Source organism: Lissotriton vulgaris, chromosome 4_2 (genome assembly GCF_964263255.1).
Source record: "Lissotriton vulgaris chromosome 4_2, aLisVul1.2, whole genome shotgun sequence".
NCBI classification, from domain to species: Eukaryota; Metazoa; Chordata; class Amphibia; order Caudata; family Salamandridae; genus Lissotriton; species Lissotriton vulgaris.
The window spans coordinates 9,208,825-9,785,540 of NC_141692.1; the positions used below are offsets into that span (position 1 = coordinate 9,208,825).

The 576,716-nt window shown below is 47.2% G+C and overlaps 1 protein-coding gene across 1 annotated transcript; it reads left to right on the forward strand.

The window, feature by feature from the left end:
- Nucleotides 1–74,604: 74,604 nt before the first annotated feature.
- Nucleotides 74,605–410,146, forward strand: LOC147718117 (E3 ubiquitin-protein ligase TRIM11-like). The gene is made up of 8 exons (XM_086919194.1): nucleotides 74,605–74,756; nucleotides 107,728–108,146; nucleotides 125,075–125,170; nucleotides 169,502–169,732; nucleotides 239,613–239,635; nucleotides 260,447–260,496; nucleotides 264,834–264,956; nucleotides 408,816–410,146. The coding sequence occupies exons 2-8, from the start codon at nucleotides 107,733–107,735 to the stop codon at nucleotides 409,427–409,429; spliced, it is 1,551 nt and encodes a 516-aa protein (XP_086775320.1). The 5' UTR covers nucleotides 74,605–74,756; nucleotides 107,728–107,732; the 3' UTR covers nucleotides 409,430–410,146.
- The last annotated feature ends 166,570 nt before the right edge of the window (nucleotides 410,147–576,716 follow it).

A 576,716-nucleotide genomic window follows, 5' to 3' on the forward strand; every position in this document is an offset into this window, starting at 1 on the left:
GCAGAGGAGGCGGACATCTGGGCAAGTACCCGGGTGTCCTCAAAGGGGACTGGAGGGGATTCCCAAAAGGCTGGACAGGGCGCCCCCCAGAAGAAGGAGGGGGGAGATAAAAAGCGGGAGTTCTCTAAAGGTCCCCAAAACAATTTTCAGGGAAAGGGAACAGGTTTCACCCCTAAGGCTAACCCGCCCAGAAACCCTAATCCTGGCCAAAGCCAGCAGCCAAGGGTTCTCCACTGCTTCGAGTGTGGGGGTGTTGGACATTATAAGGGAGATGTCAGATGCCCAAAGAGACCACCCCCTCCCACCGGAGGAAAACCCCCGGGAGTAGCTAGTGTAGCGCTCGGGAGGAGTTGCCCTTAGATAATGGGGGTGAGTGGGCGAGTGTCACCTTAGTGTCCCTGGGAGAACGGGAGATGGTTCCTAAGATCCAGGTGCCCCCAAATACTGCTAAGTATGGGCAATGGATCACCATCAATGGCCAGAGAGGGGAGGCTCTGAGAGATACAGGAGCCAGTATGACTATGGTGAGAAGTCAACTGGTGTCTCCAGAGCAGGTGGTTCCCAAAGTACTCCACCCCGCCGCGATGGCTGACGGCAGAATGGGCCACTATCCCGTGGCTGAGGTTCCCTTTGAGTGGGAAGGGGTTGCAGGTTCACTTCGAGTTGCCGTAAGCCCTGCCGTGCCAGTTGATTGTCTGCTGGGGAATGATATGGAGCACAACGCTTGGAGAGAGGTGGAATACCGGACGCACTCTGCGATGCTGGGTACACCTGACTGGGCCTGTGTGAGCACAAGGTCTGCGACTGCCCAGAGAGGGAGTTCGCCTGGGTTGGAGCCTGGAACAATGGCCCAACCCGCTGCCAAAAAGGGACGGACCCGAAGACAGGAAGAGCCTGCTTCGGCTTCCACACCCCATGTGACAGATCGGCCACCTGCGGTGGTGGACCAGGAGTCTGTGGAGGGGGAAGTAGTCTCTCTAGAGGACCTACCCATCCCTGCTGAGTGGCATGTGGAGGGAGGGCCTACCAGAGAGGAGTTCTGTAAGGGCCAGAAGGAGTGCCCTACCCTTGAGGGACTGAGGCAACAGGCTGAAGCCCAGGCAGCAGGGGACGTTGCGGACACTACCATATTTACTTGGAGGATGGACTCCTCTACAGTGAACCCAAGGTACCCTTACCTGGTTCATCAAGGGCCATGGTAGTCCCGCAACGATACCAAGCCTTTCTGCTGGAATTGGCTCATGCAATACCCTTCGCAGGACACTTAGGTCAGGACAAGACCTTTGCTCGGCTTGTCCCCCACTTTTACTGGCCTCAGAGGAAAGTGGCGTCCAACACTTACTGTCGGACATGTGTATCCTGCCAGGCCAGTGGGAAAACAGGGGTGAAGCTGAAAGCTCCCCTGGAACCACTTCCAGTCGTTAGCACCCCCTTTGAAAGGGTGGGCATCGACATTGTAGGGCCCTTGGATCCACCAACAACAGCTGGTCACCGGTTCATCCTGGTTCTGGTGGATCATGCCACACGGTACCCAGAGGCAATTCCTCTGAGGACTGTCACTGCACCTGTGGTGGCTAAGGCCCTAATGGGGATCTTTACCCGAGTGGGTTTCCCCAAGGAAGTTGTGTCTGACAGGGGGACCAACTTTATGTCAGCGTACATGCGGGCAATGTGGAAGGAGTGTGGAGTGACCTACCGGTTCACCACACCCTATCACCCCCAGTCGAATGGACTGGACGAGAGGTTCAACAAGACCTTGAAGGGCATGATCAGAAGTCTGCCTGAAAGCCTGCGGAGGAAATGGGACGTCCTCCTACCCTGTTTGCTATTCTCCTACAGGGAAGTGCCACAGAAGGGAGTGGGCTTCAGCCCCTTCGAGCTTCTGTATGGGCACCCTGTACGCGGTCCTCTCAGCCTGGTAAAGGATGGATGGGAAAAGTCTCCCAGGAAACCCCCCCCGGATGTGGTGAGCTACATGCTGGCCTTCAGGAGCCAAATAGCGAAGTTTTGGAAGCAAGCTTCTGACAACTTGGAGGCCAGCCAGGCAGTGATGAAAGAGTGGTATGACCGGATGTACCATGTTACAACGCATACCATTACAACTACCTACCATTACAACGCTACCATTACAACGCATATCATTACAACGCATAGCGCTTAGAGGTGCTGGATAGTGGTAAGTATAATTTACTATTCCAACTCCAGTCCCCGTGGACACTAAGGAAGGTGTTGGATAGTAAATTAAACTTATTCCCTATCCTAGAGCGCCCCCCAGCGCAATGCGTTGTAATGTATGCGTTGTAAAAGTTGCGTTGTAATAGTAGGTAGTTGTAAAAGTTGCGTTGTAACAGGTGTATACCGGTATGACCACAATGCTCACCAGGTGGAATTGGAGCCTGGCCAGAAAGTGTGGGTGATGGAGCCTGGAGAGCTTAGTGCCCTCCAGGATCGCTGGACAGGCCCCTTTGAGGTGTTGGAGAAGAAGGGTAAGGCCACATACCTGGTGGACCTTAAGACCCCACGGCAGCCCCTGCGGGTGCTTCATGCCAACCGACTCAAACCCCACCATGAGAGGCCCGAGGTCATCTTAATGATGGTGACTGATGGGGGAGAGGAAGCGGAAAGCGAACCTCTCCCAGATTTGTTCTCGTCTCAAGAAAAGGATGGGTCAGTGGAGGGAGTGATTCTCTCTCCCACCCTAACTCCTGAACAGCGGGAAGACTGTCGCCAGATACTGGAGCAGTACTCTACGTTGTTCTCCCTTGTCCCGGGAAGGACTCACCTGTGTACCCATGATGTGGACACAGGGGACAGCCCACCAGTGAAGTCAAAGACCTACCGGCTGTCAGACAAGGTGAAGACCAGCATCCATGGTGAGGTTGCCAAGATGCTGGAGCTAGGAGTTATAGAACCTTCCAGCAGCCCCTAGTCTAGTCCGGTGGTTCTAGTGCCAAAAGCCGCTCCACCGGGCACCACTCCAGAACTGAGGTTCTGTGTGGATTACCGGGGACTGAACTCATTTACAAAAACTGATGCCCATCCGATCCCTAGGGCGGATGAGTTAATTGACCGGCTAGGAGCTGCCCAATACCTAAGTACCTTTGACCTCACTTCAGGGTACTGGCAGATCTCCTTGACAGATGGAGCAAAGGAAAGGTCAGCCTTCTCCACGCCTGAGGGACACTTCCAATTTTGCATGATGCCCTTTGGGCTCAAGAATGCCCCTGCCACTTTTCAGCGGCTGGTGAATCAGGTCCTCTCCGGAATGGAGGGTTTCTCCGCTGCTTATCTGGATGACATTGCTGTCTTCAGTAGCAGTTGGGAGGACCATTTGCAAGCAGTTCTCCAGGCCCTGAAACAAGCTGGATTGACAATCAAGGCCAGCAAATGTCAGATTGGGCAGGGGTCGGTTGTGTACCTTGGACACTTGGTGGGTAGGGGGACAATGCAGCCCCTGCAGGCGAAGATTGAGGCAATCATGGCCTGGGAACCCCCCAAGACACAGACTGAGGTCCGAGCTTTTCTGGGCCTCACAGGCTACTACCGTTGCTTTGTGAAGGGGTATGGCACTATTGTAGCGCCTCTCACAGAGCTCACCTCAAAGAAACAACCTCGACGGGTAGTTTGGACGGAAGCTTGTCAGCAAGCTTTTGAAAAACTGAAGCAGGCAATGTGTGCAGCACCGGTCCTGAGGGCCCCAGACTTCTCCAAGGAGTTCATTGTCCAGACAGATGCATCAGAACATGGCATTGGGGCAGTGTTATCGCAACTGAATGAAGAGGGCCTGGATCAGCCTGTGTTTTTTTTATCCAGGAGACTGCTTCCCCGGAAACAGAGGTGGAGTGCAATTGAGAGGGAAGCTTTCGCGGTGGTGTGGGCTCTGAAGAAGCTGTGGCCATACCTGTTTGGCTCGCACTTCCTGGTTCAGACTGACCACAGACCCCTTCGTTGGCTAATGCAGATGAAGGGGGAGAATCCCAAGTTGCTGAGATGGTCCATCTCCCTACAGGGAATGGACTTCCGGGTGGAACATCGGCCTGGAGTAGACCACGCCAATGCAGACGGTCTCTCTAGGTATTTCCGCCTTAGTGATGAGGACTCCCAAGGGGTTGGGTAGTTCTCCCCACTTTCAGCTGGGGGGGACGCGTGTTAGACCTGTCTGGCCCTTTGCGTAGTCCCTCCAATTTATTATTCATTTTGTCCCCTTTTTGCCCCTCATGCCTTTGTTTTATTTTGTGTCCACTAAATTTTTATGGTGTTGGTCTGGGGGATAAGTGCTCTTTCGCCCTCATAGTTTTCCACCTCAGGCCTAGATGCCTTTCCTGACAGGAATTAATATAGATCCACAAAATGGAGGCTTCTAACTGTCACACCTGAGACCTGTCCCATAGGATAGCATAAGGCATTCCAGAACCTTCTGGTCCCTTCTGGACCTCTGAGGGTCAGCCTATATAAGGCGGAATGCTGGTCAGCCATTTTGTCTTGTCAGTGAGGAGCAGCTGGAATATAGGTTAAGGGTCTGGAAAGGGGTAGGATCTTTACAGGGTAGCTTACCTCGCAAGGGTTGCCCCTTTTAGGGATCACCACCCCTCCGCCTCTGTAGATCTGACCCAGTTAGTTCCATCCTCTGGACCCTGGACAGGGGAGCTCCAGCTCAGAAGGGTGTGAGGTGTTAAGCCAAGTCTTCACCCATCCTTGTCCAGTTTGAAGGGATAGAACGATTTGCAGGAGAGAGAGGTTTGGAGCCCTGGAGTGTGGAACTTTACCCCTGATCTTCCCCTCCAAGGTATCAGTGGGTCCGTGGACTGACTGTGTAAAATTGCTCGTAGGAGAAAGCACAGCCAAAGTTATCTTTTCTCTCCTGTGGAACCCAAGGTGGGAGAACAGGCGCTGCCGCAAAGGTAGTGTGGAGCGGAGCGAAGTGCTGACTGAATACTGGCAGCGCGCTTCTGCACAGACTCTCGGCGGTGATCACTGTCCAAACAGGAGGGGCCTAGGACCGAGCAGGCCCAGAGGTGAGCCACTTCCCGTGCTGGCGAGGGGAGCAGCCGCCGTTCTGAGCCGCTACTCTCCCACGTGTGCGCAGGAGCGCGGCCGGGGAGTGAAGTGTCTGAGGCGGCCGAGGCGGGGAGCGGGTCCTACACTGAGCACGAACTCCTCACAGGGCTGACGCAGGTTCAAGCGGGGAACCAGCCCTGAGGTACGCGCCGGTAGGGATCAGAGGAGGCCCCTGAAGTCAGAACTGAGACCGGAGAGGGAGGCTCACTTGTACCGACTCAAGTAAGGAGTGTGGGGATATTGGGGTGTGCCTAGACTTTCCCCACCCTTGTTCATCCAGCCAGTGACTAAAGACACCGGAACTCGGTGTAAGCGATCGGTTCTGGTATCCCAAAGGAGTCCCCTCACAGTAGAGAAAGAGAAGGCTTCAGAACTGACTAAGGTTAACTGAGGAACACTACTATCCTTACTGGGGAGCAGCCTGGGTAGAATGCCTGTGGTTCCTTAGAGTGTTGTCAAATCGAACCTGTTAAGTCTAAGGCTCAATCAATAGATATTGTGTCTTTCTGCTAATGATCTGAAATGAAAAGTGAAGGGTAATCCAAAGAGCAGAATGGGGAATAAGTAAAGTTATTCCTGTGAATTGTGAATTCAACTGTATAGCTCTGTTAAGTAAATGTAAAGGAAGCCATATTGAACCACAATGAAACTGACCAAGGAAATGTGAAATGAAATTGTAAATGTAACTTGTCAAACAAAGTGAGAAGGAATAATTTTCCTGCTGGGGGTGGGAATTTTGCTGAAGGGAATCTTTGAGTGTTACTGAGTATGTAGAAAAAGTTAATAAGTATTGCTCAGTGTATCTGCTTGTAAACTATTGAGAAAAAGAAATCAACAGACATTCTATTTTTATAAACAAGCTCGTATTTTTCCAAAATATTGGTGTAGTGTCATTTTTGAGTGATATTGCATTGAATTGCTGCTGGGTGGCTTGCAACCTTTACACATGTGCCTCTGTTAATTTTGTCTTACCCTAGGCCAGGCTACCCTAGGTGACCTGACAACATTAGGTTCCAACAGAAAGCATAATAAAACTCTTACGGTTCAACAAAACAGGAGAGATCTTTCTCAGTTAGAAATTGGCAAGGTAAGGTAAAGTGGTAATGGGTATCTATACAGCTTATTGTTCATTTATGCCACGGCTGAAGATTTATTAAGTTCCTTTTTTGTCCTATCTAGATTGTAAAGTGCATATAGTGCAAGCTTCAGTCCATTCTTGTCACTAGGCTCAATTCTGGTAGGATCCTTAAAAAGGTGACCTTTATCCACACTGCATAAACTCTTGTAGACTCCTGAGAGCCAGGGGATCTCCATACCTTTATTGAGGCAATTACTTATAATTTCCTGCGTCAGAGGGGCTGATTTATTCCTCCAAATGGAGAGCCAAAATGACACTGGTCTTGTCCTAATAAAATCACATATAAAATGCAAATTTAATTCCCTGTGGCAGAAATACTCAGAGGCAGAAATTGGTGCAACTAAGATTTTTCTACAAAAACGATTTTCTTCTAATTGGATACAGTGATTTTTTGCCAAGCCCCATATCTCCGCTCCGTATGTAACTACCGGAGCACATTACAATTTAAAAACAATTTACATTCGCTATAGTGGCGCTTATTTTCCTCAGGCGAGGTAGGCTGAGGATTGAATTTATTGCCTTTGAGAACTTGCTCGTGGAGTGTGCCAAATGCCCAGTCCACGAGCCGTTCGCAGCAAAGACCATCCCGAAATATGGGAATGAGCTCGTGGAGTATAACCTATCAGCCCCCACTGAAATAGAGTTAAGCTGGCGTTTTCCTGGCCAGCATGACATAATAAAAGATTTTTTTTAATTCACGCGTAATCCAGGTCATTCATATGTTGTGCAAAGGTTTTGACCAAAATTCGCAGGAAGTTAGGAGTGCGGCCCATGAGGACCGCATCTTCTGCTTAAAGAAGTGCTGGGAGTAATTTCCCTTTGATTATTGGGACATCTGAAGTTGACTGCCTTAAAGAATTGCTCAACCCATTAATATACATATTAAAAAGCAGGGGTGCTAAAACGCACCCCTGTCTAACCCCTCTTCCCACCCTAATGGCACCAGAGATCTCCCCACCCATCCCAATTCCGACATGTGCTTTGGAGGTCGGTATGTAGGAATGCCAGAAAGTGTACCAGGGGTTCGTCTAGGCCGTAGTCCAGGAGGATGGACCAGAGTTTAGCCCGAATGACTAGGTCGAATGCGGACGATAAGTCCATAAAAGCTAGGTAAATCGGCGATGATCTAGCAATGTTATATTTGCCAATTACTAATTTGAGATTCAAACATTGCTCAACCGTGCCAACCTTACTTCTAAAACCCATCTGACATGGGTCCAGTATTCCACTTTCCTCCGTCCATTCCAAAATCCTGTTATAAAGTACCCGCCCCAGAATCTTCAGTTTGTTGTCCAGTAGCGAGATTGGCCTATAGTTGATCCGGTCAGATCTATCGCCCTTTTTATATATCGGCACAATATTGCTAGTTGTCCAAGTGTCTGGCATGGGAGCTAAGGGCAAGCTGTTAAAAACATTTAATAAAATTGGGGCCCAGAAATCCGGTCTCCACTTGATAATATCTATTGGAAGGCCATCAGGGCCAGGAGCCTTATTACCAAGGCTCTGTCTGATGACCACTTCCACCTCATGTACCGTGATTTCTAAACAGCATAATTGACCTGATACATAACAAACTTTGCCCTTTATTGGGGCAGCATATATTTTGGAGAAATGATTCTCCCATGAGTCACTCAAGATAGTGCAGCTAACTGTTGTCAGTTGTTGACCCATGTTACGCATGTTCCTAACTGCTGGCCAAAAGGAATTTCCATTTTTCCCAACTTCAGAATCAACTAATGCCTCCCAGTGCTCCGTCAATAAGGCAGCCTTCCGTTCTCCGTCCTAATTTTGTACGTCCTCCTTGGTGCCCTTATCTCCATAGGGCACCTAGGTTTAGAAGTCAGGGCCTTGCGTAGAGCCCTATTCGCTTCTGAACAGCTGCATTCGAACCATCTCGGTTCTTTATCTAACTTATGTATTGGCAATGACAGGAGAGATTTTATCACAGAGCATAGTTTAATAAAGTTGTGAGAAGTTGGCCTGATATGTAGTGCTCACTATTCTAGTGATCACTGTGTATCATTCCAAACGACCCTTATTGATGATTGGTTGTAAGTCAACCTTATAGACCAGCTATCCTAGTAGCATGGACAAGAGCAGGCTTTAGGCTAAACTCTAGAGGGCGTGTTAAGCCAGCTGTTATACCATCACATATACCCCTTGAACACCAAGTGAAAGGACACCACACAAGTTGTTATGAAAATAAAAGGATATTTATTTATAAAAAGTCTACCATGAACTCTTTATGAGTCAGGGAGCTAAGCACACAACAAAACTCTTAAGAAAATACTTCAAGTTGCACAATTTACACAAATGCCCGAGGGGCACGAAAAACCATATACTACAAAAGTGGAATGCGAAATACTAGCAGGTAAGTAACAAGATTCAGAGGCTTTAGGATCGCTAGGACTACACTACTGAACCTTCAGGTTAGGAGCAGGAGGCCTAGGGGGATCGGGTGCAGAAAGTGCACTCTCACGCGGGATGCGGGACAAAGTCTATGGATGCTAGTTTTCGTAAAGTTAGTGTTATCGGACGAATCCGACTAGATAGGCTGAAAACTAAAAAGGATCTGGGCACTTAGATAGTGAACCTACGTTGGAGCACCGAAATGCTCAAGTTACCTAGCCCAGGGGCTGCGGCTGCATAGGGTTCAAAAGACGTCGGGAATCCTCGTTACAGTCTATGGAGCCTGAAAGAAGAAGTTGCTGGCAGGCGACCAGTGATGATGTCCGGAGTGATCCAAGCCTGAATCGAAGATGGAGACGACCTGAAAGCAGAGGGGACTCAGTTCTTAATCACTAGCCAGTGATTAGGTGGGCACCAGGATGGCACCGGATGAAGTCACCTCGACCAGGTGAGTGGGCGACGCTGGGCTCTGCAGTCTCTCGGACCAGGAGGCATTGTCGGCGACCAGGATGGAGGTGCGAGCTGTCCCACGAAGGTGTCTGCTGTCGGCGATGCTGGACCCAGGATTGGGGCAACAAACCTTGGCAAAGGCAAGCCCACGCGGTGGACTCAAAATGGCGTCTGGAGTGGACCAGGAGGGTCTGGGGTGCTCCTCTCTTGGAAGGGAGCAAGGGCCAGTCTGGAGCAACCAGACCAGCGGTGCAATCATCGTGGTTCGTCGTCAGGAGGGCCACTAGCCAGCAGGCAAGTGACCGGACAACGCGGTGAGCAGCAAAGAGCAGAAGGGCCCCACGCAGATCTCGTGGATGCTGGGAGGCTGGACTTCGGTGCTGGAGCTGCTCAGGCTTAGGGCTTCTCAGACCCCAAAGCACTCACTCAAGGATCCCTCGGCGGTCGTGCTGGATAAGCGTCGTGCAGTTTTGAAGATGGCCGGTCCCTTCAGGTCTCGTCGCACCCACGAATCTCAGCTGGGCTGATGATGTAGGTAGAGGTCAGAGATGCCAGGGAATCCGGGTCTCGTCGAGCTGGGCAGGCTTGATCCGGAGGATGGACGTGCAGCAAACCGCAAGCGCTTAGATGGTGCCCGCTGATGCAGGGTGGCTACTCCTTAGCCACAAGGGAGAGTCTTCAGAAATGTTCAAGAGTTCTTTCGTGGAAAGTAGTCAAGATTCAGAATTATCTAATTTGGGAAGGGGGCCCGCTCCTATCTTTATTCTAAAAAACGGGGCTGGCAGGCGACTAGGTCCTGCCCATGGGTGGGACCAGGAGGGGGGTGGTTACACCCCTCTCCTTTGTCCGGTCTCTCCCCAGCTCAGGGGCTGGTGTGCCCCTGGAACTGGTTCAAGCCGGCAGATGCATAGTGAGCACCGGGGTGCCACTTGCAGTCACCTTCCATTCAGCCCTGCCTACCTGTGATACACAAAACCCTGTCTGGGATGGTGCTAGCACCGCCCCTGACAGGAAACCCTTTGTCCAAGCTCTCCTCGCTGGAAAGACTCCCAGCAGCAGGAGGTAAGACTTGTGTCTGTGGTGGCAGCATCCATTTTGTGATGCTGAGGCTCGAGTTAACTTTAACCGGGGTTCACAGTTACATACATGTCGTGTCCCTCTAGAAGGGTGGAATGCTAACCCCGTCACCAGAATTGGCGAGGGGTTAGTATTCCAATTCGTATGACACCTTACTCGACATGTTTTGATAAAGCGATACCAAAGATAGCAAATAACCGCAAGGATTATAATGCACTTAAGAGTATATGGTACGCGTTATCATGGAACAGCTATTAGGACTTGGTTCCGCAAGCTGCAAACGGGCTCAGCTCATGCCAGAGCACCATCTCACATAATTCCAAGCACTCTGCCTTCAGGATTGATAAGGCCTGCCATAGGAGTGACTGATAGGAATACATGTGTCCATTTTAGGGTTAGATATAGGTATACTATATCTAAAGCAAAGGGTGATTACACCACTTTGCCCCAGCTGTCGTGCAGCCAGTTGTGTCAGATTTAGATGGCCAGCCAGGGGTGGCATATTACATGCTGCAGCCCCTGGTAGGCCCTGGGTACACCTATGCCCTGGATACAGAGACTGATAAGGTGGCCCAGTACCAATTGGTAAATGCACCTAAGGTACATGTGAGTCAATTTAGAGAGAGAACAGCTAGGCTGTGGGTCTGATTAGCAGGCCCACAGCCAGGGAAAGTCGTAAACCAGTGAAGCAAAAAGCAAAAATCTGGGGTGATCATAGGATTGCAGACCCTACTCTCCTACAAAAGTCTTCAATTTTCCTTGTATGATTTCCATCTATCGATGTACAGGAATTAATTAAATGCCGATGCTCCTCTATCACGGTTTCTAATATACTACCGCTGTCTACTCCCCTCCATTTTAACCTTAAATTGTTTGTTGAGGGGGTAATATCTCTCTCCCTATGGGAAGTAGCATACACGGGATTCGGTCCTAAACGTAAAACCGCTATCAGTGGGTTATGGTCTGCGAAAGTTGTTACAAGGACATTTGCCTTTTGAGGCGGTCTGCTAAACATGGGGACATGAAAATATAATCAATAGTCGATGAACAGTCTCCACCTCTGAAGGTTGGTGCAGGTTGTTTCCTAGAGATATTGCCCAAATCCATTACATTAGTGAGGATATGTTCACTAATAAAACTGTGTAGCTCTAAACCCCTTTGTACTGCCGGGTCGGCTTGGGATTTATTCATATTTTGATGTGCCTTTAGAAGTTTTGCATTAAATTCCCCCCCTAGGAGGATCCCTATGTCATCATCTGTGCCTTGGTGTTGAACTAAATCTGATATGACTTTAAAAAGCTCGATAAAATTCTTATTAGGAACTAAATTAAAATCGTTATTATAAAAATTAATTAGATAAAACGGGACTTGTCTTCTATATTCGATTATCTGAATATTTAGGCTGGTGGTTGGTATTACCTTAATACTTCCTCCGGTGGCTATCCTGACACCAATTAATAAGCCGCCAGATGCGCGACGAAAGTCAGGCTTAGGTGCTGTCACGCTAAAGCAATGATATCCCTCTATGTGTAGCTCATCTGCAGCCCACGTTTCCTGGAGAATTATAATATCTTTGCCACGCAGTATGTGCATAGAATCTGTGTCCGCCAGTCTTGATTCAAGACCGGCAACATTCCAGTTTAAAATATTGAAATCAAGATTATCGAATGTTTTCTTTAAATTACGGGAAATCGCTGATTTACGGTTATTAAAAGCTGGTGCTAAACATGGATCAATCAACAAAGTGAGAGAAAGGGTTATAGGGCACTCTTAGTCCCCAGTCAGTTAGCAAATAAACAAAGGAAGAGTGTCCGTCAGACTGGTTATAGCACGTGAGATATGAGGCCAGTTGTAAGTGGTCAGATGAAAAGACCAATTTCAAGAAAAAATACAAGATTTTTTCAGGAAACCCTCACTCACCCTAGTGGTGACATGCTTCATCATCGGGTCCACCGGGAGAGATCGAATACCTTCCCGGTGTGCTGCAACGCCAGGAGACTGCGGAGCAGGTTCTTGTGAGGGTAAAGAGTGAAAAAAAGTTAATTTTCAAGAGGTTAGCTTCTCTAAAGTAATCAATACGTCTAGAGCAGTTTCTGCATAAACGCAGAAACTGCCCGAACGGGAGGTCATCCCTGAGGGCTTGAGGGTGACAGCTGTTATACTTTAACAAAGTATTTTTGGCAGTCGGTTTTGTGAACAGGGTGGTAAACAGGGTTTTATTTTCATTAACCTTGATAGAGATGTCTAAAAAGTCCATGCTGCAACTATTAGAGGCCATGGTAAACTGTAGATTTTTATTCCTTGAATTGATCCAATTATAAAACTCATTCAATTCTTCATTGTTACCGTGCCAAATAAAGAATATGTCGTCTATATAACCGGTCCTTGGATGCTTGATTCCGGTCCAGGAAAGACATGGCTTGGCAGTTCGGGCTGGACTGTTCCCATGAGGCACAGGGTCAAGGCTGATGTGCATATAGCCTTGTCTGACCTGGGGTGGTGTGGAGTGCAAAAAAACGATGGATTTAGGCCCAGATCTCTGTACTGGGGTGAATGTATGACATTGTTCTGCATTCTGTCCATCAATTGTTGTTTTTGCTTTTGGCACACATAGCCAGTAATGGCGGGTAAATTTTTGTAGATATTCTCGACCTTACTAATAAAGTAGTTTGCCAGATCATCGCACTGAGTGTTCGAAGTGATGGTATGTTCTGCTACCGTGATGGGTTTCTTCAGATCATTATGAAGAGAGAAGACACTTTTCACAGGGTTACTGCTACTATTAATTTTAAGTGCAAAGTAGTCGGCCCAGGACTTCTGGATTAGTTTGTGGTAGGCTTTAATAGCAGAACAATATTGGGTTTTTAGGGCTGGTTCGTAAGAGCTTCTCCAGGCACATCCAGTACCTTGCAATTTTTCTTTGTGTGGTTTAATGTCTCATTAAACCAAGGACTGGTCTGTGTTCTTTTACTGTAGGTAAGTTTGGCGGGGATGAAGCTATCAAAAGCAGCGCGAGCCAAGACTGAAAAAAGACTGTTTGCTATCTCTATATTAAGAGACAGTTGGGGCATCTGTGTTAGAAGAAGGTCAGGGGAGACCACTTAAATTGTGACTACAGTCCTGCCATTGCAGCCTGTGTAAACTGTTTCCTGCACCCCTCACAACAGATATAAGTTTCCTTATATCTGTGTTCACTGCACTTAAAACCTATAAGTCATCCCTCTAGCAGGCCTTTCAGTCCCAAAGGCAGAGTACTTGGTTATAAGTGTGAGGGTGCCCCTGCATGAGCAGGGCACCCTGTACAAACCCCGGAGTCCAATCTCCAAGCTTTATAAGTGAATAAGCCATTATGATACACAGAGTGGTCATGCGTCATAACGCGATTGCTCACTGTAAACTGGCTGAAATGAAACTGGGCATGTTTGATATCAAACATCTTGGAATCATACACCAATACCATAAACAGTGTTATTATTTATTTATTTTATTTATTTATTGAATTTATAGAGTGCACTGTCACCTGAACAGGCATCCTGGCGCTATGGATAAGAAGTGAGAAGTCACACAGTTATAGCAAAAATGCTACTGATCCTTCCGCTATAGTTTGGGAAATAGCCAAGTTTTCAATCTCCTTCTAAAGGGTAGGAGTTCACTGATCTGCCTAAGTTCCAGTGGAAGGGTATGCCATAGTTTAGCCGCTGCAATCTCAAAGGATCTACCACCTGATCTAACTTTTTTAATCTGGGTATCTTTACCAATTTTGCTCCTACCGAGCGCAGATGTCTAGTGGGAGCATACCAGTTAAATTTATTCTGAAGTGAGGCGGGACCCGCTCCATGTAGAGCTTTGACCAACAGGCAGAGCGACTAAACTGGATACGCTGTTTCATTGGTAACCAATGGAGCTCTGCCAGAGCCTGAGAGGATGACGACCTCCTCGGCCAACCAACCAAGTTTTTCAGCAGATGATTGAACTCTTTGCAGCCTATCCAAAAGAGATCTAGGAGACTCAAGCAACAGAGCGTTACAATAGTCGAGTCTGCTGAGGATGGTACTGTGTGTAACTAATGAATTATAGTGTAGACGTTACACATATCATAACTAAATAAATGAACTAAAACGTGTTAATGTTGGAGGTATGATTCCATCCATGGTAGGGCTCCTTTGGGGAGCCCTCCATGCTCCCTGGACCAATCTTCCAGAGACTGACAGCAACCTAGGGCTGCTGCCAGCCACAGACACAAGTCTGCCCTCCTGCTGCTGGACCAAGCCTGAGCAGGGGAAGGCATGGCAATTGGTTGCCTGTCACAGGGGGGTGTGACCACCTCCCAGCCAGGATTTAGTATATTGGGCTGGGGGCACTTGCCAGCACCACCAGACAGCTTTCAAGGGCACATTTGGTGCCCTCCTTGCATACTCCAGTTTGGGCCAGTTCAGGGAGCCATTGACTCCCGCTCTGCGCAAAACTGGACAAAGGACATGGGAGTAGATTTCCCTCTGTCCAGCCCCTGCTGTGGGAAGGAACACCTAAATCGTCCCGACCCTCTCCCCAGGGTCTTAAGGGCTTACCTGAGGGTGACTCACTAGATTCATTGCGGGACAAGATTCAGATCCAAAACTACTTCACTTCAACTGTCTGGGCACTCTGAACTTCACTGGACCTCGCTTAGGAACTGAGACTGCACCGGGAAGGCTCCTGCTGCTTCTGGTCTCCCTGATCTGTCAGTCGTCTGCAACATCCGTGCCTGTGCTCCAATCAGGATCCTCTCCCGGCTTGTGGGCATCAAGTGCATCCAATGGAATCTCCCATGGAGTGAAGGAGTCACTCCCCTGCATCCGCAAGCAGCTCAACCTCGCTGACTGGTCTGCTGCTCCTGGCATCCTATGGACTCAGAAAGGTTCAGGAACACAGGTAGTGGTTCTGCAACCCCCTTGTGGCCTGAGCTGTGTTCCCAGCAAGTCTGAAGTTAGTATCCCACATCGGAACCACTGGAACTGTACCCCTGTGCATCACATTAACTCCTAGTTACCAAGGCTTGGTGAGTCTCTAGAGATCTTCAGGATCCAAATAGCTCCAGCCTCAAGCAGCTCCTGCTCCCAAGATCACTGTTTTCACCACATCCTCCTCACCGTGGGTCTGCATCCTTGGTGAGTTGCTCGAGGTCCTCTGTGACTCCTGTGCCTCCGGGTCCATATGAGGGTCTTTTTTGCCTCACAGTGGGCTCTCCTGCTTGCTCAGGCATATTGAATTGAATTGAATTGAGTTGGTTTTTGTATAGCGCGATAGCTACCCTGAGGCGTCCTAGCGCTGTGGACTGGCAGATGTGATTGAAGGAGGAACTGAGTTTATTTATTGAATAAGAACGTTTTTAGCTTTTTACGGAAATATAGCAGGTTGGGCTCTGAGGGAAGGGGGAGGGGGAGGGAGTTCCAGAGTCCTGCTGCGTTGAAGGAAAAAGCTCGGCCCCCACACCTAGCTTTCCCAATCCTAGGAGTTGTGACTCGGAAGGCATGTGCAGATCTAAACTGTCTGCTCGGGTGATAGGGGGAGATCAGAGAGTGATTAATGGTTGCTCCCTTCCTCCAGAAGGCACAGTGAGAAATGCACATGCTCTTAAATTCGATTCTTTTCCTGATGGGTAGCCAATGGAGGTCTCTTAGTTCAGATTTTACGGGGAGATGGCGAGGGATCTGGAGGAGTGTACGGGCGGCGCAATTCTGGATAACCTGGAGCTTGTTTAGTGTCGATTGAGAGGCTCCCAGGTAAAGGGCGTTCCCAAAGTCTAGCCGGGAGAGAATCAGGCCCTGAATTATAATCTGTCTTGCCTTAAACGGAAGGAGGGGGAGGATTTTACGGAGAAGCCTGATTATACCAAAGCAAGTGGCTGAGAATTTGACTGTTTGGAAATTGAAGGTGAGTGCCTTGTCCAGCCAGATTCCTAGGCTCTTGACTGTGTCTTTAGCTATGGGGGCAGGTCCAAGAGAGGTTGGCCATATGGAGTCGATAGATTTTTGGGGGGAGTTGCCTAACACCATCAGCTCTGTCTTGTCTCCATTGAGCTTGAGACAAGACGAGGTCATCCAGGAGAAGACTGCTTCTAAGAAGCCCCTCAGGTCGCTCGGCTGGGTCAGGGGATGGTTCAAGGTCACCACCAGCTGAGTATCGTACAGCATATGAGATGATTTGCACTCTGAAGGGGCAGACGACCTCAGCTTGGGGGCACAAGTATATATTGAAAAGCGTGGGGCTCAGGGAGGAGCCCTGTGGTACCCCACAGCTGAGTGGCTTCCTGGGGGATGTGACATTGCCCTCGAAGACTTGAAAAGAGCGGTCCGATAGGAAGGATTCGAGCCAGGTAATTGCTTTTTTTGTTATTCCTAGATGGGAGAGCCTATGTAGAAGGATGTTATGGTTTACGGTATCAAAGGCGGCACTGAGGTCCAGGAGAATTACGGCCGCAGTGCCACCTTGATCTGTAATCATCCTAGCTCCCTCTGTCACAGCGAGGAGAGCGGTCTCCGTCCCGTGCATGGGGCGAAACCCTGTTTGAGAGAGATCCAGCAGGTGGTTTGTTTCCAGGAACTCTGTAAGAGTGTTATTAACATGTTTTTCCGTGATTTTGCTTAGCCAGGGTAGCAGGGAGATGGGTCGATAGTTCCCTGGGATTTTCTGATCTAGGTTTGCTTTTTTAAGAAGGGCTTTGACCATAGCCTGTTTCCAGCTGGGTGGTATGATGCCTGTGTCCAGAGAGGTGTCGATCAGGTCAAGAATAGTGGGGAGAATATGTGAGAAGACTGTCCTTAGGGACTGAGCTGGTGCTGGGTCCATGGGGGGAACAGATTTGACCTGGGACATGATGGTTTGAAGGATAGTGGAGTCCAATTTGGGGAGAGATTATAGGACGACTGCGGGTGGGGGTCCCACGTCCTTGTGTCCAGTTGGGAGGGGGAGAGGTAGGGCGTGAGGAGAGGAAGAGTAGATGTTGTGGATTTTATTATGAAAGTACTCGGCTAGATCATTGTAGCGTGTTTTGGTATTATAAGGATATAAAGGTTTTTCTGGGAGTTTTAGCAAGGTTTTGGCGATTTGATAGATTTGTTTGGGCGTTGATGCAGCAGCGTTTATTTTGGTATCGAAGAAGATAGATTGAGCACTTCTAATTTTATTTTTATAGAGTTTTATGAGGGATCGATATGCAGTTTTGCTTAAGGGAGAGTAATCCAGACGCCATTTCCTATCCAGTTTTTTACATTGACGCTTCATGTGGCGTAGATCTAAGGAATACCAGGGCGCATTCCTTGGGCTGTGTTTTGGTTCGATGTCAGTCAATGGAAGTATTGAGTCCAGGGACTGAGTAATCCATCTGTTGTAGTTCTCGTTACTTAAGATGGTATTGGGGTTGCATGGAGGAATTGAAGATTCCAGGATGGCTGCCCACTGTGTGTGGCTATGTTTTGACCACATGCGATTCTCTCCGGAATGCAGTGGGTGGGGAGGAGTGGAGGGTTGGGGTTGTCAAGACGAAGGGAATCAAGGAGTGGTCTGACCACAGCAGGGGGGAGGGTATGCCAACTGAAAGGTCCGTGCAGTTGCTCCAAATAGGGTCTAGGAGATGGCCCCTAGTGTGGGTTGGTTTCAATACTCGTTGTGACAATTGTAGTGCCTCGAGACTGTTTGTTAATTCTGTGGCTGCATGGTCTGGGGGTCATCAAGATGGATATTGAGATCCCCTAGAAGGGTGTAGTTGGGTAGGCTACAGGCTCTATTGGCTATAGAGTGGGGCAAACAGTCGAGAAATTCACCCAAAGTGCCAAGAGGGCGGTAAATGAGGATCCCTGAAAAAGTACAGGTGGGAGAGAATTCTAGGGAATTCTAGGGAAAAGGAGCGGCTTTTCCAACTGGGTATTGGGTTGGGGAGCTATGGCAGTCATAACATTCTTTATATATGATTGCTAGGCCCCCACCTCTTCCAGTTGAACAATCTTCTAGAAGGATTTGATATCCTCTGGGTAGGGCTTGAATGATATCTGGATCAGAATCTGCATGTAGCCAAGTTTCTGTGAGGAACAGCGCATCTGGTTCCAACTCGTCTAGAATTAACAAGATCTCTAAAGAGTGTTTGGGAAGTGACCTACAATTTACAAGGAACATGTGGCGCTGAGTGGCAGGGTGTTGGGGGTCAGGGTTGGGCTGATACGCACAGTGTGGGCAGGTAAACCTTAGCACGGCCGGGTTCCATACAGAGAGGCAGGGTGCGGGAGTTTTTCCTCTGAGTTCGAGGAGGGAACTGGGGCTGTAGGTTATTGGTTGGGGGCAACCAGGGGTCGTGGCCCCTGGTCCCAGCCGGGTGCGGACGGTCGCAGACGGGTTTGCCTTGTGTGCGCGTCCGCTGCGCATGGTAAATGGCATGCCCTTTTATGCTTGCCTGTTACCTAGGCTCTGCGCTCATCCCCTCTATCCCGGAAGTGATGTCTTTGCCGCGCCTCCCTCCACAACAATCGGGAATAATTTCCATGGTGGACCGGGGAGTATGCGGGGAAACCAGGAGTCCGAGGGTGTAGAAAGTGCAGGGTAAGTCCTAGGTACACAGTGTGAGTGAGTTAAAGAAGTGGCAGTTAAAATACAATTACGGCGATTTTTTAAAAAGGTTTCAAGTACCAGTGAGGATCGGCAAGCCGAGGTCTGCTAAGCTCAATTGCAGTGTTTCAAACACAGCGCGCGTCCGCTGCGCATGGTAAATGGCATGCCCTTTTATGCTTGCCTGTTACTAAGGCTCTGCGCTCCTCACCTCTATCCCGGAAGTGATGTCTTTGCCGCGCCTCTCTCCACAACAGTCGGGAATAATTCCCGTTGTGGACTGGGGAGAATGCGGGGAAACCAGGAGTCCGAAGGTGTAGAAGGTGCAGGGTAAGTCCTGGGTACACAGTGTGAGTGAGTTAAAGAAGTGGCAGTTAAAATACAATTACGACGATTTTTTAAAAAGGTTTCAAGTACCAGTGAGGATCGGCAAGCCGAGGTCTGCTAAGCTCAATTGCAGCATTTCAAGCACAGCGGTCGTATATTCTGACTATACCTGCTCGTTGTGAGTCCTTTTGACCTTGCTGGTCCAGAAACTGTACCTTTAGTCTTCTACCACGTCGTTGCCACTGCCAAGGCATGTTGGTGCTCCCGCCAGACCCCATCCCCCTGGTTCTTGACATCCAACATGAGACAGCTTGTAAACAGCTCCTGGTCATCCACAGCATTGCCTGGTCCTCGCAGCTGCAACGTCAGTGTCAACTTCCATGCTACAGTTGTCGTCTTCTGTGCCTCCTGGTCACTACTGAGTGGCATAGACTCTATCCCCTCTGCTTGCAGGTACCACTCTTCTTGAATCCACCCTTGGATTCCACCGAACTCTTCCAGCCTCTTTGTCAGCAGCAATTCGTACCTATGCACCTGGCTTACCTGGTGCAGGTACCCTAGTTACTGGGGTGTCCATGGGTGGGGTGACTCTCAAACCTTCCGCCCTCCTCTGGGTGTCTACCAAATCATCTGAGAAGGGTCCATTTTCCTAAAAACTGCAACACAGGCTTCCCAGTTGACTTATCTTGAGCACATGATCGTGTATTCACTCTGCACAAGGCCTCTGTGAGGTTCCTAGTTACTTACCTCAGGTAGTTCCTTGGGTCCCCAGCACTTCTGAGTCTTCTGGGTCCGGTGTCGACTTTGGTTGTGGTTTACATTCCATTTTTTTAGTATAAGGTTAGGTCTCCCCCTAGAGACCACTGTGTTTTCATGCTACTTACCTGTAAAATTGATTCAATTCCAGTCAAGCTACAGTGCTGCCTTTCACCGCACAAGGGGCGAGAAAACAAAAGACACACAATTGATGGATCGAATGCAGAACAAATCAAAACATTCACCCCCAGTCAAGAGATCTGGGTTAAAGCCATCATTCTTTTGCTCACTATGCCATCCCAGTTTAGACCAAGCTGTCCTGGCTGAAGAGGGGTGAAAGCCCGAAACCGGTCCCAGGATGCTTGTTTCCAGTCCAGGGTGGACCTGGCCTGGCAGTTCGGGCTGGACTGTTCCCATGGGGCACAGGGTCAAGACTGATTTTGATATGGCTGGGTCCAAACTGGAATGGCATGGTGAGCAAAAAAAACGATGGATTTAGGCCCATGGACTAGCCATTATTTACAGAGAACACTTCCTACTGAGAGCAGACCAAATCCCGACCACGACAAGCGAAGCCTTCTCCTTCACTATATCCTTCACAAACTCGTATGCCTTCAAAGGCATTCTTTTATACCGCCCACCGGGACCCCGAGCTGAGTTTCTATCCACCATAGAGCTTCTCCTTGAACCTTCGGCGGGAGAAAACAACTTCACTATATTAGGGGATTTTAACTTCCATATGGAGACCCACAACAACCACGACACTTCAATCCTCCTAGCAGAATTACAAGCGACAGGACTCACTCAACTAGTAACCAAACCTACCCACTCAGCAGGCCACACCTTAGACGGGCTATTCACCAACAATCAAAAAAATCACCCTTGGAAACACCCTTCCTTTCCCTTGGACAGATCACTCAGTGATCTTCTTCAACATTCAAATAGAAAATAATAACCTCAATAAAATTACACCCACAGTCGCCAAACACTTCAAAGCATGGAAAAGCATCTCCCCTTCCGCCCTCTAAGCCCACCTCTTGTCCTCCCAACTCGAACCGGATCTAGCTTCCACACAATATACTCAATGGCTCCGCTCAGCCTTCAACACCTTAGTGCCACTAAAAACCACTTCTACAAATAGGAAGACTCCATCTACCCCCTGGTTCTCGGAAGCACTTAGGTTAGAAAAACAATCCAGTAGAAACATAGAAAGACAATGGCGCCGTAATTATGACCAAACCTATAAAACCCAATACAAACTAGCACTAACCAAATACAAACAGCTCATGGTTGCAGAAAAAAGCAAATACTTTGTCAAACAAATTGAAATGTCACAAAACTCCAGCAAACAGCTTTTCCAGGTCATACCAAGACTATCAGGCCCCAAACCCAACCCTTCCTCAACCCCCACTCAAACTCTCTGCAACTCCTTAGCCACATTCTTTCAAGACAAAGTCAGCCACATCTACACCAACTTTGGCAGCAACCTTACCTCGGCCACTAGTGATAACATCAATTCATCTTCTTCCACCCTTCCCGACACAAGAAAGCACACCACTTCGCCCACCCTTCTGGAGTTCACCCAAGTCACGCCAGACCAAATCCTACACCACATTTCCACTACCAAATCTGGATCCCCCAATGACCCCTGTCCCTCCGCCGTTTTAAAACTAATACCCGAGATTATAGCCCCAGAACTAGCTAACATCTGTAACTCAATGTTCACCTCGGGAACATACCCTTCCATCTGGAAAAGAACTGTGATCAAACTGTGGAAAATTAATTTGTACTGATAAACATTGTCTGCGCCATCTTGCCTTTTTCCCAATGCCACACTTCCGTCATCCACGGCAGCCATTTTAGATGCCTTGGTCAGACCCACTCTCTGCGCGCCGCCGATCCCCAGCGCGGCTCTCCACCCTCGCAAGCTTCTCCCCCACGCACTGGCCACCCCAGCTCTCTCTCTCTCTCTCTCTCTCTCTCTCTCTCATGCATGGGCCATAAACCCCCTCCATCTGCGCTGCTCTTCCCTGGGAATCACACCCCTTGCCTCCCCAACACCTCCCTCTCTTCCTATTCACTATCGCACCCTCTGACACCCCTCTTCCTCCGTATCCGATTGTCCAGGCCGGTCCCAGGCCATCACCTAGCCCTGCGGATGCAGTTTATGGCCCCAACTGTAAAGAATCGCCCCTCTTCAAAGGAGTTACAGTAGATCAAGGCTCCCACCCCATGAGATCCGTCACACCACATGCATTCCGGGAATCGGCGGAATGCCCTGTTGTTCCTGTCGTCTGATGACGATCCTGTATTGTGAATGGGGAGGGGATTCTCACTGTAAGGGTGCGTGGGAGCGGGTCTGAAGCGGAAGATCCCGGGGATGTCTTTCATACTTCAAAGTACCCTTTTTTGTGATAAAGAATGTCTTCCTGCCATAAATGCGTGTATAAGAGGCCAGGCCTCAGAGATGCAGTTAGAGCACCTCGAGAAGATTCCCTGTTGGTCTGATCTGATGTGTTCTCCTCCGGAGAGAATAAACCTTTGTTTCCTGCCTTCCAGTCTCCAGCGCCTGCCTCTTCATTAATTCATACTTTGGGGGAATAGAGGCGACATCGCCGGGCAATACTTAAGGTTATTCCGTTCGTTGATTGCCTTCCCGCTTTACAATTGGCGTCCCAAGCGTGGGGCCCATCAGCGACACGTGGATCCAGTGGGAGAGGTCCTGACGACAGAGTGAACGACTGCAACGATCGGGAGAGCTCCTGTCCGATAGACCCTCGTCTGACAGCCGATCATCCGAACTTCACTGGTTCCGAAACGACCTCTCTCGAGTGATCTATGGTCCTGACTGGGAACCATCAGGAGTGCCGCGGCAATATCGGAGATTGGAGGACGATCGGGCGCTGGACGCGGAAGACGAGAAACAGCCCATGCGGTCCGGGTAAGGTCGTGCAAAAACAACAAATTGCGAAACGATGACTGTTCTTTGAGACATTTGCTGCTTACAAACGAGGAAGAGTTTGTACTCTTCCTCGTTTGTAAGTACTCTATCTTCCTTTGTGGACAGTGAAGGGTGGGTAACGCGGACTTTTGTCTCCCTTTGTAATCTGTCGTGCCTATCTTTTCTCCCCACTGTTTGTTTGATTGATTGATTGTCAGGGTAGCTCCCTTTTTCTTTGATTGTCACAGTAGCTCCTTTTTGAGGCATTCCCTGTCTGCAAACGGTGAGGGATAGAAATATTCTCTCTCCCTTTACAAATATTGAAGGATAGGTAACGCGGACTTTTGTCCCCCTTTGTAATCTGTCGTGCCTGTCTTCTCCCCACTGAGTGGTAGCTGGTTCAGCCCGGACCGCTTGTTAGAGGTGGATCATCCAGTCCCACTGGAAGGCACCCCTAACAAAGACATGTTCACAAAGCATGGACTAGTCGCTATAGCATATAGCAAATTATGGCACAGGTATACGAAGAAGGAACCCCAAAGTCAGTGGCCACTGATAGGATCCTTTGAAGAAAGCAAACTAGACGCGTTAGATAAAGTTCTAAAAACTCGTAGAACGACACCGACCATGCTAGACAGCGTTGGCCTGTGGCGCAAAGAAGCTGTACAGCGAAAAAAGAAAGAGGAAGCTAGGATAGACAAGGAGCTACGTAAAGCAGCTCACCTAGCCGCAAAGAAACTAGAGGAAGAGATAAAGGAGAGAGAGGAAGCTAAGCGGAAACGAGAAACCGAAACATCGAGTCAGTGTCCCGTTAGAACACCCTCTGCGCTCTACCCTGAATTACCCTCGAAACAACGAACCAACGATGATCCCTTATTAGGTCCTCCGATCATCTACATGCCCCCTCCATATGCCCCTTCCCAACCTTCAGCGCAACACTCGCTGCCCCCAAGCACAGGCGAGAGTAGCCCCAGGGCCTCGGCCCCCATGGCCTCCGCGCCGGCCGAACCCCTTGCACCAGATATAAAACAAGCAGCAATATTAGATGACCACGAGGCCCGAAAGACAGATCTCACGAGAACGAACAGGTTGAACAAAGATGAGCGAGCAGGGATTGACAAAGTAGTCAGGACACTAGTGTAACGAAAGGAGAGTGAGGAGCACATCATGGATATGTTCAACTCATACGCGGGAAGCCACAGACGACACTTTGTCGTACGACGGTGTTATTACGTCCTTAATGCTTATGAGGACCGATACCGAGACAAAGGTCCCGAGAGCCTAACGGCTCTATATAGAAAAGTTGATATCGGGGATGAGGGCGAGTGTGACGTGACGGACCTCCTTGCGCGTACGCTTGAGGTTTTCCGCCACCTCACTGAATCAGAGTTGGAAGCTAAACCTACGGCACCAGTAGCGACCGAACCACGAATAGAGCAACCTAGCACCATGATGCCGATAAGAGAGGCTGCCCCCTACTGGGTTCCCCCACGAGGTCAGGGAACAAACAATGATGTTAACCATCAGGATGCAAGAGGGAGGGTAGTGTACAACTGGGTCTACCAACCATGGGATCGGCAGGATATTCTGACGTTCCGAAAATCTCTGCCTGATTTGCGGAAAAACCCCACTGCCTTCTACACTGAACTAGGTACAGCCTTAGGTTCCACTATCATGACCCTAGCGGACATCGATTTGTTCTTCGGGTTATGTCTGCCAGCTGATGTGTGGAAGCAGATCCGCAAGGTCGACCACCTTGAGCTGTTCGGACAACCTGGAGACAACTCGATGAGATCGACAAGCAACGAGGAGCCGGACAGAAACCCGTAACGGCCATTCTTGAACTCCCGGACAAGATCGTCCAGAAACTCAAGACCCTGATTCCCGAGAAGAAAATAGACTGGTCAATAGTGACGGCCTGTAGACAGAAACCACAAGAAGACGCTTCGGAATACTTCTCTAGGTTCGAAACGGTGTTCTCCGACTACAGCGGCCAAGATATGACCACTCAAACCGGACACCACTTGTTCGTCCAGAACTTTGTGAAAGGCCTGGTGCAAGAAGTTTCTCAAAAACTGCAGGCGAGCGAAAGCAGCTGGGCAGCCTCTAAACCCGCGGCTATCCTCCAGATGGCCCAATACTATGAGCATCAGAAGAATGAGAACGACAGGGCATCCGAACGTAAAAAGAAGGAGTTGAAAGAGAGGGTCATGATAGGTCAACTGCAGGGGGTGACGATAGGTAGGGAACCCTCCAAGGGAAACTACCAGTCGACAGCCCCTAAGAATACACCCTCCAGAGAACGAACGTCCGTACCCTATGCAGGCCGAAGGGACTTAGATGAAAACCAATGCGCGTTTTGTAAAGGATACGGTCACTGGAAGTCGCAGTGCCCGGTCCTTCATGAAGCGAACAAGAACCGAGAGGCTAGGATGGGACAAACGGACAAAAGAACAGGGACCAGGGATGGGGACACACCCATGATGCTAATTATGACAGACCAAGCCGACCTAACACATTTGAGCACCCACGACAGAATCAGTATCAACAGTCTGATTGCGAGAACGCCCACGATTTTGCATAGGACAGCCAGGGACAAGGGAGGGATCCAGTCGAGCTTTGTGTTGACCAGCAAGGTCCTTATGTCACTGCTAAGGTCCTGGGTACGAAGTCCCCATTTTTGGTGGACACTGGGGCAACACGTAGTGCATTTTCCAAACGACTGATTCCAAGGGCACCCTTGTCTGGCTCACACGTGACATCAATTGGCTTAGATGGAACGCCCTCTACTAATCCCTTATCTGCACCGATTCCCTTTGACTTAGAGAACAACATCACGGACACGACCTTCCTGCTATCTTCCAACACCCCCGACGCCATCATGGGTCTTGACCTCCTGAAGTACTTTCGAGCCACCATTCGATGTTCCCCAGACGGAGTACGAGTCATACTGTACGATAACCAGAATCTGTTCAGGCCTTGTCCCACCCGACGCATGTTTTGCATCACTGACGCTGACTTTTCCTTACTAGACACCTTACCCTCGTACCTTTGGGCCAAGACCGACTCAGACGTAGGAAGCATGATGATAGACCCTGTGCACATCACTGTACGGTCAGACGCTATGCTCCCAAAGCTCCCACAGTATCGGATATCGCCCGAGGGCGAGAAGGCATTGGTAGAAATCATTCAGTCCTTAGTCGATGCAGGAGTGGTAGAGGAAGTAGTCAGTAACGTCTGTAACAGCCCTATCCTACCCATTGTTAATAAGCAGGGCGAGGGAGATGAGAAGGCTTATCGCTTCATCATTGACCTCCGAGAGGTGAACAAAGTAGTTGTACCCCAGTACCCAGTAGTGTCCGACATCACCACTATCTTGACCCTGATCCCCTCCACTGCCACTGTCTTCACCGTCATAGATCTCAAAAATGCTTTCTTTTCCATCCCCATCCATCCAGACAGCCGATACCTCTTCGGCTTCACCCTAAAGGCCCGTTCATATAGATTCTGTAGAGCACCCCAGGGCTACACTGAGAGCCCCAGCATCTACAGCCAGGCTCTCAAGAGACAGCTGGACGCAGTCCAGCTCCCGGATGGAGTGGTGTTAATCCAGTATGTCGATGACATTCTCCTGGCTGCCGACACTACACCACTTGCCATCACAGCCACCATCCAACTCCTGCACTTCCTCGCGGAGAACGGTCACAAGGTCTCCAAGGAGAAGCTGCAATTCTGCCAACCCCAGGTGACATACTTAGGCCACCTCCTGTCCAAAGACGGGAGAAAGCTCACACCCGATCGGATCCGGACCATCCTAGAGACCCCTGTTCCCAAGACTCAGAAACAAGTTCGCTCCTTAGTAGGCCTCACGTCCTTCTGTCGGCAGTGGTTGCCAAACTTTAGTCTCATAATCAAACCTCTACTCTCTCTGTTAGCAAAGGATGTTCCCTTCCCACTCCCTTGGACCCCTGAATGCCAATCCTCCTTTCAAGAACTACGAGATGCCCTTTGCTCAGCCCCTGTCCTAGGAACCCCTGACTACACCAAACCCTTCTCCCTCTTCACCCACGAAAGGGAGGGGTGCGCTTTGTCTGTCCTAACACAACCCATAGGTCCCAAACAACGCCCTTGTGCCTACTTCTCTGCCACTCTTGACCCCGTAGCCAGAGCTCTGCCCGCCTGCCTTCGAGCGGTAGCTGCCACTGCCGTCTCTATCCGACAAAGTGAGGGGATCGTACTTTCGAATTCCCTCACTGTGCTGGTCCCCCATGCTGTCGACACACTCCTGAACCAGACCAAGACTCAGCACCTGACTAGCGCACGACTGACTGGTTACGAATTGAATCTGCTTGCACCCCACATCACATTGAAACGATGTACCACTTTGAACCCTGCCACTCTGTTGCCCCTCCCTGATGACGACCCCAATGTGTCCCCTATGCATGACTCTGTGACCCTCACGGACGAGCAAACTAGAAGTAGAGCTGACCTCCGTGACACTGCCATCCCAGACCCTGATGGAGAGCTATGGGTAGACGGCTCGTGCATTAAGCTCCCCGACGGCACGACCTCGGCTGCCTATGCAGTCACCACAGCCCGGACGGTAGTTGAGACGGCCCGCATCACCCAACGGTCCGCACAAGCAGCAGAACTAATTGCCCTCACACGAGCATGCGTCCTAGCAACAGGCAAAGTCGCAAACATCTACACTGACAGCCAGTATGCCTTCGGGGTGGTTCATCATTTTGGACTCTTATGGAAGGAAAGGGGATTCCTGACTTCGCATGGCACACCCATCCTTAACGGAGACCTAGTCTCTGCCCTGACCGAAGCAGTCCTCCTCCCCAAGCGGTTAGCGGTGATCAAATGCCAGGCGCACAAGAAAGTAACAGAACTCATTGGACAAGGGAACGCACTAGCTGACATCACAGCCCGAACCACAGCCGAGAATAGGACGACCACACGCATGTACGTGACTAGGTCACAGACGGAGAAATGGAAGGACGCTAGAGAACACATTAGGGACATACAAATGGCCTGCTCCTCCCAAGAGCTGACTGAATGGGCACGGGTGGGACTGAAAGATGATGAAGGCTGCTGACTGACAAAAGACACGAACAAATGGCTGCTACCCAATTCCTACTTGATCCCCATACTGACTATGGCACACTCCCCAGCACACATAGGGTCTGCCCCCATGATTGAACTCATCACCCGAGTCTGGCACAACAACAAGATTCCCGACTCTGCTAGACGCCTAGTTCAACAATGCTTAATCTGCTTGCAACACAACCCAGGGAAAGGAACTGTTGTCCCTCGGGGTGGGTTCGGGGTCCCCGACCATCCCTTTGAAGTCCTACAGATGGACTACATTCAGCTTGAACGTTGCCTGGGTTTGAAGTACGTCCTTGTTGTCGTGTGCGCCTTCAGCAAATGGGTGGAGGCCTATCCCACACGTGACAACACTGCCATGACCACTGCCAAAGTCCTGTTAAAAGAGTTTTCCCCCCGATATGGCCTTTGTCGGATTTTATGGAGTGACAACGGCCCCCACTTCATAGCTGAAGTTATCCAACTTATCCTAAAAGGGTTGGGTGTAAAACAGAAATTTCACGCAGTCTTCCACCCCCAATCTGCAGGCCTGGTCGAGCGACACAACGCCACACTCAAGCTAAAAATCTCTAAGATTGTTGCCTCCACCGGACTGAAGTGGCCTGATGCCCTCCCATTGGCATTGCTATCAATGCGTTCCACCCCCACTAAGCACCACTTGACCCCCTACGAAGTAGTATTCGGGCGACCAATGAACATTTGGGCTGCGCCTAGGCCAACTTCGATCCATGACGTCCCAGACGTCCTAATGTCTGACTATCTGTGCACCCTCACTAAAACCTTAACTGTCATTCATCAGCAGGTGCTGCAAGCCATCCCAGACGCTTCCAGGGGCCCAGGACACGACATTCGCCCAGGGGATCACGTCTTGATCCGCAACTTCCAACGTGCCAGGAGCTTGGAACCTCGGTGGACGGGCCCCTGGCAAGTCCTGATCACTACACGGACGGCCCTACGAGTGGAAGGCAAGCGTCACTGGGTGCATGCGCACCATTGTAAACGCGTCCCCTCAACTCTGACGACGGAAGAGGACATCGCGACTCAAGAAGAGCTCCTGACAAAAGACAAACCATCGTTGAGCTGTTACACCGACACAGAAACACTCGAACTGGCAGAGTTTCCCGATCCCACCGTACCGTCCAGAGAAGGGTACAACCTACGTAAAAAGGGAGGAGCTTCGGCAAAGCAGACCACTGACTAGGTAAAATCTCAGAGCGGTAGCCTAACACACTCAAGGTTGCCCTAAGAGAAGTCAGAGGAAGTCGGTGGTTCTGCCCGCTACCGAGCACTCTGAAGATGATGGAAGTGCCCGATTCCCCAATGATGGAAGCAACTGGATATCCGAAGATGACCTACCGAAACCCAAAGACTGACAAGCTGCACAACTCAAAGACTATAGCCGTTTTCATTACCCTTCTCTTTTGCCTCCTCCTCATGACAACCTTCTGGATCGTCGAAGAAAGCACACCCGCTCTCAAAACATTGCTCCCCACTGAACTGCCGATAACTACCAAGGAACACTTCCTGATTGCCCTTTCACCACAGCTCCGAGAAAGGCGCAGGGAGTTCTGCAATAACTTCTTTGTGCAACTGCTGCACCAGCACAACCTTGCCGCTAATGCCACTAATTGCTGGATCTGCGGGCTGCTGCCCCATGCAACCGGACACTCCATCCCATTCATTCCTTCGCCTTTCTCCATCCATGGCTCCTGTCTTGCCTGGCTGATCCTTCTGCAAGAAAGCTTTAAAGACAATGCCACTTCAGAAAGAACTGTTTTGCATTTCTACTACGGGGTATGGCTGAATAAGACTGGGCGAACCGCTACTCCTTTTTGCCCTCTGACCTCTGGTACCTCTATTCACATGGACATCCCTGCCAAAGAACGAGTGGAAATGCAGGTGTTCCATAACCCAGCCAGACCCACTTTCTCCTACCTCCGGAAACGAACAGCCGCCACTCTGACTGTGGCCCTGTCTGTCGTCAACGTCTCGGGCCTTATGTGCATCGAAGGCCTGGGAACGCAACTGGTGGGCCGCAGCGCCTGCGCCATCACCAGAACACTGGATTCATCCGACCCTCCCTCCTTTGTTACTTCTCCAAATATGTACTTTGTTTGCGGCACCAAAGCATACACCTGGCTCCCCAAAGGTTGGGGGGGCACATGCTACATTGCCTTCATCCTTCCACCTACGTATGTGGCCCCAGCAAGCCACCACCGGCAAAAGCGTGCAAGGGACATCGACCAGGCCGACTCTACAGGAGCACAGTTCTTGGATGCCGTGAAGGGACTTGTGCCATTCTGGGGTCCGATGACGAACAGCCGTGCCATCCGACACTTGACCCAGGCAGTTGAAACCACCATGAACATCACAGCCGGCATCTTGACCAATAACACCGCAGAGCTTCAGGCAGTCCGCCTGGTGGCTCTTCAGAACCGCCTTGTTTTAGACGTGGTTCTGGCAGACCGAGGGGGAGCATGCCGCATCATTGGGTCTAGCTGTTGCACCTACGTGCCAGACAATTCACCTTCTGTTTACAAGGCCATCGAACACTTCCATAGACTGTCCTCTGAAGTACACCAAGAACAAGAAGGATGGTCGCTTGGGAGCTGGTTCTGGGACTCACTGAAAGCCTGGAGGTGGAGTTTGTTCACATTCATTCTAATTCCGATTGTGGTGCTATGCGGGTGTTGCTTAGGTATCCAATGTCTGCCTCCTCTGTGTTCATTATTTTCAAATTGCATTTGCCCAAAGACTTTGGACTTACGGACTGAACACATGAAAGCTTTGTATGATGCAGAAATACGTGGCATTATGGGGATCGACCCGAATTAACAAGTTGGTGAGAAATGTTAAAAGGGAGGACTGTGGAAAATTAATGTGTACTGATAAACATTGTCTGCGCCATCTTGCCTTTTTCCCAATGCCACACTTCCGTCATCCACGGCAGCCATTTTAGATGCCTTGGTCAGACCCACTCTCTGCGCGCCGCCGATCCCCAGCGCGGCTCTCCACCCTCGCAAGCTTCTCCCCCACGCACTGGCCACCCCCGCTCTCTCTCTCTCTCATGCATGGGCCATAAACCCCCTCCATCTGCGCTGCTCTTCCCTGGGAATCACACCCCGTGCCTGCCCGACACCTCCCTCTCTTCCTATTCACTATCGCATCCCCTGACACCCCTCTTCCTCCATATCTGATTGTCCAGGCCGGTCCCAGGCCATCACCGAGCCCTGCGGATGCAGTTTATGGCCCCAACTGTAAAGAATCGCCCCTCTTCAAAGGAGTTGCAGTAGATCAAGGCTCCCACCCCATGAGATCCGTCACACCACATGCATTCCGGGAATCGGCGGAATGCCCTGTTGTTCCTGTCGTCTGATGACGATCCTGTATTGTGAATAGGGAGGGGATTTTCACTGTAAGGGTGCGTGGGAGCGGGTCTGAAGCGGAAGATCCCGGGGATGTCTTTCATACTTCAAAGTACCCTTTTTTGTAATAAAGAATGTCTTCCTGCCATAAATGCGTGTATAAGAGGCCAGGCCTCAGAGATGCAGTTAGAACACCTCGAGAAGATTCCCTGTTGGTCTGATCTGATGTGTTCTCCTCCGGAGAGAATAAACCTTTGTTTCCTGCCTTCCAGTCTCCAGCGCCTGCCTCTTCATTGATTCATATTTTGGGGGAATAGAGGCGACATCGCCGGGCAATACTTAAGGTTATTCCGTTTGTTGATTGCCTTCCCGCTTTACAAAACCTCATCTAAAAAAACACAACCTCGACCCCACAGAAACAAAAAACTACAGACCTATAGCCTGTCTCCCCTTCCCAGCCAAGGTTTTAGAAAAAGTTATAAACAACCAGCTATCACACTTTATCGATGAAAACAACCTACTAGACGACACACAATTCGGCTTCAGGAAGGGCCAAGGCACAAAGAAAGCTCTCATCAAGGCCTCTGACGAGATCAGAATGATACTCGACCAGGGCGGAGCCGCCGCACTTGTCCTGCTGGACCTCTCAGCAGCATTCGACATGGTCGATCATAACACTCTTATCGACTGTGTCTCAGCACTAGGTATCAAAAACAATGCCAAAACCCTTCTCACCTCCCTACTTTCCAACCGATCCCAATCAGTTGCCCTGGGCGACTTTATCTACCCATCCTTCACCCTTCCCTGCGGCATTCCGCAATGAACCTCGCTAAGCCCGACCTTGTTTAACATATAAGTGTCGGACTTGGCGAGGGTCATTAAGTCTCTTGGAATGTTACTTGCCACATATGCCGATGGCACCCAGCTAATAATAGATACCCACAATGACAGCCAAAAAATTGCAGCAAACTTCCAAACTGTAATGCTCGCAATGAATACATGGATGGCAAATAACTGTCTCAAACTTAACTCCGATAAAACGGAAGTTATGATTTTTGGCAACCTCTCCCCTAGTTGATCCACATTATGGTTGCCTGCAGACATAGGTCCACCCCCTGACCCCGTCACAAAAGTCAGAAATCTGGGCATCATTTTTGATGACAAACTTTCATTTCTACAACATGCAAATAACGTGGTCTCCTCTGCCTTTCACAGCATCAAAATCAAAACAAACTTCTGCCTTATTTACCCCCTAATGCCGGAAAAACTCTCATGAGCACTCTTGTTTTGTCCTAGGTGGACTATTGTAACGGCCTACTTCTTAACACACAGGAAAAAGTTCTAAATAAACTACAAATGGTACAAAATGCGGCAGCAAGGATCGTGACTAACACCTCCAAGTTCAAACCCACATCCAACCTAATACGTAAACTCCACTGGCTACCTATCAGAAGCCGTATCAGGTTTAAAGCCCTATGTATTGCCTATAAAGCAATAAATAAATCAGGACCAGAATTCCTAAAAAATACTTTAAGCCTCTATACACCAACCAGACCCCTGCGCTCTTCTGCAGCCAACCTCTTAAACGTCCCCAGAACAAAAAAAGCTTCCTGGGGCGACAGAAGATTCACAGTCACCACAGCCCGACTCTGGAACACTCTCCCCCTCCAAATTAAAACGGCCCCTACTCTCCTCGCATTCCGCCGACAACTCAAAACTTGGTTATTTAACCATTAACACTCTAGCTCCTCCCTGTTCTTTAGTAATCGTCCGCAGCGCCAAGACACCTACGGGTATTTGTACGCTTAACAAATTGCATAAAATAAATAAATAAATAAGATCTCCGTACTGGGTGAACGTATGACATTCTTCTGCATTCTGTCCATCAACTGTTGTTTTTGCATTTTTCACCGCACAAGGTCACAACATTTATTTACAAGTTTTGCCCATGAGTCTCTCTCTGAAAATATAGTGTAGACTTTACACATATCATAACTGAATAAATGAACTAAACCGTGTTCATTGTTTAGATCCAGGAAGTCATCTGTCCTGAATAATTGCCAACAGGCCTGTATAAGCTACTTGAGGTGCAGTGATTGCAAAGTCATCTCAACATTCTCCACCTGCAGCCGTGCTGGAGTTTTTTAAAAATTATTGTACTGGCTTGAGGAAAATAATTGAGGTTATTTTGTGACTGCATGTTATCTCAGTGGCTAGTGCTGAGTACCTAGACATTTCCCTTTTATCTCAGCTACATTTTTCCCACATGCTTCGCTGCCATTTCGTGTGTTGATATCGCGCCTGTGTAAGGCGGTTGATTAGTGCCCTTTTCTGCAACTTTTAAACAATTTAGTTTCTGCCTTCCTGGTGGTGTGTAAAGGGCCAGAGACATCAGCAGCATATTTCTGCACAATCCTTTCTCTGCAATTCTGCAAAATATGTACATGTCATAGGCAGTAAGCATTTCTGTATTCTCAATGTCTCCTTCTTTTCTTGCAATGTTACTGATCTCCATCTTTGGGAGGCAATGTGTGTGACTGATCATGAATCTTTTTGTGACTCTGTTTAGGACACAGGTTTTCTGGCAAACAAGCAATAAGTGAGCAGTTGGAGCTTTCGGGCCAAGGTTAGGATCTCTGTCTTATCATGTTAGACCTGTCAGCATTAAGTTGGTCTTCCCCCAATATTTCGCTTTTACCCTCCTATTTTGATGAATTTATTTTTCTTGGCTACAGGACTACGTGCTACCCAGTGCTGAAGTTCTTGTCTCCCTCCCGAAAACATATGAAATTGACCTACACCTGATTGGCACATTTAAACACTTAAATGTCCTTTAACCCCTTCCACGCTCATGACGAGCTGAGCTCGTCATGTAACGCGGTAATTGCGAATCTTTAGCGCACAGCGGTAAAACGCTTAGCGCGGATGGGGTTAAAGAGTGGCACATTGTATACCCAAGGCCTGTAAATTAGATGCTACTAGTGGGCCTGTAACACCTATTGGGTTAGGTAGCCCTGTAAAAGATGTCCACGGTCTGCCACTGCAGCCTGAATGCAGTTTGAAACTGCCAATTCAAGTTGGTTTTATAACTCCATGCCAAGTCATAAGGCTTCCCTTTATTGCATGCAATTCACCCCTAAGGAAGACCCTAGGTAGCCCATAGGGCAAGGTTTTCTGTAGTTAAAAGGTTGGACATTACATGCTGTGGAAGTAAAGCAGCAAACGCCCTCCTAAGAGAGTGTTGAAACCCACCGACAATTCAATAACACTAAGGGCGTCCATCTGACATTTATAAAGGGTGAGTGTGATGTACTCCACAGCTGATTCCGTGCTATAAAGCACCTAAAGCCAGATTGTGAAAGATTGAAGAGACCCGCTAGTTCCAAGAAGTCAAATGATAAACATTAGCCAGTTGTTTCAAGTATTTTGGGAAGAGATAGAACCAGGGAGTTAGAATTATCATTTTATAAATATTTCAGAGTTGGCAAGGGGTATTTTAAGGAGTTAAGTTACCTTTTACTTGTTTCCAAATAGCTGGAATAGAAGCCAATTCTAATGAAATGTTAAGTAAGTTATTTTCCACACAATTAGTTACATCTGAGTGAGCAGTTTCTGGAAGCGTGTGCCCATCGGTGGAGGCACCAGCAGACTGGCAAGGTTGCACCAGTCGTCAGGGATTCTGGTGCAAGAAAGACATTCCCTCCTCAACTGGCCCCTTGAGTCAGGAAGCTTGCAGTAGTTGATGGAGTTTCCAGGTGCTGTGAACCCCTCTGATTCTGGACCCACTGAGTCAGGAAGCTTCCAAGTGTTCGCGCAGTTTCCAGGGGCAACCAAGCCCTTCCATAGACAGGTCACTTGAGTCTGAAAAGACTGCATATTTCAGTGGTGATTCTGGTACTGGCAAGCCCCTCCTCAGTGGAGTCCCTTGAGTATGGGAAGCTTGGACCCATAGGCAGAGTTTCTGGGTGCAGGTGAGCAGCCGCTCCCCCTGATTAAGAGAAGATTGCACTCGTCATCAATGTTTCTGGTGCGGGCAAGACCCTCCACGTTAGGGTCCCTTGAGTCCAAGATGTTTTCACCCGTTGAACAAGTTACTTACCTTCGGTAACAATATATCTGTAAGGGACATCTATTAGTTATAGACACCTTGCCTTAAAATTACCCCCAGGCATCAGACTGGATCCGGAGAATTTTTTCTCAGAGGTCCCCCTGCGCATCGGTAGGTGGCGTCCGGCGACTGTGTTCGTCATCGGTGTCGTGATCACCGGGATGATGTTGCGGTATCTAGTTAGACGCTGCCCCTGTGCACTGATGTCGGTTCTTTCTTTTTCCATGCCAGCCTGAGCAAATCCGGAGAGTAATTTTTTGACTAATACTTTTTCGACTTTTTGTCAACATCTTTTTTGACTCTTGGTGTACGTAGGGCTCCTTCAGTCCAGGAAGCTTGCCGGGTTTGCGGGGTGGAAGTACGCTCTGCACTTGGGCCTATTTGGAAGCAAAGTTTGCACCTTTTGGTGGAGATTTACAGAGTGGTCATCCACAGACCCTCCAGAGCTGGGCCCCTTGAGTGGGGGAAGCTTGCACCTGTGAGCAGAGTTTCCATTGTGGAGCCAAACCCCTTTAGTCTGGGAAGCTTCCACCCATTTGTGGAGTTTTTTGGCAATGGGGCCAGGAGCAGTGAACACATAAACGCTGGCACATGAGTCCATTTTGCTGGTGAGGACTTTCAGGAGCATTCTCCGAGGTGAGATTGTTTAACATAGGATGATGCACCTGCTGTAAAGATGTATCATCTTATATCATATATCATCTGTAAAGATGTTTCATGCCCTGTCTCCTGTGAGCGTCGGTGTGGTTTCTCAAGTAGGGGCCAGTTTCATGACTCATCTGACATGTATTTTATTCAAAAGGCTTTGGAAGATGACTAGCTGACTCCATAGGGATTGTGTTTTTCGTTGCATCAACCTCTACCTGCTTGACAATTCATGCCGCCTTCCTTTCACAGACACCTTCCCCTGGTATCATTGTCAGGGCAACAGGATGGCGGCGAGGCGGCCTGAGTATAAGGTTTACTTATCATTTTAGCAAAACACAGAAGCCGAATGTGACTGAGGGCAGCCCTCCTCAAAACCAGGGGCATATTATCAAGGCAGGCGATATTAAATTATCACTTCTTTTGCGGCCGTTTTCTGCTGCAAAGCGGCCTATTAGCAAGCTGTCGCTAACATCAGTTAGCAACAGCTATTAGGTGATAGCGAGCCGTTTGGGGCCCGCTTTGCATGTCAGCGATATTTATCGCTAATTACATGCAAAGTGGGCGTACCCAATCAGTTAGCGACTGAAAGCAGTCGCTAACGTCACTATAGCCTACAAGCAAAGGCAGGTGTAGAGATAAAAAAATTGCGCTAAGCGCGAATATCGCTGAAAACTAACGCCGGCTGAGTTCAGTTCTTAACCTGAATATCCAATGGGAGGTGGATATTCAGGTTAAGACCCTATTGGCGATGATGCGCGAATATCGCTGGATTCCCAGCTATATTCACGCATTTCGCCGCTATCGCCTGATATTTTATCGCATTGGAAATAAACGTTGCTAATAGCGTTTAATCTCTGCGATAATATCATGTGATACTTAGAGATAAAAAAAATCGCTAAGCTTCTTTAGCGATAAACATCGCTAGTTGTTGATAATATGCCCCCCAGTCTTTACAATAACTCAACTCAATTAAGCCCGTGCCCCAAATGCTTGTGGGTTTTTTAATCTGTCTGAACAGTTGGGACTGAACGTTGAGCAGGTTTACATGTGGCTGTGTGGAGAAGCAGAGGGGTGGGGTAGATGGTTTTCAAGAACATGTTTGTGTCGTTTCTGCATTTTGCAAGATGACCTTACAGTTCTTATCACAAAACGCCCAGTTTTCGGAGGTTGCAGAATGGATTGCAATTATGCAGGGCACTATGTGCAGCTGTCTGTGATTGGCTACAAAATCAGGAATCACAAATCACCTGAGTTTGCATTCCCAAATGTGAAACTTTTTAAAGCAGTGGTTATTCCCTTAACCCTTTCGATGCTGATGACGAGCTCAGCTCGTCATCACCCACGGGTGTCGTGTGCTGATGACGAGCTGAGCTCGTCATGACACCAGTAAAATGGCAATTTCCAGCACTGGGGAAAAATCACTGCAGCAGCCATGTGGTTAAAGGGCCTAGTGCTGCTTTAAAAATATGCTCCCTCTGGAAAGAGTGTGGGGTGGGGGGAAAGCGTCCCCACTAATGTGATTCAGGGTGAGTCTCTAAACCTCTTGCAGTTCAAAGAGCCTCTAGCAGGGCCGAGGCTCGCAGCCCAAAGCACCTGTGCTCAAACTGCAAGAACTCTGAAAACAGCCCGTTCTCAAGGTGAGGGCAATAGTTCAGTTTGATTTACGAGCAGTTAAAGAGGCGCCGGTGACTCGTACAGCGAGCTCCATGCCTTACTTGGTAACCTGCTATCAACAATGTATGTATCGCCCTGTGGCTGGTAAACACCGGCCACCTTTATGACCCCGGAATCCTGGGGCGGAGAGGCAATCATTGGCTCTGTCTATTGCGGTTCAGAGGGCAACTTTTATTCCTCAATATTTAAAACTGTGCAATGGATCCATGCAATCTCCATTCACTCAAAATGAGATCAAAATGCAACTGTGTAAGGAGGCGTATTTCGTAAAGGAATGAAGATATATTTGTAATATGTTGTTGTCATGGTTGTAAATGCTCCCTCCCTGTGCTCGTCGCCCTGCTGCCCGCAGCACTCGGCTGTCTCCCAGTCCCAGGCTGTAAAGCCAGAAATCCAGGTCTTATCACAGATACAGACTCACCTTTGACCCTCGGGTCAATGCGACGACTTCCTCCACTTTTTATGTTCTTAGGATGATAAAAAAGATTCTCCCTCGCATAGCAGGCTTGGCTCCAATTTCTTTTTACCACTGCACTTATTCTTTCCAAGATAGATTACTGCAATGCCAACAGGTCAAACTTTCAGTAATGCCAGACCTACTGCTGGGTTTTAAGTAGAATGAAAAACAGAGGTGTCTCTCAAAGGAGCGTGGCCTCTGTAATTAAAGATGTGGCTTAAAAATGCCCAAGCTAAAAATGTGTGCCGCCTGACGGCTATTTTGCTGCTTCTGTCATTGCGACCCTTGACCCTGTCTTCAAGTTAGGCCGCTCCCCACGCCGCACAGCACCACCTGTGTGTTCGTGCCTTCAGCCCGCTGCTGCTGTAAGTTCACCGCTGCTGTTAGCTCGATGCCCCCTTCTCCAGCCTAATTGTATCTTTTGCCTCTCCTGTAATTTGTTACTTCTACTTGTTAGCTGTTGTTAGCTGTTTTCGCCTAAATTCTGTTCTGCACTATTCTTCTGCTGTCCCCCTTTGCCTTATGTATCACCCACTTGTTTTCCCGCCTCTGCCTCCCCTGCGGCCCTGCACCCCTGCTCGACCATTCAACACCCAACTCCCACCTCCCAGCTGCTCCTCCCTCAAACCTCCCCTTATATGGCGGCCGCTGCCGAAGGCGCGCCTTAGGCAAGCCTGTCTGCGCCCAACCACTCCTGGACCACGCCCAGCGCCAGAACCCCTGGCCCCCGCGAACGCCACAGCGCCCGTCTCCACTACGATGCCAGCACCCTCTACACACTCAACACCGGACGATCACACACCTGCTTCCTGGCCACCCCAAAGCGCACCCAAGGAGCCTTCTCCTGCCGGAGATGCAGCTTCACAAACATCCGATCCGCCAATCCACCCACCGAGAAAGAACGCAACCACCTCAGATGCATCTTACTCAACACCCGCTCCGCCCACCAACAGCCATCGAACTCTGGGACCTACTCGACTCCACCTCCCCAGACGTCGCCTTCCTGACGGAGACCTGGATGAACCCCTCCTCAGCACCCAACATCACCATAGCCATCCCTGACCGCTACAAGATCACCTGCAGGGACTGCACCAACGAAACAGGAGGAGGAATCGCCATCACCCACAGGAACATGCTCAGAGTCTCGACCAGCACCGACAACACCCTCAGCACCGCCGAACACCTGCACTTTCAGATCCACACAAACCCCAACACCACCCTCCGAGGAACCCTCATCTACAGACTCCCCCGACCCCGGCCACAGTTCAGCGACGCCATCGCCGACTTCATCAGCACGCACGGCCTCGCCTCCACATACTACATCCTCCTCGGGGACCTGAACTTCCACCTCGAGAACAACAACGACACCAACTGCACCACCTTGATTGACAACCTCGCCAACCTCGGACTAAGACAGCTCGTCACAACGCCCACTCACTCTGCCGGCCACACGCTTGACCCCATCTTTTCCGCCTGCTCCCATGTCTCATTCAGCCACACCACCGAACTCTACTGGACCGACCATCGCTGCATCCACTTCACCTTCCGAAAACCCACCACGCACCACTGCACTGAACATATCCCTCGCCGATGCTGGAACAAAGTCACCGAAGACCAGCTAAACACCACCCTCGCCTGAAGCTCACCTGTCGACCCCACCGACCCCCGACACCACCGCCCGCAACCTCAGACAGTGGATCGATGACTGCGCCAACACTCTCGCCCCGATCAAGAAACCCTCCAACAGACACACCAACAATAAAACCAGCTGGTTCACCGCGAACCTCCAAGCAATCCTGCCAAAAACTAGAGAAGAAATGGCAGCGTGAACAGACACCGGACCGCAACACAGCCCACAAGAACGCCATCCAAAGACACCATCAAAGGACCTCCTTCAAAGACCTCCTAGACAACAACGCACACAACAGCAAAGAGCTCTTCAACATCGTGAAGGAGCTCTCCAACCCCAGCTCCAACACCAACGACATCCCACCTTTGCAAGACCTGTGCAACGCCCTCGCCACCTTCTTCCATCGCAAGATCGCAGACCTCCATGACAGCTTCAACACCCTGACTGCCCCAACAACCACAGAGACCTCCAACCTCACGGCCACGATCCTCACTGACCACCTGCTCTCCTGGACCAACATAAACGACGAAGACACCATCAAAATCATGAATGCCATCCACTCCGGCTCTCCGCCAGACCCATGCCCACACAACATCTTAAACAAAGCCAGCGCCACCTTTGCACCCCCTCTCCGCAAGGTCATCAACATCTCCTTCAAGACCACGACCTTCCCTGAAAGCTGGAAGCACGCTGAGATCAATGCCTTACTCAGAAAATCCAAGGCTGATCCAAAGGACCTCAAGAACTTCCAACCCATCTAATTTCTCCCGTTCCCGGCGAAGATCATCGAGAAGGCAGTCAACAGTCAACTGACCCGCTACCTCGAGGAGAACAACATCCTGAACCGGTCCCAGTTTGGGTTCTACAGCAACCACAGCACTGAAACCGCCCTCATCTCTGCCACCGATGACATCAGGATCCTACTGAGCACTTGCGAAACCGCGGCCCTCATCCTCCTGGACCTGTCAGCCGCCTTCGACACTGTCTGCCACCGCACCCTACGCACACGCCTCCACAGCGCAGGGATCCGAGACAAAGGACTGGACTGGGCCAACTCATTCCACTCCAGGAGAACCCAGAGCGTCCGCCCTTTACAATCTGATGCTACCGAGATCATATGAGGCGTACCCAAGGATCATCCCTCAGCCCGACATTGTTCAACATCTACATGGCACCACTTACCCACGTCGCCCGACTACACGACCTCAACATCATCTCCTACGTCGAAAATACCCAGCTGATCCTCTCCCTCACCAAGGACCCCCTCACCGCCAAAACCAGCCTTCACTAAGGAATGAAAGCCGTCACCGAGTGGATGAAGAACAGCTGTCTGAAGCTGAACTCAGACAAGACGGAAGTCCTTATCCTCAGCTCAACCCCCCTCGGTGTGGGACGACTCCTGGTTGCCGACCGCACTGGGAGCAGCACCAACACCACCGACCACGCACGCAACCTAGGGTTCATCCTCAACTCAATACTCTCCATGACCAAGCAAGTCAATGCCATCTCGTCCTCCTGCTTTAACACTCTCTGCATGCTCTGCAAGATCTAAAGGTAGATCCCCACCGAAACAAGAACAGTCACCCAGGCCCTCATCAGGAGCAGATTAGACTACGTTAACGCCCTCTACGCAGGGGCCTCGGCCAAACTCCTGAAACGACTACAACGCATACAGAATGCCTCAGCGCGCTTAATCCTCGACATCCCTTGCCGCAGACACATCACACCCCACCTGAAAGACCTACACTGGTTTCCCGTCAACAGGAGGATCACCTTCAAGCTCCTCACCCACGCACACAAGGCACTCCACAACACCGGACCGGCATACCTCAACAGACGACTCACCTTCAACACCACGAACCGCCAGCAGCGCTCCGTCGGGTTTCTGATCAGTGGCCCCTTACTTTTACACCATTCTGAAAATTTACAAGGGGGTAAGACCTCCCCCGGTTAGGCCCATAGTGTCAGGGATAGAGTCCATACTGGAACCAATATCCCAGTTTTGCGACCACTTCTTGCAACCACTGGTAACAAAAACACCATAAATCCTAAGGGATACACTAGCGTTCCTCAACCTCCTAGAGGGACTGGGTGAGGACCCCCCCAGTTGAGCTATTGATTACCTTAGTCGTGGAGGCCCTCTACACCAACATTCCCCAGGTACGTCACTTTGCAGGTGATAGAAACTGCACTAAGAAATTAGGAATGGAGCGAACCCACACCCATTAGTTTCATAATGGAGTGTGCAACTCTTGCCCTTAAAGAGAATTATTTCAAATTCGAGGACCACGTTTACCACCAGACACAGGACACCTCAATGTGCAGTACCTTCGCCCCAAGTCTGGCATGCTTGTACATGGCAGATTTTGAGAGGAGATACATGAAGAACAACACCAACCCCTACAGAGAGAACATACTACTGTGGCGGAGGTATATTGCTGATATACTCATCCTGTGGCAAGGCACCATCGACTCTTGTACTCAATTCTACAATTGGGTGAACACATTTGACCAGTTCCTCAATGTTATCAAAACCACTTACCTCACAGAGATCCCCTTCCTGGACCTAGTGGTAGTGGAGAAGTGTGGCTCACTGGTTAGAGCAGGCAGACCCTGAAGCAGAGGTCAGACCCGGGACCAGGGTTCAATTCCCGACGCGGCAGGGTCTTGAGCTCAAATGTCCATGGACTCGATAATTCTCGCTTCGGTGCCTGACCTAATCTTGGGTTCACACTCTGCAACTCTGGGCATTAAGCTTGCTTAATCTCCACAACGGCCCCCGCGGCGGGATGCCTGGCTTTCACCTTGGGGATGCCCTGTAGGGGCTATCTCACAGGGAAAAGCCAGGACGGGTTCCCAAGGCAAGCGCGGAGATACCCCTTCGGGGGTCAATTCCGGCGCTATATAAGAAACATAATAATAATAATAATAATAATAATACTGCACGAAGGCAAGATGACTACAAAAACATACAAAAAAAACACCAATACTAACAGACTCCTTTGGTATGAGAGCCATCACCCAAAACAACTAAGGGACAACCTCCCTTTTGGTTAGTTTTTGCACCTAAGACGTAATTGTAGTGACTTGAGGGACTACAAACGACAAGCGGAATCCCTGAGCTATGTCCTTGTTACCCGGAGATACCCTGAAAATGTGGTGAAAAAAGCCAACAAAAGAGCCAGAAATAACCATAGAGAGGCCCTACTGGAATCAAGGGAACGTACACCCAGTGATATTATCACCTGCGTCACCTCCTTCACCCTACAGTCCAATACAATCCAAAAGATTATAAAACAACATTGGCCCATCCTGTGTACTGGAGAATTGTCACCGGCCACCTCCTCTTTGCCTTTAAATGGACTGATAACATCAAGGACATGGTTGTACACACAAGACCAATTCCCACACCCATCAGGCATCAGCAGCAACTTTGGGGGCTCCTTCATGTGTCTGTTGATCACCCATTTGGGTCATGCAGCATGTGTCCCTTCAAACTCCAAACCACACAGCTAGACATAGAAACAAGTGATGCATGGGTTCAGAGAACCCACACAAACTGTAATACACGTAATTGTGTATACATGCTCACATGCCCTTACCAGAAACGTTACATTGGCACGACCACAAGGGCTGTTAAAATGCGCATCACTGAACAAAGCAACATAAGGTGCAAGAAAAGCATGACAAAACTACTTACACACTACATGGAACAACAACACACACCTGATGACATCCAGTGGACAGTCCTGGAATCAAACGCCATCTTGACCACTCATGCCCTTTTAGTCAGGAAACAAAGATGGGTTTTTCGTTTAAGAACACACCAGACAGGCCTGAATGATGACATACCGTGGGGAGAGGTGACGCACTGACACTCTAACCCTTTGTCTGGCAACAAAAGACATGACTGTGACCCTGAATAACACAAAGCAAAAGACTGTTACCTTGCCTCACCATGGGTTCACCATCCCGAAAACATGCCCCCCATGTGAACATCCATGCAGTCTCTGCACTCTGCAGCAGAGCCCTGCACTCACAATTCTGTCCCTCTAGGGTGCCCCACTTGCCATCCTCCATGATGGATTATATATTTCTTGTATCCATACCTGCTGAACCGTAGGCACTCCATTCAAAGATGGCCCCTGTATTTTCACATTATGTGTGACCCTGTTTCACAATGGCTGCCCCTCCTCTGTTGTCCACACTCCACTCCAATATGTAAAATCCATGCAGTTTCTTCACTTGCAGTAGAGCCCTGTAACCCCAGTTCTGGCCCTCCAGAACTGGGGCCCCCGTCTGCCACCCTCCATGATGGATTATAATTTCTTTGTACCCATCACTGCCGAACCGTGAGCACTCTATTCAAAGATGGCCCCTGTGATTTCACAGTATGTGTAACCCTTTTCAGAAATGGCCGCCTGTCCTTCATTGATCCACACACGTCTCCAATATGGCCCCTGCAACAAAAAAGTCTTACCAATCATGGCCACTATCTATTTCCTCTTTAAAAAGCATTTGTTGCCTTTGTCAGGCTACCCAGGAACAGCTGACCAAGGGTAGGTCCTGCATTGGGCACCTTGCGGATCCAAGTAAGTGGCTTGCTCGTTGTGTGTACGAATTTTCCATAAGACAGGCTGAGTCTTCTATTACCTCGCACACCGTGGCGGTTTCCAGCTTTTAATAAGTAGTTATTTGACCCACATCAGGAACCAAATCCACACCAACTCAACCAATGCCAAAGAACAGTTCAATGTCATACAGCATTTCACCAAACCCCCCAGCGAAGCCACAGACGTCACACCTTCCCAGGAGCTCCTACTTCCATCTGAAGATCAAGACCCTGTACGACAACTTCAGTGAACAACCGCCGGACCACACCCCCGCTTACCGTCGCTGACACATTATTGAAGCAACAGACTGTTACCTTGCCCCACCATGGGTTCACAATCCCGAAAAATGCCCCCCATGTGTAACATCCATGCAGTCTCTGCACTCTGCAAGCCAACAGTCATGACCTGGAACCCAGCCTCCGTCGAACACATCACAGCGACCATGAAGATAGTCCACTCAGGAGCCCCCAAGGACCCCTCCCGACCGCACATCTACTACTGGGCTGCTGCCATTGCACCCGAATTTGGATGGACCATCAATGCCTCCCTCAAATCTGGCACCTTCCCAGATGACTGGAAGCAGGCAGAGGTGAAACCCCTCCTCAAGAAACCCACCCCGACCTAAAAAACTACCGACCCATCTCTCTCCTCCTCTTCGCGGCCAAAGTCACTGAAAGACTTGTGAACGCCCAGCTGACCGCCTTCATCGAAGAGAACTCCATCCTAGATGCTTCCCAGTCTGGATTCTGCAGCAAGCACAGCACCGAGACCGCCCTCCTTGCCGCCACGGATGACACCTGCATGCTACTCGACCAGGGACACACTGACGCCCTCATTCTACTAGATCTTTCTGCAACCTTCGACACCGTCTCATATTGCACTCTTGCAGCCAGACTTCACGACGCTGGTGTGGTTCCGTGAATTCTGAACCTGCTCAATAAAGGTCGTCGAAAAGAGACGATTTTGGTGTCAGCGGACCGCAAATGACGAATGCGGCATGTACGAGTGTTTTCACCACGTTCAGGCAATGAAGGCGCTATGTATTCAGGGATTTCGTTTGAACCCTTGAGTTCCATTTTATGTACGGCAGCCATTCTGTGTGGTTGCCCTCACATAGGCCGATGACTATGGCTAAGCAAGTCTTTGGGACACGTATACTTTAGCTGACTCCTGAATGACCCGGCCGAACTGACTCCCTTGCCCGAGGCTGACCTCGCAGAACCAGTTCCTTGCTAGGCAGCTGGCCAGATAAGGGATCAAAGAGCAGGACATGCCGAAGTTTATAGTACACTGCACCCACCCTTCTATCTGGTTTCCAATCTGTTTCTGCTCTTTGCTTTACGACATAATCATTGATTTGGGTTAAGGTTTTATGATGGGTTCGTCCGGCCTGATCAAACAAGATGTTGGAATGTGCTTGGTCATTTCTGGTGGGCTGGACAACTGAAATGTGGGATTGTCGTCACTCGATATGTTTGAAATGTCATCTGCTCATTGGTCAGTTTGTATGTAATGGATGCTAGCTAGGAATGTTGCCTGAAGCCTAATTTTTCGCATAAAAGACGATGCTCCGTTCAATGAATTTGGGCAGTCTCTAGCGAACCACCCGTGTTGTGCTTCGTAGACCTCTGTTCCTGGTTGCAGCCAATAAATTTGATCCTTGACGTCACATAGAAGTGTCCCGTGTCTTTGTGCTCTAAGACAGGTGAACTCGAAGACATCGGGCGTTTCCCCTGACGCCGCTGGGTTCTAAAATACCCGGTACTTCAGTTGGCCCCCACGTGGGGCGACTTCTGCGGTACCGGTCCAAGCCCGAAGATCGTGAGGAGCTTCGTGTGAAAATTCTGGAGGAAGGCCGGCCACTCCATCGACCCCTGTATGTCGTCGTGGTCCGAAAGTCTTTGCTGCGAGGTTCCCCGCTTTCCGACGGCTACGAAGGACTGCTGCCCTGACTGTCGCCCTGTCTTGGAGCCATTAGACGATTTGTAAAGCGAGACGTTAGACGGGTCTTCTGGTGACGCCATCGATATTTCAGTTAAGTATGAGTGGAGCGTCTCCCAGTCCTTAGTTTGTTTTGGTATCCCTTTGTTGATCGCTTTGATTTGGTACCTGCAGGCCCCAAAGCCAAGGGACTCGTGTATTCACGAGGCTATTGTGTTCAATATTCCCTTGAAGTTTGAAGCTCGATTAGTGAGCAAAGATGCCTAGTCGTAGCAAATTTGGTACTTGGTTTTGTTTTGGTTGTTCTAAGGATTCCCGATTGGAGGACTCGTGTCCGGTTCCTCCAATTGGAACTCCGACATATGAACTTTATGTCAAACATGGTGTGGGCCCTATTAGTTATAATGACATCTGGGTAAAATATACTAAGAAAGACGGTGTCCTACAGTGGCCCCGTTATGATAGCTTCGAAACAGAAATTCTAGACAATCTTGAAGTGAAACGTTCAAAAAGAAAGCCCGGCCGGCGATAATTGACTCTTTCCGCATATGGCGCAAAGAAGCCAAACAGAAAGAAATTAAATTAGCGAAAAAGAATAAACGAGAACGAGGTTTGTCAATGGTGCAAGCTGCTATAGCGTTTAGGGATAATGAGGAAGAACAAGAGAGCGAACAGATGCTTAGGGTTAGGAAGTTAGCGGTAGATAAATGCTACCCAGTTTTGCCGCCTAAAGAGCAGGAAGAGCAGAAGGAACTTATGAAAGATCCTTTAATGTCGCATCTATTGAGTTCGCCACCCCCTTATGCACAGAACGCTACGGCACCATTGCCACCGCCTGTAGTTGTGCAACACCCAGTTGCTTTGCCACTTGTGATCCCTCCACAGCCAGCTCCTCTTCCGTTGGCTACTCTTCCTTTGGCGCAGCCTCCTCAGGGGCCGCCAACTTTGCCCCTTTCTTTGTCTACTACTCCTACGCTTATTGATAATATTCCTTCTGTTCCGACTTTGGACTCTTCTGCTACAGCTTCGTCTTCTCTTATTCTTTCACCTTCTCCTTCTACTAGACAGAGAATGAGTGCTGTAGTTTCTGGTTTCTTTTCTCCTTTGTTGGAACAATTGGGTATGTCTCCTGTTACGGAGCGCAGGCAAGCACGTAGTCAGTTGCCTGATGCAGAAGAACGTACAATTTTGGAGCATTTGGCTCGTAAATGGATTATGTACGCTTCTCAGTATGATTTAGAGGGTGTTATGGATGTTTTCCTTCAATGGGAAGCACCAAAGCAACGGTATGTCTTTGAGATGATGTGTGTGCTCCTCCATGAACAATGGGTTGAAGAAGTACGTAAAGCTCCTACTGAGTTGTATCGTATACGTTCGGAATTTGCGAAAGGGACCGTTGTGGGTCCTCATGACTTTATTGTCATTTCGTAGTGACACTCCTTCTCAGCGACTGTTTGAGCCTGATTCGCCAGTTAGTAGAGCAGCACTTCAATATCCGATGCGTGAGGTTCTCCCGGTGTGGAAAGAAGCAGTGGCTGCCGGTGCGGGTAATAATCCACCAGGTGTGCCGGCTCATTTTCAGCGTGTTTGGGTACATGTTCCTTGGAAACGTGCTGAAGTTTTAGCTATTAAGCAGTCTTTGCCTGATCCGCGCAAAAATCCAGCAGGGTATTATAAGGAGCTAACTCAGACTGTGGGTTCGTGTATCATGAATCTGGCAGACATTGACATGTTGTTTGGGAATGTTGTTCCGCAGCCTATTTGGAGTAAGATTCGTCACACGGATCATGCACAGGAATTAGGTGATACATGGGTTAATCTTAGAGATGCCGATAATAGGCAAGTAGGCGGTGCTAAGCCTGAGGATTTGATTGCTGACCTTCCTGGTAAGATTATTACTTATATGAAGACTCTAATGCCAGAATTGCGTGTCAATTGGGACAAGTTGTCTGCGTGCAAGCAGAAAAAGGATGAAACTGTGTCTGACTTTTTCGCGCGGTTTGAAGAAACTTTTGTAGATCATAGTGGTCAGGAGTCAGGACATGGCTACTGAGGGTGGCCAGAGATTGTTCGTTGACAAATTCGTACATAATTTGCTTCCCGAGTTGTGTAATAAGCTGAAGGATTCTGAGAGTGCTTGGGCTGTTTCCACGTCAGCACAGATTTTAGCTACACCCCAGTACTATGAAAATAGGCACAAAGATGAGATAGAGAAAGCGGATAAGAAGACAAAGGAATTGAAGACTAAAGTTCTTCTACAACAAGCTTAAATGTAAATGTAAATGTACAGGAATTTATATAGCGCAAATCACCGAGCGGTTTCTAAGCGCTTGCTTAGGGAACCCGTCCTGGTATTCCCCTGTGAGATAACCCCGGCAGGGTATCCGCAAGGTGAATGCCAGGCATCCCGCCGCGAGGGGCCGTTGTGTAGATTAAGCAAGCTATTGCCCAGAGTCGCAGAGTGTGAACCCGTGAATCGAGTAGGCACCGAAGCGAGAATTGTCGAGTCCATGGACATATTAGGACTCAAGACCCCGCCGAGCCGGGAATTGAACCCTGGTCCCGGGCTGACCTCTGCTTCCAGGTCTGCCTCCTCTAACCAGTGACTGGAGGCAAAAACACAGTGCTTGCCCTACTACTACTTTCTACAAGCTCCCGAATTTGAGCGACAAATCGAGCTTATTCAAGATTTGTGCAGTATAATTTATTCATACCTTTTACTTATTTTCTATTTTGTTATTTCATTGAACAAATCAAATTGCAATGAAAAAGATACACATCAACATTTACAATTAAGACATTGACATATAACATTAACACAACGATTCATTATATACACATATATACATATTATTGCACCATTGCTGTGCAGCCAATTCAGAATCTTCGTATTTGTGATTCAGCAAATCTACAATATTTATAGAGGATAAAGTCACTTTTGACAAGGAGGCAGTGGCAAAATTAATAACAAAACAAATCAGTGAGAGGAATAAATCTCAAACTATATGAGTTAATCCAAATTATAGTGAGTCCAATCATTTGGGTTGTTTCTTCCTATTGGGAATCAATTGCCTCCTTTATTGCTGACGCGTTTCGAACTCGCCCGTTTGTTAGGCTAGTTCTCATCAGGGCTTTATCTCTTGGAGTCTGCAAGTTAGGTACAAAAGAGATAAAAAGTTTATGTCTAAATGATTTTCAGAAACCCTTTTTCCTTTTCCCTTTCTCGTTGGAAAAATGCATACCTTTATCCTGCTCTGTAGCAAGTTTCCCTGGTTCACTTGTCTTTGTTTTCAGTTGTGCATTCTAAAGAATTAGAGATTCACAAATTCTGGTTTGAGTAATATGCTTTTAGCTATATTTCATGTGGTTAGACGCATTAGCACTCTCAGAATCTACCTTTATCATGGAGGTATCCCGCCCTCGATGATATGTGGCGCTTTCTGTTCTTGAGTCCCAAGCCCAAGTTCTGGAAACGGCAGGAAGTGTTATCTGCCTGGGGGGAAATTCAATGTATCTATTTAGTATCTATTCTCTGTTCTACACAGCCCGTCATACCTGAATGGATGTGCCTGCGTGCATAGTGACATAGATCTACCTTGTATCGTGTGCTCGATATCGCCTCCTCTTTGTACTGCTACTCGCTCCGCACTGTTCGGTCCTGGTTGTTGATTGTTTTCAATCCTACCGAAGTCCGGGGGGCGGGGGCGGGAAAGGGGTACAATTAGCATCCTCCAGCTTTACACGCATTCATGACCGCCCGTCCCTCCCAGTGATCGGCTTACCCGGTGTAGACGGCTCCTTGCTACGACTTGCTCTCTGTTTGCTCTCGTCTGTGTGCAAGCACCGCGGCTTTCCAGCAGATATTACGTCGCATTCGATGTTTGTTTGCCTCATGTGACCCTCATGGGATAACCATCCTCTAACCAGTGAGCCACACTTATCCACCCCGTACTAATTATCAACGCGATTATCTGCAGAATCAGCAATATTCGAGAAACTCGCAAAGGAATGAGTCTTCTCAACCACGTTTTCCATATGGGCCTAATCAGTGTGCGTATTACAAAGCAGAGGGTCATTTCAAAAGTAGTTGTCCGGTTTTGTTACAACGCACGAACGGTGCTTTTGGTGTGAGAGGTCGAGGTACTCAGCAAGCGCCTAGAGGTAGAGGTCGCGGACAAAATGTGCGTTCTTTGCCTCCACAGAACTCAATGAATAGTTTTGATCAGCAACATGGTTCGTCTGGTAGGACAGCACAGTACTATACGGACGATTACTATGTCGAAGGTGAGGAAGTGGATGGTAACGATTGTTAGGACAGCCATGGACAAAGAGAGGGAGTTGTTTCAGTTCCAGTAGATCAGAGTGGACCATATGTTGAAGTGATTGCATCATGTGTGTCAGAGCCTTTTCTGTTGGATACTGGTGCTGCGAAGAGTTCTATTATGCACTCTAAACTCCCTGGCGCACCTTTGTCTGGCTAAAAAATGTTTCGGTAGGTTTTTCTGGCGCCCCGGTTACAAACCCGATTTCTTCTCCGTTGTTCCTTTCTGTTGGCCCTTGTGAATTCGAAGCACCCCTCATTTTGACGACAGGTTGTGGTGAGAACTTGTTGGGATTGGATTTGTTGAAGAGATTGTATGTCACGCTATATTTTTCCCCGTCAGGGGTACACCTTACATTGGGTAAGAGAGTGATCTCTCCGATGTACTTGTCTAAGGATAGACTTCCACCTGAGTTGTCCTCTCTCCCTGATTCTTTGTGGGCTACTGGTCCTAACGATGTTGGTCTCCTAGAAATTCCACCATACGTTGTGACGTTGAAAGCGAATGCTAGGTTACTGCACATTCCGCAATACCGTATTTCCAGTGATGGGGAGAGGGCACTTTTGGCGATTATCTATGACCTGATTGAGAAAGGTGTGTTTGAAGAAATGAGAGGTAATGTGTGCAATAGTCCGGTTTTGCCTGTTCTGAAGAGAACAGATTCTTCACAGCCTCCTGTATATAGATTTGTGATCGATCTCCGCGAGGTGAACAAGATTGTTGTTCCTCAATTTCCTGTTGTGCCTGATATCACTGCTTTGTTGACTTTAATCCCGGCTACAGCCACATGGTTTTCGGTGATTGACTTGAAGAATGCTTTCTTCAGCATCCCGATTGCCGTGGAGAATAGAGATATCTTTGGATTCTCTTTAGGAGGAGGAAGTTTCCGCTTTAAGCGCGCTCCCCAAGGCTACTGCGAGAGTCCATCGATCTATAGTCAGGTTTTGAAGACACAACTTGATTTGCTTGTTTTACCTGATGGTGCTGTTCTTGTCCAGTATGTAGACGATTTGCTAGTTGCTGCTGACAATGAAGAGATTTGTAGAGAGGCCACTTTGTCGTTGTTGAACCACTTGTTTGATTTTCATCACAAAGTTTCTCTCTCAAAGTTGCAATATTGTCGACAAGAAGTAACCTATTTAGGCCACCTCTTATCGAAGGAGGGAAGGAAATTGACCCCAGAAAGAATTCAAGTTATTCTTAAAATAAGTGTTCCTACAACACAAAGAGAAGTACGTGCGTTTTTGGGTATTACGTCGTACTGTAGACCGTGGATCCCTAATTTCTCGTTGTTAGCGAAGCCTTTGGTAGCTCTTACTGTTAAGGATACTCCAAATCCTATTCCTTGGTCTGACGAATGTCAGAAGAGCTTTTCAGAATTACGTAATGTGTTGTGTTCGGCTCCGGTGTTGGGTACCCCCGACTACCGTAAGCCTTTCACATTGTATGTCCACGAGAGAGAGGGATGTGCTTTGTCGGTTTTGACTCAACTATTTGGCGGTAAGCAACGTCCATGTGCTTATTTTTTGTCGACTTTGGATCCGGTAGCAAGAGCGTTGCCGAGTTGTTTGAGAGCTACAGCGGCAGCGGCTGTTTGGATTCGACAATCTGCTGGTTTGGTCATGGACAATACATTAGTCGTAATGGTTCCACATGCAGTGGATACCTTATTGAATCGTACCAAGACACAGCACTTAACTAGTGCTCGATTGTCGGGTTACGAATTGACCTTGTTAGCAAGTCATGTACATGTAAAGAGATGCAACACGTTGAATCCAGCCACGTTGTTGCCAATTTCAGTTGAGACAGAGAATGTCGAACAGCATGATTGTTTCCTTAGAACTGAGGAAGAAACGAAAGGGAGGATAGATTTGAGAGATACTCCTCTTTCAGAGTGTGATGGTACTTTGTGGGTTGATGGCTCGTGTTTCAAGCTTCCGAATGGTGATACGACTGCGGCATATGCTGTTACGACTTTGCATACGATTGTTGAAGCTGCACGTATCCCACATAATTCGACGCAAGCAGCAGAGTTGATTGCATTAACGAGAGCGTGTGTGTTGGCGAAAGGTAAACGAGTGACTGTGTACACTGACAGTCAGTATGCGTTTGGTGTGGCTCATAGTTTTGGACGTTTGTGGCGTGAACGTGGGTTTTTGACTTCACATGGCATTAAGATCCAGCATGGTCAGTTTGGTGAATGAGCTTCTTGAATCACTTACTTTGCCATTGCAAATAGCGATCGTGAAATGTAGTGCCCATAAGAAAGTGACGGATGATGTTGGCTGTGGTAATGCGTTTGCAGATGAAGTTGCGAAAGAAACGGCGAGAAATGTGATGAGCCGAATGTATTTTGCAGGTCCGGCGAGATGGGTTCCAGAGAATAGTATGTGTGAAGATACAATTGAGAGTGTGAAATCCATCCAAGCTGAAGCTACAGAGAAAGAGTTGAGTAAATGGAGAGAAAGTAAGGGTAGATTGGATTCGAATGGTTGTTGGACTGATTTGTCAGAGCATCAGAGATGGTTGTTGCCTGATGCGTATGTGCTACCAGTTGTTACGATGGCTCATGGAATGGCACGTATTAGCGTGAAAGGGATTTGCAAGTTATTGGCTCCGGTTTGGCAGAATGCAGGAATTCCCAAATGTGCAGAGAATCTGGTTAAGAACTGTATGGTGTGTTTGATGTACAATCCTGGGAAGGGAACTCAACTCCAGCTGGTCATTTTGCTCCTCCTACGTGTCCGTTCGAGGCTTTGCAGCTAGATTTCATCCACATGGAAAGATGCAACAACCTGAAGTATGTGTTAGTGGTTGTTTGTTCTTTTTCTAGATGGATAGAAGCTTATCCTTTGAAGGACTATACTGCCTTGTCCACAGCGAAAGCCCTAATCAAAGAGTTTTTCCCTAGGTTTGGTTTGCCGAGAATTATCTGGAGTGACAATGGGAGTGAATTTGTGGGTCAAGTGATGAAGAGAGTATGCGAGGGATTAGGTATCCGGCAGAAGTTTCACGCTGCAAATCATCAGCTGGCTTAGTTGAGTGCTATAACGGCACGTTGAAATTGAAATTGGCCAAAATCCAAGCGAGCTCTGGTTTGCAATGGCCAGATGCTTTGCCTTTAGCGCTCTTGTCCACAAGAATGACTGTGCATTCGCGAATGGGTTTGAGTCCGTATGAGGTTGTGTTTGGTCACCCGGCGAACATTTGGGGTTTGCCAAGACCAACAAAGTTCAGTGATCTTGAATACCCTGTGTTGCTTGATTACTTGCACAAACTGACGGCTAAACTGCGTGTCTTACATCAACAGGTACACGATAGTCTACCGCAAGTTTCCGAAGATCCAGGCCACGCCATTAAACCCGGTGACTGGATTTTCATAAAAAATTTCCAGCGAAGCAAGAACGATCAGCCCCGCTGGACAGGACCATATATGGTCCTCTTGTCTACACGTTCTGCAGTTCGAGTGCAATGCAAAAAGAACTGGATCCACGGTGTACACTGTAAACGGGCCCCACTGCCCTTACCGTACGACCGGTGGGTCCAGAAAGGACTCCCAGACTCTGAAACCGAAACTGTGCCACGATTTTTGCCATTCAGCGATGCCCGTTTGATTGGACCAGACTCTGAGAAAGAAAGTGACGATCTCTTGCAAGAAGCTGTACCTCCTTTGACTCGATTGAACACTACTGAACCTGAACTCCTCTTCAAGGAACAGACATTGCTTGGGAGAAATCGCTATAATTTGCGACCAAGAGTCGTGGGACTAATAAATAAATAAAGTTTTTGTGATTTTTCTGTTTACAGGTTAACTCTCCTCCGAGGATCTACTCATTTTTGTTTTTCGAACCGCCATCCGGGTTCAGCTGTAGGGTCGCGGTTGCCGAAGTCTTTGGAGTGCAAGCCTGAGACACTAGGTCGAAGGTTCTGGTTGGCGTAAGGGAGTTGCCCTGGGTTGACAGAGGCATTCCTTAGCATAGAACACCCTACCACCGCGAGCAGCATATTTAGTGAGGATGGATTTCTTCGAGTTGGAGAGACCTGTAGAGACAATGAGTTTTAAAGACAAGACACACAAACTGATCATTCGGAAAAGATTTTTAATATTGTGCTTATTTATGTTATTGAGTTTAACAATATTCTTAACTGGTTATGTAACATTCTCTTTTAAAGTGACGTTTATTTCCACTGTGCAACCTACACATCCACCTACTATTTCTTCTCATTCTTTTCACCCTCTGCCCGAACATGAAATAGTCAGAAGAATGGAATTTACTAATAATTCCTTCATTCAACTTTTGCACCAACACCAACTAGTTACAAACACAACGAATTGTTGGATTTGTGGTCTAATGCCCCACATGACTGATAAAGGTATTCCATACTTGGTTTTGCCTTTCAGCATGAATGGTTCCATTTGGGCGTACACAACGATGTTCATTTATGCCCACAGTGTCTATCCCCTAGGTTCACCGAAAGACAGTCTGAAGAATAGTGCTTTAGCTAGAGGCATAGTCGATATGGTCAAAGGGACTAATGCAGTTGAGACTATTCCGAAGGATGAGAAAGAACCATATAGTGGTTGGGATGTTACCGGATATGGAGTTAGTCTGAGTGTCAACCAGCGAGCGAAAAGTTCTCCACCGATTTGGATAGTGCCCCATCAGGGTCGCTATTGTCTGCAAGGTACTGGCAAGAACCCGAAAGCTCAATTAGGGAAGAGTGTCTGCACTGAGACTTATGTATTTACGTCTCAGACTTCCCCAGCATTTTTAGCCGCTAAGGGTACCTATTTTGTTTGCTACCACAAAGCGTATACATGGTTGCCCCCTGATTTTTCAGGCACATGTTTTGTTTCCTTCCTGTTGCCTCCCACCTTTACAGCTGCGGCAGATTACCATAAGTCAAGAGTTGCTAGAGGTGTCTTCAGTCAGGAAGACACCGCAGGGCAAGAGTTGGGTGATTTCTTTAAGGGTTTTCTGCCGTTTTGGGGACCGATGGCTAACAGCAGGAATATTCGCCAGTTGACGAGGGTGGTTGAGTCCACCATAGTCGAAACTGCCGGTGCCCTTAGTAACTTGACTGCTGAGCTCCAGTCGGATAGACTTATGACACTTCAGAATAGGGTTGCTCTTGATGTCATACTTGCAGACCGAGGTGGAATATGTAAACTGATCCAATCGAGCTGCTGCGTTTTCATTCCAGACAACGCTCCGTCAGTCTTCCAGGCCATTTCCAAACTACATAAGATCTCCGATTCTATTCATATAGACAAAGGAGATTGGTCGCTGATGGGATGGTTTTGGGGACTGATATCCACTTTGGGATGGAAGATTTTGATGGTCATTGGGATGATCTTAGCTATCCTTTTCCTGTTCTGTCTCTGTGTACAGTGTGCTCCCGTTATATGTGGCCTCTGTGCTACTTCGTGTGCAAGAAGACCTGTCCAGAGGGAGATACTAAGTACTAGGATGATGCTACAGCAACATCTTGATGATCTGATGAATATAAACCTGGATTCAGATTGACATGGGTTTAGGTTTATTGCCTATGTAAGGGCAAAAGGAGGGTCTGTGGTTCAGTGAATTCTGAACCTGCTCAATAAAGGTCGTCGGAAAGAGAGGATTTTGGTGTCAGCGGACCGCAAATGACGAATGCGGCATGTACGAGTATTTTCACCACGATCAGGCAATGAAGGCACTATGTATTCAGGGATTTCGTTTGAACCCTTGGGTTCCATTTTGTGTACGGCAGCCATTCTGTGTGGTTGCCCTCACATAGGCCGATGACTACGGCTAAGCAAGTCTTTGGGACACGTATACTTTAGCTGACTCCTGAATGACCCGGCCGAACTGACTCCCTTGCCCGAGGCTGACCTTGCTGAACCAGTACCTTGCTAGGCAGCTGGCCAGATAAGGGATCAAAGAGCAGGACATGCCGAAGTTTATAGTACACTGCACCCACCCTTCTATCTGGTTTCCAATCTGTTTCTGCTCTTTGCTTTACGACATAATCTTTGATTTGGGTTTAGGTTTTATGATGGGTTCGTCCGGCCTGATCGAATAAGATGTTGGAATGTGCTTGGTCATTTCTGGTGGGCTGGACAACTGAAATGTGGGATTGTCGTCACTCGATATGTTTTGAATGTCATCTGCTGATTGGTCAGTTTGTATGTAATCGATGCTAGCTAGGAATATTGCCTGAAGCCTAATTTTTCGCATAAAAGACGATGCTCCGTTCAATGAATTTGGGCAGTCTCTAGCGAACCACCCGTGTTGTGCTTCGTAGACCTCTGTTCCTGGTTGCAGCCAATAAATTTGATCCTTGGCGTCACATAGAAGTGTCCCGTGTCTCTGTGCTCTAAGACAGGTGAACTCGAAGACATCGGGCGTTTCCCCTGACGCCGCTGGGTTCTAAAATACCCGGTTCTTCACTGGGATACAAGGAACCGCCCTCAACTGGATCTCTCTAGCAGAACCCAGAGGATCAGACTGCCCCCTACCTCTCCAAACCCACTGGGATCAATTGCAGAGTACCCCAAGGATCATCGCTCAGCCCCACGCTTTTCAACATCTACATGGCCCCCCTCGCCACCATCGTCAGATAGCATGGGCTCAGCCGACGACACCCAGCACATCCTCTCCCTTACGAAGAACCCCGCAGACACCAGACTCTGCTTCCAGGAAGGAATGAAGGACGTCGCAGCCTGGATGAAGGATAGCTGCCTGAAGCTCAACTCGGAGAATACAGAAGTCCACATCCTTGGACCCTCCACCTCCGCCTGGGACAGCACCTGGGGCGCTCTGCCCTCGGTAGCCCACCCACCCCTACCGACCACGCACGGAACCTTGGCCTCATCCTCGACTCATCTCTCACCAGGACCCACCAGATAAACTCTGTCACCTCCACCAGTTTCAACTGCCTTTGCACCCTTCGCAAGATAGGAGGGTGCAAATTGATTCTCGAGGAATGCAGGAGGACTGTCACCCACGTGCTCATTACCAGCAGGCTGGACGACGGCAGCACCCTCTACGCCAGAATCAACAGAACTCTTCTACACAAGCTGCAAACCATCCAGAACACAGCAGCCAGGCTCGTCCTCAGGATACCAAGACACAAACACATGACCCAACACCTACGAGACCTCCACTGGCTCCCCGTAGAGAAGAGAGTCACCTTCAAACTGCTTACCCACACCTACAAATCCCTCCACAACATCGGTCCCAAATACCTCAACAAGAGAGTCTCCTTCCACGTGCCCAAGAGGAACGTCCGCTCCGCCGACCTCGCCCTGGCATAGATCCCCTGCATCAGCAGAAGCTGAGCAGGTGGAAGAGCCTTCTCCAACAGTGCAGCCAAGACCTGGAACCAGCTACCAGCTACCAGTGAACGTCAGATGCTCCCTTACCTGCACATGTTCAGGAGGAACCTCAAGAACTGGTTCTCTGACTGAACCCGGAGCTGCACCCCCCAGCACATTGGGACCTTCATGGGTGAGTAGTGCACTCTAAAAAAAACCTGTTTGATTGACTTACCACCCCATGACGCCGGCCTCTGTTCGCTCTATTTAACGCTTCCCTTGCTCTCCCCTTACCCGCCAACATATGCCCTGCCTAGTTTGTTACACCCTGCATAGCGGCTCATCCAGTGTGTGTGCCGCACACCGCTCCCGAGTTATGCTGGCATGTACTGCCACCAGCAACCGGGATCGAGTGTTTAAAAGACTTACAAGTGGTCTTTTGTTTACCCTGGGAAAATGCTTTCTTAACGCTTTCTTTGCGCTTCCCCGAATCATGAAGCATGCGTAGCGCTAAGTTTGCAGTGCATTCAACACGGGTGCCACTCACTGCTCCCGAGCCACACCGACATTGCTAGAGCGAACTGGTTAGAATGCTTATATTCAAACAAACCCGGAGATTGCGGCGATGAGTGCAGCTCATGGCTCTGGATCATGCAGACATAACTCTTCACAGTATGGCAAAGATCATGTGTCATGCTCTGCACAGTTGCAGCACGATTCAAGTTACATTCAACACTCCGTAGGCATACATGCATGTTGCAATGGCCTGACGTGTAGCATGTCTCTTACTAACAATAGCATGGGGTCAAAGGAACAATAAACTACTTCAATGTCTATGTCAGGGGACCAAATGGTATGCCTACAGTCATGCCTAGGGTTTTCAAAGTAGTGTCAGAAAAATACCCATCAGTCAACGACCGAGACCGCCCTTCATCATTTGGGCTCCTTCTCACCTACAGGTTGAAAACCCTAGGCATGACTGTAGGCAAACCATTTGGTCCCCTGACATAGGCATTGAAGTAGTTTATTGTTCCTTTGACCCCATGCTATTGTTAGTTGGTATATGCGTAGTTCGGGGGGTGTAGCATGGTAGGGTCGTTAAGCTTCCCCTAGGACCCTCCTCACTTAGTGTTGTATATGGCATGTCTCTTACTAACATCATGGCAACAGGCCCCCCACCCCTCATATCATGCATCCCGCAAATAACACAAAAGACACTAGTGTTAACTTGGGAAAAGCTGCTGCAGATTTATTTACATACAACGTTATGTAATCATTGTGGGTTAGCTTACGGGCGATCCAAGGGCAGGCCGCATTCTCGCCACCTGCCCGCCTGATGAGCCAGGCCGCACCGTGGCAAACCACCTGTGTGCTGCCCCTCTGTCCTTTGTACTCACGCCACTTTCGGGGCGGAGCGTAGTTAGGCAAGCCCCCGGTTGCACAGGCCCACAACCGCCCAAAGGACTAATGGGGCACCGACACAGGTTCCAGGAACCTCCCATGAGGCCCCTGGTGTTGGGGTCTGCCACCCCTGTGTGCCGCACTGAGGTACGCTTCTGTACCTATCTGCTTCCAGATCGCCCTGTAACTCCGCCACAGCCCAGGCGGCAGCCACCGACGCCGCCCGGGCCCCCCACTACCCTAGCTCTAGTCTCTTACCTGCAACCCTACAACTGCAAGGCTTCCTTTAAATCTAACAGGAATAGGTCCATCCCTACGGGAGATAGGTGAACTCCATCCACCTCATAGTAGCCTCTGACCCTTTCCTGAATCATTTTGTGCTTAATGAAACCCAGTCCCCTCTGCTCCGTGAATTTGAGCATGGAGCTGTTAACGCATCTCCTTGGCCGCTCAATCGCCTCGCAGGATTTAGCTCCCTGCCACACCCTACGCTGCACGATCTCTGACCACAAGACCTCGCATTGCCCGCGCGCTTGCAGACCTCCCCGAGATCCGACTTCATTTTATGTAGTAAAAGTTTTCAGCCTGAAGACGTGAGGTCATTGACACCCAGGTGTATAACCAGATGATTGAGTGGGGCTCCCCGGGAAGCTAGTGAGTGTTCGAGTCTGTTCATGAGGCTGTTCCAGCGCATGCCTGGGAACCCCAACCACACAAACTTAGTGTGTGAGAATCCACGCGTCCAGTTCCTGATCGCTGCCCAACGTTCTAACCTGGAGATGGCTGAGTGCCCCAAGACCCACACTCTGGACCCTGATAAGACAAAGGACACGTTTCAAATTTGGTGTTTTTTATTAAATCTGCATTATGCACTTCAAACAACACTGCAAACACACTGCAAAAACGCCACATGGTATGTTATCAGACACTGCAAGCTACATCATTATATGTACATTTCTAAGGGCGGATATAACGCCTGTAACATTGGGACTCCCAGCGTCCCACTTTCTTAACCCCCGCTGGCTCCATACCTGACTTGAAAGTAGCGGCACCAATTCGAAAGGAGTGGCTGGAATACCTCTTCCCTGAGTGGAGTAGGCCAGCCCTAGATAAGCATGCCCCCATTATCCGGTCCATCTGGTACCTAGTTAACCCCCTTGTTCTGCGTGGATCAACAGGTAGCCGGGGGTCACTGGTCGCAGCGCTATGTATTCCCTGACTCTCGAGACTGGGCAGTAAATAGGGTCACCCAGTGGACTCAGCACAATCTCTACGCCCTTGCCCTCCTGATCTGTCTTGGATTTTCTGAGGTGGAGGATCAAACAGCGCTCTATTCTGATGTCTGTTATCCCCAAAGCATCCCCTGAGCTGTCTGTTTTGGAGCGCGCCACTAGCTCGCTTGAGCTGAAGGTGCCGAAGAAGGCCAGGCTGAACGCCGCCACAAACAGGGTAGCCTCAATGTGCGAGTGGGTTACCAAACCTAGTACATCTAGCATGGCCTGTAATATGGGAAAATCAATGGGAGATCTGCTGTCTGGTACCTTGGGCTCCTCCCTGGCCCAGCCTTTCAAAGCTGCCCAGATAACAAAAGACTTGGCTGGGTCCTGGCACCCTCTTAGCTTAGCATTGTGGCTGACTGCAGCCAGGTGTCCAAAGACCCACAAGTGGGATTTGCTCTGTCTCTTTGCCCATACCACAAATGCCTGCACTCTGTCCTCCAAAGTTAACTCAGGTAAGCCCAGGGCCTCTAATACTTTGTTGAAGGACGCCAGGTGGCTCCCATAACATTTCCTCGTACCAGGGGCCAAGGATCGCTCCCCCATGGCTCAACTCCTGCTCCACTCCAAGATCCTCCAGAGGGTTGGCGGGAAGGGGGTCATCTCTGCTCTCGCCTGTGGCCAGGCCTCCTGGAAACGGTCCCACTGGAAACGAGAGAGAGCGTCAGCTGCCTCATTTTTGACCCCCTCAATATGTCTAGCCCTGAACTCAATGTTGCAGCGCAGGCTTCCTCTAGCAAGCTCCCTCAGCAAGCACAGCACCAACGGGCACTTGGCTGTTTGCCCATTGATTGCCTGGACCACCGCCATGTTGTAAGACCAGAATAGGACCTTTCTGTCTGACAGGGTCTATGGCCAGAGATGTAGAGCGATGACGATGGGGAAAAGCTCGAGAACCGTGATGTTTGACGTAATTCTGCGCTTGCGCCAGGCGTTGGGCCACTCCTGTGCACACCACTGCTCACCCAGGATTGCCCCAAAGCCCTCTCTCCCTGAGGCATCCGTGAACATGCTCCGCTCTGGGCTGTCCACCCAGGGAGCCCTCCAGATAACGGTACCGTTGAATTCAGACAGGCATTCTGCCCACATGGCCAAATCCCTCTTCAGACTTAGGGACAATTTGACAAAGTGATGCTTCTTGACCACTTTGGCGGTAGCTCTGGCCAACCTCCTGGCAAACACTCTCCCTACTGGAATGACTCTGGCCGTGAAGTTTAGTTTGCCTAGCAAGCTCTGGATGACCCCTAGTGGCGCCTTGTCTTTCCCCAGCAGTGACTGGATGTCCTGTTGCAGGGCCTGCACCTTCTCCGCAGGGAGTCTTGACACACCCATGACCGTGATTAACTCAATGCCTAGAAATGTGAGAACCTGCGCAGGGTCTTCCGTCTTGCCGGGTGCTAACGGTACCCCCAGGCGTCTTGCCAAATCCTTAAAGCAGTGTAGGCCGTCGCTGCATTCTTGCATACCAATACCCCCTATGAAGAGGAAATCATCCAGGTAGTGAGTCACCGCCTTGACGTTATACTTCACCAAGAGTACCCACTGCAGGAAAGAGCTGAAGGCCTCAAAGAAGGCATGAGATACCGCGCAGCCCATGGGCATGCACCTGTCGAAAAAGAATTCCCCCCGCCACTTGAAACCCAGGAGGTTTTGGCTCTCCGGGTGGACAGGCAAGAGTCTGAAAGCTGACTCAATATCGGCTTTAGCCAACCATGCTCCCTTCCCTGCCCTCCTAACCATGTTGACAGCCATGTAAGGGAACAGTATGAGACAGAACAGGAGCCCTCCTCCAACCATGAATTCACTGACTCACCCTCCGGGTAGGATAGATGCTGGATCAACCTGAAAGCCCCAGGTTCCTTCTTGGGTACTACGCTCAAGGGAGAGACAACAAAGTCAGGGAGAGGAGGGAGCAGAAACGGGCCCGCCACCCTCCCCAGGGCCACCTCTTTTGCCACCTTAGCTCCTACTACTTCTGGGTGATCTCTGGTTGACCTGAGGTTCTCCGAGTCCCTGCTAACCGGGGGACCCTGATATGGAATTCTGAATCCTTCCAGGAACCCCTCATCTAGCACCGCCCTGTCCTTTGCATTGGGATATAATCGCAGTAGCGGCAGCAATCTCGGGATGTTGATGGGGGACGGACCTTTGGACGGGAGCGATCCGGAGGGGGCCGGGTGGGGCGGGATTGCCAGCATGACAACAGGGGTGCCAAAGTCACTAGTGGAGCGGGAACCGAAGGCACCGCCTGGGACGCTGCACTGGGGGGGTGGGGTCGCTGCGGGAGTAGCGGGAGGCGGGGGCGCGGCTATGGCCTTCGGGGGAACTTGTAAATAAGTCTTGTACATAAGGCGAAGTCCATAACCCCAACAGATCGCCATGAGAAAAGGTGTTCCTGTGGCAATAGGGGCTGTAAATATACTTCTAAATTGCTAAAAACATTTTGTGCTGGTTAGCATCACTTTTGTGAATCCAACTGGAAAGAAGAAAGATACCAGGTAGAGTTGCCTCCTCTTTCTTTTTTTTGTAAAATTTTTATTTTGATTTGCAAAAGAGAATAAACAAAGGACTGCGGAGGAACCGCACATTACTCAAGATTAGGGCAAAATCATTGTTCACACACCAGCAGTGTTCCAAACCATATTACAAGCATATCCAGTCCAGGCGCGAGACAACATAGCAATTAGGACCACTGTACAAAGTGTTCTACAAGCTTATCATTAGGCCAGGCCAGCCAGGATAACCAGTGCTGCAATATGCTGGACTCCAATCCTCCATGTTCCACACAGGCGGTGCAGATAATCAGTTCGTGGAACCTCCACAGCCCAAAAGACCAAAACAACCAACAGCCCTATACCACCCCCTCCCTCCCCCCGGTGGTGACGCCATTCACTCAAAACTCAGTCCACATCACATTACACTTGAAAGAGGTGCATCGACCTCAAAGAAGCCGGACATACCGCCGAGGGTAACCCTTTAGAAAGAAAGTTAACCAGGGGACCCCACTGATATCGGAAATTCTTATACTGGCCTAGGAAGATGTCCGCCACTCTCTCCAAACTGAGCAACCTCCATAGTCGCGCATGCCACAGTGAAACCGCCGGGGCATCCTTCTTTTTCCAGGCCGCAGCCAGCGTGAGCTTCGCAGCGCCGAGGCATAGCCACAAAATCTTTTTATCTGCCCTGGTCTGATAAACGAGGCCAGGGTCACGCAGCCCTAGCAGGACACAGGCCATAGAATCATCAATGGGATAAGTCAATATGTCCTTTATATGGGAGAGGATTTCCTCCCAGTACGGACGGATCACCGGGCAGTCCCACCAGATATGGCGGAAGTCTCCCAGAAGTCCGCAACCCCTCCAGCACTTATCTGAGGTCTCCGGGAAAATGCGGTGAAGCCTAGTCGGGCACATATACCATTGCATGACCGTCTTGAGGTGGGCTTCCCTCAAGTGCAAGGAATGGTTAAAGGTCGTCAGGTCACGCCATAGCGCCGACCATTCCATATCCGAGATATCTCGCCCCAGCATTTCTTCCCATTGCCCCATATAACGAGGTCGAGGAGCTATCGCCGATTGAAGCAACAACTGGTATATGAAGGAAATGGCCCCCTTCATGGCAGACGTCCGTAATATAAAGGCTTCAAACGGCGTCGGCGGTCTCGTAGCCGCTTCCACCACTCCAGGTGACGTAGCCCAGTGAAGCAGCTGAACATGCCGGAATTGTTCAGTCTGGGGGACCCCATAATCTCTCATACAGTTAGCGAAAGTGAGGGTGTCTAGGCCGTGGAACAAATGGGTCAACGCCCAACACCCCCCCTCCCTCCACACCGCAAACGGCCCTTCATGAAGCGCCGGTGGGAAAGCTGGGTTGTAATGCAAGGGCGTAAACGGCGAGGGGAACGTGGTCCAACGGTCGTCCGCCGCTAGTGAGTCCCATACCTTCAGCACCGTGCTTGTAGGAGTGCTGATATATGCGTTGAGAGGGCGGTCCTTCTTTGGTTTCCAGGCTAAGTCCCAGATCGACCTGCCGGCCACGCATCGATCCATATGGAGCCAATGTTTCTCGGAGGTTCGTTGCGACCACTCTACCAATACTCTCAGTTGCGCCGCTTTGTAATATAACTGCAGGTCAGGGAGCCCAACCCCACCCTCTGATCTCGGTCGACGGAGAACCGCATAGGAGACCCGTGCCTGACCCCCTTGCCACACGAAACGCAATAAATAAGTCTTGAGCCGCCGAAAGAAATCGCTGTCTATGGGGATAGGCAATGCTTGGAACAAATATAAGAATTTAGGGAGGAGAACCATCTTCACGGCATGGATTCTGCCCAACCATGACAGAAATTTTGGTTTCCACCTGTCCAATTCCGCCCGGGATTTCGCCAACTAAGATGGGAAATTGGCCTGGAACAGCCCGCTCACTGTCGGAGTCAGATGGACCCCCAGGTAGACAATCGAACCTGTGGCCCAGGCCAACGGAGTCAGCGGCCGTACCCGATCTCTCTCGACCTGCGAAAGGGTAAGATTCAGGATGTATGACTTGCTATAGTTGACCTTAAAGCCTGCCGCGCCCTCAAATTCCAACAAGACCTCCCTAATGCACTGCAGCGAGCTTTCCGGATCAGTAATAGAGAACAAGACATCGTCCGCGAAGAGCGAAATCTTATGCTGTTCCCCCGCGAACAGCAAACCTCGGATCCCGTCATGCTCCCGCACCGCCACCGCCAGCGGCTCGATGCTCAGCGCGAACAGTAGGGGGGACAGAGGACAACCCTGTCTAGTGCCTCGAGTGTGAGCAAAGAACGCTGACATATGACCATTCACCGCAACCCGGGACCGGGGGCAGCAGAAATTAGCCTTCACCATAGTGATGAAAGTCTCCGAAAAACCAAAGGCAGTCATGGTATTGAACAGGAAACCCCAGTCCACCCTATCGAAGGCCTTCTCGGCCTCCAGGCCCACTAGGACCGCCGGTATACGAAATCTTTCCGCCTTTTCTATTAGATGCACCACCCGGCGTGTGTTATCATGCGTCTGGCGCCCCTTGATGAAGCCAGACTGGTCCGGATGGATTAGCGCCGGCATAAGGTCTTGTAGCCTACGCGCCAGGATCGCCGAGTATAGTTTGGCGTCCAAATTAAGAAGCGCTATCGGGCGAAAGGAGGCGCATTGTGCTGGATCCTTCCCCGGCTTTCGCAAGACCGTAATCATCGCCTCCGCCAAGGAGCCAGTAGAGGAACCGGAGGTGGCCATGTCATTAAAAAGGGTGACCAAGAAATCGCAGAGCTCGGAAGCGTAAGATTTATAGAATACAGCGGTGTAACCGTCCGGGCCAGGCGCCTTGTGAAGCTTCAAGTTCGTAATAGCATCTAGCACCTCCTCCCTGGTAATCGGGGCCCCTAAGAGCTCATTCCATTCCTTGGACACCTGCGGAAGGGGCAGACGTCTCAGGTACTCTTTCTGGGCAGCTGTTTCCAGCCGGTCCCCCTTGTATAGATCCGAGTAAAGCGTCCGAAGATGGCCGCCTTTGTTTCGTCCCGATGCTGCAACTGTCCAACCGAGTCGCGGATCCCCCCAATGTACTCACGTTCCCGCCTGTCACGAAGCTGTCGGGCCAAGTGCCTCCCCACCTTGTTACCACAAGAGTAGGACTGTCGGCCCAACCTCAGTAGGGTGAACTCCGCCCTGTTACTGTAATGAGCCCTCAGTTTCCCTCGTACCGCCGTGAGAGGCCGGAGGGTCACTCTCGAGGGGTTGAGTTTATGCGCCTGTTCGAGAGAAGCCAGTTCAGCCTCCAGGGCCTCCCTCTCCTTGCGTCGCAACCTATTGAGTTGTGCATTAAGGCCCAAGCAAGTGCCCCTGATGGACGCCTTAAAGGCATCCCACGTGTTGGGTACTGAGGTATCGGACGTCGGATTGAGGGCAAAGAACTCCCTAATGGCCACCCGCAGCGCCTTGTTAGAAGCCTCGTCCCGAAGTACCGAAGCTGGGAAATACCATTTCCGTTGCCCGGTGTCTGCCGACGACCAGCGCAGAGTAAGCACCAGCATGCTGTGGTCCGAAACCGAGAGGGGCAGTATGGTGGAGTCAAGGACATCTCCTCTAAGAGCCTGGCTAAGGAATATATGGTCCAATCGTGAATATGAGTGGTGTACATGAGAAAAAAACGTGTAATCCCTGGACGTTGGATGTAGAAACCGCCACCCATCAACCAACCCCATTTCCGCAACTTTTTGCCGTGACATCTCAGAGAACACACCAGTATCCGCCCTGCGAGCGCCAGAACAGTCCAGCGCCCCATCCCACACCAAATTACAGTCCCCCATGAGGAACAACTGCCCTTCAACAAAATCACCCACTTTATGCAGCAAGCCTTGCAAAAACTTATTCTGGCCAGTATTAGGAATATACATCACAACAAAAGTACAGAGCCTCCCCTGAACCAGCCCCTTCACCATCAACCAGCGGCCCTCCCTGTCCGTGCGTATCGCCACAGGCTGAAAATGCAGCGAAGCATGGAAGAGGAGGGCCACCCCCTTATGCTTTGTGGATGCAGAGGATCTGTATATTAGGGGATATGCCTTATGCTTAAGTCGCAGCTCATCTTTGCGTGCAAGGTGAGTTTCCTGGAGTCCCACTATATCCAATTGGTGGTCTGTTATATATTTCCACACCCTCTGCCTTTTCTGCGGAGAGTTCAGTCCCTTAACATTCCAGGTCCCTATGCTAACAGGCATCGTGAGACAAAAAACAAGAACCCTCTATAACTCTGGGACATGCCCTCCACCCCTGCCAGAAGGTACCCTGGTCACAACACGTATTAAGATCAAGCTCCCGCCAACCCTCCTCCCCGCAATCCCAACCTTGAGTCCCATGCCAAATCGCCCCGCATCTCCCATACCAACAGCACCTCCCAACTTCCCGCACACCACCACATAATACAATCCACAACACGTCCGCGTCACCACCAACACCTCCCCTCACCCCCAACCCCAACACCCCAAACAGCCCCCCCAAGACCCTCCCCCCCCCGGAAATCCCCAAACAAACCATCAGAAGTCCAAAAAAGTCCTCCAAGGGATGGCGAGGAGACATCAGCCGATGTCCCCTATAGACCTCATACCTGGGTGTCTTCTCATAAAGTACATACGAACCCACGGTACCTGCAGTGGTGCGTCCCTCCGACGCCAGTCCAAACATTCTTCAGAGATCACGCCGCCCCGGAACCCAGCTGAGAGGCAGATAGCGTGGCGTTGGCAACCGAAGCCACCGCGTTGTCTCGTTCTTGCATGCTGGTCGTCCTATCAGGCATCCCCCTCCCCCCCTCTCCACCCACTCTGTGCCAGGAGGGGGACCGTCGCCGGCCCCTCGCAGGAGGACTCCTATCGCCGGGTGAAGTTTCCTGCTCGCCAATTCCCAGGAGATCCTGTGCCACATGAAGGGACCTGATCTGTTCAAGCCTATTGTTCCACCGGAATATGATGCGGAACGGGTGGCCCCAAGAATACGCGATGTTGCGCTCCCTCAAAAAGGCAGTAACAGGCCGGAACTCGCGCCGTTTCCGTAGAGTGGAAGCCGCCAAATCTTGGTACAATTGCGGATGATGTCCACGAAACAGGAGGGACGGAGCCTCCCGCGCCTTCTTCAGGATGCGCTCCTTCAACTGAAAGTCGTGGACGCAGACTAGGATGTCAGGCGGAGGGCCCCCCCGCGCCTAGGTAGACCAACCCTATGAGCCCTGTCCATCTTGACGTCGGTAATTTCTTCGTCTCCCAAGACCTGTTGGAATAGCGCCAGGACATAGCCTCTCAGATCACCAGACTCCCCGTCCCATGGTACCGACTTAATACGGATGTTGTTCCGCCTGGAGCGGTTCTCCAGGTCCTCCGCATGGGACTGCAGGTCCAGATTCTGTTCCCTGAGACGTAGCACATCCTGTTGCAGCTGATGGACATCATTTGCCAGGTTGAGATCATGGTCCTCCAGGGTGGCCACCCTCTCGCCTACCCCATCCAGGTCTCTCCTCACCTCCCTAAGGTCCGATGCGAGTTGGGACCGTAGCTCGGAGATATCGTCTTTGATGGACGCAAACAGCTAGGTCATGAAGGCTTTGGTGACCGGCGCATCATCTTCCTTCGATGTGGACGAGGAACTCGCCCCAGGGGACGGCGGGAGTTGGGAGCCCCTGGGCAGGCCATCCTTGCCATTCTTCCCCCTCCTCGGGACGCCCGCCATCTCAAGACCAGTCGCACGCTATTCCCCCAGCCAATCGCAATCCGCTGAAGAGCACAGCCCACTGTACCAGTCGTCGTCCGCGGAGCGAAGCAACCGAAATGGGCCTCCACACCCCTGCTCCACACCGTCAGCCTCACCGAGCCCTTCTCAAGGCGCTGTGCCCGTTGCAATAGGCCTGCTCCCCATCACAGCCAGTACATCCGAGCCATCAGCAGCCCCAACCAGGTCACCGCTCCTCAGGGCGGGGGTCCCCAGGAGCAAGAGGACGCTTCACGAATCCGGGCCACTGCGGACGGGCCTCCACGCGATCTCCCATCGCCGCTCAGTCCCTCTGTGCCAGTCCTCAAAGCGCTGGAGCCGCAGCCACAGGCCCGCACCACTCTTCCGTCTCCACACCCGGGCCTTCAATAGCCCCCTCCAGGACACCGCATTGTAGCGAGACAAGGCGGGACCACGCGAATCCGATCCTCTACCGGACCTCACGCCCGATGGCGCCAAGCGTGTAGCACCACACAGTGCCACCGGCCCGATCCACACTCTGGGCTAGGCCGCAATGACGTCTCCAAAGCTCTGTGCCCCCTCCGTGTCTCCAGGGCATCTGTTTCAGCGCCTTTATTACAGTAAGGCACTCCGGCCCAAGCGCTCCTCGCTCTGGGTTCACCCGCGGCCGCAGTCCGCCACGAGCCCGCCCTGAGGGCCGCCCCGCTGGACGAGGCACTCTGCCACCCCCAGCACTGTCCTACCGTACGGCCAGTGCGAGCGAGACGCCTCCCCAGCGGGACTCCGCCGCGGTCCGACGGCTCTCTCCGCCCGTCAATGCAATAATCCGTGTCCTCCCTGGGTCCCTCCAGGCGCTCACCTCCGTCTTTCCAGCGGCTTCACCGCGCCGCCGAGGCTCGCCCAACTACGCCGATCCGTGCTCTGTCCCGGCAGGTCACGACACTCAGGGCCCCTCAGCGCTCAGACCCACTCATGAGGGTGGGCAAGGGGAGGGGGAACCGCCCCCGACAGCTCCGCCGTGGAACCCAGGCTCCGCGCCAGTCAGCCGACCGGCCTGCACCTCGCCTTGCCTGCCGCTTGCCCGCACTTGCGGTGCGGGGTCCTCGCCTACGCCAGTCCGGCGTCCGCCAGGCCTCCACTCGTCGCAGACTCAGCAGCGAACTTCGCTATACAGGACGTTCCGGGAAGCGAGCTCGCCCGCTCGGAGTCTCCGGGACCCTCCAGCTACAAAACCGCCAGTCCAGGTACGGTTCCGGGGGTGCTATTCGGTGCTTTTCCTAGATCGGCGCCGGAGGGACCGCAAGGTGCGTCTCACTCCTTCGCCATCTTGGCCACGCCCCCTGCCTCCTCTTTCTTACGTCCGAAGACATCCAGCTCCCGGCAGTACCTGCCGTTCCCCACGTTCTCAAGGTTCAACGCAGGGAACACCCACGAGCAGATAACCCAACACTCTAGATCCCAACACACTCCCTTCCTTCGCAAGGCAACCAAAAGATAAACAGTAATAATAAAAGAAACCTATTAAAATAAAATGGGAAAAACAAAAGGTCTGCAACCTCCACAAAGAGGAAGAAAAAACACAGATCAGAATCTAATGCATGTCCTGGGGGCATATGTATCATCCATTTTTTTAGTCGCAAACGCTGAGATTCGCAAAAAAAGTAGCGTTTGTGACTAAAAATTCGGAAAATGCGATGTATAATTGAAATCGTATCGCAAAATTAAGGAATAGCAAAATTTGCTATTCCTTAATTTTGCGTCAGCAATTAAGGAATCGCAAATTGCGATTCCTCAAATGCTATGTATGAAGCACCCAAGTTGAACGATTTCTAATTAAGAAATCGCAAATTATCACCAACTTGAAGTTGATGGTAATTTGCGATTTCTTTCACAAATGCACTTTTTGCCATTTGTGAAGGTGCCATGTGGCGCACATACATGCCCTTAGGGCATGTATGTGCACCATATGCGCACACATGTAAATCTCAGTGGTGCATCAGGGTGTCCTTATGACACCCTTGAAATTATTCTCAATTTGCAATTCTCAAATTGCGAATCGCAAATTGAGAATAACTTCCCATTCATTCCTGAGGGCCTCCTGGCCCATGGAAATGAATGAGAAAGTATTCCTTAATTGCGATTTTGTAATTTGCGAATCGCAATTAAGGAAAACTAAGAAATCGCTTAAAAATTGCGATTTTTTACACACATACCATTTTGCAATTCTCAAATAGCGATTCTCAAAAAAAATCGCTATTTGAGAATCGCAAACACGGATGTTGATACATCTGCCCCATAATCCTGGAACCTGGCTGGAGCGACTCTCACTCTGGAGTGTGATCGGGATGCACATACATCTTTTTGTTTACTTTGGAATCAGATACAACAGAGATAGCACACTTATTCCATGTGTTCCCATTCTCCAACACCACCACGTGACCTTTCACCTCCTTCACTCTTACTGGTGCTATATTTACGGAAAAAGCCCAGGGGCATATTTACAAGCCCCTTGCGCCTTTTTTGCGTCACTTTTACCATGGGAAAAGTGACTCAAAAGTGTCGCAAGGGGCTTGTAAATCTGCCCCCCAGTTTCTTGGTCCTCACCCAATCACCGACACAGATAGGGGACATTCTGATACTGTCTGTTCCATACTTCGATTGCACTGCTGCTCTAACATCCACCACCAACCCAGCGTACAATGTTTGAAAATGGACCCTTGATCAATTAATTTGCATTTTCACCCGTTATGGCACTTTCAGTTTTCAAAGGATGATTTAAATCATGGCGAGCACGGTGTTATTTTAAAATGCCCATGCTCCACTTTGGAAATAAATGAAAGTGCTCTTTGTAAGTGTCATGTTTAAAGTGCTCTTTGTAAGGTGTCATGTTTAAAGTGATTCTGTAAGGTGTCATGTTTAAAGTGCTTCTGTAGGGTGTCATGTTTAAAGTGCTCCTTGTAAGGTGTCATGTTTAAAGTGCTTCTGTAAGGTGTCATGTTTAAAGTGCTCTTTGTAAGGTGTCATGTTTAAAGTGATTCTGTAAGGTGTCATGTTTAAAGTGCTTCTGTAAGGTGTCATGTTTAAAGTGCTCTTTGTAAGGTGTCATGTTTAAACTGCTTCTATAAGGTGTCATGTTTAAAGTGCTCTTTGTAAGGTGTCATGTTTAAAGTGCTTCTGTAAGGTGTCAGGTTTAAAGTGCTCTTTGTAAGCTGTCATGTTTAAAGTGATTCTGTAAGGTGTCAAGTTTAAAGTGCTCTTTGTAAGGTGTCATGTTGAAAGTGCTCTTTGTAAGGTGTCATGTTTAAAGTGATTCTGTAAGGTGTCATGTTTAAAGTGCTCTTTGTAAGGTGTCATGTTTAAAGTGCTTCTGTAAGGTGTCATGTTGAAAGTGCTCTTTGTAAGGTGTTGAAAGTGGTGCTCTTTGTAAGGTGTCATGTTTAAAGTGATTCTGTAAGGTGTCATGTTTAAAGTGCTCTTTGTAAGGTGTCATGTTTAAAGTGCTCTTTGTAAGGTGTCATGTTGAAAGTGATTCTGTAAGGTGTCATGTTTAAAGTGCTCTTTGTAAGGTGTCATGTTGAAAGTGTTCTTTGTAAGGTGTCATGTTTAAAGTGCTCTTTGTAAGGTGTTTAAAGTGATTCTGTAAGGTGTCATGTTTAAAGTGCTCTTTGTAAGGTGTCATGTTTAAAGTGCTCTTTATAAGGTGTTTAAATTGATTCTGTAGGGTGTCATGTTTAAAGTGCTCTTTGTAAGGTGTCATGTTTAAAGTGATTCTGTAAGATGTCATGTTTAAAGTGCTTCTGTAGGGTGTCATTTTTAAAATGCTCTTTGTAAGGTGTTATGTTTAAAGTGATTCTGTAAGGTGTCATGTTTAAAGTGCTTCTGTAAGGTGTCATGTTTAAAGTGCTCTTTGTAAGGTGTCATGTTTAAAGTGATTCTGTAAGGTGTCATGTTTAAAGTGCTTCTGTAAGGTGTCATGTTTAAAGTGCTCTTTGTAAGGTGTCATGTTTAAAGGGCTTCTGTAAGGTGTCATTTTTAAAGTGCTCTTTGTAAGGTGTCATGTTTAAAGTGCTTCTGTAAGGTGTCAGGTTTAAATTGCTGTTTGTAAGCTGTCATGTTTAAAGTGATTCTGTAAGGTGTCAAGTTTAAAGTGCTCTTTGTAAGGTGTCATGTTTAAAGTGCTCTTTGTAAGGTTTCAGTTTCAGTTTATAGTTTATTGCGCAGTTAATTAAAACCAATGCAATACAGTACACAATAAGAAAGTTAAAATGCTCATGAAAAAAAACTTGCGTTTAAGATCAATTCTATACTATAGTGCGATATGCATAAGCTATTCAACTTAAAAAAAAAAAATAATAATAATAATATTTTGCCTGCCGCCCACAATAGGCCGTTCTGTACTTCTCATCCACTTTGTAGGCCTGTTAGTCTATTCGTATTTCCCGTAAAATTCATTAAAGTTTACAAAATAGATGATTCATCAATGTAAATTAAATCATATGTCCTGTTTGTAGATTGGTCATGGGTTAGTTTTTGGTAGTTTTTTTCCCACTGCTTTTAAAAATGTCACGAAGCTGCAGCTCAGCTGAGGGTCCTGTGCTGAGAAGCAGGTTAGCACTGCACTCCTTCGTGTGCGTACCCCCTGTAGAATAAAATGGCGTTTCATCAGGAGCTTCCTTTCTTCTTGCAGTTCTTTACACGAGCATAGCAGATGCATCATGTCTTCAGCCCCAATGCCACATAGCCTGCATAGTATTCCTGCTTTCGATCTCAGCCAGTGAGGGAGGTGTAGGATGCATGGTAGCAGGCCCAGTCTGTATCTTAAAAAGGACAGTTTGGGTTTTTTCGTATAGCCTAGACCGAGATAAGGCTGGGGGGCTTGTGTCAGGTATGTGTTTAATACCATCCATGCATGAGATCTTTTTGATAAGGTGGCTTTATCCTCGACCCATGACTGAAGCTTGATCGATTTCTTCACCAATTTATTTAGTGATTTGTGATCTGCAGGGGACGCCCAGAGTTCTGCCAGCCCGGTGTTCACTATGCTCTTTTCCAGATATTTTGCTGCTGGTGAGTTTTGGGTCTGCTCTAGCTCTTTCCATAAATATTCGTTCAACGTTCCTTCAGTCGTTTTCCTTACTTTGTCCCATGAGCAGATATATGCCCCCTCTCGTGCCAAAAACTGTGACCGAATACCAAACTCCAATCTGATCTGTGCTGGGGAGGTTCGCTTTGGTAGGCTGAAGATGATTCTATATGCCGACACGATTGTACTGTCAAGTGTTACGGCATCTCTGCCTCGGTGGGCCTCACTCCCATAAGTCAGCGTTGGTAGCAGTTTGGCACGTATCACATTCAGTAAAGGGGTCAAAGAAGGGCCCCTTTGTAAGGTGTCATGTTTAAAGTGCTTCTATAAGGTGTCATGTTGAAAGTGCTCTTTGTAAGGTGTTGAAAGTGCTCTTTGTAAGGTGTCATGTTTAAAGTGATTCTGTAAGGTGTCGTTTAAAGTACTCTTTGTAAGGTGTCATGTTTAAAGTGCTCTTTGTAAGGTGTCATGTTGAAAGTGCTCTTTGTAAGGTGTTTAAAGTGATTTTGTAAGGTGTCATGTTTAAAGTGCTCTTTGTAAGTGTAATGTTTAAAGTCCTTCTCTGTCCCTCTCCAGCTTCGAGGAGCAGTTCGCTGAGACGGGTGATGATGTCTCCGTGCTTGGGCCTTTGCTGCCCTCGTGAGGGCGGATGGTGAACTCCGCTCTCCGGCGCCGGAAGGATGAAGGTAATCAGAGGCGCTGCAGTGGCGCTGGGCGAGGCGGCTGGAGCAGCGGCTGCAGGTGAGTCCCGCCTGAGGACACTTCACTTCGAAGGACACCGACGGAGAGGCATTGCAGGCTGACCCGTCCCCGTCGGCAGACGTACTGAAGGTCTCTTTGTTCCTACAGACAGGAGTAAGTCTCTCTTTTTTAATCTCTAAAACAGACTCGAGTGTCCTCTTAACCGCATTTAGAAAGCATTTATGGGGGTCAAAGGTTCCAATGTGTAAATACTTCCTTTCCAATGCGCTGAACTGACTTTACGAATTAGGAACTTTTTTCCCAACACCTGCATTTTCGATTGCAAATCCGTAAGGAATAAGAGGCAGATTTACAAGCGCCTTGCGCCACTTGTAACATCGGGAAAGTGACGCAAAAGTGGCGCAAGGGGCTTGTAAATCTGCCTCTTACTGTTCGGACAGAGCGGGTAATAGAGGAATAGCCATTCTTGTCTGCTGCATCCATGGAGCTGACAAGCCTTTCACCAAAGGGAAGGGGTCTGAACAGCGCTTCTCCTGTGTGACAAAAAAACAAGCACTGGCACACCAATAGGGAACCTTATACGTGTTTAGCCAGGCAGCACATTCCCAGTGTGCTGTTCCACCAGGGATTGAAGAGATGTACAATTGCTGCACGCTGTGTACCCTTTATGAGGAGTAGCTATATGGAAAGGGTCTGATTGACTTACAACTTTATTTGGACACCGTGTGTGAGGGCCGGGTTTAGGGAGGTGCGACCGGTGCAGCTACACCAGGCGCTGACCTGTGTTTAGAAATAACACAGGTTAAAAAAACACCTGCTGCCCAGTTCCTTGTGTGTCCAGCAATTTTCAGGCAACAATAAAAATGCCAAGATATCTCTAATGATTAATGCTACTGTTGGGGAGAGATTAGAGTACAGTTTATTAGCAGTTTCCATCCAAAACAAAGTAGCGCCGAGAATCAACATGTCTGCTGATGGATCGTGTACATGAAAATTACCGAACTGGATTATATGTGGATTGCTCAGAAGTTACTGTTTTTGTAACAGAGATCTTTTTGTTACTTTCAGTTGATAAGTTACAACCGAAAAACAGCACAGTGAGCTATGAGATGGTATCAGACAGCTGTGAGCAAACTGCATGTTACAGTTAGAAAGTCATGTTTTTCCCCCCAGTATTTTATTATCTCAATGTTGCTAAAAGGGTTCACTTGGGTAGAAATACATTCTCATTAGCAGAGCTAAACACCATGATATGTTTTAAATCCCGAAGTTTTAATTCTCCAGACATAAACACTTTTAAAATGTACACAATTCCATTCAGCTTTATTTTGGCTCAAATGGCCATAAAAACACACAAAATACATTATTCAATATACAACATAAATAATTTACACACATATGAATTATTGACTCTGTATGATGTGTGTGTGATGTAAAGTGATACGACAGCCTTCACTGGTATGCCAAGTGCTAATAAACAAATAAAATGCACATGAGAGAGGTCAATGGGAGAAAATTGGAAAATGCATATAAAATCATACAATTGCATCTGGAGATTTACCATCTGGATTTAGGTAAGTAGCAAGGCAAGGTACAAAATTCCACCAATGTATTCTCTCGAGCAGCCGGGAGCAGGGTGCTGAGGTCGTTGGTAGAAGGCGCTATGAAGAAGGGGGCCACCTGATAAAACACTGCACACGGGGACTTAAAGGTACGTCCGAGGTGTCCCACTTAAGAGAGCAGGTTGCAAGGGTCTCAGGACCGTGGGAGCCATGCTGGTCCATTGGTAACCAGGACAGGCAGGTTGCAAGGGTCTCAGGACCGTGGGAGCACAGCTGGTCCATTGGTAGCCAGGACACGCAGGTTGCAAGGGTCTCAGGACCGTGGGATCACAGCTGGCTATTGGTAGCCAGAACAGGCAGGTTGCAAGGGTCTCAGGACCGTGGGAGCACAGCTGGTCCATTGGTGGCCAGGACAGGCCGGTTGCACGGGTCTCAGGACCGTGGGAGCACAGCTGGTCCACTGGTAGCCAGGGCAGGCAGGTTGCAAGGGTCTCAGGACCATGGGAGCACAGCTGGTTATTGGTGCCAGGACAGGCAGGTTGCAAGGGACTGAGGACCGTGGGAGCACAGCTGGTCCATTGGTAGCCAGTGCAGACAGGTTGCAAGGGTCTCAGGACCGTGGGAGCACAGCTGGTTATTGGTATCCAGGACAGGCAGGTTGCAAGGGTCTCAGGACCGCGGGAGCACAGCTGGTCCATTGGTAGCCAGGACAGGCCGGTTGCACGGGTCTCAGGACCGTGGGTGCCCAGCTGGTCCATTGGTAGCCAGGACAGGCAGGTTGCAAGGGTCTCAGGACCGTGGGAGCACAGCTGGTCCATTGGTAGCCAGGACAGGCAGGTTGCAAGGGTCTTAGGACAGTGGGAGCACAGCTGGTCCACTGGTAGCCAGGACAGGCAGGTTGCAAGGGCCTCATGACCGTGGGAGCACAGCTGGTCCATTGGTAGCCAGGACAGGCAGGTTGCAAGGGCCTCATGACCGTGGGAGCACAGCTGGTCCATTGGTAGCCAGGACAGGCAGGTTGCAAGGGCCTCAGGACCCTGGGAGCACAGCTGGTCCATTGGTAGCCAGGACAGGCAGGTTGCAAGGGTCTCAGGACCGTGGGAGCACAGCTGGTCCATTGGTAGGCAGGGCAGGCTGGTTGCAAGGGTCTCGGGACCGTGGGAGCACAGCTGGTCCATTGGTAGCCAGGAGGGGCAGGTTGCAAGGGTCTCAGGACCGTGGGAGCACAGCTGGTCCATTGGTAGCCAGGACAGGCAGGTTGCAAGGGTCTCAGGACCGTGGGAGCACAGCTGGTCCATTGGTAGCCAGGACAGGCCGGTTGCACGGGTCTCAGGACCGTGGGAGCACAGCTGGTCCAATGGTAGCCAGGACAGGCAGGTTGCAAGGGTCTCAGGACCCTGGGAGCACAGCTGGTCCATTGGTAGCCAGGACAGGCAGGTTGCAAGGGTCTCAGGACCGTGGGAGCACAGCTGGTCCATTGGTAGCCAGGACAGGCAGGTTGCAAGGGTCTCAGGACAGTGGGAGCACAGCTGGTCCACTGGTAGCCAGGACAGGCGGGTGACTGCAGATCGAGAGGTCAGCCGGGCGGTCTGCGCCAAGTTGTCTGCTGTTTCGGAGTGGTCAGTTTGCAGGGTCGATTCTGGGACAGGGCCACTCCTGAAGGGGGTCTCGGGGTGTAGACGCCCCTTGATGGGGCTTGCGTCCAGGGCAGTTGGAGTCCGGACTGAACTCTTCGACTTGGTGTAGGTTGTAGGGTGCCCTGGGTGTTGTTATGGCATGGCTCTGGTGGGGTCTAGTGTTTTCACACTAGCTGCAGAGAGAAATCTGTCCTTCCAGAGCAAAGGCTCCTCTTCTTGCTTGGATGCCGCATTAGAGTTGCTAGGGAGCAGCGCGTTGGTAAATCGGGCTCTGGTCGGTGCCTGTGGTTCCTCTACCCTAAGCACATTTTCTTGCAGCTGGTGAAGGGATGGGAGTGCTCTAGGGTTCCTGGAGTCCTCACGGCAGCAGGACGGGACAGCGCACCATGATTGTTGAGTCCTGGGAGCAGCAGCCATAGTTTTGTGGCCAATTCTGCAGCAGGGCTTCTGTTCTTTGCCCATGTCTCCTTTGTATCCTTTAAATCTAAAGTTTAGGATCCAGGGAGGCCACCTAAACACTAGTTTTAGGGATGTTGAAGGGAGTGGCAATTAGTAGCCAATGGGCTGCTTACCTTTAGGGTGACTGCACCCTCTAAATGACCAATTCCTGTGAGAAGGGGGACTCCACCAGCCGTGATAGGTTAATTCCGTTCATCTCAAGATGGAAGAATTTGAAAAGCAGCGTCCACATGACCTCCCACCTCCAAATCTAACTTATTTTCCCACCTGTAATCCCAACAAATGTGGAGCAGCAGAGGGGGCTCGGCATCGTCCTCTATCTGGAGATGCCTGGGTTGCGTTTCAAAGGTGGATTACAATGAACTCACCCCGCCTTTTTCGGATTCCAGTTTTTACCTTGGTACCCTCCCTTGGACTGTGAAGTGTCTCTTGGCCCACCTCCCTGAACAGGTCGTTGGGGTCTTTGTTTTTATCTTTTGAATGTCTACACTCAATCAATCAATCAATCAATCATTCAAAGGGGATTGTAGGGTGGGAATTTTCTCCACAGAGGCGTCTCCAGGCGCTGGGTGGAAGTACAGTACTCGTTGGGAGCAGAGGTGGTCAAAGAGCCAAATGTTGAGCTGTTTTCTGAAGTCCTTCAGGGATGGGTAGGTGCAAAGGTGGAGGGGTAGGTCCTTCCAGGACTTTGCATTATGGTAGGAGAAGGAGAAAACACTGCAGCGGCTGCAACGGATCTGGGGTTTGTGGGACAAGGGAAGGGTGGAGGAGCTGAGCTCTCTGCTCCGGCGGTGCAAAGTCAGGTGATATAGGAAGGTCTGGTTCTGTGGAGGGATTTGTAGGCTTGCATGAGGAGCTTAAAGAGACATCTCTTCTGGATTGGAAGCAAGTGGGGGGCTCACGGAGAAACAGTTGCCCTCATCCTACTCGACCTTTCTGCCGCCTTCGACACAGTCTGTCATAGTACCCTCATACAACGCCTCAGCAACATCGGCATACAAGGAAAAGCCTTGGACTGGATCATATTGTTCCTCGCCGGAAGAACCCAAAGAGTCCGACTCCCCCCATTCATATCAGAGGCCACCGAAGTCATCTGCGGAGTACCACAAGGATCATCACTCAGTCCCACCCTCTTCAACGTTTACATGAGCCCCCTCGCATCCATCGCGCGACAACACAACCTTAACATCATCTCTTACGCTGACGACACCCAGCTGATCCTCTCCCTTACCAAAGACCCTAACACCGCCAAAACCAATCTTCATGAAGGCATGAAAGAAGTAGCCGAATGGATGAAAAACAGCCGCCTAAAACTCAACTCCGACAAAACGGAAGTCCTCATCCTAGGATCATCCCCCTCTGCCTGGGACGACTCATGGTGGCCATCAGCCCTGGGCACGGCACCCATACCCACAGACCACGCACGTAACCTAGGCTTCATCCTAGACTCCTCCCTCTCGATGACCAGACAAGTCAACGCCGTCTCATCCTCTTGCTTCAACATACTTCGTATGCTCAAAAAAATCTTTCGCTGGATCCCCACCAAAACAAGAAAGACGGTCACCCACGCACTGGTCACCAGCCGACTGGACTATGGAAACACCATATCCCAATGCATTTCGGGTTTAAACATAACCCTACGTCAGGGGAGTGTGGGTAAAGAAATAAAATGAAATATGTCAATTTCAGAAGTCGAATCTCAATGTTGTAGAATATTCAGGACTTTAACATTGTATGAAATAGAACGTGTCTCGGTGCGCTACCCCGAGCGCAAAATGAATAGTCTGATAAGAAACTGTTCTTAAGGCTCCGAAACTACGTGGCTTTAATTTAGTAATTTAATCTTCTCTCTTCAACGAAGGCTGGAAGTATGAACGCTGCCGAAATGAAACCGGAATCCGGTCCGTGTCCGCCCATTGCATTGGGATTTTTGAGAAAATATTTTGATTTTTTGTTGACAACCTTAATGAAACATGCAATGTAAATTTTGATTGTGACTTCTTGAATTGCTTCCGTTCATATTAGAATGTATGATTAAGAAACCGCACAATATATATTTTGAACTTAACAATGCTTCTTTTCCTTTGAAGAATATTTTATGGTACTAAAATAAATACAGAATACTTGTTCAAACAATTGAAAAATATGTGCTTATATTTGTAAAAGGCCGTTTGCCTTACAGCAGTGCCTCCAGTAGCTCAGGGTTTTCTTTGGGCTCATATTTATACTGTTGACATGTTTTAGGGAGCAGGGCACGTCCCCTCACAACTGGAGAGCACGCAAAAGTTGTGTATATAGTGATAAAGATTGATTAATTTGGGAAAAAAAGGTGTGCAGGTCCACCGCCCAAAACAGATAAGAATCGACTTAGGCATCACAGGGGCCTATCTGCTCATGCAGAAATGTCCATACATGGAATATAGTGCACCCTGCCCTAGGGATGTAAGGTCTGCCGCAGGAGTGGCTTACATATATTCCATGCAGTGTCTGCAGGTATGGCACACCGGATGTGTGTCATGTGATGTTTTCACTTTTGTCTGCACCATGTCACACAGCCAGCAATGGCAGTTTGCATGAGTGCGGTGTGGTGTCCCTAGGGTTGCACAATATATACTGCAGCCCTTAGGAACTCTCTTTAGTACCCATGCCCTAGGTACAAGAGGTACCATATACTAGGAACTTAAAGGGTTGCTAAAGTTATTTCAAATTGGAGAACAGTTGCACAGTTTTAGGGAAAGATATTGGCACTGGAGACCTGGTTAGCAGGGACCCCAGTGCACCTTTGTCAAAATTGCATCAAATATCAGGAAAAGAGTGGGAATGCCATGTCAAAAAGGAGTATTTTCCTACACATTCCACTTGTGACATAAGAAGATTAAAAATGCCTGCAATTTCTGTTGATATGTAGTTGTGGGAAGATGTGCGACAGTATTAACAATTTATATGGTTTAGGTCACATTTGGGATTGGGCATAAATTTAAGTCCATGATCACTTTGAGATTTCCTACCTCCTTCGATGTAGCTACTGCTGTCCTTAGGCCTTTGGGCTCGGGTGTTCTAGGTTGTTCTCGGTAGTTCTAGGTTGTTTTAGGTTGTTCTAGGCTGGTAGATTCCTCATTGTCTACAGGCGATGGAAACAACCATGTTTGGCACTGTATTCCCTCATATCTTTGCACCATTTTGCCCAGTTTTGTAGGCCATGTTTCTCTGTGCACTCTACTCCGGCTAACCAGCAGTAAAGTTATTGTGATATGTCTTTTTAACATAATAACATAGGCATACATCTGATCGGTACTGTCATGCACGCACCTTTGTCTCGGAAGTGTCCTGGATTCACGCTGCTAGGCACCCTGATTCCCCCCGTCACCCTCCGGGATCCAGGAGTACACACTGAACCCCAAATTGTAACAAGGGGGAACACAGGGGAACAAAACAAGGGTAGGAAGGGAAAGAAACAACACTCCACAATCTTCTTTGTTTCTGAGCAGATTCTATCGTCTGAGACAGGGTCTGTAGAGGAAGATAACAAAAGAAGAGTGAAAACTAACCCCCCCCCCCTTATCGTGTAATTCCCAAGGTATGTGATGAAAAGCAAAGCAAGGGTAACTTCCAGATAGTGGAGGGAAATGGAACAAAAAGAAGGTAAATAACTCTGGAACTTCAATAGCAGTCTGTTTATGTGTTGTCCAACACAAGAACAATCTAAATACAAGAGAGTAATATAAGTAACTTTCAACCACCACTGTAACGAAGGAATCTTTCTATCCCTGACACTCACCACAGGTTCTGAAGTTGAACGCTGTATAACAATATTCCAACCGTACCAAGATCGGTAAAGCTCAAATCAAATAAATACCACTCCGCATGCGATATACGAAAACGTGGCATATAAATCAAGCAAGTCTCAAACATGCGCCTTTTCAAAACCGCGATATAAGTACAACGCGGGATAAACAAAAACAGAACAAAGAATGAAAAGCAGAGTAACAGCCTGGAAACAAGCCGCTTCACGGGACTTACTATATGAAACACAGAAAACACGGACTCAGGAAAAGACGAACGCCTACCCCAACGGCCCGCTAGCTCCTCGGACGCCTTCACCGTGACCCGGAATGGGTACTGGACACAGCTAGCTAACGCGAAGCACTTCCTGGTTCTTCGGGGAGGTTTAAGTCTTGTGTATCTTACTTCTGCGCATGCGTGAACACTGTGCATGCGCTACAAACGCTATACATGCAATTGCCAATCATTGCCAACCACGTTTCCCTAACGATAGACTGATTACCACTCTAAGTAATAGTAAACGTTTTATGATGTATCACGGTCCTCTGTGCACACGACAGGCATGACAGAACACCCCTCCCACAGTGCCCCCCACAGGTTTTGGTTTATGGGGGAATCGCCTGTGAAAAGCCCGCAATAAGCGAGGAGCATGCACTTGACCTGCTGGTTCTCAAGATATTTCCTCAATGCCATAGCCCTTCCAGTGAATCAGGTATTGGAGGCGACCTCGCACTCTCCTAGAATCAATAATAGCGCCCACCTCGTATTCCTCATCCTCATCTACAATTGTAGGAAGAGGGATTGTTGGAAGGCGGGTATCTGGTGCAACTGGTTTTAACAAAGAAAAGTGAAATACAGAGTGTATCTTCATAGATGGTGGCAGTGTCAGTTTCATGGCCACAGGATTTATGACTTTGAGAATAGGAAAAGGACCAATGTATTTAGGCTGAAACTTACAGGCCCCTTTTAGAGCAAGATATTTGGTAGACAGCCAGACTTTATCATCCTTTTGGTAAGGGGGTCCTGTATGTCTTTGTGTATCCGCTGCTTTCTTATAATCAGATTTGGCTTTATCTAAGTTGTCATGGATGGTGGAATGCACAGTTTGCAGATGTGCAACTAAATCTTGTACAGTGGGGATAGCACAAGGCCTCAAAGGAGAAAAGGGTAGGACCTTAGGATGAAACCCATATGTGGCATAAAAGGGAGTGAATAGGGTTGAAAAATGATGACTATTATTGTATGACAATTCAGCCAACCAAATCAATTCATCCCATTCTTTCTGTTCCTGCAGCAACTGACATCGCAAGAACTGTTCAAGGCTTTGGTTCACCCGCTCAGTTTGTCCGTCTGTCTGGGGGTGATGACTTGATGAGAGGTGGACGTCAATTTTCAGAGACTTACATAACTGTTTCCAAAAGTTGGATATGAATTGAGAGCCTCTATCCGTGACTAGGATAGCGGGAAGACCATGAAGTCTAACTATGTTTTGTAGGAAGACCCCGGCTAGAACGGATGAAGTAGGTAAGCCTTGTAATGGGATGAAATGAGCTGCTTTGGTAAACCTGTCCACTACAACTAAGAGAGTGTTATTCCCCCTATGTGTACGTGGTAGTTCAACAATGAAATCCATTGATACAGACTGCCAGGGGGCCAAAGGAGTGGGAAGGGGAAGTAAGAGGCCCACATATCTTTCATGTGACGACTTCCCCTGGGCACATACATGACAAGTCTGAACATACTGTCGTACATCTTTCGCTACATGAGGCCACCAACAATATCTTCTGATTAGCTCTAATGTACGCTTCTACCCTGGGTGACCTGCGACACCATGGGAATGACACCATTCCATCACCTGATTCTGAAGGGGTATTGTGGGGATATACAATCCTCCCTGAACATAATGTAGGTCTGACCGAACCAGGGACTGTTGTTGGTGTAACACAGTTTGAGAAGTATGTTCTTGTTGGGCTCTCTTAACGTGTAGAAGAAAGTCTTCTTCAGTAGTAAGGACTCCTATTATTCTTTGAGGAGCAATGATACAGGGAGGCTTATCGTCCGATGGTATTGGTTCAAACCCCAAACGAGATGAAGCATCTGCTTTACCGTTTTGTCTGCCCGCCCTGAAATGTATACTGAAATCATATTCATTAAAAAACTGCGTCCATCTCAGTTGTCGCATTGACAATGCTCTAGCAGATTTTAGATATTGCAGATTGCGATGGTCTGTCAATACTGTAACCGTATGATTTGTGCCTAGAAGATACTGTCTCCATTCCTCCAGCACTTTCTTGATAGCCAGGAGCTCCCTTTCCCCAACCGTATAATTCACTTCGGCAGGAGTCAATTTATGTGAATAGTAGGCTACCGGATGGAGTTCTCCCGTTCTGGAATCAGCTTGAGAAAGGACACCCCCTACCGCTACTTGTGAGGCGTCTACTTCCACCACATACGGACTAGAAGGATCAGGGTGTTTCAGAATAGGAGCCCTCGTAAATGCGTCTTTCAAAATGGCAAATGCCCTGTCAGCTTCCACAGACCAACAAAAGGGGACTCCTTTTCTCAATAAGCGTGTAATAGGAGCTACAAGATCTGAGAACTGGTGTATGAAACGCCTATAGAAATTCGAGAATCCAATGAATTGTTGGATTTCCTTTATGTTCTTAGGAGGAGGCCATTCTAAAACAGCACAAACGTTCTGGGGATCCATGCTCAGACCCTTTGCTGACACAATAAACCCCAAAAAAGCGACCCGGTGACGATGAAAGAAGCATTTATCTAATTTACAAAACAGAGAATTGTTTTGTAAGCTGTGTAGAGCCTCTTTTACATGGCCTATATGTTCTTCGAGGATTTTAGAATAAATTAGCAAGTCATCAATGTATGCAATGACACTTTTGTCAAGATACTCCTTCAACACTTCATTGATGAAATATTGGAATGCTGAAGGAGCATTACCATGTATTCATATAGACCGAACTTAGTGCAGAACGCCGTCTTCCACCATCTCCGTCTTTGACACGGACAAGATGGTAGGCTCCACGCAGATCTAATTTTGTGAACCATTTTGCATCCTTTATTTGATCTAATAGAGAGGAGATGAGTGGTAAGGGGTACTTGTTTTTAATTGTAATGGCATTCAGGGATCTATAATCAATGCAGCAGCGTAGGCCACCTTCCCGTTTAGGGATGAAAAAGAGTGCTGATGAGGCTGGGGATCTAGAGGGCCTAATGTAACCAAGATCTAGCATGGTATCAAGGTATTCCCTTAAATACAAATTTTCTTTTTCCGTAAGTGAGTACACCCTACTAGTAGGTATACGTGCGCCCGGCTGCAAATCAATACGGCAGTCGTATACCCTGTGAGGAGGTAGGCAGGTTGCTTGTTCCTTATCAAATACAGACTTGAATTCCTGGTACACAGGGGGTAAAAAGCTGTCAGGCTGTTCCACAGAATAGGATTCATCGGGAATAACCGAAGCAACCGCAGTTGTTAAGTGTATGGGTATTGCACTACTCTGGGCAGATGAATCCAAAGGGTCCATACTCCCAGAGCATATGTTTTGTTCACACCCAATCCCAAAAGTGAGCCTGGAGGTTTGCCAGTCTATTCGGGGATTATGGAGACGTAACCAAGGAAGCCCCAACACCACCAGAAACTGAGGCGAATCAATTAAGTAAAAAACACGAGTTTCCCAATGTATGGACTCCAAAGACATCTCCAAGGGGATACTAGAATGCGTGATTGGCCCAGATTTCAAAGGACTCCCGTCTATGTTATACACTTCTTCTGTGACTCCTTTTTGTATTTTTGGGATGTCATGGGTCTTTGCCCATTGATAATCCATAAAGTTGCCCGAAGCCCCTGAGTCGATCATGATGGGTTGTGTAAGGGCTTTGGAATACCATGACAATTTAGAAGGGATAAAGAAATGTCCTGTATTTGTCATTATGGATGAGACCATATGAACCAACGGACCCGACTGTAAGGTCTCTGTTACCTTCGGGTCTGTTAGTTTTCCGCTTTGCGAAACTGCTTGGGTTTGATTGGGCATTCTCTCAAGAAATGTCCAGCTTTGCCACAATAGAGACACAACCTGTTCTCTCTGCGTCTTTGTTTTTCAGTCTCACTCAAAGGCCCTCTAATACTGCCTATTTGCATGGGTTCTGGATCTTCTGATTTTATTTCAGCCTCCACTTTCCGTTCTCTAGTGTTTACTCTAGGGTACTCATAACGCTCTTTGTCTTTACGCCTTTCGCCTAACCTGTGATCTAATTTCACCACCAGATCGATTAATTCGGGACATGTATCAGGAGGATCCACCACGTGAGCTAATGCATCCTTAAGTTCATCCCGTAGGCCTTTATAAAAAAGGGCACTACGTTTCTCAGCGGGCCAGTCGGCTTCTACAACTAGTCTGTTGAAAGTAGAGATATAGGTAATTAGATCTTTCGACCCTTGTTTTAAGTTTAACAACTCCGTATCCGCAGCATGTGTGAAAGAATGTTTGTCAAACATTTTCCGTAATTCCCTACGAAAAGCCTTGTAATCCAATAACAAGGGATCATCTTTATCTATCAAAGGGATCGTCCAGTTTGCTGCTGAACCACCCAAATATGATAGCACAAAGGCCACCTTGGCCTGGTCGTTTGGGAAACATGGGGCCTTACACAGGAAGGGTAACTGACACTGTGTTAGGAATGCTGCACATTTTGAGGGATCTCCATAAAATCTCTCAGGGGGTGCCAGAGGAATAGTGTGAGGTGTAACTACTTGTACTACCGGGTTTTGATTACTAGCCCCTGCTCCCTCTCCTCTATGTACACTCAATGCTTCAAGTCTATCAGCAATGGCTTGGGTTTCTCGCTGGAGATTCCCAACCATACTGGCTACGTCCTTTTAATGTGAGATCCATGACACTTGGGAGACAATTTGATAATGGCTTCGCGTTCTGTCATGCACGCACCTTTGTCTCGGAAGTGTCCTGGATTCACGCTGCTAGGCACCCTGATTCCCCCCGTCACCCTCCGGGATCCAGGAATACACACTGAACCCCAAATTGTAACAAGGGGGAACACAGGGGAACAAAACAAGGGTAGGAAGGGAAAGAAACAACACTCCATAATCTTCTTTGTTTCTGAGCAGATTCTATCGTCTGAGACAGGGTCTGTAGAGGAAGATAACAAAAGAAGAGTGAAAACTAACCCCCCCCTTATCGTGTAATTCCCAAGGTATGTGATGAAAAGCAAAGCAAGGGTACCTTCCAGATAGTGGAGGGAAATGGAACAAAAAGAAGGTAAATAACTCTGGAACTTCAATAGCAGTCTGTTTATGTGTTGTCCAACACAAGAACAATCTAAATACAAGAGAGTAATATAAGTAACTTTCAACCACCACTGTAACGAAGGAATCTTTCTATCCCTGACACTCACCACAGGTTCTGAAGTTGAACGCTGTATAACAATATTCCAACCGTACCAACATCGGTAAAGCTCAAATCAAATAAATACCACTCCGCATGCGATATACGAAAACGTGGCATATAAATCAAGCAAGTCTCAAACATGCGCCTTTTCAAAACCGCGATATAAGTACAACGCGGGATAAACAAAAACAGAACAAAGAATGAAAAGCAGAGTAACAGCCCGGAAACAAGCCGCTTCACGGGACTTACTATATGAAACACAGAAAACACGGACTCAGGAAAAGACGAACGCCTACCCCAACGGCCCGCTAGCTCCTCGGACGCCTTCACCGTGACCCGGAACGAGTACTGGACACAGCTAGCTAACGCGAAGCACTTCCTGGTTCTTCGGGGAGGTTTAAGTCTCGTGTATCTTACTTCTGCGCATGCGTGAACACTGCGCATGTGCTACAAACGCTATACATGCAATTGCCAATCATTGCCAACCACGTTTCCCTAACGATAGACTGATTACCACTCTAAGTAATAGTAAACGTTTTATGATGTATCACGGTCCTCCGTGCACACAACAGGCATGACAGGTACATTTAATTTACTTATAGGTCCCTAGTATATTATGCTACCTGTACCCATGACTTGTTAATGAAATGCTACTAGTAGCTGTACTACTCATTGTTCCACCTACTAAAATAGCACTGTAAAATGGCTGCTGCCTACCGTTGCGGCTTGGGTAGGCAATTTAAAACTGCCATTTTGACCTGGCAATATAGACCTTTTGACAGGCCTAAACCTACCTTAATAATACTTACAAGTCACCCTTAAGGTAAGCGCTAAATGCCCGTAGGGCAGTGTACATGGTATTCAAAATGTAGTACATGTATATTTACATTTTACATGTAGTGGGAATGGAAAACCTCTCAGAAAGTCATTTTCTACTGTCAAAAGGCTGCCTCTCCCACAGGAAACGGGGTTACCTAATAATACAATGTAACGCTGAGATTCACTGTGGGAGCTGCTAGAAAAATGATTAAAAGATTCAGTTTAATGGTAATTTAAAATCAAACATAAAGGTCAAGTTGGATGTTGTGATACTGTTTTAGAAATGACAGTTTTAGAAAGTTGTAATTTTCCTGCTTAAGTCAAATGTGCCATTCTGCCATTGTTCAATGTCACCTGATTTTGATGCCCCCCTGAGCTAGGATGTGTTGGCAAAGGGCATATGTGTAGGGAGATGTTTTTCTCCCTGAGCAGCATGCCCTGAGGGGCTGTGTCTAGCTTCTTCCAGAGCTTCAAAGGATGTCTACCCTGTCACTGGCAGATATAGCTCACACTAGGCCTGCCTTTTGTCTTCATAGCCAGCTTGTCTCCAAAGTCAGGGGGGGGGGGTGGCAGAACTACCCATGACTGATTTGGAGTGTCCACAAGAGAGGGTTACCCATTATCATAGCTACACCTCTTGGTGGGCAATGTGGGCTTTGACCAGGTGAAAAAAACGTCTGTAATGTAGCATTTAGGTAGAGAGGGGTACAGTGGGATAGCTTATAATAGAACACACAGCAAGTGTTGCAAAGTAAGGTAGGGTCACCTCTGGATCTTTTACCTCATTGGTTAGGGAGTGGTCAGTAGTTTACTTCACCCAAAGGCTGGCACTGGGCATACATGTAGCCCTTGTACATCCCTCAGAACACTTATGGACATGTGAAGATCAAAAGCAGGTCTTCTCTGCTGTCAGGAGATCTTGAATGAAAACTATTCAAGCTTTCCCTGAACCCCGAACCACAGTAGAGAATCCAAGGGCCCGTTAGCTGATCTCCTATTTAACTGCAAGGAAACAAGCGTCTAGAGGCCTCTCCTGGAACTCACTGCTGGCCTCTGTTTGAGTTGAGTCGTGACCTCCAGTTGGTGCCCTCCAGGTCCTGGGCCCTTGACTTGTTAGTAGAGTGTGCTCCTCATGCTTAGTTTGACAAGCTGGGACTTAGAAACTTTCTATACATTTTTGCTTTGAGAACCAGTGTAGGTCCAGGGATGCATCACGAGTGCCATTTACTTTGCCGCAGCTCCTGCTACATTCTTGTCCACAGAAACAAATGTGTTTCAGACCTCCAGGCATCCTTATCTGGCCTCCTTCAGCCCTTATCAGCTTCAGTTTTCAATCTTTTCATGTTGAGGAAATCTGAACTCCAGAAATAGTACTAAGACCAAAGGTAGAATTCTTGACTGGGCCCGACATTGAGCACCGCCCCATTGACAATGAGGACCTCCTCAGCAGGAAATCTTGACTTTTCAGCTCAGAGACTTTTCTAACTTCATCAATATCTTCATTGAGAGTTGGTCCAGGGATTTTCCTTTGTCTACCATTTCCATCTTTGCCTTGTTCCTCAGAATTGTTTGCAAGTCCAAAGGTAACTCTTGGACCATGACCAACCTGGTTTTTCAATCCGACCTGAGCTCCATCATTGTCAGCCTCAACTTTTGACTTTGACCCAGTCTTGCACAACCAGGTAACTGCAGTTGGTGCTTTGTTCTTTTAGGAATTATTTTTTAATTCAGTGCTTTCACTTTATTACTGTTTGAGTACTGCATACATACTTTACTCATCACCTCTATGTTAAGCCTGATTGTGTTTGTGCTAAGCTACTGTAGGAATAAGTACAGGTTTATTTATTGACTTTTGTGGTTCATCCTGACAAGGATTGTGATTATTAGAGGAAGTAAGTATACAGTTATGATTCCGTTATGATGTATTGTCAATGTCCAGTATTGATGAGTTTATGGATAATGTATGTGTAGAGGTTAAAAAAGAGTGAAGAAAGGCTTGCACCTTCTGGCATAATGCAGTCTTCGGAGGGGATTGGCCTATTTCTGAGAGATTGTAGGAGATCCAATTTAGAATACTTCCTAGTATGTTGAAAATATCTATTCTCAGTGATTGTTTCTGAAGATTGATGGTGTAAAATCCCACCATTGGTCTGGTCCAAGATTACTATTGCTACAACTACATTATTGTACATTGGCATTTCCTAATAATTCCAAATTAGATATTAAGGTGAGTCGGTGTATCTACTTGGCCTGTTTTGAGTCCAGTTTGTTGACATGAGAGCATATTGCTCTTTTAAATCATTCAATCTAAGAGAAGGCATCTCTTTTAATCGGTAATGCTAGGAATGGGCCAAAGTAATGGAGATCTCTGTGTGAGACGTTGTGAGACTTTGTTGACCTTGAAGCCACACCTTTGTCATTTTCGCCTTCTCTTGCCTGATTGCTGTCTCCCCTTCCAAGGCAAGGAATTCATCTGAGACAAAATTCCTGCAGCAAGTAGACACGCCCTGCCTGCTATGAAAATTGATGCTTGACAGCACTGCACAGAAGTGTCCCTGTTAGCCTAAAGAGCCACATGAGACTGACATCACGGTTCCCAGAGGATAGTGTTTTGAACCTCAGTCCTTAATCCATCGTTCCACCTGATCCTCCAGGCCTGATTCACAAAAGACTCTTTTGAGTAAGTTTACACTTTTTAGTAAGTTTACTACTTTTAGGTATTCACAAACTCAAAGTGTATGTTATTACTAAAAACAAAACCGTAGTGACTACAGTGCTACTCATGGCCAACCACTGGTACTGCATCACACTCCCATAAAAAAATATGTAGGTTGCAGCACCAGTGGTTGGCTATGTGTGGTGCTGGACTTTATACAACAGTGCAGTTTGTGAATAATAAAAAGTAGTAAACTTACGCAAAAGTGTAGGGGCCCAAGTTTGCCCTTACAGTGTTGGAGACATTGGTAACTCCAGAAAGAGTGTAAGGTTAGGCTGTATTGCCTCGTGCCTCTGCAAAGGACTACCAAGGCTGGTCTGTGAGTAGGTCCCATAGAGAGCAGAGGACTTTAGAGCTGAAGGTTTTTCACAGGGTTTTTTTTTATCATCTGTAAACCTAGATTCATTGCACCATAGTGGTGCTTGAGAGTGACGTGTGGGGTGGACTTTCAGGAGTGTATGAGCATAGATCAAATTAGCCAGGACTGGGTGAAAAGAGAGGAGGCGGTCCGGAATGCCAGTGTATAGCATCCTGGGGCCACTAGGACCGAAACTGTTTTTATGGGGACCCACTTTGGAGTGTGCAGAGAGGTATGAAGGACCTGCCTCAGGAGCATCAGTTGCCAGGCAGCCAGGAGTCAGTGAGGTTGGGGAGACCCATCCAGCTAGGAGCGAAAGAAGTGTGCAGTTGAACAAGTTTTTGTCAGGGTTTCAGCCTTACCCAGAGAAAGGTCTTAATGGTGTGGTCAATGGCCTGAATTAAGTATTATGGGGATCTGAAAGGAACTGGTAGTCAAGTCAGGGTAAAATATTCATTTTGATTTACTAGTCCTTACCCCATAGGGAGAGGTTAAGCTGGGAGCATTGCTGAAAGTCTGCTTTGATTTGAGAATTGGGGGGGGGGGGGGCGATTGTTTTCAACCATGTTAGTCAGTCTTAGGGAGGTCACAATATCCAGATATTTCAATGAATCAGAGACCCACAAGAATGGAAGCGTGTGCCGTCAGAGGCAAGGCCTCGCACTTGTCCTAGTTCACCTTGTATCTAGAGAGGCCAGAGAACAGTGAGATCAGTGCGGTCAAGGCGTCAAGGGAGGATGTTGTGAGAGAGGGAGTAAACAGGATGGCATCCGCATACAATGATATTTTATATATTCCATCTCTGGTGGGGATGCCATGGATATCATTGGAATTATGGACAGCAATCACCAGGGGTTCCAAAGCTATGATAAACAGCAGTGGAAAGAGGGGGCAGCACTGTTGCTTGCCCCTATAAATAGGGGAGGGTGGGGATAAGTGTCCATTGCATGTCACCCATGCTGTACCAAGGAGGGGACAACCCTTTGTAAGCAGCTGCCTTGTAATTTAGCCAGTATGTTAATGCCAGTGTTAAGGAGAGAGATGGGTCTATAGCTTGTGCAGTGCAGAAAGTCTTTGCCCAGTTTAGGAAGGAGTGTGATTGTCGCACAGGCAGCTTACGCAAGCAGGGTGTTCGAAGGCTGCAAATCTGAGAAGACATGGTACAGTAAAGTGGCCAAAAGGTCCTTGTGCATTCTATACCATTTGGAGGGAAATCCGTTGGGCCTGTGATTTGTTGTACGGTAGTCCCTCTATACCCCTCCCTGATCTCACACTCTGTTATGGGGAGATGGAGGTGTGACTTCTACACCGAGAAGTGGCCAATGTCACTAACAGCAGTAACAGTATCTGATGAGTTAAGGGAAGCATAGGAGGAGTGGGCTTGTCAAGCTGAAAGATGTCCAGCCTTTCCCCCGCTCCACCTTTCATAGTGACATTCTATAAGGTGAAAAAAGGCTTGTTCTGCTCTGGTGATGTAGAAAGAATTAAAGTTGTGTTTAGCCTGCAGGAGTTCATGCTTTCATTGTTGTTGAGGTGGGTGTGGAGCATTGGGCCATGAGTACATAGACCTCTTGTTCCACATTATGTTGCTGCAATCTTTGCCTTCCCAGCTGCCCAGAAAACCCAGGACACCTTCTCTCAGTTGTGTTCTGGGTATGTCTGTAGGTGATCATGGAGGCACCGTTGATCAGCTGGCAATTATAATAAGAGAGATTCAGCCTGTACCTCACTAGGAGGAGCCGTATCCACCCCAGGTGGAGCCACATCTGTAATGAATCATGATCAGACACCCCAGAGGGGGCTTTCGCTGCTGCATCAGTCAAGTGAGCCTTTGAAGTAGAGGTCGGTAGGATGTGATTCACCCTTATCCGGGGAGGTCTTATTAGCATGGTATTCACTGTCCACCCACTCCTGAGGAAACTTCTGACTTTCCGCACCTTTGTATTGTAGGCATAAGTTGACACGCCAGTGTCATTCAGTGAAACAACTGGGAGGAAGGAAGTTCTCTTCATAGCACACATTGTACCGCGGGCCTAGTTGGGGGGGATGCAGTGTGTTGGGGGACTGTATATGGGGTATGGGCCTATGGAAGGGAGCCTATGAAATAAGCTGTGGTCTGTTGGAGGATGACCCAAGGGGGCAAGGCATGCTCACGCAAGTCACTAAAGTGAAGGCATTAAATACGCAAGTCATAGTGGCTTCAGAAGGAACATGTACATTTTGTACAGTGAGGTTGGGAAACTGCCAGTCCCTAGGGCATTGCGGACGGGAATTTGTTTTTATCACTCCTTTGACCACATCATCTAATAGTTGTTCCTCTAGCTCCTAAACCCACTTTATTTTGTTCAGTAGCTTCGAGGTTTAGGTGTTTGAAAATGCTTGGTAAAGAGGTACAGTTTCCCATATTGTAAAATATTGATGGCCCACTTTTGCTGTGGTTATTGAACAGAAGTAGCTTTGAGAGTGTACACTCTTAGGGAAAACGATAACGGGGAGGCGCATTTTCTATCTCGCTCACCACCTGATGTTGATGATTATGCAACTGTAGTGGATAATAATGAAATGATACTGAAACTTACCTGCCTCAACAAAGAAGAATGGAACAAGTGCTTACACTTGGACGAGGAAATTAAGGCACTCAAAGACCTCATAGTCAATGGTTGGCCTAATGATAAGAAAGGAGTTACCACATCGCTGAGCGGCTACTGGGAGGTGAAATTGGAACTGAGCATTCAAGAGGGAACGGTCTGTAGTGGTGAAAAAATTGTTCCACCTGTACAATTGGGACAGGAAATTGTAGACGTTGCCCACATGGGTAACCTAGTGTGCAGCCTCACCAAAAATAAGATCAGATTGGACTATTGGTGGCCAGGAATGAACCCCGTACAGGACTGTCTTGAGTGTAGTCGCTCTGAAAAAATTCATCAAACAGGGAGACCTCCACTGTCCCCGGTTGTTGTGCCAGACAGGCCATGGTCCAAACTAGCCCTAGGCATCATTGGTCCCCTCAATCTCAAAATGTTAAATGAACTGTTCATACTGGTCATGGTAGACTACCACACCCATTGGATAGTGTACAAGTGTGTTCACCAGATAGACACCAAGGTACCAATTACTTTCCTTAAGGATATGTTTTTCGATGAGGGCATCCCCGACATCATAGTAACGGAAAACGGGGTACAATTTACTTCTGAAAACATGGGAGAATTCCTTTTTGAAATGGGCATTACCCATCATAAAACAGCACTATACTGTCCCCGAGCCAATGGATTGGTGGAACGTACTAACTGATTGGTAAAAGAATGTCTACAACTAGCAGAGATTTTAGGAATTTCTGAAAAAGAAACATTACAAGATAGACTTTGGGCTTATCCACCAACACCTAATTCAGCTACCTGGGTTTCCTCCTTTAGCTCCCTGAAGGGGAGGGTCCCCAAAACCAGACTTTCACCTCCTTCGAAAAGATCATACACCTGTAGAGTAGACAGGGATGAAGTGGACAAAAGAAAAAGTTTTCACCAATCCAAATACAAAAACAGGTATGATAAAATGAAACATGTGAAAGCACGTGCTTTCAGAGTGGGTGATTGAGTTTGTGTAGACCTACCTAAACCACTTAGAAGGGAGGCCACAAGGTTCTCAGAACCCATGAAAATAACTCACATAGGTGGAAATGTAATTTACTTGCAAATGGCCAAACATGGGCATGGACAGAATTGTCCCTCACCAGCAGGGTGCTGTTCCCCAGGTTGTGGATCCTGATGGTCCTAGAAGAGCACTAAGGTCCTGATCCGCGCCCAGGTGGACTAAAGACTACAGTATTATGTAAAATTAAATTTGTCAAAATTGTATTTTCTGGTATGTTATATTATCTCTTATCTAGGTCTACCCTCCTGCCTTGGTTTCCTTACTCCTCTATCCTTCTGATCCCTTTTCCTTTCCCTATGTAAGGAGATGTGTTGTAATCTGCACTTGGTACGCCCGCCACCCACGCCCGCCACCCCTCTTCTCTTTTGGTCCCTGCCTAACCCTGCTGTACTGAGCATTCCACAGCTGACTTCAGCTGACTGGAACCTGTGATGGTGAAAGGCACGAATAAAGAAGACTCTTCACGTGTCCTGAGTCATTGACTTCTTCATAACAGATACCTTTGCACAACTGATGTTGCTTTTCCCTCACACTGTCTTTGTATACTATAATATATGCCAAAGACAGAAATGGAAGTGGTCAAATCAATTCTGTCCATAGATTAACAAATCTAGGTAGCAGTTAATAAATCTGTTTCTGCTTACCTCAGAGACCATATCATGGTCTCATGGGGGGAGAATGTGGCCTAACGGCTAGGGCTGTTGACCTCAGAGCTGGGGAACGGGTTCGAGCCTCCTCAGGGACACTCAACATTCTGTGATTCTTGCCAAATCACTTAATCTCCCCGTGCCTTCCAAAAATGAATGTGTCCGTCTGTAACGCAACTGGTAAAGCGCTCTAATACCTCCGGGTCTAGTTAGTGCTATATAAAACTCCACAAAAAAACATGTGCTCAATCCATAACAACAATCTGTATTTTGACATGCATAACATCTATAGAAGTGATGGAGTTCACTTCACAGATGAAGGAAACAGAGTGTTTTTCAACAACGTTGAGATGTGTATCCGCACTTTCATGTAGCTCAAAGAAAGTCATAATGAACACAACAGCTCTTCTTAGAGCCACCCTATAACCCAACAGTGAAAGCTATATATTTTTTAACATTAATACTCTTTATAAATATTTTATGGATTTTCAAATCAGTCACATATCTGCAAAACAAAAGCACAAATTCAATGTACTACAACACATTTCACTTTTCAACTTTAACTTTTTATTTATATTTTTAATATTATTTCTAACACTGTCAATTTTAATGTGATTATGATCTTTAATCTCACTAACTCTATAAAAAAATTCACAACTGCAATGCTACCTTCTGAATTGTACAGTATTTCATTATTTATTTAAAGTGGATCCGTGAAACTACAGAGACTTTATACTGGGGTCTGCGTTCAGAGCTGCGATAGGGTCGCGACTACTACTACGAAAGCAAAAAAAGTTATTTAATGCCCCCCACTTCCCTAGGCCGATTTTGGCCCAAGGACCCCATCCCCCGGGGCCCGGCCTTCCCTTTATTTTATTTTTTTAATTGGGATTAATTGTGTTTAATTAATTAATTGCGTTGGTCGAAGTTGTGGATAATATTAGGCTGGCCTCAGACAAACACCAACCTACTATTCTTGTCCTGCTTGACTTGTCGGCGGCATTCGACACCATCTCCCATCACATTCTAATCCAACGGCTGTGGGAGATTGGTGTTAGAGGAACTGCCCTAAAATGGTTCACAAACTATTTATCTGACCGTACAACAGCTGTCCAAATTGGCAAAAATATAGCGAGTGAAAGGCCTGTTAGGATGGGTGTTCCGTAGGGCTCTATTTTAAGTCCTAAGCTTTTTAATGTCTGTATGACACCTCTTGCTAGAGTGATTAGAGCCTTCGGCTTTGAAGTTCTTTCCTACACCGATGACACCCAGATCCTGATTACCTTAGGCCCCGATCCAAACGAGACATGACAACGTTTTAGAAATTGCATTATTGAAGTTGAGAAATGGATGAGCACTAACCATCTGCAGCTCAATGGCAGTAAATCTGAAGTCATGCTCTTTGGTCAAGCTGCAGAACATTGGAGTCAGGATTGGTAGCTGTCCAATTCCTAAGGAATCAGTGCGGAATTTGGGATTTCACATTGATAATAAATTATCCATAACGAACCAGATAAATCATATCGTTGGCACTGGCTTCGGACTTATGCACAGCCTTAGGAAAGTTTTCAAGTGGATTCGTGCTGAGGCTCGGAAACCCCTAGTCCAGGGTCTAATCATAAACAGAATGGACTATGGGGATGCGCTCTTACTAGCCATAAATGAACACCACCTGAATAGATTACAGGTCCTTCAGAACACCGCAGCCCGGCTGGTTCTAAACTTACCACAAAGGTCTCCATCGGCCCCATCTCTGAAGAGCCTCCATTGGCTCCCAGTAAAAAAACGAATACATTTTAAAACGCCATGCCTAGTCCACAAACACATGTACGGAAAGGGTCCAAAATATTGGTCTCGAAAACTAACATGGTACATGCCTCGAAGAGAACTCAGATCTAGTGCTGAGTCTCTTATTACTCCTCTCAGAATACAAACCTCCAGAAATGGTGGTCGCTCCTTTTCTCACCTTGCCCCTGCCCTGTGGAACAAAATGCCCATTAATCTCCGTGCCATCTCCGAACACAGCTGCTTCCGTAAGAAGCTGAAGACCTGGCTTTTTTCCAACTAGGCCTCCCCCTTTCTCGTCAGAGCCGTCTGCAAGCGCCATGAGACTCTTTGGATGTGATATGTGCGCGATACAAATGCCTTTGACTTGACTTTTCTTGAGGGTGCACAAATATTTTTAGAACAATATATGTTGAACAAATGATGCTTAGGCTATGATATTCTAGTACTATATTTCACTACCCTGTGCTCCGGACTATGCCAAATCATGTTATTATTGGGGGCCTTGCCCCCCAAAACAAATAATCCTGGCTACGGCCCTGGACAAAATGGGGGTCTAATGGAGAGGAAGGTGGTAACTTATAGTCACATAAGTTCATGATCAGACAGGGATTTCACATATATAGTGGAATCAAGGTTCCTAGGTAGCAAGTCACTCAGAATTAAGGAAAACTGGGTTCTAGTATATGATTTGTGGACATTAGTAGACTGTATACTCACTATCCCTAGTGTGTTGGTGTTGCCATACATCTAACAGATTTAAATCTTGAATGCAAATCGGGAGGGATGGCTGGGTAGTTTGGTGCTTTGTCAAGCTTGAAAGTGGTCAATGTGAATGTGGAGAAGAATATTATTTTTTTGTGTTGTACTTTTGTATTGTTGGTCTCAAGAATGGCTTACATTGAAGTTTCAAATAACAATGGAAATGTCCAATTGAGTTGTGCTACACCAGTGAATAATACAGTGTAGAAGACTACTGACTCTTTGTCAGTGAAATTGCTCTCCCTCCCTCAGAGATCCACCATTGAGTGAGACCTCCCTAGCCCCTGCACTCTCTAGTGTGAATGTTCGAGGCCCTTCTCCACCCGCAGGTTCACCTGCGCCTCATCCCTGGTGGTCCAGTAGACATCTGTCTCCTGCTTTCCGCTCTGTTTTCTCACTCATTTTAACTCGTTTTCACCCTCTTTCCTATATTTATTTTTCTAAACTTTTCTACCTTCTGCTTGTTTTCTCTTTCTCTTCATTCCTACTTTTCCTCCTTCCTGCCCGTTTTTCCCACGCCGCTGCTGCCCCCACGGCCCGTTTCCCCCAGCATGACCAGCGCGACCAATCAAGCTCCTCTCCATGCTCCTGCTTCCCAGCTGTCCAGCCCTTCCTGACCCCTACTTAATGGCGGCCCATCCACGACCCGACCGCGACCAGCGACAGGAACCCTGGACCTCCACCCCACCAACGCCATGACCCAGCAGCACTCCACACACTCAACCGAGGCCGCAACAACTGCAAGCTATCATCACCAGCTGACACCCACGGACCCTTCAGCTGTCACCGCTTCCGGCACACCTGCAGCACCACCAAGAACACAGATTCAGCACAACCCGCCCACAAGAACACAACCCGAAGACCCTGCAATGCATCCTCCTCAACGTCCGACCCTCCCACAAACATGCCACCCGATTCTGGGACGTCCTCGACAGCCCCACCCCGGATGTGGCATTCTTCACCGAAACCTGGACCAACACAACTTCAGGACCGGACATCGCCATTGCCATCCCCCAAGGATACAAGATCTCCCAGAAGAGCTACCCCACCTGCCCGGGAGGAGAAATCACCATCGCCCACAAATCCACCCTCCACCTGAGCACTCCCCGATGAGCCCACAGACCTGATGGAACACTATCAATTCAAGATACTGGCCAACCCCACCGCCACCTTCAAAGGAACCCTCATCTACCGACCCCCTGGACCCCGTGGACCCTTCGCAAACTCGATCACAGACATCATCACCCCCCGCAGGCCATCACATCCCCCAACTACTCCCTGCTGGGAGACCTCAACTTTCACCTCGACAACCAACTGGACCCCAACATCTCATCCCTCCTGGACAACTTTCACAACATTGGACTCTGCCAGATCGTGACTGAACCCACGCACTCAGCAGGACACACCCTCAACCCCCTCTTCACAACAGGAAACTCCATCACCTTCAGCCACACCACCAAACTCCCATGGACTGACCATCAATGCGTCCACTTCACCTTCTGAACACCCACCATCCGCAGACACCACACAATTCTTAGCTACATACCTACACACAGTCTAGTTACACTTAGATTAGGGCCTGCATAGTAGGAGTGTGCCTGATTAATATTGTGTATTATGTTTTTAATCAAAGTCAAAGTCAAAGTCAAAAAGGCTTTATTTCGATAAAAAGTTACCATAAAAGCTGCACATAAATCACAAATACATCAAATCTTAAGAAAAACATGAACATAAACTTACATCAGAAATTTGATCCAGTAATGAAAGTTAATTAAAAATTTACAGTTTTTATAAAAAAATTCATTTAACAGTCAGTTTAAGAAGGAATTAAACAGTTAATTTTAGCCTTTTAGTTCTTATGGACCAAGCCCATGATAAAAATTTAGCTAGGGCACAAGCATAAGTGGCACGACTGTCAGACATTAGTATCCGAATTGCGTCCAGATGACGCCTAGTGCCCAGCTGACGACATAAGTTTTTAACCCAGACCCTCCTAGGGAGGGTATACTCTCCACATTCAAACATGAAGTGTGCCACTGTCTCTGGTTTGTCTCGGCAAATTGGGCAAAGCTCTGGAGTCTGTGCGGGGGATTTCCATCGTGAGGTGAAAGAATACAAGGGAAGAGTTCCTGCTCTAAACTTAAAATACAAAGCCCTATCAAAGGGTTTTTCGATAGTGTCAAGGTACACTTCCCGTTTTGGTTGGTCCTTAAACCTCAAGAAGTCCTCCGTGAGTCTGCCTATAGTAGTACTAGTGTTCCTTTGTAGCAAAATCCAGTCCCAATAAAGTTTCTTGAGAGTTGACTTCGAGGGTGAGGATCTATTTGCACAGGAGTCATTTAAGCCCAAATTTAATAGTAGTGTTTTCATATCTCTCAACCATTTGATGTTATGCCACCCTGGTAATGACATAATTTCTGCTAGACCTTGCGCATATTTACCAAGTTCAGCCACTCGCCATAGTCGAGCCCATAGCAAGAGTGGACGAAATCTTGCAAGATCGTCAATTGGCGACAACCTAGGTCCAACATTAGCGGGACAGTGGGAGTGCCCTGGGAAAGTGACATAATCGCTCTACAGAATTTCCTCTCTGATTTTGGTAAGTCATTTGTAACAGATGAACCCCAAAGTTCAGCCCAGTAAAGAGCAGAGCTGACCCCTTTAGCAGAATAGATTTCGAGGACAACATCTATTGGTCTTGCTATACAGGAGCGTTGTTCTTTCAGAAGAGCTCCTGTTATCCTCTTGTGGGTTAAAAGCATTTTGTCCAAGTGTGGGGTCCATTCCATTTTATGAGATAAGCGGATACCAAGATAGTCAAAGACTTCGACCCTCTCCAAAGATTCAGCATTCAGGATAGGTGGGCGGACTGGTTTTTTGGGGGGATTCAACACAAGATATTTTGTCTTGCTTGTGTTGATTACCAGGCCTCATTTAGAGCAAAAGGATTGGAAGTTGTTTAAAAGCTTCTGGAGGCCAATTGGGGTTTTTGATATTAAAAGCGTGTCATCCGCGAAGAGGAGGGTAGGTATGCGTTCGCCAGCCAGGGATGGTTCATCTGAAGGATGTTCCCGAAGATGCTCAACCACCCCATTGATGTAAAGGGAAAAAAGGGTGGGAGCTAAAACACATCCCTGGCGGACCTCTCTCTCGACCGGAATACTACTTGTTTTTTCCCCTCTGGGCCCCACCTAATCTGGGCAAAGCTGTTTTCATGCAACCTGACAAGAAGTGATAATAAGTAATGAGGCAACCCCATGTCAGCCAATACATTCCATAGGGTCTCCCTAGATACAAGGTCAAAGGCAGTCTTTAAATCGATAAACGCGAGATAAAGACTGCCCTTGCCTATAACCACGACTTTCCAATATACCATCAATAGTCTAAAAGCTTGTTCGATTGTCCCGGTGCCCACTCTAAAGCCCGCCTGGTAGTCAGAGAGGATGTTATTTTCTTCTACCCAGTCTAGTATTCTGACCAGCAAGACCTTTCCAACTACCTTTTGGCTAATATCTAACAGGCTAATTGGCCTATAATTTGATGGATCATCTCTGGGGCCTTTTTTGTAGATAGGGACCACCTCCGCCCCCTTCCACGAAGAGGGGATAGGGGCGCCCCTACAGATGGCAACAAGTAGGGAGTGGATCAGTTTTCCCCACTTCGGGATATCAGATCTCAGTAGGTCACCAGGAATGTTATCCAGGCCAGCAGCTTTCTGAGGGATAATAGTGCCTATTGCATATTCCACTTCTTGGAGTGTAAAATCAAAATCTTCAGGGTGGGTGACCAAGGTTTGGGGGAACAATAATGGGACCACAATCCCCTCTTCACGATCACTAGAAGCAATGGGAGTAAAATGATCGTCTTGGCTGGAGTAAAGCTTCGAAAAGTGTTTAACCCAGGCCTGACTTGGTATATTGCAAGTTATCAAGTCACTATCAGGCCTATTTCTAGCTCTTATGGTGTCCCAAAAGCATTTGGAATCTTTCTTGGAGCTAGCTTCTTTAAGGGTATACCAAAAGGCCTCTTCCCACTCACTTTTTGCTTGTGCCAGTACTCTCTTGTGCTCTTTCCTTGCTAACTGTATCAGGGGTTGTGATTTGCCTTTAACGGCCTTGATTAAACAGGTCTTGGCTTTCCTGCATGCTGCGGTATACCAGTCATGCTTTCCCTTTGGTTTATGCTGGGACATGTTCCTCCCTTCGGAGCCCTTTACCCAGAAAGCTTCGCCTATATTCTTTACAGCTGCTTCAAAAATGGGTGTTGCCTTTTCAGCTGGCATGGTTAAGTTAATGTGATCAAGCTCTGCTTGTGAGGCCATAAGGACCACATCTATGTTGGAAAGTTTAGCTACATCACAGGCAACTTTATTCCACTTTAATCGTCTTCCACAAGAAGAGACAGTAACCTTGTGTGTGCATTTGGATGGTACCTACAATGCACCATTAGACCAAGGATTCGTGATAGATAGGGAAAGCGAATTATGGTCGCTCTCCACAGTCGGTATAACTACCATGTCCTCAACCAAACTCCAAAGTTTTAGGCCCAACAGAATATAGTCAATCCTCGAGGTATGACCAACTCTGTTGAACGTAGGAGCTCCCATCCGATCCGAAGATGTACGACCATTAGTGGCTCTTAGCCCAAACTCTAGAGTCAGAGCATTTAGCTGCACCGCACTACGAGTCCAACGTTTTATTGGAGGGATGGTAAGTGTGGGGACTCCCCATCTACTATCTTCTTCACCCAGGTCAGGGATACCGTCCAAGGGAAGTGGCTCATATGTGCAATTAAAATCGCCTGCTACTAAGGTATAATCAACATCCTTTTGGGCTCTAAGCTGCACCTCGAGATCAGATATTACAGATGAGGTGCACCCATTTTTTGAGCCTCTGGCATAGACGTTATATAAAACTAGAGACAAGCCTCTACAAGGGTTAGACAACAGAATACCTAGGATATCTGGATTATTTATCTGCTCAGAAGTTATTCGGCAATTAAGGGAAATGCTTACCCAGATGATGAGGCCCCCCGAAGGACGCCCCCTCCCCTGCCTGGGTTTCTCAGCCAGGACAAAATAGGTTACGAACCCTACCCGGTGGAGTGGTTCAGTACTCCTGGTCTCCTGGAACATGCAGATCTTATGTGCTTCAACCAAATCACTCCACTCAGGCAGGCCCAATTTCCTATGAATGCCCGCGAGATTCCAGCTTAGGATTTTTATTTTCTCCTTCATAGTTTCTCCCCTGGTGCCAGTAATGTCACTTTGACTTTGGGGTTCTAAGCATTCCCTCTCTAGAACAATAGATGTTAACTGAATCTGGCTGCCGGCCATCATAATTGGTGGTTTAGGGCATGACGAGTGTAACATAAATTGGGAGCCTTCTTCTTCACCCCTATTATAGTCAAGATGTGAGCAGGAAATTTCATCAGGAATGAGTCCGTCTACCTCATCGAGTGCACAGAATATATTCCAATGGGCAAACTGTGACATAAAGGGGTCAAGTGGAGGTGGTGGACCTTGCCAAGATTGCTGCCACTGCTGGATAGCATGTTGCGGAGCATGAGTATATCCTCTATTAATTGGATAACTAAATCTAGGGGGGTATTGTCTAGATGGCATGGGTAAAAAATAGGACAGGGGGAGAGGATGGATTTGGGTAGCTGGTCCACTATTAGGTGCATTACATATATAGTTCACTGCCCCTGTGTCCCTGAAGTTGACAGTTATAACATCTCATGCTATAGTCTTAGTGTTCCTGCCCACCCATTCTCCTCTTCTTACTGCAAGTATTTCACCACTCATATGAATGGGTGGTGGTTTATGCAGCTGAAGCCACTGGGCACACTTGTTTCTCAGTTCAACAAAAGTTTCTCTTCTTCCTTCCTTCAGTGGTGGTACGCCCGTCAGCACAACCACAAAGGGAGAAACTTCCGGCGGCAAATTAATTGTCTTAAAGCGAGCCGGCCTTGTTTTTGGTTCTTGAGTCTTATTTGGAGAGGAAGTTGATGTTTGATTAGTTTCCATACTTTTAGAACCCTTTGCTGGCTGGTTAGGCACTTTTTTTGGACCAGAGGTTGTTTGCGTCCCCGGGATAGGGCCATTAACACTTGGAATTGGGGAAAATACAGCGGATTTTCCCCCCATTTGAGTCAGATGTTGTGTGGCTGTTCCTGAATTGTCTGGTAGAGTTTTGGCCTTAATAGGAGGATCTTTCAAAGGTTTACTACTAGTGGTATTATCCAGGGGCACTTCTTTTGTTTTCCCGTGCATCTGTAAAGGCACATTCCCACTTGCCTTATTCGTCCATTTTGAATTTATCAATGATGTTAGTCTGTCAATTTTGGACATTAGAGGCTTAATTTGAGCCGTTATCGTGGCTTCAAGGTCCGATTTTAGATCTACTACCATATTTTCAACCCAACAAGGTATGCCTGATGCTGAATTTGGGGCTGCCGACACAAGGTTATGATTCCTGGTATTAGATTTAGATTTTTTCTTAATCTTGAGTGCGTTCTTAACAGGACCTGTATTCCCTGGTTCTGGCAATAGAGGGATAGCTCCTTCCCTTAGTCCTGGGGGATGTTTCTCTATGGTTGACACTGACCTTTCGAGTGTTTGGCAGGCTTCTAGGTCTGGAGTGGCCTCTACATCAACAAATGATGGATCAGACTCTAATTGAGAAACTGATAAGTCAACTGAGCTTGGAACTGTGAGTGTACCTGCACCAGTCTGAGGTAAAGGAAGGGAGCGATTAGTTGGAGGTAGCTGAGCGGGTGAGCTTACAATTGCTAGAGGGCCCAAAGACGAACGTTTGGCGTTCATAAGGTCCAAAGATACTCTTCGTTCCAGTAGAGAGATACTTTGGTCAATTGTCTCGTTAACCCGGGAAATAAATTGATCTATAGGCCCAGTGATTTGGGCTACGGCCAAAGCTGTTTTAGTTTTACTTCTGGTTCTACCAGGCATGATGGACATATATGGAGTCCTATACACTAAGTAATAAGGGTATTGACAGAAAAAAGCCAAGAGAGATGGCCCGGTCCGGTCACTACCGGGCACTAACGGGCAACAACGGGCCCGCCCTTGGCCCGGGCTTCGCCCCGGGCTGCGACCCGCGCGCGTCCCGCGATGCGCGTTAATGAACTTACTTATGTTCCTGTTGGGTCAGAGGGGGCGTGGCACTGGGAGGGGGCGCGGCTCACACGGGAAGAGGAGACAGCTGATGATGTTGAATGCTGCTCCTCGCAGTCCCGGAACCGCGCCTCTCGCCTCCTCTGCGGCCTCGCAGATGGTCAACTCCTCACGCTGAAGGCAAGAAGGGCAGGAACACTGGAAAGCTACTCCTGTAGCGACGAGCAAGGTACACACGCTGAAAACCTCAGAGCGAACGGCACCCGCGAAGCGGGGGCCGCGAGAGGTTAAGAGCGCTTTGGATGTGGGCGTGGCACTGGGAGGGGGCGCGGCTCACACGGGAAGAGGAGACAGCTGATGATTTTGAATGCTGCTCCTCGCAGTCCCGGAACCGCGCCTCTCGCCTCCTCTGCGGCCTCGCAGATGGTCAACTCCTCACGCTGAAGGCAAGAAGGGCAGGAACACTGGAAAGCTACTCCTGTAGCGACGAGGAAGGTACACACGCAGAAAACCTCAGAGCATGTTTTTAATCACCTTTTTCTGCTTCTCTTCTACTGATCATCGCATTACACGTATTCTATGCAAGAATAACGAGTGACTGAGCGAAAAGGTTCTAGATTTGTTGCCACAATACTGAGCCATCAGAGTTATCATGTTCAGTGTTTGCCAGAAACCATTCGCTCCCTGGTCAGGTTAGTGGGGCGTCTGGTGGCACTGTCAGCTAGCTGGTCTCTAGGCTAACATATCCTGTGGGGGTGCTCTGACTCCGTCTAGGCACCAAACACATAGTTTATGTTGTCCACAAATGCACAGATCCTGCTGATATAGTGGGAACTACTCAACATTACCTACTACTGCTATGCATGCCTCTGATGTAGCACTGAAAACTCCAGAGATCTGTCGCTATTTGTTACCCACGACCTATCTGTATGTCCTTGATGTAGCACTCTGACTTCCAAAGACCAGGAGCTATTGCTTACCAACTACTGCTTTGTATGCCACTGATGTAGCACTCCAGCCTCCAAAGATCTGTAGCTATTTGGTACCCACTGACTTCAGGGCGGACCTCTGCCCCATGGATTCAGCAGAAGTTTCAATCAATTGCGGCGTCTGCTCACCTATATGAAGATATGAATCCTTAAAAGGACCTTTTCCTTCAGCTGCAGTCGGGCTTAAAAAACAAATCTCTCCTATCTGGCTCACCAAAATGTTGCCCAAATATGAATATACCTTTGAAAGATTTAAACACAAGAGGCGTTTGGCAAAACAGGAACAGTTGTTTAATTAAATGCAGCCGCCGGGAGATCAGGAAGCTTCATAAACCGATTTTGGCATTCCTACAGTGACAGAAAATTTTGGCCTAGTCCCTGGGCCATATATCGAGGTGTGTGATAAGCACAGGTGGGCCTTTACCCTGTATGGGTACAATGCAGGGCCAGTGCGTATGTGCCCAGATGTCTGGCATGAGGAGCGTGTGATCACTTTGTGTAATGTGCATGCTGTGTTCTGATTGCCCATGTCTTCCTTACTTAATGTGCCATCTGACTTTATGGTGTCTAGGGAACACGCATCCATCTGGCCAAACATCTTTTATTGGGACCAATCTCCTGAGACCATTGTGGTGTCTCTGCCTATCTGTGCGATTGATCTAGGTTTTCCGATTCACGCTCTTGTCTTAGGGTCAGATGTGCCTGCAACTGCGATCTGTCAATCAGTTGCTTCAGGCCAAGGATGCAGGGCCTGCCTGCCCACATATTTCTGATCTCGGGTTGAGGGGGAGGTCACATCGGGTAAATTCAACAACGATTTTCGTTTTTATATTAATATATGTCATTGTGTACATCAATATCCTATTTTCCAATATTAACAGATTGTAACATAGAAAGAGGAGAACGCCTCTTAGGAGATTGTTTCTGTACAAGAAGAGGCCTCTGCACCATGGTGCAAGGGCCTAGCACCTTCCTACGTTGGTGCTAGGCAGCAAATTGTGACCAGACCAGAGGGAAAGGACAGGAATGTACCCTATTACCAAATAGGGTATATTCCTGCCTTTTAACATTGGCGTAGGGCAGTGCTGCAAGAAGACTTGCTGTGCTGCCCTTTGCCAATTCCCTATAAATCAAGCCCTACATTCGGCTACTTTAGGCAACTTTCCAGCACAAAACAAACGTTTGCACTTGAAATTAAATGATAAACCAATACTTCCTACCAGGTTTCTTTGCATTGGCACAACACGTTGGTAAATCTGTCCCAAAGACAGTTGTCTCAGTTTGTAATGTGACTGATGGAATACAGCTGAACCATGTCTAGTGACTAGAGCTCTACCCATCCCTTCTGTTAGACATTCAGGAATAGTGAAAGCTCTCTTCATTCTTGTGCTTCTGCAGGTGAAATGGCGGCCGCAAACCCTGTGCTGAGTCTGCAGGAGGAAATGACCTGCTCCATCTGCCTGGATTTTTATAACGATCCGATGACCACGGAGTGTGGACACAACTTCTGTCGCTCCTGTTTCTCTGGGTGCGGGAAGGAAGCAGGGCCCGGTGTCCCCTGCCCACAGTGCAGAGCAATCTGTGTCCAGGGTAACTTCAGACCCAACAGGCAGCTGAAGAACATGGTAGAGCTGGTGAGACAGCTCGATGAGCGACCAGAGAGACCCAGGGAGCAGAAACTGTGCGAGGACCACCAGGAGCCCCTGAAAGTCTTCTGCAAGGAGGACCTGAAGCCCATCTGCGTGGTGTGCAGCCTCTCAGCAGCACACAAGTCTCACACACTCATGCTCTCACAGGAGGCGGCCGTGGAGTACAAGGTAAGAGGTCACCAGAGGGCCCAGTGCCATCCGCGACAACAGATCCTGGTCCAGATAATCTATCGCAAACTCCAAATATAATCCAATTAATTCACTTAAATGGAACCAGGACTACAAGTCCTAGCATGCATCATGGTCTTGAATGAGTCAAGGATGGTAATATTTTGTTATAAAATGGAAATATCCTGTATTATTATGTATGAAATGGTAAATGTAGAATTTTCAATCAATCACACATTGACCAAATTTATAAATGAAAGAAGAGTTTAGAACCTTCAAGTGCAAACGTGGAGGTATGCATCATAATGAAAGTTGTTGTGTTTCCGGCATTCCATTTATTTCTTTGCAGTGCTGCGGATGTGTTACACTTCGGGAGGAAAAGATTGTTTTGGTGTCGGAAAAGCAGTAGCGACCAAATGAAATCCATTGAGAGTCACGCCTCAGAAGTGATCACAGACCGGGGCAGAGATCCTGCTAAATTGAAAGTTGACTCTTAAGGAAGGGATCCTGCGAAGTACAAATGAATTGTATTAACTTTCAGTGGTGCACAATCCCACCTACCACTATATAATCCCTTTTAAACTATTCAAGCAACTCACTAGTATTGAAAGATTTTGAATCTGGCAGCAGGCTCCTGCTTTTCATTGGCAGCCTTGGTTGTGAACCTTTTGTTTTGTTCTGGGAGAAATTCTAATTTTGTAGGTGGAATTTAGGCGATTTTGAGAATATTTTGTTATTCTTGTTACATGAAGTTCCCTAAAATGATGCCAGCATCCCAGAGAGTAGTTATGCTTCTGTTTGTGGTAAAATGATGGTACAGGGTTGTGCAAACAGCACAAGCCAGCAGAACTGGTGTATTCACACAAGTTCAATTTCCTGTTCAGTTTTTATTGAACAGTTAATTAGTAACTAAGCAAAACAGCAATTAAAACCGAGATACCCCTTATAAGATCATGCAGTACAAGATAAAATGCAGACTGAAAGCAGCTGTTTTGATTATTAGCATGGGTTTGTGACAGGCATTGTGTCGGAGTCAATGAAAGAGTATCCCAGGGTTGTTTCGGGTGTCATCTTGCAGAATCCGCTGAGTGCATCCACTGTCCACAGGACGCCCGCCTCACAGCTTACATTTGCTGCTGCTCTCCCGCTGTATAAGCTCCCTGTGGATGCTTGCTGCTCTACCGGGGTCAGTGTGAACATGGTAAACATCGTCAGAATGCCAGGGGGGTTTGGTGAACTCTGCCCTCCATGTTGTGGATGCCTTCTTGTTGCCTCTTAAGGTCCATACCCCAAAAGGACCCTCCTTATATTCATGGTAACTAAAGCAGGCCATCACTGTTCCTTCTCCACAAGATAACGAAAATGGTAGCCATCTTCGAACGGCTATTGAAGTGACCTTGTACAGGGCATTCCAACTCCGGCAGAACTCTGGATCACCTTGAAAGGGAAACTGCATCACCTTACTGTTTGACTAAGATGGGCCTCTGTATTCTTTGGTCTCTTCTCAACAATTAAGACTTTTTGAGATGAAATAGGTTCCCACAGGGTTTCTTGAATGTGTTTTATTGCAGGGAGTGGCTACCGCTAAGATCCCCATCCCAGCAATTGGGGTCTAGCTAAGCTTTTTACGTGTCCCATTGAGTATATGAGGCTGCAGGTGTACTTCCACCCTCTTCTCCACGCCCACGTCTCTAACCAATGGTTCTCATCCAGGGGATACTCATCAATAGTCATAATCTATGAATAATCCCCGCCCATGTGCGGGATCCCGGAGCATATAGAAAATACATATAAATATATATGTATATATATGTGAAACATATATTTGCAGCCTAAAAACCATTTTCCAACTGGCAAAGGTGCCGCAAAATTACATAAATTAGTATACATACAGTAGTACTCTTCCAAACCCTAAGGAAGAAAGAGCGCAGAAAACATTTGTATCCAACAATGCTTTATTGCCATAGGAAAACCTGTAATTGCAGGCATTTGCCAGTAGGCTGCAGTAGAGTATAAAGCAAACAAAGAAAAACTGACACCTTGCCTTTAAGGCATTAGAGTAGGGGTACCGTGCCTTTAAGACCTGAAGGCAACCCCCTGCTCCCATGGTGCACCACAGGTGACAGTTGGGTCAGTTCTTTTTTCCGGCTCCTTCTGTGAGGATCCTGGAGCTTGAGCTCTTCAGTTTTCAACTGAAATTGGTTTTTTGAGAGAGTTTTCTCAAAGATTTCGACATTTTTTGAATAAATAAGGCTTCTGATTTATTTTTCTGTGGTAACCCACAAGAATTTCCTGTCAGAATGCCTGCTCTGTTTCGGAAATGTCCTTCTTGTGACAAAAAGATGGCTCTGACTGACCCACATTCTGTGTGTATTGTGTGCCTTCCATCTTCACACATTCCTGATCAGTGCCATCACTGTAAAAAATTTAAAAGTCGGACTCTTCGCGACAGGGAGAGGATTCGACTTCATGCCATGCAGGAGATGGACAAGAGTCACCAGGTGGGTGCTTCCACAGCCCCTAGATCGTCTCCTACAAGCAAGCACGGCCAAAAACGGCATCATTCCACCTCTCCTGTCTCCAGAAAGAGGAATGAAGGTCGAAGAACTCCGTCGACGTCGAGGCCGCTGTCGAAAAGGCCCAGATCATCTTCACGACGTCGAAGATCTCCGCCGCAGTCAAGTAAGTCGGCGTCGAGGCGCCATGCTTCGGGCTCGAAGTCCATGGCTGCTGCTACATCTAAGTCTCCGTTGACGTTGAGGCTTCCGTCGACGTCGAGACACTCTCCGCCGCACCGGAAGGGATCGGCGTCGAAAGCTAAGACGGCATCTAGGTCGCCGCTGGCTAGCGGGCCGCCGTCGAGAGGGACTGTCAGATCCCATCCTTCGACGTCAAGGAGGTCGACGCCGAGGCGACGCCAGGAAAGGTCGCCGTCGCCGCGACGTTGAGGAAGATCATCGTCGAGACGACGTCGAGAATCGTCGTCGAGTCGACGTCATGATATACCTCCACCTGATCGACGTCGAGGGAGATCGACGTTGAGGTTCTCAGTCGAGCCTTTCATGACGTGATCGATCACCGTCGAGAGCATCAAGACACCGCTCGACGCCACTAGTCACCCAGACTTCTTCGACGTCGAGGATTTCGCAGTCGAGGGATAAAGTGACGGCAGAGGTGGAGTCACCTGGTTCTAAGACTTCAGGAGGAAAATCATCATCTCCTGGCTTGAACATCGTGCAGGTCTCCCCAGAATCTTCGCCCAGATCTGCGGGCAGCTTGATTTCCCATCATCCTCAAGGGGCTGTATCTGGACAGAGTAGTCCGGGCTCGGATTACTCCCGTACATATTCCCCTTCTAAGGCAAAGACTCCAGCCAGACCAGCTAGATCTCCTCGGAGTCCCAGGATTTCACCCAGGCCGAGATCTCGAGTCAGATCACGTTCCCCAGTGCGGCCAAGGACACCTGTCAGACCAAAATCTCCAATCCGGCCAAGACCAAGGTCTCCATCAAGACATCGTTCTAGGTCTAGGGACATTCACAGCAGGAATCGTGACAGGTCCCATAAGAGGCGGCGTACAAGATCTTCCACAAGGTCATCCTCGACTAGGTCATTTTACCGAGATTATTCTCCGACCTATTCATCTACGCCTCCTTCCCGAGTCTCTCCAATTGATGACCTCGCGACTTTCTCCGATGTACTGGTCAGGGGAGCAAAAAAGCTGAATATCACGCTGCACACTCCAGTGGTTCCCACTTCTGTGATTTTTGATACACTCCGTCATCGTACAGCGCCCAGGCCTCTACTGCCTCTGGTTCCCGGCCTCCTAGAACCAGCTATGGCTACTTTCCTCACACCAGCAGTGGTGGGATCTGTTCCATCACGGATAGCCAAAAAGTACAAGGCCCCTGCAGAGGATCCCTTGTTCCTCAGATCGGATCCTCCTGCGGATTCCATCATTGTGGCGGCTGCCATGAAGTCTCATGCAGGTTCTACTTCTTCCTCAGTACCACCTGAAAAAGATAGTGGACTTATGGACTCTTTTGGTAGGAAGGTATGCAACACCTCTTCTTCCTTTATGAAGGTGGCTAGTGCCTCTGCCTTGCTTGGAAGGTACGACAGGTCCCTTTGGGACTCCCTGACTCGTTTTACAGACAAGCTCCCCAAGGAAGATCACCAAGATTTTCTGGAGACTTTACAGGAGGGAGGCCTGGTAGCCAATCAAGTTATTAGCGCTGCAGTGGATGCCTCTGACCTTGCAGCTCATGGCTACTCAACTGGTATTTGTTCCCGTCGTTCGGCCTGGCTCCGCCTGACAGGGCTCAAACCAGACGCCCAGAAGAAGATTTTGAATTTGCCCTTCAATGGAAAATCTCTGTTTGGTCCACACACGGACGACGAAATGTCCAAAATGAAGGCAGAAATGGACACCGTCAAAGCTGTGGGATTAGAAAAGCGCAAGGAGTTCAAGAAACGCTTTCGTCAAGGAGACAGGAAGTCCTTCCAACAGAGGGTTCAAACCCCTCAGTGGCAATCCCAGTCTCAGCAGAAGACACAGTTCCAGCAGCGTCGTCCTGGCAGAGGAAGAGGTGGCAATAACAGACAGCAGCCCTCCTCAAAGCAACCTCCTAAGCCCTGAGCCATTGCTTCCTCCACGTCTGTTCACCACTCCGGTGGGAGGGAGTGTTTCTCATCATATGACAGAGTGGGAATCCATTACAAAAGACAGATGGGTGCTGAATATTGTGCAGCATGGTTACTTGCTGAGGTTCAAATCTCCTCCTCCGCAGGTGTTCCCCCAATTGCAACATCTTCCACGTTACAAGACTCAATTGCTACAAGACGAAGTCTCCGTCCTTCTAGAGAAAATGGCCGTAGAGGAGGTTCCCTCAACTCACAAAAATCAAGGAGTGTACTCCCGATATTTCCTGGTTCAAAAACGAGGAACTGTCAAAGAAAACAGGCCCATTCTAGACCTTCAAAGGCTAAACAAGTACATACGAAAAGAAAAGTTCCGTATGCTCGCCCTGCACCAGATCTTTCCACATCTTCATCAGGGAGACTGGATGTGTGCCATCGACTTGCAGGACGCCTACTTCCACATACCAGTGTCAGTCAAGCATCAGAAGTTTCTAAGGTTTCAGATCGGACGATGTCACTACCAATATCGAGTGCTGCCGTTTGGCCTGAAATCTGCACCTCGGACATTCTCAAAGTGCATGGCGGTGGTTGCTGCTTTTCTCCACAAAAGAAAGATCTTTGTCTATCCATATCTAGATGATTGGTTGTTAAAGAGCTCCACCCCGTCGCTGCTTCAGAACAATCTGTCGTTCTGCCTCAAACTGATGGAGTCGTTGGGTCTTCAAGTCAATCTGAAGAAATCAGTTCTCAACCCTTCCCAGCGAATCTACTACCTGGGTGCTTCTCTGGACTCACTTCAGGCAAGCGTGTGTCCTTCGGAAGAGAGGTTGTCATCTATGCTCCTGAAGGGTCGCCTTCTTCTGGACAATCAGGCCCCCACAGCCAGACAAGTGTCCTCTCTGCTGGGATCGATGGCTTCATGCATTTACATTGTGCCCAATGCTCGCCTTCACATGAGACCTCTACAACAAGCCCTCGAAGATCAGTGGTCCCAGAGATCGGATCAGTGGGAAGACCGGGTCTTGCTTCCTCAAGAAGCCAGGGACTCGATCAGATGGTGGCTGAAATGATCCAATCTTCTCCGAGGAGTGCCATTCCATCGTCCTCCTCCATCTCAGTCAATTGTCACAGATGCCTCCCTTCAAGGCTGGGGTGCTCACATGGACCAACTCCAAGTTCAAGGCCTTTGGTCCGAGGTAGAGCAAGGCTACCATATCAACTTCCTGGAGCTGCGAGCAGTTCATCTTGCTCTCAAGTCTCTTTATCCTGCTCTGCGCACCAACCACCTCCAGGTTCAGACGGTCAACACAACAACTATGTTCTATCTGAACAAGCAGGGAGGCACGAGGTCAAGAGTCTTGTCTCTGGAAGCACAAGCTATCTGGCATTGGCTCCTAGCAAGAGGCCTATCCATCGTGGCAGTCCATCTACGAGGAATTCAAAACGTCCAAGCAGACTGCCTCAGCAGAATCTTCGTAGAAGCGCACGATTGGGTGCTCAACGAAGAAGTGGCTCAAGAAGTCTTTCGGTTTTGGGGCGTACCGGACGTAGACCTGTTCGCAGACGCGGCCAATACAAAATGCCCCGTCTTCGCATCCAGGTTCCCCCAACAGGGATCACTGGGGAATGGCCTTTTGATCAGCTGGTCTCAAACTTTACTCTACGCCTTTCCTCCCCTGCCTCTGATCCCGGCGGTGATCCAGAAGTTCTACAGGACCAACACCAGAATGATCCTGATAGCACCAGAGTGGCCACGCCAGTGGTGGTACCCCGATCTTCTTCAGATGTCGGAGGTTCCTCACCGGCGCCTACCATGCCGTCCAGACTTGTTGACCAAAGACCAAGGGAAGGTGTTGCACCCCAACCTTCCTTCCCTTCGCTTGACGGCATGGCTCCTGAGGTCATCCAGTATGGACATTTAGACCTCCCAGCAGACTGCATGACTATTCTTAAAGAATCGAAGCGACCCTCCACTAGGAAGTCCTACGCTTTCAAGTGGAAGAGTTTCTTCTTATGGTGTCGTGAGCACTCTCTTGACCCGGTACATGGCCAAGAGCAGGTGATTCTTCCATATCTATTGCATTTAGCGAGATCAGGCTTGAAATACCCCTCCATCAGGGTTCATTTAGCTGCCATCACAGCATATAGGAAGTCTCCTAATCAGACATCTTTCTTCCTTATGCCTGTAGTTAAAGATTTCCTAGAAGGTCTGAAAAAAGTCTTCCCATCGGTGAGGTCCCCCACCCCTCCCCGGGAGCTCAATATTGTACTGACTAAGCTGATGAGTGCTCCTTTCGAGCCTATCCATAAGGCCTCTTTGCAGAACTTGACCTGGAAAGCTGCCTTTTTAGTGGCTATTACCTCTGCCCGTAGGGTCAGTGAAATCCAGGCCTTATGTTGCAAGGAACCTTACACAGTTTTTCATGCCAATAGGGTGGTTTTAAGAACGCACCCAAGTTTCCTGCCTAAGGTAGTTTCAGACTTTCATATCAACCAGTCTATTACCTTACCTACATTTTTTCCAAATCCTTCCACTCCCCTGGAGAGGTCATTACACTCCCTTGATCTCCGAAGGGTCCTGAAGTTCTACTTGTCAAAAACCCTGCCTCTGAGAAAGTCTGACCGGCTTTTTGTTAACTATGGCAGTACTAATACTGGCCTGTCAGCTTCCAAAAGGTCAATTTCTCGCTGGATTGTCTCCTGTATAGCTTTTGCTTATCAACTAGCTAACAAGACTTTGCAGGGTAAACCACATGCACATTCTACTAGAGGGAAAGCTTCCACTACAGCTCTCCTTCGTAATGTTCCTATTTCTGAAATTTGTAAAGCGGCAACTTGGCGGTCTGTTCATACATTGACCCGCCATTATTGCCTGGACTCAGATACTCAGGCCGATGCCAGAGTAGGGCAGGCCTCTTTAAGGAACTTATTTGCATAAGATGTATTTGCAATATATGTCTTAATCGTTCTGTGAAGTTTTTATACTTCTTGCTCGTCCGCGAGACTTTGGGTATGAGCTTGCTAATCTCTTCATAGATTATGACTATTGATGAGTATCCCCTGGATGAGAAGGATTAGTTTCTTACCTGTAATCCTAGTTCTCATCCAGGGGTATACTCATCAAAGTCATAAGCTCCCGCCCACCTCCCCGGACGAGCAGAGTTACACAGTTATGAGATGTTTTATTGTGGATCTCCTCAGGTGTTATGCACCTCCAAAAATAACTGACCCAACTGTCACCTGTGGTGCACCATGGGAGCAGGGGGTTGCCTTCAGGTCCACACTACGCCCAGTCAAACCTTTTAGACTCTCTCTAATCGGATGGTGGAGGGCTCCTGTTATCAGCCACTCTGCTCAACATTAAATGTGACTGTCCTCATGCTAAGAACATTACCGCATCCTAACATTAGGCTCATTGACCATCTTACCACCACACTACACCTGATGCAACCTTTTTAGGCTCTCTCCTACCGCTTCCCTCTTGCAGTTAAACTGTAGCAAGTCACTGAACTTCTATAGCAATGTACCTCCACAAGCCCCTCGACTCGAGATATGGCACAAACTTATGAAGCATCACGCATCTGAAAAATATCTCCAAGAACGCAATAAAAAATCTACAAACTAAGCTACTGAAACAGCACCCTGAAACACTAACTGCTGATACCTACGTTAGCTTGCTCAATTGCACCAAGAAAACTGATTTTATCCTCTACTCCAAACACCCGGCTACATGGAAAAACATCTTCCTTCTCCTCTTACAAGTCACCAAAACAATCAAAATACCATATTGATTAAAACTGATGACGTTCCCTTTGTCTTTTTTTAGAGGGGAAGTTGACATATCCATTTTCAGAAAAGGGCATATCCTCATACAAGCCACTGACCCTCCCCTCACGATCTTTGAAAGACACTCGCTCATTTTTCACTGCACTCACACAACAGGGCCAAGTACCCTTAACGCCTCTCTCCCCATTACCACAATCCTCCAATCCTGAACAGCCCCTCCCTCTTTCCCCCTTGGACTCACTACCTTGTGGTGTGACACCTCCTCACACTACCATCAACACTGCCACACCCTCAAACACACACTGCAGACTAATACCCTAAATAATGACTTCTCTCGTGCCCACCCTATCCAGTAATCACAAGATAACTAACCCAGATGGCTCTCGCACCAAACCTAGGGCAGTGGGCCCCATCCTTAGCCTGTCACCCACGGATCGTTCTACAGTGCCCCCTTCCTTTTAATGTGAACCTTACCCTGACTACACAGATGTTTTTGACAATTCCAGGCCCATTGACACTGTCCACCCGTGTAGGTTAGAGATCTCTGCTGCCCTATACACATGACTGACCATGTATCCTCCCACTACAAATATATCCAATGCCGGGACACCCCCTGATTCAACCAGCGGCTCATCATCGACTAATTTCTCTACTGACGTACCCCCTGACCAAAGTTGATCCCATTCATCCCTCCCAGACTGTCTCTAATCCTTGCCTCAATGGCACAGCTCTCCCTTATAGAGTAGCAACCTCTGCTCCGGCATACACAGGACTTGCTGCCTTTTCCCCCACCATCTATGAGGGATACATCAATAAAACTCTCACTAAGATTCTGAACCGTATGGAGCGTAAACTAACTTAGCGCATCTTAGACAGGACTTAGCAATTCAGGCCATCCTTACCCGCTCTTACACTTACGAGAGTCTGAAATTGCATCCTCACACAGGTTCACTGACGGCCTTACAAGGCTTCCCTTGGCCTATAAACCCCTATGCCTGCGAGGCGACACAGGCCAGTAATTCTCACTGCCCCTTATCCATACTGGAAGTGGATGCTCTCAGCAAATCTTACCATCCCAAGACACAGACTACCTCCTGCCCAACTCACCTCCTGCCCAACTCACCACCATTCAGCACTTACAATCTGGGATATACAATCCCTGCCTGCTATCTTGCATGCTTGCCAACAGCAGATCGGCAGCCAAGACCCAGACCAGGGCCTACAATCCTCCCTCCACAATCCCAGTAATAGTGGGCATAAATAGAACCCACATAACTACAGACTCGTCCAGACCCCCTGCCCAATTCACCACCATTCAGACTCTACAACCTGCTAAAGACAATCCCTCCTGTTTATCTTGCATGCTCGTCAACTGTAGATCGACAGCTCAACACGCTACAGATATCTCTGAAACCTTACTCAGTGAGGGAATTGATATAGCTTTCCTCATGGAATCTTTGCTCAAGGACCACTCCAACGCCATACTTGATCTGCTTACTTCCCTGGTTACTCCATCATTAGACATGACAGACTTGAAAAAAACAGGTGGAGGTCTAGCCATAATCCACAAAGTTGAAATTCATCTTTTTATATTAAATAACACAGAATACGCGACTTTTGAATTCCTCAGCGTTGAACTTAAAGGTAAAGGCTCCCCGCCTATCAAACTTAACACCATCAACCACACTCCTGGTGCTCACGCCCTCTTTGCAGAAGAGTTATCTGACCTACTAACTTGGTTCTCCTTAACTGACACAAAGGAGGTGTTTCTGGAAGACTTTAACTTACACTGGAACAACGCAGAAGACTCCACAGTCAGGCACCTCTTGAACCTTCTGGAAATGAATGACCTAAATCAACTCTGCAATAAACCTACACACCTCAAAGGCTCTGTACTTGACACGATTATCACCAACAGCAAACTGGTCTCCCATAGTGCCATCTTACCTGTAGTCTGGTCAGACCACCATCCCATACTGTTCAACATCAACACCTTAGTCAAACCACACTTAAACTCATCGAATAAACCTAAGCAGTGAACCAAAAACCTCAAACAAGTCCCAATTACGGATCTTGAAGCCAAGAGCTTAGGACAACTACAACATTACCCTCCCTCGCTAACATAAATGACCTCACCGCCCACTTCAACACCACCATAGGAGAAGCGCTCAACCAAGTTGCACCGCTCAAATAAAAAAAAAACATAAGATCAATCAAATCAAAATCTTGGTTTAACTCGGACCACAAAAATGAAAGAAGATATCTTAGACAGGCTGAAAGGACTTGGAGATAAAACCCATCGGCATTCTATCTAACTCTACTCATAACTGCAAGGGTGACATCCAAGAAGCACATCTTCTTAGAAAAAGCCACCTTCTTCTGCATCTAACTTGACCGTGCAAATAAACAGGCCCAGAGAATTCTTTAACATTGTCAAACAACAAAACACTTCTTCTTCCCCACATGAAATCATAGCCTCTAAAGAATGTGAAGAAATATCCTGCTTCTTCACAGAAAAAGTAACTACATTTGAGCAATCTTTCCTTCAAGTCACATACACACCCCCATACAATCAATCCATTCTAACACTCCCTACACTACCACAGTCACACCTCCTGATCTCGCCAACAACAAAATGGCCACAAATTGACCTAACAGCAACCTTTTCAACATCCAATTGGAAAACAATGCCAATTGGTCGGTTTTCAAACCCATGACAGAACTTGAAGTTTTCAATTTTGTTGCAAAATTAAAGCCCACTTTTCACACCAAAGAACCTGTCCCTGCAAAAGTAGTACATAACCTTCACCACATTATAGCCCTGTGTTGGACAAAAATCATCAATTCTTCTTTTGCCTTGAGTTGTGTACTGGATTCCCTCCAACTAGGTCAAATCCCGCCCATTTTCAAAAATCCCAGGGCTGACCCGTATGATCTCAACAACCTCAGACCTATCTCCAACCTCCCGTTCCTTGCCAAAACTATGGAAAAATGTGCCTTACAACCACTTATCCGGCAAATAGAGGATTCCAACCTACTTGATTCCTTGTAATCAGGGTTCAGGCAAGGCTGTAGCACATAAACTGCCATTCTCAATATCGCAGATGACATCCATAGATCCTTAGATGAAAGTGATACATGCATACTTATCCTACTTGACTTCTCAGCGTCCTTTGACGCTGGGAACCACCCAGCCTTACTGGAATCCTCTCCGGTATCAATGGCACTTTTTTAAATGTGTTAACTTCTTACCTTCAACACCGATCACAACAAATCAGAATCAAGTCTTGCCTCTTGAAACCCACACCTGTCTCTCTTGGCGTCTCCCAGGGCTCAATCCTCTCTCCTTCACTGTTCAATCTTTTCATGGAACCCCTTACTATCATCCTGAAGCAAGCAGGGATCAAAGTTCACCTTTATGCAGATGACACTCAGCTCTATTACAAAATTAAATCACCCGTGACATCCTAGATCTCAAGTTCACACTGAGTAATATACAATCTTGGTTCAACTCTAACCATCTAAAATGTAACCCCACCAAAACAGAAATAATCCTGTTCTCCCCAAAAGTAACCACCTTCCAATCAAAGACTGGATCAGTGACCTGAAGGCTCTTAATTGTTTTCTCACTCTTTCCAATTTAGCTAATCCCTAGGTTTCACCCTGGATAAAGACCTATCAATAAAGGATCACATCACAAACTCTGTCAAAGGAGCGATTTACCTTAAAGAATCAAACCCTTCATTCCCTCGGATGATTCAAATGGGTGTTTCAATCTCTGGTCCTCTCCAAACTGGACTACAGGAATGCTACTCATACAGGGATGCCAAAATCGCAAACCGCTCCCCTCAGCCAAGTACTAAACATGACAGCCAGGCTCAAACAGATATTAAACAGTATGATCACATCACACCTGCACTCAAAACCCTCAACTGGCTTCCCATCGAAGGAAGATGCAATTACAAGACTGCCTGTATAACCCACATAGCCATTAACTCACACACCCCTGACTAGTTAGATAACAACCTCACAAAACCAGGAAGAACCAGATCACCGAGAAGCTCCACCACACTTCTTATCGTTCCTCCCAAACTAAAAAAAGAAATCTACCCAGGCTCGCTCTTTATCTGGGAACACTTTTAGCCTATAGAACTCTATCCTGAGGGATCTACGATGCAACCCCTCCCTCACAAGCTTAAAAAGTGACCTGAAAAACCATCTCCTAAACAATTACCGGAACACATAAGCAATTCTTGAACCTGGTTCTGTTAGTCTCACTTTGACCCAGTTGAACAGTTGACTGTCTACTTCTGTTTGCCTCTTCTGCCTAGAAGGTCTTTCTCTTGCTGGACTCAAAATTTGTGACTTGACCACAATCAGTAACCGCCCTCAAGGCCAAACTTCTGTTCTGTGTACACATGGTATTCCACCCACATTGCCTAATATTTGTATGTGTATTTATTTTTGTTTGGTACTTCAACCTAAGATTGTTAGACATCATATATTTAGTGACTGGATTATTGCCTTGCTCTTGATTCTGGAAAGCCCTCTGATACCCTCGGGTCTAGCCAGCGCTATAAAAAACTCATAAAGAAATAATAATAATAAATAAATAAATATTAAATCAAAGGGGTTTAGTTTGCTTCAATATCTATAGCATAGTGCTCCGACAAAGTACATCTTTACTGGCTGCAAGCAAACTTATAGAGTCCTGAAGAAAGCAATTAATATCAGGCGCTGTATTAGGTAGTAGGGCGCACTTTCCCTGTTTGCGCTTGTGGCACCTTAAAACCGGTGCTCCGGGCACAAACAGGGAAAGTGCACCCTATTACATAGGATGCGCTGCCCCCAGGCAGCTGCGAACTCGTGCTGCCCCCAGGACAGCACATTCACGTGAAATACAGAGCTCTGTGTTTCATTGGCATGGCCACATATCTGTACTTTTAAAGGGGAAGTGATATCCCGATGCAGGTGGGTGCAGGCAGTGATTGCACCCGGCTGCAAGGGGATGTAACAGTGGTCCATGAGACCACCTTTGCCCCCTGCAGAGGGCCGCTCTCATAAGGTGCACCAACAGTGACACCTTTGAGGTGGAAACTGTCAGTACTCTCCCTGAGAGCTTCTTTGCCTCTGTGCCCGTGACTATAATACAGCTGGAGCACAGAGGCAAAAGGATTCCCTCATTTGCAAGGGGCACACTTCCATGCAAAAATGAATTTCCCAAGGTTGCCGCAGACCTAGTCCCTTTACAGGGCTGGACTGGGAACACAAACTAGCCCTAGCAGTTCTGCTGACCCGGCCTCAGGGGATGTGGGGGAGTGGATAGGGGCTGGAGGTAGCGAAAAGCAGGACTGCTCCTGCTTTAGCTCTGCTGCCGGTTTTGTTACAGGGGGACGATATTGCAGCACTGCTGCAAAACCAGCCCCCTGTAACAAACTGCCCCCACCCTGCCTGCCCATGGGGTAAACGCCTGGTGCCCGCTACGGCCCAGTCTGGCCCTGTCCCTGAGCATTCTGCAAAGTGCGATGTGCCGAACCAGTGAATGTTTGGAGATCAGGTGTTTGTGGTAAAAATAGGATTACCACAGCCCTGTTGTGCTGTGGCCATCAGGAGGAAGTCTAGACAAACAAAATCACTACAGAGGAGAATTTGTCTTCGCAACAGCACGGAAGGGCCAATGCATAAAATGTGAGCAACAGTTTCCTTCCCAATCCACGGAGTCAACACTTTACATCGTCACTTCTGGACAGCACCATGCAGGGAGGAGGGCGCGCAGGCTCCACCCCCAGTCTGAGTGGGACTAACCTGGCCTTTATCCAATTGCACGTAGTTAATTCTGTGGCGTGCTGGGGATGTAAGAGTTAATTACTGACCCGGCATAAGAATGTTTACTCAGTGTTGCCATGTCCTCTAGCCTTGAAAGTTTTTAGCTGTTGCTAATGTGAGCCTTTTATATGCCTGTTGTGAATAGGGCTGGCCCCATGTTATGTTATGTTATGTTATGTTATGTTATGTTATGTTATTAACACTTATAGAGCGCACGATTACCCTTGGGTGTCCTGGCGCTAAGCATTGGCCTCCTTGAAACTAACTGAGATATCATTGTGAAAAAAGCCACGTCTTCAAACTCTTCCGAAACGATTTGGAGCATTTTTTAGAGCCAGCGGAATCTCGTTCCAGGCTCTTGAAGCACAGTGGGTAAAGCTCCTGCCTCCCCAGTTGAGTTTATTTATCCTGGGGATATGTGTTAGTTTGGCACTGGTAGATCTCAGTGTCCTCATGGGCACATACCATTGGAACTTATGTCTGAGGAATTCCGGACCAATACCTTTGATAGCCTTAAAAACTATACAGAGCGCTTTAAAGCGAGATCTTTGTTTTATAGGAAGCCAATGTAGCTTCCTAAGATCGCCTTTGACAGAGGCAAACTTGGGGACGCCAGACAGCAGCCTGGCTGCTGCGTTCTGGACTAACTGAAGTCTGTACATCTGACATTTTTGTAAATTCAGATACAGGCTATTACAGTAGTCCAGCCGCGATTTTATAAGAGCTATGACCACCGTCTTCAAACTGTTCTCTGTCAAAAATAACTTTATTTTCCTAATGATTCTAAGAATCATAAAGCAAGCTGAGGTCACCTGGCTAATCTGGTTGCCCATGATAAGCCTATCATCCACCACTACCCCCAGGTTTTTAGCCTTCTTGGTTGGGGTGGGGCAGGGCCCTAGTTCTTCTGGCCACCATTCTGGTGTCCACACCAGAGGACTGTTCACATATTTTAACACCTTGGTCTTATTAGAGTTAAGTTTCAAACAGTAGGAGGACATCCAAAGGGAAATGGCACTCATACACTCGTGGCAGTGTTCCCCTGTTTCTTTCTCACCTCTCTTGCTTATAGACAGCACAATTTGTGAGTCGTCAGCATAGGAGGTGAGACTGAAGCCAAAGGACCTGATAACTCCGGCTAGAGGAGCCACATATATATTAAAAAGCGTAGGGCTCAAAGAAGAGCTCTGTGGCACCCCACACAGGAGTCTGAAAGGCTTGGATGAATTGCCATCCAGATCCACTGTTTGGGACCTGTCGGCTAAAAAGGACTGTATGAGTTTCCAGGCAAGTCCTGCCACACCAATCCCAGACAACCGGTCCATCAAAATTGTGTGATGGACCGTGTCAAAAGCCGCCGACAGGTCTAACAAGATCAAAACAGTACTGCCTCCTCCATCTACGGCTTCTCTAATTTCCTCCGTAGACTTCAACAGAGCCAGCTCAGTGCTATGATCAGCCCTGCCTCAGTGAGGTCTGAGCCTAAGAGAGGCATTTTAAAACTAGCTACTTTGGGCGCAGTTCTTTTTACAAAGTTGAACTCCACCCTATTTTGCGCCGGGGTGCTCTCTCTGGCAAACGAAGGACAGCTTTGTAAATGCGAGTAGTGCAATGGTCCATTGTGACGGCCCCCTTACCCAGAGTGATTTCACTCCCTTAAATTAGTGTGGGGCTGACCTTTGCTTTTATCACCTGGAAGAGAGGGTCTAGATGGGGTCCTCGCAGTTTCTGAGCAAGAGAAGCAAGAGCAAACATGAGGCTGGTGCCTTTGGGTTTCAGAGAGCGTAGACATGATTTGAACAAGCCTTTGCTCTCATTGGGCCCGATTCACAGAACTAACTTAAGACAAAATCCTAAACTCACTACCATTTTGTTATTCACAGAAGGCACTTACTCATTTTGGTATTCACAGAAGTTAGGGCTTCTGTGAATACCCGAAATGAGTGAGTACTTTCTGTAAGTAGTAAAGTCAGGACTCCTAACTTTAGGACTCCTAAATGCCTTCTGTGAATACTGAAAGTCTTAAAGTTAGGATTTTTCTCAGTTTAGGAGTCATAAAGTTAGGAGTCCTAACTTTACTACTCCTAAACTGACAAAAATCCTAACTTTAAGACTTTCGGTATTCACAGAAGGCATTTAGACGTCCTAAAGTTAGGAGTCCTAACTTCTGCGAATACCGAAATGAGTAAGTGCCTTCTGTGAATACCCGAAATGAGTAAGTACCTTCTGTGAATACCAAAATGGCAGTAAGTTTAGGATTTTGTCTTAAGTTAGTTCTGTGAATCGGGCCCCAAGTGGATGTCCAGATAATTATACTCAGGACTGTTTAGGAGCCCTTCACCATTGAGATGCCACCCGCTGCGTCCGCTGTTTTCTCCCCGAATATTTACACCAGTTGTCTTTTACACTATTTTTTGCCACAAATGTGTCCTCATGTCAAAAATCGATACATTAACGCATTTTGTGCTAAAATATATTGCAAATGATGATTTGCAGTTTGCATAGGTTTTATTCACTTCTATGACTTGATAATACAAGTCTTATAAATTTATTTTGACATTCTAACAATTTGTATACACATAATAAGCATTGATATGTGAAAAATGAGTGTGAGTTGGTCCCCATCGAATGGTGCATCTCTTGAGAGACATAATTCATGAACAATTTTCTCTGCAGGGTGAACTCCAGAACTGGTTGCAACCTCTGAAACAAGAAATGACTGGTGTCCTAAACATCAAGCTAAAAGAAGAGGAGGAATATAGGGCTCTGAAGGTGAGTGTGGGCACAAACTAAGTTGTAAGTGCTAATGTCAAGGTCAGAAATGTTGACCTCTGCATATATCAACTCCACAATATCAACATTTCAACATAGTGTTAATACAGGGTAGTCAGGGGAGTATAGCTGTACTACTTACTTTGAGGATGCAGGGAAAGTCTATATTGTTAAGGATTGCAGCATGGTTTAAAACCTTTGATATTGTCTTAGAACACCCGTTCTTTTTGAACTTATAACTGAGGTCAGCCCCTGTTAGCTTTGGAACAGAATAGGCAGGCTTAGATTAGGAAAGTTTATAAAGCATTTAGAAGTACCAAAGCAGTACAAAAATACATTTGAAAACTGGGTTGTTGACTGGGGTGTGAGCCCTTGTCAAGTAGCAACCACAATTCTTGTCAGGGCAAGGCACAAGCAAACCCCAAATTAACCTGTGCTCACCCTCCGGTAGCTTGGCATAGAGCAGTCAGACTTAACTTGAAGACAACGTGCAAAGTATTTGCGCAACAGTTCAAGTAGTAAAATAGGGAAAGCACCACACAAAAAAGATCACACACCAGATAAGGGAAATACAATTGGTAGAACTTAGAATTAACTGTGGAATAGTCACTGGGGACTCCTCGGCTATGGCCGAAAAGGAAAAATAAAATAATAATAACTTGTCATGATTGTCATTTTATTTTTCCTATTGCAGCCAGTCAGTGGCTCTTAGGGCCAGAGCAGGGAAGGAGTGATTTTCACTCCCTAAGTGCTCATGACTGTTGGCCAAACACTCCTGTGCACTGTGCATCTTCCCCATCAGGCTGCATTACGCAGTCTGGTGAGGAGCATGCAAAGCATCCTTGTCCCTTTCGAAGCGCCAAGCCACAGCACTGAGACCAAGCATAGTGCTGCTTTCCAGCATTGTGATTGGCTCAGATGAGCCTGGGAGCTTCCTGTTGCGGGGACTGAACTGGACTGGAGATGGAAGAAGGAAGATGGACAGAGAAGAGGCGGCAGCAGGCCATCACAGGTAAGTGTTCTTTCCCTCCCCTTACCCCACCACCCACGTCCGATAGCAGCCGGTGCTGAGAATAGTGATTGGAAGCAATAAGCACCAACTTGGGTATTCTGGTCGCACTGGACTGGTACAAAGTCAAAGGTCAGACCGACTGCGATAGAGTGCAGGACGGCTACAGGGACTCACTTAGTACCCCTGAACAAAGTATCCTAAATCCTGATTGAGGAGCGTTGTGTTTATCCAAGGCAAAGATGCGTAGTGCAGCTGATGCAATGCCTTGGTTCCAAGATGCGGCAAAGCTGTGGTTCAACATCCTGTTTCATCATTGTAATAGAACCCGTCAACAGGAATAGTTATGCGAATGCTGTTGTTGGGGATGCATTGTGAAGCACGGTGATGCATCAGTTCTGATGATCAGTGAAACTGTGGTGTGGAGCTTTGGAGTCATTGTTGAAGCAGCCATCGATGAGGAAAAGCGAGGGCCTGCTCCAGTGAAGCGTCTTGCAGAATCCGTTCCAAAGGCGATGCGTCAAACTCAAGATATTGGCTGCAGCAACAATGCAAGTCTTCTGTGCTGGGTCCAATCAATGCAGCAGTGGTGATGCATCAGTTCTGCTCAAGGATGCACCCTCAGTAGAGAGGATGCCTCAGCTGGGCTGGGAAGCACCTTAGACCCACTTCCAAGGGTCCAGGACTGGGGTAGCACCACTTGGCAGGGTAGGCTCACAGTGGGCAGAGTCCAGGTGCTAAAACAGGGTGGCTGGAATTATTTTATGTCCCTGAGATTTATGATCAGGAGGCCAGCCAAGTAGCCATTGGAGTCACTCTGGGTTGGAGAGATTTAGGTCTAGTCCTTCTCATTCCCAAGTTAGAAAGCAGCAGGCAACAGGACATTACAGCAAAGCAGGAGCCTAGTAGAGTGCAGTCCAACAGAATGGTAGTCCTTAAGCAGCACAGCAGCCGTTCTTCCTGGCAGAGTATCCACAGATCCAAAAGTAAAGTTAAGTGGAGGTGTCTGAGGTCCAGTTATTATACCTTGTGATGCATGAGATGTGGGGGAGTGTACAGATTTCCTGGACCAACACCACCTCGGGACCGGATATCGCCATCGCCATTCCCCAAGGATACAAGATCTACAGGAAGGACTGCCCCACCCACGCTGGAGGAGGAACCGCCATCGTCCACAAATCCACCCTCCACCTGAGCACACTCCCCGACGAGTCCACAGACCTGATGGAACACCTTCACTTCAAGATACTTGCCAGCCCGTCTTCCATCCTCCGTGGAACCCTCGGCTAACAACCCCCTGGACTCCGGGGACTTTTTGCCAACTCCATCATGGACATCATCCCCCCGCATTCCATCGCATCCACCAACTACACCCTACTGGAAGACCTCAACTTCCACCTCAACAACCAACTGGACCCCAGCACCACATCCCTCCTGGACAACCACCACAACATTTGACTCCGCCAGATCGTGACCAAACCCACACACTCAGCAGGACACACACTCTACCCCCTCTTCACAACAGACAACTCCATCACCTTCAGCCACACCACGAACTCCCATGGACTGACCATCAATGTGTCCACTTCACCTTCAGAACACCCACCATCCACAGACACCAGCACTTGCTCCCACTAAATAACAGGACCAGAATCACCGACGACCAGCTAGCCTCATCAATCAGCACCTCCCCCCCAACCATCGCGGAAAACGATGACGCCAACACCGCAATCCAAACTCTGCACAGATGGATCTCCGACAGCACCAACACTATAGCCCCCCTCAAGAAAAACAACAACACCCAGGCCAAGAAAGCTAGATGGTTCACCACCAAACTTTGAGAGTCCAGAAGCACTTGCCGCCACCTCAAACAGGCATGGAGGAACACAAAATCCACAGAAGCCCACAACAACTTCAGAGCCGCCACCAACGCCCACCAACAACTCATCAGAAAACAAGGAAAAAAGTAATTGAAGACAGAATCTCCACTCATGCACACAACAGCAAAGAACTCTTTAACATCATCAAGGAGATCGCCCAACCCACCAGCGAGTCCACCGACATCCCTCCCTCACAAGACGTCTGCGACAAACTCAGCACCCTTTTCCATCACACAATCAAAAGCATCTACGACAACTTTAACGAAGACAACCAACACACTGACCCCTCACCAACCACCCCAGACACCCTGCAGCCAGCGATCGACAACTGGACAGCCCTCACCATTGAAGATACACTGAAGACGATGAAGTCAATCCACTCCGGGGCCCCCACGGACCCCTGCCCCCACCACATTTTCAACAGAGCCACTAACACCATCGCACCCATGCTGTGCCACACCATCAACCGCTCCCTGGCAACTGCCTTGTTCACTGACGACTGGAAACACAATGAGATCATACCCCTCCTGAAAAAACCCTTGGTGAACCCCAATGACCTCAAAAACTACAGACCCATCTCCCTGATCCCGTACCCAGCTAAAGTAATCGGGAAAGCCATCAACAGGCAACTCGCCACATTCATCGAAGAGCACAACATCCTTGACTCCTCCCAGTCCAGCTTCAGAAAAAAACACAGTACGGAAACCGCCCTCCTTCCTGCAACAGACGACATCCGTACCTTAATGGACAAATGAGAAACAGCAGCCCTAATCCTCCTCGACCTCTCAGCGGCGTTTGACACAGTCTCTCATCGCACCTTAATACGCAGACTCCACAACGCATGGATCCAAGACAAGGCCCTCGATTGTATCCACTTCTTCCTCTCCGTCAGAACTCAGCGGGTCAGACTCCCTCCTTTCCTCTCAGACCCTACACCTTCCACCTGCGGAGTCCCCCAGGGGTCCTTCCTCAGCCCTACTCGCTTCAATGCCTACATGGCTCTGCTTACCCCATCATCAGAACCTCCCCGACTCAACATTATGTCATACGCAGACGACACCCAACTCATCCTCCCCCTATCCAACAAACCCAACACCGCCAGACAAAACTTCCGAGAAGGCATGGAAGCCGCCGCCAAATGGATGAAAAACAGCTGCCTACAACTAAACACCAACAAAACAGAAGTATTCATCATGGGCCCAAACCCAGATGCCTGGAATGACACCTGGTGGCCCCCCTGCCCTCGGAAGCCCACCCACCCCCACAGACCACACACGCAACATGGGAATCATCATCCTGGACTCAGAGCTCAAAATGAACCGCCAGATCAACTCTGTCTAGTCCTCCTGCTTCCACACCCTCCGTCTCCTACATAAGACCTTCAAATGGATCCCCTTCGAACACAGAAAGACCGTCACTCACCCGCAAGCTACAGAACATCCAAAATGCCACCGTAAGACTGGTCCTCAATCTGCCAAGCCACTGCCACATGTCCCAGCACCTGCACACACTCCCTAGGCTACCCATCAAAGCTAGAGTCACCTTCAAGATGCTAACCCACGCTCACAAGGCCCTCCACGACACCGGACCAGCATACCTGAACAGCCGACTCAAATTCCATGCATCCCAGACGACCCTACGATCTGCTCATCTCTCCTATGCTTTGGTCCCCCGCACGAAAAAGACCAGATCGGGAGGCCGCTCTTTCTCCTTCCACGCAGCCAAAGCCTGGAACGACCTTCCGCTTCACCTCAGACAGAAAACATTGCTTCCCCATCTTTGCAAGAAATCTCAAAACCTGGCTCTTTGACAGACCCACTTCTTGATGGACCGGAACCTGCAAAACCCCCCAAAACCTGCAGCGCCTTGAGACCCCTACGGGTGAGTAGTCGTGCTCAACAAACACAAGATATGATTTCATTTAATTTCTGTCCTGGCTCCAGACTTACTACAGGTGGCATGCAGCCCTTTGTGTGGGAATAGAACGCAGCCTATTCAGGTGTAAGTGAGAAGCTGTGTCCAGCTCCGCCCTCCCAGCCTGCCCTGGAGGGCCCATATAATCACAACTAAGCTCCCAGTGTGTGTGGCTGTCTAGCAGGAATACACAAAGCCCAATTGGCAACGGCATCCAGTCATGTGACCAGAGACATGCTGCAGGCACCAAATGGCTACAAAAAGAAAATGCCAACATTCTAAAAGTTCAAGAAAAGGGAAAAGATCTAGCTGTATACTTTCAGTGATAAGTAACTTGAAAACAGGGTCCAGCATCTTCATTTTCTTGGCCCTTATTTTAATCACTTTATTTTACAAAAATCTATTTAATTTGTACTATAACATATAACATTGCAAAAACAACAAGTGATGGACCGAATGTGGATCAATGTCACACATTCCCCCAGTCAAAAGATCTGGGCCCAAATCCATCGTTTTTTTGCACTCCACACCACCCTGGGTTAGACAATGGCGATATGCAAATCAGCTCTGACCCTGTTGCCCCATGGGAACAGTCCAGTCCGAACTACAAAAGCCATGTCCTTCCCAGAACGGAATCAAGCATCCGAGGACCGGACCGGTTTCGAGGTAACACCTCTCATCAGCCCGGCTAGCTTGACTCCAAGTGGTGTGGAGTGCCTGGGACCCACGTCTGGGCATCCCCAGCGCACTTAGGGCGGCAATTGCAAAAACAACAAGTGATGGACCGAATGTGGATCAATGTCACACATTCCCCCAGTCAAAAGATCTGGGCCTAAATCCATCGTTTTTTTGCACTCCACACCACCCTGGGTTAGACAATGGCGATATGCAAATCAGCTCTGACCCTGTTGCCCCATGGGAACAGTCCAGTCCGAACTACAAAAGCCATGTCCTTCCCAGAACGGAATCAAGCATCCGAGGACCGGACCGGTTTCGAGGTAACACCTCTCATCAGCCCGGCTAGCTTGACTCCAAGTGGTGTGGAGTGCCTGGGACCCACGTCTGGGCATCCCCAGCGCACTTAGGGCGGCAATTGCAAAAACAACAAGTGATGGACCGAATGTGGATCAATGTCACACATTCCCCCAGTCAAAAGATCTGGGCCCAAATCCATCGTTTTTTTGGACTCCACACCACCCTGGGTTAGAATATGGCGATATGCAAATCAGCTCTGACCCTGTTGCCCCATGGGAACAGTCCAGTCCGAACTACAAAAGCCATGTCCTTCCCAGAACGGAATCAAGCATCCGAGGACCGGACCGGTTTCGAGGTAACACCTCTCATCAGCCCGGCTAGCTTGACTCCAAGTGGTGTGGAGTGCCTGGGACCCACGTCTGGGCATCCCCAGCGCACTTAGGGCGGCAATTGCAAAAACAACAAGTGATGGACCGAATGTGGATCAATGTCACACATTCCCCCAGTCAAAAGATCTGGGCCCAAATCCATCGTTTTTTTGCACTCCACACCACCCTGGGTTAGACAATGGCGATATGCAAATCAGCTCTGACCCTGTTGCCCCATGGGAACAGTTGAGTCCGAACTACAAAAGCCATGTCCTTCCCAGAACGGAATCAAGCATCCGAGGACCGGACCGGTTTCGAGGTAACACCTCTCATCAGCCCGGCTAGCTTGACTCCAAGTGGTGTGGAGTGCCTGGGACCCACGTCTGGGCATCCCCAGCGCACTTAGGGCGGCAATTGCAAAAACAACAAGTGATGGACCGAATGTGGATCAATGTCACACATTCCCCCAGTCAAAAGATCTGGGCCCAAATCCATCGTTTTTTTGCACTCCACACCACCCTGGGTTAGACAATGGCGATATGCAAATCAGCTCTGACCCTGTTGCCCCATGGGAACAGTCCAGTCCGAACTACAAAAGCCATGTCCTTCCCAGAACGGAATCAAGCATCCGAGGACCGGACCGGTTTCGAGGTAACACCTCTCATCAGCCCGGCTAGCTTGACTCCAAGTGGTGTGGAGTGCCTGGGACCCACGTCTGGGCATCCCCAGCGCACTTAGGGCGGCAATTGCAAAAACAACAAGTGATGGACCGAATGTGGATCAATGTCACACATTCCCCCAGTCAAAAGATCTGGGCCCAAATCCATCTTTTTTTTGCACTCCACACCACCCTGGGTTAGACAATGGCGATATGCAAATCAGCTCTGACCCTGTTGCCCCATGGGAACAGTCCAGTCCGAACTACAAAAGCCATGTCCTTCCCAGAACGGAATCAAGCATCCGAGGACCGGACCGGTTTCGAGGTAACACCTCTCATCAGCCCGGCTAGCTTGACTCCAAGTGGTGTGGAGTGCCTGGGACCCACGTCTGGGCATCCCCAGCGCACTTAGGGCGGCAATTGCAAAAACAACAAGTGATGGACCGAATGTGGATCAATGTCACACATTCCCCCAGTCAAAAGATCTGGGCCCAAATCCATCGTTTTTTTGCACTCCACACCACCCTGGGTTAGACAATGGCGATATGCAAATCAGCTCTGACCCTGTTGCCCCATGGGAACAGTCCAGTCCGAACTACAAAAGCCATGTCCTTCCCAGAACGGAATCAAGCATCCGAGGACCGGACCGGTTTCGAGGTAACACCTCTCATCAGCCCGGCTAGCTTGACTCCAAGTGGTGTGGAGTGCCTGGGACCCACGTCTGGGCATCCCCAGCGCACTTAGGGCGGCAATTGCAAAAACAACAAGTGATGGACCGAATGTGGATCAATGTCACACATTCCCCCAGTCAAAAGATCTGGGCCCAAATCCATCGTTTTTTTGCACTCCACACCACCCTGGGTTAGACAATGGCGATATGCAAATCAGCTCTGACCCTGTTGCCCCATGGGAACAGTCCAGTCCGAACTACAAAAGCCATGTCCTTCCCAGAACGGAATCAAGCATCCGAGGACCGGACCGGTTTCGAGGTAACACCTCTCATCAGCCCGGCTAGCTTGACTCCAAGTGGTGTGGAGTGCCTGGGACCCACGTCTGGGCATCCCCAGCGCACTTAGGGCGGCAATTGCAAAAACAACAAGTGATGGACCGAATGTGGATCAATGTCACACATTCCCCCAGTCAAAAGATCTGGGCCCAAATCCATCGTTTTTTTGCACTCCACGCCACCCTGGGTTAGACAATGGCGATATGCAAATCAGCTCTGACCCTGTTGCCCCATGGGAACAGTCCAGTCCGAACTACAAAAGCCATGTCCTTCCCAGAACGGAATCAAGCATCCGAGGACCGGACCGGTTTCGAGGTAACACCTCTCATCAGCCCGGCTAGCTTGACTCCAAGCGGTGTGGGGTTCCATGGGACCCACGTCTGGGCATCCCCAGCGCACTTAGGGCGGCAATTGCAAATACAACAAGTGATGGACCGAATGTGGATCAATGTCACACATTCCCCCAGTCAAAAGATCTGGGCCCAAATCCATCGTTTTTTTGCACTCCACACCACCCTGGGTTAGACAATGGCGATATGCAAATCAGCTCTGACCCTGTTGCCCCATGGGAACAGTCCAGTCCGAACTACAAAAGCCATGTCCTTCCCAGAACGGAATCAAGCATCCGAGGACCGGACCGGTTTCGAGGTAACACCTCTCATCAGCCCGGCTAGCTTGACTCCAAGTGGTGTGGAGTGCCTGGGACCCACGTCTGGGCATCCCCAGCGCACTTAGGGCGGCAATTGCAAAAACAACAAGTGATGGACCAAATGTGGATCAATGTCACACATTCCCCCAGTCAAAAGATCTGGGCCCAAATCCATCGTTTTTTTGCACTCCACACCACCCTGGGTTAGACAATGGCGATATGCAAATCAGCTCTGACCCTGTTGCCCCATGGGAACAGTCCAGTCCGAACTACAAAAGCCATGTCCTTCCCAGAACGGAATCAAGCATCCGAGGACCGGACCGGTTTCGAGGTAACACCTCTCATCAGCCCGGCTAGCTTGACTCCAAGTTGTGTGGAGTGCCTGGGACCCACGTCTGGGCATCCCCAGCGCACTTAGGGCGGCAATTGCAAAAACAACAAGTGATGGACCGAATGTGGATCAATGTCACACATTCCCCCAGTCAAAAGATCTGGGCCCAAATCCATCGTTTTTTTGCACTCCACACCACCCTGGGTTAGACAATGGCGATATGCAAATCAGCTCTGACCCTGTTGCCCCATGGGAACAGTCCAGTCCGAACTACAAAAGCCATGTCCTTCCCAGAACGGAATCAAGCATCCGAGGACCGGACCGGTTTCGAGGTAACACCTCTCATCAGCCCGGCTAGCTTGACTCCAAGTGGTGTGGAGTGCCTGGGACCCACGTCTGGGCATCCCCAGCGCGCTTAGGGCGGCAATTGCAAAAACAACAAGTGATGGACCGAATGTGGATCAATGTCACACATTCCCCCAGTCAAAAGATCTGGGCCCAAATCCATCGTTTTTTTGCACTCCACACCACCCTGGGTTAGACAATGGCGATATGCAAATCAGCTCTGACCCTGTTGCCCCATGGGAACAGTCCAGTCCGAACTACAAAAGCCATGTCCTTCCCAGAACGGAATCAAGCATCCGAGGACCGGACCGGTTTCGAGGTAACACCTCTCATCAGCCCGGCTAGCTTGACTTCAAGTGGTGTGGAGTGCCTGGGACCCACGTCTGGGCATCCCCAGCGCACTTAGGGCGGCAATTGCAAAAACAACAAGTGATGGACCGAATGTGGATCAATGTCACACATTCCCCCAGTCAAAAGATCTGGGCCCAAATCCATCGTTTTTTTGCACTCCACACCACCCTGGGTTAGACAATGGCGATATGCAAATCAGCTCTGACCCTGTTGCCCCATGGGAACAGTTGAGTCCGAACTACAAAAGCCATGTCCTTCCCAGAACGGAATCAAGCATCCGAGGACCGGACCGGTTTCGAGGTAACACCTCTCATCAGCCCGGCTAGCTTGACTCCAAGTGGTGTGGAGTGCCTGGGACCCACGTCTGGGCATCCCCAGCGCACTTAGGGCGGCAATTGCAAAAACAACAAGTGATGGACCGAATGTGGATCAATGTCCCACATTCCCCCAGTCAAAAGATCTGGGCCCAAATCCATTGTTTTTTTGCACTCCACACCACCCTGGGTTAGACAATGGCGATATGCAAATCAGCTCTGACCCTGTTGCCCCATGGGAACAGTCCAGTCCGAACTACAAAAGCCATGTCCTTCCCAGAACGGAGTCAAGCATCCCAGGACCGGACCGGTTTCGAGGTAACACCTCTCATCAGCCCGGCTAGCTTGACTCCAAGTGGTGTGGAGTGCCTGGGACCCACGTCTGGGCATCCCCAGCGCACTTAGGGCGGCAATTGCAAAAACAACAAGTGATGGACCGAATGTGGATCAATGTCACACATTCCCCCAGTCAAAAGATCTGGGCCCAAATCCATCGTTTTTTTGCACTCCACACCACCCTGGGTTAGACAATGGCGATATGCAAATCAGCTCTGACCCTGTTGCCCCATGGGAACAGTCCAGTCCGAACTACAAAAGCCATGCCCTTCCCAGAACGGAATCAAGCATCCGAGGACCGGACCGGTTTCGAGGTAACACCTCTCATCAGCCCGGCTAGCTTGACTCCAAGTGGTGTGGAGTGCCTGGGACCCACGTCTGGGCATCCCCAGCGAACTTAGGGCGGCAATTGCAAAAACAACAAGTGATGGACCGAATGTGGATCAATGTCACACATTCCCCCAGTCAAAAGATCTGGGCCCAAATCCATCGTTTTTTTGCACTCCACACCACCCTGGGTTAGACAATGGCGATATGCAAATCAGCTCTGACCCTGTTGCCCCATGGGAACAGTCCAGTCCGAACTACAAAAGCCATGTCCTTCCCAGAACGGAATCAAGCATCCGAGGACCGGACCGGTTTCGAGGTAACACCTCTCATCAGCCCGGCTAGCTTGACTCCAAGTGGTGTGGAGTGCCTGGGACCCACGTCTGGGCATCCCCAGCGCACTTAGGGCGGCAATTGCAAAAACAACAAGTGATGGACCGAATGTGGATCAATGTCACACATTCCCCCAGTCAAAAGATCTGGGCCCAAATCCATCGTTTTTTTGCACTCCACACCACCCTGGGTTAGACAATGGCGATATGCAAATCAGCTCTGACCCTGTTGCCCCATGGGAACAGTCCAGTCCGAACTACAAAAGCCATGTCCTTCCCAGAACGGAATCAAGCATCCGAGGACCGGACCGGTTTCGAGGTAACACCTCTCATCAGCCCGGCTAGCTTGACTCCAGGTGGTGTGGAGTGCCTGGGACCCACGTCTGGGCATCCCCAGCGCACTTAGGGCGGCAATTGCAAAAACAACAAGTGATGGACCGAATGTGGATCAATGTCACACATTCCCCCAGTCAAAAGATCTGGGCCCAAATCCATCGTTTTTTTGTACTCCACACCACCCTGGGTTAGACAATGGCGATATGCAAGTCAGCTCTGACCCTGTTGCCCCATGGGAACAGTCCAGTCCGAACTACAAAAGCCATGTCCTTCCCAGAACGGAATCAAGCATCCGAGGACCGGACCGGTTTCGAGGTAACACCTCTCATAAGCCCGGCTAGCTTGACTCCAAGTGGTGTGGAGTGCCTGGGACCCACGTCTGGGCATCCCCAGCGCACTTAGGGCGGCAATTGCAAAAACAACAAGTGATGGACCGAATGTGGATCAATGTCACACATTCCCCCAGTCAAAAGATCTGGGCCCAAATCCATCGTTTTTTTGCACTCCACACCACCCTGGGTTAGACAATGGCGATATGCAAATCAGCTCTGACCCTGTTGCCCCATGGGAACATTCCAGTCCGAACTACAAAAGCCATGTCCTTCCCAGAACGGAATCAAGCATCCGAGGACCGGACCGGTTTCGAGGTAACACCTCTCATCAGCCCGGCTAGCTTGACTCCAAGTGGTGTGGAGTGCCTGGGACCCACGTCTGGGCATCCCCAGCGCACTTAGGGCGGCAATTGCAAAAACAACAAGTGATGGACCGAATGTGGATCAATGTCACACATTCCCCCAGTCAAAAGATCTGGGCCCAAATCCATCGTTTTTTTGCACTCCACACCACCCTGGGTTAGACAATGGCGATATGCAAATCAGCTCTGACCCTGTTGCCCCATGGGAACAGTCCAGTCCGAACTACAAAAGCCATGTCCTTCCCAGAACGGAATCAAGCATCCGAGGACCGGACCGGTTTCGAGGTAACACCTCTCATCAGCCCGGCTAGCTTGACTCCAAGTGGTGTGGAGTGCCTGGGACCCACGTCTGGGCATCCCCAGCGCACTTAGGGCGGCAATTGCAAAAACAACAAGTGATGGACCGAATGTGGATCAATGTCACTCATTCCCCCAGTCAAAAGATCTGGGCCCAAATCCATCGTTTTTTTGCACTCCACACCACCCTGGGTTAGACAATGGCGATATGCAAATCAGCTCTGACCCTGTTGCCCCATGGGAACAGTCCAGTCCGAACTACAAAAGCCATGTCCTTCCCAGAACGGAATCAAGCATCCGAGGACCGGACCGGTTTCGAGGTAACACCTCTCATCAGCCCGGCTAGCTTGACTCCAAGTGGTGTGGAGTGCCTGGGACCCACGTCTGGGCATCCCCAGCGCACTTAGGGCGGCAATTGCAAAAACAACAAGTGATGGACCGAATGTGGATCAATGTCACACATTCCCCCAGTCAAAAGATCTGGGCCCAAATACATCGTTTTTTTGCACTCCACACCACCCTGGGTTAGACAATGGCGATATGCAAATCAGCTCTGACCCTGTTGCCCCATGGGAACAGTCCAGTCCGAACTACAAAAGCCATGTCCTTCCCAGAACGGAATCAAGCATCCGAGGACCGGACCGGTTTCGAGGTAACACCTCTCATCAGCCCGGCTAGCTTGACTCCAAGTGGTGTGGAGTGCCTGGGACCCACGTCTGGGCATCCCCAGCGCACTTAGGGTGGCAATTGCAAAAACAACAAGTGATGGACCGAATGTGGATCAATGTCACACATTCCCACAGTCAAAAGATCTGGGCCCAAATCCATCGTTTTTTTGCACTCCACACCACCCTGGGTTAGACAATGGCGATATGCAAATCAGCTCTGACCCTGTTGCCCCATGGGAACAGTCCAGTCCGAACTACAAAAGCCATGTCCTTCCCAGAACGGAATCAAGCATCCGAGGACCGGACCGGTTTCGAGGTAACACCTCTCATCAGCCCGGCTAGCTTGACTCCAAGTGGTGTGGAGTGCCTGGGACCCACGTCTGGGCATCCCCAGCGCACTTAGGGCGGCAATTGCAAAAACAACAAGTGATGGACCGAATGTGGATCAATGTCACACATTCCCCCAGTCAAAAGATCTGGGCCCAAATCCGTCGTTTTTTTGCACTCCACACCACCCTGGGTTAGACAATGGCGATATGCAAATCAGCTCTGACCCTGTTGCCCCATGGGAACAGTCCAGTCCGAACTACAAAAGCCATGTCCTTCCCAGAACGGAATCAAGCATCCGAGGACCGGACCGGTTTCGAGGTAACACCTCTCATCAGCCCGGCTAGCTTGACTCCAAGTGGTGTGGAGTGCCTGGGACCCACGTCTGGGCATCCCCAGCGCACTTAGGGCGGCAATTGCAGTTCGGACTGGACTGTTCCCATGGGGCAACAGGGTCAGAGCTGATTTGCATATCGCCATTGTCTAACCCAGGGTGGTGTGGAGTGCAAAAAAACGATGGATTTGGGCCCAGATCTTTTGACTGGGGGAGTGTGTGACATTGATCCACATTCAGTCCATCACTTGTTGTTTTTGCAATTGCCGCCCTAAGTGCGCTGGGGATGCCCAGACGTGGGTCCCAGGCACTCCACACCACTTGGAGTCAAGCTAGCCGGGCTGATGAGAGGTGTTACCTCGAAACCGGTCCGGTCCTCGGATGCTTGATTCCGTTCTGGGAAGGACATGGCTTTTGTAGTTCGGACTGGACTGTTCCCATGGGGCAACAGGGTCAAAGCTGATTTGCATATCGCCATTGTCTAACCCAGGGTGGTGTGGAGTGCAAAAAAACGATGGATTTGGGCCCAGATCTTTTGACTGGGGGAGTGTGTGACATTGATCCACATTCAGTCCATCACTTGTTGTTTTTGCAATTGCCGCCCTAAGTGCGCTGGGGATGCCCAGACGTGGGTCCCAGGCACTCCACACCACTTGGAGTCAAGCTAGCCGGGCTGATGAGAGGTGTTACCTCGAAACCGGTCCGGTCCTCGGATGCTTGATTCCGTTCTGGGAAGGACATGGTTTTTGTAGTTCGGACTGGACTGTTCCCATGGGGCAACAGGGTCAGAGCTGATTTGCATATCGCCATTGTCTAACCCAGGGTGGTGTGGAGTGCAAAAAAACGATGGATTTGGGCCCAGATCTTTTGACTGGGGGAGTGTGTGACATTGATCCACATTCAGTCCATCACTTGTTGTTTTTGCAATTGCCGCCCTAAGTGCGCTGGGGATGCCCAGACGTGGGTCCCAGGCACTCCACACCACTTGGAGTCAAGCTAGCCGGGCTGATGAGAGGTGTTACCTCGAAACCGGTCCGGTCCTCGGATGCTTGATTCCGTTCTGGGAAGGACATGGCTTTTGTAGTTCGGACTGGACTGTTCCCATGGGGCAACAGGGTCAGAGCTGATTTGCATATCGCCATTGTCTAACCCAGGGTGGTGTGGAGTGCAAAAAAACGATGGATTTGGGCCCAGATCTTTTGACTGGGGGAGTGTGTGACATTAATCCACATTCAGTCCATCACTTGTTGTTTTTGCAATTGCCGCCCTAAGTGCGCTGGGGATGCCCAGACGTGGGTCCCAGGCACTCCACACCACTTGGAGTCAAGCTAGCCGGGCTGATGAGAGGTGTTACCTCGAAACCGGTCCGGTCCTCGGATGCTTGATTCCGTTCTGGGAAGGACATGGCTTTTGTAGTTCGGACTGGACTGTTCCCATGGGGCAACAGGGTCAGAGCTGATTTGCATATCTCCATTGTCTAACCAAGGGTGGTGTGGAGTGCAAAAAAATGATGGATTTGGGCCCAGATCTTTTGACTGGGGGAGTGTGTGACATTGATCCACATTCAGTCCATCACTTGTTGTTTTTGCAATTGCCGCCCTAAGTGCGCTGGGGATGCCCAGACGTGGGTCCCAGGCACTCCACACCACTTGGAGTCAAGCTAGCCGGGCTGATGAGAGGTGTTACCTCGAAACCGGTCCGGTCTTTGGATGCTTGATTCCGTTCTGGGAAGGACATGGCTTTTGTAGTTCGGACTGGACTGTTCCCATGGGGCAACAGGGTCAGAGCTGATTTGCATATCGCCATTGTCTAACCCAGGGTGGTGTGGAGTGCAAAAAAACGATGGATTTGGGCCCAGATCTTTTGACTGGGGGAGTGTGTGACATTGATCCACATTCAGTCCATCACTTGTTGTTTTTGCAATTGCCGCCCTAAGTGCGCTGGGGATGCCCAGACGTGGGTCCCAGGCACTCCACACCACTTGGAGTCAAGCTAGCCGGGCTGATGAGAGGTGTTACCTCGAAACCGGTCCGGTCCTCGGATGCTTGATTCCGTTCTGGGAAGGACATGGCTTTTGTAGTTCGGACTGGACTGTTCCCATGGGGCAACAGGGTCAGAGCTGATTTGCATATCGCCATTGTCTAACCCAGGGTGGTGTGGAGTGCAAAAAAACGATGGATTTGGGCCCAGATCTTTTGACTGGGGGAGTGTGTGACATTGATCCACATTCAGTCCATCACTTGTTGTTTTTGCAATAACATATAACATGTCATGAAAGTGCTACTTTGTCATTTTTTGTATGCATGAACATATAAAACAGAACTGTACTAAATCATTAGACATAAATGACATAACGTTTAGGACTCAATCAATATTGCTGAAAAGAATTAGAAAGAAACTATGAAAGTGAGAATGGTTTGTATATAAACTCAGGCACAAAGCCTGCAAAATACTCTTAGTACTAGTCAATTGTTCTTCAACTAAAAAACAGAGCAAACTGGTCACTGCTGCTCTGGGATTAGTGAACCTCTTGTTATGTTAACTCCTGAGGTCTGCAAAAATTGGACTAGTTTTAAGGTGGGGTGATCAGTATGTACAAGTCTGCTCACTAAACTGTCATGTTCTTGCATGTTGTTTCCCAAGAGATTTAGTGGACACATTTCAATCCTCCTGTGATTTATGGGGTTCTCCTCAGAACTTTATTTCTGTTCTGTGGAACAAATACAAGTGAAGTGTAATTAATTTCTATTCATCATGTTCGCCTTTCTCTATATTCTTGGATATAACTTTGTACTTTAAATAACGTATCTGTCCCGTTTCTCGATACCTGGGCTTGTAATAGGATAGTCTTGTTCCGGAAAATTGTTTTGTCAATTTCATTTCTGTGATGGTGAATGGTAAACTTGTGTTATATTACTTCTACAGCTTCTATGCGCAGTGGAATGACAGTTTGTTATGGTATGGTAAATCAAGTTGTGCAAGCAATGACCGTCTAATTATCAGTTGAGTTGGATTGAGCAGGGGGTGTATTTTGGTAAGGGGGCAGCACGTTAGAAAAGAGTGCTTCAGCCTCTAGATACTAAGTAACATTCTACTTTTGGATTAGGGCAATAAAAATAGTGTAGGTAGGTGTGGTCTCAATTAACAAAGTTACAATGTAACAGAAGGGTTGTTTATTTGTTGCTCTTACTGACACCGTGTTTGCTCGCGAGCTGAGGATCCGCTCCTACCAAACAAGCCCTTCATAAGCATAAACCTGGGTTTCTTAAAAATCCCAAAACTTACTTTGATTTTGATTTTTTGTTCTACCCACTGCTGCATGATCTGCTCACTCCTATGGTGGGAAACACTTGAGGTTGCTGAGGATTCAGAACTGATAAATGGACTGTCGCTTTTGCTCCTGGTGCATGCTGGTGAAGTGTAGATTTTTGTCCTGGAGTGGTGTGACATTCTGAAAGCTGCAGGTTGTTTAACTCTGTTGTGTTATTGTATTGCATGGGCTATGAATCAATGAGCGATGTTTCTTATATTCGGAGGCTTGTCTTGAGCATTTTTGATTAAACTGTGTGCAGACCTGGTGTACAGATGTTGACACTAGGGGGTCGATTCCGATCCGGTAAAAACCGGTCCGCATAGCCGTTCGGAGCGTTTTTCCAGTACGATTCGTAACCTGCAACGTCCCCCGTACGTACGACGAAGTACGATTCGTACCAGCAGCTGGACTCCATACGAATCGTACAGAGACCGTACGACTCTAATCTCCGTACGATTCTCACTCGGAACCCGCTGTACGCGACATATGTACGGTTCGCGGCTGGTTTATACGACCCAGCAAGTACGATACGTGTCAGGTACGCACCGTACGACCCTTTTTCTACGGGAGCTGAAAACAGCCGTAATAGCAGAGTTCATGCCGAAACAGGTACGGAACGCGCCCCCCCCCCGGGTACGGCGCGTAACCCCCATGATCGCAGGGGTACGCAACATACACCTAGCGTACAATGGGCACGCACCGTACACCCAGCGTATATGGGGTCCGCACCGTACCCCATGTACGCAGGGTGTACGGTGCGTACCCCATGTACGCTGGGTGTACGGCGCGTACCCCCCATGAGCGCAGGGGTACGGCGCATACCCCTGCAATCAAGGGGTGTACGTGCCGTACTGTGTGTATGTGATTGTGCTTTTTTCCGTACGAATTGCCCTTACCTGACGTGGACCGTACAAATCGCGTCCTCATACCCCAGTCCGGATCGTACTCGCCGGGTCGTACGGCATGTGTACGAGTCGTACGGTTCACTGTTTCAGCCTTGAAATACGTACGGATCGCGACGATTCGGACGGATTGACGGAATACGGATCGTACTACGCGAATCGGACAGACGGGTACGAATCGTACGCGATGGCTCCGGATGAAAATCGTACGGACTTTTTTTTCCCCGAATCGGAATCGACCACTAGATGGGAACCGAAATGGTGGTATGTGAATGATGATTTTTTTAAATCCATTGGTGAAGACTGCTGAAAACCGTGTCAGTGTACAAATGGCAGTAAATCAAACATGCACATTTTATAGTCTGCTGACCTCAGACATTTCATTGAGGCCTTGCATAATCACATTGAATCTCAAAATCAGGTAGGCTTCTCTTTTCATGAGGTTGACTTCTAAGTCGCCTCCTATTGTATTTGGTGTTATCAAGCCGAGGACTTTCCACCTCATGTCTATTTCCCTATGCCCTTTATTGATTAAATGATTTATCAGTGGGCCTGATATTCTTGGTTTTTATTAGAGACTTGTGTTGGACAACTCTTTGCTTTATCTATTGATTTGTTTTGCAGTTGTATATTTTGTGACAGGGACACATGATGGCATATATAGCCTTCTTGGTTTTGCAATTAGAAAATAAATTCATTATGCTTCCATTGTATGTGACCATCTGTGAAGGTGGAACCTTCTCTTGTTTGACTACATATTGTACAATTTCCACAATTGTGGTGGCCCAATACTGGTTTAAAGTACCATTGTGAACGTAGATCTTCCTGTTTTGTTTGTTGAAAAGATCTTGCTCTTAAAATTTGTAGTCCGATACTCGGGTTTTTCTTCATGGCAAATAGGGGCAACTCATTTATGTCTAATGAGTTAGTAAAGTTCTGTTTTATATGTTTATGTGTACAAAAAACTGTACAAAGTGGCTCTTTCATGACATGTTATATGTTGTAGTAGATATGAAATAGATATATGAAAAATAAAGTGAATAAAAGCAAGGGCCTAGAAAATTAAGTTACTGGACCCTGGTTTCAAGTTTCTTACCACTGAAAGTATACAGCTAGATCTTTTTCCCTTTTTTGCACTAATAATAGTGGCCATCTCCTGATTGGAAGGACCTCAAGAAGCACAATACCGGGCTGACGGTATACAGTCAAAATATCGAGTTAAAAATATAGAATTGCATTAATATCGAATTAAAAATATAGAATGGACAAAATATCGAATGGACAGAATATAGACAACAAAAATATAGAATGTAATGGACAAAATATTGAATGGACAGAATATAGACAACAAAAATATAGAATGTAATGGGCAAAATATCGAATGGACAGAATATAGACAACAAAAATATCGAATTTGAGGTAAGTAAGTTAATATTGATTTACATAAATTTAGGAAGTCAAAATATTGAAGTAAATAATATAGATGTTAAATATATCGATTTTTTTATTATCGATTTGTTTAGTGTTTTTTATGTTAGTATGTGGGTTAAAAGTGTATATTTATTTTATAATTTATTTTAAGTAATGAATTTTATGGTATTTAATTTTTGCGTAATTTAATTCTGTTGCAGGTTGTGGGTTTTTAGGGGAATAGAGTGGGAAGTAATTTAATTATAATTGATTAAATGTTTTAATTTATTTGTTGGTATTTATCTTGAATTAAGTAATTAAATTTTAATTGGTAATTAACTAAATTATAAATGTTAATACATTTTTATTAATTGATTAATTGATAATTATGGTAATTTTATTAATTTATTGTCTGTAGCGGGTTGTGGGTTTATAGGGGAATAGGGTGGCAAGTCATTTAATTATAATTGATTAAATGTTTAATTTATTTATTGGTATTTATCTTGAATTCATTGTTAATGAATTTTTTATTGGTAATTATTTAAATTATAATTGGTAATTACTTTGTATTGAATGATTAATTGATAATTATGTTAATTTTATTAATTTATTTTCTGTAGCGGGTTGTGGGTTTATAGGGGAATAGGGTCGAAAGTAATCTATACTACTATTATAAAGAGAGAACTGGGAACCTTTGAGGCGGGTAAACTCGGGAACCACAGCGCCAATCCAAACACCCAATACATCATTGTAATTGTCAGGGTCTGCAGATGGACATAGGCTATATAAAATAAAAAAATCTATGTTCTTTGAAAAATTTACCATAAAAAAAAGTAGTCCCTTGGAAGTAGCGCAGGCCCACTCCAGTGAGTGCAAAAGCAGGGAAAGTGTTGGATACCGTAGGGGGTAGAAATTACTATTCCCACTCCAGAGAGTGCAACAGTAGAGAAAGTGTTGGATAGCGTAGGGGTAGAAATTACTATTCCCACTCCAGAGAGTGCAACAGTAGAGAAAGTGTTGGATAGTGTAGGGGTAAAAATTACTATTCCCACTCCAGTGAGTGCAACAGTGAGGAAAGAGTTGGATAGCGTAAGGGTAATAATTACTATTCCCACTCCAGAGACTGCAACAGTAGGGAAAGCGTTGGATAGCGAAGGGGTAAAAATTACTATTCCCACTCCAGAGAGTGCAACAGTAGGGAAAGCGTTGGATAGTGTAGAGGTAAAAATTACTATTCCCACACCAGAGAGTGCCACAGTAGGGAAAGCGTTGGATAGCGTAGGGGTAAAAATTACTATTCCCAATCTAGAGAGTGCAAAAGTAGGGAAAGCGTTGGATAGCGTAGGGGTAAAAATTACTATTCTCACCCCAGTGAGTGCAACAGTAGGGAAAGTAAATACTTCATATATTAATTAAAATATATATATATACATATATATATATATATATATTAATACCAATTACAAATTAATTAAAAATAATTACCAATTTAATATAATATAATAATTAATCAATTAAAAATACACATACAAATTATTTATTACAAATCATTACCTATTAATACAAATTAATTACCAAATTACAATTAATTAATTAGCAATTGAAAAATAATAAACAAATAATTAAAAATATATACCAATAAATAAAATAAATTTTTTAATTAATTACAATTTAATTACTTCCCACCCTATTCCCCTATAAACCCACAACCCGCTACAGTAAATCTATACTACTATTATAAAGAGAGAACTGGGAACCTTTGAGGCGGGTAAACTCGGGAACCACAGCGCCAATCCAAACACCCAATACATCATTGTAATTGTCAGGGTCTGCAGATGGACATAGGCTATATAAAATAAAAAAATCTATGTTCTTTGAAAAATTTACGATAAAAAAAAAGTAGTCCCTTGGAAGTAGCGCAGGCCGCGACGTGCGTGCTGACATCAGGAGCGCGGGGAGGAGCGGTGTACAGGAGCGCGAGGAGGAGCGTCGGACATGAGCGCTGGGAGGAGCGGCGGACAGGCGGGGAGGAGCAGTGAAGAGCGGAGGACAGGTGGGGAGGAGCGGTGAGGAGCGGCGGACAGGCGGGGAGGAGCGGTGAATACATATATTAGCGAGTATTGTTTAAATATTTAAATGTTTGTATCAGTGTTTCTCTTTGTGTATAAGTGGCTGCAGGGGTTGGTGACTGACTCACTGTTTGTATGTGTTTTGAAGACAGCATATGTGCAGGACTGTATGGGTGGATGAGTGTGTTTATGTGTGTGTTAGTGAGTGAATGACTGTCTCACTAGTGTCTTCATTAGTAACGACATATGTTTTAATCTAGTATATGTGAGTATTGATGTATATAAGTGAGTATAGTATATATAGTGAGAGATTGTAGGAGTTCCTGTTTAAATAAGTATGTGTTTCTATAAGTGATTGTTTAAGAGAGTAAGTATGTGTAAGTTTCCTTAGAAGTAAGGTGGTAGTGTGTGTATAAATGTATATGCAAATAAATGGATGTTCAATAGTTTATTTGCATGTGTGAGTATGTGTGTGAGTAACTTTTGGATGACTGCTGATGTGTAACAGGATGTATAGGTGTATCACTACATATGACGAGTGAGTATATATATGAGTGACTATATAGAACTGTTGGTGAATGAGTGGATGAGTATATAGATGGTGGAATTACTGAATTGGTTGTTGTTACTGGTTTGGGTATCTCCATTTTTTTGAAAATGTTTGTTTCTATTTTTGAATATGTGTTTCAAGTGTTACATTACACTGAAATTAGGTCTGTCACTCTGTCACAAGGATGGTGTCATCAGTGATGTCATGAGTGATGTCACTGACCATGTCATGAGTGATGTAATATGTGACGTCATCAGCAGTGCATTGCAGGCGCGCAAGTTATAGTGAGTCCAACTAACTATAACGTGGGAATTTCAATGGTTTTATGTCAGTAAAATTTCCAGCTAACTATAACTGGTGTGAAACCTATGGTTTTGTCAGTGAATTTAATAGGTTTTTTAAATGCTAATTCCTAACTATAACTGGTGTGAAACCTATGGTTTTTTCAGTGAATTTCAAAGGTTTTTTAAATGCTAATTCCTAACTATAACTGGTGTGAAACCTATGGTTTTTTCAGTGAATTTCAAAGGTTTTTTTAATGCTAATTCCTAACTATATAAGACCTGAAAGCCCACCAGGAATCTCCAGTATGCGCCAGCGGACTGCATTGCAGAGAGGTGTAATGAAGCCACAACCCTTTTTACACCTCTCTGCAACGCAGCCCCGTGCATGTTTGAAGAGGGGGAACTAATTCCCCTTTCATACTGGGGGCCCATGGGGGCCAATTAGCCCACCTGGAACCTCCAGTATGCGCCAGGGGCTGCATTGCAGAGGTGTAATGAGACTATGCCACTTGTTACACCTCTCTGCAACGCAGCCCACTGCCGCGTTTGCAGAGGGGGAACTAATTCCCCTTGCATACTGGGGGTCCCTGGATCATATCTGCCCAAATACCGATATTCCGAACGATTGTAAATGACTTTTCTTGAGAAACATTTGGATTTGGATTATCATGCCCTATACTTTTGAATTTTTGAAAGACAGACTTTGAGGATGCTATAAATTACTCGTCTGCCCGAATTGTGTGGGTAAAATTGATACCTAGTCACTTTGAATAAGAATATACTTATGTCTCGTCTAACATTTGGAAGAAATATCTAGTTATATGACAACTGGATACCGACATAACTTGAAGGAAATAAGAACGCCCTGAAGAAGTTCTGTTGTACAGAACGAAACGTTTCGGCTGGCTGTGGTACATAAACTTAAGGAAAATAAAAGCATTTGAATATACCCCAAGATTCAGCGCTTCAATAAGGACTCTAAGTGATATGATTTGATTGGACTCATTGTGAAAGTGGTGCTGTGCCAAACTTTGGAATATTCTCCACTACTCTCTACTACTTACTCTCTCCTACTCCACTACTCTCAAATACTCACTGTCTACTACTCATTCTCTACTACTCTACTACTCTCTACTACTCTCTCTCTACTACTCACTCCCTACTACTCGCTACTCACTACTCCCTACTACTCACTATCTACTACTCTCTACTACTCACTCTACTACTCTCTCTCTACTACTCACTCTTTACTACTCACTACTACTCTCTCCTACTCACTCTCTACCTCTCACTCTCTACTACTCTCTACTACTCACTCTCTACTACTCTCTCTCTACTAGTCTCTACTACTCACTCTACTACTCACTCTCTACTACTCACTACTATTCTCTCTGCTACTCATTCTCTACTACTCTCTACTACTCACTCTCTACTACTCACTCTCTACTACTCACTCTTTACTACTCTCTACTACTCACTTTCTACTGCTCTCTACTACTCACTCTACTACTTACTCTCTACTACTCTCTACTACTCACTCTCTACTACTCACTCTCTACTACTCTCTACTACTCACTCTACTACTCTCTCTCTACTACTCACTCTTTACTACTCACTACTACTCTCTACTACTCACTCTCTACTTCTCACTCTCTACTACTCTCTACTACTCACTCTCTACTACTCTCTCTCTACTAGTCTCTACTACTCACTCTACTACTCACTCTCTACTACTCACTACTATTCTCTCTGCTACTCATTCTCTACTACTCTCTACTACTCACTCTCTACTACTCACTCTCTACTACTCACTCTTTACTACTCTCTACTACTCACTTTCTACTGCTCTCTACTACTCACTCTACTACTTACTCTCTACTACTCTCTACTACTCACTCTCTACTACTCACTCTCTACTACTCTCTACTACTCACTCTACTATTCACTGTACTACTCTCTACTACTCACTCTCTGCTACTCTCTCTACTGCTCTCTACTACTCACTCTCTACTCTCTATTACTCACTCTCTACCTCTCTACCTCTCTCTTCTTCTCTCTCTACTAATCTCTACCTCTCTACCGCTACCTCTCTACCTCTACACCTCTACCTCTCTACCTCTCTCTACACGCACACATATACACATATATGCATATATATATGCATATGCATTTATATATATGTATGTGTATGTATAAAAAAACAACAAAACATTTTTTTTTAAACAGCTACTTTTAAAACTGTCATTCTTTTTCCCCATGGTACACTCCCCGGTACGCTTACCGGTGCGCGTACCGGTGCGCGTACCGGGCGCTCACCCCGCGAAAATCAAAAAAATATATATATATATTTTTTGCCCCGCGGGGCACTTTTATGGCCCCCACATCAAACCTAGGGGGTCAAGGGGGGTCTACTCTGCCCCCTTATGGTCATTTCCCTCTTTGTTTTGGCCACCTCTCGTGTCTCGATCCTACCGAGACACAAGATGGCGGCCGCTCCGGACTGTTTAGAATGTTTACAGACACCCCAGAACCAATCAGCTTTCTGCGCGCAAGTCGCGGTAAGCGCCCGGTGCGCGTACCGGTGCGCGTACCGGAGCGCGGCTATAGATATATATATTTTTTTGAACCTTAATTACTCAAAATCCACTGGAGGACATATCTTGAGACATAGCAAAGGCACATCGGGCTACCAGTCCCTACAATTTTGCCAAGTTTGGTGGAAATCCATTCAGCCGTTCGGGCTAAAAGTGAAATCGACCGCCCTATGGAAATTAACATGGGGAAAACGCGTTTTGGGACCCCCCTTTTATCTCAGCCCCCGCTTGACGAATCCCCCCAAACTTTCAGGGAAGGACCGGAACGCCGCGAGGCCATTTTCAGGAAATTTTGAGGCAGATTCGTCAACCGGCGCCAAAGTTATTCCAAATAGAATTTTGAGATTTAACATTGAAAAAAATCCTAACTATAACTACCTACTGGCGACCGCCAGTAGGTAATATATATATATATATATATATATATATATATATATATATATATATATATATATATATATATATATATATATATATATATATATATATATATATATATATATATATATATATATATATGTATTAACAAATCAATTTGTATGTTTTTTTAACTTACATTAATTGTTTATTAATTTTAGGGGTATTTAAGTATGTTTAAGTTAATTATCTTTATTATTTCATTAATTTTTAATTACTTTAAAGCATTTAAAAAATGATATTTTGACTAACTACATTGTTTACAACAACATTTTTGATTCAATATTTTTGTACTTACCTGTTTGGAGATAGGAATTCGATATTTTTGCATTCTATATTTTTTACTCGATATTTTGCTAGTTCTATATTTGTGTCATCGATATTGTTTCAGTTATCCCTGGCTGTCCTGTTTGCTCTGCACCCTGCTCCACTGGCCCCTGCAACAACCGACTAGCTGTGCTCCCATGTTCCCCAAGCCCTTGCAACTTCCTCCCTTAAAGGAACCCCATTGGACTTACCTGTAAGTCCTCCTGTACAGTGTGTTTTCCAGAGGTCACCTTCGTTTATGTGAACCACCTCCCAAGACACTCAGCACTCTGCCCTTTGCCGACCTGAGACTCTCCTAACCGTCTTCTGTTGGAAATTTGGACTTGGCCTTGACATCGACCTAAAACTAGAAGGTGAACTTTGTGAAAGCATTGCCTGATTTTATATGCATTTTAAGCTTTTTCCCAATTTGTTTCAATAGTGAATAATTGTACACAAAATGTGATACATTTTCCGAAATTTGAAAAATCATAACTCTGAAAGTATTTACCTTATAATTGTGTTGTTAGTCTTAACAATTACACAAAAATCAATTGTAATTTTATAAATTGGTCTCAGATTTATTCTTGAGTGTGTGTCTCATTTATTAGGTTTGTGACTACAACAAATCCTTAGCACTACCCTATATTAACCTAAACTGTTTGCCCACATTACCACAAAAAGAGCATTCAAATATTCTTCTTTTGCCTCTGTATATGATGTGGGGATTCTCTGGACTCTCTGTACAGTGTGCTTTATTTTAGTACACTATATGGAGAACTAGCTTCCTACATTTGGTGGTTCAGTGGTGGTATGGATGACTGCATTAGCTGGAACTACTTTGTCAATAAGTTACCACATGAGAAAAAACCCAACCTTGTCTTTAATTAGTCAATTTTTTTGATTAGAATATTTTTCCTTAATTCTAAAATCAACTGCTTGGGCCTTGGCTAAGTCCGTGAAACTAACTGATTAGAAATTTTAAAATCTGTACTTTAGTTTGGACAAAGTATTGAGTGTGTTGTTTTTTATCTCCATAATAAGGTCCCAACTTTAGTAAAATAATGCCTGATGAAGATAGCTAAGCTCAGGAGCCTGACCTGACCCCTCACATGGACCGGAGCTACGCTCTGTGTAGGACCCTCTATAAGGGTTAAGGTATAAGTATAAGGGTCAAACCAGCTAAAAGTCCCAAGAACGAATACCTAAGAAAACTGATAGCTCGGTTTGAGAGAGATAAGCCAGAACCAGTAGATCAGTCTGAGGATGATGAGCCTACTAATTAAGATGATGCTGAGAATGGACATAAGTCAGTCCACTCAGAAACAGTTGAATTTCCCTCAGGTGAGGACCTAATGCCAACAATATTGACCAGGAGACTGAACTTAGAAGCGAATCACATGCAAATACAAGGGCAAAGAAAAGAGATGGGCCTAGTATCTCACTAGTGACACCAAACAAATAAATGGGAGAGTGTATGTTCTTATGAATCAAAACTCCCCAAAGGGATTGTCTCTAAATAGTCAGATGGTGATGACATCACCAAATGGTTCACTGCATTTGAGATAGCCGGTGTGGCCAGAAAAGTAGCTAAAAAAAGCTGGTCTTCTCTCTTGTGGGAACTATTCTCAGGAAAATGCAGGGATGGACTCCTGGCATTGCCTGAAAAAGATACTGAGTCTTATGACCTCAGAAAGTGTACCCTGATTGAGGGCTTTGGACTCACCACTGAAGAATACAGAATAAGATTCAGGGATACTCAGAAAAAAACATAGTTAGTCCTGGGTTGATTTTGTGGACTTTTCAGTGAAAACTCTAGGACAATGGTTGAGTGGTAATAATGTGTATGATTATAATGGGCTTTATAATTTAATAATGAAAGAACATCTTTTGAGTACAGGAAAGGTTGAATCAGTAGCTAGTGCACCTGTGGCCAGTCTGTCCCCTGTATCAATAAATGGGAAGCTAACTGAACTGTTCAAAATTTCACAGGGTACTCGACAAGGGTGTCATTGCTCTTTGACCTACATATAGATCCTCTGATTAAAAAAATAGAAAACAACCAAGCAATCCGGGCAGTGAGTAGATTTGGCTGGGACTTTAAAATCATGGCTTACACCAATGATTTGGCCGTAGTGACTCTAGGTCCAGAGAGCACTATTTTAGCATTGGAACAGGAGGCTCAGGGGTTCGGGAAAAGTTCGGGATATGCCCTTAATAAAAACAAAACTCAGAATATTTTAAATAAAGAAATCAATTGGGTGGATAGTCTGGTCATCCTGAAAGCAAAATACTTGGTGGGGACTGTTATTGCAAACACCGATGTGATCGTGGCAGAAAACCTAATCCCATTGACAGCAGAAACTAAAAGAGCGCTTAACTGGATCAACACCATGCACTTGATCAGAGTGGGGCGATGTAATGTCATCAAGATGACCTATTTCCCTAAGCTACTTTATTTTTTCAGGGCTATCCCTTTAGAGTTCAATAAAACAATGCTTCAGAGATTCGAATAACTTTTTTCATAATTTATCTGGGCATACCACGGAGAGGGGTGCATGGGCACTCCCTAACATAAGACTATAGTATGAAATTGCTACACAAACATTCCCATACCCCAACCACTAGGCTCCCACCTCCCTTTCAACTATTTCTTGGGGAGGAGGCCCGTGGATGCCTGTGGCGGCAAGTGACCTTTGGGTATCACAAACAGGTCAGATTTAAGACACTGTTGAGTGTATTTAAAGTATTTTCTAACGTACACAGGATTTATGAGCTAGGGAGACTGAATTATTACTCACCCATCAATATGAACTACAATTTGCCAGCTATTTGTGGTAGAGCTTATCTCCAAGATTGGTATAAAGCAGGCATATTAAAATTGGGAGATTTAATCACTACTGAAGGAATCAAGCCATTTACTGACCTTAAAATTCAGTACAGCCTGTGGGACCAAGACGCTTTCAAGTATTATTGCCATAAGAGATTTCTTGGCCCGAAAGGCTGGCGGTTACCCTGGGCTCGTGAAGATAGACCTTATTGACAAACTAAAGACCCCTGTTCTACCTCGGATTGGATTGATCTATTCCGCACTGAATAGTCAAATGCCCAATGTCCTGCCCAAAATAGCGAGCAAATGGCATTCAAAGTTGGAGGTCCCTCATAATATCTTTTTTAGTGCCTTGAGATCTGCCCAGAACAATCTCCTCTCGGCTAAAGTGCAGGCGTAATTGTTTAAAACCGCTTTTTTCTGTATATCAAACTTAGCTGACATGCTAAATGGGGAACAGGCAAAGGGACGATGTGTCCTAGGTCTTCAAAGTTCAGTGTAGACTCCGTACACATGTTCGCTACCTGTCCAAAACTCACTCCATTCCTTGTCAAAATACAGTATTTTTTAAGGAAAGTCCTTTTTCAGGACATTGAGTTAACCCCTATTCTGTTTCGGACTCAAGACAAGGTTAACAGAAAGAGCGGTGGTGCGTTTATTTTAGTAGCCATGATAGTTTTGCGCATCTGTATAGCCTCTGCATGGATAGATTTAAATCCTCCATTGTTCTCTCAATGGCTGGCCCGATTAGTTACGACATGTCATCTTAAGAAGGCTATCTATCCTAAAAAAAGGCATCCAGGGAAAAAGGAAGGACTTAATTAAATGGACCCCTTTAACCCCATGGCTCAAACAGACACAGCAATAGGGCCCTTGAAAGCCAAGTTCCCTTCCCTCTTTCCCACTTTTCTTTTTTTTTCTCTTAATCATTAATTGTCTATTAATGTTACTTGTGTTGGGGGTATAAGTTGTATTTACAGGTTTTGTTTCACTGATTGTTTTGAGCTCATTATGGTTGCTAAGACATTCTTCATTCCTACTTGATTTATGTATTTTGTACATTTCTTTAATCATGCAAGAAAACTAGAGAACTGATGCAATTGGTTCTCTCCATCTAGTGGTTAACTTTCTGCTATATGTAAGGGATGGTGGGTTGGGGTGGGGGTTCGGGATGGTTTGACATTATTTCATCTCGGTATCTTTATTTTTTTGTCCTTACATGGTTGATCAGTATAGAAATGGAGAAAGAAGAGATAGCCAAGTTATTAATTTCTTAGTGTCCCAACCAGAGTGATACCCGCTCTCTCCACATGGGAGGAGATGGTGACCATCACGGGATCCTTCGCTTCAAAATGGGCTTACTCTTTTCTCCCATTTGTACAGGTACTGGTTTAATTCTCAAGCTGGTGTCACCAATCCATCTTGGTTGCTCTCTTAGCTTGATGAGAATATCCTGTAACTTACTGATTCTTAATCATTGGATTGATGGTACATTCTTTACCAACCAAAAGAAATAAAATAAAAAACAAATGCAACAAATTATTCTTCATACCATGCCTAACGAGCTACCCTAGTTACACTAAAAAAAAACTAAGAAAGTTACGTGGTAAGAGTTACATATGGTGATAAATTACTTCCCATTAGTGGTGAATTAAAAATGAAGCTTCAGGTGCTGAGAAAAAGTCTAAGAGATTAAAGTAGAGAAGAATTTTCAGCCCAATTATCCCAAATACTCCAGCGTTTCGTTCTCCTATTAGAATTTATTGCTTTGTCCATTTTGGCATTTCTGTGGATTGAGGTTAACCATTCAGATTCTAACTGTGGAATGGGTAAAATCCACTTAATACAAAGTTCTCTATGAGCTAATAAGACTAAAATGAATATAAGAGCCTTTAGAGATTTTAGGATATTAACCCCAAATATTACCAGTGCAAGACTCACCTTAACCTCATGTTGCACCAGCTTACAGAATTTGACCCACTTTCTGCCAGAATAATTGGATGGAGGGACATCACCAGAACATATTTGTTTCATCTACATTCGGTTCACTGCACTTTTGGCAATACCTCACTGATTGCAGCCCCATCTTTGGCAATCTTCGTGGGGTCCAGTAAGCCTTGTGGATAGTAAAGAGATGATTTTTCTTTAAAGGCGCCAATTTCACGCAATACCATAATACCGATGTAGATACTTGCCATAGTACTTCAATGTCAATCTCCGGAGGCTCCCTCCCCCATATCTCCATGTGCCATGTAGCAGAGTCTTTTAACGAATGTATCAATGCCCAATACCATACCACAACCTCTTTCTGTAGACCTGGACGTAGAGTTATTTTAACCTCGTAAAGTAAGTTTAGATTTCCCTCCTGTCTCAGAGTTTTGGTCAAGCCTATAAGCTGACCATATTTAAAATGGAAGGCTGCTCCTTCTGTGATTTCTTGAAGGTCCTGCCAAGCTATTAATTGAGTGCCTTTCAATAACTGGCCCCATCTACAAATTCCCTTTTCCCCGATCCGGGTTGCTAGAGCGTCTTGCAAACATTCAGGGGTGCCAGGAGATCTCCATATTGGGGCATAGTGGCTGTAGTATGGGATCTGTAGGATTTTCCTGATGTGGATCCACAGTAGACAAGCGCATTTAAGAGACTTTAACCTGATTTTTTTAAAGAATTTAGGGTCTCCAAACTTGTAGAGAAAGTGATTGGATATGTCTGGTGGTCCATATGTCAGGGCACGGAACAAGGGGGTGATATTGTTTGAGTCCTTTAATAGCTGTCTAAAGATTTTCAAATGAAAGGCTCTCTGGTAGTATAGGAGATATCGGCTTGCTATGCCCCCACTTTCCTTTTTCTTCCTGCATTTCCTCCATGCAATTCTCTGCCTTTTATTTCCCCAAATGAAAATATTAAAGAGACCTTGAAGTTTTTTAATCCACTCAATCTTAAATTCTAACGGAATTGTATTAAAAATGAAAGTATATTTGGGTAAAATAGACATCTTCAGCAAATTTGATTTTCCTAGAAAGGATACTGGTAAAGAGCCCCACTGCTGCAGTTGATTTCAGACTTTGGATGTTACTGAATCAAAATTCACTTTTGCTAAATTATGCAAACTTTGGACCATCTCAATCCCTAGATATCTTATCTTTATCTTAATGAGTTCACTCTTGAATCTAGTATTCCACTGCAAGTTCTCTGTTTTGGAGGGATTTACCGCATATCCCGATAATTTACCAAATTCACCTAAGTTTTCCCAAATAGCTGATATTACTGGGTCATGGTGGGTAGTAAAAATCATTTTAATCGTCAGCATATAGACCTATCTTTTTTTCCCAGTTGTTACATGTGAATGGGCATATATTTTTACATGCTCTCGGCTTAATGGCGAGTGGCTCAATATATAAATTGAAGAGGATAGGGGAGAGTGGACAGCCTCTGCTTATTTGTACTGTCTCAAAGAGAGAGCCATTTACCAAAACCCGGGCCATAGGATTTCTGTACAAGATTTTAATAGCTGACCCAAATACTTCCCCCATATTAAAGCGATGGATTACCTGGTATAAAAAGCGGCTAACCCTATCAAAAGCTTTCGCCACATCGCACGTTATTATAGACAACGGTTTTTCATACTCTATGGCTAGATCTACAGCTCCGATTAGTTCATGTATCAGATCCTCTAATTGCATCCCCTTCATGAATACCTTCTGGTCTTTATGGATATTTGAGCCAACCATTCGCTCCTGCCTTTTGTTGAGAATCTGTGTATATATTTTGTAGTCGCTGTTAAGCAGCGATATTGGTCTGTATGATTCACATCTCTTGGGTTATTATTGGGTTAAAGAAGAATGATAATGGTTGCCAAATCCCAAGAAGGTGGGGTGTCTTGTTTTAAAATGTAAGCGGAATTAAAGAGATCCAGCAGAATTGGGGCTAAAACCTCCCTCAGCAGAATGTAAATGTCATTGGGGATGGCCTCAGGGCCGGCCGCCATACCCTTTTTTAAATTCCTGATTGAGCTATAAACTTCTTCCTGAGTTATAGGAGCCAGTAAATCTCCTTTGTTTTTATCGCTTAATAAGGGCATGTCAAAATCACTAAAGAACGCGTCCATCTGATCTTTGTTTGGGACTATGTCCTCTGTATAAAGATCCTGAAAAAACGGACAAATTCCCTCTCTATGGCTCTGTCTTCAGTGATAACATCACCCGTGGCTTGGTTTATCAAATCCGTGATATTATTCCTAGTTCTGTCTGTTTTGGCCTTCCAGGCCTATAGTTTGCCACCACCTTCCCCATATTCGTAATTTGCAAATCTGCTTGCTTCCCTTCTCTTTTTTACTCTAAATTCTTGATAGTCAGCTAGTCTTGCCTTAGCCTCAACAAGATCAGCTTCTATTATGGATTTTAAATTAACCTCTGAGGTTTGGGACAACTTCCCTTGAGATTCTTTTATCTGCCCTTCTAGAAAAGAAAGTTCCTTTTTTTCTTTTTTTCCACTGCATTATAGCTGGTTAGCATGCCTCTAAGGAATGCCTTTTACGTGTCCCAAATGATATTTATGGGGGCCGTGTCGAGGTTAAAAAGAAAAAATTATTTTGTTTGATTTATCATGTTCTTCACAACTGATGAATCAAACAGAAGAGATCAGTTTAGAGTCCAGCGCCTCTCCGGGGGCTTGCCACAAAGCTCTAATTGTAATAGAACTGCTGAGTGGTCTGATAGGTGTTCCGGTAAATGGGCAATATTCTTTGCTAAATTATTTATGATGGTAAAAGTCAAGAAAAAATCGATCCTGGGTCGATGCCCGTACTTTTTGTTATGAAATGTAAAGTCCCCTGTAGAGTTGCTCATCACCGCCCTCCCTCTTGTGTTTTTTAACCTTCAAATATCTGCTAGGCCAAGATCCTGAATCATTTCAGGGCTGATCTCATTTTAGAAGTTGCCACGTTGCGTAATTTGGAGGTGGTAGCCTTGTTTAAATCAAGAATAACATTAAAATCGCCATCCATTATAATAGTGTCGTTAAATTCAAGAAGTTGAAGCATCAGTGTGTGAAGAGGGAGAGGGTCATCTATTTTAGGGCCATAATATGAAACAAAAAGTAACCACGTACCCTGGCATCTTGCTCACCCATCTACCTAGAGGGTCAGCGACCACTTCAGCTATAAAATTTAAGTGAATTTTTTTAAATAAAATCGTGACCCCTTTGACTGTAACTGTTTGAGAAGTGCAGATACAGTGCTCAATCCATGTTTGAGATTTAATGATGTCTAGCCATTCCTCTTTTAACAAATGGGATTCTTGAATAAGAATTACATACGCCTCCCTCAACTTCAGGTTTTCTAATATTTTATTCCTCCGTACTTGGGACTACTCTCAAGCCATTCACATTCCATGTTAAAACTCTTCTTGGTTGGTAGTCACTTTTAACGAGATATCTTTTTGTACCGTTTCCATTGCTCCCCCTCTGTCCACTAAACTGTTGATATTCTCCTTCATGGCCTCACAGTACCCTTGTATTTTCTGTTGGTTGAGCTCTGATGTTGCAAACCCCTCTCTTAGTTCTACTTGTAATGTTGTCATTGTGTTTTCAAGCTCTGCCGAATTTGACTCCTTATTAACTGGTGATGAAGTAACGAAGGCTTTTAACTGGTTTGATCCACTTGAAGGGTATTGAATATCAGTTGAGTCTCTGTATCTTTTTTTGTTGATGGTGTGCAAATGTAATACTTGAGAGAAAAAAAGAAGTGTATCCTGACTGAGGGCTTTAGACTCACCACTGAAGAATACAGAATAAGATTCAGGGATACTCAGGTTGATTTTGTGGACTTTTCAGTGAAAACACTAGGAGGTTGGTTAATAATGAAAGAACATCTTTTGAGTAATTGTGTGCAGGAAAAGTTGAATCAATACCTAGTGAACCTGGGGCCAGTCTCTCCCCTTGAGTTGGGGAAGAAGGTTGATCATTGGGTAAGACAAGAGTATCCAAGACTAGAAGGAGTTTAAAATGACCCCCCAGAAATGACAGTGGATCACTCTGAAAAATATAAAAATAAGGAGTCCCCATGGAGGCCCCCAAAAACCTGTCCAGGAGAGCGGGCCCAGAGACACCTCACAAAATGAAAGTTGGTACCAGGGTTAGAATTGGGGCACCAAGAAGACATGATGCCTTATCTGCACAAGACAGGGCAGCTAGCCACGAACCCCTGTTTTCCTAAAAACAAAGCCCCTACTACACCTCCAGGGGTTGCTAGGATAGCTTTTTAAGGTAACTACTCAGATGCGTAGGTTACCCTAGCCTTAAACTGGGAAGTGCGCCCAAAAGGTGCGCTGAAGATTCCAGGGGGGAGTAAATACTTCCACCACCTACTGGTGAATGGAATCCTAGCCACTGCCCTGAGAGAAACCTCTGCCAGTCCCACTGTGCTGCATGACAGGCAGTATACCACAGGGGAGACGAGCAGAATAAGGGTCATTCCTGTGGAGGCCACTGATAGGCCTGTGGATGTAGTGCCACTAGAGATAGCTGGGTCCCTTAGCTTGAGAAAGGTGATAGCAAGTAAGGACCTACCACCTTGACTCTCTCTTTGGAAATGACCATCCAGAAGTTGGTCTGAACCAGAGTGAGATACTGCTTCAGTCCCAGTCCTCATCCAAGGATTCTTTGGGGAGGGGGGTTGAACTTGCAGCTAGTGCAAGTTGGTCCCAAAAGTAAAGAAGAGAAAAAAAGTGTAGGAAAGGTGGGCAACTGTTAGCCGCAGTTCCAGTGAGCCAAGGAGATTCTAAACCAGTAGAGGAGAAGTCCACGGTTGGCTCTGGTGAAATAGTACCTGGCCCACAGAGTCCAGATTAGTCAGGCAGATGTTCAGCTTGAGTTGGTGGCTCCTCAGCTAACATGAAAGAGGGTTGAAAAGGGGTGTTTGCTACAGGATGTACTGTCACCCCACTCCAAAGCAGCAGACAGGTACCCTGAACCCCAAGAAACCTGTAAGTTGGCTCCTTTACCTGTCTTTGACGAACTAAAGGAGCGGTTCTGGGCACTGACAGCTGTCAGTGGCCACTGCTGGGTGCTAGGCTTTATGGCAGCACTGTGCTCGGCATGGTGGTTTAACCCCTCCTATCAAGTAGTTATTTACGTCCCCTGACCCTGTTGGTCATGGTGGGGTTGCTCAAAAAGAATCAGTAAAGGCACTACAAGATAGACAAAGGGCATTTTAAATTGGGTCTTGAAATTGTTCGGTAGGTCCGCTCCCCAGAGAGACTGACCTTGACAGAAGGATGTAAGGCAAAGTTGGCCCTGTAACACTCCAACCAGTTACCCTACTCTTGCTCGCCTGACAGACTAGGAAGTACGCTTCCAGGTTTGGCTGAAACTCCTGGCCTGTGGGCTGGGGGGCATGTGTGAAAACAGGGTGTCTTTTGCAGTACCCCTTCCACTTTTTGCCTGGTGTTTGGTGCAACTTTGACTGAGGTGTACTGGATCCCTGCCAACCAGGCTTAACGCACCAGTGTTATTTCCCTAAAACTGTACCAGGTTTGGCACATCTTCAGTTATCCCTGTAAATCCCTAGAAAGTAGTACCCCTGTGTAATGAAATGGTTTTTGCTACAAATTGGGGCTCCTCTCACTCACCAAGTCATTACTTACCACAGCCCTTCCGAGGACTCATGAAAACACCACACATAGACACCCAAAATACCAACCTGAGAAAGGAATAAAATGAATAACCACACATACAGCTGGAAATACTAAAGATCTGGAGCCATAGTCTTCGGGAATATGTACAATAATGCAAACAACTCACCACTGTATGGCAAGAAATAGCAAATAACATCAACACCTTCCAGTGAACAATTTGCCTCTGCACGGCAAGAAACAGCAAACAAAATCAACAGCTTCCGGTGAACAACTCGCCTCTGTACGGCAAGAAACAGCAAACAAAATCAACACCTTCCGGTGAACAGCAACGCAATTCTGCGAGAGAGCAACACCTAGAATTTGGACATTCCTGTTGGGAGCCGGTTTCCCTCCCATAAAGAAAGGGTCCCGGCCTTCCCTCACAAAAAGTATAATATACCAATTGCACCTGCAGTCATCCCTAATTAGAAACAGCGCACCTTCCTGTCATCAGTTACCTGTAAGAAGGGAATTTCACCATCCTGGCTAAGAAGAACCCACACTCCCTCTCAGAGACAACAGACAAATGAAACTAATGCACATTGGGGTATCTTTATTACACAATGATAGAATGACAAGGAAAGAAATAACTAATGCTCTTTATTACACAATGATAGAATGACAATGAAAGAAATAACTAATGAGCAATCACCAACACATACATACATATAGGAGCTGAAGAGTAAAGATGGTTAGACATAAAGAGATAATAAAAACATTCTGAGAACACCTCACCATGTTTCTATACAACTGGCTTTCAAAGGGGCCTATCTCTTTGCTTTGATCAGGACTCTCTGTTATTACCAGCATCTGATGTTACCCATGGCCTCTCCATCTGAACAAACTGGCTCCCACTGGCAAAATGGCACCCTGCCCTCTAACTCTCTTGCTAATATAGAATGCAGCTTTTCCAGAGAAGCTTCTCGCAAGCGCCCAGCCCTCTATCAGACTCCTGTACCACTCCCTGTGCCAAAGACCCACTCCCAGCCGGCCGGTCTGTTGTTGGGTCTACAGCACAGGGCAAGGACATTCCTCCGATAAGAACCGGTCCTCTCTGGTTCACTGCTAGCGAACAACACGTGAAAACTAAAACATTGCCTTTCACCTGAAGAGGCTCAGCAAAATGGTGTCAGAAAAGAACATGGCATCTCTCAAGCATAGGCCTCTAGGCCCGAAAAAGAGCAAAGACCCTAGAAAGAAGGCATAAGATCATGCCAAAGTCAATAGGCACTAAGCAAGATAAAGTCAGAAACATTAAGAGAACTTCAGGCCTACACATCCCTATGTTGTGTGATGATGTGAACTGCAAAGCATGTCAAAGGCAATAGTCAGTGCTATCGATAGGTCACTAAACTGAGCTACAATGTGCTGAGATGGTGGTGGGCAACGGTCATAAGCGGATCCAATCACCATCTACCAAAATATCGGTCACTACACCCTGGTACCTAGGGCATGGGTACTCAGCATGAGCAGATATGCCCCTACAATGTCCAATCTATTCTGAGATAATGTAAGTGCACAGAGAAGCCATAAGGGGTACATTGGCTGGATCGTTGTCAAAACAATTTTCATAGCTCCATGATGACTGATTTCTAAGATGTTTGGTACCAAACAGCTTGCCTTAATATATCGTCCCAGATGCCAGGGGAAGATTTATTAATACATTCACACTGGAGACCCTTTTAGAGAGTCCCCTGAAAACCTACCAAGCACTGTTGTGGTCTCTGACTTGTTTCTACCAGCATGTCACCACCACACACGTTTCTGACCTTATTCCGGTGACAGCCAGTGCGCTCAAAGGACGGAGAAAAAACCTGCTCTGGGTAGGGATGGTTCACACTTCCGTCAGGACAGGATGGCCTTCCTGGGTGGGAAGCTTCAAGGGCGATGGCGCTCTTGAAATCCAACCCAGGAACCTCCAGATGGAGGGGGAGTCCAAGCTCTACTTTTGGCAGGAGGAAAGGTGGGACAATTAGTTAGAATAGGAGGAGGGTGCTCAATCACAACTGTAAGGCGGGTGAACTGAACCCCTCTCCTGAAATTACCATCTTGGAATGGTGAGAAAACACCCAATCAGGGCTAGGATAGTGCTGCTTTCCACATAAAGTGGCCACTAGGGGGTGTAGACACCCTAAAAGTACCTAGCCCATTGGCTACTACCTGTCTCCCCTTGTAACACCCCTAAATTTAGTGTTTAGGTGGCACCCCAAGACCTGAACATCAGTTGTGATGGACAAGGAGAAGATCAGGACAAGGAAGACCTGCTGCACGAGAACTGAAGCCCTGCTGCAGAAGAAAATTGCCTGCTGCTCTGGGACTAGACAATCATTGTGTGCTGTGTCATCCTGAACCTGTGAAGACTTCAAGAACTCCGAGGCTCCTCCAGACTTCATGAAATTGCCAAGAAGTTCCCTTGAAGTGAAGGTATTACTTCCCTGTACACCGCAGCCACTGATCCTGTGAAGTCCGGTTTGTCGACTTGCTGCTCCCCGACGACCTCAAGGCAGCACTGTAGCAAGAAAAGGTACAACAGCTCTTGGGGGTCAGAGCTGTCTCCTCCCCAGGTTGGGAACACCAGGACCTACCAGAACCGCAGCATACCAATACCTGGGGTCCCCATCCCTCAAATGGAAAAACCAAGATGAAGAGTCTACACCAGACTCCAAAGACACCAGAAACAAGCACTCATTGAGGGCTATCAAGACACTTGAGACCCACTTCATGAGTGGCCTAGCTGTCCCAAGACCGCCTCTCCAACTTTCCTGCTCTGAAGCCACACAACGCCCGGCTAACCTGTTTGCTCTGCACCTAGCACCACCAGCCTCGACAATAACCAACAAGCTGGGCTCCCATGGACCCCGAGCCCTGTGACCTCCTCCCTCAAAAGAGCCCCACTGGACTTACCTGTAAGTCTTCTGGTGCAATGTGTTTTCAAGTGGTCCTCTTTGTCTTTGTGCACCAACTTCCAAGAACCTCAGCACTTTGCTTCCAGCTGATTAGGCATGCTCCTGATCTTCTCCTGCTTGAACTCTGGACCTAGTCCCAACATCGACCTAAAATGAGAAGGTGAACTTTGTTAAAGCATTGCCTGGTTTCCAGACTTTCCTCAGCCTCTTCTTCATCTGTGCCACCTCCCTCTCCCTCATGCTATGGATTCCACCCCCTGTCCTAAGGAGCCTATCATTCTGCTGAGCCCCTAATCTCACCTGCCAACCACTGCCTTGTAAATTCACTATCATCACTGCTGACTGCATCATAGGCCCCTGGGTCTCCTGTTGAAATCCCCTACCAATGTATTTTCCTCTCAATCATAGTCCATGTGATCTGTCTCTTGTAATGCCAAACTTCTAGATTCATGGGGCACACCACTCACTTTTGCCCTCTTTGTCCTTTTCCAACCAGCCACCTTCTGCCAGCCACCTTGCTCTGGTGTGCTAGGGGCTGTCACGCAAGAACCTTTGCCCCTTCATAATTATCAGTGGCTTCATCATGATATTGCCTCTTTCTCCACTGTTATGCCCAACATCAGCACCTCCCTACACTGCTCTTCAGTCTCCATACAGCTGAGCTGCATGAGAGCCCTGACCGTACCCTATCATTTCCCTCCTCAGCATCAGTTTTTCTAGGGGCCCTTGTGCATACTCTTGAATATACTGTTGTGAGCGGGCGAATACCTGTAGACTCTGTGTGTGCTTCCCTTTGCTACTCTGGAGGTCCACATTTTCACCTGGTCTATTAGAATATGCCCCATCTACATCATCGGGCCCTCCAAGCTGGTACCCACACTGGGCCATACCTGTCCCCTAGTAGATGCCCTGGTCTTTTTGGGCCTCTTGGGAGTCTTCCTATGCTGTTAGGGGTGGAGATGCTGTGTCTTGCTGTGCTGCCACCAAGTGGCTAACTGATTGGTCTTGCTCTCATCTTGCCTTGATCAGGGACCCTACTCTTTCTTGTTTGAGTGCCTACCTCTTCTCATGTGTGATGTGCTCCTAGTAGGAACAATGGCTTCAGTGGCAATTACCCCATGTTCGTTACTCTCACTGGGAAAATTGGCTGGCCAGGGCTGCAATTTCCCATTGTTGCAGATGCTGCCGTTCTAGGCCTATGGTGGGGCTGTCACAGTTCCTGGTCGGCTGCTGCATCATCTGTCTACTCCCTTATCACCTCCTAGGGTTCCTGAGACAGAGAGTGCATTCCCTCCTGCGTACATAAGGCGCAACTTGTGGTCACATGACCAATTGAATGTGGAATGCAATTCCAGATGGTAGACCATACATTTAGTGTAGCGATTACGGTGTCCAGGGGACGAGGTATGGTCCTGCTATCTAGATCCCGTAGGTGGTATGCGTGTGGGGATGTGTGTAGGAAAGGACGGTTGAACTACATTGACCAGCATTCCAAGGGGCAAGTCGGAGGAGTCATGGGACCTAAGGCATATTAGCACCTCCCATCCCCACGGACGGTGCTTGTCAATTTGATTCCGGAGACTGTCGGAGTGGCGGAAGGTGTTCCCCGCCGGATTCCAGCGAGAAGCCAGAAGTTATCGAGGAGCGAGAAGCCGTCCTCATCCAGAGTCTTGCATCCCCGCAGATGTTCCGATAAGTACCGGAATTACGGAAGCGGGCTCGCTTTCGTTGTTTACCCTATCGTTTGTGCGTCCCTTAGTTAGATAGGGAGAATTGTTACGGGATGCTTTGCCTGTTTAAGTACTTCTTCAAGGAGGACTCTGTAGCAAGAGCGTTCTGCATTTAAGACGCGCTTTTGCTGTTTTGCCTTGTACGTTCTCCCGAGAGGGTTTCTGGGAGACGTAGTTCTGGATTTGTTTTTGTCACTACGGGAATTCCCTGCTTAAAGAGACAGAGACTCTGTTCCAGTCATTTTCCTTGTTTGTTCATTGACTCTTTTTCATGGATAAAAGTTGAGAACGGGTTGTGCTTTGAACAACCGTTAACATTGATATACTTTTTGCATACTGCCTACCGCAGTCCTGATCTCCTGAAAGAAAGGATCATTGGTCTTGCAGGAGTGCTGTGGTGTTCTTTCTCCCTGCCTGGGTTCTGTATGATTCTGGTGAGTGATGTGCCTAAGAGCTGGAATAGTATAAGTCCGAGACACGTAGAGTGTAGTGTTAATGGTGTTCCTTACTCTTCCCTAATCAGGTGGACCATCTCCAGCTATTCTGCGCCTCTTGGTGACCAGACTCCAGGGGATCCCAAGGAATCATCGCTACCCATTTATTATTTTATCCACTTACCCTTTCCCGACTAGGTGCGTGTGCTCACAGTGAGTTTCCTTTCCACTGTGTGTTCCGTAGCTGGCAGGGGGAGGAGAATTTAGCATCTGAAGTCGTTTCTGCCGGACACCCTGAGCACAGGTTAGTGGCGATTGTGTGCTTGCGCTACTGCCAGTCCATGACATTTAGGGTCTGATTTAGATGTTGACCGAACCACAACAGAGTGATCTTTTTGAGTGGTCTTCCCACCTGCAAACCTGGAAGTCCATCCTCCCTGTTTAGATGGTGGCAGGCAATAGCAGAAAAGACCTTTGCGGTCCCACTGATTTCAACAGGACTTCGCCCTTCACTGCAGGATGGGCGGCAGCGGGACTCTAGCCAGGATTCCCGTCATCAGTATTTGGATGTGGCTTGCTTCTGTGGGAATTTCTTCAGGAATCCCTCCTACTTTGAGTTGGTGGAATGGGCTGTAAAGGGGGGGATCAGCACCCCTTTATGATGTACTCAAACGCTAAGTCCCACGTTATTTAACATCTACGTAGCGGACTTAGCGAGGGTAATAAAGGCCTATGGGGTGCGATTAACTTCCTACGCAGACGATACCCAACTGGTGCTGGCGATCCATAAGAACGGCACAGCAGTAGCAGCTAATTCTCAGGAAGCAATGCTTGCTGTCAGTACGTGGATGTCCTCCAACTTCCTAAGGCTTAACTCGGATAAAACCGAGGTTATGACCTTTGGCAACCTCGCCCCAGAATGGTCTTCCATCTGGTGGCCCAAACAACTGGGCTCTCCACCCGTCCCAGTGGTAAAAGCGAGGAATTTGGGAGTCATCTTCGATAGCAAACTAACTTTCAACCTTCATGTCAACAAGGTTGTCTCCTCTGCTTTCTTCATGCTAAAGAAAATAAAGAAATTGCTGCCTTATCTCCCCTCCTCTGCCGGGAAGACTTTAGTTACCACTCTGGTATTCTCCAAAATGGATTATGGAAATGCCCTCTTCCTCAACACCCAGAAATCTGTGCTGTCAAAGTTACAGTCTGTACAGAACGCGGCTGCCAGAATTCTTTTAAACATCCCTCGCCGCCAGCCTACTACCCTTGCCATCCGCCAGGTTCACTGGCTCAGAGTAGAGAGCCGTATTAAGTTCAAGGCCCTCTGCATTGCCTACAAGGCCGTGCATGGCACAGGACCCAAATTCCTGACTGAGGCACTCCAGCTGTACACCCCCAAAAGATTGCTGAGATCGGCTAACACTTGCCTTCTACCTGTACCTCGCACCAGAACGGCAACCTGGGGAGACCGTCGCTTTTTAGTGGCTGCACCAAAACTCTGGAACCTTCTTCCACTAAATATCAAAAATGCCCCCAACCTGATGAGCTTCCGGAGGCTCGTAAAGACATGGCTGTTTGATCAGTGAACTCTACTATTATGGTCCTGCTAGCTCACACATGCGCCGAGACACCTCAGGGTAATTGTTTGTGCAATAAAAATCTCAAAAATAAATAAAAATAAATAAATAAAATAAATAAACTAGATTTTCATGGTGTCTTAGTGTCTACATTGCATGGTGTGTGTATGTTGGTGGCGTTCACTGCAGAATATACACAATATGTACACTAAACCTTACCTAATACACATCCATAACATATATGCGTTTAACATATATAATAAAGTTACTTATCTGTCTCCCACCACCATGGTCTACCCCCGTCAGTTCTCTGCTGACAGGACACAGCCAGCCCAACAGGAAGATTCAAATATACTCGGCGTGGCCCGCCATCGAGATGGCGATGGTTGGTGATTTGCCAGCCTATAAGACCACCGCCGATGCAGACTTCTGCGTATCGTATATACATCTAAATACAGCAAACAGAAGACTTCTGGATCAGTGGAGTACTCAATCCCATCGCAGCCACAGCCCGGTGTTAAGATCTAAATCAGGTCCTTTGTCTGTTTCCGTATGTTAACATGCGTGTTTGAAACTTTTATTGTTTTAACGACTCGTCAATACGAATTGATGCAATAACGAAGTACTTATATTAATGTAGATCTCAAGGGTGATCAATAATCTAGATGGGAAATGATATCCTTAATTTAGGTTCCTTAATGAATACAGGGGTCAATCTATCTAGATGAATCTTTATTTATATGTATTTGTTCATATCAAAATATTTTTTTTATATTTCACTGTATTCTAGGAACATCATAAAAAACGTCATACACAAACCTAACAAAGCATTCCACTCTTATATAGTCCACTTAAAACATTTTATATGGGAGAATGTGTTCCTTTTGTTGCGATATCATTTTCACATTTAAGATATATCTGCACTCTTTTCTCTTATTACATGTTCTATTCATTTACTTTATCAACTATGAATTCATAGTTTCGGCTTTCAACCTTTGAGCCTTCCTCAGGATATTGGACGATTTGGCTATATTCATGTTACACCTTCATGCACGGATGTCAATTTTTCTTTCCATGAATAACATACATTCATTCAAACATGTAGGTATTTAACACGAGAGCCATCAGAACTTTGAACAAAACATTACATGCATCTGTTTTATTGATACATTTGCATGCAATGAATAAATTCCTTCACTTATCACGGATAAATATCATTAAAAATTACTTGTAATGATTAAAGGCGTATATTCAATTTATTGCAAATATATAACATATATCAAATTTTCAATAATCAATTTCCCTCTATAATTAACTTCCTCTTGACATTTATTCACAGAGAAGCTTTTCTTGTCACATTTCCCAGTATAAACTCTGGTATTCTAACTTTATTCCAATTCAAACACCATTTCATTACCTCATCATCATATCGCGCTTGCTTGTCTTCCATACCCATTCTATATTCATTGGTATGTTTTTCCAGATTTACTGACATCTAATTCAAGAATTACTGTCCAGTTACAATGATATTTCAAATCTGATCAGGTGAAAAACATTTCCAACCAAGCTTGTTCTCCTAGTAATATTCATCTGCGTGTTCTGGGGAAAAATCACTCAAATGCCATTGGACATTTTGTAAGACGGCACCCAAATAATTCATTAAGAGGGTGAGGAAATAAAAATAAAAATATTCAATGAATATCCTTGAATTAAAGTTATATTGATATGTTGATAGGAGTTTGGAAATTAAATGGAAGGGCATAAAAGCAACAGAATAATTTAGAAACAAGAAGAAACCAATCTCCAGTGCAGACAGATGGATATAGATTTAATGACTCATCAATGCCAGCAAATATCTGTAGCAAATTACTTTCCTTTTCATCCACAGAATAAGTTGGAAAAAGAGAGGCTGACAATTGCGACTGAGTTTCAAGGATTCCACCAACTCCTGAAGGAACAAGAGGATGCTCTGCTGAAGAGACTGGAGGAGCTGCAAGAGAAAATAATCATGGCTGAAAGTAGAACAATAACAAAATTATCTAATCAAGTGTCCTTACTCAAAAACCTGATAACAGAGCTGGAAATGAAGTGCAAGCAGCCGGCAGAAGAGCTCCTGGAGGTGAGTGTCTCATTCACAAATAAATAAATGAATTAGCCAACAAAATATCATTCTTCAGTATGTTTTTGAATTCTGGCTTTTCTGTCTGCACATCAACGGAAAGGAGGAAAAACGGTGGCAGTCCTTGGGACCAAAACCGTGAACTCACTGCCATCACAGTTAAGGCTATTCAACGCAGAATCCCAATTTAGGAAGGCCCTGAAGACGTGGGTCTTTACTGCCCCAGATGAGTTATCCCTCTCACTCATTTATTAATCTGTTGGTTATTCTCACTCCCCCCTCGGACAGCGCCAGGATACTCCTAGCGGAGTGACAGTCGCGCTCTATAAGTAATTAATTACATTACATCATCCCTTCCTGAATGTTTTATTAGATATTGTACAGTGGCACTCTGGCAAACAGCAATAGTGGATCAATTAAAAACTAGTATAAGTACAGCAATAGGTTGGTTGGATTTCTATTGCTGTGGTATGAAATAGTTAATTAAATTGAATGTTACTCAATTTGTCTTAATTGGTTTTGGATTTGTCTTGTGTGTTTTTTCACTTTATTACTGTTTGTGTGCAGCAGAATTACTTTACACATTGCCTCTAAGTTAAGCCTGACTGCTTTTTGTGCCAAGCTACGTGACTTTTTGTGATTTACCCGGCCAGGGATTGTAGCTGTTGCTTTATCACGGCTCACAACCTAGTCAACTAACAACCCAATTTCTTACAAAGACGAAAAACGCAAATTGAAAAAATTGAACTACTGCAAGAAACAAGATAAAGCAAAGCATCTAGCATGAATCTTATTCAAGAACCAGATATAAATGACAATGTTAAAAAAAATGTTGTTTCCAGACATTAGTTGGGCTAATGATGGGTTGTGAAGTTTCCAAAAATAAGGATTACCGCCGCTTTTACTGAAAATATTTAAGCCCTCAAGTAAGTGTATCTGCAATGCTAAGATATTGAGCTCTCTACTAAATTATCCTTGAGCAACCTTAATGGGGTACAAAAATAATTGTTTAATGCAAATATGTTATGTTCAGAAAGACAAAAATATTACACAACTTTATTTCTTTTATTAATCAGAAGAAAATATGTACAAAATTCAGTATTTCTATTGATATAATTTGTATAGTGCAAAATGACCCAAAGACATTCCATTGTTGGATCAGATGAACCACCAGCAAAGCAGAAAGAGCTGTATTCTATATATCACATATAAGGGGCTGATTACGATATCGATCAGAAAGGCTCTGAACGGGAGTCGGATTCCCCTAAACCGAGCTGGAACCCATGTTTTGGACCCGGTCGGGAACATTTCCGACCAACCGATTATGTTGTCCTTATTCGAAAAGCAAACTGTTCGGTCAGTCTGAATAGGTTCTGACCGGTATTCGGAAACTCTGAGGGGCAAGGGGGGCGATAGGCAATTATCGCCGGTTTAGCGGCCTTTTTCGGCCGCTAAGCGGCGATAATTCTATCGCTCTATTAGCAAGCTGTCGCTGACTGATGTTAGTGACAGTTTATAGGCGATAGCGAGCGGTTTGGGGCCCGCTTTGCATGTCAGCGATATTTATTGCTAATGACATGCAAAGTGGGCATACCCAACCTGTTAGCGACTGAAAGCAGTCACTAACGTCCCTATCGCCTATTAGCAAGGCAGGCGTAGCGATGGAAATATTCCTGCTATCGCCAAAAACTAACCCCTGCTCAGACCCGTTCTTAGCCATGATATCCAATGGCTGTTTCTTTTAGGATGGAAAAAACAAAATATCAGTATTGGTAGCAAAACACTTTTAGGAGACTGCCAGGATATTAGCCCAAAACCATTCCACACTGGCCATCAAGTGGTAAAGAAGAAACAAACTCCAGAACTAAGTAGATTCTTCTGGTCTGGTGCCTATGCTCAGATGGAGACACACTACAAGTGATGAGAAGTTTGCTAAAAGTTAAACAAAGGTTATATTTCCCACTTCCTGCTGCTAATCAATAACAATAATTATATTTTGGGTATCGATCTCACAGGAGCCATGGAGCCCTCCAGTGAAGGGCATTGTTAACCTCTGGACAGTTAGGGCTCCCTCCCCATGGAGATAAGCCCTTTTTCGGGTGTTATGAGTAGCTTACATTTAACCTACGTAATGTTTATACCAAAAATTATCCATATCAAATGTGTGTTCCATTTTTCCAACAAAATCTGAATTCTAAATGGTACCTAGGATTCATAGATTCCACTGGATTGAACAAATAATATTACCAAAATATAGATACATTTTGATTTTGGGGAGAAAACTGGGAATAAAGTGCCATACAAGAAAGCATATTTTATCTTCTAAAAATGCCATGGATGAAAGGTTCACTGCATATTCCAAGCTTATAGAACCAAACACAGTTTTAGTCAGAAAAGCAATTCTTTTTACCATGGTTTTTCTTATTTTCTTCATGAGGTAGTCAATTTGTCCTATTGTTAGGCCTGGCATACTTGGCTTGGTTTCCCCTCAACATTTTGCCTTCAGTCTTTGTGATTTTGTGATTTCATTTTAGCTTGCCTTAGGACTCCGCATACGTTACGTCTGCTAAAGTTGTTGTACTCTTTCTCTCAAAGCATGGTAACATTGGCTTATACCCAATTGGCATATATTAAATTACTTATATGTCCCTGGAAACATACACCACATGTGCCTAGGGCCCGTAAATTAAACACAACTAGTAGGCCTGCAGCACTGGTAGGGCCACCCGCATAAGTAGCCTTTTAAACATGATTCAGGCCTGCCATTGCAGATCCAAAGTGTGCATTTCGCCCTGACAAAGTAAACATTTTGCCAGGCCCCTGACCTTCTTCTTAACACCTTGGCTGCTAGGTGTTTTCCCCTCCTGTGCTGCAGGAGCCCATTTTCCCATTGTTTCATGACGAGCTCAGCTCGTCATCAGCACAGCTCAACCGTGCATCATGACGAGCTGAGCTCGTCATCAGCATCGAAAGGGTTAATACATGTAAGTCACCCCTACGGTAGGCCTGCACATCTTAGAGGGCAGGGTGCAAAGTCTTTTTAAAGCTGTTCATATGATTTCAAGTTATACGAGTCCTTGTGGTGAAAAAACTCTTACATTCCTATTTCACTACTGCAAACCCTTGCTCTCCCACAGGATCATGTTGGAGTTAGTTTATTACATTTTATGACTGTAATTTCCAAATGGGAAGAGATAACCAGTTCATTTGTGGTGTCTCTGGAATCACAATTTAAAATACCAACTTATGGAGAAGTCGTATTTTAAATTACAATTATGAAAATAACACTTTTAGAAAGTTTCTATCCCAAACAAAAGCTCTAGCTGCTTAGTTACAATGATTATTAATTCAAACAAGGGTCCAATAACCTACTTTTCTAGGCCCTTGTGTTTTATTCACATACCCTTTAGTTAGTTCAACATGTATTGCAGTTTATAGTATGTTATAAAAGGACCACTTTTTTCATTTTTTATATACACACAGAACTGTTATAAACATGTTAGAAATGGGGATCTCTAGTTGGCAAGGGACCCTTCTTCCTAGTCAGGACAAGGGAGTTACTCTACTAAAATAACCCCTGCCCCTTGGTAGCTTGGCACGAGCAGTCAGGCTTATCTTAGAGGCAGTGTGTAAAGCATTTGCACATAAACAACAGTAATACTGTGTAAGCACTACAAAAGAGACACCACACCTGTGGTACTGAAGCCCAACACTCGTGTCAGAAAATATCATCATATCATGACGATTTTGGTATCGGCAGACCAGTAATGATCAAGGCGTTATACCTATGCATGTGCGTCGTGATTGAGTGATGCAATCACCTTAAAATCGCACTTTCTTCTTGTACCCTCGGGTTCCATTTTGTGAGCGGCATCCATATTGTGGTTGCCCTTACATAGCCAATTGACCAAGGCCGAATTCGAGCTGAAAGGACACGTAGACCTCTTTGATGACTCCTCTGTGACCCGGGCGTGCTGACTCCACTGCCTCCAGCCAAACCTGTTCGGGCAGTCCCCATCCCAATGGCCGAGCGAGATTAGCATCAAGGCACAACATGTCATAAACCATTTTCCGCATACAAACCACGCTTTATCATACACACACCTGTCCCTGTTTCTTCTTTATGTCTAGTTTTACAAGGAGGAGGTGCCCGATTTTATTGGGGGTTCATCGATATCTGATGGAAGTTCTGGGCCCGGCTGGGTAATCTATCACGAACTGGACAAACGAAAATATAGGCTTGCCATCGTGACTTTGCTTTTTCATTGTTGTGAAAATATGTATATGGTTGTACCATAAAACAAAGAATTCTTGCCTGAAGCTGATATTTTTGTATAAAAGGAGAAGGCTGGTTCTGTAAAAACGAACAGTCTCCTGAGAATATACACCCCGTGTTGTTGTACTTCTAGGACGCTTGTTACTTGGTTGCAGCCAATAAAACTCGATCCTTGACATCACCTAGAAGACTCTGTGTTTCTGTGGTCCAGAACAGGAAGAACTCAAGAGGTCTCTGGGTGTTTCCCCCTGGCACCGCCGGGTTCCTAAAAACCCGGTACCTCAGTTGGCGCCCAACTCGGGGCGGTATCAAGCGGTATCGGTCCAAGCCAGATGTTCGTGAGAAGCTTCGTGTGAAAATTCCAGAGGACGGCCAGCCACTTCAGCGACCCCTGTATGTCGACGTGGTTCCGAAGGTCTTTGCTGCGAGGTTCCCCGCGTCCCGACGGCTACGAAGGACTGCTGCCCTGACTATCGCCCTGTTTTGGACCCAGTGATGCTTGGTAGAGCGAAACGATAGACGAGTCTTCTAGTGACGTCATCGATCTTCAATACTTCAGTTAAGTATAAGTGGAGCGTCTCCCAGTCCTTAGTTTGATTCTTAGTTTTTGGTATCCTTGAGATACGCTTTGTTTGGAACTTGCAAGCGCCAAAACCAAGGGACTCGTGTATTCACGAGAATATCGCAATCGATAATCCTTTGAAGTTTGAAGCTAGACTAGAGAGCGAAGATGCCTGGTCTTAGCAGACTTGGAAAGTTGTTTTGTCTTGGTTGAAGTAGGGACTCCCGATTAGAGGATTCGTGTCCGGTTCCTCCGATTGGAACTCCAACATATGAGCTCTATGTGAAGCATGGCGTAGGCCCTATCACATATATTGAAGTATGGATCCGATACACCAGAAATGATGGTGTTTTAAAATGGCCTCAATACGGTAGCTTTGACACAGAAATCCTAGATAATCTAGAGGTCAAACTTTTCAAGTAGAAAGCCCGGCCGGCGATGTTTGACTCCTTTCGCCTATGGCGCAAAGAAGCCAAACAGAAAGAAATGAAATTAGCAAAGAAAAATAAAAGAGGTATGTCAATGGTACAAGCTGCCGTTGCATTTAGGGATAATGAGGAAGAGCAAGAGAGTGAACAAATGCTTAGAAGTAAGAAATTAGCGGTAGATAAGTGCTACCCAGTCTTGCCACATAAAGGACAAGAGTCGAAAGAAAAAGTCGATCAAGACCCTTTAATGTCTCATCTATTGAGTTCGCCACCCCCCTATGCACCTAATGCTACTGCACCACCACAACGCTTTGTTATTCCACGCCCTACAGCACGAACGCCAGCTCCTCTTCAGCTGGTTTCTACTCCTCCGGCGCAGCCGTCTCAAGGGCCGCCGCCTTTGCTACCTACTCCTTTTGCTTTTTCGACAACTTCGCCTACTGCGCCGACTGTTTATCATCCTACACCTTCTGTGTCTGTCTCCACTTCTGCACCACCTTACCCTATCCCTTCTCCTGTTCTTCCGTCAGCCACTCCTTCTGTTCGACAGAGAGTGACCGACACTGTTACTGGTCTTTGCTCACCTTTCTTTGGGTCGCCTAACACGACCCCTAGTACAGAACGAAGACAGTTGCGAAGTCAACTGCCCGACCATCGAGAGAGAGAATTGCTAGATCGCTTAGCGCGTAAATGGGTTCTCGACAGTGCAAAATATGATGTACAGTCTGTCATGGAGGTTTTCCGACAGTGGGAAGCACCGAAGCAGAGATACGTTTTTGAGCAAATGTGTATTTTCCTCTGGGAGGACTTGGAGGGAAACGATCTAGAATGCCATCCACCTGAGTTGTGTCGTGTGCGGTTCGATTTTTCAGAAGGTATGATTGTGGGTCCCGACGTTGAAACAGCAATTGAAATATTGTTGTTGTATCGGAGTAGAGGAGCGACTTCTCAATATGAGGCACCTGGTAGCAAAAAGGCACGACAGTACCCTATGAGAGAGGTTCCTCCAGTTTGGAGGGAAGGTGACGCAAACGCTAATCCAGCCATTCCGCCACATTTCCAGCGTGTATGGGTACATGTTCCCTGGAAAAGATCTGAGGTTCTAGCGCTAAAACAGTCATTGCCTGATCCCCGCAAAAATCCTGCAGGGTATTATGAGGAGTTGTCACAGACCACGAGCTCCTGTATCATGAATCTAGCTGATGTAGACATGTTGTTTGGGAATGTTGTTCCACAGCCGTTATGGGGAAAGATTCGTCATTCAGATCATGATCAAGAGTTAGGTGACACCTGGGTTAATATTGCTGCTGCTGATTCTAGACAAGTTGGTGGTTCTAAACCTGAGCCTTTAATAGCAGAACTTCCTGGTAGGATTATAACATACATGAAGACTTTAATGCCCGAATTGCGTGTGAATTGGGACAAGTTATCTGCATGCAAGCAGAAGAAAGATGAGAATGCGTCTGACTTCTTCACGAGGATTGAAGACACTTTCGCTGATCATAGTGGTCAGGATATGGCTACTGAGGGTGGCCAAAGATTGTTTGTTGCCAAGTTTGTACATAATTTGCTTCCTGAACTGTGTAATAATTTGAAAGATTCAGAAAGTGCATGGGCTGTTTCCACGTCAGCACAGATTTAAGCCACAGCCCAGTACTATGAGAATAGACGTAAAGATGAGCTAGAGAAGGCAGACAAGAATACTAAAGACTTGAAAACTAAAGTCCTTCTCCAGCAAGCTTATCCGCCTCGTACTGCTAGTCAGCACGATTATCAGCAACCTCAACAGTATTCGGGAAACTCGCAAAGAAACGAGTCTTCCCAACAGCGTTTACGGTATGGTCCGAATCAGTGTGCGTATTGAAAGGAAGAGGGTCATTTCAAGAATAGTTGTCCAGCATTACTGCGACGTTTGAATGGTGTTTCTGGTGCAAGAGGTAGAGGTGTTCAACAGGCTCCTAGAGGTAGGGGCCGTAGACATTTCCCCCAAAATGCTCCTTCTTTCCCGCCTCAGAAATATATGAACAGCTTTGACCAGCAGAATAATGCGTCTTCTAGGACAGCTCAGTACTATGCTGATGATTATTATGCAGAAGATGAGTATATGGAAGGTAACGATTGCTAGGACAGCCATAGACAAAGAGAGGGAGTTGTTTCAGTTCCAGTAGATCAGAGTGGACCATACGTTGAGATGATTACATCAGGTGTGTCAGAGCCTTTTCTGCTGGATACTGGTGCTACAAAGAGTTCTATTATGCACTCTAAACTCCCTGGCGCACCTTTGTCTGGCGAAATGAATGTTTCAGTAGGTTTTTCTGGCGCCCCGGTTAGGAACCCGATTTCATGTCCTATGTCCCTGTCTGTTGGTCCTTGTGAATTCGAAGCACCCCTTATTCTAACAACAGGTTGTGGTGAAAACTTGTTGGGATTGGACCTGTTAAAAAGATTATATGCAACTTTGTACTGTTCTCCCTCGGGAGTACAACTTACCCTAGGTAAGAAAGTGGTTTCCGCAATATATTTGTCAAGAGAGAAAATTCCAACAGAATTGTCTCTTCTTCCAGATATACTTTGGGCTACTGGTTCTAATGATGTGGGTCTTTTGGAAATAGCGCCATATGTCATAACATTGAAAGCCAATGTTAGGTTGCCACGTATTCCCCAATACAAGATCTCTAGCGAAGGCGAAAAGGCTTTGTTAGCAATCATTTACGATCTGATTGAGAAAGATGTCATCGAAGAGACAACAGGCAACGTTTGCAATAGCCCTGTTCTGCCTGTTTTGAAACAAACTGATCCCTCTCAGCCGCCTGTCTATAGATTTGTGATTGATCTTAGAGAAGTGAATAAGATTGTTGTGCCACAGTTTCCAGTTGTTCCTGATATCACTGCCCTATTGACTATGGTTCCAGCTTCAGCCACTCGGTTCTCAGTGATTGACTTGAAGAATGCTTTCTTCAGCATCCCTATTGCTGAGGAGAGCAGAGATATTTTTGGCTTCAATTTAGGAGGCCGAAGCTTCCGCTTCAAACGCGCTCCTCAGGGCTACTGTGAAAGTCCATCTATATTCAGTCAGGCTCTGAAATCACAACTTGACACGATTGTTCTACCTGATGGTGCGACTCTTATTCAGTACGTAGACGATTTACTGGTCGCTGCAGATACTGAGGAGATTTGCAAGAAAGCCACTTTGTCACTGTTGCGTCATTTAGGTGATATGAAGCACAAAGTCTCTCTTTCGAAATTACAATATTGTCGACAAGAAGTGACCTACTTAGGTCACATCTTATCGAAGGAGGGAAGGAAGCTGACCCTAGAAAGAATACAGGCAATTGCAAGATTGAGTGTCCCAAGGACACAGAGAGAAGTGCGTGCTTTCTTGGGCATTACATCATATTGCAGACAATGGATACCAAATTTCTCCTTGTTGGCCAAACCTTTGGTGGCATTAACTTGCAAGGATACACCGAAACCCATTCCGTGGTCTTAAGATTGTCAGAAAAGCTTCTACGAATTGCGTGGTGCATTGTGTTCGGCTCCTGTGTTGGGTAACCCCGACTACAGTAAGCCTTTTACATTATATGTCCATGAGAAGGAAGGTTGCGCATTATCAGTCCTGACACAGTCCTTTGGGGACAAACAGCGTCCATGCGCATACTTTTCAGCAACTCTAGATCCTGTAGCTAAGGCATTGCCAAGTTGCTTGAGGGCCACTGCGGCAGCTGCTGTCTGTATCCGACAGTCTGCTGGGTTAGTAATGAATAACACACTGATCGTTATGGTCCCGCATGAAGTAGACATTTTGCTAAACAGAACAAGGACACAGCATTTTACTAGTGCTCGACTATCAAGTTATGAGCTGACACTGTTGGCAAGTCACATACACATAAAGAGGTGTGATACATTGAACCCAGCCACGTTATTGCCCATTCCATTAGAGACAGATGAGGTCGAACAACATGACTGCTGTTTTAGGACAGAAGAAGAGACAAAAGGGAGAGTAGACCTACAGGATACTCCTCTTCCTGAATGTAACGATGCTTTATGGGTTGATGGTTCGTGTTTTAAGTTGCCGAATGGTGATACGACTGCAGCATATGCTGTGACAACGTTGCATACGATTGTTGAAACTGCACGTATCCCACACAATTCTGCGCAGGCAGCAGAGCTGATTGCACTTACCAGAGCATGTGTGTTGGCAAAAGGAAAACGAGTGAATGTGTACACGGACAGCCAATACGCCTTTGGCCGATTGTGGCGTGAACGTGGGTTCCTGACGTCGCACGGTGCAAAGATTCAACATGGTCAGTTGGTAAATGAACTTCTTGAATCACTGACTTTGCCCCTACAAGTTGCGATCGTGAAATGTAGTGCTCACAAGAAGGTGACTGATGATGTTGGTCGTGGTAATGCGTTTGCGGATGAAGTCGCGAAAGAAACAGCAGGGAATGTAATGAGTCGAATGTATGTTGCAGGTCCAGCGAGATGGGTTCCAGATGTAGGTATGTGTGAAGACACGATTGAGAGCGTGAAGTCTATCCAAGCTGAAGCCACAGAGAAAGAGTTGAGCATATGGAGAGAGAGCACGGGTAGATTGGACTTGAATGGTTGTTGGACTGAATTGTCAGAGCATCAGCGATGGTTGCTACCCGATGCGTATGTGCCTGCAGTGGTTACAATGGCGCATGGAATGGCACACATCAGTGCGAAAGGGATTTGCAAGTCGTTGGCTCCAGTATGGCAGAATAGTGGCATCCCTAAATGTGCAGAAAATGTAGTTAAGAACTGTATGGTGTGTCTGAAGTACAATCCTGGTAGGGGAACCCCAACTCCAGCTGGTCATTTTGCGCCTCCAACGTACCCGTTCTGCAGCTAGATTTCATCCACATGGAGAGGCGCAACAATCTGAAATACGTCCTCGTTGTTGTTTGTGCCTTTTCCAGGTGGGTGGAGGCGTATCCCCTTAAGGACAATACTGCCTTGTCCACAGCAAAAGCCCTTGTCAAAGAATTCTTCCCTAGGTTTGGAATGCCGAGAATGATCTGGAGCGATAATGGGAGTGAATTCGTGGGACGAGTAATGAAGAGAGTGTGTGAGGGTCTAGGCATACACCAAAAGTTCCACGCTGCAAATCATCCCCAATCAGCTGGATTAGTAGAGTGCTATAATGGCACTCTAAAATTGAAACTGGCCAAGATTCAAGCCAGCACAGGTCTTAAATGGCCTGACGCCCTGCCTTTGGCACTCCTATCGACAAGAATGACTGTTCATTCTAGACTGGGACTTAGTCTGCACGAAATTGTGTTCGGCCGCCTGGCCAACATATGGGGAGTGCCAAGGCCCACAAAGTTCAGTGAGATAGAGCATCCTGTACTGCTTGACTATTTGCACGAATTGACGACTAAATTGTGTGTTTTACACCAACAGGTCCACAGTTCCTCCCCGCCAGCGTCTGATGATCCAGGCCACGCAATTGAACCTGGCACCTGGGTCCTGGTGCGTAACTTCCAGCGAACCAAGAACGAGCAACCCCGCTGGTCCGGACCCTTCCAAGTTTTGCTGGCTACCCGCTCTGCAGTACGTGTCCACGGCAAGAGGAACTGGGTGCATGGCGCCCATTGTAAACGGGTCCCTTTGCCCCTTCCATATGACCGGTGGGTCCAGGAGGGAATTGCCGATTCTGAGACTAAGACGGTGCCTCGCTTCTTACTCTTCAGTAATGCACGTTTGAAAGGAACTACCTCAGAAAAGGAGAGCGATAACATTCTGCAAGGATCTGTGCCACCGGCAATGCAGTTGGACACTACTGAACCTGAACCCCTGTCTCTGAACCACACAGCTCCTGGTCAAGATCGCTATAACTTGAGGCCAAGACCTGTGGCTAAGGACAAATATAAACATTTTTTCCTTTTGATTGTGCAGCTCTCTCATCCAGGAAACTTGCTCATTTTTGATTTTCGAAACGCCATCCGGTTCTGCTGCTAGGGTCGCGGTTGCCACAGTCTTTGGAGTGCAGCTGGAGACGGTTAGGTCGACAGTTCTGGTCGGTCTAAGGGAGTTGCCCTAAACTGACAGAAGCACTCCTTAGCAGAATCAATCTCCCACCGCGGGCAGCAACTTAGAGGATGGAGTTTCCCAAGATAGGGAGACCTGCCAAATCAGCGAACTCTGAAAAGAGAATATGCACTGTAATGGCAAGAAAACGATTTTTAATAATATGCATTTTCATGTTGTGCAGTATAATGATGTTTTTGGTGGGCTATGCTTTATTCACCTTTCGAGTTTCATTTGTACACAGCACACAGCCCACACCTCCTCCGACTGTTTCCCCGCATTCCTTTCACCCCCTACCTGAACACGAGTCTGCCAGAAGATTAGAATTCGTAAATAACTCATTCGTCCAGCTCCTACACCAGCACCAGTCTGTAATGAACACAACGAATTGTTGGGTATGTGGACTTATGCCGCACACGACAGATAAGGGTATCCCGTATTTTGTCCTGCCATTTAGCTACCATGGTTCTCTGTGGGCTTTCCAAACCATGTTCCTGTTTGCCATAGAACCATATCCCCAGCGTCCCACAGGAAGAAATTCGAGCAACAAGGCACTAGTGGCAGGAATCAGAAATATGAGCAGGGATATCGAGACGTATCAAACTATTCCCAAAGATGAGTTTACAGCATACAGTAGATGGAATATAACTAAGTATGGAATTTCCTTGAGTGAGAGCCAGCGAGCAAAGAAATCCTCCCCAATCTGGATAGTACCCCATCAAGGTCACCTATGTCTGCAGGGGAATGGCAAAAACACCAGAGCTCGGTTAGGGAAGAGTGTCTGTACTGAAACTTATGTTTTCCCGTCTCAGACCTCCCCTTCATTCTTAGCAGCTAAGGATACCTACTTCATCTGCCACGACAGGGCATATACATGGTTGCCCCCTGACTTTTCGGGCACATGTTTTATCTCGTTCCTGCTACCACCCACATACACGGCCGAGGCAGATTACCATCGGACAAGGACAGTTAAGGGTGTCGTGAGTAAAGACGACACTGCGGAACAGGAGTTTGGAGATTTCGCAAAAGGTTTTCTGCCGTTTTGGGGGCCTATGGTGAACAGCAGGAACATTCGCCAATTGACGAGGGTGGTTGAATCTGCCATGATTGAAACGGCTGGTGCCCTTAGTAACCTGACTGCGGAGCTCCAGTCGGACCGCCTTGTGACTCTTCAGAACAGGGTTGCCCTAGATGTCATACTTGCAGACCGTGGTGGGGTATGTAAAGTGATCCAATCCAGTAGCTGCATTTTCATCCCTGACAATGCTCCGACAGTGTACCAGGCCATCTCCAAACTACATAAGATCTCTGATTCCATTCACATGGAAAAAGGGGACTGGTCCTTGCTGGGGTGGTTCTGGGAACTGATATCTGCCTGGGGATGTAAAACTCTGATATTCATTGGAATGGTCTTAGCCATCCTGTTCCTGTTCTGCCTGTGTGTACAGTGCGCTCCTGCAATATGTTGCCTCTGTGCCACATCATGTGTAAGGAAGCCTGTGTCAAGGGACGAACTAAGTAACAGGATATTGCTACAGCAACATCTCCATGACTTCGTGAATACAGATTTGGACTCAGATTAGCGTGAGTTATTGCCTATATAAGGGCAATAATAAAACTCGATCCTTGACATCACCTAGAAGACTCTGTGGTCCAGAACAGGAAGAACTGAAGAGGTCTCTGGGTGTTTCACCCTGGCACCGCCGGGTTCCTAAAAACCCGGTACCTCACACCAGTCTGGAAAAATATCAAATATTTTTATATATTTAAGACAAGACCAAAAATGATTTATAAAATCCACAGTACAGTACTTAAAAATCTACAGTTATAAAAATACGCTTGAAAAACAGTTCCTTGATGTATATAACTCTGTCGTAAGCAAACAAATCCGAACAGTTCTTGCTCAACCTCCGCCTCGCGGGCCAGCTATAGTGTCGGGAAGACCCACACACAGTACCTTTTGGAAATGCAGGGCTTCGTGACCTCTTGTTGAGCTTCTGAAAACACGGCGTCCGCAGGCGTCCGTTCCAGAGGCCGGTGCAGGAATCGTCGGAGCCCCCGAAGTCACACGCGTTGTAGATCCATCTCCTCCTCTTTGGTGAAGTCAGGAGTGCTGGCGTCGGCAGGTGTCGTATGCTGCAGTGTGAAGTGCAGTGCTGCAGCTTGCGGTGCCCTCAGGTCGCAGTGCGAGCAACGGCTCTGTGGGGTTGTCAGATGGCGGAGTCGGTGAGACCAGGGTCACATTGCGAGATGAAGGTGGTGCTCGTCGCGTTGCTGGCAGGTCACGGTGCAAGCAGTGGCGTCATTGTTGCTGAAGCGCTGTCAACAGCTGACGAACTGGATTCGATGGCACCGGCATTGGTAGGCCAAGGCTGTGGTGTGGGATGAGGGCGGTTTTTCTTGTAACTTTACGAGCAGTACCCTCGAATCCCGGTGCAAGCAGCGGCGTTGATTTCGGCATGGAGTGAGGTCGTCGGCGTTACCAAGGCCTCATTGTGAAGCGAGGCGGTGCGGAGTGCGGTGCCACCAGGTCACAGTGCAAGCAGGGGATCGTTGGTGGCATCAGCAGGTATGGTTGTTGAGACTAGGGTTGCTTTGCAGCGGTGCCCTCTGTGGTACCTTCAGGACACAGAGTAGGCAGCGGCGCCGTAGACGTCGTCGGGTTGCTTTTCCTCTGTTACAGCACAAAACACAGTCTCCAGTTCTGAGGGCAGAAGTGCTTGAAATCTTTGCCGTTCCTGAGACTTCTTGGACAGGGGGCAAGCTCTACCTCAAGCCCTTGGAGCAACTCCGGAAAGATGATTGCAGAAAGATCAGTCCAGTCCTTCACTGCCCAAGAAAGAAGCAGCCACTGCAGGCCAACACAGCAAAGTGGTAGTTCCTCCCTACAGCTTCTCCAGCTCTTCTTATTGGCATTCTTCTTGATCCAAAAGAGTTCTGAAGTTCAGGGGGCTGGGCCCCAATATTTATGTCTCAAAATCCTTTGGTCTCTTAGGCAGAGAGTGTCTGTGCGCAGCCAGAACCAGTTCTACCTTCTCTGTTCGGACTTCCTGGCAAGAGGTGGAGACGGCATTGTCAGAGGCTGACTAGGCCCTTTGAGGTTCAAGGAAATGGCCTCCCCCTTCCCCCATCGCAGCCCAGGTCTATTCAGTCCTTTTCTGACCCACCTAGACTATCTGGAGCCACTCCTGCCCCTCGGCCTTCTGTCATCCAAAACCCAGACATGCAATCCACATTCCAGCAGAGGCACACTGGATGACTGAGCAAGAAAATACCTACTTTCTAAAAGTGGTATTTTCAAACACAGAATGTAAAAATCACCTTCACTAAAAGATGCATCTTTAGATTCTGAGTTCAGGTATACTAAACGTTATTCCCCGGGGCAGTTGTGTCTATAACATGTTAGAACCAAACTCCCCATTCCGTCCTATGGGTAACAGGTAACCTTGCTGTAGTGAAAAACAAAATTAGCTGTAATTCCCTACCAGGACATGCCACAAACACCAGGTCATGTTCTGCCTTTATATACACTGCACCCTGCCCACAGGGGTACATTTGGCCTACCTTAGGGGTGCCTGACATGTAAGAAAAAAGAAGGTTAGGGACTGGCAAGTGTGGGCACTGGCCAAGTCAACATAGCAGTTACAAACTGCTCGCAGACTCTGCATTGGCAGGTCTGAGTTACCTTTTCAGGGCTACGCATGTGCTGCAGGGCCACAAGAAGCATTTGATTCACAGGCCCTGGCTCACTCAGTGCACTTTACTAAGGACTGACAAGTAAATGAAATATCCAATCATGGAAACACCAATCCATAACACAGTTTACCACAGGAGCACTTGAACTTTACCACTGATCATCAGTGCAAAATGTGCGCAGAAATGCTTCGGCAGCAAAAACAGAGTAAAAACCGGGAGGGCAGAAAGCAAAAGCTCAGGCGAAACATGCCAAAAGCTGGCAAGTTCAACAAGTACCATGCCGAACTCAGTAAAAAAATACACAAATAAGCACTGGAAAATTTTAGAAACCAGCAACAGAAAATGGAAGAACCTTTATTCTCATTTAAAAGGGCAAGAAGCGGGCTCAGATATATAAGGATGACATGCAGAAAAATAAAAAAATGCATCTGCGAGCACCGCAGTAACATCAGGGGCAAGAAACACACAATAAAGATGTCAGAACAATTCTTGCAGAAAGGTCACACAACTAATGATCTGAGATGGACTGTTATAGAGCAGATTGTAACCCCAGGTGATATGCAAAAGTCCCACTTTGCGAAAAAACAACAATGATCTTTAGCCTTTCAACCCACAAACAGGGTTAGAACAGTAACATTCCCTGGAATTCTTTAAATTAACAATACAGCACAAATATAAAATCTGCACATGATAGTTTTTAAGTTCCATTAACTGCTGATCCTACAAAACATAATGGTTACCATTTACCTTTAAAATACTTCAATGATGGAGCGATTAAAACTTTTCAAGCGGGCATTTTTTCTACACACGAAGCTTGAAGGCTGGGCATGAGTGAGTTTGGAGCTTAAAAATACCACCATGTCAAAAACAATAGGTACAATCCACCTTTTACATACTGCAATGATGGGGTGATGTTTGCTTTTTACTAGCTTTACTCTGTCTAATAAAGTTTTCCAGTTGACACTACTTTCTATTTACGAGGTTTGAAGGCAGGACAAGAAGGAGTTATCTCCTCCGTCGGAACTTCCATGACACTTCACGCAAGGACGCGCACGTTACCTAGCAACTAAGCTTACGTGCTATCGTCCTCACATGCCATTCAGTGACGCAGGGAGGACCCAACCAATGCACCAACTGGTAAGGTTCTTAAATTCACCTAGCCCGGGAAACCAAGTATCCTCGGGATTCTGGACAAGGACTGAAATAGGTGCTTCAGGCGGGCGTTGATCCTTGACGAACTAAGTAAGGACCACGATATCTGCAATATTCTAGTGTATACCGATGACTGGACCTTTAACTCCCATTCCATCTCTCCCGCATGCTTTGACCATAGGCAACGCCTCCCAGTAGGATCCATGAGTTGTCGCACTCTTGTGATTTGAGTAAGCCTGTTTCATTTTCTCAGCCACAATTTTACCTTGACACAGCTTGCACTGTGTCTTTTTTTTGACTGATCACTGTCTCTGGTTCGAAGAAAACACATGGAACCATAATACTTGGACTTCCCCAGCACTCAAAGTGAAATACATTTTTTCGAGTTCAAATTGACACGTTTGTTGAAACATACCACACTCGAGATAAGCACGTGTTTTGGATTGTAGAGAAGCTGAATATATGAGAATTTCTCGCTAAAACATAAACCACGCAACAGTATCACACTTATGTGGGTGCATGCATGCGCATTTTGTATGCCTGAAACATGCATTGAGCGTTACAGGTGAGGGAAGTATATCGGTGGAGATCCAGGTTTGTGGATCAATATCAGTCACTTTGTTACGCTGTTGTGTGAGATTACTATTTAAATATACATGAGAGTCCTGAAATTTACTGAATCTCATGTAATGTGTTTTTTCCTACAGAAACTCAATGAGTACGAGTTAAACTGTAAGTTGACGGGCAGGCTAGTATGAACGTGGGTGCACTTTAGCGAGTGCACACCTATTCACGTTCTCTGGTCCTGAAGAAAGTCTTGGGATTTTGCGCATGAAGGCTGAAACATGTAGACCTTGTCACTTAATTATCCCGGATGTCTAAGGTTAATCTAACTTTACCATCGTTTTTTGTCTTGTCCTATGACCCCACCATTAAATTCCTTGGGTGCATGGAGATAATTTTAAATCACCACTCACTATTCACGTTGCACAAACAAAACTGCTCCACGATATTCAGGTGTTGTAGCACACCCGAGAGGCACGCGAGAGGCACGCGAGAGGCACGCGACCCTTCGGGTGGGAACCCTATGATGAGGCATGTCACCAACTAGGTTGGTGATCGAGTGTTTTTTTAAAAGGAATTTTCTTTCCTTTTTTCAGTAATGTCACAACAGTAATACTTTCTGAATCTCCTCCTTTTGTGTTGCACAAATTCTTTACACATTGCCTCTAAGTTAAGCCTGACTGCTCTGTGCTGAGCTACCAGGGGGTTGAGCACAGGTTAATTTGGGGTTTGCTTGTGCCTTACTCTGACTAGGCTTGTGGTTACTGCTTGACAGGGGTTCACACTTATTTTATGTTTTTTCAGTTTATTAAGAGTTTATGGTGGAAACGGATGTGAAATTTATGAGTTATCTAAAAAAAGCATTGCTATACGGAAAAGTAGATACAATTCTGAATTCAGGAAGGGCTCCTTTGTGTAGATTCCCTACATCTGTGCCAAAGTAACATCCTGAGAGAAATCTAATTTGTAACAGCAAAGGTTCTACTATTCTGTATTTCTACACTCCTTACAATAGAAATAGTATCCCAATAGTGTGGCTGGGTCTAGCATCTGCGTTACAGATATAGGGTTGACCCAATGGTACTGGGACCTGGGTATATAGTGTTACATAGACAGGGGTCCCAGACTGCGTATTTCTTAGCTTATGTCAAAATTATCTAACATTTATGTACATATAACTAATACCACAATTTCATTAGAGAGATGTTGTTTATTCACATCCTCAGTTTCATACATTGTATGTATGTATATATAAAAAAAACACATTAGTGCCTATAATGGAAAAAGGGGTAGGAAAAGGGGAAAGGAAAGGGTGTTTTTGTGAGTGTCAAAGTAGTGGTTAGACAGGTATAGTGGTTGAATGTGGTCACACAAAAATACATATTGTTGACATCACATGGGCGCAATCGTTTCAGCCCCATACATTGTATTAACATTCATGTAGTCCTATCCCATGTAGTTCTTCACAGTAATAATACTTTGTTGAGAGTGGGCAGGCACTGTAGAAGATAGTCGACGTTTCGACCCCCATGCGGTGTAGGTTCAGTTGTGCCTTACAGTGGGGTCTTCTTCAGGACTGGGATGTGATGTGGGGGAGCGGGGATGGGGGCACCTAAATTAAAGAAAAAGCGGGGATTTAGGCCGGACTGAGTGAATCAACTCTTCCAATCCAAAACAATTGGGCATATATTTACCGAAAAACTGCCAGATACTTGGGGCAGTGTGGATCATGAGAGGTGGTGGGCCCATAGGCTCCAGGGAAAACGAGAGCGTGTTGTCCCTAAAAATAGGAATTAAACGTGAGCGGGTGTTATATCATATCCATTCCCACTTATATCAGCCTTGAACATAAGTTACAAAATGGCAGTTAACAAACAACAACTATTTTTCAGTACCCAGCTGGGTTAAAAACATCATCAAAGTATTAAAAACATATATCAAAACGAGGGTCTAGCATCTACGACACAAAATAAAACCTGGAAACATCACATTTCACCCACCAAAATCGGCACTTTTCAAAATAATATTGGTAGTTGTGGATTGTGAGTCCTAGTTTAGCCACCACCAGGCATAATTATTATATCCAGATATTTTGGAAAACTAGACACCCAGAGGAGACCAGGGCAGTGTCACGTTTGTCGTTTTTACTAGGTTTCGTTATCCAGAAGCCCTTACAACCCTCAAACCTGTGCCAAGATACACACAATCTCCTCAGATTACTTAGAGGCAACTTTTTCCTACCACACAGGTTTACTGCATGTCTCCCGAAATAAATAGTACCTCAGTTGTGTGGATGTTCCTAGCGCCAGAGACAGGAGAGCACCTAAAACATAACATCAACAAAACAATTGTTTCTTCTCAACATGAATCAATTTGGGTAGCTGTGGAGTTTCGGCCTTGGCCTGGCCACCACCCAGGGAAACCTACCAAACCCAGAAACTTAAGAAAGCTTGACACTTGGGTGAGTCCAGGGTAATGTGACTTATGTGGATCTCACAAGATATTTTTACCCACAAAGCCTTGCAAACTCTAGATAAAACACACATTTTGTTCACATTTCTGTGTGGGAATTTTCCAGAATCTACGGGGATCCACAAATTTTCTACCACACATCCTTCCCCCATCTCCCATGCCAATGGTGTCTGAAGTATCGGTAGGCCTAATGCATGAGATAGGAAATGGCCCAAAAATCAACATGTAACGATCACATTTTTCAGTAAAAAATTATCCTTACTTTGGCTATTAACAGGAGAGGCATTTTACTGACATTTTTGTTAGGTAAATGTCCGGAATCTGTGGGGAGCCACACATTTCTACCATCCAGTATTTGCACATGTCCCCAGATGAAAGCAATACTTGACTTGTGTGATTGGGCTTATCTCCCGCAATATTGGACAGATTACATTTTATGACTCAAAACCATTTTTATTTTACTTTCTGGTTAGCTGTGGATTTCGTGCCCTAGCGTGGGCATCACTAAGGAACACTTGCCAGACTCAAACATTTCTCAAAACTAGATACCTAGGTAAGTCTACTGTTTTATGACTTGTGTGGTTCTCATTGAGTTTGTTACCTTAAAGCTCTTGCACTCTTTAAACTTTGGATAAAAACACACTTTTTCCTCAGATTTCTGTGAGGAAATATTTCAGAATGTACAGGGAACCACACATTTCCTGCCTACCACCAAGCCTCGGGAAACATCCTTTACGACGCAACTTTTACAACGCAAACCATTACAACGCATTGCGCTGGGGGCGCTCTAGGATAGGGAATACGTTTAATTTACTATCCAACACCTTCCCTAGTGTCCATGGGGACTGGAGTTGGAATAGTAAATTAAACTATTCACTATCCAGCACCCCAAAGCACTATGCGTTGTAAAGGTTTTCGTTGTAAATACCGCGTTGTAAAGGCATGCGTGGTAAAAGTATGCGTTGTAACGTCATACATCCCCAAGCCTCGGCATGCGTAGGTGGGCATAGCGCACACAATAGGAAGGCACAAAAATGCAACATGGACAGTTATTTTTTTTTATTCATAACTGACCATTTGTTTTGCAATTTTGATAGCTGTTGATGTTGGGTACTATCTCATCCGTCACCTAGGGAAGCCTACCGAACCAAGGCCTTTTTGAAACATAGAATACAATGGGAGTCCAGGGTGTTCTGACATACATGAATCTCACAATATTTTTTTTCACTGAGAAGCACTTGCAAACCTCACAATTCAGATAAAAACATAGATTTTCTTTAATTTCTGTGAGGTATCCTGTTGCTATTTTCATTTTACACTATCACCCACAAGGGTATCCTGATGCTGAGCTGGCATGCCTATCTAACCCTGCCTATGGTAGGTTGGTTAATGGAAAAGCCAGATTTCAGCTACCTTGTGGAATTCAAGAAGAGACAAGGGTGCACTGATGTGGACTGGCAGGGTGTTGTATGATTTAAGAGCATTGTAAATGAATGCCTGTCCTTGTGCTCCGGTTCTTTGCATAAGTGCGAGTAAGAGTCCTGTGATGCGGCTTGGTCTGGTTGATTAGTGGAAGGAGATTTAACTGTTTAGGTAGGTGGTAGTCACATTGCGTAGTGCCTTTAATGTGTGTGAGCAGTTTGAAATAGGTGCTTCTCTGTATCATGAGCCTGCAGTACTCACTAAGCAGTGTTGGAAAATAAAAATATATACCCATACATAATTTCTTTACATTAGGGATAACTCATATAATGAGAGGCAGAGTCTGTGGTGTCCGATTCAGAAGGGCTTTATTACAGTCACTGCAGTGAAGGGAAAATCGGGTTCCATCACCTCTAAGGTTCAGGAAAGGTCGTCATCTACTCATTTATTCACAGAGTACATCATTTATACTTAGAATATACATTGATTTGTATAGAAAGGGTGGAGCAAGTGCGAAAGAGAAAGATAAGAACACATAGGCGTGTAAGAAGGCGTACATGTGGGTGTTCCCATGATGAGTCACAGGTGTGTCATAGGTGGGCGTATACATGGAAGGTGGTCTTGATGGACAACTGGAACCTTTACCCTACTTGTGTGCGTAACCTGATCATGACGTGTAAAGTACGTGCAACTGGAGGAAACAGGAGGGGCTGACTTTCGTGCTAGTAGAGAAGTCTTGAATGTCAGAACGACCTGTACGTCTGGTAATATCTGATATCAGGAGTTTCGGGGAAGTATTTATCTGACTTAAAGGTTACTCGTGCAGAGGCTATACATCACTAAATGCTAGTGCGTGCCTATATTTCTTCGTGCATTGCATGTGGGCTATGGACTTTCTATGGATGCGAGTTCATTAAATCACTTGAATGGAGACAGGAAGGCTAGGCCCTATCTTCTGCAGGCGGAATATGTTTATTCTTTTCATTAGGCAGGAATGTGTTTCTGTGGAGCAGAACAAATAACTGTAGGCATAACACTGTCTTGGCAGGCAATTGCTGGGCATCTCTCGGCTGGCAGGAAATGTGTGAGAGTTCAGGGATAAATAACTAAACTGCAGCTTTCAGAGTGTTTCTGGAGGCTTTAGGCCTGGATTCGTGTCCTGGCCCTGCGGAGCCTCAAAACGGGTGCTTCTCAATATTTTAACATGCACCATGTAAAGACGTTGGCAACATAGGCCTAGAAATAGAATAATCGTTTCTTTCATGGAGGGCCTGGTAACTGACATGTTAACGTTGGACGCAAATGCAAATGCGTCTTTATTCTGGCCATGGGAGGGAAAATGCAGGCATGTTATGTACATACATTGAACGTTGGGGTACACGATAGGAGACATCCTTGACCATATAAAATTTATTTTCCTCATTCCCTCCTTGTCCCCTACGTTCCCTTCAGGTAACATCTATATGCATAAGACCTTGTATATGGTCAGACTGAATCATTTGCTCTTCTTTTCTTTTCTGGATTCGTGGATGGGGAATACAAGCTGTGGCGCACAAGCCGCAAATCGCTGGCCCACATTGTAAACAAAGAGAACAACTGAATAGAATAAGAAATGCTATACCTAGGAAGGATAATACTTTCCATCCCCACGCTGATATTACATTCCAGAACCAACCAGACCAAGTCCATGAACCTGGTTTCTGATACATCTCGTGAGCTATCTTATGGAGTCTTGTTATAGCTGCATATACGGATGGCGCGTTATTAGGAATAAACACGCAACAACTGGAGCCGATCACTGTACAAGCTCCGCCCCTATCTGCCAAGATGACGTCAAGGACAAGGCGGTTCTGAAGAACAACAAGTCTCATAGCAGACTGCTCTTCTGTTAAGTTTGCTAGAGCAGATGTAGTCTCATTTACTACTGCTTCCAAAGTTCTTGTTAACCTGCGTATAAGTTTACTGTTTTGGACGGGACCTATGAACCAGTAATATCCTTTAATGAAATCCGTAAATTGCTCCCAATTTGTCTCAGTCTGATCGAAAATCGGTGAATCTATCTTCCTCTTGTGTCTAACATGTATTAGTCGGGAATCTCGATGATAATGGGATGGGGCTAGAAAAACTGGTGGCAAAAGAAATGCTATATAACATGTTCCACCCCAGTCCATGGGCAGACGAATATAGGCTGTCTGACCACAAATGAAATATGAATGGCGGGAAGCTTTGAAAGAAGATTTTCCTTTATCATTGAACTCGATTACAGTATTACAATCACTGTGTCCTAAATGTACTGATCCTTGCTTCCTAAGACATAATACACCTTTAACCGGTAAGACTGTAATAAACGGTGGACCTGTACTTTTCTCGGACTGGACATTTAAAATCATGAAATTAAGGGAAACATTTCCTTGTTCGTACACCTCATTTTCTAGGTCGGTTCCTTTTCTCTGAGGGAAACCATCTGTGTCTGGAAAACATGCTTCATTCATTACTTTGTTCAGATTTCCATATATCCATTCATTCTGATTGGGTTTTCTGTCTAATGATAACATTAAAGCAAACCATGCTCCGCACGAACCATTGTGCGAGAACGGGAAAGGATAAAGAGGCAGAACTCCCTTCGTTTTCTGATAGGGTGGGAGACGGCCACATACCCAGCAATTCGTTACATTGCTGGCCTGATGAGAATGATGCAACATTTGAATGAAAGTATTATTGCGCAGTGCTAGTCGGTATGACAATTCATGAGATGGCAAGTCACTGAATGTGTGCTCTGCAGTGTCATTGAAAGAAGGATGTATATGTGAAGCAATAGGAGGAAAGAAAACATGTAGTATCAAGCTGATACATATAACAGTTATACTTAAAAGGAACATAATAATCAGAGTTACGATGCATCTACTGCGTAGGGATTTGGAGTATTTCTCTCTCTTTCCTCTCTGTCTACTGCTATTCTGATCTACAATCATATTCATGTCAGAAACCTGTCTAACCGATTCACCCGAGAGGGACTTAAACAATTAAACTGTCTGACTTACTAGATCGTAGTTTTAACTTGTATTTCTGTTGCGGAGTTAGTTCTAGCAAAGGGGGCTTTAAGTCTCTGGTATCAAGGCAGTCCTTATTTTGAATCAATGTCTCTGGTTTCACATGGATCTTCTTCACATGCTGGGCATGGAGCCAGCCTTTTCTTCCCTCCACCTTCACAGCCGTCCTTGTAGTCAGAAGAACAAGCTTTGGCGTCTTCCAGCGGGGCTCGAGCGGACTTGACCTGTCAAAATTACGCACCAGGACGGTGTCACCAGGGATGACGGTGTGCTCTTTCACTTGGGTGTTGTCGGGGAAGGCGGCAGCAACCTGTGAACGACAAGATTGGAGTGCAGACATCAAGGAAGCCAGGTAATCTGTCAGCATATTACTGTCAACATCGGTAATTTTTCTGGGCATCGGCGTACCCCACATATTGGGTGGTCTGCCGAAAATGATTTCATACGGGGACAGACCTGTTCTGGAATGAGCTACCATACGCATATAAAAGAGGGCAACCGGCAAGGCTACCATCCAATCTACGCCCTTTTCTGCACAAACTTTCGCTAACTTTGTCTTGAGGGTCTGATTGTGTCTCTCGACGAGGCCAGCTGCCTCGGGATGTCGTACGCAATGGAACTTCCACTGGTATCCTAACAGAAGTGATACTTGTTTCATTAATTCAGAAGAGAATGGCTGACCGTTATCTGAGTACACGACACGAGGCAATCCGTATCGTGGGAAGTACTCGCGAACCAACTGCCTGGCAGTTGTCACAGCAGTGTAATCTGGGACTGGATATGCTTCTGTCCATCTAGAAAGTGCGCATACAACTACTAGAACGTACTTGTGTCCACGACATCTGTCCATCTGGATATAATCCATCTGGAGGACTTCAAAAGGGTGGTCAGGGGGATGGAATCCACCTTGTTCCACCGGAATGCCTTTACCTGGATTGAAATGGCAACAGATCATGCAAGTGCGTACTTTCTGCTTGGCTGCAGCACGTAAGTGCTTGTTGAACCAAATGTTCTGTAAACTGTCTAGCATAGCTTTTTCTCCTAAGTGTGCAGGACTATGTGCTGTATTTATAATTACTTGAACCATGGAGTCTGGTAGGAACCATGTAGCTTTGTTTTTTGTCATCCAACCCTGGTCAGTCTGGACCCCTCCTTGTTCAGTCCACTTCTTTATCTCGTCTGGAGTAGCATGTGTCTGTATATCGAGTACATCTTGCGAGGGATCTCTGACTGTCATGCTATTTGTCAGTGATGGTACTTCTGCCTTTGTCGCGTCTGTTGGAGTCTGAGCTGTCAATTTAGCTGTTCGATCTGCCAGGTCGTTACCCTGGGAAATGGTGTCTGTAACTTTCGTATGTGCTTTGCATTTCATGATAGCTATGGCTGAAGGTAAATGTATGGCTTCTAACAGAGCTTGAATAAGGGGACCATGCTGAATCTGGCCCCATGAGAGGTCAGGAAACCTCTTTCCTGCCACAACACGCCAAAATCGTGTACAACTCCAAATGCGTACTGTGAGTCTGTGTAAATGTTTACTTTCAGGTTCTTGGCTCGTATGCATGCTTGTGTCAGAGCGATGAGCTCTGCTGCTTGGGCTGACAATGTCTCTATTCTGTGTGTCTCTATGACTTCAGTATCAGTAGTCACGGCATATGCGGCTACTAGTTCTCCTGTGTTTGTTCTCATGCATGAACCATCAACATAAAGTGTCAGGTCGGGATCTGGCAATGCGATGTCTGTCAAGTCTTGTCTTGGTTTCGTTACTGTATCAATTACTTCCACACAGCCATGTGGTGCAGGGTCTACTGTACTGGATGGCAAGAGTGTAGCTGGGTTCAAAATATTGCATCGTCTGATTTCTATGTGTGGCTGAAATAATGTCAATTCATATCCTGTCAGTCTTGCTACAGTTAAATGCTGTGTCTGTGTCCGGTTCAAAAGAACTTCAACTGCATGTGGAACTTGTACTGTCAGAGGATGGCCTAACACAATAGAGTCGCTTTGTCTGATAGCTAAAGCTGTTGCTGCAACAGATTTCAGGCATGCAGGCAAAGCTTGGGCTACTGGATCTAATGTACTAGAGAAATAAGCACACAGCTTGTGTTTTCCTGCATGATCTTGTGTGAGGACAGACAATGCTGTTCCGTCTCGTTCTGTGACAAAAAGCGTGAAAGGCTTGCTGTAACAAGGTGTCGCTAAAACTGGTGCTTGACATAAGGCTTTTTTCAGTTCTTCAAATGCAAGTGTATGTTCTTGTGTCCAAGGGAGGACAGTCGAAGATGCTGCCTCCTGTGTTGTCAACTGTATGAGTGGTTTGGCTAGAAATGCATACTGAGGAATCCATTGTCTGCAGTAAGAAGTGAGGCCAATGAAAGCCCGTACCTCCTTCTGTGTTCTGGGCTGTGAAAGATTTGCAATTAACTGGATACGGTCTTGTGTCAGCTGTCTACCCCTCTTGGACAGCAAGTGTCCTAAGTAAACCACTTGCTGGGCACAGAATTGTAACTTGGAAGGGGACACCTTGTGTCCCTTGTCTGCCAGAAAATACAAGACTGTCAGAGATGCACGTTCACAGTCGGGTTCAGTACGTGCTGTTATCAAGATATCATCAACGTACTGGAGCAGAGCAGTGTTGACAGGCATGTGAATATTGTCTAGTCGTCTTTTCAATACTTGACTGTAAATACTAGGACTTTCTGTGAACCCTTGAGGAGCTCTCGTAAATTTAAAGCTTCGGCCATTTAAACTGAATCCGAAGAGGTATTGGCTTTCTGGATGTATTGGTACACTAAAGAAGGCGTTCTTAAGGTCAATTACAGTAAAGAACGTCGCTTCAGAATCAATGGCAGTCAATAAAGAAGAAATGTCTGGAACCACTGGGTATTGGGGTACTATACACTTGTTAAGCTCTCGAAGGTCAATCACTAGTCTGTAGACTGGTGGTGCATTAGGGTCTGTACGTTTGAGAATGGGGATGACAGGCGAATTACATACATTCGAGTCTGTTTCTACAACCACTCCTTGAACAATGAGTTTGTCAACAATTTTCAATAATGCAACTACGGCATCAGATGGCAACTTGTATTGTCGGATACGTGGCAGTACTACTCCTGACTTGAGTGTAACACAATATGGTGTAATGGGCATGCAACCTACATCTGTCGGACCTTGTGCCCATAAATGCTGTGGTACATTCTGGAGTCTGTGATCAAAATCTCTCATAACATAATGTCCTTTAAAATCACGTAAAAACAATCTCACTCCTTCTGGAGAACAACAAATAATAGCTCCTAGTTCTTTCAATGTCTTTATGCCAAGCAAATTTTCTGGACATGACTTAGTTAGTAAGAAGTCTGTAGTACGGGACAATGGACCAACATCTAGGGAAACTGGCTTTGACACTTCGTTAACAATAGGCTGTCCTGAAAAACCCAGGGAAACATTCTGTGAGCCTGAGAGGGGTGCCCCTGGAACCTCGTCATGACTGATGGTAGTTCTGCTTGCCCCTGTATCAATCAAAAATATTCTGTCTTTTCCTAATACATGACTATGTAAATAGGGACCTTCTTGATCTACAGGAACCTCAATGAGAGGCAAGCCAACTTCCCTCTCTAGGCTGTTTCATGAGTACTGCTGAAAATCTGGATAGTCTGACTGTGCATACTGGTACATTTGCTGCGTGACCTGTTGAGTGGCAGCAATCGGTTGTGGTACGGTTACTGTCTGTTGCGTGTTCTGTGGGGTGCTATTCTGTCTAGGAGGATGCGGTCTTTCTTTCGTCTTGCCTGTAGCTATGTTGTGTTTCAGGACTGCACATTCGTTCACATAGTGACCTGGTTGCTTGCAGTAATTGCAAGTCCCTTTAACAGATGGAGTGCCTTGCATGCCTTTTCTATTTCCATTAGCGGGTACTGATTGTGCAACTAGCACTTTCATTTTCGTGTCTTTCAAACGTTTCTTTTCATGTTCCTGTTCTTCTCTAATTCTGTTCTGGTGATACTGTAACATTTGTAACATTTGGGAAGGGCTATTTGCTTGCCAAGTACTCTCAACCTTCAGTACTCTATTCTTGATCTGGGGTGAAGAATTCTCGACTAACTTGCTCACAAAAAGATGTGGATATGATTCACTACTTGGCTTAAGGCCACTATTAATAGAAAAACATTTCTCGAATCGGGAATAAAAATCACTAGTGTCTTCGTCTTGTTTCTGTTTACAGGCTGAAATAGCATCCCAGTCTTCTTTTTTAGTAGTCAATAATCTCGGCAAGACCTGTATCAAGAGTTCAGGTAATGCTTTAGCTTGATCTCCAAGGCCTGTACCTGGGAGCCGTCCTTTATCTTCTGTTTCCAATAAGGCCCAATTTATCTTTTTCTCTCCTAACTCCCAATCTTTTTCTTTAAGCTTTTCATAAATACCTGCAGGCAACAGTACTTTCAATAACTTAATGATGTCAGAGTACGTGTAGTCTCCTATGCGAAGAATGTCTTTTAATTCACGATGGAACCCCCCGGGATCTTTATCATGACAGGGCAGAACTCTTTTCATTTCCAGTATTTCCATTTTCGTCAATGGGGTATAAACATATACACGCTGTAATGCACCGTCAGTGTTTTTGACTGGATGAACTTCTCGTAGGGGATGCTGTCTGTCTACGTGGAAACTCCTACTGTCGTGGTGTGGGGCAGGAATCATGCATGTGCTCAGAAAAGTCACGTATTTATGTCGCTGGTCCAGAATGACATTAATCAAATCGGTACCTAGACCTACCCATCTGTCTAAAAGTATATCGTCCAGTAACTGGTACAAAGGACCTGGATCAGAATGTTGACTTTCATACAACATGATCAGATGTTGAACCATGTAAATACCAGCTAAACGCTGTTTATTCGGAGAAAGACTCAAAAATGTCCGAGCCACTATGTCACCATTATATATACTGGAATTGGACACCCATTGAACGGCTGACCGGGCTAATTCTTGTTCATGTGTGGTGTGCGGTCTGTCACACTATACTCGGTTCTTCAGTGCATTCTCAGTAGCTCGGAACAGATTTTCGAGGGAAAATCTTTCTTTGATATGGGGTCCCTTCTTACGGTAATCCAGACCTATGGGTCTGTCAAATGGTCGTGCTTTTCCTACATAAGCTATTCTGTCGGTGTTCTCTGCGTCATCCTCCTCTGAATCTGAATCCTCTTTCTCTTCAGGCTCTGTCTTGTGTACCTTTAAAATTTCTTTTCGTATTTTCCTATACATACATTCTGTCTTTCCAACTGTGTCGTGTTTACCGTCAGATATGTTGTCACTCCAGTCTATCATACCTCTAGTCACTACTTTACCGGGCTGGTCTTGTTCCCTGATCAGACAATTAATCAAAAAACGTAAAATCGTGTTTTTAACCTCGATCTTTCTTTGTTTCATGGCATTTTCTATACTCTCAGGTCCCTCCCCCGTTCGAACGAAACGGTATATATTGTCTAGATGGTCCTTCATGTCTGGTAACGGAAACAGAAATTCTACAGCTCGTCTTAGCCGTAGTGAGTACACGAGCATTGGACCAACACCTGGTACTGGGTCATATATACATTGCGATATTGTTACAGTCCTAAGGGGTGATGAGACTGTCGGTGACGTTCGTGATCCTAACTCTAACAATGACCGTGTAGGTGGCGGTGTTCGGGGTGCCGCTGGTAGCCCCCCTCCCACTGCTCCTTGTCCTGAGTCGTCCCTTACAGTCGTTACTATCGGTAGGGGAGGTAATTGTGTAGGCTGAGTCTGTGATACGGGTGGAGGATGGGTAAAAGGATTGTTCGGATTGTTGACGGGAAGAGGAGGTGGCGTTACTATATTTACATAGTCCGGAGCAGGTTCTGCTAAATAGGAAGAAATAAAAGCTTCAGCTTCTGTCTGTCTATGTCTACGTACTTTGGTCGGTATCAGAGGTGGCGGTAAATTACTAGGTATTTCAGAAGGAGTTACTAGTCCTTCAGTATGGGCGGGATACATGCCTGAGTTGAGGGCATTTCTTTCCTGATCTATTTGTTCTGTCTTGACCCGCTCCCCCTCTTCCTTTAATTCTTTTTCTCTAGCTTTTTCGCCAGCTTGTCTGGCTCTGTCTGCTTTGTGCATTTCTTTCTCTGATCTCCTATTCGCTTCTTTGCGCCATAACTCAATAGCGTCTTTCTGGGATTGTCTTGATTTCTTTTTCCAGCTTCCTCTATTCTCATGATGCATCCAGCATCCCATGTCCCTGAGGCAGGCCATCTATACTTCTCGTCTAGACCCTTCGTGTACTCTACCCATAAATCCAGAAACAGTATGGCATCTAGCCCGTGTTTTTGATACATAAAATGTCCTGGGGTGTCTCTAGGCAGAACAGGAACTGATTCTTCGAGTATTCCTTTTCTAGTCCCTATCTGACGTAACTTTGAAAACAATGGCATGTTGGAACGGTCTTTAACTCGAACACAATATACACAAAAATAGACTTGAAACAATCATTCACACAACAATACTCAATACATTAAAAGACAGATACATATTAACTAGTAACTAGAAAGAACATGATCTTGAAAAACTGTTTACTTTATGCACTGCAAAACAGTACAACCATACCGGTCTCATAAAGAGACACGTCTTTACCGTACCCCACTAGGGGACACGTCTTTACCGGATCTGTGTACCCAGACCCGTCTTTACCGGACTCAATTGAACCCGTCTTTATACTTTCCCAATAACGGTACTCACCGGGAAGCAGGACTTGAACTTGAACTTGAAGGCCTCGGAAACTCGATACTGGTACGCTTGCGCCTTGGAACAGGTGGGCTTCGGGATACCTCGGACCTTGCTCTCTCGTCTCGGGCTCTGGTCGGGATAGTCCGCATTCCTCACCGCCTCGTGTGGATGCCTGGCTGCAGTCTCCGTCTCCTCCGCGGGCCTGAGGGAGTCAGCAGGAAGTCCCGCAGTCGTGTACACTAGTTTTTCCGTCACAGCTGGAAGGGGTAGGGGGCTGCTCCTACATCACCGACGAGTGGGGAAGGGGACTAGTCCCTATTCGGGCGCCAATTAATGTGGTAAATAAAAATATATACCCATACATAATTTGTTTACATTAGGGATAACTCATATAATGAGAGGCAGAGTCCGTGGTGTCCGATTCAGAAGGGCTTTATTACAGTCACTGCAGTGAAGGGAGAATCGGGTTCCATCACCTCTAAGGTTCAGGAAAGGTCGTCATCTACTCATTTATTCACAGAGTACATCATTTATACTTAGAATATACATTGATTTGTATAGAAAGGGTGGAGCAAGTGCAAAAGAGAAAGATAAGAACACATAGGCGTGTAAGAAGGCGTACATGTGGGTGTTCCCATGATGAGTCACAGGTGTGTCATAGGTGGGCGTATACATGGAAGGTGGTCTTGATGGACAACTGGAACCTTTACCCTACTTGTGTGCGTAACCTGATCATGACGTGTAAAGTACGTGCAACTGGAGGAAACAGGAGGGGCTGACTTTCGTGCTAGTAGAGAAGTCTTGAATGTCAGAACGACCTGTACGTCTGGTAATATCTGATATCAGGAGTTTCGGGGAAGTATTTATCTGACTTAAAGGTTACTCGTGCAGAGGCTATACATCACTAAATGCTAGTGCGTGCCTATATTTCTTCGTGCATTGCATGTGGGCTATGGACTTTCTATGGATGCAAGTTCATTAAATCACTTGAATGGAGACAGGAAGGCTAGGCCCTATCTTCTGCAGGCGGAATATGTTTATTCTTTTCATTAGGCAGGAATGTGTTTCTGTGGAGCAGAACAGATAACTGTAGGCATAACACTGTCTTGGCAGGCAATTGCTGGGCATCTCTCGGCTGGCAGGAAATGTGTGAGAGTTCAGGGATAAATAACTAAACTGCAGCTTTCAGAGTGTTTCAGGAGGCTTTAGGCCTGGATTCGTGTCCTGGCCCTGCGGAGCCTCAAAACGGGTGCTTCTCGATATTTTAACATGCACCATGTAAAGACGTTGGCAACATAGGCCTAGAAACAGAATAATCGTTTCTTTCATGGAGGGCCTGGTAACTGACATGTTAACGTTGGACGCAAATGCAAATGCGTCTTTATTCTGGCCATGGGAGCGAAAATGCAGGCATGTTATGTACATACATTGAACGTTGGGGTACACAATAGGGGACATCCTTGACCATATAAAATTTATTTTCCACAGTTGGCTGGAAAGAAACAGGGGTAACAGGAGGGGGGGGGTTGAAAATATAAAAAAATAAAATGTACCTATTCAACTCCCTCTCCATCTCTGCCTTTCTTCTCCCGTCCGGTCCAGTCCGGAAAAAGCAGCAGTTTGCACCTGGCACACACGCTCACCTGAGTCAATTGCAACACTGCAATGCAGCATTGTGATTGTTCTGCGTGCCTTGGATCAGAGCTCAGATAGTGACGGGAGCCTGTGGTATTCCCTACCAGGCCGCCCACTCCTGCCTGGTGGAAAATATGCAAAGTGCGCATGACTTGCTTGGCCAGCCAAAACGGCCGGCCAAGCAGTCAGGCAGACTTACTGTGGATAGTCCACTTCTCCTCCCCGAGCCACCAGACAAGCCTCGCCCCGCCCTAACCCAGCTGCAGAATACAATTATAAGAACGTTCAGTTATTATAATTTTGTTTTGCCCTCTTTTACTGCTCTAAGAGCAATGGGGTGACATTTCTCCGGCTTAGCGGTGGGGCCACTTCTGTCCCCAAGATGTGGTGTGATGTGACTTCTGTGTCGGAGGATGAGTCTGCCTACCATGTTCTGAATGGTTTGCAATATTTTAGTGAGGTGCTTGTTAATCCCACCGTACAATGTTCCCATAGCCCAAATCGCTGGTGACAGGGGTGTGAATAGCAGTTTATCTAATGTTCGTTAGGAGCCACTTGAAGATCTTCCTGAACATCTACAGGGTTTGAAAGCAGGATGCAGTGATGACATTGACTTGTCCAGTCATTTCCACTTTGCTGCAGATGACTATTCAAAGGATCCTGGTATTGCTGCTCGTTGTGGGTTCAAGTTAAGCCAGCCATTAGTTGGAGTCCCATGGTGAGGTGTTCTTGCAGAAGATCACTACTTCTGGAATGTCATTGTAGAGCTTGAGACAATTGATGTTTATCCAGTTAGCAACTACAGTCCTGCAAGCAGTGATTGTGTTTCTTTTTCTGGGGATCCTGTTTGAGAGGGAGAAAATGAGTTATATGTTGTCGGCATACAAGAGGATGCTTAAGATGTGTGCATTGATGTTGTTTGCCACAGGGATCATGTACGCATTGAAGGAAGATGGTGGGGCTAAGTGATGAACCTTGAGAGACTCCACAGATGAGCTTGCGGGCTTCCGAAGAGTAAAGTGCCAGGCTGACAAATTTTGGATGACAATCTTGTGCAGGCATCTGATGAGGATGCGATGTGAGACTGTGTCAATTCCTACAGAGGTCTAGGAGAATGAGGGCCACTATGTCTCCTCTGTCAAGGATCATGCAGATGTCATCTTTGGTAGCAATGAGTGCTCTTTCTGTACTGTGATTGGGCCTGAACACAGACTGTATGGAGTTGAGAAGCTGGTAGTTGCTGAGATGGTTGACGAGGCATCAGTTGATTAGCTTCTCTACAACCTTCACTGGTTATGGCAGGAGAGTGATTGGTCTGTAGTTGGAAAGTGTTGCTGGATCAACATATGGTTTGTGAACAGGGGCCTGACAGTCGAATTTTTGCAGGTGCCATAGAATTGAGCTGAGTCAATGAAATCATTGAGATTTGTGTTGGTGCTTCACTAACCGGTATGAGTCCTTCGGTGAAGGTGTAGCGTGGCCAAGTTTCAGAGGTGGCCCCAACTGGAAGGTCTTCATAGCAGAAGTGAGTTTGAAGTTGGTGACTAAGGAACACAAGGTCAAAATGAGTTCTTCAGGTATGATTGAAAGTTAGTTGCAACGGCTGTAGATTGATGGTCGAAGTTGCTGAATATGGAGGTGTTTGTACAGACTTTTAGGTGAAACTTAAGGTCCCCGAGGTGCATGATGGTGCTGGAATTGATGACGAGGGCTATGATGAAGTATGTGATATCACTGACAAAACTGGTGTGGGGTCCTCTTGGTCTGTGTAAAAGAGTTCTGTCCAGGGAGAAGTTGGCTGTAATCTTGAATGTGACATGTTCCATGTAGCTGGTGGGGGTTTCTGTGTAGTGATGCAGCTGATGGTATCTTTGAATATGCTGGTGAATCCAACCTTTAGGCTTGTGCCAACAGCCTCGCATGATGGTCTTTGTAGCCAGCAAGGATGGCTGCAACGCTGTCCAGTGCGGAGGTAAAGTTTAGCAATATTTCTGTAAGGAACAGCAGTTCTGGAGTGTGGTTGTGCAGTAGGTCATATGTCTCCGTGACATGTTTGGTGAGAGAGTAGATATTGCATGTAAGTGTGGCATGTTGTTTAGGTGGTATTTTGGTCTACGTGGATTTGACTGAGATTGGTGCTTTGTTGCTGTTGGCATGAACGTCATGGGTGAAGGGTGTTGTAGAGTACATGAGAACTTGCCGGGAACACATGTGAATGCTCCTTGTGTGCTGCGTAGTGTGGGCTGTTAGTGCAGTAAGCAGCAGCTGTGGTTGAAAGCACTGAGGACTGCTGCAGGTAGTATTGCAGGTAGCATTGCAGGTAGCATTGATTTGGGGGAGAACCAGGCTTCCTGGTACAGGGCCTCTGCGTGGAACATCCACACAGCCGATGCCACTAAGTATATCATGGGATGGGGGAGGAGCTCAGGATGCCTTGGGCAGGAAACCAATGATGCCACTTCCTTAGGTGAAGGATGATGGAAAATCCAGTAATGTCACTTCCTGTGTGGATGGATGATGAGATATGAAGTCTTCATTCTTATTGTCTTCTTTTAAAGACGTTTTGCATAAAAGCAGAGATGTCACTTTCTTTGCAGATGCATGATGGGTTAGTACTGTGCATGGGGGAGTGCCCTTACCCCTATTACTAGAGCCCTTTTATGCCTTACTAGAGCCCTATTGCTGGGCTCTAGTGGGCATTTTGGGAACAAACCCTCCAATCTGCCTCACAGTGTGAAGAACGACTATACCCTTTTTGAGGTGGGGCATGGGCTCGTGCATGATGGGCCACCAACAAGCATTTCTTTCTTTGGTTATTTTCCCTGCTGTCTATTGGGGTTTCTGCCTGCCACTCCTGGGGAGGGGGGCGGAAAAATTGTGTGCCTTTTTGGCTGGCAACATTCTCCTGTACATGGTGGGCAGCCCAACCCCTTCATTTTTATTTTTTAAACCTTAGCCCTGCTGTATAGTGGTATTTTGCTCTTCCACAAGAGGAGTAGATTAGAGGTAATAATCTCATTCTGACCCCGAGAGGCAGAAGAACTTATAGTGTTAGGGTTGTGAGAGGAGCACAAGCTTTTGCCCAAGGGGCTTCTCCCCCTGAATTAAAATTCCCACTGTCTAGGGGGTGCAACAGGTGATCACATACCACTGTGATAGCCTGGTGCTCAGCATTTAAAGGGAGAAATCACTTGAAAGCTGAGTTTCACCTCCCTTTTTTCCACAATCCTCCAGAGTACATGGATGTTTTCAGCCCCCTCTGCACTTCCAGGGAAAACAGGCACAGTTATCCTGGGTGGCAGCCTGCCAAAGCATTATTGTTGCAAAATCATCCTGTGCCCTGGGCACCCCCCAACTTTTTGCTGACTGATGCTGGTGGTAACTGATTTTGACTGACCGTGGGCTCTGCCTAACCAGGCCCAGGGCCAGTAGTAAGCTGAGAGGAACACATTAGAATACAGTTAAAACACCTAACATACACTAGGGTAAACTATGGTATGGTGGGGTACCCATGTAATTGGCATGACCCACCCCCTAGGCCCTTAGTATATAATAGGGCAGGGGATTGAAACTACCTAGAAGTCCCCAGTACCCTGGAGAATGGCAGTGTAGAGGCCAGTAGCTTTTTCTGCACTTGCATGTGTGCACTGCTGAAGCCATATGTCAGTGTAAAGACAGCCCTGGGTGCCAGGTCTGCTTTTAAAAAGTAAATAGTGCCCAAACGCGACGTTGGTGGTAGGGGCACTTAGTAAATGGATAGCCTACAATGTTCTGGTATATTAGAGTCTCCCCTAGGTATCCAAGGGGTGGGGGACCAGTTATCTATAAGGTACACCCTTATAAATGAGTTTTTATAGGCCTGGGTAAAGTGACATTTTTATGTGTATCAAGAGGGAGAGAGAGGACCAGATAGCTAGTCCAGATCCCCGGTTTATATGTCAATTAATCAAAAAGAGACTAGCTAAGAATGGGGTTGGTATGATGTTTATATTATAAAGATCATGGTGACTCAGTTTAGTTTTGTCAATTGGTGGTGGCACCTGCTGGGTGTCTTTAGAAAACCCTCACCCACCAACCTAGTTGGTGGCATGCTTCATCATCGGGCCCACCCAGTGACACCTAGCGTGTCCCGGGTGTGCTACGACGCCTGATTACAGCGGAGCAGGTATGTCACTGTGTGTGCGGTGAAGGATGATAAGATTGTGAGTTTAAAACGGCTTGGCGGGGGTCCCAGTACCCAGAGGGTAAAGACTCTTTATTATCTGGGCCTCCGTCAGCGGTTAAAAATAAGGCTGTGGGACGTTGGAGGCGAGTTACGACCTCCCACGTCCTTTAGAGTGTCAACATGTTTCAGCCAGTGCCTTATCAATATGCTGGCTTTCTTCAGGACTGATAAAAAGAGTGTGTGTAGTTAAAACTAGTTTGTGTGTAGTGCAGGCTATGTGTCTACACGCCCTAAAGTGTTTCTAACTGTGAGAGGGGGGATTCCCTTCTCAAGATCACCTGTACATATAACATAGATGACAAGGACAAAACATACAAAGGGAAAAAGAGTCACTAGGAGATATTGATCAAAGGTTATGACAGCCGGCTTAATAGCGGTGGGGTGCAGGCTATAAGCGGCTCAAGTGTAATGGTACTGGTGGTACCATTATGGTGAAAGATCGCACTAGAACTTCGTCAGTGAAGTGGTTTTAAAAAAACAATATTTGCAACAGTGGTGAGAAAGGTGAACAAATGAGGCGTAAGGGCTATTTCTTATGCTAGTTTTATGTAGTTTTCTCTTCAAGGTTATTGAAGTGGCAAGGGGTTGACCCTATATGGATGACAAAGGTAGGACCACTGGGGTTAGGAGACCTGTAGGGAGAAAAGAGTGGTGGCGCTTACCCATAGTAGAGGTGGTAGTTCAACATACTCACAGGATTTCTGGCCAGCGCCGACTTTGGACCTGTTGTGCCTCCTTCGCAGAACCGGTAAGTAATGGCCTGCGCTGCCGGTTTATATACTGAGGCTGATTGGTTGAGCGAGGGCACCTGGAGGATGGAAGGAATGGTGGAAAGACTTGAGTTTGTCGAGTCATGATCGCGCTCAGGTGAGTGCCGGTTGCTTCGCGTTGGTGCGCGGTGTAGTGGGCGATGTCTGCACATGCGCGGTGCGGTTGACTCATCCGGCGCATGCGCAGTGTATTAGGTCTACCGCGCATGCGTGTAATTGGAGCGCTACCGATCCTATCGGTATGCGCTGCTGCTTAGCGCATCTGTTAATCTTACACGTGTTAGGCTACTGGGCACGAGTGATTGGCGCTTCAGTTGTTCGTGCACGTGCTGGCTCCTGTGCATGAGCCCATGGGGTAAAGCGCACGTGATGCTGGTGGATGGTCTAATTGGGGTAATTGCGCTAAAGGGCAGAAGTTACCCACTACCCAGGCAAATGGTATAAAGGGGGGGGAAGCCGGACATTATCGTAAAGGCTGATGGTGCCTGGGGGACACAGTTCATGATAAACCTTGTGAGCAAGGCGACCCAACATGTGGAACTAAGAGGCTCAAGGAGTTATTCAGTTAACAGGGGACAGGTAGTACAGCACTGGACTCACAGGTTGGTCAAAGAGTTCCAGGGGATGGCATCGTTCAGACCATGTGTAGCAGTAGAGAGACGGTATATCCATCTCTGCTCTTTGCTGAGTAGTTTCTTGTCATTATTGATGGGGCTTTCAGGGATTTGCTCAATGACTGTCCAGGTAAAGTCATTGGGTGTGTGGTAGTGGGTGATGAAATGGTTAGTCAACTTACTGATGTTCTTCTTGCATCGCATGGTGCTACGATGCTCGGTTATCCTGGTTCTGACTTTGCGTGTAGTCATCCCCACATATCTGAGGCCACACGTGCAGGTAAGTAAGTAAATCACATTCCGTGAGTTACAATTGGTGTGGCTCCTTTGGGACCAGATTTTGTTGGGTTCGAGGTTCAAAGTTTTGGTGTGAGATGTGAGATGGCACACACTACAGTCGTTGCAGGGGTAGTGTCCTGTTACCCTGGGCAGGCCCCATGCATTGAGTATTGTGTTCTCTAGTGGTTTTGGTGGTGGTTTCGGTCGGGTGCTGACTAGTTGGTCTCGCAGGTTGTGGCACCTCTTGTAAGCGAACCTGGGTAGTTCCCAGTTCCTCTGTCCTGAATTGATAATTCTCCAATGTTTCTTGATTATTTTTGCAACCTCATTGGAGGCAGTATTGTAAGTGGTGACACAGGTAGTTGGTTGTTCCTCATCTTCTTTGGTGATGTCTTCAAGCAGTGCTTCACGGTTTTGGTTTCTGGCCCTTTTCTGTGTTTTCTTAATGATGGCCTTTGGATAACCGCGGTTTCCTAGTTTAGTGGCTTGGTCTGCTGATTGTGATTTGTAATCACTCACATTCGTGCAGTTTCTTCTGATACGAAGGAACTGGCCAAATGGTAAGTTTTCTTTGAGAGGGCGAGGGTGGAAACTGGTGTAGTGAAGCAATGAGTTCCTCGCTGTGGGTTTGTAATAAGTTGTGGTGACGAGGGTTCCATCTTTGGCTGTAATTTCCAGGTCTAGGAAAGGAAGTTGGTGGTTACTGGCTGTGCTCGTGAAGTTTAAGTATGGGTCTCTACTGTTAAGCCAGTTTAAAAAGCTATCCAGCTCGTGCTGTGAGCCCTGCCAGATGACCAGTATATCATCAATATACCTGTGCCATTTCAGGATATGATGTCTGAACGGGTTGGATTCTACAGCGATATTGGTGCTTTCGAAATGATGTACATATAATCCAGCCACACTCGGCGCGAAAACACTGCCCATGGATGTTCCGTTTGTTTGTAGGTAAAAGGTGCCGTCGTACTCAAAATAATTTTCTTTGAGAGCGAGAGTTGCACAGGCCAGTACGAAGCTCCTTGGGGTGTGGTAAGGCCAGGGAGATTCTTCCAGAATGTCATACAGGACCTGTAGAGTGGCATCTTGTGGGAGACTGGTGTACAGGCTTTCCACATAAAGCCCTACCAATAATTGGGTGTCGGGGTCAAAGGCAATGTTGTTGATTACCTGCAGCAGGTGTTTGGTATCCTTTATGTAGGTGGGAGTCTTTTGTACCAGAGGATTCAGAAAGAAGTCACAGTATCTAGAGAGTGGTTCCAGTACAGAGTTAATGCCCGATACAATCGGTCTGCCAGGGGGTGGGGTCACCCCTTTATGTACTTTGGGTACCGTGTAGAAGTATGGCGTTCTAGTATGTTCAGGGCAAAGGTATTCGGCCTCCTGCTCGGAGATGTGTTCCGCGTCTGCAGCCCTCTTGACAAGTGTGTGAATAGTGGTTCGCAACTGCTCTGTTTCATCTTATTCAAGCCTGCGGTAATTCCTGTTGTCGCTGAGTAGTCTGCGGCATTCCGTGTCATAGTCTGTTTTGTCAAGGAGGACGATGCCTCCCCCTTTGTCTGCTGGTTTTATTATTAGTGTGGGATTGTTTTGAAGGCGTTGTATGGTTTGTCTGTCCTCCCATGATAGGTTGTTGAAGTGTTTGGTTGGGTTGAGATTCTCAATATCATGGTATACTGCCTGTTCAAATGTTGTAATCTCTGCAGGGATGGTGGAGGGTGGTGGGACGAAGGTAGATTTGACTCTAAGACCTGTGGTATTTGGGTTGTTGTCAGTTTGTGCAATATCGGGGGTTGGTTTCTCAAAGAAAGACTTTAATTTCAGCTTTCTGAAAAATTGTGCTAGTTCAGCATGTAACTTGAATTTGTCAAGTCTGGTGATTAGCACGAATGACAGTCCCCTTTCCAAGACTGGCTGTTCCTTTGTGGATAATGGGGTACTGGATAGGTTGAACACCAGTGACGGTTGGGTCGTGGGGTTTGCTATTTGCTCCGTCCTGGTGTTGCTTCTTTTGTCTTCTGGCGTGTGTTGGAACTGACGGGATTTTCTTCTTCTGCCCAATGAACCTGTGCGTTGTTGTGTTGGTTTGGTCTTCTGCGTCCCCGTGTCCTGTGGCCCCGTCCTAAAAAAGGAAAATTTGGGCCCTGGTTGCCTGCAAAGAGCGGCATCGGTCCTGGGGGGTACATGTTGGGGAAACCATAGTAGGGGTTCTGCATGTGGCCTAAGTTCGGTGGAAAACCATAGAATTGATTTGGTTGTCCTCCTTGCCAATGGTTAGGCCAACGTTGACCTCTTCGTCCTCTTCCTCCCCGTTTTTGTGATCCGCTGCTGGAATCACTGGAGACGGAGCTGTCGTCACCTGAGGAGTTGGACACATTGGTATCCTTGATAGGCGGGGTATAGTTCTCCTCCGAGTATGGGTAAACTTTAGCATAGGAAAATATTTTGAGATCTTTTTCGAATTTTTTGAATTTGGACTGGGTCAGGTAGTCCTTGTACTCATTGATCTCTCTATTCTGGTCATCTAGCTTTTTCTTGTATGACGTAATAGTGGCTTTGAAGTGCCTCTCTGTTTCTTCGATTTCAATCATTAATGTGTCTGACAGGCGTTTGGCTGTCTTGAGGATGAGTATCATCCAGTCCCTGGTGCAGTGCCATGCGATCTGGGCCCAGTCCTTCCTGAAGGTGGGGTCATCAAGGAAGATCCTGGGTGCGTTGGATACTAAAAGTCCCCTTGGAGCCGTATTAGTTCTGAGATATTGGGCCAGGATTGTCCCATGAAGGATAGTGCGTATCCTGTTGCGCTTTTTCTCTGTTAAGGTCTCCCAATCAGTGGTCTGTGCGATAGTGCTAGAGATGTTAAAATCTGCTTGGAATGACGGGTCAGATAGTATGTCTGCCAAGTCACTTTCAGTAAAGGTCAAGCCATGGTTTTCGGCCATGGTCGGATATACTCTCACAGCTGCGCGCTGCCAATAAGTATGTGTATCAAGAGGGAGAGAGAGGACCAGATAGCTAGTCCAGATCCCCGGTTTATATGTCAATTAATCAAAAAGAGACTAGCTAAGAATGGGGTTGGTATGATGTTTATATTATAAAGATCATGGTGACTCAGTTTAGTTTTGTCAATTGGTGGTGGCACCTGCTGGGTGTCTTTAGAAAGCCCTCACCCACCAACCTAGTTGGTGGCATGCTTCATCATCGGGCCCACCCAGTGACACCTAGCGTGTCCCGGGTGTGCTACGACGCCTGATTACAGCGGAGCAGGTATGTCACTGTGTGTGCGGTGAAGGATGATAAGATTGTGAGTTTAAAACGGCTTGGCGGGGGTCCCAGTACCCAGAGGGTAAAGACTCTTTATTATCTGGGCCTCCGTCAGCGGTTAAAAATAAGGCTGTGGGACGTTGGAGGCGAGTTACGACCTCCCACGTCCTTTAGAGTGTCAACATGTTTCAGCCAGTGCCTTATCAATATGCTGGCTTTCTTCAGGACTGATAAAAAGAGTGTGTGTAGTTAAAACTAGTGGGTGTGCAGTGCAGGCTATGTGTCTACACGCCCTAAAGTGTATCTAACTGTGAGAGGGGGGATTCCCTTCTCAAGATCACCTGTACATATAACATAGATGACAAGGACAAAACATACAAAGGGAAAAAGAGTCACTAGGAGATATTGATCAAAGGTTATGACAGCCGGCTTAATAGCGGTGGGGTGCAGGCTATAAGCGGCTCAAGTGTAATGGTACTGGTGGTACCATTATGGTGAAAAATCGCACTAGAACTTCGTTAGTGAAGTGGTTTTAAAAAAACGATATTTGCAACAGTGGTGAGAAAGGTGAACAAATGAGGCGTAAGGGCTACTTCTTACGCTAGTTTTATGTAGTTTTCTCTTCAAGGTTATTGAAGTGGCAAGGGGTTGACCCTATATGGATGACAAAGGTAGGACCACTGGGGTTAGGAGACCTGTAGGGAGAAAAGAGTGGTGGCGCTTACCCATAGTAGAGGTGGTAGTTCAGCATACTCACAGGATTTCTGGCCAGCGCCGACTTTGGACCTGTTGTGCCTCCTTCGCAGAACCGGTAAGTAATGGCCTGCGCTGCCGGTTTATATACTGAGGCTGATTGGTTGAGCGAGGGCACCTGGAGGATGGAAGGAATGGTGGAAAGACTCGAGTTTGTCGAGTCATGATCGTGCTCAGGTGAGTGCCGGTTGCTTCGCGTTGGTGCGCGGTTTAGTGGGCGATGTCTGCACATGCGCGGTGCGGTTGACTCATCCGGCGCATGCGCAGTGTATTAGGTCTACCGCGCATGCGTGTAATTGGAGCGCTACCGATCCTATCGGTATGCGCTGCTGCTTAGCGCATCTGTTAATCTTACACGTGTTAGGCTACTGGGCACGAGTGATTGGCGCTACAGTTGTTCGTGCACGTGCTGGCTCCTGTGCATGAGCCCATGGGGTAAAGCGCACGTGATGCTGGTGGATGGTCTAATTGGGGTAATTGCGCTAAAGGGCAGAAGTTACCCACTACCCAGGCAAATGGTATAAAGGGGGGTGGGAGCCGGACATTATCGTAAAGGCTGATGGTGCCTGGGGGACACAGTTCATGATAAACCTTGTGAGCAAGGCGACCCAACATGTGGAACTAAGAGGCTCAAGGAGTTATTCAGTTAACAGGGGACAGGTAGTACAGCCCTGGACTCACAGGTTGGTCAAAGAGTTCCAGGGGATGGCATCGTTCAGACCATGTGTAGCAGTAGAGAGACGGTATATCCATCTCTGCTCTTTGCTGAGTAGTTTCTTGTCATTATTGATGGGGCTTTCAGGGATTTGCTCAATGACTGTCCAGGTAAAGTCATTGGGTGTGTGGTAGTGGGTGATGAAATGGTTAGTCAACTTACTGATGTTCTTCTTGCATCGCATGGTGCTACGATGCTCGGTTTTCCTGGTTCTGACTTTGCGTGTAGTCATCCCCACATATCTTAGGCCACACGTGCAGGTAAGTAAGTAAATCACATTCCGTGAGTTACAATTGGTGTGGCTCCTTTGGGACCAGATTTTGTTGGGTTCGAGGTTCAAAGTGGGAGGTCGTAACTCGCCTCCAACGTCCCACAGCCTTATTTTAAACCGCTGACGGAGGCCCAGATAATAAATAGTCTTTACCCTCTGGGTACTGGGACCCCTGCCAAGCCGTTTTAAACTCACAATCTTATCATCCTTCACCGCACACACAGTGACATACCTGCTCCGCTGTAATCAGGCGTCGTAGCACACCCGGGACACGCTAGGTGTCACTGGGTGGGCCCGATGATGAAGCATGCCACCAACTAGGTTGGTGGGTGAGGGCTTTCTAAAGACACCCAGCAGGTGCCACCACCAATTGACAAAACTAAACTGAGTCACCATGATCTTTATAATATAAACATCATACCAACCCCATTCTTAGCTAGTCTCTTTTTGATTAATTGACATATAAACCGGGGATCTGGACTAGCTATCTGGTCCTCTCTCTCCCTCTTGATACACATACTTATTGGCAGCGCGCAGCTGTGAGAGTATATCCGACCATGGCCGAAAACCATGGCTTGACCTTTACTGAAAGTGACTTGGCAGACATACTATCTGACCCGTCATTCCAAGCAGATTTTAACATCTCTAGCACTATCGCACAGACCACTGATTGGGAGACCTTAACAGAGAAAAAGCGCAACAGGATACGCACTATCCTTCATGGGACAATCCTGGCCCAATATCTCAGAACTAATACGGCTCCAAGGGGACTTTTAGTATCCAACGCACCCAGGATCTTCCTTGATGACCCCACCTTCAGGAAGGACTGGGCCCAGATCGCATGGCACTGCACCAGGGACTGGATGATACTCATCCTCAAGACAGCCAAACGCCTGTCAGACACATTAATTATTGAAATCGAAGAAACAGAGAGGCACTTCAAAGCCACTATTACGTCATACAAGAAAAAGCTAGATGACCAGAATAGAGAGATCAATGAGTACAAGGACTACCTGACCCAGTCCAAATTCAAAAAATTCGAAAAAGATCTAAAAAAATGTTCCTATGCTAAAGTTTACCCATACTCGGAGGAGAACTATACCCCGCCTATCAAGGATACCAATGTGTCCAACTCCTCAGGTGACGACAGCTCCGTCTCCAGTGATTCCAGCAGCGGATCACAAAAACGGGGAGGAAGAGGACGAAGAGGTCAACGTTGGCCTAACCATTGGCAAGGAGGACAACCAAACCAATTCTATGGTTTTCCACCGAACTTAGGCCACATGCAGAACCCCTACTATGGTTTCCCCAACATGTACCCCCCAGGACCGATGCCGCTCCTTGCAGGCAACCAGGGCCCAAATTTTCCTTTTTTAGGACGGGGCCACAGGACACGGGGACGCAGAAGACCAAACCAACACAACAACGCACAGGTTTATTGGGCAGAAGAAGAAAATCCTGTCAGTTCCAACACACGCCAGAAGACAAAAGAAGCAACACCAGGACCGAGCAAATAGCAAACCCCACGACCCAACCGTCACTGGTGTTCAACCTATCCAGTACCCCATTATCCACAAAGGAACAGTCAGTCTTGGAAAGGGGACTGTCATTCGTGCCAACCACCAGACTTGACAAATTCAAGTTACATGCTGAACTAGCACAATTTTTCAGAAAGCTGAAATTAAAGTCTTTCTTTGAGAAACCAACCCCCGATATTGCACAAACTGACAACAACCCAAATACCACGGGTCTTAGAGTCAAATCTACCTTCGTCCCACCACCCTCCACCATCCCTGCAGAGATTACAACATTTGAACAGGCAGTATACCATGATATTGAGAATCTCAACCCAACCAAACACTTCAACAACCTATCATGGGAGGACAGACAAACCATACAACGCCTTCAAAACAATCCCACACTAATAATAAAACCAGCAGACAAAGGGGGAGGCATCGTCCTCCTTGACAAAACAGACTATGACACGGAATGCCGCAGACTACTCAGCGACAACAGGAATTACCGCAGGCTTGAATAAGATCCAACAGAGCAGTTGCGAACCACTATTCACACACTTGTCAAGAGGGCTGCAGACGCGGAACACATCTCCGAGCAGGAGGCCGAATACCTTTGCCCTGAACATACTAGAACGCCATACTTCTACACGGTACCCAAAGTACATAAAGGGGTGACCCCACCCCCTGGCAGACCGATTGTATCGGGCATTAACTCTGTACTGGAACCACTCTCTAGATACTGTGACTTCTTTCTGAATCCTCTGGTACAAAAGACTCCCACCTACATAAAGGATACCAAACACCTGCTGCAGGTAATCAACAACATTGCCTTTGACCCCGACACCCAATTATTGGTAGGGCTTGATGTGGAAAGCCTGTACACCAGTCTCCCACAAGATGCCACTCTACAGGTCCTGTATGACATTCTGGAAGAATCTCCCTGGCCTTACCACACCCCAAGGAGCTTCGTACTGGCCTGTGCAACTCTCGCTCTCAAAGAAAATTATTTTGAGTACGACGGCACCTTTTACCTACAAACAAACGGAACATCCGTGGGCAGTGTTTTCGCGCAGAGTGTGGCTGGATTATATGTACATCATTTCGAAAGCACCAATATCGCTGTAGAATCCAACCCGTTCAGACATCATATCCTGAAATGGCACAGGTATATTGATGATATACTGGTCATCTGGCAGGGCTCACAGCACGAGCTGGATAGCTTTTTAAACTGGCTTAACAGTAGAGACCCATACTTAAACTTCACGAGCACAGCCAGTAACCACCAACTTCCTTTCCTAGACCTGGACATTACAGCCAAAGATGGAACCCTCGTCACCACAACTTATTACAAACCCACAGCGAGGAACTCATTGCTTCACTACACCAGTTTCCACCCTCGCCCTCTCAAAGAAAACTTACCATTTGGCCAGTTCCTTCGTATCAGAAGAAACTGCACGAATGTGAGTGATTACAAATCACAATCAGCAGACCTAGCCACTAAACTAGGAAACCGCGGTTATCCAAAGGCCATCATTAAGAAAACACAGAAAAGGGCCAGAAACCAAAACCGTGAAGCACTGCTTGAAGACATCACCAAAGAAGATGAGGAACAACCAACTACCTGTGTCACCACTTACAATACTGCCTCCAATGAGGTTGCAAAAATAATCAAGAAACATTGGAGAATTATCAATTCAGGACAGAGGAACTGGGAACTACCCAGGTTCGCTTACAAGAGGTGCCACAACCTGCGAGACCAACTAGTCAGCACCCGACCGAAACCACCACCAAAACCACCAGAGAACACAATACTCAATGCATGGGGCCTGCCCAGGGTAACAGGACACTACCCCTGCAATGACTGTAGTGTGTGCCATCTCACATCTCACACCAAAACTTTGAACCTCGAACCCAACAAAATCTGGTCCCAAAGGAGCCACACCAATTGTAACTCACGGAATGTGATTTACTTACTTACCTGCACGTGTGGCCTCAGATATGTGGGGATGACTACACGCAAAGTCAGAACCAGGATAACCGAGCATCGTAGCACCATGCGATGCAAGAAGAACATCAGTAAGTTGACTAACCATTTCATCACCCACTACCACACACCCAATGACTTTACCTGGACAGTCATTGAGCAAATCCCTGAAAGCCCCATCAATAATGACAAGAAACTACTCAGCAAAGAGCAGAGATTGATATACCGTCTCTCTACTGCTACACATGGTCTGAACGATGCCATCCCCTGGAACTCTTTGACCAACCTGTGAGTCCAGGGCTGTACTACCTGTCCCCTGTTAACTGAATAACTCCTTGAGCCTCTTAGTTCCACATGTTGGGTCGCCTTGCTCACAAGGTTTATCATGAACTGTGTCCCCCAGGCACCATCAGCCTTTACGATAATGTCCGGCTCCCCCCCCCCCCTTTATACCATTTGCCTGGGTAGTGGGTAACTTCTGCCCTTTAGCGCAATTACCCCAATTAGACCATCCACCAGCATCACGTGCGCTTTACCCCATGGGCTCATGCACAGGAGCCAGCACGTGCACGAACAACTGAAGCGCCAATCACTCGTGCCCAGTAGCCTAACACGTGTAAGATTAACAGATGCGCTAAGCAGCAGCGCATACCGATAGGATCGCTAGCGCTCCAATTACACGCATGCGCGGTAGACCTAATACACTGCGCATACCGCACCGAGTCAACCGCACCGCGCATGTGCAGACATCGCCCACTACACCGCGCACCAACGCGAAGCAACCGGCACTCACCTGAGCGCGATCATGACTCGACAAACTCGAGTCTTTCCACCATTCCTTCCATCCTCCAGGTGCCCTCGCTCAACCAATCAGCCTCAGTATATAAACCGGCAGCGCAGGCCATTACTTACCGGTTCTGCGAAGGAGGCACAACAGGTCCAAAGTCGGCGCTGGCCAGAAATCCTGTGAGTATGCTGAACTACCACCTCTACCTCTGGGTAAGCGCCACCACTCTTTTCTCCCTACAGGTCTCCTAACCCCAGTGGTCCTACCTTTGTCATCCATATAGGGTCAACCCCTTGCCACTTCAATAACCTTGAAGAGAAAACTACATAAAACTAGCGTAAGAAATAGCCCTTACGCCTCATTTGTTCACCTTTCTCACCACTGTTGCAAATATCGTTTTTTTAAAACCACTTCACTAACGAAGTTCTAGTGCGATCTTTCACCATAATGGTACCACCAGTACCATTACACTTGAGCCGCTTATAGCCTGCACCCCACCGCTATTAACCCGGCTGTCATAACCTTTGATCAATATCTCCTAGTGACTCTTTATCCCTTTGTATGTTTTGTCCTTGTCATCTATGTTATATGTAGAGGTGATCTTGAGAAGGGAATCCCCCCTCTCACAGTTAGATACACTTTAGGGCGTGTAGACACATAGCCTGCACTACACACCCATTAGTTTTAACTACACACACTCTTTTTATCAGTCCTGAAGAAAGCCAGCATATTGATAAGGCACTGGCTGAAACATGTTGACACTCTAAAGGACGTAGGAGGTCGTAACTCGCCTCCAACGTCCAACAGCCTTATTTTTAACCGCTGACGGAGGCCCAGATAATAAAGAGTCTTTACCCTCTGGGTACTGGGACCCCCGCCAAGCCGTTTTAAACTCACAATCTTATCATCCTTCACCGCACACACAGTGACATACCTGCTTCGCTGTAATCAGGCGTCGTAGCACACCCGGGACACGCTAGGTGTCACTGGGTGGGCCCGATGATGAAGCATGCCACCAACTAGGTTGGTGGGTGAGGGCTTTCTAAAGACACCCAGCAGGTGCCACCACCAATTGACAAAACTAAACTGAGTCACCATGATCTTTATAATATAAACATCATACCAACCCCATACTTAGCTAGTGTCTTTTTGATTATTTGACTTAAAGTGAAATTTTACCTTTCACTCTCCACATTGTGGTAAAGTGCTGCTCAAATTAAACTTTGATGCTATGAGTACTGTACAAGGAGAATCTGCAATATTTCTACAGATTCAGAACCCCTAAATTCTCCCCTAGTTGCACATGGGGTGGGGTTCCTGTAGATATAAGGCAAGTACTTAGCAAAATATGTTTTTGTAAGTCCTGGTGCTAGAAAAATGGCCTAAGTCATTTTTCCCATTGCAAATCCCCTGTTACATAGGTTAACATGGTAGGAAGTTATTGATTAATAACAATTGATAGGAGAGGACTAGCCTGACCATTCAAAGACTTCCCAGAATGGTAGTAGTAAATCCAACAATATCATATTGTTGAATATCTCCTAAAGTGTACATAAAAGAAGTTATAAGACTTTCTTGATGGTAAGTCCAAATTCAGCCTTCCAGTTGTCTGCCCTGATTGGTCAGAGTTAAGTGGATTAGGCTGGCTGCTTTAAAGAGGTGATAAGGAGCCCCTGGGGTTACTGGTTCTGCTGTAAGGGCAGTGTGCTGGTCCATAGGAATGCCAGGCCAGGGGGGTCGTAAACCATGCTCTTCAAAGGCAGAGTGGAGGCCTGGGTGTCAGTTCCACTTTTACAATTTTGACCCAGAGTCAGGTCTAGGCTTAAGAAAGGTATGTGCAGATGGTAGTGGAAGAGTCTAGAGAAATAAGCCATCCCCGGGGGTGTGTTTAGCCAGGTCTTGACTCTCTGCTAGAAAATCATGTGGTCATCGCCTTTAGGAGTTACCCTGCTGTCATTGGTCAGAAGTGACCTGCTGCTTGACCCAGAGAATTTGGAATAAGTATCTGGGAGGGGCAGAGCCCTGAAGGACTGGGTTAATTTAAGACCCAGCGGTGCCAGGGAGAACACTTGAAACCTTCGTGGGTTACCTGTTCCGGCGTACAAATAACAGAGACACGGGACACTTCCTTCGGCGTCAAAGATTCGAGCTTTAATTACTGCAGGGAACACAGATGTCACAGGAAGTACAACATGTGTAGGTTCGAGGAGTCTGATTCAACTTGCCTCTGTGGATCGCTCCTTTTATACAGTTTTCATGCATAGAATATCATGGTACACAAAGGTTTACAACTCGGTTCCCATCGTAAAGACCATAAGGGGTTGCTTTCATGTATTCAAGGCCCGGAACATAAGTACAGAAACATTTGGTAGCTCCCAATTGTAAAAACCCGTCTTCCCACCATTAGTACATTCCAATCAGCAGTAAACAGATCGAGGAAGGAACAGAAACAGGTGCGGAGGAAGACAGAGACAGTGGGGAGATCGAAAAGGGTGTAAAAGGGGGTGGTATCGGGAAACACGAGCTGCGGGCATCAAAGGGACGTGCCTAATGAGATGCACGACTAAGACAATAGTCCGGCACGGCAAGATGAGCCTCGAGCGGGGCCAGCTGCCTTGCAGTGTCATCCCCCTCATCATAAAGACATTTTCAAAGGAAACGTGTCTTCCGCAAGAGTTTGGGAATCCCAGGGTCGCGAGGCGGACAACGTCCGTTCGCTGGCTACTTGGGTCAAGAAACAAAATGGATGCCGTATCTAAGATGGAACCCGTGGGTACAGATGAAGAAACCCACGAAACAAACGAACGGTTTAGGCTAGCACAGCGAAAACGCGTACACCCACCAAACTCGTCATTTGCAGTTCATAGATACCAGACTCGACCATATTCGTGCGAGTCGAAAACACCACTTACGAATGTCACGGAACCTCAGACGCTCCTTTTGCCCTCATGTAGGCAAGCACTAGTCGGAATCATATTCGATATTCATCAGACCATCTAGGTGCTGCTGCAACATAATTCTATCCATCAGAGTTCCTTTGGTAACAGGTGGCTGTCTCATACACGTCGTAGCACAGAGGCCACATAAGGCAGGACCACACTGCACACAAAGGCAACACGTGAACAGGAATGCTACAACAGCCCCGATAATCATCAGAATTTTCCAACCCCAAGTCGACATTAGGCCCCAAAAACACCCGAGTAGCGTCCAATCCCCTACGTCCACGTGTATGGATTCAGAGATTTTATGCAACTTCGAGATGGCTTGATAGACAGTCGGAGCGTTATCTGGAATGAAAATACAGCAGCTCGAATGGATCACCTTACATACTCCACCTCAATCTGCTAAGACAACGTCTAAAACCATACGGTTTTGTAACGTCATGAGCCTATCCGCCTGGAGCTCTGCTGTGATGTTACCAAGGGCACTGGCAGTGATGTTAGCGGTCGATTCCACCACTCGAGTCAACTGTCTCAGGTTCCTACTATTGACCATAGGTCCCCAAAACGGAAAGAAACCCTTGAAAAAGTCTCTAGCCTCTTGACCGGCAGTGTCCTCTTTGCTAATCACGCCCCTCACAACTCTGGTCTTGTGATAATCTGCGGCAACCGTAAAAGTTGGAGGCAACAAGTTTGCAATAGAACAGGTGCCCGCAAAGTCAAGGGGCAACCATGTATATGCACGGTCATAACAGACAAAGTACGTACCCTTGGCAGTCAGGAAAACAGGGGAAGAGAGCATTGGTAAGACATACGTCTCGAGCAAGCACTCTCTCCAAGGTGAGCTCTCGGGCTTCGGCCACGACCTTTTAGACAGAAGTTACCAAGGTGGGGTACGATCCATATTGGAGACGAGCTTCTAAGCTGTCTTTCACCCACGAGGGCATTATACTCAACCTCACTTAGATTCCTATAGGCTCGCACCTCTTCATCTGGGATAAGCGACGGCTCATAGATATCCCTCTCTAAATCAGCAATCGCTATTGCCAACGACTTATGGTACGGACCAGGACCAAAGTGGGGAGGACGTGGCTCTCGATTGGGGTAAGAATCTAGTGCGCTTCGAAACATTGTTTGAAATGCTCGAGCTGAACCCTGGGAACTATAAGGCAGAACCAAATACGGAATTCCCTTATCGGTGGTATGTGGCATTAACCCACACACCCAACAATTGGTAGTGTTTACGACCAACTGATGCTGATGAAGGAGCTGAACGAAGGAATTGTTTCTGAACTCCGCACGTCTAGCCTGCTTGTGTTGTGGTAAGTTGTGGAAGGAATGGGGAGAAACAGTGGAGATAGCTTTAAGTTCAGAAGAAGGGGTAGGTGAGGCAGAAGGCAACAGCGACTGTATCATGTAATACACCCCACCCTCCAATAACAAGGAAACAGTTAAGAATAAAAGGAACACTTGAAACATGAAGCATTTTGTACGAGCAATTTGCTGCAGCTTGAATCTTTGGGCCTGAGCTTTTTCCAAATCCAACAGCTTTGAGAAAGCCATCCTCTAAAACCGTCCGCAACGTTTCTTGACGCACTTCGTTCTGTGTAGCAGTAGTCAATCCCCAGGAGTTCCCAGGAACCGACGGTCTTCGACCTAGTGTCAAGACCTACTAACCAGAAGGAAGTACACGCGCGGCCCTACGGCGAACCCGGATGCAAGGTATCTTAATTTACAAATATATACAAAGTCTCCTAGCTATGGAAGCAAAACACATATACATATGGAAAAAGACTCAAAATTCAAAAATTACAATAATACGAGTGTGTTCAGACTGAATAGTAGCAATGGGGTAACGAGAATGTCAAGGGAGCAAACAGAACTTTATTAGTCTCTAGTACTGGATCGCAAAAAATAGCGACTTCTCCCAGGACGTGTCTGTTCGCCAAACAGCTGATCCGATGATAAAACAGAGTTCTGCTGATCAGTCAATTGTTCAGATCTTGAGTTTTGTGATGGCAAATGTTCAACAATGTCGTCCTGCTGCACTGAGGGCTCTCCAACAGGCTGAGCGTCGCTAAAAGGGACGAAGGTCTGCACAGTTTCAGTTTCGGACGAAGCAATGCCCTTCCTCACCCACGAGTCTGCTGGTAAAGGTATAGGTACCTTTTTAGTATGGGTGGCATGCACCCAATGTTTCCGCCCTTCCAATCGAACAGCAGTCCTCGTGGCGAGAAGTACTTGATAGGGTCCAGTAAAGCGGGGTTCAAGATTTCGTTTTCGTCCGAAGTTCCGCGTTACCACCCAGTCTCCAGGCTGGAGCTGGTGGCCTGGACCCTCCGTCTGTGTCGGCAGTGCTTCAAAGACCTGTTGGTGAATTAACCTCAGTTTAGCAGTCAGATCATGCAGATAATTGATCAACATTGGATACTCAAGATCAGAGAACACACTCGGTCTAGGGACCCCCCAAACATTTGCAGGGCGGCCGAACACAATCTCGTAGGGACTGAGCCCTACTCGGGAGTGTACAGTCGCCCTTGTTGACAATAGAGCTAAGGGCAAAGCGTCAGGCCACAAGAGACCAGTTGTAGCCTGAATCTTCGCTAACTTCAACTTAAGAGTGCCATTATACCCTTCAACCAAACCTGCTGACTGGGGATGATTGGTGCTGTCGAATTTCTGTGTAATTCCAAGGCCCTTACACACACTCTTCATCACACTCCCCACAAACTCACTTCCGTTATCAGACCATACAATCCGTGGCATTCCATACCGAGGAAAGTATTCCTTCAGTAAGATTTTCGCAGTGGACAAAGCAGTGTTATCTTTGAGAGGGTAGGCTTCGATCCATCGGGAGAATGCGCAAACCACTACTAAAACGTATTTCAGGTTATTGCATCGCTCCATATGGATGAAGTCTAACTGAATCACCTCAAAGGGACATGAAGGGGGAGCAAAATGGCCAGGAGGTGTAGGGGTTCCCTTACCAGGATTGTACATCATACATATCATACAATTCTTAACCAATCTCTCAGCACACTTAGTAATACCGTCATTCTTCCATACAGGGGACAACAACTTACAGATACCTTTCACACTAATATGTGCCAAACCGTGTGCCATCGTCACAACAGCTAGCACATACGCATCCGGCAACATCCACCTTTTATTCTCCGACAAATCAATCCAACAGCCATTCGCATCCAGTTTTCCCGTACTCTCTTTCCACTTGGTCTTTTCAGTCTCGGTGGCCTCATTCTGTATCGCTTTCACGCTCTCGATAGTGTCCTCACACATACCAGTCTCTGTAGGCCACCTAACCGGACTCGTCACATACATTCTAGTGCTAAGATTCCGAGCAGTCTCCTTAGCAATCTCGTCAGCGAACGCATTACCACGACCAACATCATCCGTCACCTTACGGTGCGCACTACATTTAATAATCGCCACCTGCTTGGGCAATGTAAGTGCATCCAAAAGATCATTCACAAGCTGTCCATGCTGGATCTTCGTTCCATGCGATGTCATAAAACCTCTCTCTCTCCACAAACGTCCGAAGCTGTGTGCCACGCCAAATGCATATTGGCTGTCCGTAAACACATTCACCCGTTTCCCTTTCGACAACACACACGCTCTAGTCAAGGCAATCAGCTCTGCCGCCTGAGCAGAATTCTGATTCAATCTCGCACTTTCCACAACAGTATTCAACGTCACCACAGCATACGCAGTCGTTACAGCACCATTCGGCAACTTAAAACACGACCCATCCACATACAAGGTCCCATCGGGATCTTCCAATGGAGTATTTTTCAGGTCTACGCGACCTTTCGTTTCCTCCTCCGTTCGTAAGTAGCAGTCATGAGGTGCTACTTCATCTGATTCCATACTGATTGGCAACAAAGTCGCCGGGTTCAGGACATTGCAACGTTTTATTTGAATGTGACTTGCCAAAAGCGTCAACTCATAACCAGACAACCTTGCACTCGTCAAGTGCTGAGTTTTCGTACGATTCAAGAGAGTGTCAACTGCATGCGGAACCATCACCGTAAGCATATTATCCATGACCAATCCTGCAGATTGTCGGATGGACACCGCAGCTGCCGCTGTTGCTCTCAAACAACTCGGCAATGCTCTAGCTACCGGGTCCAAGGTCGAGGAAAAATATGCACATGGACGTTGCTTACCGCCGAATTGTTGCGTCAAAACACTTAACGCACAACCTTCTCTCTCGTGAACGTATAGTGTAAACGGCTTACTGTAGTCAGGAGTACCTAACACAGGGGCCGAACACAACGCATCACGCAGTTGAAGAGTAACTCAACGGAGTAATAAGAGAAGTGTCAGAAGTGGAAGAGACAGCAGGAGTAACCAGAATAGTAGAAGCAGCGGGAACAGGAGTATGGGGAAGTACAAGCGGAGGAGCAGTAGGGACGGAAACAGGTAATGGAGCAGGAACGGGTTGAAGTACGGGAACAGGTTGCGGAACAGGAGCAGGAGCAGGCGGAGGAACAGGAGCAGGGGGAACCACAGGAACTACAGTACCCTGTGCGTACGGAGGTGGTGATTTCAAGAGATAGGACAACAAGGGGTCCTCTGCTGATTCCTCCTTCTTATCTGTACCCGTCGATAAAGCGGGTAACACTTATCTATAGACATACGCTGTAATCTATCGAAAACTTCCTTTTCCTTTTCCTCCTTATCTCGCTGGAACTGTTCTGCATTTCTTACCGTTGTAACAACTCCTTCTCTCTTATTACGTTTAATCTGTCTGATTTCTCTCTGTTTGGCTTCTTTACGCCACAACCGAAAGGAATCAAACATGGCCGGCCTTGCTTTTCTCTGAAATAATTTCGCTTCAAGATTATCTAAAATCGGGGTCTCGAAACTACCATGAGGTGGCCAACTAAGGACACCGTCTTTTTTAGTATAGCGAACCCAACACTCATTGAACGTGATTGGACCCAAACCATGGCGGCTATATAACTCGTAAGTTGGAGTTCCAACCGGAGGTATCGGACACGAGTCCTCCAGTCGGGAATCCGTACCACAACCTTTAAAGCAACCAAACAAAGTACTACAGCCAGGCATCGTGCACACTAACTGAGTTTCACAAACTTCAAGGGCTACGGGATTACACTATTATCCCAGCAATGAGCAAAAACCCTCGGTTTTTGGCGACTGCAGACGTCAAATAATACAACAAAGAACAAAGTACTAAGAACCACAAATGCAATGGAACCATGCAACAACTAAGCACCCACAACAAAGGACTCTGGGAGCGACCCACAAATACTTAACTCAAAGATCGATGGCGTCACCAGGAAGGCCCGTCTATCGTCTCGCTGTACCAAGGTCTACGCCAGGCGCCAAACAAAACAGGTCTACAGTCAGGGCAGCAGTCCGTCGCAGCCGTCAGGAGGCGGGAATCTTCGCGGGAAAAGTCGTCGGGCCACTTGTTTCGACAACAGGATCGATGAAGCGGGTGCACCTTCCCTGGGAGATTTCACAGGAAGTTCCTCACGATCGTTGGGCTTGGACCGGTACCACTGATGCAGCCCCACGTTGGGCGCCAACTGAAGACCCAGCGGTGCCAGGGAGAACACCTGAAACCTTCGTGGGTTACCTGTTCCGGCGTACAAATAACAGAGACACGGGACACTTCCTTCGGCGTCAAAGATTCGAGCTTTAATTACTGCAGGGAACACAGATGTCACAGGAAGTACAACATGTGTAGGTTCGAGGAGTCTGATTCAACTTGCCTCTGTGGATCGCTCCTTTTATACAGTTTTCATGCATAGAATATCATGGTACACAAAGGTTTACAACTCGGTTCCCATCGTAAAGACCATAAGCGGTTGCCTTCATTTATTCAAGGCCCGGAACATAAGTACAGAAACATTTGGTAGCTCCCAACTGTAAAAACCCGTCTTCCCACCATTAGTACATTCCAATCAGCAGTAAACAGATCGAGGAAGGAACAGAAACAGGTGCGGAGGAAGACAGAGACAGTGGGGAGATCGAAAAGGGTGTAAAAGGGGGTGGTATCGGGAAACACGAGCTGCGGGCATCAAAGGGACGTGCCTAATGAGATGCACGACTACGACAATAGTCCGGCACGGCAAGATGAGCCTCGAGCGGGGCCAGCTGCCTTGCAGTGTCATCCCCCTCATCATAAAGACATTTTCAAAGGAAACGTGTCTTCCGCAAGAGTTTGGGAATCCCAGGGTCGCGAGGCGGACAACGTCCGTTCGCTGGCTACTTGAGGGCAAGAAACAAAATGGATGCCGTATCTAAGATGGAACCCGTGGGTACAGATGAAGAAACCCACGAAACAAACGAACGGTTTAGGCTAGCACAGCGAAAACGCGTACACCCACCAAACTCGTCATTTGCAGTTCATAGATACCAGACTCGACCATATTCGTGCGAGTCGAAAACACCACTTACGAATGTCACGGAACCTCAGCCCTCCAGATCTGCTGCTTGAAACTTACTGAAGAAAGAAGTGCTCCGCTGAGAAGATTTTGCTGTGCAATGAACTCTAAGGCCTGACCTCTGAAGACTGCACCATCTGAAACTACAGCCCTGTGGATTATCTTTCTGGAAAAGAACTAAAAAGTGGACTCCCTGAAAGCTACAGGTTAAAAGAGCTCAACTGGAACATCACTAACTAAATCTACACCTTGGAGACCCATGAGTGGATTTGTAAGGGTTTTGTTCAAGTGGATTGCGGAATTGAAGTTTCACACTTTCAAGGACCCTATTGGAGATTGCAGAACCTTGGATTGTGTGTTGGATACTTTGGGACCCGCAAGCAGAACTTCAGGAAGGAGTTCTAACTGGACCCCGCCTGCTGTAGAAGGCGCACAACACATATGGTTAGATTCTCCAGAACAATTTTTAAAGGTGTCCCTGTCAGAGACAATGAAATTACTAAAAGGGGCACTGTTGGTTTCTAAGCACTAGAAAGTGACTAATCGTTAAAAATTCATATTACTGGTTCCCTACAGTGGATTTATTTCGTGTTGGTGCTCGCAGCCACGTTGCCAAGGGTTGAGCATAGGAATTGTGTTATAAGACCTATGCTGGGTCCTACCATGTGTTAGTGGCCCTATTGCCAATGAAACCTACATTTACCCCTACCAATTACCCACTTTCCAACATTTGGTGGCAGCGGTGGGAAGAGGACTTGTGTTTAAAAAGTACACCTTTCAGTGAATGATTTAAGATTATAAAACATCCCTACATTGCCTTATAACAAAACGTTTGAATTTGATTTTTGGAATTTGGACTAAACTGTTTTTAATCCATTGTTTTGATTTTTCCAAATTGTTCTAAGTCTGTTGTGCTTAGTTTTTTGTGACCCTAAACTAGGCAACCACAGAGTTGGACCTGGCGAAACTGTCCCAGCTTAAGATAGCTGATCTTTAGGGAACAGTGTAGGCTTAGGGGGCTCCATGCTGCCAAGAAAACTAGGAAGGTGGGGTTGCTTGAGTCCCTAAAGGCCAGGACCTAAACTTCCCAAGGGCATAGTACCCAAGTACACTGAGGGGGATGACATTGACAGGTGGCTAGCAGCTTTTGAGAGGGCCCTTAAAATGAGTAGGGTCTACTCCAGGTATTGGGGTGTACTCCTGTTGGAGTTGATTTCAGTGGCTGGGAGAGATAGGCACCTGGCCCTGAAGGGAGAGGTTGCAGAATACCAGAAGATGAAGGGATGCTTAGTCAAAAGATATGGTCTGACTCCGGAACAGTACAGGGTGAAGTTTAGAGGCACCCAGAAATTGAGTTCAAAGTCTTGGGTAGATTTGTGGCCGTTTCAATGAAGGCACTGGAAGGCTGGATTGTTGGTAACAAAGTTGACACATATGAGGGATTGTATAATTTGTTTTTGAAGGAACATATTTTGACTCATTGTGCAGAAGAGAAGTTACACCAGTATCTAGTGGACTGTAAGCTGACAGACTGCTGAAGCTGAGTTTTCCCGGAAATCATTGTGGCTTTTTTAAACTGGTGGAAGTAGACATGCCCGTATTAGGACTACATGGGCTGTGTCTAAATATGGGTATGATTTCTATGCCTATATAAGGGTAATGCGAATTATACCTATATAAGGGCATGAATCGGGAAAATTACACTAAGGTCCTAAAACGCTATACAACAGTGTGTAGTTAACCTAATTTCTAAATGTATTTGTTTCATGCAGAAAATGATTGCCAAAATGCTGGTAACAAAATAAATCATCATAGTTAGCAGACTCTAGGTATAAATCCTCAGCATCAAAAGTAGCATAATATTTCAAATCAGAAAATAAAGCCTCTACGGCTTGGATGTCCCAATCATCAGAGTGGATATTTTGTTAAACCACATCCCCCATAGAAACGCGGAGTACATTGGGAACATTAATAACCTCTGTGGGCCCATGAATCTGGAACTTAACAGCATCCCATACAATTCCATATAAAACAGGCAAAGTAGTTATATTCACAAATGTTTGGTCCCTCTTCATGATGTGTGTAGAGGAGTGGGGAGCCAAAGTTCCATCAATTAGTATAATTGAAGTTCTTTCTTGAACGTAGTGTTCATTTACGAAATGAAAAAAATACACCACAAAACTGATGGACATGAATAAGAAAATCGAAAATTGCACCAGCCAAATGTAAGTCCAAGGGGGAATTAAAAAATGTTTTTTAAACCAGGTAGCAAAAATCGAATCTTTTGAAGGTTTTGATGTGATGTGGTCGAGACAGTGTCAAATGAAAAACGTGATTAATTAGCCACACTGGTCTCCAAATTAGGCATTGAAAAGTTATTGGGGTAAGTATATTCAGTATCATTAAGAGGATCACCAGCAAGTGTTTTAAATAAAGGATTCACAACTGTATTGATTTCAATGGCAACCTCAGCCCGATTGCAGGATCCAAGGCCAAAACAGAGTGCTGGACACAAGACCGCAGGTGTCATACTATGAAGAATCGGCTACCCTGTGTAGTTTGACATTGTCAATGGAGATGTTTTTTTTAAATTTATTTTTATTTAAGAGGTTTTATATAGCGCTAGCCAGACCCGAAGGTATCGGAGCGCGTTACAGCAAGTAGGGGAGAAAAACACATAAAAGAGGGACAAGAAAGCGTAAGTGATCAAAAGTTCCAGTGTGCTGTGTTTCTGAGGAGCACATTAAGGTAGAGTGGTTCCGAGGTAGTTTCGATCCATGAGTAAAATCCTGAGCTCAGTCTCCCTCCAGGAGTGAAGGAGAGTAGGGCATTCGGGGGCGTGGATGAGGAGGGGATGTTGGAGCAATTGCCTGTTGGCAGCAAGGTGTCAGCTTGTGTGCTTTGGATTTCAGTTTGGGAAGGCACAGTTGAGGTATAAGTCTTTTAAGAGTCTTTTGAATTTTATGAAGGAGGGAGTAGTCCTGATGTCAACCGGGATGGAGTTCCAAATTTTGGGTGCGTTTCCTGCAAAGGAACGAGCCACAGTTTTTTGCTTGCGTGTTTTCAGAGGGATTAGTAGGAGGGTGTTGGAACTCCTAAGGTTTCTTGACTGGCCGGCTTTCTTGGAGGCAAGATATTCTGGTTTTCCTGTGTGTAAGACTTTGTGAGTAAGGCAGGCAGTTCTGAAGCTGGCACGCATTTCCACTGGGAGCCATTTTAGTTCTCTGAGTGTAGGAGATATGTGGTCGTACTTTTTGACTTTGGTGACCATTCTGGCAGCGGCGTTGAGAGTTGTTTTGAGTGGGGCTAGGTGGGAGAGAGCTGTACCGGAGAAAACTGCATTCCCACTTCCAGTCTAGAAAACACCAGTGATTGGGTTGCTTGTTTGAGGTCTGTGGGCGGGATGAAAGGTTTGATTTTGTTGAGGAGCTTTAAATTAAGGAAGGAACTCTTGGAAGAGGTCTTAATATGATTGGTCATGGTTTGTTTTTGGTCAAGGGTGATTCTTAATGATTTTACTGAGTTAGCCAGGGTGAGATTGCCATTGAGAGCATCGATAGCTTTTAGCCACTCTACGATTTGCGGGTTCTCATCTTTGCTGGAGATGAGGAGGATTTTTGTTTTTTTCTTGATTCAGTTTAAGGTGGTTTGTGGCGAGCCATTGTTGAACTTCTTTGAGAGTGTTGTTGAGTCTTAGAATGTCATTAATGAAGAAGGTTTCCAGGTAGATCTTGGTGTCGTCAGCATATAGGTGGAAGGGTATGTTGACCTTTTTTAGGATGGTTGTGATGGGTTCCATGTATATGTTGAACAGCTGAGGAGAGAGTACTGAACCTTGGGGGACACCTCTGTTGACGGGGAGTAGGTTGGACATAAAGAATTTAATTTTTATCCTTTGGCAGCGACCGTGAAAGAGGAAGAGAACCAGTGAAGGACCACTTCGTCTGCACCTACTCGGTCTTTGAGAGCCTTGATGAGAAGATTGTGATCCACCGTGTCAAAGGCTGCCGAGAAGTCTAGGAGAATGAGTAGGCAACATTGGTCAGTGTCAAGGGATTTGAGGATGTCATCCACGAAGTTAAGGATCACAGTTTCAGTGCTACAGCCTTTTCTGAAGCCTGATTGGTGTTGGTCTAGCAGGTTGATATTGTAAATGTGTTGATTCAGTTGATGGAGAACACATTTTGCGAGGATTTTGGCTATGAAGGGGAGATTGGAAACCGGTCTGAAGTTGTTCAGGTCGTTAGGGTCTAGGCTAGGCTTTTTAAGTAATGGTGTGACTTGGCCGACTTTGAGACATCTGGTATGATGCCAGTTTTTAAGGAACAGTTTATGATTTCGCACTATAGTGGTGCGAGGGTGAGTTTCAGCTTTTTGTCAGTTGAGAGGGTACAGGGTTGAGGATGTGTGAAGAGGGTTTGGAGGAGGAGATTAGATTGAGAATCTCCGCCACAGGTACGGGGTCGAAGGTTCTCCAGGCTTTCGTGGGATGCGAGCTAGAGGTGATTTCAATTGCTGGGGCTGAGTTTTTAGAGGCGGGATTGAGAATGGTGTTGAGTGATTGCTCGATGTTGTTGATTTTTTCGTTGAAGAAGGTTGCAAAGTTGTCTCATAAAAGTTTGGAGGCCTGGACTGGGGTTGAAGAGGGTTTGAGGTTTGCTGCTTGATGATGTTGAAGAGTTCTTTTGGCCAGTTTTTCGCATTGTCAAGGGCGGTGCAGAAAAAGCTGTTTTTTTCCATTAATGATATGTTTTTTGTACATTCTTCTTGCAGTTTTGAGTTTTTTGCAAAGGTTAGAAGAGGGATCCTTTCTCCATAGACGTTCTGTCGCTCTTAGCTGCCTCCTTTCGCCGTTAATGTCCTTGTTGAACCAGGATCTGGAGGGGATGTTCCTAGATTCTTTCAGTTTCATGGGGGCATTTGGTCTAGGATAGAGGACATGGTTGTGTTGTAGAGGGATGTGAGGTATGTTGCGGAGAGTCCATCCTGGGGGATGGGGAGGAGAGTGGATATTTTTTCTTTCAGGTCGGCCATGTTGATCTGTGTTAGGTTTCTTGACCATGTGTGGGGGTCTTGGATGGGAGATTGGCGCATTATTGGTTGGGAGATGCGGAACAAGATTAAGTGGTGCGCTGACCAGTCGACCATTAGGATGTGGTCTATCGTGATTACGTCATGTTGGGCGATGATGGCATCCAGGATTGCTCCTTTGTTGTGGGTTTCTTCTGAGTAGTGTTGGGTGAGGTCGTTGCTCTTTAATAGTTTGTTCAAGTTTTGGATTGGTGTGCTGTTTAAATCATTCCAGTGCATGTTGAGGTCACCCAAAATTAGGTAGTTGCTGTCTCGGAGAGAGCAGTGGGCGGCCAGGTCTGAGAAGTGTTCTGTGAACAAGGGGGTGTTACCAGGAGGGTGGCATAGGAGATGACAGTGCAGTGAATTATTGTTGCTGGTGTTATTAATGGTGGTTAGGCATTCAAAGGAGTTGTAATTTAACTTGTCGATTTCAGTCACAGACAGGTTGTTTTTGTGAATGATTGCCAGTCCCCCACCTTTCCGGTCTGTCCTATCTTTGTTGATGATAAAGAAGCCCGGGAGTACGAGCATATCCATGATTGTAGGAGAGGTGTGGTTCAGTCAAGTCTCTGTGATGAAGGCTATATCAATGTGATGGTTGAGGATGGATTCTGCTAGCTCTGTGGCATGTTTAGTGGCTGACCTGCAGTTAATGAGTATGTAGTTGGTCAGGGGTGACTCTTTTTTTGGTTCCTTCATTAGGGGGGCAGTAGGGATGTTAATGAGGGAGGGTGGGGTTTTCCGGATGGAGTGACACTTCTGAGTTCAGTGATTACTTGGATCGAGGACTGGGGGATGTGCATAGAGGGGGTGGTGTACGAGGAGGCCAGCTCGGTCGCTTTGACAGATGACATGGCTTCTACAGTTCTATTGGGTCTTGTAGTAAGGTTCGGGAGGGTGTGAGGTCCAGCTGGGCCGCGGAACCTTGGGAGGGCTTTGGTGATAGAGGTTGGGGATGATAGGGGTCAAGTGGGGGTTTAAGGACGGCTTATGGAATGTGGTGAAGTTGCTTAGGACGTCTTTCAGGCCCTGTATTATAGTAGCCACTTGGCTTTCAATCAGGGAGAGTCGGCGCCCCGTCTCTTCTTGGGGGTAGTGGGGGGATTTTGGTTCAGTCTTCACGGAGGGGTGTAGATCAGACAGCGTTTTGCTTGCTTTTGGTAGTTGTTGTGTTGTCGGTCTGGGTTGTGGGATAGGGGGCAGGATGTGCGGGGTCGTGATGTGGTTGTTGGTTTCTTATGAGGGTGGGGATGTACCTGTTCCCCTTTTGCCCAGGAAGAGGAGGTAAAATGACTGTTCTTGAACCCTGCACACCAAGCACAGGAACTGGAGCTCGATAGGAGGGACCAAATTCCTTCTTGTTCTCGATCTTCTCCTGGACCAGTTCGCCAACTTGGGGTAGCCAGCCAACTACCGGAATCTGCAATACAGCATCAGATGTGGATGGCAAACGTTCCTTTGTGAGACTGTCTCTGGTCTTTTCTAGGTTCTGTAAAACATTAGAATGTTCATCTACGCCAAACGATGCAGTCGCCGCCATGTCTAGACCCTCAATGTCCGGAACAAACATTTTGATGGCAAAAAGCATTTTGTATGGGGTCTGCCCACCCAGAGACCTTCTATGGAGATTATTTAGTGCACTCTGTACGCTATTGAGGTGGGTCAGCCAATCTCGGCCAGTACCTAATACCTTAGCTGTAAAGGATTGCTTTAAGTCACAGTTCATATGCTCCACAACACTATTACCCTCAGGCCAGTATGGAGACGAAAATTTGACCAGGACCCCCAAAGAACTCATGGCATCCTTGAATGCCGGAGGGGCAAACGCTGGACCCTGGTCCGAAGGAAAGGTACCACACGCAAAAATTCTCACAATGACACACAAATCCCTTACAACAGTTCTGGAATCAGCACTGCGTTGAAGCTACAACCACATAAAGGGGGTGCACGAATAAACTGCAACTAAGATGTACTTATACACAGTATCAGATGAGAAAGGACTACAGTGATCTAAATAAACACACTCAAGCAGATTATTAGATTTGTACAACTGAGTTTGGGGCGGGCGTGCAGCAGTACAAGGTTTAATTTGCTGACAAATGTCACATTGAGGGACATAATCATGTGTCTGTTTGTACAAACCCTGCCACCAATATCGCTGCTGGAGAAGAGACACGGTAGATGACACACCGGCATGCGATGAGGCCATCCCAGTGTGGGCTGCTGTAATCAAAGTCTGCCTGCGGTCCGCATTGGGTATTAACCTGTCACCAACGTCGTTAATTCTCACATAAGGAACTTTATCAGGACTTAAATGATAATAGTATTTAGAAGGGAAACCTCTAGGGTAATTACCTCCCTTCTCTGTTGCGGCAATAGCTGCAAAGATGTCATCATCAATCTTACTTTTGGACCGTGTAACTGCTGCTACTGCATATGTTGTAACTGCTGTCTTAGAAGCTTCATCCGCAAGACACTTGCCAACAGCATGAACTCCGACACGCTGGTGACCCAGAGTATGAATTACAAACACGAGTGCTAGCCGTTCTTTAACTTCTGTCACTCAAACCCAGATCATTTTATGTTTTATTGTGTGTCCCTTGGAGTCACGATACTCATTTTGAGTCCAAAAGGGCAGATTGTCATTGTATGATTGAACACAGTAGTAAGAGTCACTTACCATAAGCGTAGTCACACTGGGATCTGCTTAATCCAATGCAAGCATCAGAGCACAAAGCTCTGCCAACTGGGTGGTACAGTCCCCTAATGTGTGTGTATGCACGACATTGGACTTGAATTCACCATCCGCCATAGTACCTACCATGATTGCGCATGCCGAAGAATATGCGTGCGTTAAAACCGCAGCCGCTTGCGCGCTTCCGTCAGTGTAAATGATACAACGGAAACCCTCAAGTGGGCGCATGGTCAGAGGAGCAGGATGAACAAATTCATATTGCAAAAACTCTTGAATCTGCAGAGAGGAATAAAAAATGAACGTGACATCCGGGGATGTCAAGGACCGGGTCCATTGTATGCAACACGGGTGCAAAGCTTTGGAATTTCGTACTCTGCTTTCGTCACTGCCCCCAAGCCAAGATACAGAGTAACAACCAAAATGCATTTTCATCTGCGACAGAGCACTTTCCTTAAGAATCGCCATTTGCTCTGGTGTCAAAACTGATTCCACAGTGGAAAACCGCAACTCAGCCGAAGTGTACAAGTGTGACTTGTAAGTGATAGGGACTGTGTCACCTTCATTAAAAAGTGAGGTACATTAAACACACCGCCCCTGGCACGATTCCTATCACCAGGTTGGTGTGGTTATCATGAGTCAACAAGAATTTAGATTCTAGAAGATCAGCCTGCAAAGATTGCAAGATGGCTGAATGTTCAGGCAGCCAGCACGATTTGGAGAAAATAGGTTGTATCAAGGCGTAAAGAGGCTTGATACGCTGGGCATAATCGGGACTATAAATAAGCCCAAAATTCAAAAAGCAAAGTAAAGATTGTAGTTTTTTCAGTGTAGTGGGAGCGTGCAGCAGTACGCACTTCTCCAGAAAGTGAGGAGCCAAACCTCGACCTTCATTGTTGAGCTCATAGCCCATGAACAAAACTGTAAGCTCTGCAATGTGTGATTTTGCAAAGTTGAATATGTAACCGAAATCCACACACTGACAAATGATGCGGTCAACGCTGCACATGCGGCCATATTTCCACATACGAACATGCATCTGGGTCGAGTCTCTCCAAGAGAGAGACAATGCGGGCGGCAAAGACGCCAGGACTGTTCTTATAGTCCATCCCAAATGACAAAATTGGCATTGTTTACCACCACTGGTAAAAGCTGTCCATTGACTACTAATAGAGGACAGGTTGTGGGCAACAAAAGCCATTGGATATGTCAAATGTGGTTTTAAACCTTTTGCGCATGAGACTATCCACAAGAGCGGAACTGTGAGTATTTTGTACCGCAAACGTACGACAATGAGAATTTAAGTGGCGGTAATCCATTACCAACCGGTATCAGCCGTCCAGTTTAGTCATAGTAAAAAGAGGGTTCTTCATCGGAGACACACACGTTTCAATTACACCTTGATATTCCAAATGTTGAATGATTTCTGCCATGGGAGCTTTTGCTTCACGTCGCATGGGGTATTTGGGTTGAGCCTGTGGCATAGATTGTAAGGGAATCTCATGTCTGGGGGAGAATTTATCCCAGCCACAATGAGTACTGTACAAAGCCGGCGCAAGCGACTTAGCCCAATCTTCTGAAAATTCAGAGCCTTGTCCTTCGGGACAGTGTGCGCGAAACTGGGGAGGATTTCCTCCTCCTCTTGTGGAGCGGCCAAGACAAAAGATGGGGGCCAGTCGACCTCCGCCAGTAAAATGTCATAAGTCGTAGTCAGATTTTCCCCCAAAAACCTTTTATAGTACACTGTATGTCACCTTCAATTAAAAGGTCAATTTCAAAAAGCCTGTCAGGTGGAGCCACTCTAGTGTCTGCTGTTTCTCCTACAACAAAGGTGTCAGTCGCTGTCACCTTCAGTAGTTGATGCAGCGCCTCTCGCACTATGGTAATCTCCGCCGCGCTGTCCAACAGCGTCAGTGCCCATGTTAGATTCCGAAGCTGCATTCTCACTATCTGTGGCATATTTCACTGTTAAAGCTGCAACTTTCTTCTTTTGAAACTGGGGCCTTTGACGTGGTGAGTCGTCCTGCTTGCCTTTTCCGTCAGCGCTCTGTTGGGCACCTTGTCCTCTGCCGCAGCCTCCTCCACCGCTGGGCGAGATCGATGTTTACTGCAAAGAGCAAGGAGAACGTTGTTCAGGAACCTGAAATCTATCAGGTGACTTAATTGTAGTGCGGTCGCACAACTCATAAGTACGCTCAGTAGAGACAGGTGTAGGTGAAGCAGGACGGAACCTCTGTTTCTGTTACTGTTTTCCCTCTTTTTTATTCTTACTCCAATTTTGTTTCGGAACTTTTTGGCGGTCATCTTTATCAGATGACGCCTGCTGAGTTTGCTGCAGTGTTTGTTTCTTAGCAAAAGGCTTAACACCTAAACTATTACAGCCAATGGTCTTATAAGCCTCCGTAATAATCCTCTGTAACTGACGGGGTTTCTCAGCATCGGGAATATCGCGCAAAGTATTATACATCTGGAAGCTCACCACTTCTCACTTGACATTAGCAAAGACAAGATTCCAAACCATGTCAAACGCTCCCACAAGTCGTATTCCCAACTCTACAGCAGCCTCCAGTCCGTGTTCATCTTGAACGCGCTTGATCACGGAGGGCAGGACAGCCATTGAAGGGGTGCCAAAGCACCTTGTAAAGACTGCCACAAAAATCACACCCCAAGTGTTACAGTCATTTACGTCCGGCACTAAGTCTTTCTGTAAACTAATAGTAAGGATCCTGTGTTTCTCCACAGGAGTGGTATTCAGGGATACTGCCTTCAGTTGGTCAAATTTCTCGGCAATCCAGAAAGGCATTTCGTCCTTATCCTGGGGATGCTTGCTTATAACCGCATTAACCATAACGGTACTAAGCTTCAGCCCGTTTGGCCCAACTGGATGCGCCGCACCACCCGGGTCCCCACCCAGAAAGTTGCGGGAACTTTAATAAACCAGACCCCTTATCACTGACACCGCAGAGGCATAAAGGGTTCTTAATTCTGCATCTGTACAACACGCCACATTAGGGTGCGGATTATGACCAGCTAAAACAGGCCAAGAAGCTCCTGCACTTGACAATGGTCCCATTCTGACCGCCACCAAACTGGGGAAGGGTGCCATTAAACCAAACTGCATACTGCCAAATTGAAATTGGAACTACCTGTGTCCGATGCAGACTGGACTCTCTGCAGCCCCTGAAAGATGTACTGAGGGGCCCCCAAGTACAAGGAATTACAGTAATCCAGTCTGCTCAATACTGTGCTTCTTACTACAAGGGAACGCGAGTCCTCAGGTAGAATTGGAAGTATCTGACACAACATACGTATCAGACTAAAACACACGCTGGCAGTCTTGTGTGCCTGTGATTCCATTTGGAGATTCTTATCTATCAGGACCCCCAAATTACGAATTGTGCTAGCAGGGGCCAGCGCGTCCTCATCGGGGGTAAGCCTAAACTCTGCCGGTAAATGTGTGAGCATCTTCGCCGAGGGGCAGTACAGCACCTCAGTTTTCCCCCCATTGAACTGCAGGGAATTCCACCGTAGCCATCCTGCAGTCTGGCGCATGCACTCTTGGAACGTATCCATGGAGTCTGCATGTTTCCCTTCCATGGAGAACGCCAGTTGCGTATCGTATACATAGTTGACCTACTCAAGCCCGAACAATTTAATAATGGGAAACAGAAGCTGCAGATGAATATTAAAGAGAATGGGTCTAATAGCAGAGCCCTGCGGTACCCCATAGACTATAGGAGATTTGCAGGATGCGAACGGTGCCAAGGTTACCACCTGCTGTCTCCCTGTCAGATAAGACCGCAGCCACTGCAAGGCCCGCCCCTTCACACCAATTTTCTCCAGTCTCTCTAACAAGATTGAGTGGCTCACTGTGTCGAATGCGGCCGACATATCGAGAAGCACTGCAAAACAGTGGCATTCCCGTTGTCTCCCCGCATACACAAATTATCCATCATGGTGGTCAGGGCTGACTCCGTCCCGTGGCCGGGCCGGAACCCAAACTGGTCCTTCTCCAGCAAATAATTTTCCTCTAAAAAGCAGGATAATATCCTGCTAATCACCTTTTCCAGGATTTTGATTGAGAAAGGAATGAGAGAAATTTGTCTGAAGCTTTCTGGATTTGTCGGATCCAGAGAGGGCTTCTTAATCAGGGTTGTCACCACTGCCTGTTTCCATCCCTCTGGAACAGTACCTTCTTCTAGGGACTAATTGCATATCTGTCAAAACCAGGGGAAGGTCGTTTGGCCGTAGGTCTTCCACACTTTTTGTGGCAGGGGGTCAGAAGGAGATCCTGAGGATACGCTTTGCGCCAAGGTGTTAAAAGTAAGATCTGTGAAGGTCTGAAAGCTATTAACATATGGATCAGAAATACCTCAAAGGGGAGCGCTATCTATGAAACCAGACTAGTTCCCAGCAACACACAAGGGAAACAACATTCAAGTTACCTCTTGAGAGGAAACCTGAGTGACAATCCATTTCACTGAAAATTACCAATGTTTGGGAACATTAACATATCAGATGTTGCTGGCTCCCATGGCGGGGAGAGTGGTGATAAAGAACTCTCCAGTTCTCAAACATTTCACTTACCATACATCCACAAGGTATGGGCGGCCGAAGGAGCAGATTTTGTCTCCAGGGGAGCTGCAATGGAACCAATCACTAGTGGAGATTATAGACTATTGAGCTTCATTCTTTTTCCAAGACCACTGACTTAAATGGGCAGGTACTATTAGGTGCTCAGTACCTATACTTCTCTAATTTAGAGGGGATAGTACCAACACTTCTCAACACTGATTCAATGCTTTTAATGAAAGAGTACCTGCACTTCTCAGCACCAGAGGGGTACTCTGGGACAAGGAGTACCAGCACTTCTATATTTCTATTTCAAGCACTGCCTAAGTCCAATTGCGAGAAAGAGCAGTGTTAGAAGGAAGGACACTTTGAGAGTTGTTCCCTAGAAAGAGCATATCATGGTCAGTCCAAGAAGAGAAGCTAAATACACTAGATAAGAGATGAGCAAGCCATGTATTCCCTTTCATGCAAATGAGGTACTGCGGGAAGGATATGATTACCCTGGGTGATGAGGAGGGGAGTGATGCTGGCGGAGCGGAAAAGAGCAAACCATGTTTTTTTCGTATATTCCGGATCCCTACATCTCTGACCATGACCCCCAAGGACCCAGACTGTAACTCTGAAGAGCAACAAACTCTTTAAAGAGATTCAACGCCCCTATAGTCACGTGGAATAAACTCCTCAGTGGAGATGGAAAGTTACTGGAATCTGTCCATGCTGGCATATCAAAGAACTGAGAAATGTCCCATTATTTCATCTTGATAAAAGTGTTGTGCTAAATTATTCCATGTGTTAGGAATTTGAAACACTAGAGGTTTAGATATATTTGGGCTCCTCAACCAATGATAAACACTAATCATGAATTCCTACATTATGCATGACCTTATGCCAGCACTTTTGAACTGTGTAATGGAAACTGATCTCTTTCCTTTTCTCTCTGCCTTGCAGGATGTCAGAAGCACCCTGAGCAGGTAGGTCTGAATTGTTTTGATGATACCTCAGCATGTGACACCTGATGACATATATTGGACAAGGTCATAATTGCACCAAGAATCAAATGTAGTTCTCAGAGTTGTATAGATAGCCCATAAGCCTGGAGAGTGGAGAAAATGGAAAGTTGTCCTACAGGCCCAAGCCAGGCCTGTGTCATGGGGACAAGGCAGTATTGAGACTATTCCAGACCTGTTAGAGAGAGTAGCATGGTGATTCATTGTGGTGGCCCCTCCCCCCCCCCCCAGTTCTGAGACTCCATGGAGTACAGGAATGATGTAGTTCCAAATGTTCATCCAGGTGGGATGAGGACAGGGACCACACATTACATCTTGTTTCTTATGCATGAGATTGCCTTGGTTTTGAGTCTGGCCACCAATTTCAACGGGGTATTCAGTATCAGACAATTGTTTACTGATTCTCTCTAAGTCCTGTAGTACCACAACAGAACTATTCTTGGGAACCTGGTCCTCCGTGGATATTTAGGGCATAGAGTAGAATACCAGAGGGAATTTCACCTGGGGTCTTACACTGCAATACAGTTCTCGGCATGTTTTTATGTCATAGCAGCAGGAGATATTGGAGACTACCCCAGGAAGGTCGGGGTCACATTCACTCTCTCAGTGAATGCTGTTCTTTGAGGTCAGAATGGATATTACATTTGCAGTTGCGCTCTGACAGCAGACAGAGCCAACGTTACAGCTTCTGTAATGAGAGCCAGACCATTATCTGAGTGACGGAATTGGGATCTGCTCCCTTCTATACCAGGGTCAGCAAAGGTTTGGTCAAGTAGGCAAACAGGAAATGAGCACCGTGGTCACCCCACAGAAATGTAGAACAAGAGGTTACAACAATTGTATCAGATGAAAAGAATCAAAGTGCCAATATGATCTAAATACCCCATCCCAAAAGTGCTGTGAAGCCTTTGTGAACAAGGACAGTTTTGTTCTCACTATTTAAAAGACTATGATTTACTGATTTTGCATGGCATGTTTATCTTGTCTTAACAGAAATGTTATCTTTGTTCATGAGAGGCCAGTCCTCAGGCAGTTTTGATAAGATATTCCCTCTCAGTATCATTTAGAGTGTATTGGTCTCTGATTCCAGAAATCCAAATGATCAGTTTGCTATCATGTCTCAGTATTCATGTTGTTTTCACTGAGAATGTTTTGACGGCCCCTCAGAGGACGGCCCCTCATTGTCTTCATTACCACAGAGTTCTCTTTCCAATGTATAATGCCGCTCTGAGTTACCACGATGCACGTTCATGTTCTACATGTAAACTATTCTGTAAAAGGACCAACTTTTAAGAGGCTTGGGTGTTATTGGCCTTTCCTGTTCATCTGTGTACCTTTTGTGCTGCCAGTGTTTTAAGATAATATTAAATAATTGACTGCATAAGGCAGGTTCTGAAAATGCCTGTTTTCTGAAGTGACAATAAACATTGTTGTATTTCTACAATCATTACTGTTTTATTGAAAGTGTGTTAAGAGTGGGTTTTCTGGTTGGCTAAGGGTTTGCACCTAAGCCATACAGAAACCACCAATCTAGTCACGATAAGGAGATAACACGTCTAAAAATCATGGTGCAAGTAGTGGTGTTGAAGACAGCTTGGAGTGTCGTCATTGGTGAGGCCGGGCTACGGTGTGAAGCAGGACAGTGCTCCGATTTCTCCACAAGCAGGGTACACAGGTCAAGGTGCAGGCAGCAACGTCGGTGATGGTGTTGCATCGTTGTCGGGGATACCATGGAAGCAGTGTGAAGTGAGGCAGTGTGTAGTGCTTTACCCACCACTAAAGTACAGTGAAATTATGTGGACAGAAACTATGTGGTATTTAGTGTATAGCTATTATGTAGACTGGGATTACGTGTTATGGAGAGTAATTATGTGGCATGGTAGTCTGTGTTGCGGAGTGGAAACCTCAGGTTTAGTCCTCCTCGTTTCCATAGAAGCTAAACAATAAACTCTATGAGACAAAAAAGAAGGAAGCACTAGGATTACTTCTGGACCTAGTCAGAGGTATGATCTTCTTAGTAACACAGGTACAACAAATTAAGTACTTTCATTTTACATATTTCATTTATTTTTTCTTTTTCTGTAATATATCAAAAATATTTTTTTCTTTTTTTAGAACATTTTCTTTTTTTTTGATGGTTGGTGTGTGAGAGACAGGGACCTATTGTTCTGTATTGAAAAGTGATTGGGTTTTTCAATACACTGTAAAGATCATGGTATTTCTCATTGTATTTTTAATTGATTGAATCATAATTAATGAACTTGATGTATACACAAGAAATGTTCTAAAAAAAGAAAAAAATATTTTTGATATATTACAGAAAATGAAAAAATAAATGAAATATGTAAAATGAAAGTACTTAATTTGTTGTACCTGTGTTACTAAGAAGGTTAACTGATTAATCTGATGAGCCTTGCCACATAAGAAAGTACGATTTGACCACGGGGGAACTTTAGTATGTTGACCTTGATGTTGTCCTCTCTTTTCCCTGGTCATAAATATAGAGGGGGTCCCATAATTCATGTGATCCTAGTCAGAGGTATGAGCAGGGCCAATGGAATTATGCGACTGTTCAGCTTCACCGATGTTTGCATAATTATACATTTTCCGCATTTGCCACATAATCCATCATCTGCTGCATAATCTGCAGATTTGAACAAAAACATTTGTTTCTAGCTCAAATGGCTCAAATATTACCAGAAATGCAGTGACAAGTGTTACAGTGTGGCGGAAGGCCCTTTGCAAACCTGGAATAGTCACCTGTTACTTATTGCTAAATGTGGGTGTTAAATTGGTACTAATGGTGTGCAAACCAATGTCGCTACTTTTTGTGCCTCTCTTGCATCTTGCCTCTTTCTGCGATTCTGTTGCTTCTTTCTGCACCTTTCTTTCTTTTTCTGCACTTCTTTTGCCTCTTTCTGCTCATCTCTTCCACTTTCTGCACCTCTCTTGCCTCTTTTTTACCTGTTGCCTCTTTTTGCACCTCACTTGCTTCTTTCTGTACTCCTCTTGCCTCTTTCTGCAACCTTCTTCCCTCTTTCTTCACCTCTTCTGCCTCTTTCTGCATCCATGTTCCCTCTTTCTGTACCTCTCCTGCCTGTTTCTGCACATCTCTTGCCTCTTTCTGCATGTCTTGTGCCTCTTTCTGCACCTCTGTTGCTTCTTTATGTACTTCTCTTGCTTCTTTCTACACCTCTGTTGCTTCTTTCTGCACCCTTCTTCCCTTTTTCCTCACCTCTGTTTCTTCTTTCTGCACTGCTCTTGCTTCTTTCTGCACCTCTCTTGCCTCTTTCTGCACCCGTCTTCCCTCTTTCTGCACCCCTCTTCCCTCTTTCTGCACCTCTTTTGCCTGTTTCTGCAACTTTCTTGCCTCCTTCTGCACCTATGTTACTTTTTAGTGCTCTTCTTTTGCCTCTTTCTGTACCTCTCTTGCTTCTTTCTGCACTTTGTTGCTTCTTTCTGTACCCCTCTTGCCTCTTTCTGCACCCTTCTTCCTTTATTGCATCCCTATAGCCTCTTTCTCCAGTTCTCTTGCCTTTTTCAGCACCTCTCTTGCCTCTTTCTGCACTGCACTTGCCTCTTTCCTCACTTCTCTTGCTTCTTTCTATACCTCTGTTTCTTCTTTCATCAAATAACTTGCCTCTTTCTGCACTTCTCTTGCTTGTTTATTCACCTCTCTTGCGTCTTTCTACACCTCTGTTGCCTCTTTCTGCCCCTCATTTGCTTCTTTCTGCACCGCTATTGCTTCTTTCGGTACCTTTCTAGCCTCTTTGTGTACCTCTCCTACCTCTTTAAATAAATAAATAATCCACATTTGTAAAGCGCACACTCACCCGTAAGGGTCTCTAGGCGCCGTCGGGAAGATTAAGCAAGCTATTGCCCAGAGTCACATGGTGCTGGGCTAATCTGCCGCCGGTGCCGGGGATCGAACCGTGATCCCCAGATTCCGGAGTCAGTCGCCCTAGCTGTGGCGCCACACCTCTTGCACCCCTCTTGTCTCCTTCTGCACCTCACTTGCCTCTTTCCGCACTTATCTTGCTTCTTTCTACACCTCAGTTACTTTTTCCAGTAATTCTCTTGCCTCTTTCTGTACTTTTCTTGCTTGTTTCTGTACCTCTGTTGCATCTTTCTGCACCTGTGTTGCCTCTTTCTGCACCTCTCTTGCCTCTTTGTTTACCTCTCCTACCTCGTGCTGCACCCCTTTTGCCTTTTCTGCACCTCAATTGCCTCGTTCTACACTTCTCTTGCTTCTTTCTACACCTCTGCTGCTTGTTTCAGTAATTCTCTTGCCTCTTTTTGCACCTTTCTTGCTTGTTTCTGCACCCCTCTTGACCCTTTCTGCATTCCTCTTGCTTCTTTTTGCATCCCTGTTCCCTCTTTCTGTAGCTTTCCTGCTTGTTTCTGCACCTCTTGCCTCTTTCTGTACCTCTGTTGCTTCTTCCTGCACTTCTCTTGCCTCTTTCTGCAGCATTTGAGCCTCTTTCAGCACCTCGGTTGCTTCTTTCTGCACTCCTCGTACTTCTTTCTGTACCCCTCCTGCCTCTTTCTGTACCTCTCTTGCCTTTTTATGTACCTCGCCTACCTCTTTTTGCACCCCTTTTTTCCCCCTTTTTGCACCTCTGTTAGTTCTCTCTGTCCTGCTCTTGCTTCTTTCTGTACCTCTTTTGCATATTTGTGTATCCCTCGTGCCTCTTTCTGCTCCCCTCTTTCCTATTTCTCTACCATTCTTCCTTCTTTCTGCACTTCTCTTGCTCCTTTTTGCGCTGCTCTTTCTTCTTTTGTTACCTCTCTTGCAAATTTCTGTATCCCTCCTACCTCTTTTTGCACCCCTGTTCCCTCTTTCTGCACCTTTCTTACCTGTTTCTGTACCTCTCTTGCCTCATTCTGCACCTCTGTTGCTTCTTTCTGCACAACTCTTAGTTCTATCTGCATTGCTCTTGCCTCTTTCTGCACCTCTGTTACCTCTTTCTGCACCCCCCTTGCTTCTTTCTGCACTTCTCTTTTTTCTTTCTGTACCTCTGTTGCTTCTTTCTACACACTTCTTCCCTTTTTTGCATCCCTCTTGCCTCTTTTTGCAGTTCTCTTGCCTCTGTATGCACGTCTCTTGCTTCTTTATACACCTTTGTTGCTTCTTTAAGCAGTTCTTGTGCCTATTTTTGGCACTTCTCTTGCTTGTTTCTGTAACTCTCTTGCGTCTTTCTGAACCTCTGTTGCCTCTTTCGGCACCTCTCTTGCGTTTTTCTTCACCTCACTTGCTTCTTTTTACACGACTCTTGCTTTTTTGTTGCACCTCTCTTCCCTCTTTCTGTACCTCCCTTCGCTCTTTCTGCACCTCAGTTCCCTCTTTCTGCACCTTTCCTGCCTTTTTCTGCACCACTCTTGCCTCTTTTGGCACCTCTGTTTCCTTCCTTCTACACCTCTGTTGCCTCTTTCAGCAATTCTTTTGCCTCTTTCTGTACCACTCCTGCCTCTTTCTGTACCTCTCTTGCCTCTTTGTGCACCTTTCCTACCTCTTTCTGCACCCACTACTCTTGCTTCTTTATACACCTCTGTTGCTTCTTTCAGCAGTTCTCTTGCCTATTTCTGCCCTTTTCTTGCTTGTTTCTGTAACTCTCTTGCATCTTTCTGAAACTGCTCTTTCTGCACCTCACTTGCTTCTTTCTACACCCCTCTTGCTTCTTTCTGCACCACTCTTGCTTTTGTCTGCACCTTTCTTCCCTCTTTCTGTACCTCTCTTTGCTCTTTCTGCATCCCATTTCCCTCTTTCTTCACCTTTCCTGCCTGTTTCTACACCTCTCTTGCCTCTTTCGGCACCTCAGTTGCTTTTTTCTACACCTTTGATGATTCTTTCAGCAATTCTTCTGCCTCTTTCTGCACTTTTCTTCCTTCTTTCTGCACCACTCCTGCCTCTTTCTGTACCTCTCTTGCCTCTTTGTGCATCTCCCCTACCTCTTTCTGCACCTCTCTTGCCTCATTTTGCACCTCTGTTAGTTCTCTCTGCACAGCTCGTGCTTCTTTCTGCACCTCTTTTGCATATTTCTGTATCCCTTTTGCCTCTTTCTGCACCCCTCTATCCTATTTCTATACCACTCTTGCTTCTTTCTGCACTTCTCTTGCTTCTTTCTGCACTGTTCTTGCTTCTTTCTGTACCTGTCTTGCACATTTCTGTTTCCCTCTTACCTCTTTCTGAACTCCTGTTCCCTCTTTCTGTACCTTTCTTGCCTGTTTCTGTACCTCTCATGCCTCTTTCCGCCCCTCTGTTGCTTCTTTCTGCACTTCTCTTGCCTCTTTCTGCACCACCTCTAACTTAGAGGTAGTTTTAATCCCCTTGCCCAATTATGTACAAAGGCCTTTCAGGGGAGGTCATGCCAATTACAGGGGTACCCCGACCCATAGTGTACCCTAGTCTAAAATAAATCTAAAGAAGTCTTCAAAATTATGAATGACTTCTCATCGGATCACAGAGTTCTCCCCACCCAGGCCCCTACCCAAGAAACCTGCAACGCGCTCAATACCTTCTTTATCCAGAAAATTGTGGACATCAAGAACACTATCCCTTCCCCATCTCTGCCAGTCTGTTAGACTTTCTCCCTCTTAACCCTTTTTCCCTTACCCAATTTTCAGTTATAACCCCCAGTATCCTTTCTGAGCTCACAACCGTATCAAATCAGGGTCCCCCAAGGATTGCTGCCCCCTTCAGTTCTTAGGGCGGTCTTTTTCTCCCTACCTGACAGCATCCTCCCCTTCCTGAACGCTTCTCTTAGTACTGGCACGGTCCCCAGTGCGTTTAAGGAGGCAATATTAGTCCCCCTTTTGAAAAAATCGGGAGCTGATCCCGACAACCCCGCTAACTACAGGCCTATCTCCCTCCTGCCTTACATGTCTAAACTTCTTGAGGCTCATGTAACTACGTGCCTGTCAACATTCATAGAGAACTCCGGCTTTTTGGAACCCAATCAAGCTGGCTTCAGACCAGCACATTCCACTGAGGCTGTCATCCTGAAAGTCCTGGAATTCCTACAGGGGAACGCAAACAGGGGGTCCCCACAGGCACTAGTGCTCCTGGATTTGTCGGCTGCGTTCGACATGGTGGATCATGACATCCTTCTCCACCGTTTTGGACAAGCTGGCATCCAGGGCCCTGCCCGTGAGTGGATTAAGTCCTTCCTCTCGGATAGAGGGCAAACGGTCCGTCTAGGCTCCTTTGCGGCAACTCAGGTATCTACGACATGCGGAGTCCCGCAGGGATCCTCCCTTTCCCCCTTATTGTTTAACCTGTACCTCCGGCCATTGATCCACTCATTAGGAAACTGGAAATGCACTGTCCTCAATTATGCTGACGACATGCAGATCATCTTCCCCCTGGACTCCCCCGATGCCGCATCAGATTTCCAAGCAGTGATGCTCCACATTCAGCAATGGATGATCCATAATCAACTTAAACTGAATCCGGAGAAAACAGAACTCATCCTGCCTGGCAATAGCGCGGCTTATTGGGGCCCACAGTTCTGGCCAACGGAGCTGGGCGTATCTCCCAGCCCCTCTGGTTCGGTCAAGAGCCTGGGCGTTACTATCGACTCTGACCTCTCTCTTAAAACCCATGTAGGGGCTGTTATCTCGTCCAGTATGTTTCAGCTGCGGAAAATTCGTAAAATCTCTCATCTGCTCTCGCATGATGCACTAGTACAAGTTGTAATCTCCCTTGTTCTTTCCCGTCTTGATTTCTCTAACTCAGTTCAGTTCAGTAAATCTTTATTTCGATGATTAAAACCATCATAAAAATTCAGGTTATAAAAATTCATTACATTACATTTCTGAACTTTATTTAAATTTAAAAAGAAAAAACAGATACAAAGCTGATACATTTCATAAAGAAGAGATCAAATATTATAAATACATCATAGCTTAATCTCTTGTATTTCTTAACCTAACTGCAACTTTTAAAAAGCGTATCACAGAGCATAAAGTGCGCATATCCTTTGCTCTTTGTAAAAAGAGTAGTGCAGTTTTAGCAAGACAAACTTTTTTCTCTCTTAAAATATCAACCAGAAAACTACGCCGAGGCGTCCGATGAAATGAACAAAGAAGTACAAAATGAAGGCTGTCCTGCGGAGACCTATTGTCGCAGCCGCAGGCACCCTTCTGCTCAATAGTTACAGTAAAACCAGATGGATAAGGTAAAATATTAGGTAACATATTGAGCCTAAAACGACACATTAAAAACCTATCCTGCTGATTATGCATCAGCCACAAGTAGGGTTCCATGCCCTCCCCATTGTCGACTAGAGAGTGAGCCGCTAGTGAACGCTTTGAAAACTCAGTGCCTGCTCTGATAGTTTCGAATTTTTCCAACAGCAGTTTTCTAATTTGTGGTTTACAGGTAGTGGAAATTGAACGCGGATTACTAAAGAGGATTTCCTGGTATATGATCTCTAGTGTGCTTTTAACATATTTCAGCCAAGGAATTTGAAAGCCCTTATCCCTTTGCAAACAGTCTACAACAATTTCCCTGCTTAATTCCGCCTCAGGGTTGGCCCAAATTCTGAGCCATGCCATAACTGGCCTCATCTTTACCTGATCTGTAATGTATGGGATCCCAAGTTCCCTGTGTGCAATCTCAGCTGGGATAGACTGAGAGATCTTTAGGATTTTACGAAGAAATTTATCTTCCTCTAGCTGTAGTTTTTTAGAATCCCTGAAGCCCCAAACCTCAGCTCCATACAAGGCCTTTGCCGTACTTATCGAGCCATATAAACACATTACTTATTCTGGCGACCAGCGGCCGAGCCTGCGAGCAAAATTTAAGATGGCACCATTTGCGGAAACCAACTTTGTACAACGTTCCTCAATCAGGGAATTAAACTGGATCTCGCAATCAAATAAAAGGCCCAAATAGGGAAAAGTGCTTACCGTATCCAGTGTGTGAGTCCCTATATTAAACACAAATTTCTTGGAAGGCTTTTTACCTGCCACCATCGTGAAGGATTTGCTCAAGTTCACCGACAAATCTAGATTTTCCATGAACTTTACAAATCCGTCCATGAGGTATTGTAGACTCCGTGCTGTTCGTGCAAGCAGGAACACGTCATCCGCGTACAGAAGTACCGGGATTTGACGCGTTCCTACTTTGGGGCAGTCTACATTCTGGGCGATAAGGGTACTCTCTAGCTCGTTAATATACAGCGAGAACAAAAAGGGCGCGAGAATGCACCCTTGCCTTACTCCGCTTGTGCACGGAAATGGGTCAGTACGCCCCCCTCCGTGCCGAAGCGGACCCTACCGGTGGTATTCCAGTGCAACTCTCTTAGAATATTTATGAGACCCGGGTCTATTCCCTAATCAATCATCATGGCCCACAGTTTGTTCCTATTCACATTATCAAAGGCCGCAGCCAGGTCCATAAAGCCCATGTAAACAGTGCCATTACTTGCTTTAGTGTACTTAGCTGCTAGTAAATACAGATTAAGACACTGGTCACTAGTCGATTTGCCCATTCTGAACCCATACTGCGTGTCAGCTATAATGTGGTGCTCTTCTGTCCAGGCCATAAGACGATTCAGTACCACCCGACCAAGTATTTTATCTGATACACCAATTAGAGATATTGGTCTATAGCATTTAGGATTATCCCTACTCCCTTTCTTGAAGATAGGGACAATTAATGCGGTAGACCAAGATCGGGGAAGACCTAATTTAATAGCCGCGTTTAAAACCCTCGTCAAAATTGGCGCCCACAGATCTGTGTTACTTCTGTATAGATCAGGGGGTGTACCATCTGGCCCTGGAGCTTTGTTCGGTGTCAGGCCTTGAATAGCCTTAGTTATCTCCCCTTACCTGCACCATAATTGCTAGAACACCGCCGCTTGAGCGGGCCCGGTTTCCGGGGTGGCTGAGGGTTTCTCTTGCTTCCTTAGCGGGCGCCATCTTGGGAAGGGCTTTGACGCTCTTCCAGCGCCATCTTGAGTGTACTGGAGGGTCGCTTTGATCCCCACCTGGAGGGACTAGTTAAGGCGGTCCTCGTGTGTTGCGCACATTGATAGATATTATTGGCCAGGTACTGGCAGCTTGTAGCAGCTCTTGCGCAGCGTGGTGAGCGCGTTCTGCTTTTAATACCCTGTTTGGTATTTTTGTTCGTTTTTCTTTTATTTTAACTTGATTTTAACAGGCAGCATTTTTCAGGGCTCTCCCCTTACCTGCACCATAATAGCTAGAACACCGCCGCTTGAGCGGGCCCGGTTTCCGGGGTGGCTGAGGGTTTCTCTTGCTTCCTTAGCGGGCGCCATCTTGGGAAGGGCTTTGACGCTCTTCCAGCGCCATCTTGAGTGTACTGGAGGGTCGCTTTGATCCCTACCTGGAGGGACTACTTAAACCAGTCCTCCGAGCGCAGCGGGATCGCGCAGCGGGTCGGCCTCCGCTTTGCCGGAGTCTTGCCAGAGTCCTGCCAGTCTGCGACCGTCAGCGACCCGGAGGCGGACGGGGCTGGACGGCTGGGTGTCTTTTTTATTTGAACTCCTGTGCTATTTTTTAGGTATGATTTGCTATACCTCGGCAGATTTACTTGCCCTACGTCCCCTTCGTGGGCAATGTCTTTCTATCTTCCCTGGCGGTCGGGCTTCAAGGAAAGGTTGCTCAATCTGCGGTTGGCGTCTTTTGATGTCTACTGGAACCGCGCTGGCCAATATCCCGGCTCCTTTTCAATGCTTTCTTCTTAATATCAGATCTCTGAGTTGTCATTCTCTGGATATCTGGAATTTATTACAGAATTCCAATATATCTTGTTTATTTCTTACAGAGACCTGCCTGAGTGATTGCTCCGCACCTGATTTAGCCAACGCCATCCCTCCGGAATATAACATCTTCAGGAGGGATAGAATATCGGGCAGAGGAGGAGGAGTAGCACTCGTTGTAAATAAAAACATTCCCTGCTCAACTTTTCCGGTAGAGAATATTCAGGGATGTGAAGCCCTCGGTTTCACTCTTCATTTCTCTCCCCTCCAGGCCTGTACCGGGATTCTTCTGTATAGAACCCCGGGACCTGTAGGGCTGTTCTTTGAGGAACTACAAGTAGCTCTCTCAGTCCCCTGTCTTAGATCTGAGCATTGTATTCTTCTTGGGGATCTTGATGTTCACATGGATAATATACTTGACCCCGATGCAATGAAACTTAGTGACATCACAGCCCCATTAGGATTGTCTCCGTTCCTGCATGAACCAACACACAACAAAGGCCATACACTGGATCAGGTTTTTTCAACAAAATCTATTGCTATAATGTCCATACAACCAGTACTGTGGTCTGATCATTTTCTGATTTCCTTTTCCGTGCCTGCCACCGCTCTTACTCGGGTGAGAGAATCAATAGAAACCACGCGGACTTCGCTCCCTTTCCATCTACTTTCGGTGGATATGTTATCTGAGGCCCTTTCCACCTTTCCATGTCCTCTTTTGGGCAATTTGGAAGAGAATCTTATTCTCTTCCACAAATGGCTGATAACCAGACTTGAGACCTTAATCCCCGAAAAAAAGCTTAAATCAGGGGAACGTAGAGCGTCGGCCCCATGGTTCTCTCCCCAGTTAAAGTTGCAACGGCAGGGATGTAAAAGGGCCGAGAGAGCTTGGAGACGGGCCTATGATCCGACTGAAAAACTGACATTTCGAGCGATAACTAAAGCCTACCATAAATCGATCTGGAATGAAAAAAAGGCTTACTTCGAGCGCCGAATTGATGAGGCTGAAAATGGTTGCAAAGAAATTTTTAAAGTTGTTCGGGATTTTACTTCTCCAGCCATCTGCAATCCATCTCATACTCATTCAGAAGTATGGATAAAACAGCTTGCAATCTTCTTTGTTAGTAAAATCACAACCATTCAAGCCTCTCTTTCCCACTCCAGCTTACAGTTGGTTTCGAGTCCGTCATCCCCCCCTTCATTTATGGAGGGTCAAGGCCCTTTTCTCTCAGAAATTCCCCATCTGTGTCTTGATAATTCCCTCGAGCTTCTGTCAAGTTTGAAATCAGGCTCTCCACTTGATCCGTGCCCGGCTAAACATCTGGGGAAGGTGGCACCTGCTCTAAATGCCCTGCTGAACCCCCTTTTGAATTCTTCCCTGTCTACTGGTGTGGTTCCGCGGGCATGGAAGCATGCTTTAATCCTGCCATTGATCAAGAAGCCTACCTTGGACCCCCTTATCCATGCCAACTACAGGCCTATTTTCCTTCTCCCTGCTCTGGCGAAAGTGGCCGAGAGATTCGCACATCGGACGATTTCCAATTTCATCGAAGGAAACGATCTGTTGCATGCCACGCAATCTGGGTTCCGTGCAAATTATAGCAAGGAGTCGGCTCTTCTCGAGGTCACGGATGCCATCAGGGAAGCACTCGACTCTGGGGGAAGAGCCATGTTGGTAATGCTTGATTTGTAGGCGGCTTTCAACACCGTTCCTCACGAACGCCTCCTTGCAAGACTCTGGGAGAGAGGCCTTCGGGGAACGGTGTGGAATTGGCTTAAATCTTTTCTGGCCGACCGCCGGCAAACGATCTGGGCGCCCCCTTTCTCCGCTGATATGGCTCCGCTAGAGGTGGGGGTTCCGCAAGGTTCCATTCTCAGCCCCATGCTGTTTAACATCTTTATGGCCCCTCTGGCGGTAGTCGCGGAGTCCTTTGGCGCCCAGATCGTATCCTACGCCGATGACACCCAGCTCCTATTCACTTGTGATAGGGGCGGGTCATTCGACGGTACACAGATCAAGGATTGCCTTGGTGCGGTCTTTGAGTGGTTCAGGTGTAATGGCTTAAAGTGCAATTCCGATAAGTCCGAACTGCTCTTTTTTGGATGCGCCAGTGAACCAGATTTGAAAGCTTGGTGGCCACAAGATATGTTTCCCCCTGACAATGTGTCTCTCAAGGTCAAAAACTTGGGAGTGATTGTGGACAGTGAACTGTCCTTTGGGCCACATATTTTGTGCCTTTCAGGTAAATGCTTCGGCATTTTACGGATGCTGAGGAAGTTTCTTCCTCTAGTGTCTTTTCAGCATAGGAAGATAATTGTTCAGGCCTTGATTGGATCTCGACTGGACTATGCAAACGTTCTCTTTCTGGGTCTACCAAAATATCTCTTGACCCGTTTGCAAGTAGTCCAGAACTCGGCAGCCCGTGCTATCTACGGGCTCCCGAGAAGAGCAGGTGCCACTGTCTTACTGAACACCTTACACTGGTTACCGATCGCAAAGAGAATTCTTTTCAAAAGCCTGACTTTTGCCTTCAAAGCTCTACAAGGTACTGGCCCTAAGTACATTAGGAAACGTCTCTCCCGATATGTACCTAGCAGGTCTCTGAGATCATCTTATCAATCCAAGATGACAGTCCCGGCTATCAGGCGTGCAAGGTTGGGAGGTCGATCATTCCGCTACCTAGCCCCGAAGGCTTGGAATGAACTACCACTTTCCCTTAGACAGGCTCCCAGTCTCCTTGCTTTTAGAAAAGATCTTAAAATGTGGCTTTTTTCCAAATAATTTCTTCCCTCCTCTTCTGTCTGCATTTTAGTTGTTATGTTGTTGTCTTACTTGCTGATATTCTTCGTCAAAGCGCCGGGATGCTCCTTGGAGTAGCCGAGCGCTATAGAAGAAATAAATTAACATAACATAACATATCTCTGTTAATGAGAGATCTATTTCCGAACTTCGTGTGCCATCCCAACCCCCCTTCTTGGGATGTCTCCTTAGAGTGGTTATAGAGACCCTCAAAATGAGTCACCCATTGATCAGGGAGGATAGCAGTTCTAATAACCGGGGCACTACTGTCCTGGAAACAGGGCCTGTTGATGATCCTCCAGAATTCTGTAAAATCCCTGTTTTCTCCTGCCTCTCTTAGATCCGCCCAGACTTCCGCTTGTAGGGTAGCCTTCCTCTCTTTTATCTTTATTTTATAAATTTGTCTACATTTGGCCACTTCTACCCTGTCCCTGGGGTTGGCTTTAAGGCTTGCTTTTAAGTTTCTTAATGCTCTAGAGCAATTAGTATCAAACCATCTTGGCTGTGTACTAATCTTTCTAGGACCTTTTGCTTCCAATAATTTGTCGGCCAGTTTAGTCAGTGACCCGAATGTCGCCACTAGCTCCGCTCCCTCTATCAAAGGGTCTAAGCAGTCTTCGACGTGTTTTCTGCCTTTTTCCAGGAGTATATTATAGAATTCCTGGGCATTAATTTTCGCCCACCTTAGTCGCCTCCCCTGATCCGTTGGCCTCAAACTAGTGTCTACTTGCTTGTTCCTTTCTGAACGGCCCTTCTGTATTAATTCTAAAACTAAGGGATTATGGTCACTGAAAGTACTCCATTCAGTTCTGGCCTCTATAATCCACGCTTTAGCAAAGGTGGATATCATAATAAAGTCTGTAATGGAGGAGCATCCTCTTCCTTTAAATGTTGGGATGAGCGTGCCCTCTGGACCCTGGGCTATTAAGTCAATCGTGTGTTAGCGTGTGGGTGTCTAATAATTTAGTTATTGTTATTCCCTCATTGCTATGTTCAAAGTGTGGCCCATTCTTGGCCGGGCACGCGGCCCAGTCTACAGTTACAGGGATTAAGTTTGGACAAAGGTGGCAGTTTAATTCTCCCATCAGTATGACAATTGGTTCTCCCCCCCCCCCTTCCTTTGTTCAGCCTCTTGAGTAAGTCTACCATCTAATTCCTGCAGTACAGCATTATTACCATTTATGGGTCCTGAGTTATAGATGTTAAATAACTGTAACCTTAACCCTTGCCCTTGGAATGTTATTGCTTGAAGGGTATGTGATGTCCAAGATGGTAGTGTCCATCTTCCCTCTAGATTAAGGTCAACGTACAATGCTAACCCTCCCTTTGCCCTTCCTGCTCTACTTTCTTAGGCTGGGACGAAGAAGCACTTGTAGCCCTCTATTTGATAGGGAGAGGAGTTGACTGCCCAGGTTTCCTGGAAAGCTAGTATGTGAAAACCATGTAAGTGGTTTCTCCAATCTACATTTTCAAATTTTCCGGCTAGGCCTGCTACATTCCAGACATTATGTTCACCCTTCCCCCTGGCACCTTCACAGCATTAATACCCTGCGCATTTAAGCTGTGTTCATCCCTACTCTTTAGCATAACCCCCTTTTCTCCCCATCCTGCATTAAAGGTAGTTCTACAAGCCCCTTCACCTGTTCACTTCTCTGCAATTCTTGTTCGCTACAATCACTGGACACCCTTCTGTCCGTCCCCTCGTGGTAGTAACCTAATTGGGGTAGTCATTCGTTCTCGTCCAGGGACTGCAGGGGGCTAAATCTATTTTTCCACTGTACACCGCCCTGATTTAATATGGACAGGCCACAGTGTTCATGTTTCCTTGCCCAGTACCCATCTGTTACTCTGCCCTTTCTGCCCTGTGCATGGTTTGAAGGATATGTGGCAGATTTTCTAGGATAGAAATACCCTAGTGGCATAGATCGTATAGCACTCATAGCATTCCTGTTATAATTACCCAGTATATACTCCACTAGGTTTGGATTCCTAAAGTTTGCTTCGGGGGTAAATTTATACATGGTAGGGGACAATGCATTCTATCATTTCGCTCATGGACTGTCTGATAATTATCTATCAGGCTGTGGATTGCGGGGTTCCCTGTCTGTGTTTGTGTTAAATTTAACTGCCCCTTGGTTTTATCTCTATCGTTATTCCCACCTTTTTGTTTGGTTGTTACCCCCAACTGAGCTGGAGCTTTGGGCAATGCATGAACTTGTACAATAGTGCATTGCTCATTTCTTACACAGGTATTCTTAGCTGGTGATTGCCGGGTTGAGACCGACGCTACCGCAGAGGTATTTCCAGTTGGGTTGAAATTATTGGTCTCCTTTATCTTGCCCTGTTTGTGCAATTCATTAGCTATTTTATCTAATTTACTAACTAATGGTTTTATTTGGCGCACTATAAAGGCCTCAAGATGTTTTTGGAGTTCTGCAATTACAGGATCCAACCACCCAGGTGGTATTGAGGGACATGGGGCTTCTATTAGCTCGGCCTCATCCTTTGTCTCGTTTGCCCTACCTCTACTGTGTTTCAATTTTTTGGAGGTGTATTCTTGGAGCCCCTACTTTTACTTCTATTTCGAGAAGTTCAATTTTCAACCCTGTCTGTCAACACCCCATTGTCTATTACCGGTTGGGCGCAAGGGACAACATCAGATGAATTGTCCAGACTACCATTGTGTGAAGTCTCGCATGAGTTTACAACCAAGGTTTGTGTGGGTGTAAGGGGCACAGCTATTGGTGTCATGGATAAGCTCCTCTCGGTGCGCTCAATCTCCCCGGTGACTGTGGAGAAGTGCGGCTCACTCGTTAGAGGAGGCAGACCCTGAAGCAGAGGTCAGACCCGGGACCAGGGTTCAATTCCCGACGCGGCAGGGTCTTGAGCCCAAATATCCGCGGACTCGATAATTCTCGTTTCGGTGCCCACTTGAATCACAGGTTCACACTCTGCAGCTCTGGGCATTAGCTTGCTTAATCTCCACTACGGCCCCACCGCGGCGGGATGCCTGGCTTTCACCTTGGGGGATGCCCAGTACGGGTATCACACAGGGAAAAAAGCCAGGACGGGTTCCCAAGGCAAGCGCCGAGATGCCTCCGGGTAATCGAGCGCTATATAAGAATGCATAATAATAATAATAATAACTACCCCAATGACCTTCCTCAGCATTAAGTCAATCGCCGTTCGATCCCCTATATGTGCTTCTGTAGTGTTATGATCAGGGCCTGTTTTAGTAGTTATAAGGGGTGTGCGTGATTTACCCTTGGTAGAGCGAGTTTTCGGTTTGGTGGCCATGGTATTTAGAGAGTAATCTGCACTATATTCTGACTCCCAATTAGCTCGATACAGGGATGATGGGGTAATAACGAAAGGACCTGCCGCTATTAGCGCATTAAATCAATTTTGACCCCTTCCAGAGGCAGAATATAGTCCGCTCAACCCCGTATTTTAGAATGTCCACAGTCCTGTGGCAGGCGTAATGTGGTGTGAGCCAATACACAAGTACCTGATAAAAAGTCCAAGGGGGGAGGCCCGGCCCGGCCTCCTCTGGCCCCCGATGGCCACAGATGGTCCCGCCCTTGTCCCGGGCTTCTCCCGCGCGCGTCCCGTGACGCGGGGGCTCAGTAGTGTTTTTAACACGCCTCCTGGCGCGGGATTGGCGGCTGGTGACGATGCCGCAAAGCAGTCTGGGTAATGGAGTTTGTCTCCTCCACTCGGCGGCCACTCTGGTGGTGTGGCGGTAGCGGGAGAGAGACCTGGACGAGCCCGGCAGTGTCGGGAAAAGGCAGGTGAGGGCAACAACAACCCCCAAACAGCGCAGAAGAGCCCCCGCTCCACCGGGGCTCAGCAGTATTTTTAACACGCCTCCTGGCGCGGGATTGGCAGCTGGTGACGATGCCGCCAAGCAGTCTGGGTAATGGAGTTCGTCTCCTCCACTCGGCGGCCGCTCTGGTGGTGTGGCGGCAGCGGGAGAGAGACCTGGACGAGCCCAGCAGTGTCGGGAAAAGGCAGGTGAGGGCAACAACGACCCCCAAACAGCGCAGAAGAGCCCCTGCTCCACCGGGGCTCAGCAGTGTTTTTAACATGCATCCTGGCGCGGGATTGGCGGCTGGTGACGATGCCGCAAAGCAGTCTGGGCAATGGAGTTCGTCTCCTCCACTCGGCGGCCGACCTGGTGGTGTGGCGGCAGCGGGAGAGAGACCTGGACGAGCCCGGCAGTGTCGGGAAAAGGCAGGTGAGGGCAACAACGACCCCCAAACAGTGCAGAAGAGACCCCGCTCCACCGGGGATCAGCAGTCTTTTTAACACACCTCCTGGCGCGGGATTGGCGGCTGGTGACGATGCCGAAAAGCAGTCTGGGCAATGGAGTTCGTCTCGTCCACTCGGCGGCTGCTCTAGTGGTGTGGCGGCAGCGGGAGAGAGACCTGGACGAGCCCCGGCAGTATCAGGAAAAGGCAGATGAGGGCAACAACGATCCCCAAACAGCGCAGAAGAGCCCCCCCTAACTACCTTTACATAGGCCTTTCGCAGTCCTTGCTCCACCGCCTACAGATTGTGCAAAATCAGGCAGCAAGGCTCATCCATAAAACCCCAAAATGGCAGTCAGCGAGACCCTTATTGCATAAATTGCACTGGTTGCCAATTGAACAAAGAGCCGCCTTCAAGATTGGCTGCTTAAAATTTAAGGCCCTCCAGCGCAACTGCCCCAATTTTCTGAAGTCACTCATTGTCACGCACTGCCCGGCCCGCAACCTCCGCTCAGCCCATCTCCACCTCCTAGTCACCCTTATGGTTAAACTTAAAAAGCTGGGAGGCCGCAGATTCAGTTACTTGGCACCTAAGCTGTGGAACTCCCTCCCCCTGGCAATTAAGACCTCTGGCACCCTGATGAGTTTCAGAAAGAGTTTGAAAACCTGGCTCTTTTCTAAGTCCAATTAGTCTCTCGGTCGCCTCCTTACAATCATTATTTAGAGCCAGGAAACTTATGTTGTCAGTGCGCTTTATACGTTTAGCTTAACATTAACATTAACATAGTCTATGTAGGTGTTTTCACAGTTTTCTAAGTGTTTTTCAACATAGCACTGGCTTTACCTCCCTTGGTAGGGGGTGCATGCCGTCCTTAGACGTCTTAGCAATCCTACTGTGTGGGACTTACTGTAGGTAACAAGATGGGTAGGTGGCCCCAAATGACTATTACCTTCAGTTGGTCCCACACAGCAGGACTTGCCAGTTCTCGTAACATGCCATGCCCCCTTTGCCCACCACTATGCAAACGCATTCCCTGGTGCGCTCTTGGATGGGGTTTGAAGTCCCCTTCGCTGCTGGGGGTCCTTTAGGGTCCAACTAGCCTACCTCTTACCTCCTGTAAGCCCCACACAGTGGGATTGCTGCGAGGTAGACAAAGGCCATGCCCCCTTTCGCCCAACACTTAGCAAATGCACCTCCTGGCAAGTATGGTCTAAGTTCAGGTTTTAAGTCCCCTTTATTCCTGAGGGTCCCTGGGGGCCAACTAGCCCACTGGGTACCTCCAGTGTGCGCCACACACCTGGATTGCTGAGAGTGGTCCGAGGCCATGCCCCCTTTTTACACCAGTCTGCAAACTGAGCTCCTGGCGCACTGCTGCTTGGGGGATAAAGTCCACTTGTGTCTTGAGGTCCTCAGGACACAAGAGGACCTCATCGCCCCACTAGCAGTGCACAAAGAGGCGTGTTTGCAGAGTGGTGTAATAAGGGGCATGGCCTCGGACCACCTCTCTGCAAACCAGCTATCTGGTGCGTACAGTTGCAGGCAGACTAATGCTAATTAGCCAAAGGGCGCTTCAGGCAGGCAAAGTCTTATATTATCTAAAACTAATTTTTACCATTGTATTTGATTTTAAATATGTATAAAAAATAAGTTGTATGGACTCCTTAGCTTTCTTCAAACCAAAGTTAGCAAAAATATTGTTCTATTGTAACTTATTAGTTTACCTCACAGAAACGGTGTACCCCTCTTCAGTGAAACTAGTTTTTAGTGGCTAGTCACTGCAGGAGCACAGCAGCCCTAAATTCTTAGATGGTCCATAATTATACACTCTGCATGCCACATTATTGGCTATCAGGTTTACCTAGGGGTGGCATACTTTGCTACATGCTCCTGCAAACTGCTCTGGCTGCCATTTCAAGTGAGGGAAGTGGATCTCCCCAGCACTTCAAGCTCTGATAGACTGTCGTACCTTCTTGCTCTTTAGAGTGAGGGAAGTGCTTCCGGTGTGTTGCCTATGCCTCAAGCAACAATCGTAAATGAATGGAATTTATAACCAGGGAATTTTGCCTGTCAGTGCTTCAGGCCCAACCAGACTGCTCTCCTTACCAAGCAAGTCAAGCATTGGAGGTGCTTCCTGTCAGTGGCTCCTGTCCTGATAGTCTGAGCTATCTATCGGGCACTTCAGGCAAGGACGTTGTATCAATGACACAGATCGATCTCAGGAAGACAGCTCTATGTTCCCAGCATTTCAAGCATATCCTGTCCTCACTTGTTTCTTTTGCCTAAACGTATAAGACAAACCATGCTATGATTGTCTCACTGCCCACCGGTATCAGTGATACTTCTTCCCAGTATCATTAAGTGGGTGAAAGATTCATGTATGTCTTCAGTGCCCTGCTGTGAATGCCCCACAGATGTGACCACATCCAAAAATGCATCTATGAGTCCGGCCCTGATATTTAGCTTGTATTTAGTTAAAATGATCTTCACAGTTCATTTAGTTTGTTTTTTGCATGCTTATTTATATTTTTTCTAACACAATAAACCTCACAATTATGTAAATGAAATGAATAAAGATAATTTAAAAATTAATATATTTGATGCTTATAATATTTACATTTGTGTTATGTTTACCTAAATATGGTTCTTGTCTGCTGTTCATACACATAACATAAAAATGTTGTAACAAGTACGTACAAAGTGAGGACAGAAGCAGAACATTACTTTTACATTTTATATATGAGCAATCTTCCAGAGCACCTTCTGATGTAGCGCCCACTCTTTGACTCCCCCACAGCTGTGAATAAATCCCCCACTCAAGGAAGGACACAAAAGGTCCCCCATTCCCTTCAGCAAGTTCTTTGCCTGACTAAGGTTCTACCTGACATCCCTGCCATTCACCGAGGTCAGGCTTCACATCAAGCTAATAACATACAACTAATAAATGTCTTTTTTAAATCTAGACTTGATATAGTCCTAATGTGCCAGTGTTTATTTCAGTTGTGAAAATGTGGACTTTCATTCAATAAAGAAGCCACAGAAGAACAAAGGTAATATGAATTATTATGATTTATATGAATCACTTTTTACCTGATTAAGTTATTATAAGATCTGAAATTTAGAAACTGAAGCTGCACCTGACTAGGTATTCAGGAGACCAGCACTGCATCTTGATCCAGGCTGTACTGATGCGTTGCATGGCAAAAGAGTATTTAAAGAGGCTGTTGCAAAGCAAGAAATTGACAGTTGAGATTCAGAAACAATCAAAGCATTAAGTTGAAGAGCTTAAGTCATTACCAACTCACATAATTCACACAGAAATGGTCAACCATACTACATTGAAATGAAAACATTATGTTAAATCTATGCTTTGAAAAGGCAATGAGTGTAGGTGCCCTTGAGATCCAAGCACATATGCTTTAGTGATATCCCTAAACAATTTTGCACATTAATGAGGGAATGCTTGGTGCTTCCATGCAAGGAGTTTTTAACCCCTTTGCTGCGGGGGGGTCAAATGGGTTTGGGCGTGGAGCTGCTGTGCTCATGATGGAGCTCCTGGACCCAGCCAAGCAAGGGGAGGCTCCCCGGGCACAACGGAACCCCGTCCCGGGCTTTGAGAGTGCGGCAGGCCGGGGGAAGGGGGCCCGAGCTGGGGCACCCGACCCAGGGCCCGGCCGGGCCCCTGGCCCCAGCCGGGAGCCCGGAGGCACAGGGGACACCTCCCCGGGCCCTCCCGGACCCCATCCAGGGCTTCCTCCCACGCTGCAGGCACAGGAACAGACCCGGGGCTGGGGCAACATCCTGGCCCGTCCAGCTGCCGGCTGAGGACCGCTAGGCCGATAGAGGTCCCAGAGTACCTTGTCCCTAGTAATCCGGAGGGAGGCTACCCCTCTTTCTGGGAACAAGTGCGCACCACGAGGCTCAGGGGACGCAAGGCGCGAAAGTACCCGACCTCCTGGAGCCCTCGCTGGGATCCGGGAGGCAAATGGCACCTCATCGGGACTTCCAGGGAAGTACGGCCATCTGGTCGCCCCATAGGAAAGCATTGCGGGCGACCAGATGGCCGAGGGGATCCGGGCGACCAGATGGCCGAGGGGATCTGGGCGACCAGATGGCCGGGCATGAAAGGGAAGCCGCCTGGACCCTCCAGACCCCGTCCCGGGCACCATGCCGCGCGGCAGGACCCAGGACGGAGCCCTGGGTTGGGAGGCCACCCTCCCCAGGGCCCTCAGGGGCCCCGGACGGGGCTCCTGAAACCCAGCCGGGCAAGGGGAGGCTCCCCCGGCACCACGGAACCCCGTCCCGGGCCTTTGGCAGTGCGGCAGGCCGGGGGGACAGGGCCCTGGGCCCAAGCACCCGACCCGGGGCCCGGCGGGGCCCCTGGACCCTGCCGTGGCTCCCAGGCTTGGAGGCGCAGGGGAAGCCTACCCCGGGCCCTCCGGACCCCGTCCCAGGCACCCTGCCACGCGGCAGGACCCAGGATGGAGCCCGGGGTGGGGAGGCCACCCTCCCCGGGCCCCTCAGTCCCGGGGAGGGTGGCCTCAGTCCCGGGCCTTTGGCAGTGCAGCAGGCTGGGGGACAGGGCCCAGGGCCAGAGCGCCCGACCCGGGGCACGGCCGGGCCCCTGGCCTCAGCCGGGGGCCCCAAGCCCAGAGGCGCAGGGGATGCCTTCCCCAAACCCTCCGGACCCCGCGCAGTGGATGGGGGGTGCTGGCTAGGCATCCACTGCCTGCCTGCTCCTGGGGCAAGCAGGCTCTGAGAAAAAAGCCCATCGGGCAGGGGCCTGAGAGGCAGGTACTTTCCCGGGCCCCTGGGGGCCCCGGCGGGCGGGCCCCGGGTGCTGCCTTCCCCCGTCTTGGCATAGCCGGGCCTCACAGAGCTCTGCCTGAGCAAACTCGGAGAAAAAGGTCCATCGGCAAGGGGCTGAGCGGCAGGTGCGTTCCCGGGCCCCTGGGGGCCCCGGCGGGCAGGCCCGGGTCCTGCCTGCACCCGTCTCGGCATGGCCGACCTCACGGAGGCCTGCCTGAGCAAACTCAGAGAAAAAGGCCCATCGGCAATGGGGCTGAGCGGCAGGTGCTTACCCGGGCACCTGGGGGCCCCGGCGGGTGGGCCCGGGTCCTGCCTTCCCCTGATTCAGAATCGCCGGACCTCACGGCGGTCTGACTGAGGGAAAACTTGGAGAAACAGGACCATCGGGAAGGGGCTGAGAGGCAGGTGCGTTCCTGGGCCCCTAGGCCCTATTGGGTGGGCCCCGGGTGATGCCTTCCCCCATCTCGGCATGGCCGGGTCTCACGGAGCTCTGCCTGAGCAAACTCGGAGAAAAAGCACCATCGGCAAGGTGCTGAGTGGCAGGTGTTTACCTGGGCACCTGGGGGCCCCGGCGGGCAGGCCCGGGTCCTGCCTTCCCATGATTCAGAATCGCCGGACCTCATGGAGGTCTGACTGACCCTCTCCCTAGTAATCCGGAGGAAAATTACCCCCCTTTCTTGTAATCCGTGCACACGAGGTGACAGAGGGAACCCAAGGTGCGAAAGTACCCCACCTCCTGGAGCCCTCGCTGGGATCCTGGAGGCAAATGGCACCTCATCGGGACTTCCAGGGAAGTTCGGCCATCTGGTCGCCCCATTGGAAAGCATTGCGGGCGACCAGATGGGCGAGGCGATCAGGGCGACCAGATGGCCGAGGGGATCCGGGCGGCCAGATGGCCGAGGGGATCTGGGCGACCAAATGGCCGAGGGTATCTGGGCGACCAGATGGCCGGGCACGAAAGGGACGCCGTCTGGTCACCCTGTGCCCCAACAAAGGAGTGAGCGGGCGCCCGAGGCATGGCGGACCGGAGGCCCAGGGCCCCAGCCGGGCCCCAGCCATGGAGGCTGCCAGGGGGCGCGACGGACCCCTGTTCTGGGCCCCTGGTGGAGCGGCAGCCCGGGGGACAGGGCCTAGGCCGGAGCACCCGGCCGGGCCCCTGGACCCATCCGGGGCTCTCATGCCTGGAGGCGCAGGGGAAGCCTCCCCGGGCCTGCCGGACCCCGTCCCGGGCACCCTGCCCCGCGGCAGGACCCAGGGTGGAGCCCGGGGTGGGGAGGCCGCCCTTCCTGGGGCCCTCGGGGGCCCCGTATGGGGCTCCTGAACCCAGACAAGCACGGGGAGGCTCCTCGGGCACCACGGAACGCCGTCCCAGGCCTTTGGCAGTCCGGCAGGCCTGGGGACGGGGCCCAGGGCCGGATGACCCGACCCAGGGCCCCGGCCGGGCCCCTGGACCCAGCCGGGGCTCCCAGGCCCAGAGGCGCAGGGGAAGCCTCCCAGGGCCCGCCGGACCCCGCCCAGGCACCCTGCCCAGTGGCAGGACCCAGGACGGAGCCCGGGGTGGGGAGGCTGCCCTCCCCGAGGCCCTCAGGGGCCCCGAATGGGGCTCCTGAACCCAGCCAAGCAAGGGGAGGCTCCCCGGGCACATCAGAACCCCTTCCTGGGCCCTTGGCAGGGCAGCAGGCTGGGAGACAGGGCCCAGGGCCGGAGCACTCGACCCGGGTCCCGGACCGCCCCCTAGACCCAGCCGGGGCTCCCAAGCCCGGAGGCACATGGGAAGCTTCCCCGGGACCTCCGGAACCCGTACCGGACACCCTGCCATGCAGCAGGACCAAGGACTGAGCCCAGGGTGGGGAGGCCGCCCTCCCCGGGCACTCAGGGGCCCCTCCCGGAGCTTCTGAGCCCAACCAGGCAAGGGGAGGCTCCCCGGTCACAACGGAACCCCATTTTGGGTCTTTGGCATTGCGGCAGGCTGGGGGACAGGGCCCAGGGCCGTGGCACCCGACCCGGGGCCCGTCCGGGCCCCTTGACCCAGCTGGGGCTCCCAAGCCCGGAGGCGCATGGGAAGCTTCCCTGGGACCTCCGTACCCCGTACCGGGCACCCTGCCATGCAGCAGGACCAAGGACAGAGCCAGGGGTTGGGAGGCCACCCTCCCCGGGCCCTCAGGCCTTCCAGGTAACCCCCGGCAATCTGGTCGCCCCATTGGAAAGCATTGCGCGCTACTATTGCAACACATTATCTACTGGACATGCTCTAGATGGCGCTCCAACATAAAGAATATACCAACACCTTCCCGACTGGAATCGTGTCGGAATGGAGCCGTCATTAGCACTGAAGGGGTTAAAGGAGATAGTGGGACGTTTGGAGTTCAGTGTACTGGCTAGTATCTCTGCAGTAGACTCAGAATGGGATTACCATGTATTTTTTCTGAGCCATTTTTCACTATTATTTGTCCAAAAAAACAATGTTATTTCCCTCCTGCTTTTATGATACAGACAGTGTCACTTGGACTGCTAGGGGTTTCTTGTCCAGTGCAGCTGGTGAGTCCACTCCACTGAATTTAACATTGTTTTATCTCAGGCGAGGATCAGAACCCCAGGATTGGGCGCCAGGTGTCTGGAATCAAAGTCCCGTTGGTGCTGACACGTCCAGAAGTCCAGTCAGAGCCTAAGGATATTCCAAGAACCAGTATGAAGCAAGTAGGTGAGTGAAGGACCCTTGCACAAGGTATAGTACCGGAAGACTGTTACTGAAATATTGCCCGTCATACATATTGTAGACAGAATATTGACTACCAATATTGTTATGTGACAATACACTACATAACAGTTTTTAGGGCTGACCTCTGACCTAGTTACAGCACTGCTTACAGGACGTGGGGTTTTCCCTGAAAGCTAGGATCGGCCATTATGCATGAGGATTCTTTGAAACTCAGCAAGGCTACCATCACCTGCATATTAACTATGTATAAGGGTCATTCCTTCCGTCATCATAGTACGACATGACACAGCAAGGAAAAACGCCTGAGGGTACCACTTTGGGTATATAAACACAATATCTTTGCTGAGACAGGGAGAGGACAAAAAGGAGTTCCGTGCTGATACACTGAGGCAAGCCGCTGAGGTTCCTGCATGCAATCTAGCTTGCAATGGTCTAACATACTTTGCGGGGTGTCCATCTCGAGACCAAGATGGGGTCCCACAGTCTCTCACTTCAGGCAATGGCGTTGACATTATCCTAGAAGAATTCTTGGCTTTACACCTACATACAGGCAGGTACATCTTCTTAGGGTCACATCATAGGAGTACGAATTTTACTGTCATGTAATTTATGCCTGCGTGTATTCATTGTTTTAGCACTATGGTAGAAATCTACCGTCCTTTTACTCTGTTGGTGCTTATAATCATTTATATCTGTTTCCGTCTTATGGTTGTTTCAGCACACCTATTTTAGGATAGAACGACGCAGGTTCAATAAATACTCATTGAAAACGTCCCCATGGTTTATTCTGTGTATCTCTCCAAAACAAAGTGAGCACGAGTGACTGAGCAAAAAGTAGCACTGTTTTGCACGATCCCTGATGAGACAGAGTTGTCATGTTTGATAGTTGTCAAGAACTATTCTCTCCTTGGTTACAGGTGTTTCTAGTGGCACTGTGAGCTAGCTGGTATGCAGGCTAGCATACCCAGTGGGAGTGTCTAGAATCAGTCTGGACACCAATCCCACAGTCTATGTTGTCTAAACCCACAGATCCTGTATAGGTTTATAGGAACTGCACGATATTATGTGTGTATCTTGTGACATGTTAAATGACATCAATGATGACATCACCCAAGCTACTGATCCTCGAATAGAAACATTGTAGTAATGAAGTTGAGTCTCATACAGCATGGTTAAATATATATGGTGTACACTTCATTAAAGCAAGGTAAAGACAGAGAGATAACAGTGTGAGTTGCAGTCAAATGCCTCAGATGAATTGTGCTTTAATTCAAACACAAGTTACAAAAATATGAGAGAAAAACTAAAGCTTCTCCCTACAATGCATTATTAAGCTGTAGATTTCTATGTAGATGCTGAGGTTAGTAGAGTGCTATAGACGATTTCTATATAATCTGGGGATGTAGGAAAGTGCAGATATTTATTTCGAAAAGTTCCGTGAAAATTCCGAGTTAATACACATTGTTGTAGAATGTATAATCTAATGTTGGCGCACTTACAGGTAGTTCAAGTCACAGTGTGATTGCATGCACTATTATGTTAATTTCAGAAATAGGCACATCATAGTTTGCTACAGAGCATTGTCCTTAGGGCATGCATTATCATTGACTAATGTATAGAAGAGAATGTATTCTCTTAAAGTTCCGTCTTAGGTTAGGCATTTATAAAGAACTTTTTATACAGGCAAATACAGTTTTTTGATATTCAAGGATTCATATGTTATTGAACTCATTAATTTCTACAGAGCCATTGCATTTCTTATTCACTTCCAGACTAGTAAAACAATTCTAATAGTTGCTTAATGTGGGTGATTTCACAATTGTGCTTCATATTCTGTTTGTCTGCCTGTTGCAAAATTATACGTTCATTAGTTCCACTGATGTTATGGAATAATGTCTCTACGTGATTGCCTACCAGTATCACTGGGTCAAGTCACTTGCGATGCCAGTGATGTCATTTGACATGTGATGAGTCAATCATTCAACCAGTATATAAAGCTCACAGCTACTCCAATGAGTGTCCTTTGCTCTGTGGAAGCAGCTGCTCCACCATACCCCAACAATGCCATAACTATACTCAGAAAGCACTCCTGAACAACCAGGTTTTAAGGGACTTTTTAAACTGACATCCCGCTCTGTTCTAACCGAGATGTGATGAGAGGCGATTCCAAGTGTGACGCTAAATAGCAGGACAAACCTCCCACTTCTTGTGTTTGATTTTAGAGACACAAAACTGCCTTGCTTCACAGGATCAAAGAATTTTCACAGGGTGAATATGGAATTGTCTATTTTAGAAGTACAGAGGACCCCAAACATAAAAACCTCTGTGTGCCAGAACAAGGGTTTTAAAAAGGATCCTCTCCCTAATAGGGAGAATCAATGCCTTTAATAGTAGCCTGGCTGCTGCATTCTCTTCAACCTGCAGCCTCTTCAACAGGGGAGCAGACAGGGCCATTACAAGACATTGGCATAGTCCAAGCGGGATGTGACGAGTGCATTAATCACTGTTCTCTTTCACTGAGAAGGAGGCAGGAACACAAATCTTTTCAAAGATCTCAGTAAGCAAAGCATGATCCTATTACTGCTGCAATCTCTTGAGCTATAGACAATAGACACCCAGCAATTCAGCACCCCCTCTCCCATGAGGTGAGAGGGAGCCAAGCAGGAAGATCTCAAGTGTACCAGTTTTACACTAGAGTGTGCTGTCCCAAATCCACTCAAAAACTGTACCCAAACAATTCTTAACCCCTCCCATGCTCATATGAGCTTGTCATAACGGTTAGAACGCTCACACACTGGGCTAATTCCCCTGCTGTGCGAGCATTCTACAGAAACGGGTGTGGCCCTGAACAGCTCAGCTCATCATGTGCACACAACTACCGTGGCTCATGACGAGCTGAGCTCAGGGGCGCTTTGCGCGCCTACCCACCCCCCAGCACAGCGGGGGAATCAGGCCCGCAGGCAAGGGGTTAAAAGCTTCCTGTGTCTCTTTTCTTTATTGAAAGATACAACTCTGTGTCGACCGAATAGGGAACTATCTGCACCCCAAAGTATTCCAAAAAGAAGGGCCAGAAGGGGCTCAAAGGTGAACCATGTGGAACTCTGAATTGAAGCTAATTATAATAGGAGGCATATGGAGTCATCCAGACATGCCAGTGACAAGCCCCAACTCCAATGTTTTATAAACGCTGGAGGAGGATAGTATGTGAAACTGTGTGAAAATCTGCTGATAAGTCTAATACGATCAAGGCAGCTTGTTTACTCTGGTCTACCACAGGTATACAGAGAGTTGTGAAATAATCAGTTTTCCAGCATCTTAGGTGGCCAGCAATAGAGAGATTGGTCTAATATTTTCAAATTGAGTCTTTTCCGCCAATGTTTTTTTAAGAGTGGAACAAGTCTGGCCAATTTAAGCTGGATGGCACTGTAGCTGATTGAATAGGTGTTTTAGGAAGCTGAAATAGGATTAATCACTATAAAATCTGTGGAGGATACAAGCAAGAATGACATGGTCCTACTCTTCCATAGTTATCATGGAAAACTCAAGCAGATTACAAGCCATAGCCTTACTAAACCCACCATGCTCCTCTCAGTGCTCTATACAACTGGGCTCGATTCCAAATTAAATACCATTTTAAACATCTTACCTTTGAAAAAGTCAGGTAACTTTTTGCACAGATCTAGGGCGGCTGAGACTGGTCATAGGAAGGAGAAAACTCTTAACAATTTAAAAGAAATTCTTGCCAGACACTAGATGTTCTGGATATTCTACCTGCAGAAAAGATGTCTGTTGCCTTTTTAATTATTCCAAGGTAACTTCTAAGGGCTTACCTATACTTGTCTTTGTCCTCCCAAAGACAATACCTCCTCCAAAGTCCCTCCAGTTTCATCTGTTGCTTTTTCACTTCTAGCATAGTTCCCTAATGTTTGCTTTCCTAACCACCCCACATGTGGCACAGGTGAACTTAGTTCAGTGCACCAGCGCTAAGTATGGAAGACAGGTTATTGTGACCCAGCAGAACTGATCCCAATACATAGTTGAAGGGAAGTCATGGTGTTACAGTTACTAGCAATCCCCAGAAAAGAATCGGGGGCGCTGTGGCAGCAGTAAATCTATTTTGTTCTGCAGAGAATCACATACACAGCACTAAGAAGAAAACACAGGTATAACTAAAAGTATTTATTACAACAGGGTGACCTGTTTCCTAATACATCTAAATAATCACAAAGGATATCACAAAAACAGCAGGAAGGCATGTTGTAAAAATGTAGGATCACACAAACATTTCTAACATGATTAAAATGTTGGTTTGGTTCGGTTCTGCAAGCTTTATTCGGTATGTACATCAACCAGAAAAACAACAAATGTATGTATACAAGCAATTAAAACATATATGTGGTGGTGAGCCTCAGCAAGGCCTACCAGTGCTAGTGGTTCTCCCTTCTCTGAACAGAGTCCTCAGACCAATAGAAAGAAGTTGGCACAGAAGCTGGAATAGAAAAGATAGAGTTTATTAAACCTCATGGGGTGGAACTACATTCACACAACACCCATTCGGCAATGTATGAAGTAGCACACTGACTGGAAGGAACTTGGTCCTTTTATACCCACACAGGGGCTCAAATGAAGGCGGTACAAGTACAGAATGCTGGTTTCAAATACATATAAGGTCATACATAGAGTGTGCTGGCAACAAGTGGGAGGGGCTGACAGTTCGCTAATTATGGTGGACACATCCTGACAGTTACAAGTTGGGGACAGCTGTAAGCTCAACTGAGCATGTGCGAAGCAGAAGAGGCTAAATATATCTCGTCTCTAGGGAAGATTTCAAGAGCAGTTGACAGGAAGGTAGGACAAAGCACGTGGCGAGCACATGGCAAACAAAATGGTTGCCAAAAAAAAATCAAAATGGATTCCACACAACGGACAAGATAGACTCTAAATACAAGATGTCTTCTGCTAATGCTTAACCTAATCGCTGCTAAATTACAACAGACAACCCTTTTGTTAGTTGAAGACATTCGTTTATCTGGGGTAATCTAGATATGCATCCTGTACATTGATGTTCAACATCTCAGTAATTTCATTCTGTAACATTTGTTGTGCTTTTATGTTTGCAGTATTTCCTTTGGCAGGTGTACAAGCAGTGATGCACATGGAGCAAAGCATAGGACCACATTGTATACGAGTACAGCATGTAAATAGTATCACCAGTAGTATGCATAGAATAGTCAGTAGCTTCCAGCCCCAAGTAGCAAAGAGTGTCCATATCGAGTTTGAAAATGTCCATGTACCAGTCTCTGTGTGAAATTCTGCAGCAATCTTATGCAGTTTTCAGATTGCATCATATACTGAAGGTGAGTGATCGGGTATAAACACATAACAACTGCTACCGATGATGCGACATGCACCACCTCCATCAGCCAAAATCACGTCAAGCACCATCCTATTTTGGAGTGCTACCATCCTTGCAATTTGTAGCTCCTCTCTAATGTTCCCAAGTGCCATAGCTGTTTGATTTGTGACAGCTTCCAAAACGCAAGTTAATCCCCTTATCTTTCTGCTATTCAATGCAGCACCCACAAAGAAGAACAAACCCAAATTGAAATCGACATAATGTTGCAAAGTGGTCAACTTCATCTGCACTTATTGTTCCTTTATATCTATTCTTGGAAATGTCATTATACAGCTTTAAATTCAGGTGATATGATGGAGGGGCCAAGAACACAGATGGTAACAAAAATATATGATTTAGCTCTGGTCACAGAAATTACAAAAGGGCCATTGTCTTTGATAGTCCTCATATTCGTGAAGGCATATGGTGTCAAAATATTGTCCGGTTGGTAATCTTCCCATTCCCATTTAGTCCCTTTAGCTTGAGGATAACCATCTTCATCTTGGTAGCATACTTTATTCAATCGAAAGATGATTCCACCTACTGAGGGATTTCCGAAAGCAAACAAAAGCGCATACCAAGCTTGACATGAACCATTGTTGGAAAACGGTAGAGGAATTAAAGGTGTTCCTCCTTTCTTTTGGTGTGCAGGTATCATCCCACACACCCAACAATTGGTAGCATTCATGGCATTGTGTATATGATGCAACATCTAGATGAATGTGTTATTTAGGGAGGATTATCCATGCTTCTGCCCGTGATAGGGAAGAGTAAAATAGTGATGATCCACTGAAGCTGGAGTAGTGGCAACAAGAAGCTGTCGAGCAGGAGCCACTTTCTCAACAAACCAGGTGATTATCGCCATAACCACCAGAGCAACAACAAACCCTACAGCACAAATAATTATTTTGTTATTTATTTCAGCAACAGCAATATTTGATCTTCCTAAAAGCTCATTGAAAACAATCTTTGGAGCTCTTATCCCTTGGGCAGCCGCTGATTTCTTCACCACGGGCCAAGACGGGTGTCACTACACTAACGCAGGGCTGATCCCTCCTTGCCACATCGGCTCTCCGTTTCACAAACCCAGGGCGGTAGCTCAACCAGTCTTTGTCAACTCTGCAGATTCATTCCTTGGTCTCAAATGGTATCGCGATGCTCCAGGAATCGTGTGGTCCGGGAAGACTTCAGCAGATTCATCAGGTGAGATAGCTTGACCTTTCTCCATCTCCAGAATCTCTCGATGGTGGGTCAGCACAGCAGGTTCCACGGGCAAACGACACACGCTTACAGTGTGTGCTGTGGACCCAGTTCTTCTTGTTCGTTACTCGAACTGCTGTCCCTGTAGTCAGGAGCACCTGCTCCGGACCTCGCCACCGCGGTTCCAAGCTGTTTGATCAGTCAAAGACCTGGAGCATCACAAAGTCGCCAGGACGGAGTTTGTGGGCCTCACTTGTAGATCTGTCAGGAAGCGCTTCTCGAACTTGTTGATGAATAGAGATCAAACTGTCGGTTAACTGTGCCAAATAATCATGCATCAGAACACAAGGAACGGCATGTATGGGGCGTGGCTTAGGAACTCCCCAAATATTCATCGGTTTCCCAAAGACCACTTCGTATGGGGTGAGACCAGATCAAGAATGTGGCACCGATCTTATGGACAACATTGCCAAGGGTAATGCATCTGGCCACTTTAAAGACGTGGAAGCCAGTATTTTCGCTAACTTCAATTTTAAAGTAGCATTGTATCTTTCCACTAATCCTGCTGATTGTGGGTGGAAGACTGTATGGAAGTTCTGTTTGATCCCTAATCCTTTCAGGACATGTTCAACAACTTGCCCAATAAAATGAGGTCCGTTGTCACTCCACAAAAGCTTACAAACACCATATCTAGGGAAAAACTTCTTCAGAAGCACATTTGCTGTGGTGAGAGCAGTATTATCCTTTGTAGGGTATGCCTCTATCCATTTACTGAAGGCACATACCACCTCTAGGACATATTTTAGATGATTGCAGCGTTCAAGTTGGATGTAATCCATCTGCAAGACTTCAAAAGGTGCGGTTGGTGTAGCAAACCCTCCTGTAGGAGTCTGTGCCCCTTTTCCAGGTTTATACTGCCCACAGATCAAACAGGACTGTACCACTCTTTTAGCTGTGCTGGCAATTTCAGGATGCTCCCACACTTGTGTAAGCAATTTAGTTATTGCTAGAGCTTCAACATGTGCTAGCCCATGTGCCATTTGAACCATAGGTTTTAAATAGGCTGCAGGCAGTTTCCATGTATTCATTTCTTAATTACGCCAACAACCCTCATTGTCTAACATTCCTTCTTTAGACCAATGCTCAAGCTCTTCCACAGAGGCAAATCTCTGTATATCCAATACTTCCTCTCTAGCGTCATGCCAACGCTCAGCTTGAGACTTCACTACGTACATGGAAGTAGTGTTTCGCTGCATCCCAGTTTCACGATCTGCAAAGGCATTGCCTTGTCCTATTTTGTCAATGATTTTCTTGTGTGCGCTACACTTCATAATAGCAACTTTCTTTGGGTATGTAAGTGCAGTCAAGAGATTATGTACTAATTCTTCATGCATTATCTGCATCCCTTGGGATGTAAGAAAGCCTCTTTCCTTCCAGAGTAGGCAAAAATCATAAACCACCCCAAAAGCATAGCGGCTATTCGTGTAAATGATCACACACAAGTCAGTGCTAAGTTCACACACTTGTGTCAAAGCTATTAGTTCAGCTGTTTGAGCCGACTTCTGAGGTATGTGAGCTGTTTCCACTACTGTGTCAAGCGTGGTGATTGCATGAGCAGCTGAAGTTGTGCCATCTGGTAACTTCAGACAGGACCCATCAACCCACAGTTCCCCATCTACATCTGGAAGGGGCGTATCTAGCAAATCGATGCAACCCTTTGTCTGTTCCTCAGTAAGGAATATACAATCGTGAGGTTCCTTTGACTGGGACTGAGTTGCAGGATATGGCAACAAAGTGGCTGGGTTCAGTGTCGCGTACCTCTTCAAGGTAATATGAGGTGCTAACAGTGTCAATTCATATACTGTCAGACGAGCACTAGTTAAGTGTTGTGTCTCAGTCTGATTCACAAAAGCATCTACTGCATGGGGTACTAGCACCAACAGTTTGTGTGACAAAACTATCCCTTCACTCTGACGTATGGAGACAGCTGTTGCTGCAACTGAACGGAAGCATCCAGGCAACGCACAAGCAATAGGATCAAGAACTGCAGAAAAATATGCACAGGGACGCTGCTTATCACCATGTATCTGTACTAAAACTGACAATGCACATCCATTTTTCTCGTGTACATAGAGTGTAAAAGCATTCATGTAATCTGGTGTGCCTAACACTAGTGCAGAGCAGAGAGCTTGTCTTAACTGACGAAAAGCGTTTTGGCATTCATCTGTCCATGGAAGGGGGATCGGAGTGTTTTTAGTCAAAAGCGCTAGCAGGGGTTTAAGAATGTGTGAAAAGCCCAATATCCATTGCCTGCAAAATGAAGTCAAACCAATAAACGCATGGACATCCTTCTGTGTGGAAGGTACTGGGGTGTCTAAAATTGCTTGAATGCGATCTGGTGTCAATGCACAGCCCTCCTTAGACAGAAGGTGACCTAAGTAGGTTACCTTCGGTCTACAATATTGCAATTTCTTTTGTGACACTTTATGATGGTGTGTAGCAAGAAAAGAAAGCAAACACAAAGTACATTTTTCATAGAAAAACAGCAAAAGGGTCGAGGCAACAACTTGCACCTGTTATTGAAGTGGCTTATTAGTTAGGTGATGGTGCTTGAAAAACCTCGGAGTACAACCCTATTCACTCCCAATTGGGCAAGACCCAAACCTTAAATGAAAGAATTGTTTTGGAAAAAGCACCCATCAAATGTCATAACATCTTTTTAACATTGAATCAGTCCAAATGCTAAGTATTGTAAGAAGCAGGTCCAGAATTCAGAGACGGTCCAAGTATATCCTTTATTGATTGTTTCCAAACATTAAAATCCAAATACACATAGGAAGTTCTATTAGCCAACGAGTTTCGTCTCTTAGTCGAGACTTCTTCAGGGCTCTAGTAAATCAGTGTCTAATTGTCTATAATGCGTTGTCTTATTGAATTTTAGTACATCTAGAAGCATCAATGTAAGTTTTCATTCATTTCTGATAAAAGCCTGTGAGAGCAATTCTAGGCATGGTTACCAAGACTGCTCGGGCGTATCAGCTGCCAACAAGATGTCATCGACATATTATATGAGAGCCACTCCTTTCAGATAAAGTAAAGGAATCGAGTTGTCGTTTTAAGGCTTGACTATAAATACTCGGACTCTCAGTGTACCCTTGAGGAACTCTACAAAATCTGTATGATCGATTATTCAGAGTGAAACTGAACAAATATCGGCTATGAGGATGAATAGGAATCGAGAAGAAAGCATTCTTCAAATCGATTACAGAAAATGTAGTTGCTGTCGGAGGGACCAGGATAAGTAAGGTTGTTATGTCAGAAACCACAGGGTACTGAGGTACTACAATCTTTTTGACTGCTCTTACATCAATGATGAATCTATAAATCCTGGTGTCAGTATCTTTTTCCGAAATGGGAAGAATCGGACTATTGCAAACATTGTAAGGAACTTCTTCCACAACCCCCACTTTAATCAAATCATGAACAATGCGTGTAAGTGCTTCTTCTACTTCTTTAGAAATTGTATACTGAGGCAGTCTTGGCAAAAAAGCACCCTCCGTGACACTAATATGCACTAATATAGCCCACAAAGTACTAGGGAGTGAGGCTAGTGGAATGTTTTCTTTAACAATACAAGATCTCTCAATCACAGGGTAGTTGTCATTCAAAATAACCCGTACTCCTTCCGGAGAGCATAGTATCGTAGCCCTGAAATATTTAAGCATATCAAGATGCACAATATTGTCTGGTGTGTTTGGAGAAAGCAAAAACAGACATGGAGCAGTAAACTTATCAACATGGAATGCGAGTGGTTGTGACACTGGGCTAAGGGAAGGTGTTCCATCAAAACCTATTGATGTAATGGTTAAGCCAGACAGGGGAGCCCTTGGAAACAATTGTTTAGACAAGGCACTACGAGTAGCTCCAGTATCAACCAGAAACTGATCAGTAGAACCCAAAACATGTGTTGTAACATATGGACCCCTCTGATCTACTGGAACTTCAACTGATTCCTTACCAAATCCTAGGCAATCCTATGCATAAGCAGAATCTTAAAAATCAGGCGGCACATAGTCGGACATTTGATATTGGTTCCTTCTATCAAAAGTTGTAAACCCATCCTGCCCATGTGTATTAGCATCAAACCTAGCGCGGTCATTTGTGCTTCCTCTAGGCCCTAAATATCCTGAGCAATTTCTCATTTGTCCCCGACCACGTGGACACTGCTGAGCACGCAGTACTGGACAATCAGAAAGCCAATGTCCAAATTTCTTGCAGTAAGCACACTGGTCAACAGATACATTTGAACGAGTATAAGAAGGAAAGGACGAACCATAAGATCCACGTCTGCCTCTATCATTACCTCTAGAAGGCGGTCCATATGCTTGAGCTAACATAACCTTTGTTTTCAATTCTTCAGACTTTTTATCCTCATTACCTTTAGCTTCTAATTCTTGTCGCTCATAATACTAAGCCATGGTTAGGAGAGAAACCGGAGAAGAGGTAGTCCATGAACTCTCACTGGCCTTTAGCCGTTTAGCTATTCCTGGCAAAAGGTTTGCGACATATTTATCGACAAACAGATGCCTACCCGTGTCAATGACTGGCTACTAAAATCTGGAATGCCTCTTCAAAGCGTGTAAAGAAATCTGACACTGATTCATCTGCCTTTTGCTTACACGACGCTAATACAGACCAATCTATCTTTTTAGGGGGAATAATCGTCTTTAGCTTAACTAATATAGCTGCCGGAAGATTTAAAATTAACTGACAAGGGCCTAGATGTAGGTAATTATATTTTACCACTTCTAAAATACCGAATTTTACCGATTCGGTATTTAAGAAGTAGTAAAATAGAGGGGGGGATGTAGGTATTACAGAATCGGTAAATACCGAATCGTTAAGATTCAGTATTTACCGATTCTGTAAATACCGATTCGGTAATGCCCATTGATTCCTATGGGCATTGAAGCCCATAGGAATCAATGGGCATTACCGAATCGGTATTTACCGATTCTGTAAATACCGATTCCAGCAAGGGTGCAGGGGGTGTCACTTTGACACCCTCTAGCACCCCAAATACAGGCATGTGTGCCATGTGGCACACAGACATGCCCTAAGGGCATGTGTCTGTGTATGGCATAGGTGTGCATGCACACATGTGCATGCACATCTGGATTCGGTATTTTACCACCCAATTGGATTGGGTGGTAAAATACTGATTCTGAAAGGCCTTTGGGACTCAGAAGAGTCCCACCTACATCTAGGAGTTACCGAATCGGTAAAAATACCGATTCGGTATTTTACCGATTCAGTAAATTTACCGATTCGGTAAATTTACTGAATCAGTAAAATTGGCCCCCTACATCCCAAAAACCCATTTACCGGTCTGTAACAGCCGAAATTGGCCGTTACCGGGCGGTAAATGGCCACCTACATCTGGCCCAAGGTTTCTGTGCAGGTTCTCTATCTTCATCTAACTGCTCTAAATCTTTCCATAATGCTCCAAATGTCGCACGGTCATCAACTTTACGCACAGTTCTCCACATATCAGGCGGTAATATTAATCCAAAAAACAAATCAATATCAGGCAAAGTCATAGTACAAGAACTAATTGCCCCCTCAATTTCCTCATAAAAGGCTGCTGGATTCTTTCGCGGATCAGGCAATGCATTTTTAAGAGTCATAACATCTGCTCTATTCCAAGGAGTAAAAACCTAATTATAAATAAAATACCCTTTAGCATTTACAAAAGTCTTATCATCATTTGTACGCGTTCCCTTAGGAGGAACATATAAAGGCGCGGCTTCCCGCAATGGTTTCACATTAATTACAACATTCTTATCTGTTTCAAGAGTAGAAGTTCGTACCATTCTGACGTGGGATGTTTGTGCAGCTGCATCTGCTGCCTTTTCCTCCTCTCGCAAACGGGCTGCGTCAATACGCTCTTTAACCAAGCGTCTGATCGTGTCAGGCACCTGGGAAAAGACAAAACGACTGTCACGTAATTGTTTACAAACAGCTGCTACATCATTGGGCTCCATTTCTATGGAATGTTTCCTAAATCGTTCAATAACCTCTGCGGCAAATGTATTGGTAAAATATATTTGATCCCTTTCCTGCCAACCTTTTATACTATCTAAAAGTTCAGAAGCAGTGGCAGTACTACAAACAGCTTTACGCGCAGCAGATCTAATGTCAGATGTACGCCCAGCAGATAACATTGAACGAGTTTCTCAAGCTTTGTCCTGGTCTGTAGGAGAGTCCTCATCTGACTCATAAGGAGCAGTAGGAAGAGTATACTGAGGTGGACAACGATCTAATAAGAGAGAATCATCTAGGGGTTTATTAAGAATAGGATAAAGAGGTCTACGAACAGCGTATTGGCCATTTACCGGTAACTGACGCACCCTATCTTCCCTCTCTTTAATTTCTTTAATTTCCCTATTTTTCATTTCCAATGCTTTTGCATGAATACTCTTTCGCTGTTCTTTTTCAATCAAGGCTTGCTCACTTTTCATTCGCTCACGCACTTCTTTCTCCCACATTCGCACACAGTCAACCATATCTTACCTAGCCTTTCGCTTAAACAACCGTTGCTCCACATACTGAATCTTTCACAAATCAAATGGCCGATGCATAGACCAACGCAACTCAGGATCTTTACAAGTGTATTTATTCCATAATGAGCTGTACATTATGGAAGAAATACCTTACTTAACATACATGTCCCTATTAGGCGTCCCCTCCGGGGGGGGGGGGGGGGGGGGGGGCGTTGTTCTTCGTCAAGCCTCAAAGTGGTACCACTACAAAAGCAACACATCCTACGAAGTGTGCTGGAAACAGGCATGCCAAAATATAGTGCAAAATATGCAGTATAATATGCAGTATTATAATCAAAGTAGCGCTTAAGGTAGTCTTCGTAGGTTGCGCCGTTCAAACAAAGTTAAATAGAGAACAATCTCCTCATTACCTGCCTATATGAATTTGCAGTACATATATAATTGTCAAACAGATTTCAATATTGGTCAATCGTACAAACAAAGCCGCAGTAAGTGTTACTAAACTCCCTTACCAATCAAAGGCGTCAAACCAACAGCAAGTGCCGCAGAACGGCTCTTACCAATCAAATGGTGTCCAGGTTCCAACTGCCAAGTTCTCAAATCGACCAAATGGTCACTGCACGGCGAATCAACAGAAGAGATCTCAGTCAAGGACCAGCGCCACCTGGATGGTCAGATCAGAAAGAAAGGAAAAATTCAGTGGGTGCCAAGACTCGGGTCTCCTCAGGCAGCGATCGCGTCCAAAGCGAGATTCCAATCCTTCGTCGCGACCAGTCCTTCGGGCATCCGAGTCGCAGATGAGCCCCGCATTGGAAGCGCCAATTTGTGGTGGTGAGCCTCAGCAAGGCCTACCAGTGCTAGGGGTTCTCCCTTCTCTGCACAGAGTCCTCAGACCAATAGAAAGAGTTTGGCACAGAAGCTGGAATAGAAAAGACAGAGTTTATTAAACCTCATGAGGTGGAACTGAATTCAAACAACAGCATTCAGCAATGTATGAAGTAGCACACTGACTTGAAGGAGCTTGGTTCTTTTATACCCACACAGGTGCTCAAATGAAGGCGGTACAAGTACAGAATGCTGGTTTCAAATAGATATAAGGTCATACAGAGAGTGTGCTGGCAACAAGTTGGAGGGGCTTGACAGTAGGCTAATTCTGGTGGACAGTTACAAGTTGGGGACAGCTGTAAGCTTAACTGAGCATGTGCGAAGCAGAAGAGGCTAAATATATCTCTTCTCTAGGCAGATTTCAAGAGCAGTTGACAGGAAGGTAGGACAGAGCGCATGGCAATGAAAATAGCTGCCAGAAATACAAAATGGATTCCACACAACGGACAAGATAGTCTCTAAATACAAGATGTCTTCTGCTAATGCTTAACCTAATCGCTGCTAAATTACAACATATAGCTAAAAAACACATTTAGTTACACAGAAACAATTCGGTGAGTTAATTTACAATAAATCAGGTCATAATACTTTTTTTCACGTAAATTGATTATAAGATAAATGACACAACAAAAAAACAAATCTCTGCATCATTTGGTGCAAGTATTAAAATCATAGCAACATTAGTTGTTCTTACATTGTATTTCTTAAACAATGGCTTTAAAGGAAAGCATCTAAACTCTCAATACAAATCACAAAAAAGTAGAAAGTGCAAAGTGCACTGTTTGGAATGCTCATCGCATGGGCATAGGGTTATAGGCCGCATTTTAATTTCAGGGAATGCAACTAGGTGATAAACAATTCCTATATAACAGGTGTTTAAGGAAATAATTTTCCTCCAGTTAGAACACCGGGCTGGTAATGTAACCCCATACTCTAGCACCTTATAATGCAATGGAAGCACATCTGGCCTTATAAATGTCCATCATGTCCTTAACACAACGTTCTCCAATTTTAGAGGAAAACCGCAAGACTCCATGTGCACTCTTTAACATCTTTGTACAGACATTAGTTAATTGTGCGACCAATTACCCTTGCCTGAAAAAGCTAATCCCAGAAAGCAGAAACGATTGACATTTTCTACTCTGAAGCTGTTTATATAAAAGGGTTTTTGTTTGTTAGGTTTTAAACCGCATACCATAGTGAACGTTTTATCTTTGTTAATTAACAACTTTCTACAAATTATAAAAGCACTCTTAGTCGTTGTAGGCCGACCGGGGTTCAAGACAGGAGCACAGCGTTGTCTGCATAAAGCAGAACAGGTATAGCATGACCTGCAGCTTGGGGTGCATCCGCGTGCACTGATTTAAGGACTGTCTCAACCTCATAATAAATAAAGTTAAAAGCAATGGAGCTAAAACACAGCCTTGGCGGATGCCTCATTTGAGCTCAAAATTTGGGGTGCACTCACCTCGTTGACCATACCGAACTCTGAATGTTAATTTCTCATACAACCTTGCAAGGAAAAAAATAATGGTTTCTGGGGCTTCAAGGTTAAGCAAAACTGGCCAAAGGGTAGAATGGTCAATGAGATCAAAAGCTCTACTGAGGTCTGCAAAACATAAATACAGTCACCCTTGTTTTGCACCCGTATATTAACTTACTAAAAGATGTAAATTAATGCATTGCTCAGTTGTACCAAGCCCACATCTAAAACCATATTGTGCTGATGGTAAAATCCTATTCTCAGTGACCCATTCCTCCAGTCGTGCTAATAAAACTTGACTCATCACTTTTAGGGGATATTGACCGATTGACCCCATGTAGGTGGTGTACACTTAGTCACTGCAGGTTAGAAACCCTAGAAAGTATGGGGCCCCATTGATCGGGCACTGTTTTATAGAAATCTATAGGGACCCCATACGAACCTGGGGCTTTTCCTCTTTTACTACCAGTTAATGCTATCCTGACATCATCGAGAGTAATGTTTAAGGGTATGGCTGGCCACTTACAATGTGATGGACTGTGGAAACTAAAATAATCACAATCAGATGGGTTAAAAAACAGAAAAATATAACACCCTTTCTTCACAGTTAAGGTGAGACAATAATTCCGGGAATTAATAATTTAAAAAAAAGGTAAATCATTAGTTTCCCAGAAAAGCTTATTATTAGATGTATCCGCTGCTACGGACAATTTGTCCCACACTTGCTCCTGGAGCTCTCTTTTCCTCTTTGTGAGGGCTAATTTATTGTTGAATCTTAGATGTTTTATTAACTCTGTGCTCCTAGGTCTGTAACTAAGGGCCTGTTTCAATTGCTTAGAATCATGAATGCATGTTTCATTGAACCATCACTGTTTCGTATAGTTATATCCCTATTGGGCGATGTCAGTATCTCTTCAATAATGCTATTGATTTTACAGAAATTGGTTAACACCACATTTTTTTACAATATCATTTAAAAGAAATTTGGGTCTACTCCCTCCCACCTTATACCAGTTCCATTTGGTCTAATCAGGGTAATATTACCAATAACAGTTTGTTGAGATACAGTTTTATTGCCCCATACCATTTTGTGACGCTAGCACTGGCCAGATCTCTGCTTGCTTCGGCTGTGCCCCGCTTTCGCTTAATATTTGCATCCATTTTGTTGTTGTGACCTCTCCCGTAGCTCCACCCCGCTACCGCCTCCCAGCTGACCCTCCCTCCCACAGATAGCAGTCTCGCCCCGTCCTAACTAGCGCTGTGACCACCTGGGCTTGCCCCGAGACGGTCGCTCCACCACGCTCCTTGAGACAGCGCTTCTCCTCGTAGCGCCTGGTATCGTAGCCTGCTCACTGTTCAACTGTGCTCATTAGCACTGCATTATCGAGATAGCTGATGCCTGATAGATAATTTGCGCTGCATTGCTAGAATAGTGGAAAATAATTGTTGCATATAGTCATTTTTGACCGCATCGCCTGCATTTAGCATTTTGTGACGCTAGCACTGGCCAGATCTCTGCTTGCTTCGGCTGTGCCCCGCTTTCGCTTAATATTTGCATCCATTTTGTTGTTGTGACCTCTCCCGTAGCTCCACCCCGCTACCGCCTCTCAGCTGACCCTCCCTCGCCCCTCCCCTTCCACTATCCATTTATGACAGCTGCATTTGCGTGCAGCGTTCACGCGCAGCGGACGCGCCCTATGCGCGCCGAAGGTGCGCCAAAGGTAAGCCCGTCTACGCCCGTCTGTGCCTGGACCGCGCCCAGCGCCAGACCCCCTGGTCCCCGCCTTACCCAGCCCTCTCGCTTCACGTATGATGCCGCCACCCTCCTAGCCCTTAACCCTGGACACACACCACAATGCTACGAAGCTGCCCCGGGACGACCCCCAGCCCGGCTCTCCGCCCCGCTCCCCGCCTCCAAGATCATCCTCCCTCCCACTGTGTTTATCCTGCCCATCCCAGCGCTCGTAGCGCTGTGACCGTCCCGAGATCCCCGAAGGAGGTCTCTCCCCTAGCTGCTTGCTGCTGGTATCGTAGCGCTGATCACACCGCCTGTGCCTGTGCCTTATTTACTAAACAGTCATCACGGATTTATGTAATTAGCGCTGCTCGCGCTGCATGTGCCTCTAATTATTAGAAATTGGTTATTTTGGCGCTGCTCGTGCTGCTTGTGCCTCTAATTGTTGGATATTGGTTATTTTGGCGCTGCTTGCGCTGCTTGTGCCAGAGCCCCGACTAAGATCACTGTTTAAGATTTAAATAATAATTTTGCTGCCTGTGCTGTGCCCTAAGTCGTCGCGCTCGCATATTGGCTTGCAGCCATCTTGTTGTTGTTGTGACGACCCCCAGCCCGGCGCTCCGCCCCGCTCCCCGCCTCCAAGATCATCCTCCCTCGCCCCTCCCACTTTCCTTATATGACAGATGCATTTACGCGCAGCGTTCACGCGCAGCGGTCGCGCCCCTTGCGCGCCGAAGGTGCACCAAAGGTAAGCCCGTCTACGCCCGTCCGCGCCTGGACAGCGCCCAGCGCCAGACCCCCTGGTCCCCACCTCACCCAGCCCTCCAGACTCACATATGACGCCGCAACCCTCCACGCTCTCAACCCCGGACGAACACCACAATGCTGCAATGCCACCCCAGGACACACTCACAGCCCTTTCGCCTGCCTCTCCTGTAAGTTCAACTGCTTCAGGACCCTCACCAAATCCACGTCCCCCAAACACAGCTCCGACTCTTACCGCCTAAAGTGCATCCTGCTCAACACCCGCTCGGTCCACAGACACGCAACTGAACTCTTGGACCTACTCGACACTGCGTCACCTGACATCGCCTTCCTCACTGAAACATGGATGAACACATCATCGGCACCCGACATCGCCTTAGCCATACCGGACACTTACAAGATCATCCGTAAAGACCGCACCAATCAAACAGGAGGCGGCATCGCCATCATTCACAGAAACAACATCAAAATCACAACCAGCTCCGACGAGAATCTTGCAACCGCCAAACATCTCCACTTTCAGATCCACACCGACCCCAGGACCACAATTCGAGGCACCCTCATCTACAGGCCTCCAGGCACCCGCACTCAATTCAGCGATGACTTCACGGACTTCATCAGCCCACACGCCCTCACCTCCGAGAACTACATTCTTCTAGGAGACCTCAACTACCACCTTGAAAACAAACTCGATAACAACACCAACTCCCTTCTGGACAACCTGGCCAATCTCGGACTCAAACAACTTGTTGACACCCCCACCCATGTAGCCGGACACACGCTCGACCCTATCTTCACCTCCAGCAAGCACATCTCCTTCGATCGCACTACAGCTCTCCATTGGACGGACCACAGCTGTGTTCACTTCAGCTACAAAACCACCCTGACCCACAACCGTCCACAACCTATTCTCCGGAAAAACTGGAACAAAATCACCTCCGACCAACTCCTCACGTCACTCAACCAATACCCTCCCACCCTCTCAATGGACCCAAACCAAGCGGCCACCAACCTCAGGCAATGGATTACCCACAGTGCGGACGAATTAGCACCCCTGAAAATGCACCAGATGAATTCATCCAATAAAAAGGCTCCCTGGTTCAATGATGAACTTAAAAAATCCAAGAAGCTATGCCGCGCCCTGGAGAAGATATGGAGAAAAAACCCTACCTCCGACAACATGGCCTCCCTCAAGACAGCCACACGCAAACACCACCAACTGATTCGATCCGCCAAGAAATCAGCATTCAAGGATCGTCTCGACAACAACACCCATAACAGCAAGGAACTCTTCAACATCGTCAAAGAATTCACCAACCCCACCGCAGCATCTAACGACATCACTCCCTCCCAAAACCTCTGCGACGCGCTATCCTCCTTCTTCTACAACAAAATTGCCGACATCCACAACAGCTTCGAGAATTCTCCCAGCGATCAACCCTCCCCACCCCCCTCAGATTCTACTCTGCCAACGAACAACCTCAGCGCCTGGAACACAATCACCACTGAAGAGACCATTCGCCTCATGAATTCAATCCACTCTGGATCGCCTACCGACCCCTGCCCCCACCACATCTTCAACAAAGCTGATTCCATCATCGCACCCCATCTCCGTGATGTCATCAACTGCTCGTTCAACTCCGCCACCTTTCCAGAAAGCTGGAAAAACGCTGAACTCAGCGCCCTTCTGAAGAAACCCACAGCAGACCCCTCTGAACTCAAAAACTATCGACCCATATCCCTCCTCCCATTCCCGGCCAAAGTAATCGAGAAAGCCGTCAACAACCAGCTCGCCGCCTTCCTTGAATCCAACAACTCCCTTGATCCATCTCAATCTGGGTTTCGAGCCAAACACTGCACCGAAACCGCCCTCATTGCAGCGACCGACGACATCCGAACACTCCTGGACAACGGAGAAACAGTGGCCCTCATCCTACTCGACCTATCCGCCACTTTCGACACAGTCTGCCACAGCACCCTTATACATCGCCTCAGCAATATCGGCATACAGGGAAAAGCCTTGGACTGGATCATCTCGTTCCTAGCTGGGAGAACGCAAAGAGTCCGTCTTCCCCCTTTCTACTCAGAGGCCACCGAAGTCATCTGCGGCGTACCTCAAGGATCCTCACTCAGTCCCACCCTCTTCAACGTCTACATGAGTCCTCTCGCCTCCAACGCGCGTCAACACAACCTCAACATCATCTCTTACGCCGATGACACCCAGCTAATCCTTTCCCTCACCAAAGACCCCAACACCGCCAAAACCAATCTTCACGAAGGCATGAAAGAAGTAGCCGAATGGATGAAACATAGCCGCCTAAAACTCAACTCAGACAAAACGGAGGTGCTCATCCTAGGATCTTCCCCCTCTGCCTGGGACGACTCTTGGTGGCCCTCCGCTCTGGGCACAGCACCCACACCCACAGATCATGCACGTAACCTTGGTTTCATCCTAGACTCATCTCTCTCGATGTCCAGACAAGTCAACGCAGTCTCGTCCTCCTGCTTCAACGTACTTCGCATTCTGAAAAAGATCTTCCGCTGGATCCCCTCGAGACAAGAAAGACTGTCACCCACGCACTGATCACTAGTCGACTGGACTACGGCAACACACTATACGCCGGAATCACAACAAAATTAAAGAAAAAACTCCAGTGCATCCAAAACGCGTCAGCGAGACTCATATTAGAAATCCCTCGCCAAGATCACATCACAGGACATCTAAAAGACCTCCACTGGCTTCCCGTCAACAAAAGAATTACTTTCCGCCTTCTCACCCACGCACACAAGGCCCCCTACAATCTAGGACCCGAATGCCTCAACACTCGACTGTCCTTCTACAAACCCACCCGCCAACTTAGATCTTCCAATCAAGCCCTCGCTACAGTCCCGCGCATCCGAAAATCCACCATGGGCGGCGGATCCTTTTCCTTCCTGGCTGCCAAGACCTGGAACTCACTCCCCACCCACCTCCGCCTTACTCAGAACCACATCTCCTTCAGAAAAGAACTTAAAACCTGGCTATTCGACAAATAATGAACCCCTTCCCCTAGGGCCTTGAGACCCTCTGGGTGAGTAGTGCGCTATACAAATGCCCGAACTTGAATTTGAACTTGACTCTAACCATCTGAAGTGCATCCTGTTGAACACCCGCTCGGTCCACAGACATGCCACTGAACTCTGGGATCTACTCGACACCACATCACCGGACGTCGCCTTCCTTACTGAAACATGGATGAACGCATCATCAACACCCGACATCGCCATTGCCATCCCGAACAATTACAAGATCATACGGAAAGACCGCACCATCCAAACAGGAGGAGGCATCACCATCGTCCACAAGAACACTATCAAAATCACGACCAGCTCCGACGACAACCTCACAACCGCCGAACACCTCCACTTCCAGATCCACACCGACCCTAGGACCACACTCAGAGGCACCCTCATCTACAGGCCTCCAGGAACCCGTAAACAATTCAGCGAAGACATCACTGACTTCATCAGTCCACTCGCCCTCGCCTCCGAGAACTACATTCTACTAGGAGACCTCAACTTCCACCTGGAAAAGAAAAACGACAGCAACACCACTACTCTTCTTGACAACCTGGCCAATCTCGGCCTCAAACAACTTGTTGATACCCCCACCCATGTAGCCGGACACACGCTCGACCCTATCTTCACCTCCAGCAAACACATCTCCTTCAATCATACCACAGTTCTCCATCGGACGGACCACAGCTGTGTTCACTTCAGCTACGAAACCTCCTCGACCCACAACCCCCCACAACCTATCCCCCCGGAGAAAATGGAATAAAATCACCACCGACCAACTCCTCACATCGCTCAACCAAAACCCACCCGCCCTCTCATCGGACCCAAACCAAGCCGCCACCAAACTCAAACAATGGATCAATCACAGCGCTGACGAACTAGCACCCTTGAAAAACCATCACACCAAACAAGACAACAAAAAGGCCCCCTGGGTCAACGATGACCTTAAGAAATCCAAGAAGCTATGCCGTACTCTCGAGAAAACATGGAGAAAAAACCCAACCACCGACAACATGACCACCTTCAAGTCAGCCACCCGCAAACACCACCAACTGATTCGATCCACCAAGAAATCAGTATTCAAGAATCGACTCGACAACAACGCCCATAACAGCAAGGAACTATTCAACATTGTCAAAGAATTCACCAACCCCACCGCAGCCTCAAACGACATCACTCCCTCCCAAGACCTCTGCGATTCGTTATCCTCCTTCTTCTACAACAAAATTGCCGACATACATAACAGCTTCGAAAACAGTTCCAACGATCAATCCTCTCCACCACCTCAGAACCTAAACCGCCCTCTAACAACCTCATCACCTGGAACCCAATCACCACTGAAGACACCATCCGCCTAATGAATTCCATCCACTCTGGCTCACCAACCGACCCATGTCCACACCACATCTACAACAAAGCAGACTCCATCATCGCACCCCATCTCCGTGATGTCATCAACTGCTCCTTCAACTCTGCCACCTTCCCAGAAAGTTGGAAGCACGCTGAAGTCAGCGCCCTCCAGAAGAAACCCACTGCAGACCCCTCTGAACTTAAAAACTACCGCCCCATATCCCTCCTCCCTTTCCCGGCCAAAGTCATTAAGAAAGCCGTCAATCGCCAACTCGCCGCCTTCCTCGAATCCAACAACTCCCTCGATACTTCACAATCCGGCTTTCGAGCCAAACACAGCACCGAAACTGCCCTGATTGCAGCTACAGACGACATCCGTACATTACTGGACAATGGAGAAACAGTGGCCCTCATTCTACTCGACCTCTCCGCCGCCTTCGACACTGTCTGTCACAGCACCCTCATACAACGCCTCAGCAACATCGGCATAAAAGGTAAAGCCTTGGACTGGATCATCTCGTTCCTCGCCGGAAGAACCCAGAGAGTCCGCCTCCCCCCATTCAAATCAGAGGCCACCGAAGTCATCTGCGGGGTTCCACAAGGATCATCACTCAGTCCCACCCTCTTCAACGTTTACATGAGTCCACTTGCTTCCATCGCGCGCCAACACAACCTCAATCATCTCCTACGCTGACGACACCCAGGTGATCCTTTCCCTCACCAAAGACCCTAACACCACCAAAACCAATCTACACGAAGGCATGAAAGAAGTAGCCATATGGATGAAAAACAGCCGCCTAAAACTTAACTCAGACAAAACAGAAGTGCTCATCCTAGGATCATCCCCCTCTGCCTGGGACGACTCATGGGGGCCTTCGGATCTAGGCTCCGCACCCATACCCACAGACCACGCTCGTAACCTAGGCTTTATCCTAGACTCCTCCCTCTCGATGACCAGACAAGTCAACGCCGTCTCATCCTCCTGCTTCAACGTACTTCGTATGCTCAAAAAAATCTTCCATTGGATCCCCACCGAGACAAGAAAGACTGTCACCCACGCACTGGTTACAAGTCGACTAGACTACGGAAACACCCTCTACGCCGGAATCACAGCCAAATTACAGAATAAACTCCAACGCATCCAAAACGCATCGGCGAGACTCATTTTGGACATCCCTCGCCAAGATCACATTACCGGCCACCTGAAAGACCTCCACTGGCTTCCCGTCAACAAGAGAATAACATTCCGTCTCCTCACCCACGCACACAAGGCCCTCTACAAACTAGGACCCGAATGCCTCAACACTCGACTATCCTTCTACACACCCACCCGCCAACTAAGATCCTCCAATCAAGGCCTCGCTGCAGTCCCGCGTATCCAAAGATCCACCATGGGAGGCAGATCCTTCTCCTACTTGGCGGCCAAGACCTGGAACTCACTCCCCACTCACCTCCGCCTTACACAGAACCACATCTCCTTCAGAAAAGAACTTAAAACCTGGCTATTCGATAAATAAGTAACCTCCTCCCCAAGCGCCTTGAGACCCCCTGGGTGAGTAGTGCGCTATACAAATTCTTGAACTTGAACCTGGTGTAGAACACATTTGTACATTCCTTCCAATATAGGTCGTTATCACATCGCCGTTGGAATCACGTGCACATTGCAGTAAATCAAGATCATATTTCGCTATCACTGTATTTAGTACTCCTCCATAATTTTTATGGGGGAATGTATATAGTCGTCCCGTATGTCACTCTTATACCCACAAGCTTAATCATTGACAATGGACATATTTGCATATTAAAGTCACCAACCCTTAAGATTGCAAAATTGGTGCTCATCACATTATCTAGCCGCTCTTCCAGTTCAAATAATGCATTACTCGGGGGTGTGGCTAACAGCCAGCGAGTATGGTTGCACCCTAACTGAGCTCCCATCTTCCCCGCACTAATCCTGATTAATCCTGAGCCATCGACGGCTATTGACGGCACAGCACTGTAGGTGTTCGGTACCCGACCCCCTGGGGAAAGTTTGCACAGCGGGGCAGCGATACGAAGGGGGAGCTTGGCCATCTAGAAGTGCAGCCTGTCTCGGAATGGGGGATAGCGGATGAGGGCACAATGAGGCTGTGAGGCGTGCAGAGGGTCGGGCGCGAAGGGCTCAATGGTCGACTGCTGGATCACCCTACCTTGATGACTGCGGAGGGGATCCCAAAGTAGCGGTATGGAGGGGTCCGGCCCAGCCTCGGATGGTGCTGCTGGGAGCTCCCAGCGGGAGACAGCATGAATAAAGGACCCGGCTTCGGGGTCTGCTATGTGAGAAGTGCGGCTGCGGACTCCGGGATCGGGAGATAGCAGAGCAGAGGGCCCCCCCCGGAGAGTGCTGACGAAGGTCTTATTGGCAGTGAGACTTGCCGGGCTGCCGTGGTGACCTCCGTTCCTGCAGCGGCATCAGGAGTACTGGAGGATGAGCCCAAGGAGAACTGACAGAGCGGACCCGGACCAGCTGGGTAGGGTAATCAAGCCCCCGGCTTGCGGCCTGTAGAGCGTTGGACGTGGGATACTGTTCCCATGCGCCAGAGTGAGGAGAAGAACCAGTGGATTAAGGCAGGAGGGGCCCTCATAAAGATCGGCTGCCTGGAGGAGGGGCAAGGTTGGGCCTCCCGGTGAATGAAGTTTGGGGCCTGAGCTGCGCCCACGGCCCAGAGGGGCACAAAGTAGCATAGAGGCAGAGGACTACAGACTGTGGTAGTGCCTGGAGTGACCTGAGGAGACCTTGGGCAAGTCGAGGTGAGCTGGGGGTGGCTACTCAGCTAAAACAGCAGGCAGACAGTGGTCATTGGGACTGGGGACAGATATGTGTGGCGTAAGTGTCCCCTTGCAGAGACGGCAAATAAGGGCTAGGTGTGCTGTGCTGCCTAGTGAGAGGTGGGGCCCTGTGGAATTTCTCCCATTTGTCGGGGCAGGCAAAGAGAACAACAGGCAGACTCCCTGGTGGCGAGAAAGAGGCACGCAAAGTGATACGTGCTGGATCTGGAGGGTCAGTGCCTTGATAATCTACCCTCCTGAGCTGCTTGAGGCCGTGCTGGGGATGAGGCAGCTAGAACTTGGCACCGGGAAGGTGCTCAGTGGTCCGGGCTCTTCTGTAGGAAGTAGGGGTGATACTCGTTGATACCCCAAGGGTCTGTTGTGCTGGAGATGTTCATGGGGGAGCCCGGGCAATATATGAGGAGGAGGAGTGTGTCCTATTGACGCATATTGCAGCATTTGGAGTACCCCAACAGGAATACTCGGAGTCTGAGAGCAGCATAATAGGAGTGTCTGAGTGCCCCTCTCTACCCCTATGTGGATCGTGGGCTGCGACAGAGCCATGGCATCGGGGGGAAAGGCCCAAAAGATAACGCCCACAAACAGCTCACCAAATTTGCGTGGACCAAGGCCGGAGACAAAGGAGACACGCCCCAATCGGATAAGGACGGTGGGGCTTCTGCCGCTAAACAGGGCCCGGAGCCCACTCTACACGACGTTATGGTGGCTATTAATGGGGTGAGGGCATTGGTAGACTCGGTCATGATGGAGGTCTCCCTGATCAGGGCGGACTTTAGGAAAATGGCCGAAAAGGTCACGGAGCTCAAGATAGCCATGAGCGCCTTGCAAACGGACACATCAGAACTCAAAACGCAAATGCTTGAGATGCAGAAGAAGCAGGAGAGGATGGCACAGCAGCTTGACGATTATGAAGGCCAGGCCCACCGCAACAACATCTGCATTTTAGGGGTTCCGGAGCAGATGGAGGGGCCGGAGGCGATCTATATGTGGAGGACCTTATTATGAAATACATCAAACCCAAGACCCGGTCCAGCTATTTTTCCATTAGGAGACTCTGTCCCTTCAGCTTTCAGGTACTTCAGATCTTCGATCCACCCTTGGATCTACCTGGACACTTTTCCTCTGCTCGCCTGCAGCACTTCTTTGCAGCTCTCCATAGAAAACAACGACTAAACCCGACACGAAAAGACACCTATGCACCCGGCTTCCCTGGGTGAGGTAACGCGAGTTCTCCGGTGCTCCCATGGGTCTTGAATCTCAAAGTGTCCTAGTTTAAAAGGGTTCCATCCTAGTCCATCCGGAAGTGTCCTTAAATTGTATATTTGTAACTTTTACGAACTCCATAGAAAGTCAATGGTAACCCGCTCCTGTGTTTAGGCACTGCACGCGGCTCCCGTGGGCCTCCTACTTCCTAACCTTTGGTCGATCAGTGTAGCCCCAATGATTCCACAGGCCCTAGACCGGTTTTCTAATTCTCTCGTGGTACTTATACCGCTTTCTTAGTGTATGGTTTGTGAGGCCCCTAGGGCATAACGTATACTGTGCAACTTATCGTATATTAACTGGGTGACTTGTATTGTATTTTGGCCTCTGACCTCATAAAGAGTGCAGAGGGGTTGTGTTTAGATTAAATACATATATATTTGATATATACTTTTTGCGGTGTCCATTCATTTGGTACTCAAGGGATTATAATTGGTAAAACAACTTGCTTAACTCGCCTACTGAAGTCTTAGCCTGAAGACTGCTGGTTCATGCTACCACTAGTTTTCTATGAGGTTGACTTTACAACCACCATCAATAAGGGTCGATTAGACTGGTGCTAACTTCTCACATTGGTGTGCAGAGGTTGGGATAAGAGCTTGCAATTGTTTTACCAAATAATCTCGAGATATCATCTGAAAGATCATATCAAGGTATCTGTAGATACATATAAATCAAGTCTTATATATACATAAGTTCTACTGAACTTAGTAGTTGTAGGTGGTAAGGGCTTAGCACACCCTGACTAAAACTCCTAGAGAGGTTCTATTAGGAAAGCAAGTAGTGTAGGTAGGTGCGCACACCACACCTCACTAGCAATGTCCTTGGAAGCAGGGCCTAGTGGGCCTCTGCCAGAAGACAACCAAAGGTTACCTTCTAAGTATGACACATTCTCTTTTCAGGAACTGAGAAGCTTGTGTGTGGTCAGAAGAATGATACAAGGACAGAGTCCAACCTTTAACCACCTGGTAGATATCTAAGTGGCTCATGATGTAGAGAATGCATCAGACCCAGGTAACCACGGTAGTAGAGAGGGGGGCCATCCCTCAACAGAAGAGAATAATACTGGGGAGGATCCAGTGGTCTCTGATGATGAAGTGGATGCTGACCAGGATGAGGTTGATGAACCTGACCTGGGCAACACAGGACTATCTGGAGGTGGAGAGGGCCATGGTAGGGCCCTCTCTAACGTTCCAAATAGGCCTAACATTGGAAACAGAAGGCGCAGATCACTTTCCAGTGGTTCTGATCATTCTGATTTCTCAGTAGGGTCCAGTGCCTCTGCTCTGAGGAGGATGACTTCCCCTCAGAGGAGAGAGCACAAAGCTAGAATGAAAGAGGTCAAGCTGAGAATCAAGAGGCAAGAAGTTGCCCTTGCAAAAGAGACCCTAGCTTTTGAAAGAGAGAAGAAATTGTGTGGGCTAGAGCCCACTGGTGGCAGCATAATTCATAGAGATAGGGAAAGGTCTCATGACCATAGAAACATGAACAAGATTGTCCCTCCCTATCAGATTGGGGATGATATCCACAAATGGATAACTGCTTTGGAAAGGGCTTGCAAAGTACAGCAGGTACCCCAAAGTCAATGGGCAGCAATCTTGCGGCTCTCCTTTGCAGACAAAGGAAGAGACAAGCTCCTCACTGTAAGAGAAGAGGATGCTGACAACTACTATGTCCTGAAGAGTGCTCTGATAGATGGGTTTGGCCTAACCACTGAGCAGTACAGGTTGTTGTTCAGAGATACCCAAAAGACACAGACTCAGGACTGGACTGGTGTTGTAGATTGTGCTACTAAGGCTCTGGGAGGCTGGTTGCTGGGCTGTAAAGTAAGTGACTATACAGGATTGTATAACCTTATTATGAGAGAACAAATTCTTAACAACTGTCAAAATCAATTATTGCATCAGCACTTGGTTGACTCTGATCTGATCTCTCCCCAAGAATTGGGAAAGAAGGCAGACAAATGGGTCAGAACCAGGGTGAAGCAGAAGGTACAGAACCAAGGTGGTAATCAGAAGTAGCAAGACCAAAAGGGTGGGGAGAAAGCAAAAGACCAGAAGTCTTCTCAAGGTCCCCAAAAAGCTTCTAATGGTGGGGGTTCCCAACAATCTACAAAGAAAGAATACCCAAAGAAACCATGGTGCAAGTTTTGTAAAGTAAATACTCACTGGACCAGTGATTGACCCAAGAAGGAGGCAGCTCCAGCCTCCATTGCCCCTAAGGCAACTGTTCCCCCTAGATCAGCTCCAAGGGGTGGTTCTCAACAGAAGGGTGTAGTAGGGTTAACCCTGGGTACTGAGATTGATTCTGGCCTAGTCAGAATACCAACTCAGGCTGTTTTAATCCGTGATGGGGACGCAATTCTGTCCTCTACTGTGAGCCCCAATAAGTTGGGCAAGTACAGAAAAACTCCTTTAATTAATGACAAAGTGGCTCAGGCCTACAGGGACACCTGTGCTAGTGTCACAATGGTGACGCCTGGCTTTGTGGACCCTGGACAGATCATACTAGGTGGAAATGACCTAGTGACCAATGCTAGCAATGTCACTACCACTCACAGTATGGCAATTGTTAATTTCTCCTGGGGAGGGGTAACTGGCCTCAAAAAGGTTGTGGTTAGCTCAGACTAAGCATGGGCTGAAAATTCGTTCCGCTCGTGAAATTTGCAGATTTTTGGCTATTTCGCGATCCGCGAATCGCGCAAAATTGCCTTGATTCTGAGTTTGCCGAGTTGTTTTCCTCCCGCGAACAAGATGGCCGCGCCCAAAAACTACCGCATTGTTAAGTTCGTGGTAGCCGCGCAGAAAAAAAACCCAGCGAACACGCCAAAATAAAACATTTCACAAGTTCGCACACATTAGCTGGTTTTGCGGACCGCAAATTTGCTTTCGCACGAATTCGCAGACCGCAAATTTGCAAATTTCGCCCATACTTAGCTCAGACCTCCCTGTCGAATGTTTGCTTGGAAATGACCTGGAGACTTCAGCTTGGGCTGAAGTGGAGTATAGGACCCATGCAGAAATGTTAGGGATATCAGCACATGTCCTTGCTGTGACTAGGTCACAGGTCAGAAATTTCAACACTGGACAGGCACTGGATTCTGGAACAATGGACCAGCTGCCTACCAGGAGGAGAAGCAGTAGGGTTAAGGCAGTGCCTTCCCCCTTGCCTCAGGAAGTGGATCAGCCTTCTGAGGAAGCTGATTGTGAGACCCAGGAGGAAACTGTCCGAGAAGAGCTTGAGCCTGATCAGGTTGAGTTTCTTGGGACAGGGAGACCCTCCAGGGCAGATCTGAGGCAGGCGAAGTTGGACTGCCCCTCTCTTGAACTCCTCAGACAGCAAGCAGCTGCTGAGGCTGCAGGGAATGCTAGTGGGACCCATAAGACCTATTGGGATGAAGGGCTCCTGTATTCAGAGGCTAGAGACCCCAAGCCTGGTGCTACCAGGAGGTTGGTCATTCCTTTGGCATTCAGGGGCTTCCTTCTCACACTAGCCCAAATATTAAGCCCAAATAAGATATTCCCCTTGCAGGACATCTTGGCCAGAACAAGACTTGGGACAGGCTTGTCCCTCACTTTCACGGGCCTCATATGTCAGAGGATATGAAGGAGTTTTGTGACTCCTGTGTCACTTTCCAAGCCAGTGGCAAATCAGGTGGCACCACAAAGGCCCCCCTTATACCACTACCTGTGGTGGGGGTTCCCTTTGAACGTGTAGGGATTGACATTGTTGGAACAATGGATCCCCAAACAGCCTCTGGGCACAGATTTATTCTGGTGGTAGTTGATCATGCCACCAGATACACAGAAGCCATTCCCCTGAAGACCACAACAGCACCTGTTGTGGCAAGAGCCCTCCTGGAAGTTTTCTCAAGAGTGGGCTTTCCGAAGGAGGTTGTCTCAGACAGAGGTGCAAACTTTATGTCTGGATATCTGACTGCAATGTGGAAGAAGTGTGGAGTGAACTACATGTTCACCACACCTTATCATCCACAGTGCAATGGTCTAGTTGAGAGATTCAACAAGACCTTAAAGGGCATGATTAAGGGTCTCCCTGAAAAGCTCAGGCAGAGATGGAACATCCTACTGCCCTGCCTTTTGTTTGCTTACAGAGAGGTCCCACAGAAGGGGGTTGGCAACAGCCCTTTTGAACTTCTGTTTGGGAAGCCTGTAAGAGGACCCCTTTGTCTGGTGAAGGAGGGATAGGAGTTACCTCTCAAACCTCCCAAGCAAGACATTGTGGACTATGTACTTGGTCTCCGCTCCAGGATGGCCGAGTACATGAAAAAGGCATCAAAAAACCTTGAGGCTAGTCAGGAATTCCAAAAGGCCTGGCATGACAAAAAGCTGTACTGGCTGTTTATCAGCCAGGACAGAAAGTGTGGGTGTTGGAGCCTGTGGCCCCAGCAGCTCTCTAAGACAAGTGGAGTGGACCCCACACTATTGTTGAACAAAAGGGAGAAGTCACCTATTTGGTTGACCTTGGAACTCCCAGTAGCCCCCACAGAGTGCTTCATGTCAACAGACTGAAACCATATGTTGACATGGCAGACATGGGCTTGCTCATGGCTACTGATGAGGGAAAGGAGGAAGAGAGTGACCCTCTCCCAGATCTGCTCTCTTAGAACCCTGATAATGGTTCAGTTGATGGTGTGGCTTTGGCAGGCAAGCCTCACTGACCAACAGCAGCAGGACTGCAGACAAGTTCTACAGTCCTACAGACATATGTTTTCACTGACTCCAAGTCAGACTACCTGGTGCACTCATGAAGTGGATACTGGGGACAGTCTGCCTGTTAAAAAGTAAGATTTACAGGCAACCTGATCATGTCAGGGACTGTATCAGGACAGAGGTCCAAAAGATGTTGGATTTGGTAGTCATTGAGCCCTCAGAGAGCCCTTGGGCCAGTCCAGTAGTCCTGGTGCCTAAACCTCACACCCAAGATAGTCAGAGAGAGATGAGGTTTTGCATGGAGGTCTCAATGCTGTCACTAGTACAGATGCCCATCCAATACCCAGGGCAGATGAACTCATTGACAGATTGGCATCTGCCATGTTTTTGAGTGCATTTGACCTGACAGCTGGCTACTGGCAGATCAGACTAGCTGATGATGCAAAGCCAAAGACAGCATTTTCAACCCCTGGTGGGCATTATCAGTTTGTGGTGATGCCCTTTGGTCTGAAAAATGCACCTGCCACATCCCAAAGGTTGGTGAACCAAGTCCTCTTGGGTCTGGATGACTACTGTGCAGCTTATCTAGATGATATTGCTGTCTTTAGCTCCACTTGGAAAGATCACCTGAAGAATGTTTTGGAGGCCCTGCAAAAGGCAGGCCTGACTATCAAGGCTACCAAGTGCCAGATAGGGCAGAGTCAGGTTGTATACCTGGGCCACCTTGTAGGTGGAGGCCAGGTTCAACCATTGCAGAGCAAGATCCAGACATAATGGACTGGACTGCTCCAACCACCCAGACTCAGGTCAGAGCTTTCTTGGGCCTGACTGGGTATTACAGGAAATTTATCAAGGGGTTTGGTTCCATAGTGACACCCCTTAATGACCTAACTTCCATGAAAATACCAAAGAAAGTTCAGTGGACAGTTGGCTGTCAAAAGGCATTTGATGACCTGAAGCAGGCCATGTGCACTGCACCAATTTTGCAAAGTCCAGACTACTCCAAAGAATTAATTGTTCAAACAGATGCTTCTGAGTTGGGGGTAGGTGCTGCACTTTCACAACTGAATAAAGATGGTCAAGACCAGCCAGTAGCTTTTAATAGCAGAAGGCTGACCCCTAGAGAGAAAAGTTGGTCAGCTATTGAGAGGGAGGCCTTTGCTGTGGTTTGGGCCCTGAAGAAGCTGAGGCCATACTTGTTTGGTACTCACTTCAAGATTCAGACAGACCATAAGCCCCTCTTATGGCTAAATCAGATGAAGGATGAAAATCCCAAACTGCTCAGGTGGTCTATTTCCCTACAAGGGATGGACTTTACAGTGGAACATAGACCTGGGAATGACCATGCCAATGAAGATGGACTCTCAAGAAATTTCCACTTAGAGCATGAATACTCAACTGGTCAAGTTTAGTTTAATGTCCCTGCGTTGGGGGGGGGGGGGGTGTAGGAGAGTAGGGTCTGCTTCCTATGGTCACCCCCACTTTTTGCTGCGATTTTCTGGTTTTTCAACTTTAGTGTGGCTCTGGGCCTGGTAATCAGACCCACAGCCCAGCTGCTCTCTCTCTAAATTGATACCATGTACTTTAGGTACATACCAGATTGGTTAGTGGGTCAACCTTGTGAGCCCCTGTATAGTGTTCAATAGGTACCCAGGGCATAGGTTCACCTTAGGCCTACCAGGGGCTGCAGCATGTATTGTGCCACCCCTGGGTTGCCTTCCAAACTGACACCACAGGTCTGTTCACACAGCCTTGGTAAGGTGGTGTAATCACCCCTTACTTAGATATAGTATCCCTCTATCTACCTTTACATATAGACACATATACACCTATAAGTCACTCCTATGGTAGGCCTCGACAATCCTGGAGGCAGAGTGCTTGGTTTTATGTGAGAGAGTGCCCTAGCATGAGCTGAGCCCCTCTGCAGCTTTTGGCACTATCTCCTTATAGCTGTTCTATGATATAGCCATACCATATACTCTTAAGTGCATTATAATCCTCGCGGTTAATGCTAACTTTGTTTTGGCTTTATCAAAACATGTTGTGTAAGGTGTCAAACACTTTGGAATACAACCCCCCTGCCAGTCCTTGTGACGGGGGTAGCATTCCACCCTTCTAGAGGAAGAAGACATGTAGTTACTGCTTTACCCGGTTAAAATTAAACAGAGCTTCAGCATCACAAAATGAATGCTGTTGGCACAGACACAAGTCTGACCTCCTGTTGCTTGACGAAACTCAAGCAAGGGAAGCCTGGACAATAGGTTTCCTGTCCAGGGAGGTGCTGACACCTCCCTAGACTGGGGTTTTGTGTATTGGGGTAGGGAGGGTTGCATTCAGTGAATCCTTCTAGACACTACCGGGGGCACACAAGGTGCTCCATGCATAGCCCGGTTCAAACCATTTGCTGGGGTACACAGCCCCAGCTCTGGCGTGAAACTGGACAAAGGGAAAGGGGTGCAACCACCCCCTTCTCAGGTCCACCCATAGGAGGGACCTAGCCAGGTAGTCCAGCCCCCATCCTGAGTATAAGTATAGGAGCTGTGTCCCTAGGACTTTAGATTACCCTGGACGAATCTTTGAAAGACATATCCTGGACCTCCGACGTTCCATTCTGACTGGAAGACGGAAGATATCTCCCTTGTGGTCAAGGAGTGGCCACCCTGATCAAACAGGCACCAACAGTAACTTTGCCAGTCTGCAATTTCAAGGCTCCCGCTGGATCCTGAATAATCTGTGATTCAGGAACTGGACTTCCAAACTTCTCAGTCTCTCACCCACATCCACAGCAAAGCTGAGACCTGTGGCAGACACGAGAGACGTGGGACCAGACACCCTGGACATCCTGCATTTTGCTATCTGAACTCCTTTTCTGAAGCCTCAGTAAGTCGTGCATTGGGGTACAAGAAGCCCCAGCCCGAGCACCATTTTCACCAAAGCCCAGGCCCCCACACTCTGCGAGTGTCCCGTGGGCCCTGCCTTTGCATTTGAGCTCGATGCGTCTTCCCGGTTCCTTGCCCATTGGCTAGGGAGACCCTGAAGACCCTACCTTTGAATTTAACTTGCTTTCCTGGTTGCTCTAGGATTGCTCCAGCTTCCCTCAAAAGGAGAAGCCCTACATACCTTGCTGGTCTGCAACAGAGCCAATCTCTACATCCTGTGTGGGTTGCGGTTGCCACGGCTTGTTGGGCCCAATCTGGATACCGATACCGCAGTCATCTACATCCATTTTGGAACAGCTCGAATCTATTGCCTGGTCATCATCGATGCCTCCTGGACCTTGTGGCTGAAGAGACAAGTTTGACTACTTCACCTGAAATCACCCGACATCGCCTGGTTCCTTCCTGGTCACTGGGTAGTTACCCAGACTCTGTCCCTTCTGCTTTCAGGTTCTTCAGATCTTCGATTCCACCCTTGGATCCACCTGGACACTTTTCCTCTGGTTGCCTGCAGCACTTCTTTGCAGCTCTCCATAGAAAACGACGACGATACCCGACATGAAAAGACACCTATGCACCTGGCTTCCCTGGGTCAGGTAACACGAGTACTCAGGTGCTCCCGTGGGTCTTGACTCTCGAAGTGTCCTATTTTAAAAGGGTTCCTTCCTAGTCCACCCGGAAGTGTCCTTAAATTGTATATTTGTAACTTCTACGAACTCCATGGAAAGTCAATGGTAACCCGCTCCTGTGTTTAGACACTGCACGTGGCTCCCGTGGGCCTCCTACTTCCTAACCTTTGGTCGATCAGAGTAGCCCCAGCGATTCCACAGGCCCTAGGCCTGCTTTCTAATTCTCTCGTGGTACTTACACCACTTTCTTAGTGTATGGTTTCTGAGGCCCCTAGGGCATAACGTATACTGTGCAACTTATCGTATATTAACCGTGTGACTTGTATTGTATTTTGACCTCTGACCTCATAAAGAGTGCAGAGGGGTTGTGTTTAGATTAAATACTTATATATTTGATATATACCTTGTGTGGTGTCCTTTCATTTGGAACTCAAGAGATTATAATTGGTAAAACAACTTGCTTAACTCGCCTTGTTGTAAATGAATCCAGGACCCTACTGTAATTTTTCCCGATTCATGCCCTTATATAGGTATTGATTATCTGATCCTTATATAGGCATAGAAATCATTACCATATTTAGACTGAGCCTATGCAGCCCAAATACGGCATGGCTACTTCCACTAAGTTCCAAGAATCAACAAAGATTTCTTAGAGAAACCCGCCTTCAGCAGCTAGGGACTTCCCCTTGCCTAAATACTAATTTATTTTGGAAATCATGGACTTTTCGAAGAACTGAGTCTTTGATGACGTTATTAAGTCCAATCACACGTCAAACTCGGCACCTTCAAAGTATAAATATGCCTAGATTTGCCCTGACAAACACACAGTGGTTTAAAGCAGATCGACTAACTAATTGCCCGACGCCCTGCAGCAGCAAGTGCCGAAGGAAGCCGACTCTTCAGCTGACGCACTGAGAGACGCTGTCTTTTCTCCTGCCGAGAAAATCCAGCTCCAGTGTTTCCAGGCTGCCCTTACGGGTTGCTGGGAAATCGAGTTCTGAGAGAGTGATACAAGACCTCCTTCATTCTAAACCAAGGAACGGAGCTGATTAGACCCTTAGAGAATTCTTGGACAGATTCTTGGCAGAGAAATACTAAACTTAAGCTACTCCTCACTTACTTCTTCCCTTGTACTAGACTTAGGTTAGGTACGCCGGGGTAGGCGTATTTTAGAAGCACTGGTTGAGTACATTTAGTCATTATTTTATCACTGTATGTATTTATATGTTTTAGGCAACTTATGGCTTAAAAACCATATCATGCTTTTACAGTACTACTTTATAATACTGTTCGTATTATATGCCTTGTACTTCATAACCAGTATTACGATTGTAGCAGTACATTTCTTATGCTTGAGAAAGAAGACTGTTCAATAAATACTTTTTATTGAAAACGCCTGTCTCTCTATTTTCTCAGCACCTCTGGTGAAACGAAGCATGCACAATTGACTGAGTAAAATAGCTATCTATGGCTTCCGCGACTCTAAAGATACGTTTCTTATCCTGGGGAAACAAAGTTGTCATGTTTATGCGGTTGTCAGAAACGAATCCCTTCTTGTGAATTCGAGAAAGTTTCTAGTGACCTCTGAGCTATCTGGCACTCACAATTAAGTCTAATAGATTCGGTAGAGACCTAGTCCACCTCAGTCCTACGTCTAAACTACAGGATTTATTATTCCAATGCGCAGAGCCTATTGGGAATATAGGAACTATACTACATGGCGCCCAATGTTTGGTAAGGCGATAATTTAACTCTAGATACTAGAGTAACTCAGTCGTGCTTTTCACACTGACCCCTTTCTCCCGTAAAAACTCCAATAGATGTCTGGAGTGGGTGAAAGGCTAATATTCGCCAAAACTGACTAGGACGGAAAATCCAATGTATTAGTTTTTGGTTTGTTCAACGTTGAAGGATACAGTGTTTCAAAATATTGTACACCTAATATTTGTTTCCTTGAAATTTGTTCTGCAAACTCTTGTCAATAAAAAATGATTAGTGACGAAGAAATAGCTGCAGCAGCAGCACAAGCAGATTTAGATGACAGAAATAGGTTACAGAATGACCCAGATGTTATAAACATCCCAGTAAATATAAGGAAAATGATAACTTACACACTCATAAATAATGGAGTATCATCGAGAGGTGGTAAAGTAATCTTTGTTATAGAGGCACTAGAATATCGACAGACAGAGGTATTCTATTCATGGATTCACTTTCCTCCAGCACATGGAGGAACAAACGAGTTCCACTACTACAAAGTAGAGGAACCTCCAGAGGAATACCTTCCTTACGAGGACATTGAAATTCCATTAACTTACCAAGAGCATCAGCTCTGGTTTAAAGGTGCCCTACAACATCAAAATCACATTACCAGGCTCGGTCCACTAGGAAGACCTGGAGCTACATGGCCGGTACTAGCCAGCTACACAACACATCCTGACATTGAAAAGATGACATGTCCAGAACTGTTAGCTCAGCTAAAACAGTTAATTAAAATACATAGACAATTGCTTCAATATGTCATGCGGACCTTAACAGTCCAACCTACTGTAAGGATTCCACAGCACACCCCTCACCAGGGGAACACAAACAAAATCACACCACAGACTATACAATCAGTCATTGGTAAATTGCCTGCCAAAAGGGAACACATTCCGTTTTCGTTAGCACAAAAAATTACTCAAATTGAGACAGTATTCCCTGATAGTACACCTCATGAGAAACAGAGAATTCTGACAATCTGTTTACCAATGGGGATAGCACCACATGTGGAGGACTGCCACACTTGGGGTACAGTCTTTGCTTCAATCTACACAAAAACACATGACGTTCCGTCTATAGCGGTAATACCAGACGTTCTGAGACAGATTCAAAATGAATACCGTCCAGAACTGGCCTTGAATCTAGGTATGAAATTACTAAAAGATTTCAAACAAGTCTCGGCTATATTATTAGCCAACATTAAAGGTGAAGCAGTATCAGTGGCAATTCGCCAGAAGTTAAAAGAAACAGATATATCAGACCAACCATATAAACTTGCAAGAATTATTGAAAAATCATATGAAGAACTAGGTAGAGATCGTCTGGGTGGGAAACCATTAAAACCACAATTAACTGAAAATCCTGAAAAGGTTTTTATTAAAAATAATCTCACTACTCCTAAAAAGAAGTGGAAAAACACGAAGCAAACACTTTTTAAAGAGAAGCATTCACAGTCCAGAGGTAGGTCTCCCCAACGGGAGCCCTCTAAAAAAATGTATAACATTAGAAATAGGGATAACTTAAGAAAACCTGATAGATACCAAGATACTGATACACGTTCCTCTCGTACCTTTCAGACTTCCTCGCAAAAATCAGAAAGCAGAGGACGATCAGAACAAAAAGAAGAACGCGTGAATTCCAAAGACGAACAGCACGTTCCAAAAAATAAGAAAACTCAATTTACCAAAAAGAAAGTAGCAAGCGTAAAGATCAGACATGCCGAGGATCTTGAGGACACAACTCAAGAACGGGGAGTGGGCCCAGACAATGCTAGACAGCGCAGCAGAAGTGACCATAGCTCGCAAGATCCTGATGGATCATTTGGAAACAGTGGACTTGAATGAATGCATTCAAGTTGAAACTGCTGACATCAGGGTTAGTGTACCCCACAAGTTATATGAAGTAACACTCCGGATGGAGGGGGACATAACTAGAAAAATAAATGCACTCTTTTGGGAGAAGCTTTCTAAAGGTTATGACGTTCTTCTAGCTGAATGAGACTTGCCACCTGAATTTGTCAGGGAGTGCCCACATGGCAAAGAGATAATTATGTGTGTGCAAAAACTTCCTAGGCAGTCTGAAGACCAGACAACAGGTGATTGGACCAAGTAGGGCTAGGAAAAGGGGCAGACAATACAAGGAACCTTAATAAAAATAGATCATGATTTTAATCAACATATTAAAAATCATATAAAGAACAATAGGTTCACATTATATGACACAATTACATAAAACAATACAGTATATGCTCAATATAATTAAAAAAGACACCAACATAAGTCTAATAGTGTCTGCAATAAAAATAGTGGTGGCAAATTACTCGACGCGCGTTTCGGCGAAAAAGCCTTCTTCAGGAGCCTCAAGTTACAATCTGTAATTACATATAAAAAAGGACTTGTTACAAATATGGCTCTATAGAGATTTGCGTTGGAGATAGGTACATATAAAAACACATATTAATCACATTTTGCATTAACAATATACATTTAGTTAAACATTAACATGTAGCCCTTAACCTAGAGATAGAAGGTCCAACCATTATGTCTTGTGTCTGGATTGTCATATAGTAGACCTATTCTGAAAAACAGATTGTGTAGTACTGCACAATCTGTATCTCCAATGCAAATCTCTATAGAGCCATGTTTGTAACAAGTCCTTTTTTATATGTAATTACAGATTGTAACTTGCGGCTCCTGAAGAAGGCTTTTTCGCCGAAACGCGCGTCGAGTAATTTGCCACCACAATTTTTATTGCAGACACTATTAGACTTATGTTGGTGTCTTTTTTAATTATATTGAGCATATACTGTATTGTTTTATGTAATTGTGTCATATAATGTGAACCTATTGTTCTTTATATGATTTTTAATATGTTGATTAAAATCATGATCTATTTTTATTAAGGTTCCTTGTATTGTCTGCCCCTTTTCCTAGCCCTACTTGGTCCAATCACCTGTTGTCTGGTCTTCAGACTGCCTAGGAAGTTTTTGCACACACATCTGATCTACCCTGCCCTAGGAGTTTTTCGTAACCACTACCCAGGGGGTCCTTGTTTCTTCACAACTTTTTTAAAGAGATAATTATGCCAGCCTTCTCAAATCACATTCCAATTCATAAAAAATACACATATGCCAGAAAATGGGCAGTAGCTCAGGCTCCAGCATTATATAAAAATCATGTGGGATGGGATGAGGACTCTCCTCACCATAAAATCCAGTTAAAAAATCAGCTACCGCACAAAGGCAGTATCCAGTTAAGCAAAATGCTAAAAAACAAGTCAGGGAGATTTTAAATCAACTTGAATACCAAGGGGTGATTGAAACATGCACCTTGTCAATGAACAATCCTTTGTTTCCTGTCTCCAAACCAGACAATTCATATCATCTAGTTTTGGATCACAGACATCTACACTCCTTTTGCAAAACATTTGCAGTACAAAATGCACACAGTGCAGCACTGATGAATAACATTGTGCGTAAAACATATAAAATCACATTAGATATTTTGAATGGGGTTTTTCTTTCAAAACATTGCACCTGAAAGCAGGCATTTGACCGCTTTCTCAATCATGGGGACACTGCAACAATTTTGCCGTCTCCCCCAGGGATTTAAGAATAGTCCAGGATTATTTTCAGCCAGAGTAACAGAGTTACTACAAATGTATGATGATGAGGCATTACCTTATATCGATGACATCTATCTTACAGACAATGATTTGGATGTGCACTTGAAAAGAGTGAACACCATAATACTCGGGTTCGCTTCTGAAGGGTACAAATTCAATTTTAAGAAATCAAGAATTGACCACCTCAATGTCCTATTCTTAGTATACGAGTTATCAAGTGACGGCAAAAGCCTGGCAGCAAACTTTCTAGAGAAATGTGCGCTGCTTCAAACTCCAAAGACGCTGAAGAACTTCCAGTCAACTCTAGGTTTCCTCAATTTCGGAAGAACTTATGTTCTAAATTACGCCGAAAGGGTTAAACCTCTCTACGAACTAATCAAACCTGATTTCAAACCAACAAATTGGACTCAAAAACACACAGAAATTTTGTGTTCAGTGCAAATTTCAATCAATCAATCAATTTCAATCAAGCATTTGTATAGCGCACTACTCACCCAGAGGGTCTCAAGGCTCTTGGGGAGGGGGGGTCCGCTACTGCTTGAACAGCCAGGTCTTGAGCTGCTTCCTGAAGGCGAGGTGGTCTTGGGTCAGGCGGAGGTGGGTCGGGAGGGAGTTCCAGGTCTTGGCGGCCAGGTAGGAGAAGGACCTTCCTCCTGTGGTGGCTCTTCGGATGCGGGGGACGGCGGCGAGGGCGTGGTTGGTCGATCGAAGCTGGCGTGTGGGAGTGTAGAAGTTGATGTGGCTGTTGAGGTATCTTGGGCCTTGGTTGTGGAGAGCTTTGTGTGCGTGGGTGAGGAGACGGAAGGTAATTCTTTTGTTGACCGGGAGCCAGTGCAGGTCTCTCAGGTCTCCAGAAATGTGGCTGTGTCGGGGGATGTCGAGGATGAGTCTTGCTGAGGCGTTCTGGATCCGCTGGAGTCTCCTCTGGAGTTTGGCGGTGGTTCTGGCGTAGAGGGAGATGCCGTAGTCCAGTCGGCTGGTGACGAGGGCCTGGGTGACCGTCTTCCTGGTCTCGGTGGGGATCCACCGGAAGATCTTACGTAGCATGCGCAGGATGTTGAAGCACGATGAGGAGACGACGTTGACTTGTCTGGTCATGGAGAGGGAGGAGTCCAGGATGAAGCCCAGGTTGCGTGCGTGGTCTGTGGGTTTGGGTGCGCTGCCCAGGGCAGTGGGCCACCAAGAGTCGTCCCAGGCGGAGGGTGCCGAGCCTAGGATGAGGACTTCCATCTTGTCTGAGTTCAGTTTCAGGCGGCTGTTCATCATCCACTCGGCTACGTCTGTCATCCCTTCGTGTAGGTTGGCTCTGGCGGTGGTGGGGTCGTTGGTGACGGAGAGGATCAGCTGGGTGTCATCGGCGTAAGAGATGATGTTGAGGTTGTGTTGGCGTGCGATGGCCGCGAGGGGGCTCATGTAGACGTTGAAGAGGGTGGGATGAGCGAGGAGCCTTGAGGAACGCCTCAGATGACTTCGGTGGCTTCTGATCTGAACGGGGGGAGGCGGACTCTCTGTGTCCTTCCACCGAGGAAGGAGATGATCCACTCCAGAGCCTTCTCTTTGATTCCGACGTTGCTGAGGTGCTGCACTAGGGTGCGGTGGCAGACAGTGTCGAATGCCGCGGAGAGGTCCAGGAGGATGAGGGCCGCAGTTTCTCCGTTGTCGAGCAGGGCTCGGATGTCATCGGTGGCTGCGATGAGGTCATCGGTGGCTGCGATGACCTCATCTGCAAACAGACATGTTAGCAAAAACTCAGTTAGAAACACATGACAATGCGCGCAATCTTGTGATTCGAATCATCCCAGGGAGATGCGGATTCACATACCTAACCTTTAATGAAGGTGAAAAGGTACCAATAGCATACAAATTACAATTGTACATACAAGCGGAAATAAAATTCACTTCTACAGAAAAAATTCTGACAGCGGTTCAAACTGCAGTAGCAAAAGAGAGAGCCCTCGCACAGGGTAAACGCATAATGCTCGTTACACCTGTACCTGCCTTAGAGGCAGTGACAAAAGCAAGCATTCCTAATGCTAAGGCTTTACATCCGAGATGGATAGAATGGGTTAATTCTCTTGCTGCAGCAGATGTTGAATACATTTTTGACCCCTGTTTGAAGACACAAGAATTCCTACAATACGAATACGAATATCCTCTGCTGACTGAAATTCTGCCTCTAGAATATTACGGATGTATAATCTAAACAGACGGATCAGCATTGCCCGCAATTGGGGGTAAACAAGCCTATAGTGCTGTGTGTGCGATTGTTAAAGGTCGCTGGCGCGAAGGTAAATTTAGACCTACGGTCACTAAAACTCAATCACTCAGAGACTGTACAGCTCAGCGAGCTGAACTACAGGCTTTCAAGATGGCGCTTGAAAATACTGATCGCAAATTCCCCACACTTATAGTGTGCGATTCATAATATTGCGTCCAGTCTTACAATGAATATTTGCAGAACTGGGTTCAAAACGGGTTCAAAGATGCAAAAGGTGGCCCAATTAAGCATAAAATGCTTTGGGAACAAGTAGTTCTAACAGAAAGAACTACTAAAGACTCACGTGATTCATACACTGAGTCATCAGCGTGATAGCGTTCACGTTGCAGGGAATTCATTGGCTGATGAAGCGGCGAAGGAAGCTGTGCAAACAGCTTCTTTAGCTGTGATCACTCGGTCAAAAACAAAAATAGACAGCTGTCACTGCTTCAGTTAAAGACAGTGGTAAGACACTCCCGAAAGGCTTTCCAGTAAAGTACTCGTATATAAATGATGCGAATAATGTTCCTTTTGCTCGAATTCCTGGAGTGGGGGATAGGGCAATTCCAAACATGGAACATAGGTTAGGACTGATCTTAGCAGCACCCGAAGGAATGGCATCTGCACACACAGGAATTTCCGCCACAGTATCATTATTAAAACAAAGATATTGGTGGCCGCGAATGAGGAAACAAATTAGAAATTATGTTCTAGAATGTGAAATCGGCCAAAAAATAAAATTTTCAACAGTGAAACGACCTGCACAGACGCCCCTTATGATTTCAGATAAACCACTAGCATGTGTTTACCTGGACCACTGTGGTCCCTTACAAAGGGATGGTAACTATAAATATATCATGGTCGCAGTGTATTCCTGCACAAGATTTATTTGGATGTGGCCCCAGCGCTCGGCTGATGCCAGAATTGTTATAAAGGATCTGCGAATCTTTATCGGCACATACGCAATCAGCACGCTACACTCCGACCAGGGTCCTGCGTTTAGCTCTCGAGCTTACGAAGAGGCCATGGCTAGCTTGGGCGTTGTATTGAAGTATTCTAGTCCCTTCCATCCTGAGGGTAATACGTTAGTGGAATGAAAAAACCGTGACATAAAGCAATCCATAACAGCTAAGGTATTAGGTTCGGGTGATGGGTGGGTCAAACATCTAACAAGTGTCCAACGTAGCCTTAACAATCTGCCAAGGAATTCTATGGGGGGAATCACTCCATATGAATTACAGTTTGGTAGTAGAATGATAATCGAAGACCTCGATTGTCAAACTTCAGTGGTGGAACAAAAACCCTTTGATGTCAAAGATCGTTTGGCTGTTTTACAGGACTTAAATGAAACAAGAAGAAGTCTGAGTAACACAATACAGAAGCAAACAACCACTGAAGAAAAACCACCCGTCCCAGTAAGACGTGTCTGGATTCCAAAGGTTGGGTATCTAGTCAGGGAAAATATTGCGGTAAAGAAGGAATTTAGGCCTTTTTACAGAAAAGCAGTACCTGTCTTGGCAATCCAAGGAACAAGATCAGTAGTACAACCGCCCCTTGATGGTAAAAGGGAGAACAGAGTTGTGCCCATCGACCTGGTCAAACCACATAATGTGGCTGATAATAAGTAGTAGGCCCAGTGGACTCCCAAGAAGTAGCAGACGACCAAATGTTGCTACAATCCAAGAGGTTCAAACTGAAAGACTTATCACCTTTGATAAACCTGAAGTAAGAAAAGAAGGACTATGCAACAAAGCAATGGAACTTGTGCCTCTTGAAACCCAAATAACAGTTTGTCAAGAAACTCCTGTCTACAATGATGTAGCCTCTGACTATAAGAATATGACAAAGGAAGAAGCAACTACAAAGATTAAAAACAATCCCGATGCAATTCCAACATTTTACAGAACTGCCTCTGGCTATTTCATCAACTTTGATACATTTTTTGAGGATCCCAGCGAACCTGAAGAAAAGCCAGCAGATCAAACTTTCAAAGAAAAATTAACAGAACTCTTTCATCAACTTGAAGAAACATATCTGGTTTCACCATGGATTGAATTTTGGATTGTGTTAGGTGTACTGTTTTTCCTGCTCTGGCTCATTCTGGTTTTAAGCTTGGGAAAGATGATAGATGGAAAATACAGCACAATGGAAACAGCAAGTAAGAAAATCAACTTGCTCCTGAAACCTCACAAATCATCTCATTGTGAAAGAAGAGACCTGTCATCAGTGAACATCACAGCCGTTCCTATACCTGATGGTATAGCATGGTACAGAACTGATTATGACATCTATGGCCCGGTGGAGCTGTTGAAGATTCCACACCAGTTTAAGGTTTCCTTGAGTGACTTTGTTTCATCCAGCACATTTTCTGATGATTGGGACTTTGAAACAGTTAAAAAATGTCAGCTACATTTACAGAACATGAATACCTAGAAGGTTCATCAGATTATGAACAAATGTATTGTTTTAATCATTATGGCCACCATAGTTTGCATAAATCTGCAAGCCCTAGGAATGTTTTTACTTACAATCAATGGGAACATTGTCCAACACCGCCAAAGGGCAGCTCAAAAACACTTTATGAAAAGTTTCCGTACTTCTCAGGTTTTAATGTTAACAATCCAGAAAAGTTTTATTTCAAAATTATAAATATGACAGGAATGAAAACAATGTTGACCAATATTAAACAAATTTATTCTGCAAACTTTTATGCTCAGCTATCTACATTAGGTTTTGACTTTTGGAAAGACAACATTGAGACAAAAACTGTCTGGGGCACAAACGATTGACAGGTGCAAGGTTTAGAAGCCTTGTTAAGAGCCTGCATTATACCAGAACAAATAATGTTTTTAAATGGCACTGTTCAACAAACTTCTTGTCTTCGCCTGACTAAGATAAAAGATTTAAACAAACCGTCTATACCTAAGCCCACATCTCACAGTGATGATACTACAGAAGAGGAGGTAGACGTACCCTATATTTTAAAACAAAACAGAACTAATCCTGATGACATTATTAACTCCAATCACACGTCAAACTCGGCACCTTCAAAGTATAAATATGCCTGGATTTGCCCTGACAAACACACGGTGGTTTGGAGCAGATCGACAAACTACTTGCCCGACGCCCTGCAGCAGCAAGTGCCGAAGGAAGCTGACCCTTCAGCTGACGCACTGAGAGATGCTGTCTTTTCTCCTGCCGAGAAAATCCAGCTCTAGTGTTTCAAGGCTGCACTTGTGGATTGCTGGGAAATCGAGTCCTGAGCGAGAGATACAAGAACTCCTTCATTCTAAACAAAGTTACGGAGCTGAGTAGACCCTTAGAGAATTCTTGGACAGATTCTTGGCAGAGAAATACTAAACTTAAGCTATTCCTCACTTACTTCTTCCCTTTTACTAGACTTAGGTTAGGTACACCGGGGTAGGCGTATTTTAGAAGCACCAGTTGAGTACTTTTAGTCATTATTTTATCACTGTATGTATTTTATATGTTTTAGGCAACTTATGGCTTAAAAACCATATCATGCTTTTACAGTACTTCTTTATAATACTTTACGTATTATATGCCTTGTACTTTATAACCAGTATTACGATTGTAGCAGTACATTTCTTATGCTTGAGAAAGAAGTCTGTTCAATAAATACTTTTTTTTTTTTTTTGTTTTGTTTTGCGTAAGACCTTTATTGAAAACAATGCAGTTGACACAGCATGAGCCTACAACCCTGGGGCCGGCTCGCTACGTTAATACCATTAACCAACATTGCAAGTGAATGTTACACATGACGCAGAATACTGTAGTGTATCGTATGTATGGCTAATAGCTGGTAATAGAACTGAGTCTCACATTTTCTCTTTTGATAACAAGAACAATAGAACAACATACCCCAACTCAGACCGTACAGTGTAACCCCAATGTGCTACATGGCAGTTTTGGTGGCATTCATAGGTCCCCCCACTTCCCTCCGTCATCCTGCACCTGCCCCGTGATTACCCATTCAGTCGTCCAACCCATTCAGTCCAAGGGTCGAAGTTCCTCATCATCCTGTAGGGAAGCAAGATAATCCTCTAAATAAACCCACATATTTTTTGGTCTCGTCTTTGCTGGTAATAACTCTTCATAAGTTTGCAGTTTGTCGCGACAGGTGGACATGTCCTGCAACCATGTTTTTATCTTCGGCACTTTACGACTGTGCCAGCATTGTGCCACTTGTCTCTTAGCTAATAACAATGCTACTGCACAGAACTTTCGCTTCAAAGCCCTGAATTGTGGTACTATCCCCAGCAAGCAGACTTTGGGTGTACAGTGTACCTCCTCCCCCAGCATAACAGACAATGTGGTAGTTACCTCCACCCAGTAACTCCCTACCTTGGCGCAGTCCCACGCCAAATGCGCGAAGCCCGCACCCTCCTGGTTACACCTTTTACATCTGTCCTCCTCCTGAAACCCGAATTTTAGCAGTTTTGCTGGTGTGTAATAAATTTGGTGAAGGAATTTAAAGTGAATTATCCTCAGATTACCGTTGGGTGTAAGTATCTGTGTCAGGGCGCAGGCGCTAGCCCATTCTTCATCTGACAACGGTGTGTCGAGCAGTGCATCCCACCGCCCCTTTGCCTTCAATTCATGCCCATCTAGTTCTGATTGTGCAGCTGAATAAAGCCTAGACACCAGGTGTGATAAATCGTTAGTTGTGATCAATAGTTGCAGTGGTGCAAGGCATTCCGGTTCCGAAGGGAACGTAGGGTAATGCTCCCTCAGGGCCCTAGTGAGTCTGAAATATGTGAAGCGAAACATGGATGTTTGGTTTTGAACATAGCCCAGTTTGTCGAGGCCTACGAATTCGCCTCCCTGAAACACGTCCCCCATCCTATCAATACCAGCTCTGGTCAGTAGGGACATTCCGACGTTTTCCCCAGTTACTGAGAGCTCCTGATGGTGGTGTAGCATCATGGCCGGTGCATACAGTGGGGTCTTATGTGCCAGGTGCCCCAGTCTATGCCAGGCTTTAACCGTAGTGTCCACTGTGTTGATATCCCTAGCATGTAGCGGGGGGCGGGTGTGTGAGATTATTGCTGTGAGGGGAACAGGGTGTGCATCGCTCTCCTCTATAGCGGTATGAGTGAGGTATGGAACTGCATGGTACCAATACGCCGCGTATTGAGCCTGCGCGCATAGGTAGTATAGGAGGAAATCAGGTACACCGAAACCGCCCCGCGCAAGTGGAAGTGTAAGAGTCCTCAGATCCACACGGGCCTGTTTGCCCGCCCAAATCAAGGTCCTCACCAGGGAGTTTATTTGACGGAATATAGCCTGCGGTGGTGTGATTGGAATGTTATTAAACAGGTACAGCAGCTTGGGCAGTATGTTCATTTTAACAACCGCTATCCTGTCGGCTAGGGAAAGGGGCAGATGTATCCAGCTCTTGATACTGTCCTCCAGCTTCGAGAGTACCACACCGTAGTTCGCCCGAAGCACCTCATCCGGATCGCTATGGTACATGACCCCTAGGTACCTGATCGGGTCCTGTTGCCACTCTAGCGGAAAATCCACTACAAAGGGGGAAGTGGTGTCAGTGAGGGGTATTATAGAGGATTTGGACCAATTTATTGCCAGACCCGAGTGCCCTCCGAATCGGATGTATTCCCGGAGTAGGGCGTTCAAGTGAGTCTCAGGGTCACGGACATACAGTAACATGTCGTCCGCATACAATGATATGTGAAGCGGCCTGGCTATGAAGTGCAGTGCCGAATCCTTGTAGTTCTGCCGTATCAGACATGCTAGAGGTTCCAGTGCTAACGCGAATAATAGAGGCGAGAGCGGGCAGCCTTGCCTCGTCCCTCGCTCAATTGCAAATTGATCCGAAACGTATCCATTGATTCTGACCCTGGCACGTGGTTGCGTGTAAAGCAGGGAGACCCATTGTACAAATCGCTTAGGAAACCCCATTCTATTGAGGACGGTGATCATATACCGCCATTCAATGGAGTCAAACGCTTTTGCCGCGTCGAGCATGACTGCTACTGCTTTGACCGAAGGTTGCAGGTAGTGCGAGAGTGCAAAGAGAGTCCTAGTGTTATGTGCGGTTGATCTTGAGGGCACAAAGCCAGATTGGTCCGGCAGGACCAAACTGGTCATCAGTGGTGACAGCCGCTTGGCTATAAGCTTCGCAAGAATTTTCGAATCAACGTTTATTAAGGACAGCGGCCGGTACGAGTCGCACTCCTCCGGATTTTTAGATGGTTTCAGGAGAGCGATAATCATGGCTTCGCGTAGTGTGGGGGGGAGCACCGCTTTCTCAAAGGAGGTGCCATACATATCCACTAAGTGTGGCGCTAGGATGTCTGCATATTGTTTGTAAAATTCCGAGGTAAACCCATCCGGGCCAGGCGCCTTGCCATTCGGAAGTGAGCCTATGATCTCAGTCACCTCATCCGCCGTGATAGGCCTTGCTAAGTATTCCCTATGCGCATCTGACAGCCATCCGATCGCCACATCGTGCAGGTATTCATAGGTGTCAGCCGCCGGAGCAGTGGGCTGGGACTTGTAGAGGGACCCAAAAGAATTAACAAAGCATTTCAAGATGTCTGCAGCATGGGTCTGTGTGTCTCCCTCCCTGTTCTTCACCTTAAGTATCGCAGTAGGACCGCGACCTGTACATATTTTCCGAGCTAAAAAAGCCCCCGGTCTACCTCCTTCCCCAAAGGCTCTAGCCACATGTGTACGGTTCAGATATTTCATTTCGGAGTCGAGAAAGTCTACGTGCTCTGTGTGTACTTCCCGGAGTTTAGCTAGGTGTAGGACATCCTGAGTGGACTCATATAGGGATTCCAGGTCTCTCATCTGCTGCTCGCATCTGCGTATCTGAGCTCTAATATCCTTCAGAACCCCCGATGTGGTGCTAATACAGACCCCTCTTAGCGTGGCCTTGAATGCCTCCCAGAGGACGCAAGGGTCATCAGTCGATGGAGCGTTAAGGTCAAAATAATCCTTAATCGCCTTTTTAATCGTGTCTGCGTAAACCGTGTCAGTTAGAGCACGCGAGTTAAAACGCCATTGGAAGGGAGGGGGTGTGTATCTTGGAATGTCTAATTGCAATAGGACGGGATTGTGGTCTGAAAGTGTGCGAGGGAGCACCTGCAGGTGCCTAACCCATAGCGCCAGGTCTTTGGTGCCCAGCCAGTAATCCAGCCTTGACCAGCTGTTGTGTGAAGCCGTAATGTGCGTGGCCCCAGATGCGGCAGTGTTCCTCAACCTCCAAAGATCCTCCAAACCCAGGTCCTTCATCATGTGTCCCACCAGTATGCGTGACTGTTTGTGTTGTTCTACGGAGTTAGCTGATCGGTCCAAGCCATCACGTAGAGTCACGTTCCAATCACCTCCACATAATATGTGCGTGCTATTGTGCTTCTGCAAGTGTCCCCACACCTCCCGGAAAAAGTCTGGGGCGTCTGTGTTAGGACCATACACATTCAACAACGTCACCTTCTGGCCTCTCAATGTACCTGATACTAGCAAAAATCTACCTGATGGGTCCTGTGTTACAGTGCGAGTCTCGAATCCCACCCCCCGCTTTACCAAAATGATCACCCCTCTAGAGTAAGAAGAGTACGAGGCCCTGTAAACCTCTTCCGCCCACCTTGACCCCAGCTGTGCGTGTGTGTGCGGGGCCAGGTGAGATTCCTGTAGGAATGCTATGTCCACATTCCACCTTGTCAGGCTGGCGAATATCTGCCGTATTTTACGTGGCTGCGAGAAACCTCTAATGTTCCATGTGAGAACGTTTAAGCTGCGTCTACCCGACTCCCTGGCCCCCATCAAATCTGAGTGACATAAGGTATGACCGCATATTCCCAATCAATTGCATAGGTATTGCCAGCTCCTCACCTTTAGGAGTCCCAATTGGCACAGCAGTAGCCAGGACAAACGGGGAAACAGCACGAAAAGACACTTCATACTCTGTCGGTCTAACAATACATCCAAACAACCCGCCCCCCCTTAACCTACCCACTCCAGCAACCCCAACCTGCCGAAGCCATTCCCATCCAGTGCACCAATCTGTAACTTTCACAACCATAAATACAGTGCCCAGAACTAAACTCTTACTGGGTTATACCCTCATAGAGGTCCGCCAGGGGCACAACTCTCCACCCGGTGTACAGGTGTGGGCGATGCTAAATAAGCTGTGTGAAACGCAGTTTAGGTGAACACTCGCCGCCCCCCCCCCCCACCACCCCCCGAACAACCATCAACAGAGCCACTGGTTGAGCAACATGCCTGGAACAGTGCGACCCCAATGCAGCAACATCATTTAAACAGCAAGGAACAGAACCCACCGCCTCCCACTTGTGCTGATCGCCACACATATTGTATCGGAGACCGCAGGTAGTCTGTGATTGAGGCGTCCCAAAGCTAGCGCATATTAAGCAGAGTACATCACACAAGGGGCAGTTGTCCGCCATACGTGAACTAGCCTGCACAGAGTAAACGCCATATGGCACCAGTGTCGCTTGTCAGTGTTGGCTAATACTGTGCCATCAAGAGTGCATGGATCGCGGGGCATTCACAAGCCAAAGTCAGCAGTATTCCGCATTATCGAACAGTAGTTTCCGAGCCCCAGTAGGCCCTCTCCATCCAAACACGCAGTTTATGTTGTACCAACACCACAATCGTTCACACAGGAGTACAGGATCATGCAGGCCAGTCAAGTGTGGACAACAGTGGCCATGCTAAAACGCATGTTTTTGGACAGAACAATAGACTCACCAGTGGCAGACCAAGAAGTAACCCCACGCCTTCAGTCCGAGTCACGGCGTTGTTCATTTTGCGAGTTGTCCCTCATCTCCCGTTGTACCTTCTTGACAAATTCTTGTGCTGCCTTCGGTGACGTCAGTACAGTCGCTTTCTCTTTCCACACCACTCTTAGGCGCGCCGGATACATCATGGAATACACAATGTTCAAATCACGCAATTTGGCCTTCACTGCGGTGTATTCTTTCCGGGCCTGCTGGACCGCAACTGTGTGGTCAGGATAAAATTCCAAGGAGTTCCCTTGATGCTGGATCTTCCCTTTTCTCTCTCGCTAGCCGAAGGATCGTGTCCCTGTCTCGGTAGTTGAGGATTCGCGCTACAATCGGTCTTGGCGTTGCGCCGGGTGGCGGTTTCGGGGCCAGTGATCTATGTGCACGCTCCACGATGAATAGGGGCGATAGGGCCTCAGCCCCGAACAGGTCTTTGCATAGCGTTTCCACGTAGGTCTCCATCCGTCCGGTGTTGGTGGACTCCGGCAGGCCCGCGATCCGTACGTTGTTGCGTCTCGAGCGCGCCTCCAAATCCTCCTCCTTCGCTCTTATCACCTCCAGGAGCCGTTCCATATCCGCGCATTTTGAGGTGGAGGCTCGCGCCTCATCTTCGACCTGCGTGTTTCGGCCTCATCCAGTCGCTTGCCATGCTTTTCCTGCCGTGCCGCCATGCTGTCCATTCTGCAAGTTAAGTTATCCAGCTTGCCATTAATGTCCTGCAGGTTCGACTGAATCGCCAGTAGGATCTTTTCTATGTTGTTATTGGGCGCAGGCCCTGCCTCATCCTCCACCACCTCGTCAGTGGACTTCTGCGTTTTTTTGGCCTCAAAGGACAGCTTTTGTTGGTGTTTGTCCGGCTTGCCCATGGTGGCGTTCGGGGACACTGTCTTCCTGCACGTGGGCCCCGATGCCCTCGTAACTCTGGTTGCTGTCGCCGTGGTGATCCCCACCCGTGGGATGCCCGCCGTTGAAGATATCGTCCCACCGCCTTTCGTAAAGGATGAAGGTGACACTCTCCTTGGTGTGAGGGTATTTGGCCGAACGCCGGCTGATCGCTGACTGCTCCGCTGTCCAGCAAACCCCCTTAACACAGTCGGCCAGTGGTCACTCAGCCGTGCAGAAAGTGCGATCTGGTGCGGCAGTTCGCTGTGTAGAGGAGCTCTCGGGCCTTACCGACCCCTCAGGCGGCGTGTAGTCGCAGTAGGCACTTCACTCTCCCCCCGCATGCGGCACCTCTAAGCAGCCATCGCAGTAGGTATGCTTTCCCCGCAGGCACAAACGCATGACAAGCTGCAAACCTCCGCTCCCGCCATGGTGGACCAACAACGCCGGGGTCTGTGCGCGCCGATCTGAGAGGGGCAGCCACGCACGTGGTCACTAGTCAGCCCTCGCTACTCTGTCAGCCACTGACCTGGGCGCCATATAAGAAAAGCACCGTGCTCTCGTGGGCTGAAGGGGCAGGGCAGCGATGTCGACAGGTTCCTGGAGCAAGGGTGAACTCCTGTAGTGCAGTAGGCAGCTCAGACGAGCGCAGACTGTCCGCCACCCTCAGCGCACGTTGCTACCAGCCAGCGCTATACATCCGCCAGGCGTGCGTACATGCCACCTCCTGTGCCTGCGGTCAGTTCTGCCCTCCACGCTGGGAACGTTGCTGATTGCAGTCACCTCCGCTGTTGCACCGGACCACCATCAAGGTCGTGGCACAGTCCCTGGGTCTGGAGAGGGGTCGGCTATGCCCGCGCTTTCACAGAGGCAGCCGCCATCTTGTCAGGCATTCGCCTCGGCGCTATTACGGGGGTTCCCGGTGCTCTGCAGTGCGAAAAAGGACAGTGCAGCGGCAGCGGAAGGGCCAGATATTAAGACCCTACCTCCGAAATGCTGCGGCGAGCATGGATGGACGATCGAGGTTTGCCTGCTCCATTGTCATTGTGCCTATGTCCCCCAGCGGCGGCCATCCTGTCAGGCACTCGGACATTCCGCTGTTTTCATCGACGAGTTAAGGAGCAATCCATGGCCGCCGGGGGTCCCTCCTCACCGCATTTAATGCCACAGCACTTCCCCCATCCGCTGAGGTGCTCGGGGAGTCGGCGGCCGGGGCGAGACCGGCGAGATCCACCAAAGTTGCAGATCGCCCGGCGGAGCTGCAGCTCAGGCAGCCATCTCGCTGTGCGCCCCCTAGCGCCTCCTCTGTTCAATAAATACTTTTGATTGACAACGCCGTCTCTCTATTTTCTCAGCACCTCTGGTGAAATGAAGCATGCACGATTGACTGAGTAAAATAGCTATCTATTGTTTCCGCGACTCTAGAGATACGTTACTTATCCTAGGGAAACAAAGTTGTCATGTTTATGTGGTTGTCAGAAACAAATCCCTTCTGGTGAATTCAAGAAAGTTTCTAGTGACCTCTGAGCTAGCTGGCACTCACAATTAAGTCTAATATATTCGGTAGAGACCTAGTTGACCTCAGTCCTACGTCTAAACTACAGGATTTATTATTCCAATGCGCAGAGCCCATTGGGAATATAGGAACTACACTACAGCCTACTGAAGTCTTAGCCTGAAGACTGCTGGTTCATGCTACCACTAGGATAGCTTTCTATAAGGTTGACTTTACAACCACCCTCAATAAGGGTCGATTAGACTGGTGCATGGTGCCCACTAGAAATAGTGGACATCATATGCCAGGCTAACTTCTCACATGGTGTTCTTCACGGCTTTCACGGCCAGGGTCCAGGCCCAACGTCGAAGCTTCCTGGCGGTGAAGAAGGAACTACTTGATTGAGAAGTAAAGTATGCAATGCTCTTCCCGGCGAGGCTGAGAGTGAAGTCCGACGGCAGGTCGTGTTTTTCTGACTCTCCAGAGGCGATGTGGGAATGGATGGAGGGCTGGAGCACGGTGGGTAGCCAACAACACAAAAGGAGGGACAGATCTGGCCAACACAGAGAACGGTGGAAGGAGGCGGAGCGCAACAGGCCAATAGTGGAAGAGGTCCAGCCACAAGGGAAGGAATGACTGACTGAGGTGGTGTGGAGGAAGAGCACCTACCCACCTGAGAACGCAAGTAGGAGGGGAAGGGGGAAGAGGTGGTGAGGCCCATCATTGAGGGACTTCCTAAAAACTGTAGACGTACTGTATAGCAGCATGCTGATGGGCTCTATTGCTATGATCTGATTGAGACTAAGAAACAATCGTATGTGGATGGCTAATTTACGAGTTATTAGTGATATGTTAATGCATAGGGGGCTGGCTCACCTCGTGCAGTTTCGGCATTCCGGGGGGAGAGAGACACTCTGCCATGTTTGGGAGTGGGTCGTTTTAAATCCACAGGCAGGGAGTCAGGGGGGCAGGGAGGGGGGTGAGGAGTTGGGACTGGGGGAGGGGGGAAGGGGGTATTGATGACGCAATGTTTGAATGTGCAGATGAAAAGTGTAGTACCGGACAGATTGTCGATTGTTGTGATCTGGGATGGGGGGATAGAGATAGGACACTTTCTGTACTGACGTGGAATGTTAACGAGATGGGGGATAAGATAAAGAGGGGGATAGTGCAACAATATTTGAAACTCCATTCTCCAGCTGTGGTGCTGCTACAGGAGACACACCTGGTGGGGCATAGGACGAAGGCCCTCACTAGATGGGGATACAAACTCCTGGTTCATGCTGACTACACCTCAGGGTCGAGGAGAACGGCGATTCTGATGAAAATGTCTTTACCTTTAATTGTTTATAGAGTATGGGCAGATACGGCAGGGAGGTTTGCAGGGGTGGAGGCCCAATGGGACAGTAGAGATCTTAACAATCAATCTATCTGCCACCTGCTATGGGTAAATTGGCCCTGGCAGACTTGGGTGGGAAGCTGACGGGATTACAGGAAGGTACACTGATTATGGGTGGCGACTATAATATGACAATGGATGATACAGTTGACCACCAGCCACCGAGGTCAAGGACAAAATCTAACACCCTGATGGCTGACTTTGCAGAGGCGTTGGGATTGGATAATGTGAGTCGGGCACTCCAACCCACAGACAAGGTGTTTACTTTTTTCTCTGGCATGCACCAAAGCCTATCACGTATTGAATACTTCCTCACGCACCCATCAACAGTGAGGAATGTTGTCAACCCTCTGGTGTTACAGAGGGGTATATCTGACCACTGCCCAGTCTGGGTGGAGTACACACACTGGGAAAGACAGGCACACACTACGATAGTCCTGAACGCATGGCTTTTACACATACCTGACATTAGAGATGAACTCCGTACACAGACAGAGAATTACTTTGCTGAGAATGTGGGGTCGGTCTTGTCCACTCAAACAATATGGGAGGCGTACAAGGTAGTTCTGAAGGTGCAGGTTCTGTCCCTGAAGATGGGATACATTGCTAAGAAGTGGGAACTCTTGGTGCAGGCGGAAACTGGCTTACAGGACCTGGAAAGGGAACATGCACAGAATCCACTGCCTGACACTGCCCAAAGACTTCGGCTGAAGCAAGACAAATACAGGATAAAAACCAGAGAAAGCATGTTGGCTAAGTATCGCCATACCCAGCATAAAATATACGAAATGGGAGACAGCGTGGGCAAGACACTGGCCTGGCTGGAGCATAGTGAACAGGGGTCGAGATGGGTGCACACATTGAAAACATTGGGTGGGGGCCTAGTGACGCATCTGAGGGATATAGCGGAGGAATTCGCCGCTCACCTGGAACAGGTGTATTCCTCCTCCACTCTCTACATGGAGGAGGACTCACGCCAACTTCTTCGATATAGTGATGTCCCAACCCTCTCGGAGATGGACAGAGACCACTTAGAGGAAGATCTCTCAGGTGAGGAAATAGGCAAAGCTATAGGACAGGTTAAATCGGGGAAGGCGATTGAACCCAATGGTATCCCGGTTGAATTCCTGAAAGCTACTACCTCCTGGACGAAAGCACATCTGAAGGCAATGTATAAGGAGAGCCTAGAGGTGGGACGACTACCAATGGATCAGAGATTAGCCACTATAGTAGTGATTCATAAACCGGGCAAGCCGGCGGAGGTATGTGGCTCCTATAGGCAGATCTCACTGATTATTGTCGAGCCTAAAGTTCTGGCAAAAGTCTTTGCCAACAGGTTGGGGGAGGTCATAAGGACTTTTGTTCACCCAGATCAGTCTGGGTTTAAGCCTGACAGAAACACAGCCCACAACCTCCGGCGCTTACACAACGTGCTGGGCCGTAGGCAGTTCATTGAGGAGGATGCTGCGTTGTTGTCTCTCAATGCCTCCATGGCCTTCGACTCTATAGAATGGCAATACATGTTTGAAGTTTTGGAGAAGGTGGGTCTAGGCCACAAATTTATAGCGTGGGTGCGTTTGTTGTATTCGGATGTGCTGGGCCAGGTGCGGGTGAACGGTCATACTTCCAGGATGTTTAAATTGCGTCGAGGTACCAGACAGGGATGCCCTCTATCTCCGCTGCTGTTTGCAATACTATTGTAACCCCTTGCAGCATGGTTACGCCGAGATGTTATGGTACGAGGGAGGAAGTGGGAAGAGGACGTAGAGGACCGCATCTCACTATATGCGGATTATATATTGTTGTACCTGGCGTCCCCATACAAATCAATATCGTGGTACTCGATTTCGTTACGAACTTCAGTAAATACTCAGGATATGCCATTAACTGGCACAAGTCTGTGTTGAGAACGAAGCAAGCCTTACAGCGAGTAAGGACAATTCCTGGGCACTCTGGTAGGCACGAAGGTGCGTAATTCAAATTATAGACTTTTCAAAAGTAAATGTAATCATAGTAGTTTTTAATTTACTTCAATTGGATGTTATCCATGGTAATGATAAAGTTCAGCAATTCAATCATATTCCATTCATATGATACTGTTGTATTTCAAACATAGATCAACAAGTCATAATAGTAAATAAACTCCAATGGTTAAATGATCCCCGATGCATTTCGTGCAAAGTTGCACTTCTTCAGGGGGAATCTGTGTAGGAAAGAAAAAGAATATGTAGGACGCTAAACATACAGGGGACTGTAGTACAAAATACATGCAAGGTAAGGTCTGTAGGATTAATATCAAGGGTACTATTGATGTAAATAATTAATTTACTCTCTTAATTTCTATGCAGGTAAGTACTTAATTAATGATAACTCAATCAGAATGAAGGAAAACAGAGTCCGTGGTGTAAGAGTTTCTAAGGGTTTTATTCCTCATAAAGGAATCAGGATATCATGTTCTGACCACCACACAGGGTGTCAGAAGGGATAGATGAGCGCGCTCCCGTTTATTGACAATACATAGCTTATATACTTGATTTACATCATAATGTTCAATGTAAGAGGCGTAACAGCTGAGAGAAAACAAGATAACAGTATACACGTGGTACTAGTACATCATCAAGAGGCGTAAACTAGGGGTGTGTGCTGGAAACGTCACTGATAGGTGACGCAAATGGGTGGCACCAAGGGGTGGTGCTAACAGAATGTTGCAATGTCAGCAGAAATCGGAAGCTTGGATGCGCGCGCAGCTGCATGACGTGTGATAGACGGGGTGCAGGGGACTTGACATTTACACTGACGGAAAGAGACAGAAGTCTGGCATGTCAGATCAACTTGTGCTTCTATCATATCTGATATCTGATGTTTAGGAACTAAGCTATCTGGGCAGAAAGGTCTCTAGAGCAGAAGCTATTCTATACTTGCTGTGAGTGCGTGTATAAGCGCCTGAGTGTCTGTATGAGAAGCGTGGGGGCATGGGGCCTTCCATGGAAGCATGGCAACAGAGGCTATGAATTACTTGCATAAAGACAGGTCGGCCCTTTAGCCCTGTAGCTGAGGAAGGATGTTTACTGAAACTAGCAGGCTGGAATGTATCTTCGGGGAGGAAAACAGATAACTCGAAGGTTATAGTCAATCTTGGCAGGCAGCAGGCTGAGCTGAGCACGGAGGGCCGCGCTAGAAGTAAGTCATAGTTCACGGGTACGGGGGCTGCTTGGGCAGGGGCCCTCGCAGTCAGAAGCCAGAAAAGAGGCTCGGTGGCAGAGATTCAGGGCCTACTTTCAGCCAGGCTGAAAAACGTAGGAATACACTTCATAAAGACGTTGGCATAGCATACTTAGGAACGGACCATCGAACCCATTCATGGTGGGTCTGAAAGAGGACAAGTTAACGTTGGACGCAAATGTATTTGCGTCTTCATAGCTGGCACAGGAGGGAAGTTACATGCACTTTTAACTCGTACATGGAGTCGGTGGGGTACTCGCTAGGGAACACAACATGACCATAAAATTTATATTACCTCATTCCCTCCTTGTTCCCTACGGACCCTTCATGATATATCGATCCTCATAAATCGATCGGTTTGTTCTTGTAACATTACATGTTCGTCTTTCTTTCTTTGACTGTTTGAGAGGCAACTGGAATGCTCAATGCAGGATGTGGCACACAGTCCACATATCGCTGGCCCACACTGCAGGCACAGGCAACAACTGAATACTATAACAAGGCCAATGCCTAGGAAGGATAAGATCTTCCATCCCCAAGCTGTTAACGTAGTCCAGAACCAACCGGACCAAGTCCAGGTGCCTGGATTCTGATGTATCTGATTTGCAATTTTATGTAAACGGGTGATAGCTAGATAGACAGATGGTGCATTTTGTGGAATGAAAACACAGCAACTTGACCCGATGACCTTACAGGCTCCACCTCTATCTGCCAAGATGACGTCAATCACAAGACGATTTTGAAGGACAACAGTCCGTATAGCAGACTGTTCCTCTGTTAAGTTACCTAGAGCGGAGGCAGTTTCGTTCACTACTGCTTCAAGGGTTCTCGTTAATCTGCGTATTAATTTACTGTTTTGGACAGGTCCTAGGAAGAAAAAGAATCCTTTATTGAAATCAGTGTACTGTTCCCATGCCGTTTCTGTGTAGTCGACAAGGGGAATATCTCTTTTGGGTCTATTCGGTGCTAGATTCGTATTTCTATGGTAATCAGGGGGAGCTAGGAAAACAGGTGGCAGAAGAAATGCAATGTAACAGGTACCATCCCAATCTGGAGGTAGGCTAATGTATGCGGTATGACCACAAACAAAGTAAGAATGACTGGTAGCTTTAAAGGACGATTTACCATGGTCACTGAACTCGACCACAGTAGTGCATTTACTATGACCTACGTGTACTGAACCTTTCTTGCTAACACATAATTCACCTGTGACTGGTAATACTAACATATGGGGCAAAACTGGAGCAGCTTCAGATTCAACAGTGAGGATCATAAGGCTAATTGTGTAATTACCTAGTCCATATACTTCGTTTTCTAGATCAGTTCCTATTCGAGTGGGAAGTCCCTCTTTATCAGGGTAACAGACGTTGAGCAGGACTAAGTTCAAGTTTCCCCAAACCCAGCCCCCATCGAAAACAGCGATATCAGGATCTAAAGAATTAATTATTTTAAACCATGCTCCACAGGAGCCATTGTGAGTGAATGGGTACGGAAAGAGGGGCAGAGCTCCCTTGTAATTCTGGTAGGGAGGGAGTCGGCCACATATCCAGCAGTCTGTGGCATTACTTGTCTGATGGGAATGGTGTAACATACTAATGAATGTATTGTTGCGCAGCGCAAGTCTGTAAGAGAGTTCATGTGCAGGAAGTTCACTAAAAGTGTGTTCAGCAGAGACATTGTAAGCAGATTGTTCACGCCTGAAAATAGGCCAGTATATAGGTAGCAGAATGCTGGCAATAATAATTAGAATACTTAGAAAAAACATTATTAACAACGTCACTATACAGTGACTACGCAGTGATTTACAGTATGTATGTTTCTTTTCTTTTCTCTCTCTCTCTCTATCTCGATCTAGGGGATACATGTCAGAAACTTATTTAACCGATTCACCTAGGGGAGGACTTAAACAATTAAACTGTCTGACTTGCTAGATCGGAGTTTCATTCGGTAGAGTTCTTGGGGAGTCTTTTCTCTTTTAGGAACGGTAACGTCTTGTGCTTCAACACAGTCTTTGGTGGGGGTGGACGAGTCAGAGTCCTGTTTCAGTCCGTTTTTTAGTTCATTGCATAGTTTGATGTGACTCGTGTGGACCCACCCCTTTCTCCCCTCGATTTTCACAGCGGTCCTGGTGGTAAGCAGAACGGTCTTTGGAGACTTCCAGCGGGGCTCCAGCGGACTTTTCCGGTCGAAATTCCGGACGAGTACCAGGTCCCCTGGACGGACCTCATGCGCCTTCACATCGGTATTGTCAGGGAACGCTGCGGCAACCTGTGAACGACATGATTGGAGTGCAGACATCAAGGAGGCAAGGTAATCTGTCAACATGTTACAATCAACATCAGTGATCTTTTTCGGAATGGGCGTCCCCCACATATTCGGTGGTCTGCCAAAGACCACTTCGTACGGGGATAGCCCTGATCTTGAGTGGGCGACCATTCTCATGTAGAATAGTGCCACGGGCAGGGCGACTATCCAGTCGACCCCTTTTTCCTGACAGATCTTGGCAAGACGGATTTTTAGTGTCTGATTATGCCTTTCTACAAGGCCAGCTGCTTCGGGATGTCGGACACAGTGGAACCTCCACTGATATCCTAACAAGAGGGAGACTTGTCTCATCAACTCGGACGAGAACGGCTGTCCGTTATCTGAATATACGACACGGGGCAAACCGTATCGTGGGAAGAATTCACGAACCAACTGTCTGGCTGTGGTCGGAGCAGTGTAGTCTGGGACTGGGTATGCTTCGGTCCAACGGGACAGAGCACAAACAATTACAAGGACATACTTAAATCCTCTACAGCTATTCATCTGGATATAATCCATCTGGAGGACTTCAAAAGGGTGATCGGGAGGATGGAATCCACCTTGCTCAACGGGGACGCTTTTACCTGGATTGAACTGACAACAGATCATGCAAGTACGCACTTTCTGTTTTGCTGCTGCTCGTAAGTGTTTGTTGTACCAGAGATTCTGTAAACTGTCTAACATGGCTTTTTCTCCAAGATGGGCCGGGCTATGTGCTGTATTTATCATGACCTGAACCATTGAGTCGGGGAGAAACCATATAGATTTTCCCTTCGTCACCCAACCTTGATCTGTCTGAATCCCTCCTAGTTCAGTCCATTTCTTTATCTCCTCTGGAGTAGCATGTGTCTGGATGTCAATTACGTCTAGGGCGGGATCTCTAACTGCCATACACTGTGTCTGTACTATTGTCTTTGTCACATCAGTAGTCTGGGTGTGGGTCAATGCTGTATGTTTTGCTGTCTGGTCTGCCAGGTCGTTACCCTGGGAAACAAAATCTGTGACTTTAGTATGTGCTTTACACTTCATGACTGATATGCCCGAGGGCAAATGTATTGCTTCTAACAGTGCTTGAATGAGGGGGCCATGCTGTATCTTGGTCCCATGGGAAGTCAGAAAACCTCGTTCTTGCCAGAGGACTCCGAAGTCGTGTACAACTCCGAAGGCATAGCGGGAATCTGTGTATATGTTAACATTTCTGTTTTTGGCTAGAATACAGGCTCGGGTCAGAGCGATGAGCTCTGCTGCTTGAGCAGACAGTGTGTCAATACGATATGTTTCTTTAATTTCAGTTTCAGTGGTCACGGCATACGCGGCCACTAATTCTCCTGTACTTGTTCTCATGCATGAACCATCCACATAAAGTGTCAGGTCTGGATTTGTCAATGGGACATCTGTTAAGTCTCGTCTAGGCTTAGTTACTGCATTAATTATTTCTATACAATCATGCGGAGCTGGATCTGTCATAGCTGTAGGTAACAGTGTTGCTGGGTTCAGGATGCTGCAACGTCTGATTTCTATGTGTGGCTGGAATAGTGTTAATTCATAACCTGTCAGTCGTGCTATAGTTAAGTGTTGAGTCTGGGTTCTGTTTAACAAAACCTCTACAGAATGTGGTACTTGAACTGTTAACTGATGACCTAAAACAATTGAATCACTTTGTCTTATTGCTAACGCTGTTGCTGCTACTGACTTTAAGCACGCAGGGAGTGCTTGAGCTACTGAATCCAATGTACTAGAAAAATAAGCACAAGGCTTATGTGAACCTGCTTGGTCTTGAGTGAGGACAGACAACGCTGTACCATCACGTTCTGTAACAAAAAGTGTAAACGGTTTGCTTTAACATGGTGTCGCTAAAACTGGTGCTTGGCATAAAACTTTCTTTAATTCTTCAAAAGCTTGTGTATGTTCCTGAGTCCAAGGGAGGACAGTCGAAGTCGCTGCCTCCTGTGTCGTTAACTGGATGAGTGGTTTAGCTAGAAATGCGTACTGGGGAATCCATTGTCTGCAGTACGAGGTGAGGCCTATGAAGGCCCGCACTTCCTTTTGTGTCTTGGGTTGCGGCATGTTCACAATTAACTGAATGCGATCGGGAGTGAGCTGTCTCCCCACTTTGGACAGCAAGTGACCCAAGTACACAACTTGCTGAACACAGAATTGTAGCTTCGAAGGAGACACCTTGTGTCCCTTGTCGGCCAGGAAATGTAAAACTGTCAGTGATGCTTTTTCACATTCGGGCTCACTTCGTGCGGTGATCAGCAGATCATCGACGTATTGTAGTAAAGCGGTGTTAACTGGCATTTGAATACAATCTAGTTGTCTCTTCAGTGCTTGACTATAGATGCTGGGGCTTTCTGTGAATCCTTGAGGTGCGCGCGAAAATTTGAAACTGCGTCCATTTAAACAGAATCCGAAGAGATATTGGCTCTCTGGATCAATAGGCACGCTGAAGAAGGCGTTCTTGAGATCAATTACAGTGAAGAACGTTGCTTCTGAATCAATAGCAGTTAAGAGAGGAGGGAATGATATATCGGGAACCACAGGATACTGTGGGATAATGCATTTATTCAATTCTCGAAGATCAATCACCAGCCGATATACTGGCGGTGCATTGGGATCAGTACGTTTAAGAATCGGAATGATGGGTGAATTACAGATATTGGAGTCGGTTTCGACGACCACTCCTTGGGCAATGAGCTCTTCAATGATTTTCAGTAGAGCCACTACAGCATCGGGTGGTAACTTGTATTGTCTGATTCTGGGTAATACAACACCTGCCTTGAGTGTAACGCGGTATGGTGTAATGTGCATACATCCTACATCAGTTGGGCCTTTTGCCCACAAGTAATCAGGTACATTTTTCAATCTGACGTCAAACTCACGAAGAACGTAATGACCCTTGAAATCCCGCAGAAAGAGTCTAACCCCCTCCGGGGAGCAGCATATTATAGCTCCTAGAGCCTTCAGTGTTTTAATTCCTAACAGATTTTCCGGACATGATTTTGTTAGTAACAGGTCTGTAACGCGTGATAATGGACCCACAGCCAGGGGAACTGGTTCTGATACTTCATTTACAATAGGCTGTCCTGAAAAACCGAGGGAAACATTTTGTGAGCCTGAGAGGGGTGCCCCTGGAACTTCGTCATGACTTATTGTAGTGCGACTTGCCCCTGTGTCAATTAAAAACTTTCTGTCTTTCCCCAATACTTGACTGTGTACATAAGGACCTTCTTGATCTACAGGAATCTCGATAAGAGGCAAGCCACCTTCCCTCTCTAGGCTGTTTCATGTATATCGGGAATATTCGGGGTAAGCAGACTGGGCATACTGGTACATCTGTTGTGAGACTTGCTGAGTTGCAGCAATGGGCTGTGGCTGTGGTACTGCTACGGTCTGTGCTGTCTGTGCAGATGCATGCATAGGCTGTGTATTCTGTGTAGACTGATGCTGGTTATGGTCTTGTCTAGGCGGATGCGGTCTTTCTTTAGTTTTACCTGTCGCTATGTTATGTTTCAGAACTGCACATTCGTGTACGTAGTGACCTGGCTGTTTGCAATAATTGCATGTCCCTTTAACAGGAGCTGCAGGGTGACTTGTCTGGGTCGTACCTTTTCTGTGACTGTCGGATGGGACCGTCTGAGCTACTAACATTTTCATTTTCGTGTCTTTCATACGTTTCTGTTCCTGATCTTGTTCTTCCCTAATTCTGTTCTGGTGATATTGTAACATTTGTAACATCTGGGATGGCGTATTTGCTTGCCATGTACTCTCGACCTTATACACTCTATTTTTAACTAACGGTAGGGAATTCTCGACTAACTTTGATACAAAAAGATGCGGGTACGACTCGCTACTTGGCTGGAGGCCACTATTGATAATAAAACATTTCTCGAATCTTGAATAAAAGTCGCTAGTATCTTCATCTTGTTTCTGTTTACAGGACGAGATTGCGTCCCAATCTTCTTTTCTAGTTGTCAATAATCTGGGCAGGACCTGTACTATCAAACCTGGTAATGCTTTAGTTTTGTCCCCAAGGCCTAACCCTGGAATCCGTTTTTTCTCTTCGTCTTCTATTTCTGCCCAGGCAATCTTTGTGTCTCCCACCTCCCATTCCTTTTCTTTCAGTTTCTCGAATATTCCCGTAGGCAGTAATACTTTCAACATTTTCATGATATCATCATACGTGTAATCTCCCATCAGTAACATATCTTTGAGCTCTCTATGAAAACCTGCAGGGTCTTTATCATGGCACGGTACTAATTTCTTCATTTCTAACAGTTCTAATTTAGTCAGAGGCGTGTGTACGTACACGCGCCTCAAAACCTTGTCCTCACCCATAACAGGGTGTACTTCTCGTAAGGGGTTCTGACTTTCAATACCACCCCTGCACTGCATATGGTACATTTTCCTCTCTGGAGGTGGGGCGGGAACATGTTCAGAGCTTACAAAGGTATCATATCTGCGTCGTTGTTCTAGAATTATTTGAACTAATTTGGTACTTAAGCCTCTCCATCTATCCATCAGTAGTGCTTCCAGTGTCTCGTGTAAGGGACCTGGATCGGAATAATGTTTTCTGTATTTGATGAGAAGGTGCTGAATCATGTATACACCTGCTAATTTCTGTTCGTCGGGGGAGAGGTTCAAAAATGTCTGTGCTATGGTATCATCATTATATATGTCGGCATTCTCGGCCCACGATACAGCTGATCGGGCTAGTTCTTGTTCATCCATGGAATTGAGTACATGGTACCCAACTCGATCTCGAAGTCTTTTATCAGTCTCCTGGAACTGATGCTCAGCAGAATTCGGATTCGTCAAGGCAGAGAAGAAAACTCTCTTGCTCTCCGGACGGACACCTTTCCTAAGGTAGTTTCCCCTACCTACATACGCTATAATGTCTGTAGACTTTCCTAATGTCTCATCTTCATTTTCTTCCTCGGAGGAAGTTTTATCAGTTGCTTCTTGATGCGCAGTTAATACTGCCTTTCTAATTTTCTGGGACATAGCGGCTATGCAAGTCCCCTTGTCATGTTTTGCTTCGGCTATATTTTGGCCCCACTTGTTCAATACGTCTAATTCACTCTGATCTGTTCCAGGCCTGTCTCGTTCTCTTATTACACAATTAATGAAGAATCGTAATATCTGTTTTTGAATGTCTACTTTCTGTTTATACATGGCAGCTTGGACACTGTCGGGGTCTTTCCCTGTCTGTATGAATTTGTATAGTCTGTCGAGGGCTTCCTGCATTCCCACACAGCATAACAAGCTGTCGGTGGCTGATCTTAAGCGCAGTGATGCTAATACCATTAGATCGTCTGTTCCGGGTACTGGATCATATCTGCAGAATGACATCCTATCTTTCAATGCCTCAAGCCGGGATGTGTAGTGGGGAGACTGAAAAGGATTCTGTGTGTCCTTTAAATGCAATCTGTGTGTCGGTGGCGGGGTCTGTAGACCCGCTGTCGTACCTCCTGAGGCGGATGCTTGGGCATTATCTCTCCGCGGAGTCTGTATCTGAACGTGAACTTGTTGTTTAGGTGGATCAGGCAAACGTGGTTTCGGTAGGTCAGTTTTGAGTAGGGGAAGTGGCGGGGCTGGCGGAACAGGAGAAGTCTGTTGTGGTACCGGCGGAACGTGACCTGTGGGTGGAGTACCACCCCCGTCCCTGTCTGCAGGCAGGGCGCGAACAGGCAGATTGGTGTAGGCTGGTGCTACATCATCTAGATAGGAATTTAGGAATATGTCTTTAGTAGTCTTGTGCATTACTTTAGTTGGAACCAATGGTGACGGCAAATTCTTCGGTATTTCTGAGATGGCGTCAGGGGTACCTTCGGCCAAAAGATACATGTTATTTACTTGGCTCGTTTGTGTGCGATCTATTTGTTCTAATTTTACTCGAATTCCCTCAGTAACTAATACGTTTTCTTGGGCCTTTTCTGATTCTTGAAGTCTGTCTTCTCTACGGAGTGCTCTTTCAGCACGCTTACGTGATTCCTTACGCCAAAATTCTATGGCGTCTTTCTGAGATTGTCTGGCTTTCTTTTTCCGTAATATTTCTTCTACCTTTATGATGCACTCGGCATCCCATGTTCCGTTAACTGGCCATCGGTATCTTTCCTCTAGGTGCTTGGTATAATCGGTCCATAACTCTAGATACAGGATGGCGTCTATGCCATGTTTATTGTACATAAAATTACCTGGAGTGTCCCTAGGGGGGATTGGAATCTCTTCCTCTAATATCCCTTTCCTAGTCCCTATCTGCCTTAACTTGTTGAAAAACGGCATTGTGCCTACTTGATACTGTAATGCTTGATCCTTGGTACTTAAATGTCGACTGTAACTATTTATACAAGAAAACACAATAATGCACAAAAACAATCACACTCATACCACGACATTAATCACATGAAACATTTAAAGACATAGCTAATATATAGTGCATGTAACTTCCCTCTACTCTGAATGTACCGCTCAACGATACAGATACACTGCTGTAACAGTGCAGAAATTCGGAATACTTTATATACTGCTAAACAGTACAGATACACTGCCTAAAAACAGTGCAGACCGGACTTGCGTACCCAAACCCGTCTAGATACGACCCAGCAATGGTACTCACCGGGAAGCACGGAAAACAGAAGGCCTCGGAAAACTCGACTGGACTCGGCTCGGAACTTCGGAAAACTTCGGAGAACTTCGGAAAACTTCGGAAAACTTCGGAAAACTTCGGAAACCTGGTGGGCCTCTTCACACCTCGGACCTTGCTTCTTTCGGCTGGGCTCTGGTCGGGATCCTCCGCACTCCTCACCGCCTCGTCTGGGCACTGATTGCAGTCTTCGTCACCTCCGTGTGTCAGAGGGGGATGCAGGAAGTCCTGCCAGTACACGTGTAGTCCGTCTAACTGATGGCAGGGGACACGGATTGCAACGCACCTTCCGGCGCGTGAGGTGGGGGAGGGGTCCCTATTCGGGCGCCAAAATGATGTAAATAATTAATTTACTCTCTTAATTTCTATGCAGGTAAGTACTTAATTAATGATAACTCAATCAGAATGAAGGAAAACAGAGTCCGTGGTGTAAGAGTTTCTAAGGGTTTTATTCCTCATAAAGGAATCAGGATATCATGTTCTGACCACCACACAGGGTGTCAGAAGGGATAGATGAGCGCGCTCCCGTTTATTGACAATACATAGCTTATATACTTGATTTACATCATAATGTTCAATGTAAGAGGTGTAACAGCTGAGAGAAAACAAGATAACAGTATACACGTGGTACTAGTACATCATCAAGAGGCGTAAACTAGGGGTGTGTGCTGGAAACGTCACTGATAGGTGACGCAAATGGGTGGCACCAAGGGGTGGTGCTAACAGAATGTTGCAATGTCAGCAGAAATCGGAAGCTTGGATGCGCGCGCAGCTGCATGACGTGTGATAGACGGGGTGCAGGGGACTTGACATTTACACTGACGGAAAGAGACAGAAGTCTGGCATGTCAGATCAACTTGTGCTTCTATCATATCTGATATCTGATGTTTAGGAACTAAGCTATCTGGGCAGAAAGGTCTCTAGAGCAGAAGCTATTCTATACTTGCTGTGAGTGCGTGTATAAGCGCCTGAGTGTCTGTATGAGAAGCGTGGGGGCATGGGGCCTTCCATGGAAGCATGGCAACAGAGGCTATGAATTACTTGCATAAAGACAGGTCGGCCCTTTAGCCCTGCAGCTGAGGAAGGATGTTTACTGAAACTAGCAGGCTGGAATGTATCTTCGGGGAGGAAAACAGATAACTCGAAGGTTATAGTCAATCTTGGCAGGCAGCAGGCTGAGCTGAGCACGGAGGGCCGCGCTAGAAGTAAGTCATAGTTCACGGGTACGGGGGCTGCTTGGGCAGGGGCCCTCGCAGTCAGAAGCCAGAAAAGAGGCTCGGTGGCAGAGATTCAGGGCCTACTTTCAGCCAGGCTGAAAAACGTAGGAATACACTTCATAAAGACGTTGGCATAGCATACTTAGGAACGGACCATCGAACCCATTCATGGTGGGTCTGAAAGAGGACAAGTTAACGTTGGACGCAAATGTATTTGCGTCTTCATAGCTGGCACAGGAGGGAAGTTACATGCACTTTTAACTCGTACATGGAGTCGGTGGGGTACTCGCTAGGGAACACAACATGACCATAAAATTTATATTACCTCACTATTCGCAGTGGGAGTGACAGAATAATCTGAAAGAAACACGTTAGTGTTAGATTCCTTATCTTAGAATATCCCCAGGCGTCAGTCTGGATCCAGAAACTTTTGCGTAGCAGTACCCTTGCGCGTCGGTAGGCGTCGTCTGCAGGCGTCTCCTGCGGCTCCGCGTCCGTCGTCGGCGTCGTGCGCCGTGATGACGTCGCTGGAGTATATAGACGCCGCCTCCGCGCGCTGACGTCAGTTCTTCTTTTTTCCGCGCCAGTGGACGCAGATCTGAAGAGCGGTACCCGGTCTTTTGACCAAGTTATTTCAACTTATCTCTATCTTTTGTGCCTGGTAGGATGCCCGGTTTCAAAAACTGTGACGGTTGTGACCGCACAATGTCGGTCACGGACCATCACCGACTCTGTCTCCGGTGCCTGGGCCCCGACCACGACGTGGACGCCTGCGTCGATTGCCGGGCTCTGACTAACAAGGCTAGGCGGGAGTGGTCCCGCAAGCTGCTCGAGCTCCGGGTGTCGGCCCCGCGTCGAGAGCGGTCGCGGTCCGGCCGGAGGTCCAGGGAGCGTTCGAGGGAGCAGTCGCGGAGCCGCGCCGGGCGCTCCGGAAGTCGACATCACTCGTCGAGTTCATCAGGTAAGAAACACAAGAAGTCGGGGCGTCGTCATCGTACCCCCGACTCCCCCCGACGCTCGCGCGATGCGGCCGGGGGTTCGGGTGACCCCAACCCCGCGGCTCCGCGAGAGTCGCCGGCGCGGCCTGCCCCATACCTTCGGGTCCCTGGGCAAGGTGCGACGCCTGAGGAGATAGAGGCGTTCCTCGTGGCCATGTGGGCCCTATCTCCTCCGGCGGGTTCCACGGCGCCTAAGGGCCCAGTGAACCCGTCCGGGGGCCCTAGCGGTTCAGCTGACCCTACCTTGACGCCGTCGATGCTCCGACACCGGCGCCGCCGGCGGCGCCGATCCCGGCACCGCTAGGGCCTTCGGGGTCGACGCCGGATGGACGTCCATCCAATCCGGCGCCGATTCCATCGGGGTTGCCCCCGGCGCCGCCTCCGCGCGACGCCGGTTCCTCGGTGCCGGCTTCGGGCGGCACTGGGGCTCCGGCGCCGGCTCCGGGCGGCGCCGTCCCCATACCCTCACCGAATCCGGACGCGGAGTCGGACCGGCGTCGCTCGACGCCGGGCTCGACGCCGATGGGGCCTGTGAACCCCGAGGAGCCGGTCTACATGGTTGACACCGACTATGGTGATGATGTAGAGTACATTGAGGGCTGGGAGGGGTCTGAGGACCCTCTGTCACGTGAGTGTCAGTATGACATGGACTGGACAGGTGATTTGGGGGACGCCAGTGGTTTGGATGACTCTCCTAACCCTGGCTTTGTCTCTCCTCCTTCCGTGGCATCGGAGGAGGGAGCTGCCTATTCAGTGGTGTTGATGAGGGCTGCCAAGGCCTTAAACCTTGAGCTCCCCGTTGCGGCCGTGAGGCCTAACATCCTCACTGAGGTCTTCAAACCGCGGTCATGCCCACAGGAGCCTCTGCTGCCGTTTAACGAAGCCTTATCAGACGTTCTGTTGGGCACGTGGTCCAGGCCCTCTTCAGGTGCGCCTGTTGATCGGAACGTGGCCAGACGCCACCGTCCTTGTCCGGACGACCCCAAGTTCCTGTCCACCCACCCCACCCCTGAGAGCCTGGTGATCCAGGCCTCTACCTCCCAGTCCGCATTCCCGTCGGCCCCGCCCGATCGGGAATCCAAGAGGTATGACCAATATGGCAAGAAGGTCTTCTCGTCCCTGAGTTTAGGACTGCGGTCTTGCAACACCGCTTGCCTCTTGGGCCGCTACACCCACTCTGTGTGGGATACGGTCGCGGAGCTGCTGCCAGAATGCCCCATGGAGGTGCGGGCAAAACTCGGCAAAGCTGTAGCTGAGGGCCGAGATGCAGCTAGATATTCTATCCAATGTGGTCTTGATACGACCGACTCGCTAGGCAGAGCGATGTCCACGACGGTGGCGATTCGTCGCCACGCCTGGTTGAGATCCGCCAACTTCTCGGCAGATGTCCAGAACACGTTGATGGACATGCCGTTCGATGGCTGTCATCTGTTTGGTGACAAGGCGGACCACGCGCTGGAACGCTTCAAGGACTCCAGGGTCACGGCGAAGTCCTTGGGTCTCTCGACCCAGCGCCAGCAAACGGGTTAGTTTCGCTCCTTTCGTGGCCACGGAAGGGGCGCCCCCACACGTGCTGCCAGCCACGCACCGCAGCAATCACTTCAACGCGGTGGCGGCCGTGGAAACCGCCGTGGAGGCGGTCGGGGTCAACGGCGGGGTCAGGCCACATCCCCCACCCGCAGCATCTGCCTCAAAATCCTCCTAGTCCGTGCTTTCAGGCCCACGTGACGCCAGTGGGTGGCAGGGTTCGCCATCACCACGCCCGCTGGCGCACGATCACATCGGACAGGTGGGTGCTGCAAATCGTCCGAAGGGGCTACTCCCTCCCCTTCGAGACCACTCCTCCAGCCATGCCACCGCAGAACCACCGTGTGTCGGGGGACCACTTGCAACTTCTGCAGGAGGAAGTTACGGCCCTCTTGGCCAAGGGGGCCATCGAGCGCGTTCCTGGGCCAGAAGTAGGACGTGGTTGCTATTCCCACTACTTTCTGGTACCCAAGAAGGACAAAGGGGGCCTACGTCCTATCTTGGATCTAAGGAACGTCAACGGCTTCCTCCGGAAGGAGAAGTTCAAGATGTTGACTTTAGCTCAGGTCTTGGCTGCCCTAGACCCGCAAGACTGGATGGTAGCGTTGGACTTGCAGGATGCGTATTTTCACATCCCCGTCCTGCCGGCCCACCGGCGTTACCTGCGGTTCACGGTAGGCCAGGAGCACTTTCAGTTTATCGTGCTCCCCTTCGGCCTTACCAGCGCCCCACGGGTGTTCACAAAGGTGTTGGCGGTGGTCGCAGCCCATCTGCGCAGGTTAGGGGTTTCAGTCTTCCCCTACCTAGACGACTGGTTGTTGAAGGAGGGCTCGCCCCAGACAGTCGTCCACCACCTCCAGATGACGGCAGACCTCTTGCACGACCTGGGGTTCTCCATCAATGTGCCGAAATCACACCTGTGTCCCTCTCAAAAGCTCCTTTTCATCGGAGCGGTTCTGGACTCGGCGCAGTTTCGGGTTTATCCTCCGGAACGGCGGATCCGGGATATTCAGGCGTTGATTCCCATCTTTCAGCCGCTATCCCGGGTTTCGGTCAGGTTGACGCTGCGGCTGCTGGGGCTGATGGCTTCCTGCATCCTTCTGGTGCATCACGCCCGGTGGCGGATGCGGGCTCTGCAGTGGGACCTGAAGTTTCAGTGGGCCCAGCATCAGGGCAACTTGTCCGACCACGTCTTGATCTCGGAGGGCACTGCGAGACAACTGCAGTGGTGGCTTACGGACCGCGATTGGGTCAGGGGCAAGTCCCTCTCCCTTCCCCAACCGGAGCACGTTGTCGTGACGGACGCGTCCCTCCAGGGCTGGGGAGGCCACTTGGGAGAGGCGGAGATCAGAGGCATCTGGTCTCCGGCCGAGTCCCAGCTCCATATCAACCTGTTGGAGCTGCGGGCGATTCGTCTGGCACTGAAAGCATTCCTCCCCTTTGTCAACGGGTGTGTAGTGCAGGTGTTCACGGACAACACCACCGCCATGTGGTACTGCAACAAACAAGGCGGGGTGGGGGCGTGGACCCTTTGCCAGGAGGCTCTGCGCCTCTGGCAGTGGCTGGAACGTCAGGGCGTGACTCTGACGGTTCAACACCTGGCAGGTTCTCTGAACGCCAGGGCGGACGAACTCAGCCGTCGGTGCTCGATGGATCACGAATGGCGTCTGAACTCGGACGTGGCGCAAGGCCTCTTTCGGAAATGGGGAGAGCCTTGGTTAGATCTATTCGCCACAGAAGAGAACGCGCAATGTCATCAGTTCTGCGCGTTGGAGTTTCCAAGACGGCACTCGCACGGCGACGCCTTTCGGCGCGAGTGGAGTTGCGGTCTGTTATACGCCTTTCCGCCTATACCACTTCTGCCCAGAGTGCTGAAGAAGATCAGGCGCGACCGGGCCCAAGTTATCCTTGTGGCTCCGGACTGGGCTCGAAGGTACTGGTATCCCGAGCTACTCAGCATGTCAGTCCCCCGATCCGCCTGCCTCTTCAGGAGGACCTTCTGTTGCAGCAACAGGGGACGGTCCTCCACCCGAACCTGTCCAGTCTCCACCTCCATGCTTGGAGATTGAGCGGCGGCAGTTGAGGCCATTTGACTTGCCTCCTGAAGTCTGTAATGTAATTCTGGCAGCCAGGCGTCCCTCCACGAAATCGGTATACGCCTGTCGGTGGAACAAGTTTGTGGCATGGTGCACAGCAAAGGCTGTGGATCCTCTTTCTGCCCCTCTCTCCGAGGTTCTTCTGTTCCTTCTCTCTCTTGCCCAGCAGGGCTCTGCTCTGGGCACTATCAAGGGCTACCTTTCTGCCCTTTCAGCCTTTCTTAGGCTTCCTGATCAGCCTTCTTTGTTCAAGTCCCCGATTGTAACGAGATTCTTGAAGGGCATCACACACATGTATCCACCTGTTCCGTTTGTGATGCCTCAGTGGGACTTGAACCTGGTTCTAACCTTTTTAATGTGTGCTCCCTTTGAGCCCCTTCATTCTTGCCCTCTCCGTCTCCTGACTTTAAAGACGGCTTTCCTGGTTGCCATCACCTCTGCCAGGAGGGTGAGTGAGCTCCAGGCTCTTTCTGTCAAACCTCCTTTCTTGTCCATCCATCCTGACAAGGTGGTTCTGAGGACTAGACCTTCTTTCCTGCCCAAAGTAGTTTCTGCTTTCCATATCGGGCAGTCCATCACCCTCCCTTCCTTCTTCCCGCCTCCGCATCCTTCAAAGGATGAAGAGCGGCTCCATCGTCTGGACCCAAAACGTGCGCTTTCATTTTACATGGATCGCACACGCCAGTTCCGGGTGGATGACCAACTGTTTTTTGGCTACGTGGGTGCGAAGAAGGGACGGGCGGTACATAAACGGACCATCTCACGGTGGGTCGTTCTCTGCATCAAAGCGTGCTACTCTTTGGCTCGGAAGGAGCCTCCTGTTGGGCTGAGGGCCCATTCCACTCGGGCCACGGCGGCTACTACTGCCCTGGGCCGGGGAGTCCCCTTGCAGGACATTTGCCAAGCGGCTACGTGGGCCTCGCTGCACACCTTTGCGAGGCACTACTGCCTGGACAGTCAAGTCCGGAGGGATGGCTTCTTTGGCCGTTCTGTCCTCCAGGACTTTCTGGTGTAGGAATGTATTGGTTCGCAGACCCACCACCAGGGTTGGTATTGCTGGGGTATCTATTCTAAGGTAAGGAATCTAACACTAACGTGTTTCTTTCAGATGAACAAGTTACTTACCTTCGGTAACGATATATCTGTAAGAAACATTAGTTAGTGTTAGATTCCTTACCGAACCCACCCATCCTCCCCGTTCTGCGAACTGATACCTAGGGTTAAGGACATCCCTTTCAGGGCCCTAGTTTCAAATGGCACCAGTGTTGGTTCTCTCATGGCTCTGCGTCTTCTGGCGCGGAAAAGCTGTGTACAAAGAACTGACGTCAGCGCGCGGAGGCGGCGTCTATATACTCCAGCGACGTCATCACGGCGCACGACGCCGACGACGGACGCGGAGCCGCAGGAGACGCCTGCAGACGACGCCTACCGACGCGCAAGGGTACTGCTACGCAAAAGTTTCCGGATCCAGACTGACGCCTGGGGATATTCTAAGGTAAGGAATCTAACACTAACTAATGTTTCTTACAGATATATCGTTACCGAAGGTAAGTAACTTGTTCGTTAATATCAACAAGTTGCAGGTAATGAGAAAACATGCATGTGTTGGACGTGATAGAAAGGTGCGGTGCATAAAAAAAACCAGGAAATAAAGTGTACAAGTGAAAGCCTACCTCGATTTATTATTGAAAGTGATAGTGTGGGTCTGACTGACGCTGGTCCGAGGTGAAGAACTGTGTTAACAATGTGCACAAACCGGGTGCAAGATGCCGTGCACAGCGGTAGGATATTGATGCTAAACGGGCGTGCAGTGCGAGTGGATGCCGAGAAAGGTTGAGGTTGTTCATGCTGAGGGATCGGTCCCGCGACTCCCAGCGGGCTGCTCCATAGTGGTGGCAGAAGACAGGTTGAAATGCTTGCAAATCTATGCTATGCGGGACCCTGATCTGTTTTACAGCTCCAACTTGGCCCCACCACTGGCTAGATTGTGGGCAGACGTGAAACCTTGGCGATCCCTCCCGCAGTCCCTGATTTGCAGAGCGGCACTTTTTAGGATGCTGGCCCTTCCTCGGTTTTTATATATCCTCGAAAATTGCCCACATAGAGTCCTGGACTCGTATTTTCGAGCAGTGGAGGGGGAGATCTGTGCGCTATGGGATTGGAAGGCCCCAGGCGTGGCGTTGAAGAAGTTGATGAAGGGTTGGTACGATGGGGGCATAGCGCTCCCCGAACTGCAACTTTACTACTGGGCTGCACAACTGGTGACCGTAAATAGGTGGATCTATCGCCCTCTGAAGGACCCTGCATATGCTCTTGACCGATACTAAACTGAGCGCTCTGGGTATCTGGGAGCCATCTACGTTAGTGACAGAAATTACAAGGGGAGGTTTTTTGGGCCCATCAACCATACGTTTGGTGATTTGGCGCATAGTAAACTCTCGCCTGGGATGGGCCAGCATCTTTGCTAAGGCTGCTCCACTCTGGTACGCGCAAAAATTGGGTATGTTATGTTATCAGCCTGGGTTTGACAAGTGGACTTAATGGGCCACTTGGCTGTCAAAGATATGGTCAAAAGGGGGGCATTATTCGCATTTGAGGAACTCCAGAAACAATATAAACTGACCAGAGGCGAAACATATAGGTACCAACAGATCAGGTATGCTCTTCAGACAGCTTTTCAGTTGTTTACAGACATTCCCGACTCTTCCCCGCTTGAAGACAGGTTATTTGATGGGCCTTTGGATTCGAAAGCATCTCTCTCACGTACAAGAAACTATGTAATAGTCTCCTGGATTCATTTCCGAGACTTAGGGAGAAGTGGCAGACAGACCTGGGAAGTATTAGTGATGAAGAGTAGCAGGAGGCCCCGATGTCCCCAGTGACGCCGCCATAACACTGAAATCTAGACTGATCCAGCCCCAAATCTTACATCGCTCATATATGACGGGCAGACCCTAGCAAAGATTAGTTCTAGACCTGACGATATGTGCCTGAGGGGTTGTGGCCAACAAGCCACATTTTACCACATACTATGGAGCTGTCCGAGATTGAGTGTCCTATGGGAGGAGGCCTCGGAACACATGAGTAGGGCTTTACACAAGGAGATTGTTCTGAAGCAGCACTTAGGGTTGTTGAATATCTGGGAGGCAACTGATTTGGCAGAAGTGGAAAAGCAGTTTGTGACGCTGGGGTACATGCTGGTAAAGCAGGAGATAGCTAGGGGATGGGGGCAGCGAATGTACCGAGTGTCCATGTGTGGGCGAAATAATTAGACAGATGCATGCTGACGGAAACAGAAGTGTTTGTGGCTAGGGGGTGCCCCAGAAAATGGGACCGGAAATGGTTGACTTGGAATAAATATTGAGGCGATCCTGTGGTGTCTCCAATTGTGGAATTAGCAATAGGTAATCGTACGGAAAGTGCAGAATTTATGTAATGTTTCTTGATTGTAGCTAACTGTCCAGGTCTGAAATTAGTAAGGATTGTATTTACTGCTCTGTATGCACATGATCTTTGTTTTCAATAAAACCTTTTTTTTTTAAATAATGCATTACTACGAGTTGAATAAAAAATATTATTATAAAAGTTGACCAAGACAACATTTTTGCAATACAACCACAACATTTATGAATGTTCTCTTATTGTGGTCACTCTGTTAACAAAAACTGGGAGTTTGTTCGATATGAGAATTAGGAGCCCACCTTTTGCTCTAGCAGCAGGGGAAGGTACTGCCAATAAGTCATAAGAGGTAAAACCTTCAATATGGACTTGATCGGTGCACCAAGTGTCTTGCATACAGACTATATCATGTTTGTTGATAACATCTATCCATTCTAGCTAATCCTTCTTCCTAAATAGGCCGTCTGTGTTCCACATAAGTATTGTATAGCCATTAACTGGTAAATTCCCTGTGTAATCATCAGAGTGTTCACACGTAGGGGCATATTAGCAAGAAGAGGCAATAATTATCACTAACTCATGTTAGAGGCATTTTTTTTATCGCAGTCTATCGCTGGATTTCATTGCTGAGATAGTGTGTTCTTAGCAACGCTTATCTCCAAGGCGATGAAAAATCCAGTGATAGAGGCGAAACCCAGAAATAGCGTGAGAATACCAGCGCTAAATTAGCTGCGCTAATGAAAAGCTTGCTAATAGGCAAGTGTGTACATAACCTAACAATCCACCTCCCATTGATAAGATGGCTAAGTCAAGTTTTTATCAGATGTCAAAATCCAGCTATAATCTCGGTTAGCAAGACTTTTTTTATCGCCCCGCGGACATTGATAATACGGGGAAGTTGTGTTTGCGATTGTTTCCCTTTACTTTTAGTGAGGAACGCCTACTTTGCATGTCATTAGCGATAAATATCGCTGACATGCAAAGCGGCAAGAAAGCAGGTGCTATTGCCAGTAAACTGTCGCTAACAGCTGTTAGCGACAGCTTACTAATAGGGCGATAAAAATATTGTGCTTGATAATATGCCCCATACTTTCTTAATCCCTATTTATGTGTGATGTCTCTTCGTGTGAATTTGTTGCATTTAAGGGGGCTTTTGATATAGTAACTAATGAATCATCAGCATTTTCTATCCCAATTCCCACGAGCCCTTCTCCATATTGCCAGACTCCATGTTCAATGAATGGGTGGCATTATGTCAGTCATCTTCTTCTAGTGTGCTAAGGGCTTGGTATCTGTTGGACATTGATAGCACATATTGTGGATGGATTGACACTACAGGATTTTATTTTTATACTCAATTTTTTATAGAGTGAACTTGACCTAAAGGTATTGGGTATCAGAGCGCTTTACACGAGCACCAGTTGTGTTACATTAGTACACATTAATGTTGTTTTTGTCAGGCACGAGGAGATTAAGTGATTTGCCCGGAATCACAGGATGTTGCGCGTCCTTGCCGTGACCTGAACACGGTTCCCCAGACTTGAGGTCGACCGCCCTTGCCTTTAGGCCAACTGTTCTCCCCAAAGGATTCAAACTAGGGTGCCCCCGATCAACTCCCCTATTGGATATAGGTCTTAGATATCTATAGAAAAATCCAAGGATAGTAAAGACACGTATTGATAATAGTGTGGTGGTACAACTGTTCTTTCCAAGGTATTCCTTACCCAACTGGGGCTTCTAAAATTAATGATGATGCAGTCTCCTTTTAAACTCTTAGCAAAAGGGCCAATCCAACTTACTCTTCTTGTTAAGAGTATCTGACTTGCGCATCCCACTGGGAATCACAGTTCTTATCTAGCCAGTGGACCATATAGTTTTTCAGGGTATGGCCCGATTCCCTTTGGTCCAGCTGTAACTGGGGTTAAAATATCATTTAAAAGCCTAACAAAACCTACTTTTATGCACTACCCAAGTAGACCATGTAGTAGAATAATTTGCTCTGGTGGTCTTTATTGGAAGATCTGTGGAGGAAGCATTTCCTGCAAAAGGTAAACAAGTGCTGCAGTAGCAGCCTTCCTTAGTGTGCAGCTCTTATCATCATTAGGCAAGATGCGTTATCTTCTTTGAGTGCCAGCAATAACCAAGATCATCTCAGACAGTATCTTGCAGGATCATCTGGAGAAAATGACCTCTCTTCATAAGGGGTTCACTGGTGGTTCTTAAATACTAATTATTAGCAGGGAAAACACATTCGACATAAAATCAGGAATGTAATACACAGATTACGGACACCAGGAAAAAGATTTTAGGCATGTCATTAAGACAATGGGAGGTGAGGGGAGGTCAATGCGAGCTACAACTTTGTGAAAAATGATCTAAGGATGTTCCTAGATAGTCCTGACATTATGATAAGGAACACTTGCTCCAGACTGGGTGTCTATTCAGCTGTTATATCTTGGTCATTATCGGAATGAGTTGACACTCTCTCAGTTCTATGAATGATAAAGATGGACGACATTCATGGTATCTTGTGGCAACGGTAAAAATGTAAGATCATCCTTTACATGTTCTTCCACTTCCGTTCATAAAAACGGTGGCCCATGACCACTAGAGCGCCACACTTATCAGCTGGTAATATTGTCATCGCTCACATATTTGCCATCACCACAAGATCCCACGTCAACATTTATGGAGACACTAGCCTTCATACTACCGAGAACTGTAGATATAGGCTGGGTTACGGGAAAAAAAAAGTTTCTTACATACAGGACACCCGAGGCGATCCACATTGTATATGCTCCTGAAGATACATAAAAACATTCTTGACTCACCTTTTAGACCCATCGTGTGAGGGTACAGGTCAATTCATGAGCCGCTTGGACAATATTTGTATAATTTCCTACAACCGTTGGTACAAGCAAGCCCATTTTACTAACAGGACACCACACATCTTTTAAAACTGTTAACAGAAGTTTTCATTACAGATCAAGAAGAAGTTTGCTTATACACAGTGGATGTGGTAGCTCTCTATACTTCGATCCCACGCAAGGAAGGCATAAAGGCAATACAGTATGCATTGCTCAACTTAGAGTAAATGAGAGAGAAGAAAAAATTCTACTAGACCTACTCCACTTTTGCCTCTATCATAGTTACTTCAAATGGAGCCAGACTTTCTATCTTCAAGCCAACGGCATGTCTATGGGTTTTTCAGCGGCCGCCAGCTATGCTAACCTCTTCATGCTCAATTTTGAGACTGAGCACATTTAAAGGAAGGAGATTTAGACCCAGAGACTCGTCATGTATTGACGTTACATTGATGATATTTTCCTCATCTGAAACGGCAAAAAAGAGATCTAGAAGAATATTTGGAGTATCTCAACCTGAAGTACTCCAGAATACAATTCACTCTTAGAATTGAAAAACTCAGCATCACATACTTGGATGTGGAAATCATAATTACTGGAACAGGCATTTAAACAAAAGTTTTCAAAGAGCCAGCTGATAAGAATAACACGTTACTCTACAACAGTTTTCTTCCAACAACCCTCAAACAGCACCTACCGTTTTCTCAATTCCCAAGGATTAAACGTATTACGTCAAAAGAAGAGGACTTTATCTCAAACCAAGCAGAACTTCAAGAATCAAATTTTACAACGTGATTACCCTAAAGAGGTGATGGATTGAGCTGAGCAGCGTGTTCACAGTATTGACAGGGCAAACCTTATGGAGAAATAACTCAAAGCAACAAAAGAAAGGGAGGTTTTTGTTTCCAAAATTTCCACTAAATCACCGTCTATCAAGGGCATCATTCTCAAACGATGGGAATTACTCCAGACAGAACCAGACGTCAGAGGAGTATTTGGCCACCCCCTATATTTGTCTACAAAAGAACTAACAACCTTGGAGAATTACTATCAATGACAAGCAAGACGGATAATGAGGCCACAAGAGGCATGATGAAATGCAATAACTGCACACTCTGCAACATTGTGTTTATAGGAAAGAACATTGCACAGCTGTAGTTAGGCAAACAGATTAGTTTCAAATATACAGGAATTACAATACGTCATTCGTAATGTACGCTATTAAGTACCCCTGTGGGATATATTACGTGGGCCAAATGGAAAGAATGATCAGAACAAGGATCACAGCGCGCAAAAGTCGCATAAGAACATAAAACCTTCATTCTCCTTTTGCAACAGACCCACCATAGCACAATTGCGCTTCACGATCTTGGAAGTAATTGTGCAGCAGCCAGACAAAGACGTGTCCAAACTATCTGCACAATGAGAAACCTAATGAATAGGATTTCTTGACACACTCAATCCTAAAGGTTTGAACGACAAGCTGGAATTATCATGTTTCCTCTAATTTCAAGTGACTCTAGTATGAGCATCATTTGTAGCCGATGACACCGGTCAGTACCCTGCTCTGTGTGTTATTATCATGATTTGTTCAGTTACCCTATGTCAACCATTCTCTCTTTTTTAAGCCCTACTGTTCCCAACTCAACATATTAGCTTTAACACTCAAAAACCATACGTGCAAGATCACGGTCCCACCACAGTTATATTTAGTGCTTTCACTGGATACACAAGTCATGGACACATTTTTATTGTCATCACATATTATGTAGTACATGCACTTTAAATCTTTGATGAATCATACTTTCTTCATTAGAAATGATTTTCAGTTCCCCGACTTTCAGGAATAAACCTTTAAGCGCACAACACACAGAGCACTTTTATTATGTTTCAATTTTCATCATGATGAAACTTTTTGAAAAGATATACCATGTATGCAGAAATAAGGCTATATAACAAGCCACTTCATGTGATTCCCTGATGGACATATATTTGTCGGCAGTTTATACATATAATGTTGTCATGTTACACCAGCTGAGTATTTGTAAAAACCACCTAGATGGATGGCTAACAAGAATTCTGTGTTGTTATATATGCCTGTTCTACACACGCTACGACCTAGAATGAGCATGTCAACTTGAACATCCATCTATACACAATGTTTATGACTGTTACAGTATAATCTACTGACTGAGATTTTACCGACTTGAAATCTCTTAAGTAATGTTGCTTGATTGCCACTTTTTTTCAACACAAAAACGTTTCTACTTCTTAAACACACTTTTTCACTTCACAAAACAAGCTTTATTGTTCTTTCGTTTGACGACCATGTTAACAACACAATCGCAATCTGTTTTTTCTTTCCCTTCACCTTAATTACGTTAATGCACACACCGTGGCAGCACACTCACAATCGCAACTGCAGTATTCCATCACGTTTACGATTACACTCAGGTAAGACTCACTGATGGGCTCACGTACTTGTATAATATTGGTAATTCACCTATTTCTGGCATATTGATGCAAGTATCGCAAAGCAATCATGTTTTCTGACAGCTGGGAATTCTCCTCAACTAAGAAACCTACCATCTTGCAGATGTAACTTTTTCTGCGATAGCCCAGATTACAAACACTACAAGGTTAGAGTTGTCTGTAAGAAATCCATTCAGGAGCAAGTCTCCTTTTTTCACAGTTTGTTGCATTCCTTTTTACACTCTGATCACGCCAGATCCTTATCTCATTTTTTTTATCAGATCTTACCATTTAGAAGGATCTTTGGTTGGCTGGATCTGTTTATCTGCTGAGAAGTGTAAAGGGGAGAAAACCAATACAATCACCACAATCAATGGGACTCATCAATTTAGACTCCAGAAGGAACCCTTGACTACAAGTTATGTTTTAAGGGGTTTATTACAAAGCCAAAATACCTGAACATACAAGCACCTCATAACAAAGTTGAAAAAATACATAGGCACTAATACAAAATTCATAAAAACATAAAAAGGATAAGCAATTCCCAAAACATTAAATATGCAACAATTGATCCAATATCCAAATTAGTCATCATCAGTTTTACAGAAAAGGAAAATTAATTGATTAATTCTGTCCCTAGTTAACATTAAGGTGACATCCCTATGTAGTCGGGAAAAAGGTGCCAGCTTGTGAAGACTTCCTAAGAACTACATTCACTTTGGAGTGGGTCAGAAACTATCTAAGTCTTCATCCTAGAATCGATCCCTTCTCTTACCCTCCTAATGGCTCTTTGCTCTCATCTGCCCTCTCTGCCTCATCGGCCTCTCTTCACCCAGGTCACTGTCCCTAATACAAAATGAACAACTCCTAAAACACGACTGGAGCACCTCCTCTGGATGAACATCTTCGGCAGGTGATTTTCCACAACTAGCGCTTCAGCTAAGATGGTTGAGTTGTCCTTGGGTCCCAGGCTTCTCCAACGAGCTTCCTATTATCAAATTCCACTGTGACATTGTAACAGGTCTCCTCCATACCTAACTCCTAAAACAAAGAGCATCAGTCTAGCTAATGAGGAAAATGTCTTTGCACCTGCAATGGAAAGCATGTGAACAAATCAACCTTGCACGTACAAATCTGATGACTACATTCAATTGAGAGCCTTCCCAAGAAAAATACATTTCAGGCCTTCCCGACTATGCTAACATAAGAAATCACAAACAGGCCTTCCATGGCAAAACGTGAATATTCATTTTAATTCAGGCCTTTGTACATCCAAACCTACACAACATGAATAACATTGTATTTCTAAGCATTATATTCCTTTACTTTTTAGCACATTTTTTATCCCTACACGTGTAAACTTTTATAGTGCACGTTTAAGTCTAATGCATTACATTACAAATGAACTGATTCATGAAGCACTAGCAATGGGCAGTTACATCCTAAATGCTGTTTACACTTTCAACTAACACAAACGAATTATCTAGCATTACACATACATTGTTCATTATTACATCATATTTTCTATCAATTAAATGCTTAGGTCAACTCAGAATACATATAGGGGCAGCCTAATGGTGATTATGAAGCACCCCTACAGATTTCAGGATAACATGACGCTCTATCAGTTCCCCCCTTTAATAAAATATTGAATTCAATTATAATAAAATGATGAGTAATAAAACAGATCAAGTATCAAGTCTTTTTAATTTGGCTGATGTTGTGTTTGTTGTTAACGAAGTGTGCAACAAACACAACATCAGCCAAATTAGATTGTTGGTATTGGAGGTTGTCCCTCTCAAACAGGGTGTAGATAACAGGAAGAGATTACTACAGCGCGAATTGATTTGGATAAAAAGATACTTGCCAGCCTAAAGGTCTCAATGGCAGGATTGAATACAGTTGCTTTCTTTAACGTCATACCAATTGCGAAATTACATGAGGAATGATCTGTTACATTTTACGTTTCATTTTTTGCTTTACCATGGCACTTTATTTTATTACTCTATCATTTTGTTATAATTGAATTCAATATTTTAACCTAAGCATTTCACATAATCTCCATTCTGACTTGTTTCCATATATTGTTATGTACCTGGTTATATGTGCACTTTGTAACAGCATATATTCTTATTGTGAAATGAATTTACATAGAATATTTGACACCTTTTCTATATACTCTTTATTTTACTATAGGTTTCACACATTCATTTCGTGGTGTTTGTAGGTTTTCACTTTTTCAGCTATCGTCCAATCACGTTACTAATCATCTCCAAGATGGCCGCATATCATGTATTCCTTTTTTTGAGTCGTTTTCCACATACACGGCCCAGGGTCCGTCTTTGATTTTTAACACAGTTCCATCACCTATTTAAGATGGCCGCCATGCTTAAGTCCATCATTGCTTTCTTTTACTAACACACGGATCCCTTATCCGGAGTTCCGCGTTACAGATCAACGTGAACGAGGATATTTCGACACACCGTCCTAGTTAATCATGCGGTAAGAGTCTTATTACCCGACTTACTCCTTTACTATAAGCGGATTATCAATCGAAACTAACAACAATCACATGTCGATTGAACCCGCAATTTCTTGAACTGCACCTTAACGAGCACTCGTTTTTTATCCTCGGAATCACCAACCGTTCATCGTTTTTGGGCACACCTCCAATTTTATTTTTATCTCACATTTTAAACCCATCATTTTAAACCCATCATGTATCTTCACAGTATTGCCTGCATTTAAGCAATCACGCACCATTGGGTTCTGTTCCCTTCACAATCTATTGCTTTTTTGAACCAGAGTTAACACGAACAGACTTCACTTATTCTTGTTTTCGTTTTCGTTTTATTTTACTAGCATTTTTACCCCACACTTGAGCTGTTTGTAGGAGGAGTCAACTACCCCATAAGTAAAACTTAGAATTTTTGAATTTCAGATGATAAATGAGTCCCCTGAAGAAGGGCTGGGTCCCGAAATGCACAGGGACATTTACGTCGCAATTTGAGAGGATATCAAATGAAGAAGCGAATGTTATGTATTGTTGATACTTGATGGAAATAATGAATAACGTTGAAGAACTGATTTGAATACAAGAAAGGATTAAAGAAGTGATTACAATAATCTACCAATGAGTAATTGCAAATTCTTACATTTTTCACAAACAGATTACATGTATTAAATTACAGAGATTAAATTCTCAGAGGAGTGTCCGTGGGCACAGCGCCATTCGTTTGGCACTGCAATTGACGAAAATCCCCTTTCTCACATCCAGATTTGGTCCATACATTCCTTTCCTGCTCTAAGACCTCATCCTGCAGGCGATTGAGTTCATCCCAAGTGTCTGCCATGGCTAACATCATTTTGAACTTGGTTCTTTCTTGGCTCTCTCCTGTGTAATCTCCAGTGAATATATACCCTTGTTCAGCACAAAAACGTGCAACCTCATCAGCGTACTTATTGCAGAGAGAAACAAAATCTGTTCCCATCCAATGTGCCGTACATTTTACAACAGAGATTTCCATAGGATACTGAAAAGCCTCTAACAGTTGTCTAACATATTCCTCATTCCTGATGGGCGAGTCAGTTGATGTCATATAACTATTATGAGACCATAGCTGTCCGAAATCATGAACCACACCGAACCCGTACAGGCGGTCAATGTAGATGGTGATTTGGATTTGATCAGCTTCCAAGCAGGCGCGAGTCAAGGCAATGATTTCAGCCAATATTGTCTCTTAGGCATGAACCATCGACAAAGAAGATCTCATCTGGGTCAGGCAGAGGTTCATCAACAATGTCAGGTCTCGGTTTTGGTGCAGAGTTCAGTCACAAGACAATCATGGTCTTCAAAATCTTCATCATCTACATTTGGCAAAGGCAGCAATGTAGCTGGATTCAAGACAGAACACCTTCTGAGAGTCACTTTCTCCACAGCAAGTATAGCCTGCTCATAGTGTGTGAGTCGGTTATTGGTCAGGTGCTGTGTCTCAGTCCTCGTCATCAACAGTACAACAGAATGTGGAATATGCACAATCAAAGGATGACCCATAACAAAACTTTCACAACTCTCAATACTAACACCAGTTGCAGCAACGGATTTGAGACATCTGAGCAATGCTGAAGCTACTGAATCTAAAGTAGCTGAGAGTAGGCAACTGGTCTACGGACACCTCCATGGTTCTGAGTCAGAACTGACAATGCACAACCTTCCCTCTCACAGTAGAACAGTGAAAAAGACTGGTTGTAATCAGCCATTCCCAGAGACGGAGCACGACACAAGCCCTCTCTCAGGTCTAAGAAAGCCCTCAAACAATCATTTTCCCATGGCACCGGATCGCTCATGTCCTTGTATGTCACCCTCTACATAGGCTTCGCCTTCAAGGAGAAATTAGGAATCTACTGACGACAGTAGCCAACCATCCCTAGGAACATTCTTACCTCCTTTTGAGTGGTAAGCACAGCTATACTCGTGATCGCCTCAATGCGATAAGGTGACACCTTTCGCTTGCCTTTCTCAATTTGATGACCCAAGTGTTGTACCTCACTCAAAAAGTACAGTAATTTGTTTGGGGACCCTTTGTGCCCATTCTCTGCTAGGTGATTCAATAAAGCAATCATGTCAATCCTGCAGGCATCCTCTGTCTGGGACGCAACCAAGAGGTCGTCAATGTACTGCACGAGAACAGAGTTCTGCGGCAAAACAAGACTCTCAAGGTTCTTTTTCAAGATCTGATTGAAGATCGATGGGCTCTCTGTATGACCTTGAGGGATACGACACCATGTTAATACACGATCTTCCATTGGCTTTCCTCAAGCAGGGGTATTGAAAAGAAGGCTTGACACAAGTCAATTACCGTAAACCACTCGGCCTCGCATGGAACCTGAAATAGTATCACTGATGGACTCTGTACCACTGGATAACATGGAACAACAATCGTGTTGGCCTTTTGAAGGTCTTGCACAATCCTGAACTTCCCAATCGGCTTCTGTAATCCCATAATGGGCAAATTTATCGGCTTCTGTAATCCCATAATGGGCAAATTGCATGGGCTGCCCATTATCTCCTTCAAACTTCCTTGCATGATCATTGACTCAATTACAGGTTAATCCCTGCACGTGTTTCTGATGTTAAATTGTACTGGGGTGTTCTTGGGAACTCAACATTTTGCTTGAGCTGGATCTTAACTGTCTCAACACTCTTAATCGGTCCAATTTCTTCTCCTGTAAAATCCCACACATCCTGTGAGACTGAGTCTCTCAAATCCAGTGCAAGCTCTTTCACTGTCAACACAGGGTACATCTCTTTACACAAGTGTTGATTTGCAACCTTAAATGTGGCATCATCATCATTGGTCTGCAAATCAACTCCCTTAGGGGTGCAATAGATGGTACAATTTAGCTTGCACACAAGGTCTCGTCCTAACAGACAGACGAGACTTGAGTCGCTCACCACAAACTGGTGTTGATCTTGGAAAGTCCCTATACTTACAGGATCGGGTCAGTCAGTGGGTTAGTCATTTTCTTGTTCGCTACTCCTATGACTTGGATTGCTTGTCCCGAGAAAGGTAGGCTGGGAACTACTGCAGATCTAACAGTAGAACAGGTAGCACCAGTATCAGCCAAAAAGGTGGTAGGATGACCACCAACATCCCCCTCTACAAATGGTTCCCCTCTCGTCTACCTCTAAGACTGTACCAAGAGTGCAGTCTTCCTCCCCCCTCAGGCACTGTCATTGTAACAGGACTGAACTGTACTCATCAAAATCTTCAAACAGGGGCATCTGTCTGTAGGTTCTAGCTCCCTGTGGAATCCTCGGAGGTTGCGGAACTTGGACGTGTGGTGCCAGTGTGCCCCCTTGCATGGACTTGGGTCTCATCATGGTATTCACAACCTCAGGTACCTGCACCACCTCCTCATCCTCCTGCTGGACCTGATTTGCTGGATTCAATCTGCACTCACATTTTCAATGAATGATTTTGTGACAGAGATGACACGCAGTAGTCTTTTTCAGTGGCGCCACATCCACTCCTGTCTTGGGGTCTTCAGGCTTTCCCTTTCCTTGTCCCTGGGAATTCTAAGCTCCTCCCTGATTATTCCAATGTCTTCTTCCAAGCTTTCCTCCATTTGGCTGTATCTGGAGCTCCCTATCGTCAGTTTGCATTTGGACTAGCAGCAGCTTATCTTTAAGCTTTCTGTGCTTTGAGTCCACCTCGTCGCAGCGTATCTGGCATTCTGCAATATTTCATCCATTGACTTATTCTGCCAGCAGATCAGATGATGCTAAATCATTAAGCTAATTTCTGGTCTCAAGTCTAAGATAAACTTGAAAACAAGCTGTCCCATATCTTTGGGGTCTAAGGTGTCTAGCCCACTGTACTGCTTAAAGGCTTGTAAGAGCCTCTTGTAATACTCATGTACGATTTCCTTTGGTTCCTGAATAGTTCGATCTATCTTGACCCAATCGGTATCCTGCGGCGATATCTTGGAATTTAGCCATGTGATTACTTGCTCAAATTTTTTCATGACAATAGTTGAAGGACCATTCATAACAGGATTTCTATCTGGCTCAGAAGTTGGCCAATCAACCACGACCTTGCAAGCTGCCCACATTTCGCCTGGTAATACAATATCAAGAAATGTATTCAAGTTAACCCACAACACCTTCGAGATCTTAATGAACCGATCAACCTGCTTGTACCATTAGAAATGTTTCTCCCTCAGCCAAAGAAACTTATTTATAAAAGCTGCTGAGTCACCTCTACTCCATAGCACATTTACATACCCTCCATTGGATACCTCTCGCAAAGGGTAATTCTCGCAAAGGGTAATTCTCTACTCCTGCCTGTCTCTCCTATGCTCTTTTTAGTACTCTTCTTTTTGGACCATCTTTCCTCCCACTTGTCATGCATACTTCATGCACGTATCCCTATGATCAATTTCAGGATGTGAGCATTCAGCCCCATAACTCTTTTCTCTTCTAATTCCTGGTGACTATACTGCGACCTGTGACTTCCCTGCAACATTTTACTTTTAGACAGGTATATCTCATATCTTTATGCCAAATCTGTTAACTTCTCATGTGCTGACCTTGCCTAGCGAGTCGAATCTTTCGCTACAAACAGCAACTCGTCAGGTTCGTAAAGATCCACCCTCTCCAAAGGCAAGTTCCCTTGTATGATTTCATCTACCTCCGCTTTCAACCTCACCACATCCAACATCTTTGCTCTTACGGCAACTAGATGCTCCGCTTGCTACTTTATTGTCATTACTCTGCTCTCCACATATGTTCTCTTCCATAACATCCCTAAGAGCTGGTCTATTCCCTACATTTCAGTGATCCCAACATCCTGTCATCCTGATTCCTCACAGGTGGTTCCCACATCCTTATATCAGAACTTGAATCAGAAAGAGACCTTAGCCTCACTGTACTTCCATCCACTTGTCCCCTTGAGGAGTCCGCAGTGGCTGGCAATGGGGTAATCAATTATATAGGTCTCGGTAGGTGAGCTATTCCACTTACTGTACCTTTTTCTCCTGAGCTGTTTTCGTCTCCTGCTACTGACTGTGCTATACTCCCATTCTTCACCTGATCTGGATCATACACTGACACTATGGGGCCAATGGTCACTGGCACTGTAAGAGCATCCAGTAACCTCACAACGCCTGTAACTCCATGAGTCTCTGAACTTGTGGGGGTCTGCGTTCCTATCCCTTTGGTACCTTTTAAAATTCTCCCAAACACTGTCGCACTAGGTTGAGTCTGTGACCCTTCATTTCCCTCTGTTGTTCCTGCCTTTCCCTCTATTGAATATGGATTGTACGGGGGTGGTGTCTCTGATAATAGTCTCTCTATCAAGCTGTCATCGGTGTCACTATCATCCTCCTCCCCGCACTTCTTTTGGGTGTCTCCAACCTTTATCAACAACGGAAACAGCCCATCTCCCTCGATAGTTTCCACTCTCCATCTCTTTTCCAATGCATCCCATTTTGCATCTTGAAATTCCCAGATTGACTTTTTTCCCTTTCCTGACTTCGATCTCTCTTCCCGTTATGGGCTCCTCTAATCCACGCATGTAGCGCCTCAACCTGTGTCGGTCTGGATAGGGGTCGTAAGCAAGACATCACTGTTTTCAATTGATACAACACCTCCAACCTAAAAGTACCATAGCAGCAAAAAGTTAATTCTTCATTTCCTTCAGTCATTTTATGCCAATTCTCAAGCCAAAGTATGGTATGCAAACCCACATTCATGGCCATGTAATGGGCCAGGGTATCCTCGGGTGGAGCTTCTTCTCATTGAGTAACCACCCTTCTATCTCCTCAACAAATATCTTGTAAAACTTTAAAACAATTCATGGTGAAATCAACTTTTCCTCTTTTCACAGCGTTCGTTTACTTCCTCATGACAATCCACCAATACCAGCGCAGCTTCACACCAACCGACCTATCGCAGCGTGGCACACACTGACATCACTCTTCCTCTGTTTGCAGCAGTTTCCCTCCTTTACAATTTGTCTCTCACACACTCATGCGTCTCTTTCATACAATGAAATAACTGTCTGCGAAATGACCAAGCAGTCACTTCTCTGGCTGTCTGTCCAACAAACGACTGGACCGTCTCTCACAATTGCTGATCTCAACACTGACAGCCGTCTGTCTGCAAAACGACTGGACAGCTGCCATAAACTATGTGCCCACGAACAGCCAGACAGTCCTGTACTTAATTGATAGCATCCAGTCACTCTGGTTTCCACATACAGTAACCCACGACCTCCGTTGGTTACTCACGCACTCACACATACATTTCCCTATCACCGGAGGGTTAGTTAACGATGTATCATGACTCCCACAATCTTTGGTCAGGCAATTTCAACTCTGGGTGTCTTCCACACCACAATCTCTTATCCCGGGATATCAAATTCAAATCTCATGGACTGAACGCGTTTGGCCCAAAAACCACAATCACTCAACTCTCATTCCAACACCGCAAGACATCACACAACCAAAACAACACCGCAATCTAACAGACACACAACCCTGTTCATACTCACTCTCCCACGAACTGCTACTTCCACCGCACCGTCACTCTTCATCGTGATCCACCAGACAAACATCACCTTGGGCTCTACGACTTTGGGGACTCAATGACTACCTCCCTCTAGATCTCCCCTTACTCAAGAGATAACCATCCTACTCTGCTACCAACTGATTACGCCAGATCCTTATATTGTTTTTGATCAGATCTTACCATTTATAAGGATCGACTAGACCTTTTTATCTGCTGAGAAGTGTAAAGGGGAGAAAAACAATACAATCACCACCATCACATCAATTTAGACTCGAGAAGGAACACTTGACTACAACTTATGATTTAAGGGGTGTATTATAAAGCCAAAAATAACTGAACATACAAGCACCTCATAACGAGGTTGAAAAAATACATAGGTACTAATACAAACTTCCATTCTACGGATTAACCTAATTCGGTGCAACGTAAAAAGGATAAGCAATTCCAAAAAGATTAAATACGCAACAATTGATCCAGTATCCAAAATAGTCTTCATTAGTTTTACAGAAAAGGAAAATAATTGATTGATTCTGTCCCTACTCTAACACTAAGCTGACATCCCCATATAACATCCTTCAGGTAAAGTAGAGAAAAAGGTGCCAGCTTGTGAAGACTTCCTAAGAAGTACATTCACTTTGGAGTGGGTCAGAAACTATCTAAGTCTTCATCCTAGAATCGATCCCTTCTCTTACCATCTCTGCTCTCAGCAGCCCTCTCTGCCTCGTCTGCTTCTCCTCCCACAGGCCACTGTCCCTAATACAAAATGAACAACTCCTACAACACGCCCCGAAACACCTCCTATGGATGGACATCTTTGGCAAGTGATTTTCCACAACTTGCGCATCGTCCAAGAACGGTTGAGTTGTCCTTGGGTCCCAGGCTTCTCCAGCAAGCTTCCATACCTAACTCCTAAAACAAAGAGCATCAGTCTAGCTAACAAGGAAAATGTCCTTACACCTGGAAGGGAAACCATTTGAACAAATCAACCTTGCACGTACAAATCTGCTGACTAAATTTAATTGAGAGCCTTCCCAGGAAAAATCAATTTCAGGCCTTCTCGACTATGCTAACATAAGAAATCACAAACAGGCCTTACATGGCAAAACGTGAATATTCATTTTAATTCAGTCCTTTATACATCCAAACCTACACAAAATTAGTAACATTGCATTTCTAAGCATTACATTTCTTTACTTTAAAGCACATTTTGTTATGCCTACACGTGCCAACTTTTATAGTGCAAGTCTAAGTCTAATGCATTACATTACACATGAACTGATTCATGAAACACTAGCAATAGACAGTTACATCTTAAATGCCGCTTACACTTTCAACTAACACAAACGAATTTCCTAGTATTACACATACATTATTTACTATTTTATCACATTTTCTAACAATTAAATGCTTAGTTCAACTCAGAATACATATGGGTGCGGCCCAACGGTGATTATGAAGCACCCCTACAAATTTCAGGATAATATGACGCTCTATCAACTCTTTTATAGTTCTCATGGCATAATCTTCTCAAATCCACTCTACACTAGCAGTTTGCATGCAAGCTTCAGATACATGCTGGGGGATGAAGGTTCTTATTTCTTCCATTCTTTATCAAATATGGCAAGGTTTGTTTGTATGAACTCATGCATCTGGTGAGATAACTCAAGTTGTTTAGTCATTCTTTTGTCAAATCTTGCATTGTTACCAGTTGTTTTATTGGCTAATACATTCATTTTTTCATTCAAGAATACCTGGCCGCCCCCGCTGCATGACGGTTTACTTAGGTAAAACACAACCGTTCTACTTTCAAATAGCTGCTTTACTTTCTTTCCTCAGTCACACTGTTCATGAATCAGTTGGTGACAGATTTCATACCTGTTAAGGAGAGATGTCCATCAGGCTATGAGGTTATTACGTTTTAATAATTAAGTGAGGAATTTAATCAATAGAAAAAATCTTGTATTTTTATTTTTAGATACCCTTGATAAAGGGTTTTTGGTATTTGCACAAAATGCATTGGGTTGGTTTAAAAGTCAATTCTACACGAATGTAATGACTATACACAAGAATCTTGTCTTTGGATTAAAATCAATTTGCTCAAAAAGAAAACTGGATTTTCAAAGTCTTTTGCGAGCCATATTTTTTGCGGAGCACTTTTTGTTTTGAATTCTATGTCTATTTTGTTCAAAATGTTGCCTATTATGGTTGTACCATAGTGAAACCCCGATTGGGAACAAAGTAGTGCCCCCTGTGTCTAGACCATATGTTCTAGAAATTTAAATTCATACTACTTTCTAATAGTGGCATTTTCAAACTCATAATTTAAAAGCACTCTTCGCTAATAGATGTGTTAATCAAATTCTGAGTTCAGAGAACCTAAGCTTTATTTCTCTATATTGTCCCTCTGGAAAGTTATACTTGTAGGATGTTGCAAAGTATCTTTCTATGGTATCCTATGGGAGAGATAGCCTTTCAATAGTGAACAACAAAATATACTGTATTTCACTATCAGGACATGTCACACACACCAATACATTTCATACATTTGCCATGCCTCTGACCCTGTCCATGGGGTACCTTGTGCCTACCTGAGCGGTGCCTTACAAGTAAAAAAGGGAAGGTTATGGAGTGGCAAGTGGGGGCTCGTGCCAGGTTTGCATGGCAGTTAAAAACTGAACGCAGACATTGCAGTGGAAGGTCTGGGACAGGGTTATTCATGTGGGTGGGACAATCAGTGCTGCAGCTCACTAGTAGCATTTGATTTACAGGCCTTCGCACACTTGGTTCACCTTACTAGGGACTTATCAGTAAGTCAAATATGCCAATCCTGGAAACACCAATCCATAAACACAATTTACACTGAGAGCATATGCACTTTAGCACTGATTAGCAGTGCCCACAGTCCTAAAGAGAATAAGAACATTGTCAAAACGGAAGGCCAAAAAGCAAAATGTCTGGGGATAAACCCGCTGAAAAAGCCAGGTCTGCCAAGACCTGAGGAGGGTACTGTAGATTCCACATTCATGTATGCCTTTAACCTGTGGACAGGGGTGATTCCTGGCCAAGAGCATAAAAGATCCCAGGGGAACTAGTGCCCACTTATACAGCTCTTCCTCTGTGCGCCGCTGTAAACAATCACACAATGCCCTTCTCTATCCAAATCCAACATACCAGAACCGTTCTTCTCACGTGGGGGGCTGTGTGCCCATTCCAGAAGCATGGCCATGAAAATAAACATCCCCTCCTTGTGAGCACTCTAATGCAATTCTGAGCTTGATGTAGTTGACACCACTATCACTAGGATTGGAACCTTCCTGACAGGGGATGCAAAATAAGGGACTTTTGGGGCTGTTGCATTATAATACACACAAGATGTTGGACGGAATGTTACACAATGGCAAAACGTACAACCCCAGTCACAAATCTGGGTTTAATCCATTGTTATTTTGCTCACCAAGCCAACCCAGTTCAGACATGGCCATATGCAAATCAGTCTTGACCCTGTGCCTCATGGGAGCAGTCCAGCCCGAACTGCCGAGCCATGACTTCCCTAGACCGGAATCATTGTAATGCTATGTGTGTCATGAAATGCTTGCATGTCCTACATTTAAATACCATGTGCCCTGCCTCACAGGAAATAAGCCCTACTTAGCAATTATTTAGTAATTTTTATCTTTTACTGTCGCTGTAATAGACAGCACAGTGGGTGCTGCAGTCCACTTAGGACATTTAACTTACAGACCCTGGTTACACTGTGCACTATGTGAAGATTTATATAGCCAACAAAAAGAGTTAAGGAAAAACTCTTGGGGTACACCATGCAAAAAGATGATCAATTCCATATGGCAAATGATGTTTATCATGCTGTAATTTCTGCTAGTGATTTCCATGCAATGAAATAGTGACACACATCTGTCCCTACGCTCTACTGTTCGTGGTCACATTAAGTATCCTCTCTAGTACTCTCCCTGGGTTTTCATATATTAAAATGCTGTAATCTTGTATTTATGTTTCCATGTCTCGGGTGATGTTCTAATCTAAGATTGTTAAGTTCTATAATGTTACTGATGGCTTTATTAATAACATCTACACTGTTTCAGGTGCTTTCCTGTTGCCTACAATATTAAGTTTAACACCAAATGTTTCAAACGCGTCACAGAGATTTCAAATCAAATGTTTTTGATAAACAGACCTATTATAAGGCAATCATGATTACATTTTTGACTGGGGTCGCTGATCAATGTACCATCCTATCTTTAAGAACAGTTTTATGATTGCCGCTATCAGAGTCTAAAGACTTATCCAACTTCCCATTTCCCCCAAGTCTCCTTTTTACCATTGCACTGAATCGCTTACAACTTCGGTTTTTATAGGTTATGGAGAGTTTTTTTTCTATCTTCAGTAGCAGAGACATGAAAAACTTAGCACTGGTGTGTAACTTCCATAGTCTCTATGGAACCCTCAGCTTTGTACTCAAGGTTTCTACTTCCGATCTTATGCGAATAGAAAGAAAAAGTTGTATTTGACTTCAACCTTCCTTATCATGACCCTTCTTATTACCACTCGCTTAAATGACCCCAAGGTTTGATGAAAAGGTATGACTTATATTTAATGCAGGTTTTCTGACTTCACATGTTTCTTCTGACAACTTCTTCACATCACTTACAGACTCTTCACATCTTCATCACTCTGCGCAGTTCTTTCTCAGAGGTCTCCATTGCTCTGCAGTTCTCTCTCCAAGGTCTGCAGCATCTCTGGTGTTGTCACCTTTTGAGTCCATGCCCCTCCCTGCAGACTCTTTACCTGCTGAGGTCATGGTTGTCTTTTTCAGCAGCACCTCTGTCTCCGTTGCCCCTATAACCATAGGTGTCAGTTCCCATTATTCTTTGTATCATTAGGTTCTGCATCGACATCTGCGCCATTAGTGGCTTCCTTCAACATTGCTGGTATCTTCTCTTTTAGAAGTCTGGAGTTTACGACATCACAAGATGTTCTCAAAAAGGCCTAAAAGGCTTCACTTTCTTCTATTAGAAAAGCTGGAATTTCTCACACCTACAATCTGTTCTCTTATATCCCCTGGGAACATACTTGAGACACCCATGACACACGTGTAGACTTGAGTTTCAGCCACGCCCACTTCTCACCATGCCGACTTCCATATCGATCATTTCATACACCTTGATGCACAATCTGCATTTTTTACAATTTTGAGTCATAATCAGCATTTGATATGCCTTCAATCACAATCTTATTTCATATCTGTTAATTCAGAATGTATCAGAAGTTTTCATTTCATTGTATTATTAGTAGATGACTGTATAATCCTTGATGGTCAAATAATTTGCAAATAATTATTCTATAATACACAATGCCTTTGAAGGAACTGAACTTATCAAAACAATATATAAAGAGATTAAAAACCCATACACACTGTATTGTGTTTTTATCTAGGAACCTGAATCGATATTTCTATTTCATGCCCTTGTACGGTTATAATCAATAATATCCCTATAATGGCATAGGAATCATATCCATTTTAGCTGTAGCCCGTGCAGTCATATTAAGCAAGGCTACCTCCTCAGACTCCTAGAAAGCACAAAGAGTTCTCTAAACAAACCAAACCTCCAGCAACCTGGGAAATACCCATTTGCTTTTGTTTTGATTTCGTCCTAGAACTCCTGTGAAGCACTGTAAGAACGGCCAGTTCTTGGTGACATCTTTATTGACGTCTTATGTCCAACCTTACGTCAAACCCGGTACCTTTCAGGTATAAATATACCAACGTTGCCTTAAGCAAAAACACGGTGGTGGTTTTGGAGCAGAGCAGCTATCTACTTGCCCGGGAGCCCAGCTGATGCGAGAGCCCACAGACGCTGCCCCTCCTCTTTGACGCGCTGAGAAAGACACTGTCTTTTTCTCCAGCCGAGAAAATCCAGCTTCGGCGTTTCCAGCCTACCCTTGCGGGTTGCTGGAATATCGAGTCCTGAGGAAAGAGATACCAGACCTCCTGCATTCTATTACCAAGGTACGGAGCTGACTAAACCCTTAAAGAGAATTCTTGAATCAGATTCTTGGCAAAAACCAACTTAACTTAAACTGCTACTTACTTACTCCTTCCCAGTATTAGGCTTAGGTCAGGTACACCGGGGTAGGCGTAGTTTAGAAGCACCAGTTGAGTACGTTAGTCAATGTATATATGTATGTATATATTTTATCCATTTTAAAGTATCTTATGGCTAAGAAACCATATCAATGCTTTTACAGTATTATATCATAATACTCCTTTTACTGTACGCACTTTACTTTATATTAAGTATTGCAATCATGGCAATTCATTTCTCTTGCATGAGAAAAAAGACTGTTCAATAAATTACACCCTTTTATTGAAAACGCCCATCTCTCTTTTCTCTGCACTCTGGTGAAACTAAGTATGCACAACTGACTGAGTGAAATAGCTGTCTATTGTTTTCACACGACTCTAGAGATACACTCTTATTCTGAGGGAGCAAAGTTGTCATGTTATATGGTTGTCAGAAGCTAATCCCTTCTTGTCTATCCAGGGAGGTTAAACCCCTCCTCGTTTATTCGAGAAAGTTTCTAGTGACCTCTGAGCTAGCTGGCAAACCTTACGTCTGATATAATCAGTGGAGACCTAGTCGACCTCAGTCCTACGTCTACACTGCTGAACATATTATTCCAATGCGCAGAGCCTATTGGGAATATAGGAACTACACTACATGGCGCCCAACGTTTGTTAAGGCGATAAAACTAATGCAAGACGTTAGAGTAACCCAGTCGTGCTTTTTCACACAGACCCTTTTTCCCGTAAATACTCCAATAGACGTCTGGAGTGGGTAAAAGGTTAAAATCCGCCGAAACTTAGTAGGAAGAGATTCCTATGTATAGTTTTGGTTTATTCAACGTTGAAGGATACAGTGTTCCAAAATATTGTGCACCTAATCTTTGTTTCCTTGAAACTTGATCTGCAACAAAACACCTTCTATCAGTAAAATGCCTGACGGAGACGAAGAAAGAGATGCTACAGCGTCTCAACTGTTGTTGGATGACACAAATCTCCAACAGAAAGACCCGAATGTTATACTCATTCCGGTCAACATAAGAAGAACTATAACTATAAAACTTATAGAAAACGGACTGACATCACGAGGTGGTACAGTCATATTCGTGATAGAGGCCCATGAATATCGGCAGACAGAGGTATTCTACTCATGGATACACTTTCCAGCAGCAAATGCTGTAACGCACGACTTCCACTATTACAAAATAGAGGAACCACCGAATGAATACACTCCTTTCGAGGACGTTGAAATCCTACTAAACTACCAAGAGCACCTGCTCTGGTTTAATGGCGCCCTAAAACATAATAATCACATCACCAGGCTCGGTCCACTAGGTAGACCAGGAGCAATGTGGCCGGTTCTAGCCAGCTACACACCACATCCAGACATCGAAAAGATGTCAGACCAGGAACTTTTAGCCCAGCTAAAAGTACTAATTAAAATACATAGACAATTAGTCCAATATGTAATGCGGACTTCAACAGTCCAACCAGCTATTAACATTCCACAGCTGACCCCTCACCAGGGGAACACAAACAAAATTAAACCACAGAACATACAATCATGTCTTGATAAAACACCCGCAAAACGGGAACAAATTCCATTCTGGCTAGCACAAAAAATAACTCAAATAGAGGCAGTGTTTCCAGATACTACTCCTACTGAGAAACACAGAATTCTGACTATCTGTCTCCCAATAGGGATCGCACCACATGTGGAAGACTGTGACACTTGGGGCACAGTCTTTGCTTCCATTTACACAAAAACACATGGTGTTCCGTCCATGGCGGTAATACCAGTTGTACTAAGACAGATTCAAAATGAATACGTTCCAGAACCTGCTTTAACTCTGGGTATGAAATTACTGAAAGACTTCAAGCAGGTCTCGGCTATATTATTAGCCAACATAAAAGGAGAAGCAGCAACTGTGGTGATCCGCCAGAAATGGAAAGAAACAGATGTGGCAGACCAACCAATTGAACTTGCCAGAATCATAGAAAAATCCTATGAAGAACTATGTAGAGATAGTTTGGGTGGGAAACCGGTAAAACCCCAACTAACTGAAAATCCTGAAAAGATATTTATTAAAAATAATCTAAACACTCCAAAAAAGACCTGGGATGGAAATAAACAATCCATTCCCAAAGAAAAAAGATTCCAGTCCAGAGGAAAGTCTCCTGACCAAGGATACAAGTCTCCCCAGAGGGAGCCCTCTGAGAAAAGATACAACCTTAGAAATAGGGATAATTTGAAAAAACCTGATAGATATCAAGATATTGATACACGTCCTTCTTGATCTTTTCAGACTTCCTCGCAGAAATCGGAAAGAAGAGGACGGTCAGAACACAGGGAAGAGCACGTCAAGTTCAAAGAGAAGGGACCTGCTCAAAGTAAAAAATTACAATTTCCAAGAAAGAAGGTAGCCAGTATTAAAATAATCAAACATGCCGAGGATACTGAGGACACAGCTGAAAAACTGAGAATGGGTGCAGACAATGCTAGACAGCGCAGCAGAAGTGACAATAGCTCGCAAGATCCTGATGAATCATCTGGAGACAGTGGACACAAATGAATACATTCAGGTGGGAACTGCAGATACCAGAGTTAGCAAACCTCATAAAATATACAAAATAACATTGCGTATAGAGGGAGATAAGACTAGGAAAGTAAGGGGTCTGTTTTGGGATAACCTTTCAAAAGGCTATGACATCCTTCTAGCTGAGAAAGACTGGCCACCAGAGTTTGTCAGGGAGTGCCCTCATGGCGAAGAAAGGATTATGCCTGCCTTCTCAAATCATATTCCAATTCATAGAAAATACACATATGCAAGAAAATGGGCAGTAGCCCAAGCTCCTGCATTATATAAAAATCATGTAGGATGGGATGAGGACTCCCCTCCTCACAAAATCCACTTAAAATGTCAACCTACTGCACAAAGGCAGTACCCAATTAAGCAAGAAGCTAAAAAACAAATTAGGGAAATCTTAGAACAACTTGAATATCATGGGGTGATTGAAACATGCACCTCTCAAATGAATAATCCTTTGTTTCCTGTCTCCAAACCAGACGAGTCATATCGTCTAGTCTTGGACTACAGACACCTTAACTCGTGTTGCAAAACATTTGCAGTACAAAATTCCCACAGTGCAGCACTAATGAATAACATTGTGCGCAAAAAATACAAAACAACATTAGACATCTCTAATGGATTTTTTTTGTCAAAACATTACACCTGAAAGCAGGTATTTGACCGCTTTCCCAATAATGGGGTCACAGAAAAATTTCTGTCGACTCCCACAGGGATTTAAGAAAAGCCCAGGATTATTCTCAGCAAGGGTGTTAGAAATGGGGGTTACCCAAATCTCCAAGGGGGCAGCATGGAACCAAGCGGGCAGGCCAAACTTCGGAGGACATGTGAAGCACTCACGCAGTACCCACAGTCAACACACCAGGCACACCACAAAAGAGGCAGGACACCAGTTTGAGTTGGAAAAAGATAAGTAGTTTTATTAGTGTTTCCAACCTGCAAGGCAAAAATGCAAAACAGTAGTGTCACAACAGGACGCCAATTGGCGCCAGAGCCAAGTGTATAAAGGGGGGATTATTTACATGGGGAGGAAGGGCTGAGTCTGTAAGTCCATAGCTGCAAATTAAGAAGAATGTTTAAAATGACATTAGATCTGGGGCCAATCTGGCGGGGCCAACTCAGACTTTCATCCTTAGTAGTTTCACGTCAACCCACCTCTGTAAAAGAAAACTTCAGGGCTTCACCGTAAATCCCAACAAACAGGAACACCTGTATTAAATAAGCAGTGGGATATAACCAGGGGCCAGGAATGACACATCAGGCCAACCTATAGACCAACATTAGGCAGAACACCCAGTATTAACATCAGGTAGGGGCCATACTTCTGGACCAGGAACACCTATAGTAAAACAGCAAGGCTTCCTCTACCATAAACCAAGGGGTATTAAACATCAGGCGGAGCAGGCCTAAATCAAGGGGCAGGACACCTGCAATAAAAGGCACATCAAGGTTTCCTCTTTGGCAGGGGGTATAACCAAATGCATGGAACCGTCTCCACACATCAGGCAGAACGTTGGCATCTCTATAAGCATAAAACATCAGGGTTTACACAACAGCCAACCCTCTTCATGAACATTAGGCATACACATTATAGAGCAATGGCAGGCATTAAACCATGAGCATGAGCCTAATCCTCCCCACTGGTGCATCATTTAATGAAGGCTCCCTCAGCATCTGTTCTCTCCCGGCCCACTCAAGCCAACCTATATGGGGGCGTGCCCTTAGGCCATAAACACACTGGGCGCGAAATTCAGCAAAAGCACTGCCTTACGCCACACTAACACAAACCCCAGGGCCTACACGAGCTGGCATTCACCTGGTCCCCCAGGTAGGGATTAACTAATGTCTTGGCCCAGTTCAGAGGCCTGGCAGTTCCAAAGGTACTTCTCTCTGGTGTGCAATTAGGGCCAACGAGCTCCAGTACAATGTCTCCCAGGGGGGGGGGGGGGCTGCTCTTCCTTTAGGCAGATTCCCCGAAGATGTGGAGGGGCGAGCACCGACCCTGTGCCCCGACATACACCTCTTCAATGGCGGGTGCCCACTGCCCGACGGGGCACCTGTAACTCAAGGGCAGTCCCGGGGGCGGGCACCGGCATATGCCCCGACTCGCCCTCACCAGCCCTTCACACAGTGTGCATACGGCCCCACTCACCGGGCTACTCCGGGGGTCCTCCTCCCCTGCAGGGCTCACTCTCTCTCCCGTGGAGGGGGGGGGGCAAGCACCGACCACGTGCCTCGAGGCACTCCCCTCTGATCTCCTGCAGCCGGCAGCAATACACGGGGCACTCTTCTCCAGGCGGAGTCACCTGGGCCCCTCTTGCTCACGGGGGTCTCAACATGGCCTCGGAGAGGCCTCAAGGGACACACGCGGTATCCTGGCACATGTGGGAGGAAGCCCGCCTGGCTCTCCTCCCACCTCACACGGGGCTCCCTCGGCCGTCGAGTCGCTTCGTTTGCGGATGCGGGGCAGGCACCGACAGTGTGCCCTGGCCCCGCCTAGTCCACCGGCCCCTCACTCCGGGCCACAGACCGGCGGGGTGGGCTCCCTCTCCGGTCACTTCCAATCGGGGCTCTCCCTTGACCATGGGGGCCCCGCACCGATACTTCACCTGGGTCCCCCTCCCTCACGGGGACCCAGGGCTTCGCATTGCTCTTCTTACCGGGCTGCCGGCCGGCAGCCAATCCCTGCGTGGCTTTCTGGAGGCCTGGCCACGTGGGCCAATCCGTGCGCGGCATTGGCGGGGGCGGGCCGATGACGCGGCCGGACGCCCCCGTCACGTGACGTGAGTGTCGGCGGCCTCAGGGCCTGACGCAGCCCTTCTTCACTTCGGCGCCCCTCTCCTGGCACCGGGGGCCGCCGCGACAGTGCCCACAGCAGTGGGGGGGTCCCCACAACAGCGCCGGGCCGCGGCGGTGATTTCTGCCGATTTATCACCGGCGCAAGGCAGCGCCCACACTCCTCAGGCTGCCGCGGTGATATTGGCGGCAATAAGGGGTAGGCTCCCTTTAATTAATTCTTTGGAACACCAAATCAGCGCGCCAACGCGCGGCGCTATTCTCCTCAGAAAGAGGGCGCTTTTCACTGCACTTAGCTCCTCTCCTCAGGACACACAACTTCGGCGCTTCCAGCACACAGCGCTAGGCAGGCAGTACCTCACAGCATCAGAGCTTCCACCGGGGGCCACAACTTCCTTGGGGGCATCAACCTCCCCAGAATAGCGCTTGATAGGCAGTTCCTCACAAGGGGCAACAGTTCCTCCAGGCAGCCCAGGGGCACACTCCTCACCTCCTGGGGCTTCTGTTGTGCTGCGCTGGCGCAGTTCCAGGTCCAAACATCGTCAGTGTCCTGAGTAGGGGCCCTTCCTTCATCAGGGGCCCTGGGGACAGCAGAGGGGGGGGGGGTTAGGGGTGCAGGGCCCAGCTCACAGGCCCATGTGGCAGTAGCACCTCGCAGCAGGTCCCCTCTCTTTCTTGTCCCAGTGCTGACTGACTCTCTGTTGGCACTTCCCCCTTACTTATACCCTCCTCCCAGGCAGTGCCAGAACCTTCTAGAATGTTGGCAAAGCTGGCCTAAACTGGCTCAAGGGGAGGGGGTGAGCACCCTTGGTGCCAGGCTTTCCCTCCAAAAACTGGGGGTGGCTGGGTAATATTATCTAGACCGCTGACCTATGGCAGTCCAGTGGCAAAACCAATGGCCATGGCATCCATTATAAACACAATACATTTTAGTCAGGCGCATTTTTAAAATGGGGAAATTTACAAGTGCTCACACCATTACATAGCATTATAATTTTAACAAGGTGTCTCACACCACTCATGGCCTATACAGGTTTAATCCCATGTGGGAGACATCCTAGACAAGGGGGTCAAAAGCAAAAATAATTTGGGGAAAAGGCCAAGTCCAACACAACTCCCCCCCAGCCAAAAGCCAGGGTAGACCACTCAATACCTTGCTGGGCTTCCCTGCTTGGGGCGGAAAAAGGTGGATGCAGGCCTGCAACTACAGGAGCACCTGCAGTCTCTCCTCCACTCTGGAACCCAATGGTTCTCTCTCGCAACCCTCCCTTCTCCAACAAAACTACCCCACTGGTGTTCCCTAGTGGGATGTCTTTCCTTCCTAGAGTGGGAGGCTCTAGCCTCAGGCTTGTGATACTCTGGAACCACTCTCCTCTCTCCAAATTGCCACTGGTCCACCCACCTGGGGCCTACACCCTCAGGTTGACCAGCCCTTAGGGGCGAGGCTCTCCTCCCCCTACTTCTCCTCCTAGGGTTCCGCCATCTCCTACGCCTGGGGACACCCTCACACAACCACTCTATCCCCAACCTGGAGTTGAAACCCTCAGGCTGAACCGGTGACAGGGGCGATTCCTCCCTCCCCCTGCACCCCCTCCCAGAGTTCTGCACCCCCCTAACTGGAGTAGTACCCCTGAGAGTCAAACTTGGGGGGACTCTGAACACAGATGTCTCACCCGCCAGGTCCGGCAAACCCTGAACCTGGCCACCCAACCCGGGATCTGTGCCCTGTGGCTGAGCCGGTGACAGAGGAGAGACCTTCCTCCCTCTGCACCCCCTCCCAGAGTTATGCACCCTCCCACTGGGAGAAGAACCCCTGGGAGTCAAATTGGTAGGGACCTGAATTACAGGTACCCCACCCTCCAGGTCAGGCAACCCCTGAACCTGGAACCCCAGTCCAGGATCTAAACCCTGTGACTGGTCAGACCCCCGAACCACTGGAGCTCTGATTACTGATGCTCCGGGTTCTCCTGACATAAGGGGATCCCTTCCACTGGATGGCACATCAGGACAGCCTTGGCTCCCAACCTGGAGTTCTCTAAAAGAACTCTCCAGGCCCTGTGACTGCGGTTGGGGCACCTCGGGACACCTCCCCGTCTCACTCCCTCCTATAGATGGGATGTGAGGCCCTACAACCCTCTCACTATCCTGGGACCTAGCTGGGCTTTTCCTCCCCTCTCCCGCCTCGCTGGGTCGGAAGATCCCTGCACCACTCCCTTCAGGATCACTCCCCTCAGCCTTCCCAGACGCTCTGGCACTTACCCAGAGGTCTGCCTCCCGTGCAAGTTCCGTGGGGTCTGAGAACCCGCACTGCAACAGATGGCGACGCAGACTTGGGACACAACTCCTCAGCATGTGCTCTCTGATGACTGCATGGCACAGCCCTTCCCAATTCTCTACTGCTCTCCTCACCACCCAATCCTCCAGTACAGTCCAACACTCCTCCTCAAACTCTCCCTAGGACTGGTGGGACAGCTTTCCCCTGCCCCTAAACACTAACCCGTCCCCCTCTTCCTGGGAATCAGGCACGGTCTCCTGGGCTTCAGGAATGGGACTCCTTGCACTGTTGCACTGGACCTACACTTGCTGCCACCACTGGATCCCACCCACACAGGTGTATCAAGGCTCTTAAAACCACTCTCAGGGGACAACCTACCCCCTGAGCTACTCTCTCCCTGGCAAAGGCCTTCTCTGCCTCTGCCATCCTCCCCTGGGCTAGGACCATTTCTGTCTCTAGCCTCTGCTCCTGAATCCTCAGCTGCGCTAACTCCGTGGCCTGCTCAAACCTGAGCCTCTCCAACGCTAGCTGATGCTCCCTTTCTTCCCTCCTATCTCCCCACTCTTCTGGGCACAGGGAAAAGGATGGGGAAGTGCCCCGGGGACTGGACCCAGTGCGCGACTCCCTATCTCTGGGGTCCTCAGCAGCTTCTATCGTCTCTGCCCTGTCAGACTCTTCCTCCTCTCCATCCAGGTAATCACCCTCCCCGGTTATGGATTGGGAGCCCTCCCACTGGCTTCTACTGAATCCACCCTTCAAATACACAGGGGGGGGTAATCAGACAGGTCCCCACTGATCTTTAAGGGCTCCCCACTTTTGAGGGCCTCATAAAGAAACAGCGTTCTCCTAATGTTTCCTACTGGGGCTATCCCTCTCTCCAGGAGGAAGTCTATCACCTCCTGTTCGGTGTACTCCATCAGTTCAACCTCATCATAAACCAACCCCATTGTGGTGAGGTTTCCCAGGACACACCCACAGTGGAACAAGGGGACACAATTTCACAAAACACTTTCAGGAGAAAGCAATATAGCAAACAATATTCAGCCAAACAATAATCCCCACAACCAGGCTGTGAATACTCTCAAAGCTCTACTTGTGGTGTAACCCATGGCCGCTGTGGTGCTGCGCAAACACAAGTCCTATCCCACCGCTTGCCACCAATGTAAGAAATGGGGGTTACCCAAATCTCCAAGCGGGTAGCATGGAACCAAGCGGGCAGGCCAAACTTCGGAGGACATGTGAAGCACTCACGCAGTACCCACAGTCAACATACCAGGCACACCACAAAAGAGGCAGGACACCAGTTTGAGTTGGAAAAAGATAAGTAGTTTAGTAGTGTTTCCAACCTGCAAGGCAAAAATGCAAAACAGTAGTGTCACAACAGGACGCCAATTGGCGCCAGAGCCAAGTGTATAAAGGGGGGATTATTTACATGGGGAGGAAGGGCTGAGTCTGTAAGTCCATAGCTGCAAATTAAGAAGAATGTTTAAAATGACATTAGATCTGGGGCCAATCTGGCGGGGCCAACTCAGACTTTCATCCTCAGTAGTTTCACGTCAACCCACCTCTGTAAAAGAAAACTTCAGGGCTTCACCATAAATCCCAACATACAGGAACACCTGTATTAAATGAGCAGTGGGATATAACCAGGGGCCTGGAATGACACGTCAGGCCAAACTATAGACCAACATTAGGCAGAACACCCAGTATTAACATCAGGTAGGGGCCATACTTCTGGACCAGGAACACCTGTAGTAAAACAGCAAGGCTTCCTCTACCATAAACCAAGAGGTATTAAACATTAAGCGGAGCAGGCCTAAATCAAGGGGCAGGACACCTGCAATAAAAGGCACATCAAGGTTTCCTCTTTGGCAGGGGGTATAACCAATGGCATGGAACCGTCTCCACACATCAGGCAGAACGTTGGCATCACTATAAGCATAAAACATCAGGGTGTACACAACAGCCAACCCTCTTCATGAACATTAGGCATACACATTATAGAGCAATGGCAGGCATTAAACCATGAGCATGAGCCTAATACTCCCCACTGGTGCATCCTTTAATGAAGGCTCCCTCAGCATCTGTTCCCTCCCGGCCCTCTCAAGCCAACCTATATGGGGGCGTGTCCTTAGGCCATAAACACACTGGGCGCGAAATTCAGCAAAAGCACTGCCTTACGCCACACTAACACAAACCCCAGGGCCTACACTAGCTGGCATTCACCTGGTCCCCCAGGAAGGGGTTAACTAATGTCTTAGCCCAGTTCAGAGGCCTGGCAGTTCCAAAGGTACTTCTCTCTGGTGTGCAATTAGGGCCAACGAGCTCCAGTACAATGCCTCCCAGGGGGAGGCTGCTCTTCCTTTAGGCAGATTCCCCGAAGATGGGGAGGGGCGAGCACCGACCCTGTGCCCCGACATACACCTCTTCAATGGCGGGTGCCCACTGCCCGACGGGGCACCTGTAACTCAAGGGCAGTCCCGGGGGCGGGCACCGGCATATGCCCCGACTCGCCCTCACCAGCCCTCCACAGAGTGTGCATACGGCCCCACTCACCGGGCTACTCCGGGGGTCCTCCTCCCCTGCAGGGCTCACTCTCTCTCCTGTGGAGGGATGGGGGGGGTTTCCAGGCACCGACCACGTGCCTCGAGGCCCTCCCCTCTGATCTCCTGCAGCCGGCAGCAACACACAGGGCACTCTTCTCCAGGCGGAGTCACCTGGGCCCCTCTTGCTCACGGGGGCCCGGGGGTTTCAACATAGCCTCGGAGAGGCCTCAAGGGACACACGCGGTATCCTGGCACATGTGGGAGGAAGCCCGCCTGGCTCTCCTCCCACCTCGCACGGGGCTCCCTTGGCCGTCGAGTCGCTTCGTTTGTGGAGGTGGGGCTGGCACCGACAGTGTGCCCCGCCTAGTCCACCGGCCCCTCACTCAGGGCCACAGACCGGCGGGGTGGGCTCCCGCTCCGGTCACTTCCAATCGGGGCTCCCCCTTGACCATGGGGGCCCCGCACCGATACTTCACCTGGGTCCCCTTCCCTCACGGGGACCCAGGGCTTCGCGTCGCTGTTCTTCCCGGGCTGCCGGCCGCCAGCCAATCCCTGCGCGGCCTTCTGGAGGCCTGGCCGCGCGGGCCAATCCATGCGCGGCGTTGGCGGGGGTGGGCCGATGACGCGGCCGGACACCCCGTCACGTGACGCGAGTGCCCACAGCAGTGGGGGGGGGGGGTCCCCACAACAGTGCCGGGCCGCGGCGGTGATTTCTGCCAATTTATCACTGGCGCAAGGCAGCGCCAACACTCCTCGGGCTGCGGCGGTGATATTGGCGGCAATAAGGGGTAGGCTCCCTTCAATTAATTCTTTGGAACACCAAATCAGCGCTCCAACGCGCGGCGCTATTCTCCTCAGAAAGAGGGCGCTTTTCACGGCGCTTAGCTCCTCTCCTCGGGACACACAACTTCGGCGCTTCCAGCACAAAGCGCCAGGCAGGCAGTGCCTCACAGCATCAGAGCTTCCACCGGGGGCCACAACTTCCTTGGGGGCATCAACCTCCCCAGAATAGCGCTTGATAGGCAGTTCCTCACAAGGGGCAACAGTTCCTCCAGGCAGCCCAGGGGAACACTCCTCACCTCCTGGGGCTTCTGTTGCGCTGCGCTGGCGCAGTTCCAGGTCCAAACAGCGTCAGTGTCCTGGGTAGGGGCCCTTTCTTCATCAGGGGCCCGGGGGACAGCAGAGGGGGGGTTTTAGGGGAGCAGGGCCCAGCTCACAGGCCCATGTGGCGGTAGCACCTCGCAGCAGGTCCCCTCTCTTTCTTGTCCCAGCGCTGACTGACTCTCTGGTGGCACTTCCCCCTTACTTATACCCTCCTCCCAGGCAGTGCCAGAACCTTCTAGAATGTTGGCAAAGCTGGCCTAAACTAGGTCAAGGGGAAGGGGTGCCAGGCTTTCCCTCCAAAAACTAGGGGTGGCTGGGTAATATTATCTAGACCGCTGACCTATGGCAGTCCAGTGGCAAAACCCATGGCCTTGGCTTCCATTTTAAACACAATACATTTTAGTCAGGTGCATTTTTAAAATGGGGAAATTTACAAGTGCTAACACCATTACATAGCATTACAATTTTAACAAGGTGTCACACACCACTCATGGCCTATACAGGTTTAATCCCATGGTGGAGACATCCTAGACAAGGGGGTCAAAAGCGAAACATTTTGGGGGAAAAGCCCAAGTCCAACAAAGGGTAACAGAGTTACTACAAATGTATGATGATGAGGCATACTCTTTTGTCGATGACAGCTATCTCACAGATGATGACCTGGATACTCACTTGAAAAGAGTGAACACCATAATACTTGGGTTCGCAGCAGAGGGTTACAAATTCAACTTTAAAAAGTCACGAATTGCCCATCTAACTGTCCTGTTCTTAGGATATGAATTATCAAGTGAAGGCAAAAGCCTGGCAGACAATTTCTTAGAGAAGTGCGCTGTACTCCAAGCACCAAAAACGCTGAAGAACTTACAATCAATACTAGGGTTTCTGAATTTCGGAAGAACTTACATTCTAAATTATGCAGAGAGGGTTAAACCTCTCTATGAATTAATAAAACCTGATTTTAAACCAATCAATTGGACTCAGAAACACACAGAAATTTTGAGGTCCTTGCAAACAGACATGTTAGCTAAAACAAAATTAGAAACTCGCGACAATACACGCAACCTTGTAATCCGAGTCATCCCAGGAAGATGCGGATTCACGTACCTGACCTCTAATGAGGGAGAAACGGTACCAATAGCTTGCAAATCACATTTGTACACAAAAGCTGAAATTAAATTCAGCTCAACTGAAAAAATTCTAACTGTAGTTCAGACTGCTGTAGCAAAAGAAAGAGTCCTAGCACAAGGTAAACGAATAATAATCGTTACACCGGTACCAGCACTAGAAGCGGTAACAAAAGCAAGCATTTCAAATGCTAAAGCACTACATCCGAGATGGATCCAATGGGTTAATTCTCTTGCTCCTAATTTAAAAACACAAGAATTTCTACAATATGAATATGAATGCCCTCTGCCAACCGAAATCCTGCCTCTAGAACACTACGGCTGTATAATATATACAGACGGATCTGCACAACCCGCAGTTGGGGGTAAACAAGCTTATAGTGCTGCATGCGCGATTGTTAAAGGTCGTTGGCACAAAGGAAAATTTAGACCCATGGTCATGGAGTTCTGGACTTTTAATTAAGGTCCAGAGGTGTCAGGGACAACACCCGAAGACCCCTGAGTTCTACCTGTCTTGGTGCACAAATAAACAGAAACACGGGCTTCTCGATGGTGGCGTCAAAGACCAAAGGTTTATTACTGCAGGGACACAGAAGTCACAGAAACTACACACTGGCAGAATCTAGGAGCCTGTTCAATTTGCACTAAGTTGGTTGCTCCTTAAATACAAGTTTTTTGGCTGGGGGCAACATTCTCCACATACTAGTACGTTTCTTAAACTTTATGTCCTAAACAATAAATATTTGGCGAAAAACAGGAATCGTCAACAATTTCTGATGTCAAAACATTACGAATGAGGGGTTCCCACTGTTCGATCATAATCCCATGTCATCTTTTCATTCAAGAGCCGGACCGCCTCATCGTAAATTTCGTTACCTCCCCCTAATAAAGGCCCAGAAGGAAAGGAGCAGACCCAGGTGCAGAAGATAGAAAAACAGGATAAGAGATGTTTGTGGGTCGTAAATGGGCAAGGCTACCAGCTTCGGCGCCTAATCATGATCAGGCCAAAGAGCACAAGAACCAGTATAGCAGGACTGGCCTCAGGCAGAGGAGGCAGCTTTTGCCGAGTCATGCGGCCACAGCGTTTCTGTCCTAAGGTGCACGTGTCACTAGCAAGGTGAATCGCCGGCTAAAACCTACGTGTCCTTAAGTGAAATGAGTTGATCAGAGGTCACTGTGTGCCCATTGACTATGTGAGGGCAAGAATACAAGATGGATGCCATAATCTAAAATGGATGCCATCGGTTTTCGGAAATGTGTTTATAACAAGAGTGCTCTTGCTCGTAGCATAGCGAAAACACCAAGATATACTATATGGATCATTTACGGTTCACCGGTACCGAAATTATGGGTTTCCGACGATGTCGAAAACACGGGTTCGAATCGTCACGGAACCTCAGACCCTCCTTTTGCCCTTACATAGGCAATTACTCAATCTATGTCAGAGTCTATCTCGATGTTCATTAGGTCAGTGATATGTTGTTGCAGCATCATCCTATCTCGTACCTTGTCTCCAAACACAGGCGGTTTCCTAAGGCAGGTTGCAGCACAGAGGCTACACAAGGCAGGACCACATTGGATGATAAGGCAGCACGAGAATAGGAATACTAAGATAATACCAACGACCATCAGAACCTTCCATCCCCACGCTGATAGTAGAGTCCCAAGCCATTCCATTAGCGACCAATTTCCATTGTCTACATGGATAGAGTCGGAAATCTTGTGTAGCTTAGAGATCGCTTCATACACTGTCGGAGCATTATTGGGTATATAAACACAGCAGCTCGATTGGATCATTCTGCATACCCCACCTCGATCTGCAAGTATTACATCAAGAACCATACGGTTCTGTAACGTCATGAGACGATCCGCCTGAAGCTCAGCTGTTAAATTACTAAGGGCACCAGCAGTTTCTGTAATAGTAGACTCAACTACCCATGTTAGCTGACGTAGGTTTCTACTATTGGCCATAGGCCCCCAGAACGGAAGGAAGCATTTGAAAAAGTCTCCGGCTTCCTGACCAGCGGTATCTTCTTTGCTGAAAACACCTCTTACTACTCTGGTCCTGTGATAATCTGAGGAAGCAGTGTATGTCGGAGGCAACAGTCGAGCAATATAGCATGAACCTGAAAAGTCAGCAGGCAACCATGTATATGCCCTATCTCGACAGATGAAGTAGGTACCCTTAGCAGTTAGGAAGGCAGGGGAAGAGTTTGATGGATACACGTAAGTCTCAACACAGTCACTCTTCCCGAGCCGAGCTCTCGGATTTCTCCCATTACCTTGCAAACAGACTTGACCTCGGTGAGGTACGACCCAAACTGGAGTGGAGCTTTTACGCTTGCTTTCACCCAAACTAATGCCATACTCCGTAGTATTCCAACTCAGATAAACTCATAGCTCATCCTTAGGATAAGATGGGGTGTTATTGACGTCTTTAATCATGTCAATGATTCCCTTGATCAAGGCTTTATTAGCTGAGTTATACTTGGTGGAACGTGGAGGACGCGGGGGATAGGTCTCGAGGGCATAAACAAATATGGTCTGAAAGGCTCGAAATGATCCATTATAGCTAAAAGGCAAGACCAGATAGGGAATGCCTTTATCCATGGTGTGTGGTATCAAACCACATACCCAGCAGTCTGTTGTGTTGACTACTAGTTGGTGTTGGTGCAAGAGCTGTACAAAGGTGTTATTTATGAATTCTGAGCGTCGAGCTTGCTCATGTTCAGAAAACGGATGAAAGGAATGAAAAGAAGCAACAGTAGGAGAAACAAGATCAGGAGGAGGTACTGTAGTCATTATCGGTGCAAAAATTAAATGAATTCCAAAGACGATTCCACCCACCAACGTTATTAAAATAATCAAAAACGTAATTGCACATTGCATCAGAAAACATTTGTTATGAAGAATTTTGTATAATCTATTTCTGCGAACATAAATTACATTCTCTCGGTGCAGCCCAGGAAGTTCCATCTTCTACAACCGCTCGCGACCACTGATGATATGTACGTAGTTGAAAATGCCTCTATCAGCCCTGGGAGTTCCCAGAAGTAACAGAAAGACCGACCTTTTGTCTGGCCCCCGCAGATTCAACTAGGCACAAAGCCACGACCCTACGGCGCCCAGACGGCAAGGTAACAGAAACAACAGAAACAAACAAAGAAATACAAAACATGAATAGCAAACTTCCTGTCTGGAGTCAATGTATTGGATCAGAATATAAAAAATAGGCAGTTTCCTGCTTTATTTGTCCTTTGAGTGAGAACGAAGGTTGTATCTCAGTTTTCCTGGCGTAGTTTGATCCGGGAATAGTCTATTTTCAGCAGGAGTAACAATGTTCGAGTTCGCAGAGGACAAATGTTCGTTTGATGCAGTGTTCTGATCAGTGTTCAAAGGAGCAGCTTCAGAAGGAGAATCAGAGTTCGGTGAATCAGTTATCAGTTCTGCATCACTGAAAGGAACATATTTAGGAACAGGTTCAGTATCAGAGGCACCAATTCCTTGTCTAACCCAATTATCATAAGGGAGTGGAAGGGGTACACGCTTGGTATGGGTCGCGTGGACCCAGTTTTTCCGTCCAGCCACACGTACAGCAGTCCTTATCGCCAACAGTACTTGAAACGGGCCGACGAATTTGGGTTGGAGGTTCCTGGTCCGTCCAAAATTTCTGATAACAATATAATCTCCGGGTTTCAGCTGATGACCTGGACTCTCCGGAGGCTTTGGCAATGCATCGAAAACCTGTTGGTGAATGAGACTCAATTTAGCAGTCAAGTCAAAAAGGTAATCAATTAGCATTGGGTATTCCAGTTGTTTAAACTCCCTAGGTCTTGGTACCCCCCAAACATTAGCAGGCCGACCGAACACAATCTCGTAGGGACTGAGCCCTACTCGGGAATGCACAGTCGCTCTTGTGGATAACAGGGCCAAAGATAGTGCGTCTGGCCAGGACAAGCCCGTGGAGGCTTGTATATTGGCTAGTTTCAGCTTGAGGGTACCATTGTACCCTTCAACCAAACCTGCTGACTGGGGGTGATTCACACTGTGAAATTTCTGCTTGACCCCTAAGCCCGCACACACACTCTGCATAACTTTCCCTACGAATTCACTCCCATTATCTGACCATACAATCCGTGGCATACCATATCTGGGGAAGTATTCTTTTAGGAGGATTTTGGCAGTGGACAAGACAGTATTATCTTTTAGTGGATATGCTTCGATCCATCTTGAAAAAGCACAGACTACCACTAGTACATATTTAAGGTTGTTACATCGATCCATGTGAATGAAATCCAACTGAATCACTTCGAAGGGGCAAGAAGGAGGAGCAAAGTGACCAGCAGGTGTGGGGGTTCCCTTGCCAGGATTATGCATCAGGCATATCATGCAGTTTCTCACCACTCTTTCTGCACACTTACTAATTCCATCATTCTTCCAGACTGGAGCCAACATCTTACAAATCCCTTTAGAACTAATGTGCGCTGCTCCGTGCGCCATCGTTACCACCGCAAGCACATACGCATCAGGCAACATCCAACGCTGCTGTTCCGACAAATCGATCCAACATCCACTCGAGTCCAATTTACCCGTTTTCTCTTTCCATGCAAGCTTTTCTTCTTCAGTCGCTTCATCCTGGATTGCTTTCACACTTTCCACTGTGTCTTCACACATTCCCGATTCAGCAACCCATCTTGCAGACGTTGCAACATACATTCCACTCATCATATTCCTAGCTGTCTGTTTAGCTGTCTCATCAGCAAAAGCATTCCCACGACCAACATCATCCATGATTGCTCGATGAGCACTGCACTTCACAATCGCAACTTCCATTGGTAAGGTTAGAGATTCCAACAGATCATTGACTAGCTGACCATGCTGGATCTTAGTCCCATGGGACGTAATAAAACCTCTTTCCTTCCACAGTCGGCCAATACTATGCGCTACGCCGAACGCGTACTGACTATCTGTGAACACATTCACTCTCTTTCCCTTAGCTAACACACACGCTCTAGTCAATGCAATTAATTCTGCAGCTTGGGCAGAATTCTGACTCACTCTTGCAGTCTCCACAATCGTACTCAAAGTCGTTACTGCGTAGGCAGCTGTCACATCACCATTTTCCAATTTAAAACAAGACCCGTCAACATATAACGTGCCATCTGGGTCTGATAACGGAGTGTCTTTAAGATCAATCCGTCCTTTTGTCTCTTCCTCGGTTCTAAAACAACAGTCATGTGGTTCAGAATCACTCGACTCCTGACTAGTCGGCAACAGTGTTGCTGGATTCAATACATTGCATCTTTTAATCTGAATATGACTTGCTAGCAGTGTCAGCTCATAGCCTGATAATCTAGCACTGGTAAGGTGCTGTGTCTTTGTTCGGTTCATGAGTGTATCCACGGCATGTGGAACCATGACCACTAGCATGTTGTTCATGACCAAACCAGCCGATTGTCGAATGGACACTGCAGCTGCTGCTGTGGCTCTTAAGCAACTTGGCAACGCTCTGGCTACCGGATCTAATGTTGATGAAAAATACGCACAAGGACGTTGTTTATCACCAAATCGTTGCGTCAGAACACTCAATGCACAACCTTCTCTCTCGTGAACATAGAGTGTAAATGGTTTACTGTAGTCGGGTGTACCCAACACAGGAGCTAAACACAGTGCATTTCGTAACTCAGAAAAGCTTTGCTGACATTCTTCAGACCATGGCACCGGACTGGGGACACCTTTTCCAGTCAGGGCCACCAATGGTTTTGCCAAAAGAGAAAAATTTGGGATCCATTGCCTGCAGTATGAGGTAATACCGAAAAACGCACGCACTTCTCTCTGTGTGTTAGGAACATTCATCTGCGTAATTGCTTTAATTCTCTCTGGGGTCAACCATCGTCCCTCCTTTGACAAGAGATGACCTAGGTAGGTCACTTCTTGACAACAAAATTGCATTTTGGAAGGTGACACCTTGTGATTTAAATCAGACAAATGATGCAGTAGGGAAATTGTAGCTGCTTTGCAAGTTTCCTTGTCATCTGCAGCCACTAGAAGATCATCTACATATTGCACCAAGGCAGAACAAGGAGGAAGCACAAAAGAATCTAACTGACTTTTTAATGCCTGACTGTAAATGGATGGGCTTTCACAATAGCCTTGTGGAGCACGTTTAAACCTGAAGCTTCGGCCTCCTAGAGAGAAGCCGAAAATGTCTCTGCTTTCTTCGGCTATCGGAATGCTGAAAAAGGCATTCTTCAAGTCGATTACTGAAAACCATGTGGCTGTTGCAGGAATCAACGTTAACAATGCAGTAATGTCTGGAACCACAGGAAATTGTGGAGTCACAATTTTGTTAACCTCTCTAAGGTCAATTACAAATCTATAGACTGGAGGTTTTGAAGGATCAGTGCGTTTTAGAATTGGCAGTACAGGGCTGTTACAGACATTTCCTCTAGTTTCCACTATTACGTCTTTCTTGATCAAATCTTGCACTATCAATAAGAGCGCACGTTCACCTTCACTAGAGATCTTGTATTGTGGGATTCGTGGAAATTTGACATTTACTTTCAAAGTTACTACATAAGGAGGAATTTCGAAAAGACCTACATCGTTAGGACCAGTCGCCCAAAGAGTATCAGGGAGAGAACGCAGCTCCAGTGGGAGCGCATCCATTGACAAGTACATCGGGGAGATGATTCTCTTACCTAACGTAAGCTGTACTCCTGACGGAGAACAGTACAATGTCGCATACAGGCGTTTTAACAAGTCTAAATCAAGCAGATTTTCATTGCAACCAGTCGTCAAAATCAATGGTGCTTTCAATTGACGAGGCCCAACAGAAATAGACAAGGGACCAGAAACAGGGTTGTGAACAGGGGCGCCTGAAAAACCTACTGAAACATTTGTTAAGCCGGACAAAGGTGCGCCAGGGAGTTTCGCATGTATGATAGAACTTTTTGCTGAACCAGTATCCAACAGAAACGGTTCGACTACACCTGATGTAGCTACTGCGACATAAGGCCCACTCTGATCTACTGGAACTGATACTACTCCCTCTCTTTGTCCATGGCTGTCCTAGTACTCATTTTGTTGAAATTCCTCACTAACTTCACAATAATCCTCAATGTGATACTGTTGAGATCTAGTTGGCTGTGCAGATTGTCCGTTTCGCTGATCAAAATAATTAGAAGGGCGATCATTCGTTTGTGGAGGCATAGCACCTCGTCCTCGACCTCTAGAATTTACCGTAGAACCACCACGACCTCTCTGAGCTGCAGCGGCATTATTTTGTGCTAGCACTGGACACTCGTTCTTATAATGACCCTCCTTTTTGCAGTAAGCACACTGATTCCATTGGTATTGCGGTCTCTGAGAACCGTAATCAGTCCTCTGGTATGGCCCTTGCTGTGTGTTTGTCTGATTTGTGCGAGGCGGATACGCTTGCTGCAAAAGGACTTTAGTTTTTAAATCTTTTGTTTTCTTTTTTGATTTTTCTTTCTCTTCTTTATCCCTATTTTCATATTACTGGGCAGTGGCAAGTATCTGCGCAGTCGTAGAGACAGCCCACGCACTTTCAGAATCTTTTAATTTATTACTCAGCTCTGGTAATAGATTGTGCACCAATTTATCAACAAATAATCTCTGGCCTCCCTCCGTGCTCATATCCTGACCACTGCGATCTATGAAAGTTTCTTCAAATCTAGTGAAAAAATCAGAGACGCTTTCGTCTTTCTTCTGCCTGCATGCGGACAATTTGTCCCAGTTAACGCGCAATGCTGGCATCAGAGTTTTCATTAAATTGATTATTCTACCAGGCAAATTAGCAATCAGAGGTTCGGGTTTAGAACCACCAATTTGTTGACCATCTGCCGCTATAATAGCTGGCCAATCACCACCTAGAGCAACTGGATGGTTTTCTCTGCGAATTTTAGCCCACATTGGTTGCGGTACTACATTGCCAAATAGCATTCAATGTCCGCTAAATTCATTACGCAAGCTTGAACCGTCTGGGTCAGCTCTTTGTAATATCCAGCGGGATTTTTACGCGGATCTGGCAAGGCCTGTTTTACTGCTAACACTTCAGCTCGTTTCCATGGAATGTGTATCCACACTCTCTGGAATTGGGCCGGAGCGGCTGCAATACCATGGGCCGCATCAGCTTGTATAGCTTCGCGCCATATTGGCGGAACTTCTCTCATAGGATATTGGCGACCTTGTTTAGTGCTACGTTTCTCTAAATCTCTTGGGGAACGGAGGGAAGGATCAAATCTAAAACTTAAAATCAGGTCCCTTGCTTCTTTTATCTCTGGACCAACTATCATACCTGCAGCAAATTTTTGTTGAACATGAATTAATTCATCCGGAACTTGTTCAGAATCGTTCTCCTCCCACTCCTCACGTAAAAGGGAACACATGACATCAAACGCATAGCGCTGTGTCGGTTCATTCCATTGCATAAATGTATCCAATACATCTTGTACATCATACCTTCCAACTTTCGAAATCCACCTAAGGGCTGTAGAATCTAAAATTCCTCGTTCTTCAGAACTAGGAAGCTGACTACGTCTCTGAACAGATTCAGAGGCAGGACTCCTAATCAGAGTTTTATAAAAGGGAGATAGAATATTAGAGACAGATTCAGTGATTCTCCGACGAACAGAAAGCGGAGTCATATAGCTTGAGGAAGTTTGAAGTAGAGTAGTAGTTGGGACAGAAGAAACAGCAAGAGTAGGGGTAGCAGGCAAAGTAATTTGTGAAACAACAGGCATAAGTGATGCAGGTATAGGCAGAGGAGCCGGCAACCCTGGGAGAGGGGGTGCCGGAGGAATATTGTTAACCACAGGGAGGGCAGGAGCTTGATTCAGGGGAGCAGGAGCAGGCATACCAGGCTGTCCAGCAACCGGTAACAAAACATTTGGCAGAGGTGGAGCTGTAGCACCCTGTGCATACGGTGGAGGTGACCTCAACAAGTAAGACAACAGGGGATCCTTTTCAGGGTCCTCTTCTGTCTTAGCAGTACTCGATGGCAAGGCAGGGAAGCATTTGTCTATCGCTAAATAACGCTCTCTATCGGCTACCTCTATCGCTTTCTCAGATTCATTGAGTTGCAGCTGCTTGGCAGACTGTTCTAAAGTCAACTCTTGCTCTTTTTGCTCTTTCTTCAATTTTTTAGTCTCTCTCTGTTTGGATTCTTTTCGCCAACAACGGAAAGAATCAAACATTGCCGGCCGGGCTTTCTTCTTAAACAGTTTTATTTCTAAATTATCGAGAATTGTAGGTTCAAAACTACCATGTAGTGGCCAACTAAGGACACCATCTTTCTCCGTGTAGCGGATCCATACCTCATTATAAGATATTGGACCCACACCGTGCTTGCAATAAAGATCATAAAGAGGAGTTCCAATCGGAGGAACCAGACACGAGTCCTCCAACCGGGAATCCCTGTTGCATCCAAAACATGAAAACAGACTGTTTTTCCGACTTACCATTTTATAAACCAGAACACAAAACAAACACAAACAAAGGTGTGCATTCGAACTGAGAACTTAGGCCTACCAAAGCGAACTAATGTATCGATACCCAAACCAAAGCAAATGATTATCGTAACTAGAACAACCAGTGATAATCTTACGAAACCAAACCAAACCAAAGAACTAAAAAGGAGTATCCAAACAGGATCCACCCTTACCTGACAAGGTAGCTGCAAGCTGCGTGAGCGCTCTGCGCGCATTTCTCAACTTTGCTGTTTTAATATTTTATTTTCGTATTTTTGGTTGTTTGACCCCTGTTTTTAAAATCGCCCCTCACTTGCACTATAATAGGCTCCCGCACCGCCGTTTTGGCGGGTCTGGTTCTGGGGTGGGTGCCCTGTCTGTTTTTGGCCGCCATATTGGAGTGGGGTGAGTGGATCGAGGTGTCTCTACCCTCCAGCGCTTCAGTGCGCAGGAGCAGCCTGGGAACACCTACTTAAGGCGAGTCCCTCCTGATACTGCCCCTGACAAGGTAGCTGCAAGCTGCGTGAGCGCTCTGCGCGCATTTCTCAACTTTGCTGTTTTAATATTTTATTTTCGTATTTTTGGTTGTTTGACCCCTGTTTTTAAAATCGCCCCTCACTTGCACTATAATAGGCCCCCGCACCGCCGTTTTGGCGGGTCTGGTTCTCGGGTGGGTGCCCTGTCCGTTTTTGGCCGCCATATTGGAGTGGGGTGAGTGGATCGAGGTGTCTCTACCCTCCAGCGCTTCAGTGCGCAGGAGCAGCCTGGGAACACCTACTTAAAGCTCCTCCCCTAGCGCAGCGGGATCGCGCAGCGGGCGTGTCCTCGCGTGACCGGAGTCGTGCCAGAGTCCTGCCCGTCTGCGCCCGTCCGCGCTAAGGACGCGCTGGACGTCGCGGTACTCTGGTGAAGGACTATTATTCCATCCTGGGGCCACCATGCTGACTTACTCGCGGGAGTGCCTGTTTGCCATCGGTCAGGTAAGCCGCTGTTGTACCCTTCCATCGGTACACCCATTGCGAGGCCCGTATCATTGCCCTTGTAATGGGTGGGCTCTTGACTCTCCGCGCCCTCTCCCAAGGATTATTTCCTCGGAGACCCGCCGAATTACAGACATTCCTTCCATCCTGAGGATCCTGAATCTGAATGTTAGGTCTGCGCTTAAACACTATCAGAACATCTATGACCTTATTGAGGAGGAAGCTCCGGACATATTTGCCATGACTGAAACATGGCTACAGGATGCTGACACCGCTATTACAAATCTAGCCTGCCCACCCGGCTATTCTATGTACACCTTGAATAGGCTGTCTAGGGGTGGGGGTGTAGCGTTAGTGGTAAAATCCATCTATTCCTGTGTCTGGAGTGCCCTAAGCATTTCTGGGTGTGAAAGTGCCTTGTTTAAGGTCTCTGTCAGCCCTGAGTTTACCCTGTCCGGGATGGTCGTTTATCGTCCGCCCGGCAGTGATGTGGCGTTTAGAAATGCTTTCCCCGATATTGTTGGCCCTTTGGTCGCAGACTGTGCCAACTTTTCTATCATGGGTGATTTAAATCTGCATTTCGATACCCTCTCTGGCTTGCCAGTGCGTTCCATCTCCTCTGACCTAGAGGCCTTTCAACTTCCCCAGATGGTCTCCCAGCCTACCCATTCGGGGGGGGCACATTCTGGATCCCTTGTTCACCAATCTGCCGGGGACTCAAATCACCTCTGTTTCTCCGGTGGAATGGACAGACCACTTCTTGGTGTCCATCCTATGCCCTGTCTCTGCCACCCCTTCCATCTCTACGGCTAGACGGGTCCAGAAGAGGGCCTGGAAAAAGCTTAGGTTAGAAGACTTTCATCGTCTTCTATTAGAGGAGCCGCTGGGCCCTTTGACGGATGTAGAAAAGGGGTATGACCTCTTCTGTTCCTGGATCACTAGGGCCTTGGACTCTCTGATACCTATTGTATCAACTAAAATCAACTCCAGAGAGTCGAGTCCCTGGTACGATGGCGCACTTCGGGCCCTAAAGGGTGCCTGTAGACGGGCTGAGAGGGCTTGGAGGAAAACCTATGGGGCTGATCTAAAAGCTGCATACGCCAGGTCCGTCAAGCTCTACCATCGAGCCATCTGCCGAGCTCGTGCGGCTTTTTATGCCACTGAATTCCGGAACAGTTCTAATCCGTCGAAAGCCATCTTTAAGGCCGTAAAAGATCTTATGACGAAGCGGACTAAAGACTATGACCGTAAGCTCCCTTTCCCACTGTGAATCCCTTGCCTCCTACTTCTTGGGGAAGGTCCAAGCTATCTATCAGACTTTCCCTAGCATAGGGTCCAGCTGGGAAAGTACTAATGGGACCCACCATCAGACTACTCTGCTTGTCTTCCCCCCCCTTACCTTGGACGGCTTTGACAAACTTGCGTTGCAAGTCAAATCTGGATCTCCATCCGATCCAGTAAGGCCTGCCCTCTTCCGAGATCAGGCTTTTATGGGACGTCCAGCTGTATGTTCCCTCGTCAACCTTTCCTTGGAAACGGGAGTTGTTCCAGCTAAGTGGAAGCAAGCCGTGGTGTCCCCAATTATCAAAAAGCCCACCCTGGACCCGTCCAAGCCTGAAAGTTATCGCCCCATTTCGTTGCTACCCTGGCCAGCCAAGATCACTGAGGCCCATGTCAATCTGGCCCTGTCTGAACATCTGGTACGGACCAATGCCCTTGACCCCACACAAAACGGATTCCGTGCTGGGCACAGTACGGAAACCGCGTTACTTGTGATGGTGGAACATCTCCGGGCAAGGTTGGATGCTGGTCAAACGGCGGCGCTTATTTTGTTAGACCTTAGCGCCGCCTTTGACACGGTAGACCACAGCATCCTCCTGCATCGGCTTGAGGAGACTGGCATTGGCGGTCAGGCGCTGCAATGGTTCCGCTCCTTTTTAGATGACCGCTCCTTCTGTGTTGCCATCCCTCCCTTCAAGTCCAATTACCAACCGCTGGCCATGGGGGTTCCGCAAGGGTCCTCGCTGAGTCCCACGTTGTTCAACCTTTACGTGAGACCGCTGGCTGATGTCGCTAGGCAGTGGGGCCTAACTTTGGTCTCATATGCCGACGACACACAGCTGGCGGTTACTCTCAGCGGGGATGCGGAGATTGAGGCCCCCAGGTTTCAGTCTGGACTGAAGGCGGTGGCTAGCTGGCTGACAGGCAATTGCCTTCAGCTAAATGCCACAAAAACGGAGGTGATGGTCGTCGGTAAGGGAGTGGAGCTGTGGGGTGACCAATGGTGGCCCTCAGAGCTGGGACCTACTCCGATCCCGGTATCGGAGGTGAAAAACCTGGGGGTATGGCTGGATGCGGGCCTCTCCTTTGTAGGGCACACTAAAAAAACTGCGGCCTGTTGTTTTGGACTCCTAAGGGGCTTGAGACCTGTTCTCAAGTTCTTTGACGCCCCAACCAGGCAGCTGGTGATCCAGGCTACTGTCATCTCTCGCCTGGACTATGCCAGCTCTCTCCTGGCTGGGGCTAACCAGGCCGAGCTAACCCGCTTGCAACGAGTTCAGAATGCTGCGGCGAGGGCGATTGTTGGCCTGCCCAGATTCAGCTCGGTGGCAGGTGTCCTTCGCTCCCTACATTGGCTTCCTGTTAGGAAGCGCATCCTCTTTAAGGTTCTTTGTCTTGCCTTCAAGATCTTGAGAGGTATTGGCCCGGAAATATTATCGAGCTGTCTTTCCTTTTATGTCCCCACCCGCAGCCTCCGTTCCCAGGGTTTGGCCCTTGCGGTGGTCCCCAGATTTAGGCTCAGTCGCATGGGAGGCCGCTCGTTTAGGGTAATGGCCGCGTCAGCTTGGAACTCCCTGCCTGTTGAAATCCGTCTGATGGAGGACCTCTTGACCTTCCGGAGGGCTATAAAAACCTTCTTGATTTAGCTGTTATGTTTGTATTCTCTTGTTGTGTTACGCTCTACCTTGTCTCTGCGCCGTGACGCTCCTTGGCTGGAGTATCTGTGCGCATAATAAATTATCGTAACATAACATATCGTAACGAGGCAACCAAACAACTAGCAACCACTTAATACTTAACTGAGGCACTGAAGACGTCACCAAGGAGAAACCCGTCACGTCTCGCCGTACTAAGGTCTGCACCTCGGGTCCAAGACAGGGCGAAAGTCAAGGCAGCGGACCACTGCAGCCGTCCGAAAGGGAACCCTCGTGGAAGAGAACGTCGGGCCACTTTTGCGATATGCCGGGATCGATGAAGTGGGGCGCCTCCCTCTGGAATCTTCACACGAAGCTTCTCGAACTCTTCAGGCTTTTGGACCGGTACCGAATGACGTCGCCAATTGGACTTCTGGACTTTTAATTAAGGTCCAGAGGTGTCAGGGACAACACCCGAAGACCCCTGAGTTCTACCTGTCTTGGTGCACAAATAAACAGAAACACGGGCTTCTCGATGGTGGCGTCAAAGACCAAAGGTTTATTACTGCAGGGACACAGAAGTCACAGAAACTACACACGGGCAGAATCTAGGAGCCTGTTCAATTTGCACTAAGTTGGTTGCTCCTTAAATACAAGTTTTTTGGCTGGGGGCAACATTCTCCACATACTAGTACGTTTCTTAAACTTTATGTCCTAAACAATAAATATTTGGCGAAAAACAGGAATCGTCAACAGTTTCTGTTGTCAAAACATTACGAATGAGGGGTTCCCACTGTTCGATCATAATCCCATGTCATCTTTTCATTCAAGAGCCGGACCGCCTCATCGTAAATTTCGTTACCTCCCCCTAATAAAGGCCCAGAAGGAAAGGAGCAGAGCCAGGTGCAGAAGATAGAAAAACAGGATAAGAGATGTTTGTGGGTCGTAAATGGGCAAGGCTATCAGCTTCGGCCGCCTAATCATGATCAGGCCAAAGAGCACAAGAACCAGTATAGCAGGACTGGCCTCAGGCAGAGGAGGCAGCTTTTGCCGAGTCATGCGGCCACAGCGTTTCTGTCCTAAGGTGCACGTGTCACTAGCAAGGTGAATCGCCGGCTAAAACCTAAGTGTCCTTAAGTGAAATGAGTTGATCAGAGGTCACTGTGTGTCCATTGACTATGTGAGGGCAAGAATACAAGATGGATGCCATAATCTAAAATGGATGCCATCGGTTTTCGGAAATGTGTTTATAACAAGAGTGCTCTTGCTCGTAGCATAGCGAAAACACCAAGATATACTATATGGATCATTTACGGTTCACCGGTACCGAAATTATGGGTTTACGACGATGTCGAAAACACGGGTTCGATTAGTCACGGAACCTCAGTCACTAAAACGCAATCTCTAGGAGATTGTACAGCTCAGCGAGCTGAACTACTAGCATTTAAGATGGCGCTTGAAAATACCGATCGTGAACTCCCCACACTAATAGTGTGCGATTCATATTACTGCGTTCAGTCTTCTAATGAATACTTGCAGAACTGGGTTCAAAAAGGTTTCAAAGATGCAAAAGGTGGCACAATCAAGCATAAAATGCTTTGGGAACAAGTGGTTCTTTTACAGAAAGAACTCCAAAAGACTCAAGTGATACATACACTGAGTCATCAACGTGATGCCGTTTACGTTGTGGGGAATTCATTGGCTGATGAAGCCGCGAAGGCAGCTGTGCAAACAGCTTTCGTAGCTGCTAGCACCCGGTCAAAAACAAAAATAGACAGCGATATAATGCAACCTGTCAGTGCGTCAGTAAAAGAGGACAGAAAAACACTCCCAAAAGGCTTTCCAATAAAGTACTCATACATAACTGATGCGAGTAATGTTCCTTTTGCTCGAATCCCTGGAGTGGGGGATAGGGCAATTCCAAATATTGAACACAGGTTAGGACTAATTACAGCGGCACACGAAGGGCTCGCTTCTGCACATGCTGGTGTTTCCGCCACAATATCATTACTAAAACAGAGATATTGGTGGCCGCGCATGAGAATACAAACTAAGAGTTACGTTCTAGAATGCGAAATATGCCAAAGAATGAGAGTATCAACAGTGAAACGACCAGCACAGACGCCCCTTCTAATCTCAGATAAACCATTAGCATGTGTTTACCTGGACCACTGTGGTCCCTTACAAAGGGATGGTAACTATAAATATATCATGGTCGCAGTGGATTCCTGCACGAGGTTCATTTGGATGTGGCCCCAGCGCTCGGCTGACGCCGGAACTGTTATAAATGATTTGCGAGTCTTTATTGGCACATACGCAATTGGCATGCTACATTCTGACCAGGGTCCTGCTTTTAGCTCTCGGGCTTATAAGGAGGCTATGACCAGCATGGGCATTGCATTGCGGTACTCTTGTCCCTTCCATTTTGAGGGAAATGGGATTGTGGAAAGAAAAAACCGGGACATAAAGCAATCTATAAAGGCAAGGGTATTAGGTTCGGGTGATGGGTGGGTCCAACATTTAACAAGTGTCCAACGTAGTCTTAATAACCTGCCAAGAAATTCTCTAGAAGGTTTCAGCCCGTACGAACTATTGTTCAGAACTAGAATGCATATTCAGGACTTAGATAGTCAGAGTTCAGTGGTAGAGAAAAAATGCTTTGATATCAAATATCGTTTGGCTGTTTTACAGGACTTAAATAAAACAAGAAAAGGTCTGAGCAACATAAAGTTAAAACAGCAGCCAACAGCCACTGAAGATAAACCACCTGTCCCAGCAAGGCCTGTCTGGATTCCAAAGATTGGGGATCTGGTCAGAGAGAAGATCGCGGTGAAGAAGAAATTAGGGCCTTCTTACAGAAAAGCAGTACCTGTCTTAGCTGTCAGTGGAACAAGTTCAGTTGTACTACCGCCCCTTGCTGGTAAAAAGGAGAACCGAGTTGTATCAATCGACCTGGTAAAACCACAATCATGTGGCCAATAATAGGTAGTAGGCCCAGTGGACTCCCAAGGAATAGCAGAATACCAAAATTTGCTACAATACAAGAGGTTCAAACTGAGAGATTAATCACATTTGATAAACCTGCAGTGAATAAAAAAGGACTATGCAACAATGCCATGGAACTTGTGCCTCTTGAAACCCAAATTGCAACAGTTCGTCAAGACTTACCTGTTTACAACGATGTAGCTTCAGACTATGCTGATGAAACAAAAAATCCAAACGTAAATGAAAATCCGGAAGCGATTCTAACAATTGACAGAACTGCTTCTGGCTACTTCATCAATTTCGATAACTTTTCTGAAGATCCAAGCGAACCGGAAGAAACGCCAGCAACAAAAACTTTTAAAGACAAAGTAATTGACCTCTTTCATCAACTCAAAGAAACCTATCTGATTTTTCCATGGATTAAATTTTGGGTTGTGTTAGGTGTACTTTTCCTCCTGATTTGGCTCATCATGGTTCTTTGTTTGGGAAAATTCATTGAGGGTAAATACAGTACAAAGGACATAGCAAGTCAGAACATCAACTTGGTCCTAAAGCCACACAACTATACATCTCACATCTAGAAAAGAGAACTATCATCAGTGAATGTCACAGCCATTCCAATACCCGGTGGGGTAGCTCGGGACAAAACGGATTACGAAATCTATGGCCCGGTTGAACTCTTAAAATATCCACATCAGTTCAAGGTTTCATTAAGTGACTTTGTAAAACCAAGTACATTCTCTGATGATTGAGACTTCAAAAGCATAAATAATATGATGTCAGATTTAGTAATTGCAAAAACAACAAGTGATGGACTGAATGTGGATCAATGTCACACACTCCCCCAGTCAAAAGATCTGGGCCCAAATCCATCATTTTTTTGCACTCCACACCACCCTGGGTTAGACAATGGCGATATGCAAATCAGCTCTGACCCTGTTGCCCCATGGGAACAGTCCAGTCCGAACTACAAAAGCCATGTCCTTCCCAGAACGGAATCAAGCATCCGAGGACCGGACCGGTTTCGAGGTAACACCTCTCATCAGCCCGGCTAGCTTGACTCCAAGTGGTGTGGAGTGCCTGGGACCCACGTCTGGGCATCCCCAGCGCGCTTAGGGCGGCAATTGCAAAAACAACAAGTGATGGACCGAATGTGGATCAATGTCACACATTCCCCCAGTCAAAAGATCTGGGCCCAAATCCATCGTTTTTTTGCACTCCACACCACCCTGGGTTAGACAATGGCGATATGCAAATCAGCTCTGACCCTGTTGCCCCATGGGAACAGTCCAGTCCGAACTACAAAAGCCATGTCCTTCCCAGAACGGAATCAAGCATCCGAGGACCGGACCGGTTTCGAGGTAACACCTCTCATCAGCCCGGCTAGCTTGACTTCAAGTGGTGTGGAGTGCCTGGGACCCACGTCTGGGCATCCCCAGCGCACTTAGGGCGGCAATTGCAAAAACAACAAGTGATGGACCGAATGTGGATCAATGTCACACATTCCCCCAGTCAAAAGATCTGGGCCCAAATCCATCGTTTTTTTGCACTCCACACCACCCTGGGTTAGACAATGGCGATATGCAAATCAGCTCTGACCCTGTTGCCCCATGGGAACAGTTGAGTCCGAACTACAAAAGCCATGTCCTTCCCAGAACGGAATCAAGCATCCGAGGACCGGACCGGTTTTGAGGTAGAGGTGTTACCTCGAAACCGGTCTGGTCCTCGGATGCTTGATTCCGTTCTGGGAAGGACATGGCTTTTGTAGTTCGGACTGGACTGTTCCCATGGGGCAACAGGGTCAGAGCTGATTTGCATATCCCCATTGTCTAACCCAGGGTGGTGTGGAGTGCAAAAAAACGATGGATTTGGGCCCAGATCTTTTGACTGGGGGAGTGTGTGACATTGATCCACATTCAGTCCATCACTTGTTGTTTTTGCAATTGCCGCCCTAAGTGCGCTGGGGATGCCCAGACGTGGGTCCCAGGCACTCCACACCACTTGGAGTCAAGCTAGCTGGCTGATGAGAGGTGTTACCTCGAAACCGGTCCGGTCCTCGGATGCTTGATTCCGTTCTGGGAAGGACATGGCTTTTGTAGTTTGGACTGGACTGTTCCCATGGGGCAACAGGGTCAGAGCTGATTTGCATATCGCCATTGTCTAACCCAGGGTGGTGTGGAGTGCAAAAAAACGATGGATTTGGGCCCAGATCTTTTGACTGGGGGAGTGTGTGACATTGATCCACATTCAGTCCATCACTTGTTGTTTTTGCAATTGCCGCCCTAAGTGCGCTGGGGATGCCCAGACGTGGGTCCCAGGCACTCCACACCACTTGGAGTCAAGCTAGCCGGGCTGATGAGAGGTGTTACCTCGAAACCGGTCCGGTCCTCGGATGCTTGATTCCGTTCTGGGAAGGACATGGCTTTTGTAGTTCGGACTGGACTGTTCCCATGGGGCAACAGGGTCAGAGCTGATTTGCATATCGCCATTGTCTAACGCAGGGTGGTGTGGAGTGCAAAAAAACGATGGATTTGGGCCCAGATCTTTTGACTGGGGGAGTGTGTGACATTGATCCACATTCAGTCCATCACTTGTTGTTTTTGCAATTGCCGCCTTAAGTGCGCTGGGGATGCCCAGACGTGGGTCCCAGGCACTCCACACCACTTGGAGTCAAGCTAGCCGGGCTGATGAGAGGTGTTACCTCGAAACCGGTCCGGTCCTCGGATGCTTGATTCCGTTCTGGGAAGGACATGGCTTTTGTAGTTCGGACTGGACTGTTCCCATGGGGCAACAGGGTCAGAGCTGATTTGCATATCGCCATTGTCTAACCCAGGGTGGTGTGGAGTGCAAAAAAACGATGGATTTGGGCCCAGATCTTTCGACTGGGGGAGTGTGTGACATTGATCCACATTCAGTCCATCACTTGTTGTTTTTGCAATTGCCGCCCTAAGTGCGCTAGGGATGCCCAGACGTGGGTCCCAGGCACTCCACACCACTTGGAGTCAAGCTAGCCGGGCTGATGAGAGGTGTTACCTCGAAACCGGTCCGGTCCTCGGATGCTTGATTCCATTCTGGGAAGGATATGGCTTTTGTAGTTCGGACTGGACTGTTCCCATGGGGCAACAGGGTCAGAGCTGATTTGCATATCGCCATTGTCTAACCCAGGGTGGTGTGGAGTGCAAAAAAACGATGGATTTGGGCCCAGATCTTTTGACTGGGGGAGTGTGTGACATTGATCCACATTCAGTCCATCACTTGTTGTTTTTGCAGTTGCCGCCCTAAGTGCGCTGGGGATGCCCAGACGTGGGTCCCAGGCACTCCACACCACTTGGAGTCAAGCTAGCCGGGCTGATGAGAGGTGTTACCTCGAAACCGGTCCGGTCCTCGGATGCTTGATTCCGTTCTGGGAAGGACATGGCTTTTGTAGTTCTGACTGGACTGTTCCCATGGGGCAACAGGGTCAGAGCTGATTTGCATATCGCCATTGTCTAACCCAGGGTGGTGTGGAGTGCAAAAAAATGATGGATTTGGGCCCAGATCTTTTGACTGGGGGAGTGTGTGACATTGATCCACATTCAGTCCATCACTTGTTGTTTTTGCAATTACCGCCCTAAGTGCGCTGGGGATGCCCAGACGTGGGTCCCAGGCACTCCACACCAGTTGGAGTCAAGCTAGCCGGGCTGATGAGAGGTGTTACCTCGAAACCGGTCCGGTCCTCGGATGCTTGATTCCGTTCTGGGAAGGACATGGCTTTTGTAGTTCGGACTGGACTGTTCCCATGGGGCAACAGGGTCAGAGCTGATTTGCATATCGCCATTGTCTAACCCAGGGTGGTGTGGAGTGCAAAAAAAACGATGGATTTGGGCCCAGATCTTTTGACTGGGGGAGTGTGTGACATTGATCCATATTCAGTCCATCACTTGTTGTTTTTGTCAGATTTAGTAATGTCAGCAAAATTTACAGAACATGATTATTTACAGGGTTCATCAAATTATGAAGAGATGTATTGCTACAATCACTTTGCACATCACTATTTACATAAATCTGCTCAACCTAGAGATGTTTTTAATTATAATCAATGGGAACATTGTGCAACTCCACCTAAAAGCGGTTCGAAAACATTTTATGAGAAATTCCCATACTTTTCAGGGTTTAACACAAGTGATGCAGAAACGTTTTACTTCAAACTGTTAAATAAGGCAGGGATAAAAACAATGCTGACAAATACTAAATTAATCTATTCAGAAACATTTTATGAAAAAATGACAACATTTGGTTTTGACTTTTGGAAAAACAACATTGAAACAAAAACCATCTGGGGTACCAAAAATTGGCAGGTCCAAGGTTTAGAAGCATTATTTAGAGCCTGCCTGATCCCAGAACAAATGATATTCTTGAATGACACCATTCAACAAACTACTTGTCTTGGCCTAGATAAGATTAAAGACTTAAACAAACCGTCTATTCCACAGCCAACACCTGACAGTAATAGCACTACAGATGTTGAGATAGACGTATCCCATATTTTACACCAAAACAGAACACATCCTGATTGGAAAAAATGGTTGATCTGGCCCACAGACACAAATAACTGTCAAGATAGATTCCTGAACAAACAACAGGGGTTCAAAATGACCAGGCCAGACCCTAGATACTCCCAGAGACAACAACCAGGGATAGTTACAACATACAGTGTAGGAAAACGATGCCTTGAGTGGCTAGAAAAATCCACACTGGCTGAAATTAAGCAACACTTGACTTTACTTAAAGACTGTGCTGACTTGCGTGATTTCTTAATGGGACCACGCAAACAGTGTCAAAAATGTTTCATAGCGGCCGGTATATACGCTGCGTACAACGAAGCATGGAAAGTAATGAAAATTGAAACAGCAGAAAAAATACGAGAAATTGATCGTATTAATTTGGAAAAATCACTTTCTGTTGTGGACAATGGGTTAATGACTCTGTCCTCCAGAATATACTCACTGGACAGTATTGTATCATCTGCTATTGATATAATAGAGCAGGACTTACTAATGTTACAACACGGTCAGTCCCAATTACGTTCTATTGTACAGCTTGGCTGGACGTTGCAAAATCTGCTTTCAGGCTATGTGCCATGGCGTTTGATAAACACAACGTCATTATTCTCTATCTTTAACCTTACTGATAAACAAATCAGTTTGGCACAAAAAGGAGCAGACTATATGATTCTGAGCATTGAAAAACTTGAGAGATTACCATTGACAATGTCAGAAAGACCTGTCATTGAATGGATAATTCACGGAATAATCACAATTCCGATAACAACTTTCCAATTTAAAAATTGCCAAGAGTATATACCAGCAGGCCCGTATGAAAGGTTGGGTAAAGGGTACATTAAGTCATCATGGAAATTACCTTACACACACACATGTTATAGTGACAAAAAACAGAATGTATTTCTTAGTGGTAACAATTGTAAACGATCACTAAGCGGTATACTTCTGTGCCAAGGTATTAATCTGCATGGGGCCTGTGAGGGGACTTCAAATAACCTTTCATGCCACCAGCACGGCACACTTGCAACACAAATAGAGCCATTCTTTAGACAACTTTCTAACAGGAGTTACGTTCTAATAACGGACCACAGCTGTTGTGGCATGGTGCCCGGGAAAGCCTATCTCGTAAGCGTTAGTTCCATGGTCACTTGCTGTATGCAAGTATTGTATCCAAGTAGCACTCCAGACACGGAGGCAAAAATTTGGCCTTCTCTAAATATCTCTTCTATTAGAATTGATACTTTAAGCAGAATGAAGTCTGTTCTTTTGCAGACAACAGTGCCTTTAACGTCATCAAAAGAGCCGTATGATCTTCTGGTTGCAAGGACAACGGCAGAGATACATACACTTTTATCAACAAATTGCCCCGTGCATTTCGTAGAAATGCTAAGCCAAATCCTAAATATGTCTGATAACAGTGGTATCCCACATATATTTAAGACAATTTTTTCGGGACTGTTAACACCCTTCGAAGCAGTTCTGGGCATTTTTCCCAATTTTGTCCATTCTGTCCTTGGAGGCCTACCACTACTTTTGGGACTCGTAGCAGGTATTCTATTTCTGATCCTTCTGCTCCCATATGGCAAGCCAAGTTGCAGACAAGACTCCAGCAACAATGGAAGAAACGATCCTAGCTATACGCTATCGGGACCGCATAACTAAAGTCCTTGGATTAGCCCGGCTAAGAGATCTGAACATGACCTGGTTTCTTTCATTCAGACCTATCTGGCAAAATTGCATCCTACCTGTGCTTCGATGTCTGCTATGCGGATAAGAATGCGTGTTAGACAACTGTCTTACACTACAATCAGCAGTACCAATGGATGTCGATACTTTGCTAAGTCCTGTAACGGCTCATGCATCGTGTTGTCCCCAGCGGCTACCCATTCTGATGACGGCATTCTTTGAGACTTCACCACTACGATTAGGTGGCTGTGGAGTACGAGATGAGAGCAGCATCAACTAGGTACAGCCTTCTGTGAGCATTGCTGATCCTACCATCGATGATAGCAATCATGCAGAAAACTGCACTATTTCGGCATTTTCGAATTTAGTTGAACTTTCACTTTAAGCTGTAGACTGTTTTTTTGCACATCTGTCTGATATGATGTTCTCTCCTGAACAAAAATAAAACTTTTTAAGCAACAAGCACACAGCGTTCCCCTGAACTCTGAAATTCGGCCTTCAGCTTTGATAAACAAAAGCTACTGAAAACATTTGGAACTATTTTCTCCCCTGAAAGCGAAATTATTTTTTCCCAGCTTCCAAAATATTTACCTTTTTCTGGTACATTTACTCTGCTTAAAGTAGGACTATTCTTAAAGAACAGAGCATCTATTTTAGGAACTCTCTAGAGACAATATATTACCTCAGCCTCTAGCACATTTACACCAACTATATTTCATATGTGATGGAATGGTCTTGAACTTCTTTTCTGTATTAAGAGCCATTTCATGTGTAATTTTCGCAAATCGTTCAGCTGATATATAAACATGTTTAACTGAATGGTTCCCTTGCTTGAAAAGCGTACAGTACAAATAATAATTTTTTGTGTATTTTGCATACACCATTTCAAATGCATGAATGTATTTTGGGGTGGGTTGGAATACACATGCAACTTTACATGTTTACTATTGCTTAGTTTTTAGTAATGATGGACATTAGATCGTGGATTGGGTATTGTGTTTTTATCTAGGAACCTGAATCGATATTTCTATTTCATGCCCTTGTACGGTTATAATCAATAATATCCCTATAATGGCATAGGAATCATATCCATTTTAGCTGTAGCCCGTGTAGTCATATTAAGCAAGGCTACCTCCTCAGACTCCTAGAAAGCACAACGAGTTCTCTAAACAAACCAAACCTCCAGCAACCTGGGAAATCCTTGTTTGCTTTTGTTTTGATTTCGTCCTAGAACTCCTGTGAAGCACTGTAAGAACAGCCAGTTCTTGGTGACATCTTTATTGACATCTTATGTCCAACCTTACGTCAAACCCGGCACCTTTCAGGTATAAATATACCAATGTTGCCTTAAGCAAACACACGGTGGTGGTTTTGGAGCAGAGCAGCTATCTACTTGCCCAAGAGCCCAGCTGATGCGAGAGTCCACGGACGCTGCCCCTCCTCTTTGATGCGCTGAGAAAGACGCTGAATTTTTCTCCAGCCGAGAAAATCTAGCTCCGGTGTTTCCAGCCTACCCTTGCGGGTTGCTGGAATATCGAGTCCTGAGGAAAGAGATACCAGACCTCCTGCATTCTATTACCAAGGTACGGAGCTGACTAAACCCTTAAAGAGAATTCTTGTGTCAGATTCTTGGCAAAACCAACTTAACTTAAACTGCTACTTACTTACTCCTTCCCAGTATTAGGCTTAGGTCAGGTACACCGGGGTAGGCGTAGTTTAGAAGCACCAGTTGAGTACGTTAGTCAATGTATATATGTATGTATATATTTTATCCACTTTAAAGTATCTTATGGCTAAGAAACCATATCAATGCTTTTACATTATTATTTCATAATACTCCTTTTACTGTACACACTTTACTTTATATTAAGTATTGCAATCATGGCAATTCATTTCTCTTGCATGAGAAAAAAGACTGTTCAATAAATTACACCCTTTTATTGAAAACGCCCGTCTCTCTTTTCTCTGCACTCTGGTGAAACTAAGTATGCACAACTGACTGAGTGAAATAGCTGTCTATTGTTTTCACACAACTCTAGAGATACACTCTTATTCTGAGGGAGCAAAGTTGTCAAGTTATATGGTTGTCAGAAGCTAATCCCTTCTTGTCTATCCAGGGAGGTTAAACCCCTCCTCGTTTATTCGAGAAAGTTTCTAGTGACCTCTGAGCTAGCTGGCAAACCTTAAGTCTAATATAGTCAGAAGAGACCTAGTCGACCTCAGTCCTACGTCTACACTGCTGAATATATTATTCCAATGCGCAGAGCATATTGGGAATATAGGAACTACACTACAACTGGTTCCATCTTAAATCTATGGACCACAGTGGAGTGGCTAACTGTCAAAATCAAAAAGCTGAAATACATGGTGGTGTGTAGTGCAGAACCTCTACTACTCTCTGGTATCTCCCCAGACAATTCTTCACCCCTCAGGAGATGCTGCTGAGGCTTCAGCTCTCTCACCAGAGAAGACCAGACAATGCAGAGAGGAGGCAGGCAGCACATCTGTTGGATTCATGCTCAGAGCAGTGTGTTTGCTTTGGCTACAGTTAGGGTGTGTTTTTCCTAACCCAGGTAGATTGGCCTGATCCGCAGCATTGAAGACAAAGAGGCTTTCTCTACTCTACCAAATATATTTAGTGAGACATACACCAACGTAGGCTCTATTTACCACTGCAGGGAGTAGTGAGGGGCATGAGGGGTGAACAGAGAATGGTGGGGAGTGTAATGATGAAGGGGAGACAGCCACCATCAGGATTTAAAGTAGTCTCAATGGTAAATTGCAAGCTTGGGAGTGGCTAGCGTGGTGTGTTCATGTGCAGTCCATAACCACCCCTCTCAAACACAGGGGCTGTGAGGGGTTCCAGTCTTCTCATTCTACAATGACCTGCCAGGCAGAGGGTATAACAGTGCATTTGTGAAAATTCAGTATTTACCTATGATTTGCCAACTTTGGCATTTTAGTTGCTGTCGCTATCTTTGTTGTGAAATGTGCTAACACCACTTAATTAGTAGAGATGGGTGAAATAATCAGTTCTGCCATGCGGAATTTGTGGAATCTGGCAACTCTTCATTACACTTGTATGTTATGTTATGTTATGTTATATTGTGTTTATATAGCGCACGGCTACTCTAAAAGAGTGTCCCGGCGCTTTCCACAAGCATCCGCTTGTAATGCGGACATTTGTCATAATTCTGCCAATTGCCGCATGGTGGAATTTTTTCATGCATGAGATTCGAGAGAGATAAGTTGCAGAGCGAGAGTGAGGTTTGGCATTGCCTAGTGCGATTTCTGATCAGAAGGAGGACATTCAGGTAGACTTTTAATGCAGGTAGTCAGGGGCGGTGGTAAGCGCTCATGGTCAGAGGGCTGCCACTCGAGTAGAAAATCTACCTGCGCGGCCAGTGGCATAACAAAAGCCCTCAAGATACCCCCTCCTGGATTCCCCTGGGTGTCTAGTTCTCAAAAATGTATAGGTTTGCTTGGATTCCCTAGGTGCCGGCAGAGCTAGGGTTCAAAAGCTACAGCTAGCCACTTTGCAAAAAACTGGTCATTTTTCACTGTGAAAATGTGATGTATCCATGTTGTGTTTTGCACCGTTTCCTGTTGTGAGCACTAGGCCTACCAAAACAAGTGTGGTACCATTTTCCTTGGAAGACTTTGGGGAACGTGAGGTGCATGGAAATGTGAGATAGGTGGAATTGTGTGGTCCACGCAGATTCCGGAACTTTCCACCAAAGAAATGTGAGGAACATGTGTTTTTTACTTACAATTTTGTAATTTTGTCTGGGTAACAGAACATGGTGGGAGCCAGTCAAGTCACCCTATCCTGGATTCCCATGAGTTTGCTAGGGTTCCCTAGGTGCTGGCAGAGCTAGAGTTAAAAAATTACAGCTAGGCACTTTAGAAAAAAGGGTAATTTTTCACTGTGAAAATGTGGTTGCGTTTTGCACTGCTTCCTGTCACTTGCACTAGGCCTACCCACGCAAGTAAGGTACCAATTTTCTCTGAAGACTTTGGGGAATGGGGGTGGGTGAAATTTTGTGGATCCACGCACATTCCAAAACTTTCCACCACAGAAATGTGAGACAAATGTGTTTTTTTATGGACAATTGTTTAGGTTTGCAAGGGATTCTGGGTAACAGAACCTGGGGTGAGCCAGTCAAGTCTCCCCATCCTGGATTCCCATGGGTGTGTAGTTTTAAAAAATGTATAGGTTTGCTCGGTTTCACTATGGGGCCAGCAGAGCTAAGTCCGCCCGTCATCCTAATAGGCCCCTTAGTTTGGAGGGTGTAGGAAGGTAAAAAAAAGAGAGAATATATTTTTTTTGTTTTAATTGTAAAAAAAAAACAGGTTCCCACCTTTCTACATGACCATGCAGTTTGATCCGCCCGATAAATTCTTACAAAACAAAGGCGATCCCCCAATCCCATGGACACGATGGAAGGAGGAATTTATCAATTACATGAAGGCAATTGATGGCGAACGCATGGGAGCAGATAGGAAGAAAAGTATTCTTTTACACTGTAAATGTGTTCCAAATGCTTGTGGTAAAGTAGCTTCTGTCTCAGATGAGATTCCAAATGTGTGCAAGTGTGAATGTGGTGGATTCTGCAGTGAAGATAAAAAGGGGTTTGTTGTGTACCTTAATGACACATTTTGTGTCTACACAAAAAACAACCTTTATGTGAAGTGGATGTGCTTGGTGTTAAACTTGAACCTGTGGCTGATTCAGGGTCTCCCTGGACGATTATTTCCAATATGCGTTTAAGTTCCATGTTGGATTTTTCTAATATTTTACCGTCTGACATTTTTGCAGTAAGCTTTGATGGGTCCAGAATTTACATTTTTTTTTAAGTGGACCTTATATTTAAACCCCGGTGTATGGCAGTCAATTTGTATATAGGCGTCAAGGGTGTGAACGTACTAGGTTGGAGAGACCAGTGGAAGCTTGGAATCATTTGTAATCCTCGTGCTGCAGAACCAATGATTTTGGATGAAAATGCCTTTTTAGATAACATTGCTTTAGTCAAACCTGAGGTGAAAGAAAGTCTAATTAAAACTGAATTCAAAGATGTTTTTTTCTGATAGGTTGGGCATGATTAAGAATTACTTGCATAAGATAAAACTTAAAACTGGTGTAATTCCTGTCAAAGAAAAACTAATTATTGAGCCCATAGATTCCTTGGAATGGGTTTCTCCCATTGTTTGGTGGGGAAGCTGAATAAAAATGTAAGAATGTGTGTTGATCTTAGGGCTCTCATTTCGGGTATTATTGTAGACTGCCATCCCCTTCCCAATATAAATGAGGTCGTTTCTATGTTGGAAGGAGCTAAAGTGTTTTTCACACTCGACCTGAGATCAGCCTCTCATCAGATTCCTCTTACAGAAGATTCAAAATGCCACACAGCTTTTATCACCTCCCAAGGCTTGTACCAATACACCAGAATGCCGTTTTGGTTTAGCCTCAGCGGCATCGGTATTTCAAAAAATTATGTTCAATGGATTCAGAGATGTTGACAATTTCATAAAGTGTTTTCAGGACGATATTTTGATTTATTCAGGCACTAATGAAGTGCATGTACAACACTTACGAATTGTCCGTGAGAAATTGAGGAAAAATGGGTTGACTTCAAAGTCTAGCAAATGTAAAGTGTTTCAAAACTCAGTAGAATATTTGGGTCACACCTTGTCAGGTGATGGTGTGGTTCCGAAAAAGTCGAATGTTGAAGGCATTACCAATGCTCCTTCTCCCACAAACAAAGAACAGGTGCTTTCTTTCGCAGGGATGTGCGAGTATTATAGTAAGTTTGTAAACAACTTTGCATCCAAAATGGAGCGCCTTAGAAAACTTCTCAGACATAACACTCCTTTTGTTTGGCAACAAGAACAACAATCAGCGTTTAACCTAATCAAATCGGATATTCTGCAAGCCCCCACATTCAAGCCTTTCTGTATGAATAAAGTGTGTATAATTACTGTAGATGCCAGTATGTATGGTATTGGGTCTGTTTTGTCACACAAATGTGGAAAAGAAGAGTGGAAGGTTTGTTTTGCATCTCGCACTCTGAGTGAAACTTAACGTAGATATGCGGTAATAGAAAAATACGTTTTAGCTTGTGTGTGGGCCATTGCACACTTCAGGAATTATTTGGGGTAGCAAGTTTGTGTTGAGAACGTGTTATAAACCTTTAGTCATCATCCTTTCCCCAGGTGGTGGATGGAATTCAACTGCTCGCATTGCCAGATTGACCTCTAGATTTCAGGAATATTGTTTCACACCTGAGTTTGTGCCAGGTAAGAAGAATGTTATTGCAGATTTCATGTCTCGCCCTCCATGTCAAACCACCTGCAATGATAAATCTGATGATACTGAAGTTGTTACCTGTTTACAGGATGTTTTATTGAGTTCATTTGAGGATATTTCTGAAGAGGCTTGGAAACTTGCAGATGACCAAGATCTTTCTTTGCAGACTATTAAGTAGTACATTTTAGAGGGTTGGCCATATAAAAAAAATATCACAGAAAATGTTATGCCTATGTTTAGTGTATTGAATGAGTTAGAATTAGAAGGTGATTTGATGTTCAAAGCTGGCAAATGTGTACCCCTTTCAGTATACAAAAAGTCATTTTAGATCTGGCACATAAAACGCATCCTGGAATGTCTGCTATGAAACGTCTGATAAGAAATTATTTTTGGTGGCCAGGTTTAGATAGGATGGTGAATCGCAAAGTGAGAGAATGTGATGTTTGTATGGGAAGTGAGAAGATGTTGAAAGTTAATGTTCCCCCTTTAAATAATTCAACTTGGCCCACTGAACCTTGGAAAAAAGTGGCTTTTGATATCTCTGGTCCTTTTATGTGTCTTCCCAGTGATTCTCGCTATGCTTTTGTACTTGTTGATTACCACTCTAAGTGGCCTGAGGCCAAATTTGTTTCTGCTGCCTCAATCAACATGTTTATAGAATTTTTCGAAGAGGTATTTTCTAGGAAAGGTTGTACTTGAATACTTGTTACCAATAATGGAGTTCAACTTACCTCTTTGGAAATGGGGAAGTTTCTTAAACACCAAAATATTAAACACTGTACTGCTTCAGTTTATGAACCTCATGAAAATAGTTTGGTAGAACGCTTCAACAGGGTTTTGAAGGGGTTTGTATCTGATGTCGGTAAGTCTGGTAGTAGTTGGAGAAATTTACTAAGAGAAAAACTTTGGCTATATCGCATCACGCCATATTCAACAACTGAAGTCAGTCCCTTTCGTCTGCTCAAGGGGCGTGATCCAGCGTCTACTGTTTGTCTGTGGTGGTTCAAAGACAAATATTTAAACAAATCTGTGTCAAGCAATTTGGTAAGGGATGTTGCTGAAAAAGTAGAGTCCAAACAAGCCAAGACTAAATAATGGTATGATAATAAATGGAATGTTAAAACACCAAATGTGTCTGTTGGTGATTCGGTAAGAATTAGGAGACCAGGGTATCCCACCAAATGCTCTGACAAGTTTGGTAAACCGATGAAAATTGTCAAAGTTTTTAGTAACAGTGTTATCACTCAGGATGGCAAGTTGTGGAACATCAAATGAGTTGCCAAGTGCCCTTCTATTCATAATTCCATGGTTCCTGATGTACACCTTGTTTCCAATGAGGCTGTTGCCTCTAGAGTTAAGACTTCTGTTCGTTCAAGGTGTCCTCCTAGAAGACTTGCTGATTATATGACTTAACTGTATTTTGCTTTTAACTGTTGATGTTAATTTGTTAAAAAGGGAGGTATGTTACATCTTCCATTTATTTCTTTCTTTATTTCTCTATCCCTTTAAGTGAACTGCATTTATCATTATTGGTTATGATCCACATAAAACCCTGCCTGCTGCTAGGCACCAGGTCAGTTGCACTGTTCCTTCCTGCCAAGCAGCTGCTGTTTGTTGCTGTGTCGCACTCTTCGAAATAAACCTCTGTAAATCCAACTGTTCCAGTTCTATATGTAACAGTACACTGTTCAGGGGTGTGCTCTTTTAACTGAGCTGCTCACCCTGTTATATCCTAGCACCAGTAGCTGTCCCTTCATCAGACCCTTGACCTGTGAACAAAAGCCGGGAGGTGGGTCATGTTACCCGCTTACCTCCAGTTTCTTTTGCGCACGTTCCACTCAGCGTCATGCTCCAGCCTATGCGCACTCCAAATAATAACACATAGCTGTTAATTTTCTCTTGGCGAGGATGCAAAGGAGCCTGTGCGGCTCGCAAGTCCTGATGCTCTCACGTTGCATTGAAGTTACCCATAAAAACCAGTGCTCCCCAGTTGGCCTCAGGTGTATAGAAAAGTGCCAGGTTCTGCTTACACGTTGGGCCAGCAAAGTACGGTCTGAAGCACTAGTTACAATACATTAATGTTGTAATTTTCCATTTCTATAGAGTTTGAGGCTAAACAGATCTTTCTCAATTTCCCTTATGAATTAGGGGGACAGCATTTCCAGGAAGGTTTTAAGATATTGGAGTTGAAACAACATCAACAGCGAGCATACGTACTTTGGGGTGGCCCTCACCTCACACACAGGAGTACATTCCCTGTAATGGCATACAGGCCCTCCCTCACTAATGCATCCCACAGGTTAAAAAGAAATAGTGAAAAAGCAAGCCATGCTCACAAAATAGAAGCACACAGATTGGGAGCAGATATGTACAGCATTTACTGCACGTGGGGACCACAAAAAGGTGGACTGCCTTAAACCATAACTGGGAATCTGAGATTCCGATATTGTCATAGGACCGCTCACACAGTTAACATACCGCCGGGTAGGATTGAGAGCAGAACCGTACAGTATCCAATAGCACATGGGGGAATAATAATAATACGCAAACCAGTCTGGCTACGCTGGGTAAAAATGTTTGAACATGAATTGTAAAGTTACAAGAAGGTAAGACGAAACACGGCAGGTCTTTGATTCTGGTGGAGGGCAATCAATTCTGGAGATAAAGCAAGCAAACTTGGTATATTTGCTGCATTAAGCAACAAGGGTCACAGCTGGTCAGCACGGAGTGTGTATCTGTGAATGGACATTGCCACAATCCTGAAGTGTGACGGAAGAAATAATTTTAGCCCAGCAAAAACAAATCAAGGTACTTACTTGCAGATGCACAACAGACAAACATTCACTGGAACCAGACTTGACACTATTAAGTGTTCGCCAGAGTTTATCAATAGATCTGCTTGTGCAAATGTCTGGTCACTCTGGAGAAATGTCCACTGCGTAAACCAGTTCGTGTTACAGGTTGCTTCAGGTAAGCTAAATTTTGCTTGCGTGATATACTGGCAGATGCACAAGACATAAAACATTCTCTGAAACCAGATTTGACACCATTAATTTGTTATCAATAAAACTGTCTGTGCAAATGTCTGTTCAATTCAGCAAAGTAGGCACACGCTGTAAACAAGGGCATGTTACAGGTTGCTTCAGTGAAGCTAAATTCACCCTCCTTATAGCCATGGCAGCCAGGCGGGTTGTGGAGTTGTCATCTAACTAGTGTGCTGCGGTTCCAAAAGTTTGTAAAACTATTGGCTAAAACACAAATAGACTACAATGTATTAAAGAACATTTGGCAGTCCCATTATTCAAGAACGGGCAGGTATTTGTACCAATTGTTCTTCTCCTGTTCACACCTACTTGTCAGTTCCCTAGTAAATATTAGCAGAAGTTAGGAAGTGGACAACTTACTCTAGGGTGGGATCATCAGCATGGCGACACAGCTCCAAAATATCGCAGTTAGGCGGAGAGGGGCTGGCATGCAATATGGACATGAAATGAAGCAGAATACAGGGTTGCAAGCGTAATGCTATAGGCGTTACAGTTGCCCATGCACGGGCAGAAGGGTACAGTGGCAGGAACCTACAAATAGAGTGGGATTTAAATAGGTGGGTTGGGCAAGTTTGTCAAATTCAAAAAAGGTGTGTGCTGTGACTCCAATAGGGTGAAGAAAGAAGGGTTCGTGTACAAATGCTGACAATCAGCAGAACTCGGCGTACATTCAAATTTAGAAGGTGCAGGTAAATTTGCTCATAGGTGCTCTCCACGTCCTCACAAATCTTGAACAAGGGCTTAGTCAATCCCACATTTAAAGGCACACACTGCATGCAGTGCACAATGGATTATATCAGACAGAACTATGGTCATGTAGAGAGCAGTAGTTTGGCATTCCCTATGGGGTAAGAATTCTTGCTGGTGCTGTACTTCGTACAGGTGGAAGTCAGCCGATAGAGATATGGGTATGGTGTTGGCCACAACCAATAAGTAGTTAACAAATATACTGAGACGAACTCCACTATGCTTATAAGTGAAATCTGAAGTCGGGGACTGGGCGGTGAGAGGTAAATGCAGGACTCATGCAACCACTAACCAGAAGGCCCTTAACGGCACACAGAGGGCAACATGGGTACATCACTAGGAACTGCGGCTAAAGAAAAGAACAGCGGTTCTCAACTCCCAGGGAGGCAATCGAACAATCCCACGGATGGTTAAATAAAGAGTTATATGATGTTACAATGCGATCAAAATAATCGCGGTACATCACAACGCATCTTTTACAACGCAAGTTGTTACCACGACTTGCGCTGTAGGGTGCTGGACTTAGGAATAGTAAGATTTACTATTCCAACTACAGCCTACGTACAGTAGGGAAGGTGTTGGAATAGTAAATCTACTATTCCTTAGTCTAGAGCGCCCTCCAGCGCAAGTCGTGCTAATGACTTGCGTTGGAAAAGACGCGTCGTAATGGCACCGCAGTGTTTTGACCGTGTTGTGAAGGATGTTTACCTAAATAAAGCTGTGGTTGAAACAGAAAACAGTTGTTCCCTACTTTGGTGGAGGCCATCGAACTTTCCTACGGTAAGGTAAATAATGCACAAGCCCACTAATCAGGAGGGCTTGGTTAAACTCTAATTCAAAATCAATCAGAATGAGAAGGGCTGGGTAAATTAGGCTTGGCCTCTTTAGTGCTAACATTACAGGATACCCCCGATAGGGACGGGCACCCATATGTCAGAGGTAGATAGGGGCTGTCTAGCGAAAAGGACTGGTAACCACAGGTTCCAGGAGGTTATGGAGCCTGTCATGGTGGGGGCCCTGGATATGACGGCGGCCATATCCAGGGCTTTGGCGGAGTTACAGGGTTTCCGGAGGCTGATAGGTACATAGGGGTACTCTTTCAGGAGCACAATAGGGGTGCCTTATGCCAAAATCCCAGGAGTCTTTATGGCAGGACCCTGGTGGAGCAATCGGGGGCTTGCCTGGTCACGCTTTGCCCCTTGCAAGGCATGTGTAATGTCATGGACTGGTAGTCCATGGTATTTAAGGGGGCTAATCCCCTCATAATGGTAGCACCGATTGGGTTGGGCACGATGCAGTTTGGCTCATCAGGCGGGCCGGCCAGCTCAGGTCAGTCACCGCTGCCTGCCCTTGGATCACCCGTAAGTTAACCCACAAAGTTGACATACTCCTTGAAGGTAAGACACCTGCAGCAAACTGTTTTCAACAAAAAGATGTTGTGGACTGATTATTTTACAACATGACTTTACTGAGGCGTGGACGTGGATAATAAAGGGGCTGCAAGTATCCGAGGCCTCGTGGGACTGAGGGGGTGAAAAACACGAGGTCTCATCATAGAGCGGGAGCCCTCTAAGGTCACTGGTGTGCAGCAGGGAGCGTGTGGGGGTCAAGAGCCCTTTTATTTTAGGGTCAGCAAGTGATGTGAAGTAGCAGGCTCTGGTGTTTTACCCCAGACACGGGGGTGACCCTCAATAGCTGCTCTTCCGACGGGTCCTTGCTTCTTCCTCCAGAGGGGGCTCCAGGAGGGAGAATGTGATTTAGTTTGTACTCTCAGTGACTGACTCTCTCTCTCTCTCTCTCTCCACCGATCCTTGCACTCACTTGTGCATGTTCCTTCCACAGATGACGCCTGCAGAGGCAGAGGTGAGCTGAGGATAATCCTGGTCGGTAAAAGAGGAGCCGGGAAGAGCGCCACCGGGAACACCCTCCTGGGGAGAGAGGAGTTTGAGACCGGAGACTCAGGAGAGCCCGTGACCAGACGTTGCCAGAGGGGGGAGAGGCAGTGGGGGGGCCGGACCCTGGTGCTGGTGGACACCCGGGACATCCTCACCCCCTTCATCTCCCAAAAGCAGCTCTCCTTGGAGAGGGAGCGGTGCGCACAGCTCACCTCCCCGGGTCCTCACGCCCTCCTCCTGGTGCTCCGGGTTGGGCGGTTGACCCTGCCGGAGCAAGCGGCCACGCAGAGGATCCAGCGCCTCTTTGGGGCGGAGGCGCTACAGTACACGGTGGTCGTGTTTACACGGAAGGAGAAGCTGAGGAATACAACTATAGACACCTTTCTGGGTCAATCCGGGAACGAGGGTCGTAAATATCTGGTGCAGTGCTGCGGGGGGCGGGTCTGCGCACTCAACAACCGCGTGACGGGAGCAGAGCGGGAGGGGCAGGTGCGGGGGCTCATGCAGGTGATAGACAAGATGGTGGAAGGGAATGGGGGCAGGTATCTCAGGCTGGGGTAGGATCAGGAGGCTCGAGGGCTCTGGTGGAAGAAATAGAATCCGTGGTAAGTCTGTAACTGAGACGAAGTTTGGAAACAGTTAGAGAAGAGCACCCAAAGGGGATTGAAAATAACTTCCGGTGAAGTACTCCTGATCCACCTTCAACTCTGACCTGTGCCACAGGAACCATTTCAAAGCCACATGCCCACTTACTACTCCATCTAACAATGGATCCTATTAGATTCCATGTGAAGAAAAGATATTTGCTTAATTAATTTAATCTGTTCTTATATGTACCCTTTATGGACACCGTTCTTTCAAATAAATAATATATTTTCTGATTCATTCAGTTGCAAGACCTGCACATGCCCTGAATCTTGAACCTATGATTTAGGAAGGCTACAAAGTTTATTCTAACATCTCACACTCACGTTCACACTCAATCTCTGGTACTCTCCCTGTCTACACTCACTCAATCACTATCTTGGTCACTCTATCTTTAACTACATTTTTATTCTGCATCCGCCCCTCTCCCTCTTTCGGTCTGGGGCAGATTTACTAAATGGCTGCACAAGAGAGAAGAGAACAGCATAGAGCCACATTTACTAAACAGGCTTGTGTAATCTTCCCCTGCCCTGGTGTACAAACCGGCTGCCGAGCACCATGCACACACCTTTGAACTATAGTGTGACCAGAAGAGGTCAGGGAGCGAAGTGCCATCTTGCTCGCCTCCAGATGTGGGTGGGTGGAAGTATGCATTCTAATAAATTTGCAAGTTGGGTTTGTTACCCGTCCCACCCCCAGAGTCCTGGGAGCATTAAGGCTTCCCGTGCCAGCCTGTCGGTTGAAGAAGTTTCACCATATAATCCGACCCTGTCCCGTGATTATGATAGGCCCGGGAAGAAACACCACCATTTTACATGTACATTTTTCTTAAACTATCTTCTTTCCTACACAGTGGCATTTGACATGCAGACATTTGCGTGCGTGTCATTGCAGGATAGCTTTCCCCAAATCTACGTTAGTTCCTCTTTCGCTTCGTAGGCACGCTATCATGACAAATTTTAGTACTTTGGACATAGTTCATTTGCGCAAATGTTACTGTTAGTTGTTGTACGTTAGTCGTCAATGCTATCATAATAGGATATACAACTGCGTCCTGACTGAGACGGTGACACGGCCACATGGATGCTGTTCATTATTGTTGTGCAAGGATGACGTCGATTGTATAAGTAGGAACAGCAGGTATAACAATTATATATACAGCGTCACTTCCTGGTTTAGGTTAGAGGAGCGCTCCAGTGATGCTGCGAGGTCCATGCCGCAATTCCAGCTCGGCTGATTCCTGTCTCCTCATGCGAGGGATGCTGTCCAGCTCTACACCACGACGGGCAGCACTCTGACACTTACCTGCAGATTATGGGGAGTTAGACCAACCAAGAGGGGTTTGGCACATCACCCACCTTAGACACAACTAGGTTAGCCAGCGCTAGGTTGGAGTAACTTTAGCAACTACTTATCTGCCAGCATATATACACTGCTTTAGCAAAATGGTGGAACTGTGTATCTTATTCACTATTCACATAATGTTAATTACTTTATTGATTCCTTCTATTGATTATTGCAGCACACATATATTTTACAAGAATTGCAATACTTCAATAAATATTGAAAATGTCTTGCTGTGTATTTCTTGAGTACTTCTTTGCATCTGCATTAGTGAGTGATCAAAAAGGTTCCAGGTATGATACCACGATTTCCTAGGGGGATTGGTGTTATCATATTCTGAGATTGCATACTCCACCTGTTACCCGATTGTGTTTGGGGTGCAGAAGGTGCACCGTGAGCAAGCAGAACTACAGGCCAAAATACCCAAAGGGTGGTCACAGAATCAGTCCGGCACAATCCTGATGTATATTTCGTCCAACGAATGCACAGTTGTACGGGGGGACAAACCGCACGACAACCCAACGCTACCTTGCAGAATTTCCTTTTCTGTAATTGTCAGACTAACTGAACATCACAGATCAGTAGTGCATACATGTTTCACACACCACAGTGAACAACTTGACTTCGTTCTGTAGTGAATTATTTAGTCTGCCCACATAAGACGCTGAGGTGAACTCACTCTCGAAATAAAAATCCCTTATGCCTCATAATGCCCTGTCTTGCACATCTTTGAGTTATATCAAACATCTGTCCTTTACTCATAGACTATTACTTTATATGTCTGTATTGAAAGCCCTCTGGCACCCTACATTGTGTTGTAAATACTCGGGCATATTTACAATTTAAGTGACGGAGCGCAGCGTTAACCTTCTTAGCTTCTCCAGTATTACATCTTTCATAGATTCACATGCTTGTATCTTCCCCGTCGTCATGGTGGGAGTCTCACGGTAACAGAATGACCAAGCAGTATCATAGAGAAGAAAAACTGCATAGAAAATCCCCATAGGGGCTGTATTATTTGGTAACCAGACCATTTCTTTGTTTGGTCCAAAAGCCAGCCAATCAGCATTGCTGCCCTGCCCTCACACTCCCCAGCAGAAGCTTCCTGCCTCAGATTTCCAACCGCCTTCGTGTGAGAAAGGAGTCTCCCTGAGCTCTGCTCAGTTTTTCTGTTCCTGAGTGAACTTTTGACCCTTTGGAATCTTGTTTTCCTGTCTGCTGGATTAAGGTATTGTGTGTACCTAATTTTCTCATTATGGCTGAAAGCTCTAAAAAGAGGCTGTTCAGGCCTTGCAGATCCTGTGGGAAGGCCAGACTCTACTCTGAGGACCCACATAAGCACTGCCTTTACTGTCTCCATCCAAAGCAGGTGGCGAAAGACTGTAAACTCTGTAGAACCTTTTCTGACAAAACTAAAAGAGACAGAGAGGCTAGATTGCTGTTATGGCTTCAGAAGAAGAAGGCCACATCAGGCTCAGACTCTGAGGAGAAATCTTCTCATTCAACTCCCAAGAAAAGAAAGGCCTCTGTTTCTGTGGAGAGAGTGGAGTCTAAAAGGAGTAAATCTAAGGAGAAATCAACCTCATCTCTTCCTATTACTCCTCTGGAAAAGCAGTCAAGTCTTAAAGGGCCTGGGTCTGCGCCTTCGACCAGCTCCCTAGCTTCTGCTCCAAAACCTGTGGTGAAGACTTCAGCTCCGTCGACGACTTCACCGTCAACGACGACTTCGTCGCCGACGACGGCTTCGTCGACGATAGGATCTAAAGCTACGTCGACGGCGACGACGTCGACGACAACAACATCGACGAGTAAAATTTCACTGTCGACGAAAGGACCGTCGACGATGACGACGACGACTCCGTCGACGACAGGTTCGACGTCGAGGATGTTGACGGGGGCCCCGTCGACGATGGTCCCGTCGACGAAGGCTCCGTCGACGAAGGCTACGTCGACGATGGTTCCATCGACGATGGTTCCGTCGACGACACCGTCGACGAAAATCGTGCTAACATCTGCAAAAGCATTCAAATCACCGCAGTCGAAGACCATGATCTCGATCCGGTCTTTTCAGTCGACCAGGGGTTCGGCTACTATCAGTAAATCTGCAGAGTTCACCTCATGGACAAAGATTTCTCCTTTGCCACCATCCTCATTGTTAGAGCAGGACTCGGATGGAGAGGAGTCCTCAGGTGCCGCCTACAGTCCTTCTCAGCTTCAGATAAAGAGCCAAGACACGGACGAGGAGGAAGTATATTCCTTCAAGGACAGACCCCAATCTTCCAGATATGAGTAATTTCAGGAATCTGGTGATTATGATGAGGAGGAGGAGCAGCATGAGGACTCACGTGAGGAGGAACGTCAAGAGACGGTTTCCATACCTATCACTCTTGTGTCTGACCTTAGGTTGATGATAAACGACTACTACCGTCGTTTCCCAGAGGCGAATACCTCACAACCAGCTACGCAGACGCCTTCCTCGCAGACGCCTAAAGCTCCTGCTTCACAAGAACAAGGGGTGAGATCACCGCAAGTTGTTACTATAAGGGATGACCTAACGGAATCCGACGAAGATGAACAACCTGAAGAAGGAGAGCTTGTCCATGATGCTTCGGGGCAGGAATGGAATGAATACATTTTACCATCGGCTTCGTCACCTGTCCCACTACAGTCTACCTCCCCTCCTCAAGACATCGGAGGCTTCCATGATATCATGGAAAAAGCGGCCAAGAGATTCAATCTGGATGTGGAAGTGCAAGAGACGGATTGTTTCTTGTACGATTTCAAAGATGATAACAAAAGATCGCTTCGCTCAATTCCGATTATCCCTCATATCTGGGAAGAGGGCCTAAAGATTCTGAAAACACCGGCGTCTATAGCCGTTTCAGTTCCCCGAATCGAAAAAAAGTACAGAGCACCAGAGTCCACAGCAGCCTGCCTCATTGGGCACCCCAGACCGGAATCAGTCGTGACTTAGGCGGCGCAGAGAAATTCAAAGAACCCGGTGGCTACTTCCCTAGTGCCACCAGACAAGGAAGGAAGGAGAATGGATGATGCAGGTAAGAGGTTTGCGGTCATGGCAGCCTCTACCATTAAAGCGGCAAATGCAATGGCACTGATTAGCCGTTACAACAGACAAATGTGGTCCGATCTTGCACCCATACTTTCTGCACTTCCGGAAGACAGAAAGGAGGAAGCGGCAGCCATCCTTAAAGACGGAGCTAAATCTGCTGCCGAATCTATCGACATCGCCATGGATGTCTCGTCTATGGCCTTCAGGCAGATGGCTGGAGCGGTTTCGCTTCGCAGGCAAGGCTGGCTCAAGGCGACTTCTTTTCGCCCAGAAGTGCAGGCGAAAATTGTCGATATGCCTTTTGATGGTGAAAATTTATTTGGGAAGCATATCGATGAGGCGTTGCAAGGCATAAAGTCGGACACGGATACAGCTAGAGCGCTGGGATCCCTTCAACAGGGAAGGTTTCAGTCCTTTCGAAAGAGGGGTGCAAGAGGTCAATTTAATCAAAGACCCTCTTTTCAGTCCAATCGATATCAAACGTATAATCAACAGGGATATCGACAGTATAATACCAACAACCAGTTCAGGTCCTCCAACTCCTCTTACCAGCAACAGTCCAGAGGTAAACCAAACACCAGGGGGAAAAATCAACAGTCTAACAGACGTCAATGATTTCAGGCCGGCTCTCCCCACACAACAGATCCCGGAAAACGACCACTATCTGTCTCAATACTTCACCAACTGGATGTCCATAACATCAGACAAATGGGTTCTAGATGTCATAAGCAGGGGCCATACTCTGGAATTTGTAGAAATACCACCGGATCATCCCCCAGTGCTCAGGCTCAACCAACATCGCCAGGAAATGCAGAAAGAAGTACACTCGCTTCTGCAAAAGGGAGCCATAGAAGAAGTGCCGCAACATCTCAGAGGGAGAGGCTTCTATTCGCATTTCTTCCTCATCAAAAAGAAACAAACCCTGAAATGGAGACAGGTATTGGATTTGAGGGATCTCAATCAATACATAAAGAAGATACCCTTCAGAATGCTATCGTTGCAGGAGATCCTACTAATGATAAAGGAAAAAGACTACATGGCGTCCTTGGATCTCATGGACGCATACTTCCATATTCCCATTCATCGGAAGCACAGGAAGTATTTAAGATTTGTTGTGGAGAGTCGCCACTTTCAGTTCAAGGTCCTGCCATTCGGACTCAAATCGGCCCCGAGGGTGTTTACCAAATGCATGGCCCCGGTGGCGGCCCACTTAAGACTGCAAGGGCATGACATTTACCCATATCTGGACGACTGGTTAGTGACAGGTCCATCTTTCAAGGACGCAGCAAGATCTCTTCAGAGCTGCATCCGGCTGTTCCAGCGCTTGGGTCTGAGGACCAACTTGGAGAAATCCTTGCTGACTCCGGCCCAAGGCATCCAGTTCTTGGGGGCATGGATATGCACCAGAGCAGGGAAAGCCTATCCTTCCGAAGAACGAATGAGAAAGATCATGGGGCTAACGGCATCACTTCAAACAAAAAAGTCCACTTCCGTGAGGATGTACAAGTCCATGTTGGGGATGATATCATCCTGCATCCCACTGGTGCCAAACTGTCGCCTTCGAATGAGGCCTTTGCAGGAACAACTGGACGAGCAGTGGGTCCAATCCAAAGGAACCTTCGAGGATCGCATTGCCATCACGAACCGTATGAAGGTGGCCATGTCATGGTGGAAGGTTCAAAAGAACTTGGACCAAGGCTTGAGCTTTATTCCTCGAGATCACCAATTCGTGATGACAACGGACGCTTCGCTGAAAGGATGGGGTGCGCATCTTCAGGAGCTAGAAATTCAGGGCCTTTGGTCAGATTGGGAAGCTCAGCTTCACATAAACATGTTGGAGCTAAAAGCGGTGTTTCTGGGGCTTCAAGCATTCCTTCCCAGAATACGCCAATCGTCAGTACTTATCCAGACGGACAGCACCACGACTATATTTTACTTGATAAAACAGAGTGGAACGAGATACAAACAGCTGTCGACATTGGCGCAAAGAATCTGGAAATGGCTGATATCCAACAGCATTTCAATTCAGGTCCAGCATATACAGGGAGTCCTCAACACACGGGCAGACGCCCTGAGCCGCACTTCCAAGGTGACGCACGAGTGGGAACTGCACGACACTCAGATTCACAACTTGTTTCAAAGGTGGGGCACCCCCACATTAGACTTGTTCGCAACAAAAAACAACTCAAAGTGTGTCCAATTTGCGTCCAGGTACCATCAACAAGGTTCCAAGGGAAATGCATTTCTCATGGACTGGACAGGAAGATTTGCCTACGCGTTCCCTCCGTTTCCGGTGATACCGCGAATCCTGCGCAAGATGAGATTAGAACCGTGCCATGTCATACTGATAGCACCAGCCTGGCCAAGACAAGCGTGGTTTTCAGACCTCCTTCAAATGTTGAAGGGCAACAAGATCCAGCTTCCGACATTTCAGAACCTCATCTCCATGAAAGAAGGGCAGATTCTGCACCCGGATCTGCAATCGCTAAAATTGTCAGCATGGAACCTCATGAGCGGGAATTTAAAAATATAGACATTCCGCAGGAATGCAGGCATATTCTTTCGCAAGCCAGAGCTACATCAACAAACAAAACATATGCAGCGAAATGGACCCGTTTCTGCCACTGGTGCAGCAGTCAAAACTTGCATCCGTTTGAGGTACAACCAGAAGGTGTCTTACCTTACCTGCTGTCACTTTCTAAGGCAGGTCTGTCGCATGCCTCGGTCAAGGTACACCTGGCAGCAATATCACGCTTCAGGCGGAAGCCAAATGAACAATCTCTCTGGTCTTGCAGGATAATAAAGGAATTTATCAAAGGACTTTTTAGAGTTTTCCCACCCATCCGGCGCCCACCAGTACCGTGGCACCTCAATACAGTCCTATCGCAACTTATGAGGCCACCTTTCGAGCCTATACACAAAACAGACTTACAGTTCCTGTCATGGAAAACAGCCCTTCTGCTCGCCCTAACATCAGCAAGGAGGGTTAGCGAAATCCAGGCCTTTTCAGTGGAGGAACCCTTCTTACAATTCCGTCAGGACAGGGTTATATTAAGAACAAATCCTACTTTTATTCCCAAAGTGACAACGTCTTTTCACCTCAATGAGCCTATTATTTTGCCTACTTTTTTCAGCAATCCCTCATCGGAAGCAGAAAGAGCCTTACACTCTCTAGACATCTCTAGATGCCTAAAGTTCTACATTGAACGGACAAAAACGTTCCGCAAGTCCAAGCAATTATTCATTGCATTCGAAGGACAAAGGAAAGGCCTTCTCTTGTCAAGGTTGAGTATTGCCAGATGGATATCATCTGCTATCCTGAAATGTCACAAAAAAGCGGGAAAGCCGCTAGGTTCTAAGGTGCATGCACATTCCACGAGAAAGATGCCGACTTCGATTGCCTTAATCGCAGGAGTGGCGCTGCCTGACATCTGCAGAGCAGCAACGTGGAAGAGCGTGCATTCATTTACGAGACACTACTGTCTAGACACTGCGTGGAAAGAGGACACGGCAGTGGGACAAGCTGTTCTGAAACGTCTATTTCAGTAAGGTATGACATAATGGCATGATTTATTGTCTATGCAGTACTTTGATTTATGTGTCAACATGCATTTATCGTATTTCTTATATACTGATGTGTATTGTTATATCATTGCTTTACGGCAGAGCTTCCTTCTTAGTTCTGTCCTGGAAACGCTACAAATTTGGTGAGCACTGCTTACTACTCTGATACAAGCATGTGAATCTATGAAAGATGTAATACTGGAGAAGGAATTAGTTACTTACCTGTACACTATAGTTCTCCAGTATTATCTTTCATAGATTCACATGCGCCCGCCCGCCTCCCCGTTTCTCAGGCAGATCCTGTTTCTCGGTATTTATCCATGTCTCTCACTCGGGGACGGAAATCTGAGGCAGGAAGCTTCTGCTGGGGAGTGTGAGGGCAGGGCAGCAATGCTGATTGGCTGGCTTTTGGACCAAACAAAGAAATGGTCTGGTTACCAAATAATACAGCCCCTATGGTGATTTTCTATGCAGTTTTTCTTCTCTATGATACTGCTTGGTCATTCTGTTACCGTGAGACTCCCACCATGACGACGGGGAAGATACAAGCATGTGAATCTATGAAAGATAATACTGGAGAACTATAGTGTACAGGTAAGTAACTAATTCCTTAACGCTGTGCTCTGCCTCTTTTGAAATGCAGAGCTGCTCCGTAAGCACAACAATACAGCTCAGCCGTGAATTTATCCCTGCACTGGAACTAAATTTTGCTGCCTTGCACCAACACAGGCACTCTTGCACCAAACGTGTGGGGTGCATGATTTGCAGGGATAGATTGTTTATGTGCAGAAAGGTTTCACTTCCTGCACATAAACAATCAGTAATGGCGTTTTGTAACTGCTAAGGGCATATTCTCAAAGAGCTATCTTCAAGTTAACGACACTTTATTGCAGCCAAACTTGTAATAAATTTATTGCACCATTCACAAGCTGGTGCTTACAGCCCATATCACCAGTTTACCTGCGATAGCAGACACAAAAAACATCGATACGGAGAGGACCCGGGTAACTATTTATTATTTTCAACACTTATAGAGCGCACTGTCCCCAAGCAGGCATCCTGGTGCTAACATATGTGTGCCCAGCTATGCTCATGCTACGGGGGTCTCATCAGAATAGTAGAGCCAAGTCTTTAGTCTGTTCCTGAACGGAAGAAGATCCTCCAGTTGTCTGAACTCAAATGGAAGATTATTCCATAGTCGGGCAGCAGAGGTGCTGAAGGCTCTACCTCCTGACTTTGTTTTTTTAAATCTTGGCACCTTCACCATTCTGGCGGAGGCTCCTACCAGGGGCATACCAGGTACATTTCTTCTGCATTAGTTTCGTTTCAGACACATGCAAGGCCTTGAAAACTATGCAAAGGGACATAAATGGAACTCTTTGCAGTATAGACACCTAGTGCAGCTCCGACGTGGCCATAGCTGTAGATGAACGTCTTGGCCTCCTCAAGGCTAGCTTAGCTGCTATCGTTTGAATCCTCTGGAGCCTCTCAATCAAATATCTTGGAGACTCCAGCAGCAAGGCATTACAGTAGTCCAACCTGCTTAGAATGGCACTTCGTCCTACCAGTGCTCAAGCTTGAGATGGCAGGACCAGAAGGATCTTCCGAAGGGCTCTGATAATAGCGAAGCAGCTCCCCACGGTTTTATTGACTTGTGATTCAAGAGTCAGTTTGTTATTAAACGTGATTCACAGATTTTGTACCTTCTCCGGGGGGGCCAGTGGACTGGCTCTGGCTAGTGGCCAGAAATTAGTGGGAAGTGATGGAGGAGGCTTCCCTGCCACACAGTAAAGAATCTCGGTTTTATCAGCATTGAATTGTAGCAACTTCTTTCTGAGCCACTGTGCCGCGTCCTGCAGGCAAGCATGAAAAACTTCCAGGGGTGTAGACTGTTCTCCCACTAGGGATAAAATAAGTTGAGTGTCCTCTGCATAGTTTACAATATTGACATTATGCGCCCTTATGACAGCAATCAGAGGTCTCATGTAGATGTTAAACAATATCGGGCTGATCACGGAGCCCTGGGGAACGCCATGCATGGTGTTTGTAAATTCAGACTGAAAGGGGGGAAGGGCCACTACCTGCCTCCTATCCAATAGGTGAGACTGAAACCATTTCAATGCTGTGCCTGCAATCCCCGCCTCTTCAAGTCTGTTTAGGAGAACCTCATGGTTGACTGTGTCAAATACGGCAGACAGGTAAGCAGGATAAGTATCGCTGATTGACCTCTATTTGCACACATTCGAAGATCGTCCATTACAGTCATCAGGGCGGTCTCTGTTCTGTGTCCAAGACGGAAATCAAATTGCACATCCTCCAGAATGTTATTAGTTTCAGAGGACTCTGAAAGCATTCTGCTAACCAGTCATTCTACAATCTTTACTGGGTAAGGCAGCAGGGAGATTGGCCTATAGTTTTTTGGACTAGCTGGATCAAGCGTTGCCTTGTTTAAGAGGGGTGTCACCAGTACTGTTTCCAGAAAGCCGAAACTGATCCACTAGAAAGGGATTGGTTACAAATCTGGTGAAGTATTGGGAATAGTTCTGTTCCCAATTCCTTCCAGATTTTATGTGGTGAAGGATCCATAGGTGAACCTGAGGAAACACCTAACGCCATTCTGGTAAATTCCTCCACCAATGGTATCTCAAAATGGGTTAACTAACGCTAATGAGATGCAGAGTAGGTGTTCCCATGCAAAAAGCAGCAAAAAAAACACACTGCAACATTCTTAACGACCAGCCAGATTTGTGACACAAAACACAAAGCATGCAATAAGGAGTGTTAGCAGCAGGAAACTAACACCTGCTCTGACCTGGTGTAAAGTCGGATGACAACCAGCACCAGACAAGGGAGCACAGCCCATAACCAAACATGAAGAACAACAGATGCACCCGAGCAACAGCACATGCAGCCCGGAGCCCCAAGGGGGCAACAACACACACGTCCACCTTCCGGACCCACCTTGTGGACAAATAGAATGCATATCAACTCCACGAAACTATGGACCAAACAAATCGCCGTAGTCGCACAATCATAACACCTAACATGCAGGTGTGGCCAGAAAAATTAAAACATACAATCAGATCATATAATCAAAATAAAACCTTTAATTGCAAATTAAACAATAAACATTGAACAAAAAACAACAATCATGAAGAGGCACGGTGGGTCTTCCGTGGGCCTTCTGTAAGGCACATCCTGCAAGACAGAAATACCCATAAGAACGTGTGTCATGCGCCCAGCAAAGGACAGAGAGAGAGAGAGAGGGGGAGAGAGAGAGAAAGAGAGAGAGAGGAAGAGAGGGAAGACAAGGAGAGAGAGAGAGAGAAAGAGTGCCGACACTGTGGACCCAAGCCCCACTGATCACCTGCAGCCACTGGTTTGTCTGTAACTATATGCCGGTACACTGCTGATCCCAGGTCTCTAATCTGAAACAGTAGCCAGAGACATTGATGGCAGAGTCCATACATTAGCACATGCCATCTTCGCTTGCCCACCGCTGTGCACACAGGCTGGTGCACCCCAGCCCCTCCCGTCGACCAGCGAAGACTGCTGTCCCTGGGTGACCTGGGCCTCACTGCTCACCTTCCGACACCGGCGTGTCTCCAAGAGAGCCCACCACGTGTTTGTGGGAGCTCCAAGCCAGGGGCCCGAAACCATGGCACACATGATCCAGGGTCTTGATTTCACTATGGCAATGTTCATATCACAGTACACGGCCTTATCGCAGGCTGCACACCCGCTCAGCCCAAGGGGTGCCACTAACTGTGAACTGCGAGGCGACAACACGTGTTGGTGGGACCACACTGTCCGTTGGCCCTAGGCCTACACTATGGACCAGCAGGGCTCACACTAATCCCTGCCAGTCCTGACCGCCAGGACGGCACATCATTGCAGGGTGCACACCCGCTCAGCACTAAAGATGCCCATATCTCTGTGCACCGACGTCCCATGGCGGTATGCCTGTCCCAGTGTATCCGGTGTCACCAATCTGTGCACCGCTATCCATGGACCCTTTATAATTGAATCCGGTGGTGCGCACGGCATCATGTCACCCCCGGCACTGGGCAATGTGAGGTGGCAGGGCCCTAGGCCCTCATGCAGACATGATACCCACACGGAGACACCCAGTTAGAGAGTGTAAATGGTGTTCAGCATGTGTGCAAGGCCCTTTTTTTTGGCAGGGTCACATGTCCTGTGACTCCAGGGCAGAATGGGTGTGGTGTGGGTGTGAACCAGCCATGAGGGAGTGGCTCTGGCATGCATCCCTGCAGGGAAGACCTGGGACATGTAGCGTTGTCAACCCCCTCCCTCCCGAGCATAAGCAGATTGGGCAGGCCTGGCATATGCCAGTCTATCGCAGGGGTGTGAAAAATGACCCTGGGGCTCTGGACGTGGTTCCGTACATGACTGGACAAGGAAATGACTAGTGCCTGTGTCTCCATTCCCTGTGGCCCAAGTCCCACAACATGAGCAACATGGACGTAGGGGAGATTCACTGACTGCACATTCAGCCATACTACCACACTTGAAAGGACATAGACTTGACACAGCTATGTGAATATGAATGTTTATTACATATTCATTAGAGTTTTGCAGTTGGAGCAGTACAGGACCATGCTAAACCCACTTTATATTCGCGGCCCTTGGAGGGCCAGCCGGTGTCCTTCAGGGAATGACAGGGACATAGGGAGAGGAAGAGTCCAGTCCGTAGTGTGATAGCTGTGTCAGTGGTGACAAAACAGAATATGGCAGTCCATGTCAAGGTCCAAGGTGAGTCTCACACAGTGCATCGGGAGACAGCGGAAGGTGATGATGCAGAGGGCAGAACCAAGCAGACATAGGCCACATGTCGGAGATGAATGCTGCGTCCTTCTGACCACGGAGGCAGATTCCTCTGCATCTTCGTAGTATGCTTTGACATGTGCCTCACATGTGGGCGGTGGTGTGCTGTCTGCCGCAATGTGTTGCACTGAGCCCTCAGGGCCAAGAGGAGGAATGTCTGCCACACTGTGAGGCACTGACACACTAGGGGCCGATGATGTGGATATGAAAGCAGCAGCAGCGTGCATCAGTGCCAGGAGTTGTGGCAGCATTGCCATGAGGAAGGTCTTTAGGGCACTGATGGACTCAGCTATCTCTCGCTGGTGTGCAGGCCTTGCAGCCGCTCTTTCCACAGGCATCTGCTCCATATTCTCCATAATCCTCCGCATGTGTCCCAACTTCCGGGCGAGCTCGCTGGAGACAGTCATTCTTGTCTCTGAGTCAGGACTCTAGCGATGTCAGCCAGTGTTCATTGGAGACCATGGGTCGGACTTTGGGTGTCCTTTAGGGACTGTTAGTGGTCCCTGATGGGACTCAGACACCCATGTATAGTGTCTAGTTTGGCTGCCATGCGTTCGAACCCCACCTGCACCTGTTCAGCCAGCTTCTCCTGGCACCCCAACATACGGCGTTGGAAGGCCATGTGTTCATCGTGGCGGTCCTGGGTTGCAGCCGTGGTGGTGGGTTCTGTCTGCTGTGTGTTCTGTGAAGGGGTTTGGTCTCCTCGTAGCAGCTGGGCTGCCCTGGTCCTGGAAGTAGGCTGCATAGGCTCTCCCCGAGCTGTTGGAGGGCGTCGGAGTCAAAGGTGTTGTGGTCCCCTTTGTCATTGGAGAAGAGAGGTTCAGCCTGCTCTGTAGGAGGTGTTGGACTTCCCCCTCCAATGTGTAGGAAAGATGCGGTTTGACATAGTGTACACATGTATGTTGACGCATTTTACATGTTTGCATTCAGACTGCATGGCAGTGTACATTGTGACTGTTGGGACATTGGACATTCTGACAACATCATGGATGTGTGTTTGTACTTGTGTATTGTCAACTCACATTTGCATACATTGCCAGGTGCGGTTGGCTAGTTGTGTCCTCTGTCCTGTTTTCAACGTCTTAAGGTTTGTACCACATCATTGTCGATGTTGCTGTGCTCTCCATGTGTTGTGTGTGTGTGCCACATTTTGGGGGAGTCGCCCCTGCAGCTCTGATTTGTCTGCCCCTTATCCCTTACATGCGGTCTGCATCTGGCTTCTGTGCTCATACAGTGCTGAGATGTTGGATACTTTTTTTTTTGTTTGAAAAACCTTTATTGTAGCATTCAATAAAAATACAAGTATGGGCCTACAACCGCGGGGGCCGGTCGCTAGACAAATTAAAATCTCCAATATCACAGTATGACACAGCTCATCTGCCGACAACCCAAGGGTCCGGCAGCGATTCAGGATAAAACTTGTGTTAGAATGCACAACTGGGTTCCAGGATGAGACAGAGGTTTTATTTTATATTTTATAAGAGAGGATCAGATGCCATACAATCAGACAGAATGCGGGGGACAGGGTAAGAAACAGGATATGCATGTAATAACCACTATAATGGAGAATTGGCGCCAGAGCATATAGATCGGTACAAAGAATACACAATATACATTCCATATTGCGCCAGTATTCGGAGCCTGCCCACCCAGGAATCAGGATATCATAAAAGCCTAAGCACGAAATACAAGCACACGATAAGAATCCGAATGATTCATAGCTATACTGATCCTTTAAGAAAATAGAGAGAAGGAAAGAAAGGCCATAGAAAATAAAAAAGGCAAAATAAAAAAAAAAACCTCCATCCCCCCACCCTGCAACCCTGCAAATGGCTACAGCCTAACCCCACTAGCAGCGTGCCTGTCGCCCCTAATAACTAAGCCCCAAAGGTAGGAGAAAGAACAGAGGAGGACATATCCATGTGGGCTCCCAGCCCCTGTAGACCCCCCGCCTGAAACAGCCACCCCTATCACTAAAAGACAAGTTTATGACAGCAATATAGAAGAAAGTAGAGGGTACCGTGAGACACCGCCTAGCCTCTTAGAGCATACAGTTGCAGGTCCAACATTTATGAAAGCCACGCTAACCCTTCCCGACCCAGTCGGTCTTAACCTTGGCCCTTCCGAACAAGAACACGAACCCCTCCCAGCGAGACCCAAAGGCACACAAAGAAGCAATAAAGAAGAAGAGTCATCGAAAGCAGCCCAGGGCTACCGGTGGGCAGTGAGTCCACAGGAACTGTAGACGCAGGCGAACTCTCCCTCCTTGTTGAACAGTCCCAATGTATCTTGCACAGGAGTCGTAGCATCACCAGGAAAGGAGAAGATGACCACAAAATGAATGGAAAGTCACAAACAAAAGTCTCTGGGATGGGAACGCCTGACGATATCTCCAAAGCCGGTGGTGGTGGAAGGTTCAGCAATACCGTGACATCCTCTGGAACACCGTCTCCCAGGGCATCATCCGATGGTTCCAATACGTGTTTCCCCACAGGGTTCTCGCATGGAGTCAAAATGGCCGCGGCATGAATAGCTGCAGATTCCTGTTCCAACAATAAGGCTGGGCCCGGTTCCACCCAGAGCATCTCAGATAGGCGCGTGTCCAATTTGCTCAACAAAGTACCCACATGTGAGCGAAATGGCCAAAGTTCTGCCAATATTGACCTCAGCGATGGCTCATGCACCGTTCGATCCATATTCTCATGCCCGATATCAATCACAATCACCTCCCCGGGTGAATCCGGCATCCTCGGGGGGGACAGACAGGACCACGAACGTGCAAATGCAAAGGGTGACCAGTCTTTGTCCGCAGCCACGGTTAACCCAGTTAAGGCCGCAGGCCAGAGACCCCGAACCACCGAACCCCGGCGGGCGCAAACCAGGTCCGCGGGACGGGGGCCCCCACCCGCAGCCGGCAGCAAGCAGACTCAACCCTCGGTCGATGCTGAGCAATGAAAACGATTGCTGCCAAATTCGGGCTGAAGTATGCCTCCACTCCGGTCGACCGGACACAGCCCGATTCTACTGGCCGTTGTTGTTGCACTACAGCCCGGCTGTGAAGGTACTCCAGGCCACGGCTTCACCGCTGGAGTAGGCCGCAAACTTCAACTCGATGGATCTTCATCAAACAAGCCGATAAAAGTTTCCGGATTTCACCATCGGAATGCTGAACAGTTCATGCACACAGAGGCTAGGCGTAAAGTCAGGATAATATACAGGATATCGTGGCGGGTTACGGAGGTCGGCAGAGCCGTGAGCCTAAGCAGCCATCTTGCTTGCTGACGTAGCTCCTCCCCCCCAGATGTTGGATACTTGAGTAAATTGGTCTCTTGTTGGGCTTTGGGTGCCTGGGGCATGATTTGTCGGCAGATATGCTGTACTTAATTGTGCATATGTGCCATTGTGCCCATCTCACCCCATTCCCCCCAGTCCCTGGTCGTTATTCACCGTCTCCCCACTGATGACTGTGGACACCAATTCCTCCATCTCGTCCAGCTCCTCGTGTGGTGCGGGACTGCCACCTCCTGTCTGCATTGCTGCCTTCCGGTTGTTGGTGAGTTTCTGCTTGGTTTTGCGCTTGACATCATTCCAGCACCTCTTGACCTCTTCCATTGACCTCTTCAGCACTCCAACTGCATTCACCTTGTCCACGATGGTCTGCCATATTCCATTTTTAGTTGCCAGTGACACAGTGGAGATGACGAACAGTAGTAGATGGTGTTCTGTCACCTCCGTTACCAGGATACTGTTTTCCTGCAGATTGAACTTCGTCTTTCTCTTCCTGTCCTTGCCCTTCCCTGACCCCGATGTCCCACGCTGGTCCTCTGGGAGGCTTGTGGGGTCAGCGTTGTTCTGTACACTCAGTCAGGGTGCATCCATGGTGCTATGCAGTTGATTTTTTAAATTTTAACTGCTTTTATAGTGCATTTTCACGCATGAGGCATGGGAATTGCACACCTTTTAATTGTGGGTTTCTAAAGCGCTAGAATCGACTCCTGAAGGAGTATCTCTGTGCAGTAGACCGCTGGGGAACCCATCCTGGCTTTCCCTGTGAGATGGTCCCTACTGGGTATCTCCAAGGTGAAACCAGACATCCCCGGTGTATGTGGGGGCCGTTGTGGAGATGAGGCAAGCTAATGCCCAGAGTTGCCGAGTGTGATCCCTGGTTAGAGTAGGCACTGAGGTAAGAATTATCGAGTCCGCTGACCCTGGTCCATGACCCTGCCGTGTCGGGAATTGAACCCTGGTCCCGGGCCGTCCTCTGCTCTCGGGTCTGCCGCCTCTAACCAGTGAGCCACACCACTCCACAGCCTTTGGCTGGTTTTCACAGATTTTTGTATTGCGATTTGTGCCATTGCTGCTTTTTTGTGTTGGTGTTTCGCATTTTTTCCGGCTCGCGTTGGTTTTTACATGGTCATTGATCTTGTTAACGTGCGACTATCGCATAGTTTTCCATCACATCAAGCTAGCGAGCCGGCGTTTGAGCCGTTTGTGCATTGGCGGTGAAGGAAGCGGCAAGGGAGCCGAGAAAATGCCAAGAAAAGCCATGGAACACCAGAATATCTTTCTTTCCTGCAGCCGCTCACCCAGCCGGGGTCAGGCTGCGAGAGGTGGCTGTGGCTGCGGCAGCAGTCATGGCTGCAGTCGTGGTTTTTGAGCTCACTGGACGGGCGTACCACAGCCCCTGATTTGGAAAAGGGTTCTGCCACGGACCTTCATAGCTGACTGCCGCGGTGAAAGTGGTGGGAGTGACCGACTGCTTGTGAGTCCTTACTCTCCTTCCGCATGCCATGTACCTTTGCATTGTAACTGCATTCACAACCCCATACAATTACACAATTAAACAAACATATAGTAAACATTGAACTGCAAGCCCAGCAGCCCTGCCTCACCCCACATCATCAGCTGGCCGGCACCCAGAGATCGCCAAAACGTGGAGCCCGAATCACTCACCTGCACTTGCTGTCCTGCCACCACCGCTATCGGAGTCATCTGGGGTGCTCTGCTGATCTCCCTGGTCTGGTGAGGGGAGACCAGGAACTACCATCCCCAGCAGCCCTGGCGGCACGCACACCGAAACACACGTGAGGAAGCGCTTGGAGGCGCTTAAAGGGACTCTGGAACTCACGCAAAGCGGGACCCGTCTGCACTCGTCTGCATCCGTCAGCGCCCGGTCGAGGTTGGGCTGGGCCACATTATTAACATCTGGCTCTAACATTCTCCTATAAGGTACTGTGACATCGTCTTTTCCTTGCCCAAATTTGATATATTGATATTCTGTATTCTGTACTGTGCCGACAAGGCTATTTAGGCTTACAGGAGGAGCAGATCCAAATCCAAAAATGATCAAGGGTTAGTGGGGACATTGGTCGCCTTCCTGTTAAAGGCCGAGTCGGCTCTCATACACAAAATTGAGTTGACCAAGCATAGATTGTCTCTGGACCCGCAAAACCTTCAACAATGAACATTCCCTGCAACATTGGCTTCATCTGTCCCCCCTGTAATCCAATGTGCCACAACCTAATTTGGCTATACCACAAGCAGAGGCCAAACAGTCTCCGGGTCTTGATAATCCTGATGGTCAGCATGAAGGTGAAAAATCTGAAACTCCATTAAGACCAAACATGGTCACACGAGGACAAAAAGCGAGAATTAATCATGGGAACAGTCTTGCACCTCCCCTCAAAAAAAGGAAGGGGCATGCTCCAAACAAACAAAATAAGCAAACCATTTCCTCTTCTAAGCTTTTTGGCCCAAGGATTAAATATGTTGAGATAGGTCGTAACCAAGGGGCTCCCCAAGGACAAGCACTGGATGATGCGGTACATATGGAAGCTCCAGCCACCCAAGAGTTGGAAGACTCTTTTATGAAAAAATTAGAACATGTGCTTTTAGCCCACTTAGACACTATTTTAAAAAAGCCTACTGAAATTGAGGAGCAGAAAAACTGTCCGGTAAATTCTTTGCCTAAAAGTTCTGTATCTTTTATAGCCCGTGGATCAGATGTGGCCGGGGGTGTTGCCAGGGATGGGGAGGTACAGCATTCTGAACCTGTCCCTTAGTGAGCCAGGTCGATTTTTCCCATTTAAGGGCTGCACACCAATCCACAAATGTTATTGATATACAACATCGGCCAGAAGGGCTAACACCTAGGCAAGATCAGAGGGTATATGATTAAAGAAACAACCGAACTATTAAGCCTGGCAATATTTCTGTAAAAGAACAACAAAACATAGGAACCCCAAATAGTCAACCCTGTGGTCAAAGATCTCCTGGTCCCTCATGCTCTAACTTACACTTACCCCCAGAAGCAACACCAGATATTGTGGTGCTGGCCAATGTTCCAACATTAGCTACTGGAGTTATGGAGCATTGGCCAACCCTGAGGAATAAATCCCTTCACTTCCTGAGTGCTAGAACAGGCATCCGCAATAGGTTGCTATACGCAGAATCTAAAAAGGCCCGCCGTGTAGGATGGGTGGGGTAGTCTAGTAAATCTTTTCAGGGAGATTGCATTGTCTTGACCTTTAGAGCTCCAGGCTTGGTTAGGACCATATTAAATAGGGTGGAGAATTGGTTTGAAAACAGGGAGGGGATGTCTGCTCTGCCTTTTTCTACCAACCATTAAGAGCTAACATGCATATTATTGAAGAAGGTAGACCTGTAGGGGCAGAACTACACTTTCCTCCTCCACCCTGGTTCCATCCCAACCACTATGAGACTTTGAGTGATCTTGCAAATATAGACTGACTAACCACAGCCAGAAATAATGCAGGGGAAATTGGTATTTCTGTCAGTGTTCCAGAGACTGTCATAAAGGAATCAGGTTTTATAGGGGCTATATTACTTATACATTGTCATGACACCAGCTCTTACTCTTACCAGCATCTGCATAATGAGAATGCAGCTGATATAAGGATGGATTACATTATTGAAATACATGATGTAATTGTTAATAATATTGTTAGAGAAGAGCCTTTGGCTTGGAGTCCTAATGACAAGGATATTGTCCATGTCTGAGGTTCAGATTATTACTATATGTCCTCTTAGGTTTGTATCTTGGAATATTGCGGGCATTTCCTCAAAACTAAGTGGTGAGATCTGGTTGCAATATACGAAGACTTTTGATATTATCTGCCTCCAAGAGACCTGGAATCGGGTTGATATTGATTGATATCACCCGATAATATTATACCCAAACCATCACCAGCAGGGAGGGCTAAGGGAGGTTTAGTGACTTTTATTTCACTTATGTATGATTCAATTAGGACAGAGAGCATAATAGACTCCCACTGGTACCAGCTCATTTTAATTTTTAATTTATCGGATGTAACAATTTTACTAATTAATTGGTAGTACAATATCTTTGACCCTAATTGTTAGAAATGGGGGTCTCTAGTTGGCACTGGCTGGCACCACTGTCCAAATAGGGACCCTTCTTCCTAAGTCAAGGCAAGTGGGCTACCCTCTTTGATAACCCCTGCTCAACCTTGTTGTAAAGTAGCACGAACAGTTAGGCCTATCTCAGAGGTAGTGTGTGAAGCATTTATGACCACGTACAATAAGGCAGTAATGACACCACAAAAGGACACAACTCAAGTAAGTATTGAAAAATAATATTTTTATCTAACAGTTTAACTCAAAACTCTCAAAGCGTTTCAACAACAACAATTCACGTCAACCCGTAGGGACTAGAAGAGACAACAACATATTCACCAAAGCGTGACATTGACTGAGTTCAGGGCCGGGGCCTACATGACCCGTGGCGCACCAGATACCTGTCGTTGAAAAGGGATACAGCACGCAGCTTCTTGAAGAAGCGGGGATGGTGACAGGTGGACTCCCACTGACCACAAGTCTTGGAGTGTGAGATCCGCAGTGTGCATTCACAGTGTTTTGGGCACTCGGGGACAGGCGGCCGCTCAGTGGCAGCAGCGCACGGCTGCAGCGGCCCTGGCTGGTGGTGGCGATGACTCTTATCGTGCAGCTCCCTGGTGGGCTCACAGCGGCAGCAGCTCTTTCTTAGCTGCTGCAGCCCACAGGACAAATCCAAAGTCTGCAAAGTTGTAAATGGTGCGATCGCTCAGCAGCGACAGCTCTCTCTTCACTGTGGCAGCCCGCGGGACAATTTACGATGATGCAAAGTAGCACAGGGTGTGGGCACTAAGCGGCTACAGCTCTCTCTTGGCTGTGGCGGCCCACGGGACAAATCATGATGATGCACAGTAGCAAAGGGTGTGGGAACTCAGCGGCAGCAGCTCTCTCTCAGTTGCGGTGGCCCACACGACAAACCACAATGACGCAAAATGGCAAAGGGTGCGGGTACTCAGCGGCAGCAGCTCTCTCTTAGCTGCGGCGGCCCACATGCCAAACGATGGTCTTAACCAGGCTGGCACCTCGGTGAATGCTCAGCGGCCACAGCTCTCTCTTAACTGCAGCAGTCCATGCAGATTCAGCGGAAGGTCCAAAGGTGCAGATTCAGGCGGGCTCTCAGCGGCAGCAGCTCTCTACCAGCTGCAGCGGCCCACACGGGTCCAGCGAAAGGTTTGAAGGTACAGATTTAGGTGGGCTCTCAGCAGCGGCAGCTCTCTGCTTAGCTGCAGCGGCCCACAAAGGTTTAACAAAAACCTTCAAATGTTCAGATGCAGGCGGGTGCTCAGCGGCGGTTGCTCTCTCTTAGCTGCAGTGGCCCAACACAAGTTCAGCAAAAGTTTAGAAGGTCTCAATTCAGATTCAGGCGGGCTCTCAGCAGTGGCAGCTCTCTCTTAGCTGCAGCGGCCCGCACAGGTTTAACAAAAACCTTCAATTGTTCAGATGCAGGCGGGTACTCAGCGGCGGTAGCTCTCTCTTAGCTGCAGTGGCCCACACAGGTTCAGCAAAAGTTTAGAAGGTCTCAATTCAGATTCAGGCAGGCTCTCAGCTGCGGCAGCTCTCTCTTAGCTGCAGCGGCCCGCACAGTTTGGAAAAAGTTCAGAAGGTGCCCAGTCCGCGGTCCTCACAGTAGAACTAGAGGCTCCAGATTACTCAACATAGGCCTCAGCTGAAAGCAGAACTCATCGCACAGGAATTCAGACGGCTATCGGGGTGAACTCTAATGTCCCTGAGACTTCTGCAGGAGGCACTCTCAATTTAGGCCCTCAGGTAGTTTCTTCGGCAAGCTTGGTGAAAGTTCCAAAGTCCTTTCCTCTGTTCACTCGGACAGAGTTTTGTCTTGACATCCAGAAGGAACACACTTGGCCAAAGTTCCAGCGCAGCATTTTATACATAGAAATTCTTTGTTCTCTAAGGTCGCAAATCACTGACTCCAGTCAGAACCAGTTCAGTGGGGTCGGGGAGCACTTGGTTTACAAGGCGACATCTTGCCCTTTCAGATTGATTGGGTGGAGGTGGAGCCATCTTTCACCTTGCCAGTCACTGCCCTGCTCGGATCAAAGATTCACCCTTCCCCACTCTCAGAATACTGATCTCTCTCTCCAGCCAGGTCTGACCCAGCTGGCCCTGCTGATTCAAACCCAGTCGGCCAATACACATACTCGCAACAGCCTGCAGAAACGCTTCAGGCAAGAAACTACCGCTTTTTCAGGAAAGGCATTTCACAACATGTGATATCTAAGCGGTCCATACTAAAAGGTGTTCCTCACTGGACTGAGCATGAACACTCAAACTCGAAGTTCCAATCTAGTTCCGAGGGCTGGATAGGGTGATAGAAAGTAATCCTTAACGAACAGGCTACACAGATGTAAGCATTAGGGTTATCCTTATTCACACAGTCATTTATATGCAGGGAGTATTGGCGCTGTGGCACTGATTAGCAATGGCACGGCGCCCAAAACATCTACATCCAGCCAACATACAAGACAAGAAGAATAAAGGGGAAGGGAGACCCACGCCAATGATGCCAGGTCTAATACTAATATTAATGAGGTCATTAATACACTAAAAAAGGAGATCGATAATGTGGCCATGGATCATCAATCTTTGTGTTTAATCTGGGTGGGAGACTTCAACTGCACCATTTGTCCGTATAGTTCAAATAAAGTGTGTGGGGTAGTCAATACAGAAAACTAATTTGTATCGCATTTTAAACATACACCACAGAGCGATGCACTGACTAACATCATATTGGTTAACGATCTTTATATGATGAATACCGCGGTTAGTAATCCCTCTGCGCAGCTCCCAACCTATCATAGGGGAGGTAGTGCGAGTGCAATTGATGTTATGTTCATATCCAGTAAACACAATTGCTTTGCTGTTGAACCACACCCCGCTAGCGATCATAATCCTCTTATCCTATCAAAGCATGTCACAGGACAGAAAGTCAGAGGGTATGAACATCCGTTGAAGTACAACCTTAATCAAGGGGTAAGGCTGAAATGGAGTTCGGTGGGCTCAAAGCAGTTTGAGGAGACCATTCTAAAAGAAAACCAAAGTAATTTTATGACCTGCCTAAAGTTTGTTTCCCCTGCAGACATGGTAATGCAGTCTTTTGAACCCATTTGTGCAAATGTGGCTAAAAATGTAAATAAGGTAATTAGGAAGTGGGACTTACCAGAAATCAGATGGTTTAACAATGAGTGCTCCAAGGCGCAAAGAGATCTCAGGAAAGCCTTGCAAGTGGTCCCTCGGAATATGGCCCGGGTAAAGTTAGCAACACAGTTTTCCAAAAAACCATTTATTCCAAGAAAAACGAATTAAGAAGAACAGCCTGGAAGGACCTGGAGAGAGCCAGCTCCCTTAAGGACTCTGAGGTTATAAACCGTCCGCTTTTCTTTACCGATGCCAGGAGCATGGATTCGACCATAACAGGTGAAGACAAATCTCGGGGCTTACTAATACAAGAACCAAGGGACGAGACAGTTATTAATTTTCAAACTGCTAATGAACTAACAGCCTGATTCATGTAGGTAAATTGCACTCGCAAAGGGCCAGATTCTCAGAATCTGGCCCTTAGCGAGTGCGATTTTTGCATTTGGTATTCATGATACCAAATTCAAAAATCGCTATGTAAGAATTCGCATATTTGCGTGGAATGGCATTTAAGGAATCTCTAATAGAGATTCCTCAAATGCTATTCATGACACACAACAAAATTGCGATTTTGGACTTTTGGGGCCGCTATTTACCGACAGGTCAGACCTGTCGGTAAATAGCAAAAACTCAGAAAAATGCTTTTAAAAGCATCATTCAAAGTTGCATGTAGCACACACACATGTCCTTTGGACATGTGTGTGCGCAACACCTGTCCAAAAGTGCATTTTAGGGGTGCTACAGGGCGTCCTTTGGACACCCCTGGCACCCTTAAAATCGCTATCTCAGTTGCGAGTAGCAAATTGCTACTCGCAAATCCCCATTCATTCCAATGGGCCTCTTGGCCCATAGGAATGATTGGGGAGTATTTGCGAGTAGCAAATTGCTACTCGCAAATAAAGAACATGTAGGAATCGCTATTTAAGTAGCAATTCCTACATGAATGCCGTTTTGCGTGTCCTCAATAGCGATTCGCTATGATTCGCTATTAGGGACACGCAAAACGGCATGTACATGAATCAGGCTGTAAGTCTATCCCTTTCCCTCAGTGAGGTCGAAGATGCGATGGCCAAGGGCAAATCACTTAATCTTCAATTATGGGCACCCCCACTACTTAATGTTTTTAAAGCGGTAATAGTTGCCCATATTCCATCATCATGGAAGGAAGCAGTGGTAGTACCAATTTTTAAACAAGCTTTGGCATAGCCAATAGGTCGCGCCTTTGGGATTGTATGTGTTTAGCCACGCAACAGTTGATGTTGCACCAAGGATATTGTGCTGCATAATTAAAAACGTATAAGGTCCCAAAGGCAAGACCTATTGGCTATGCCAATGCTTGTTTATATTCTTTTGTGTTTCTGTCCTATGTAAATTCAGACATTAAATGCAGTAATTGTGTTCCCCATCTGGACTTGTATTAGATTAGGTATATCAAACATAGGTACAGGGGGCAGATACATGCCAGACTTTCAGGATAGGCACATAAAATACAATAAACCTAATGGTGCTCTAATACATAGTTAGCTTTTAATCTAAATCTGGCACGGGTTCAATCCTCCTTCACATTTGATGGGCACCCCTGTTTTAGCACAATTGAGCAGGAAAAAAGTCAGTAATCAGTTATCTTTGTTTTATCAACATCAAGAGGTTGAAAGGCTGGACCAATATTGTCACGAATGATCTGTGATATGAAAGTTACTCACAGATTTCTGGAGCAGGCAAACTAAACCATAACACAATCTTGCTGAAATTAGAACTTGTGACCGATAGACTGCACACATCTGTGCAGTACATGCTGAAATCCATCCAGCTACTTTATGAGTGAATGAACCTGTCAATAACAAACTTCACACAGATCTCAGCAGCGAGCCTGTTAACTCACTGAGCTATGTAACTGGCATTGAAACACATACTCACTTGTGTTTCTTTTTTAGTCCCAGCTCTCCTGTTAAAAGCAAGTTTTATGCATATTCATTGCTTATGCAAGGACTTTGATATGCCACTACATGCCATTCCCCGAAAGGAGCCTGACTGCATGATTTGTTTGCCTTCCTCAAGAATGATGACGAAACACACTTGTTGTGCCATAAGTAAGACGGTATAAATTTCACAAGCTTGAGTTGTATGTAAATAAGTTATTCTTCACGAGCTGCCAGCAGGTATTGCCACTTTGTGGTAATATTTGATATTCGCCAGCTACCAGTGTGCTTGGGTCAGTTTCAAGTTTGGCCATCTGTATATTGTTTAAGGGCACTATACTGACACTTTGTGCTTGGTTTATTTGCGTTGTGTTGTTTGCAGCAAACACCTCTCTAAACTTGGATGAGTTCAGGCTTTTCAAGTGCCTAATCACATCAAAATCAAGAATATTAGACGAAAGCTAACGCCTATGGTTGCCATGTAGTATAACAGGGTCGGCATTGAATGTGAAATAAGATCTATAAACAAAACATCCTTCCTATAAGAGCAAGTGAGTTAGATGATTTACTGGTATTCGATTCCGCAATTTAAAGGTGCTGTATGGTGTTAAATATAGTATGAACAGAACTTAACTAAAGAAGTATGCCTAAGCAGCACAGCAACTGTCCTAAACATCTGGGGCAGTGGGAGTTAGAACAGATATCTTGTGGAAGATATTGTAAACTCTACTCAACTGGGCCATCTCTGTTCAGGCGACCCCATTTGCCACGGACTGTCACAGAAACAGATCCTCTTCCTGACAGGTGTATTAGCCCAGAGTATGAAAACACAACTCTTCATACTGACAGGAGAGTTCTCACGAGTAATTATAACTCGAGGTTTGAAGATGGCTACCTCCACCCATTCAAACTCTTAGCTTTCCATACAATACCTTCCTGGCCCCATCCAACCCCTAGCTTGGGTCTAGTTGTGCGCCAGGTTGAAAATAGGTGATTCGCAAACGAACACCTATACATTAACTGTAGGCGCGAGACTGTAAAAACTTAAATGCTGTCTGTAGGCGAGACTGAAAAATCAAATGTTTCTGCTGGTGCTATTTTCCCCCTCGCAATTCCATTCATGTTTCCTTAAAGGCAGAACTCTCAACCATGGCACTGAAAGTTACAGAGCTGATAACACAGAAGGGAGCACCCCCACTTTAGAAGGGTTGCAGTATTATAAAGTTCCTGTCGGTACCAAAATTAAAGACCCTGCTGTTTCCGTTTTGACCGCCAGGCCTCTGAGCTGTCGCACTTAACAAGTCACCAAAGATAAATAAGGAGTGTCAGATCTAAAGAAACAGAGGAAGGAAAACAAGCAAGGATCTTGAAGAGTCTTGAACACAAGTGCGGAGGGGCAGTGCGCGGGCTCAGAGGGCAGGGTGATCACGATGGCACCAGTTTGGACAGCTTCCTGCCCAATTTCACATTAACCCCAGTATTCAGGCACAGAAAGCATAATTTTCAGGAGAAAGTATGTGACAAATACTAATAGGTCACGGAAATCGCACAAGTCTCCTACTCCAGAAAACATAGAATAAAGGGTGCACGTGGAGCAGTGCTGCACCCACTGAAAGGGCCGAATGTGCATGCAACACTGGCTTTGTGACAAGTCCTCTCCAAAGGTGGTGTTGCTACTCAGCCCAATCTCCTTAGAGTGTGTGTGTGTTTTTTGCATAATTCCAACTTGACACCACAAGGCCACTTCACGGCACTCGTCATGCTGTTAACACAAAACCCGCCGCACTATTCACTAATCACTCCGAAAGTAAGCCCAGGCTGAGATAGCGGCAACAGAGTGAAAGGGATTCGACTGCAATAGTGAATCGCGGCTTCAGGGAGATGTTTGCTCCCACGAGTGAATCGCGGCAGCAGGGGGAGGGCGCCAACTGCTTGCTCCCGCGAGTGAATCACCAGACGTGCACACATTGCAATTGGAAATGATGCAAAGCGTGCACGTTTTTCACGGGAAAGCTGTGCCTTCATTAGGTTAATCAATGGAGACACTGACACCAGGATAGTCTATTGGTTAATGGCCAAGAGCACGTGCGCTCCGCCCTCTTTATTGACTGTGGCACCTGACTCGTGACACCATTGGTGGGTGGGTGTATAGTGTAGGGTTACAGAACAGAACAACTAGAACGTGTCCAGCAGGACACTACATTCCTCCCAAACTTTAATAAAAATGAAGGAAAGGCAAAATCCGAACCTGTGGAAGGAAAAACACAAATATGCAATCATGTGAATTTAGAAGGAGTCTCTTCAGCTGCTTGCTAGATGACGACTGTGGAACTTGCAGCTGAAATGTTCGTTCTCTTGGGCTTGATGTCCTGGTTCTCGGTGGGCCCGCTCTTCTGGACTTGCGCCATGGAGGTGTGTTCTTCCGTCCATTGATCTTGCTTTTGGGGTGACGCCGAACAGGATGACCAGATGGTAGCCTTGATGGATGTTATCTTCTACTAGTCCGTCGGGTTTCTTCACTGCAGGCAGCTTGGCTTCACATTGCAAAAGAGGGAGTGGTTAAAGGACATCCTTCTCACTAGGACGCCCCTCTCACGGGTGTTCTCCTGCCACGAGAAGTCCCGGAGGCCCTTTTCTTCAGGTTTCCGCTGGGCAGGGTGTTCTCTGCAGCATTGCTCCAACTCCACAAGCTGTTGTGAATGGAGGAGGCGATGAGATTACTACCATGCATCCGTAGCTCCACCTGGAGGGTGGCTGTTGACTCTTTCCTTTGCGCACAAGTTCCTCTTCTTCCTGGGACGTGCAGGGTAGACGGCGATGGATCCATCTCTCGTGTTGGGACACTCTGCCACCGGTGTCGCTGAGACCTTTGCCCCTTGGATATCCACGGGCTGGTGTGGAGTGGACAGCTCTCCTTCTGCTGGACGTCTGAGCGCTCTCCGCATCCTGGCTTCCGCTCAATCCCAAAGGTGGGTGTTGCCAATGGTCCAGCCTGTTCATTCCTGCAGTCGACGGGTTGTCAGAGGACTTGTAGGTAGAGACCTGTTCCTCGCCTAGTGCTACCGATGTTCCCCTGGACTTGTAAGCCCTTGTATTCGATGTTGTGGCGCATGTCACCTTTTCTTCTGGTGGGTGTGCAGACTTGTCACACCTCTCCTCACCTTTCTGGATGTTGCTGTTCTGGATGGCGTCGTGCCACATGACTCCTTTCTTCTTCTTCTTCTTCCTTCATGGCGTCATGCCCTTCTTCTCTGTTTTCCTTTCCCCAACGCGGTCTGGTCATCTCGCTGCTCTTGTCCTCCTGACCAGGCTTCTCCGAGCGGCGTGCACTCTGCCCGTTTCCCTCTGGTCTTGTCCTGGCTCTAGGACACTGTCTTCTTTTCCACTCTGTGACTGGACCAGTCGCCGCGACCTTCTCCTGTTGATGGTTTTACTTATGGTTCTTGAGGGTGTCGAAGTTCGTTGGTTCCCTGTTCATGGACCACGTCTTACTTGAACTTCTTGAACCTCTTGCCAGTCCACACTGCCGGTCTCTGGCAGTGGTGTTGTTTGGCACAGGTGCTGATGGCTGGGGTGATGGTGGTTGCCAGCCATGTGGAGACTCGGGATGACAGCTGTTGGTGACCTGCTGGGAGTGTTGGATGTCCGGAGAGATTTGGCAGCCATGTGCTTCCGCTTTGCTGATGTTGACCTTATGTTGCGGCTTGACACGTAGAGCGTACGGTTCCTCTCTTGTCTGTTGTGGGGCCACTGCCGACTCCATCTTGAGGCAGTGAGAGGGCGGGTGCTCAGTGCAGATCTTCGCCCGTGGCATCTGCGGACAGGAGCAGGGATGCCGACTGACTCAGACTGCCGACGCTCAGGGATGGACGGTTGCCTGGGGAAGCGTTGGGATGAGACGTGGACTGCGCTTGCTGCGGCTTATGTTTGGTTCATCCGTGAGGCTGCATCCTGGGACATCAGTCCGCTTTGGTGGCTGTCTGGCGTGTCAGGGTGTGCTTCTTGGCTGGCCGTGAATCCTCAGTCTTCTCCCTTTGTTGGCTTGTTCAGCCCACCTGTGCTCATCCGGTCTTCGGGGTGACAGAGCTGTCACTCTTCTTCTTTTCTTCGAGGGCATTGCGTTTGGACCTCGAGGTGGCGCTGTCGTGGCGCCGGCTTCTGCCTTTGCAATGGCATTCTTGTCTGGACTAGTCACTTGGTGACGTGTTTCTTGCTTGCTGGGCGACGTGACGTCTGGTCTTGTATCGCTATTTGTTGGAGCACATGGTGCTGTGGCGGCCTGCCACGTGGGGTGTGCGACTCCTCTCTTGCTGATCTTGGGTCGCTGCCGACTCCGTCTTGAGGCAGTGTGAGGGAGGACACTGTGGGTGGTCTTCGGCCTATTGCAGTGCTTTGCTGTGGCGGTGGAGATGTGTGTGCTCTCCAACCTGCGTTCAGCAATGTTTCTGTGCAGAGAGGTTTCCTGGGTGCTGACTGTGCAGTCAGGTTCACTGGCGTGACCTCCTGCGCGCTTCTAGCTTTGCGTGGTCTTGCGTCTTCATGCCGTCCGTGATCCCTGGGATCGCCACTTGATTCCGTTGCAGTGCTTCTGCGTTGGCGCTTAGTCTGCGCTCTTCATGTGTTTCCCTGTGTCCGGAGGCTTACGCCACCGCTCCTGTGACTTTCGCTGGTGTTGTCACGCCATTCTTTGTGCGCCCTGCACTTCCTCCTGTCCTCGTGGACTTGCTGCGTTTCCGCTTGGGGGTACAGGCTTTGGCGTCTGTGTAGTGCTTCAGGAGGGTTGCGTCACCGCTCCGTTGACCTTTTTTCTGGTCTTCCCTTTTCGCGCGCTGATGGCTGCGTTCTTTGCTTTTCTTGGGTGCACTTGCTGCGCGTTCTCTTAAGTGTTTGTGTGGAGTTGCTTCACTCCTGGCACGTTCTTTGCGCTTCTGGCGCGTTCCTGCGCCGTTCCCCTCTTCTCCACGGAAGTGTGATGATGTAGTGTCATTCAGGCGTGGTAGTCTCTTTGTGGGTCGCGGTGCTGCTGGCTTCTGGGCACTGGGCTGTTCCAGTACTACCTGCGTATGTTCGCTGCTTTGGTCTCCCCAGGTGTCTGCGTCAGTGTTTGCCACGTTCTGCTCCCGTTGTGCTGCAGGCTCTCATTTAGTTGCATTACACAAAATTGTCTTTCCTTTGTGTGCCTTGTGTGGCGGCAGTGGCGCTTGATGGCCACAAGATGGCAGGGGAGCGCATTACCTGAGGCCATTCATGCTCCCTGGTCTACATGCCCTCCTGCTGCTAGGCACATGGACCACAGTGAGTGTTTTTCCTTATTTCTGCAGTGGGGGCAGAGGGCACTGGGTGGCAGTGCAGGTGCCGAAGCTCGCAGTCCCGGTTATTTGTTCTTGAAATTTTTTTTGCGGGGCTCTGCCTTCTGGGACACACAGGTGCCGGGCTGTTGGCTGTCCTGGTGCAGGCTCTGTGTGACTGGGTCAACAGCCTGGGTCGTGATGGCCAAGGCACGGCAGGCTCGCGGGGAAACACGGCAGGACACACGGTTATTGTGAGGCACCGCCGGAGGGCTCCTCACAACCCTGGTGAGTCACTTCGCTTTTGGGGCCGCTCCACGCTGCACTCACCGCCTCATCTCCTCCTGCAGCAGCTCGCGTCTGTCCTCTCATTGCGCGGGTGAGGGTTTGCTGCTTTCCTTGCTTTCTCTCCCCTCCCGCGGCAGCCTCTCAGCTCACACGCTGCGCGGGGGTGAGGCTGCTGCTGGGGGCTTTGGTCAGCTATCCTGATGCGGGTGGGCTCCGCTTTGTCCCTTCGTGCCCAGCAGCTATCCACACGCTGCCGGCGCTTCTTTGTGTCTCATTCACCCCGCCGCCACAGCTTCACAGCTCACACGCTGCGCGGCGGAGAGGGTGCCGGTGCTGCTTACTTGGCACTTGCCTGGTGTATGTAGCGCTTCACTGCGGGCCATGCTGAGCGGGGTGTGTACCCGCTGGCTTGGGATCACCTCGGGGCATTCCCCGCTTCATTCTGGGGTCTGAAGGAGCGGACGGCCTCCCACTGGTGTCTCTTAACTTCTCGGGGCTTCTCACACGCCCACCAGGCTGTCGGGCATATTGCGCCTCCTCGAGGGGTTCAATTAGCTTGGCGCTCCGTCTCCCTCCTGATGCGCGGGCTCACCTGTGGCCGGCGGGCTTTTTCTGCCACGCGGGTGGGCTAAGCGTGGCACCCTTCATTGGCGGCCGACTCGGGTGGGCTCCGGTCGATCCGAGTCTTCCGGTGGGGTCACCTGGTTGCGGCGACCGCGGGTGGGCTCCGCTTGGCCTGTCTTCTCTCCCCCGAGGCACTCTTCGCAGGGGGCAGTTTAGTGCAGGTGCATGAGGTGCGGGGTAGGCTCCCGGTCACCTCTTCATTTGCATATGGGCCCAGGGCATGGCACGCACCCCGCAGGCCTTCCGGCGGGCGGCACTGGTCATCACAGGGGGTGCCCTCTAGGCGGACAGCATTATCTCCCCCTTCTTCTTTGGCTGTAGCACACCAGGGTACAGCCACCTCGCCAGTGTCGTGCCGGGCCCTAGTCCCTCATTAGGTTAATCAATGGAGACACTGACACCAGGATAGTCTTTTGGCTAATCGCCAAGAGCACGTGTGCTCCGCCCTCTTTATTGACTGGATCACCTGACTCGTGACACCAGTGGTGGGTAGGTGTATAGTGTAGGGTTACAGAACAGAACAACTAGAACGTGTCCAGCAGGACACTACACCAATGGCTACAGGCCTCTTTCCTTTGCTGTGCGCATGCGCGCTGCATAGGTAGAGACCTAAACAAGACCTATTGGCTATGCCAATGCTTGTTCAACAGCCAGGGTGAGGGGGCAATGAAAATGTTGGGCGCACTCGATGCACTCCAAATGAACACAGTGCCTCTTTGCCATATGCCTGGAATGCTGTGGGTGAGATGGAAGGCAACAGCTGCTTGTGACAGTAACGCACAAATCCCTGGCTGGGACCAGTGGGGCTCAGCGCCTGTGAAATATCATGATGTCGTATTTCCGTCTCTCCCTCCCTCAGTTTCCTGAGGCAGCCCTTCACGCACATCTCCATAACAAATGTAGTCCACAAACAGCTACCATCTTACATGTGCATCCAAACATAACCCCACTAGGATAAAATCTAAAGTTTGAGCAAAGCCTAGAGCCGGCTGCCACTGCCGGACCTTTAGCAAATGGGACACCTATAGCATTTGTAATGCAACATGTTTTGTATTTACGTGACTTAGATGTATTGATATTACAAATAACAATGGCTTTTAATTTTTTTAAATAATTAATACGTAATAATGTATTTAATTTGTAGTGGCAATAGCTTAAACTTTTGTAAATAACTTTTGTGAAGATTATGTTCAGTATTTTTTATTGTGACGAAAATCCAAGAACAGAAGTGAAATATTAACAGCTTTTTGTGATTTGTAATAAAGCGTGAAAGCTTGAAAACATCTTGAAACATTGAAAGAACATATTTGAACCAGTGATACTGTGGTTGTGCTGAGTGATGCTGTGGTTGCGCTGAGTGATGCTGTGTTTGCGCTGAATGATGCTGTGGTTGCGCTGAGTGATGCTGTGGTTGCGCTGAGTGGTGTGTGCATCGGTGGAGCTTAGTGGGTGCATTGGTGTAGCTGTTTGGTGGGTGCATTGGTGGAGCTTAGTTGGAGCATCAGTGGAGCTGTGTAGTGGGTGCCTCGGCGGAGCTGTGTGGTGGGTGCATCGGCGGAGCTGTGTGGTGGGTGCATCAGCGGAGCTGTGTGGTGGGTGCATCTGCAGAGCTGTGTGGTGGGTGCATCGGCAGAGCTGTGTGGTGGGTGCATCGGTGGAGCTGTGTGGTCGGTGCTTTGGTGGAGCTGTGTGGTGGGTGCATCTGTGGAGCTGTGTAGTGGGTGCATCTGTGGAGCTGTGTGGTGGGTGCATCTGTGGAGCTGTGTGGTGGGTGCATCTGTGGAGCTGTGTGGTGGGTGCCTCGGTGGAGCTGTGTGCTGGGTGCATCGGTGGAGCTTTGTGGTGGGTGCCTCGGTGGAGCTGTGTAGGTGGAGCTGTGTGGTGGGTGCATCGGTGGAGCTGTGTGGTGGGTGCATCGGCGGAGCTGTGTGGTGGGTGCATCGGTGGAGCTGTGTGGTCGGTGCTTCGGTGGAGCTGTGTGGTGGGTGCATCTGTGGAGCTGTGTAGTGGGTGCATCTGTGGAGCTGTGTGGTGGGTGCATCTGTGGAGCTGTGTGGTGGGTGCATCTGTGGAGCTGTGTGGTGGGTGCCTCGGTGGAGCTATGTGCTGGGTGCATCGGTGGAGCTGTGTGGTGGGTGCATCGGTGGAGCTGTGTAGGTGGAGCTGTGTGGTGGGTGCATCAGTCGAGCTGTGCGGTGGGTGCAGTGGTGGAGCTTTGTGGTGGGTGCATCGGTGGAGCTGTGTGGTAGGTGCCTCGGTGGAGCTCTGTGGTGGGTGCATCGGTGAAGCTGTGTGGTGGGTGCATCGGTGGAGCTTAGTGGATGCATTGTTGGAGCTGTGTGGTGGGTGCATTGGTGGAGCTTAGTTGGAGCATCAGTGGAGCTGTGTGGTGGGTGCATCGGTGGAGCTCTGAGGTGGGTGTATCGGTGGAGCTCTGTGGTGGGTGCATCGGTGGAGCTGGGTGGTGGGTGCATCAGTGGAGCTGTTTGGTTGGTGCATCGGTGGAGCTGTGTGGTGGGTGCATCGGTGGAGCTTATTGGGTGCATTGGTGGAGCTCTGTGGTGGGTGCATCGGTGGAGCTTAGTCGGTGCATCAGTGGAGCTGTGTGGTGGGTGCATCGGTGGAGCTGTGTGGTGGGTGCCTCGGCGGAGCGGTGTGGTGGGTGCCTCGGCGGAGCTGTGTGGTGGGTGCCTCGGCGGAGCTGTGTGGTGGGTGCATCGGTGGAGCTGTGTGGTGCGTGCTTCTGTGGAGCTGTTTGGTGGGTGCTTCTATGGAGCTGTGTGGTGGGTGCTTCTGTGGAGCTGTGTGGTGGGTGCATCTGTGGAGCTGTGTGGTGTATGCATCTGTGCAGCTGTGTGGTGGGTGCTTCTGTGGAGCTGTGTGGTGGGTGCTTCTGTGGAGCGGTGTGGTGGGTGCTTCTGTGGAGCTGTGTGGTTGGTGCATCTGTGGAGCTGTGTGGTGGATGCATCTGTGGAGCTGTGTGGTGGGTGCATCTGTGGAGCTGTGTGGTGGGTGTGAGGTAATATGAATTTTTATAGTCAATTGTGTCCCCTATCGTAGACCCCACCGGCTCCATGTACGTGCTTCAAGTACATGTATGTTCCCTCCACTTCCAGCTATGAAGACGCAAATACATTTGCGTCCAACGTCAACATGTCCTCTTTCAGATCCACCATGAATGGGTCGGATATTCGGTTCCTAAGTGTGCCTTGCCAACGTCTTTATATGGTGCACTTTCATGTTTTACTAGCTCTGGCGAGTTAGGCCCTGATTCCTGCCATCGAGCCTTTTCTGCCTTCTGTTTCTGAAACCTACAGTCTGCTGCTTCCTGACCTCTGCCTTACTCCCTGTGGGGCGAGCGGTGCCTGGCTCGGCCTGCTTGCCTGCCAAGACTGTATTCAGCCTTCAAGTTATCTGCTCCGCTCCTCGAAAATACATTCCTGTCTAGTAGTTTAGGAAAACATCCTTCCCAGCTACAGAGCAAAGGGCCCGGCCTCACTGTCTCCATGCAAGTAATTCATAGCTCCCGTTACCATGGTAGGCCCATGGCCCCTCACATCTCATGTAGACACGTAGTCGCATATGCACGCACTAGCAGTCAGTATAGAATAGCCTCTGCCCGAGAGACCTTTCCTTCTAGATAATACAGTTCCTCAAACACAAGATATTAGATATGATTTGGGATTAGGTTGTTCTGACACCCCAGACTTCTGTCTCCTCATGTAGGGCTAAATGTCAAGTCCCCTTCACCCTCCAGTTCCACGTCAATTACACGTCATGCTGCTGCGCGCGCATCTCTGCCATGTATTTCTGCTGACACTGCAGGATTCTTCTATGGATCCACCCACCTGTGATACGTTTCATATGACGTTGTCTAGCACACACCTCCGTGTACGCCCTCATGCACGCCTTCTATTACGTATATGCATTCTTATCTCGTTTCTCCCAGCTGTTACGCCTTCTGCATCTATCACTATTGTAATGCATTGACTATATATATGATGTTCTGTTAATAAATCATTGTACATATCCATGTCCATTCCCTTCCTGAACCCTCGTGGTGATGGAACATGCTACCTGGTTCGAACCAATTCCTTTTTAAGGAATAAAACCCATTCAAAACTCAAATGCCCCGGATTCTGCCTCTTATTTTTGACTGAGTTATTCTTATTGAACTTTACCGCATAAATTAAGTATAGGTAATTTAAATTTACCACATAATTGGTGCCCGAATAGGGACCCCTCCCCCACCTTACGCGCCGGCGGTGCGTTGCAGGCCCGGTCCCCTGCCACAGCCGGACGGACAACTACGCGTACCCGCAGGATTTCCTGTATCTCCCTCAGGCCAACGGAGGTGACTGAGGCTGCGATCGACACCCAGACGAGGCGGTGAGGAGTGCGGAGGATCCCGACCAGAGCCTAGCTGAGAGAGCAAAGTCCGAGGTATTCAGAGGCCCACCAGTTCCGAAGTTCCGAAGTTCCGAAGTTCCGAAGTACCTACGTCACGAGTCGAGTCCAGTCCGGTCCAGTCTAGTATCGAGTTTCCGAGGCCTTCCGTTTCCGTGCTTCCCGGTGAGTACCGTTGCTGGGGATGCATCTAGACGGGTGCATTAATTTGTGCCCGGTCAAGACGGGTTTGGGTACACAGACCCGGTCTGCACTGTTTAGCGGTGTATCTGTACTGTTTAGCAGTATATCGAGTATGCAGGTAGCTAGTTTTATTCTGGTTATTGTTGTTCGTTTTTAAAATGTTTTAATGTGTTTTAATGTTGTGGTATGAGTGATTGTTCGATCTACATTATCGTGTATATTGTATTAATTGTGTCCAAGTCCGAGTAAGTATCAAGTATCAAGTAGTACGGCTGAAACATGCCGCTGTTCTCCAAACTAAGACAGATAGGAACTAGAAAAGGGATACTAGAGGAAGCTGTTCCCATTCCACCCAGGGACACTCCAGGGTACTTTATGTACCACAAACACGGCTTAGATGCTGTATTATATCTCGATTTATGGGTGGATTACACCAAAGATTTAGCAGAGAATCAGAGATGGCCCGCTGCTGGGACATGGGATGCTGATTGCATCATGAGAGTAGAAGAAGCATTATGGAAAAAGAAAGCCAGACAGTCACAGAAAGATGCCATTGAATTATGGCGTAAAGAATCACACAGACGAACAGAGAAAGCACTCAGAAAAGCAGAGAAAAGTAGAGAGGATTCAGACAAAGCCCGAGAAAATGTATTGGTTGAGGAGGGGATACGAGTAAAAGCAGAACAAGTAGACCGACAACGAAACACTCTTATGAATGGTATGTATCCTCTCCTGGCCGAGGGTTTAGCTAAGGCCACTCCGGAAATACCAAAGAATCTGCCCCCTCCATTGCTCCCGACTAAAGTACGTCGCAAGGCCGCAGAAGACATATTCCTTTCCTCCTATCTAGACGATGTAGCTCCCGCATATACAAATCCACGTGTCCCTGCTCCTGCTGACGGCACCCCACCCCACCCCGAGATAATCTACACCCACTTCCGCAACAACAAACTCCTCCTCCCGTTCCACATCCTGCGCCTATTCCCCCAGCCCTTCCTGCACCTATTATTCCTGGCATCAACCCACTAAATCCTTTTGGACCTGGCACCTCAGGAGGTGCGGCAGGAGGTTTTCAAACGCCGCCACAAACACATCGATTGACTTATAGGGATTTAGCACAACAACGTACACCTCGAACAGCTAGTTACGACATACTTAAAGAGCCTCTTACAGACTGTAGATATGATCCAGTACCCGGTAAAGACGACAGAATGATGCTAGCATCAGTACGTCTACGACGAGTTGCAAACTATTTAATGATACTACCAGGAATGATAGATCATCTAGACAGAATATATCATTTTGTCCAAACGGGGGAAGGTCCTGAAAGTATTGGCGAGGCCATGGCATACCAGAAAGTTGACACTCAAAGTATGATATTACGTTTCTTCATAAACTGCTTGATAAGAGACCAAGATAGACCTGGTGTAGACAAGGAAGAAATGATTGCACTTAACAAATGGGGTCAGAATATAGCAGACGGAAAACATGATAAACAGGGTTGTATAGAAAACATGTACCGAAGGATCCGAAAAGCAGTATTAAAAATACACGAAAGAAGACAGCCTGAAAGAGAAATAGATACAGACAAAAATGAAACCTCGGAGGAGGAGGAACAACCAGAAACGACAGGAGCATTGCAATTACCAGCCAGAGAAACGATAGCATATGTAGGTAAGGGAAGACCCTTTAATAATTCAATACGTCCGGTACGTCCAGAAAGTAAGAGACTTTTTCAAGCTGCTATGTCAAATCCGAAAACTCCTGAACATCTATTTCAGGCTACCGATAAAATACTTCAAGAACGAATGGGGTACCATGTACTCGATTCCATGGATGAACAAGAATTAGCTAGGTCAGCAGTACAATGGGCTGACAGTTCTGATAAATATAGTGATGACGCATTAGCACAAACGTTTTTGAATCTTTCTCCAGATGAACAGCGTCTAGCTGGTATGTACATGATACAACACCTCCTTATATTGTATAAAAGCCAACACTCTGATCCAGGTCCCCTACCTGATATATTAATAGAACTACTCTAGAATAGATGGAGAGGTCTAGGTACCGACTTAATTAAAGTAATTCTAGAACAACGACACAAGTATAATGCTTTTCTGAATACACAGTTTGTTCCAGCTCCACCCATAGAAAGAAAAACGTATTACATAGACAGACAGAATCCCTTGCGAGAAGTACATCCAGTTAGGAATGATGATGATACTTTTAGACGTGTGTTTGTGTACACGCCCATAACAAAAATGGAACTATTAGAAATGAAGAAACTAGAGCCCAGCCACGACAAAGACCCTGCAGGTTTCCACCGTGAAATAAAAGACATGTTACTCATGGGTGATTATACCTATCCTGACATCATGAAAATATTGAAAGTATTACTGCCTGCCGGTATTTACGAGAAACTCAAAGAAAAAGAATGGGAGGTGGGAGAACAAAAGATTGATTGGGCTGCATTAGAGAACGAAGAAAATACTCGAACCCCGGGCCTAGGGCTTGGGGACAAAACTAAAGCATTACCAGGATTGTTAGTACAAGTATTGCCACGTTTGTTAGCAACGAAAAAGGAGGACTGGGATGCAATCTCAGCCTGCAAACAGAAACCCGATGAAGACACTAGTGATTTTTATTCCCGATTTGAGAAATGTTTTGTTATTAATAGTGGCCTGAAACCAAGTAGCGAGTCATATCCACATCTTTTTGTCACGAAATTAGTCGAGAATTCCCTGCCCCAAGTTAAGAATCGTGTTCTGAAAGTCGAGAGCACATGGCAAGCAAATACCCCTTCACAAATGTTACAAATGTTACAGTACCACCAGAACAGAATTAGAGAAGAACATGATCACGAACAAAGACGTATGAAAGACACTAAAATGAAAATGTTAGTTGCTCAGTCAGTTCCAGCTGACGGTCAGAAAAAGGGTATGACACAGTCCAATAATTCAGCAGCTCCTGTTAAAGGGATATGCAACTATTGTAAACAGCCAGGTCACTATATAAATGATTGTGCAGTTTTGAAACACAATATAGCTACAGGTAAAACTAAAGAAAGACCGCGTCCTCCTAGACAGGACCAGGTCCAACAACAAGTATAACAGAATATCCAGCCTATGCAAGCTTCACAACAGACAGTACAGACCGTAGCGGTACCACAGCCACAGCCCATTGCCGCAACACAACATGCAACACAACAGATGTACCAGTATGCACAAACAGATTATCCCGATTATCAGCGATACACATGAAACAGCCTAGAGAGGGAAGTTGGCTTGCCCCTTATTGAGGTTCCTGTAGATCAAGAGGGTCCTTACGTACACAGTCAAGTGTTAGGAAAAGATAGAAAGTTTTTGATTGATACAGGGGCAAGCAGAACAACGATAAGTCATGATGAGGTTCCAGGGGCACCCCTCTCAGGCTCCCAGAATGTTTCCCTTGGATTTTCAGGCAAACCTATTGTAAATGAAGTATCAAAACCAGTACCTCTTTTAGTTGGTCCGTTGTCTCGCACTACAGATCTGTTATTAACGAAATCATGTCCAGAAAACTTGTTAGGTATAAAGACACTGAAAGCTCTAGGAGCTGTCATTTGCTGTTCTCCGGAAGGAGTAAGACTGTTTTTACGTGACTTTAAGGGTCACTATGTGTTGAGAGATATTGATCCCAGATTACAGAATGTTCCTGCACATTTATGGGCACAAGGCCCCACTGATGTAGGTTGTATGCACATTACACCATATCGAGTCACACTCAGGCCAGGAGTGGTCTTACCACGAATCCGACAATACAAGTTACCTCCAGATGCTGTAGCGGCTTTACTGAAAATCATTGACGAGCTCATTGCACAAGGAGTGGTTGTAGAAACCGACTCGAATCTATGTAATTCCCCTATCATTCCAATTCTTAAACGTACTGATCCAAATGCACCCCCAGTTTATCGATTAGTCATCGATTTGCGCGAATTGAATAAATGCATTGTACCACAATACCCCGTGGTTCCAGACATCTCGTCTCTATTGACTGCCATTGATTCCGAAGCAACGTTCTTTACTGTAATTGATCTGAAGAACGCCTTCTTTAGTGTCCCCATTGATTCGGAAAGCCAATACCTTTTCGGATTCTGTTTAAATGGACGAAGCTTCAACTTTGCACGCGCACCTCAAGGATTCACAGAAAGCCCCAGCATCTATAGCCAAGCACTGAAAAGACAACTAGACAGTATACACATGCCTGACAACACTGCCCTGTTACAGTATGTCGATGATCTACTGATCACCGCCCGCAGCGAACCTGAATGTGAGCAAGCGTCACTGACGGTTTTACATTTCCTGGCTGACAAGGGACACAAGGTGTCCCCTTCGAAGCTGCAATTCTGTGTTCAGCAAGTTGTTTACCTTGGGCACTTGCTGTCCAAAGGGGGGAGACAGCTAACACCTGACCGTATCCAGTTAATTGTAAACATGTCACAGCCCAAGACACAAAAGGAGGTACGAGCCTTTATAGGCCTCACTTCTTACTGTAGACAATGGATTCCTCAGTATGCATTTCTAGCCAAGCCACTCATACAGTTGACAACCCAGGAGGCAGCGACATCGACTGCCCTCCCTTGGACTAAGGAACACACACAAGCTTTTGATGACTTAAAGAAAGCCTTATGTCAAGCACCAGTTTTAGCGACACCATGTTATAGCAAGCCTTTTACACTTTTTGTCACAGAACGTGAAGGTACCGCATTGTCAGTACTCACTCAAGATCAAGCAGGTTCACACAAACCGTGTGCTTATTTTTCTAGTACATTGGATCCAGTAGCCCAGGCTCTGCCTGCGTGCTTGAAATCAGTAGCAGCAACAGCTTTAGCAATCAGACAAAGTGATTCCATAGTGTTAGGACACCAATTGACAGTACAAGTTCCACACTCCGTGGAAGTTCTTTTAAACCGAACACAGACCCAGCACTTGACCATAGCACGACTGACAGGTTATGAATTGACATTGTTTCAGCCACACATAGAAATCAGACGTTGCAACACATTGAACCCTGCTACACTTTTGCCATTAAGTGAGACAGATCCATTGGCACATGATTGTATTGAAGTCATTACCATTACGACGAAACCCAGACAAGACTTGACAGACACCGCATTACCAGATCCAGACCTGACACTTTATGTGGATGGTTCATGCATGAGAACAAGTACAGGAGAATTAGTGGCCGCTTACGCAGTCACGACAGACTCTGAAGTCATAGAAACGAATTGTATTGACACCCTGTCAGCTCAAGCAGCAGAGCTCATCGCTCTGACTCAAGCCTGTATTCAAGCCAAGAACAAGAGAGTTAACATATACACAGATTCACGTTATGCATTCGGAGTCGTACACGACTTCGGTGTACTGTGGCGAGAGAGAGGTTTCTTGACCTCTCACGGTGCCAAAATTCAACATGGTCCTCTCATTCAAACTCTGTTAGATGCAATACATCTGCCTACAGCAATATCCATTATGAAGTGCAAGGCACATACAAAAGTCATAGATACAATTTCCCAGGGTAACGACCTGGCAGACCGAACAGCCAAGCATACAGCTCAGACTCAGACTTACACGACTGATCTGACAAAGACAATAGTCCAGACGCCGACACATTGTATGACAGTTAAGGATCCCGCCCTAATTGTAATTGACATACAGACACATGCTACACCAGACGAAATCAAGAAATGGATTGAACTAGGAGGGGTCCAGACAGAACAAGGATGGATGACGAAGGGAAAATCTACATGGTTTCTCCCTGACTCTATGGTCTAAGTAATCATTAACACAGTACACAGTCCTGCACATTTAGGAGAAAAAGCCATGTTAGACAGTATTCAAAACCTCTGGTTCAATAAACATTTACGAGCAGCAGCCAAACAGAAAGTGCGTACTTGCATGATTTGTTGTCAGTTCAACCCAGGTAAAAGCATTCCCGTAGAGCAAGGTGGATTTCATCCTCCCGATCACCCTTTTGAAGTCCTCCAGATGGATTATATCCAGATGGAACGTTGTCGAGGATTCAAATATGTCCTCGTAGTTGTATGTGCACTCTCCCGTTGGACAGAAGCATATCCAGTCCCAGATTACACTGCTCCGACCACTGCCAAGCAGCTGGTTCGTGAATTCTTCCCCAGATATGGTTTGCCCCGCATCGTATATTCCGATAACGGTCAGCCATTCTCGTCCGAGCTAATGAAGCAGGTATCTCTCCTGCTCGGCTACCAGTGGAAGTTCCACTGTGTCCGACATCCCGAGGCAGCAGGCCTCGTGGAACGTCACAATCAGACTCTGAAAATTCGTCTTGCCAAAATCTGTAGAGAGAAAGGAGTCAACTGGATAGTAGCTTTGCCAGTCGCACTCTTTTACATGAGAATGGTCGCACACTCCAGAACAGGGCTATCCCCGTACGAGGTGGTCTTTGGTAGGCCACCGAATATGTGGGGGACGCCCCTGCCTCGCAAAATCACTGATGTTGACTGTAATATGCTGACAGATTACCTTGCTTCTTTGATGTCTGCACTACAATCATGTCGTTCACAGGTTGCTGCAGCCTTTCCCGACAACACCGAGGTGAAGCCGCATGAAGTGGTTCCAGGAGACCTCGTTTTTATTAGGAACTTCGACAGGAGAAGTCCGCTGGAGCCCCGCTGGCAAGCACCAAGACTAGTACTTTTGACCACAAGGACAGCGATAAAAGTCGAGGGCCGCAAGGGTTGGCTTCATTCGAGTCACATAAAGAAATGCCATGGACTACTGCCAGACCTAGCCTCCCAGCCCGACCCTCCTCCACAGACTGACTCAAAACTCGAGAAAACTTCTTCTCAAGAATATAAACTGAAATTAAGGTCTAGCAAGTCAGACAGTTTAATTGTTTAAGTCCTCCCCTAGGTGAATCGATTAGACGAGTTTCTGACATGTATCCCCTAGACCCCAACAGAGAGAGAGATAGACAGAAACAGCTCAAGAAACGTGAATATTGTAAATCACTTCGCAGCCATTGCATTGTGACACTATTGATTATGTTTTTTCTAAGTCTTTTGATTATTGCTGCAAGTGTGCTGTTACATGTATATTACCCTATTTTCAAGCGTGCACAATCTTCCTTCAATGTCACTGCCGAGCACTCTTTCAGTGAACTGCCCCCGCACGAATTATCTTACCGACTTGCGCTGCGCAACAACACATTCATTAGTATGTTACATCATTCCCATCAGACCAGCAATGCTACCAATTGTTGGATAGGTGGCCGACTCCCTCCCTATCAGAAATACAAGGGAGTTCTGCCCCTCTTTCCGTACCCATTCACACACAATGGTTCCTGTGGTGCATGGTTTAGTTTAATGAACTCACTAGATTCCAATTCCGTAGTTTACCAGGGCAACTGGGTATGGGGAAATCTGAACACAGTTCTGCATAAAGTATGTTTCCCTGACAAGGAGGGTCTTCCAAAAAGGACAGGGACTGATCTAGAAAATGAAGTATATGGATTAGGTAACTTTACACTTAACCTCATGATTCTGAATGTTGAATCCGAAGCCGAACCAGTCTTGCCCGCCATGTCCGTACTACCAGTCAAAGGTGAATTATGTGTCAGAAAGAATGGTTCAGTGCACCTGGGTCACAGTAAATGTACTACTGTGATCGAATTCAGTGATAAGGGCAAGTCTACATTTAAAGCTTCTCGTCATTCTTACTTCATTTGTGGTCATACCGCATATATACGCTTACCTCTAGATTGGGATGGCACCTGTTACATTGCATTCCTTCTGCCACCTGTTTTCCTAGCCCCTCCTGATTATCATAGGGACACCCATCTAGTACACAATAGACCACAGAGAGATCTCCCGATTGTCGACTACACTGAAACGGCATGGGAACAATATACAGACTTCAATAAAGGTTTCTTTCCCTACTTAGGTGCTGTCTTTAATAGTAAACTGATACGAAAATTAACCAGAACCCTTGAAGCAGTAGTGAATGGAACTACTTCCGCCCTAGGTAACTTAACAGAGGAGCAGTCTGCTATGCGGATTGTTGTTCTTCAAAATCGTCTCGTCCTTGACGTCATCCTGGCCGATAGGGGCGGAGCTTGTAGAGTCATCGGATCGAGCTGCTGTGTTTTCATTCCAGAAAACGCGCCATCAGTATACAGAGCCATTACCCGTCTTCACAAGATTGCAAGTCAGATACACCAAAATCCAGGCACCTGGACTTGGTCCGGTTGGTTCTGGAGCGTGTTGTCAGCCTGGGGATGGAAGGTCCTATCCTTCCTAGGTATTGCCCTGCTCATAGTATTCAGTTGCTGCCTATGTCTGCAATGTGGGCCAGCGATTTGCGGCTTGTACGCCACATCATGTATTCCTCATTCAAGTCCTCATTCAAAACGCCGTAAGAAGAAAGAAGAGCAAATGATGTTACATGAACAAATTGATAGATTAATGAGGATTGATATATCATGAAGGGTCCGTAGGGGACAAGGAGGGAATGAGGTAATATGAATTTTTATAGTCAATTGTGTCCCCTATCGTAGACCCCACCGGCTCCATGTACGTGCTTCAAGTACATGTATGTTCCCTCCACTTCCAGCTATGAAGACGCAAATACATTTGCGTCCAACGTCAACATGTCCTCTTTCAGATCCACCATGAATGGGTCGGATATTCGGTTCCTAAGTGTGCCTTGCCAACGTCTTTATATGGTGCACTTTCATGTTTTACTAGCTCTGGCGAGTTAGGCCCTGATTCCTGCCATCGAGCCTTTTCTGCCTTCTGTTTCTGAAACCTACAGTCTGCTGCTTCCTGACCTCTGCCTTACTCCCTGTGGGGCGAGCGATGCCTGGCTCGGCCTGCTTGCCTGCCAAGACTGTATTCAGCCTTCAAGTTATCTGCTCCGCTCCTCGAAAATACATTCCTGTCTAGTAGTTTAGGAAAACATCCTTCCCAGCTGCAGAGCAAAGGGCCCGGCCACACTGTCTCCATGCAAGTAATTCATAGCTCCCGTTACCATGGTAGGCCCATGGCCCCTCACATCTCATGTAGACACGTAGTCGCATATGCACGCACTAGCAGTCAGTATAGAATAGCCTCTGCCCGGGAGACCTTTCCTTCTAGATAATACAGTTCCTCAAACACAAGATATTAGATATGATTTGGGATTAGGTTGTTCTGACACCCCAGACTTCTGTCTCCTCATGTAGGGCTAAATGTCAAGTCCCCTTCACCCTCCAGTTCCACGTCAATTACACGTCATGCTGCTGCGCGCGCATCTCTGCCATGTATTTCTGCTGACACTGCAGGATTCTTCTATGGATCCACCCACCTGTGATACGTTTCATATGACGTTGTCTAGCACACACCTCCGTGTACGCCCTCATGCACGCCTTCTATTACGTATATGCGTTCTTATCTCGTTTCTCTCAGCTGTTACGCCTTCTGCATCTATCACTATTGTAATGCATTGACTATATATATGATGTTCTGTTAATAAATCATTGTACATGTCCATGTCCATTCCCTTCCTGAACCCTCGTGGTGATGGAACATGCTACCTGGTTCGAACCAATTCCTTTTTAAGGAATAAAACCCATTCAAAACTCAAATGCCCCGGATTCTGCCTCTTATTTTTGACTGAGTTATTCTTATTGAACTTTACCGCATAAATTAAGTATAGGTAATTTAAATTTACCACAGGTGCCTCGGTGGAGCTCTGTGGTGGGTGCATCAGTGGAGCTGTATAGTGGGTGCCTTGGTGGAGCTGTATAGTGGGTGCCTCAGTGGAGCTGTGTGGTGAGTGCATCGGTGGAGCTGTGTGGTGGGTGCACCAGTGGAGCTGTGTGGTGTGTGCATTGGTGGAGCTGTGTGGTGGGTGCCTCGGTGGAGCTGTGTGATGGGTGCATCAGTGGAGCTGTGTGGTGGGTGCATCGGTGAAGCTGTGTAGGTGGAGCTGTGTGGTGGGTGCATTGGTGGAGCTGTGGCGTTGGAGCTGTGTGGTGGGTGCATAGGTGGAGCTGTGTGGTAGGTGCCTCGGTGGAGCTGTGTGGTGGGTGCATAAGTGGAGCTGTGTGGTGGGTGCATCTGTGGAGCTGTGTGGTGGGTGCATCTGTGGAGCTGTGTGGAGGGTGCATCTGGGGAGCTGTGTGGTGAGTGCCTCGGTGGAGCTGTGTGGTGGGTGCATCGGTGGAGCTTAGTAGGTGCATTGGTGGAGCTGTGTGGTGGGTGCATCGGTGGAGCTATGTGGTGGGTGCCTCTGCGGAGCTGTGTGGTGGGGGCCTCGGTGGAGCTGTGTCGGTGGAGCTGTGTGGTGGGTGCATCGGTGGAGCTGGGTGGTGGGTGCATCGGTGGAACTGTGTAGGTGGAGCTGTGTGGTGGGTGCATCAGTGGAGCTGGGTGGTGGGTGCATCAGTGGAGCTGTTTGGTGGGTGCATCAGTGGAGCTGTGTGGTGGGTGCATCAGTGGAGCTTATTGGGTGCATTGGTGGAGCTGTGTGGTGGGTGCATCGGTGGAGCTTAGTCGGTGCATCAGTGGAGCTGTGTGGTGGGTGCATCAGTGGAGCTGTGTGGTGGGTGCCTCGGTGGAGCTGTGTGGTGGGTGCTTCTTTGGAGCTGTGTGGTGGGTGCTTCTGTGGAGCTGTGTGGTGGGTGCATCTGCGGAGCTGTGTGGTGGATGCATCTGTGGAGCTGTGTGGTGGGTGCTTCTGTGGAGCTGTGTGGTGGGTGCTTCTGTGGAGCTGTTTGGTGGGTGCTTCTGTGGAGCTGTGTGGTGGGTGCTTCTGTGGAGCTGTGTGGTGGGTGCACCTGTTGAGGTGTGTGGTGGATGCATCTGTGGAGCTGTGTGGTGGGTGCATCTGTGGAGCTGTGTGGTGGGTGCCTCGGTGGAGCTTTGTGGTGGGTGCATTGGTGGAGCTGTGTAGTGGGTGCCTTGGTGGAGCTGTATAGTGGGTGCCTCAGTGGAGCTGTGTGGTGAGTGCATCGGTGGAGCTGTGTGGTGGGTGCATCAGTGGAGCTGTGTGGTGGGTGCATCAGTGGAGCTGTGTGGTGGGTGCCTCGGTGGAGCTGTGTGGTGGGTGCATCAGTGGAGCTGTGTGGTGGGTGCATTGGTGGAGCTGTGTAGGTGGAGCTGTGTGGTGGGTGCATCGGTGGAGCTGTGTCGGTGGAGCTGTGTGGTGGGTGCATCGGTGGAGCTGTGTGGTGGGTGCATCGCTGGAGCTGTGTGGTAGGTGCCTCGGTGGAGCTGTGTGGTGGGTGCATAAGTGGAGCTGTGTGGTGGGTGCATCTGTTGAGCTGTGTGGTGGGTGCATCTGTGGAGCTGTGTGGTGGGTGCATCGGTGGAACTGTGTAGGTGGAGCTGTGTGGTGGGTGCATCAGTGGAGCTGGGTGGTGGGTGCATCAGTGGAGCTGTTTGGTGGGTGCATCAGTGGAGCTGTGTGGTGGGTGCATCAGTGGAGCTTATTGGGTGCATTGGTGGAGCTGTGTGGAGGGTGCATCGGTGGAGCTTAGTCGGTGCATCAGTGGAGCTGTGTGGTGGGTGCATCAGTGGAGCTGTGTGGTGGGTGCCTCAGTGGAGCTGTGTGGTGGGTGCATCAGTGGAGCTGTGTGGTGGGTGCTCTGTGGAGCTGTGTGGTGGGTGCTTCTGTGGAGCTGTGTGGTGGGTGCTTCTGTGGAGCTGTGTGGTGGGTGCATCTGCGGAGCTGTGTGGTGGATGCATCTGTGGAGCTGTGTGGTGGGTGCTTCTGTGGAGCTGTGTGGTGGGTGCTTCTGTGGAGCTGTTTGGTGGGTGCTTCTGTGGAGCTGTGTGGTGGGTGCTTCTGTGGAGCTGTGTGGTGGGTGCACCTGTGGAGGTGTGTGGTGGATGCATCTGTGGAGCTGTGTGGTGGGTGCATCTGTGGAGCTGTGTGGTGGGTGCCTCGGTGGAGCTTTGTGGTGGGTGCATCGGTGGAGCTGTGTAGTGGGTGCCTTGGTGGAGCTGTATAGTGGGTGCCTCAGTGGAGCTGTGTGGTGAGTGCATTGGTGGAGCTGTGTGGTGGGTGCATCAGTGGAGCTGTGTGGTGGGTGCATCAGTGGAGCTGTGTGGTGGGTGCCTCGGTGGAGCTGTTTGGTGGGTGCATCAGTGGAGCTGTGTGGTGGGTGCATCGGTGGAGCTGTGTAGGTGGAGCTGTGTGGTGGGTGCATCGGTGGAGCTGTGTCGGTGGAGCTGTGTGGTGGGTGCATCGGTGGAGCTGTGTGGTGGGTGCATCGCTGGAGCTGTGTGGTAGGTGCCTCGGTGGAGCTGTGTGGTGGGTGCATAAGTGGAGCTGTGTGGTGGGTGCATCTGTTGAGCTGTGTGGTGGGTGCATCTGTGGAGCTGTGTGATGGGTGCCTCGGTGGAGCTGTGTGGTGGGTGCATCGGTGGATCTTTGTGGTGGGTGCATCGGTGGAGCTGTTTGGTGGGTGCATCGGTGGAGCTGTGTGGTGGGTGCATCGGTGGAGCTGTGTTGGTGGAGCTGTGTGGTGGGTGCATCGGTGGAGCTGTGTGGTGGGTGCATCAGTGGAGCTGTGTGGTGGGTGCTTTGCTGGAGCTGTGTGGTGGGTGCGTCTGTGGAGCTGTGTGGTGGGTGCCTCTGTGGAGCTGTGTGGTGGGTGCATCTGTTGAGCAGTGTGGTGGGTGCCTCGGTGGAGCTGTGTGGTGGGTGCATAGGTTGAGCTGTGTGGTGGGTGCATCGGTGAAGCTGTGTGGTAGGTGCCTCGGTGGAGCTGTGTGGTGGGTGCCTCGGTGGAGCTGTGTCTTGGGTGCATCAGTTGAGCTATGTGTCTCAGTCACCCCGCCGACACAGCTTCACAGCTCACACGCTGCGCGGTGGAGAGGGTGCCGGTGCTGCTTTCTTAGCACTTGCCTGGTGTATGTAGCGCTTCACTGCGGGCCATGCTGAGCGGGGTGTGTACCCGCTGGCTTGGGATCACCTCGGGGCATTCCCCGCTTCATTCTGGGGTCTGAAGGAGCGGACGGTCTCCCACTGGTGTCTCTTAACTTCTCAGGGCTTCTCACACTCCCACCAGGCTGTCGGGCATATTGCGCCTCCTCGAGGGGTTCAATTAGCTTGGCGCTCCGTCTCCCTCCTGATGCGCGGGCTTACCTCTGGCCGGCGGGATTCTTCTGCCACGCGGGTAGGCTTCGCGTGGTACCCTTCATTGGTGGCCGACTCGGGTGGGCTCCGGTCGATCCGCGTCTTCCGGTGGAGTCACCTGGTTGCGGCCACCACGGGTGAGCTCCGCTTGGCCTGTCTTCTCTCCCCCGAGGCACTCTTCGCAGGGGGCAGTTTAGAGCAGGTGCGTGAGGTGCGGGGTAGGCTCCCGGTCACCTCTTCATTTGCATATGGGCCCGGGGCATGGTACGCGCCCCACAGGCCTTCCGGCGGCCGGCGCCAGTCATCACAGGGGGTGTCCTCTAGGCGGGCAGCATTATCTCCCCCTTCTTCTTTGGCTGTAGCAGTGTCTTGCCGGGCCCTAGTCCCTCATTAGGTTAATCAGTGGAGACACTGACACCAGGATAGTCTGTTGGCTAATGGGCAAGAGCACGTGTGCTCCGCCCTCTTTATTGACTGGGTCACCTGACTCGTGACACCAGTGGTGGGTAGGTGTATAGTGTAGTGTTACAGAACAGAACAACTAGAACGTGTCCAGCAGGACACTACACCAATGGCTACAGGTCTCTTTCCTTTGCAGTGCGCATGTGCGCTGCATAGGTAGAGAGCTAAACAAGACCTATTGGCTATGCCAATGATTGTTAAACAGCCAGGGTGAGGGGGCAATGAAAATGTTGGGCGCACTCGATGCACTCCAAATGAACACAGTGCCTCTTTGCCATAGGCCTGGAATGCTGTGGGTGAGATGGAAGGCAACAGCTGCTAGTGACAGTAACACACAAATCCATGGCTGGGACCAGTGGGGCTCAGCGCCTGTGAAATATCATGACGTCGTATTTCCGTCTCTCCCTCCCTCAGTTTCCTGAGGCAGCCCTTCACGCACGTCTCCATAACAAATGTAGTCCACAAACAGCTACCATCTTACATGTGCATCCAAACATAACCCCACTAGGATAAAATCTAAAGTTTGAGCAAAGCCTAGAGCTGGCTGTCACCGCCGGACCTGGGGGCAGGGGCGGACTGGGACAGAAAATAGACCCGGGCACCAAAATAACAGGGTCTCCATTAGTGAACTAGATAGCTTAAAAAAGTGACCCATGTCTGCAATGTGGGCCTGTTTTGAACTTGACACTCGGTATAAGTGTTTTGCAAGGTATGGAAAAGTGCATGTATTTCAGCTTGTTGTAGGCAACGTTAATTTTAATACTAGAGAAAACCAACAGTAATATATGACCCGGCAGGCCACAAAACAGGTCTACAAATAGCTAAAATACCAGCCCACACACAGACCTGTCACACTTGCCCATATGGTCACTGCCTGGAGGCCTTATTAAAGAGACACTGAAGGCAGGGCAATAGCACCATAGCTATACTGTTTACGTGAAAGGGCATTGAGCAAACACACTGCTACAGTGCACATAACAATAAGCATTGAAAATGCTATAGGGCTCGTATTAGGAAAGTTTGAGCTATTGGTCTTATAAATGATTTTTTTTATTTATGTGTTTTTTTTAAATAGCTAAATTAATAGCTTTGTCATTTACAATGCCAATAGTTATAACTTTAGCAAATGTGACACCTATAGCATTTGTAATGCAACATGTTTTGTATTTACGTGACTTAGATGTATTGATATTACAAATAACAATGGCTTTTAATTTTTTAAAATAATTAATACTTAAATAATTTATTTAATTTGTGGTGGCAATAGCTTAAACTTTTGTAAATAACTTTTGTGAAGATTATGTTCAGTGTTTTTTATTGTGACGAAAATCCAAGAACAGAAGTGAAATATTAACAGCTGTCTGTGATTTGTAATAAAGTGTGAAAGCTTGAAAACAGCTTGAAACATTGAAAGAACATATTTGAACCAGTGATACTGTGGTTGCGCTGAGTGATGCTGTGGTTGCGCTGAGTGATGCTGTGGTGCGCTGAGTGATGCTGTGGTTACGCTGAGTGATGCTGTGGTTGCGCTGACTTGTGTGTGCATCGGTGGAGCTTAGTGGGTGCATTGGTGGAGCTGTTTGGTGGGTGCATTGGTGGAGCTTAGTTGGAGCATCGGTGGAGCTGTGTAGTGGGTGCCTCGGCGGAGCTGTGTGGTGGGTGCATCGGCGGAGCTGTGTGGTGGGTGCATCGGCGGAGCTGTGGGGTGGGTGCATCGGCGGAGCTGTGTGGTGGGTGCATCGGCGGAGCTGTGTGGTGGGTGCATCTGTGGAGCTGTGTGGTCGGTGCTTCGGTGGAGCTGTGTGGTGGGTGCATCTGTGGAGCTGTGTAGTGGGTGCATCTGTGGAGCTGTGTGGTGGGTGCCTCGGTGGAGCTGTGTGCTGGGTGCATCGGTGGAGCTTTGTTGTGGGTGCCTTGGTGGAGCTGTATGGTGGGTGCCTCAGGGGAGCTGTGTGGTGGGTGCATCGGTGGAGCTGTGTGCTGGGTGCATCGGTGGAGCTTTGTGGTGGGTGCCTTGATGGAGCTGTATGGTGGGTGCCTCAGGGGATCTGTGTGGTGAGTGCATCGGTGGAGCTGTGTGGTGGGTGCATCGGTGGAGCTGTGTCGGTTGAGCTGTATGGTGGGTGCATCGGTGGAGCTGGGTGGTGGGTGCATTGGTGGAGCTGTGTCGGTGGAGCTGTGGGGTGGCTGCATCAGTGGAGCTGTGTGGTGGGTGCATCGGTGGAGCTGTGTGGTGGGTGCCTCGGTGGAGCTGTGTGGTGGGTGCATCGGTGGAGCTGTGTGGTGGGTGCATCGGTGGAGCTGTTTGGTGGGTGCTTCTGTGGAGCTGTGTGGTGGGTGCTTCTGTGGAGCTGTGTGGTGGGTGCATCTGCGGAGCTGTGTGGTGGATGCATCTGTGGAGCTGTGTGGTGGGTGCTTCTGTGGAGCTGTGTGGTGGGTGCTTCTGTGGAGCTGTGTGGTGGGTGCATCTGTGGAGCTGTGTGGTGGATGCATCTGTGGAGCTGTGTGGTGGGTGCATCTGTGGAGCTGTGTGGTGGGTGCCTCGGTGGAGCTGTGTGGTGGGTGCATCAGTGGAGCTGTATAGTGGGTGCCTTGGAGCTGTATAGTGGGTGCCTCAGTGGAGCTGTGTGGTGAGTGCATCGGTGGAGCTGTGTGGTGGGTGCATCAGTGGAGCTGTGTGGTGTGTGCATCGGTGGAGCTGTGTGGTGGGTGCCTCGGTGGAGCTGTGTGATGGGTGCATCAGTGAAGCTGTGTGGTGGGTGCATTGGTGGAGCGATGTAGGTGGAGCTGTGTGGTGGGTGCATTGGTGGAGCTGTGGCGGTGGAGCTGTGTGGTGGGTGCATCGGTGGAGCTGTGTGGTAGGTGCCTCGGTGGAGCTGTGTGGTGGGTGCATAAGTGGAGCTGTGTGGTGGGTGCATCTGTGGAGCTGTGTGGTGGGTGCATCTGTGGAGCTGTGTGGAGGGTGCATCTGGGGAGCTGTGTGGTGGGTGCCTCGGTGGAGCTGTGTGGTGGGTGCATCGGTGGAGCTGTGTGGTGGGTGCATCGGTGGAGCTGTGTGGTGGGTGCATCGGTGGAGCTGTGTCGGTGGAGCTGTGTGGTGGGTGCATCGGTGGAGCTGTGTGCATCGGTGGAGCTGTGTGGTGGGTGCTTCGGTGGAGCTGTGTGGTGGGTGCATCTGTGGAGCTGTGTGGTGGGTGCCTGTGGAGCTCTGTGGTGGGTGCATCGGTGGAGCTGTGTCGGTGGAGCTGTGTGGTGGGTGCATCGGTGGAGCTGGGAGGTGGGTGCATCGGTGGAGCTGTGTAGGTGGAGCTGTGTGGTGGGTGTATCGGTGGAGCTTAGTGGGTGCATTGGTGTAGCTGTGTGGTGGGTGCATCGGTGGAGCTTAGTTAGTGGGTTCCTCGGCGGAGCTGTGTGGTGGGTGCCTCGGTGGAGCTGTGTCAGTGGAGCTGTGTGATGGGTGCATCGGTGGAGCTGGGTGGTGGGTGAATCGGTGGAGCCTTCAGGAGACAACTCAAGACCTGGCTGTTCGAGCAGTAGCGGCCCCCTCCCCCCAAGCGCCATGAGACCCTTCCGGGTGAGTAGCGCTCTATACAAGTGTTTTGATTGATTGATTGATTGATTGAACTGTGTAGGTGGAGCTGTTTGGTGGGTGCATCGGTGGAGCTGGGTGGTGGGTGCATCAGAGGAGCTGTTTGGTGGGTGCATCAGTGGAGCTGTGTGGTGGGTGCATCGGTGGAGCTTAGTAGGTGCATTGGTGGAGCTGTGTGGTGGGTGCATCGGTGGAGCTGTGTGGTGGGTGCCTCGGCGGAGCTGTGTGGTGGTTGCCTCGGTGTAGCTGTGTCGGTGGAGCTGTGTGGTGGGTGCATCGGTGGAGCTGGGTGGTGGGTGCATCGGTGGAACTGTGTAGGTGGAGCTGTGTGGTGGGTGCATCAGTGGAGCTGGGTGGTGGGTGCATCAGTGGAGCTGTTTGGTGGGTGCATCAGTGGAGCTGTGTGGTGGGTGCATCAGTGGAGCTTATTGGGTGGATTGGTGGAGCTGTGTGGTGGGTGCATCGGTGGAGCTTAGTCGGTGCATCAGTGGAGCTGTGTGGTGGGTGCATCGGTGGAGCTGTGTGGTGGGTGCCTCGGCGGAGCTGTGTGGTGGGTGCATCGGTGGAGCTGTGTGGTGGGTGCTTCTGTGGAGCTGTGTGGTGGGTGCTTCTGTGGAGCTGTGTGGTGGGTGCTTCTGTGGAGCTGTGTGGTGGGTGCATCTGTGGAGCTGTGTGGTGGGTGCATCTGTGGAGCTGTGTGGTGGGTGCCTCGGTGGAGCTGTGTGCTGGGTGCATCAGTGGAGCTTTGTTGTGGGTGCCTTGGTAGAGCTGTATGGTGGGTGCCTCAGGGGAGCTGTGTGGTGGGTGCATCGGTGGAGCTGTGTGGTGGGTGCATCGGTGGAGCTATGTCGGTTGAGCTGTGTGGTGGGTGCATCGGTGGAGCTGGGTGGTGGGTGCATCGGTGGAGCTGTGTCGGTGGAGCTGTGGGGTGGCTGCATCGGTGGAGCTGTGTGGTGGGTGCATCTGTGGAGCTGTGTGGTGGGTGCATCTGTGGAGCTGTGTGGTGGGTGCCTCGGTGGAGCTGTGTGCTGGGTGCATCGGTGGAGCTTTGTTGTGGGTGCCTTGGTAGAGCTGTATGGTGGGTGCCTCAGGGGAGCTGTGTGGTGTGTGCATCGGTGGAGCTGTTTGGTGGGTGCCTCGGTGGAGCTGTGTGGTGGGTACATTGGTGAAGCTGTGTGGTGGGTGCATCGGTGGAGCTTAGTGGATGCATTGGTGGAGCTGTGTGGTGGGTGCATTGGTGGAGCTTAGTTGGAGCATCGGTGGAGCACGTGTAGGCTGTTCATGTTTTTACTAAAATCAATAAAGAGCCTTTTTCTACACAACAATGAACTTCTGACTCAATCTATATGAACAAGGATTCAGCCTAATGATATAAAGAACTGTTGTTAACACACTCACTATCCCCCTAAAGGCATGGGTGGAGCTGTGTAGGTGGAGCTGTGTGGTGGGTGCATCGGTGAAGCTGTGTGGTGGGTGCATTGGTGGAGCTTAGTGGATGCATTGGTGGAGCTGTGTGGTGGGTGCATTGGTGGAGCTTAGTTGAAGCATCGGTGGAGCTGTGTGGTGGGTGCATCGGTGGAGCTCTGTGGTGGGTGCATCGGTGGAGCTGTGTGTAGGTGGAGCTGTGTGGTGGGTGCATCGGTGGAGCTGGGTGGTGGGTGCATCAGAGGAGCTGTTTGGTGGGTGCATCAGTGGAGCTGTGTGGTGGGTGCATCGGTGGAGCTTAGTAGGTGCATTGGTGGAGCTGTGTGGTGGGTGCATCGGTGGAGCTGTGTGGTGGGTGCCTCGGCGGAGCTGTGTGGTGGTTGCCTCGGTGTAGCTGTGTCGGTGGAGCTGTGTGGTGGGTGCATCGGTGGAGCTGGGTGGTGGGTGCATCGGTTGAACTGTGTAGGTGGAGCTGTGTGGTGGGTGCATCAGTGGAGCTGGGTGGTGGGTGCATCAGTGGAGCTGTTTGGTGGGTGCATCAGTGGAGCTGTGTGGTGGGTGCATCAGTGGAGCTTATTGGGTGGATTGGTGGAGCTGTGTGGTGGGTGCATCGGTGGAGCTTAGTCGGTGCATCAGTGGAGCTGTGTGGTGGGTGCATCGGTGGAGCTGTGTGGTGGGTGCCTCGGCGGAGCTGTGTGGTGGGTGCATCGGTGGAGCTGTGTGGTGGGTGCTTCTGTGGAGCTGTGTGGTGGGTGCTTCTGTGGAGCTGTGTGGTGGGTGCTTCTGTGGAGCTGTGTGGTGGGTGCATCTGTGGAGCTGTGTGGTGGGTGCATCTGTGGAGCTGTGTGGTGGGTGCCTCGGTGGAGCTGTGTGCTGGGTGCATCGGTGGAGCTTTGTTGTGGGTGCCTTGGTGGAGCTGTATGGTGGGTGCCTCAGGGGAGCTGTGTGGTGGGTGCATCGGTGGAGCTGTGTGGTGGGTGCATCGGTGGAGCTATGTTGGTTGAGCTGTGTGGTGGGTGCATCGGTGGAGCTGGGTGGTGGGTGCATCGGTGGAGCTGTGTCGGTGGAGCTGTGGGGTGGCTGCATCGGTGGAGCTGTGTGGTGGGTGCATCGGTGGAGCTGTTTGGTGGGTGCCTCGGTGGAGCTGTGTGGTGGGTGCATCGGTGGAGCTGTTTGGTGGGTGCCTCGGTGGAGCTGTGTGGTGGGTACATTGGTGAAGCTGTGTGGTGGGTGCATCGGTGGAGCTTAGTGGATGCATTGGTGGAGCTGTGTGGTGGGTGCATTGGTGGAGCTTAGTTGGAGCATCGGTGGAGCACGTGTAGGCTGTTCATGTTTTTACTAAAATCAATAAAGAGCCTTTTTCTACACAACAATGAACTTCTGACTCAATCTATATGAACAAGGATTCAGCCTAATGATATAAAGAACTGTTGTTAACACACTCACTATCCCCCTAAAGGCATGGGTGGAGCTGTGTAGGTGGAGCTGTGTGGTGGGTGCATCGGTGAAGCTGTGTGGTGGGTGCATCGGTGGAGCTTAGTGGATGCATTGGTGGAGCTGTGTGGTGGGTGCATTGGTGGAGCTTAGTTGAAGCATCGGTGGAGCTGTGTGGTGGGTGCATCGGTGGAGCTCTGTGGTGGGTGCATCGGTGGAGCTGTGTGTAGGTGGAGCTGTGTGGTGGGTCCATCGGTGGAGCTGGGTGGTGGGTGCATCGGTGGAGCTGTGTAGGTGGAGCTGTGTGGTGGGTGCATCGGTGGAGCTTAGTGGGTGCATTAGTGTAGCTGTGTGGTGGGCGCATCAGTAGAGCTTAGTTAGTGGGTGCCTCGGCGGAGCTGTGTGGTGGGTGCCTCGGTGGAGCTGTGTTGGTGGAGCTGTGTGGTGGGTGCATCGGTGGAGCTGGGTGGTGGGTGCATCGGTGGAGCCTTCAGGAGACAACTCAAGACCTGGCTGTTCGAGCAGTAGCGGCCCCCTCACCCCAAGCGCCTTGAGATCCTTCCGGGTGAGTAGCGCGCTATACAAGTGTTTTGATTGATTGATTGATTGATTGAACTGTGTAGGTGGAGCTGTGTGGGGGGTGCATCGGTGGAGCTGGGTGGTGGGTGCATCAGAGGAGATGTTTGGTGGGTGCATCGGTGGAGCTGTGTGGTGGGTGCATCGGTGGAGCTTAGTAAGTGCATTGGTGGAGCTGTGTGGTGGGTGCATTGGTGGAGCTGTGTGGTGGGTGCCTCGGCGGAGCTGTGCGGTGGGTGCCTCGGTGGAGCTGTGTCAGTGGAGCTGAGTGGTGGGTGCATCGATGGAGCTGGTTGGTGGATGCATCGGTGGAACTGTGTAGGTGGAGCTGTGTGGTGGGTGCATCGGTGGAGCTGGGTGGTGGGTGCATCAGTGGAGCTGTTTGGTGAGTGCATCGGTGGAGCTGTGTGGTGGGTGCATCGGTGGAGCTTATTGGGTGCATTGGTGGAGCTGTGTGGTGGGTGCATCGGTGGACCTTAGTCGGTGCATCAGTGGAGCTGTGTGGTGGGTGCATCGGTGGAGCTGTGTGGTGGGTGCCTCAGCGGAGCTGTGTGGTGGGTGCCTCGGCGGAGCTGTGTGGTGGGTGCCTCGGCGGAGCTGTATGGTGGGTGCATCGGTGGAGCTGTGTGGTGGGTGCTTCTGTGGAGCTGTGTGGTAGGTGCTTCTGTGGAGCTGTGTGGTGGGTGCATCTGTGGAGCTGTGTGGCGAGTGATTCTGTGGAGCTGTGTGGTGGGTGCTTCTGTGGAGCTGTGTGGTGGGTGCTTCTGTGGAGCTGTGTGGTGGGTGCTTCTGTGGAGCTGTGTGGTGGGTGCATCTGTGGAGCTGTGTGGTGGATGCATCTGTGGAGCTGTGTGGTGGGTGCATCTGTGGAGCTGTGTGGTGGGTGCCTCGGTGGAGCTGTGTGGTGGGTGCATCGGTGGAGCTGTATAGTGGGTGCCTTGGTGGAGCTGTATAGTGGGTGCCTCAGTGTAGCTGTGTGGTGAGTGCATCGGTGGAGCTGTGTGGTGGGTGCATCACTGGACTGAGTGGTGGGTGCATCGGTGGAGCTGTGCTGTGGGTGCCTCGGTGGAGCTGTGTGGTGGGTTTATCAGTTGAGCTGTGTGGTGGGTGCATCAGTGGAGCTGTGTAGGTGGAGCTGTGTGGTGGGTGCATCAGTGGAGCTGTGTCGGTGGAGCTGTGTGGTGGGTGCATCAGGGAGCTGTGTGGTGGGTGCATTGGTATGCTGTGTCGGTGGAGCTGTGTGGTGGTTGCATCGGTGGAGCTGTGTGGTGGGTGCATAAGTGGAGCTGTGTGGTGGGTGCATCTGTGGAGCTGTGTGGTGGGTGCATCTGTGGAGCTGTGTGGTGGGTGCCTCGGTGGAGCTATGTGGTGGGTGCATCGGTGGAGCTGTGTGGTGGGTGCATCGGTGGAGCTGTGTGGTGGGTGCATCGGTGGAGCTGTGTCGGTGGAGCTGTGTGGTGGGTGCATCGGTGGAGCTGTGTGGTGGGTGCATCGGTGGAGCTGTGTGGTGGGGTCATCTGTGGAGCTCTGTGGTGGGTGCATCGGTGGAGCTGTGTCGGTGGAGCTGTGTGGTGGTTGCATCAGTGGAGCTGTGTGGTGGGTGCATCGGTGGAGCTGTGGTGTCGGTGGAGCTGTGTGGTGGTTGCATCAGTGGAGCTGTGTGGTGGGTGCATCGGTGGAGCTGTGTCGTTGGAGCTGTGTGGTGGGTGTATCGGTGGACCTGGATGGTGGGTGCATCGTTGGAGCTGTGTGGTGGGTGCATCGGTAGAGCTGGGTGGTGGGTGCATCTGTGGAGCTGTGTGGTGGGTGCATCGGTGGAGCTGTGTGGTGGGTGCATCGGTGGAGCTGGGTGGTGGGTGCATCGGTGGAGCTGTGTGGTGGGTGCATCTGTGGAGCTGTGTGGTGGGTGCATCTGTGGAGCTGTGTGGTGGGTGCATCTGTGGAGCTGTGTGGTGGGTGCATCGGTGGAGCTGTGTGGTGGGTTTATCGGTGGAACTGTGTGGTGGGTGCATCGGTGGAGCTGTGTCGGTGGAGCTGTGTGGTGGGTGCATCGGTGGAGCTGTGTGGTGGGTGCATCAGTGGAGCTGTGCTGTGGGTGCCTCGGTGGAGCTGTGTGGTGGGTGGATCGGTGGAGCTGTGTGGTGGGTGCATCGGTGGAGCTGTGTGGTGGGTGCTTCGGTGGAGCTGTGTGGTGGGTGCATCTGTAGAGCTGTGTGGTGGGTGCCTCTGTGGAGCTGTGTGGTGGGTGCATCTGTTGAGCTGTGTGGTGGGTGCCTCGGTGGAGCTGTGTGTTGGGTGCATAGGTGGAGCTGTGTGGTGGGTGCATCGGTGGAGCTGTGTGGTGGGTGCCTCGGTGGAGCTGTGTGGTGGGTGCATCGGTGGAGGTGTGTGGTGGGGGCATCTGTGGAGCTCTGTGGTGGGTGCATCGGTGGAGCTGTGTTGGTGGAGCTGTGTGGTGGTTGCATCAGTCGAGCTGTGTGGTGGGTGCATCGGTGGAGCTGTGTCGGTGGAGCTGTGTTGTGGGGGCATCTGTGGAGCTGTGTGGTGGGTGCATCTGTGGAGCTGTGTGGTGGGTGCATCGGTGGAGCTGTGTGGTGGGTGCATCGGTGGAGCTGTATGGTGGGTGCCTCGGTGGAGCTGTGTGGTGGGTGCTCGGTGGAGCTGTGTGGTGGGTACATCAGTGGAGCTGTGTCGGTGGAGTTGTGTGGTGGCTGCATTGCTGGAGCTCTGTGGTGGGTGCATCGGTGAAGCTGTGTGGTGGGTGCATCGGTGGAGCTGTGTGGTGGGTGCCTCGGTGGAGCTGTGTGGTGGGTGCATCGGTGGAGCTGTGTGGTGGGTGCATCGGTGGAGCTGTGTGGTGGGTACATCTGTGGAGCTGTGTGGTGGGTGCCTCTGTGGAGCTGTGTGGTGGGTGCATCTGTTGAGCTGTGTGGTGGTTGCCTCGGTGGAGCAGTGTGGTGGGTGCATAGGTGGAGCTGTGTGGTGGGTGCATAGGTGGAGCTGTGTGGTGGGTGCAATAGAGTGAGGGCGATAGATGGATAGAGTGGGGGTGATAGATAGAGTGAGGGCGATAGATAGATAGAGTGAGGGTGTGGTTGTGTGTGTGGTTGGGTGTGTATGTCTGGTTGTGTGTGTGTGGTTGTGTGTGTGTGGGGGTGTGTGGGGGTGGTTGTTTGTGTGGGAGTGTGTGTGGTTGTGTTTTTGGTTATGTGCGTGGTTGTGTGTGTGGTTGTGATTGTGTGCGTGGGTGTTTGTGTGTGGTTGTCTGTGTGGTTGTGTGGGTGGTTGTGTGGGTGGTTGTATGTGTGGTTGTGTGTGGGGTTATGTGTGGTTGTATGTGGTGGTGTGGTTGTGTGTGTGGTTGTGTGTGTGGTTGGGTGTGGTGTGTGTTGGTGTGGTGTTGTGTGTGTGGTGTGTGTGTGTGGTGTTGGTTGTGTGTGGTGTTGTGTGTATGTGGTGTTGTGTGTGTGTGTGGTGTTGTGTGTGGTGTGATGTCATGTCAGACCTGAGCGTGATCTGCTCTGCTGTGTGTGATGGGGTGTCAGGCATGAGTGTGATGTGTTCTGCTGTGTGTGATGGGGTGTCAGGCATGAGTGTGATGTGCTCTGCTGTGTGTGATGTGGTGTCAGGCCTGAGTTTGATGTGTTCTGCTGTGTGTCATGTGGTGTCAGGCCTGAGTGTGATGTGCTCTGCTGTGTGTGATGTGGTGTCAGACCTGAGTGTGATGTGTTCAGCTGTGAGTGATGTGGTATCAGACCTGAGCGTGATCTGCTCTGCTGTGTGTGATGGGGTGTCAGGCATGAGTGTGAAGTGTTCTGCTGTGTGTGATGGGGTGTCAGGCATGAGTGTGATGTGCTCTGCTGTGTGTGATGTGGTGTCAGGCCTGAGTGTGATGTGCTCTGCTGTGTGTGATGTGGTGTCAGGCATGAGTGTGATGTGCTCTGCTGTGTGTGATGTGGTGTCAGACCTGAGCGTGATGTGCTCTGCTGTTTGTGATGTGGTGTCAGACATGAGCGTGCTGTGCTCTGCTGTGTGTGATGTGTCAGGCATGAGTGTGATGTGCTCTGCTGTGTGTGATGTGGTGTCAGTCCTGAGTGTGATGTGCTCTGCTGTGTGTGATGTGGTTTCAGACTTGAGAGTGATGTGCTCTGCTGTGTGTGATGTGGTGTCAGGCATGTGCGTGATGTGCTCTGCTGTGTGTGATGTGGTGTCAGACCTGGGTGTGATGTGCTCTGCTGTGTGTGATGTGCAGTCAGACCTGAGCGTGATGTGCTCTGCTGTGTGATGGGGTGTCAGGCATGAGTGTTAAGTGCTCTGCTGTGTGTGATGGGGTGTCAGACCTGAGTGTTATGTGCTATGCTGTGTTAGGTAAGAGAGAGTGAATGAACAAAGTTTAAATGTGTGCGCCGCTCTGCCCCTTACGGTGCCTGCCAGCTGCTGCTGAAAGGGATGGGCTAAAAGGGAGGGGGGAATGCAAGGAGCACAGCTGTACCCGTGATATGATCAACACATTTTATTTAAAACTCTTTTACAGAAACCACACAGGTGTGCTGGAAATGTAGTAAAGGGTGGGCTTTGTTATTAAGGAGCCCAAACCAAGCCTTTTTTTGAGTGTTTACTGCAAAAACGCTCGACTATTTTGGGAATGTACAAACCAGGATGCCCAATATAAACATTGGTTTTCACGTAGCCAAAGTGGGAGAAGCAAGGTCTGAGTCACAGTCGGTGTGATCTTGGGCATGACAGCCTTCAGCGAGCGAAGGGGGGTGGGGGAGAGGATTCCTTTGAAGTCTGATGCCGGCTGCAAGCAAACCAGCATGAGTGCGGAGAGAGGCTCACAAGCTGCCAAATGGTGTGTCACCCATTCACTGCCTTACTTCGAACTAAGGCAGTCTGTGATAGAATGAAGCAAATGTTATAAAATGCATAGTCGGCATGCTACGAAATAACGTTAACGAACTGCACTCACCATAACTGTCTGATTGTTTGCATCCTTGTGAAAACACCGTGCTGCCAATGCCGCAAGGCCCAACTCATGCCACGGAAACCCCAAACAGGACCAAATGACTACAAAGCTAGCATCAACACACTGGTGCTGTCTCCTTTTTTCAAGTTGTTGAAGTGAAATAGTAAACAGTGACAGGTACATCACTCGGTGTGTGGTGGTTTAAGATTCACTCCAATACCACCAACACAGTCCAAGAAGAAATGGACTACACAAACGAATGCACATTTAAGTACAGGGGGAAAACATAAAACACAGCTTCCTTTTTGTCTCTATCATTTTATCTATATATAGGTTGGAATGTTTGCAAATGGTGACACAGTAGAGCTTTAGCGGCACAATAAAATTACATGCGGGAAATGGCACAGGTGCGTGCACAGCGAACAGGCAGATAAAGGGATATCGGACTCATGCAGAAATATTGGGTTACACGTGAATGCAGATAAGCGGACTGCCATGCCGATTAATGCACGTTGGACAAGCAGATACACTTGTAGACAGTACAATTCACTGGAAAGGCAGACAAGTATACATGGGTTGACAAACATAACTGGGTAGAGGAACGGACAGACCGTCGGACAGTTGGATGGAGGGGCAGGCAAACAATTAGACGGATAACATTGTAAACAGTCAGACAAGCAAACACCCATAAAGATAAACATGATAACGGTGAGATACCCGGCAGGTAAACAGACACTTGAGAGGAAAAAAAAAACAACAAACAAATAAACGACAGACAGGTACATGAAAAGACTAGTAGTTAAAAGATTGAACAAACTGAAAGGCAGGAAAAACAACAGGGAGTTGAAGGGGTAGACACAAAAGAGGAAGAAAGAAAAAAACATGCAGCTACGCACTGCACTTTGTGCTGTGCCCTACAGCACAAAGTACAGCGTGTGGCTGCATGTATGTCGAGAAAAGCATTTTTTTTAACAGCAACATGAGGTAATGCCTGGGGAGTGCCCCGCACGGAGTAGGCCACTGCACGGAGGGCAGTGTGTAGCTGCATGCATGTTGTTAGAAGAAATTAACAAGTGAAACAAGCTTCGGAAAGTTAACGTTTTGCCACACTTGGCAGGAGACCCAGGCTGCTTTCTGTGGAGAACACGTGCGGGTTCAGATGCTAGGGCACAAACGGGCGAAACAAATGCAAAATTTATTGAAAGGACAAATACTCTAAACAAGCTCTCGGCATTTCTGTGGCGGGGGGCGGGGAAGCGGCAGCCTTTGAAGTCTGATGCCGAGGCTCAGACAAATGGTGGTGTGCGAGCGACTTCCTTTCAAGTCTGATGGGGGGGGGCAGGGAAGCAAATGGCGAGCGCGCACCCGTCGCACATGCACTGGTCACAATCCGCATTCCAAAGCCCTCTTGGTAGGATTTTCTGGTGCCCCTCTATATCTCTCGCCAGCAATGCGCAAACGCATTGGCAAGCGAGACCTAACCAGCCATGACGAAGCTCGGGGGCAGTGCCGCCACAGTACGGCGGTGTCTTTGGGTGGTGGCAGCTCCCTTTTTCCTCCGCTTTGCTTGTGGCCATAATTCCGAACAGTATATATATGAAAAAGCTATTGAATTAATTTTATCATGCAAAGATCGTTTTTTTAAAAACTTGGTGCATTTTACTCTGTTAATCTTTTTTGTTGTGCAGGACTATTGCGGGGGTATTTTAACTCCTTCACTTGCTCTCTAAAGCCTCTCCTGGCCCCTTTCACCTCGGCTGGTGCTCCGGTCGTGGCGAGGGTTGGCGGCCATCTTACAAGTAGTCCTTCTCCCCAGCAGAACTGGTGGCAGCGTTCTAGCTGGGGGAGAGAGGACTCTGCATAAATTCAGCTGAGGCTGTTAGTCTTTGCGGTGTCTTTTGGGTGGTGGCAGCTCCCTTTTTCCTCCGCTTTGCTTGTGGCCATAATTCCGAACAGTATATATATGAAAAAGCTATTGAATGAATTTTATCATGCAAAGATCGTTTTTTTAAAAACTTGGTGCATTTTACTCTGTTAATCTTTTTTGTTGTGCAGGACTATTGCGGGGGTATTTTAACTCCTTCACTTGCTCTCTAAAGCCTCTCCTGGCCCCTCTCACCTCGGCTGGTGCTCCGGTCATGGCGAGGGTTGGCGGCCATCTTACAAGTATTCCTTCTCCCCAGCAGAACTGGTGGCAGCGTTCTAGCTGGGGGAGAGAGGACTCTGCATAAATTTAGTATGCCTTCATCAGCACGCAGCGGTCGCGCATGGCGGGCGCGCCTTAGGCGCGCCGAAGGTAAGCCAAAGGTTAGCCCGTCTGCGCCCGTCCGCGTCTCGGACGCGGTGACCGCAGGACGGGCTACCTTACAGAGGGGGAAGACTGACAATACCGTGATTGGGTTTACTCGATCGAGTCTGCTGGCGTTGCGCCCGCCGCCTGTTGTGGGATTATCCTGTGTTAAAATAGATCCTGCTAATCTTAACCCCTGCTCTGCTTGTGGTTTTTCATGCAGTATTAACGAGATTACTCCACCGGATCCTACTTTAGACCTAGGGTCTATCTCAGCTGCTTTAATTAATGCCCGCTCAATGTGTAAACACACTGCAGAAATGTTTTCTCTCTTGGAAGAGGGTTCATTGGACCTGCTGTTTATTACAGAAACATGGCTTAACAGCTCTTGTGCTCCAGATATTGAGCTGGCCATTCCCAGAGGGTTTAAAATACGGAGGAAAGACAGAGCCAGTGGCAGAGGAGGTGGCGTTTCCGTTATCTTCAGGGAGGCTTGGGTCATAAATATTGAAAATACGGATGCTATAGCGGAGGGGGAGGTTATGAATTTCTCTTTAATTTTGTCCCCTCATTTTACACTGGGTGGCTCTCTCATCTATCGACCGCCAGGCCCTTCAGGCCCTTTTCTTAAAGCCCTTCTGGAGACTTTGGTTCCCCGAGCAGTGAGGTTATCACGTTTTCTTTTGCTTGGTGACCTGAACATCCACGTTGATTGCCCTGCTCTTCAGGAAAGCAAGATTTTACTTGACTCCTTTGACATGGCTTCATTAACCCAATGGGTGTCCTTCCCCACTCATTTGGGGGGGGGGCACACTCTTGACGTTATATGCTCCAACTTTCCTTTGAAGGTAGATGTTCCTCAAACTTTGACTTGGACTGATCATGGGCTGATTAGATTTACTTGGTCGGCCATGAAAGTAATGCCCAAGTCTGGTTGGAACATGCTACCCCCGAAGATCAATGTAGGCAATTTTATTGCCTGGCTTGATCAAAATAGACCTATCCTGGGTACTAAATTGGATTCGGCCCTTAAGGCGTTCGACGGGTGGCTGAGAGCGGGGATCTCCGCCTCATCGAAAGGGTCTAAATCAGCTAGAGATAGGTCGACCCCCTCGCAGACTTGGTATTCGCCTCAATTACGAATACTCAAGCTTGCTTGCAAGAAACTGGAGCGAGTGTGGCGGACAGCGTATTGCCCCCAAGCCAAGGTAGTTTTCCGTACAGCTCAGAGGGAGTATTATGCTAGCATTAAACGGGCTAAATCGGAATATTTCGCCAGAAGAATTGAGATGGCTAATAACAATAGTCGGGAAATCTTTTCCATTGTCAGGAGCTTTCTCTCTCCCTGCGCCGAACAAATTGCGGTGAAGCCTTCTACCGAATGGTGTGAGAATCTCTCCTTGTTTTTCCTAACAAAAATTGCTATTATACAGCAAAGTCTTAGAGTGGTTACGGGCGAGAATAGGATTGGTGATATTATTAGACCTATAGTACCACCTATTCATATCATGGACAGATTTACCCCCCCTCAGTGGATGACACCCTGTCTGTGATTAAGTCTCTGAGATCTGGTGCCCCTGATGATATATGCCCAGCTCGGGTGTTGGCGGCAGTTGCTGAATCAGTGGCATCGGAGGCTGCGCAAATAATTGGCCTTTCTTTTAATACTTCTGAGGTGACCTTGGAATGGAAACAGGCAAAGCTTCTTCCCCTTTTGAAGAAGACGGGGGCTGACCCTGATTTACCGGGCAACTACAGACCCATTTCCCTGCTTCCAGCCATGGCTAAAATTGGAGAGAAACTTGCCTTTCGTCAGCTGAATGCCTTTGTGGAATCCTCGGAGGTCCTCCATCCTGCCCAGTCGGGCTTTCGTGCAGCACATAGCACGGAGTCAGCTCTGGTGGAGATCACGGAGGCAATCAGGCAATGTTTGGACAGTGGTGGCAGAGCAGCTCTAATTTTATTGGACCTCTCTGCCGCATTTGACACTGTATCGCACTCACTTCTTCTGACTAGATTGGCTGAGATTGAGGTGCTGGGGTCTGCACTAGAATGGGTGAAATCTTTTCTGTCCGACAGATCTCAGCAGGTTTGGGTACCCCCTTTTTCCTCTTCGGTTAAGCCACTTATTACAGGGGTCCCCCAGGGGTCTACTTTGAGCCCCCTACTTTTCAATGTGTACCTTACTCCGCTTATAGTGCTGGCGGAACAAATGGGGGCCAAAATTATCGCGTATGCAGATGATACGCAGTTATTATTTACATGGCCTGATACAGCACTCAACACGGAGGTCATTCGGTCTTGTCTTTCTTCGGTTTTTAATTGGTTGGCTGCAGCTCAGTTGAAATGCAACGAAGACAAAACTGAAATTCTACTGTATGGCCATTTTCCACCTAATTTCAGAGAACTACTGTGGCCCTCAGATTTTCCCCTGCCAAGCTCAGTTACCATCCCGGCTAAGAACCTGGGAGTTTGGTTTGGAGAGGATCTGAGATTCGAGGCACACATACAAAAACTTACCGGGGTGTGCTTCGGATCCCTTAGGGCCATGCGAAAGTTCTTCCCTTATCTTCCTTCAGCTGCAAGAGAGTCGGTTGCAAGGGCTCTAATTCTTTCTCGGCTCGACTATGCCAACTCTCTGCTTAGTGGCACACCGGCCTTTCTTGTCGCCAGATTACAGATCATCCAAAATGCGACGGCAAGAATTTTGTGCAATGTGCCTAGCAGAGAGAGCGTACGCAGTCATCTGAAGGAATTACACTGGCTGCCGGTGTCTCAAAGGATTACTTTTAAAATCCTAACATTTGCATTTAAAGCAGTTAACGATCTTGGGCCTGCTTACCTGAAAAAAAGATTCAGCCGCTATATTCCTACTCGATCTTTACGTTCAGCGGATGGGAATTTTCTGAAGATACCCCGCTTTCGGCGCGCTCGCCTTGGCGGCCAGTCAATTGCCGTCCTGGCAGCTTCAGCCTGGAACACTCTGCCGCTGCTCTTGAGATCGATGCAGAACTTTGTCCCTTTTAAGAAAGCTTTGAAAACGCATCTTTTTCGGTCTGCGTTTTAGTTCTTCGACCACTTTCTGTCTTTTTTGGCCACATGCTTGTTCTTCTCTTTTTCTCGCGCCAGGATACTCTGGTAGTAATAGAGCGCGTTATAAAACTGCTTAAATAAAAATAAAAAATAATTGCGTGGCGCGGCTCCCTAGGGCGCCTGTGTGGAATGTTCACCTTCCATGCTGCGGGGCATGAACAGCTCTTTACAAGCATTTTTTTTTTAACAGCAACATGAGGTAATGCCTGGGGGAGTGCCCCGCACGGAGTGCAGTGTGTAGCTGCATGCATGTTGTTAGAAGCAATTAACAAGTGAAACAAGTTTCGGAAAGTTAACGTTTTGCCACACTTGGCAGGAGACCCAGGCTGCTTTATGTGGAGAACACGTGCGGGTTCAGATGCACAAACGGGCGAAACAAATGCAAAATTTATTGAAAGGACAAATACTCTAAACAAGCTCTCGGCATTTCTGTGGCGGGGGCGGGGAAGCAGCAGCCTTTGAAGTCTGATGTCGAGGCTCAGACAAATGGTGGTGTGCGAGCGGCTTCCTTTCAAGTCTGATGGGAGGGGGGCGGGGGAGCAAATGGCGAGCTCGCACCCGTCGCACATGCACTGGTCATAATCCGCATTCCAAAGCCCTCTTGGTAGGATTTTCTGGTGCCCCTCTATATCTCTCGCCAGCAATGCGCAAGCGCATTGGCAAGCGAGACCTAACCAGCCATGACGAAGCTCGGGCCAGTGCCGCCACAGTAATTGCGTGGCGCGGCTCCCTAGGGCGCCTGTGCGAAATGTTCACCTTCCATGCTGCGGGGCGTGAACAGCTCTTTACAGGGCAGGCGCAGACTGCAATTAATAAGTAAATCTAATTATACAAGGATTCATTATAACATTTAACTCCTTGGGTGCTGGTGACGGAACCACTCTGTCATCAGCCACGGGCGTGCCGTGCTGGTGACGGAGTGGTTCCGTCACGGCGCGCTGCCCCGCCCACGCTGCCGCGATTCTGCGCCTGCACGGCGCGTTCTATTGAAGGGCAGGCCGTGATGGAACCACTACGTCACAAACAAAGCGCGTCCGTGGCTGGTGACGGAGTGGTTCCGCCACCAGCATGGCAGCGCCGCACGGCCCCCTTCCCCCCCAGCGCTGCGGCAGAATTACCGCCACGGCCAAGGGGTTAAATACCTTTCAGCTCTGTGAGTGCTCAAACACTGAACTACAAGATGCTTTTCGAAGGAGCGATGAAGGCTGAATACTAACAAGCGCCCACCAACTTTGATGGTATCAGGGGAGAGAGGAGGGGGCCGGCACGATTCTCTCGCGGGAGCGTGCGGCTGGCCCCTGATAATTGATAACATTTGGTCAGCTGCTCGGTCCCGCAAGTGAATAGCCAGACGTGCACGCGTTGCAATTGGAACCAATGCAACACGTGCACATTTTTCACGGGAAAACTGTGCCGATGACTGCAGGTCTCTTTCCTCTGCAACGCATGCGCGTTGGGGAAGTCGAGACCTAAAAAGGAAATAGGAATGACCCCCACATGCTTCAGGCCTATTTCCCTAATATATGCCACTTGTAAAGTCATGGGGAGGGTGATTCTGGCACAATTGGAGTCGCGGGCAAATGCCTCGGGATTGATAGCCAACACCCAATATGGTTTTAGAAGGGGGATGGGAACAAACAGTGTCTTAACTTGTCATTGATTATGGGTAAGTACATTAGGGCCAGGGGGGTTTCGATTCACCAGGCCTTTATGGACCTGTTCAATGCTTTTGACATTGTAAGAAGGGGGAAGCTATGGACGTTGATAGGGAAAATGGGCTTTGAAGAGTCCCTCATCACCCTCCTACGTAGGTTGCTTGAGTCTACTTCTCTAGCGTTTCGCTTTGGTTCAGGAGGAGAGAAGACCAGGCCGATTGCCTCTATGGAGGGGGTCCGCCAAGGTTGTATCCTGGCCTCCTTTCTATTCCTTATATATACAAATGGTTTAGAGGCCTCCCTGATTAAACAGCAAATGGATTTTCCAAAAACAAATGGCAAACTGGTCCCCTTACTATCATATGCCAACAATACTGTCTTAATGACTTTGACGGCCAATAGCCTACAAAAAGTCCTGACCACCTTCACCGACTTTATGTTCGCCCTGGACCTCTAGGTAAATTTTAGCAAATCATTTGTTATGGTCGATAGCTCACAGAGAACTAAAACCAGGAAATTCATAGTGAAGGGAAAAATTATCGAGAAGGTGCCCATTTGTACTTACTTAGGTAATTGTGAGGGTCGCACTGAAGGGGGGGGAAAGAAGCAACCCGCAGAAGAGAAGGCGCTCCACTCACAAGGTTTGATATAGAGAGGCGTTTTTATTCTGTATGGCAAGATAAAGTCCAAAGAAACCACAGGTTTCTCGGGGTTCCGAGACAACACCAAAAAGGTCCTCAGTTCGGGACGGTTGTGGCTTCCTGGTCTGACTGGTGTGGATCCTCTTGCAGCAGGGGGTCCACGTCTCAACAACTGAAGGTGTCCGGGTCCAAAGGCACTCAAAAGAAAAGAGACCCGGGGTTACTGGCGCTGCCTGATTTCTGACTACAAAGGAGGAGTAAGTGGGGAGTGAGGGGGATCACCAGGGACCACTACCACAGTGCAAAAATAGAAACTGCTAGCGTTTTGTGTGCATACAACCGGGGGAGTGCAAAAACGTCTCACACAAACACACATGTCCCGTGACCACCCACAACCACCCCTACCCGTTCCCTCCCTGTGAGAAGATCAGTCCCCTTAACCTGGCCCGTACCTTGTGGAGCCACACTTCTCCTCCTGAAGTGTGGCGGGGCGGAGCGTGGTCTCGTTGGCCTCCCGGCTTTCTCTCCTCTTGGGGAAAAATGGCTTCAAAGTCCTCCGTCCTTGCTTCCTGGGGCGATACCGCTTTCGTGTTCTCTCTCCGCGGGGCAACGTAGTCTTCACGAGGCTCGCTCGACGTCTCTGGCTCTCCTGTCCCTTTCGCGGCGTCCTCTTCCGGGTCTCGCGCTATGAGCGCTGCTGTTGCTCCCGATTGGAGGGAGGATGATGACGTCACCGGTGGAGTTCCCTCCTCCGGGAAGGCCCACGCTGCCTTAAAGGGACCATATCCATTCTGTAGTCGGGGCGGAAAGGAATACAGGTTCATGTCGTCACCCGACCCGTGGCAGGCAGGGACCCCCTGACAGTAATGTTTTTAACAATAAATTAAACTGGGATGACCTCGTATTGGTAAGGGCCCAAAAGACTAGTAGAATAATAGAGGAGCTTTTCCGTTTTGCCTGCAAATTGGGACACAAGCTGGTAGCAGAGATGATAACTTTATATAAATCAAAATGTTTATCTGTAGCTACCTTTGGGGCCGGCGTATGGGGTTATCATAAGAGGTACCAGATTCAGATTAAAAAAAAAAAAATGAGTCCTAGTAGCTCACTGTTAGACCAGGCATCATTGGCGTGGGTCTCCCAGCCCCTGTGATTCTTCCTATCTTGTATGTTGGCTGGATGTAGATGTTCTGGGTGCCGTGCCACTGCTAATCAGTGCCACAGCGCGATTGCTCCATGTATATAAATGACTATGTGAATAAGGATAACTCCAATGCTTATACCTGTTTGCTAAGAATTACTTTCTATCACGTTATCCGGCACTAGGAACCCGATAGGAACTTCGAGTTTGATATGTTTATGCTCAGGCCAGGGAGGGCCACCTTTTAGTAAGGACTGTTTATGTATCATATGTTGTGAAATGCCTTTCCTGAAAACTCGGTCATTTATGTTGGGCTGTTGCAAGTACGCATTTTGGTGTCTGGTTTTGGAGCAGCTGGGCCAGCTGGGTCAGACCTGGCTGGAGAGAGAGATCCGTATTCCAAGCGTGGGGAGGGGTGACCCTTTGATCCAAGCAGGGCAGTGCCTGGCAAGGTGAATGATGGCTCCACCTCCCACCGGGTGTCTGATAGCAGACCCCCTCATTCTGAAAGGGCAGGATGTTGCCTCGTAAACCAAGTGCTCCCTGACCACACCAAACTGGTTCTGACTGGAGTCAGTGATTTGCAACCTAGGAGAAGAAATCATTTTTAGGTATAAAATGTTGCGCTGGAACTTTGGCCAAGGGTGTTCCTTCTGGATGTCAAGACGAAACTCTGTCCGAGTGAACAGATGAAAGGAAGTTGTAACTTTCACCAAGCTTGTCGAAGAAACGAACCAAAGGCCTAAATCAAGAGAGCCTCCTGCCGAAGTCTCAGGGACATTAGACTTCACCCAGTTAGCCGTTGGAATTCCTGTGCAAGGAGTTCTGCTTGCAGGTGAGGCCCCAGTAGAGTAATCCGAGCATCTAGTTCTACTGTAAGGACCGCAGACTGGGCATCTTCTGAACTTTTGCTAAACATGTGCGGGACGCTGCAGATAAGAGAGAGCTGCCGCCCGAATCTGAGCTGAGATCTTCTAAACTTTTGCTGAACCTGTGTGGACCACTGTAGCTAAGAGAGAACTGCTGCAGCTGAGCGCCCACCTGACTCTGAACCTTTGAACCTTTCTTTGCTAAACCTGTGTGGGCCGCTGCAGTTAAGACGAGAGCTGCTGCCGCTTAGAGCCCGCCCAAATCTGTACCCTCCAACCTTCTGCAGGATCCGTGTGGGCCACTGCAGCCGAGGGAGAGCTGCCACTGCTGAGAGCCGTCGGAACCTGTATCATCATGATTTGTCATGTGGAACCCAGTAGTCGAGAGAGATCTGTAGCCGCTGAGTGCCCACACCCTTTGCTACTGTGCACCATCGTGATTTGTCCTGTGGGCCGCCCCAGCCAAGAGAGAGCTGTAGCCGCTGAGTGCCCACACCCTTTACTACTGTGCACCATCGTGATTTGTCCCATGGGCCGCCCCAGCCAAGAGAGAGCTGTAGTCGCTGAGTGCCTACACCCTTTGCTACTGTGCACCATTGTGATTTGTTGTGTGGGCCGCCACAGCCGAGAGAGAGCTGTAACCGCTGAGTGCCAACCACCCTTGGTTACTGTACATCATCGTGATTTGATGTGTGGGCTGCCGCAGCCAAGAAAGAGCTGTAGCCGCTGAGCGCCCACACCCCTTGCAACTGTGCCTCATGAGGATTTATTGTGTGGGCGCCACAGCTAAGAGAGACCTGTAGCCGCTGAGCGCCCACACCCTATGCTACTTTGCCTCATCAGAATTTGTCCCGCTGGCCGCCGCAGCTAAGCGAGAGCTGTAGCCACTGAGCGCCCGCACCCTTGACAACTTTGCATCCCTTTGGAATTGCCCTGTGGGCCGCCGCAGCTAGAGAGAGCTGCTGCTGCTTGGCGCCCACCACAGAGCTGGACTACGAGAGTCCTCACCACCACCAACCCGGGAGTCCGCAGCCGCGTGCTGCTGCTGCTGAGAGCCCGCCTGCCCCCGAGTGCCTGAATCATTGAGGGTGCATGCTGCAGACCTCTGCAGCCGGGTATTGTGGCCGCAGGGAGTACGCCTGTCATCATCTCCGCTTCTTCGAGAAGCTGCGTGCTGTCTCCCCTTTCAATGACAGGTACCTGTTGCGTAACGGGTCACGTAGGCACAGTCCCTGAACTCAGTCAGTGTTACGCTTTGGTGAATACATTGTTATCTCTTTGAGTCCCTACGAGTTGACGTGAATTGTAATTGTTGAAACGCTTTGAGAGTTTTGAGTTAAACAGTTAGATAAAGATATTATTTTCCTATACCTACCTAAGTTGTGTCCTTTTGTGGTGTCATTACCTCCTTAGTGTACCTGGTCATAAATGCTTTACACACTGCCTCTGAGATGGGCCAAACTACTTGTGCTACGTTACTACAGGGTTGAGCAGGGATTGTCAAACGGGGTGACCCCCTTGCTCTGACTTAGTAAGAAGGGTCCCTATTAGGACAGTGGCGCCAGCCAGTGCCAACTAGAGACCCCCATTTCTAACACTCACCAACATTATTTTGCCATTCTGAGGTGGGCCTGGAATATGTGAAAGACAGGATAAATATTGGCCCACTAATCCTATGGGGAAATATCTGGTCCTCAGAAGACCTAATATTCTCTAGGAGTACACTTGGGGATTGTACGAACTTGAACAATGCAATGCCACTCCCTTGGCTATCCTATGTTAAGAACACCTTCTGTAAGATTGGTCTAGAAGAATATTATAATAACCCAGAAATTATGCAGAACAACTGGAACATGATTATTAAAAGTGCATTCCGTATTGAAACAAGTATGTCTAACCAGGATCGGGGAATGGCGGATGGCAGGATGCTAAATTATCAGCAATTTTGCCTGTCTTTTACTTTGCAAGTACAATCGCGTTTTCTGATGACTAGACTAAGACCTGGCACATTGCAATTTTTAGGGGCCTATCCTAAACAGGTTGGTTGGTGTGAGAGACTAACCCCCTGTCCATGCAATAATTTGGCCAAACAGAGCACAATGCACTTTATGTTGTTTTGTTCATTGTATGCAGTCACTAGAGCACTTTTTATAAAGCCTTTCATGAAAGCCATCCGACGTTGTTCTTATATGGAGAGCTGTGATCATCTGAGATCATTATCAACGGAGGCAATCTGCAGTGCAGTGCTCAGTTTTATTAGGATAGCACTTTCAGTCCGGAAACGCTATGATCTGTGAAAGGAATAGAGATTTTATATTTATTGTAGGTCCTTTTATGAATTAATTAAATGTATAAACTGTGCTGTCGAAGGTTGGGATAATTCTAGAACTAATTGAGTTTTGCTGGTATATTAATATTGATTGAAGAGAATATGTTCATCCTTAGAAATGTTTTTAAATGTATTTTTATATTTTGTATATATGCAAACTTTTATGATTCACAAGAATTGAATAAAGTAATTTGAACTGAACTGAAGTGGACTCACGTTGGTATTTAGGCAAGTCATTTATCTCGTTATCGTGTGACTATCGCATGGTGCCGCCGGGTTGAGAATTCAATGTTGACACTGTGTTATTTTCCCCCAATGGACTACGATGTGCAAAGTTGCGCTAAGCTAAATTTGCGATGTTTAACACACGTTCTTGAGAATATACCCCTATGTGTGCTGCAGAATGAGAAAGCTGCCTCTCAAGCAGAAAAGAAAGATTGGCCTCTTACCGTGCGCACAGTGTCATTCACACTGATTTTACAGCACAGGACAAACACATGGTGCTGAAAATCAACGGGAACGGCATGACCAAAAGCAGTCCACCACTTTGCCGAACTCCAAATAGCACTGTGTAGTTTTTTGGTCATGAACTCCGGCTAGGCCAAATCTCAACATACATTGCGCAAATGTTGTTCGATTTTTCATCCATGGGGTGACACGGTTATCTATAGACCAAAACAATGCTAACTTGAACAGAACTCGCAAGGATGCTTTTCTTTATAAATAAACAAGCATTTCCGAGTTTAGTCAGAGGAGCGCTTTGCTAATATTGGCGAGCTCTCTACATACTGACCCTTCAGCCCAGCAGCTTGGCTGTCTTCTCCCTGCAGGAGGGTCCTGCTCGTGACTAAGACGGGAACTTACATTCTTCCCCATAAAATAACCGGGTGGGATCCTCCAGTATGGGGATTCTTGGCTGTACATACACACACGCACCCTAGACCCTTAACTTAGGGACTGCATAGTATGAGTTTGACCAATGTTCAATATTGTTTTTTATGCCTGCATATATACATTGTCTTACCACCTTGGTGAAGCTTTTCATTTTGTTCACCATGCTGGTCCTTTTAGTAACTTGCATTTGCTTCTGTCTATTGTTCAATGTGCACATATTCTATTCAAAAATCATGTTGGCTCAATAAAACATTGAAAACGTCCCTCTGTGTATCGCTTGTATATTTTTTAGAGACTACTAGAGTACGAGTGACAAATAGAAAAGGGTTCTAGATCTGTTACCATGCTTCCTGGGGGACCAGGGTTGTCATGTTCAGTTGTTCTCAGAAACCTTTTGCTGCCCAAATAAGTTCTGGCAGGTTCATGGTGACACTTTGAGCTAGCTGGTCAATAGGACAACACATCTTGAGGGGGTCCATAAAATCAGATTGGCACCATTCCAATGTTTATGCTGTCTGTGGTGTTGTGGGCCCTGGGCCCACATGCTGGAGAAATCATCACACAGACACAGTGGATATGCTACTGGAACTAGCCTTGAGCATGGGCACTCTTTTATTGACCTGACCAGTGACGACTGTGTTGGATGGGTGTTTGGTGGGTGTATGGGGCAGCCCTCATGGGAAAGGCTGGTCAAAACACTAGACTGTGTCCAGCAGGAGACAACATTTCTCCAACATTTTATTCAAAACAAAAATAAAAAACTACAAGGAAAACAAAAGTCTAATCTGCAGGAAGGAATGAAAAACAACTAAAACAAAATAAAACTCACAGCTTCGATTGGCAGTTTGCAGGACAGCGGTGGACAGGTGCAGCGGGGAACATCCTGGCATCTCGACATGCATCCATGATCTTACAAGGTACCTCGGGACACAAACACAGTGCAGATGAAGTCTGCGTCTCTCGGCATCAGGTCTGTTGGGTGACAGAGCACCTTTTTGATGTCGATCAGTCCAGCGTGCTCTTCCTGTGAGGCAGTTGGTGTTTTATAGTTCAAACTTTGGTTCATCACGAACGTCGTTGGAGTCTATTGTGAACACTTAACAATGGTGTTGCTTGATCCCGTGAAGACATTCTTGAAATGCTGTGACCTGATGAGGTCTTTGTTACATTACCTGGATACCTCCTGGAATCCATCAGTGGCGCAAAGTCAAGTCCATTTCTCCCGCTTGGGGGAGGCCCCTTGGTTGAGTTGCCACCGGACTGCCAGTTGGTTGAACTGGGGGTGCATAACTGTCTGCATCTGGACAGCTGCAAGACCACTGTGTGGCCACTGCCTCGTCACTCGTGCAACGTCAGGGGTGGATGAGTCCTGATCAGAACATGGGCTTGCTAACATGATCAGGATGTAAACCAAGTGACAGGTGGTCACTGTTTCTTCAGATTGTCATTGCTGCCTCTTGTCACTTTGTATGGCAATGGTGCAGGACTCCTGTCTTGTTACTTGAAACTCCAGGGGTGGTGCTGAGGCACATGGCTAATGGATGGCGTGGCTACCATTAGATGCCTTATACTGCAGATGGCTAAGACTTGCATGGAAGAAGGGTGACTGGAGGGCGCTCGTCTTTGGCACGTATGCTTGCAAGCAGGGTTGCCATTCGCTCTAAGCAGCGGGTGACAGATGGCAGGACGGTCACACTGTGATGCGTGGGGCAGATACACGGTTTGCGCATGCAGGTGGCTTACGTTCGGTTCTCCCGCTAAGTTATCTCCCATGACGTCACCGCACCCCATGGCTGGTTTGTGTTAGTATGTGCACCCAGATAGTGGTAAGAGTACCCGTTCTTGTCTCCTTGTTAATTTCTCCTATGCACCTGTGATCTTCCATTCTTGTGTGTGACAGAATTGTCACACTCCTTTCTCTCCATCCTTTTCTTCTTTGCAAAATGTGGCAATGTGCCACACTCTCTTCTTCCTTTGGTTGTTGCTTGCAGTGTAATGTGGCGTCCAGCCACATGTCTTCATTGCACATGCTGCAAATGCGTTGTCCACTCTTTTACCTGGGACCTCCTTGCCAGCTCAGTCCTGTCTGTTGGACTGCGCGTCTTCTCCCATCATGGACAACTCGCACACCCAGTCCTGTCTTTAGGACATGGTGTCTTGTCAGGTGCATCAGCCATTTCGTGAATGGTAGTGGATGTATGTGTGTCCTGATGGATCCGGTCTACTGCCTCTTCCATACCTTTCTTCTCGTCAACAAGGATTTCTAGCTGCAAAGCTGGGTCGCTGTGGTACACTAGATTCTCCTTCCTTTTGCGATGGTGGCAGCTTGCCACTAGGGGATGTGCGACTCTACTCATGCCTTTAGTAGGCCTTTAGTAGGTGATGGCTGTTGTATAACAATAGCGAATTGCGTTCTGCAGGCTTCCGATATAAAGTCGTCAACAGCTTGCTGTCCTCATGGAAAATGGTGATATCCAAAAAATCGACTCTGTCATGGTGTGACTGCATGGTAAATTGAATATCCAAACATCGTTGGTTCAACCAGAGATGGAACAAATTCAAAGTTTCTTCTGAGCCAGTCCATATCAATTCGCTATTGTTATACAACAGCCATCACCCTAGAGGCTTGAGGGACAACCTACCGGTGGGCCAATTTTTTCGCATAAGGCGCAACTGTTCTAAAAAAGATGATTATTTCTTGGAATCAGAAGCTCTAACTGTCAAATTGTTGGAAAGGGGGTATCCTAAGAGACTCGTCATGAGAGCCCGCAAACGGGCATGGTACAGCCCTCGAGACGAATTACTAATTCCACAAAACAAGACAGACAAGAGCAATGAGCGGATGATTTGTGTCACTACTTATAACACACAAAGTAACAACATCAAGAAAATCGTCAATAAGTATTGGCCTTTGGTGTCTGAGGAGATTGGACAACCACATTTACCTATGCACTCCTTCAAAAAATCATGGAATATAAAAGATCAGGTGGTTAACTCATACCTGCCTACGCCTCAACCACCTTCCCTGCGATCGCTGTGGAACCTACCATCTCTGAATGGCAACTATAGGTGTGGACATTGTAAAGCTTGCCCAATGTGTGTACAAACAAAACAGTTCAAGTTTAAACACCACAGTATAGATTTAAAAACATTCACCAATTGTAACACGAACTGTGTGATTTACTGTATCACATGCCCTTGTGGCCTGGCCTACATAGGCCAGACGCAGCAGAAAATAAAGGCCCGCATCCTTCAACATCAAAGCAGGATCAGATGTGAGGTAATTGGGGCCCCCCTTGTAGACCACTATAGAAGGATGGGTCACACAGTGGATGAGCTTGAATGGGTGGTACTGGAAAAAGTCTCTTTGGGACCACGGGGAGGTAATATTACATCTATCCTCAATATAAGAGAAAGTAAATGGATGAGTCGATTGGACACTGTATTACATGGCTTGAATGAGCAAGATAACAATTATGCCAAACTAGCATGCTTATAGCACTATGTTTTTATGCAATGTCTATTTTTCTGATATATCTTGCAACTTCCTGTTACAAACCTAATTCCTGTATTGTAATGAAATGCTTTATGCTATTTTCCTGAAGCTGTGTGTCAATAGTTGTTGGTCCACAATCATATATTTGTGTATGGATATAAAATGCCCCCCCCCCACAATCATATATTTGTGTATGGATATAAAATGCCCCCCACTGTATTTCTGCATGTCCATCAACTAGGGACACCCGATGGATAAGTAACCCATTCACTTGTTAATATACGAATCCTAATTAGGAGACCATTAGTCATCTTTTATAGAAAGAACTAAACCCTGTTTAGTTTTCCAAATGGTTCGGTACCTTTGGTGCATTTTTGTACATAAATTTCTTCAATAAGGGTTTATAAATGCAATAATAACATTTGCGCGCAAGTATTTTTGCGTTTTGAACCTTACCGGTATCAATGTCATTAACAATCAAAACGCTGGTTGCTGAATATGAGTTTCATCCCTTAGCTTCATTTTAACCGGAGCTAAGTCTTTCTGCCCTTTCTACTACATGCGCATTGGCTGCAATATATGTGCTGACATTTAGCTGCTGCGGGTTCCTTTGGCGTTCGGTGCCGTGCGCTGAGACGTCCGCGCGAGCGTAGAGTTTTGCCGCTCAGTTCAGTCAGTTAGGATTCACTCCGCTTCTCAAAACATATTTTCGGTGAGTAAATAAAATCCCTGGATAGTAACCACGTATCCCCCTACATCATGAGAGATATAGTTTGCAAACGAGCCTCTCGTTTTCTTGTTTTGCTGCAGGGACCCACGAGGAATCACCCTGTGTTCAAGTCAAGTCAAGTCAAAGAATTTATATAGCGCACTACATACCCAGAGGGTCTCAAGGCGCTAAGGAGGGGGAGGAGGATTACTTGTCAAATATCCACGTTTTAAGTTGCTTTCTGAAGGCTAGGTGGTTCTGGGTGAGGCGAAGGTGAGTGGGGAGTGAGTTCCATGTTTTAGCAGCCAGGTAAGAGAAGGATCTGCCTCCCATGGTGGTCTTGTTGATGCGAGGTACAGTGGCGAGGGCTTGGCTGGAGGAGCGTAGTTGGCGGGAGGGGGTGTAGAAGGACAGTCTTGAGTTGAGGCATTCTGGTCCGATGTCGTAGAGTGATTTGTGTGCGTGGGTTAGCAGTCGGAAAGTGATTCTCTTATTGACGGGTAGCCAGTGGAGGTCTTTCAGGTGACCAGAGATGTGTTTGTTGCGTGGGATGTCTAATATGATTCTGGCTGAGGCGTTTTGGATTCGTTGGAGTTTCTTTTGGAGTTTAGCGGTAGTGCCTGCGTAGAGGGTGTTTCCGTAGTCCAGTCGGCTCGTGACCAGAGCATGGGTGACTGTTTTCCTGGTTTCGGTGGGGATCCAGCGAAATGTTTTTTTGAGCATGCGAAGAATGTTGAAGCAGGATACGGCGCTGACTTGTCTGTTCATTGAAAGTGAAGAATCCAGGATAACGCCTAGGTTCCGTGCGTGGTCTGTCGGGATGGGTGCTTTTCCAAGGGCTTCCGGCCACCAAGAGTCGTCCCATGCAGAGGGGGATGTACCTAGGATGAGGACTTCTGTTTTATCTGAGTTCAGTTTCAGACGGCTGTGTTTCATCCATTCAGCAACTTCTTTCATTCCTTCGTGTAGGTTAGTTTTGGCGGTGCTGGGGTCCTTGGTGAGAGAAAGGATCAGTTGAGTGTCATCCGCGTAAGAGATGATGTTGAGGTTGTGTTGGCGGGCGATGGTCGCGAGGGGGCTCATGTATACGTTGAAGAGGGTGGGGCTGAGAGAGGATCCTTGTGGTACGCCACAGATGACTTCGGTGGCCTCGGACTTGAATGGTGGAAGGCGGACTCTCTGGGTTCTTCCGGTGAGGAACGAGGTGATCCATTCAAGTGCTTTTCCATGTATTCCGATGTTGCTGAGGCGTTGTAAAAGGGTGCTGTGGCAGACTGTGTCGAATGCTGCAGAGAGGTCGAGGAGGATGAGGGCGACTGTGTCTCCATTGTCCAGTAGAGTTCGAATGTCGTCTGTTGCTGCGATGAGGGCGGTCTCAGTGCTGTGTTTTGCTCGGAAGCCAGATTGTGAGGAGTCGAGGGATTTGCTGGCTTCGAGGAAAGCAGCGAGCTGGTTGTTGACAGCTTTCTCGATTACTTTGGCCGGGAATGGAAGGAGCGAGATGGGGCGGTAATTTTTGAGTTCGGTGGGGTCCGCTGTGGGTTTTTTCAGAAGGGCGGTGAGTTCAGCGTGTTTCCAGTTTTCCGGAAAGGTGGCGGAGTTGAAGGAGCAGTTGATGACGTCTCTGAGGTGCGGTGCTATGACGGAGTCTGCTTTGTTGAAGATGTGGTGAGAGCATGGGTCTGTGGGGGATCCTGAGTGGATGGAGTTCATCAGGCGGATGGTGTCCTCAGTGGAGATTGGGTTCCAGTCGTTAAGGGTGTTCGCGGGGGGAGAGTGTTCAGCATGTGGTTGGGTGGGTTGGGCTCCGGGTTGGTTGTCGAAGCTGTTGTGGATGTCTGCAATCTTGTTGTGGAAGAATGAGGCTAGGGAGTCGCAGAGGGCTTGAGAGGGGGTGATGTCGTTGGAGTTGGCCGAGGGATTGGAAAATTCCTTGACGATGTTGAAAAGTTCCTTGCTGTTGTGGGCGTTGTTGTCAAGTCGATCCTTGAATGCTGTTTTCTTGGCCTTTCGGATCAGTTGGTGGTGAGTGCGGGTGGCGTTTTTGAAGGCGTCCTTGGTGCTGGTGGTTGGGTCTTTTTTCCACGCTTTTTCAAGGGTGCGGCAGAGTTTCTTGGACTTCTTAAGATCATTGTTGAACCATGAGGCCTTCTTGTTGCCAGGTTTGCTTTGACGTTTTTTCAGTGGTGCTAAGGTGTCGGCGGTGTTGGATAACCATAGGGTGAAGTTGGCGGCGGCTAGGTTTGGGTCCGAGGAGGGGGCTGGGGTGTTTAGAAGGAGCAATGAGGAGATCTGGTCGGTGGTGATTTTGTTCCAGTTTCTTTGCAGAGTAGGTTGGAGGTGGTTGGTGGGTTTGGGCTTGTTGTAGGTGAAGTGAACGCAGCTGTGGTCAGTCCAGAGGAGATCCGTAGTGTGGCTGAAGGAGACATGATTGCTGGAGGTGAAGATGGGGTCGAGTGTGTGACCTGCGATGTGGGTGGGGGAAGTGACCAGTTGTTTAAGACCGAGGTTGGCGAGGTTGTCGAGGAGGGTGGTGGTGTTGCGGTCGTTGATCTTTTCAAGGTGAAAGTTGAGGTCTCCCAGAAGGATGTAATCTTTGGAGGGGAGCGCGTGTGGAGTGATGCACCCATCGTGTGGAGTAAGCGCCCATCGCTTTTTGAAAGACAGCATTTTTGAAAAAACTTAAACGAAGAAACAGCGTCAATAGGTGAGCCTTTGGCTAACATGATGATTTTTTGTTCATCGGCACCCTATGGTGTTTAGGTTTAAGTGTGTTAGATGAATAGCAGTCATTTTGTATTAACCCCTTCCATGCTCATGACGGAACGGTTCCGTCATGAGCATAAGGTGGCCTGTGCTTATGACGGAACCGTTCGGTCATGGTTCCATAGGCCCAATGGAACGTTCAGCACCGGGGGAAAATCCGCGCAGCACAGAAGGGGTTAAGGAATGTCCCCAGTGACATAATGATTGTGGCCAGTCCTTGTTTTGGTAGGTTTGGTTCGTCCACCTTCGTGTGATCTGGTAAATAGTTTTTAACCCGGCTGGGTTGTGTTTGATGCTTAAAAATTCAAGCACACTTGTATTTAGTAGCATGTGTTTGTTGTGGAATTTAGCTAACTGTTGCCCACAACCTTACAGAAGCCTAATTTGTTTTTATGTTCACGCTCTCTTGGTATCAGGAGCCTTTGGCCCAACATCGTTATCAGACGGAGCCACATGAATCACCGTGCTTCTTGTGTTGGGATTTAGAACGGGTTGCGTCCAGTCCTCTCTCTGTGCACATGCTGTCGATTACACCCCTCCCTCTTGACCCATGTGATCGCATTTAAGGACGAGAAACCGGGCAGTCAGTGCTTGGTTTAGTTACCGGTCACGTTGTCTTTTCTGGTGACCGAGCTACGTGGGATTATCGGCTGTGTTCGTGTTGGATTACTGGGAGATACTTTGCGTACTGAGCGAGGCTTCGCTCAGAAAAGGATACCTCCTGTATCTGGATTGGGAGTACGAACTTTGTTGGGTAAATTACCTGATTTAGGCATTGGAGTTTGTACGCGGCTGCGTGCGGACATTTTTAAACGCCAGTGCATTCATTTCCGGACTTTGGATCTCACTCTATATCCTTTTGTGTTATTCGGGTTCATTTTACGAACCAGCTGCTAGTTGGCGGGTTATTTTTTCCTTTTGTTTTTGGTGGCCACTGAATTTTCGGGTTGTTGGGAAGCGGGACGTTTTGTTTGTTTACACATATCCACGACGGAAGGGGTTTTTTATGTCGGAAGACTTTTTCCCCTAATGTGTATAAAGAATCCCGGATGCTACTATAGAGTGGAGTTAACTCTAGAAGACTTCCATACTAAAGAAGAGAGGCACAACGTCTCCGGTCCAGCGATACTGACACCTTCAGAGGGTAAGAGGAGAGGGGTTGTTGTGGTTCCGAAACCCTGGATGTGCATAAAGAGAGTACAGGGGGGTGTGAATTCTCATTTGTATTCTTTCTGTTTGTCTCTCCTCTGCAGGGTGTGTTTCTCTCTGTACCCCTAGAGAGCCATAAGAACTGGAGACGTACTGGGTCCTCTGAAGTCTTCCTCTTCCCCGGGACGGGTTCTTTTATATCCTGCCCCCTCTCCTGGCACAGGCTGTAGTGTGCAGTGTTATACGTATTGAGCGCTGCAGTCTGTGTAGGGATAAAGGGCCGGGAATATCGTCGCTCCTGCAGCGTGGTTCCTAGTGGGAGACAATCTGACAAAAAACCAAGCCCACGAATAGTAGCGCTGCCCGAGCGAGGATGGACATTGATAAGAATGAGGATAATGGGCAGGAAGAGAGGGTCCCCACTATGCAGGAATTAATGGGTGCCATAACTGCTTTACAAACACAATTGCAGGACTTGAAACAAGAGAATCAGGGGTTGCGTAGGGAGTTGGATGTGGCTAGGTCCCGAGAACAGGGAAGCTGGGGAGCAGGGAAAACTGTGATATAACCCGCCACTTTTCAATATGACCGAGGCGCAAGTAATAGCTCTGCTCCCATGACAGTCAATGTTACCACCCCTACTCCTGTCCCTTTAGCGGTCCCTGAACGCTTTACGGGTGACTCGAATACATTTGCGGTCTTTATGAATCAGTACCATCTCCACTTCTTGTGCAGGCCCGCAGCGTTCCCTAACGATTCCGCCAAGGTGGCATTTGTGATCTCATATTTGGCAGGGACTGCAGCTACCTGGGCTGTGCCCTTAGTGGAGAATGACGATCCCGTCTTGAACAATTATGATACGTTCAAGGAATTGATGCATGCTCTGTTTGCTAAACCTGCGTTTATGCAGGCCAGTGACGCTGAACTATTGAAGTTACGGCAAGGTAAACCAGACCTACTTACATATGTATCCACCTTCAATAGATTGGTGTCCGAAACGCATTGGCCTGTTGATAAACGTACCTCCATTTTCTATCAGGGGTTATGCGAGGAACTAAAGGATGTGGTTTCCCAGGTGATTAATCCTCCGTCGGATTGTACTGAGTTTATCGATCTGGTGGTGAAATTGAATCACCGGTTATTGGAAAGGAAGGGAGAAAGAACTAGACACTTTTTGTCAAGACCTCTGCCTATTCGGAGTGAATCACGGGGAACAGGGGGGGAGGTAAAACAGACCCCTGAACCGATGGAGATAGGTGGAGTCAGAGGACCGTTGTCATCGGTAGAAAAAGAAAGGCGTAGAACCAACAACCTGTGTCTATGTTGTGGTCAGGAGGGACATTACGCAAGGGATTGTCCCGTGAAGCCCTCTAAGGAACCTTCGCGTAAGTCGGTGGCTTGTGTGCACAGGGACGCCCTGCTTAAGGACTCTATGGTTCAATGTACCCCGTATCAGATACCCGGCATAGTGAAGAGGGTCCCCAGACATTTTACTATCAACGTTTGTTTGGTTATATCAAACAACCATAGGGCTCCAGTGTCGGCTTTGATAGACTCCGGTGCTGACGTAAATAATTAATTTACTCTCTTAATTTCTATGCAGGTAAGTACTTAATCAATAATAACTCAGATCGGGTGAAAAAAGACAGAGTCCGTGGTGTTAGAGTTCTAAGGGTTTTATTCCTTAAAAAGGAATGGTCATGGCCAAGATATCATGTTCTGACCACCACACAGGGTGTCAGAAGGGATAAATGAGCGCGCTCACATTTTATTAACAGTACATAGCTTATATACTTATTGTACACCATTTAAAACAGTATAGAAGGCGTAACAGCTGAGAGAAGACAAGATAACAATATACACGTGGTACATGTGCGTAATCAAGAGGCGTGAACTAGAGGTGTGTTCTGGAAACGTCACTGATTGGTGTCACAAAGGGGTGGCACTAACCGAAAATGTGGCAATGTCAGCAGAAATCGGAAACTTGGATGCGCACGCAGCTGCATGACGTGTAATTGGAAGGGTGCAGGGGCCTTGACATTTACACTGACGGAAAGAGACAAAAGTCTGGCATGTCAGATCAACTTGTGCTTCTATCATATCTGATATCTGATGTTTAGGAACTAAGCTATCTGGGCAGAAAGGTCTCTAGAGCAGAAGCTATTCTATACTTGCTGTGAGTGCGTGTATAAGCGCCTGTATGAGAAGCGTGGGGGCATGGGGCCTTCCATGGAAGCATGGCAACGAAGCTATGAATTACTTGCACAGAGACAGGTCGGCCCTTTAGCCCTGTAGCTGAGGAAGGATGTTTACTGAAGCTAGCAGGCTGGAATGTATTTTCGGGGAGGGAAACAGATAACTCGAAGGTTATAGTCAATCTTGGCAGGCAGCAGGCTGAGCCGAGCGCGAGGGGCCGCGCTGAAAGTAAGTCAGAGTTCACGAGTACAGGGGCTGCCTGGGCAGAGATTTCTCGGAGTCAGAAGCCAGAAAAGTGGCTCGGTGGCAGAGATTCAGGGCCTACTTCAGCCAGAGCTGAAAAACGTAGGAGTATACTACAAAAAGACGTTGGCATAGCATACTTAGGAACGGACCATTCGACCCATTCATGGTGGGTCTGAAAGAGGACATGTTAACGTTGGACGCAAATGTATTTGCGTCTTCATAGCTGACACAGGAGGGAAGTTACATGCACTTTAACTCGTACATGGAGTCGGTGGGGTACTCGCTAGGGAACACAACTGGACCATAAAATTTAGATTATCTCATTCCCTCCTTGTTCCCTACGGACCCTTCATGATATATCGATCCTCATAAATCGATCGGTTTGTTCTTGTAACATTATATGTTCATCTTTCTTTCTTTGACTGTTTGAGAGACAACTGGAATGTTCAATGCACGAGGTGGCACACAGTCCACATATCGCTGGCCCACACTGTAGGCACAGGCAGCAGCTGAATACTATAACAAGGCCAATGCCTAGGAATGATAAGATCTTCCATCCCCAAGCTGTCAACGTTGTCCAGAACCAACCGGACCAAGTCCAGGTGCCTGGATTCTGATGTATCTGATTCGCAATTTTATGCAGACGGGTAATAGCTTCATAAACAGATGGTGCATTTTGTGGGATGAAAACGCAGCAACTTGACCCGATGACCTTACAGGCTCCACCTCTATCTGCCAAGATGACGTCAATAACAAGACGATTTTGAAGGACAACAACCCGCATAGCAGATTGCTCCTCTGTTAAGTTACCTAAGGCGGAGGCAGTTTCATGTACTACTGCTTCAAGTGTTCTAGTTAATCTACGTATTAATTTACTGTTTTGGACAGGTCCTAGAAAGAAAAAGAATCCTTTATTGAAATCAGTGTACTGTTCCCATGCCGTTTCTGTATAGTCGACAAGTGGAATATCTCTTTTGGGTCTATTCGGTACTAGATTCGTATTTCTATGGTAATCTGGGGGAGCTAGAAAAACAGGTGGCAGAAGGAATGCAATGTAACAGGTACCATCCCAATCTGGAGGTAAACGTATGTATGCGGTATGACCACAAACAAAATAGGAGTGACTGGTAGCTTTGAAAGACGATTTACCATGATCACTGAATTCGACCACAGTAGTGCATTTACTATGACCTACGTGTACTGAACCTTTCTTGCTAACACATAATTCACCTGTGACTGGTAATACTAACATATGGGGCAGAACTGGAGCATCCTCGGATTCTACAGTAAGGATCATAAGGCTAATTGTGTAATTACCTAATCCATATACTTCATTTTCTAGATCAGTTCCTATTCGAGTGGGAAGTCCCTCTTTATCAGGATAACAGACGTCGAGCAGGACTAAGTTCAAGTTTCCCCAAACCCAGCCCCCATCGAAAACAGCAATATCAGGATCCAAGGAATTAATTATTTTAAACCATGCCCCACAGGAGCCATTGTGAGTGAACGGGTACGGAAAGAGGGGCAGAGCTCCCTTGTAATTCTGGTAGGGAGGGAGTCGGCCACATATCCAGCAGTCGGTAGCATTATTTGTCTGATGGGAGTGGTGTAACATACTAATGAATGTATTGTTGCGCAGCGCAAGTCTGTAAGAGAGTTCATGTGCAGGAAGTTCACTAAAAGTGTGTTCAGCAGAGACATTGTAAACAGATTGTTCACGCCTGAAAATAGGCCAATATATAGGTAGCAGAATGCTGGCAATAATAATTAGAATACTTAGAAAAAACATTATTAACAACGTCACTATACAGTGACTACGCAGTGATTTACAGTATGTACGTTTCTTTGCTTCTCTCTCTCTCTCTCTATCTCGATCTAGGGGATACATGTCAGAAACTATTTAACCGATTCACCTAGGGGAGGACTTAAACAATTAAACTGTCTGACTTGCTAGATCGGAGTTTCATACGATATAGTTCTTGGGGAGTCTTTTCTCGTTCAGACACTGTAACGTCTTTTCTTTCAACACAGTCTTTGGTGGGGGTGGACGAGTCAGAGTCCTGTTTTAGTCCGTTTTTTAGTTCATTGCAAAGTTTGATGTGACTCGTGTGGACCCACCCCTTTCTCCCCTCTATCTTCACGGCGGTCCTGGTTGTAAGGAGAACGGTCTTCGGAGACTTCCAGCGGGGCTCCAGCGGACTTTTCCGGTCGAAATTCCGGACGAGTACCAGGTCCCCAGGACGGACCTCATGCGCCTTCACATCGGTGTTGTCAGGGAAGGCTGCGGCAACCTGTGAACGACATGATTGGAGTGCAGACATCAAGGAGGCAAGGTAATCTGTCAACATATTGCAATCAACATCAGTTATTTTCTTCGGAATGGGCGTCCCCCACATATTCGGTGGTCTGCCAAAGACCACTTCGTACGGGGATAGCCCTGATCTTGAATGGGCGACAATTCTCATGTAGAATAGTGCCACGGGCAGGGCGACTATCCAGTCGACCCCTTTTTCCTGACAGATCTTTGCAAGGCGGATTTTTAGTGTCTGATTATGCCTTTCTACAAGGCCTGCTGCTTCGGGATGTCGGACACAGTGGAACCTCCACTGATATCCTAGCAAAAGGGAAACCTGTTTCATCAACTCGGACGAGAATGGCTGTCCGTTATCTGAATACACGACACGGGGCAAACCGTACCGTGGGAAGAATTCACGAACCAACTGTCGGGCAGTGGTCGGAGCAGTGTAGTCTGGAACTGGGTATGCTTCGGTCCAGCGGGACAGAGCACAAACAACTACAAGGACATATTTAAAACCTCGACAACTGTTTATCTGGATATAATCCATCTGGAGGACTTCAAAAGGGTGATCGGGAGGATGAAATCCACCTTGTTCTACAGGGACGCTTTTACCTGGATTGAACTGACAACAGATCATGCAAGTACGCACTTTCTGTTTTGCTGCTGCTCGTAAGTGTTTGTTGTACCAGAGATTCTGTAAACTGTCTAACATCGCCTTCTCTCCTAGATGTGCCGGGCTATGTGCTGTGTTTATCATGACTTGAACCATTGAGTCAGGGAGAAACCATATAGATTTTTCCTTCGTTATCCAACCTTGATCTGTCTGAATCCCTCCTAGTTCAGTCCATTTCTTTATTTCATCTGGTGTAGCATGTGTCTGAATGTCAATTACGTCTAGGGCGGGATCTCTAACTGCCATACACTTTATCGGTACTATTGTCTTTGTCACATCAGTAATCTGGATGTGAGTCAGTGCTGTATGTTTTGCTGTCTGGTCTGCAGGTCGTTACCCTGGGAAACAGAATCTGTAATTTTAGTATGTGCCTTACACTTCATGACTGATATGCCCGAGGGCAAATGTATTGCTTCTAACAGCGCTTGAATGAGGGGACCGTGTTGAATCTTGGCCCCATGAGAGGTCAGGAAACCTCGTTCTTGCCAGAGGACTCCGAAGTCGTGTACAACTCCGAAGGCATAACGTGAATCAGTGTATATGTTAACATTTCTGTTCTTGGCTAGAATACAAGCTCGGGTCAGAGCGATGAGTTCTGCTGCTTGAGCAGACAGTGTGTCAATACGATGTGTTTCTTTAACTTCAGTTTCAGTGGTCACGGCATATGCGGCCACTAATTCTCCTGTACTTGTTCTCATGCATGAACCGTCCACATAAAGTGTCAGGTCTGGATTTGTCAATGGAACATCTGTTAAATCTCGTCTAGGCTTTGTTACTGCATTAATGATTTCTATACAATCATGTGGGGCTGGATCTGTCATAACTGTTGGTAATAGTGTTGCGGGGTTCAGGATACTGCAGCGTCTGATTTCTATGTGTGGCTGGAATAGTGTCAATTCATAACCTGTGAGTCGTGCTATAGTCAAGTGTTGAGTCTGGGTTCTGTTTAACAAAACCTCTACAGAATGTGGTACTTGAACTGTTAACTGATGACCTAAAACAATTGAGTCACTTTGTCTTATTGCTAATGCTGTTGCTGCTACTGACTTTAAGCACGCAGGGAGTGCTTGGGCTACTGAATCCAATGTACTAGAAAAATAAGCACAAGGCTTATGTGAACCTGCTTGATCTTGGGTGAGGACAGACAACGCTGTACCATCACGTTCTGTAACAAAAAGTGTAAACGGTTTGCTGTAACATGGTGTCGCTAAAACTGGTGCTTGACATAAGGCTTTCTTTAAGTCTTCAAAAGCTTGTGTATGTTCCTGAGTCCAAGGGAGGGCAGTCGAAGTCGCTGCCTCCTGTGTCGTTAACTGGATGAGTGGCTTGGCTAGAAATGCATACTGGGGAATCCATTGTCTGCAGTACGAGGTGAGGCCTATGAAGGCCCGCACTTCCTTTTGTGTCTGGGGTTGTGGCATATTTGCAATTAACTGAATGCGATCGGGAGTGAGCTGTCTCCCCACTTTGGACAGCAAGTGACCCAAGTACACAACTTGCTGAACACAGAATTGTAGCTTCGAAGGGGACACCTTGTGTCCCTTGTCGGCCAGGAAGTGTAAAACTGTCAGTGATGCTTTTTCACATTCGGGCTCACTTCGTGCGGTGATCAGCAGATCATCGACGTATTGCAGTAAAGCGGTGTTAACTGGCATTTGAATACAATCTAGTTGTCTTTTCAGTGCTTGACTATAGATGCTGGGGCTTTCTGTGAATCCTTGAGGTGCGCGCGAAAATTTGAAACTGCGTCCATTTAAACTGAATCCGAAGAGATATTGGCTCTCTGGATCAATAGGCACGCTGAAGAAGGCGTTCTTGAGATCAATTACAGTAAAGAACGTTGCTTCTGAATCAATAGCAGTCAATAGAGAGGAGATATCGGGGACCACAGGATACTGTGGAATAATGCATTTATTCAATTCTCGAAGATCAATCACCAGCCGATATACTGGCGGTGCATTGGGATCAGTACGTTTAAGAATCGGAATGATGGGTGAATTGCAGATATTGGAGTCGGTCTCGACGACCACTCCTTGGGCAATGAGCTCTTCAATTATTTTCAGTAAAGCCACTACAGCATCGGGTGGTAACTTATATTGTCTGATTCTGGGTAATACAACACCTGCCTTGAGTGTAACGCGGTATGGTGTAATGTGCATACAGCCTACATCAGTTGGGCCTTTTGCCCACAAGTAATCTGGTACATTTTTCAATCTGACATCAAATTCACGCAGAACATAATGACCCTTGAAATCCCGCAGAAAGAGTCTAACTCCCTCCGGGGAACAGCATATTATAGCTCCTAGAGCCTTCAATGTTTTAATTCCTAACAGATTTTCTGGACATGATTTCGTGAGTAACAGGTCTGTAACACGTGATAATGGACCCACAGCCAGGGGAACTGGTTCTGATACCTCATTTACAATAGGCTGTCCTGAAAAACCCAGGGAAACATTTTGTGAGCCTGAGAGGGGTGCCCCTGGAACTTCATCATGGCTGATTGTAGTGCGACTTGCCCCTGTGTCAATTAAAAACTTTCTGTCTTTTCCCAATACTTGACTGTGTACATAAGGACCTTCTTGATCTACAGGAATCTCAATAAGAGGCAAGCCACCTTCCCTCTCTAGGCTGTTTCATGTATATCGGGAATATTCGGGGTAAGCGGACTGGGCATACTGGTACATCTGCTGTGAAACTTGCTGAGTTGCGGCAATGGGCTGTGGCTGTGGTACTGCTACGGTCTGTGCTGGGGTCGAGGAAACATGCATAGGCTGTGTACCCTGTGTATTCTGTGAAGACTGATGTTGGTTATGGTCTTGTCTAGGCGGATGCAGTCTTTCTTTAGTTTTACCTGTCGCTATGTTATGTTTCAATACTGGGCATTCATGTACGTAGTGACCTGGCTGCTTGCAATAATTGCATGTCCCTTTAACGGGAGCTGCAGTGTGACTTGTCTGGGTCGTACCCTTTCTGTGACCATCGGATGGGACCGTCTGAGCTACTAACATTTTCATCTTTGTATCTTTCATGCGTTTTTGTTCCTGATCTTGTTCTTCTCTGATTCTGTTCTGATGATATTGTAACATTTGTAACATCTGTGATGGCGTATTTGCTTGCCATGTACTCTCGACCTTGTACACTCTATTTTTGACTAACGGTAAGGAATTCTCGACTAACTTTGATACAAAAAGATGCGGGTACGACTCGCTACTTGGCTGGAGGCCACTATTAATAATAAAACATTTCTCGAATCGGGAATAGAAGTCACTAGTATCTTCATCATGTTTCTGTTTACAGGACGATATTGCATCCCAATCCTCCTTTCTTGTTGTCAATAATCTGGGCAGGACCTGTACTATCAAACCTGGTAATGCTTTAGTTTTGTCCCCAAGGCCTAACCCTGGGACCCGTTTCTTTTCTTCTTCCTCTATTTCTGCCCAGGCAATCTTTGTGTCTCCCACCTCCCATTCCTTTTCCTTTAATTTCTCGAATATACCCGTAGGCAATAATACTTTCAACATTTTCATGATATCATCATACGTGTAATCCCCCATTAATAACATGTCTTTAAGCTCTCTATGGAAACCTGCAGGGTCTTTATCATGGCATGGTACTAGTTTCTTCATTTCTAACAGTTCTAATTTAGTCAGAGGCGTGTGTACATACACGCGTTTCAAGGTTTTATCCTCACCCATAACAGGGTGCACTTCTCGTAAGGGGTTCTGACTTTCAATACCACCCCCGCATTGCATGTGGTACATTTTCCTTTCTGGAGGTGGGGCGGGAACATATTCAGAGCTTACAAAGGTATCATATCTGTGTCGTTGTTCTAGAATTATTTGAATTAATTTAGTGCTTAGACCTCTCCATCTATCCATCAGTAGTGCTTCTAGTGTCTCGTGTAAGGGACCTGGATCGGAATAATGTTTTCTGTACTTGATGAGAAGGTGCTGAATCATGTATACACCTGCTAATTTCTGTTCGTCGGGGGAGAGGTTCAGAAATGTCTGTGCTACTGTGTCATCATTATATATGTCTGCATTTTCGGCCCATGATACAGCTGATCGGGCTAGTTCTTGTTCATCCATAGAATTGAGTACATGGTACCCAACTCGATCTCGAAGCCTTTTATCAGTTTCCTGGAACTGATGCTCAGCAGAATTCGGATTTGTTAAGGCAGAGAAGAAAACTCTCTTGCTCTCTGGACGGATACCCTTCCTAAGGTAAGTTCCCTTACCTACATATGCTATTGTTCCTACATTTCTTTCGGGTTCTTCCTGTTCTTCTTCCTCCTCGGAGGGAGCTTCTTCTTTCTCTTTCTGATGTACGGCTATCACTGCTTTCCTAATTTTCTTGTACATAGAGTCTATGCAATTCTGTCTGTCATGTCTTCCATCAGCTATATTTTGACCCCACTTGTTCAATGCGTCTAATTCACTCTGATCTGTTCCGGGCCTGTCTCGTTCTCTTATTAGACAATTTATGAAAAATCGTAGTATCAGCGCTTGCATGCCAACTTTCTGTTTCTCCATGGCATCCTTAATACTGTCAGGGTCCTTCCCTGTCTGAACAAACTCATATATTCTGTCTAGACGCTCCTTCATTCCTGCATAGCATAACAAGCTATCAGTAGCAGATCTTAACCGTAATGATGCCAATATCATTAAATCGTCCTTTCCGGGTACTGGATCATATCTGCAAACTGACATGTTTTCTTTTAATGCGTCAAGGCGGGATGAATTAGAGGAGTGGGGAGACCTGTACGTGAGAGGACTCTGCATATCTCTGAGATTGAATCTGTGAGTTGGTGGCGGGGTCTGAGGACCCGCGGTCGCACCTCCTGAAGCGGACGCTTGTGCATTACCTCCCTGTGGAGTCTGTATCTGAACTTGAACTTGTCGTTTAGGTGGATCAGGCAAACGTGGTTTCGGTAAGTCAGTTTTGAGTGCGGGAAGCGGCGGGGCTGGCGGAACGGGAGAAGTCTGTTGCGGTACCGTCTGAACTTGACCTGGGGGTTGAGTGCCACCCCCGTCCCTGTCAGTAGGCAGGGCACGAACAGGCAGATTGGTGTAAGCTGGTGCTACATCTTCTAAGTATGAATTTAGGAATATGTCTTTAGTAGTCTTGTGCATTATTTTAGTGGGAACTAATGGTGACGGCAAATTTTTCGGTATTTCTGAAATGGCGTCAGGTGTACCTTCGGCCAAAAGATACATGTTGTTCACTTGGCTATTTCGGATGCGATCTATTTGTTCTGATTTTACTCGAATTCCTTCAATAACTAATTCGTTTTCTTGGGCCTTTTCTGATTCTTTAAGTCTGTCTTCTCTACGAAGTGCTCTTTCAGCACGTTTATGTGATTCCTTACGCCAAAATTCTATGGCGTCTTTCTGAGATTGTCTAGCTTTCTTTTTCCGTAATGCTTCTTCTACCTTTATGATGCACTCGGCATCCCATGTTCCGTTAACTGGCCATCGGTATCTTTCCTCTAGGTGCTTGGTATAATCGGTCCATAACTCTAGATACAATATGGCGTCTATGCCATGTTTGTTATACATGAAATTACCTGGAGTGTCCCTAGGGGGGATCGGAATTTCTTCCTCTAACATCCCTTTCCTGGTTCCTATCTGCTTTAACTTGTTGAAAAACGGCATTGTGCCTACTTGATACTGAAATGCTCGATCCTTGGTACTTAATTCTGAATGTAACTATTTATACAAAAAACACAATAATGCACAAGAGAACAATCACATTCATACCACGACATTGATCACAAAACATTTAAAACATAGATGACTACCCCACTATACTAGATGTACTGCTCAACAGTACAGATACACTGTTGTAACAGTGCAAAAAATTCAGAAATTCGGAATACTAGATATACTGCTAAACAGTACAGATACACTGCCTAAAAACAGTGCAGACCGGACTTGCGTACCCAAACCCGTCTAGATACGACCCAGCAATGGTACTCACCGGGAAGCACGGAAACAGAAGGCCTCGGAAAACTCGACTGGACTCGACTCGATACTTCGGAAAACTTCGGAAAACTTCGGGAATTTTCGGAAAACTTCGGAAACCTGGTGGGCCTCTTGACACCTCGGACCTTGCTTCTTTCGGCTAGGCTCTGGTCGGGATCCTCCGCACTCCTCACCGCCTCGTCTGGGCACTGATCGCAGTCTTCGTCACCTCCGTGGGTCAGAGGGAGATACAGGAAATCCTGCCAGTACGCGTATGTTCCTTCTAACTGATGGCAGGGGACAGAGCTTGCAATGCGCCAACCGGCGCGTGAGGTGGGGGAGGGGTCCCTATTCGGGCGCCAAAATGACGTAAATAATTAATTTACTCTCTTAATTTCTATGCAGGTAAGTACTTAATCAATAATAACTCAGATCGGGTGAAAAAAGACAGAGTCCGTGGTGTTAGAGTTCTAAGGGTTTTATTCCTTAAAAAGGAATGGTCATGGCCAAGATATCATGTTCTGACCACCACACAGGGTGTCAGAAGGGATAGATGAGCGCGCTCACATTTTATTAACAGTACATAGCTTATATACTTATTGTACACCATTTAAAACAGTATAGAAGGCGTAACAGCTGAGAGAAGACAAGATAACAATATACACGTGGTACATGTGCGTAATCAAGAGGCGTGAACTAGAGGTGTGTTCTGGAAACGTCACTGATTGGTGTCACAAAGGGGTGGCACTAACCGAAAATGTGGCAATGTCAGCAGAAATCGGAAACTTGGATGCGCACGCAGCTGCATGACGTGTAATTGGAAGGGTGCAGGGGACTTGACATTTACACTGACGGAAAGAGACAAAAGTCTGGCATGTCAGATCAACTTGTGCTTCTATCATATCTGATATCTGATGTTTAGGAACTAAGCTATCTGGGCAGAAAGGTCTCTAGAGCAGAAGCTATTCTATACTTGCTGTGAGTGCGTGTATAAGCGCCTGAGTGTCTGTATGAGAAGCGTGGGGGCATGGGGCCTTCCATGGAAGCATGGCAACGAAGCTATGAATTACTTGCACAGAGACAGGTCGGCCCTTTAGCCCTGTAGCTGAGGAAGGATGTTTACTGAAGCTAGCAGGCTGGAATGTATTTTCGGGGAGGGAAACAGATAACTCGAAGGTTATAGTCAATCTTGGCAGGCAGCAGGCTGAGCCGAGCGCGAGGGGCCGCGCTGAAAGTAAGTCAGAGTTCACGAGTACAGGGGCTGCCTGGGCAGAGATTTCTCGGAGTCAGAAGCCAGAAAAGTGGCTCGGTGGCAGAGATTCAGGGCCTACTTCAGCCAGAGCTGAAAAACGTAGGAGTATACTACAAAAAGACGTTGGCATAGCATACTTAGGAACGGACCATTCGACCCATTCATGGTGGGTCTGAAAGAGGACATGTTAACGTTGGACGCAAATGTATTTGCGTCTTCATAGCTGACACAGGAGGGAAGTTACATGCACTTTAACTCGTACATAGAGTCGGTGGGGTACTCGCTAGGGAACACAACTGGACCATAAAATTTAGATTACCTCAGTGCTACGGGGAACTTTATGGACATCAAGTTGGCCGAGAGAATTGGAGTTCCCTGGGTTTATAAGGAACAACCGGAACCGGTAAGGGCCATTGACGGTACTGAATTGTCATCTGGTACAATCACACGTCAGACCGAACCTCTATGTATGGTAGGAGACAATGGTCATTCGGAAGAAATAGGTTTTGATTTGATCGATGCCCCTTCTTTCGGTGTGGTTTTGGGAGTACCGTGGCTGCAGACACATAATCCCAAAATAGATTGGATTAGGAGAACAGTGACTCTTGACTCCGTTCATTGTTTGCAGAATTGTTACAAGGTCGCAACTGATTGGATTACCCCCTTGACTTGTGCTGCGAGTTCCGGTGGGACGGGGGAAGAGTTGGGAGTCCCTGAATCCTATTCGACCTTTGGTAATGTATTTCATAAAGGGAAAGCCCGAGAATTACCCCCGCACCGCCCTTTTGATTGCCGGATTGATCTGATGCCAGGGGCTACGCTACCTTGTAGTCGTGTCTATGCTTTGTCGGGCCCTGAGGAACAACATTTGAAGGAGTATATCGAAGAGATGCTGGAGAAAGGGTTCATCCGCCCCTCCTCCTCGCCAGTGTCATCGGCTATCTTCTTCATACCGAAGAAGGAAGGTGGACTTCGGGCGTGTGTGGACTATAGAGCGCTTTACAAGGGTACGATTAAGAACAAGTACCCTCTTCCCTTGATACCTGTGTTGCTTGATCAACTGAAACATGCGACGGTTTTCACCAAGTTAGATCTCAGGGGTGCTTACCATCTCATCCGCGTCCGTGAAGGCGATGAATGGAAAACTGCCTTCCGGACCAAATTCGGCCTTTATGAGTATTGCGTTATGCCTTTTGGGCTATGTAACGCTCCGGCTGCGTTTCAGTTTTTCATCAACGAGGTATTGAGGGAATATTTGGATTTGAGCGTCATAGTCTACATTGACGATATCCTCGTGTTTTCCACCACTGTTGCGGAACACGAAGTCCATGTGGGGCAGGTTCTGCAGCGTCTGAAAGAACATCAGTTGTACGTCCGACTCGAGAAGTGTAGCTTTCACACGCCGAAGGTGGAGTTTTTGGGATTTGTGATTTCTGAACAGGGGATTATGATGGATCCCAAGAAAACAGAAGCTATCACTTCTTGGCCGTCGCCAACTTGTGTGAGAGATATTCAAGTCCTACTTGGGTTCGCCAATTTCTATTGGCGGTTTATTTCGCATTTCTCGGAGATCATAGCCCCCATGACAGTGTTGTTACGGAAGGGGGTGCCTTTTGTTTGGTCCGATCATGCTCAATCTTCTCTGGATCTATTAATTGAAAGGTTCACTACAGCACCCGTTTTGGTTCATCCTGACCCTACATTGCCTTTTTTTGTGGAAGCGGATGCTTCTTTGTGCGCCGTGGGGGGGGGTGTTGTCCCAGAGAGACGTGGAGAATGGATACATGCATCCGATTGCCTTTTTCTCTAAGACCTTGCTGCCCGCTGAAAGGAATTACACCGTGGCGGAGCGCGAATTGTTGGCCATCAAATTGTCATTTGAAGAGTGGCGCCATCATTTGTGGGGTGCTCGGCATCCGATAACTATCTTCACTGACCATAAAAACTTGGAGTTCTTCCGGTCAGCACGCGCCTTAACCCCTCGACAGATGAGGTGGGTCTCATTTTTTAATGAGTACGATTTCATCATTACTTATAGGCCCGCGGTGCAGCAGTTAAAATCAGATGCATTGTCCCGTATCCATGTGAAACACACTAACCTGACAGTTGAGAAAGAGAGGTGTTCCTTCATAGCTCCTGAAAGAATAGTGGGCAGCATTTCCATTGAGAACTTTAACGAAATGGTTCGGGAAGAACTGGCCAAGATCAATCTTACACCTTGGTTGTCGCAGCCTTTGATTTCCTTAAGAACTGGGTTGCTGTATCATGTGGACAAACTGTTTATTCCCCCTGATCTTCGAGATATGGTATTGGAATGGTGTCATTCTTCATCTCTTGCTGGGCATCCTGGTTCCACCAAGACCATGGAGTTTTGTTTGCGGTGGTTCTGATGGGAGTCAGTGGCTAGAGACGTACAGTCATATGTAAAGGCCTGTCCTGTGTGTGCAGTGAATAAACCAACTCATGCTAAGCCCTCAGGATTGTTGCATCCTCTCCCTGTCCCCAAGGCTCCCTGGCAAACAATAAGTATGGATTTTGTGACGGACTTACCTCTGGAGTCTGGTTTTACAGCCATATTAGTTGTGGTTGATTCATTCACTAAGATGGCACATTTCATACCCTTGGCTAAGTTGCCTACTGCAGGGGAATTGGCCACGATCTTCTTGTCCTCAGTGGTACGCCTGCATGGATTGCCTCTGGCCATCGTTTCAGATAGGGGGGCTCAATTTGTTTCTCATTTTTGGACTGAATTGTGTGCTGCCTTACGGATGAAACTATGTCTGTCCTCCGCATATCATCCTCAGTGGGATGGTCAGACGGAGCGCACCAATCAGACCATGGAGCAATATTTGAGGTGTCTGGGAACATCATTATCTTGTAATTGGGTTGTGGCTCTCCCGCTGGCTGAATTTGCCTATAACAACAGTGTGCATTCAGCAGTGGGAATGACCCCTTTCTTTTGTTCCATGGGGTTTCACCCTCGAGCAATCCCCATTCAGCCTTCAGGCCAAGTACCGGCTGTGACTGCCTTAGGTCTCTCTTTGGTTCAGATCTGGAACACGGCTTTGGAACATCTAGAGAAGGCCAAGGTTGACATGAAGAGACAGGCAGATAAACATAGGGCCCCTGCTCCTTCCTATCGGGTGGGGGATAAGGTGTGGCTTTCCACCAAGAACTTGAGATTAGGGGGGTCGCGAAAATTACAGCCTAGATTTGTGGATCCTTTTCCTGTTCTCAAGGTAGTTAATCCTGTAGCGATGAAGTTGGGGTTACCTGATGAGTATGGGATCCATCCTGTCTTTCACACTTCCCTCTTGAAACCCTATGTCGTGACCACCCAGGATTTGCCCCCTCCACCCCCTGTGATGGTAGGTGAGGAAGAGGAGTTTGAGGTTAGTGCTATCTTGGATTCCAGGAGAAGGAATGGGAAACTCATGTATCTGATAGACTGGAAGGGATATCCCCCTGAGGATCGTACTTGGGAGGCAGCGAGTGGGGTCCATGCACCTAGATTAGTGAGGCTTTTTCATTTGCGCCACCCATCCAAGCCCCGTCCGGTTGGGAGGCCTTTGAGGGGAGGTACTGTTGGGATTTAGAACGGGTTGCGTCCAGTCCTCTCTCTGTGCACATGCTGTCGATTACACCCCTCCCTCTTGACCCATGTGATCGCATTTAAGGACGAGAAACCGGGCAGTCAGTGCTTGGTTTAGTTACCGGTCACGTTGTCTTTTCTGGTGACCGAGCTACGTGGGATTATCGGCTGTGTTCGTGTTGGATTACTGGGAGATACTTTGCGTACTGAGCGAGGCTTCGCTCAGAAAAGGATACCTCCTGTATCTGGATTGGGAGTACGAACTTTGTTGGGTAAATTACCTGATTTAGGCATTGGAGTTTGTACGCGGCTGCATGCGGACATTTTTAAACGCCAGTGCATTCATTTCCGGACTTTGGATCTCACTCGATATCCTTTTGTGTTATTCTGGTTCATTTTACGAACCAGCTGCTAGTTGGCGGGTTATTTTTTCCTTTTGTTTTTGGTGGCCACTGAATTTTCGGGTTGTTGGGAAGCTGGACGTTATGTTTGTTTACACATATCCACGACGGAAGGGGTTTTTTATGTCGGAAGACTTTTTCCCCTAATGTGTATAAAGAATCCCGGATGCTACTATAGAGTGGAGTTAACTCTAGAAGACTTCAATACTAAAGAAGAGGCACAACGTCTCCGGTCCAGCGATACTGACACCTTCAGAGGGTAAGAGGAGAGGGGTTGTTGTGGTTCCGAAACCCTGGATGTGCATAAAGAGAGTACAGGGGGGGTGTGAATTCTCATTTGTATTCTTTCTGTTTGTCTCTCCTCTGCAGGGTGTGTTTCTCTCTGTACCCCTAGAGAGCCATAAGAACTGGAGACGTACTGGGTCCTCTGAAGTCTTCCTCTTCCCCGGGACGGGTTCTTTTCTATCCTGCCCCCTCTCCTGGCGCAGGCTGTAGTGTGCAGTGTTATACGTATTGAGCGCTGCAGTCTGTGTAGGGATAAAGGGCTGGGAATATCGTCGCTCCTGCAGCGTGGTTCCTAGTGGGAGACAATCTGACATTGTGTAGGTAACTTTGGTGCGGCTTGTACAACCCCCACTCCCTACCCCTTTTTCAATTAAATAAGCCAATACTAAATAGTCTCTCCCTTATAGGTGCCCTTCTACACTACCCCACACCCCACCACCACCTGTCCTGAGGAAGACCCCGCCGTAGGGCAATAGCGTCGCCTACTTATCTGGGGTCGAAACGTCCTACCTGTTAGCAACAGATCATTTGTGACTGTGCAAGCTGAAAATGGGATAGGATTTTTCTAATACATAAATAAGTGTATGACAATGTATACATGTCTAATGTGGAACTCATTGTTTAATGTGGATGAGACCATATATTATGTAATTTGTTTATGATTAATTTGACTTGTTACACTATCCTTCACAATCTCCTTCTTCTCACCCTTCTTTCCTTCCCACACCCCCCTGTCTTGGGCATGTTACTAAATGTTCTAAAGTGTTTCATTGTGAAGACATGGTAATTAATTTTCAAAAGAGGATGTATATTAAATAGCATTCCTCTGAGTCAATTTCTATGAGTTTTATTATTGTCCAGTTCATGAACTCTGAGTTTGTGTTTTCGATATTGTATGAACTGGGACCCCTCTTCATATACTATTGACTACCCAGGTCCCAGTACTATTGGGTTAACCCGTATATTATAACATGCTTGACAGGGTTGGTGACTCCGTGTGACATTTTCAATGACTGGCCTGCGGTGGCCCTGCAGTGCTGGTTGGCCAGCTGGTGCTGCTGCTTACCTGCAGCAATGCATTGTCTCCATGCCCTCCTGGCATTGTCTCTCTTCGGGCCATGGTGGGGTAGTAGCAAGTACTCATGTGTGCCGTCGGCTGGAGCCCTGTGTATTTGCTGTTTCTTGCAGTGGTGGCCGCCTGCCACGGGGGGGGGCATACATTATTTTCTTCGCTTTCAGGAGAAAGTCAGTGATTTTTCTCTTTAGTGCCAAGGCAACTTTCTTGGATGGAGTATCCTGGGGAGTTCTTTGTGGGGTTTTGCAGTCTCACCCCTCTAAACGACAGGCAGCCATCAGGGGTGACAGACATCCTTTTCTTGGCCAGACCTGAGTTTCTCTGTTCAGTCAAAGCAGCACGTGGCCGGGTGTGTGCAAAGCTCAGGCTTGCTTGTTTAAGGGCTTGCCTCGCTGAAGGCCTCATTTATGAGGTTTTGTCATAGGGCAGTGCAGCAACCCTTCCTGCTGCACTTCCCTACGGCAAAAGGAAAGGGCAGGAATGTGCCGTATTTAAAAGATACGGCGCATTCCTGTCCTTTTCCCCTGTGCCGGTGCACAATGGTCTGCCTGCACCAACGCAGGCACCTTTGCACCATAATGCAAGGGTGCCTGCGTTACGGGAATGAATATTTTTGTTCAGGAAGGGAAACCATTCTGTAAAAAAGTAATCACAAGAGGCTTTTCCTCTTTCTATGTGTGCTGCAGAATGAAAATGGAAAGACTCAGAGAAATAAAGATATTTCTCCTCGTTGCGCCTCCCTTACGCCTCCCCTGGGGAGGCGTGAGCTTTTGGCACTCCCTCAAATTTACGATTTCTTGTAAATCTGGGACAGCGTCAAAAGGCCATGGATGTTGCCAGGAACGCCCCCAGCAACACCCATTGCACGGCCCTTTAACGCAGAACACTGCGTTAAAGGGGGTGATATTTATCAGGCAGCATTAAGCCAAAAAAATTGGCTTAGTGCTGCCTGAAAAATATCTGTGCCACGGAACGTTGAAAACACTAGCCTGTGTCCAGCAGAAACGTCAAAAAGTGATGGCGTTCTGATGGCGCAAGGAGTCTCATAAATGAGGCCCTAAGTATCTTTCTAGTTTACCAGTCACTTTTCTGGTGTACGCAGTAGCCTCAGCGCTATGGTGGACTGAGATGCTGGGTCCTGTGACTGTTGCTGCTGATCCCTGGCAGCCACAAGAGTCAGGATACATGCTGCAGTGGTTGAGAACTGAGTTCAGGCAGGGGTTGGCCTTCTTGCTAAAGTGTAGAGCTTGTATCTTTCTAAGCTTGTTTGTAAACTGATCGTCATTTTAGTTCATTTTTATGTTGTGCAATGGCGCCCTCTGATGGCACTTTGGTAGCAATGCAGCTTCTCGTACATGCCTGTTGGAGCTCTGATCAGGCTGTCTGCTCAGGTGGGCAGATTTTAAATGAGGAATCATAAAGAGCAGGGCTTTAAGTGGGATGAAAAACTGGGGGTCTCTCAAAGGGGCGTGGTTAGTGTAATTAAGGTCTTGGCTTAACACATGTAAGTTAAAAATCTGTGCTTAGCATAGTGTGCCACTGGACTTGTATGTTGCTGTTTCTGTCATTACATCCAGAAATATGATACAAGTAACATCATACCTTCAGCAAGTCAGGACTATTGGCTTTGCCAATGGTTGTTAGTTGCATAGATAAATAAGCAGCAACTATGGCTTGTTGTATATAATATTGAAAAAGCTTCCACTTAAAGCCCTCGTGACACCACGATACTGTTGCTGCCCGTGAGTTTCAAAAAGAGAAGAGAAATCCAGAGAGAAAAGGACTCTCTTTAAAGGATTTTCTCTTCCCCTACAAGGCTCACCTGGCGTGACGTCATGTCGTAACTTCTCCACTAGTGAGGTGAGTAGTGAGCAGTGTGGGGACGGGCACATCCATGTGCCGCTGTCACACCAGTCCTGAACAAAACGGACCGCCTGTGCCTGGGGACAAAACAGAGCCCGAGAGAGACCCGTTTCGAGGCCCTCTTTAAAACACTGCTGGTGCTCAGACCCGGCCCACTTAAAGCCTTCATAAGGAGGATTCTGTAATCACTGTAGCCTCAGGTGTGGATTGCTTAACAGGGCTGTACTTTGGAGACTCTCCAGGAAATTGCAGAAAAATGTCTGTACACATGGCTGGCTCTGTTTGGGATGCTATCAAAAGGCAGGAGGAGCCCTTCCCGCTTGGCTCAGATATTCGTATGCTTTCTTTTTTTTTCAGGCCGCACTTTTCTGTGGTAGCCAGGCAGTGTCATGAGCTGAGGGCTTCTCTTATTTACACAGGATGGCCTCACATACAGGCATTGTGTAGAGGGGCTCTGGGGGCATTAGTTCGGGTGATGTGCAGTGCAGGTAGGGTGACCAAATCTTGAGAACCAAAAACCCAGACATTTTGGGATAATAGAAGAATGACTACAATTTTTCAACAGAATGTGGCAGAATGACAGTTCTCATCAACATAAGATCACAAAAAAGGCATTAGGAAAATAAATAAAATGTAAATTCTACAACCAACATCATACACATTCATTAAATTGCTTACATATAACAGCTGCTCACTAGCACAGTGTATAACCCCCAAAAAAGTGCCTCTCAATGTTTTCAGTTGAGGCCCTCAAAAAACAGGGACATGAGCCAAAATTACCGAAAGCGACCGGGACAGCCGGTGAAAAACAGGGACTGTCCGGGCAAATCCGGGACGTCTGGTCACCCTAGGTGCAGGCGGTTTCATCAGCGCGCCAGGGGTGTAATCAACGCTCTGGAGGTTTTTCGTCTTTCACCGTACAGTCCCGAGTGCTGTGTGCGATGCAGGAAGCACCACCAGGCGGGCAGTGGTCATCTGAGTGGCCTTGATCAGGGGTGACCAGGCTGCATGCAGGCACACTGATTACCTTCACTTCTGTGCTGGCCGGGGCCTTTGCGTGTGAGGCGCTCGGTGCTGCAGTAGTGTCCTAATGCTGCAGTATGTCGCCCTTCCCGGGTGCTGTATCTGCGGGGCAGCAGGGGTAAGTGTTGGTTACCAACGGTGCACTCTCGGCGCTTCTCTCATTGGGGCCCTGTCACTGGCAGTCCCTCTCCATGTACGGGCAGCGGTGGCAGCAGGGACGCATCAGCGGCACACTCCTTTCCCTCTGCAGCTCTTCCTTTTTCTCTGGGAACACAATGGCCACAGTAGGGCGGGAAAGGCTGGTGCAGGGCTTACCACAGGGTTGTTATGGGCCCAGTCTTGATTAACCCTCTGGCGGGGTGCCGTGAGCCGGTTGTCGGAGCACCACTCATTGCATGATGGGCTCACCAGTGTCTGGCATGCGCCTCATTCAGCCACGGCCCGTGGAGGGAGTTGCGGTGGGGCAGAAAGGTGGGGCGGGGAGGGGTAGGAAGGGGGGGGGGTGCTAAAAACCGGAATATGGATAATGAATTTCGTAGCACGCCCTGCATCGCCAAATGTGATGCAGCCTGCACTACGAAATTCATTTTATTAATTAAATTGTTTACTTACTCTGGTTTTTAGCACCCCCCACCCTGCCCCTCCCCTGTCCCGCCTTTCTGCCCCACTGCAACTCCCTCCACGGGCCGCGGCTGGCCTCATTAGTAACGCAATCATCCCCCACCCCCCCCACTGGACAGAACGAGGGCAGGCAGGAGCAACTTGTGGGTGCCTCGGTACATGGGGGCATACCCAGTGCTTTAAATGGGCCGGTACTCTTTGGTACTGAGTACCGGCACTTCTGAAATTTCCGGCCCTCAGTACCTGCACTTTTGCTGGGTCAGGGAGAGTACCGGTACCCTGATTTAGAGCAGAGCAGGCTCAGGTTACTTATCTCCTCCAGCTCGGGGTGTCGTAGTTCGACAGCGATTAGGTTAGCATTTGCTTCAGCTACACGAAGCTTTCGCTGTTAGCTCGACTATATTCCGGAGGCCATTTTGTATTTCTGGATTCCATCTTAGTGAATGCGCTGCCTCGTGGTCAGCATGCCCTTTTGTCCTTTCTCTCTCCCGATGACCACTTTTGATCTGCCCAGCAACCGGCTATTTTTAGCAATGGTCAAGCCTGCACATGCGTATTCAAGCTCTTCAGGTTAATGATCGGTCACTGCTTAGGAATGTTCTTCAAACTGACCAGTGGTACTAAACTCCTCCCACATGTTGGCTGTGTTCCAAAAATGCCCTTATATGTATCTAAAATCGTGTAAAAGTGTACCGCCTATTTCTTGCATTTCTGTAAACTGTATAAAAGAAGCCATGTTCTCGATGTTCGGGTGATACTCCTTGCATTACCGAACGGTGCTGTGGGATTGTATCACCACCCCATGGGGACTTAATAAACTTGTCTTTTGCATTTTCAGTTTCCGTGCCAACTTCTATTCTAAGGTATGAAGAGTTTTTGAAGAGTATGTAGGTCTGTCAAAACCCGATAGCACAAATTGGCGCCCAAATAGGAACTCATCGGTGACTCGGATGCCCGAAGGATTGGTCGTGACAAAGGATTGGAAACGCACGCTGCCACTGAGTGACCCGAGTCTTGGCACCCACGTCATTTTTCCCTTTCTTCCGATCTGACCTTCCAGGTGGCGCCGGTCCTAGACTGAGATCTTGATCATTGGGTTGCCGTGCAGTGACCGTTTGGCCGATTCGAGAACTTGGCAGTTGGAATCTGGACTTTTAGAATATTTGGTAAGCTTTGGATTGGTAAGGTAGTCTACTGACACTTATTGTGGCTTTTTGGATTTGTTTGAGTTAGCTAACATTTGGATCTATGATTTGTACTATATGTGGAGTGCACCTCACATAGGCAGGTAATGTGGAGATATTTCTCTGACTTTGTATTTGTTTGAACGGCACACTATGTGTTAAAACATATTCAGTGCTACTTGGTGTAATATCATGTTTCCGTGATATTTTTGACATGCCTGTTTTAAGCACACTCCGAGGAATGTGCTGTCTTGGAAAGGGTACCAGTTATCGATTAAATGAATCTCAACCGGCTCCCCCAGAGGGAACGCCTAATCGTGAAATGTACATAAAATTTGGCCCTCCCCCTATTATGTATAGTACATTATGGTACAGATACACTAAGGCCGATCTTGAATTGCAATGGCCACTACATGGGACGTTTGATTTACGAAAGGTTCAGTATGTGGAGCAGTGTTTGTTTCAGCGCAGGTCTAGCCAGGATATGTTTGATTGTGTGCGTATGTGGGAGAAAGCGGTGCGTGAACGAATGAAGCATGAACAAGCCTTGGCGGACAAGGAGCAGAGAAAGGCTGGCCATGTTAAAGCTTTGCAGTTACAGGATAAAGAACTACAGGACCAGAAAGATAGGGAGATATGAGAGCGTAATCTACAAATCAATGTTCAGTTTCCTATTCGACGTCCTCTCTATCCTTCCCTTACTAATGAATCTGATGATTTTTCATTGTTAGATCGTTGCCCGCCTCCATATATCATGCCTACGGCTCCAGATGTGGATCCTGATTCATCTGATGAGCAGGATAAAAAGAGGGATACCCATTCTATGCTTTCTTCTCATCGATCTGCGGAATTACACCAGATGGCTCGTAAACTTAATAATTAAGTTGTTTCTGTTTCAGAGATTGAAGATGATATGCGTAAGTTGTCTAACAAAGAGTGATTGTATTTACTGGAACATTTTGGACAAGAAGTTGTTGAACAGTTTAGGAAGTATTCACCTGAGTTGGAACCAAAGGCTATAGCCGTTGGTTGTGATAATTTACGTAAAGGTGTTTTTGTTCTTGCAGATGCAGATGATTTCTTCCGGCATCTGGTTCAGCTACGGGACAAAGCGTTGCGACTACGGAAGTTGAAAAAGGCGGCGGATTCAACTGTGCCTGGATCGTTGGTTGAATCCAAGGAGTACCCTATCTTTGCAGCAGATAAGAGTGATACAGTTCACGTTATGCCTATGCGAGAAACTGCGCCTTTGTATGTCCCTCCCAAAGGTCAAGTTACAGATGATAATAAGTTGTCTGCGGATTCGAAGGGTTATTTCATATATAATTGGGTTTATACTCCTTGGAACAGAGCGGATGTTATGGCGCTTAAAAATGCTTTGCCTGACCCGTACATAAATCCGGCAGCTTTCTATGAAGGAGTAGACTGAGCTATTTCTTCATGTGTCATGACATTAGTTGATATTGATCTTTTGTTTGGGTTAATATTGCCTCCCGATATGTGGAGGGCAATTCGTAAGTTTGATGATCGACAGATTTTAGGTGCAGATTGGAAGGATCTAGCACAGGCCGATTTGGATAGAGAACCCGCGTGTAAACCATGTCAATTAATTTTAAACCTCCCGGCGGCTATTTTGAATAAATTAAAAACGCTCATTCCCCCTAAAAAAAATGGATTGGACGATGTTGGCTTCTTGTAAGCAGAAGCCAGATGAATCAGTTTCTGATTTCTTTACACGGTTCTAGGAAGCGTTTCATGATTATAGTGGTCAATTATTAACATAAGATACGGGCAGGCATTTGTTTGTCGAAAAGTAAGTGGCTAATCTCCTACCGGAGATTGCACAGCGTTTAAAGGCCAGTGAAAGTTCACGGACTACTGCAACTCCTGCTTCTCTCCTAACTTTGGCTCAGTATTATGAACGACAGGAATTGGAGGCTAAAGAAAGTGGTGATAGAAAGTAAAGATTTGAAGACAAAGGTGATGTTGGCTCAGGTTTACGCTACGCAGCCGAGGGTAAATGATAGGGGTAGACGTGGGTCTTATGGCCCGCCTTCTTCCCGCTCTGATATCTCTGCAGATCAGTATGCATACTGTAAACAGTTTGGACATTGGCTTTCAGATTGTCCGGTGCTTCGAGAACAGCGTATTCAGCGTGGTCGAGGAAATAGTAGGTTTCGAAATAGTTATTCAGGTCCGAGGGGTGGAGCGAATGATCTTGGTAGGTTTAAAGCTAGGGGTCGAGGTCAGGCTGACTATAATACTTTTGATCGACTGAATCAGTATCAGATAGCTGAGGGTGAGTCTTCTGAGTTTCAGGATAATACGTATGCATAGGATTGCGTAGGATGGGGTATGGAATCGGTTGAAGTACCAGTAGATCAAAGGGGTCCATATATTTCAGTGCATGTTTTGGGTTCTACTGATCAGTTTCTGGTCGATACAGGAGCTACTCGTAGCGCTCTGTCCAAACAATTGATTCCAAGGGCTCCCCTGTCTGGCGAAACGATTACATAAATAGGGTTCAATGGAACACCTTCCCTTAGCCCATTGTCTCAGCCCTTCCATTTCACATTGATAAGTTCACTGCCCCATGTCTATTTTTGTTGTCCCCAAATACGCCGGATAATATTGTGGGACTTGATATGCTGAAGTATTTTCGAGCAACCATACGCTGCGCCCCCGAAGGGGTGCGGGTTATTTTGAATGAGAATTACCCAGAGTTTGAGAGATCGTGCCTCCTTCAGGAAGCCGATGCGTTAGCTTCCCTTCCGAGTACTTTATGGGCCACTTCTGACACTGATGTAGGACAGATGATTATCCCGCCGTACACATCACTGTAAAGGAGGGAGTGCTTTTGCCCCGTGTACCACAGTATAAAATTTCTAGAGAAGGTGAAACTGCCTTGACCCATATCATAAATGACTTGATTGCTGTCAGAGTGGTGGAGGAAGTTCCCTATAATGTTTGCAACAGACCTATTCTTCCGATTTTAAAGAAAGATACAGACACCAGGATTTACCGTTTCATTATTGATTTGAGGGAGGTAAATAAGGTAGTAGTGCCCCAATATCCTGTGGTGTCCGATATTACTACCTTACTTACCTTGGTCCCACCCACAGCTACTGTTTTCTCAGTCATTGATTTAAAAAATGCTTTCTTTTTGATCCCTATTCATCCCGATAGCCGGTATCTTTTCGGCTTCACTTTAAATATTAGATCATACAGATTTTGTCGAGTTCCTCAAGGCTATACAGAAAGTCCCAGTATTTACAGTCAGGCCTTGAAAAGACAGCTTGATTATTTTGAGCTACTGTCTGGAGTGGCTCTTATTCAATATGTTGATGATATTTTGTTAGCAGCAGATACGCATGAACAATGCAAAGAGAGTACTCTCTCCCTGCTCTCTTTCCTTGCCAAGAATAATCACAAGGTTTCGCGAAAGAAATTACAATATTGTAGACCGAAGGTGACCTACCTCGGTCATCTTCTGTCTAAGGAGGGGCGTGTATTGACATCAGATCGAATTCAAGCAATTCTAGACACACCAGTTCCTACCACACAGAAAGATGTTCGTGCTTTCATAGGTTTAACGTCCTTTTGTAGGCAGTGGATATTAGGATTTTCACACATTATAAAACCTCTGTTAGCGTTGTTATCCAAAAATACACCGACTCCCCTTGAATGGACAGACGAATGTCAGAATGCTTTTGAACAATTGAGACAGGCCCTTTGCTCTGCACCAGTGTTAGGTACACCAGATTATACAAAGATGTTTACATTATATGTACACGAGAAGGATGGGTGCGCATTGTCAGTTCTAGTGCAGACACACGGAGATAAACAGCGACCTTGTGAGTACTTCTCAGCAGTACTTCCTTCCCTACCACCGGCCTTCTCCCCCAGAGGTTCTGCAATCTTCAGCGCTGGGACGCTCACGGGCAGCCATGCGCTATAGAAAACCCAAATTTCATTTCATTTCATTTCATTACTTGATCCTGTAGCACGAGGATTACCTGGGTGTTTTCGAGCAGTTGCAGCAACAGCAGTGTCTATACGACAAAGTGAGAGAATAGTTTTGTCACACAAATTGTTAGTGTTAGTGCCCCATGCGGTAGACGCCTTATTGAACCAAACGAAAACAAAGCATTTAACTAGCGCTCGTTTAACAGGATACGAGTTAACGCTGTCGGCCCCACATATTACACTGAAAAGGCGCGCCACTTTGAACCCTGCTACTTTACTGCCATATCCTGTTTCTGAGTCCCAAGAGGAAGGACAACATGATTGTGTTTTTCTGACTGAAGAACAAACAAAGGGCCGTATTGATTTACATGATACACCACTTCCAGATGTAGATGGGGAACTGTGGGTTGATGAATCATGTTTAAAGTTGCCAGATGGTACAATTTCCGCAGCCTATGCAATCACGACACTCAAGACAGTGGTAGAGACAGCTCGCATACCACAAAAATCGGCTCAAGCAGCTGAACTGATAGCTCATCGAAAGCATGTGAGCTAAGTGCTGGATTATGTGTGAATATTTACACTGATAGTCGCTATGCTTTAGGAGTAGCGCACAATTTTGATCTACTCTGGAAGGAACGAGGGTTTCTGACTTCGCATGGGGTGCAAATCATGCATGGAGAGTTAGTACACGATCTTCTGAATGCACTACTTTATCCAAAGAAAGTAGCGATAGTCAAATGTAGTGCACATAAAAAGGTGACAGATAAAATAGGACAAGGAAATGCTTTTGCAGATCGTACAGCGAGAGATACTGCAATGTTAAAGAATGGCTCTCCCATGTATGTGGTGAAATCACAGGCTGAGCGATGGCATGACGCCAGAGAGGAAATATTAGACATACAGAAATCAGCTTCTGAAGCGGAACTTGCAAATTGGGCAACATAGGGAGTGTTGGATGATGAGGGCTGTTGGCGTAGCAAAGATATGGAGAGATGGAAATTGCCTGCCGCCTATCTGAAAGCAATGGTTCAAATGACACATGGGCTGGCACATGTTGGAGCTCTTACAATTACTAAGTTGCTTACACGAGTTTGGGAGCATCCTGAGATTGCCAGCACGGCTAAGAGAGTAGTGCAGACCTGCTTGATATGCTTACAGTACAATCCTGCCAAAGGGACTTGTACTCCTAAAGGAGGGTTCGCTCCACCGACTGCACCATTTGAAGTACTACAGATGCATTACATCCAGCTTGAACGCTGTAATAACCTGAGGTATGTCTTAGTGGTGGTGTGTGCCTTTAGTAAATGGATAGAGGCCTACCCCACGAAGGATAATACAGCGTTGACAACAGCTAAGGTGTTACTCAAGGAGTACTTCCCGAGCTATGGTGTTTGTAAATTTTTGTGGAGCGACAACGGTCCCCATTTTGTCGGGAAGATCGTGGAGTATGTCCTGAAAGGATTGGGGATAAAACAAAAATTCCATGCTGTGTTCCATCCGCAGTCAGCAGGTTTGGTGGAGAGATACAATGCTACTTTGAAGCTGAAGCTAGCAAAGATTGTGTCATCCACGTCTTTGAAATGGCCGGATGCCTTGCCCTTAGCATTACTATCTATTAGATCAGTGCCACACTCCCGATCTGGCCTCACACCTTATGAAGTGGTGTTTAGAAGGCCTATGAATATTTGGGGAGTTCCTAAGCTCCGTCTGATCCATGATGTGGCTTGCATAATGATGAACGATTATTTGGCACGATTAACAAATGATTTACTCTCTATTCATCAACAGGTTCGAGAAGCGCTTCCAGACAAATCAACGGGTGAGGCTCACACACTCGGACCTGGGGACCACGTGATGGTCTGATCATTTGAGAGGTCTAGCAGTCTAGAACCAAGATGGCGTGGGCCAGAGCAAGTGTTGCTTGCAACCCGAACAGCAGTGCAAGTGACGAACAGGAAGCGGTGGGTGCATTCTAATCATTGTCGCCGTGTCTCTCCGGATCTGGTGAATCCTGCTGTGTTGTCTGATTATCGGGATATTTTGGATTCAGAGAAGAGCCCAGCCACTACGCCCAGCAAATCTGAGGAAGCCTTCCCGGACCACTCTGTTTCTGGTACAGCGAAGTACAATCTGCAATCGAGAAAAGCAGCTGTTTTGTGTGAGACTGGTTGAGTTACCGCCCTGAGGTTTGTGAAAACGGAAGCCGAGAATATTAAGGGGGTGGGGGGATCAGTTCTGCTCAGTGTAGACACCCGTCTTGAATCTCGGAGAAGAAACCAGCGGCTACCTCGGGGCTCATCACTCATTGTTTTTTTTAGTTTTTTTTTCTTTTTTTGTTTTGAGACTATGGCGCCTAATACGATGAGAAATAGGAAGATTCTTGGTGCTGTGATTTTTGTTTTTACAATACTGGTAATAGCAATAATACCTTGGGTCGTAGAACGAATGGCCCCGGCGAGAAACTATTTGCTGCCTACCACTCCAGTTCCACCTGAGCATTTTCATTTTACCTTGCCTTATCATGAAAAAAGACATAGGCAAACTTATTTGAATAACAGTTTCATCCAAATTCTACACCACACCCACAACATGACGAACACTACGAACTGTTGGGTATGTGGAATGTTGCCTGGACATCCAAAAAAAGGAGGAACCCCACTTATTCCTCTTCCATTTTCTCATAATGGTTCCTGCAATGCCTGGTACACTCTCCTCTTTACTTTGAGGTGGCCAACAAAAGGTGGACTTCTTTTCTGACTTAATAAAGTTTGTCATAATGATAAAGATGGTTACCCACAAGCAGAAGGAACTAAACTCGAGTGGGAAGAATATCGACCGGACAATGTATCTACACCCCGTATTTTTACTAATCTAAGAATTGTGAATTTGTCTAGTTTATTTGTGATTACAGTTATTGAAGCAAAAGCTGATCTGTGTGTAAGAAATAAAGGTACTATCCCAGTGGGGAAAAGCGAATGTACTACTACTCACGCATTTGACACACCAAATAATATTGCTTTTGTAGCATCACGTAACACTTATTTTATTTGTGGGAATAAGGGCTACCACCGCCTTCCGATTGGGTGGTTATGAACCTGTTACATATCTTTTGTATTACCCCCTGTGTTTATTGCCCCGCCAATGTACCATAATGATTCTTTGCTATACCATGATTTTGTATGGAATAGAGGTAAAAGGACATTAGATATTGATGATATTGCCCAAACCGATACTGCCTTGCAGCAATATGTTGACTTCAATTTAGGCCTGTTTTCATTTGTAGGTGCAGCCCTAAACAGTAGGAAAATAAGACGGCTAACACGTGTTGTGGAAGCTGTTGCCAATCAAACTGCCTCCGCTTTAGGGAACTTAACTGAGGAGCTTCAAATGACCAGAATTGTGACGCTTCAGAACCGAATGGTTCTAGATGTAGTATTGGCTGATCGTGGGGGTGCATGTCGCATTATCGGAAGTAGTTGTTGTGTTTAGATTCCTGACAACTCGCCTTTTGTATATGATGCTATTTCTAAATTACACAAGATCACTGCTGAAATCCACCCCGAAAATGGTACATGGACATTTTCAAATTGGTTCTGGACTTTGCTTAGTACCTGGGGTTGGAAACTATTGACAATCCTTTGTATTTTCACTGGGATACTCTTTTTCCTTTGCCTATGTATCCAATGTGGCCCTACACTGTGCTCCGTATTTATCACTGCTTGCATTCCGTCCAAACGAGCTATTGCCAAAAATGAGCAAATGATCAGCAATGAAATAACTAACATAATGCTAATTAATATTGATGATGAGCACCCAGATTACTTCAGATAATAATAATAATAATAATAAAAACACTTATAGAGCGCCTGGTTACACTTATGACAGTGTGTCCCCGTGCTAAGAAATGCTACAGTATCCCGAAGAGGCCGAGGTTAGGGGCCCAAAAGGGTCCAGGACTACGAACCATTATTACTTTGGAAAAAGGTAGGTTTTAAGTTTGAGTCTGAATCTTGTTTCTGAGGGCTCTATGCGTAGATCTAACGGGAGATTGTTCCAGTGCTTACTTGCAAGAAAGCGAAAGGAGCTACCTCCCATCCTGGTCTTACGTACGCGAGGGAGCTGAAACAGCATCGCTCCAGTGGATCTAAGGTTCCTGGTGGGGCGGTGGATGGTCAGCAGGTTACGTAGATAACTAGGCCCTTTTCCCTGGGCAATGCGATGGGCAAAGCAGAGAGCTTTAAACTTAACGCGTTCCTCAATAGGGAGCCAGTGAAGTTTTCGTAGTGCTGTTTTACCAGAGGCCCTGCGAGGAAGATTCAGTACCAGGCGGGCCGCGGCATTTTGGACACACTGTAATTGATGTAGACATTTTCGGCTTAGTCCTAAAAGAAGGGCATTGCCGTAATCCAAGTGCGGAGTAACCAGGGCATGGATGAGTGTCTTCCTGGCGCTGATGGGGAGAAGATCTAACACTTTACGGAGAGTTTTTAAAATACCGAAACATTTACCAGTGATTTTACTAATTTGTTGCTTAAAGATATGAGGTAGCTTCAGCTAAATGCTAAAAGGGCCGTCTGTCGTAGTTTGACAGCGATTGGGTTAGCATTTGCTTCAGCTACACGAAGCTTTCGCTGTTAGCTCGGCTATATTCCGGAGGCCATTTTGTATTTCTGGCTTCCATCTTAGAGAATGCGCTGCCTCATGGTCAGCATGCCCTTTTGTCCTTTCTCTCTCCCGATGACCACTTTTGATCTGCCCAGCAACCGGCTATTTTTAGCAATGGTCAAGCCTGCACATGCATATTCAAGCTCTTAAGGTTAATGATCCGTCACTGCTTAGGAATGTTCTTCAAACTGACCAGTGGTACTAAACTCCTCCCGCATGTTGGCAGTGTTCCAAAAATGTCCTTATATGTACCTAAAATCGTGTAAAAGTGTACCGCCTATTTCTTGCATTCCTGTAAACTGTATAAAAGAAGCCATGTTCTCGATGTTCGGGGTGATACTCCTTGCATTACCGAAGGGTGCTGTGGGATAGTATCACCACCCCATGGGGTCTTAATAAACTTGTCTTTTGCATTTCAGTTTCCGTGCCAACTTTTATTCTAAGGTATGAAGAGTTTTTGCAGAGTATGTAGGTCTGTCGAAACCCAATACCACAGAGGTAGATGCTAAGTATGGGCGAATTTTGCGAATCTCGCGTTCGCGAATTTTGCGGATTTGCGAACTCGCAATCCGCAAAATCCGCAAATTCTTGCGAATTTACGGATTTTTTTGTGTGTGTTCGCAAGGATTTCTGCCAGTTCGCGAGGGTTTCGTACCAGTTCGCAATTGCGAACTTACATTTCGGCGCGCAACGGTCGCAAATTATGTTGTTTCTACGTCTGGTTCATCATCACAGGTTCCCAGCACCCTCTGTTTCACCACTGCAACCCTCTGTTACATCAAGAGATGCTGGAGAAAGGGTTCCTCCGCCCCTCCTCCTCGCCAGTGTCATCGGCTATCTTCTTCATACCGAAGAAGGAAGGTGGACTTCGGGCGTGTGTGGACTATAGAGCGCTCAACAAGGGTACGATTAAGAACAAGTACCCTCTTCCCTTGATACCTGTGTTGCTTGATCAACTGAAACATGCGACGGTTTTCACCAAGTTAGATCTCAGGGGTGCTTACCATCTCATCCGCGTCCGTGAAGGCGATGAATGGAAAACTGCCTTCCGGACCAAATTCGGCCTTTATGAGTATTGCGTTATGCCTTTTGGGCTATGTAACGCTCCGGCTGCGTTTCAGTTTTTCATCAACGAGGTATTGAGGGAATATTTGGATTTGAGCGTCATAGTCTACATTGACGATATCCTCGTGTTTTCCACCACTGTTGAGGAACACGAAGTCCATGTGGGGCAGGTTCTGCAGCGTCTGAAAGAACATCAGTTGTACGTCCGACTCGAGAAGTGTAGCTTTCACACGCCGAAGGTGGAGTTTTTGGGATTTGTGATTTCTGAACAGGGGATTATGATGGATCCCAAGAAAACAGAAGCTATCACTTCTTGGCCGTCGCCAACTTGTGTGAGAGATATTCAAGTCCTACTTGGGTTCGCCAATTTCTATTGGCGGTTTATTTCGCATTTCTCGGAGATCATAGCCCCCATGACAGTGTTGTTACGGAAGGGGGTGCCTTTTGTTTGGTCCGATCATGCTCAATCTTCTCTGGATCTATTAATTGAAAGGTTCACTACAGCACCCGTTTTGGTTCATCCTGACCCTACATTGCCTTTTTTTGTGGAAGCGGATGCTTCTTTGTGTGCCGTGGGGGGGGGGTGTTGTCCCAGAGAGACGTGGAGAATGGATACATGCATCCGATTGCCTTTTTCTCTAAGACCTTGCTGCCCGCTGAAAGGAATTACACCGTGGCGGAGCGCGAATTGTTGGCCATCAAATTGTCATTTGAAGAGTGGCGCCATCATTTGTGGGGTGCTCGGCATCCGATAACTATCTTCACTGACCATAAAAACTTGGAGTTCTTCCGGTCAGCACGCGCCTTAACCCCTCGACAGATGAGGTGGGTCTCATTTTTTAATGAGTACGATTTCATCATTACTTATAGGCCCGCGGTGCAGCAGTTAAAATCAGATGCATTGTCCCGTATCCATGTGAAACACACTAACCTGACAGTTGAGAAAGAGAGGTGTTCCTTCATAGCTCCTGAAAGAATAGTGGGCAGCATTTCCATTGAGAACTTTAACGAAATGGTTCGGGAAGAACTGGCCAAGATCAATCTTACACCTTGGTTGTCGCAGCCTTTGATTTCCTTAAGAACTGGGTTGCTGTATCATGTGGACAAACTCTTTATTCCCCCTGATCTTCGAGATATGGTATTGGAATGGTGTCATTCTTCATCTCTTGCTGGGCATCCTGGTTCCACCAAGACCATGGAGTTTTGTTTGCGGTGGTTCTGATGGGAGTCAGTGGCTAGAGACGTACAGTCATATGTAAAGGCCTGTCCTGTGTGTGCAGTGAATAAACCAACTCATGCTAAGCCCTCAGGATTGTTGCATCCTCTCCCTGTCCCCAAGGCTCCCTGGCAAACAATAAGTATGGATTTTGTGACGGACTTACCTCTGGAGTCTGGTTTTACAGCCATATTAGTTGTGGTTGATTCATTCACTAAGATGGCACATTTCATACCCTTGGCTAAGTTGCCTACTGCAGGGGAATTGGCCACGATCTTCTTGTCCTCAGTGGTACGCCTGCATGGATTGCCTCTGGCCATCGTTTCAGATAGGAGGGCTCAATTTGTTTCTCATTTTTGGACTGAATTGTGTGCTGCCTTACGGATGAAACTATGTCTGTCCTCCGCATATCATCCTCAGTGGGATGGTCAGACGGAGCGCACCAATCAGACCATGGAGCAATATTTGAGGTGTCTGGGAACATCATTATCTTGTAATTGGGTTGTGGCTCTCCCGCTGGCTGAATTTGCCTATAACAACAGTGTGCATTCAGCAGTGGGAATGACCCCTTTCTTTTGTTCCATGGGGTTTCACCCTCGAGCAATCCCCATTCAGCCTTCAGGCCAAGTACCGGCTGTGACTGCCTTAGGTCTCTCTTTGGTTCAGATCTGGAACACGGCTTTGGAACATCTAGAGAAGGCCAAGGTTGACATGAAGAGACAGGCAGATAAACATAGGGCCCCTGCTCCTTCCTATCGGGTGGGGGATAAGGTGTGGCTTTCCACCAAGAACTTGAGATTAGGGGGGTCGCGAAAATTACAGCCTAGATTTGTGGATCCTTTTCCTGTTCTCAAGGTAGTTAATCCTGTAGCAATGAAGTTGGGGTTACCTGATGAGTATGGGATCCATCCTGTCTTTCACACTTCCCTCTTGAAACCCTATGTCGTTACCACCCAGGATTTGCCCCCTCCACCCCCTGTGATGGTAGGTGAGGAAGAGGAGTTTGAGGTTAGTGCTATCTTGGATTCCAGGAGAAGGAATGGGAAACTCATGTATCTGATAGACTGGAAGGGATATCCCCCTGAGGATCGTACTTGGGAGGCAGCGAGTGGGGTCCATGCACCTAGATTAGTGAGGCTTTTTCATTTGCGCCACCCATCCAAGCCCCGTCCGGTTGGGAGGCCTTTGAGGGGAGGTACTGTTGGGATTTAGAACGGGTTGCGTCCAGTCCTCTCTCTGTGCACATGCTGTCGATTACACCCCTCCCTCTTGACCCATGTGATCGCATTTAAGGACGAGAAACCGGGCAGTCAGTGCTTGGTTTAGTTACCGGTCACGTTGTCTTTTCTGGTGACCGAGCTACGTGGGATTATCGGCTGTGTTCGTGTTGGATTACTGGGAGATACTTTGCGTACTGAGTGAGGCTTCGCTCAGAAAAGGATACCTCCTGTATCTGGATTGGGAGTACGAACTTTGTTGGGTAAATTACCTGATTTAGGCATTGGAGTTTGTACGCGGCTGCATGCGGACATTTTTAAACGCCAGTGCATTCATTTCCGGACTTTGGATCTCACTCGATATCCTTTTGTGTTATTCTGGTTCATTTTACGAACCAGCTGCTAGTTGGCGGGTTATTTTTTCCTTTTGTTTTTGGTGGCCACTGAATTTTCGGGTTGTTGGGAAGCTGGACGTTATGTTTGTTTACACATATCCACGACGGAAGGGGTTTTTTATGTCGGAAGACTTTTTCCCCTAATGTGTATAAAGAATCCCGGATGCTACTATAGAGTGGAGTTAACTCTAGAAGACTTCAATACTAAAGAAGAGGCACAACGTCTCCGGTCCAGCGATACTGACACCTTCAGAGGGTAAGAGGAGAGGGGTTGTTGTGGTTCCGAAACCCTGGATGTGCATAAAGAGAGTACAGGGGGGGTGTGAATTCTCATTTGTATTCTTTCTGTTTGTCTCTCCTCTGCAGGTTGTGTTTCTCTCTGTACCCCTAGAGAGCCATAAGAACTGGAGACGTACTGGGTCCTCTGAAGTCTTCCTCTTCCCCGGGACGGGTTCTTTTCTATCCTGCCCCCGCTCCTGGCGCAGGCTGTAGTGTGCAGTGTTATACGTATTGAGCGCTGCAGTCTGTGTAGGGATAAAGGGCTGGGAATATCGTCGCTCCTGCAGCGTGGTTCCTAGTGGGAGACAATCTGACATTGTGTAGGTAACTTTGGTGCGGCTTGTACAACCCCCACTCCCTACCCCTTTTTCAATTAAATAAGCCAATACTAAATAGTCTCTCCCTTATAGGTGCCCTTCTACACTACCCCACCACACCCCACCACCACCTGTCCTGAGGAAGACCCCGCCGTAGGGCAATAGCGTCGCCTACTTATCTGGGGTCGAAACGTCCTACCTGTTAGCAACAGATCATTTGTGACTGTGCAAGCTGAAAATGGGATAGGATTTTTCTAATACATGAATAAGTGTATGACAATGTATACATGTCTAATGTGGAACTCATTGTTTAATGTGGATGAGACCATATATTATGTAATTTGTTTATGATTAATTTGACTTGTTACACTATCCTTCACAATCTCCTTCTTCTCACCCTTCTTTCCTTCCCACACCCCCCTGTCTTGGGCATGTTACTAAATGTTCTAAAGTGTTTCATTGTGAAGACATGGTAATTAATTTTCAAAAGAGGATGTATATTAAATAGCATTCCTCTGAGTCAATTTCTATGAGTTTTATTATTGTCCAGTTCATGAACTCTGAGTTTGTGTTTTCGATATTGTATGAACTGGGACCCCTCTTCATATACTATTGACTACCCAGGTCCCAGTACTATTGGGTTAACCCGTATATTATAACATGCTTGACAGGGTTGGTGACTCCGTGTGACATTTTCAATGACTGGCCTGCGGTGGCCCTGCAGTGCTGGTTGGCCAGCTGGTGCTGCTGCTTACCTGCAGCAATGCATTGTCTCCATGCCCTCCTGGCTTTGTCTCTCTTCAGGCCATGGTGGGGTAGTAGCAAGTACTCATGTCTGCCGTCGGCTGGAGCCCTGTGTATTTGCTGTTTCTTGCAGTGGTGGCCGCCTGCCACGGGGGGGGGCATACATTATTTTCTTCGCTTTCAGGAGAAAGTCAGTGATTTTTCTCTTTAGTGCCAAGGCAACTTTCTTGGATGGAGTATCCTGGGGAGTTCTTTGTGGGGTTTTGCAGTCTCACCCCTCTAAACGACAGGCAGCCATCAGGGGTGACAGACATCCTTTTCTTGGCCAGACCTGAGTTTCTCTGTTCAGTCAAAGCAGCACGTGGCCGGGTGTGTGCAAAGCTCAGGCTTGCTTGTTTAAGGGCTTGCCTCGCTGAAGGCCTCATTCATGAGGTTTTGTCGTAGGGCAGTGCAGCAACCCTTCCTGCTGCACTTCCCTACGGCAAAAGGAAAGGGCAGGAATGTGCCGTATTTAAAAGATACGGCGCATTCCTGTCCTTTTCCCCTGTGCCGGTGCACAATGGTCTGCCTGCACCAACGCAGGCACCTTTGCACCATAATGCAAGGGTGCCTGCGTTACGGGAATGAATATTTTTGTTCAGGAAGGGAAACCATTCTGTAAAAAAGTAATCACAAGAGGCTTTTCCTCTTTCTATGTGTGCTGCAGAATGAAAATGGAAAGACTCAGAGAAATAAAGATATTTCTCCTCGTTGCGCCTCCCTTACGCCTCCCCTGGGGAGGCGTGAGCTTTTGGCACTCCCTCAAATTTACGATTTCTTGTAAATCTGGGACAGCGTCAAAAGGCCATGGATGTTGCCAGGAACGCCCCCAGCAACACCCATTGCACGGCCCTTTAACGCAGAACACTGCGTTAAAGGGGGTGATATTTATCAGGCAGCATTAAGCCAAAAAAATTGGCTTAGTGCTGCCTGAAAAATATCTGTGCCACGGAACGTTGAAAACACTAGCCTGTGTCCAGCAGAAACGTCAAAAAGTGATGGCGTTCTGATGGCGCAAGGAGTCTCATAAATGAGGCCCTAAGTATCTTTCTAGTTTACCAGTCACTTTTCTGGTGTACGCAGTAGCCTCAGCGCTATGGTGGACTGAGATGCTGGGTCCTGTGACTGTTGCTGCTGATCCCTGGCAGCCACAAGAGTCAGGATACATGCTGCAGTGGTTGAGAACTGAGTTCAGGCAGGGGTTGGCCTTCTTGCTCAAGTGTAGAGCTTGTATCTTTCTAAGCTTGTTTGTAAACTGATCGTCATTTTAGTTCATTTTTATGTTGTGCAATGGCGCCCTCTGATGGCACTTTGGTAGCAATGCAGCTTCTCGTACATGCCTGTTGGAGCTCTGATCAGGCTGTCTGCTCAGGTGGGCAGATTTTAAATGAGGAATCATAAAGAGCAGGGCTTTAAGTGGGATGAAAAACTGGGGGTCTCTCAAAGGGGCGTGGTTAGTGTAATTAAGGTCTTGGCTTAACACATGTAAGTTAAAAATCTGTGCTTAGCATAGTGTGCCACTGGACTTGTATGTTGCTGTTTCTGTCATTACATCCAGAAATATGATACAAGTAACATCATACCTTCAGCAAGTCAGGACTATTGGCTTTGCCAATGGTTGTTAGTTGCATAGATAAATAAGCAGCAACTATGGCTTGTTGTATATAATATTGAAAAAGCTTCCACTTAAAGCCCTCGTGACACCACGATACTGTTGCTGCCCGTGAGTTTCAAAAAGAGAAGAGAAATCCAGAGAGAAAAGGACTCTCTTTAAAGGATTTTCTCTTCCCCTACAAGGCTCACCTGGCGTGACGTCATGTCGTAACTTCTCCACTAGTGAGGTGAGTAGTGAGCAGTGTGGGGACGGGCACATCCATGTGCCGCTGTCACACCAGTCCTGAACAAAACGGACCGCCTGTGCCTGGGGACAAAACAGAGCCCGAGAGAGACCCGTTTCGAGGCCCTCTTTAAAACACTGCTGGTGCTCAGACCCGGCCCACTTAAAGCCTTCATAAGGAGGATTCTGTAATCACTGTAGCCTCAGGTGTGGATTGCTTAACAGGGCTGTACTTTGGAGACTCTCCAGGAAATTGCAGAAAAATGTCTGTACACATGGCTGGCTCTGTTTGGGATGCTATCAAAAGGCAGGAGGAGCCCTTCCCGCTTGGCTCAGATATTCGTATGCTTTCTTTTTTTTTCAGGCCGCACTTTTCTGTGGTAGCCAGGCAGTGTCATGAGCTGAGGGCTTCTCTTATTTACACAGGATGGCCTCACATACAGGCATTGTGTAGAGGGGCTCTGGGGGCATTAGTTCGGGTGATGTGCAGTGCAGGTAGGGTGACCAAATCTTGAGAACCAAAAACCCAGACATTTTGGGATAATAGAAGAATGACTACAATTTTTCAACAGAATGTGGCAGAATGACAGTTCTCATCAACATAAGATCACAAAAAAGGCATTAGGAAAATAAATAAAATGTAAATTCTACAACCAACATCATACACATTCATTAAATTGCTTACATATAACAGCTGCTCACTAGCACAGTGTATAACCCCCAAAAAAGTGCCTCTCAATGTTTTCAGTTGAGGCCCTCAAAAAACAGGGACATGAGCCAAAATTACCGAAAGCGACCGGGACAGCCGGTGAAAAACAGGGACTGTCCGGGCAAATCCGGGACGTCTGGTCACCCTAGGTGCAGGCGGTTTCATCAGCGCGCCAGGGGTGTAATCAACGCTCTGGAGGTTTTTCGTCTTTCACCGTACAGTCCCGAGTGCTGTGTGCGATGCAGGAAGCACCACCAGGCGGGCAGTGGTCATCTGAGTGGCCTTGATCAGGGGTGACCAGGCTGCATGCAGGCACACTGATTACCTTCACTTCTGTGCTGGCCGGGGCCTTTGCGTGTGAGGCGCTCGGTGCTGCAGTAGTGTCCTAATGCTGCAGTATGTCGCCCTTCCCGGGTGCTGTATCTGCGGGGCAGCAGGGGTAAGTGTTGGTTACCAATGGTGCACTCTCGGCGCTTCTCTCATTGGGGCCCTGTCACTGGCAGTCCCTCTCCATGTACGGGCAGCGGTGGCAGCAGGGACGCATCAGCGGCACACTCCTTTCCCTCTGCAGCTCTTCCTTTTTCTCTGGGAACACAATGGCCACAGTAGGGCGGGAAAGGCTGGTGCAGGGCTTACCACAGGGTTGTTATGGGCCCAGTCTTGATTAACCCTCTGGCGGGGTGCCGTGAGCCGGTTGTCGGAGCACCACTCATTGCATGATGGGCTCACCAGTGTCTGGCATGCGCCTCATTCAGCCACGGCCCGTGGAGGGAGTTGCGGTGGGGCAGAAAGGTGGGGCGGGGAGGGGTAGGAAGGGGGGGGGTGCTAAAAACCGGAATATGGATAATGAATTTCGTAGCACGCCCTGCATCGCCAAATGTGATGCAGCCTGCACTACGAAATTCATTTTATTAATTAAATTGTTTACTTACTCTGGTTTTTAGCACCCCCCACCCTGCCCCTCCCCTGTCCCGCCTTTCTGCCCCACTGCAACTCCCTCCACGGGCCGCGGCTGGCCTCATTAGTAACGCAATCATCCCCCACCCCCCCCACTGGACAGAACGAGGGCAGGCAGGAGCAACTTGTGGGTGCCTCGGTACATGGGGGCATACCCAGTACTTTAAATGGGCCGGTACTCTTTGGTACTGAGTACCGGCACTTCTGAAATTTCCGGCCCTCAGTACCTGCACTTTTGCTGGGTCAGGGAGAGTACCGGTACCCTGATTTAGAGCAGAGCAGGCTCAGGTTACTTATCTCCTCCAGCTCGGGGTGTCGTAGTTCGACAGCGATTAGGTTAGCATTTGCTTCAGCTACACGAAGCTTTCGCTGTTAGCTCGACTATATTCCGGAGGCCATTTTGTATTTCTGGATTCCATCTTAGTGAATGCGCTGCCTCGTGGTCAGCATGCCCTTTTGTCCTTTCTCTCTCCCGATGACCACTTTTGATCTGCCCAGCAACCGGCTATTTTTAGCAATGGTCAAGCCTGCACATGCGTATTCAAGCTCTTCAGGTTAATGATCCGTCACTGCTTAGGAATGTTCTTCAAACTGACCAGTGGTACTAAACTCCTCCCGCATGTTGGCAGTGTTCCAAAAATGTCCTTATATGTACCTAAAATCGTGTAAAAGTGTACCGCCTATTTCTTGCATTCCTGTAAACTGTATAAAAGAAGCCATGTTCTCGATGTTCGGGGTGATACTCCTTGCATTACCGAAGGGTGCTGTGGGATAGTATCACCACCCCATGGGGTCTTAATAAACTTGTCTTTTGCATTTCAGTTTCTGTGCCAACTTTTATTCTAAGGTATGAAGAGTTTTTGCAGAGTATGTAGGTCTGTCGAAACCCAATACCACAGAGGTAGATGCTAAGTATGGGCGAATTTTGCGAATCTCGCATTCGCGAATTTTGCGGATTTGCGAACTCGCAATCCGCAAAATCCGCAAATTCTTGCGAATTTACGGATTTTTTTTGTGTGTTCGCAAGGATTTCTGCCAGTTCGCGAGGGTTTCGTACCAGTTCGCAATTGCGAACTTACATTTCGGCGCGCAACGGTCGCAAATTATGTTGTTTCTACGTCTGGTTCATCATCACAGGTTCCCAGCACCCTCTGTTTCACCACTGCAACCCTCTGTTACATCAAGAGGTGCTGGAGAAAGGGTTCATCCGCCCCTCCTCCTCGCCAGTGTCATCGGCTATCTTCTTCATACCGAAGAAGGAAGGTGGACTTCGGGCGTGTGTGGACTATAGAGCGCTCAACAAGGGTACGATTAAGAACAAGTACCCTCTTCCCTTGATACCTGTGTTGCTTGATCAACTGAAACATGCGACGGTTTTCACCAAGTTAGATCTCAGGGGTGCTTACCATCTCATCCGCGTCCGTGAAGGCGATGAATGGAAAACTGCCTTCCGGACCAAATTCGGCCTTTATGAGTATTGCGTTATGCCTTTTGGGCTATGTAACGCTCCGGCTGCGTTTCAGTTTTTCATCAACGAGGTATTGAGGGAATATTTGGATTTGAGCGTCATAGTCTACATTGACGATATCCTCGTGTTTTCCACCACTGTTGAGGAACACGAAGTCCATGTGGGGCAGGTTCTGCAGCGTCTGAAAGAACATCAGTTGTACGTCCGACTCGAGAAGTGTAGCTTTCACACGCCGAAGGTGGAGTTTTTGGGATTTGTGATTTCTGAACAGGGGATTATGATGGATCCCAAGAAAACAGAAGCTATCACTTCTTGGCCGTCGCCAACTTGTGTGAGAGATATTCAAGTCCTACTTGGGTTCGCCAATTTCTATTGGCGGTTTATTTCGCATTTCTCGGAGATCATAGCCCCCATGACAGTGTTGTTACGGAAGGGGGTGCCTTTTGTTTGGTCCGATCATGCTCAATCTTCTCTGGATCTATTAATTGAAAGGTTCACTACAGCACCCGTTTTGGTTCATCCTGACCCTACATTGCCTTTTTTTGTGGAAGCGGATGCTTCTTTGTGTGCCGTGGGGGGGGGGTGTTGTCCCAGAGAGACGTGGAGAATGGATACATGCATCCGATTGCCTTTTTCTCTAAGACCTTGCTGCCCGCTGAAAGGAATTACACCGTGGCGGAGCGCGAATTGTTGGCCATCAAATTGTCATTTGAAGAGTGGCGCCATCATTTGTGGGGTGCTCTGCATCCGATAACTATCTTCACTGACCATAAAAACTTGGAGTTCTTCCGGTCAGCACGCGCCTTAACCCCTCGACAGATGAGGTGGGTCTCATTTTTTAATGAGTACGATTTCATCATTACTTATAGGCCCGCGGTGCAGCAGTTAAAATCAGATGCATTGTCCCGTATCCATGTGAAACACACTAACCTGACAGTTGAGAAAGAGAGGTGTTCCTTCATAGCTCCTGAAAGAATAGTGGGCAGCATTTCCATTGAGAACTTTAACGAAATGGTTCGGGAAGAACTGGCCAAGATCAATCTTACACCTTGGTTGTCGCAGCCTTTGATTTCCTTAAGAACTGGGTTGCTGTATCATGTGGACAAACTGTTTATTCCCCCTGATCTTCGAGATATGGTATTGGAATGGTGTCATTCTTCATCTCTTGCTGGGCATCCTGGTTCCACCAAGACCATGGAGTTTTGTTTGCGGTGGTTCTGATGGGAGTCAGTGGCTAGAGACGTACAGTCATATGTAAAGGCCTGTCCTGTGTGTGCAGTGAATAAACCAACTCATGCTAAGCCCTCAGGATTGTTGCATCCTCTCCCTGTCCCCAAGGCTCCCTGGCAAACAATAAGTATGGATTTTGTGACGGACTTACCTCTGGAGTCTGGTTTTACAGCCATATTAGTTGTGGTTGATTCATTCACTAAGATGGCACATTTCATACCCTTGGCTAAGTTGCCTACTGCAGGGGAATTGGCCACGATCTTCTTGTCCTCAGTGGTACGCCTGCATGGATTGCCTCTGGCCATCGTTTCAGATAGGAGGGCTCAATTTGTTTCTCATTTTTGGACTGAATTGTGTGCTGCCTTACGGATGAAACTATGTCTGTCCTCCGCATATCATCCTCAGTGGGATGGTCAGACGGAGCGCACCAATCAGACCATGGAGCAATATTTGAGGTGTCTGGGAACATCATTATCTTGTAATTGGGTAGTGGCTCTCCCGCTGGCTGAATTTGCCTATAACAACAGTGTGCATTCAGCAGTGGGAATGACCCCTTTCTTTTGTTCCATGGGGTTTCACCCTCGAGCAATCCCCATTCAGCCTTCAGGCCAAGTACCGGCTGTGACTGCCTTAGGTCTCTCTTTGGTTCAGATCTGGAACACGGCTTTGGAACATCTAGAGAAGGCCAAGGTTGACATGAAGAGACAGGCAGATAAACATAGGGCCCCTGCTCCTTCCTATCGGGTGGGGGATAAGGTGTGGCTTTCCACCAAGAACTTGAGATTAGGGGGGTCGCGAAAATTACAGCCTAGATTTGTGGATCCTTTTCCTGTTCTCAAGGTAGTTAATCCTGTAGCAATGAAGTTGGGGTTACCTGATGAGTATGGGATCCATCCTGTCTTTCACACTTCCCTCTTGAAACCCTATGTCGTTACCACCCAGGATTTGCCCCCTCCACCCCCTGTGATGGTAGGTGAGGAAGAGGAGTTTGAGGTTAGTGCTATCTTGGATTCCAGGAGAAGGAATGGGAAACTCATGTATCTGATAGACTGGAAGGGATATCCCCCTGAGGATCGTACTTGGGAGGCAGCGAGTGGGGTCCATGCACCTAGATTAGTGAGGCTTTTTCATTTGCGCCACCCATCCAAGCCCCGTCCGGTTGGGAGGCCTTTGAGGGGAGGTACTGTTGGGATTTAGAACGGGTTGCGTCCAGTCCTCTCTCTGTGCACATGCTGTCGATTACACCCCTCCCTCTTGACCCATGTGATCGCATTTAAGGACGAGAAACCGGGCAGTCAGTGCTTGGTTTAGTTACCGGTCACGTTGTCTTTTCTGGTGACCGAGCTACGTGGGATTATCGGCTGTGTTCGTGTTGGATTACTGGGAGATACTTTGCGTACTGAGTGAGGCTTCGCTCAGAAAAGGATACCTCCTGTATCTGGATTGGGAGTACGAACTTTGTTGGGTAAATTACCTGATTTAGGCATTGGAGTTTGTACGCGGCTGCATGCGGACATTTTTAAACGCCAGTGCATTCATTTCCGGACTTTGGATCTCACTCGATATCCTTTTGTGTTATTCTGGTTCATTTTACGAACCAGCTGCTAGTTGGCGGGTTATTTTTTCCTTTTGTTTTTGGTGGCCACTGAATTTTCGGGTTGTTGGGAAGCTGGACGTTATGTTTGTTTACACATATCCACGACGGAAGGGGTTTTTTATGTCGGAAGACTTTTTCCCCTAATGTGTATAAAGAATCCCGGATGCTACTATAGAGTGGAGTTAACTCTAGAAGACTTCAATACTAAAGAAGAGGCACAACGTCTCCGGTCCAGCGATACTGACACCTTCAGAGGGTAAGAGGAGAGGGGTTGTTGTGGTTCCGAAACCCTGGATGTGCATAAAGAGAGTACAGGGGGGGTGTGAATTCTCATTTGTATTCTTTCTGTTTGTCTCTCCTCTGCAGGTTGTGTTTCTCTCTGTACCCCTAGAGAGCCATAAGAACTGGAGACGTACTGGGTCCTCTGAAGTCTTCCTCTTCCCCGGGACGGGTTCTTTTCTATCCTGCCCCCTCTCCTGGCGCAGGCTGTAGTGTGCAGTGTTATACGTATTGAGCGCTGCAGTCTGTGTAGGGATAAAGGGCTGGGAATATCGTCGCTCCTGCAGCGTGGTTCCTAGTGGGAGACAATCTGACATTGTGTAGGTAACTTTGGTGCGGCTTGTACAACCCCCACTCCCTACCCCTTTTTCAATTAAATAAGCCAATACTAAATAGTCTCTCCCTTATAGGTGCCCTTCTACACTACCCCACCACACCCCACCACCACCTGTCCTGAGGAAGACCCCGCCGTAGGGCAATAGCGTCGCCTACTTATCTGGGGTCGAAACGTCCTACCTGTTAGCAACAGATCATTTGTGACTGTGCAAGCTGAAAATGGGATAGGATTTTTCTAATACATGAATAAGTGTATGACAATGTATACATGTCTAATGTGGAACTCATTGTTTAATGTGGATGAGACCATATATTATGTAATTTGTTTATGATTAATTTGACTTGTTACACTATCCTTCACAATCTCCTTCTTCTCACCCTTCTTTCCTTCCCACACCCCCCTGTCTTGGGCATGTTACTAAATGTTCTAAAGTGTTTCATTGTGAAGACATGGTAATTAATTTTCAAAAGAGGATGTATATTAAATAGCATTCCTCTGAGTCAATTTCTATGAGTTTTATTATTGTCCAGTTCATGAACTCTGAGTTTGTGTTTTCGATATTGTATGAACTGGGACCCCTCTTCATATACTATTGACTACCCAGGTCCCAGTACTATTGGGTTAACCCGTATATTATAACATGCTTGACAGGGTTGGTGACATTTTCAATGACTGGCCTGCGGTGGCCCTGCAGTGCTGGTTGGCCAGCTGGTGCTGCTGCTTACCTTCAGCACTGCATTGTCTCCATGCCCTCCTGGCATTGTCTCTCTTCGGGCCATGGTGGGGTAGTAGCAAGTACTCATGTCTGCCGTCGGCTGGAGCCCTGTGTATTTGCTGTTTCTTGCAGTGGTGGCCGCCTGCCACGGGGGGGGCATACATTATTTTCTTCGCTTTCAGGAGAAAGTCAGTGATTTTTCTCTTTAGTGCCAAGGCAACTTTCTTGGATGGAGTATCCTGGGGAGTTCTTTGTGGGGTTTTGCAGTCTCACCCCTCTAAACGACAGGCAGCCATCAGGGGTGACAGACATCCTTTTCTTGGCCAGACCTGAGTTTCTCTGTTCAGTCAAAGCAGCACGTGGCCGGGTGTGTGCAAAGCTCAGGCTTGCTTGTTTAAGGGCTTGCCTCGCTGAAGGCCTCATTTATGAGGTTTTGTCGTAGGGCAGTGCAGCAACCCTTCCTGCTGCACTTCCCTACGGCAAAAGGAAAGGGCAGGAATGTGCCGTATTTAAAAGATACGGCGCATTCCTGTCCTTTTCCCCTGTGCCGGTGCACAATGGTCTGCCTGCACCAACGCAGGCACCTTTGCACCATAATGCAAGGGTGCCTGCGTTACGGGAATGAATATTTTTGTTCAGGAAGGGAAACCATTCTGTAAAAAAGTAATCACAAGAGGCTTTTCCTCTTTCTATGTGTGCTGCAGAATGAAAATGGAAAGACTCAGAGAAATAAAGATATTTCTCCTCGTTGCGCCTCCCTTACGCCTCCCCTGGGGAGGCGTGAGCTTTTGGCACTCCCTCAAATTTACGATTTCTTGTAAATCTGGGACAGCGTCAAAAGGCCATGGATGTTGCCAGGAACGCCCCCAGCAACACCCATTGCACGGCCCTTTAACGCAGAACACTGCGTTAAAGGGGGTGATATTTATCAGGCAGCATTAAGCCAAAAAAATTGGCTTAGTGCTGCCTGAAAAATATCTGTGCCACGGAACGTTGAAAACACTAGCCTGTGTCCAGCAGAAACGTCAAAAAGTGATGGCGTTCTGATGGCGCAAGGAGTCTCATAAATGAGGCCCTAAGTATCTTTCTAGTTTACCAGTCACTTTTCTGGTGTACGCAGTAGCCTCAGCGCTATGGTGGACTGAGATGCTGGGTCCTGTGACTGTTGCTGCTGATCCCTGGCAGCCACAAGAGTCAGGATACATGCTGCAGTGGTTGAGAACTGAGTTCAGGCAGGGGTTGGCCTTCTTGCTCAAGTGTAGAGCTTGTATCTTTCTAAGCTTGTTTGTAAACTGATCGTCATTTTAGTTCATTTTTATGTTGTGCAATGGCGCCCTCTGATGGCACTTTGGTAGCAATGCAGCTTCTCGTACATGCCTGTTGGAGCTCTGATCAGGCTGTCTGCTCAGGTGGGCAGATTTTAAATGAGGAATCATAAAGAGCAGGGCTTTAAGTGGGATGAAAAACTGGGGGTCTCTCAAAGGGGCGTGGTTAGTGTAATTAAGGTCTTGGCTTAACACATGTAAGTTAAAAATCTGTGCTTAGCATAGTGTGCCACTGGACTTGTATGTTGCTGTTTCTGTCATTACATCCAGAAATATGATACAAGTAACATCATACCTTCAGCAAGTCAGGACTATTGGCTTTGCCAATGGTTGTTAGTTGCATAGATAAATAAGCAGCAACTATGGCTTGTTGTATATAATATTGAAAAAGCTTCCACTTAAAGCCCTCGTGACACCACGATACTGTTGCTGCCCGTGAGTTTCAAAAAGAGAAGAGAAATCCAGAGAGAAAAGGACTCTCTTTAAAGGATTTTCTCTTCCCCTACAAGGCTCACCTGGCGTGACGTCATGTCGTAACTTCTCCACTAGTGAGGTGAGTAGTGAGCAGTGTGGGGACGGGCACATCCATGTGCCGCTGTCACACCAGTCCTGAACAAAACGGACCGCCTGTGCCTGGGGACAAAACAGAGCCCGAGAGAGACCCGTTTCGAGGCCCTCTTTAAAACACTGCTGGTGCTCAGACCCGGCCCACTTAAAGCCTTCATAAGGAGGATTCTGTAATCACTGTAGCCTCAGGTGTGGATTGCTTAACAGGGCTGTACTTTGGAGACTCTCCAGGAAATTGCAGAAAAATGTCTGTACACATGGCTGGCTCTGTTTGGGATGCTATCAAAAGGCAGGAGGAGCCCTTCCCGCTTGGCTCAGATATTCGTATGCTTTCTTTTTTTTTCAGGCCGCACTTTTCTGTGGTAGCCAGGCAGTGTCATGAGCTGAGGGCTTCTCTTATTTACACAGGATGGCCTCACATACAGGCATTGTGTAGAGGGGCTCTGGGGGCATTGGTTCGGGTGATGTGCAGTGCAGGTAGGGTGACCAAATCTTGAGAACCAAAAACCCAGACATTTTGGGATAATAGAAGAATGACTACAATTTTTCAACAGAATGTGGCAGAATGACAGTTCTCATCAACATAAGATCACAAAAAAGGCATTAGGAAAATAAATAAAATGTAAATTCTACAACCAACATCATACACATTCATTAAATTGCTTACATATAACAGCTGCTCACTAGCACAGTGTATAACCCCCAAAAAAGTGCCTCTCAATGTTTTCAGTTGAGGCCCTCAAAAAACAGGGACATGAGCCAAAATTACCGAAAGCGACCGGGACAGCCGGTGAAAAACAGGGACTGTCCGGGCAAATCCGGGACGTCTGGTCACCCTAGGTGCAGGCGGTTTCATCAGCGCGCCAGGGGTGTAATCAACGCTCTGGAGGTTTTTCGTCTTTCACCGTACAGTCCCGAGTGCTGTGTGCGATGCAGGAAGCACCACCAGGCGGGCAGTGGTCATCTGAGTGGCCTTGATCAGGGGTGACCAGGCTGCATGCAGGCACACTGATTACCTTCACTTCTGTGCTGGCCGGGGCCTTTGCGTGTGAGGCGCTCGGTGCTGCAGTAGTGTCCTAATGCTGCAGTATGTCGCCCTTCCCGGGTGCTGTATCTGCGGGGCAGCAGGGGTAAGTGTTGGTTACCAACGGTGCACTCTCGGCGCTTCTCTCATTGGGGCCCTGTCACTGGCAGTCCCTCTCCATGTACGGGCAGCGGTGGCAGCAGGGACGCATCAGCGGCACACTCCTTTCCCTCTGCAGCTCTTCCTTTTTCTCTGGGAACACAATGGCCACAGTAGGGCGGGAAAGGCTGGTGCAGGGCTTACCACAGGGTTGTTATGGGCCCAGTCTTGATTAACCCTCTGGCGGGGTGCCGTGAGCCGGTTGTCGGAGCACCACTCATTGCATGATGGGCTCACCAGTGTCTGGCATGCGCCTCATTCAGCCACGGCCCGTGGAGGGAGTTGCGGTGGGGCAGAAAGGTGGGGCGGGGAGGGGTAGGAAGGGGGGGGGTGCTAAAAACCGGAATATGGATAATGAATTTCGTAGCACGCCCTGCATCGCCAAATGTGATGCAGCCTGCACTACGAAATTCATTTTATTAATTAAATTGTTTACTTACTCTGGTTTTTAGCACCCCCCACCCTGCCCCTCCCCTGTCCCGCCTTTCTGCCCCACTGCAACTCCCTCCACGGGCCGCGGCTGGCCTCATTAGTAACGCAATCATCCCCCACCCCCCCCACTGGACAGAACGAGGGCAGGCAGGAGCAACTTGTGGGTGCCTCGGTACATGGGGGCATACCCAGTGCTTTAAATGGGCCGGTACTCTTTGGTACTGAGTACCGGCACTTCTGAAATTTCCGGCCCTCAGTACCTGCACTTTTGCTGGGTCAGGGAGAGTACCGGTACCCTGATTTAGAGCAGAGCAGGCTCAGGTTACTTATCTCCTCCAGCTCGGGGTGTCGTAGTTCGACAGCGATTAGGTTAGCATTTGCTTCAGCTACACGAAGCTTTCGCTGTTAGCTCGACTATATTCCGGAGGCCATTTTGTATTTCTGGATTCCATCTTAGTGAATGCGCTGCCTCGTGGTCAGCATGCCCTTTTGTCCTTTCTCTCTCCCGATGACCACTTTTGATCTGCCCAGCAACCGGCTATTTTTAGCAATGGTCAAGCCTGCACATGCGTATTCAAGCTCTTCAGGTTAATGATCGGTCACTGCTTAGGAATGTTCTTCAAACTGACCAGTGGTACTAAACTCCTCCCACATGTTGGCTGTGTTCCAAAAATGCCCTTATATGTATCTAAAATCGTGTAAAAGTGTACCGCCTATTTCTTGCATTTCTGTAAACTGTATAAAAGAAGCCATGTTCTCGATGTTCGGGTGATACTCCTTGCATTACCGAACGGTGCTGTGGGATTGTATCACCACCCCATGGGGACTTAATAAACTTGTCTTTTGCATTTTCAGTTTCCGTGCCAACTTCTATTCTAAGGTATGAAGAGTTTTTGAAGAGTATGTAGGTCTGTCAAAACCCGATAGCACAAATTGGCGCCCAAATAGGAACTCATCGGCGACTCGGATGCCCGAAGGATTGGTCGTGACAAAGGATTGGAAACGCGCACTGCCACTGAGTGACCCGAGTCTTGGCACCCACGTCATTTTTCCCTTTCTTCCGATCTGACCTTCCAGGTGGCGCCGGTCCTAGACTGAGATCTTGATCATTGGGTTGCCGTGCAGTGACCGTTTGGCCGATTCGAGAACTTGGCAGTTGGAAATCTGGACTTTTAGAATATTTGGTAAGCTTTGGATTGGTAAGGTAGTCTACTGACACTTATTGTGGCTTTTTGGATTTGTTTGAGTTAGCTAACATTTGGATCTATGATTTGTACTATATGTGGAGTGCACCTCACATAGGCAGGTAATGTGGAGATATTTCTCTGACTTTGTATTTGTTTGAACGGCACACTATGTGTTAAAACATATTCAGTGCTACTTGGTGTAATATCATGTTTCCGTGATATTTTTGACATGCCTGTTTTAAGCACACTCCGAGGAATGTGCTGTCTTGGAAAGGGTACCAGTTATCGATTAAATGAATCTCAACCGGCTCCCCCAGAGGGAACGCCTAATCGTGAAATGTACATAAAATTTGGCCCTCCCCCTATTATGTATAGTACATTATGGTACAGATACACTAAGGCCGATCTTGAATTGCAATGGCCACTACATGGGACGTTTGATTTACGAAAGGTTCAGTATGTGGAGCAGTGTTTGTTTCAGCGCAGGTCTAGCCAGGATATGTTTGATTGTGTGCGTATGTGGGAGAAAGCGGTGCGTGAACGAATGAAGCATGAACAAGCCTTGGCGGACAAGGAGCAGAGAAAGGCTGGCCATGTTAAAGCTTTGCAGTTACAGGATAAAGAACTACAGGACCAGAAAGATAGGGAGATATGAGAGCGTAATCTACAAATCAATGTTCAGTTTCCTATTCGACGTCCTCTCTATCCTTCCCTTACTAATGAATCTGATGATTTTTCATTGTTAGATCGTTGCCCGCCTCCATATATCATGCCTACGGCTCCAGATGTGGATCCTGATTCATCTGATGAGCAGGATAAAAAGAGGGATACCCATTCTATGCTTTCTTCTCATCGATCTGCGGAATTACACCAGATGGCTCGTAAACTTAATAATTAAGTTGTTTCTGTTTCAGAGATTGAAGATGATATGCGTAAGTTGTCTAACAAAGAGTGATTGTATTTACTGGAACATTTTGGACAAGAAGTTGTTGAACAGTTTAGGAAGTATTCACCTGAGTTGGAACCAAAGGCTATAGCCGTTGGTTGTGATAATTTACGTAAAGGTGTTTTTGTTCTTGCAGATGCAGATGATTTCTTCCGGCATCTGGTTCAGCTACGGGACAAAGCGTTGCGACTACGGAAGTTGAAAAAGGCGGCGGATTCAACTGTGCCTGGATCGTTGGTTGAATCCAAGGAGTACCCTATCTTTGCAGCAGATAAGAGTGATACAGTTCACGTTATGCCTATGCGAGAAACTGCGCCTTTGTATGTCCCTCCCAAAGGTCAAGTTACAGATGATAATAAGTTGTCTGCGGATTCGAAGGGTTATTTCATATATAATTGGGTTTATACTCCTTGGAACAGAGCGGATGTTATGGCGCTTAAAAATGCTTTGCCTGACTCGTACATAAATCCGGCAGCTTTCTATGAAGGAGTAGACTGAGCTATTTCTTCATGTGTCATGACATTAGTTGATATTGATCTTTTGTTTGGGCTAATATTGCCTCCCGATATGTGGAGGGCAATTCGTAAGTTTGATGATCGACAGATTTTAGGTGCAGATTGGAAGGATCTAGCACAGGCCGATTTGGATAGAGAACCCGCGTGTAAACCATGTCAATTAATTTTAAACCTCCCGGCGGCTATTTTGAATAAATTAAAAACGCTCATTCCCCCTAAAAAAAATGGATTGGACGATGTTGGCTTCTTGTAAGCAGAAGCCAGATGAATCAGTTTCTGATTTCTTTACACGGTTCTAGGAAGCGTTTCATGATTATAGTGGTCAATTATTAACATAAGATACGGGCAGGCATTTGTTTGTCGAAAAGTAAGTGGCTAATCTCCTACCGGAGATTGCACAGCGTTTAAAGGCCAGTGAAAGTTCACGGACTACTGCAACTCCTGCTTCTCTCCTAACTTTGGCTCAGTATTATGAACGACAGGAATTGGAGGCTAAAGAAAGTGGTGATAGAAAGTAAAGATTTGAAGACAAAGGTGATGTTGGCTCAGGTTTACGCTACGCAGCCGAGGGTAAATGATAGGGGTAGACGTGGGTCTTATGGCCCGCCTTCTTCCCGCTCTGATATCTCTGCAGATCAGTATGCATACTGTAAACAGTTTGGACATTGGCTTTCAGATTGTCCGGTGCTTCGAGAACAGCGTATTCAGCGTGGTCGAGGAAATAGTAGGTTTCGAAATAGTTATTCAGGTCCGAGGGGTGGAGCGAATGATCGTGGTAGGTTTAAAGCTAGGGGTCGAGGTCAGGCTGACTATAATACTTTTGATCGACTGAATCAGTATCAGATAGCTGAGGGTGAGTCTTCTGAGTTTCAGGATAATACGTATGCATAGGATTGCGTAGGATGGGGTATGGAATCGGTTGAAGTACCAGTAGATCAAAGGGGTCCATATATTTCAGTGCATGTTTTGGGTTCTACTGATCAGTTTCTGGTCGATACAGGAGCTACTCGTAGCGCTCTGTCCAAACAATTGATTCCAAGGGCTCCCCTGTCTGGCAAAACGATTACATAAATAGGGTTCAATGGAACACCTTCCCTTAGCCCATTGTCTCAGCCCTTCCATTTCACATTGATAAGTTCACTGCCCCATGTCTATTTTTGTTGTCCCCAAATACGCTGGATAATATTGTGGGACTTGATATGCTGAAGTATTTTCGAGCAACCATACGCTGCGCCCCCGAAGGGGTGCGGGTTATTTTGAATGAGAATTACCCAGAGTTTGAGAGATCGTGCCTCCTTCAGGAAGCCGATGCGTTAGCTTCCCTTCCGAGTACTTTATGGGCCACTTCTGACACTGATGTAGGACAGATGATTATCCCGCCCGTACACATCACTGTAAAGGAGGGAGTGCTTTTGCCCCGTGTACCACAGTATAAAATTTCTAGAGAAGGTGAAACTGCCTTGACCCATATCATAAATGACTTGATTGCTGTCAGAGTGGTGGAGGAAGTTCCCTATAATGTTTGCAACAGACCTATTCTTCCGATTTTAAAGAAAGATACAGACACCAGGATTTACCGTTTCATTATTGATTTGAGGGAGGTAAATAAGGTAGTAGTGCCCCAATATCCTGTGGTGTCCGATATTACTACCTTACTTACCTTGGTCCCACCCACAGCTACTGTTTTCTCAGTCATTGATTTAAAAAATGCTTTCTTTTTGATCCCTATTCATCCCGATAGCCGGTATCTTTTCGGCTTCACTTTAAATATTAGATCATACAGATTTTGTCGAGTTCCTCAAGGCTATACAGAAAGTCCCAGTATTTACAGTCAGGCCTTGAAAAGACAGCTTGATTATTTTGAGCTACTGTCTGGAGTGGCTCTTATTCAATATGTTGATGATATTTTGTTAGCAGCAGATACGCATGAACAATGCAAAGAGAGTACTCTCTCCCTGCTCTCTTTCCTTGCCAAGAATAATCACAAGGTTTCGCGAAAGAAATTACAATATTGTAGACCGAAGGTGACCTACCTCGGTCATCTTCTGTCTAAGGAGGGGCGTGTATTGACATCAGATCGAATTCAAGCAATTCTAGACACACCAGTTCCTACCACACAGAAAGATGTTCGTGCTTTCATAGGTTTAACGTCCTTTTGTAGGCAGTGGATATTAGGATTTTCACACATTATAAAACCTCTGTTAGCGTTGTTATCCAAAAATACACCGACTCCCCTTGAATGGACAGACGAATGTCAGAATGCTTTTGAACAATTGAGACAGGCCCTTTGCTCTGCACCAGTGTTAGGTACACCAGATTATACAAAGATGTTTACATTATATGTACACGAGAAGGATGGGTGCGCATTGTCAGTTCTAGTGCAGACACACGGAGATAAACAGCGACCTTGTGAGTACTTCTCAGCAGTACTTCCTTCCCTACCACCGGCCTTCTCCCCCAGAGGTTCTGCAATCTTCAGCGCTGGGACGCTCACAGCAGCCATGCGCTATAGAAAACCCAAATTTCATTTCATTTCATTTCATTACTTGATCCTGTAGCACGAGGATTACCTGGGTGTTTTCGAGCAGTTGCAGCAATAGCAGTGTCTATACGACAAAGTGAGGGAATAGTTTTGTCACACAAATTGTTAGTGTTAGTGCCCCATGCGGTAGACGCCTTATTGAACCAAACGAAAACAAAGCATTTAACTAGCGCTCGTTTAACAGGATACGAGTTAACGCTGTCGGCCCCACATATTACACTGAAAAGGCGCGCCACTTTGAACCCTGCTACTTTACTGCCATATCCTGTTTCTGAGTCCCAAGAGGAAGGACAACATGATTGTGTTTTTCTGACTGAAGAACAAACAAAGGGCCGTATTGATTTACATGATACACCACTTCCAGATGTAGATGGGGAACTGTGGGTTGATGAATCATGTTTAAAGTTGCCAGATGGTACAATTTCCGCAGCCTATGCAATCACGACACTCAAGACAGTGGTAGAGACAGCTCGCATACCACAAAAATCGGCTCAAGCAGCTGAACTGATAGCTCATCGAAAGCATGTGAGCTAAGTGCTGGATTATGTGTGAATATTTACACTGATAGTCGCTATGCTTTAGGAGTAGCGCACAATTTTGATCTACTCTGGAAGGAACGAGGGTTTCTGACTTCGCATGGGGTGCAAATCATGCATGGAGAGTTAGTACACGATCTTCTGAATGCACTACTTTATCCAAAGAAAGTAGCGATAGTCAAATGTAGTGCACATAAAAAGGTGACAGATAAAATAGGACAAGGAAATGCTTTTGCAGATCGTACAGCGAGAGATACTGCAATGTTAAAGAATGGCTCTCCCATGTATGTGGTGAAATCACAGGCTGAGCGATGGCATGACGCCAGAGAGGAAATATTAGACATACAGAAATCAGCTTCTGAAGCGGAACTTGCAAATTGGGCAACATAGGGAGTGTTGGATGATGAGGGCTGTTGGCGTAGCAAAGATATGGAGAGATGGAAATTGCCTGCCGCCTATCTGAAAGCAATGGTTCAAATGACACATGGGCTGGCACATGTTGGAGCTCTTACAATTACTAAGTTGCTTACACGAGTTTGGGAGCATCCTGAGATTGCCAGCACGGCTAAGAGAGTAGTGCAGACCTGCTTGATATGCTTACAGTACAATCCTGCCAAAGGGACTTGTACTCCTAAAGGAGGGTTCGCTCCACCGACTGCACCATTTGAAGTACTACAGATGCATTACATCCAGCTTGAACGCTGTAATAACCTGAGGTATGTCTTAGTGGTGGTGTGTGCCTTTAGTAAATGGATAGAGGCCTACCCCACGAAGGACAATACAGCGTTGACAACAGCTAAGGTGTTACTCAAGGAGTACTTCCCGAGCTATGGTGTTTGTAAATTTTTGTGGAGCGACAACGGTCCCCATTTTGTCGGGAAGATCGTGGAGTATGTCCTGAAAGGATTGGGGATAAAACAAAAATTCCATGCTGTGTTCCATCCGCAGTCAGCAGGTTTGGTGGAGAGATACAATGCTACTTTGAAGCTGAAGCTAGCAAAGATTGTGTCATCCACGTCTTTGAAATGGCCGGATGCCTTGCCCTTAGCATTACTATCTATTAGATCAGTGCCACACTCCCGATCTGGCCTCACACCTTATGAAGTGGTGTTTAGAAGGCCTATGAATATTTGGGGAGTTCCTAAGCTCCGTCTGATCCATGATGTGGCTTGCATAATGATGAACGATTATTTGGCACGATTAACAAATGATTTACTCTCTATTCATCAACAGGTTCGAGAAGCGCTTCCAGACAAATCCACGGGTGAGGCTCACACACTCGGACCTGGGGACCACGTGATGGTCTGATCATTTGAGAGGTCTAGCAGTCTAGAACCAAGATGGCGTGGGCCAGAGCAAGTGTTGCTTGCAACCCGAACAGCAGTGCAAGTGACGAACAGGAAGCGGTGGGTGCATTCTAATCATTGTCGCCGTGTCTCTCCGGATCTGGTGAATCCTGCTGTGTTGTCTGATTATCGGGATATTTTGGATTCAGAGAAGAGCCCAGCCACTACGCCCAGCAAATCTGAGGAAGCCTTCCCGGACCACTCTGTTTCTGGTACAGCGAAGTACAATCTGCAATCGAGAAAAGCAGCTGTTTTGTGTGAGACTGGTTGAGTTACCGCCCTGAGGTTTGTGAAAACGGAAGCCGAGAATATTAAGGGGGTGGGGGGATCAGTTCTGCTCAGTGTAGACACCCGTCTTGAATCTCGGAGAAGAAACCAGCGGCTACCTCGGGGCTCATCACTCATTGTTTTTTTTAGTTTTTTTTTCTTTTTTTGTTTTGAGACTATGGCGCCTAATACGATGAGAAATAGGAAGATTCTTGGTGCTGTGATTTTTGTTTTTACAATACTGGTAATAGCAATAATACCTTGGGTCGTAGAATGAATGGCCCCGGCGAGAAACTATTTGCTGCCTACCACTCCAGTTCCACCTGAGCATTTTCATTTTACCTTGCCTTATCATGAAAAAAGACATAGGCAAACTTATTTGAATAACAGTTTCATCCAAATTCTACACCACACCCACAACATGACGAACACTACGAACTGTTGGGTATGTGGAATGTTGCCTGGACATCCAAAAAAAGGAGGAACCCCACTTATTCCTCTTCCATTTTCTCATAATGGTTCCTGCAATGCCTGGTACACTCTCCTCTTTACTTTGAGGTGGCCAACAAAAGGTGGACTTCTTTTCTGACTTAATAAAGTTTGTCATAATGATAAAGATGGTTACCCACAAGCAGAAGGAACTAAACTCGAGTGGGAAGAATATCGACCGGACAATGTATCTACACCCCGTATTTTTACTAATCTAAGAATTGTGAATTTGTCTAGTTTATTTGTGATTACAGTTATTGAAGCAAAAGCTGATCTGTGTGTAAGAAATAAAGGTACTATCCCAGTGGGGAAAAGCGAATGTACTACTACTCACGCATTTGACACATCAAATAATATTGCTTTTGTAGCATCACGTAACACTTATTTTATTTGTGGGAATAAGGGCTACCACCGCCTTCCGATTGGGTGGTTATGAACCTGTTACATATCTTTTGTATTACCCCCTGTGTTTATTGCCCCGCCAATGTACCATAATGATTCTTTGCTATACCATGATTTTGTATGGAATAGAGGTAAAAGGACATTAGATATTGATGATATTGCCCAAACCGATACTGCCTTGCAGCAATATGTTGACTTCAATTTAGGCCTGTTTTCATTTGTAGGTGCAGCCCTAAACAGTAGGAAAATAAGACGGCTAACACGTGTTGTGGAAGCTGTTGCCAATCAAACTGCCTCCGCTTTAGGGAACTTAACTGAGGAGCTTCAAATGACCAGAATTGTGACGCTTCAGAACCGAATGGTTCTAGATGTAGTATTGGCTGATCGTGGGGGTGCATGTCGCATTATCGGAAGTAGTTGTTGTGTTTAGATTCCTGACAACTCGCCTTTTGTATATGATGCTATTTCTAAATTACACAAGATCGCTGCTGAAATCCACCCCGAAAATGGTACATGGACATTTTCAAATTGGTTCTGGACTTTGCTTAGTACCTGGGGTTGGAAACTATTGACAATCCTTTGTATTTTCACTGGGATACTCTTTTTCCTTTGCCTATGTATCCAATGTGGCCCTACACTGTGCTCCGTATTTATCACTGCTTGCATTCCGTCCAAACGAGCTATTGCCAAAAATGAGCAAATGATCAGCAATGAAATAACTAACATAATGCTAATTAATATTGATGATGAGCACCCAGATTACTTCAGATAATAATAATAATAATAATAAAAACACTTATAGAGCGCCTGGTTACACTTATGACAGTGTGTCCCCGTGCTAAGAAATGCTACAGTATCCCGAAGAGGCCGAGGTTAGGGGCCCAAAAGGGTCCAGGACTACGAACCATTATTACTTTGGAAAAAGGTAGGTTTTAAGTTTGAGTCTGAATCTTGTTTCTGAGGGCTCTATGCGTAGATCTAACGGGAGATTGTTCCAGTGCTTACTTGCAAGAAAGCGAAAGGAGCTACCTCCCATCCTGGTCTTACGTACGCGAGGGAGCTGAAACAGCATCGCTCCAGTGGATCTAAGGTTCCTGGTGGGGCGGTGGATGGTCAGCAGGTTACGTAGATAACTAGGCCCTTTTCCCTGGGCAATGCGATGGGCAAAGCAGAGAGCTTTAAACTTAACGCGTTCCTCAATAGGGAGCCAGTGAAGTTTTCGTAGTGCTGTTTTACCAGAGGCCCTGCGAGGAAGATTCAGTACCAGGCGGGCCGCGGCATTTTGGACACACTGTAATTGATGTAGACATTTTCGGCTTAGTCCTAAAAGAAGGGCATTGCCGTAATCCAAGTGCGGAGTAACCAGGGCATGGATGAGTGTCTTCCTGGCGCTGATGGGGAGAAGATCTAACACTTTACGGAGAGTTTTTAAAATACCGAAACATTTACCAGTGATTTTACTAATTTGTTGCTTAAAGATATGAGGTAGCTTCAGCTAAATGCTAAAAGGGCCGTCTGTCGTAGTTTGACAGCGATTGGGTTAGCATTTGCTTCAGCTACACGAAGCTTTCGCTGTTAGCTCGGCTATATTCCGGAGGCCATTTTGTATTTCTGGCTTCCATCTTAGAGAATGCGCTGCCTCATGGTCAGCATGCCCTTTTGTCCTTTCTCTCTCCCGATGACCACTTTTGATCTGCCCAGCAACCGGCTATTTTTAGCAATGGTCAAGCCTGCACATGCATATTCAAGCTCTTAAGGTTAATGATCCGTCACTGCTTAGGAATGTTCTTCAAACTGACCAGTGGTACTAAACTCCTCCCGCATGTTGGCAGTGTTCCAAAAATGGCCTTATATGTACCTAAAATCGTGTAAAAGTGTACCGCCTATTTCTTGCATTTCTGTAAACTGTATAAAAGAAGCCATGTTCTCGATGTTCGGGGTGATACTCCTTGCATTACCGAAGGGTGCTGTGGGATAGTATCACCACCCCATGGGGTCTTAATAAACTTGTCTTTTGCATTTCAGTTTCCGTGCCAACTTTTATTCTAAGGTATGAAGAGTTTTTGCAGAGTATGTAGGTCTGTCGAAACCCAATACCACAGAGGTAGATGCTAAGTATGGGCGAATTTTGCGAATCTCGCGTTCGCGAATTTTGCGGATTTGCGAACTCGCAATCCGCAAAATCCGCGAATTCTTGCGAATTTGCGGATTTTTTTTTGTGTGTTCGCAAGGATTTCTGCCAGTTCGCGAGGGTTTCGTACCAGTTCGCAATTGCGAACTTACATTTCGGCGCGCAACGGTCGCAAATTATGTTGTTTCTACGTCTGGTTCATCATCACAGGTTCCCAGCACCCTCTGTTTCACCACTGCAACCCTCTGTTACATCAATGCCACCCTCTGGTTCATCATTACTGTAGATTATGGGGGGGAAAAGCAAGCACACCAGCCCTGCTCCAACTGAGATGAATTAATTTGGGGTTAGTTTATTAATGTATCACTGTTTTGAAATTCCAGTCTGGCACCTGCTTCCTTATCTGTAATTTTGCTTTCTGTTGCAGTGCATTTTTTTTCCCCAGGACCTTCTTTGTGGCCTACTTGTAGCTATTGTATGAGCCTGCCGTGAGGGTCAGAGCAGGGTCATACAATTGTTGCAACTAGCAACTGAATTCTGGAGGGGCCCCAGTCAGGAAGCACTACCGGGAATTGTTACTAATGATGAGTTTGAACTCTTGCCCCTGCCGAGTGCTTTCAGTTTTGAAAAACTCATTTTTCTGCAATTTCGCGGGGTTCGCGGGGCGCGTACACGCGCGAGATCGGATTCGGAAGCCGCAAATTCGTGCGAATATGCAATTTGTTTTTTTTGCGGCGTGTTAGTTGGCAACGTTTTGTGCGTTTTTGCGAGCCGCTCGTAGCGCAAGACGCAAAGTTACCCTCGCGGTCGTTCAAGGGCGCAGCCATCTTGTTTGCCTGACGTATTTCCGTTTCCGGGCGCGAAGTGTAATCTCGCAAAGTCCGCGGCTTGCCAGTACAGTCTCGCGCGTGTTCGCAAGGAAAATCTTGCGCGAACTTACCCGCGCGGTCGTGAACGGGCGCGGCCATCTTGTTTCTCATTCATTGCTATGGTTCTGGGCATGGTCTTTGTATCCTCTGTCAATCTCTGCCATCCTTTGCTTGTTTGAAGTTTTTTTTGATCTATTTTACTTATTATCTATCCCTCTATTTTTCTAGCCCTATATTTTTGTGTTTACTGCTACTTTTGGTTAATTTTAAACTACTTTTGTAAACTCTTTTCTTTTCTTCTCTTCCCTATTCTATTTTCTTTATTCCTTTCCGCCCAGACCATGGTGAAGGGAGCCGGGAAGCATCCCGAGAAGGGGAAGGGTCCCGCACCCCGTGTCTGGCTCCCGTGCGGGCGTTTGAGGGGGGAGCTAGTGATGCCACGGGAGATCTTTACCCCGGAGGAGGTGGCCCAACTCATTTTTTATGTTCAGCGCCGCCTCCCCAGGACCATCATGGGAGGCGGCAAGATCAGTGCCGGGTACGGGGCCCGGGAGCGCCGGAAGCGGTGGGAGAAGGTGTGCCAGGCCATTTACCACCACTCTCGGGTCTGGCGCACCTACAACCAGGCCACCCACCGCTGGACGGATGTCCTGACCCGTGAGCGAGATCTGCTCGACCTCCTTGGCCTTGAGATCCCCGGGCTTGGTGAGTAGTAGTAGTAGCTATGTCTTTACTACTATGTTTTCTCCTGCTGTGTTATTATATTGCAAATTTTTGTTTTTTACCAAGAGCAATAATGCCGCTCATTACATTGTAGGTAAATTTTATTTCAAAATCTTCTGTGCATTTCAGGTACACTGCTCTCCTTCTTCTCAGTAGTGTTGCTACTATGCTTATTTGTTTTAGATTTTGTGTTCATTTCATTGGCCTGTGAAATTATGTATGAGTGTAGTTGAAAGAACTGCGTAATGCTACACACTAAGGTTCAGATTTTTAATTACCGGCGCATCCCTGCAAAGTTGCAGGGATGCGCCAGTAATTGTGCGTCACGCCACCATCACCCATGGTGCGCCGTATTTACAATGCGGCGCGCCATGGGCCCAAAACGTCACCAAAGCGTTACGCATCTGTGCCGTAAAGGCGGCGCATTGCTGGAGTTGCGTCGCAACGATGGTGCAGCTCCATCAATGCTCTGGGGTGCCCTATCTCCCCAATGCTGCGTCAAGCCGTACGTCTGCTTCAAGCAGGCGCAGGGTTTGAGTCACGCACCATTGTCCTCAAAGTGACTGATTGAAATCTTGTAGATTTCCCTCAGCCACTTTTAGGATGCGTTCCTGCGCAGGAACGCCCTCCCTTGCGCCGGAACGCCCCCTATTGGCGCAGGGCTTTACAACGTGATGCATCTCCCAGATGCGTCACGTTGTTAATATACGCCGCACCATTGCGCCTCTTTTGTGCTGTCGCTGCGTCACAAAAGTCACGCAACAATGGAGCAAAAGAGCCGCAAGGGCCTTCTTAATCAGCCCCTACAGACTCAAGTCCAGTCCTTCCTTTGTACACATGGCGATAAGAAGAAATAGTGGTGGTGGATTAATAGTTTGAGTATTTTAATGACTGGTGAATGTAGTAGGAAACTTTAGTGTTGTCGCTGATCTTCAATAACGATGGACTTTGGCTATCACTTTGCGTGCTGCGGACTGCTGCCTGCCAATCCTAGGCAAACCTTTTTAGTACTTTGTTTAGTGAGTTACATAGGGTAGTTTCCAATTCGACGGTCCGCAAATCAAGCAATACTAAAGTAATGACGTAGTCGACCACATGAGATTGGTCAATAATATATCCAGTGGAGTCGTTCCCTATTTGCTATTTCGCAAAAATATTTTGTTACTTTGTTAGTTCTTTTGATATGTTTGATTTGGTTGAGAAATATCATCCATGTTTTCTGTTTTTCTTTCTTTCATGTTGTACATCAGCTTCCCCCAGGGGCAAGAGGAGGACACTGGAGGAGGAGGAGGAGGGTGCTGTTGTCGATGCAGGCCAGGACCGGGCAGTCGAGGGCTCCTTTGCTGGCCCCAGTAAGTTTTAATTTTAATATAGAGTACTTATTTTTTCCTAGCGTTCCTCATTCGATTTTTTCTAAATCGTCTTTGATCTTCTTGTAGACAGGATCTAAATTCTTATCCTGCCTCGACTATGACTCCGTGTGGTATTACTAGATTATTCTTATTAGTCTGTCTGTGTAGCTAACTAAGATTGCACATTTGGCATTTCCATTGGACTCCCATTCTAGTCAGCAATAGCTCTATGCACTGAGTGCAGTCCTCTGGGATTGTCCATAATGTCTTTTCAAGTATTCTAAATGTTTATGCTTTGACCATTGCCAACAATAAAAAGGTGAATGACCACCACCAAGAAAGAATAAGATACTACTTTACTTTTGGTTTGGATAGGAGGACAATCCATTCTACTACTGTTGCAGGGACAAATCTGTACAAACAGAACTATGGACACTAAATAATGCATCACTTAGCTTATCAATTATAATAGGTGCTGTAACTGTTAGACTTTCCACATACCTCAGTGATAACAGACTTTGTAGTTGAACCCCCAATCTCCTTACTGACTAGATAGTGTGGCAGAGTCATTTAGCTCCCAAAGTCACCGATGGCAGAAGCACGGACTCATGCTTGCAAAAATTCGAAAACCTTTAGCTCATCCACTCTAGTCTGGAGGACCAAAAACCGCAGAGTCTATTTAAGTTTAAAAGCTTTATTAAAAGTAAACACATTTATTAAATTCAAGTTTTTCATAAAAGTGAACGTGTAACTGAAAATTGAAAAGTGTTTAGTGCTGACGATTAATTGGACACATTTCTTGTGGTCGAGCCGAGCTCTCACCTGGTTTGAACTTGATCCTGCTCGTGTTCTTAAAAGTCAAGGTTCTGTCTGTTAGGAGAAAAAGTGGTGCGTGTTAAAAAGTAAAAAGCAAACATTCATCAGTTGTGCCAAAAAGTGCAGCAAGACAACAGCCTTCCCTGGAAAAAGGGACATTTTTACTCTAGAGTACACAGTCAAAAATTATTAAATTGTACACTTTTTTCACATTTCTTTCTTCCTCCTAGACCAAATATTACATAGTAGTGAGTGGTGTATTCTAACATTATTAAATGTACTTTGTAGGTGGAACATCTGGAGACGGGGCCAGCGCGGAGGTGGTGGTGGCAAAGGACGAGGAGGACAACTCTGGGGAGGAGGCGGTGCAAGTGCCGGACAAGGACATGCCTGTGAGGGTTCACACGGTGGTGGCGGGCAGAGGTAAGCTATACATTCCTTAGTCATTGAGATTGAAGACTGCAGAGTGTGCTTTCTGCACGGGTGTATTATAAAAAAAGCAGGTAGTAGCCTCCTCTAAATGTACTTCGACTTAGCTGTGAAGTTTTTGGCGAGAAGAATCCCAATCAGATCTGAGGTGAACTTGATGGATGGGATGAACGAAAAGCGAAATAAGGGTGTAAGTAAGTGTGGAAGCACGAGAAATGTAATGATGACTGGCAAAGAAGAATGATATGTGTTTGCTTGGTCCCCGAGGTGGCTGGGAAGGTAAGAAAATGGTATGGTGCATGGCTGGGTAAATGATGAAGCAAGGATGGGTGGAAGGAGAACAGCCTGGGTGGGTGAGACAGAAACTGTATGTGTGCAATATACTTTGAATGGATGGATGCCTGGATCATTCATGGTACTATCTGACTCTTAGATAGCATATGTGTATCTAGAGAGAGTAGACGGTCGCTGGATGAACTAAGTGTTACTTTGAAGAGCATGTAACACCGCACCCGCACGTCCGTTCCAGTGTAGGAAAGGCAAGGAAAAGAAGTTGTAACGTTGTCCAAAGACTACCATGAATAGTAGCAGTAGTTTGTATTGCAACTGCAAGCACAGCATATATCCGGTTATTACGGTGGACACTCCCTACCTCCCTTAATAACTTTAGTTTAGTAGTAGTACGTCATTCATGTGTGGGGGTATCACTGTTCACTCAATAATAAGCAAAGCACCTAAAGTCATCCCATATGTCATCAAATACATCCCATGTGAAGTGATAGATAATCAGATAATTTAGCTTCTTCATTTTCCTTTTCTAATACTCATTTGCACTGTAGGGTGAAAGCTAAATTAATTAAGCAGTAGCCCTTTTAACAGAGTATTCTCAGTGCCACCCGTAATAGAAAAGTAAGAGCTTCACCACCTGCATGTACTGGACCGGTACAGTAACGCAAGTCTGTCTCACTCACCATGGTGTGCGTCTGTTTTTCTCGGGTGCAAGTTCACTGTGCTGGCATTATGCCGGCTTGCATAAGATAACATACCAATTTTCCTAAACAAGAGAGAAGAAGAAGAATAAGAGTGGTGTACTGTCATAGTCGACTGTAATAGAAGTCCATAGTGCTCGTAGAATTTGTTCCTTAAACTCCCACTAATGTTAGAGCAAGGATGAAGAAGTCGGAGGTTACATAGATACTGTTCTCAATAGTTATGTACTGTGCTTTCAATTTGCTACTTGTACTGTGACAACTTTCTGCTCAATCATTTTGTGTTAATCTTAAGGAGCATTGGTTACAGACTATGTCTTTCTTTTTTCATTTAGTTGATCCTTCCAAATCCAAGACACCATCAAGGAGGAAGGAGCTGGCTCGAATGGCCCGGCAACGGAGGCTGGATGCCACTGTTGCTGAATATCGGCGGCTGGTGGCCCTGGAGGAGGAGGAGACGCAGTCTGGTACAACAACAACGTCCACTGGGACAGCTGCATCCTCCTCCGTGCGGGCTGCCAGCCAGCGCAGTGCTCCAGCGGTACGGAGCCGGGCTACCAAAGCCAAACGCCACCACCCAGCAGCAAAGAAAGCAGCTGCCCCTCACAGGATTTGCAAGGCACACCGGCGCTGCTTATCCCTCAGACTGTCCTACCTGGAGCAGGAGGTCCATAACTATAAGAAAGTGGTGGAGGGCCTACGCTTCGAACTTGCCACCCTCCGCAAGGAGCATGATGCCCTGGCTGCTAATTCCAACAGCACCCTGCCATAGTGTCCCTTGCCCCTTTTTTAGAGACTTTTGGGGGGTGGGAATTGGGAGTTGGGATTTTTGGGGACTTTTGAAGGACAATCGTTGGGGTTAGGGAGGGTCTTGCGGGAGATTCTTTTGTTAGGGCTATAAAAATATACTTTTTGAAACTTTATCTGACCATACCTGTTTTTTACTGCTTTTGAGTCTGGTGGATGGGGGTTTAACATAACAGTAAGTTTGTTTTCCTGAATAGTCCTAGGACTTTAGTAGTACTACCGTCAATCAAATCTCTCGTCTCTCCTAATACTCCATTATACTACCTCCAACCAAATGCCTATCTTACCTGTAATTTCTGTTTGCAAGTAGGGCTAGGCCCAGGGCTGGCTCCACGGGAAACAGCAAATAAGGTTGGCAATCCTGGGCGGATAAAATTTCCTCATAGCGGTGGTACTAGTGGTGTGACACAGTGGCAGTTGCTTGCCTATGAAAAAAAAGAAAATGAAATCTGGTTTGTCCTCCTGAGCAATACAAAGGTACAATACAGAATATAGCAGGTAACAGAAGTACACTAGAACAGTGCCACATTGTAGCCTAACAAATGTTAAAGTATAACTAATTCGGTTGAAGTTCTTTGACATTAGCCATGGGTCTTTGTCAAGCAGAGTAAGAATATATCCTCGGATTTCTTCACCAGCCTGTTGCTATCACCTTATCCTCCCCAGCAAGTGTGTGGATTTATTGCTGTAATTTAGTCACACATCAATCAAAACCACACAGCCCGGGGGAAGGGGGTTAGGGTTTGAAAAATGGATGGGTACGGGGGTTTTTGGGAAAGGTTTTGGGAGACAAGAAAAAATAGCACAGCATAGACAAACAATTGAACATAAACAATTCTTTGAGTACAAACCTATCCATCAATCTTTGAAAGTGCATGCACTACTGCATGCATGTCAGTGAAAAGTAAGTAGTACTTTCGACAACTGTGGAAGAAAGAATGCGACAGTACAGGGTGTGTGTGGAATTATTGATAACTATATTCAACATAAGGTCTCTGTAGCCAGATACCTGAGAGCCTTGCTGGTCACTATAAGTCCATTCACAACAACACTCAATGGGGTTGGTCTGGAAGGTATAGTAGATAGAAAAAGAGAAATTGCTTTTTTTCTAGGTGTCCCCTCACTCACCAGGGTTGCCCCTTGGTGACATGCTTCATCATTGGGGCCATCCCAGTCCTCTACGGGCTGGGGCGTGCCGCGACTTGCGAATTATGTAGGAGCACTTACAAATGACTATGTGTGGTGCAGATGTGATAGTGGAGTGGACTAAGTGATGTGTTAAGGGATCAATTTAGAAGCAGAGAGAGATCCAAGAAATGCAGTCACAGTCAGAGAAAAAGGCAAGGGATACTGTATCTATGTTGTTGTAGTTGTCCTGTTGGAAGTGGTAAGTAAGTTGCCTGCAGAAAAAAAATCCTCTTATTAGCGGCACTCCTCCATTGCAGCCGACGCTTCGTCCATCGATGTTGGTCACCAGAAGACACCCTGTCCACTGCCTGCCTGATGCTGAATTGTGGCTCGCTAATGTGAAGCCTGACTCCATCCTTTTTTCCCCATTGCAGAGACTGAAACCCGGCCTGTAATTATTCAACGAAAAACAGAAAGTGATATAATATTACAACACCACTGATAAATAAATATAAGGTATGTAGGCTGTGGAGTGCAAAAAGTCACAATTTGATTTTCCTAGTAGACAGTACAATATTTTTGAAAGTGCGTACTCTGTCTGAGTCACCTTTTGAAGGATAAATAAGTAGGGGCAAATTAGTGTAGCGGATCTTTCCCCTCAAGCTAGGTGTACTGTAAACTGTGTTTTATTCTTCCTAGCAGTGCTCCCACCCAGACCCTTACTAAAGCCAGTCGCAAAAATGTAGAAGACCCCCAATCAAATCTCAAAAAACGAGGCCTAGTAGAAAACTGGTGACAAAACTTACTTTGAAAGTAAAAGTAGGCCAAAGTACCCCCTTCCTAATTACCCCTTACCCACCGTGGATTGCATTCAAACCACTTGCAAGCAACCAAGCAAAAGTATCCATAGCCAGCATCGCTCCAAGACTCGAAATCCCCCCCACTCAAACACATGCAATAGAAATACTGCTAACCCTAACGAACCCTAAGTTAAGAATAGTGGCAAAGGCTTTCTTTAACTATGCCAAATCCCCCCTTTCCCACCATGGATTTTCTTCAAATGACTTGCAACCAAAATTACACATTCTCACGAGTGCTCTAAGACCCCAGAACTCAGTTGCAAAAATCTAGAACACCCCGAAACACATGCAATCCTGCTGCTAGGGCTAACCCTAACGAACCCTAAGTTACAAAAAGTGCCAAAAGGCTTTTCCGCGAGGATTTTGTCCCAACCACTTCTACCACTTCCCAGGAATGCCCCAAGACCCGCCAACCCACCCGCCAAGAAGAATAACATCCCCAAACAGGCCAAAAGCAAAATCTCATACTTGCAATATTTCTCGGCCTTCGGTCCAAACGCGCTGCGTAGCTAGGCCATAAGTCGGGGTTGCCACAACGGATTTCCTGAAAAGCAAATGCAATCAAGATTAGAGTGTCCCAGCAGTGCTCCCAGACCACGAAACTCACCCACAAACAGACGGAACCCCCCCTAAGAGCACCTAAAAGGCAAGCAAGTCATCAAAAACACAAAAATATTTCCGCCTGGGATTTGGTCCAAACCACTTTTATCCGGTATTAGAGCTTCCCAACAATGGTCCCAGAGCCGTCAACTCACCTGCAAAGAGGTACAACAACACCCCCACAAGTGCTGAGTCTTTCTTCATTGGGCGTAAACCAGCCCTCTGGTTTGATGGAAATAGGAGTCTGGAGGAGGAGGATAGAGGAGCATGTTCTTCTGAACTTGTGAACCTGAGGAATGCAGACTGCGGCAACTTCAAATCAATTAGAAAACCAGTGAAGACAGTTCTGCTGATGGGCTTGATTTTGTGATTATCTGATTAAAGTTTGAAATATATTAACTGTGCACAACAAAGAAAGACAGACACACAGGAATAAAAGTGAATAAGGACGAAAAAGAAAGTTATTGATTCGTTGTCTCATTTTCAGGGCTCGGTATCACGGTCCAGGAATAAGAATAAGGCTTCGTCATCATACTCTGCGAATTCAGGCAGGGTGAGCTCAGTGTCACCTGACAGAGTAGAAATTCCCTCATCTATGTTGCTGGCCACCTCCTCTTCATCCGGCACGCTTTCTTGTACTCTGAAATCTGGTGGTATGAGGTGCTGATTCATCTTGATCATTGTTAACCTCTCCACATTTTTGGACAAGAGACGGCTCCGTTTGGGAGTTACAATGCCACCAGCAGCACTGAAAACCCGTTCAGAAGACACGCTTGCGATTGGGCAAGACAAGTAGTTTAAAGCCAGGTTGGTGAGCTGTGGCCACAATTCTTTTTTCCCATGCCAATACGCCAATGGGTCAGAATTAACATAGACCTCTGTTGAGTCATTCAGATAGTCCTTCACCATTGACTCAAGGTCCTCATCCAAGGTTCCTCCACTTTGCTTAGCTCTTGCTGTGCCTCTGACCTTTTGAGAACCAAACCCACGCAGAGCTAGCCAATCCTCTTCAGCCTGCAATGTTTCTGTTGTGTCTCGTGCAGATGATCCGGTTGCCGGTGTCTTTAACGGCTGAGAGGTCACTTGTGCCACAGCCACAGGTGCAGAAGTGGATTGTTTTGACTGGGGATGGCCTGCTGATGTACTGCCATTTCCTTCAATTTTCAGCCGTTCTCTTTCAAACCTCTTGGCTGACAAGGCTAGCCAACGTTTGTACTTTGGAACATGTTCATCATCAGAAGGAAAGAATGCTTGGCCTGCCAGCGCCTTTTTGTAGCGTGGATCCAGAATAGTAGCACAAATGTAATGCTCTTCTGAGTGGATCTTTTTAAGACGTTCATCACCTTGTAGGAGCTCTAATAATTTCTCAGCCAGAAGCAAAGAGTCTTGGTTTTTGTCATCTTTTTCAAACACAGAACACACCTCCTTCAGTTGGTCCTCCAGCATGTACAACAATGGGATAGCTTTTCCCAAATTAGAGTCCTCCTTGCTGACTGCACGCGTGAAGAACTCAAAAGGACGAAGCATGCGTGTCAGGCTTTGAACTATGTTCCATTGCGCCGCACCCATCCTCAGCTCCTCTGTACCCTCTGTAAGGAAATATTGATCGAGTTCCTTATACTGCTCATACAGACGCTCAAGCATGTAGAAGGTTGAGTTCCAACGTGTTACCACCTCCTGGATGAGTGCTTTCACTGGCATTTGACGTTGATATAGCAGGCTGCTCAGCTGCTTCCGGGCCTTAAAAGAATGGCTGAAATGCTTGCACATTTTTCGGCAGGTGTCCAATACACTGTACGCTGCACTGCCTTTATTACCCAAGAATTTTTGGACAACCAGGTTTATACAGTGCGCCAAACACGGCACTCTGAAATAGTCACCGTCCCTCATGGCCTTAACTATATTGGCGCCATTGTCCGTGGAAACATACCCAACCTGGCGTTTTAGTGGGGACAGGCAGTTAAGGACCTTTGTGTTAAAGACATCCAAAATGTTTTCTGCTGTGTGACGTTTCTCCAAACCAAACATGGCTAGTGTTGCATGTTTCCGAGCAGCTTTAAAAACAATGTCCGCGTCAACACCTGCGTTTAGCTTTGCTTTAGCCCCTGAAAAAGAGACCCAGTGTGCAGTGATGCACATGTAATCGGCGCCTGCGCCACTGGTCCACATGTCTGTTGTCAGATGTATAGTGTGAACAGCACTCTTCTGCAAAGCTGCCCCAATCACCTTCAGAACATCTTCATGTAGTGCTGGAACCGCAACTCGGGCAAAATAGAACCGGCTAGGAACCTTCCATTTAGGGCAGAGCGCTGCCACTAATTCTAGAAAACCAACCCCTTCTATAAAAGAAAAAGGGAGAAGGTCCAGAGCTAGCATTTTAGCCAGCTTAGTGTTATACAGACGCGTCAGTGGGTGGTTGCGTTCATATTGCGCTTCTGTAAACAACATCTTTTTAATGTTGCCCTGGACCAAGGATTTACGGGATGATGATGATATCTTCGACCCAGTTACGCTCGCTGATGAACTTTTCCGCATTGATGTCTCACTCTCTCCCACACTCTTAGTGTGCCTCACATGGGGTGTGCTGCTGACAGGGGTACTGGGTGTAAGTGAAGTGTTTGAATCGTCTTCTTCCTCCTCGTCATCATCAGATGAAAAATCAACGTTTTCATTACGTGCAATTCTGGCTTGCTTAAACGCCTCTAGGTGCGGAAACCATTGGACAGGGTGCGCTCTCTTAAGATGACCTCTCTGGCCTCCGGTACCATAGTTAGAACCAAGCTTACCACGACCAACTCGAAGCTTACAAATGCTACAAATGGCTACGTTTTCCATTTTTGGGCAAACACTAAAGAAGTCCCAAACTGGAGACTTGAAATGTCTTTGGGGGCCGGAGGAGGCGGCGATACTGGTGGTGGTGGTCCTGCTGCTAATGCCAGATGAAGTGGAGGATGTGGATTGCCGAACTTCAGTACGTTTTGCACTTTCACCACCACGAATTGAGGTCGAGGTGGGTACCTTCTTGCGAGGAAGAAATATGGAAGCGGTAGGTTTTGGTGTACTACTTAACTCCAAATCTAATGATTGTTGTGTTTCCATTTCCATTGCCTCCTCGTCGAGATCATCATCACGCTCAGCAGCTTCTCGGGATAGGGTCAAAATGTCTCTTTGCTGCATGCCCGGTGGGGCTGCAGTGACCTTTGTGATGACTGGCTCGTCGTCATCGTGAGGCTTCATCACCAGCAGTATCTGTCACTTCTTGTTGAGCCTCATCACACTCCATAGGTATGAGTTTTTCGACGACCTTCCTTTTACGCTTAGGTACCTTTGTCAGATCATGGTGTGCCTCACTGTCAGACCGCAGTTGTGGTTCCCAAGACGGATCACTTGCATCAGAAGGAGGTGGGCTTGAAGAAGATGTAGACACCCCCCTTGATCTTTTCCTTGCTAGGGATGTGGAAGACAATGAATGATCATCAGGAGAAGTGGCTTCCAATACCTCAGCTTCATTGTCGATTTCCTGATGTGCCCCTACTTCGGGAGGAACAACTATTGTGGGCACTTGTGAACCTCCATGCACCTTTGCTTGCGCATCTCCTTTTGCTGCCTCTCCATCCACATGTACTTGGGCGTGTACTTGCACATGGTGTTGCTGTTGCGGCTGTGGTTGTTCAACACTTGTCAGATGACTTACAACAACCTGTGTTGATTCAGGGACATTGCTGCTACTTTCTTGCGATGAGCCAACATCACTGGTCGATGGTGATTGGAGAAGTACACTGACTGCCTCTGAAGCACTCAAGGGCTTTGACTTAAGTTGGCGTGGTGGTGGAGGCACTGAACCCAATGGAGCAGGGGTGCTGCTCCCAGCTTGGTCCCCAGCAGATCCTGCTGCTGCAGGCGTACTTTTTTTTTTGCTCCCAAAAAACGTGGCGGGTGGCACACCAGCCTCCTTGGTAACTTGCTTCTTCTGCTCCTTACTAGCAACTTTCTTGCTAGAGGAGCTACGGAGAACTTTTTTTGGGGCCATCTTCTTCAGAGCAGGTCAGACAGCAGGCCGCAGTTGCACGAATTGTAGAGCTGTCTGAGGCCAGACGTGACGTCGCGTGACGTTATGCTGCACACACACACCGCTGCAGGACTTCTTCCTGGCACTGGTGGTTCTCTTGAGTCTTGTGCACCTAAAAACAATGGAAGACAGAGGAACATCAGTTCAGTTATACACCACAAAAAAAATCGAAAAACACTGCAAAATCAGCACAATCCCATTCCATCCATGCCCTCCATGATGTTTAAGTTCAAGACAGCCCACAGAAAGACTAGGCCCATGCTAGACTCAAATACCCTGCCCTGGTGAAAAGGCCACAAGTACAGCCCCAAAAAACGAAAATCACTGAAAAATCAGCACAATCCCAATCCATCCATGCCCTCCATGATGTTTAAGTTCAAGACAGCCCACAGAAAGACTAGGCCCATGCTAGACTCAAATACCCCTGGTGAAAAGTCCACAAGTACAGGCCCAAAAAACGAAAATCACTGAAAAATCAGCACAATCCCAATCCATCCATGCCCTCCATGATGTTTAAATTCAAGACAACCCACAGAAAGACTAGGCCCATGCAAGACTCACTACCCTGGCCTGGGCATAAAGGTTGAAAAGTAGGCAAAATGGCTGCAGGCCTAACAACAAAGCCTGCATTCAAAATGGCCACTTGCCTCTCCCAGCACATGGCCAGTGCCTATAGCAGCACTCAAAATGGCCACCAGCCACATGGCCTGTCCCTCCCCATGAACACCCCCAAAAATCGAAAAACACTGCAAAATCAGCACAATCCCATTCCATCCATGGCCTCCATGATGTTTAAGTTCAAGACAGCCCACAGAAAGACTAGGCCCATGCTAGACTCAAATACCCTGCCCTGGTGAAAAGGCCACAAGTACAGGCCCAAAAAACGAAAATCACTGAAAAATCAGCACAATCCCAATCCATCCATGCCCTCCATGATGTTTAATTTCAAGACAGCCCACAGGAAGACTAGGCCCATGCTAGACTCAAATACCCCTGGTGAAAAGGCCAGAAGTACAGGCCCAAAAAACAAAAATCACTGAAAAATCAGCACAATCCCAATCCATCCATGCCCTCCATGATGTTTAAATTCAAGACAACCCACAGAAAGACTAGGCCCATGCAAGACTCACTACCCTGGCCTGGGCATAAAGGTTGAAAAGTAGGCAAAATGGTTGCAGGCCTAACAACAAAGCCTGCATTCAAAATGGCCACTTGCCTCTCCCAGCACATGGCCAGTGCCTGTAGCAGCACTCAAAATGGCCACCAGCCACATGGCCTGTCCCTCCCCATGAACACCCCCAAAAATCGAAAAACACTGCAAAATCAGCACAATCCCATTCCATCCATGGCCTCCATGATGTTTAAGTTCAAGACAGCCCACAGAAAGACTAGGCCCATGCTAGACTCAAATACCCTGCCCTGGTGAAAAGGCCACAAGTACAGGCCCAAAAAACGAAAATCACTGAAAAATCAGCACAATCCCAATCCATCCATGCCCTCCATGATGTTTAAGTTCAAGACAGCCCACAGAAAGACTAGGCCCATGCTAGACTCAAATACCCCTGGTGAAAAGGCCACAAGTACAGGCCCAAAAAACGAAAATCACTGAAAAATCAGCACAATCCCAATCCATCCATGCCCTCCATGATGTTTAAATTCAAGACAACTCACAGAAAGACTAGGCCCATGCAAGACTCACTACCCTGGCCTGGGCATAAAGGTTGAAAAGTAGGCAAAATGGTTGCAGGCCTAACAACAAAGCCTGCATTCAAAATGGCCACTTGCCTCTCCCAGCACATGGCCAGTGCCTATAGCAGCACTCAAAATGGCCACCAGCCACATGGCCTGTCCCTCCCCATGAACACCCCCAAAAATCGAAAAACACTGCAAAATCAGCACAATCCCATTCCATCCATGGCCTCCATGATGTTTAAGTTCAAGACAACCCACAGAAAGACAAGGCCCATGCTAGACTCAAATACCCCTGGTGAAAAGGCCACAAGTACAGGCCCAAAAAACGAAAATCACTGAAAAATCAGCACAATCCCAATCCATCCATGCCCTCCATGATGTTTAAATTCAAGACAACCCACAGAAAGACTAGGCCCATGCAAGACTCACAACCCTGGCCTGGGCATAAAGGTTGAAAAGTAGGCAAAATGGTTGCAGGCCTAACAACAAAGCCTGCATTCAAAATGGCCACTTGCCTCTCCCAGCACATGGCCAGTGCCTGTAGCAGCACTCAAAATGGCCACCAGCCACATGGCCTGTCCCTCCCCATGAACACCCCCAAAAATCGAAAAACACTGCAAAATCAGCACAATCCCATTCCATCCATGGCCTCCATGATGTTTAAGTTCAAGACAGCCCACAGAAAGACTAGGCCCATGCTAGACTCAAATACCCTGCCCTGGTGAAAAGGCCACAAGTACAGGCCCAAAAAACGAAAATCACTGAAAAATCAGCACAATCCCAATCCATCCATGCCCTCCATGATGTTTAAGTTCAAGACAGCCCACAGAAAGACTAGGCCCATGCTAGACTCAAATACCCCTGGTGAAAAGGCCAGAAGTACAGGCCCAAAAAACGAAAATCACTGAAAAATCAGCACAATCCCAATCCATCCATGCCCTCCATGATGTTTAAATTCAAGACAACCCACAGAAAGACTAGGCCCATGCAAGACTCACTACCCTGGCCTGGGCATAAAGGTTGAAAAGTAGGCAAAATGGTTGCAGGCCTAACAACAAAGCCTGCATTCAAAATGGCCACTTGCCTCTCCCAGCACATGGCCAGTGCCTGTAGCAGCACTCAAAATGGCCACCAGCCACATGGCCTGTCCCTCCCCATGAACACCCCCAAAAATAGAAAAACACTGCAAAATCAGCACAATCCCATTCCATCCATGGCCTCCATGATGTTTAAGTTCAAGACAGCCCACAGAAAGATTAGGCCCATGCTAGACTTAAATACCCCTGGTGAAAAGGCCACAAGTACATGCCCAAAAAACGAAAATCACTGAAAAATCAGCACAATCCCAATCCATCCATGCCCTCCATGATGTTTAAATTCAAGACAACCCACAGAAAGACTAGGCCCATGCAAGACTCACTACCCTGGCCTGGGCATAAAGGTTGAAAAGTAGGCAAAATGGTTGCAGGCCTAACAACAAAGCTTGCATTCAAAATGGCCACTTGCCTCTCCCAGCACATGGCCAGTGCCTGCAGCAGCACTCAAAATGGCCACCAGCCACATGGCCTGTCCCTCCCCATGAACACCCCCAAAAATCGAAAAACACTGCAAAATCAGCACAATCCCATTCCATCCATGGCCTCCATGATGTTTAAGTTCAAGACAGCCCACAGAAAGACTAGGCCCATGCTAGACTCAAATACCCCTGGTGAAAAGGCCACAAGTACAGGCCCAAAAAACGAAAATCACTGACAAATCACCACAATCCCAATCCATCCATGCCCTCCATGATGTTTAAGTTCAAGACAGATTTACAAAAGGGGGTGGTGATGAACAGAGTGTCTGAGTTAAACAGACCACTCTTACCCAGTCCAAAGATCAGGGCTTGATCCATCACCGTTATTTATCTCACTGCCCCATCCCAGCTCAGAACCTGGCTATATGCAAATCAGTCTGTCCCTGGCCCAGTGCATCATGGGAACAGGGCAGACTAAACTACCAAGCCAATTCTTCACCAGAAAGGAGACAAGCTAAGGTTTTTGTATTGGTTAATGGATATTGTCGATTTACACGACAGTGGATGCAGATAGATGGAGATATATAAGTGCTTTTTCCTAACACACCTTTGTAGCAGATATCCTCCTTTTCCGTGCTAGCGCTCACATTGACCAGTGGCGTACGGAATGATTGTTTGTTTCTACAAAATATGTTGACACCACCACATGGCTGTACAACAAACCAATAACTGGAGCAGTTCTTACGTGTCCTAAATACCAGGGGATGAGCATCAGCGCTCCATCTATCTGCATCCACTGTCGTGTAAATCGACAATATCCATTAACCAATACAAAAACCTTATAAAACCTTATAACACCCCTTTCTGTATTTATAACAGGATTATCAACTTTTGCCGGTTGTACTTTATAAAATTGTCGATGTTTTCAACAAAATGTTTTTACAAATATATTGGTTGAAAAAGACTCACTAAAAAGTCACTACAGGTTACAATGGGGTGTATACCTGATCACAAGCACAGACACTTTTCACTCGTTTTCTACCAATTCTTATGTTTCTTCCGATATTTTCTTAAATTTAAAGTGTATCTACGCACACTGGTCAATGTGTCTGCTTTTAGAATGACCTAACTGTAGATTGTCTGAAGTCACTTCCACACAATCTGTATAATCACGATAAAAAGAACATCACCATTCACATACACTGAAGTCACCAGTGCTACAGATTTCAAGTCACACGTGTATGACACTATGTCACCCTATGGCATGCCCGCTTTTTATCACGAAGGGTTCACCAACCACTTTTTATGCTTCGCTCATGTAGAACAACCATACAAATGCGTCTTTTGTATCTATACCCAGCCCTGAAGATTCGCAGTTTGTTTCCCTGCGATGAAACACGTGTTGGCCACAACAAGAGGAACAATAAACTGTTTTCCATAACAAGGATTCTACTCCATTGCAAATTTCTTTCTTGGCACACCGCTATCTATTGACTTTGAAACATTGTTGATGTGCATATTTTACCATTGTTACAACAACCAGAAACTACAGAGACTTTATTGCTGTCTCACTTGAATGGCCCCTGACTGCAGGGGTCTGAGAGGACTTCCCTTGCGTCATGTTGTGATCAACAGTACATGGTCTAGACAGACCCAGCACTGTCGATCAAGTGCACAATGGCTATTATGCTAACAGTGTTAAGGCCCGGTTGGGGGGAGAAGGAGCAGGGGACCCTTCATTTATCAAGTGTGTGAAATGGGCTGGGGCTGCTAGTCTGTAATCCTGTACCATTTAGGGAAATGCACTGGTCGTACTAAAGTGTGCAGCAGTGTCAAGGAATCCTCTACCTTCGCCCAAGCCGTTTTTTTCATCACTAATTGCTGTCCCCTACAACTGCCAAACTGAAGAAGATCGATACATTTATCAAAATAGCTCCAAACAGTGCCCTAGCAAGGCTTTGATTCCTACAAATTCAGCAGCCACGTCCCGGGGGCCCATGGCTGATTGGACGTCCATGCAGAATGGGCAGAAGGAGCAGGGAAACAGTACCACCAATAAAAACTTCGGTCCATATTACAATTTGCCAATGAAAATTAATGGTCATGAGACTTAAGTTCTGCCAAGTACGAATCTAATCACAGGGAATCTCAGCCGACATAGGAGTCCAAGAAAACGGAGAGGGAGGCACCACAAAAAAGAAATTAAAAACCTGCCAATAATTCATTCACCACCAGAAGCCTGCCTGTTAGACCTGGCACCTTGGCGTGAGTCTCCCTTCCACTTTTTGCTGATGTGCCTCAGATGTTTTGCTGGTGTTCGCTGCTCAGGGCGCTGTGCCACGGCCAATCCGTGCCACATTGCAAGTGCTCCCAATGTAAAGTGTATCCGTAATGATTTCCACGATTGGCTTATTTGGTTTACTGTCACTCGCCAGTAACGTGCACTAGGAGAGCCAGGGCTTGTAAATACAAATGCTGCTACTGGGCATGCAGCGCTGGTTGCCCCACCCACAGAAGCAGCCTCGTACAGTCTGGTATTGTTGCGCTGACTGTGCAAGTGCACACAGTTGCCAGTCCCTAAACCTTCCCTTAACTTCATATCAGTCACCCCTATGGTAGGTCCACGGGCAGGGTGCATTGTAAGCATAAGGTAGGACAAGCCCTGGTGTGTGGCATGTCCTAATAGTGAATTACCGCCCTTTTAGTTCTTCACTATTGAAGGGCTACCTGTTCTCGTAGGCCAAGATGAGTTGCTGGAATTATTACACGCTATAGTCCTGGCAGGCTCAGGGAACACGGTGGCACGTCAAGTTTAGTATGCCTGAACTCAGAATAATAAAATACTTCCTTTAGCAATGTTTATTTTAATATGCTGTGTTTGCAAATGCTACTTTTAGAAAGTTAGCATTTGCTCGCCTGTCTATTTCAGCTCGCCTCTGCCAGGATGTGTATCTGCTCTCTGGGTTTTTGTGAGTGACAGGGCTGGGGGAATTCTCGGGGACAGTCTGGGCTACCAGGTGGTGAATAGAGTGCTTACACCAGGATGGGTGGGCAGAGTATCCCTTGACTCTGAATAGGGTTGTGCTCCACCACAACAATGCTGGCTCCCCCTTCTGCGTCTGATGTCCCTGCCCTGCACCCTGAAAGAAGACGGCAGCTTCCTGTCAACAGAGTGCTCCAAAACCGGGTTGAACCAGGCTCAGACCCCCTGGCCTGCAAAGACAACAGAAACTGTGTATAAAAGTAGGAGCCCTGCTCCTAACAAATCAGATCCCGTTTTGACCATGACGAACTCTGCCTGATTAGAAGGACCAAGAGAAGCTGAAGGAAGGAAACCTGTCCCTGACCTGAGGGTCTGGCCTGCAGTGGTGCCTTGCTGAGAACGGAGAGGAAAAGACCAGAGAGGACTTTGAAGACTTGTGCCTGAAACGATCTCCAAGGGCTTGATCTCGAGCTTGCCCCCTGAACTGAACACCAGGACCAGTGGGTTCAATTCTGCCTGTGCCCATCTGCTGTTGGTCCTTAAGTTCTCTTCCCTCGCCGGAGTTGTGACTCGGGTGCCTTCGCCCCTCCTAAGGTCGTGACAGCTCGGAGCCTGGTCGCCCCGCCGCAGAGAGCCCCGCTCAAGCTTGAGTCGCTCTCCGCTTCAGTGCCGGGCCGCCCACTCTCCTGTTACCTCGCCTGCTACGGAGCGCGTTGTGCGCCTCTCAGCTTCTCCCACCGCGAACTGCAGGGAGCGCATCTGATAGCCTCGGACGGTCCGTACGTCGATACGTACCCGACTGTCTCGCATTGCCCTCCTGCATACCAAGGCTCGTGCCGCACCTCAAGAAGGCCTTCCGTACGTTGGTACCGGAGGCCCGGTGCTGCACCTGTCTGCCCAAGAACGTGGCGCCCCACACAGATCCACAGGTACGACCTAGCGTGCTAATAAGTAGTACGCCCTGCAGGCCTGAACGGCGCCTCGCCCTGTGAGCTGCACCCACCCCGGATCGCCACAACCCTCCACGCCGTCCCGCTCACCCGCCTCGCACCTCGAGGGGGCTTCGAGCCAGATAGATTCCTCGGAGAACCGTCGGCCTCGTCCCGGGTCCGCCCTCACCAGTGGCCACGCCTGAAACGCCTCAGACACTCAACTCAAGGTACACTTGAACTCGATCCCGAGTTCACATTGGATCCAGGGTCCGCAACGTTTGTTTTCCCTGTCGTCCATCATTCATCCACGTGTCGCTTCTCCAGCGTGAAACACGCATTGACCCTCAGCGTACCTTGCTGACCAAGAACACTTAAGAACAATAGCCTATTTAAATCTGGTGGCCTCAATCCCTAAACCTTATATGGTCTTGTGATAATCCTGCATATGAAGTATATCTTCTACATAAAGTCTACGTATTTTTGATACAACCTTATGACTGTTGTCCGTCTGTGGTGGGTCAGTGGGTTTACTGTATGTGATCATAAATGCTTAACTAACTAGCGCCCAGAGGATTAGCCTTGTCTGCTCGCGCCACGCAACCTAGAGGGTGAGCAGGGGTTATTCTCACGGAGTAGTTCCCTTGCCCTGACTAGAGGAGAAGGTCCCTGCTTGTCACAAGTGTATACCTGTGCCAACCAGAGACCTCCAATTCTAACACTGGCCACATGTGGTGATGACAGGAGTTCCACCATTGAGAGATGGGCAGATCGGGTCTCATGGAGATCTGAAGAACGAGTGTATAAATATGGGTGGGAAAGCTCAGGGGCTATCAAATGTCAAAAGCCCACCACATTCTTCTTACCTGTCGAGTAAGGAGGATTGGTAGGGGAACGAAAGACTGACCAGGAGGCTGCGTAATCATCAAATTCAGGATTCCTGCTGTGCCACACAAATTGTCATTCGGTTTTCATGGTTATCAGGGAAGGGAGGACTGACTTAGAACTCCATTAGCTGGGGTACTTTTATAACCCCCTATCGGTCTTAGAGATAGCAAAGGTTCAATCCTGAATGACAATTATTCACTCCCCGCTGCACTTTGCACCTTCAGCCTTCATTGGATGATCTCCAGTTTAACATGCTAGTAAACAACAGGTTTGGACCATTGGACCATGTTGACTGAATCAATGATGTAGAGTACACTGCAGTGGTGAGAAATGTTCTGTCGGTACTGAATGAGATGGCAGCCCCAGCAGGAGGAGAAGGGTCCCACCCCAGTGTTGGCGTCTGAAAAGGATACTCAGTGTACAGCCATCTCTTAACCATCACCAGAGGCAGACACCACCAGGAATCAGGAATTGTCCCATGGCATAAACTGGGAGGGGCAGTAGGTGATTCCAAGACACTCCTAGAGGCGTCATATCATCACGTAACCTTTCCAAGGAACTAGTGCCCGGACACCCTTCTACCCCTGCTACTGATTGTGTCCAAACAAGTAAAACGAGGCGTGTGAAATGGGCTGGGAATGCCAGACAGTAATCCTGTCCCATTTAGGGAAATGCCATAGCCGTACTAAAGTGTGCGGCAGCGTCACACAATCCTCTACCTTCCCAAAAGCTGTTTTTCATGACTAATCGCTGCCTTTGTATGATAACATGACTGACCTGAATACTGGCTCCATGGGTGTAAAGTTAACCCTTCCCATAGAGAAATGAACAGCAGGGAACGCTGCAGCACTCCAGGAATGAGCTCCAGGACAACTGGCAAATGGATTTGGTTGAGGGTGATGTTAAGGTGAACATAGAAGGAAGTGGAGGGATGACTGTATAGAAGTGAGGTGACAGGTGAAGTTAGGCTTGCCACTTGTTTCACATAAACATACCAGATATTTGTTGAGTTCTGAAATCATGAATGGGCTTGAAATTCCATTTTAATATAAATTTGCGTACAGTAAAAAATCCTGTGCATTTCTTAAATAATCTATATAGATACATATATATATATGACGATTTTTATTAAATACGCAGAAAGCGATCGCATGAAGCTGCAAAAACAAATCGAAGAACTTGAAAAGGAATTAGGTAACTTAGAAGAAACGGATACAGCCAGGAAAATGAGAGATGACATGATGGCACGTTTGATGAAAGAAGAAGATGTTATCAAACGGAGAAAAACTTTCAAATTTGATTGGGATCTTTTAGACTACCTAAACTGACAAATCTTTACATATGCTCGACGCTATGATGTGGTGAAAACCCATTCAGGGAAGCTGGGACATCTTAGAAATAGCAATACAACTACTGCATCCACATCGGCTTCTGATTTAAGCTCTGCTATTGAAAGCGATCCGGACACTGATAATAGTAGAACCCAGCAATTGGGGTTTACAAAGTTTTCCCTGGCAGAGGAGGTGGATTGTCTGTGCAGGGACAGACGGGAAACATTACGACCCATCTTACCACGTGGAGCAAAAGCCAAAGGTCGAACTTCAAACGACAACAAAGGAGAAGAAAGTGCCGTAAAAGAAGGCAAGGCAACCAACAAGAAAGCGGGCAGAGGACGATGGAACCGCTTTCAGAAGAAGACTCAGGCTTGAACACATTACCCAGTTCAGCCATCAATCTTACGAATATCAAGTTAACACCGTCTGAATCCAAAGTTTTAGAACTGGGACTTTCGTATTGCCCTCCACGGAATATGAACTATGTAATGTTAGACTCGATACCTAGAGATTTGTGAGAAAATTGAAATTAATGAAATTTCACCAGCTACAGAGTAAAGACAAAAAAGTAAAAAAGGGAATAACAGTGGAAAACATGTCGAGGACCAGCAGTCCCTCATTATTAGTTCCTGGTGATTTTGAATCATTTGAAAACATATGGTCACTATGCAGGGAACAAAACGATGGCATGTCACCTGATGATTCTCCTTTAATGATTGATAGAAGGGCTTGGGAGACAAATTTAAAAACCAAATCTATCTTCAACCCGACCATGCTTCATGATAATCTCGATGTACATCACGAATTGGTTGCACAGGACTTGAAGAAATTGTACACAACAGTAAACAAATCTCATTGTGCAATGAATAAACAGAATGCCTGCTATTGGAATCTGATGAAAAAGCTAGGAAAGGACAATAAGATAATTGTGCGGCAAGCACACAAAGAAGGCAACGTGGTCCTGTGGCCACGGGAATTGTACATGTCAGAAGCAAAATTACAACTTTCTGATCAAGCATGTTACAAGAAGAGCAATATTCATGTGGTTCGGGACTCATGGAACGATTACTATTCTAAGTTGCTCGCTTGGAAGAGTGGAGGACTGGTGACTGATGCGGAGTACCAATTTCTTAAAAAAGATCACCTAGTCATCCCCGCTTTCTATCTTATTCCAAAAGTCCACAAATCTGTAACCATGCCATCTGGAAGACCTATTATTTCCGCTATTGGAAGCATTATGGAAAATACTTCCAAGTACATCGATTATTTATTGCAGGAATGGGTGCAGAATCTTGACTCATATGTCCAAGACACATCAGACTTTCTTCGCAAAATAGAAGATGTAGTTTGGAGTTCTGATATGGTTCTAAAGACACTGGATGTTACCTCCTTGTACACCTCAATCAGACATTCAGATGGGTTAAAAGCTGTTGAGCACTTTTTGAATTCAAGATCTATGAGTTGGGCACCACACAACAAAATGGTATTATCCATGGTTAAAGGTTGTCTTGAGCACAATTACTTCTTATTTAACAACCAAATTTATCAGCAAACAAGGGGAGTAGCGTTGGGGGCCTGCTTCTCCCCCAGCTACTCATGTTATCACATGGGGCTGTCGAGGAGCAGGCCCTCAAGGACGAACATGGACAATTGGTGCAGGATCATGTCATCAATTATTTGAGATATATTGATGATTTATTTTTTGTTTGGAAAGGCTCGGAGCTTAGTGCCATACGTTTTGTGGAAGATTTAAACACAAATTGCTTTAATCTCAACTTCACGTCCACCATTAGGTCCAGGTCTATTTTCTTTTTGGATGTTGAGGTGTATGTGGAGGGTAATTCATTGGCTAGTCGACTATATAGAAAGCCAATGGCCGGAAACACTGTGCTGCATGCATCAAGCCATTATCCACAGCATTTGATCCGCAGCATCCCTTATGGGAAGATGCGGCGGATCAAACGCATTTGCAGTACAGAACTGGAATGCCATATCTCACAACAAGCTAGCAGAGAACATTTTCTGGCAAGGGGAAATTCACCGGGTGTTGTAGATACTGCTAATAATAAAACCAAGCAGATATCAAGAAGCGAGGCTCTGGTTTCGAAATCAAAGAGGGAGAAGGAAGCTGTATGTCCTTCTTCCACGCATACCAGAATGATACTCACTTATAGCAAACAACACAAACAAATCCGGAAGATATACAGCCGCAACTGGAACCTAGTACAGGGGGATCCTGTAATTGGCAATAGGGTATCTAGTAAGCCAGAGCTAACTTTCAGAAAATCCCAGACAATGGGTGACAAGCTAGTTAAATCAAATCCAGAAATGGTTATTCAAGGCACCTGGTTGTCACTGTTGAAGGGATTTAGGAAATTTCCAAGCTGTAAGGCTTGTAAGTTCGGCAGCAACATGACTCAGTGCACTAGCCCTTTCCACACAGAACCCATTTCCATTACTAAGAGATTCACCTGTAGGACGGAGTTTGCTGTCTATGTGCTGGAGTGACCGTGTGGGCTCAGGTATATCGGTAGCACAAAGTTACAGGCCCACAAACGGATACTCAAGCACATACGCGCCATCTCCAGCAAAGACCAAACGTACCCAGTGGCCAAACACTTTGAGAAATCACATAATAGTAATCCTAACCTAGTACAGTATTATGTGATTGATTCTGTAGACCTGATGAAGCGGGGGGGGTAATCGTGAGGCCAAACTACGTTCCTTAGAGACCAGATATATATTAGAACTAGACACTAAGCATCCCACTGGTCTGAATTCCAGTGAGGATCTTTATACGTGCCCTTTGTGAGAGTCTGGGTTCTATACATATATATCTTAATGTAGGATATTTTAGCTGGAGTAGGCCTGTGAGATTCTACTCAATATGTCTGTCCGCCAGGTCTTCTGTGATGGTGTACAGGTCCATGCATTGTTCATTTATTTCAAGGACATCCA

What these genes read in the sequence shown, in the direction of transcription:
- LOC147718117 (XM_086919194.1), top strand. Translation starts at nt 107,733, where the DNA reads ATGGCGGCCGCAAACCCTGTGCTGAGTCTGCAGGAGGAAATGACCTGC. An exon ending in GAAGCCACAGAAGAACAAAG is followed by an intron (nt 260,497 to 264,833) that starts GTAATATGAATT and finishes GTTTTATCTCAG; the next exon opens with GCGAGGATCAGAACCCCAGG. An exon ending in AACCAGTATGAAGCAAGTAG is followed by an intron (nt 264,957 to 408,815) that starts GTGAGTGAAGGA and finishes TTCCTTCCACAG; the next exon opens with ATGACGCCTGCAGAGGCAGA.